General features: G+C 40.2%; 12 protein-coding genes, 3 long non-coding RNA genes and 5 pseudogenes across 19 annotated transcripts; 11 read left to right on the forward strand and 9 right to left on the reverse strand.

Annotated features, from left to right (window-relative positions):
- Nucleotides 1-1,388: 1,388 nt before the first annotated feature.
- Nucleotides 1,389-2,883, reverse strand: LOC139815407 (uncharacterized). The gene is made up of 2 exons (XM_071782334.1): nt 2,005-2,883; nt 1,389-1,544 (listed from the first exon to the last, which is right to left on the reverse strand). The coding sequence occupies exons 1-2, from the start codon at nt 2,881-2,883 to the stop codon at nt 1,389-1,391; spliced, it is 1,035 nt and encodes a 344-aa protein (XP_071638435.1).
- Nucleotides 2,884-14,948: 12,065 nt separating this feature from the next.
- Nucleotides 14,949-24,737, reverse strand: LOC139814920 (uncharacterized). Its single transcript, XM_071781443.1, has 2 exons — nt 16,318-24,737; nt 14,949-16,241 (listed from the first exon to the last, which is right to left on the reverse strand). The coding sequence occupies exons 1-2, from the start codon at nt 18,577-18,579 to the stop codon at nt 16,053-16,055; spliced, it is 2,451 nt and encodes an 816-aa protein (XP_071637544.1). The 5' UTR covers nt 18,580-24,737; the 3' UTR covers nt 14,949-16,052.
- On the forward strand, nt 15,448-15,903 carry LOC139815408 (uncharacterized). Its single transcript, XM_071782336.1, has one exon. The coding sequence runs from the start codon at nt 15,448-15,450 to the stop codon at nt 15,901-15,903; it is 456 nt and encodes a 151-aa protein (XP_071638437.1).
- Nucleotides 24,738-27,800: 3,063 nt separating the features above from the next.
- LOC139814922 (sodium channel protein Nach) lies at nt 27,801-391,865 on the reverse strand. 3 transcript variants are annotated; one of them, XM_071781445.1, is made up of 13 exons: nt 326,594-328,066; nt 326,461-326,523; nt 326,284-326,379; nt 325,862-326,207; nt 305,917-306,123; nt 305,608-305,773; nt 213,561-213,712; nt 212,441-212,546; nt 153,690-153,996; nt 99,104-99,154; nt 88,729-88,912; nt 28,158-28,264; nt 27,801-28,090 (listed from the first exon to the last, which is right to left on the reverse strand). In XM_071781445.1, the coding sequence occupies exons 5-13, from the start codon at nt 306,069-306,071 to the stop codon at nt 27,960-27,962; spliced, it is 1,359 nt and encodes a 452-aa protein (XP_071637546.1). In that variant the 5' UTR covers nt 306,072-306,123; nt 325,862-326,207; nt 326,284-326,379; nt 326,461-326,523; nt 326,594-328,066; the 3' UTR covers nt 27,801-27,959. The 3 variants fall into 3 exon arrangements, with proteins under 3 accessions (XP_071637546.1, XP_071637547.1, XP_071637545.1); XM_071781446.1 differs by having other exon boundaries at nt 325,862-326,379; XM_071781444.1 differs by lacking the exons at nt 325,862-326,207; nt 326,284-326,379; nt 326,461-326,523; nt 326,594-328,066 and adding an exon at nt 391,575-391,865.
- On the forward strand, nt 97,140-98,204 carry LOC139814813 (uncharacterized; annotated as a pseudogene).
- LOC139814814 (uncharacterized) lies at nt 114,615-116,804 on the forward strand. Its single transcript, XM_071781314.1, has one exon. It carries the CDS (start codon nt 114,627-114,629, stop codon nt 116,802-116,804), a length of 2,178 nt encoding a protein of 725 aa, XP_071637415.1. The 5' UTR covers nt 114,615-114,626.
- On the reverse strand, nt 120,618-121,806 carry LOC139815126 (uncharacterized). Its single transcript, XR_011732670.1, has 2 exons — nt 121,129-121,806; nt 120,618-120,775 (listed from the first exon to the last, which is right to left on the reverse strand). It is a non-coding gene; the product is annotated as an uncharacterized lncRNA (long non-coding RNA).
- Nucleotides 130,146-145,742, reverse strand: LOC139814936 (uncharacterized). Its single transcript, XR_011732620.1, has 4 exons — nt 143,684-145,742; nt 142,908-143,598; nt 130,462-130,687; nt 130,146-130,378 (listed from the first exon to the last, which is right to left on the reverse strand). It is a non-coding gene; the product is annotated as an uncharacterized lncRNA (long non-coding RNA).
- On the forward strand, nt 170,851-171,859 carry LOC139814930 (uncharacterized; annotated as a pseudogene).
- Nucleotides 237,716-242,630, forward strand: LOC139814815 (uncharacterized). Its single transcript, XM_071781315.1, is given in 3 exon segments — nt 237,716-240,774; nt 240,861-242,544; nt 242,607-242,630. Coding segments are annotated over 3 exon segments (2,865 nt in total). The 5' UTR covers nt 237,716-239,617.
- LOC139815086 (uncharacterized) lies at nt 242,445-243,479 on the forward strand. Its single transcript, XM_071781717.1, has one exon. It carries the CDS (start codon nt 242,650-242,652, stop codon nt 243,430-243,432), a length of 783 nt encoding a protein of 260 aa, XP_071637818.1. The 5' UTR covers nt 242,445-242,649; the 3' UTR covers nt 243,433-243,479.
- Nucleotides 252,019-255,017, forward strand: LOC139815056 (uncharacterized). Its single transcript, XM_071781658.1, has 4 exons — nt 252,019-252,155; nt 252,251-253,451; nt 253,530-253,699; nt 253,777-255,017. Exons 1-2 carry the CDS (start codon nt 252,046-252,048, stop codon nt 252,813-252,815), a joined length of 675 nt encoding a protein of 224 aa, XP_071637759.1. The 5' UTR covers nt 252,019-252,045; the 3' UTR covers nt 252,816-253,451; nt 253,530-253,699; nt 253,777-255,017.
- LOC139814126 (uncharacterized) lies at nt 271,650-272,651 on the reverse strand (annotated as a pseudogene).
- LOC139814816 (uncharacterized) lies at nt 287,453-289,216 on the forward strand. The gene is made up of 2 exons (XM_071781316.1): nt 287,453-287,708; nt 288,436-289,216. Exons 1-2 carry the CDS (start codon nt 287,453-287,455, stop codon nt 289,074-289,076), a joined length of 897 nt encoding a protein of 298 aa, XP_071637417.1. The 3' UTR covers nt 289,077-289,216.
- On the forward strand, nt 332,929-336,429 carry LOC139814817 (uncharacterized). The gene is made up of 2 exons (XM_071781318.1): nt 332,929-333,105; nt 335,671-336,429. Exons 1-2 carry the CDS (start codon nt 332,929-332,931, stop codon nt 336,427-336,429), a joined length of 936 nt encoding a protein of 311 aa, XP_071637419.1.
- Nucleotides 380,288-383,742, forward strand: LOC139814977 (protein FAM50 homolog; annotated as a pseudogene).
- Nucleotides 391,866-393,134: 1,269 nt separating the features above from the next.
- On the forward strand, nt 393,135-413,922 carry LOC139814613 (uncharacterized). Of its 3 annotated transcripts, none has more exons than XR_011732493.1 (3): nt 393,135-393,346; nt 412,409-412,570; nt 412,645-413,922. It is a non-coding gene; the product is annotated as an uncharacterized lncRNA (long non-coding RNA). The 3 variants fall into 3 exon arrangements; XR_011732494.1 differs by lacking the exon at nt 393,135-393,346 and adding an exon at nt 409,814-409,828; XR_011732492.1 differs by lacking the exon at nt 393,135-393,346 and having other exon boundaries at nt 411,904-412,570.
- A 51,332-nt stretch (nt 413,923-465,254) lies between these two features.
- LOC139814818 (uncharacterized) lies at nt 465,255-465,895 on the reverse strand (annotated as a pseudogene).
- Nucleotides 465,896-468,775: 2,880 nt separating this feature from the next.
- On the reverse strand, nt 468,776-475,099 carry LOC139814820 (uncharacterized). The gene is made up of 4 exons (XM_071781320.1): nt 475,009-475,099; nt 474,584-474,909; nt 473,804-473,958; nt 468,776-469,032 (listed from the first exon to the last, which is right to left on the reverse strand). The coding sequence occupies exons 1-4, from the start codon at nt 475,097-475,099 to the stop codon at nt 468,864-468,866; spliced, it is 741 nt and encodes a 246-aa protein (XP_071637421.1). The 3' UTR covers nt 468,776-468,863.
- LOC139815128 (E3 ubiquitin-protein ligase rnf146-like) lies at nt 474,838-477,817 on the reverse strand. The gene has a single exon (XM_071781788.1). It carries the CDS (start codon nt 475,970-475,972, stop codon nt 475,427-475,429), a length of 546 nt encoding a protein of 181 aa, XP_071637889.1. The 5' UTR covers nt 475,973-477,817; the 3' UTR covers nt 474,838-475,426.
- Between the last annotated feature and the right edge of the window lie 76,946 nt (nt 477,818-554,763).

Below are 554,763 nucleotides of genomic sequence, written 5' to 3' on the forward strand. Positions count from 1 at the left end.
GACGGCGTCTCGCGATATGAGCGCGATTGCCACGCGCGGTCTACACGGTGACGCTCGTTGCTGATAGCGCGGACAGGTGGCGGCGGGGTCTCGGGGCGGAAGAAATGCGTCGATTCCGGCGGGTGAGTCCGTTTGATAAAAAATGCATTTCTTTCTCTGTGCAAAGGATAATTTTTTAAAATAGTTTTTTATTACACAATGTCCTGCTTCTTTTATTAGCGATGACGGTGCGTCGCGATATAAACGCGATCGCGACGCGCGGTCAACGTGGGATGATCGTTAGCGATAGCGCGGACAGGCGGCGGCGGGGGTCTCGGGGTGGAAAAATGCGTCGGCGATTCCGGTGGACTTTGGTCGGTTTGATAAAAAAGAAACGCAATTTCTCTCTCTCTATGCAAAACGCTATTTTTATATATATATAAATATTGTAAATAGTTTTCATCGCGCAATATCCTTCTTTGATTGCACATCCCTTCTTTGATCGCACATCCTTATTTGATTGCACATCCTCGATATATATGTATAAGGACTCGAGGCTAGACTTGTGCGTAGTCCAACCACAGTAGTCTTTCGAGCTATATAGTGACGTGATTTGTTTATAAAAAAACGCAATAGATAAAATTTCCAAATTGAAAGGAGTCTGTGACTTGCTGCAAATTCAAGTTTTGTCCGTAGCTAGGGCTACGGACGACTTACACGAGGCGATGCTGCAGCTGCAGCATCGCCACAGGAATATCATTGATAGAGCGCCGCCCTGTCTGGAAGTAACGATTCGCGTTGACGAGGACGCACGGATGTTCGATCGAATGTAAGTTTACATATATTTATTTATATTGTTATATCAAAAATAAAAAAACAGTATTTACATATAATTATTTATATAAACATTTATATATTCATTTATCATGTATATATTCATTTTGATATATTCATTTATACATTCAGTTATTAATAATATGTATTTTTTTTGCGCAGACGACTCATCCTATCGGTGTTGAAAAAATCGAGGAATCACATGCGTTTATACGCTGCTCGGATTCGCAGCATGTATCGGGATGCTGCGCGACTCGATACATCGACGGAGCAGCTTCGCGATACATGTTGCGACGACGATGGCGACGGCGAAGACGGCAACGGTGAGGACGGCTTTTCGAGCCCTTTCACGTATATCCGCGCGCCGGGCGTCTCTCCTCTCTCGCCCAGGTCGTCGCACACCGCGCGTCGAATAATCGACCTGGCTAGGCGATAGTCCACGTCCCCGTCTTTCCAACGGAGGCCGTGATGGTTCGCCATCAGCCAGTTAGCCCTTGCTTTCTCGGCGCTCGTGAGAAGGTCCCACGCCATCGGCGCGCGCGAAACACGTGATGCGCAAGTTCGCGCGTTTCGCTTCAGAGCACGGCCACCTCCTTCGCGACGAATCTGTCGTTCACCACGAATCCCTGCAGGTCGACGAAGATCGTCGTCGTCGTCGTCGTTGCCGCTGCGGCCATTGAGTCGGTGCGCGTCGAACAATTCATACCCAAGCTGCTCGTTTTTAACGGGATCTGAGGAACGATCGAAGGGGATTCCCGTATTTATATATCTCCCGTTTCCGGGATGTGGTGTCCTACAATCGCATTTTTCCGTTAGATAATTTTGCGCACCACGTTGGTCAGTGAACCGTACTCGATGACGCGATCGTGAACGATGAGACAAAAGGCGGTGGTCTTTGGCGGAACGTTTTCCTTGCATTCGAATTCGATGCGCACGTCTACGGTGGCGCTCTTCACAGCTTTATTTTGGCGGGAATAATCGATCACCACGAGCGGAGCTACCCACGCGAATTCGCGCGGGGAGAAGAGCGCGTCGTCGCGACTGTCCCCGTAGTACGCTCCTCAAAATTTCGCGTACATCTCGTACAGCACGGCGAACTTGTCGCTCTCGAAATCCGCGTTCACGTCGTCGTAGGGATAGAATTCCGAGTTGAGATACAATTTCACGTTGGCGAGCGCGCAATGATCGAACCTCGAGGAGTCCTCCGTGAATTCGTTTCGCCGTCCGGTCGAATATGACGTATCGCGGCTTCTCCAACTGCGGCGCGGCTTTCACGGCCCACAAATGCTTGATCGTGCTCTGCAGCAGGGGAAATTCGTACAGGTCCCAAGAGCGGAAGCCCGCGCTCAGAAATCGTCCGCTCTCCAACGTTCGCAATAGCGACAATTTAGTCACGTCGTTTAACGCCACGTGCGGCATACGCCATTGCACCTTCAGTAGCGTAATTTTAGGATTTTTGGCCGGATCTCTCGGCACGATTTTTTTCGAATCTACGACGCAGTTGTGGTCGCTACGAGAGCGTATCAGGATAAGCTCGTGTCGCGCGTTTATCACCACGCGTTTGTAGTCCTCGCAGAAACCCAAGAGAATATTCAAAGGCACGCAAAAGTTGAATTGATGGGATGGGCTGTTCAGATTCGATTCGTTCGTCGGATAACACCATCCGGCGTTCTGCAGTCTCCTGGCTCGTTCGGCGGTCAGCAACACGTAGTTCTTTATTGTGCTGGTTATTTCGACGTTTCTACACCGGTCGATCTCCACGCCGTCAAGTTCGTATCGAATCTCGTCGAACATAAACGCGACGCAGTTGTTGACCAATTTCGCGTATTGCCTTTGATCGTCCCTCGCCTCTGACGTCGCCGCGCCGCCGGCGTCGTCATAGAGTCGTCCCTCGACGTACAGGAAACTGTCGCACAGCAGTGTATACAGATTCTGCTGCTGTATGGGTATTCGTATCTCGTCGTTGTGCCCGAACGTCGTGTTGACGTACGGGTTATACGTGTGAGTCTCGATTCCGACGATGCGCTCGTCGAAGATCGGCTCACCGCCGATACTCAGAATGTCGGTCATGGTCTTTTCTTTCTTCGATGTGGAAACGACGCGGCGGCGAAGCATTTATCACGGCGAGACCCAGCGATCGTAGGAACCTAACGTTGGTGTTGCTGAGAACGGCTTTCCTTTTTCCTCCTCCACCGCCTCTTCTCTTTCTTACACTTTTGATTTCGTCGTAGAACGGGCTAGCTCGCTCGTTCGTGCAATCCGCGTTCGATCCGTTCAGAACGAGCATCTCTCTTCAGATCGCGGAGATACGCGCACACACACACTAACCGCGGCAACGACGTACGTGCAGTCTAATCGTTATCTTCTCGCCGCGAAAGTCGATCAATCGATCGTTCTGATCCACAATTCGCACCGTGATATCGGTGACGTTTCGCGCGACGATCGGGAGGTAAATGATCTGCGTCGGAGTCTCCGACAGTTTATATCCCGGTGGAACTTTCGGCGCGAATTCGTGTATCGCGTGCACCGAGCGTCCGTTGCTGTATGCTCCCGTGGTGATGCTGCATTCGATGCGAATTATGTTCACGGTCATGACGTCAACGGGTCCGTCGGAAACGTACCATTTGTTCGGTTTTAGGATACGATCGCGCGAGAAACCCAAAAAAGAACCGATATTGTTCGGTTTTGTAAAATTCACTCTGTAGGCGCATTTTATCTCGCTCCTCATGGTATTCTCGTTGGCGCGAAGAGCGAGTATTGTTCTCCCACCACCGTCATCGTCGTCGTTCTTGCCGTTGTCCTCGTATATGCCATAACCGTCGTCATCGTCGTCGTCGTCTTTGCCCTCGTATATGCGACAACCGTCGTTATCATCGTCGTCGTCGTCGTCGTCCTTCTCCGTTTGGTTTTTTTCTTTTACCCGTCCAGCGCCATCAGCCTGCAGTTTTTCTCTCTTCTCTTTCTTTTTCTCTCTCTCGCGGGCGCGACGTTCGCGATGAAGAAAAGCGGCGCGCAGATATCTGCTCACGGCTTGCAGCTTGTACGACCCTTCCGAAACGACGATCTTCCGGTCGTCCTCGCCGAAGTAGAATTGATTGTTCGCCGGCGTAACGTTCGGTATCAAGTTGTACGTCTCAAAAGTCGCCAAACCCAGCTCGTACTCGCCGTCGCTTAGATCCAAAGCGGGAAAATGACTCGCCGCGAAAACGCTGCTGGTTCCGGTTAACGTGAGCGTCAGCGACATCGCGAAGAAATCGCAGGCACAGCTGTCCGCAGATTCTCTGCCGAACGTATGAAACGCGCGACGATTGTACGTCACGATCGCGCTCTCGCTGTCACCGCCGAGATATCGCGCGAGATCCCTCAGCGGACGAAGATTTCCGAACGCGTCGAAGTAGATCGCCGCGTTCCCTTTCCTCGCGTAAGCGACCCAATACGTGCCCGGACCCGCCGCGTCGTCGAGATTCACGATGCCGCACTCCGCGTGTCGCACCCTCGTCGACAGAGCGTCGCGCATGAACACCCCGCGGAAGAACGGTATGCGTAGGCGACGCGCCGATCGATCGAGCTGCTCGTTCGTCGTAACGCCGGCGCCGTACGGCGGCAGATCCGACGTCGCCGCTAACGTCGCCTTTTTCCGCAAAATTTTTTTGAAACTTTTTTAGGCACGGTAGTGAGTTCGATTCGCGACACGAAAAAGTGTAACAAAAGTGAAACTTCTTTGGTACGGTAGTAAGTTTGATTGTGCGACACGAAAAGTATAACGAAAATTTGACCAATAGGCGTACAGCGTTGGTAAGACGGTTCTTCTTCTGGCACGGTAGTAAGTTTGATTATGCGACACGACAAGTGTAACGAAAATTCGATCAATAGGCGTACGAAATGAAACTTCTTTGGTACGGTAGTAAGTTCGATTGTGCGACACGGAAAGTGTAACGAAAATTCGACCAACAGGCGTACGAAATGAAACTTCTTTGGTACGGTAGTAAGTTCGATTGTGCGACACGGAAAGTGTAACGAAAATTCGACCAATGGGTGTACGAAATGAAACTTCTTTAAATAAATATTTTAATTACCACTTTTGCAACTCTGGTTTCAACACAGCAGTTGTTATTAACCCTGAGCGTCTATATGTTTTCTTTTCTTTATTTTGGCACGGTAGTAAGTTCAATTTTGCGACACAAAAAAGCGTCACGAATTTTGCGACATGAATTTTGCGACACAAATTTTGCGACACAAAAAGTAATGGCAAAGCCCTTGCCTTCAGAAGTTTCACTTCTAACGCGCGTGGCGACCACGCGTCCATTTTTTTTTTAAGTGAAACTTTTTTAGGCACGGCAGTGAGTTCGATTCGCGACACGAAAAAGTGTAACGGAAGTGAAACTTCTTTGGTACGGTAGTAAGTTCGATTGTGCGACACGAAAAGTGTAACGAAAATTTGACCAATAGGCGTACGGCGTTGGCGAGACGGTTCTTCTTCTGGGACGGTAGTAAGTTCGATTATGCGACACGAAAAGTGTAACGAAAATTCGACCAATAGGCGTACAAAATGAAACTTCTTTGGTACGGTAGTAAGTTCGATTATGCAACACGAAAAAACGTCACGAAATAGTGTCACGAAAATTCGATCAACAGGCGTACAAAGTGAAACTCCTTTTGGATCGGTTAGTAAATTCGATTTTGCGACTCGAAAACGCGTCACGAAAATTCGATCAAGCGTACGGCACTGGCGAGACGGATATAGTGAGAACTGCGTGTAACACTATATTTTCGAGTTGCGGGCGGCTTGGAGTGACTAATTCCGTTGCATTGTTTTTTTTGTATATGTCTTTATTTCAGCTATACGCCAAGAAAGGACTTGGTTTACAATTCCACTTAACTCACACATCCATCCACGCATCAAACAACATTCTTCTTTACAAACAAGCCGCAATACATTATGATTTACATTATTTACAATCGTTATCTTTTTTGTAGCATTCCTCTCTCCTTTTCCATAATCTATTTAGCACCTTTTCTTTTTCCATTCTAAATTTGTCATCGCATATATTCTCTAATCGTTCTCTGTTATTCCTACCTAAATTCTCAAACCACATACTTGTGATCTTGCACTCGCTTATATAATGCTCTAAATTGTCCCTACCTGACTTACAAAATCTACGCTTCGTATATTCTTCGTCAAGCCAGTATTTATTTGCGTCCTCAAAATTACCGCACCTTAATTTTACCATCGCTCTAATCTCGTCTCCTGTTTTCACTTTATCCAAGTTCGCTTTTAATAAATAACTCGGCGTTTTGTTTGTCACCTCTATATTTTTGTACCTTGTATTATACCTTGCCTCTCCTATTTTACTGTTTATTATTTGCCCTTGAATATCCTGTTCCCTTATTCTTACTAAGCCTTCAGTATTTTTACCTTCATTATTTAATTTTTTTATTACTTCAGAGCTCCAACCATTGCTATTATAAAACCTTTCCCGTTCCAAATTATATAAATCCTTTTTCTTTTTATCCCTTGTGTCCTTTTCATCCCAACATGCTTTTACTAAACTTCCATCTTTTTTCCCTCTGCTTCTTTTCTCGAACCTCATGGCTCTTATACCCCAACAGATTTTAAGTTTTTCTAATCCTAGTTCCCTTAGTATTACATACCTCGGTGTGCAAAAATCTAGTCTAAATATCCATCTTACATAATCTAACATGACTTTTTCCAACTCCTTTTTTTCACTCCACCCCCATATCTCTGCTCCGTATTCCATCACACTTTTCACTAGGTATTTAAAAAGCGTCCATCTCCTACTAAAATCATCTTTACATAATCTTTCTCCTAAGCCCCAGACCCTATTTGCAGCGATCCTTCCTTTTCTTTTCAGCTCTTTTATATGATCGACATAATTACCTTTCTTATTAAACGTGAAACCCAGGTATTTAAACCTATCTACTTCCTCTATTATTTTTTCGTCCCATTTCCATGTCATTCTGCCTTTTTTACCTTTACTATTAAATACTAGCACTTTAGTTTTTTCTGTATTTAATTCTAGCTTCCTATCTTTTAAGAATCTTTTTAACATGCTCATCATATCTAGTAAAGCCTCTCTATTTTTCGCTACCAAAACCATATCATCCGCGTATGCTAATGACCATACTCTCACTCCTCCAAGCTCCACTCCTCCTATACCACGCTTTTCTAAAACTTTATCGATGTCCGCGTTGTATAAATTGAACAGGGCGGGACTCATCACACAGCCCTGCCTTACACCTTTCTTCGTCTTGAAGCACTTTGTGTATCCATCCCTCGTCCTTATTGTCACCTCCGTCTCTTTGTAGATTTCTTTTATCCTGTTTATTAAACTGCGATCCATCCCTTTCTCTTCCATTATCTTCCATAAAATTTCTCTGTCAACGTTGTCGAATGCTGCCCTTAGATCCACAAACATTGCGAAAATCTTGTCTTTCCCAGTTGCCGCATTTTTCTCCTTCTCCCTTTGCACTATATGGTTCAAGATAAATATATTATCCATCGTGGACCTCCCTTTCCTAAAGCCGGCTTGGCTGTCAGGTATCATCCCTTTCCTCTCCATTATTTCCTCCAATCTGTTCCTTAGAATTTCGGCATATACCTTGTATGCAGTGCACAGCAGCGAGATCCCTCTGTAGTTCTCTGTTCGCTCTTTATCCCCTCTTTTATATAGGGGGACAACTATGCTTGTTCGCCATTCGGTCGGAATTTTGCTTTCCTTCCAAATGAGCTTCAGCAGATTAATTAGACCTCCTCTTACCGCTGCGCCACCATACAGCCATGCTTCCATTGGGATTCCATCGACACCTGCAGCTTTGCCTAGCTTCATGTTCCTGATTGCCCTCACTATTTCCTCTTCTTGCAGCTCTCTATCTGTATCTTGAACCTGCTCTTCATTTCTTTCTTCTGTTCCCATGGCACGCATCTCCAACGCCTCTTCCTTTCCTACCATCTCGGTCCCACCTAACAGCTCCATGAAATAACTTCTCCAGTTCTCTTTCGGAATATTATTCTCTTTCCATTCTTTTTTCTTTCTTCGACTGTTTATATAGTTCCAAATTTTCTTTTCGTCCTTCAGTTTTCTTAATTCCTCTTCTTCCCTCATTCTCTTCTCCATCCTTTTGCTCTCTAACCACCCCTTCAGGCATTTCTTTTCTTCCAAATGGTCTTCCTTACTTCCCTTTCCACATCTCCACCTTCTGTACTTTCTTTTCACCTCCCTCTTCTTTCTGGTACAACTTCTATCCCACCAATCTTTGTGCCCTATTTTCCTTCTCTTAGGAACTAAGGCTCCAAGGATTCCGTTTTTTAATTTCTCTCATTTCCTATCCACCGACTCCATTTCCTGGTCCTCGGTTTCATTCTATACCTCCGTCCTCTCCCTGTATAATTGCCTTGCCTCTTCGTTCCAAACTATGATCTTCTTTGACATATTCCGTTCCTCTTCTTCCTCTTCAGTACACCCCTCCATTTGTCTCGTATTCTTCTCTTCCTCCAGTAACAAGGTCAGAGGCAAATGATCCGAGTCCACCCTGTCCCCTATTCTAAATTCCAACACTCGCTCTTGCGCACTATCGTTTACAATTGCATAATCAATTACCGAGCACCCTCTCGCACCCACATACGTATATTCCCCCTCCCAATCCCCCTCTGTACATCCGTTCAAAAAATACCATCCTTTTTCATTTATCATATCCACAAAACTTCCGCCGCCATTTCCTATAACTTTATCTTTACTCTCCTTTTCAAAGTCATACTCCTCCTCCCTACCACCTTCTAAGTTTCCTATTCTAATATTAAAATCACCTCCTATAATAATATCCTCTCCTTCGCATCCTTCGCATTGCTCCGTTATTTTTGCCATTATCTCTTCAACGTCTTTCTTTGCTCCTACATTGTATACTGTAAAAATATTTAGCCCTTTTTCCTCTTTTGCTATTCTCGTTCGCGCAATTCTTTCTGTAATCATTGTACATTCATAATTCTCCACTTCCGCCATCCAGCCTTTTCTAATACCTATTAGTAATCCTCCCTTCGCCCTACCTTTCCTTTTTTCCTTTACAGCGTTAATGTTTTTCCAAATGTGCGTTTCTGGCAATCTACCCTTAATTCTATCCCATCCCTTTTCCTCTAACCATGTTTCACATAGTCCTATAAAATCGAAACCTACTATGTAATTCCAACAATCTTTGTCCTGCCTCTCTATACCTGCTACATTCTAAAAAATTATTTTTCGCCCATTTTCTTTCTTCATCTTCTTCACTTTTCCATCCTTCATTCGTGTTGTTTGCCTATTGTCCTCTTGCATGCCTCGACTTACTGATACTCTTTTCCTAACTTGGCAGTTCTCTAGAAATTTTCCTTTTCTATTAGCTTATTTTCTTCCTCGCTCCATACATACTTTCTACCTTGTATCTCTAGCTTCTTAAAACCTATTTTCACCCATTTTCCTTCTGTTTTCTCTTTCCATGCCCTTTCTTTTATCCGTTTTTGCACTTCTCTGTCCTCAAAGGTCAAATCGTGATCAATGAAAATTTTCTTACTTCCCAGTTTCTTCTTCTCTTTCATGATGTTATCCTTTGCTTCCCAGCAGTCCATTTCAACTATTATTATCTCTCCTCCTACTCTGCCTGATGGCCGCATTTTCTTCACTCGCGCTCTTGCACCAAACTCCCTCTCCAGAAACGTCTCCGCTGTGTCTATTAAGCTCTTGTTTTCCTCTTTATGTAGTCCTCTGATCACTAAATTATTTTTCTTTTCCTTCCTTTCTTTCATATTTCTTTCTCTCTTCCTCACCATCTCCGCCACCTTTCCCACGATCTCCTCCATTTTGCCGCTGGTCGTTTCATCCGTTATGTTTTCACTCCTTTGTTCGATCTTCGATAGCCTCACTTCTATCTTATCCATCCTTTCCTCTACTTTTTTTCTTTTTTTCTCCGACCCTCTTCTAAGACGTTCATCCTCTCTCTCATCTCTCTCATCTCTTCCCTCAGGTCCCTCATTTCGTTTCTAATCTCTCTCAAGACTGCTAGTAGCGAACCGTCCTCCTCATCCTTCTTTGTTGCTGACAGAACTCCTTCCTCTTCTCTCTTCTTACCTACCCCACCGGCTCCATCCTTCGCTTTGTCCATACCTGGTGGCGTTCTCACTGTCTTGTTATCTCTCTTGAAAATTTCCATTGTACGTTGTTTGCTTTCCTCTCTTTTCCTCTTGGCTTTTGCTAACTCGCATGCTGTACTGTTATCACTTGTCATAAACTCCAGTATGCTGAGCGAGCCCGATTGTAATGTTCCATACACGAGCGATATCTCTACACCTCGGGATCCGCTTTTATATGTTCGGGCAAACGGTCCCACAACAGTTGCACGTATTTCTCAAATTTACGCAACAGAACGATCTTTGGAACAAATTCCAGCTCCTCGGCGCGCCGAGGTGTAGAGATATCGCTCGTGTATGGAACATTACAATCGTCCGTGGCAGCGAACGAACATAGACGGTCCACCGCCGCTCGTCAAGGATTGCTACGAGTGCAACCGCGCGCTCACTCCGAACGGTGAGTCGTCGAAACGTTTCCGTTCGAATTAAAGAAGAGGAAGAAAAACCCTCCCGCAACCGCGACCGAATGCGCGGCGCCTGTCTACTCAATCGCGCGATAAACGCTCTTTCCTTCGAGCTGCATATACCCGGCTATCAGTTTTACGGACCCGGTACGCGTCTAGCGAAGAGACTAGCGCGCGGCGATAAAGACATCAATCCGTTGGATGCGGCGTGCCGCGAGCACGACGTCGCGTATTCGCGAACCGGCGAGCTCACCAAACGACACGTCGCCGATCGATTGCTCGCCGAGAGGGCGCGCGAGCGCGTCACCGCGAAGGACTCGACAATCAGTGAGAGACTCGCCGCGGCGGCCGTATGGGCGGCTATGAAGGCGAAGACGAAACTGGGCATGGGTATGGAAAGGAAAAGAGGAAAAAAGAGGAAAGGAACGGGATCGAGCGGGAAGAACACGAGGACGAGGAGAAAGAGGCGGAGGATACTTCCGACAGCGAAACGCGGCGGCTTCTTGCCGTTCCTACCGATGTTGGGCGCGCTTGGTTCTTTGATCGGTGGCGCGGCTGGCGTGGCCAAAGCGGTGAGCGCCGGCAAAGCGGCGCAACGGCAACTCGAGGAAGTGCAGCGACACAATCGCGCAATGGAGGGTCGCGGGTTGTACCTCGCGCCGTATAAGAAGCGCGGAGGTGGCGCAAGGAGAGTCGCCGAAAAAAAAAATTAACGCGTGGTCGCCACGCGCGTTAGAAGTGAAACTTTTGAAGGCAAGGCTTTGCCATAACTTTTCTGAAATTAATACAAAAACAATACAACGGAATTAGTCACTCCAAGCCGCCCGCAACTCGAAAATATAGTGTTACACGCAGTTCTCACTATATCCGTCTCGCCAGTGCCGTATGGCTGATCGAATGTTTGTGACGCGTTTTCGAGTCGCAAAATCGAATTTACTTACCGATCCAAAAGGAGTTTCACTTTGTACGCTTGTTGGTCGAATTTTCGTGACACTATTTCGTGACGTTTTTTCGTGTTGCATAATCGAACTTACTACCGTACCAAAGAAGTTTCATTTCGTACGCCTATTGGTCGAATTTTCGTTACATTTTTCGTGTCGCATAATCGAACTTACTACCGTGCCAGAAGAAGAACCGTCTCGCCAACGCCGTACGCCTATTGGTCAAATTTTCGTTACATTTTTCGTGTCGCACAATCGAACTTACTACCGTACCAAAGAAGTTTCACTTCCGTTACACTTTTTCGTGTCGCGAATCGAACTTACTACCGTGCCTAAAGAAGTTTCATTTAAAAAAAAAACGTCTCGATCGGTTAAGAATTACGGTCTGTAGCGATTTTTGAACAGTAAATTTCTATTTGTCCCCACTGTGGGGTCAGATCGAGAATATCGCGCCTGTCCGTCAGTATCATGGGAAAAATTTCGATCACCGACGCGCGCGAACGATTCGTTGCTTCTTAGATCGAATTTCTACGGATACGGCGACACGCTCGCGCTACTTATACCTGCGCGCGAAGCGTCTGCGCACGCGCGACGAAACGAAACGACGTCCGTGCTCCGCTCCCCTACCCCGGCGCTCGGGAGCTCATCGCGAACGAGCGCGCGCTTGTGGAAAAAACCGAGAGAGGGAGAGAAAAAGAAGGCACAATGCGATTCGTGCGACAGTCGGTGACGATAGGAGTCTCGAATGTGGATCGCAAAACGCTGACAAGGTCGGGCGCGACCGAGGGAGGAAGCGGAGAATCGCGCAGACACGGTCCTCTCTTACCGAATGTTGTACGTTGCATCATCTGCGGTCCCTCTAACTGCGGTAAGACGAACGTTCTGGTAAGTCTGCTGGAACAGTTGCACGGTCTTCGTTTCGAGAACGTATACGTGTACTCGAAATCTCTGCAACAACCGAAGTATCGATATCTCGAACGATTGTTCGAGCCTATGGACGAGATCAGCTATCGCGCGTTTGCCGACAATCGCGACGTCGTTCCGCCCGACGAGACGCTTCCCGACTCGGTCTTCGTCTTCGACGACGTGGCCTGCGACAAGCAGAACAGAATGAGGGAGTACTTTTCTATGGGTCGACATTCGAATATCAATTGCTTCTACCTCTGTCAGACGTACGCCAAAATACCGAAACATCTCGTGCGCGATAACGCAAATCTGTTGATTTTGTTCAGGCAGGACGGCACCAATCTGCGACACGTGTACAACGATCACGTGAACATCGATATGTCGTACAACGAGTTTCGCGCCTTCTGTCGCGAGTGTTGGCGACGCACCTACGGTTTCGCCGTGATAGACAAGGACAGCGCGTTGCGAGGCGGACGGTACAAACGGGGGTTCCACGACTTCGCCGTGCTGTAGAGCCGATCAGTACGCTTCGCCGAACGACGCGAGTATGAGCGCGATCGCGGGAGAGAGGACCGCGCGAGAGATAGCCAAAACGCGCGCTTTGATTTGCAGAAAGTACGCCGCTCTCAGGGCCAAAAAAATGGAGAGCGAGATCGCTCTGGAAAAGAGGTACAAACCTATTGTCAAACCTCTGAAACTGCTCGCCGATGACGTGGAACGAAGGAGTAAAGGACCGGGCAAAATTGAAGACGACGACGGCGGTAGCCATACGCTCACGAGAAAGATAAAAGCGATGAAAAGAGCGAAGAAGGATAGCGAGAACGGCGACGACAACGACGACGACGATACTGGCGCCGACCTGGAGCGCGATTACGGGGAGGACTACGACGACGTATTCACGCCAATCAGGACAACCACAACAGCGGAAAAAAGAGAGTCATGTCCAGCACGGCTGAGTTCGGCTCCCGCGACGACTATGACGAGCTCCACGCCGATCCGCGCCGATTCGGTCCAGTTTTTACCCAGAGAACGTGAGATTGTCTTGGAGACGACGATTCCACCTCCCACGTTGGAGAAGTCCGTCAGGAAGTCTTTGAGCACGGCGGAAGGTCGCGACGCTCTGGGTAGCCAACTAGGACCGTTAGGGCGGGAATACGTGGGCGTTCTTCTGAGCGGCGACAAAAATAAGGAGATCGACATCGTTTACGGAGTTCATCTCGGCGAGAACGGCACGATGCTGGGTAACAAACGATTCGACGTGAACGCGGATGACTCCATGGTCATCGACGGTGTACGGTACAAGGGCACGCGCGGCCTGTACGAGTTGATCTTTATGCGAAAACCCGACGCTAGAATCTACACGGACAAGGACAAACTAACGTACAGGAGTATACTTTTCTCCACCAGCGCTCACAAACGCAGCAGCAACGCCGACAAGCCTGTCAAAAGCAACAAGGAACCGAAGTACAAAAATATAATAGCGCCGCTCGTAAACCTGTCTCACAGAGTTGAAACTACGAAGGGTGCCGGGCTACCGTCGGCCATGCGACTGACCGACAACGCGATCGATTACGTTCACTGGGACGATCCCAACGAGCTGGTCGATCGACTTCGACTGCTAGACGCCTCTCGTCGGGCCAGCAACGACGCTCACGACAACGAAATTCTGTCGATAATCGAGGAACTTCGCGAGGCCGTTTTCGTCATAAATTGATCGGTCGCGTCGATCGCGACGGTAGTACGAATCGCGCGCTCTCCCGCGCCTCCGCGATGTGCATGAACAAGTTTGGCATGTCTCTGACAAATCGGAGCAACGGTGACGAAATCGACGGTGCGTCCACGGTGAGATTACGCTCCTCGATCGAGTCCCTGCGCAATTACGCGCGCAACAACGCGCTCTTCATGAGCGAAGATTTCTACGACGCGAGGGAGCGCAAGATACGGCGGGTGGCCGCGCCGGAGATCGACACCGACGCGACGAACAAGAGCTTCGTCGAGGACGCGATCGAACGATCGAAGAGAAGCGCGACCGAAGAATTGAAAGGCGAGATAGCGGCGGTGAGGAACGACGCGCTTCTCTCCAATCGGGACTCTTACGACGCGAGGGAGCGCCGGATACGGCGGGTAGCCGCGCCAGAGATCGGCACCGACGCGACGAACAAGAGCTACGTAGAGGGCGCGATCGGGCAGCTCAAGAGCGTCGTGATCGAAGAGATCAAGAAGAACGACGCGACATTAAAAGGCAGAATCGCGACGCTGAAAAACGACGCGCTCCGTTTGAGTCAGGGCTCTTACCACGCGGGGGAGCGCAAGATACGAGGGGTAGCCGCGCCGGAGGTCGGCACCGACGCGACGAACAAGAGCTACGTAGAGGGCGCGATCGGGCGACTCAAGAGTCCCGTGATCGAAGAGATCGAGAACAAGAACACCGTCGATCGAGAGTTCACAAGCGTCATCGTGACAAACGCGAGCCAAGGTGTAAGAGACGAAATCGCGACGTTGCGAAACGACGCGCTTCTCTTGCGCGAAGATTCCTACGACGTGTCGGAGCGCAATATACGACGCGTGGCCGCGCCGGAGGTAGGCACCGACGCGGCGAACGTGAGCTACGTCGAAGGAGCGATCGCGGAGCTCGAAAAGACTTTAAGTGATGCAATAAAAGAAGAGTTCGTTGCTGTGAAAAATACCGTAGATAAGCACGAGGTTGAAATCATCGCAATTAAGACTGTTTTACAGCTTCTTAAACAATGAGCGTGGGAAAACGAAGACTCGTGGAGGAATTGCACGCACCGGCGCGAAAAAACTTTCCACGCCGCCGCGTCATGGTGCGCAGTTACGACGACCTGTGGCAGGCCGACGTGGTCGAGATGCGTCCCTATTCGTGCGAAAACGCCGGCCACAATTACATTTTGACGGTCATCGATGTGCTGAGCAAGTACGCCTGGGCGATCCCGCTCAAGAGTAAGAGCGGAAAGGAGGTCGCGACGGCTTTTCGAAAGATCTTTCGCGATGACGCGCGACACACTAGAAATCTGCAAACGGACAAAGGAAAGGAATTCTACAACGCCGACGCGCGCACAGTCTTCGACGCGCACAAGGTGAATCACTACTCCACGTATTCGGTGATGAAAGCGTCGGTGGTGGAGAGATTCAATCGCACGTTGAAAAACGACATGTGAAAGCTCTTTATGCTCCAGGGATAGTACAGATGGATAGACTCGCTGCCGCGCCTCTTGTTGGTCGCAGAAACAGAACGATCGGAATGCGTCCGGTGGACGTGACGCTCGCCGTCGCCGAAAAACTGCTGCGCACGGTGTACAGTCGCGCAAAGATCGCCGCGCCGGCGAGATTTCAAGTCGACGATCCGGTGCGCGTGAGCAAATTCAAAACGATCTTCGAAAAAGGCTACACTCCCAATTGGACCACCGAGATATTTTGCATGGCCAAAGTACAAAGGACCTATCCCGTTACGTATCTGCTGAAAGACATTCGCGGAGAAGCGATAGCCGGAGGATTCTACGAACACGAGTTGTTACGCGTCTTCAATCCCGACGTCTATCTCGTGGAAAAAGTCATGCGTAAGCGCGGCAATCGAGCGTACGTGAAGTGGCTAGGAGTGGACAGTTCGCACAATTCGTGGATAGATAAGGCGTCTGTGTTGTAACAGAAAATAATTAGACATTCGTGGACACGCGCAACGTGATGTACTGTATTATTAATAAAAGTTTACACATTCATTGGTTTGTTTCTTACGTGTTATTAATTTTTTTACAATAAAACAATTTTAGAAAGCTTATATTATATTGTTTCTTGTTACAGCAGTATTCCGTAATGTCCCCACGGAAGCGTTTCCTCGCTGTCCAACGTCACGTATCGCTTATCGTCGTGCGAACTGAGAGCTAGTTTTTGCTCCGACACGGTGTAAACCTCGTGCAACGTCGAGCGTATCCACGACTGGTGCGTCTTCAGCTCGCGCGCGTTCCGCAGACACGCCACGTAATCCTAGAAACGTGATATTCTTCGTGACTACCTTCCTTTTAACACCCTTTATTTTATTGGTGTCGTCACGTCCGAGTACCTTGTAAGTGTACATCTTCGCTCTGAGACCCACGAACTCCGTCATGATTGCGCCGTTGTTCTCGTCCTTCATCAGACCGGGCACCTTCTTGTTGACGCGCGGCATACCATGCGCGTTATTCTCCGCGTAATCGCTCGTGTCGAATCTGTCTATGTCGCGTCTCATAAGCTCGTACGCGTCTGCACACTCCAGCGAATAGATCAGACTATCGGTATCCGTGTAAGCAATTCGACACCGGTCGCCATACAACGGCATCATGTAGTCGTAGTGAAACTCGTAGAAACACGTCTTGGATATCTCGAGAATAGACATACCCACGTAGACCGGCTTGTTGAATTTTACCTCGAGCTTTCGCAGCTCGATCGCCACCAGATTCTCCGAGAAGACGCTCCTGCTGTGAAAGTTCGGTCTGCCGATCAACGCCTCCGCGCCGTACCTCCCGTCCCATCGCGTCACGAGACGCACGTCCACATGATCGCGCACGTTCTCCATCGTTTTGCCGAAGACGGCATTGTTCATCAGTTTGTACAAATTACGTTGGAACTCGTTGCTCGCGCGCATCCTGAACGTCGTGTTCAGCTCGATGTACCCGCGAAGCCACGGTGACTGGGCGAATCGCAGCACTCGACAAACGCGCGTCAGACGCAAACCGAGTCGCAGACATTGCTGCAAGTTTCGATAGTGCATCACGTAGCGCGATTTGTTGTAGAGAGTAGCGAGCAGTTTCTCCTGCAACTTACCGGGCGGTTTATCGCGCGTCGGGCACAGCGGCAGGTCCGCGTGGGCGTCGTGCAGGTCCCGCGGATACTCGAGATCCACCTCCAGAATGTAACCAACGTCGCTGTCCGCCGGCACGGTCGTCACGTCGAAATTCTCAGGGTCGTCGAGCCACTGGAAATTCGCGTACGGCAGCGATTCGCACATAGCCCAGCCGTACAGATTGTTCACGTCGTAATACATGAGATACGTAGTGGGCTGGGACGAGTCGTACGTCGGTACGTGCCTGTTGTTGGCTCGCGCGTACCTGAGCGAACATTGACTGAGGCCGCCGCGTATTCCGCGTTCCACGAACAGCGCCATGTCAATGTCGGTGAGCAGCTCGAAACGCACGCCGGTGTACCTCAGCATGGCGTCCCACGTGTACCCCGGCAACGTATAATAATACGCGGGATCCAGCCCGTAACTCGCTAAACACGTGTCCCGAAAATTTCCAACGATATCCGCCAGAAGAAGCACGTCGGTCTTGAGATACAGATCGCTGTACTCGCCGAGATCTCGCACGCGAAAACGTCGCCAGACTCTCGTCGCGTGCTCGTAGTCGCTTTCGCTCGCGGTCTCGTCGGTCAGGGAGCTGTAAAAAACCTCGCGCGGCGGAAGCTCGGTCTCCCGCAGTTTGTCCACGCTGTCGACGTACTCGTACGGAAATACTCCCTTGCGAGTGAGCAGATCGAGATCCTCCGTGCTCAAATCCGCGTGCTCCGAGCGCGTTATTTTCAGCTTGTCCTTGTCCAGATAGGACGTCAGGGACGTCAGGATACTCGCGGCTAAAAATTTGTACGAGTCTACGAATCGAAGCTTTACGAATCGATTCCACATCCCGTCCGTTTGCGTCTCCTTAACGGTCTTCGAGAAAGATATGTAATTCGTAAGCGGCAGGAGATCGACCCCACCCTCAAAATCGTTCGCGATTTTCTCGATGATAAAATGCGCGTCGTAACCCGACAGATTGTGGAAGAACACGAGAATCACGTACACGTTTCTGTAATTCAGATTGCAACGAGAATGCGCCGGACCTCTGTAGCGTCCCTTTAGATGACAGTGATCTCGCACGCGCATGTCCTCTGGTTGGAACGCTTTCCGACACACGTGACAATGCGTCGCGCGCTGAAATTCGAGTTTCTTGTCCTCCGTAAGTTTTACCATCGATATATTGGCGACGAATTTAATCTTAGCGTGACGTGCGAGAACGCGAAGCTCGTTCACGAACCACAAAACGCAGTCCTCGCCGCGACGATATCTGTACGTGGATACGGTATCGTCGTAGGTGCAGCACAGATAGTAGCTCAGGCTGAACGGTACGTGACGCTGATAAGCGTATCTTTCCGTTCTTGCGCCCCCTTCGGCATTCTCTCTCTCCCGTTGTTCGAGAAAACACTCCAGATCCGCGTACACTACGAAGGGGAGTCGCTCCTTTCTGTCGTGATTGTCGAACGACAGCCACTTATCGTCCTCGTTCGGAAGAACGATGGCGCAATCGTTCATTCGACCGCAGTCGACGCTGTGAGCGGCCAACTTTTCTTGCGTATAGAAATAGTGTAAACATCTGCGAAATAACGTGCGTGCGATTACTATGCGTATATATAAAATAACACCGCGTCGTTTCCTTGTTCTTCCGGGTTTTTTACTTACCGATCGCAAACGTACTTCGCACACCGGCTCACGGTTAATTTCGAGCCCACCAATCGCGACAGATTCTTTATCCAGGCGAAATGACCCCTGTTGACGCCGCGTAGCGTATCGCGCAGATACAGGAGATTTACGTGTCTATTCCTCTTATAGTCGGTCAACCGCAGAGGCACGATCGCGTTGTCGTCAGCGCCCCGTCCGAACCTAATCTTTTTTTCAATTCCTTCCCCGAGTTGTAAATACGTTGATCGACACGTCGTTCTGACGTTCGAACTTTCCGATGTGCTTCAGATCTATGGGAAACTTGATCCCGTCGAGATTCAGCACCGTCGCGTAATCGGGATACGAGTCGCATCGTTCCGCGTGCCGCTGAGCGGGATACAGAGCCGCGACCACCGCACGCGCGAAACACGTGTCGTTCTTCGACAGCACGTTGACCACCGCCTTTTTAAGTCTTATACCTAGCGGTATCTTCATCCAACATCCCACGCGCATGGGATTACACTTGTTCACGTTCACCGTTAGGTTCAGTATTTGCGACAACGCCCATCCGCTGTCGCGTTCCTGAAATTCGTCCAACGCCACTAGAATCGCGTCGCGCACGTGCCTTTTGTACCACTCGTCCAGATCGGACCCTGGGAGGAGCTGTTCGTTCCGCGTAGCGATACTCTTCACATCGGTCTTAACGCCCGCTACGAATTTCCCATTGAATATGACATTGACCTTCAGACACCTGTGTCTGGTCATATTATTCCGCACTTTTTCGAGCACGGTGCCCCTCGCATCCTCGGGAAATCGCGCGGGTTCGACGTCGAGTTCGTCTCAGCGCCTGTCAGTACGCGACGTTGGAACGCCGCATCGATTTCGACTCACGAAAATCCTCTGTCGACGCTGCTACCGCCGTCCCCACCGTCCAAGCCGGCACCTACGGCGCGTTCGAATCGTCGCAGATTCTCCCTCGAACTTTCCAATCGCGCTATCAGAGCCACCAGAGCGGTCACGGGTGCCGTCTTTCCTCGCTTCCCAGAGCGTTTGACTCGACACCTCTCTCGCAAGAGCCGGAGACACTCGTCGCATCGTCGTTTCCACGCGTGGTACCCGTCCGCGTCGCGAACGTCCGCGGCGAGCAACTCGTCGCACTGTTTCTGCATTCTATCCAGAAGGGCCTTTCACCGTCGGAAACGCTGAATTTCACTCGATCGAAAAGGCGCCGAGACTTGCCGGTATAAATCCGACGTATCTTCTCTCCTCCATCCACCGTCTCAAAATAAAGTAATACTCGAGCGGTAGGCAACGCATATAATCGTTCGCCCTAACGGAGTTTGCCACTGTCGTCTCTATCCACGCTCGCTCGCGAGTAGTTCGCTCTCCGATCTCTCTCCGCAGATGATGGGTAGCCAGATTCCATCGCGCGTCCTCCTTCACCACCCACGCACACGCGTGTGACGACAACGGTGATTCGTCGTCCGAATCGGACGAAAACTTGGGCATAGGCTCGCGACAGCGCAGTTCGTCGTCCGATTCCTCGGGCGAGGGATAACGGCGATCGTTCATTCGCGAATGCACATCGCTAATGCTACATTTTCGCCTCTAACGCGTCTAAATCGAGGTAAAAATCTCCATCTTCAGTCCGCCACATTAATGTTTCACCGTAATCATAAATATCGAGAAACATCCGATGAGATCGGAGATCGGCGATTCCAATTTCGCGACGGATCAGATATCTCATTACGTCGACGGTCCGCGGATCCCCATTTCTCACGAACGGATCCCCATTTCTTACGAGCGGTTCGCTGATTTTTACGATCGGTTTCCTGACTTCAGGTCGTTTTTTTTTAGGACAATTGAACGTTGGTTTGCAAAGTTCTGCATACTCGTCGTTCATACCACGTTAAGAGAGAAAAACACATTAACTTATACCGTTATTGGTTTCACGATCTGCATAAAAAGTGGGCGAGGGGATCGGAAGTGCACTGATACCGCCGAGGACGCTCCACGGGGGCCCGGATCGGAGATCGGTTTCGCGGACGCCGATCTGTTTCACGAAATGTATAAAAATCGAGAAACTCCGATGCGATCGGAGATCGGCGATTCCAATTTCGCGACGGGATTAGATATCTCGTTACATCGACGCGCCTCGGATCCCACTCTCTCGCGAACGGATCCCCATTCCTCGCGAGCGGTTCGCTGATTTTCACGAGCGGTTTCGGAAATGTACTATTTCTGATTTTTACCCACGCCGCTTCGCAAAGTTTTGCGTACTCGTCGCTCATACCACGTTAAGAGAGAAAAACACATTAACTTATACCGTTCCGATGCGCTTTACGCTGTTGCGCCAACTCAATTTATACTCGTTCGTTATCTCAACACAGGATGTATCTATCGGGATACACCCTTCCGGAAAGGGGACATCCGCGCGCCGCGTCATGCGAAAAAAACAAAAGGAGGAACTGACAAGAGCGACCTCGAACGAGTCCAAACGCGCGCGCAAGCGCAAAGAAATTTAATCGCAATGACGCGCGAATCGGGGTTGACGAAAATAGTACTTGCGTCTCTCTCTCTCGAGAAGCCTCACCCTCGCGCGCGAACGTTCTCTCTCGCGCCGCGATTGGCGGAGCGGGATGCGCGATTTCCGCGCGCGGTCGATAACGCGCTCGATAACGCGGTGGCGGAGCGGGACGCGCGATTTCCGCGCGATCGATAACGCAGTCGATAACGCGGCGGCGGAGCGGGACGCGCGATTTCCACGCGATCGATAACGCGGTCGATAACGCGGTGACGAATCGAGCCGGATTTCCGCGCGCAACCGATAACGCAGTCGATAACGCGGATCCGCCGATCCGAGCGCCCCCTCGGAACGTCCGGGTTTGACGATCCCCCCCTCCCCGGTGCGAACGTTGCGGCGCAAAATTTCCCATCACCCGCCTAGGGAATTTACGTCTTTTAAGTTACCACAAAATACTGTCATCTGATTGGACAGCCTCGAGTTTGTTCTCAAATCTGATTGGACAGCGATAAGAACTTGTCCAGTTACTAGTAAATCGCGTGGGGAATTTTCCCCCCGCAGTTCCCTCCTCCGATGAACCTATACCCTTCCTTTCGACCCCTTCGCCCATCTCTTACGGCGTTCCCCCCGCGTGCGCGCGGCCCGCCCCGCTACCCCTCGGAAATACCCGGGGCAGAGGTATAGACTCTTCATCTACTAATACCCTTTTTTGGTCCCAAAATGAGCGTTAATGATTTGTGATCTGTTCGCAGAATGAAGTGTCGCGCATACAGATAAATATAGAATTTTGTCACTCCGTATGTGATCGCCGCCGCTTCCTTATGTATCGGAGCATATTTATCTTCGGCCGTCGATAAGGTACGCGATGCAAACGCAATCAGTCGCTCTCTTTTGTTTCGATCTCGTTGTGACGCTTTCTCGCATTCGTCTGACCATTCCCATTTAGATTTATTTTGCAGTAATTTGTACAATGGTTGTAATTTTTGCGCTCGATTTTCGATGTACGCATCGTTCACGGTTACGCCGCCAAGAAATGACTGTAATTGCTTAACATCTCGCGGTCTCGGTGCTTCACGTATCGCGCGAACAGCTTCCTCTGTCTGGTGAACCCTCTCTTTGTCGACAATAAACCCGAAATATTCAATCTTTTCTTTGTAAAACGAACATTTTCCTTTGTTTACTTTGAGTCCGCATTCCTCAAGTCGCTGGCAAAGGCGTACTACATTGTTGTAATGCTCTGTTTTTGTTTTGCCTGTAACTAGCGCGTTTTCTAAAAAAAATTGCACGTCGGGGAGATCAGCTGTGAGCTTATTCATTAGGTTTTGAAATTTTGCCGGCGCCGATGATATCCCGAAAGGCATGCGCGTATAACGGAATAAACCTTTGTGTGTATTGATTGTCACAAATTTTTACAATTTTCTTCGAGCAAGACTTGTTGATACGCGTGCTTTAAATCAATTTTTGTAAACTTAACGCCTCCCGCTAAACGTCTAAATAACAACTCTTTTCTCGGCAACGGGTGTTGTTTAACGACTAATGAAGGGTTTAACGTTGTTTTGAAGTCCCCGCAAATCCTCACTTAACCGTGTTTTTTCTTTTGTACGGGTACAATCGGTGTTGCCCACTCGCTGCTATCAATCGCTATTAAGATCTCCCTGTTAACTAAGCTATCAATTTCTTCGCTGACTCGATCAATTAGCGCGAGCGGCAGTGGCCTAGGTCGTAAAAATTTTGATTGCGTTTCCGGTTTTACTTGGATTAAGACCTTACCCTTATTGAAGGTTCCTGTTTTGTTATCGAATAATTTCGGGAATTTTCTTTCAAGTAATTTGCCTAATTCTTCTTTAATTTCTATCTCATCGATTGCTTGAAGAGCGAAGTCTGGCCATGGCCACATTCCTAATTTTTTCATCTACGGCCGACTAAGCAACGGCGTTTCTACGTCAACTATATAACAATCGCCTTTTGCCTTTACATTCCGTTATATTCCGTTATATTCGATCTCTAAATCGCGCATAACGCCCGATGGCTTTGTTAATGCTCCACCTACGACACGAAATTGCTGCTTCGGTTCTTCGACAGCGATTGTCGGAAAAATTTTACTTTATCTTTCTTTGACATCGTTGCTACCGCGGCTCCCGAGTCTAATTCCATACGCACCGGTGTTCCGTTTACCAAAATATTTACAAACTGGAGATCCACGCAGTCCCGGATTTGATTTACCGACATTTGCTAACCGTCGTCGCGTGCCGTTTCAAGTGTATATAGCCCATGGTCGTTTTGGAACTCGTCTTCGCTGTTGTCTTCTCCTTCGTAGTCGTCTTCTTCCTTTTTGGATGCTTTGCCGAACGTTAAAGTTTTCGCCGGATTGTTGCACCTTATTTTTAAGTGACCTTTTTGACCGCAACGGTGACATGGATACTTTCTAAAACGGCATTCCGTCTCATGCCCCGATCTTCCGCAGCAGAAACAGAACGCCGTCTTCCCTGTTGACGTACTCGCCCCTTGTTGCCTCTGTCGCTCCGATGTAGCTGATTCTCTTGTTCGGCTTCGTCCTCCTCTCGTGTTTTTCCAGCCTCTGCCGCCGCGTCCCCCGCGAGCAAAGTGATGTATCACGGCGTTCGTCGGTGTGCTGATAGGCGTTTCGGCGTTATTCGCTGCCTCGAAACTCGTAGCTTGAGTCACCGCGTCACTGAATGTTTTTGGTTTTTGCCGGTATAGCTCGACCTTGGCTGCTTTGTCGCGTACCCCTGCGATAAACTGGTCACGTAGCCTCTCATCGCTATTCGGGAATTCGCAATAGCGCGCGGCCAATCTCAATTCCGCGACGAAATCCGCGATAAATTTCCCTTGCTTTTGTGTAATCTTCGCGAATTTGGCCCTTTCTGCAACTTCCGATAGTGGCGGCGATAAATGATCTTGCATTAGTTTACTTAATTTATTGAACGAAAGATCTTTTAACTTTTTCGGAGCAGCCAAGTTTCGGAGTAAGTTATACGCGTTCACTTCCAACCGTGTTAACAAAACCGCTGGCTTTTTTGCGTCCGGAATATCACAAGCAATGAAATGGAATTCCAATCGTTCCACGAAGATTTCCTAATCATATTCTTCCAGATTAAACTTCACTAATACATTCTGGTTATTGCTATTCTTATTTGTCCCCGAAGCCATTATGACCGGCTGTGCACTTTCTTGCCTCTGTGGTCTTTGGCCACGTGTTGGACTCTTCACACTTTTCACTAACAGTTTTCGTAAACGATTGAAGAACGCGTCGGTATCGAACGGCACCAAAAGTTCTACGAGCTTGCTTTGTATTTCCGCTTTCGTCAATCGATATATCCACGATGTCTGTTTCTCTTTACCGGTCGACTTCCTTGTTTCGTTTGCTTCTTCTTCTAAACTTCCGTCACTGAGTTCGTCCTTTTCTTTACTTCCGGTCGAATCGCTATCTTTATTTTTGTTATTACTTATTCGCGCTTTTTGATAACCACTTAATTGACTCGTAGGTTCTTTTCCTCGTCGCCACTGTATTGTTCTTAGGGTAAGTGGGTAAATAACAGACAGGTTTGTCGTCACCTCTTTATTCGGCACAGGCGACCGTCGAACTGATCGCTTTCTCACACCTTATAAGGGTCTCCCTCCACTCACGCATCCACTCGTTGTCTCAGGCTCTCTGTGTGTTGTGCACGCATACACAACAGATTGTATTTATGAAAAAAAGAATGGACTAATTTGAGCTTAATCCCAAGTAGCACATATTAGTTTCATATATGTTTTTTGAGCGTATACATAGGTTCCTAACGGTAAAGAATCATTAACCCGTTGTGGTCACATGGGGTCCAGTGGACCCCAGGCTTTTTTTTTTTTAAGTATACTATTTTGAGAGTAAAACACAAGAAGTTTTTTTGCTTCATCTCAAAAAATTTTAATGAATATTTTTGTGAAAAAAGTCAAATTTCTCGAAAAAAAATTTTTTCTCGCGTTTTTTCAACATAAAAATTTTTTTTAAATTATTGGTTAAGAAACGTTTGAACAAAAATGTTTTTGAACCAATGACTAAGTTTACACGTCCACCATTAATCGGGTTTAACTCATCCAGCGTTTACACGTTTCCTTACAACCCGCTTTATAAGTCTACATTTTTTTGTTAACGGGTGTAGAGTAACAACAACTGGTGTTATAAAACTGGATTTGACTAACGTTTACACGACATCTTACGCCGGTAGTTATAACTGATGCAGATGTTACTAAACCTGATTAATGGTGACGTGTAAACATAGTCCATGATTTAAGAAACGTATTTTTTACAGTTACAAAAATATTTGTTAAATTTTCGCTTTCAAAATTATAATTTGCTTTATCTATATATATAATATAATAGCTTTAATCTAGTCTTTTTTAAAACGTTTAAATTTATATTGCACATAATTATTGCATAAAATAAATTATTTTATCCGTGCACATATAACCAGTTATTTACTTAAACTAATTTTGTCCTACTGGTTTTAATCTATTTGTCATCGGACAAATCTGAGCTTAGAAAACTTCCAACAGTTGCAAAATCAACGTTGTGTTGAACGTGGCCATTGAAAGAACGTTTTATATTTGTTCTGTTTTGAAGAACTTCCTGAACTGGTGCACATGTATCAGTATAGTGTAATAGGTAAATTAGAGTGGAGACAAGTATATTTCGTTTCATTCTAACCTATTGCACGAATGTACACCAGTTCAGGAATGTCTTTGAAAAAGAATAAACGTCATAGATGGTACGTGCATAAAGCTTCTAGAACATTCTCACATATGTCTCAAAGACGTCATAAACACGTTCAAAAGACTTGAAAAGTAGGAATTTTAAAATTTCTTCATCATTAAGGTTATTGGGCTAGTATCATATGAGTCAATATAAGGCTTAAATTTTATTTTAAGAAAAACCATTTTTATGGATATATTCTAGACACTTGTATAATTACTGATTTTATAATGTAACTTTTCATTCGATTACGTATCAATTTATCTACTGATAAATGTAAACAGTTCAAGATTTGACTTCAGTTGACATTCGTACAAGAGAAATGTCGCGACATTGCATCTCTTCGCTGTAGGCAGCTATCATGCCAGTGACATGTGTTTGAGTGAGGTTATGTATTGTGTTTATGTTAAAAAATAATGGAAGGTAACAAACAATTTCGATAACGGGAGATTTGCTTGCAAAAGAATAGTGCTGTGGAAAGAAAACACTACACGGCGCGGCGTTGCTACATGTTCACGTCGCGTACAGCTGATCGAAAGGCCGACAAGAAACGCGACAATTCATCAACTTTTGATTGAATTTTTGGCCTTATTACACGTCAACGTCGTTTTGTCTTATACTTAAGGATGTATCACACGTACAATCTTAGACAAAAGTGCATGAAATTTGAAATACTTGAATATCTACGCCTAACGCATAGTAAATCTAGATGTAAGATACTCAAATGATAGTAGGAGTCTTATTTTTACTCCTAAAAAAGTATTTTTTACTTTATAAATGTTTTTTTCGTATTATTTGCGATTTTTGTAATTTATGAGCCTAAACTTTTGGCAGTGAAAATGCCTTGATTTCAACTTTATAACATCAAATTATTAATAAAATTAATAATTAATAATTAATAATTAATTAATTATTAATTATCATTAATTATTAATTTATTTCTTTAAAACGGTGTAGTGAAGACAATTGAAACTTGGCAGATATTTTCATCTATTCGTATACTAGATGTACAAAAAAATTCAAAATATTGGTAGCGCTCCTTCAACATTTTTTTAGCTGTTTTATCCGCCAAAATCGTCTCTTCTCATAAGAATACGTGTAAAATCAGTGAAAATTAAAATCGTTATATCTCAGCAACCTTTTAGTGGATTCGTTTCTACTTTTTTTGTAGCACATCAGGAAGACTAAAAGAACATTCTCACAAATTTTTATCCACTTGGTAGCGCTTTGAAAATAGGTGCAATACATCCTTAACAAGAGCTAGAAGAATCAAATAATGTTATTTTCAGTTTTTTGAACTTGTTTCTTTACAGACAGTGAGTGAAATCCTCGAAAAATGTATGTTTCCGGTACAATTTCCCGTAAAACCTATGTTAAAAATGCCAACTTTGAGATTTAATATCTCAAAAACTAGACGTCAGATCTTCTCAAAATTGCAAATTTAAGTGTATTTAGGCTTTCTTTATAACATTTTTAATTCAGATTTTTTTCTTTTACATGCTCTGATGGCCCAATAACCTTAAAAATCGTTTCTATAATAGTTTTTTAAACGTTATTTTATCGAAAAAGAAACGTTCCATCGAATGTTTTTCGAATGGACATTTTTACTCATGAGAAACGTTTCTAGAAATCGGTTATAAAACGTTTCAAAAAACATAAAACATTTTTGAAACGTGTATGTGCTTGCTGGGATGTGATTATTAATGCTTAATATAATTTTATGTTTTAATAATATTAATAAAAAATAAATATTTTAAAAAAAAATGTTATATTTTATTTTAGTTAGAAACCAGGAAATATATTTATAAATTTTATCAGGAATAAGTATTTATGATGTATATTTGTACACAGAATTCTACATTAAATTTTAGTTTTATGACAATGGAAAAAAATATAATATATCTTACAAGTTAATTTAATTTCAAGTTAATTAATTAATTTTTAGATCTTAAGTATTTCTAAATAGGATGAAATAGGTTATTACATATTGCTGTGTTTCGTTGAATGGATGCATGCATCGGTTATCACACGTATTATAAGAAAATACAGAAGCTCAAAGACAGACATAAGACTGAAACCAGCAAATAGTCCAAGTAAGCCGCCAAATGATGCTGTAAATATTGATAAATATTAATTCATTTTCATACATAAGATTTTTTACATAAGAATTTATCTTACCAAAAACATTGCGCCAACTATAATTGACTGATCGTCGATATTGAAAACCGACTAAATCGTTGAAAAATATATGTATTACACTATGATTGTGTATGCTGGTAGCGTTACTGCAACAGTATATGGATAATATTATTAAAACATGCACAGAATATTTTTTAATTAGCCTGTAGCTAACAAGAGAATCTCGAGAATCTGAAAATTTTGATTTTGATGAAACTTTACACATTAATTTAAGGGAAGTAAACAGCTGAATTTAGAAATTTTTAGTTGTGGCGATTGTAAGGAGTAAAACTATCTCTCATATGTATGTACAGTGGTTTTTTGCTTTTTTCGATATATCTCGAAAAATATTCGAGATATCAAAAAATATATACAAAAGTTTTATGGTAAAAAGACCTAGCTCTAACCATCCTAAATAACAAAATGTCTGCAATTTTGCCAGCAAGTTGCTGTCAAGTCGAACAATTAAATTGAAGAGTAAACGGAACAAGGTAATTCCTCAATACGTGTGCAAGATACAAACAAGCTATTATTTAAAAGCATGATAACAAATCTGCATAAAATATACTGCATCTAATTGCTTTACTCTTATAGACATATTTGCGCATGCTATACATTTGCTATCATGTTTTCAATAGCAAAGCTAGCCCTCATCTTGCATATGTATTGACAAATTACCTTGTTATTAGTCTTCAAAAGTAAATTAAGGTATTTTAACTAAAATAAGATTACATTAACGTTACCATCAATCCAAAAGTGTGCCACACTTTATAAGAGTGGACTCCATGATACAACTGATACAAGTTGTGCAGTTTCGTGATTTATGTATCCCAGACAGCACAGGATATCCTGTGGATGTCCGTTTTATGTCCACTTTTTCTCGGGATGTCCATGGACCTTATTAAGATATCCATAGGATATATATTTGTGGACATTCTAGGAATATCCCAAAATGAACAAGTTTGTATATCCATATGCTATCCTTCTATACCAACGCCATCTGCATGTAATTCCGATCCCGATCTTTTTCTGTTTCCTTCTATGGCCGGGCAGGCCGGGATCTCACGTCGATCACGTCGAAAATTATACGTTATTTATATCAAAGGTAACACAGGCCGACAAAATTTTGCGAAACTTCAGACCCTGAGACTAGACTATACTTTCCCAAAGGTTTTCGGTCCGCTGAATCCGAATCCGCCAGCGGAATTGCTCCATTACATAAGGTTTTCGAGATATCCTAACCTGAAAGTGTAAAAAGCACAGTTTTTTGCTATATTCAGGGTTATATTAAACCGCGAATTAATTTTTCTCCACAAAACTGGGTGCGGCATCTGAAAGTACTACTCTTCGCCTTCAAAATGCTTTTTGAATTTTTTAGATTATTATTTCTTAACGTCTAAAATAGAATTTTAAGATTTTCAAATTCGCCTTTTTTTGTCAATTAGGCAGACCACAGTTATGTATTCTTATGTTTTTGGAGTAGCTGAATTTGAAATTGCAGTCTGCGCCTTTTACTCTATGTAGTATAGAGTGAATGTTTTTATTCACATGAAGACTTGACATTACTTAAATTTCAACGGACGATATCTCCGAGAAGAAATAAGATATCTGAAAAATTCAAAAAGCATTTTGAAGGCGAAGAGTAGTACTTTCAGATGCCGCACCTAGTTTTGTGGAGAAAAATTAATTCACGGTTTAATATAACCCCGAATATAGCGAAAAACTGTGTTTTTTGCACTTTCAGGTTAGGATATCTCGAAAACCTGATGTGATGGAGCAATTTCGCTGGCGGATTCGGATTCAGCGGACCGAAAACCTTTGGGAAAGTATAATCTGGTCTCAGGGTTTTAAAAATGTCGGCCTGTGATCCTTCTTCTTTTTTTACATCTAAAAATCGTATTGTGTACCATTGGCTCTATTATAATGATATATAAGAGTTAGATATCTTTAACCTATTAAAATTTATATATATGCAGTTTCCACAATCAAGATCGAATAACCTCAATCATGGCATAATTGTTTACACGACCGTTACTTCTGTAGTAACTTACGATAATTTCTCTGCGTAAACGGGGTTTTGTAGTAAATTTATAATTCACTCCAGGTAAATGAGTAAATTACTACAGAAGTGTTGTGAGCGCACAACGAATTAGAGATTAAGTATTGTACTTGGCAACTCCGAGTTGCCTCCTATCGGAAATATGACCCTAGCGACGAAGACGCTGACGCGAAGACCTGCACAAGTTTCGGGAATGACTAAATATGGTCATCCCGGACATCACCTGCCCGTTAGACCTTTGATCGCGGTATCAAAAACGCTGACAACTAAGTCAGCAACACCGAGCGGATAAGCGGATAAAGAGCCCGCCTTTCCGACAAGCGGCGGGCAGTCGTCAGCTAGAAACGATACGGAAACGTGCGTCTATTGTATAAAAGCTTTTCAGTTACGCGAATACCGGAGTTAGAAAAAAAAGGGAACTGTTGTAAAATTGAATAAGGGAAATATATTTCAGTTATTTTACACATTGTGACTCATTTGTTCTCCGACCCGAAATCCTAGAACCTTGTGCCGGTACTGCGGCACAACAGAAGTAACGCCATCACGTTACCTAACCTAACCTAAACGCAGTAAATTTCACAGTTCAGTCAGAAATAATATTTTGTACCACAAAATCTGCGTTGCTCTTTTGCTGAACAACATCAAATATGTAATTAAAACGCATAAGTAGTCTAAATTTGTCTGAAAATGGATTTATATTTGTAAATTATTGTGTGTATTGTCGGTGCTTTATACAGGGTATCTCTAAAGTCTGACCCAGCGCCCTAAATCTCGGAAACGGCTTTAGATATGGAAAAATGTTGTTGCGCCCGAGCCGAGACGCCCGGTAGAAACTCGAAAGGCAGTCGCAAAGCGCTGCCTGACGACGTGCTTGACGACGGGCCTGTCGTTGTTTGTTGACAGATGTCGGCATTCAGATTCTCCGCCGGGCCTTCGAACTGTACTGACGTGTTCACGAGCCACTGTTACATTTGTTCATTAAACCAGTTTTCTTTCATTAGAGAGTCTTTATTCCCGGAAACGGGATAGCGCGCCGCGTTCGCGAGTGGGTGTGTTGTGCGAGAGTGTAGCGAACGCGCGGACGAGCGCAACATTTTGCGGGCTCGTCCGGGATCGAACGGATCGATCGGACGAGCGAGGACTAGACGAGCGACGAGCTACGATTAGACGATCAGAAATTTCCTCATGGCCGCAAGGAAACGACTCCGGGTAGCGACTCCACAGTCGGACGCCGCGGAGATGACGACGGAGGTGGTGACCCTCCAGGCGGTGATTCGCGAGATCCGCGAGATGCGAGAGGAACAAGCGCGGAGGGAGAGGGAGTACGCGGCGACATTTCGACAGCAGGAGGAGGAGCTCCGCCGACTCCGAGGGACAATCTCCGGCAATTCCGAGCTAATATAAGTCCTTCGATTAATAGAGCGTCCGGAGACTCGGGGACGCGAGTTGCGAACGGCACGGGGGCACGGGTCACACGCGAGAGGGACGCGGTCGCGGGCGGCGCGGAAATACGAGGCGCGTACGCGAGTGAGACAGACGCGGTCGCGTGCGGCGTGGAAACGCGGGACGCGAACGCGGGGGAGAGAGCCCCGGTGGCGAGCCGCGCGGAAGTACGGTCTGTGCGCGCGGGTAAAAGTGTCGCGGTCGCGAGTGAGCTTGGATATTAGCTAAAACCCGACACGTTTGACGGGACGGTCTCGTTATATGAATATTTTTCACAATTAAATTTAATCGCGCGGGCGAATCATTGGGATGACGCTACCAAAACGATCGCGTTGGCTTCGAGCCTGAGGGGGAAAGCTCGCTCAGTTTTAGAGACGGTTGAAGACGTCGAACGGCTAGATTTCGCTGAGCTCAAAGCAAAGCTTGAGCTGCGTTTCGGGGAGGGACGACAATCGCAAAATAGCTACGTCGCATTCACGAATTGCAAGCAAAAATTCGGGGAGGATTTGGCCGCTCTTGGTTCCGAAATCGACAGACTGTCGCGCCTGGCGTACCCCGAGTGCCCGTATGAGTTGCGCGATAAGATCGCTTGTGCGCAATTTGTTACAGCCGTCTCATTGTCAGATAATTTCATTAAGCGAGCGCTTCAGATGGAAGGTATAACCTCTCTGAATGCAGCCGTCGAGAGGGCTAAAGCGCTTAAAATCATTCAAGGAGACAATTCGGAGAGATATAGAGAGAATCTTAATAAAAATTTTGCGAAAAAGGGAGTCGGATATGCGGGTGAAAATGAAAAACGCGCTGAAGAAAAGAAAAGTGTAGAGAAAGAGAAAGAGAAGGCGGGGAAGGGCCCGAAGGGGAATTGGCGTGGCAGCAAATTTGGCGCCGGCCGGGGGGAATGTTGGTCTTGCGGTAAGACTGGGCATTTCCGATCAGAATGCCCCAATGAGGAAAACGCGATTTAGTTGAGCTTAGCGGGGTAGGCTCAACTTTTATGGAAAATTCCCCGAAAGTCGGTCGATTTGAGCACTTTAAACTTGATAATAAGAAAAATAAAAATGATTTTTGTTTTGATGGTTTTCTGAATGATAAATGTTGTTCATTTAAGATAGATACGGGCTCCGATGTTTCCATTGTAAATTCCAAAATGATTGATAATAAAGTGGAGAGAATAAAAGTAGAGAGTTGTAATTTGAGATATCCAACTGGAGAAAGGGTTCCTTTAGATTCTAAAGTAAAGGTCAATGTTCAAATTGGTAAACATTCTGTCGAAATTCTTATGTTTGTCGCAGAAATTAGTGATAAATGTCTTTTGGGAAAAGATTTTCTCGAAAAAGTGAATCTGGAAAATATTTTTGAACCTTTCTTTGTTAATCCTGAATTAAATGAGAAAAAGAATCTTAATTGTTCTCGTATTAAAGCCTTTTCCGAGGGGGACTCTTCTATTTTAAAGGAACTTTTTGAAAATAATTCTGGGAGTCTGAATGAGGCCCAGAAGGAAATTTTTGCCGATTTTCTAAAAGATTTCCGGGATGTGTTTTCTGAAACTATTGTTGCAGGGAATTGTGATATTTTTGAGCATGTGATAAATGTGAAAGATTCTTCCCCCATAAAGCAGGTCCCTCGTCGTATTCCTATTCATATGAGGAAGGAAGTTAATAAAATTATTGAGGATATGTGGAAACAAGGGGTAATCGAGGAGTCACAAAGCCCCTGGATCTCGCCTGCAGTTTTGGTTAGAAAAAAAGATGGTACAATTCGATTTTGTGTGGATTATAGGAAGTTGAATTTGGTAACTAAGAAAGACTCCCATCCTTTATCCTCCCAGAATCGATGTGTTTGAGATTCAGTTACCGCTGCGCCGTCCGATCAGATGGCAGCATCGATCGGGTAACGACGCTCGATCATCGCGGCAGCTTGCGCCCGCACGGGCGCGCTCATCGCCACCGTCTTCCTCGCGATCGAGGCAATTGTGCATATGGCCGCGCGGTGACTAGACGCATAACGTGTGCTCTATACGTTTCGATTAGTGACTTTGGTTAATCGTGTACATCGCAGTGCCCACGCTGCTTAGACTTCTCTTTTAGATTGTAATATAGACTGCTCATCAACTCTGGTGCCTCACCAAGACGACTCAAGCTCACACGTGCGCGAGTGCCGACCGCCACGTGTCTCACCGGCTCACGGGCGACTCACCACACTAGAAGGGCAATTCATATAATTGTCGCTCGACTTCAACGATTAGATAAAGACGTCTCATTTGTACACCGCTCATCGATTCTCAGGTCAGACTGTACCAATCTCGATACATTAAAGACGGCTCAGACTGTGGTCTGAGTTACACAAAAAATAAAGTGCATATTCAGTTAACACCTTTCCACGCGCGTCCTTCTCATCCCGCTTCCATCGCCGGGATTAACAGCGATTTCGCGAACATTTGGTCCTTCGAGCCGGATGCGTGGAAATTAAAATGTGTAACTCAGACTCAGATCATGTGAATAGAGCATGCCCTTCACGACATGCCACGTAGACATTATCGCGCGCTTTCGCGAGTGAAGGACAGACATTCTCACGCGCGCTCGCGAGTGTTACGAAAACATGTTCACGCGCTCCCGCGAGTGTAAACAGACATTTTCGCGTGCTCAATATATGACATTGTAGACTCTCGATTCGCGTAGTGTTGTCCTAACGCGTTTCTCGAACGTTCTCGCCTCTTGCAGTGTTTCTCATACGTGTCTCGACGATTCTCAGGTCTCTCATCGAGCACAGCTCATTGACGTCTCATCATGCCGGATCCCGCCAAAGCCGCGACGGGCGGCCAGACCCCGCCATTGCTCGTGCTGCCGGACGACAAGCGCACTTCAGATCGCAATGCCTCACCGGTGCGTTTGTCTGCTGAACTCACCTTAAAAGTGAGGACTCAAATGAACCGCATCGCGACAGTGCGGAAAATCGGCGCGACGTTACCATCGTCGGTAGAGGACACGTCTGTAGATGAGGTTTTACAGATCTCGATTCAACTCGAGGAGGTGCACAAAGCGTTCCTCAAGGAACACGCATACTTCGAGGTCTCATGGCCGGCGGCGCTCATCGAACATGAATATTTCTCCAACGACGCCTTCGCCGTGGAGGCGGAGGAGTGCATGACGGCTCGTCGCGCTCTGGCAAAGCTCAAGGGCGCGTTGGCGGAAAAGATCGCTCCGACGACGGTTCCTGTAGCGGCTCAGCCCTCACAATCTCAGCAGAGATTGCCGGATATTAGCATCCCGTCCTTCAAAGGTGTGTACGAGGCATGGCCTACGTATCGCGATCTCTTCAAGGCGGTGATTTATGACAGCCAACGGCTCACCGACGTGGAGAAACTCCACTATCTGCGGCTCTCACTGGAAGGCCCACCGGCTCAGCTCATTTCCGGTTTTCCGCTCACCGGCGACTCGCTCAAACCATCATGGGAAATGCTCGTCGATCGCTACGAGAACAAGCGGCTGCTCATTCAATCATATCTGGACCAGCTCTTCGCCAGCTCAACACCGGTGCAAAAGAACGCCAAGGCACTGGACAAGCTGCTCAACACGTTCAAGGAGGCCATCAAAGGCCTACAATCCTTGGGCGTCTCGCAGGATCTGGGCGATTGCGTCTTGGTGTATCAGTTGTCCAGGCAGCTGGATCGCCAAACCAAAGAGCAGTGGGAGACGTCGTTGGGCGTCGCGCGCGAGTACCCGCGATTTGAGAAACTCGAGCAATTCCTCACAACGCGAGCTAGGGCACTCGAGAGAGTCGAGTCAACGGCCAGCTCAGCAAGCTCGGCAGGGACTGCTCCAGCAACGCGGCGCTCCTCGACGGTTCATCATGCGGCAGCTCAACCGGCACGCACCAACACATCAGACGGCTCAACGGAGTACCCGTGCGACTGCTGTAACGGCACGCACTTCGTGGTGACGTGCCCGAAGTTCAGAGAAACTCTCACCGGGCGATCGACAGAAGCTAGCCATCTCACGGAGGCTGTGCTTCAACTGCCTCGGCCGTCACAACGTTCGCTCATGCAAGAGCTCACGGGGGTGCAAGAAGTGCACCCACCGACATCATACGATGCTGCATGAGGCACATCAGAGCGACTCATCCTCGAAGCCAACCACCAGCTCAGCCTCAGCATCTCAATAGGACAACGGTGCAATCGTCGCTCGCTCATCTTTGGCTCGCTCATCATACTCAACGTTACTCGCTACGGCCCTGGCTCAGATCAGCTCATCGGTTAATACTCAGCACGTACGGCTTCTCATCGATACAGGTTCTGAACTTACCTTTGTCTCAGAATCGCTCATCCGCCAGCTCAACATTCCTCGTCATCATTCTGTCATTCTCATCACCGGAATTGGTGGCAGAAAGGCCACGCAAACTCGAGGAGTTGCACTCCTCAAGCTCCGCTCACTTCGCTCACGATCAGACGTCATCATTCAAGCTCACATTTTGCAGACGTTAACAAACATACTGCCATCATTCAACGCTGCACCACAGGAATGGCCGCATCTCTCCAAGTTAGCCTTGGCTGACCCAGATTTTCTGACACCACGGCCAGTGGATATCATTATTGGAGCTGACTCATATGGGCAGATCATCAAGCCCAACATCATCAAGCAAGACACATTGATGCCAATTGCGCAGCTCTCAATTTTTGGATGGCTCGTTCTCGGACCTGTCGACACATCATCATCAGCATCTACTGCAGTGCATCATGCATCGATTCAGGAGAGGGAAGATGCTCTTTATGAGTTACTGTCGAGATTTTGGACACAGGAAGAAGTGCCTGCGAGCAACAATCCTGAGCTTACTCCTGACGAGCAAAGATGTGAAGAACATTTCAAGAGTACTGTCTCACGGGATTCGACAGGTCGATACACAGTTCGACTCCCACTAAAATCATCACCTGATACTCTTGGCGACTCGTATCTCACTGCGCATCGATGCTTGCAAAGTTTACAACGGAGATTCTCCCGAGATGACAACTACCGACGCCTGTATCATCAATTCATGACAGAATATCGAGATCTCAACCACATGAAGAAGGCTTCACCCGTCTCCAGTCAGCAAACGCAATATTATTTGCCACATCACGGAGTGCTCAAACCAGACAGTGCAACCACGAAATTACGAGTGGTATTCAATGGCTCGAGCGCATCCACATCTGGCCGCTCACTTAATGATATCATGCACACAGGAGCCAAGTTGCACTTAGACGTCACCAATGTCTTGCTCTGGATTCGACAATTTCGACACCTAGTTGCCACGGACATCACCAAGATGTATAGACAGATCAACGTGCATGATGATGACTGGAATTTACAACGGATTCTCTGGCTCGACGAACTGCTCAACGAAGTGGCATATTATCTAACCACGGTCACGTATGGCACCAAGGCTGCCCCGTTCTTGGCAGTACGAACGCTGCTGCAACTGGTGAAGGACGAAGGCCATAATTTTCCTCTTGCAGTGCCGTCCATCCTTCAAGGTCGATACGTCGACGATAGCTTTGGAGGCGCTGACACTGTCCAACAGTTAATCAAAATTGCATTGCAGCTGAAGAACTTGTGCATGACGGGCGGCTTTCCATTGGCCAAGTGGCACGCGACTCATCCAGACGTGCTCACTGCTGTTCAAGCAGAGAAAGACCAGGGCTCACAAATTACATTCGACGATTGCGCAACCAAGATACTCGGATTACGATGGCTTCCTCAAGAAGATTCATTCGCATTCGCAACACGGATCTCGTCGCATACCGATCATCTCACCAAACGCCTCGTTTTGTCTGAAGTGGCTCAGATATTCGATCCACTAGGCTTTGCATCACTAGTCGTGATCAAGGCGAAGATGCTCTTGCAGGAGCTTTGGCTTCACAAGCTCCAATGGGATGAACCACTGCCATCCCAGCTCTCATCACGGTGGCTCATCATCAGAAAGGAACTCACCAGCTTGCGCAAGATCTCAATACCTCGGTGGTATAACACATGGAGTACATCGACAGTGGAATTTCACGGCTTTTCTGATGCTTCTCAACTGGCAATGGCTGCAGTCGTATTTATCACCGTCCACGGCTCAACTGGTACCACGATCTCATTGGTGTGCTCCAAAACAAAGGTAGCACCGCTCAAGCGGCTCACCATCCCGAGACTTGAACTCACCGCAGCTCTGCTGCTCTCAAGACTCATGCAATACGTTCAAGCCACATTGAAGTTGAACGTCACAGCAACTCACCTGTGGACGGACTCTGTTGTGACACTCACGTGGATCAAATCTCATGCATCGCGCTGGAAAGATTTCGTGAGAAATCGGGTCTCTCAAATTCAAGAGCTCACCGCGAACGCACATTGGAAATACGTACCAGGTACGTCCAACCCAGCCGACTGCGCCTCACGAAGATTAAACACTGCTCAACTCCAAAGCCACTCATTATGGTGGACGGGCCACCGTGGATACTCACCCCAGAAGCTTGGCCATCTCAACCCGCGCTTTCGGACGAGTTGAGCACGCATGAGGCTCGTCCTGGCATTGCGCTACATGCGGCCGCATCTCAACCGGATTATCACTGGGACCTGATATATAGGTACTCAACACTCAACAAGTTATTGAAAATAACAGCTCTTTGTTTCAGGTTCATATCGCTTCTGGAAAAGCGCCGACGCAGGCCACTCGACTTACACTCAGCTTTGGACGAGGCCAGATTTTTCTGGATTAAGGCTACTCAAGCGGCATACTTCACGCACGAGATCAAGATGCTCATGGCCAACTCGAGACTACCAACTGCTCACGCATTCAGCCGATTGACTGCGTATCTAGACGCTCAAGGGATTATCCGAGTTGGCGGCCGCCTCAACCAATCAGCACTCGCTCAAGACAGCAAACATCAGGCGATTTTGCCTCGCCACTCCCGGCTCTCAACCTTGATCATTTCACACGCCCATCTGCGTACCCTGCATGGAGGAACTCAATTGACATTGGCTCATATTAGGCAAAGTTACTGGATTATCGGCGGACGGGCTCCGGTGAAGTCGCATATTTTGCGGTGTGTCGTGTGTGCTCGGCAGAGGGGGATTCGTGCTCATCAACTGATGGTCCAACTACCTCTCTCTCGGGTTACGCCGTCACGTCCGTTTACTCACACAGGAGTTGACTATGCCGGACCGCTCACCATCAAAACATGGAAAGGACGAGGTGCGAAAACATACAAAGGATGGATCTGTGTGTTCGTCTGCTTCTCCACCTCCGCAATTCACCTCGAAGTAGTCAGTGACTACTCATCGGAAGGATTCATAGCAGCCTTCCGAAGATTCGCAGCCAGGAAGGGAATTGCTCAGACCATATACTCGGATTGTGGGACAACATTCATTGGAGCAGACGCCGCGCTCAAGAAAATGTTCATCCAGAGCTCACAAGAACATCAACGGATCGCTCAAATTTTACACCAGGATTGCACCAGATGGGAGTTCAACCCACCAGGCGCTCCACACATGGGGGGCAAGTGGGAGGCGGTGGTGAAATCCGTCAAGTTTCATCTGAGACGGACTATCGGGGAGACTCTACTCACGACGGAAGAACTCACGACGTTGCTTACGCAAATCGAGGCCATTCTCAACTCGCGGCCTTTAGAACCGCTGAGTGACGACCCGGAAGACGTCTCAGCGCTCACACCAGGTCATTTCCTCATTGGAGGTCCACTCACTACCATACCCGAGCCATCTCTGATTGACCTAACAACCTCACGACTATCTCGATGGCAGCTCATCCAGCAGCGTGTTCAACATTTTTGGGCACAATGGTCGACTCATTATCTGCAACGCCAGCAGGCGATATCGAAGTGGCATCATCCTAACAACAACATCAAGATGGGTTCCATCGTGCTGCTCACCGACGAACGATCTCCACCGTGCAAATGGCCACTCGCCAGAGTAACAGCTTTGCACCCCGGCAAGGACGGACTCACCAGGGTGGTTACCCTCAAGACGGCCACCACGACGCTTACTCGGCCAAGCGCCAAGCTTGCCATATTACCCATCAACCAGCTAACGGATCAAGAGTAAGGAATCATCAACAAGATTGCTGATGGCGGGCGGAATGACGCTTACTCGGCCAAGCGCCAAGCTTGCCATATTACCCATTAACCAGCTAACGGATCAAGAGTAAGGAATCATCAACAAGATTGCTGATGGCGGGCGGAATGTTTGAGATTCAGTTACCGCTGCGCCGTCCGATCAGATGGCAGCATCGATCGGGTAACGACGCTCGATCATCGCGGCAGCTTGCGCCCGCACGGGCGCGCTCATCGCCACCGTCTTCCTCGCGATCGAGGCAATTGTGCATATGGCCGCGCGGTGACTAGACGCATAACGTGTGCTCTATACGTTTCGATTAGTGACTTTGGTTAATCGTGTACATCGCAGTGCCCACGCTGCTTAGACTTCTCTTTTAGATTGTAATATAGACTGCTCATCAACTCTGGTGCCTCACCAAGACGACTCAAGCTCACACGTGCGCGAGTGCCGATCGCCACGTGTCTCACCGGCTCACGGGCGACTCACCACACTAGAAGGGCAATTCATATAATTGTCGCTCGACTTCAACGATTAGATAAAGACGTCTCATTTGTACACCGCTCATCGATTCTCAGGTCAGACTGTACCAATCTCGATACATTAAAGACGGCTCAGACTGTGGTCTGAGTTACACAAAAAATAAAGTGCATATTCAGTTAACACCTTTCCACGCGCGTCCTTCTCATCCCGCTTCCATCGCCGGGATTAACAGCGATTTCGCGAACACGATGATATTCTCGATCAACTGTCAGGTAACATTTGGTTCTGTACTTTAGATTTAAAGAGCGGGTATTGGCAAATAAAGATTCGTTCCGAAGACAAAGAGAAAACTGCGTTCTCTATTGGAAACGGGTTGTGGCAGTTTACCGTCATGCCCTTTGGTCTCTGCAATGCCCCTGCTACATTTCAACGTCTAATGGAGAGAGTTTTAAAAGATTTGTTATCAAAAATTTGCCTAGTTTATCTTGATGATGTAATAATCTTTGGAAAAAGTTTTTCTGAAATGATGGAGAATTTGAAAACAGTGCTTTTACGCCTATCTACTATCTAGCGAAACCACTGCCAAGGGAACGGGTTTGGAAAAATTAGCGGGGAAAGAAGACCCTGTTGAGCTTGACTCTAGTCTGGCACTGTAAGGAAAGTGAATTTAAAAATTAATCCAAAGAAATGTACTCTTTTTGGAAGGAATGTTAAATATTTGGGGCATGTAGTTTCAGCAGAGGGCATAGCCACAGACCCCGAAAAGATATCTGCGGTCAGTGATTGGTCGGTTCCGCATACCAAATCACAATTGCGAAGTTTCTTGGGGTTCTGTTCGTACTATCGAAAATTTATTAAAGGATTTTCTTCTTTGGCGAAACCACTTTACTCTCTCACGGGGAATCAATTTAAATTTATTTGGGGGAAGGAATGTCAAAAAACTTTTTCTTCATACCTCGGTCGAAAGTACGTACTTTCGTCCCTAATAGCAGGGACGAAAGTTTAACATTTACTCCCTGTGAGAAGTACACGCGCGCTCTCTATACGGCGGTAACACGAACCGGATAGGAACTTTGAGATTACGTTCCAGTACCTCTCGAAGCGTAGGCTCGAGGCGTCAGTTGCCTTTGCAGGTTAGGTTTTCGCCGGCTTGTAGGCTCGAGGGAACGGTGCCGGCACGTGCCGGGCTTCCCGACGATCCGCGTCTCGTTCCCCGGCCGGAAGACGCGATCCCGACGACGGACGGCTTATCGATCGTCCTGGCGTGCGAATCCGCGCGACACACGTGCACACACATACCAACGGTCACCCCGTTGGCACGCACGTGAATTTATTTTTACAAAATATGACAAGACTTGACTCTTCGAATGTATTTGATGCCTGCCCCCCCGACCAGCAGCACTCGCTTCGCTCGTGCCGCAAATGTCGGGGGCAGGCATCAAAAACATGCTTATTAACATTTAAAGTTAAAAAAAGTAAAATTAATAACGTACTTTCGACCGGCTATGAAGAAAAATCGTATACACTACGCGGGCCAAAAGTTGAAATCTCGGTCCTGCTCGTCATGATGCCCTCGGCTTCGCCTCGGGGCATCATGACGCGCAGGGCCGAAAATTCAACTTTCGGCCCTTGTAGTGTAATATACTATTGAAGAATTAAAGTGGGTCTTATCTTCCCCTCCGGTGCTTTCTTTTCCCAAAGGGGAGGGGGAATTTATTTTGGATACCGATGCTTCGAATATCGGTATTGGCGCGGTTTTGTCGCAAAAACAGAAGGGGGAGGAGAGAGTCATAGCTTATTTTAGTCGGGTTCTCAATAAGGCCGAGAGAAACTATTGTGTTACTCGCCGGGAACTCTTGGCGGTAGTAGACTCTATAAAATTTTTTCGCCATTACCTTTTGGGACGGAAGTTTGTGATTCGCACAGATCACGTTTCATTGAAGTGGCTTATGTCCTTCAAGGATTTAGAGGGACAGCTGGCGCGATGGCTGGAAAGACTTCAAGAATATGAATTTGACATTGTCCATCGAAAGGGGCAATCTCATAAGAATGCTGATGGATTGTCCAGACGTCAATGTGAAAAGTTCGATTGTAGATATTGTGCCGGAATTGAGAAAAGGGCAACTGAAGAACGGAATGGAACAATTGCTCGTTTGATTTTTCAGGGAGAAAGTTTGGAAACTTGGCGTAAGGAACAAAGAGAGGATGCGGGAGTGGCATTCATCCTACGGGGAAAGGAAGCTGGGGTCCATCCTCCACGTTCTGAAATCCCTGCCAGGGAAGTTTCCGCCCAAATTTATTGGTCGCACTGAGATGCGCTGGTTTTGAGCGATGGAGTCCTGTACAAAAGGTGGGAAGCTCCAAGTTTGAAAACAAGCTTTCTTCAGCTTGTTGCTCCCCGAAGCCGGGTTAAAGAGATTCTGGAAGAAGCCCATGACTCTTCTTCGGGCGGACATTTTGGAGTCAACAAAACTCTGGAAAAGATTCGCAAGCGTTTTTACTGGGCAACTTGTAAACGGGATGTTGAGGACTGGTGCAGAACTTGCAAGGTCTGCGTTTCTAAGAGGGGTCCCTCTGGGAAAGGGAAATCCCCTTTACAAGTCTATAATGTTGGGTCACCGTTTGAGAGGTTACAAATGGATATTCTCGGTCCCCTTCCTACAAGCAATTCTGGGAATAAATATCTCCTTGTCATCGTGGATTGCTTCACCAAATGGGTGGAAGCATTTCCTCTGAAAAATATAAGAGCTAAGACTGTGGCGGAGGTCTTCGCCAATCAAGTTGTATCAAGATATGGGGTTCCTTTGGAGGTGCATACGGATCAAGGGAGAAACTTCGAACCGAAGTTGTTCGCAGAATTAATGAATCTTCTTGGAATCAAGAAAACGAGAACTATTCCCTTGCATCCTCAGTCAAACGGTCTGGTGGAGCGACAACATCAAACGATTATTAATTATCTGGCGAAATTTGTTTCCGAAGGTCAAAAGGATTGGGATCGATGAGTACCTATGTTCTTGTTGGCTTATAGGTCATCGAAACATGAGACGACTGGCGCTACTCCTGCGGAATTATGTTTTGCTCGTGATTTAAGATTACCTTTAGATTTGTTACAGGGAGGTCCTCCAAGGCTTCATGAAGGAGAGGGGCGGACGGAGGAGAGCTTTGTTAGAAATCTGAAAAAGAAGTTTGAGGAGATCCATTCTGGAGTGAAAGAGCGAATAGTTGCTAAATCTTCCCGGGTGAAGGCCTGGTATGATCGTGGAGCTAGGCGTATTCTTTTTCAGGAAGGGCAGAAGGTTTGGTTCTACAATCCTCGTAGAGCTAAAGGAAAAGCTCCGAAATTGCAGAGCAACTGGGAGGGGCCCTATTGCATAATAAAAAAATTGAGCGATGTGGTGTATTGCATCCAGAAGTCACCCAGGCATAGAAAAAAAATTGTTCATTCGGATAGGCTAGCTTTGTATTCTGAAAGGAAGTTAGAGGAGGAAAGGCTAGAGTAGAACGGAGCCCGGATCATTAATAAGTTTTGTAGCGAACAAATTTTGAATAAAATGTTTGTGAAAAAGTCTTAAATGTTTAATTTTTGTAATTTTTAACAGTTATTATGTTCTGTTTTTGTGCGTGACTGTTTGTTTTTAGAGAAAAATGGTGGTACGCGAAGGAAGGTCCTTGGACGTTAGATTCTACGGCAGGACATCGCTTGGACTCCCGATCGAAGAGGACCGTCCGCCCACAGTATTTGACCCGTGGTTTTCCTGTGGGCCATAGGGCTAATGCCGGGCGGGGACTTGGGGAGCCCTGCGGGGCGTTGGGTTCACGGGAAGTTTCCCCCCCCCCCTTGTCCGAAGACTTCGTGGGAGAGCGTTGGGGCGGCCGTCAAGAGGAGTACGTCAAGTCGGAAAACCGGAGCTCGAGGATGAGACGGGGTGAACGGCCCTTCCTGAAGTCGGCTTAGGAGAGTCTGGCCAGCTTTCCCTGGAGGCCAATCGCGGGGAGGAGAGCGAGGAAGCTTAGTCCCCTTGCTCGTCTGGGCGCTGCCCTCCAGGAGATTGTCGGGACGACAATCTAAGAAGAGGGGGGCAGTGTTGCGCCCGAGCCGAGACGCCCGGTGGAAACCCGGAAGGCAGTCGCAAAGCGCTGCCTGACGACGTGCTTGACGACGGGCCTGTCGTTGTTTGTTGACAAATGTCGGCATTCAGATTCTCCGCCGGGCCTTCGAACTGTACTGACGTGTTCACGAGCCACTGTTACATTTGTTCATTAAACCAGTTTTCTTTCATTAGAGAGTCTTTATTCCTGGAAACGGGATAGCGCGCCGCGTTCGCGAGTGAGTGTGTTGTGCGAGAGTGTAGCGAACGCGCGGACGAGTGCAACAATGTTTCAGATAAAAGTTATAGGATATAAAGGAAGGCAGACGATGAAAATATGGACTTGATCTCAAATGACGTTTTCCAGGCCAAGTCAATGTGATTAAAGTTTTTTTTAAATAAAACCCCCATTTTTTATTACATATTCTTGTAGCCCTTGTCAAGACGTTTTCAAAACACTATAATGAAGCTCTCTTTCATTAAGGACTTTCTGAGATATTTTAAATTTTGTTATGCTACTTTTAATATAAAATATGAAATATCTCGTAAAATATTAATTTTTCGATGATTTTATCTTAATACTTTTTTACGTAGAATAATGAAAAAAATTGAATAATAATATTAATTTTCACATTTTGCAATATTGCAAAATTAAATATGTTTCTACAAAATACAATCAAATAATTTTTTTACAAAAATCGATTTTTTTTATTATTCTGCGTACAAAAATATAAAGGGTAATTGTTTACAATAACTAACACAGCTCGGATTACTTTGATCTTGACATATGTTGTCAAGGTCACCCTCCTGAGTGACCTTTAGAAGGTTTTAGTCGGCGGTTTGGAAAAAGTTTGGAAAATATAGCAGCTATTTTGAGTATTGAAAGGCATAAACGACTAATATTACGTTTTTTTTTTAAAGCATAGAATACTTTATTTTGCGAGAAAGTCGCTGCTTTACCAAAACACAACATTTAAAGCAGTAAATTGTTGATAAATTAAAGTCTTTTTGTTAATGCAGTGAATACTTTATTTCGCGAGAAAGTCGCTGTTTTACCAAAATACAACATTTAAAGCAGTAAATTGTTGATAAATTGAAGTCTTTTTGTTAAAGCAGAGAATACTTACATATGTTAGATGACGCACTTTAAAAGTATTTAAGTGTTTAAATCTAAGCGTTTACGTGCGTCACAATAACTGTCACATTAATCCTTATAATCGTTAAGCGACTCAAGTATAACGCGACTATCGGGACTTAATAAGTAACTGGGACAATTGTTAACTTGACACAAGAAATATATTTCAATTAGTTCATTAAACACAGTGCGACGAGTTAATTCTTTCTCCGACCCGGAATTCCCGAATCCTGTGCCGACCCTGAGCTGCAATTCCCGATTACGACACAACACTATTGTATCAAGTAGAAAATGATTGCCATTTGTTTGATGACAATGCTTTAGGAATATTTGTTCACTTATTGCCAGTTTTAATTTATATACAATTAAATATGGACAAAAATGCAGCAAACAAAAAGCAACTCTATTTACAATTATATGACTCATATTTGTAATGGCATGCTCTATTATCTGGGCATATTAATAATATTTTAAAGAAATAATTTGTGAACAAAATTTTTTAATTCCTTAACGTACCTAATATATTTTTTAAATTACACGGGAATCTCGCAAACTTGAAAATATGATAAAACGTTATACACACATAGGGGGAAAGAGGGGAGCGGGGATAAATAAATTTATAGATAATTGCTCGCCCAGACGGTAACTCATTGGCGGCGCACGCATCGATCGATCGCTCTAAGACTCATACTGATAGACAATCGATAGACAATCGATTGATCGCTGTACCATTATGCTTTTGTGAGGCGCACGGGCTCTCTACATTCCATTTACCACGAGCCGCGAGCACTTTTGTATTACATTCATTCTCATTCTTACTGTGTCTTTGTAAAGAGAGCCGTCGCCGACCGAATAGCAATAAGTCTTTTTTTTCTTTATACGCAAACCGGCCGTATTTTTTTTTTCATGAATAAATTTATAAATTTTTATTATCACAAACGAGTATGGCTACAATACCACATTATTGCTAAAATCCTGGATCAACACCACACTCAAGATTAATTCACTAAAACACCGACTGACGTTCTTACTCCGATGTAGAAGAGACGACGTCGTACCTCCACATATATAACCTACGACACAATATAGTCTTTCAAAGTAATTCTGTTAACCGTAAGTACGATATTTTAAAAAAACATTTTCAACGTAATATTCTTAACCTTGAAATCAAAGACATTAATTATGATATGAAGTTTTCGCGATCTAGTGTCACTAAGATTGAAGATACATTGGCTTCTATTTTACCAAATGATTTAATCAATGATTTTTATAGTTTTAACTCCCACAGAATTAATCGACAAAACAATGTAACTAAATCTAGATTAAGAAACAAGTTTGACACACTATGAATAAACAAAGCATTGCTTACAAAGCTTTGTTGAACACAGATCGCAGTAAATGGATTATTAACGCGAGCCAAAAATCGATACCCGACAACATAATCAATTTTTTAAGTTTAGGTGGAAATTTCGCTTTACCTATTAACTCGAAAGATAGAAATGATCGTTTACGTTCCACCCTCGACATAATTAAAAACTTCGAGTGCAATTCTTACAAAATTTCAGATAATGTTGTCATGAAACACGCCGCTTAGTCACGAACTCACTTCATAAATTTCTTAGCAAGAATACACATATTAACCGTATTGACACGTATTTCACAAGTGAATTTAAGAAATATAAAAACTTCTTACGCGAAAATAATGATGTCCTCGTCACCAAAGCAGATAAAGGTCAAGTAACCGTCATCTTAGATAAGATATCATACTTAAATCAAATGACGGAAATGCTCAACGACCAAAATACATACAAAAAAGTAAATAAAGATCCAATCAAAAAAATTACATTTAAAATTCATGACTTGGTTAAATCTTAGTGTGACAAGGGCATCATTACTGACAGTATGTACCACCGACTGAATTGTACGAATGGTAATCTCCCGAGATGCTATGGGCTGCCGAAAGTGCATAAACCTGGCCTCCCGTTACGCATTATTGTCTCGGCGTTGAGAAGTCCGCTACACAACGTAGCAAAGCTCTTACAAGTAGTTTTACACTCATCTATTCCAAAACCAAAGTCGCATGTAAAAGATAGCTGGTCTTTCGTTAATTTTATTAATAACAGACAGATAAAGGAGGATGAAATACTCATTTCACTTGACGTTACTGCACTTTTCACGAACATTCCAAAAGATTTGGTACTTAAGGGAATAAAGAAAAGGTGGAGTCACATTTCGAAAAAAACAGACCTGAATACAACAATTTTTATATGCTATTGACTTGATTCTATCCTCCACCAGCTTCAGTTTCAACGGTGCGATTTATGAGCAGATTTTCGGCAGCCCCATGGGGTCTCCTTTGTCTCCAGATGTCTCCGACATTGTAATGGATGATCTGGAGACGCACTGCTTGAACGTGCTAGATTTCGATATCCCGATTTTTGTCAGATATGTTGATGACATCTTTGCTGTTGTCCCTAAACCTAAAGTTGACGTAATACTAAGAGCATTTAATGACTATCATCCCAGATTGAAATTCACATATGAAACGGAAAAGGACGGGGCACTTAACTTTCTTGACACAACGGTGATCCGAAATGGCAATACTTTGATAACGAACTGGTACAGGAAACCTACATTTTCTGGACGGTATACAAACTTTTATTCGAATTACCCGTTAAAATACAAAATAAACACTATCACTAGCTTAGTTGACCGCGCTATTATACTCTCTGACAAAAAATTCCATAACTCTAACATCAAAATTGTTAAAGATATCTTGACTAACAACTGCTTTCCAAAATCAATCATAAATAAATACATTGCCAAAAGATTAAATCAACTTAAAACACGAAATACATCTACCGAGGACAGTAAAATAATTTTTGATCCAAAGAATAGTATACCGTTACCATATGTGAAAAATCTGAGTGAGTCTATAAGTCGAGATCTAAAAAAAGTCAATATTAGTACTTTATATACGGTTCCTAAAAAACTCGACTGCATAATAAAAAGAGGGAAAGACAGGATAGATGATCTTAATCAAACGGAATTAGTTTATAAAATAAACTGCAAAGATTGTAATGTTGCGTACATCGGGCAAACGAAACGGCATTTATGTACGCGTCTCAGGGAGCACCAGAATGATATAAAGAAGAACGTCAGTAATCATTCCGTGGTTAGTTGTCACAGAATGTCATATGGACACGACTTTGACTGGAATAAACCAGTAATCTTACATAAGGAGAAACAGACTAAGAAGAGGGAAATAGCAGAAATGTTTTTTATAAAAAAATTCAACGATAATATAAATTTACAAAGAGACACAGAGAAGCTCAACGCTCTCTACGAACGTATTATAAAAGAGACATAATTTCCTACTTCTTACTCTGTTCCCCCCTCTTGATCGCTTTGAGCGGTACTGTTTTGTTGTTATCCGTGTCCGCACATTAACAGTAACATCGCCGACTCGACAAGTTCTTTACGAACGATCGAATATGCCGTGTCAACGGTCTTCTATATATTTTAATTATCAACGAACAAATTATGTAAGCACTTTATTTTTATTAATTGTGAACTATATATGTTACATGTCGTAATACTTTTTATCATTAGTTTTTAGATGTGGCGTAGCAGGCATTATGCCTAACTAATTAATAGTTTGTACTCGTAACGCTTGAAAAGGACCTAAACCCGAGGTCGAAACGTAGCGTGCTATTTAATAAAGTTGGCCAGTTGAGTCGAATAAAATACACCTAAGCTGGATTATAAATTTTTAGTTGCGGCCAAAAGCGATAGTAAAGAATAGACATCCCTTGCATGTAGATTGATTGATTGATTGATTAAGCTTATGTTAGAAAATAAGTTTGATAATTGCGCGCTTCTGTTCGGTGAATCCGCGAGCCGACCGACGGTGCCATCTGCACGACCGATACTTGCGGCGCTGCGCGACCGATCGGACCTTCCGGCTCAGGCAGCGCTCTCGCGCCTCGTGGTCGCGCGCTCTCGCCACTCGCCTTCCGCCCTCAGCCAAGAGCACAGTGTACTTGTAACGTAATAAACGTTTGCATTCACAATCGGCATTACTCATACACGATCCCATCCTACTCAAACAGGTTATGGGCCCAGTCCACGCGTGTGTGTGAGTCGATTGAAAACTGATTCGTTACAGACAGTATTTTACGTTAAACATGTGCGATCAAATGGACCTGAGAAGCATCTCGAAATTCGACGGGACGAATTTCCAGCTGTGAAAATTCCAGATACGGTCAGTTTTGGTGGCAGGAGGACTGTTAGGTGTAGTCAATGGCACGGAGCCGAAACCTGAGGACTCGGCAGCCGTCACACTAAAGCAGGTATGGGCGAAGAGCGTTGCGAAAGCCATGTTCGTAATCTCCTCATCGCTGGAATACTCGCAGCTCGAGTACCTGATCACGTGTACTTCTGCAAAAGGTATGTGGGATAAATTGTCTACACTGCATGAGCAAAAAAGCGAGTCTAATAAATTGACTTTGATGACTAAGTTTCACGAGTACCGAATGATGACGAATGATTCTGTAGCTCAACATATTGCAAAAATTGAAAACATGGCGCGTCAACTTAAAGATATTGGCGAAGAAATTTCACAGGTTACAATTATGGCGAAGATACTCGGTACTCTTCCATCAAAGTTCAATCCATTTGTCACGGCCTGGGATAATATAGATCCGGAAAGGCAAACAGTGGAAAACCTGACCTTGCGGCTCATAAAGGAAGAAAGTCGAATAACATCGTCGGATGAGATGGCAAGGGCACTGGCGGTTACCAATGTTGACACGACACGAGGACGAAGCACAGGCAAACTGTTTCAAAACAAACAACCGCAAAAGGAACAGAAGAAGAAAACAGAATGTTTCTACTGCCATAAACTTGGACATGTGGCAAAATTCTGTAGAAAGAAGAAGAAGGACATGCAAGGAAATCAAAAGAAAGAAGACGATAGTTCATCGGACATCAATGCCTTCACGGCAGAATCGTGTCCAACGGAACTGTTGAAGCAAGATGGAAGAGATATTTGGCTGCTAGACAGTGGTGCGTCCAAGCACATGACACACCATCGAGCCTGGTTTTCTGAGTTCTATCCAAGCAGGGGTGAAAAAGTGTCACTCGGAGATGAAGGAGTTTGCAACGTGGATGGATGTGGCTCTGTACTCATCGAACGATACGTCAACGGTGAATGGACTGAAGACAAACTTGAAAATGTCTTGTTTATTCCTTCATTAAAAAAGAACCTTCTTTCTGTTGGAGCCTGTATGAACAAAAACTTTACCGTTGTATTTAAGAAAGATTCAGTTAAACTCTATTTGAACAAAAAGCTAATGGCCTCTGGTATGTTACAGAAAAATAATCTCTTCAGAATGTTTTTTAGAGTGGTCAAGGCTGAGGCAAACCTACACGCTACTTCAAGTTTGAAGCTGTGGCACGAAAGACTAGGCCACGTTGGACTCAAGGCAATACGCGAGATGCACGAGAAGAACCTAGTAAAAGGTTTGACCATTTCCAAGGATGAAGACTTCGTCTGTGAACCATGCCAGTTTGGAAAACAGCACCGTTTACCTTTTAAGAAGGTAGATCGACGACCTACTCAACCCGGAGAATACACAACGATCTTGTCGGACCAATGCAGGAACCGTCTCTAGGTGGTGCCAAATTCTTTGTCGTTTTCAAGGATGACTGTTCCGGTTTTAGATGTGTATACTTTTTGAAACACAAGTACGACACATTTGAGAAATTCAAGGAGTTTGAAGCAATGGTGAAAAATAAATTCCAGCGCACGATCAAGAAGCTACGGACAGATAACGGTACCGAATACTGTAACAAGACCATGCTGGATTATTTGACCGCACAGGGAATACAATTAGAGACAACGGCTCCGCACACACCCCAACAAAATGGTCGCTCGGAGAGAGACAATCGAACCATAATGGAGAGTGCTCGGACCATGCTTCACGCAAGTAAGCTTCCTATGAGACTGTGGGTAGAAGCTGTGAACACGGCAGTATACACCTTGAACCGAACCTTTACGATTCAAGTCAAGGATGCAACTCCATATGAAGTATGGATGGAAAAGAAACCCGACCTGTCGCACATGAGAATCTTTGGCGCAACCGCATTTGTTCATGTCCCGGACCAAATGAGAAGAAAATTAGATGTCAAGTCAAAGAAGATGTTCCTCGTTGGTTACCAAAGAGAATCCATGAACTATCGGCTGTACGATCCCACAGGGCAGAAGATTGTTGTGTCGAGAGACGTGAACTTCAAAGAAATACTGGACAGTGGAAATCCATCAATCGAGACCGATGAAGAAGTGCCTCTTAGAGGACTACACTCGCAGTCTGAGAGAGCGGGCTCTACTTCGAAAGCCTGACAGATACGAGGCTAACCTAGTCGAATTCCATGAACCGAAGACGTACAAGGAGGCTGTTTCCGGTGCGAATGCAGAGGAATGGACGAGGGCCATCAAAGAAGAGCTTGAAGCACATGAGTTGAACGGCACGTGGACTCTGACAGCACTACCTGAAAAGAAGAAAACCGTCAGCTCAACTTGGGTCTTTAAAGTTAAATATTCAAATAATTATGTTCGTTTTAAGGCTCGCTTGTGTGCCAGAGGATGCCAGCAGGTACCAGGAGTCGACTACCAAGAGACGTTCTCCCCAGTGGTACGCTATGACTCTGTTCGGACACTATTGGCAGTGGCAGCGCACCGAGACCTTGAGATAACCCAATTTGATGTGAAGACCGCATTCCTTCATGGAGATTTAAACGAGGAGATCTACATGGATGTTCCTGAAGGAGTGAGTGCAAAAGAGAACACTGTATGTAAGTTACGAAAATCTCTGTACGGTTTAAAACAGTTGCCACGTTGTTGGAACAAAAAGGTCAATTCATTTTTGCGACGCTTTAACTTTATACAATGTACATCAGATCCGTGTGTGTATTACGCTATCTTGCCGATAGGTGAAGCATTCTTGGCTTTGTACGTAGATGACGGACTGATCTTGGCAACCTCACAAGAAGTTCTTGACCTTGTAATTCACGAATTAAAATCTAATTTTGATATTACGATAAACAAAGGCGATTTGTTTGTCGGGCTTCAAATCGAGCGTGTGCGTGAGAAAAGACAGATTTTCATTAATCAGCGAGCGTATATTGAGCGTATTTTGAAACGGTTTGGAATGTTTGAGGCAAGGCCTGTATCTATTCCTGCGGATCCTCACGTATCATTAACCTTGACAGGACGTAGCGAAGTAGATGAATCAGAATCGAATTGTCCGTTTCGAAAGGCTGTAGGCAGCCTCGTATTTCTTGCCATGGTTTCTAGACCAGACATTGCTTTTGCTGTAAGCTATGTGAGTCGTTTTTTGTCAGGATACAGCAATGAACATTGGCTTGCAGTCAAACGTATATTCAGATATTTAAAAAAGACTGCTTCTCTGGGAATTACATATCACTGTAATGAAAATGATCTCTCTTTAATTGGGTATTCTGATGCAGACTATGCTGCAGATCTAGATACGCGAAGGTCAACTACGGGATATTTGTTTTGCTTGTCAAATGGCCCAATAACTTGGAGCTCACAAAGACAAAAAATGGTGTCACTAAGCACGACCGAAGCGGAATATATTGCTGCATGTGCTGCAGCAAAAGAAATGACCTGGCTACAACGTCTCTTACTTAAACTTGGGTGCTCAAATGTAGTGCCTACAAACCTTTGTATTGATAATCAAAGTACAATTAAACTTGTAAAAAACCCGGAGTTCCACAAGCGAACTAAACACATAGATGTAAGATACCATTTTATACGCGAGAAGTATGTAAATGAAGAGTTAGACTTGAAATACGTTCCAAGCGAGGAACAACTAGCCGACATTTTTACAAAGCCTCTACCAAAGGATAGATTTGTCGCGCTGTGCAATAGGATTGGCGTTACAGAAGCACTTAAATAGTGAGGATGTTAGAAAATAAGTTTGATAATTGCGCGCTTCTGTTCGGTGAATCCGCGAGCCGACCGACGGTGCCATCTGCACGACCGATACTTACGGCGCTGCGTGACCGATCGCCCCTTCCGGCTCAGGCAGCGCTCTCGCGCCTCGTGGTCGCGCGCTCTCGCCACTCGCCACTCGCCTTCCGCCCTCAGCCAAGAGCACAGTGTACTTGTAAAGTAATAAACGTTTACATTCACAATCGGCATTACTCATACACGATCCCATCCTACTCAAACAGCTTATTATTAGCCTTCTCAGCTATTCTTTATATCAACCCTAATAGGAAAACATGAGTGTGCAAAATTATGCAAACATGTTACTGAAAACAGTTTATGTATTGTTATTACAAACATTGCGTAAATATGAATCGTATATTGTGTTACGTCCTGTGGACTTCGCGATTTCATTCTTTCATAAAAACCTTTTTGTAAGATATTTTTTTGACAAAACTATTTTTGGACGACAAGAATAAAATAATATTTGTCGATCGGCGGGCAGATTATAATGCTGATGATAATGAATCACAATTCTTACCGACATCAATCAAACAAATACATATATTAATTGTGAAATCTGGGCCGCCGGTCGACAGCCTGTCAATAACCGGTCGCCGACGAAAACTCGTGAAAAACACTTGACGCTAAACGATAACAGATAAAGACGGGACGAGACGATGGGAATTCCGGAATCTAGCGTCTCGACTCGCGAGAGATTGTGAAACCCGCGCCGCCAAAAACGCTAGACAATAACAGATAAGAGCGAGACAATAGAAATTTCGAAATCTAGCATCTCGATCGGTGAGAAAAAACATGTTTTTCAAATAATGACTAACGAAAGTCATCATCGAAAAAACAAGTTACCAACGAAAACAATTGAGACATATTCTCTGATAAGCCATCCCTAAAAATTATATATAAACCGCGACGGCGAGACACCGTCGCATTCCGAAATTCTAACCAGTAGAGTCCGCGCAGAACGGCATTCGTAATACTATTGCTTCCGGTCTCGCTCCGTGCCGTTGCCTTTATATTGTTGTGACTAAACTCTGTGCGCGCCAATATCATTGCAACACCGTGCCGATCCGAACCAAGGCTCTTTCAAGACAAATCCTCGATCCAGGATCACTGTCGTAATCACTGACCCGGAGGCATTTTACATCCCGAAACTCATCAAGTAGTAAGTCTCACAATTCCATTTTTTTTTCTCTTTTTATTCCCTCCCCCCTTTTTGTATGGCCTATCACCCATCGGACCCCCGGGAGTTCATTATAACATTTATTACTATCGTGGGTTGGATTGATCGGCGTAGGCACTGACTTCGCGGCGGTCGTTGGCGTTGTCGCGGGTCTGGCTGACTTGTCGGCCTTTGACTCCCGGCGTCTTCGTCGCTGTCGCGGACTGAGCCGGTTTGCTATGGCCTTGCCTTGTAGCGATTTCCCTTCTTTTACTTTATGCTCTCGAACGTCCAAGGAAGGTCGACCACTGTACAAATAAATATTTCTAGTGAACCCGAAAGTCCCTCCTCGTAGACGGAATCTCCGCACGATCCTCAAGCAGACGAGGAATCGTCGAAATCAACGAGCGCGAAGGAGATTAAAGAGAATAACGATAGAGTTTCTCCGCCGCGAACGGGAGAACGCGAACGTCTTCCGCGATTCGCCACTCCGCCGCCTCCGCCAGCTCTGTCGAAGGAACCGCCTCCCCCGCTGCGCCAATCACCCCCTAATTTGCCTCCTCGAATCTCCCCTTTAATTATCGCATATTCCCTGACACCCCCGATTCTTCCCCCTTATTCGAACCGTTTTATTCTCCGATTCGCCCCGAAGAATTATCTGACTCCTTTTCCTCCGTACCTTCCTCCAATTCTTCGCCCATACAAGAAAACTCATACTCCATAGTTTCTTTCGAGGAACTTTCCAGGGCACCATCTCCGGTCCTGTCGTCCACCTCGAGCATTGAGATCCTCGAGGAAAATCCTCTCCATCCACATTTCCTCCTCAACATATTCGCATATTTTCGCCCCTATACTAGACACATCCCTGAGGGGACTTCTACTATTGGCCCTGGGGCGTTTGACATTGACGAACTCCGCTCGGTCATCCTTAGAGCCGATCTCAGCCATTTTATTCCGGTTTTTATCCCCGACCACGAATTCCCGTATGTAATTCCCATTTACCTTTTAAAGAACTTATTCTACCGTTTCACTGCCACCCTCAAGGAAGTAGTCGATCCCGAGGTGATTACTCTTGACTAATTATAGAATAAATATTATTTATTTCATGTTTTAATACACACCACACGCACTCTTACAACTAGTTAAATTCATGTAATTCTCGGTCTCGATCTCGATGTAATAATAGCGGGCAGGATGTCCATTTCTAAATAGGTTTTTCCTTACAAATCCTGCCCGATTACCCCCGCACTCTTGTAACACCCGCGATGAATACACACATACATTTTACACTTAATTTTATCTCAAACGTTTCCGATCTCGCATTTATTCCAATCTCATTTATTTAACTTAAGACCTCACCCACTACTCGTCTCCCTCTCGTAATCGCACGAGGTCCGATCCTGAGTAAAAGGGATTAAATTCCCTGACTCAAAACAAGACCAACGATCGCACCGTTCACGGAAGGCGTCTCAGCGTCCTTACGGCGTTGACTCTTCCTGAGCCATCGAAAGTGCGTTCGGCTCGCGCCACGCGCCTCAGAGCATGTACCTGCGGGCAACGTTTGTAAGTATCTAGTTGCGTCCTTCCTTACCCCGACCCCTCTGGTTAGCCTTTCCTTGCTTTCCAGTTTTTCTTATCTTAATCCTGGGGCTGGACGTAACAATTGTCTATGATTCATACTTATAATGCTTTTACAGCAAAGATATGTAAATTGTTGCTACAAACAGTTTGCAGCAACAATATATGTTTGGCGTTCCGCCTTGTAAATAGTTGTATATAAGTCATAGTTATATAGTTACCCCTTAATTGTAATTCTCGCGCAAAACGTCGGCGGATCGCGAAGCAGTTAAATCATGCGACTCACCTGTCGAGACCGCACACCTCAAGGTGGTCCAAAACGCCTCAGACGAGGAGTTTGCCGCGGAGGACGCGATTCGCAGGGAATTCGACACGATGCGCTTTGGAGTGGTCGGGCGTTATGAGAAGTTTGTGGGCGCCGACCGAGCGGCCGCCGCGGCCGCTCAGGCCCCGGTCCAAAGTCCAAACGGCGTCTATCCCACTGCTCAAAATTGAGCTTCTGCAATTCTCGGGAGACCTGGCGCTTTGGCCCTCGTTCATCGCGCTATTCAATGTTTCCATTCACGAGAACCGTAACATCTCCTCCATGGAAAAATACCAATACCTGATTGCTTCGTTGAAGGGAGAAGCGCTCAATGTTGTTAAGAATCTCCCCCTTTCAGTCGATAACTACGCGATAGCTTATGATTCTTTGGTTTCGCGATACCAGAACAAGCGGGATTTGACGGACTATCACGTGGATTTGATGCTTAATGCCAAGCCGTTGAAATCGGAGTCGGCCGCATCCCTGCGCGCGCCTTTAGACACCTTCACCGAAAATACGCGGGCATTGAGCTTGTTGGGATTCCCCACGGATGAGTGGGACTACCTACTACTCAAATTTTTACTGAGAAAACTCCCTCGTTTGCTTAGGGAAAAGTTCGAATCCGAACACCGGGCGGAAGAGATACCCAAGTACACGCAGCTTACGAAATTCCTTTCCGATCACTGCCGGGTGCCCGCGTTCGTATCAGGCCTCTCAAGCATTTCGCAATTGCATTCAGCTTCGCAAAAGGGTTCCGCGGCGGTCTCGTCGTTTGTGACGCACACAAAGGATTGCCCCGTGTGCAAAGAGCAGCATTACATAACAAAGTGTTCGCGGTTTCTTAAACTCTCGTCGAAGGAGAGATCTTCGACCGTTCGCGATTTGAAACTTTGCCTTAATTGTCTTCACTCCGGACACGGCTTGAAGAATTGTCCTTCCGCGTGGACATGTCGATCTTGCGGTATGAAGCATCATACGCTGTTGCATTTCGGGAACAGCTCCAGTCCCGCCCCTACGGCCACACCGGTACCCGCGACTCCGGCCGCCCAGGGCCGCGTCCGAAAGCAAACCGGAAGAAAAACCGCTCGTGACAATGACTAGTCTCGCCAATAGCGTCGTGCTGTTGTCCACCGTCCGAGCAGAATTGATAGACTCACACGGCAACGCGTTCCCCGTTCGCGTACTACTGGATAGCGCGAGCCAGGCCAATTTTGTAACTGAAGGCTGCCTTCAGAAAGGCGGGTTTCGTCGAACCCGGCACTCTGCTACGGTCTTCGCGGTGAACGAAATAAAGGCGGCCACCACGAAGGGCCTTACGTAGTTCGTTCTCCGTGCCCGCGGTCGCAACGACATTCGCTTTCCAATCGAGGCCACGGTTCTTCCGCGCATTACATTGCCGTTGCCAAGTAGTAAAGTCACCGTCAGATCGTGGAATCACTTGAAGGGATTGCCGCAGATCTCGAGTATTATTTACCCGGCAACAATGACATTTTACTGGGGGCAGAATCGTTCGTCTCCGTATTACGTGACGGTCGTCGAAAGGGAAGGAATGGGGAACCAGACGCTTTCAACGCAGTATTCGGCTGGGTCCTGACGGGCGCGGTGTCCCCGTCGTTGCAAGTAGCACCCCTGCACTCGTTCGCTACCATTCTCGAGTCGATCGAGACTGCAGTGGGTAAATTTTGGCAATTAGAGGAAGTTCCGGAACACACGTCTTGTTCGGAAGAGGATCGTCGATGTAAGGAGATCTTCGCAAAGACCACATATCGTGACCACTCGGGTCGTTTCGTAGTTTTATATCCCTTTGCGTCAGATCCTCCTACATTCGTCGACTCGCGTTCAATAGCTGTTAGTCGTCTTCGCGCGCTTGAATGCCGTCAAGTCAAATCCCGACTTTAGGATTAGTTACAATAACTTTATGCAAGACTATCTTGATAGCGGTCATATGGAGTTAATCGAGAATCCATTTCCGTCGGATGGTCATATTTATTATTTGCCTCACCATGGCGTATACAAACTCGACAGCACTACTACCAAATTGCGGGTAGTGTTTAACGCTTGTCGCGGTGCCCCAACGGTCTCTCAATAAACGACACCTTACTCAGCGGTCTAAAATTACAGCCAGACCTGTTCGCCATTCTGCTTAAGTTTCGCGCCAAACCGGTAGCTCTAACCGCGGACGTGAAGCAGATGTTTCGTCAAATATGGATAAACCCGGAGCAATGCGATTATCAACGCATTGTCTGGCGTTTCTCGGAATTGGATCCGATCCTCGATTACCTCCTTAAGACGGTTACGTTCGGCTTCACTTCCTCCCCGTTCCTGGCGATCTATTGCTTGCTCCAGCTAGCTCTCGAGTACCGTGAAAAATATTCGTTGGCTTTCGCTGCCCTATTCGAGGCGCTGTACGTGGACGACGTGACTAGCGTTCGTACGGTGGAACAGGCTCGCGCGCTTCGCGATCAATTATTATCGCTACTCGGGAGCGCCGGCTTCGAACTTAGGAAATGGGCGAGTAGCCATCCTGCCGCGTTGGACGGGCTCGACCCGCAGTTATGTACTCAATCTATGTTGTCGTTTGAAACGAGTGAGGGTCAATCGTTCAAGGTCTTGGGCCTCCGTTGGCAATCCGATAGTTTCGGATTTCAAGTCAATCCATTAGAACGCAGATGTACTAAGCGTACCATATTGTCGGAGGTAGCGCGAATTTTCGACCCCTTGGGATTCCTGGCTCCACTCACGTTCGCCGCTAAATGCCTAATACAGCGTTTGTGGACGCTGAGACTGGAATGGGATGACGAGCCTCCGACGGACATATGTCGCAGTTGGGAGCGCTATCAGGCCGAATTCGACGCGTTGGCTTCCCTTCGAATTTCGCGTGTGTTGGATAACGGCCATGTGACTCGCTGTGAGCTGCATGGATTTTGTGATGCCAGTGAGCTGGGGTACGGAGCCGTGATTTACTTGCGCATTGTCACGCACGACGGCGTAGTGGTTCGTTTCCTGTGCGCTAAGTCTAAAATCGCACCGCTTCGTTCTCTCACCATACCTCGATTGGAGCTCTGTGCAGCTCTCCTACTGTCCAAATTAATCGCGTACGTTCGTCAAGTCCTTCGGGGATACTTTAACATTGATGCCGAGCATGCCTGGTCGGACTCCGAGGTCATCCTCGCCTGGATTCGCTCGGCTCTACAGCGGTGGAAAACATTTGTTCGCAACCGCGTGGCCCGTATTCAGGACAACGTACGGGTCTCGGCTTGGGGCTACGTTGATACCGAGTCCAATCCGGCGGATCATTGCTCCCGTGGCCTTTTTCCCCACGATCTGGTGGCTAATTCGATGTGGTGGGGGGGCCCAGAGTGGCTACTGGACTTCGAATCCCGGGCCGAACCTGTCATTTCCGAGAAGGCTCTTCCGAGCGAGGAGAAGAGGATCGTGTCACTTGTCGCGCTCGATCCACCTAACTCCATCTATTTGTTACTAGATAAGTTTTCGACATTAGACAAAGTTTGTAGGGTAGTTGCGTATAGTTTAAGATTCACGAATCGTTTCAATGCCAAGCCGGTACCCGCGACCTTGGCCGTGGATCAATTCAAGTCACATTCCGCGTTGTTAGCCTTAGTGAAAATCGTGCAATTTGAAGTCTACTGCGATGAGATAGATTGGCTTTGAAGCGGGAGGAGGATTCCCAAGCCTCTGCTCAAACTCGCTCCTTTCCTTGATCCTACGGGCTTTGTCAGGGTGAGCGGTAGGCTTGCAAAATCGGGAATGTCATTCGAGGCCAAGCACCCTGTTTTATTGCCTAACAAGCATAGGTTAACTGAACTCGTTATTGAACAAGTGCCCCGTGCTCATCTACACCCGGGTCGATGCACGCTGCAATACTTACTCGCCCAACAATTCTGGATCCTCGGAGTTCACCGCGCAATCCAGCGCGTACTCTCGAGGTGTTATAAGTGTTTCCGCCCGAATCCGCAAGTTTCTCAACTCTTCATGGCGAATCTACCGGTCGAAAGAATTAGTCAGGCCAAGTCCTTCTCGATAAGCGGCGTGAGTCTTTTTTTTTTCAAAGTGTACGTGTGCCTTTTCGTCTGTTTTGCAGTCAAGGCAGTACATTTGGAAATAGCCTTTTCGTTGTCAACGGACTCGTTCCTCGCTGCGCTGCGACGCTTTGTGGCCCGACGCGGACGCTGCTCGTTGCTATATAGTGACCGTGGCACTAATTTCGTGGGAGCCGCGCGGGAGTTGGAGAACCACATGTGCTTCGCGGCGGAGCGAGAGAAAATAAAGTGGTCCTTTAATCCTCCTTCCGCGCCCCATTTCGGGGGCCTCTGAGAGTCAGGAGTCAGGTCGTTTAAAACCCATCTCCGGCGGGTAGTGGGGGAGCAGATTCTATCGGTGGAGGAATTCACTACAGTCCTCGCTCAGATCGAGTCCGTCCTGAATTCCAGGCCCCTCTGCCCTATGAGCACCGATCCTTCTGATCACGAGATCTTATCTCCGGGCCACTTTCTTACGATAGAACCGCTCGTATCCGTTCCCACTTCGGACCTGACTCCGCTGTCAGTTAGTCGTTTGAGTCAATGGCAACTCGTTCAAAGGATTTACTTCTGGAAACGCTGGCACCAGGAGAATCTTAATACTCTACAGCAGCGTCCTAAATGGTGGGCCTTCGCCAACCCGCTTAAAGTGGGCTCCCTAGTCCTCATAAAGGATGAAAACGCGTCCCCTCTGCGTTGGAGACGCGGAAGGGTCGAAACGCTATACCCGGGTAGTGATGGCGTCCCGCGAGTCGCCACGTTGCGGGTGGCGGACGGCTCGATCTTACGTCCCCTGATGAAGTTGTGCCCTTTGCCGTTGGGCACTTCACTACGGGCGACGGAGTCAGACTGTTAAAAAATACAACACGTTGTATTTTGGTGGGCGGAATGTTTGGCGTTCCGCCTTTTAAATAGTTGTATATAAGTCATAGTTATATAGTTACCTCTTAATTGTAAATCTCGCGCGAAACGTCGGCGGATCGCGAAGCAGTTAAATCATGCGACTCACCTGTCGGTGCTGCCATCGCCCATCCGCCGACGGCATCCACTCCCCCCAAAAGGGAGCAACTACTCGCCCGCGGCACATTTCAGGACCGCGGGCACTCATCGTTAAGTCTTCTGAGAGGACACAGCTCTCATCATTACGGCTCACATCGTCACGGAGTCAGGCAAAATGGACCGAAATCGCCCCGCCGCCTCGCTACACTCGGAGCGTGCACTCCTGCTTTATCCTGCCTGCTTTATTGCTTGCTATTCACTGCCTTGCTTTGCTTGCACGTGCTTGCCTGCCGCACGCCGAACGAGACGAGACTCACGGAGCGGCCACGAGTTCAAAGGACAGGACGAGGCCCGGTGGATTCAGGGGACGACGGCCGACACGGTGAGTCGTTTTGCTTATTAGTTCGCTGCATGCGCCTTTGCCTTCGCGATAACTACTTGTGAGGGTTCCGACCGACCCTCTAGTCCTTCGAGCAAATTTTGCACCAATTCGCAAATCCGGGGAACGCTTCAACGCCCCCCGAGCAATATATAAAATATTTCCATCAATAATATACTCATGAACTGAACATCAATGGAACACCAATAAATATCAAATGTTGAATCTCTATGGCGCGGACTTCTGAGAGCCGACGAACGGGAACAGGAAACCGGAACTAGTTCAGCGTCAAGGGCGACAAGGATAAACAGCAAAAGGATATTTGGCGAAGACGTCTAAACTGAAAAGCCGAAAGAAGAAGGGATCGAAAGGCTGTCTTTTATGTGGTAAAACTGGACATTTTAAGGCTGAATGTCCCCAGCTCAAGAAAGAACGAAAAGGAACGGGTGGCGATGCAGCCACATTTGTGTGTCGGGCGGAAGCTCGTGTGAGCGAATCGGACGGGTGGATAGCAGACAGTGGCGCGAGCTTTTATATGGTCAATGATCGGAGTCTATTCTGCGAGCTCGAAGAAAGTATCCATCAAACTAGTGGATGACAACAAGGTTGTCTCGAAGGGCATCGGCAAGGTTAAGGTCGAGGTATGGCTCAGTGGGAGATGGAAAGAAGTCATTATCGAAGAAGTTCGATGGGTGCCTAGTTTAAAAAGGAACTTTTTTGCTTTTAATGCCGCAACCAGACATGGGCACAAAGTGATCACGACCAAAGACGAGATCAAGGTAATGTATAAGGACCAAGTTAGTGCGTTAGGCACCTGGGACGGAAGTCTCTATCGAATGAAGTTTTGTTCGAAACGGTCTCAAGCTTATACATCGACAGTAATTTCGTTACAACTTTTATATAAGAGGATGGGCCATGCAAGCGCAGAAATGCTGAGGAAAATGATCAAGAACAAGGCTGTAACCGGGATCGAACTGAGCGACGTTGAACAGTTCGAGTGCAAGGCTTGTGAGTACGGGAAACAAACAAGAAGATCTTTTCCATCGGCTACACCCAGGAAAGTAGAGGTCGGAGATCTTGTACATACAGATGTGAGCGGCCCACACGAGGTAACCTATAACGGAGCACGGTGGTTCATGGTACTTAAAGATGACGCAAGTAAATACCGGATGGTGTATATTCTAAGAAGCAAAGAAGAGGCTGCGAGTAAGGTGCTCGAATACTGCGTTTACGTCAAAACACAGCTCGGGAAGAATGTCAAGGTTGTAAAATGTGACAACGGTCGGGAGTACGTTAACGAGAAGTTGAAGAATGCTCTGGCCAAGAACGGGACTGTGTTAGAATTGACGGCGCCTTACAATCACGAGCAAAACGGCAAAGCCGAACGTGAGATCCGTACGTTGACAGAAACAGCTAGGTCAATGCTACATGGACATGGATTGCCAAGGATACTTTGGGGCGAAGCGGTACAAACGGCAGCGTATCTCAGAAACATGATTTGCACATCCAAAAGCGGAAATCAGACACCTTTTGAGCTTTGCTTCAACAAGAAGCCCGACTTGTCGAAGCTGGAAGTATTCGTTCGGATTGTTATGAAAATATTCCGAAGATCAAGCGTCGAAAATGGGATAAAAGGGCTGAAAAACGAATCTTCGTTGGATATCAAGGCAGCAATAACTATCATATCTATGATCCCATTAGACGGAAAGTGGGAGTCGCGGCAACGATAACATTTAGTCACAAGGAAGGTAATTTCCGTTTTTTAAAGGTAACACCGGTCGCAGAAGTGAATGAAAACGAAGACGAGCTCACGGAAAATTCTAGCGAGGCAGGCAAGGCGGAAGAAATTGCTGGACAAGACAAAACAGCGGCAAAGCAGTCCTCGGCCACACCTAGAAAAGTCACACGCGAAAATCCAGTGAAGCTTCGAGATCGGAACACGCTAAAGCAACCGGAGGGGTATGTGCAAGCTCATGCGCTTGTATCAGTGGTTGACCCGGCAAGTTGTGCCGAAGCTATTAAATGGGCATATCCTGCAAATGGGTATTTAAGGTGAAGCAGACATCAGGAGAAGGAGATCGTTACAAAGCCAGGCTGGTAGCCAGAGACTTTACACAGTGAGCAGGTGTCGATTACGAGGAGACCTTCGCTCCGGTCGTGCGCTACGAGAGCGAACGTGCACTATTGGCGAAGGCGGCGGTCGAAAATCTTGAAATGAAACAATTCGATGTAAAAACGGCGTTTCTATACGGAGAAATAAAAGAAAATATCTGGATCGAACTACCAGAAGATCCATGGCCGAAAGACGAGAGGATCGTGAAACTGGTGAAGATTCGAGCTTATACGGCTTGAAGTAGTCGCCGCACTGTTGGAATAAAATGTTCGATGATTTTCTCAGCAGCTACGAGTTCGAAAAATCTCCGGCGGACAATTGCATCTACATAGGCAAGAAAGATGACAAGTGGATTTACTTGGCACTTGGTAGATGACGGATTAGCACCTCTCATCATGAGCACCTCTCTAAAAGTATTAAAGCAGTTCTTACAAAAACTAAAGGCTAAGTCTGAAGTCAAAGTAAACGAGCCGCGGTACTTCGTTGGACTAGAGATAGAAAGAGACCGGGACAAGAGAACAGTGAAGATTCACCAAGTCAGTTACATCGAAAAATTAGTGGACAAGTTTAGGCTGACGGTGAAGATTGCCAGTGTCCCATTAAATCCAACAATCAAGTATTCCAGCGACATGTGTCCAAAAATAAATGTTGGGAACAATCAAATCTTATGTAATCTACGTTGGCAACACTGATTATATTCTTATAGGTTCTTTTCTTTGTAAGAGGTTGTCGACACTATTCTTTTTCCGGTTCTGCTCTGTCTCTTACTTCTGTTCTGTACGCAAGGACCGTTGCGCCACGTTATACTGTTAATAAAGCTGCGTTCTTCAAAGTATATTCTGCTAAGGTATATTCAGTTTTTCACCACGGCCTCAACAGGTTATGGGCCCAGAGATCTCGCTATCTCTCGTTGTATACTGAAAGCGGACACCTAAGGAAGGTTGTGATTCACAACTTGTGAAGAACGGCATACATCTACGTGTGCTTAAGATGGCGTCAAGTAACACGGTCGAAAAATACGGAATAACACAGTTTGATGGGAAAGATTACGATCACTAGAAATTCCGGATGGAGGTTATCCTCGACCAGCATGAAGTAAAAGAATGCGTAGAAAGAGAGCGTACAGATCAAGATGGAGATGCATTCACCAAAAAGGACAGAAAATGCAAGTCATTGATTATACAGTGTATTGCAAACTCGCCCATCTTCAATACGTGAAGGACAAATCGAGCGTCTATCAAATGTGGCGTGCACTGGAAGCAGTATTTCAATGCAAAGGGATTGCAAGTCAGCTGTATCTGCGGAAAAGACTGCTTACATTAAAATTGACTGAAAGCAAGTCACTGGAGAAACACTTCCTAAATTTTGAAGAAATTGTGCGAGAACTAAAGTCAGTTGGAGCAAAGCTTAAAGAAATGGATATTGTATGCCATTTACTGCTAACTCTACCAAAGGAGTACGATGCAATTGTGACTGCACTAGAAACGTTGGAAGCTGAAAAACTTACATTGGAATTTGTGAAGGGCAAACTGTTGGATCAAGAAATAAAGAAGCAAAACCAGCAGGAATCTGTCTCGAATGATACATCGGCTGCCTTTTCAAGCAACCCTAAAACACAAGCACGTGACAACAATAAGACGCAACCTAACCAAAGAAATTGGCGCACCAATAACGGCTCATTCAAAAATACACGAGGAACGACATGGATCAAATGTCACAACTGCGGGAAGCCGGAACACAAGAGATACGAGTGCAGATGGCGGAAACAGGCGAATCAAACGGATCTGGACAAACCGGAGAAGGGACAGCACATCACTTTTCTTGCTACAGCACTGCAAACCACGTCGGAAGCAGGAAGTACAGCAATGAGGTTATATGTCGATTCTGGAGCCACGGACCACATGGTAAACAGTGAAAAGTATTTCTCAGAACTATACAAACTAGAAAATCCTATTATGATATGTGTGGCAAAAACTAATGAATCCTTGTATGCGACAAAAATAGGTAATATAAAAATTTTATTGGAAGATAATTTAACTGCGGAGATTACTAACGTATTGTACATTAAGAATTTAAGACATAATTTACTATCGGTTCGTAGGTTAGTAAAGGCGGGTTTGAAGTTACTTTTAAACATGATAATGTATTTATAATGAAAAATTCAAATTTAATTGCTCGCGGAAAAGGAACTACTGACTTGTATGAAATCGAATTTAAAATCTTGCAAATGTCAGAAGCGAATGTATGTAAAGGCTCAGAAAATGTGCAAATATGGCATAAACGACTAGGTCATCTAGGAAATCAAAATCTATGTAAACTATTGAGACATAATATGGTTGACGGTCTGAACCTTGGGAAGGTAGATAATACTGAGGTGTATGGAACTTGCGCTAAGAGTAAAATAACTAAACTACCATTTCAAATGAAATCAGAGCGAAGGAGTAAAAGACTACTGGAATTAATCCACAGTGATGTATGTGGTCCTATAAGTCCAACATCATACGATGGAAAAAGATACTTTTTAACTTTCATAGACGACTACACACACTTCACTGTTGTCTATCTAATTTATTTATTTATTTATTGACCAGCAAAAAAATTATTTACAAACAGTATTACAGTATATTACAACTGCTACGATCGCAAGTAAAAACCTATAGAGGCAAATAAATTGCCTGTACATAGGACTGGTGTACTTAAAAACTAAAAAAGAAAAAAAAATATAACAAAAAAAATAAACAATTCAAAACACAAAAAAAAAAGAAACAAAAATAATCACACTATAGTGTGTTTCGCTCGTGCGTTTATCACAGTATTGCAGTTACCCATAATCCACTTAGAAATACTTTTTTTTACAGCTCTATTAGAAACTTTTAGACATTTTAGATCAATTGGCAACAGATTAAATAACTTCAAAGAAGTTATAAAACTACTTTTGAAATTTATTGTTCTGTACATAATAGGTAGCAATAGATCTTTTTTCCTTGTAATGCTAGTGGAAGATTCAAAATTTAATTGATGATAATTATAATGATGGCTCAAGGCCTCAACGCAAAGGTACATTTAGCGTTTAGCGGCGTTTTATTATTAATTCCAGATTTTATAACAATTTTTATCATTCGATTTTGCATAGTTATTAGTTTGTTAATAACAAATTTGCGAATACAAACAACAAGTATCTAGTTTTCTTTATAATATAATTTACATGTGGTTCTCAATTCATAGCTTGATCTACAATGACCCCAAGGTACTTTGTTGAAGCGACTCTCTTAACGTCTTGGTTATTAATCTGAATAGTGATGTTTTTAGGTCTACTATTCGAATATATTCCAAAAGTAATAAAAACTGTCTTGCGCTAATATTTAAGGAGAGTTGATTCAAACAAAGCCATTGAAAAACCATATCCAGATACCTATTCATTTCCGCCTTCGCCCTCTCCCAGGAGTCTCCCGTCGTTACAATCACGGTGTCATCCGCATAAGAAGTTATAGTCTTATCAGGCAAAAGTGATAACAGATCATTTATATACACGATAAAAAGAAGAGGTCCTAGTATCGTACCTTGTGGAACTCCAATGGAAATAGTTTTATCCTCACTGACAATTCCATTAATTTTTACCGCTTGTTTTCTATCAGTCAAGTAATTTTCCATTAGAGAATAACCGTTACCCCTCATGCCGTAGTCGTACAACTTGTTAAGCAATATTTGATGGTTCACGGTATCAAAAGCTTTTGCCAGATCTAAGAAAGTCGCAATTGTGCAAACACCGCTATTTAGTTTTTTGTAAATATAATTTGATATCAACGCGAGAGCATCCTTTGTACCTTTGTTCTTCATGAACCCAAACTGCTTCTCTGAGAGAATGTCCGAGTCGATAAAAAACCTGTACAGCCTCTTATGAATTATTTTCTCAAAAATTTTTGCAAAATTAGATATTAATGAAATAGGACGGTAATTTGTCACATTGCACCTCTCTCCAGCCTTATATATAGGAACAACAACCGCAAACTTTAAACTATCCGGCCATTCACCATTCTTTAAACACAAATTCAAAATGTACTCTAGCGGATCTCCGCAATTTCACTTGCAAGTGTTTTAATAACCTTGGCACTAACCCCATCAGCCCCTCCAGCTTTGTCTTTCAGATTGTTTATTGTGCTAATAACTTCCCCTTTTGTGGTAGGGTATAGAAAAATCGATTTGTTATTAGCTGGTACTTTTTTCAAGTCGGGCTGGTTCGGAGCTGTTATTTTTTCAGCTAGGTTCGTACCAATAGTGCAAAAAAAATTGTTAAAAGTATTTGCAAGTTCTAGTGGTTCCTCAATTGTTCTATTATTAACTTTAATTTTACCAATAAAGCTATTTGATTTAGTTTTACTTTATTCAATTTTTCTCGCACAAAATTCCACAGGGACTTACTATTGTTGCTCCTTTTTTCGACTTCTTTCTTATCAAACAAAAATTTGGCTCTATTAATTACTCTGTGTAGAACAATTTTGCATAATGTTTATATTCACGTTCTGCTTCTTTATTATTACAATTTTTTTTCCATATTTCATACAGTGTTTCCTTAGTATTACATGATATAGTAAGCCCCTTTGTAATCCAGTTCTTTCTTTTTTTAGGATTTTTCTTCTCTTTGCTCGTAGATAGATCCATGATTTTTTTACTTTACTGACTAGACACTCTAGAGCAGCATCGGTAGCAGTTATATTTTTGACTATCTCCCAATCTTTTTTTCGACTTAAACTTTGCAATTTCTTAAATTTAATTATGTTAACTCTTTCAGTCTCTTCGTATTTTTTATCAGACATGTCAAAAGTAACAAAAAGGGGATAATGGTCAGGAAGAATTTGTGTATACTTCACTGCTCCGACATTACTTAGATTACCTTTATAAAATACATTATCTATACAAGAGATATCCGATGTACTCGGTCTGGTAACTCCCGTAAAAAGTGGTAGATACTTGTGATCGAGGTAATTATTAAAGTAGTCTTCCGTTAAATCATCTGAGTTAAATAAATCAACATTATAATCTCCTGCCACGAAGTGATTTTTAGTATTGCGATTATCTTGTAAAAATGTGTTGATAGTATCAACAAATTTTTTCTTATCAACATCATGGTAACGGTACATCGCAGAAATCTTAATATTTTTATTGTTATTTAGAGATACTATTATGTTCGTTATCTTAAAGTTATTAAAATCTTGGACTTCAGCTTGTTGATTCAGAGAATTTTTAACACATACAATAGTACCATCCGCTATATTTACATAACTTTCATTATAGTAGAAGTTGTATCCTGGGATGTTATAGTAGGAGGCGTAAGGAACGTTAATAAAAAATAAAAGTGAAACCTTTGATTGTTTTAAGAATTATGAAGCTATAGTAACTGCGAAGTTTGAAACCAAAATGTCGTCATTATGTTGCGATAACGGCAGGGAATATCTCTCAAATGCTTTTAAAAATTTTTGCAGAGCTAAGGGCATTCAGATTAAAAATACCATTTCTTACACGCCAGAATTAAACGGGGTAGCAGAAAGGATGAATAGAACCCTGGTTGAGAAAGCTCGAGCCATGCTGTTAGAATCAAAACTACCAAAGGAAATGTGGGGCGAAGCAATACTCTGTGCAGCATATTTAACAAATAGAAGTCCAACGTCATCACTTAAAGGAAATATCACACCAGCAGAAATGTTTTATGGGAATAAACCTAACTTGAAGAATCTAAGAATCTTTGGATGTCTTGGATATTACCACATTCCAAAACAAAAACTAGCAGGTAAATTCAGTTCAAAAGCTGAAGCATGCATAATGGTTGGATACACGCATAATGGATATAGACTGTGGAATCCTGAACACAGAAAACTAGTCACTGCGAGAGATGTAATATTTGATGAAAAGAGAAATATTGAAGACATAAAAAATAAAACGTTAAACATGAAAACAACATGGATAGAAAGTAATAATGAACAGATTGAAGAAACTGAGGAAACAGATGATGAAAAATTTATTGAAACACTAAGTGAAATAATAATCTCAACTGAGGAAGAAACAGAAGGAAACGAAGATTCAGATGAACATGACAATTCAAACGAGAATACAAGAAAAGGTACGAGAACAAGAAAACCACCAGTACGATATGGAGACCATGACATGGCACATCTAGCACTGAGTGCTGAATCATTTGTAAATCAAGTACCAGAAAGTTTGGAAATTGCGAAAACAAGATCGGACTACAAGTATTGGAAATCAGCTGTAGATGAAGAAATAAAGGCATTAAAGAAGAACAATACTTGGACATTAGTGAAGAGACGAAAGAATGCGAAGACTATTGACAGCAAATGGGTGTTTCGATTAAAGAGATATCCTGATGGTCAGATAAAAGAATACAAAGCACGTCTTGTTGCAAAAGGCTTTATGCAAAGGAAAGGCTTTGACTATGATGAAACTTACTTTCCAGTTGCCAGATTAATCACTATTAGAACGCTGCTAGCGGTGATAAATCACAAAAACCTCAGGGCACAGCAAATGGATGTAAAATCAGCTTTCTTGCATGGAACTGTAGAAGAAGATATTTATATGAAAATACCTGAAGGGATTGAAGGTAACAATGATGATCTTGTATGCAAGATAAATAAAGCATTATATGGATTAAAACAGGCACCACGTAATTGGAACGAGAAATTCAACAAATTCGTTGAAAGTCAACAACTAAAAAGATCTGAATATGATCCCTGTCTCTATACAAAGATTTCTAAACAGAAAGTTTTATATCTAGTGATCTATGTAGATGATATAATTATAGCAAGTAATGATCAGAAAGAAATTGAAATTATAAAGGATAAATTAACCAAAACCTTTGAAATGACAGATATGGGAAATCGAACATATTTTCTTGAAATAAATATCAGAAGATCAGAAGATGGAATTTATTTAAGTCAAAGAAGTTATCTCACAAGCCTACTACAACGCTTCGGAATGAATGACTGCAAAGAAAGTAAGACTCCAATAGATGCAATAGCAAAGACAAACGAGCCTGAAGACACTGAAAGTTCACCAGAAGCTGAAACTAAACCTATACGTGAATTAATTGGCTGTCTGATGTATGTTATGCTAGGAACACGACCTGATCTCAGCACATCTGTGAACTTCTGTAGTCGACTTCAAAACAAACCCAATAATCAACTCTGGAAGATGCTCAAAAGAATACTTAGATACATAAAAGGAACTTTAGATTATGAACTGTTCTACTGTAAAGAAAACACGAACAAATTAGTTGGATATGCTGACTCAGATTGGGCCGGTGATGAAACGGACAGGAAATCAACCACTGGATTTCTATTCAAGGTTTTTGGAAGCACTGTATGCTGGAGTACTAAAAAGCAAAGTTCGGTAGCTGTATCCTCAACTGAAGCTGAATACGTTGCTCTTGCGGAGGCAGCTCGTGAAGGAATCTGGTTAAACAATCTTCTTAGTGATCTTGACTTTGCAAAAACCATTTTCAAGATTTATGAAGACAATCAGTCATGCATTAAATTAACTAAAAGGTGGGAACACAAACGATTAAAACACATAGATGTTAAGTACAATTTTATTAAAAATTTAGTAAGCGATAAGTTGGTTTCAATTGAATACATTTCTACAAAAGAGCAAACTGCGGATATATTAACAAAGAACTTAACTGGTGAGCAGTTCAATAAGTTTAGATATAATTTAGGATTAAGAAAAGCAAAAAACTAACTCTATACTCTTTAGGATGATCTGATTGCGAAGGGGTGTTGGGAACAATCAAATCTTATGTAATCTACGTTGGCAACACTGATTATATTCTTATAGTTTCTTTTCTTTGTAAGAGGTTGTCGACACTATTCTTTTTCCGGTTCTGCTCTGTCTCTTACTTACTTCTGTTCTGTACGCAAGGACCGTTGCGCCACGTTATACTGTTTAATAAAGCTGCGTTCTTTAAAGTACATTCTGCTAAGGTATATTCAGTTTTTCATCACGGCCTCAACAATAAACTACTAAGTTTACTGCAGTTTGCGGTTAATCTGACGCGTCCGGATATCGCTTACGCGGTAAATCTGCTGAGCCGATTCAAAGTAAATCCAGGGAAGCAACACTGGGAAGGAGCGAAGCATATTGTTCGCTATCTAAAAAGAACACTCAGCCAAGGACTCGTCTACAGCGAATCAACCGAGGAAATCTGCAACTTCAAGGCATATTCAGACGCCGATTGGGCAGGCGATCAGGACGATCGCAAGTCGACGAGCAGTTACATCAATGTGATGTGCGGAGGGCCTATTTCATGGGCATCAAGGAAGCAAGAGTGCAATGCGCTCTCGACACTGGAGAGCAAGTACATTGCTGCAGCGGCAGCAGTACAGGAGGTGAAATGGCTACGGCGATTAATCGAATCGCTGAATAGTCAGGAGTGCAACGTTGAGTTGCTGGTGGACAACCAAGGGGCAATCCAGTTCCAAGCATATCCACAACAAATGGAACTTTGTGAAGGAGAAAGTCCAGGATGGTCGCATCAAACTCAACTACGCATCGTCAAAGGAGCAGTTAGCAGATCTTTTGACAAAGAGCTTAGCAAAAGGGACATTAAATGTTTTAAAGAACAAGCTAAATATCTTGAACTAATTAAGTGGCAGTATTAGGACGATGGTAATTTGGTTCGAAAAGTTTTGTAGAGATGGCGGTTCGTTCGCCGCAACGCGCGCGCTTACTGTAATGATAAAGTAGTTCTCTCTTATGTCTTGTCGAGTCGAGTCACGTAAATACACTGCACGTGTACATTACTTATTTCTTTGAGCAATTATATTTGTGCTACCAAGAAAACAAGTCTCTATCCTTTCTTCCCTTGTTTCTTCCAAACGACTCGTGCTGAGAGTCTGGATCGACGGCGACAACGCGGATTCCAGACCAGAGATTGCAACAGAATCCTAGACGGAACTACAATTCATGTTCACGTAATGTTTGTGGCAACAATACAAAAATTGTTGTCAGTAACATGTTTGCATGATTTTGAACACTCATGTTTTGCTATCTGGGTATTTTTTAGTAATACATTTTGTATAGTAAAACAGATTCTGAGAAGAAAAATCGTCGTTCATGTTCCGTTTGTTTCTAATTAATATTTAACATATCACGATGTCAGTAAGTAAAGAATTGATAATTGAAACAATAATAATTTATGGATATAAACTACTCACAAAAATTAAAGGAACACTTAATTTTTCTTAAAAAATAGGCAACATTTAAGCAACTGTAACTTTGTTAAAAATGAACGAAATTTAAATTAAAAAAAAAAATTTTAAAGCTTAAAATCTTTACTTTTGAAAGGTTACTATTATTTTCTAGTTTCTGTGAATTTGGTAATTTTTAAATTAAAAAAAAAATACGAGCTGGACAAAATAAAAAATTTTCTTCTCACTTTGTGAGTTTGTCACGTGCACAAAAAAATATGTAAAGGTTTTCGACTTTCTAACGTGAAAGCTTGAAGGTTTCTCTACAAAATCTTTTTTACTCTACAAATACTTTTTTATTTTGAGTCCCCTCAGATAGCTGGCTCAAAATTCTGTAACTCAAAATACGTAAGAAATCGTAAAAAAATTACGTCTGGGAGTTTAAACGATTTCACGTTCTTTCGCATTTTCCTTTATTTTCCACTTTTTCACCGCTACAGACGTAATTTGTATGGCCATTTTCGGATTCTATACAACTCAAAATACGTAAAAACACGTAAGATTTGTTCGTTCCCCTAACAGTTCTTAAAACTTCAATTTTGCATATTCTTCAAGCAATTTCACAATCTTTTGTACGTTTTGCTCTATAAAACCATAGTAGCCACCGTGAAAAAACTCTCATAGCTATTTGGCAAATTTTTTTTAATGCAGGGTATCTAAAGGTACAAAAAAAAAAACGTAAAGAATAAATTTATGTTGTTGTTTTGCACAATTGTTTTCTAAATTAAAATAAAAAAGGGAAAAATTGCTAATTTTTACATTATTTTCATCCATTTCTATCATGTATCATGTCTACATGTCATTTGAAAAAATTTGGCATTATATCATTCAATAGAATAAATTAATAATAGTCCTTGCTTGCAGTTCAAGATGTAATTGGTAATGTGAATACATGGCCCATTTGAAAAATGTTTTGGTATAAAAATATAAAGGATCACAATTTAAGCAGAAAACAGTTTATGCTTTTGGTTAAAGCAGAGATACTCTGTATTTATGCTTTCTACTATTCTCTATTTTAACAAAGATTACAATTTTTAAATATATAATTGAAAGAAGTTGTAAATAACATATGATCTAATAGTAAGAAGCAAAACATATATTTATAAGTTATATATTATTTCTTCAACTACCGTGATATTGGCAAGAATCTTATTTCCGGGGCCCCTCAATTTGATAAGTGTATTTGATAGATCTTTCGCTGAGAAAAAGAATGCCGCAAACCACAATGCGCTACGATGCATAGTTTTCGAGATATCAATTTATATAATCTATCACATAGTATAATAATATACACAGAATTAGCAGTAAATGAGAGGAGAGAAACAGTACACACGTAGGCGGGGGAGGGGCTACCGCCTCTCCCCCGCAAGCAGGGGGGGTGGGGGTAAACCTCGGTTCGCGTAAAAAGTTAAAAACCCGTTTTTTCTTCTTTCATCGCTTCGTATAAAAAGTAGCATTGTGTAAAAATATTTAATATCTGTAACAGAAATAATTTATTACAGCAAAGAATAATTAGGATATTGAAAAGTGGCACCTCGTGACACCTCGTTTCGCATGGAAAGTGTATGCGTGGAGGCAGTAGGTTCCGCCCCCCTGTGGGGGGCTCCACTACCGTTAAACTAGACACATAGTATGCCTTGCAAAGTACATGCGTGAACTTTCCACACGTGGTAAATTGCAAACCCCATATATAATACCATACAACAATATTGCTATTATTACATTTAAAAATCGATATCTCGAAAACTATGCATCGTAGCGCATTGTAGTTTGCGGCATTCTTTTTCTCAGCGAAATATTTATCAAATACACCTATCAAATTAAGGGGCCTCGGAAATAACATTATCCCCGTGATATTTTAAATATTAATTACACAGCTCAACAAAAAAAAATTTTTTTTTGTTGCCCTGGATATCTCTGCGGATATCTATGTTTTCAAGTCCCCAGTTTTTGAATATATTCATGAAAGTACTGAATTGGCTCTGGTTTTTATTATTTTGGCGTATTTTATATTTTCAATAATTAACACTTTAAGTCGGCTCTTTAGAACACGAATTATTATTAAGTGTTTGTTATCTAGTTAAAATTCGCTTTCTGCGCATTGATTTCGCGTATAGACACATCACGTGACCCCCTTCCCGCCTCCGCGCCCCTCGAGAAATTTATTGAATTTCTCTTCTTTTTCGGCACTATATAGCTCAAGATCAAGCCATGGCCTCCTGAAGTTCGGCCTGTATAAAATCTGAGGCCTCCCTTCTGGTTTCTTAGAGATACACTCTCAGCGGGTTGCCATTAACCCTTCCGAGAGGTGGCGATCAAATAAAAACCGACGATTTTCGGTCGGATTTGAACTCGGATCTTCAGCTCATTAAAAAAAACCAGAGCCAATATTCTAAAACCATCCATAGTTTCGTGAATTGTTGGTATAAAAGTATTCGAAACCACTCTTACATCAAGGGCAACAAAACCATTGTTAACCAGTGTTATAAATAAGCAAAACATGAGTGACAATTATCCTTCTGAGAATCTTTTTTACTACCCAAAATATACAAAATTTTAAAGGAATCGGAGAGAGTGTCTGTTGAGTGTCAAAACTTAATGAATGTGAACTGGAAAGTGCACTTGAAAAAAACAAGAGACCGATTCGTTTACTCTGCTTTATTCGACCGCACGTTTGAAAACGGAAACGAAGACAGGAGAGATCGGCGGAAGTGGTAACAGTCCAATCTTCGATCTTACATTGTCCCTATTCTTTGATTACAGACTGGCCAACATAAACAAAACAGACTATCCTTAATCCTGCTGACATTTGTTTCACTCAAAAGGAAATACAAATTAATACTGAAAACAATTATGCTTGAACATAACTTGGGAGTGCATCTATGTCGATAACTCAAAAACAAAAATTAAATATACTCTTCTCAACATCATCTTTTATTAATTATGTAAAAATTAATAGATTTAGATTAGATAGGATACTTTATTACCCTAAAAGGGTCTAAAAGTGCGTTTTATAGGAACGTACCCAACCCTGTACAAACTTACAATTCAATCTTACAATTCTTTTGGTTATTCTTAGTTTCCGCCTGTACACACATACACGCCTCGCACGCCCTGTCCTTACCTTTATTTTCGCATTATTCGCTTACTCGCTTGCTCGCTTATTCGCTTATACGCTTATATTCGCTTATCTTCGCTTTTATATCTAATACCTTATCTTTAAAAACCCAATCCGTTTTCCCCCTATTGGACTTCCGTTTCCTTTGCCATTCTTCCTTTTCATTCATACCGTTCTCTCACACCTCCTCCCTTCCCTTCCCTCCACCCTGTCTTGTTTCCTCTATCGCTTTCATCCATTTATCTCCCTCTTCTTTTTCTCTCAGCAACCTCCCCACCACTTCCTGCCACACCTCTCCATTCAAAATCCCCCATCTCGTGCACCCTTCCCATATGTGTTCCCATGTTTCCGCTTCCCTCTCGCATATCTTATACATCTTATATATCTCCTACATCTTCTTTTCTCCTCTTTTTCCCAGTATAGTCCTTCTCTAACTTCATTACCAAGTCTAAATCTTGCAATCCTATTCCACCTTGCTTCCTCCCAGCCCTTCTCTAAGTATTCCGGAATCCCGTCCTTCCTTATAATCTTATATCATCAGTTGTATTTCGAGCCCATGATCTTTTCTATCCTTTCTTGTTTTTGTTTCAATTTCTCTCTGTTCTTTAAAATTTTATCTTCCAAATCTTCCTCCTTTTCAACTCTCACCCCCAACCCTTCTAAGTAACTTTTTCTTTCTTGCTCCCACCTTCCTATTATCTTCACCTTCTTCCATCTTTCTTTTATTTCTTCCAGACATTTCCTTGCTATTCCCTCTCCTTTGCCTTTTTCTAGCTTCTTTTCAAATTTTCATGCTCTCTTACTTGCTCTGCCTCTCATCTTCTCTCTCTCCACTTCATCTCTCACTATATATCCTGGTGTCCTCTAATTTAGATCAAATATCCATCTGAGATATCTCTCCTGTATACCTTCTACTTCCTTCCTTTCCTTCCATCTCCATATTTCCGCCCCGTATCCCATCACTGTCCATATCAAAGTGTCGTATAACCAGATCCTTCTTTTCCAATCCTTTTTCCACATATTTTTTCCTATCCCCCAAACTTCCCTCATTACTCTCGCCGCTTTCCTTCTTCTCTCTCTAATGTGCGCCTCTTGTCCCTTATTTTCCTTCAATGTGTATCCAAGGTATTTGAATTCCTTAACTTCTTCTAATTTCTTTCCTTTCCATCTCTAATCATACTTTTTCTTCCTTCCTCCACCCTTTCTGAATCTCATTATCTTTGTTTTCTCTATGCTCAATGTTAATCCCTTCCTGTCCAGGTATCCCTTTAGCCTGCTTATCATCGATCTCATGTCCTGTTCCTCCTCCGCCATCAACGCTACATCATCCGCATACATTAATGTGTATATCTTCTCCCCTCTCAGTTTCACACCTCCCCATCCTCCCTTCTTTATATAGTCTTCCAAATCCGCAATTAATAGATTGAAGAGTATCGGGCTTAACGGGCACCCTTGTCTCACACCCTTCGCTATCCAGAATGTTCCTCCACTCTCTCTTCCCATTCTTACCCTACTCTTCGTTTCTTTCAAGACCTCCTCTACCCTATCTACTAGTCCCTGTCTTACTCCTCTTTCTCTCATCGCCCTAATTAATATTTCTTTGTCCACTGAGTCGAATGCCGCTTTCAAATCTATGTATAAAACTGTCATTTTTCCTTTCCCAGTTGTCTATTTACCAAGTAGTTAAGTGCGTATATTTGGTCCATCGTCCCGATTCCTTTTCTAAATCTTGCTTGATTATCGGGAATTAAATTCTTCGTTTCTACCTCTTTCGTTTCTTCCTTATTTTTTCTGCTAATATCGTCGTGTAGATCTTGTACATCGAAGACATTAGAAGACATACAATTGTTATTCCTCTATAGTCCTTCACCTCTCGCCCATCTCCTTTTTTTATTATTGGAATTATCTCCCCTTCCATTGTTCCGGCCAACCTTCCCCCCTCCAGACCTGTTTATATATTTTTCATATCCATTTCACAATTTCTTCTCCTCCAAATTTTCATGCCTCGTTCGGTATCCTATCATTGCCTATTGCTTTTCCTGTTTTCAATTTCTCTATTACGTTTCTTACCTTCTTCAGTTCTATCTCTTCCTCTTCTTGCCTGTCCCTTCCCCCTTCTCCTTTCACTACCCTACTCTCCACCTCACCCATTAATTTCATGAAGTATTTCTTCCACTCTTCCAGCTTTATCTCTTCGTTTATCCTCTTCCTTCTCTTTCTTACTCTACCTATCAATCTCCTACCTTTCCTTCCGTTCTCGCTTCCCCTATTTTTCTTATCATCCTTTCTTTCTCCTCTTTCTTCTTTCTTTCGCACATTTCCCTGTACTCCCTCCTCCCTTCTCTACCTTTTTACCTTTTTACCTCATACCTTTTCACCTCTCCTTTTCCTCTCCTCCATTTTCTCTCCTTATTTCTCTGTTTCTCTCTCTGCATTCTTCACCTCACCAGCCTCTTCTGTTCTTGTTAGTCATCCTCCCATTCTCATTTTCATTTTCCTCTATTACTTTTCTTATCCTCGACATTCTTACTTCTACCTCTTCTTGTAGTTCCCATTTTCTTCTTTCTATCTTCCCTAACCTCTCTTTGATTGTGTTTTTCCCTCCTCGCTACATATTCTTCTTCTTCTTCTTATTCTTTCTCCCTCTCTCCTTCTCTGCTTTCTCTTAAGCTTACCTCTCACCCATACTATTAATAGATGATGGTCTGAGTCTACTCTTTCTCCTACTTCCAGTCTTCCCACTTTTTCTCTAACCTCCTCCTCCCCTATAACATAATCTATAACTGTCTCGCCTTTCCCTCCTGTGTATGTAAATTCGCCTTCCTTATCTTTTTTCACGCCTCTATTTAGTATCATCCATCCTCTTTCCTCTATATATTCCAATAACCTTCTACCGTCCCTATTTATTCTTGTCTTTTGCTCTTCTCCCTCCTCCTCCCATTCTTTCCTCGTCTTCTTCTTCCCATCCTCCTTCCTCACCCGTTCTAGCATTAAAGTCTCCACCTATTATAGTCCTTACCCCCTTTTCCCCCTCTTCCGTCCAATCTTTCAAGCCTTCTAGTTTCCTGTCTATATCATTATTTATATATATTTCTATTATTCTCCAAATTTCCTATCCTATTCTTATCTTACATTCGCTTTTTCCTTCTTCTTCCTCCAACCTTCTTTCTTTATTTACCTCTTCTATTCCTTTCCGTATTCCTAATAACATGCCTCCACTCGTCCTTCCTTTTTTGTTCTTCCTGGTCGCTATCTGCACTCTCCATCTGTATTCGCTTGGGATCTTCTCTTTCACTTTTTCCCATCCCCTCTCATCCAACCATCATTATCCGTCTCCATCATTATCACTACGTCCCGTTCTTTTATCTCTTCTCAGAACTCTTTATCCTTGTTTGTTATACCCGCCACGTTCCAGAATGCCACCTTCCAAATCTCCTCCTCCTTCTTGTCTTTCTTTTCCTCTCTCTCTCTCCATATTCCTTATCCTCATCTCTGCCCCTTCTTCCTATGTTCTCTTCTTCATCCTCTTTTTTACCTTCATTATTCCCTTCGTCTTCCTCTTCTGGATTACCTCCATTCTCTGCTTCTCTTATTCTTCCCCCCTTCTTCCACACTCTCCCTTCGTTGTCTCGCAATATCTTCATTCTCCTCCCATTTCCACCATTTTCCTCCTATTTGGATTTATCCATATCCTACCCTTACTCTCTTAATTACCATTTCCTTTCTCCTGTCTTGCAATGTCTTCTAAATTCCATCTCATCTTCCCCTCCTTCCATGTCAGGTCATCATCTATTCTTATCCCTTTTTCTCTTAATCTTCTTCTCTCCATCATGACCCTTCTTTTCTGTTCCAGTTCCTGTAGTCCTATTACTGTCATTTTTACACCTCCCTCTCCGCCATCTTCAATGACCTTTTTACAGCATACTTTCGTCTCTATTTCTACCACCTTTAGAATTTCTTTAATTTCTTTTTCTACTTCGTTCTTATTTCCCTTTGTTCCTCTTGTAAAAATTAATAATATTTAGGTAAAAGTGAATTACGCATTATTAAAAAAATTAGTAATTTGTCAGAAAATTTCTAGTTACGTGAAAATTAGTACTTAGGCAAAAATGAATTATTTTCTTTTGCAAATTGATAATTAGTAGAAATAAATTCTTTATTACTAAAATAATTAATAGTTTGTAAAAAATAAATTATTACTTATTTGAAAATTAATAACTAGTGGAAAATAATTACTAATTTTTTAAATAATGAATAATTAGTTGAAGGTAAATTACTTATTTTAAAAATTATTAATTGGTTTAGAGAGCAAGCTTGGCGTAGCAGACAGCGCACTGGTCTGCTAAAGATCTCAGGTCCTGGTAGAACCAAAATAAATAAATTGTATCGCTTGTCTCTCCTCCTCGACGGAATGATAGCCCGTCAGGAGTATCCCTTGCCTCGAAACCCCCTCTAGTTTGCCGTTCGGATTCGGCGTTAAACTGTAGGTCCCATGTGCTTGTGTACAACCTGCGTGCGTACCACAAGCACATGACTTTGGGGGAGGCCAAAGTCCGACTCGGACTGTTGTACCATTGAAATGAAATGAAATTATTTGGTTTAATATAAATAATTTAATTATTGCATTAAAAAAATAATGTTTTAAAAAAATGTTTATGTTAATAAATAGAAATAATTGTTTGTTCCGTCAATAATGATTAAACAGAAAATGCTTATTATTCTCGACAACAATTGGCAATCGGTGTATGAAAAATGACTTTACAACGTTTTGATCCTCAGGACTGGGTCCTTATCAAGCAATCTGAATAACAAACAATTCGGTGTAACAATAATTTGGTCAACAAGATAAAATAAATTTTCAAAGATATAAAAAGCGATACCTAATAAATCAAATCTTTGTCCCGACTTACGCATCTGGTGTTTACGAAAATTTAACAGAAATAATCATAAGTTAATTGCTGGAAAAAACAAAATTGATAAACGAAGTACAAAAGCGTATTAAATTAAAAAAGAGGAAAAGGTTTTTTACATATAATAAGTCGATGATGATTCAGAATACATTCTATCTTGAGAGTGTGACCGCCATGAAGGGGTGCTATCGAGCACAGAAGGATTTCATTAACGAGCACAAAAGGATTTCAGAGCAAGTCACCATCGTGGAGCGACGACCTGTATGTGTCACATAATGGAGTTTATCCACATAATCTGGTTGATCAAATTATTGTTACTCCGAATTGTTTGTCATTCAGATTGCTTGATAAGGACCCAATCCTGAGGGTCGAAACGTCGTCAAATCGGTTCTCATACACTGGTTGCCAATTGTTATCGAGAATAATAAACAATATATATACATATATATATAGGGCATTCTCTGTCAAATCAGACACCACCCTGTCCAAAAATTGGGGTTACCTGGAAAATTCATTTGGGGCTCATTTTATAGCTATACATATGTAGTTTTATTTGAGCTGTGGCCTTTTGAAAAATCAACATGGCGGACCCCAATATGGTGGCCGAAGTCTGCGGGTAACGAGGTACGACAGATGAAATCGTTACTTGGAAGTTATAAAACAGTTTCGACTGTCATAGAAATATGTGTTAATGGGTTTATTTAGTAGTTAGCATTGAATCCATGGAAAAAAATGAATTTTTAGTTTGTCCAAAACCAATATGGCGGCCAAATTATCCGTGAAATGCTAAAAAATAACTATTTCGTTCTTTAAAAATTACAAACTGCGTTCAATTTCCATGAAAATTTATATCATGATACATTTTGAGATGTTGATCATAAATTAACAATTGGGACGTCGTATGACGAAACCCAATATGGCGGCTGTATATTCGAAAAATGCTAAAAAATAATGACGTCGATATTCAAATCATACAGACTCGTACTAATTATTATTAATTTGAGTGTTACGGTATTTTTCAGTTGCTGCTCGTCAACAAGAATGTTTAATTTTAATATGTCGAAACCAACATAGCGGCCAGTTTATAAGTAAAATGCTGAAAAATGATTATCTTGTGAAATAAAACTCACAAACTTTGTTAAATTTTTATTAAAAATTTTTTATAAATTTTCATTATTTTTTTATTTCTGACTATGATTTCGTTGGCCGGACAATCTGTCTCTCCTGCCTTCACTGGCTGGGCAGTCTGTCTCTCTTGCCTTCACTGGCCGGACAATCAGGCTTCCTGCGCCGATAGCTGGACAGCTAACGCCTGGGGCTGCGGCTGGCACACCCTTTTTCCTCTTGACCGCGAAGATCTGGTCAAGAGGAAGAGAGCGAATCTTGCGCCTCTTGGTAATTTCTTCCTCGTCGAGATGAGGAGGAATTTTAGTTTAAAAAAGGCGAGGCGTATTTGATCCTTTATGTGTATCAAAAGGTCAATTCGCCGAGTCGCCGAATTTCCGTAAATTCGGTCGCCTTTATATTTACATCGTGGTTGCATTTTAAATACGAGTTTGTCATTTATCTATGGGAGATTTTTTGCGAAACTTGGTTGCTAGGAGACGCGAGTCCTCTCAAACAAGCCGGAGTAACTGGCTTGACAGAATGTATCGATCGTTTTAACCTGTCAACGCGTCGTATCGTGAATCAAACTCTCCTTGACTTCCAGGATGGTTGACGACGGCTGCCACATATACATATATATATATATACATACATATATATATTTAAAATTTATAAATATATAAAAATTGCCAATATGATTAAATAAATATTAATAAACATAAAAATTAAAATTTGTAAGTATAATGTATAAATAGAAATTCCCGTTTTTGGCCAATACGCTTTTTTATCAGAAAAAAAGTCCTACATTAAAAACATTATCTTTAGCATAGCATAGTATTTAAATTTAATATTTAAATGCACAATAAGAATTAAGTATTAATTATCGAGAAAAAATTGTAGTTTATACTATAAACTTTATAGTGTTTTTTTACTCTTGTTAAATTGATAATCTTAGCTATGCATGTTCAAACGGCCAAATCACGAGCGCTAAAAGAGAGATATTGGATTAAAATAGAAACAATTTATTAAACAAACAATACACACGGTTAACGTTTCGACTGTACTTAGTCTTCTTCGGAATGGATTACTATGAAAGAAGAAAATAAATATCAAAAAATATGATAACGTGTTTAAGGAGGTTCGATCATTATATATACTTGTGAGTCAAAAATGCGATTGAAATAAATGTCATTACAGCGATTTCGAATTATATGCAATATTAGTATAATGAATTGTAGATGCTACTTACGTGCTATATTCTTCGTCAATTATTAGTGTGTAGAATATTAACAAACATATACTGAGGTATGAGAGCGTCAACGACTCGGGAATTGGTTATTTAGCCAACATTATAGGTTAGAACCGGTCACTTTGTGACAATAAGTTTTCTTGTACTCGAAATCCATCTCGAAGAGCCTTAATTGAAAAACTAGCATTTGATAGATGAAACATCAAGGATTGTGTAAAGACTTTAAAAATCAGACTTTTCCATGTGGATTGAAGGCTTTATCGTCACAAAGTTTAGGTCCCAGCGTAGAATAAGCGATTTTAGCGATTCCCGAGTCGTTGACGCTCTCATACCCCAGTATATGTTTGTTAATATTCTATACACTAATAATTGACGAAGAGTATAGCACGTAAGTAGCATCTACAATTCATTATACTAATATTGCATATAATTCGGGATCGCTGTAATGACATTTATTTCAATCGCATTTTTGACTCACAATAAGTAATGATCGAACCTCCTTAAGTTAACGTATTAAAACGTTAAACAATCTCCTAGTAATATAAATAAAATTAACAATCTAATTGAATCACAAATATTATAACGCCAGAATAATCGAATAAAACCATGACAACATAAAGGAGAATGGTAAGAAAGTCCGATTGTAGGCCCCCTGCGAAACTTTAGTTGACCGTAAAAAATTGTTTGGGATCCACATGAATATAAAAAAACAGTTTTATATCCCAGAAACGCGGAGAACATTGATTTTACATCAAATTTTCTTGTGAAAACTACATATTTTGATACCACGCTAAAATTTTTTATGAATCGGATCCATTGCAAAGATTTTTTTTATTATAATTGGTATCAAAAGTACGTAGGATTACGTCATTCAAATATTTTATCAAAATGAGTCTGAGCGAGCTTTTTCAGACATGCTGATTACGAATCCATTAATTAAGTGAAAAAACCTAACATGGCGGATTTAAAATGACCGATCCAAAATGTTTGCATTGCCGTAATAAAATCAAGTAATTCACTTTTTTTCTATAAAATAAGTAATACTTTCGTGCAAAGAGTTTGCTGTTAGACTTTTCAAACGTTTAGCAAATGTTTTTCCCAACGCCGTAACACAAACGTTTTCCCTCCGTTCAGCAAACACTTTTTCAATGCGGCGAATTATAGAGGGCGTTTACACAAACGGCTTAAAAACGCCTAAGAAACGCTTTTCTCGACGCTGTAACACGAGCGTTTTCCCTCCGTTCAGCAAACGTTACTCTTCCAACAACGCCGCTAGGCGGCGCATCTTTCTCGCATTTAAAATATATCCAGCCGCGTATACAAGCAGACCCCCTGTGAGGCGAAAAGTAGATTCGGTTTCGAAACCTCATTATCATATTAATAAAAATTATTCTTCTAACGACAAGGGTAAACGCTCGTTAAACGCTCAATAGAGGCTGCATACAGTTTTTAATGATAAAAGTAAACGCCTATTAAATGTTTAACAGAGGATCTATAAATGTTTTAAAGAACTCTCAGCAAACGTCATACGTCATGTTAACGCTGTGCAAACTCTCAAAAATGCTATGTACAAACGCCTTTCAAACGCTGCAGTGTGCCAATTTCCGCTCTATGAAATCTTTACTGATCGTTTCCAAACTCTCAACGAACTTCCGCAAACGCTCACGTAAACGTCAAACGTTCATGAAACTCCTCATTTTGCCAGGGCCTATATACAAAACTACATGTCAAGAACGCCAATTTGATTCGCCATTTCTACATTTTGCAATTTGGATAATAGATTCGTGATCAGAGACTTCAAAAACCTTTTAATACCAGTTATAATTAAAAAATCTTTGCAATGCATCCGATTCATGAATTAGCGTGGTATCCGAATATTTGATTTTCACAAGGTAATTCGATGTAAAATCAATGTTCCCCGCATTCTGGGATGTAAGACTGTTTTCTTGTTCATGTGGGTCCCAAACAACAATTTTCTTACGGTCAACTAAAGTTCCGCAGGGGGGCTAAAAATCGGACTTCTTTAACATTCTCCTTTTGGGGCGAGTTTTTTGTTGAATGCCGCTTCTTTGTTGAACAGCGAGCGATCCCGCTTCCACACCCACTCCCCGATTTGCGGCCTCCTGTCTCGGCGGCGAAGGTTGTAATGCCTTTCCTGGTGCTGGAACGCGCGAGCCAACTGTAATTTCACAAGCTCGTATGCTTTGTTTAATCGACGGTGGACGGTCGGCGGCGGGGTTGTGTTTCCGTGCGGCGCATTTTCCCCGAAGCGCGGGCCGTAATTCGCGGCCGTGAATCAGGAACGCGAAAGTATAGCCGATCGGGTCGTGCGTTGCGGTATTGTAGGCGAATTGAAGTTCTGGCAAATGCTCGTCCCACGTCTTATGTTTCTTCGCGTATTGCACGATCATTGTTTTAACCACGCGATTCATTTGTTCCACTGGATTGCAGTGAGACGCGTATGCCGGTGTAAATCGGTGGCGGATTCCGCAGTCGTTTAGGAGTTTGGCGAGCTGCTTTGATTTTAATTGTGCCATTATCGGATCAAATTTCGTCAGGACATCCGTACTGGAGGATAATTGCTTTGGTTATGTGTTGTACGATCGGTGCGATGGCTCGTCATAGCTCGATCCACTTAGTAAAACGGTCTTGCATATTAAGGGGCCAGATATATATGGCCGGTGGCGGAGCGCGGTCAAGGAATCGGTATTTTATACTCCTTCGGAGCGATAGATCGGAAGGGGGGGGAGGATAGCCGATCTCCGGGCGAGACGAGCGCGGGGCTGATAGCGGAGCGGCGCGGAATTACGGTTCCCGGCCTCGCTCTCGCGCTCGACGGAGATCGGTTCCCGTCGGCACTTGTCGGAGCTCCGAGAGGAATATCAGTGCTGCGAGTCGCTAATTACTCGTGCACACGATCTTTTTGACGAAATTAAAGAAGATGTGGGCGCACCGCGCCCTGTCTTCGCCCGACTGGAGTTCGGTCGGGCGGCATCCGCCCGGTATTCGTCGGGAATTGATGCATTTACGAGGTGCATCGTTAAAAGGAAAATAAGTTGAATAATTAAATTATCATAATTAATTAGAACAATGCTTAAAAAATATGTCGAAATTTTGGAATTTTTTATTAATTTTAAATAAAATTATAGAATTTTGGCCGTGTTTTCCGCGACTCGACTCACTGTGCGACAATCACACCGCTTACGGAAGGAGTTCTAGCGTCCCTACGAGACGTTGATCTATCTGGAGTCATTGAAAAGTGCATTCAACTCGCGACACGCGCCTCAGTGCGTGTACCTGCGAGAGTAACAGAGTAAGTATCTGTTTGTATTTTTTCCATACCCCCTCCTTCTGATTAGCCTTTCTTTCGCTTCCCAGTAATAATTACCCGAATCCTGAGGTTTTGACGTAACACTATATCTATGTAAAGTTTCATTAAAATCAGGATTTGTCACTTCACAGGATTTCCTTATTAGTTACGATTAATCGATTTACTTATATTTTTGTGTGCTATAATCCTGAAAGAAAATTCTTGGTCTCTTGATGATTTTGAGAATAAAAGAATTCTTTACTTCAAGAAATATCTTATTCTAAAAAACTTTTCGTTAATTTTATTTATTTGGTAAATATACCGAATAGAGAAGTCCGCCCCGATGACCTTGACCTTTACATATGTTGTCAAGGTCATGACCCTGAACGACATTCTAAAGGTTTTAGCCGTCGCTCGTTATTTGTTAAAAAGTTATTAACAAAAAAAGTTTGAAAAATTTAGCAGTTACTTTGAGTATTGAAAGGCATAAACGACTATGTATGTAAAAATAGTACATGTATGAACGAAGGAAAGTCATTTAAAGTAGTGAATTGTTAATATATTGAACCATCTTTTTGTTAAAGCGAGTTAAAAAGTCAATCATATAAATGCATTATGTTGCGTTGTGATATTTACTGAGTAAGATTATTCTGGGGACTGAATACTTGTACGAATAAATAGTTACAAACAGTAGTAATGCCTTTCATATATGTATACCAAGAGTGTTCAGAGTGTTTACAAAATTTCACAAACAATCAAATACGTAGTATGCTCTACTTTAACGGGATAGAAGTACATATATAAGCGGAAAAGGGGCTGCCGCCCCGGACCTCGGTTTACGTAGATGAACAGCATTGCACTCTTCACGCAAAACGAAGTTCACCCTACTCTACTCCACCCTTGCATTCAGGGCGAAACAAGGTCTATCATTGTACGGTTGAGGTTTTCAACTTTTCACGCGAACCAACATCCACCTCCCACCCACCCCTGCTTGCGTGGCAGGGGCGATAGCCTCTCCTCCGCCTACATGTGTACTGTCTATACACACATATCAACAAATTATTTCCCTTAAAGGGTTAAACCACTGTAGAGCACGAAAAAAATAGGCATATTTTGTGCTATTTTTTTCGTGCTCTATTTTTTTTTAGCTCTACAGTGGTTTAACCCCTTAATATGCCTTTCAACACTCAAAATAACTGCTATATTTTTCAAACTTTTTTTGTTAATAACTTTTTAACAAATAACAAAAAACCTTTGAAATGTTGTTCAGGATCATGACCTTGACAACATATGTCAAGGTCAAGGTCATCAGGGCGAGCTCCCCTATTCGGTATATTTACCATTTATTTAATTTTAATCAAGAACAAAAGTAATATTCAGGTGTAATAAAGTTAAACTACATTTGCACCAAGCCTTTCTTTCTCCTTTGAGCCGATCTACATATACATATATTAATTGTAGAAAATGTAAAGAGACTTATAAAGAAAGAAGCTTAATACAAATGCAATTCTATTTATTATACTGAAACTGGATAGCATGTTTGCTTTCTATTATACTTATATATATATTTTTAGATGTTAATGTAAAAAACTGCATGAGATTAATAATAAAATTAAATCTAATCTTGTCAAATAAAAATTCTTTTAAAATTAGTAAGAAAATATGCATATTTCAAAAAAGATGTTTAATTTAATGCTTTATATATGCGAATAAATTATTTTCTTTACCGAGGGTTCTTTGAGAAACTGCCACCAGTATAGTAAACAGTAGTATCGAGAGTTCCAAAAGAACTTTCAATGGGGTAATAGTACAGGGAGCAATCCGGTATGCACCCACAAGGTGCTTTTTCTATACTACCTGTCGTCTTTGGTAGATTTTGGTTCATCTCTGGCCATGAAGTATCAAAAAATGCTGTAAAATAATAAAAATACATATGAAACAAAATATGTATTTATAACTTACATTAATTAAAATTCTTGATTCTTTGCTTCAATTTACTATGTGGCTGTTTTATATAGTGGTTTTGAATATTTTGATATCTTGATAATCAGATAAATTAAATTGGTTCCACTTCAAAAAGTCAAAACAGCATTTGAATTATTTAAGTAATTTGGATAATTTGCGAAACATATCTTATTTATATATAAAAAAAAGAAAACAACTGAATCAGATATGAAGTATATTTTTGCTAGAAAAGGAAAGAGTAAAAAACTTATGAAAAAGCATTCATCAGTAATTATACAGAAAGAGGGCAATCTCACCGATTTCAACGACCTTGACACATGTTGTCACAGACGTGATCCTGAGTAACTTTTCCTTACTTAATCGGTGGTCATTATTTATTTAAAAGTTATGAACAAATGTAATTTTAAATTAAAAGAGGCTACCGCCCCTCCTTTGCAGGCAGGGGTGGACCTCGGTTCGCGTGGAAAGTTGAAAATCCGATTCGTACAATGATAAACCTTGTTTGCCCTATAAGCAGGCCAGGGTGGGGTGAACTTCGCTTCAATGTAATTAAAAGTCTGTAGAGGCATCTATAAATCCGTGGTCAATGGACGAACGCACAAGATGGATTTGCGAATGCCGATAGCGTGACCTTTCACCATGTTTGAGATTTTGAGATGACGAAGCAGTCTAGTTCTGACCGTTAGATATTCAAGTAGCTGTGATATTATGAATAAAAGCATACATATTTATTAACTGTAATTCATAGTTCTGTACTCATAACCCGCCACAGGAAATAATTTGGTGACCCCGACGTGATTTCCGCGAGAGATGTCTTTGGTCCACCGAAGTCCGACGCGTTCCAACCAGGATCCTCAAAACGCCGAGGGATTCTACGGAGAACAGGCACGGGTAGATGCGGCCTCAGAGCGGCGACCTGGCGGGGGCCTTGCCGCATACGAAGCGCAGCCAGAAGTGAACCAACTGGATCCCGCAACGCAAGGGTCATGGATAAGATTAGCTAAGTAGATCAAGCTGCCGCAGCTTTTCTGGCAAGAGATTCTGACGTATTGGTTCCAGGTAATCGAAGCAACGTTTGCGCTGAACCGAATAACGGGAGACGACACCAAATATCGGTATGTGCTAATCCATCTGGATCCCGCTATAGAACCATTTGTGGCCAATATTATGAATAATTTGGCAAGTCGCAAGAATCAAAATTAAGAAAACTGTTGCGAGGACAGGAGCTGAGTAACAAGAAACTTTCCCATTTTCTGCAACGTCTGCCCAACTTGGCAGGAAGTCAATGCACAGAAAATGTTTTGCGTACCTTGTTCCTTGAACAAATTCAATAAGCCAGGTAGAGGATTTGAGTCAGCTGGCGTTACAGGCAGATCGGATCATCGAGGTTATGAGGCCACAGGGTCAATTGCTCGAGATTCAGCAAGCGAACAACGGCGCCAGCAGTCCAAACAATTCCCTCGAACTCAGGTGCAGGAACTCAGGCAAATGGTGCAGAAATTAACCACGGAGGTCCGTAGAAAGAGATCTAGACAGCGTAGTAGAGGCAGATACTCTCGAGCCAATTCCAAAAGTCAAGAGAACGCAGTAAATCCGTGAGTAGGCAACCGCATAATGATGACTATTGTTATTATCACAATAGGTTCGGAAAGGAGTTATATAAATGCACTTGAACCATGCACTTGGAAGAAGGATGCAAAAAGTCAGGAAAATTAGGATCGCCAGCGCGGATTAAGGCGGCCGCGGCAGGCAACGAAAAGCAGTCGCGCCTCGTGGTGTTCGATAAGAATACCCGAGCTTCCTTTTTAATTAATACCGGATCGGACATATCCGTCCTGTGAAATAATTGGACCGGAAAACAAAGTAAGGTTTACTAGTCTTAAGTTATATGCAGCGAACGGGCGGAACGGGTCAGTAATTAAGTGGTACGGAGAGAAGACTGGAACTTAACCTGGGGCTTAGGCAAAGCTATGACTAGACATTTATAGTAGCTAATGTGTTCCAGCCAATTATGGGCGCTGATTTTTTATGTCACTATGATCTCTTAGTTGATATAAAAAACAAAAAACTAATTAATCGAATTACAGGTCTGAAGACCCAGGGGCGCATAGCCAGTATTAGTACGCAGTCGATATATCTACGCTCAAACGGGATGCTCGCTACCGTAAGATCTTGGAAGAGTACATAGAGATTACTCGACCAGGGAAAAGAGAGATGATCAAGCACGACGTAAAACATTATATAGTTACGCGAGGCCCACCTGTCGTAGATAGGGTAAGAAGATTGTCGCCCGGAAGATATAAATATGCCAAGACGGAAATCGAAGAGGAAAAGGACCAAAGGATGGCGAATATGCGGAGATTATAAGGGAGTTAATAAAATTGCTAAGCCTGATCAGTATCCTGTGCCAAATATACAAAATTTTTTTGTATCAATTACATGGATGTTTGAGATCGCGATTTCATCGTAGCGTGCATCGATTTCGTTGCACGAAAAGGCACAATGCGTGTGCCTTCGTTATTCAATAAAATTATAATCCTATGTAATTCTTCGTCCTTTGCATTATAACATAGGCTTTTCCGGGAACATTATTTAATCTATAATTTTCAAGACGTTTCTCGAATGCTGTTTATGTGTCCTTGTGCGATAGAAAAACCCACGTTATAAACATTGTCAGCGTGACAAACAACAACAATTGTAGTCTAGGATCCGGCCGCGTAATTTATACGTTTATCTGTTATTTTATCAAAATGCGATTTTAATGGAAGATTACATATCAGGTCATACATCGCTGCCGGTGTGCCTAGCAAAATCTTGCCGCAAGTACCCTCAATTAGAGCTGTTTTAATTAAATTTTTTTAAACAACTTCGTTTATTTGTTTACGAAGTAAATGAAGCGTCATCTGAAAGAGAGTGATCTAAAGAACTTGTAAAAAATAGGTTGCCACCTCTCAGTCTGCCGCAACCTCCTGGCAGCCAGGTGCAAAAAGGTCCTTTTTCGTTCATTATCAACGTTTATCGTGTATCGAGATAATTTTTACACAAATTGAAACTAAATTTTTTCTCTACACGATGGAATACGGTTGCCTGCGTAAAAACTGCCGCAACTGGTGGTTGCCAGCATTTAAATAACCCGTTCTCGCCTGCGCGAGCTCGCAATACCGGCTTGCTTGCTGATTGGCTGACCGCGGAGAGACACAGAGGTTACTTTGTACGCATGCGTCAATAGTGCTTAGCTAGGTTGACAGCAGACGTTAACATTTTTCAAGTTAAACATTTTACGAGTTAAATTGTTGTTTTTGAAAAATGGACAAGTGTTTTCTGTGCGGCACTGGTGGAGCAGTGCTTGCATTTAACAATGTATCTTTCAAAAAGTGCTTTTTAATGTTACTGTTTCGTCGCAAAAAAAATTTTAAATACGGCGGCATTCAGCTGACAATAGAGTCGGTACAAAATTACGACTACCATTTATCGTGTTACAAAAAAAATTGCAGTTTTGAAGCAGAAGTACAAGACGGAATCCGACAATTTCTGCAAAACACAAACTGTAAGTAAAATTTCTTGTTCAAAATGAGGATAACATGAAATTTCCCGGACTCAGCATAATGCATATTCACAGGCATCGAGACTCCCATTGGCTCCCGATTGGCAAAGCGCACATACCGCGTCAAATGACCTTGTACGTATACCAAACAGCGTTCTTTGCAATTAATTTGAATTTAGAAAAGAACGAAAAGAATATTACTTGAATTTTTTTACTCGAAATTACTTGAAAAGAATCGAGAAAAGTAATTCATGCTTAAAAATTAGTTTTGCCTCGATTATTTTTTAATTGATTAAATCTACTTTGCAGGAACAGCCAAGTACGTCTACTGTTGACGTGCAGCCAAGTACCTCTGACGTTGGAAAGGAGAAAAATTCGGACAATTATCATATTGAACAATCGAGCGATTTCCTGAACGATCATTCCCTTACTTCACTGTCTGAGGACTTGAAGAAGGTATTGAGATATTCTGAAGCTGCATCACGATTACACTGATAATACGACCTCCTCATTTCTGTTGATTACTGATTTCGTGTTTAAAGATCTTCGTCATTTCAATAACTGATGAAATAAACATTTACAAAAAATATTTGCTCCATTAGCCGCCACTTGCATCAACTCCATTAAAATCAGCAAAATTATGCGCCTGCTGCGACATCAACGACTTTTGACCCAACGGCCGAGTGAACCATCGGTATCAGATATTTCAGATAACAATGCATCAGGATCGGCACAGACTCTACATTATTCATCTGAGCAAGTACTTCCACTAAGGGAATCGTCATCTACATCAAACAAAAAATCGGCATGCCTTTTTTGCGGTAACATAGAAAAGAGAATTGGCAGGCGACGGGTTTACGTTTTATTTCCGCAGTCAGAAACAATCGTAGATGCGATAAAAGAAACGGCGAAAATTTTGAATGATACTCGGGTACTCGCGAAACTAGAGAAAAGAAACCGTAGCATATCACTCAACCTGCTTTACCTCATATCAGGTACAGATGAAGCAGCAAACCGAGAAGCGCTCTGAGCCCGATAACTGGCATGAAAATAGAGAGCTGCATAAGACAGCATTTGACTCTCTTTCTGCGCTCATAACCGCGGAAATCATCGAAAAAAACCGAATCATGTACCTCGCCGACTTACTTTCGCGATACAAGGCCCTATTATTGGAGTTTGAAAGAAGCAAAGTACGCTTCGAGGACTTCCAGAATTACCGTGCTGACAATTTAGAAAGTAAGATTATGAGTACTTTCGGTGACCGTATCACAGTAGAGGTATCAACCAAATTGCATCGAAAGAAAATTGTCTACATGCGTGACGTCGACATTTCCCGATTATAGCTAGTAAGGTCGCGATTTTAGACACGAAAGACAAAAATATATTTGAAGATATATATTTGTAGCTTACGAATTGAGAAATTGTGTCACATCTCTTGGAAGCAAAAGGCTGCCTAACAATCTGACCGCAGACGACGTCATTCGTGGAGAATGCGAAATTCCCGAAAAATTGTTTGACTTCATGTGCAATCTCATTCAAGGGCCAGATATTCGTCGTAAAAATTCGGATGAAGATTTCGTAAAGATAAGGTCCTTGTGCAGCGATATAATTTGCATAATAACAAAAGGGGTAATTTTTTTTTTACAAATCGGCAGTTTTCGCGGGAGTTCTGATCGCCCCCTAAGAAGTTCTATCGAAAACTATTAGGGTCCGAAACGATCCGACCAATATTTAAAAAGTACAGCCCTCCAAAATGCCACCCTTAAAATTAAAAAATGGATTTACCGGAGTTCTGGCAGGAGTTCTGATTGCCTTCCGAAAAGTTCTATCGAAAACTATCAGGGTCCGAAACGATCCGACCAATATTTCAAAAGTTACAGCTCTCCAAAGTGCCACTCCTAAAATTAAAAAATGGATTTATCGGAGTTCTGGCGGGAGTTCTGGTCGCCCCCCCCCCCCGAGGAGTTCTATCGAAAACTATCAGGGTTCGAAACGATCCGACCAATATTTCAAAAGTTACAGCCCTTCAAAGTGTTACCCCTCGAGACTTAGAAAATTTTCGAGGTGCGGTACTTTGAGGGGCTGTAACTTTTGAAATATATATACTATTGAAATATGTATATTTTGAAATAATTTTTTAATTTTAGATGCGGCATTTTAAGGAACTGTAACTTTTGAAATATTGGTCGGAGCGCTTCGGACCCTGATAGTTTTCGATAGAACTCCTCGGGGGGCGACCAGAACTCCCGCCAGAACTCCGGTAAAATAATTTTTTAATTTTAGGTGCGGCACTTTGAGGGGCTGTAACTTTTGAAGTATCGGTCAGAGCGTTATAAAACCTATATATAGGGAACTTTAGAACTCGTCGAAATCTTTCTGAATCTACCATAAAAAATTGATTTTTTTTAAAAGTGGAAATTTTTTGTTCAACTTTGACATCGATTTTTGGGCTTATTTGAACGGAACTCTTTTTAAAACCTATAGGGTTTTTAAACTCTAGAACTCATCGAAATCTATCCGGAACTACCATAAAAAATTCATTTTTTTTTCAAAAATGGGGGGCGCCGTGAAGTTAGTCCTCCCATTTTTTAAATGGTGTTTTCACCACTTTAAATGACGGAACTCTTTCTAAAAACTATAGAGAACTCTAGAACTCTTGCTGGGGAATCCAGAACTCTAATAAATTTTTCCGAATTTTGAAAAAGGGGGCCAACTTCACAGACATGGCAGGACGAATCTATTGTCTCAATATTGCACGATAAGAAGGTTTTCATTACAGTCGGGGAGCAGTGCTTTTTGTATCGTTCAGTCGGAAACCGCGTCGTAAAAGCCAAAGAAATAGATTTGGAATGTCAGCATAAAGATGAGGTTCCCTGCATAAAATGTCGGATTGAAAAGAATTAATTTAAATTCTGCTTTCTGATGCGAAGAAAGGGATTGAAAAGTATTGGTTCGCATAAAACTTTACCGCGCTAAATGTGAGACAGCAGTGGTTGATGCTTAGCATTCAAAAGTATTGGATCGCATTAAATTCACCCCAAAAAAATATTCTGTCATTTATATTCACCCGGCATAAAAAAAATTATTTTTTTTGAAATTTTATTACTATTTTATAACTAAATTTGTTTCTTAAGATGAAGTCTATGATTATAAATATTTTCTCGTATTTGAAAAAAATACACCTTGGTGGGATTCGAACTCGGGACCTCTGGATCGTGAGCCAACTGCCTTACGTGGTAGACTACTTCTTAATTTGATGTAAGTGTTATATATAGTCTACATATGTCATAACCAGCGCAAATATATACGCGCTTTCGCTCGCGTATAAGTGCACTCTCGCACACAAGGTATTTAGTACAATCGATTTAAATAGAGCGTAATCATCAGATACCAATAGCAGAACAGGATAAAGCCATAATAATACCCTTCGGATTGTTCCAGGCTGAAGTCATGCAATTTGGATTGCGAAACGCGGTCCAAACCTTCCAGCGTTTCATGGATACAGTACTTTTAGAGAGCTAAAATTTTGTTTCTGTTATCTAGATGATGTAATAGTCGCATCGGAAACAGAAGAGGACCATGTGGAGCATCTCCGAGAGATATTTTCTAGGTTCAGAAAATACGGCCTTACGATTAACATCGACAAATGCAGATTTGGAGAATCTGAAGTCCAATATCTGGGGTATTCGGTATCGGAGGAGGAAACAAAACCCTTAAAAAGCAAAGTCGAGGCCATATTTAACTATAAGAAGCCGGAAACGATGGAAGAACTTTGCAGATTCTTGGGAATGCTCAACTTTTATAGACCGTTTTATTCCTAAGGCGGCAGACATACAGGCTTCGCTTCATGCACTTATAGCTGGTTCAAAGAAGAAGGATAGAGGCCGAATTTAATGGGACCAACCAATCGAACAAGCATTTCATAAATGCAAAGAGCAGTTAGCTCAAGCAGCCTTATTAACACACCCAATCGCGGAAGCACCATTAGTATTGAGCACAGACGCCTCAGAGGTAGCAATCGGAGCGGTCTTGGAGCAGGAATACGAAGGAACTCGACAGCCACTGGGATTCTTTTCCAAATTGACCGAAACACAGCGTAAATGTAGTGCATATGACAGAGAACTATTAGTGGTATACGAAGGAATAAAATTTTTTTAGATATTTAGTTGAAGGACGACAACAATTGACAATTCGTACAGATCAAAAGCTTACCTATGCTTTTTTGCAGAATCCGACTAACTAAGGCGTCACTAAGACAGCTACGACAGCTAGACTATATAGCGCAGTTCACAAGATAAAACACATTGCAAGCAAAGAGAACAAAGTCGCGGATGCGCTATCCAGAATTAGCGCTATCGACATGCCCGTAATTGTCAGTACAGAGGAACTGGTTGCCGAGCAACAAGAGGATGAAGAATTGCGGACTCTATTGCAATCGCCAGCAGCATCGAAACTAAAGGAATTACGATTGGACAACAGCGAGAAAGTTACTGCGATGTCTCCAGGCAAATCAGGATCTACGTCCCTGCGACATTAAGGAAAAGGATCTTCGATGCAATACATAACCTCGCACACCCGAGTGGCAGAGCTACGAGGAAGACGATTGGACAGCGTTTCATATGGCCCAGCATGAACAGGGACATCGCCAAGTGGGCGAGAACCTGTCTAGCATGCCAGCGCGCAAAGATTCGGCATAACAGGAGAATTCCGGAACATATAGAGGTGAAGTTGAGGAAAAGTTTCAACACATACATTTAGATATTTTAGGACTTCTACTCATATCAAATGGATATAAGTATTGTCTGACAATGATAAATAGATCTCGTTGGCCTGAAGCAGTATCAATAGTGGACACGTCAGCAAATACCGTAGCTACTACTTTCTTTTCAACATGAGTCGCCAGGTTCGGAACTCCAGCAATTATAACGACCGATCGCGGAGCCTAGTTCGAATCCCTGATATTCGAAGCGCTAGTGAAGCTAATTGGGAGCAGGAGAATTCGTACTACCGCGTACCATCCATAGTCCAACGGGATTATAGAAAGATGGCACCGATCACTAAAAACCGCGATTAAGTGTTATAAAACACAGAATTGGACTGAAATCCTTCCAGTGACATTACTCCGTCTCCGTTCGAATTACAAACAGGACATATCAGCATCGACTGCAGAATTAGTATATGGAACGACGCTGCTAGGTGAATATTTCGCGACGGAACTAAGCAGCTGATACCCACAAATATTTATAGAACAATTTAGGGAGCATATGAAGAAAGTTCGCGCGCAGCCCACAACGCACCATGTAAAAAGAAGAGCGTTTATGCATAAAGACATGCAGACCTGCACACACGTCTTAATAATTCTTACGAGTAGACAAGGCGAGGAAACCGCTGAAGCAACCATACGAAGAACCATTTTTAATAATGAAAAGAGTCTCTAATTCTGTTTACAGGATCAATTACAAGGGACAGCCAACGGAGGTCAGTGTGGACTGTCTTAAACCCGCATTCATTGAGATAGCCGAGACAGGTGGCCCCAGCAAAAAACTCGGACGAGCCTCAACCAGGCCCGTCGGGAACCAGATGCTAGGAATTTGGACGTCGTACCGTCCGATTCGCGACTTGAAGCCAAGTCACTCGGGGGGGGGGACATCTATAAGTCCGTGGTCAATGGATGAACGCATGCCGATAGCGTGACCTTTCATTATGTTTGAGATTTTGAGATGACGAAGCAGTCTAGCTCTGACCGATAGATATTCAAGTAGCTATGATATTAAGAATAAAGGCATACATATTTATTAACCGTAATTCACAGTTTTGTATTCATAACCCACCACAGGTCTAACCTAACTTAATTGTTGTTGTATGGGTGAAAAACTTTCCACGCGAACCAAGGTTCACCCCCATCCATCTCTGACTGCGAAGGAGGAGCGGTAGCTTATATGTGTACTGTCTATACACACATATCAGTAAATTACTTCCCTTAGCACTGACGTAAACTTGTAAAATTTTTCAACCTTTTTTTGTTCATAATTTTTAAATAAGCAGTGACCGCCGATTAAGTTACAAGGAAAAGTTACTCAGGATTACGTTCTTGACAACATATGTCAAGGTCATTGAAATCAGTGATGTTGTCCTCTTTCTGTATAATTACTATTTATAACACGTTTACACACACATCCATATCTCAAATATACGGTGGCCTGAATATGCTTTCTCACCCCGGTCCAAACTCAAATTTAAATTTAATGAATCCATTGCAATCGCGACCCAAATTTGGATTTAATATTTTTATTATTCAGGTATCTTAGAAAATTTAAATTGAGTAATCTGAATTTATATAAAGTATCAAATTTACTCGTTATCCGAAAAATCGGATAGCCAGATCCAAACAAACTTCGAAGCTCTACTGGAAACGATTATGTGTCAGTGCTCATTATTATAGTATTATTTATAGGAACATTTCAATACAAAGCGCTAGTGTTTATTTAATATAAATTTATTTAATATAAATAAATATGAACATTTAAAAGATTTGAAAATTAAAAGTACTCAAATTCAAATCTAGATATATATATGTACTTACGCACACTTACACTTATATTTCTTCAAGCACTGAATATCCCTAAGATTGCATATTCTAGTACCTGAAATAGTAACAACTTTATTATTTATTTGGATGCTCTATGTGTACAAAATAAGTTAAAAGCTTTTTTGTATATTTACAAGGGGAGGGTGCGAGGACGGGAAAATGGATTTTAATAAAACTAATTCCTATATCTTTCACTCGTAGTGAAACATAGTAAAGTGCCGTTTTCGAGAAAAACGTGTTTTATTATTTTAAAGTGCAGTAATTTAATCATTGTCTTCAAATTTATTTATAACATTTCAAGCAGCGAATAATAACTATTATTCCATATAACAGTAGTTATTATAATTAAAGTTAATTATGTGTATTAAAAACATTTTTTAAAGGTAGAGTAAGCATTTTCTTTTCTTTTATTTATTATTTCTTGTTAGAATTATTAAATTTATTTAAATAAAGTAATTTTGCTTAACTATTTTATTATTACTTATGCTGAAAGAAAAAAAATGTTTACAAAAAGTCGACAGGAATTGAACCCAGTCCGACAGCGTAGCAGTCAAGCGTCTTAGATGCGTTGCTACGCCGCTTCGACGAAAATAAAGTAGTATATTAAAAAAGTGTCGATTTTGGCCCCCAAGCGTAATGTGAATAGACCTTGAAAAATTATTGCTTAAATTGAGTCTTCAAATAACAGCTAACAATCATTTGTCCGACAAGTGGTGGAAACATTGCTAAAATGGCTATAATACAGTAAAAAATGACATTGTTACGTATGCGAATAATGTCATTTTTTTACTGTAATTATAATTAAAACCATGATTCTAATCAGAATTGTGAGTACATTCTGCATGTAAAGATCGCGAACTACATTACGCACACGCACACGCACACGCACGACAGAGAGGGTCACAAAAATGAATAACTGTGGAGTCCTGATCTCTGTCAAGGGATGCTAAGCGGATCTGTACTTCCACGTAGTGCATCTAGGTTAGTGCTAATGTAGTTCGCGATCTTTACATGCAGAATGTACTCACAATTCTGATTAGAATCATAATTTTAATTATTACTATTACGTATGCGGATAATGTGATTTTTTACCTGCATTTAAGTCATTTTAGCAATGTTTCCACCACTTGTCGGACAAATGATTGTTATTTCTTGTCATTTGAGGACACAAAACAGCACAAAATGTTTTTAAAAAATATTTTTGAATATTTCTGTAAAAATATTGCAAGAAACATTTTAAAATAGTTTTAGGAATATTTTAAAATGATTTAAGAACATTTTGTGGTAACATTTTTAAGAATATTTTAAAAATCTTAAAAATATTTATAAAAATGTTCTTCTTTATCACCCAGACAATATTTTCTTAAATATTTAAAATATATTTTTAAAATATTAATTTAAATCTACATATTTATTGTTTTATAATCTCGTTCCAAAATATTTAAAAAATATTTTAAATTTATTTATTATTGGCTTTATAATCTTTTTTCAAATATTTTTGAAATATTATGAAATATTCTTAATTAAGAAAGATGCATGCCCATACAGCATAAAATGTTTTCAAAAAATATTTTTAAATATTTCTATAAAAATATTGCGAGAAACATTTTAAAATGGTTTTAGGAATATTTCAAAATGGTTTAAAAACTTTTTGTGGTAACATTTTAAAGAATATTTTAAGAATCTTTTAAAAATATTATAAAAAATGTTTTTTTTTTATCACCCAGGCAAAATTTTCTTAAATATTTGAAATATATTTTTGAAATATTAATTTAAATTTACATATTTATTGTATCATAATCTTGTTTCAAAATATTTAAAAAATATTTTTATTTCTTATTGGTTTTATAATCTTTTTTCAAATATTTTTAAAAATATTTTTGAAATATTATGAAATATTCTTAATTAAGAAAGATGCATGGTAGTATGTACATCTTTCCGTGCTAGTTCGCAACGACGCTGCTAGGCGGCGCATAATGGTAAGACTAACTCGCAAGTAAATTTCAGTTGGGTTCTAATATAAGCAGGCCTCCGGCAAAGCAAAATCATGACATTCGCGTCACATATCTTCGCCAGGAATACAACGCAAGGCTTACCCAACACCACTGCGATGCTATAAATATACAAAATATTTTCCAAAGCAAGATATAAAGATGTATATTTTTCAAGTATTAAAAAAATCTTTTAAACGTGAAACAATTATTGCTGATTGGGTTAAACATATTTTATTTTTCAAAGCAATATTTTTAAAAGATTTTACGAATATTGAATATATTTGTTTGCAATTTTTTAAAAATATTTTTGAAAATATTTTTCTGACATAACCTGGCGGACATAAAAACATTAAAAAAAATATTTTTGTGAATTATTTTAATCTTTCTAAAAAATATTTTTAAAAATATTTTGTGCTTTATGGGAAGCAATGATTTTTCAAGGTCTATTAACTTTACCCTTGGGGCCAAAATCGTCACTTTTTTAACATTCTCCTTTCCGTTCGCGAACTGATATATCTGTGTATCTATTTTTTAAGAGCGTTTTTCTTGAAAACTGAGCGTTGCGCACTAGCGCTTGACTATGTTTTATTACTTATAGGAATACGTTTCGTTGAAATTCGTTTCCCGTTTCTCGCGCCCTCTTCTTGTTAAAGGTTAATATACCTTTCTTGGTTTGAAAAAATCGATTTTTTTTCCTTGCATATTTTGAACGTTTAATGTTTTAAGGGGATCCTATAGCAAAAGCCGAACTTCCTCGATGTAGATAATGTCAACATTTCTAATCCTGTTTTCTATGTTATATATCTATATCTGTCCTTGTCTAACGAGAGGCATCTGTCCTTGTTCGATTGCTGCGCCATCTCTCGCTACACGCAATACTGCTTATCCTATCAACCTGCATGTGCTTTTTGCATATATAAAAGTTAAAAGCATGACACTTTTTTTCTATACTTCTATCGTAGTTGTAATTGCACGATATTGTTCTTCAATGTTTTTCCTAGAGGACTAGATTCTCATTTTGTATATATAAACTGCAGTATTTTTGTATAACCAAATATTGTCGTCAGTGACAGCTCTATGTGCCCAAATTTTCAATTCTTTTTTGTTTTGGATGTAAAACCGACCCTAGCCCTCTACATTTTTGTGCGTACTTTAATTCTGTAAAAGAATTTTGCAATTCAGTAGAGCCAATTAAAAGTGGTTTGCTTTTAACTAAATGTCGATAATTACTGCCACTATAGGATCCCCTTAAGAATGAAATCCTAACGCCGTTTTTTGAAATTTGAACAAGTATAGAGGATACAGCGCTTTGTACTGCGCGCTGCACATGCAGGCATGCGATAGCCTTTTGTGGAGCGGCGCTCAGGTAGAAAGGCGGCTCACCCGAGAATGCGATTCACTCTATCTAAAGATCTGTCTAATGAAACATTGCTAAAATGTTGTCTCGGCGGGTTTACCCAAAATAATAACAAAAGTTATAATAACTTAATTTGGAAAATGGCACCAAAAATTTCGAACAGCAGTGCATCGTTGAAATAGCAACTTACATAGCAGTTTGTCTAGTTAACGAGGAAGCCACGTCTTTATTAAAAATAATGAGCACAATGGGAATAAAAACTGGCCGAAATGAAGCGCAATTCACAGCTTCAAGTGACACTCGCCGATTCGGCCAAGCAGACATTTGCGCGCAACACGCGATTTGGGAGGTCAGAATTCATCGCCGACTTGCCAAAAATCAATTGGAGGACGAAAATTTGGCTAAGGAGGATTCACTTTTAGGCCTAGAATAGATGATTTGTAAGTTGAAAAAAATCAGTTTTATTGTAGTGTAAACCTGTTGTAAAACTTTAAAAGCTTTTTCCTCAGAACCATGTTTTCAAAATTGGTACTGGTCGAAACTCGAAAACGACTCAACGATTTAATAGCCGTTTAGACCTACCACAAGTATATAAAATTTTGTAGTTTCTATATTGGATACTTTTTGCAATTTTTTAATTATTCTTATTTTTTAGGAAACAAAATTAAAATTTTGGCCAAAAATCGATGTCTTAAGTTTGAAAGTCATTTGGTTAAAAATCAAAATTCTAGAAATCCCATTCGATAGGGATTACAAAAATTATGTCATAAATGTAGGAATATGGTTAAATGAAAGAGTAATATATTTTAAGTGAAATGGTATACAGTATATAAGTAACGGATATCTTAATTCTTCGGCACGAGTCTCTCGTCTCTAGATCACACGCTTGCCAGCGCTTGCTCGCTGCTGCTTCCATCTAGCGGGGTCCCACAGTTTGGCCGTCCTGAAGCGTCATCCGCCTCGGATGGCATCTGCTCGTCCTGCTCCGGTCTAGCTCATCGCTTCAAGTATTCCGCACAAGTTGTAGTCTTCGCTGGCCCTTCACCGTCTCCTACTCTTTCCACCTCGTACGTATCACCGGATTTTATTTTGGTGACACGATACGGCCCTAGATACTTGGGTTTCAGCTTCAATCCTGGCCCTGCTTGGATGCGTTTTTTGGCCACCAGATCATTGAGTTATTAGGTATTTATTAGGATTCCTGCGTCTCAAGTTGTAGTGTCTCCGATTTTCTAACTGGACTGCTTCGATTTGTTGCCTGGCATCATCTCTAGACTGCTTGCGTGTGGCGTCATAATGGTGAACCATCTCCTGCTCAACTGCTTCCTTTATCCTGAGATTCTCATTAGTCCTCATCCTGGTACCTATTAGCAACTCGAATGGCGTTGTATCAATACTGCGTTGGTAGGTAGAATTCAAAACTTGTTGTAGTTTGGCAACGTGCTTGTACCACTTCGTGGGTTCATTGATTGACATCTTGGCAAGTACTGGAATGATTGTCCTGTTGATACGCTCCACCTGCCCGTTCGCCCTGGGCAAACCCGCTGTAACTTTGAAGTGTTCGATGTTCTCTTTCTGGCAATAGTCTTCAAATTCAGCCGATGTGAACGCGGTGCCCCTGTCCGAGATGATCCTACTAGGATTACCAAAAATACTTTTCTGTACTTCCAGCTTGTCGATAACTTTCTTGGAAGTGACTGTCCTAGTGGGGTACAGCTACACAAACTTAGTGAAGGCATCTATGACAGCTAAAATATGCTTGTACTTCTTGTGCGTCGTCTCGAGTGGCCCCAAATGATCCAGATGATACGTGTGCAACGGGATATCTTCTTTACTTAACGGATGTAGATACCCCTCTTGCTTTCCCGACTTTCTATTAATCAGGATGCATTTTACGCAGTTTGCGATGCACTTTTCGACTTTAGCGTGGAGTTCAGGAATGAAAAACTCTCGTTTTACCTTATCTTCGGTGCTCTTGGCAGCAAAATGGCCCCTCTCGTGCGCATTTCTTATAATCTCATATTGCATCGTTTTAGGGACTACGATCAACTCGCAACCATGCAACTGCTTATAAACCAATCCATGCCGTAACAAATAGTCCTGGTATGGTCATTTTGTCAAGTGCTCCTTAATTTTTTCAATGATTTCATCGTCATCCTGTGCTTTTTTCATCTTCGGAACGATATTGCTAACCGATCCCACTTTCATCACTGGGTAGCGACTGAGCGCATCAACATGTTTCAATCGTGATCCAGATCGGTGCTCAATAGTATAATTATAATCCTCCAGGAACAGAGCCCATCGTGCTATACGCGGCGTGAGATCCTTTTTCCGCATCGTTTGCTGAAATGCAGCGCAATCCGTAATGATCTTGAATGACTTGCCTAACAAGTAGACGCGGAACTTCTTCAAGGCTTCTACATCTGCCAACGCCTCAAGCTCGTAGCTAGAATACTTTCTTTCAGCATCTGACGTCTTCTTACTCATAAAATACACGGGATGCAGTTTACTATCTTCAGGGGATTTCTGCAACATCATGGCACCATAACCATCCTGGCTGGCATCGGTATGAACCTCAGTCTCGTACTCTTGATTGAAAATGTTTAGAACCGGTTCCTCTGTTAAGCATTGTTTTAGTGTTCTAAAAGCATTAACTTCTTCTTCTTTAAATCGGAACGATTGTTTTTTCTTCAACAGATTGCTCAACGGCTTTGCGATACGGGAGTACTGTGGGATAAATTTCCGGAAATAACCGGTTAGGCCTAAGAAACTATGTATTTGCTTGAGAGTTTTCGGTTCTGGGAATTTCATTACTGCTTTCGTTTTCTCCGATGACGGGTACAGCTTCCCATCCTCGATGACATGTCCCAAGAATTCAATACGTCATTGCAACAACTGCCACTTCTTTTTGTTAATCTCTAGTCCATACTCTTCCGCCCGCTTCAACACCAACTTCAGCTTCTGAATTGCGTCTTCCATATCCTTTACTGGTATTATCAAATCGTCGATGTACGGCAGCGCGATTTCTTTTATCGTCATGTCTTGAAATATTCTGTTAATGAAACGCTGGAACACTGCCGGTGAGTTGCACAGTCCAAACGGTACCTTGCGGAATTGATACTGTCCATCGTGCGTCACAAATGTAGTATATTTTTGACTACTCTTGTTAACAGCTACATGGAAAAATCCGTTTCTTAGATCCAGACTGCTGAAAACACGGGAATCTTGCAACTTATCTAAAATGTCTTTTATAAGAGGCAGAGGGCAGCGATCTTTCACCATAGCTCTATTAATTGCTCTATAATCAATACAGATTCGTGGTGTTCCATCCATTTTCTTAGTTACTACAACTTGGCTAGCGTACTGCGATGAGCACGGCTCGATTATTCCTTCTTTAATCCATTGATCCACTTGTTCTGACATGACTTTTCTTTCTTGAAGTGGTAAACGTCGTGGTCGCGCAAAGATCTTCTGATCATCGTCTAACGTAATTGTTAGCTGTTTCGATATTAGTCTCCTTAATCTTCTTAGGCATGTAATTATCTAAAAGCGTCTGTACTTCCTTTCTCTTTTCTTCATCGACGATGTGTCCAATAGCAGGTGTATCTGTTTTATCTTGTTAATGGTAAAGCCTTCTTGATTTATTTTAATTTCTGCTTGAGATAAAAGTTCATTCCCGACGACTGCTTCCATCGTCATGACGTCATCGGCAACCACGTAGATTGTCACATGAAAACGTTCGCCGTTGATTAAGATATCGCCTCTAAAACATCCTAGTAGCTTAACTTTACTTCCACCAAATCCGGAAAAGCATAATCCAACAGCGCCGATTTCTTTGTACACGCTCTGACTAACAATATTATGCTGACTGCCGGTATCAAATAGCGCCTTGAACTTTTTGCCTGCGATTTCTATTTCCTTATACATGTTTGTAGGAGCGTCAAGACTATTTACGGTCAAGACTATATTCGCTTTTCTTAGTTCCTTCTTCGTCTTTTTTTGTTCTCTTCGGTTTCTCCTTTTTGCAATCATTTGACTTGTGTCCGAATTCGTTGCATCTGAAACATTTAACGCCCTTACTCTTGTTCTCGCACGTCGTTGATTTATGGCCTATTTCGCCGCAGTTGAAGCAACAAATCTCTTCCTTCTGTTTTGTCTTCTTATTCATTGTAGAATGCGGCAATTTACTATTACTAGTACCCTTCGTTCTCATCTTCTCGTACGCTTTTAATTTTTCTTTAAACTCTTTTACATTTTGGCGCCATACAAAATACCTTTATTCGACGGCTGGTCATCTATACCATCGATGACATACTGGAATAGCGCTTCTTCCTTTATTTCTCCTCTGGCTGCTATCTCTCTCATGGTGAGAAAATACGCTTGCACTGATTCGTCCTTTTTTATTTTCCTCTTGTCCATCTGTCTGTGTAATTCAGCGCTATTTATCTTACCTTTAAATTCGTCTTGGAGTGCCTTTTTTAATTTCCTCCACGTATTCAATCCTCTTTCCCCTTGAATAAACAGCTTGGCTAATCCTCGTAACGATTTCTTGGCGAATATCATTTTCTGTATGTTTGTCTATTCATAAATCTCAGCTGCTTCTTCGAAGTCCGTAATTCATCGTGCCACTGGATATTCCTCGTCCCCGCTGAAGGGTGTGATCGAATCCTCCATATCCCTGAACGTCATTGCAAATTTATTTTTAACCATCGTATTTCTAGTCTTACCTGGTCGTCTGTCGTTTTCATCTTCATTATTTTCTTCGTTCTCGTCTTTGCTAGCTTCCGCTCGATCTTCATTGGTGTCGTTGTCACCATCGTCGTTAGCATCCTCTTCTTTGTCGTCGTTATCGTCATTATCATCTTTTCCAGCTTCGTGGGCTTCGATAAGCGTGTCGAGATCCAACAAATAACCACAGATCCTCTGCGTCAACTCTCTCTTTGTGCCTGCATAATCGATCGCCAAAATGTTACAAATTGAGACTAAATCTCCCCATCCGAGATGTGCATCCGCGTATGTTATTTTCTTTTTACACTCCTCTGAATCGCTAGCAAACGCGAAACCGCCGAATTCGCGAAGCCGCTTCCGATTACCGCGATCTCCTTCCTACTCGAACACTAACCTATGCAGCGCCTTAATAGCCTTCGTAGAACTTGTCTTAATATTATTAGTTATTTGCTCGAGCCTCTCCATCGTCTTAGCAGTCTTCGTTCTTTCTCGCAACGTCGTGCGTATAGCTTTTCGCCGAGGTTAACCTAACCTTGAAAATCTTCCGCTGCTTATGTAGCAGCTTAACGGCTCTTTCCACTTTGGCCAAATCCCGGCTGAGCCCCCAATATTTGTAGGAATATGGTTAAATGAAAGAGTAATATATTTTAAGTGAAATGGTATACAGTATATAAGTAACGGATATCTTAATTCTTCGGCACGAGTCTCTCGTCTCTGGATCACACGCTTGCCAGCGCTTGCTCGCTGCTGCTTGCATCTAGCGGGGTCCCACATAAATTTTAAGACCTTTTTTGAGTTTTTGTGTTAGATGAATTGCTTGGAAATTCCGCCAGTACCGCAAAACCCTACAAGACATGCAGGGCTTAGGGCTGAGTAGTTGTAGGGGAAGTACTTTCCATTTCAAATAATAAACGAAAAACAGAAAATGCAATCTAAAATGTGTATTTTTATTTGTGATAAACCCGATCCTCGTATCTGTTATATTTTCACCGGAAAAAAATCATGAAGTATGCTATTTTTTTTTGTCCAAAAAAGGTATATGTCCCTTTAATAATTGTATAAAGAAACATTTAATATTTATTTATTATATATTAATGGTAGAAATAAATGTCCTATTTACTTTATCTAGATTACATATAGCCATTTAAATTGAAATATTTTATCACCTTTTCAAAATTTTAAAATATTGACAAAATGTTGGCAAAAATGTTGTACAGCATAATACGAGAAGTATAATATAGCCATAATTCAAAAATTAGTAGCAAACATAATGATATCCAGTAAATAACCATTTAAAACATAATTTGTATTAGATATTTACTGGATAGTCTCGATAGATCCCAGACGTATGTCCCAAATCGGGATATACATATTGTTGCGCTCCACGGCTTTCTTTCCACATTTGCGCGTACTCGCGATCACGCTCGCGCAATCCGGGAAACGTAGTGAAATGATTACGCCAGGGTTTAAAAGCTCTCAGCGGGTTTATTCACTTATACAGACATTCCGTAGCGAGCACATCTGTACGAGGAGGTGACGGCTCAGCCCAAAAAAATCTGACGATCATCCGTCAACAACTCGTCGTCAGGGACGGCTTCTCGACTTTTATGCGGAAGCAGCTAGAATGCTAGATTCAGCTTGAATCTATCGGGCGTTACGACGTAGGCGTATATTGTTTTCCCTCTTCAATGACAAAGTACAATGTTAAAGCTGTGTCCAATCGTATGGTGTTCAATTGAGCGGTGTCCAATCGTTACGTGTCCATACGGAGGTCACCCAACAAAAACTTCCGCCACCGTCTTGGCATTGATATTCTTTAATGGAAAAGCCTTCACCCATTTGGTGAAGCAATCAACGATTACAAGTAAGTAGGGGAGACCGCGGCTAAAACGTCTACGGGGTAAATACGTCTAATCAAATATCTTGGAACCTGTATATTGTGCGAACTCGCTATTAACATTGTAAACGCTGCTTATGGTACCTATGTAACCAACGGAGTTTCGGCAGGTTACCTGCCGTGTTATGATTTTTACGAGGGCAAACGTGTTTTCGGAAGGTGAAAGTGAAACTTTCTGCGCGTGGAAATTTTGTAATATCTGCAATAATATTTGCTCTCCAAATCTCGAGGTACGTGATTATAAAGAGTAATACATGCTGAACACGAATCCAGTGTATTTTTTTCATTATCGTTGATGTCTAACATTTTATGGGCGATCAAACCTGAAACTTGTGTTTGGGGCTAATCTGTCTGTAAGCACCCGGGACTAATCCGCCTGTCTCGTCACTGTGGCGCGCCGGGCGCACGACTTCAGCTCACGGCGATTTCAGGTTAGGTTTCCCTCGAGCGTGATGCGTGATTCTGTCTTCCCTTGCACGTGCATCAGTTTGTATAGGAGGGAAATGGTACGCACGCAAAACGGGTGTTTTGGCCGACCGAAAAGATGGCGGACCGTTGTTTTCGAGATCGCTCGCGCTCACGGCACGTCGGCGAGGTACGGCGCGGCGAGGCACGGCACGGCTCTGAGATCCCGCAATTTCCGCGCGAGAGTTGACATGCCGCGCGCGTGGTAGAGCGTCCCGGCCGCGGTAGATCGTCGTTGTTGGTCGTTGTGTCAGTGACAGTCGCGCGTGCAACCGCATCGTCCAGCGTTCGCCGCATCGTCTCGGCGTCATTGTCGCCGCCGTTGTAGTGGTGGTGGTGTCGGTGGTGGTGGTGGTCGTCGTCGTCGTCGTCGTCGTCGTCGTCGTCGTCGTCGTCGTCGAGGTGGTGGTCGTGGCCGTCATCGTCGTCGTCGTCGTCGTCGTTGTCGTCGTCGTCGTCGTCGTCGTCGTCGTCGTCGCCGTCGTTGTCGTGGTCGTGGTAGTGGTGGTCGTGGCCGTCATCGTCGTCGTCGTCGTCGTCGAGTGGTGGTTGTGCGCTCGTCAGGATCTGTATTCACGTGCCTAAATTGTTTTATGGAATAAGTAAAACAATTATTTTTTAATAATGTTTCGCATAAAAATTTTAAATAAATTTTTATATTTTTCTCTTAAAAAACAATTATTAAAATGTATCCTATCATTTTTCAGGATTAGATGTACGTATATGTATTGAAAATGCAGTGTGACTGATTAGCCTCGGGGGGGAGGGGAACGCTTTAACCCCGGCATTTTTGAAATTTCAATTTTTCCACCGTTGTCGTTTTTGCTCTATACCGGTTAAACAAAGCGACGTAGATAAAAATTTCTTAAATAAATTTTGTAGCTAAAGGTTCACTCTTTACAGTGGTATACCACATTTATATAAAATTATTTATTTTGTTGTTAAAAATCGGCACCAAAAAAAAACAGACTGTTTAGCCCCGGTCTCCCCTATCTATTTCCGGACGGGATAGCTAGAAGTGAACCAAGAACATCCATTTGTACCCTTTCGAATGGGGCTTTCATATTATAGATCTGTAGCAAGAATTTTCCTTTCCCCGTAGGGCCCTTTTTGGAAATACAAACTTCAGAATTTGCACCAGTTTTCCACGTCCCGTTTGCAAGTGGCCCAATAAAACTGTTTTTGAATTTTCTCGAGAGTCTTATTGATTCCGAAATGACCACCTAAGGACAGTGTGCGATTTCGAGCTTGAGCACATCGGCGTTTTTCCCCCTCCACTACGCACACAGAGACAAACGCTGATGTGCTCGGGGTCGAAATCGCACCACTCATGCCTGAGGACGAATCGTGAGCTCTCTCCAAAATTTCTTTAATTTGTTTGCGAGGGACAACTAATTGAAGAAGACTGAACTTCAGATTCGGCGCTACTCATCTTTTATAAAGGATTCCATTTTTCAAAACTAGAGCATCTTAATACGACCAATAAATTCGGAAAGAATCATCTCTAGCGGCTATCTCAGTCCGAGAAAGGCGCACTCCTGCTTCTTTGCTCTGGTAAATAACCGAGAGGCTTGAATCTTCTTCTGTTCCTTACGCTAATCTTACAATTTTTCCCCTTCCAAAATTACGCAAGTGAGGAACTTTTCTTGCTCCTCCGCACTTTTCTCTACTCTGGCGCAATACTCGCAGCCGTCCAACTCACAAAGTGTCGTCTTGAAAGATCGTCGGCATTCCCGTGAGCCTGACCTTTCCGATGGACGATCTCAAATTCGTATTGTTGGAGTCTCTCCAATCAACGAGCCAACTGTCCCTCCAAATCTTTGAAAGACATTAGCCATTTTAAAGAAACATGCGGATCAAAAACTTTCGCCCGTAAAGATAATGCCGAAAGGATTTTAAAAAATCGACTATCGTTAAAAGTTCACGACGAGTAACACAGTAATTTCTTTCGGCTTCTGCGACCAATATAGAATAACCATTAGACACAAGTTCACAAAAAAACACTCCCGATGCTCGCTGTCGGTCCGTCACTTCTTGTCTTGACGCCGTTATACTCTCACTCCATTTTTTGAACACACACAATACATGTCACGTCGAAAAAACACAGATCGCGAACGCGTATCGCGATCCGACGGCTCCATTTTGCACGACACACTCGGAACAAAAGATTTGGATAGAACGCCTACAACAATATAACGTCTTTAAGACGTCTTATGTTTCGATTTGAGACATTTGTTCCCTGGGACATTAGGGATATCCATGAATATGTAAGAAACAGCCATTAAAAATGCTTTAAATATGTCCTCAATACGAGATTTGATAAATATCCACAGGATATCCGCATCAGTATTCAGTAGATATTTTTGCCATTAGATATGCTTTAAATATACAAATGTCCACAATACGAGATTTTATATATATCCACAGGACATCCGCATCAGTATCCAGTGGATATTTTTGACATAGAATAAAAATCTTTAAACAGATGTCCACCAGACGTCATAAAGATTCAAAACTTCAATGGAGCTAAATCAATAAATAACCAAAAGACATTTGTTACGTCCTGTGGACTCCACGATTTCCCTTTTTCGCGGAAATTTCCCTAGAAGTTTAAAATAGCCTTTAAGATTGGAATAAATGAAAATCGGATACTAACGTTGTTTATCGGTAAGTAAGCTATGATCTCGACATGTTTCAAATTTTTCTATTGTTATTTCCTATTTTTTCTTTCATGTTTGCTCACATGACTAAAAGAAATCGAGAAATCGAGAGGAAACTTTCAGATGACGAAATCCAAACAGACAAGGCATATACGACTACGTTTTTATCAACTTTGGCTGATCTATGACTGTAAACGTGAACTAAACGACACTGCGCGTCAAGGAGCCCTTAAGTTCAAGACAAATTTAATAAAAAAAAATTTATTATATTGAACAAGCAGTCCAAAACTGCTCGTGCAATGTTCTCGGATAGATAAAAATGGAGTCTGGAACGTGCGTTTTCGAAAATCCTGTAACCGTTATGAGCACGTAATGGAAAATTCTATTTGTTTGAACCGACAATAAAGATATAAGACTATGCGTTGTCTGTTAACGCAAAAATAGGGTCGCGAGATAAACTGAAGACCTGGAACTCTAATAAAAGAGAAATCGGCAATAATCGAACAATGGATGAGTCACTGAAAGAAGCGATAGCTTGAACCCTCAAAATAAGATGGTGTGGGTTTTATGACAAGACTCGCCAATAGACAACCGTAAAAAAATCGGTAACTGTACTTAGCTCACCAATAAATAGGCAAAAACTCAAATTTACATCCTGGGTGAAAAACATCCTACCAACCAAAATTCTTGAAACGGAAATCTGACACATTCTATGACAAAATCCACCCCTTCTATCCCTTGAATTTTTCTATATAAATCGCGACATCGTGGGACTCGGTCTCTTCAGCTCTTCAACTCTTAATTCAACTTCTCTTCACCCGATTCTTCTTTCAACCTCTCTTCAGTCGGTTTATCTCTTAATTCACTCTCTTCAGTCCAACTTCCCTCCGGTTCATTTCTTCAGTTCACTTCCCTTCTCTTTCGTTTTACGAACATTGTCGCATTTAAGTCCGATCTCGAGTTTCAAGTTAAATTCTGTGCGCGAACTTAACTCACCGAGTACTGACGAGAGCGTCTACTTACAGACCTCAAAGAGATCCAGCCAGATTGAACGTAACACATCAACAAGTAGTAAGTCTTATTATTAATATTATTATTTTCCTTTTTTCTCAAATAAGCCATCACTATTAATCCTTCAAACATACCTCAATTTTTTATCTAATTTTTTAAACATCTTGCTTCTCGTATCTCGGATTAGCTGATTAACGTTGGCGGACTCATGTTATTTTCAAACCAAATAAATAACATTTACTTGCCAGTCAATAATTAACACAATTAAAAATTTAATTGACTATACTGGCAATGATTATAATCGTGGTAACGATTATAATCGTCGTGACAAATCGTCACCGAGTTTCGACCAAGGATTCTGATCATTCTAAAGTTGATGTAATTTTAAATAATTAAATTAATCATTGCCATCAGTATAATTAATTAAATTCTTAATTGTGTTAATTATTGACTGGCAAAGTAAATGTTACTTATTTGGTTTGAATGTACACCTTTGACTGAAAATCGGTGTTTCCATCTTATTATTGTTTGTCGTGGTAACGATTATAATCATTGCCAGTATAATCAATTAAATTCTTAATTGTGTCATGTTATTTTTATTTCTGTTACTTTCGGGTTAGCAAATCAACGTCAGCGGATTTGTATAGTAAATTCGTAGCATTTTCCTCGTTTAAACTAGTTTAAAGTCGAAGAGCTCCCTCTCCTTTTTTTTATCTCATGCCTCAGTAAAATCCGACATGTGTTGCGGCCCCAATTAATAAAATATAAACTAAGAAAGACAAAGAGAATAATAATAGGGAACGCGACCGCGAAAGCCCGAAAGAATTACGCAACGCCGAATCAGCAAGAGATGAGTTGCGCGATCGGCCCACATACGATCGAGCAACTCAGCGATATCGAAGGACAGGACGAGGATTCAAAAGGAAGCGACAACAGAATACGAGAGGGCAATTGGAGTCTCGAAGCGACGGGCGTTTCACGCGAATAATCATTGTAACTCAGAGTGGATTAATTAAAGTTATCGTTTATTGAAAAGTGTTGTTCACCCATCCCGCCTTCTCCGTGGATAAAACGATCCCAGGTGTCCCGCCGTAAAAAGGGGGCACAACAAATGGTGGCAGCGTGAGGGATCCATTGGCAGGAAGACGGGAACGGCAGCTGAAACAGAAAAATAAGTGAATCAGTGAGGCAGTGCAACATCCTCAACGGAGACACGGCAGCCAGATTCAAAAGCAACGGACAACACGGTAGCGGCCGACGAGGGGCAAGCGAGCAGCGTAACCCGAGAAGGCACCGACTTACCTCAACGGAGGCTCACCGACAGATAAAGCGGCACGAGCACCGACCAGCAACATGCGACTAGCGACCGTAATGTAAGTCGACTAAGCAAATTATGTAAAGCGCAATCACCGTAAATGTCAGAAAACGAAAATCCACCTGCGGAACTAAACCAATCGTGGCTCCATAGCGAGACGTCACGACGAGCGCGTAGAAATAGACCGTTAAGCCCCGTGCAAACGACCGAAGAAGTCGTAAGCGATAATCGCGAAACCGTGCGTAGAAATTTAGACGTGTACTACTCAAGCGAAAGCGAATCAGAACCGGAATTACACCCGAACAGCGTAATCGAACGCGAATCCCAATTCGACGATTCCGTTATAATTTTAGACGCGAGAGTAATAGGACAAAATAACTGCCCCGACGAAAATAGACTCCACCCCTCACACGCGCACGCACAATCCGAAGACGCGGACAATACGACCAGTAGGCGAACACACAGACGAGAGTTCTCATTGACCTCGTATGATAGCAGCGTATTTGACCCGCAAGAGTATTATTCTGCCCCGAGACACGTGAACGTAATCGAGATGGCGGAAGCAACAAATAGCAACCACGACGCGAATAACGTAAATGACAACGCGCCGATAACCCCAGAGGAAATAGACGAAGAAATAAACCGTCTTAATCGAGTGCTATCACAAAGAGGCACCCCGGCGAATCACCGTAACCGGATACCCGCACGGGCCGGAGTGCCGTGGGACAATAGAGATTCCATTCTCGACGAGATATTAAACGGAATCCGCAACTTACAAGATCGCGTAAATCAACTAGAAACGGCGAATCCTGAACGCCGCGAATTTCACGCGAGACGCGAGCCAAGTAACCTCCCGTTCGAAGTAACGTACGGAAGAACGTCATACGATATTCGGAACCAAGCGAAGCGCGCAATCGGATATCTACCTTTAAAAGAGGCACGAGACATGATACCCGAGTTCGACGGAGCCTCGAGTAAATTACAAGAATTCTTAAGCGCCGCGTCATATGCAATAAAAAACATAAATCCTATGGAAGAAGGAACGCTATTAGAAGCAGTGTTATGCACAAAGCTAAAAGGAAGAGCGATGATAGACTTTCAAACGCGAGAGATAAGAGATTTCGCACAACTAAAGAAGGAATTAGAAGTTTGCTATTTGAGCCGCAAAAGCACAACACACTTACAACTAGAGTTTAATACACTCAAGCAAAAACCCGCAGAAAATGCAAGAGCATTCGGATTAAGAGCCGATAAGCTAGCGATGGAGCTATACGACTCCATGATAGAGGGAAGAAATCACACCATAGAAAGCAAGCGAACTATATTAGAAACGATTCAACAACAGGCATTACAGAATTTCCAATTAGGATTGAGAGACGAGATCAAGTTACTTGTCCGAGCTCAGCATTTCGCAACATTGCAAGAAGCGATTGCCGGAGCGAGCGCCGAGGAAAAAGTAAACGGGCCGAGTGGAATTCCGCCGCGTCCCAAAAATAATTATGCGTACTCGCCGCAACCGCGCGATAACCGATCGATACTACAATGCCAAAAATGCGGAAAATACGGGCATCACGGAAGGGAATGTCGTACCAGTAGATACGCGAATCGTTTCTCCTTACCGAAACCCGATAGGACACCCCGCGTAAACGCGATGGATAAAGTCTGCAATTACTGTAAGAAGGCAGGACACATGCGCGAAGAATGTTGGCTGTTAAATGGTCGACCAAATAAGGAAAGAACAAACCACAACAAACCTAATAATCCAAGAGGACAAAATAAAAATTTTCACCCAAAAACGAATGGCCCGAGGAAAAAAGACAGTAATTCAGCCGCGAATAGCGATGAGGACGACAAAGAGGAGACAAAGCAGCGCCGACCGGCGTTAGAGTATCAGGTGTCACACATGACGAACAAGCCGCGAAAGCATGCAGGGCTGGACTTAATCACTCTGCCCATGCGAGAAGCGAAGCGCGAAAAAATAAATTTACTGTTCGATACCGGAGCGGCCGTATCAATAATAAAGGTAAAACATTTGAAAGGCGAAACAATGATAGAAGAGGATAAAATGGCCCTTACAGGAGTAACAGTTCATAAAGCCCATACGATTGGAAAATTTACAGCGACTATAGACTTAAAGGATAGAAAGATCAAGCACACGGTATATGTCGTCAAGGATGATTTTCCAATTGAATACGACGGAACATTAGGAGTTGATTTTATAAAAAAGCATCAAGCATCGTATAGTTACGAATCGAACTCAATAAGAAAAGTACATTAAAATTGTACCCGTATAAGAAGATGATTCTAAAACCGCGAAGCGAGACAATAGTACAAGTCGCGACCAATAAAAATTCACTAGGAATAATACAGGCAGAAGAGACAATGCCAGGAGTGTTCATAGGAAACTGCCTAGTGATGCCAGAAAACTTTCTATGTCCGGCAAGCATACTAAATACGACGGAGAAGACAGTCGAAATGCTAATGCCGCAAGTAACATTAGAAGAGTTAGAGCAAGAAGAAGCAGAAAAGATAGAAGTAAACCAAGTAAACAGAGCAGAAGAAACAATGCCGCGTAGCGAGAAAGTCGAAAAATTGATACGCACGCAACACTTAAACGAAGAAGAAAAGAAAACCATTATGGAAATTTGCAGAGATTACAGCGATGTATTGCATGTGGAAGGAGAACCACTGACATGCACTGATATCGTCGCGCATAAGATTACCACGAAGGCGGGTAGCGTACCGGTCAACGTCCGACCGTACCGTTTGCCAGAAAAGCACAAGGAAGAAGTGAATAGACAAGTGAAAGAGATGTTGAAAAACGGAATTATTAGACCTAGCACGAGCCCGTGGAATGCGCCGTTGCTAGTAGTACCGAAGAAAAGAGACGCATCAGGAAAATTAAAACTGAGAGTGGTAATAGATTTTCGGTTTGTGAACGACCTAACGGAGGGAGATTCCTTCCCATTGCCAAACATAACCGATATCCTAGACCAACTGGGAAAAGCAAAATATTTTACCACGCTAGACCTCGCCTCGGGATATCATCAAATCCCGATGGAAGAAGAAGATAAAGAAAAAACAGCGTTCTCGACACAATACGGACATTACGAGTATAATCGAATGCTTTTTGGACTGAAAAATACCCCAGCGACATTTCAACGAGCAATAATAGCCGTTTTAGCAGGACTAGTAGCATTACAATGCTTAGTCTATCTAGACGATATAATAGTATACGGAGCAAGTTTACAAGAGCACAATAAGAGATTAATTGAAGTGCTAAAAAGACTGAGAAACTATAATTTGAAATTACAGCCCGATAAATGCGAATTCCTTCGGAAAGAAGTGACGTATCTCGGACATGTAATAACAGAAAACGGAATCTCGCCAGACCCTTCAAAATTAGAAGCAGTAAAAAGCTTCCCGAGACCAACAAAGGTAAAAGACATCCAGGCTTTCGTAGGATTAGCCGGATATTATCGAAGATTTATTAAAGATTTTTCAGCAATCGCCAAGCCACTCACAAAAATAACCAGAAAAGATATCAAATTCGAGTGGAACGCAGAACAACAAAACGCATTTGAAATACTTAAAGAAAAACTAACCACAGCACCGGTATTAAAATACCCGGACTTCTCCCAAGAATTTGTAGTAACGACCGACGCGTCAGATTACGCAATAGAAGCCATACTGTCACAGGGAAAGATAGGTCAAGATCAACCCGTGGCGTATGCGAGCAGAGTACTATCTAAAGCCGAGCAAAATTATAACACTACCGAGAAAGAATTACTAGCAATATTATGGGCGGTGAAACACTTCCGACCATACGTTTATGGAACAAAATTTACCATAGTGACAGACCATAAATCATTGGTTTGGCTATTTAGCGTAAAGGATCCCGGATCACGATTAATCCGATGAAGATTGAAATTAGAGGAATACGATTACACTATCGTACACAAGGCCGGTCAAGAGAATAGAAACGCGGATGCGCTGAGTCGACATGTGCCAACAGATATCAACAAGATAGAGAAGGAAGAGAATAACGAAGAGGAGAGCGAAAGAAAATACACAGAAGAAGAGAAGCAACGTATATTATACGAATACCATGATGCACCTGTAGGAGGACATCAGGGTGTGGAACGCACCATAAACCGAATAAGGTTGACGCATAATTGGAGAGGATTAACTCGAGACGTCGAAGATTATATTAATAAATGCGAACTATGTCAGAAGAACAAGTTATCGCGAAAAAATAAAGCACCCTTAATAATAACAGACACCGCGGACAAACCGTTCGAAAAATGTGCTCTAGATATAGTAGGACCACTGACGGTGACCGAAAACGGAAATAAATATATCCTCACGTTTCAGGATAATTTATCAAAATTCAGTAAGGCGATACCCGTACCTAATCAAAAAGCGAATACAATCGCGAAAGAATTTGTCACAAAGATTATCTTTGAATACGGTATCCCCGAAAAAATACTGACGGATAGAGGAACAAATTTTCTTAGCGAGATATTTAAAAGCACGTGTAAATTATTGAAGATAGAAAAAATTCAAACAACGGCCTACCATCCCGAGAGTAATGGAGCATTGGAACGCTCTCATAGAACATTAGCCGAATACTTGCGACATTATATTAACGCGGACCAGACAGACTGGGACGAATGGACGCCATACGCAATGTTCGCGTATAACACGACGCCACACACGGCGACCGGGTTTACACCCTTTGAATAGTATACGGGCACCGAGCGACACTACCGACGGCACTGTCGCAACCACCGAAACCAACGTATACGTATGACGATTACGCGCAAGAGCTAAAAGAAAAATTAAGAGCGACACAACGAGTTGCAAAGGAACATTTGCGAAACGAAAAATCTAAGGCCAAGGAGACGTACGACAAGAAGACAAAAGAAATCAATTTCCGAGTGGGAGACAAAGTTCTCTTGCACGACGAAACGGTGCGTAGAGGGAGATCGAAAAAATTAGAATCCCCGTGGATAGGGCCGTACGAAGTAATTGAAAAACACTCAGACGTAAATTATACGATCAAAAAGGGACGGAAAACGACGCGAGTGCACGTAAACAGGATAAAGCCCTTCTTAGAGCAATAAAGGCAGCGCAAAAGAACAAAAACAAGCAATAGAAAGCAAGCAATAGAAAGTAGGCGATAGAAAGTAGGCGATAGTAAAAACTAAGAAAAATAAGATAATAAGTACTTACCGAACATTAAACACGGCGCACCACACGGCGTCCGGTGGCCACATCCACCGTGATCTCCAGGGGGTGGATGAGCACCCATGTGCCCGGGGGTGTTAAAGCCGCCTCCAAGTAGGAGGGAGGGGGCGAGCGAGACGAGGAGGGCCCCGCACACGCACTATCGCCATCGGTAGATGCACTGACGGCACCCGCTCGCGCCGCCCTTAACCAATAGGTACGCATGCAAGCGTCGCAAGATGCCGGCGCGAAATACAGGTTACACTGAATGCACCGCATTTTAATAAAATTGATTAAAGTACTCTGGACTACGTCTCAAGAGCAACTAAACGCGCGAGGAGAGAAAAAACGCGAGGAGAAGGCATTATCAAACCAAGGTAAAAATTCGAAGAAAGGTAACATGAGTCCTTATCTTACAGGACGCTGATCGTCGTCCAGCACTTCGCGAAAAAAGCGAAACCTGAGACAGCACCATCGTACGAGATACGACAATTCAGCAGCGAGCCGGGAATATACTTTGAGAGAACCGGACAATTGCAACAGGTAGAAGCTACATGGAGACTAGCGATTAAAATCGACGTAGCAGCCCTAGGAAACCGATATCACCAACTTCAGAAATTTCTACAGCAAGCCGAAGAAGTATGCGAAACGATAATCGCAAAGGACACGCAGCAGACGTGCAAAAACATTCTCCATACGATAGAGAAAGATAACAAAAAATTAACGCAACTATTAACGCGATTACAGACTATATATAAAACAAATAACAATAAACGAGGTTTAAGGGGGTCATCCCGTGTGATGACCGTTTTTTTTAAGGTTTTTTTGCATTTTTTTGCGGCGAAATGAAAAAATACAGAGCTTCTAAATTTTTACTATATATTTATTACATCTAAAACTATATGTGTAAATTTTTTTATTTGAAAATATAGCGTCGATGGCGAGTTACATCACTGGAATGGCACCCATGTAAAAAAAAAGCAGACAAACGGTGTCCACGATTCCGGCAGACTGGTTTATCTGAAATAAAAAAGCCAAATTGCATTTTAATCTATAGATAAATGGCTATCGCGGGAACTAGGATTATTTGAAAATATTAAAAATTCAATTTTTTGCATGCTTTTAAAAATTATAACTCAAAATAACATGATTTTTTGCGACTATTTTTTTATGCGGACAGAAAACGGTTCAATATTTTTTAAAAATTCTAGTTCCCGCGATAGCCACACATGTGCTGAATCTACCATTCAAATTTTATTTAAATCCATTGAACCGTTTTCGAGAAATCATGGACACCAGTTTAAAAAATACAGTTTTGAGAAAAACGCGTTTGAAAGTTCACGTATGAATTACACCATGAAATTTTTGCTTACCACTAATCTGCTATTCCTGGTGCATAGAGTATCCCTTCCTCTTCTTCTTGAAAATTTCGTAATGCCGACTGCTCCTCCCTGGCTGAAATTCTAGCCTCTCTTGCCGCGTCGCTCATGCGCTGCTCGGAACGGCTGATCCGGGCATCGTCGCGGCGCTCTACATAAGCGTGCGCTGATCGTCCAATTGAACATCCCATCGTATGCATTATCTTAATAATGCCTTGGAAGCCTTCATTAAAGATGATGACGGCCAAAAAAGTTGCAATCTGAACTATCTGAGCGCCTGAATGTAGATGTTTCGGAGCGAACGTCTGACTAAAGGTCACGTCACTTTTACACTCTTTGCATATAACATTTGCTGAAATTGCCGAAAATACAGATGCAAATTCTAAGATACAGTACGCAAAATTCGAAGCAACAGGCACTTCCAGGTTCATGCTTCCAAGCAGTTTCTTCGCTGATGCCGACGTATAATCCAGATCATTTTCCAATGAATAACGGTTTCCTTGAAATTTTCTCTTCTTTTTTCGCTCAGCATGAGCGTGAGTTTTTCTTGTTCCTTTCTTGTCACTCATCGCAAACTTGAAACACTTGCACGGTAAAATATTACTGCTTACGACGACTCAAGAGCTATTACGCCGCTGACTGCGAAGCCAAAACTAAGCAACCGTTGCATTCAATTTGAGTTTCAAGACATCAGCATATCTCTAAATATGTGTGCGTGTGATTAGAATCGGCTTCAGGTTACAATCTGAAGGTATACAATAGCTCTTGTTATCGGCCCCGCCGAGCGCTCAACTGCGTGCTTAAACACCTTACCTTCTCACTGCTGTAACTTTTCAATGACTTCGAATTTCGGAAAATTACTTTGCCAGTATATTCTATGCATGCTCTAGATTAGATTTATGCAAAAAAAAAATCGATTTTTTGAAGCCGTCACACGGGATGACCCCCTTAATAGACGCGATCGGCACGATCAGCAAAACGCTGTTCGGCACTATGGATGCCGACGACGCAAAACATATACAGGAGCAGCTTGAACTGATACAAAATCAGCAACAGACTCTACGGCACACCGCAAAAAGTCAATTAAAGGTGATAAATGCCACAAAAGGCCACATAGAGGCCTTAGAAAAATCGTTATACCATAACGAACAATTGATGACGAACGTCACGAGACGATTACAGCTGGACACAGCACTATACGCCAGAAGAGAAGAAATAGACGAACAGTTATTAATACTAACCACAATTACAGAGGATCTAATAGAAGACGTGAAAGACACGATAGACTACCTCACATATTCGCGAGAAGGAGTCATACTCACCCGCCTATTACCAATAGAAAAAATAATAACCGAACTAAAAGAGGCAACGTTACAATTGACGCGTGGATCCCACTTTCCATTTAAAGCTAGACTAGAAAATTGGAACGAGATACAAAGCTATGTAGAAATTAACGCGTATTATGATAAACCGAACATTTATACGATAATCAAATTTCCCGTGGTAGCATACCCCGTGTATGAAATAATAAGAACGACACCATTACCTGTCTATAACCACGCGAATATTTTTACATTTTTAAGAATTACTCACAACATATTAGCAATAGATAAAGAGAATCATAATTACATAACGCTAGAGGAACGCGATTTAAACGACTGTAAACGAAACGGAATAAAATATGTATGTAACCGAAACTACCCGGTATACTTTGTAAAAGCCGACGCACCATGCGAAGTACAAGTTTACGTAAAAACGCCAGGATATGTAAACACCTGCGAGAAACGTCAAATAATGTCAAACGTAACCTTATGGATAACATTAAGCGAACCACAAACGTGGCTATTCTCAACGCCAAAAAAACAACAGCTAACAATTCAATGTAATGAACAGGCAGAACAAAAAATAGAAATAGAAAGAACAAGGAAACTAAGAATTAATGGAATTAAGTCTAGACATAAGCGACATAAATAAAGAATTGGAAAAATCCCAAGACACCCTAATAAAAAATCCCTATGTCATATATCCCGTAGGATCGACACTTACGTTAATAATTATATTAAGCATAGTAGGAATAGAAACGAGCAAGCGCCCGACCGCAGGGCGACTCAGCGATACTATACTAGAAAATAAGAAGAATGTAACCTCAGAAACAAATAAAGAAAATAAACCACCCTAATAGAAATAGAAATAGGATAAGCAGCGAAAAATTGTAGCGAAAACTACAGACCGTAGTTTCGGGAGGGATGTTGCGGCCCCAATTAATATAATAATAAAATATAAACTAAGAAAGACAAAGAGAATAATAATAGGGAACGCGACCGCGAAAGCCCGAAAGAATTACGCAACGCCGAATCAGCAAGAGATGAGTTGCGCGATCGGCCCACATACGATCGAGCAACTCAGCGATATCGAAGGACAGGACAAGGATTCAAAAGGAAGCGACAACAGGATACGAGAGGGCAATTGGAGTCTCAAAGCGACGGGCGTTTCACGCGAATAATCATTGTAACTCAGAGTGGATTAATTAAAGTTATCGTTTATTGAAAAGTGTTGTTCACCCATCCCGCCTCCTCCGTGGATAAAACGATCCCAGGTGTCCCGCCGTAAAAAGGGGGCACAACACATGTTATCAAATAAAAACAAGGTAAATAAGAGCCAAAACACATGGTCGGGCGACAATTAATAATAATTGAAAATTAATTTAATAAAACTGTAAGGGAATTATTGAGGAGACTCGCGACCCGAATTTTATTGACTCGGTATAGAACAAGTCGAAAAAGAGTACTGGCAATTACCAGACCTCTCGTATAATGTCAGGAAATATGTCAGGAAAAAATTAGGGCAGAAGAAAAAGGGTCGGTGCATAAAGCGAAATCTCGTGTAAAAAGGAGATACTTGACATATAAATAGAACGTGTAAATGACCGCTCGTCGAAAGCAAAAGCTAAGTAATATTACGGCCTATTCCGAGCAATATTAGGATGTTAATAAAAAATTATATAAAATTTAAATTTTAATCATCAAGCCAACGTTTCGACCTTACTTGGTCTTCCTCAAGGCATAAGGTGGTATTACATTCAAAGTTACATAATAATAAAAATAAAAAAATAAAAAAAATAATAATTGTTGGAGTTCACATTAGAAACATTGAAAATTATAGTCATTGCCGGTGAACAATACGACACGCAATAGAAACAAGGTCAAAGTCAATTTGAGTTAAACGTTGTCACGGGGCAAATAATTACAATAAAATGTTACCGATTACAATAAATATGGAAATGCTAATTCGGTACATTTTCTGTATATTCTAAACAGCGGTCCTCTGTAGAATTTGATTGTATCCTGGTATCAGCCATGCTCAACGTCGGAAATTATCGATGTATGTCCGATATTAAGTGGAAGTAGGGACCGATGTTAAATCAAGAACGTGTTAACGCGACTGTCCTTAGTAGCAACTGTATGTCAGGACGGAAATAATTAGATAATAACACTATATGTATTTTACTTAATATTATAATTAAAAAATAATAGACTTACATAAGTGGTCGCGTTAGACCACGAATGCAATTATCAAAAAAAAATAATTTCCGAGATGATTCATATCAAAGAACAAACCAATGAAATTAATTTGAACAAGGATACTGAATCACCTGACAGGGTCTATTTTGACATCTTAAGTGAGCTTTCTAGCTTATTAAGTAATAATCATATTTTAAAATGTATGAAACAATTTTTTATTTTTAAATGGCGGCGCTGGAGCTTTGTAAATGTAAGCGTTTTATGTCGGAAAGTGCTCTGGGGCTTGCAGCATAAGTGCAGCAAATTTTAATCTGGAATAAAAAACAAAATTTTTCATAATCTGCATGATAATAGCTAGAGAAATACACGTAGGAGATTTTTTAAATATTGCTTTTTATATAAATGTCAAGCATTTAAAAAAAAGTTAAAATTAATTTAAAATTAACTTTTTTTCAAATGCTTGCCAAACCTCATAAAATTTGAACAGTATATATTAATGTAAACACGATTTACACACCTGTGCAATTAGAAAAAATTGACCGTACCGAAGTTAAGATAATTGAAATCAAAGTTAGTACTTTTTACATGTATCACAGGTTTTACATGTATTACAGGTACAAAAACGGCTTTCGATATCATGTTTCTAATTGTAGCGATGACGATAGAAGAGACTTGTAAAAATATACTTACAAATATACAAGATCTTTGACCATCTAGTTTTGAAGTAATTGATACTTAAAGTACACACACAATTTCTGATACTAGCGGTGAACGCATATGACAGCTAACCTTTGAAATTAGCTTTGAAGTGAACCTAATCTAATAGCACACATTAGTTTTTATATATATGTACGTATGAAATTTTTACACACACATGCATAACGCGGACAATCCTAGCCAAATACTATATGTCATTTCAGTCATTTGTCTATTATTAACTTTTTGACAGTATTGTTACGGACTAACTACCTTAAGAATCGATACAATTCTTCTTGAGAGACCGTGTATCTTTACTTTATGTGATGCGACGAGTTACGAGTAGGTTAGGTACCCGAGATTTTGAGATTTCGATATAATCGTTATTACGCAGTTGGATCGGCTTTAGCATATACATACGTGTGCACTCAGTGCAGACAGTGCATTTTGCGTTCAGCGCACTCAGTTTTAACCTAGATAACCTAGAATGGATAGTGACAGATAGTGATAGTGCTGTGTTGTATTGCCGGGAAAGAGGCACGTTAAATTTCCCTTACCCAAGGGATAATAACCTCAAGAACAAAAAAAAATTTATATTGACTACAGGGAGTTAATGCCGAGATTTTGCCGAAAAAAAAGTGTATCCAAATTCGCACACGTACGTATATGCTGCTTTAAGTTGTAAAAGTTAAAGAAAACGAGAAAGTAATCTGTATCTATATGCACGTGTAACAGGCACTATTTTTCTGAAAAAATTATCGTATTTATATGCACGACAGGCACTATCGCGTAATAAAGATTTTTCCGAAGTATCTTAACTTATTACTTTTTAGTACCTACATTTTGTAGTAAAAAAGATCCTGAGAAGGAAAACCGTCGTTCATGTTCCGTTTGTTTCTAATTAATACTTAAAATATCACGATGTCAAGAAAATGATAATTAAAACGACAATTTATGGATACACATATTTCGCTTCTTACTTCAATTAGATCATATATTATATTATGTTATTTACAACTGCAATATAGTATCTCATTGATATATTATATTTAATAGAACAAATTAATAATAGTCCTTACTTGCAATTCAAGATATAATTGGTAATATGAATACCTACATAGCCCAAATTTATTCGAAAAATGTTTTGGTTTAAAGGATCACAATTAAACCAGATAACAGTTTGTGCTTTTGGTTAAAGCAGAGAATACTCTGTATTTATGCTAGAAGGGGTTATCTTACGTCCTCTCGTTTGCGGGAAAACTATTTAGTGCACTGAGAAATAAAATTTGTTAATTTCAAAAAATATTTAGTCCGATACGAGCAACTAAACATGTTAATTAGTTAACTAAACATTAGTTGTTTCAACAATTATTAAGTTGCACTAAAAAAGGTATAGTGCATTCATATCAACCTTTAAAATTTTTGAAGTGAAACTTCTTTAGGCACGGTAGTGAGTTCGATTCGCGACACAAAATCACGAATTTCGCGACACGAAAAGTGTAACGAAAATTCGACCAATAGGCGTACGGCATTAACGAGACGGGTAGAGCGAGGACTGCGTATTCTTCTTTTGGCACGGTGGTAGGTTCAATTTTGCGACACGACACGAAAAAGTGTAACGAAAATTCGACCAATAAGCGTACAAAGTGAAACTCCTTTTGGATCGGTAAGTAAGTTCGATTTTGCGACTCGAAAACGCGTCACGTAAATTCGATCAGGCGTACGGCACTGGCGAGACGGATATAGTGAGAACTGCGTGTAACACTACATTTTCGAGTTGCGGGCGGCTTGGAGTGACTAATTCCGTTGTATTGTTTTTGTATTAATTTCAGAAAAGTTATGGCAAAGCCTTGTCTTCAGAAGTTTCACTTCTAACGCGCGTGGCGACCACGCGTTCATTTTTTTAATCAAGAATTAATTAATTCAACTAATGTTTAGTTAAACTAACTAAAATGTTTAGTTGTTCGTATCGGACTAAATATTTTTTGAGATTAACAAATTTTTTTTCTCAGTGTGACTCGAAGGAGTAGATGGAGGGTATCGAAGTTCTCCCTCGCCTTTAGAAACGCGAAAAAGCGAAAAGCGAAGCGAACAAATTAAGAGGTTGACTCATCGCCCAGCACGTACCGTGTATCTCGCTGATCGCAAGACCTGGTCGTCTCCTTCGTCCTCGATCTGCACTCCATGTAATAGGCAAGCAACAATAGACAATAGATAGGCAGGCAGGCAGCCAGGCAGGTAAAGCAAGGCAATTCGTCCTAGCACCGGGTCGATCCGTGTGAGTGCCGTCTCAAGAAGAGCACTTCAAAATAAGTCTCGGATGTGATTCCGAGGACTCGTCAAGCTTAACCGTGTTCCCAAAATGAGTGTCGGACTTGTGGCTCCGAGGACTCGTCGGCGTCGTTCTGAACTGGTGCCGGGAGCGATCCTGCAAGCGTGTTGCGAGCGAGTAATTGGCTCCTCGCGAGTTAAGCGGGGAGCACACACTTCTGCACAACGCATAATGCTTAAGCATAAGAAAATTAATTGGTCTATTTCCTTATGCACATGTGTATGGACTAATCAATTTTCTTATGCTTACGCATTATGCGTTGTGCAGAAGTGTGTGCTCCCCGCTTTATCGCTACCGTTGGCGGATGAGCGATGGCAGCACTGATTGGTGAGTCACGCGTATCTGAATCGAAGTAATCGATTGCGATCTGCCGACGTTTCGCGAGATAATACAAGGCAGCGAACTTATCAACTAATGCTTACTAACTAACTATTTACAAAGCAGTACCAAACATACGCTTTTTAAAATATATAATTGAAAGAAGTTCTAAATAACATGTGATCTAATAGTAAGAAGCGAAATATATATTTATAAATTATTATTTCTTTACTTACCGACATCGTTGTGTTTTAAGTATTAATTAACAAATGGAATATGAACGATAATTTTCCCCTTCTGAGAATCTTTTTTACTATCCAAAATACACAAAATTTTAAAATTTTAAAAGAATCGGAGAGAGTTATTCTACATATTTACCTAAAGTTTTATTGAATTAGAAAATTAGTTATTAGTAGACATCAGATTTTTTATATGCAGATTAGTGGAAAAAAGCAATTAATAACTAAGATTATGATGTTAGGGGAGACCGGGGCGAAGTTGTCACTATTTTTTCTGTGCCGATTTTTAACAACAAAATAGTTTATTTTACTGAAATATAGTATACCATTGTAAAGAGTGAACCCTTGGCTAAAAATTTATATAGGCATTTTTGGTCTACGTTGCTTTGTTCAACCGGTATAGAGTAAAAACGACAAAAGTGCAAAAATCGAAATGTCAAAATTCCCGGGGCGGAGACGTCACTTTATTCTCAGACTGGATTTTAAATAAAAATACATAATTTTGTGACGATACGCGCGTTCGTCACTACAGCTACGGTCCTGGCGTCCACATGCACAGCACGTGCTTGTGCCCGAGCAGTGGGGCAGCCCCCACTTGCACCGCTCGGGGTATAAATAGGGGACTCGAGCCGGCTCGAGTCACCAGTCCTGTCCTGATCCTGATCCCGACACGACCACTCTCCGAGACTAGGTTGGGTGTCCCCAACCTCTTCCTCCGTACAGAGAACGGGCACCCCCGTTCTTACCTGGGTACCCCCGGTTGGTTTTACCTGCCCTCTCCTGCCTCTGAGTCGGGCGCCCCCGACCCTCTCTGCCATACGGAAGACGGGTGCCACCGTCTTCAAGCCGGGTGCCCCCGGTGTACGGGCCGCTCAGTCAGGCGCCCCTGATTGATCTCCTGACCGCCCTTGACACCTGTCCGCATAAGGCAACCGCGCCTCTGCGAATCCGTCCGCCTAGTTGTAAGTCGAGAACCTGTCCGCCTAGCAATAAGTGCTTGTCCGCGAATTCGTCGGCTGGAGACAACCGCGCCTCCACACTCACTTGCAAATCCGGCCGTGCTAAAACTCACCCAGCCATGCGACAACACCCTCACATATACACAGCGGCTCAGCGGAGCAACACACACACACACACACACACACACACACACACACACACACACACTCACACTCACATCCTCCACCTATGTGTATTGCAGTATAAGGAAAAGAATAAAGAACTTTTGTGTGAAACCAACCAGTGTCTCCACATTTTCTCATCCTAGCCCGGCGAGCTAATTCCGTGCGGGAAAACGCGACTGTTACAATTTTGATCATAAAAAATAATAGGATACACATTATTAATTGTTTTTTAGTAGAAAAATGGAAAGTGGAAAATAATTTCAAGAAAATCAATTTTTTTTTTCGCTATCAGTATCACTGAAACAGTTAAAGCATGTAAAAACAGAGTCTGACGAGCGCACACACTCGTTGTGTGCCTTACGCCTGCACAAAATGCACTGTTTTTCATCGGCTCTGTTTTCTGTTATCTCCGAGCATACACAACACATATTATTTAGCTTTCTTGACTTCGTTTTTTGCCCACTGCTCGTCGAAGACTGCGATTCTGATTGTGTGGCATTTTTTTCGGGCGGCCTCTCTTTCTCGGCGTAGTGGTAATGGTCGATTTTGTCGTTTTCTTCCTTGTAGCAGATTTCTCGTCTTTCTTTCGCTTTGACTCCGCCTGCTCAGCCGCCAATTCTTTCATTTAAGGCGAGTCAGTAAAGATGGCGGTCGTTCTTCGTTTTCGTCTTTTACGAGTTGTCTGCCTCGGAGCGGCTTTAGGAAACGCTCGAATACTTTTTTTTTTACTTTTATCACAACGGGACATGGAAGAATCCGTGGGATCGAAATGAGCCGGGAAATGATATTTATTCATTACAGATTTTAACAGTGTAAAGAACCTTTCTACATTTGTTCAATTGAAACTGGTAGCACGTGCTAAACTCGTTGCTTCCGGTTTCCGTATGGATAATGTTCGATGTCGTTTGAGAAAGTCGGTTAGCCAGTCTTCACCGGTCATGCAAAGTACATGTCGTTGCAATGTACTAATTGTAAGTATTTCACCAAAGTAGCTTCACTTTTAGAGTTCATAACCTGCAATTAAAAAATAAGACGTTGCATGAATATGAACTTGGCTGACCAGAGTGCATGCTGCTAAACTCAAAAAATTAATTTACGTTATTTACAGTGAATCCTCGGTGATGTCGTACGGCCACGTCATCCAAATGTGCTATATCATTATCATTCTTTTTCAGCCAGTCGGTCAACGTGGATCTCGGGACGCCAAATTCTTTTGCGGTTACTTTTATCTTAATATTATCTTTCTTTACCGCAAGAACTGCCTTCTTAAGCTGCTCCTTGTCGACGGCAGCCGTTTTGCGATGGTACGTGCGTACCATTTTCCTGCAGTTGAGAAATACAATAAAGCATTTGCAACGGAAAATAGAGTGAAACCACCGGGGCAAAGTCGTCACAGTGACGAGTCCGCCCCGGTGGCTTGGTGACGACTTCGCCCCAAGTTTTAAGTTTGGTCGCTCATAAAATATTAAAAATCAATAAAAAAAAAAAACCACTGGATTCATGTTCAGCATGCATTACTCTTTAGAATCACTTACTTTAAGAATTAGAGAGACAATAATACTTAATTCAATAGAATAATTCTTCGCCAGTGATAAAAAAAATGAAACACGAAATTTCGTCGGCCTAACTGGCAATAAATTTAATCAAAACGACGTTTCGACCTCTACTTTGGGTCCTTATCAAGTTACAAATTATTTAGCAATGATTGAATTGCGCGTCAGATTGTGAATTTTTTTATCATCGTTAAAACAATGTCCGGAGGTATAACAGAGCGAACATTAGAGACATGACCGCGCCGTGTAAATCAATCAATCAAAAATCAAATAAAATCAATAATACTTAAGATATTACAAACTTTCGACGCGGAAGAAATTTTACTTTCGACCTGCGAAAACACGTTTGCCTCGATAAGAATCACAACATGACACGTAACCTCACTAAACTCTGTTGATCACGTGAGCACCATAAGCCGCGTTTACAGTATTAATGGCGAGTTCACACAACATATAAATTTCGAGATAATTGCAAAAACAACTTAGCCCCGGTGACGACTTTTCCCCGGTCTTCCTTATTTATAATGCCTAACATCTTTATACTGCAACTTATGTTCGGTATAAATATGTTGAACATTATAAATAACGTAATCTTAGTTAGATAGATAGATAGATAGATAATTTATTGTTTATCCCCGCAGGATTTACAAGGCGTTTTTTTGAGCGAGGGACGATCCCAGACCTCTTACAACTAAACAACTCCTCGCTTGTTTGCTTACATACAATTTTTACACTTCTCTTAACCTAACTTAATCTACTTAACCTAATGGTGTGGTTGTGAGCTTCTGCCTCTGCATCCGCCCACACCCACACTCGCCGCACACACACACCCCTTTCGCAAAAGGGACTTCCGTTTTCTCTTGCGTCCAATTTTTATTTACACCACTTCTACCCCCTCTCTTTTCGGCATACCACTCATTCTCCCTCATTCTCTTCTCAATCATACCTTCCTCTTCCCTTCCTCCCAGCTTTTCCACGTACCCCTTCCTGTTCCTCTCCTTCTCGATCTCCTTCATCCACTCTTCCCCCTTTTCTTTCTCTCCCAGCACCCATCTCCTTGCCTTCTGCCAGCTCCCCTCCCCTTCGTCCCAATCCCTACAGCGCTCCTACGTATGCTCCCACGTCTCCTCCTCTCCCTCGCACAGTCTGCAAACCCTTTTTACCTGCTCCTCCCAATGTCTGCCCTCCCTCATTTTGTTCCTCAACCTAAATCTCGCTACCCTACTCCACTTACTTTCCCCCCACCCTTTCTTCAGGTACTCCGGTATCCCCTCTTTTTTTACTTCTTTATACCATTTGTTGTACTTGGACTCTTTTATATTCTCCTATCTCTCTGCTCTTTGTGCCTTCCTTTCCCACCTCGCCATCTTCTCAAGTCGTGTCTCTTCCTCCCCCCTCTTGCCCCTTCTCCCTTTTCCCATAAGCCTCTATTGCTCAGAAACTTCCTCCTACCTTCCTCCCAGCTTGAGATTCCCCCTCTCTTCCCCGTTCTTTCCATCACCTCCTCCCAACACCTTCTCGCCAGCTCGCTTCCACCTCCCTCCTCCAAACTTCTTTCGTACCCCCACGCCCTCCTGCCCGCCCTACTTCTTAATTTTTCTCTCTGCATCTCCTCCCTCACCAAGTATCCCGGCGTTCTTTTATCCACTTCCAACACCCATCTCAAATATCTTTCCTCTAGTTTTTTCATTCCCTCTCTCCTTCCCACCCCCATATTTCCACTCCATAGCCCATTACCGTCCAAACCAGCTTGTCAAATAGCCAAATCCTTCTCCCCCAATCCTTCCCAAACCTCCTCTTCCCTATCCCCCATACTTGCTCCACTTACCGCCGCCGCCTTCTTAACCCTTTCCTTCACGTGCGCCTCTTGCCCTCCATTCCTTTGTAGTGTATACCCCAGGTATCGGAACTCCTTCATCTTTTCCACTTTTCTTCCTTTCCACCACCAATCCTTTTTTACCATCCTTTCTCCTCCTCTTCTAAACCTCATAATCTTATATTCAATAAAAGTTAATCGCCAGTGATGAAATAATTAGGTATAGTTAAACGGCCTGACTGGCAAGTTTTATTAAGCATAACACAACGACGTTTCGACCACTATTTTGGGTCCTTTTCAAGTTATTTTAGCAATGCTGGAATAAAAGAATGAAAGAATATATAAAAAATTAAAGATTAAAAATTAAAAACTAAACAACATTGCGCGTTGAACAGGTTAACGAGAATATCGGTAAATGGAACTTACATGGATCATTGTGCGTCAAACATATAAAATTCGTGGCGGGTCGGAGGAAAACATGACGGTCTCATGTGAAGGCCGAACAACTAATGATACATTATCGCAAAATACAGTAAACATAGAAGGAGAACTTAAAGTGAAGATATTATTCGATCATAGACCAATGGCAGGTTTTCAGTGTCTTTCTGTGAGTTGATTGCCTCTTTATGTTTTTTAATGAATAGCATTTCAGAAATTTCACGTTTTTTTAAATTTTGTTCTTTGTGTAAGATTGTAACATCCTGCCATTTGAAATTATGGTCGGAGTCTGTTCTATGCCTACTGACGACAGAATGTTGGTTGGGGGGTTTGTTGATATCTGCGCGATGCTCTTTTATACGCGTTTCTAAATGTCGCTTCGTTTGTCCGATATAGCATGCATTGCAATCAGAGCAGTCAAGTTTATAAACGACATCAGTGCATCTCTTAATCTCCAATTTATTCTTCCCTTTCCTGATTAGTGTATCCATTTTCTTAGGGACCGTATATAAGGTGTTCAAACCGTAGTTTTTGAACGTTCGGCGTAATCCCTCACTAAAAGTTTTTACGTAGGGGATGGGAACGTAATTTTTCAGATCAAGAGTAAATGCACTGCTTTCGTTGTTAGCGCCATCCTCATTATTCGATCGTTTGTTAATTTCTGAAATTCTTCTTTGAATGTGTTTGTTCACCAACAGGTCGGGAAAACAGTTATTTGACAATATAGCTTTCACTAACTTGATGTTCTCATCGTGAAATTGTTCATCCGACAATAGTATGGCATGGTCAACCAAATTAATGACCGTGTTAATCTTATATTTCAAAGGATGACTGGAGAAAAAATTAATATACCTGCCAGAGAACGTTGGTTTTCGATACCAGTTGGTGAACAAACAATTGCCGTGTCTGAAAACAGACGTGTTCAGGAAATTCAGGGCGTTGTTCTTCTCAAGTTCATACGTAAATTTGAGACGTGGATGATAGTTGTTAAAAGTACGGACAACCTCATTAAGTTTCAATTGCGGAATGCACATGAAAATGTCATCGACGTAACGGAGAAAAATCTCGATATGAAAATCAAAGGATTGAAGGCAGCAAGTCTCCAAATCGTCCATGACAATATCGGCTAAAATAAGCGAATTTCAGAAATTAACAAACGATCGAATAATGAGGATGGCGCTAACAACGAAAGCAGTGCATTTACTCTTGATCTGAAAAATTACGTTCCCATCCCCTACGTAAAAACTTTTAGTGAGGGATTACGCCGAACGTTCAAAAACTACGGTTTGAACACCTTATATACGGTCCCTAAGAAAATGGATACACTAATCAGGAAAGGGAAAAATAAATTGGAGATTAAGAGATGCACTGATGTCGTTTATAAACTTGACTGCTCTGATTGCAATGCATGCTATATCGGACAAACGAAGCGACATTTAGAAACGCGTATAAAAGAGCATCGCGCAGATATCAACAAACCCCCCAACCAACATTCTGTCGTCAGTAGGCATAGAACAGACTCCGACCATAATTTCAAATGGCAGGATGTTACAATCTTACACAAAAAGAACAAAATTTAAAAAAACGTGAAATTTCTGAAATGCTATTCATTAAAAAACATAAAGAGGCAATCAACTCACAGAAAGACACTGAAAACCTGCCATTGGTCTATGATCGAATAATATCTTCACTTTAAGTTCTCCTTCTATGTTTACTGTATTTTGCGATAATGTATCATTAGTTGTTCGGCCTTCACATGAGACCGTCATGTTTTCCTCCGACCCGCCACGAATTTTATATGTTTGACGCACAATGATCCATGTAAGTTCCATTTACCGATATTCTCGTTAACCTGTTCAACGCGCAATGTTGTTTAGTTTTTAATTTTTAATCTTTAATTTTTTATATATTCTTTCATTCTTTTATTCCAGCATTGCTAAAATAACTTGAAAAGGACCCAAAATAGTGGTCGAAACGTCGTTGTGTTATGCTTAATAAAACTTGCCAGTAAGGCCGTTTAACTATACCTCATAATCTTAGTTTTCTCCGCATTTAGTTCCAACCTTTTCTTATCCAAATACCTCTCTAGTCTCTCCATCATACTTCTCATCCTCCCCCTCCGCTAGCAGCACCATGTCGTTCGCAAACTAAGTCATACACCCTTCCTTCTCCCAGCCTGATCCCACCCCACTTACCTTATCTCCTCCTCCAAGTCCGCCAGTAGTATAATGAAGAGCAGCGGGCTCAGCGGACACCCCTGCCTTACCCCTCTTTCTGTCCAAAAACTCTCACCCAGCTCCTTTCCTACTCTTACCCTACCTCTCGTCTCTCTCAACACTTCTTCAATCCTCTCAACCAAACCCTCCCTGACTCCCCTCTCCCTTAGCGCCTCAATCAACACCTTCCTATCTACCGAGTCAAACGCCGCCTTTAAATCCACAAACATTGCCACCACTTTTCCCCCCTTCCTTCCCAGTTGTCTATTCACTAGATAGTTAAGCACATAAATATTGTCCACTGTCCCCATCCCCTTCCTGAATCCCGTTTGATTCGGCGGGATGATCCCCTTGTGCTCCACTTCCTCCCTCAGCCTTTCTGCTAATACCGCCACGTACACCTTGTATAGGGTAGATAGCAGTGTAATCCCCCTATAGTCTTCCACCCTCTTTTTTCCCCCTTCTTTATTATGGGCACAATCACCCCTCCTTCCAGCTCTCCAGCCACCATTCTCCCCTCCTTACTTTGTTGCAAAAACCTCTTACCCACTCTTCCAACTCTTCCCCCCCGTGCTTCCACACCTCACTCGGAATACCGTTTACCCCGGCCGCTTTTCCCTCTTTCATTTTCTTTAAGACCCTTCTCACTTCCTCCTTACTTATTTCCTCCTCATTTCCCTCTCCCTCCCTCCTCATCTCTTTCCCTCCTTTGACGATTCTTCCTTCCACCTCCCCCTAGTAACCTCATAAAATGCTCTTTCCACTCCGCCATTTCTATCTCTTCCATCATTTTCCTCCTCTTTTTTCTCCCCCTATTAACTAAATATTTCCCACACTTCACTTTCTCTATTTACCTCCGCCGCCTTTTTCTCCCACCTGTCGTTCTCCTCCTTCTTTTTCCTTTTGCACATTTCTCTGAACTCTTGCTTTCTTTTGTATTCCTCCCCTTCCCTCCCTCCCCTCTCCACCTCCTTAATTCTCTTCTTGCCTCCCTCTTTTTCTCTAGGCATTCTTTGTCCCACCAGCCCACTTTCTTCTTTTCCTTCTTATTTAACTCCTCTTCCGTCTCTTTCATTGCCTCCTTCAACCTCCCTACCATCTCCTCCCATTCCTCTTCCAACCCCCTCTCTCCCAACTCTACCCCACCCAGCTTCTGCTTGAACTTATTTCTCCCTTCTTCACTCCATATACCCCTCCAAATCTTTTCACCTCCTTTGCTCTCTTTCCCTCCTACCCACTCCCCTTTTAACCACATCTCTACCGGTTGATGGTCGGAGTCTACCCTGTCCCCTATCTTCATCCTTTCCACTTTATCCTTTACCTCTCCCTCCCATATTACATAGTCGATCACTGTGCATCCCCTTCCCCCTGTATGTGTAAACTCCCCCTCTTCGACTCCTCTTATGTTCCCGTTGAAGATGCACCACCCTCTTTCCTCCAGGAAGTTCAACATCAGCCTATCCTCCCTGTTTATAGCCCGGTCCTTTGACCGTCTCTTTTCTCGCCCTCTTTTCCTTCCTCCCCCTCTTCCCCTTCCAATTCTCCCCCTTCCTCATCTGTTCTCGCGTTAAAGTCTCCCCCTATCAACACTCTGACTCCTGACTCTCTGTCCTCCACCCACCGTTCCAGCCCCCTCAGCGCCTTTTCCATATCTTCTCCTGCGTAGACTCCCACTATCCTCCATCTCTCCTCCCCCACTCTCACCTTACCCGCCATGAACCCCTCCCCCGCCCCCGCTATCCCTTCCTCCTTCTCCATCAACTCTTTTTTTATACCCATGACCATTCCCCCATCGCTCTTCCCTTCTTATTCTTTCTCCTCGCTGCTTGCACTCCCCACTCATATCCTCCCGGTAGTCTCTCCTTAACTCTTTTCTACCCTCTATTATTCAACCAAGTTTCCATTAGCACCATCACATCCCATTCCTTCAACCCTGTCCAAAACTTTTTATCTTTGTTCTCTAACCCTGCCACATTCCAAAAGACCATGCTCCACTCTCTCTTTTTCTCTCTCTCTTCCTCCCTCTCTTTTCCCCCCTCCATTCTCTTATTCCAATTGTACCTATTCCCCATATTGGTCGCAGACTTGCACTTCTCCAGATTGCACTGCTTGCCATCGAACCCGTTATTTCCACAGTCGCACCTGAAGTGCCTCCTTGCATACAGCTCCACGAGCTCATGTCCCTCATGGCAGTGAATTCTCCACGCCGCGCACACAGTGGCTCGGACCTTGTTTGAGCAGCACGTCTTGCATACGTACAACGCTTGTCTTATGTATCCCTTGCTGTAAGTACAGTTCTGGATATCAGATGCCTCCACGCCGAAAGGGTCCCCCTCTGGCTGGTTTTCCATCTAGAGAACATTGTGCCTCGTAACAAAACTATTCTGTTCTCCCCCTTTTTTCTCCCCCCTCCTCTCTTCTTTGTTCTCCTCTTCCATCCCTCAAAACCTCCTCTTCCTCATCCCATTTCCAGCATTGCTCATCTATCCATAACCTTTCATATCCTATTCTCACTCTTCTTTCTCTTCTCTCCTCCTTCCTCGTGATTTCCTCCAACCTCCATCTCATTTTTCTCTCTTTCCACGTCCAGTCTTCCAAAATTCTCTCTTTCCTTCCCTTCAACTCTCTCTTTTTCTTCATAATTTTTTCTCTCTGCTCCTCACTTTTCATCCTTACCAGTAACATCTCTTTGTCCCTCTCTCTATTCCCCCATTCTCTTGACCTCCTCTATGTTTCCTCTCACCCCCAAGACGCTTAACACCTCCACCGCCTCCCTCCTCTTTCCTTCTTTTACTCCTAATCCTCTGATTAGCACATTTTTTCTCCTTTCTTCTCACTCCTTCCTTTCCATCCTTCTCTCCAACTCTCTTACTTTGTCCCCCACTTCCCCTCCTTCTCCCTCCACCCGCACCCTACCTCCCATTCCACCCTCCTCTTTATTTCTCTCCAACTCCTCTACCTTTCTTTCCCCTTTCTTTCCAGCCCTTTTATGCAGCTCACCAACTTCTCCTTCTCTTCATTCCATTTCTCCTCTCGCTCCCTACACTCTCTTCTCAACTCCTCCACCTCCCCCCTTATCAACCTTCCCTGTACTCTGAGCCCCTTCTTCATCTCTTCCATCATCTGTCTCAAATCCCCCCTCCACCCTTTTACCTCCCTTAAATCATCCATCACCTCCTTCACTTCTTCCCTCCACTTCCTCATGTCTTCTCTCCATTCGCTTTTCTCCTTTTCCCCCCAGTCCAGAGTCACGGGAGACTTCTTGCTATCTCTATCTTCCTTCTCTCCCCCTCTTTCCTGCATTTCTACATTTTCTCTTTTCCTCTTTGCGTCTTCTCCTTTCCCACTCCCGACGCTGCTGACGCTCCCGCTCCTTGTTCTCTGTGCCCCATCATCATACCATATCCTCCCGATCATTATCTCTAAGCCGACTCTCTTCTTATATTCTATGCCCCTGGCCCAACTCCCTCACCGGCCTGCGCGCCGTCTATATTTCACGCACTCCTCGCCCGCGGCCGCTCTCCCCTCTTAGCGTTTCGCGTACTCCCTGCTCGATCCGCTCTCACGCACGCTTTCCGCACCCTTTTCTCCTCAATCCGTCTCTTTTGCGACCTGCCTCTACTCTCTCACGCACACTCTCTCCTCCACTCTCTCCCTCTCACATGCACACCTTTAACAGACCACTCTTACTCTCTCACACACTGCCGGAAGCACTCGTCTAACCGCTACGTGACACACTCTATCGCACCGGAAACGGAAGTACGAAAAGCCCAACAACATGTCGATGCGCAGTACGGATCGGCGAAAAGCAGAATAATTAGTCAAGTTGACTTACTGTGTTGAATCTCGAGTTCGCTCGAGACTGCGCACAAGTCCGTGCGAAGCCACGATACCTCTGTCTGCCTTACAAAAAAATTTATTAAAAATTCCCAAATTTTTTGCGCAACTTCAGACCGGTCTTAAAATTTTTCTAATACTCTTCAGAATATTGCCTATAAATTTCCAAAAAATAGAAAATGGGGTTTTTGAGATATTCAAATTTTTTTGTGTTTTTTAACTCTATTTGTTTAACAATATTATTATAAAAATTTTAAGTAATTTTTTTAAAAAATATGATTGAAATAGCGTATTTTATGATAAATGAATTTTTTTCTTAGACGTTGTCCAATAGGCGAGAAAATTCATTGAAAATCTTGCAGTTCTCATTTTGCGCAGACTCTATTTCGGAAACGCTACATTTATTATAGAAACGCTCTTACATGGGTATAATACTCGTAAAGACCTGCTAAAAAACGAGCCGCCATTAAAAATAAAAAGGTCGAAGTTTGACCCCTCGCGAATTGGCGTGGAATGCCCCATATATATATATATATATGTTACACCCAAACACCGAAATCGCTTAGTGAGCGAAAAAAAATATCCACAATGCGTTGTAGACGGTGCTGATCGTCTACAACGCGATGTGTGTATTTATATATATATATATATATATATATATATATATATATATATAGGGGAGGGGGGCGAAGTCGGCCGCGGGGCGGAGTCGTTTTTGCAATTATCTCGAAATCTGTATGTTGTGTGAACTCGCCATTAATACTGTAAATGCGGCTTATGGTGCCCACGTGACCAACGGAGTTTAGTGAGGTTACGTGTCATGTTGTGATTCTTATCGAAGTAAACGTATTTTCGCAGTTTGAAAGTAAAATTTCTTCTGCGTCGAAAGTTTGTAATATTTTCAGTATTATTGTCTCTCCGAATCTCAAAGTAAGCAATTCTAAAGAGTAATGCATGCTGAACACGAATCCAATGCAGTTTTTTTATTTTTATTGATTTCTATTATTTTATAAGCGAACAAACCTAAACTTGTGTTCGGGGCGAAGTCGGGTCCAAGCCACCGGGGCGGACTCGTCCCGGTGGTTTCATTCTATTTTCCGTGGCAAATGCGTCATTGTATTTCTCAACTGCATGAAAATGGTACGCACGTACCATCGAATACTTAAAAGTATTCAAGCGGTTCCTAAAGCCGCTCCGAGGCACACAACTTGTAATAAGGACGAAAACGAAGAACGACCGCCGTTCTTACTGACTCGCCTCAAATGAAGGAATTGGCGACTGAGCAGGCGGAGTTAAAGCGGAAGAAAGATGAGAAATCTGCTACAAGGAAGAGAACGACGAAATCGACCATTACCACTACGCCGAGAAAAAGAGGCCGGCCCACAAAAATGCCACGCATTCAGAACCGCAGCTGTCGATGAGCAGTGGTCGAAAAACGGAGTTAGAATCGCAGCCTTCGACGAACAGTAGGCGAAAAACGAAGTCAAGAATGCTAAATAATATGTGCTGCGTATGCTCGGAGATAACAGAAAACAGAGCCGATGAAAAACAGTGCATTTTGTGCAGGCGTAAGGCACACAACGAGTGCGTGCGCTCGTCAGACTCTGTTTTTACATGCTTTAACTGTTTCAGTGACACTGATAGAAAAAAAAAATTAATTTTCTTGATGAAATTATTATTTTCTTACTAAAATACAACGAATAAAGTGTATTCTATTATTTTTTGTGATCAAAATTATGTATCTTTATTTAAAATCCAGTCCGAGATTGAAGGACGACTTTGCCCCGGGAATTTTGACTTTTCGATTTTTGCACCTTTGTCGTTTTTACTCTATACCGGTTGAACAAAGCGACGTAGACCAAAAGTGCCTATATAAATTTTGTAGCCAAAAGTTTACTCTTTACAATGGTATACTATACTATATTTCACTAAAATGATTTATTTTGCTGTTAAAAATCGGCATCGAAAAAAAAGGCCGACTTCGCCCCGGTCTCCCCTATATATATATTTATATACATATACAGGGTGGACAAAATAAAGCGTTACAGATGTTTATCTCCAAAAATATTGTTTGTAGAGAAAAATGTTTCGTACAAAAGTTATAGGGTTTCAAGTAACGCATTGCATAGCAATGTCAGTATGTCCTTGAAGAGTGTCGTCAAGGTCCCGTAAAAATTATCTTAAACTTTTTAAATAAAATCCCCCATTTTTTATTCGAGAGCTTTTCAAAACACTATAACAAAACATTTTTTATCAAGTACTTTTTGAGTTATGGAGTTTGAAAGTTACAGTACCGCCGGCATTAGCCAAGGGTGTGTGTGTGTTAGCAGAATAAAACAAAATTAATAGTTGTAACGATGCGCCCCGTAAACCGCATCGTTCCGGCCGAACAACAAGCCGAGACCGCCCGGCCGACCAGCCGCCGGACGAGGGACGGGCACGGTGTGCCTACTTTATTTTTTAACCATTGTTATGATAGGAAGTCCGCGAACGGACTTATCGCGGCAACCGTCTCGAAGCGCCGAGCGGTGCCGAAAACGACCAAAGATCGCCGAACGCAATCGCGGCGTCGGGACGCCCTCCGACCGTTCCGCCACGCCATCCCGGCGCTCGCGACTCCCGTCGCTTATACCCCCGCCACTCCGAAACACCGCCGCGGCGTATATAACCGAGCGTTTGTTAACGCAAATGCGATTCCGCGACGGACCTGTTCACCGATCGCACCGATCCTGAGCTCCCGCATCCGCTTATCCAAAGCTAGCCAACCGAGGGTAGAGAGCTATCGCATACTCTGTCTTCGCCGAGTGTGTCTCGGCAAACGACCAGCTTCCTCATCCACAAGGCTGTCCGACCGGGAGTAGAGCGCTTCTCTGCCTCCACCGAGTGTGTCTCGCTGGATACCTCCTCGTCTCAAGACGTTTGCAGCCTTCCATCGGGGGTAGATCCTCCGTACTCTGCTTTCACCGAGCGCTTCTCAGTGGTTGGACTCGCGCCATTGCCTCAATCTAGCCGCTTGCAGCCTTCCATCGGGGGTAGAATCTCCGTACTCTGCCTCCACCGAGCGCTTCTCGGTGGTCGGACTCGCGGTAGATCAATCCTTCCGCCATCCGAGCGGAATCCCCGCGATCTCATCGCCGCGTCCACGCTTCGCGCCATTTCCACGCGCACCGCTCCGCGACGCCGGAAAAACCGGCTCCGCCCGTACCGATAAGCTTTGTAATGCGATTCGGCATCCGAACGTCCGAAAGCACCAGCTCCGCCCCGTGCGTACCGCGCTGACAAGCCAGGCGGAATATCTAGCTCGCGCCGCCCGCGACGAACCGACCATCCGTCGCGATTGCACGACACGTGTGCCCGGCTGCTCGTGCCATCCCGCGAGAATCATTGTACCGCGTCGGTCCGCCTCGCGCACCTCCGCGTGCATCACGACACTGTACTCTGCGTATACTTAATTGGTCAATCCGCCTGCCTCGCGACTCTGTACACCGCGAGCATTTACGATATTATAATAAACTTTCTGTTTCTGTAACTGAAACCGATACGCTTTATTTTGCCATCCATGCTTCGCTTCTGTTTCTCCGCGCCTCCTTCGAACCCAGCCACGCCGCGAGCTAGATCCGCGTATCGAAGTCAGGTTGTTTTACACTACACAAATATTTTATGATAGAGTTGGCTCTGTTTACCTTACTCCTGACAGCTTGGACCTGACGGTCGAATCTCAACGCATTATCCAACCAGATACCCAAGAATTTGGCCTCGCCACAATTATACACATCGCAGTCTCCAATACTTATGTAAAGGTCTTTATCCACGTAGCCGCTTCGATTAAATTTCACTAGGACTGTTTTTTCTGGGTTCCAAGTCCAAGCCCAATCGACGTAGCCGTTGAGCAATGATATTGACTGCCTGTTGTAAAAGGAGTCGATTGCGTCCATGGTTTGGACCGCGTACGGCGTACATACAGCCCGATGTCATCCGCAAACTCAGTAGCCTCCACGCCCTCCGGGAGACCAGAGCAGAGACCCTGAGTGTAAAGAGAATATAATGCCGGGCTCAAAACCGCACCCTGCGAGAGTCCTCTGTAGACAAGGCGATCTACAAATTCGCGGGAATTAATTATAAATCGCACCTTTCTCCGATATAGCCAATTGCTAATGAATTTCACTATGCCGGCGAGACAATTAAGTGCAATCAACTGATCCAGCATTATACGGAATTCAACACTGTCATAAGCGGACGAAACATCGAGGAAGGCAGCCAGAGTATATTCTCCCACGCATAAAAAGGCCCTAATGTCAGTTACTATCTTGACCAGGTTATCGGCGCACGACCTGCCCCTGCGGAAGCCGTTCTGTAAGGCGCTGAACTTGTCTTCTTTTTCAGCCCACCATACAAACCTTTCATTGATCATTCTTTTCATAAGTTTACCTATGCATGAGGATAATGATATTAGCCTTACCTTCTCTGTTCCAGGCTTGTCAATAAATATCACGTAGTAGTCCTGCCAATCGGCCAGAAGAATGCCAGAAGACCAAACATTGTTGAACAATTCCAGAAGACAGGTTTTCGCTGAGTCCGGAAGAGATCTAATCATCCGGTATTCCACGCCGTCAAGTCCAGGAGCAGAATCTCTGCAAATCATCTCAATCGCTCTGTCAAGTTCATGGCGACAGAACGGAGCCTTCAAATCTTCATCCGGGTACATCTCGCCAAAATCTCGATTGGCGAGCTATCTATAGAAATGCTATCTATAGAAGCTATCTATAGAAGCTCTAATGACATCTTCCCTATTTTTCGTGGGCCAAGGGTGTCATTCTATATTCTTCCCAGAATCCGTTTTGTTAATTCAACTCTGCTACTCTGGTAACCTCGGCAGTTCCACAATAAAAGTTTGAATTATATGGAAGAGTTGCCGGACTTTCCTCTTCTAATCAGGGTATCTAATAAATCTCTCAGTCTATCCAATTCGTCTCTCTCCGGTCTATCGATATCATACGGTTCATATTCAACAGACGTTGACTTACCTCTTGAATCAAACAGATTAGAATTTACTAGCGTACTAACAAGCAATTCTCTAGCTTCTGAGGATCTTTGTATCAAACATAGGATGTGCTCGATTACGTCGGTAATCGTGTTCTGAGGTCGGGCTTCCTCGCGCCTGCCCTCGCGAGGGCTCCGAGCAATTTGAGTCCAGAAATTACCCCGGAGGATGGCAACTTCTCTTCTTTCTTTGGGGATATCCCCCGCACGTGTATCAAACTGCTTAAAGTGTTCCCGAGCACCATTTGTAGAGAGTGGTAAGTTCATAGATGGAATCCTTGTCCTAGTTTGTTGTTCACGGCGGTCCTCCGCCCGATTTTCCCGGATCCCAGGCTCCCGTCGTCCATTATCAACTCCATCACCACGTTCGGACATATCATTCCCACTAGGCAGTTCTGGCCAAGACTCAGGTTGTCTGAATCTATTAGGCGGGCGTTGCTCATTGTCCCCTTCTACCATCGGTAAGGCTCTGTGAAACGATATGTTATTGTAAGCCATAATGACGTTAATGGTTTTTTTTTTTTTTTTATAAGAAGGGCATCCTCTAAAAGTAGACTTGTGCTCACCGCCGCAGTTACAACATTGAACCTTTTTTTTGCACTGACCGTGTGCCTTGTCGCCACAGACTATACAGCGAGTCTCGCTTTTACAAGCGAGTTTTGTATGACCAAATCTAAAGCAGTTGAAGCACTGCCTAGTCAGGGACCTTACTCTTAATCCGATTTTATTTTAAAAAATTTTTAAATCTCTAATTTTATTAGCTATAAAAGTGATAATTATATTATCCATAGCGACCAAAAAGGACGTTTTTGTAGTAGCGTCCCATTTTCTACGATACATTCTATCTAGTTTAATAAGATTCGATTTGTCCTGTATAACAGACCATAATTCCGGTATCGTCGAGGGCCAATCTGTTATCACTCCTTTGCGAATCACTGTGCGCTGCTCAAGATACGCTTTTAGTTTAACTGGATCCAGGAGTCTATCAATAATTTCCAAAGCATGATTGGCGTCAACAAAATCTTTAAATATCGTCTCTGCCAAAAAATGGTTAATCATGTCTACTGATTTAGGGCAGATTTGCAATTCCATTAGAATCATCCAAATTTTTATGCGATTCTTACCCTTTTTTATGGTAGACTGGTCAGGGGGGAGACGTAGGGTTATCTTAGCCGTACCTGTAAAATCCTCGTCAAATCTGGCAATACGTTGCGTGTCAGTAAATACAGAGCCAGAGGCACATTTTTTCAAAGCAGAATCCGTTATTATGTAGAATTCCTTGTCAAGAGGAAGCTCAGAGTTGATCACGCCAGTATCACGCGCGCTACAAGTGTCTATCACGTGATCGTCGCGAGCCTAATGCCCGCTATTAGAATCTACACTAATATTCTGACTACTTGGCAGGGTCACTTTTTTTATCAAAAGCTCGCGGCCCAGGCTTTCTGTGGATTTATTTGTGGAGCCGACGTCCACCTCCATCCCATCCTCCTGTGAGCGGATGTCTGTATCTATGGGCATATTGCACCTCCTATTTAATTCCTCTTCTCTCTGTTGTTTCAAAGAGAGGCTTCGACGATTTCTAGTCACTTTACGATCAGCATCCAACAATTCGTTATTCATCAAGTCTTTTGCAATATTGTCGAATTCCTGTTCTGAGACACTCGTTTTCAATTTCTTATGCGCGCAATGTGCCTCGTCATCCGAAGTGCGAGGGCTGACACGTGCTGAATGAGTGGCCGCGGGACTCGATATCTCCATCTCAGGTCAATCAATAGAAATAAACGCTCCCCCTCCGAGAAGGGAGCAACAATTAATGAAAAACAAAAGCCCTTCCGAAAAAGGCACGCGGAACGACTCCGCGCAAGCTGGTATCGCCCCACTCGGCATGTAATATTTCAGAAACATTTCTGCAAAATTCCATTTGAAATATTACACCTTTCATCAATATTTCAGAAAATTTCACGACCGTTTCTGCAACATTTCTGCAATGTTTCAATCGGCACAATTATTTAAAATGCAACTTTGCTGAAAGATTTTGGCAATATTTCGGTAATATTACTGAAATATTTCTGAAATATATCTACGAAATATTGCAGAAACACTTCAGAGATATTTCAAATACATTTTACATTGAGAAAAATGTTTTGTATTAGCAAACAAAATTTTGTTACAGACGTAAAAACTATTTGTTGATATGTGAAAAATGAAATATTTTGTTACCGGAACAAAAAAAATATATTAAGCCATGTGCGTATAGCCGCCGCGCATTTGTCCAAAGAAATCCGCTCTCTCAGCCGGTCACCCATCCAAGTAGACCGGCGCCTTGTTGCTTGACATCGATGATCGAACAGGGTAGTGGTGATCCTCTGACTCTGACGCTTCTTTCTTTCTTATACTTGCTTATTTTGGTGACCATAAAGCTATCGCATAACAATATTAACAATACAGATATACGAATAAATCTTTTTTGCCAGTCAACGTCGAATATTATAATTTATATTAAATATTATTAAGTATTTTATATTTTATATTAAAAATGCCATATGACAAAATTTGGAATATCAGAAAATTCTTAATATTATAAAAGAGAAAAAATGCAATAAAATGTAATAATTATATAATAATAAATTTAATTTTTTATAAGTTCTAAAGTCTGTCAGCAACTTTTCGGAAATATTACAAATGCAATGTTGTATGTGAAACATTCAAAAATATAACGCGTGCAATTTAAATGTAAATAATAGTTTCATCATGTATCAGAAATGTTTCTAAACCATTACATCTGCAATATTTCTTCTGCAATATTGTAGAAATTCACTGCCTGCAATTCAATTTTTCATTACCTACGCAATCCTTCAGAAATTTTTCAGAAATATTTTAAATGCAATGTTGCGTTTGATATGTTACAGAAATATTATTTGTGCAATGCAAACGTAATATTACTTTTATAATGTTTCAGAAATATTTCTGGAATATTGCATCTGCTACATTTTTTTGCAATATTACAGACACTTACAAATATTGTAAACAACTTTCTGAAAGATTTCAGAAATATTGTTAATGCAATATTATAAAAAACATGATGCAGGTACATTTCTGAAATATTTCAGATGCATAGTTACAAATGAAATGTTAACGAAATATTTCTGTACTATTTCCGAATATTTCAATATTTCAGCAACATAACATGCCGAGTGGGGCTACACCCACGAATATCACGCAATGCGAACTAAGTAGAGGGAGACTCAGGCACACACGTCCATCTCACACGGCGGTTCAAGCGGAACTCCGCGCGAATGCGATATGTTTTCTAGGTTATAATAACTGACTTGACAGCGCGCTGTCCGCGCAAACGCACTGAGCGACGAGCGCGCACGTACGCGTATATACTGTCTCTTTTCAGTGTAGCAACATTGTCATGAAGGGGGCCCGGGAAGGATGCTCGAGATAGAGTCCCTATATAAGAGTCTGGCCATTGAGTGGACTCACGCGTATTGGACTCAATCAACCTTTTGTAACAAAATGGCAAAACCAATTAGAATGCGACTACAGCCCTCTTCTCCTTCTTCTTTTTTAGGTTAAGGCTGGCGACTACAGTCTCTGAGTATCTTTGACTCTAGATGCTAGAGTCCCTGTAGAAGATGCGATACGCTATTTTGTTACAAAATAGCCTCAGTAGCCAGACTCTTATACAGGGACTCTAGCTCGAGATGCTCTCAAACGCCATCTATCGAGGCAAAAGCAACCGTAGGACGACGACGACGACGACGACGTTTCTTAATTGTAAAATTTAACATTTCGGACTTTGCATCGTAATATTTCCGCTCGTAGGGCACGTAGCGGAAAAATAAAAACATATATCATTCAAACCCAAGCTATCGATCAAGTCTACTTAGAACTTGATCCGTTCACTCGTTATTGAGATCTCATAATCTCGAGTACTCGCAACTCGTGCGTTCGCGTAAAAGAGTCACGGTGCGGTCTTGCTTCGCGTATACTTGGCGTAAGACACTACCGTGTCTCTTGATTCGAAGTTTTGTGTGTTCAAAAAAATGTTGGTAATTACTGCCACTACAGCATCCCCTTAAAAATTGAGACATTTCGGCAACTCTCAAAAATGTTATAATAAATAATTGCAGCAACTATTGGACCAAAACGCAGCGCATATTCAAAAGAAATTTGCAGAGCAGCTCAATGTCACTTAAAAAGCCATTCTGCGTGGCAGGATTTACATAAAATAGGAAAAAAAGAAAAAAGTGAGAGCCGTATAAACTGATTAAAGAGAACAAAAATATGATACGGCACTAGTTTTACTAATAAAAATCGGTTAAAAAAATTTTTGTTTTAAATTAACACAAGTGATAAAATATAGATACTTTATGATAATCTTAAACGTTAAAGATTATGTATACCCTAGCCATTCAATATCGACTGTAAATCCACTTCAAGAAGACATTTGCTGTGAATTTGGGAAATAAAAGAAGTAATATATTATATTCCAAGAGAAACAATAACTACTGAGCGTTACGAATAGTAATTTATTGATTTGAGCGGTAAAATCGAGCAAAGAGGCCATTTTGTGATCTAAGTGCACATAAGATTATTTTACTCTATAACAATTCTTATTCACTTATTGTCAGCAAAAGACGACAAAAGATATTATTTTCTTTTTGGACTGGAAAGTTGTTTCTCACGTGACTTAAGCCAGTGGCACACTATGCTATTTTATCTGCTGGATTTGAGTGTTTGCTACTGTGTGGGCAGGATTGCTGGCAGTGCTGCTGACCGTGTAGCTGGCTTAGCTTCAGACGATATAGACTTTCGTATTTAGTACTGACTTGTACTAAATCGTACTGGCTAACTTATTCTTTCACATAATCTAGCCCTAACTTGAGGCTGTCTTGATTGACTCTCGCAATGAGCCAGTATAAGACCATGTAAGAAAAATAGCACTTGTTCTATCACGGAAATCCAGCAGATCAGTCAGCAGCGTGACTAGCAGACATACGATTTCCAGTCTAGCAGACAGCAAGATTGCCAGTACAGGCGTACGCAAGTAATCCAGCATAAAAAGCCGTGTGTCGCTGGCTTTATTCACCAGACATATAAATAGTAGTAATCCTTCAGATTATCACTTGTTTAGATCGCTACACAGACTTCTATATATCACTAGACCACTATGTTCGGCCGATCGGCCTGCTAAAAATGATGCAAAATTTTAACGTGGTGGGGATAGTGGCAGCCATTTTTCAAGAGGTTAAACTTTATTGTGTGTTTGTCCGTGTATAATATTGGCTGACTGTATTTGAAAAGAATCGTTCTCGTGAGAAGAAGTGTTTGCACCTGACATGCCAATGGAACACCGTGGCGAGTATAGGTATAAAATGCCTCTCAGAAAATGGTGCTTCAGTTCTGGCTACGGAAATCTAGTAGTAGGGGAGACCGGGGCAATGAAACTCGACACCGGGGCAAACTTGGCACTAACAATAAGCTTTTTGTCAATTTAAATCTATCGTAAAAACTTGCCTTTCTTACTGTAAATACGTCTTTATGTGCCAGTGTTGTCAACGGAATTTGGTGATATTCTGAGTTACAGTGTAATTTCTAGTGCGACCCTTATGAAAAAGTACACTCAACTTTGATGGTTAACACTCAAATTTGAGCGTAAGTTTATTTGTTTGTCATCAAAGTTAAGTGTCAACACTTAAATTTAGGTGTAGATTGAGTGTTGACCATTAAGGTTTAGGTAAGTTGTGGGTTTAATCCTCAATGATAAGTGTATATTGGGAGTTTATTCTCAATGATAAAGGCCATTGCACGTAACAAAGTTTTAGTTTTAATCGTAAGGCCGTAAGAAAATAGACCAATCACACTCGATTATTCTACAAGCGCGAGAAGAATAATCGACTGTGATTGGTCTATTTTCTTACGGCCTTACGATTACAACTAAAACTTTGTTACGTGCAATGGCCTTAAGTGTAGGTTGGGGATTAAGCTTCAATGTTTAGTGTAGGTTGGAAATTGATCCTCATCGTTAGATGTTGGTTTGGTGTTAACAGGGTGTTAACCTTTAATGTTCTATGTCGATTTAATCAGTGTCGCCATGATCCCTTTATCGTTAAGTGTCATTTAAATGTTATTGTGTTAATATTCGTTAAGTGTCAATTGACGGCTTGGTTTATTGGAAAAGTGTTTCAGATAAAAGCTGAAAGGTTTGAAGAAGGCCAATAGACGATCTTATTGGATTTTGGATCCAGGGCCTGTATTGAGCCCAATAGGGCCTAACAATAAGTCAAATTTTTTAAATAAAAACCTCTATTTTTTATTGTACCATCTTTTTCTATTAATTAATTTGAACAACTTTTGTTTGAAAAATTCTTTTATTTGCAATACTTTTTGAGATATTCAAGGAAAACTTTGTAACTTTTTCAATATTTAGCTTGTGATATCTTGATGATTGTTTGCCAGAGAAAAAAGTGGTACAAAGGACTTTTTAACTTTCAAATGATGGTTAACCTTCAATTGGCGGTCCGAAATCACACCCAACTTTAAGGGTTTTTTTATGGTGTTTTTTTAACGGTTAACACCAAAAGTTGGGTGTATTTTTCCATAAGGGGACATAAGCATTTTCGATGGTAAATAGTATATTGTACAACTAGTGGGAAAAGTGGTCGATTCTGAATGAGTGTAAAGTTGGTCGCACGAGCGAAGCGAGTGCGACCATCACTACACTCATTTGGGCTCGACCACTCTTCCCACGAGTTGTTCATACTGTTTTTCCTAACAAGAGCGTGAAACAGGCCGCTTTTTGCGCTTGTTTTACAATTTAATTTCTCCACTAGTTAAGAAATGGCTCCATTTCTCAACGCTTACGTCATTTATTGCGAAATGGATCATCTTGCTCACTCAAAACAAGCGCGAAAAGCGGCCCATTTCACGCTCGCGTTAGGAAATAGTATATTTTCCAACTAATGGAAAAAGTGGTCGATTCTGAATGAGTGTGAAGTTGGTCGCACGAGCGAAGCGAGTGCGACCATCACACTCATTTGGGCTCGACCACTCTTTCCACGAGTTGTTTATACTATTTTTTCTAACAAGAGCGTGAAACATGCCGTTTTTCGCGCTTGTTTTACAATTTCATTTCTCCACTAGTTGAGAAATAGCTCCATTTTTCAACTAGTGGAGAAATGGATCGTTTTGCTCACTCAAAACAAGCGCGAAAAGCGGCCCATTTCACGCTCGCGTTAGGAAAAAGTAATTTTTCTGATCTCTCGAAAATTTTTACTCATTCATCGAACTCTTACATCGAGCTTACTCTTGCGAATCTACAGGTAAGTGATTTTGATGGGAAATTCAATGCTTTAGACGAATCCGATAATTGTTTTTGCATATTTTCAAAATTTTCATGTTTTTGGAGTGACAAAAGTGAAAATCGACGTCCGGGGCAAAGTCGACGCCGTTTTATCGGCTCCCAATAACAAACAATGCTTGTCATGCAGCTATATGGCCCATGACAAATGTGTGCGCACGTCTCCAGATCAAATTGTGTCGATCAGGCAAAGTGTCGAGTTTACCCCGGCATTTTTTAATTTGAAAATTTGTCTTTGCGTCACTTTCCTTTCCTGGGGGCAAAACTAAGCGACGTACAGTAAAAGTTCCTTAAGCAATTTTGTACCTGAAGGAACACTCTTTAAATGTGTAGGGGAGCTCGGGGTTAAATGTCCCGGGGTAAGTTGTTCCAATGGTCTTAACTCTAAGATAAAAAGAGGAAGCGATATGCTTGAAGCATATTTCGATGCGTTCGCCGATTACGCCACCGTGTCGGCCATTTTAGTAGCGCCCTTGCCAACCGTTACTTATAAGCAAGGAGTTAGTCGCGCACCAAGTAAGTAAATATTTTCCGATTGTTATTTTTTAGTTTATTTTGATTATTTAATGTTATAGATATTAAATAGATCGTGTTATGGGTTGAACACTATCTAACAACATTACGTAGCAGCGTTTATTAACCTACTTCAATAAATAAATAGAAAATGTTATCAAGTTGATACATGTGTCAATTGGGGTTAGTTGTTACCGTGACTTGGGGCATGTTGTTACCCCGTCTTAAATGAGATGCTCGTCTATATCAATTCTTACTTTGTTTTAGGATGCGAACTTACAAAAGAAAGACTGAGGGCTACTTCGACCAAGCTCCGATTAACTTAATCATTGATTAGTCCATTGGAAATGACCAATCGCATTTGTCAATCTGCTTTGTGAGCAAATGCGATTGGTCATTTCCAATGGACTAATCAATGATTAAGTTAATCGGTGCTTGGTCAAAGTAGCCCTGAAAGGGGCGCCACTTTCGTCAAACTCATGCATAAAGCTGCTGAATCTGTTATTAAAGAAACTGGTCTCACGAAGTACAAAGATTTAGTATAAAGCAGATTGATGGGTTATTGTTATAGATGTGATCTATCTCAAAGATAATGTTTATGATTGTTGACTTCTTAATAGTTGAAGATTATTAAGATTATTAAGATTATTAAGATTATTAAGATTATTTTGTTATACTTTGGAATAAAAAAAATACATGTGTATTAAACACTGCCTTAATAAAATTTACCTATGAAAACAATTCTTTTGCTTTATTCAATTTAAAAGTAGAATATTTTTTAAAAGGCAATAATTTTTTTCTTAGTAACAACTTATCCCACAACGGGGCAAGAAGTTCCTCTCCGACCTGTCACAAATAAATGACTTTCTACGAGAAACCTATAATAATATAAAACAAATAACTTTAAAACCTTAAACTAGAATAATTTTAACAATGGATAAGTTGATATGAAAATTTTTTATGTTGTTTTAAGATCGGAACTTCTAGCCCCGGTCTTCCCTACAATTAAAAAATAAATAAATTGTTGAAAATTGCCTTTGTTGAAAAAATCATGTCGAGTTTGCCCTGGGGGTCGATTCTGTATCTTGGGACGAGGTGAAAATTACAAAAGTGAGGAAATTCAATAGAGAATCTACAATTTCATTTGTCGAAATCTAGTAAATTTGTTTACTTTTGTAATTTTTACCTCGTCTCAAAATACAGAATCGACCTCCTGATCTCCTCTATATAGAAGCGATCTAATAGTATAGAGAAGTCTGTCGCTACATCATTTGACAGATACATACTGAGGACAATTGACGATGTCCGAAAATGCTTTGATATCTTTATTCGCAAACTACTCGAAAAATAACATTCAGATCATCGATAAAACTGGAAAATATTTCGATTTTAACTCTTTTAGTTCTTTATTAAATAAAGTTTTTAATTTATCCAAAAATTAGACAAAATTTATATTTAATAAAAAATTATTTTTTTCTACGCGAACAAGTTATCGAACAATAATAATTATCTATTCCTGCATTTACATAATTTGCTTACTTACTGTTTTGTGGAAAGTAATATGGGATGCAACCACATTTTGCTCTTGTAATGCTAGCCCGACATTCTGCAAGGCAATTGTGATATGAGTATTCAATGAAAGTTAAATTTCTCTCTTTGACATTTGCATATAACACTTTGTCAGCCTCATCGCTAAATATGCATTTCCGCGTAGAAATTGTCAAATCCTTCACTTCGGGTTTTGAATACATTTCCGCGGGATCGATGCTTACAAAATGTTGACTGTTTAATCTTACTAATTGAATTTCGGCATTAAAATCTGGATAATCGAATGAGTGGTGTGTCATGACCTATAACAATGTATAAGATATTTAATTATTAAACTATAAAAAAATAATTATGCAAGTACATAAAATATAAAAAGGTACTTAATGAAATTTTTTACCGATTTTTTAATAATAATACAGTACGTGAGTTAAATTGTTTCATTAGTAAAGGACTTCGCACAACTCTTATGGAAATTAGATTTCGGTAAAATTGGCTGAAACTTTGGAAATAAATATAGTTTATGTGATGCTGATCAAGAGTCACAAGATTGGCTTGCGTGTCGCGTAACGCAAGATTCTCACGTAAGGCGTAAGACGCTACGGCAATGTTCGTGCGCTGGCCCTTACGCGGCGATAATTGTGACGATACGCGGGGTATTTACAAGTTAGGGCCGTGGCACATAAAAAAAACTTAAGCAATAAAACTTAAGCAGTAAGGAAATCAACGGTATGGATTCGGTACCGCTTAGAGTCGTGCCTTAAGTTTTTGACTGTGATTGGCTGATTTGGTTACTGCTTCAGTTTTAATGCTTAAGTATTTCTATGTGCCACGGCCTTTACGCGGCTTTTTCTACGGACAGTGTTTAAGAATGTATTACGTATATCTTTTCAGCAAAAAGCAAAGTAATCTGAGAAATCTAATATACATATATCGGTTGTATGCATACTTTAACTATTATTTGACTATTATTGCATATCATAACAAGGACATTAATATTAGGGGAGACCGGGGCTAAAACGTCTACGGGGTAAATCCGTCAAATCAAATATCTCGGAACCTGTATATTGTGCGAACTCGCTATTAACATTGTAAACGCTGCTTATGGTACCCATGTGACCAACGGAGTTTCGGCAGGTTACCTGCCGTGTCATGATTTTTACGAGAGCAAACATGTTTTTGGAAGGTGAAAATGAAATTTTCTGCGCGTGGAAATTTTGTAATATCTGCAATAATATTTGCTCTTCAAATCTCGAGGTACGTGATTATAAAGAGTAATGCATGCTGAACACGAATCCAGTGTAGTTTTTTCATTATCGTTGATGTCTAATATAATATTTCGTGGGCGATCAAACCTGAAACTTGTGTTTGGGGCTAATCCGTCAATAAGCACCCGGGGCTAATCCGGCAATCTCGTCACTGTGGCGCGCCGGTCGCACGACTTCAGCTCACGACGATTTCAGGTTTCCCTCAAGCGTGATTCTGTTTTTTTTGTGGTACGCACGTATCGTTGCAAAACGACTCCCGTCGACAAGAAGCAACTCAAGAAGGCAGTTTTTGTGGTGAGAAAAGATAAAATGAGCGCTTACGCAGCCGCAAAACAATTCGATGTCCGGAGAACCACGTCGAACGACTGGTTGAAGAAGAACAACGATGAGAGCAGTGGGCGTAAATCGAAATCAAGGAAGCAGCACCGGTCGAATTCTGACGAAGACTTGGATAATACGTGCTGCGTGTACTCAGAAAAATTGACAGTAAACAGAGCATATGGAAAACAGTGCATTGCGTGCGAGCGTAGAGCACACAACACATGCGTGCGCTTGTCAGGATCTGTATTCACGTGCCTAAATTGTTTTATGGAATAGGTACAACAATTATTTTTTAATGTTTCGCATAAAAATTTTAAATAAATTTATATATTTTTCTTTTAAAAAACAATTATTAAAATGTATCCTATCATTTTTCAGGATTAGATGTACGTATATGTGTTGAAAATGCAGTGTGACGGATTTGCCCCGGGGGGTGACGGTTTAGCCCCGGTATTTTTGAGATTTCAATTTTTCCACCGTTGTCGTTTTTGCTCTATACCGGTTAAACAAAGCGACGTAGACAAAAATTTCCTATATAAATTTTGTAGCTAAAGGTTCACTCTTTACAGTGGTATACCAATACCACATTTAAGGTAGTTCATGTAGTACTTGCAAGTCAAATAGGCAACTATTCTTATTAGTGATAAATAAGTGTGATTTTTGTCCGTAAAAATCAGCATATAATTAGATTTATTATTTATGACACCTTTAATGTTATACGACCTCTACGTAATTAAAATATTGAGACGAAAGTCACATCTTTTACTAGAGTTGTGAGCCGTGTGAATATGATGCATGTTAAAATTATTTGGACATTTTATAACCTCATTATATTGAAACTTGTATTGATCTTGATGCAACCTAATTTTAATTCAGAAATAGACGAATATTTTTATTTCACCTTTTGCTTTATTCAGCGTCCAGAACATGGTAAACGTTGAATGTTTTGAGATATGCGCTATACTCATCAGCTGACACATGCGACGTTGCCAAGCTGTCGCTAATGCCGCTCGAGTCCAGCCGTCAGTTCCGTGTTGTCAATTTAGTCAATCGAAAATTACGTTTTATTATTATATGGTTCGGTCAATGAACTCGGGCTTCGTCCAGTATCTTGCAAAATGTTTATTGCATCGTTTCGTCAGTTTTTAGTTCGTTCATCTATTTTTGAAGTATTGTAATTTTTGCAGCATAAGCGCTTTAGCCTCGTTTTTCGCAAGAGGGGCTACCCCCCCCCCGCGTTAAATTGGCAAAGTTTACGGACATATATCTCCGGAACCAATCGGTTAAAAAATCCGAAATTTTACAGACACACTCTAGGAACGTTAATCTTTCATTTCATATCACATTTTCCGGGCTAACTACATTTGACCTAAATGCATGAACCACCTTAACTAAAATTATTTATTTTGTTGTTAAAAATCGGCACCGAAAAAAAACTGACGGTTTAGCCCGGGTCTCGCCTACTGAGTGATTTCAACAATTTTTAATAATTACTGGCAGCGTATTTGTAAATATTCTTAATAGAGGTTCAAAACTTTTGGCTGGAAATCTTGCCTAAATCCATCTGCTAGAAACAAAAATCATACATATATAATCTGGATAAAGACAAAAAGTAACGGTTAAATATGATCAAAAATATCACGCAATAGTATGAAATATTATTATAAAAGGTAAATAAATACGCTGAATACAAAAATAAAAAGAAAAAATATCGAGCGAACAACACAAGAAGACGTGGCAACACCTCACTGTTGATATTACTCTCAACTGTTGGCTGCTCTGAACGCCCGACCGGTAGTACTCTTTATAACCGCAATGAAGTTAGCCGGACAACTTCGACTTTATTAATTTTTTGACGTAGAACTACGTCTTTCTCGGGGGGTATGGGGGTATGACTGCAACGTTTTCTTGCAACGTTTTCATGCAACGTTTTCTTGCAACGTTTTCATGCAACGTTTTCTTTTTCTCGAAAAGTATTAAAGAAAAATATACTTCATTATATAGTTTTTGATAGCTCTCGATGTAAGCTAAATGTTTTCGTGGTTAATTTATCGATATGGGTTTGTTCTCGAAAAGTATTAAAGGAAAATATACTTTATTATATAGTTTTTGAAAGATTTCGATGTAAGCTAAATGTTTTTGCAATTTAATAAATCGACGAAGTATCAGGAGAACATTTTTAGAGGGGCGAAACGAAGATTTTCTCTTCCAACGAAAAAAAATAAACAAAAAAAAACAAAAAAAAAACAAGCACAGTAACAACTGTGCCGCAATTAACACGTAGAACTACGTCTATTAGAATAGAACATATATGGAAGAGGCATTGAAACTAGACGTAGGGCTACGTCAACTGTCAGTTGTCGTAGTTCGACGTTGTTGGCACAAACTGTGCCGCAAGCAACAACGTAGTTTGTGCCAACAACGTCGAACTACGACAACTGACAGTTGACGTAGCCCTACGTCTAGTTTCAATGCCTCTTCCATATATGTTCTATTCTAATAGACGTAGTTCTACGTGTTAATTGCGGCACAGTTGTTACTGTGCTTGTTTTTTTTTTTTTTTTAATTGTTTGTTGGTCGTTTGTTGGTGATTGTTGGCCTAATTACAACGTTTGTTAGTTCGTAATTTTTTTGTAATAAAAAAAAATTAGCGTTAAGTTAGCCGGAAAAAACTCATTTTTAATTAAAAAACGGTCTAATCGATGCGGAATCGTTTGTTGGTCCCGAATAAACTAATTAAAACGTTTGTTGGATCACGGTTTCGCTTAAAAAAGTGAAAAACTGTATGTGCTCCGTCAGAGCTCCGTGGCCACATGCGCATGCTCTGTGGCCATATGCGCAAAACGAAAAGTACGCGAATTTGAAACGTGTATATAATATACTTATAATGCAAGTTTGTGTCAGTGCTAAAGGAAGTATAAATTAGTCGTTTGTAGGTGATTGTTAGACTAATTTAAACATTTGTTAGTTAATAGGTTTTATGTAAACACGAAAATAATTTTTAGTGTTAATATAGCCGATAAATGTAGAATTCTTTACAGGTTTTGTTTCAAAACGGATTTAATTGACGTGGAATCGTTTGTTGGTCCCGAATAAACTAATTTAAACGTTTATTGGATCACGGTTTCGCTTAAAAAAGCGAAAAACTGTATATCGTCTAGCTGCCGGGTAGAATATGTAGTGTGAGTTGGCCGGGAAAATATGTTTCGGCCCATATTTCGAAAGTACTTTTGTCGATAAATGCACACATTTAGCATATAGTTCACGTACTATAAAATCAGAAATAAATGCGCGCATTTATGATAAAACTGAATTCAGAATATTACTACGTTTACGCGAGCGTTACTTCTGTAGTAACTTACGATAATTTCTCCGCGTAAACGGGGTGTGTGGTCGTTTACGCGGAGTGAATTATCGTAAGTTACTACAGAAGTAACGTTTGCGTAAACGTAGTATATGGGCTAGTATATAGATCGAGTAGATATACATACCGGTTGTATTTGATATTTGGACAAAGCGCATCAGCAGAGGTGCAGAATTGGATTTCACGTTCAGTAATACTGTTTTTTACTGACTGAATCAATATCTAAATTCAAGGAAAAGCCAATTTTGGCTACATTGCGCGAATATAGAATGTGGTCTGATTTTGTCCAAAATCGCAAAGCATCTTCAGAAATATTTGTTCCAAAAATTCCAGCTATTAGTCCAGTCATTTTAGACGAAAATATGGCTTCTGTGCAAAAAATTAGAAACTACCCTTTTTTTAATCCCTTTATTTCGTTGTTTTAAATAACATATTAAAAATAGAGAACGATATCGGGTGTGCTAAAAAAGTTATTCAAGGTCAAAGGTCACGAAAATCAGCTTTTTGCGAAAATCTTGTTTTGTATGGCTCGGAGGTCAATTAAGGTGGTTACAAAAAAGAAAGATCATGAAATTCTGTACAAAAATGGTTCTATTTATTTTTTACGTACAATTAACCGTTTGTGAAATACAAATTGACGAATGTGTACATCGAGCGTTGTATCCATTTCCGCACCACCTTTGAGGTAAGATACAAGGCGCGTAAAGCGCCTATAAAAAAAAATTGATTTCAATGCTCATGGACACATTCAAAAACGTCAACATCGCAACAAAACAAGCTCGTGATGATGCAGATGTGTTAATTATTGAAACAGCAATGGAAGAATCAATCGTTAACACCACTGTCGTAGTAGGCGAGAACATTGATCTTTTGGTTCTTCTCATAAGGCATAGTCATTTACAGCAACAATTATTTTTCATGAAACCAGGCAAGGAAAAGGTCAAGACGCAATTTTATAATTCTTTAAGCTTTGACAAATATCCTCATTGTAAGCAACATATTTTATTGCTACATGCAATAACCGGATGTGATACCACTGCTGCTCTATTTTATAAAAGAAAACTTAAAACAGTGATCATCTTTGAAAATTTTCCTGATTTATCTCAAGCTGCAGAAGTTTTTCAACAAAAAAATTACCCTCAACAACTTATATTTGAGAATGGAGTACGGATAATTTTGGCGATGTATGGAGCTCCTAAGTCGGAAACATCTCTTGATAACTATTGATACTTGAGTTTTGCGAAATCGAGTACATTCAATACTGCTGTAAAATTACAATCGCTTCCACCTACAACTGCAGCAGCTCAACCTGTACCGTGTATATTATCAGGTCCAAACATGGCTGGGAAAAGATATAGATCCACAACAATGGGGCTGGATCTTAAATAACAATATTTTGGAGTCCATTACAACGTTGTTACCACCTGCGCCGGACAGTATTCTTAATACTATTTATATATTATATAATACTATTAATAATACGTCCGATAATTATTCCACTGAGTATGATGAGATTGATCCTACTGATCTTTTATTAACAAACACGAGTGAAGATGATAAAGATAACGAAGATGTAGAACTAGAAGAACCTATTGATGAAATAGAAATACATGACATTCATGAAGAAGATGATAAAACGTAATTTTTTTAAATGATGAAGATAAAGATTAAATGAAAAAAAATAAAAAAAATAGAAAAAATGAAAAAATAAAAATTAATAATTAATTTTTTTAAATGATAAAGATAACGAAGATAATGAAACATAATTTTTTTACATTTGACATGGATCAGGCCTACTGGGGACACCATGTAAAAAAAACGCGACTTGTATCTTACCTCAAAGGTGGTGCGGAAATAGATACAACGCTCGACGTACACATTCGTCACTTTGTATTTCGCAAACGGTTCATCGTACGTGAAAAGTGAATAGAATCATTTTTGTACAGAATTTCATGATCTTTCTTTTTTGTAACCACCTTAATTGACCTCCGAACCATACAAAACGAGATTTCCGCAAAAAAACTGATTTTTGTGACCTTTGACCTTGAACAACTTTTTTAGCACACCTGATATCGTTCTATATTTTTAATATGTTATTTAAAACAACGAAATATAAAGCGATTAAAAAAAGTAGTTTCTAATTTTTTTGCACAAAAAACCTAAAATGACTGGACTATATGTCTCTCGCATCCATATACATTCAATATCACCTTTTAAATTAAGTTCCATGAAACTAGTTTCATGTAACTTTTTAACCGAATGAATAATACCTAAGTCGGAACGTTGCAAATGGGCGCTATAATACGTAAACGTGTATTTTTGTATGCAGAAGAGCTATAAAAGTGTGATTTATTACACTGCCTTTTTAACATATGCTCTATATCTACAAAGTAAAAAATATCTACTGTGAAAAATTGATTCCATAAAAAAAAATAATTTAAAAAGTCTAGAGTTCAAATTTTATATGCGAAGTGTGTAACAAATAATGTGTACATTCAACGTTCTTTTGTATTACAGTGCCTTATTTTTATCATCTCTACAATCTATAATCTTTACAATAATATATTTTAACATATTTTTACAAATTGCAGTAACAATTGTTTTCATAAAAAAAATGAAAATTCTAGAGTTTGAATTATTTATAACGTGTGTGTGTGTGTGTGTGTGTGTGTGTGTGTGTGCGTGTGTGCGTGTGCGCGTGTGCGCGTGTGTGCGTGTGTGCGTGTGTGCGTGTGCGCGTGTGCGCGTGTGCGCGTGTGCGCGTGTGTGCGTGTGCGCGTGTTCGCGTGTGTGCGTGTGTGCGTGTGTGCGTGTGTGCGTGTGTGTGTGTGTGTGTGTGTGCGTGTGTGCGCGCGCGCGCGCGTGTGTGTGTGTGTGTGTGTGTGTGTGTGTGTGTGTGTGTGTGTGTGTGTGTGTGTGTGTGTGTGTGTGTGTGTGTGTGTCAATCGTATCACAAGATAGAAATTTTAATTTCAAATTACAGTAATTTTATTAATAATACGATTTTTATTCATTGAGCAGTACAGTGGCATTCACTCCCAACCCTAACAACGTATATACACGGCGAGGTGGGGGTTGATTTCCATGTTTGAACCACGTGTCCGGATAGTCTTAGCCAAATCGTCATAACTTTGCCAAATCCCACTGGGGCGCAGGCAGTATGCAATATAACGGCCTGAGGCAAAGGCTACTATTCCGGCCAACCTATATAAATATAATAAACCAATTAAAAATAATTCTTAAAATGTGCATTTAGAAATATAACGAAAAAGCATATCATTATACAAACCTGTATTCAGAACTTATATCTTCGCCGTGTTGAAGTGTCAATGTAACTGGCATTTGTTTTATAGTGCATGTCTTTCCTGTCGTACATTTGATATCCGAACGTATGTCGAGTTCAATCATAATGTGATTTCGTGGTTTTCTCAACCACGTGTACTGTCCCAGGCACGGGTTACGGCATTTTATCTTGAAATTCGGTGATCAAAAGTGTGTAAAGCTGTGTCCAAATAGCCAAATCCTGCCCCCATGGGTCTAATGGCAACATTGGATACGGGTATTTGCAAACTCGGGGTCCCGAGCACAGCAGTACCGTAATCTCCGTCAGTCTTTCGAGGTGACCTCGAGGGTGGAGGTGCCCGGGAAAGTTGCGACTCGGGGGCCCGACCCGGGCTTAATCTCTCGGGTCGATGCCCTTGATCGTAAATGTGATGGTCTTGCAAGGGAGATTCGCTCCCTTGTTAAGAAGGGGGGAAATGTCTCTTTTGTCGAGGGTTAAAGGTAAGGCTCTCGGCGGACCGCCCCTCTCCCGGTGGTGCAAAATGCGGAGCTGAGGCTGGTGGAGTTGCTGACTGGTGGGAGGAAGAGGAAGACAAAGGTGGATATGGCCACTCCTGTTCCCCCCGCTTCCAGGCGTATGAAGCCTGGAGGGGGAGGACAGGGCGGCGACCGTGCAGGCTATGCCGGCAAAGAAGATTAGGATACCGGCCCCCTCCCAGAAGGGCAGCCATGGGTATCACGGTTCTTGAGGGGGGGGGACCGTCACTTATGCAGAGGTATTAAAACCCGCGTGGGAGAATATCTCTCTCGCGGATATTGGGATTGAGGGCCTTCGCTTCAGGAGGGCAGTTACCGGAGGCCTCCTGTGGGAATCGGCCAAGAAAGCTGACTTGCTAGTCAAAAGACTACGGACAGTTTTGGGTTGGAAGAAGGTGCGGGTTTCCAGGCCTTCCAAACACACGGAGTTCCATGTGGGAAGCCTGGACGACGTGGCTACTCGCGAGGACATCGCGTCCGCGATTTCCTCCGTTGGGGGATGTCCTATTGGAGATATTAAGGTGGGCCCTATTAGGGGTTTGGGCTCCGGGGCGGGGTCCGCTTGGGCGAGCTGTACTGCAGGCGCTGCCTCGAGGGTATTCAAGAAGGGTCTCACAGTTGGTTGGAGTAGGGCTCGGATGGAGCCTCTACAGGCCCGTCCTCTGCGGTGTTACCGTTGTTTGGACGTAGGACACGTTTGGGCACGGTGCACTGCCCCGGTGGACTGCAGCGATAGGTGCTATTGCTGTGGTGACAGATCCCACCGGGCCGGCCTTTGCACGGCCCGAGTCTTTAGATGTCCGCTTTGCGTGGACTTGGGGCTTCCGGCTGGGCATCGGTTGGGTGGGGCGGGCTGCGTTCGGTCTGCTCAGGGAGGATCGGGGGGACGAAGGCCGCCGGCCAGACCGGAAGGTAGCCTTTGGACGTTGGTTCCTCCTCCCCTTGTGCATCCATCCACTTCCGGCATGGAGGTGGGTGGATGATATTAGGCCCGGTGGTCTGGGGAGAGGACTTGGGCGGATTTCCTATGGGGTTTTTGCCACTGGTGCCCCTCTCGGCTCGCGGGGTCAGGGTACAATTCGGACTTTGGTTGGATTCCGCTACTTTCTTATTGTTTCGGGTTTTATTATGGGAATCTACAGGGGAAGACCGGGGGGACGTGGGCCGCCGGCTGACCGAAAGGAGACCCTCGGGCGGCAGTTCCTCTTTCCCCTGTGCATCTGCCCACTTTCTCTGGGAGTGGGTGGATGATGTACGCGGTAGTCTGGGGGGGCCTGGGCGGATTCCCTACGGGTTTTCCGCCACTGGCGCTCCTTCCGGCCCACGAGTATTTGGTCCGATACTCGGACTTTTCTTTTTTGCGTTCGCGGAGTGTTGTTCCTGGCATGGTTCGGGGGGGGGAGGTGTCGGGCGCCGGCCGGTGGCGGGCTGCCCTCCTCCTGGGGTCCGGCGCATCGCCTGGTGCGATGCTTCCGGATCCCTGGGGGGGGGGGCTGGTGGCCTGGGAGCGGTCGGCGTTTGTCGTCTTCTTTTGGACCTTATCGGGTGCTGCCGCGTTCCGTTTTTGTCTGTCTTGGGGGTTTCCGTTGTTTGGGTCGCGGGGTCCTTCTGGGGGTGGCCGGCCGTGGCTTGCCGCTCGCTGCTGTTTGGGGCTCCGGCTCCATTGCTATGCAATGAGTGTCGGTAGCCTCTTGTGGCGGCGGTTCGCGGTCGGCCGTCCCCTGGGGGGTTTCCGTGTCCCGCGGCGGGGATTCCCATTCTTCGATGTCTTTGTGCCCTTCTTCTGGGCCCCGCGCGGGGTCTAGGGGAGGGGCGCGGCTCTTCTTTCCAGCCGAGTTGCGTCTCGGCCTACTTTCACGGACTTGCGGATTCGAGTCCGTATTTGTTTAGTGATGGGTATGTGTATCCCTCTTTTTATAGATGAGCACGTGGATTCGTTCTCGTGCATTGTGCATGTGGAACCCCTCTCCGGATAGAGGGGGTTTCCTGTTCGTTTAGTTCATACACGTTCTGTGATAGTTCGTGTACATGTAGTCTATGAAGCGCTTCGAATGAACTATCTTCGTAGCCGATGAAGTGGTCCCTCCGATGCGACTGTGATCGGCGTCGCACCCGCTATCGTGAGGGATCCTCCGAGGCGGTGGTATGGCGGCGCATACGCGTTTCGCCATCTGACTAGGGATAGCTTCTCTCGGGAATTGAAGCATTCCTATGTTTGACTTACCGTGTGTCTTTGTGTAATTGGTTACGTGTCTCCTGGCGCTTCGGCGCACGCATCGTTTCGTCACATGAAGTAATACCTCGTGTCTCCCGTGTGGCGTGACTATGGTCCTGAGTGCTGTGTTTAGGGGAAAGGGTTTTTAGTGGGTGCAAGCCCCACATATCCCGGGTGGCCGGCCCCGTAAAAGTTGAATGCGCGAGGCATTTTCCCTCTTCCCACGAGAAAAAAAAAATAACCAAATCCTTTATTTGCAATGTTCTTGTAGTTCGGTGCTAGGACTATTGTCCCATACGTACTACCTTTGCAGTGTGAACAAATCTCCGTATTCTCAACGCTAAGCTCCGAAGCTAGCGTTTTGTTGACCATATTCGCAATATTGTCAGTAGCGTCGATAACGTATAATATAACCCGTATTTTTGTCTGCATGTGCGGTTTACAGGAGTATAGGTTTTTAAAAATTAGAACTATCTTGCGGAACACGGCTTTCGTCGCTCCTGCCTCAATTAAATTGCACACGAGTGTACAATTTTTGGATCCCTTCAGGAAGTTGAAGTAATTGACGTCGTCAATTGCAGCCGTTATGAGCACGTGGAGTAGTGCGACGAAGGCGCACGTATTAGTTACGTAATATGACTTTATTTCGCCATTTTTTTTTATTTTGACAGGTAGACAACGCGAATCGTGTGGTAGCAGTGTGGACTTTTTCTTCTGTACGACAAGAGCATTTCTGTGTCAAACTTCAGGATACGCTAAAAAATTTATTTATTTTTCTTGGGTCCTGATTACGCAGTTGTTCGTCTAACTTTGATCGTTCGTCTAACTTTGTGACCAGCTGTGATGATGCTTTAGCGCTGAACGTTGGCCGATCTAAATGCAACTCGATTTCGCTGGACATGTTAATCGGTGGGCTATCTGAAACGGCCAATTTTGTATCGCAATGCACGCTGGAATTTATGACCAAATAAGGCAATGTATGAGCGTTTGATTTTGGTCGCCTTTTCATATTTAATTCAAATTCACTGTAATTAGTGCTCTGCAAGTTCAACGTATCGCTAGCCAAATCGGTCGATTTTTTCGTCGTGCAATAGGAGTGATCTACCACAGATGCATTCATTGGTTCAAAAATCTCGTTTGCAATGTTGAGTTCTGTAGACAATCCCGGCAAGTTTTTGAAAACATCGCAATGGTTCGAAATTTTTCCATTAAGATTATTTGTTTCAAAATCTTCTCGCGAATTTTCGACAACCGTTAAAGTTAAACCATTAACGAGAGCTTCGATATCGTTCGATGACAATTCAACAAAACACGATATGTTTTCGTCATTCAGGTTGAATAAATCGTTACCCTCGAACTTGTCCGCTTTATCTTTTCCTTGCCAATTTTCCGTAGCCAGTAAGTCTGAATTATTACAGCAAGCTTCAATATCGTTCCATGCCGTTTCAGCAAGATCTTCGATCTTGTTGTATTTCGTCCGCAGTTGCATAGATTTCTTAGAAGATTTCTTGATTCTATCTTCCTTGTTACTCGATGATACTTGATGGAAGGGCGTTCTCTCTTCGTTGATGTTCGGTTTAATCCTTACATCAGCGGATCGTTTGGATGAGACGTGTATGCATTTTCCGCGATTACCAGAAGGCAACTTACTCAAATACGATATATCTACGCTCCTCTTTGATTCGATGCTTGGTACACATCGTTTGGCATAGAAATTTATCATCTTTGATGAAAAAAGCGAAGTTGCACCAGCGATGTCACGTGCTTGCATTATTAAAAATTTATCGACGCGCATGGGCCGGTTAGTGTGTTTCAAAACTCTGGTCTTAATATCATTGAAATAACCTTCGACGTAACTCGAAGTTGCGTGCGGTGTACCACAAACCATTCCGACGCTGGTCCAGAGCGGGAACTCTTTAGCCCGAATCGAAAGAAGCTTGACAAACTCCGACAGATAAAACGGATTCAGATCTTCACCGTCCCGTCGTATTTTCCCGGTTTTTGCAACTTGCCCGTCGACCCAGTCATCAATGCAACTGCTATTTTTGTCCAATTCGTTTGGTTCGCTTATATGCTCCAGTAGTTAGTATAGGCCGATTCAGACTCGGGAGCTCCGAGGGGGGGTGAGGGAGGGGGGTATCGGATTTCGCGGGGGGTGAGGGGGAGGGGGGAGGAGCGGGGTATCGGGTTACACAGGGGTATCGGGTTACACGAGAATATCGGGTTACACAAGGGTATCGGGTTACACAAGGGTATCGGATTTCGCGGGGAAGAGGGGGGAGGGGGTTGATCTTGACATACCACCGAGATGACTCACCGGGATTACTCACCGGGATGACTCACCCGCGCTGCGGGTCCGCGGGAGGGGAAGTCCGCGTTCGCGGTCGCGGTTGCGCCGCGGGGGCCGCGGGGGCCGCGTGGGGGTCCGCGGGGGGCCGCGGGGTCTGTCGGGCTGCGGGGGCCTCGTTCGCAACGACGCCGCTAGGCGGCGCACAATGGTAAGACTAACTCGATAGCGCACTGCGTAGTAGCGTGTTTTTTTGTCGATGACGCATCGAACCTGTCGGAACATGTTCGTCGTAAACAACATTTTTCTAGGAAAAGGGGAGCGGTTATCGCGTAGACTAAACAATCTATCTACGCAGTACGTGAAAGACAAAGGAAAAAATAACGTCATCGGGACGACGATCGACCCGATAACGCATCAAACCTGTCGGAACATGTTCGTCGTAAACAACATATGATAAAAGTTAGGTATAGGGAAGGACATGCACGCAAAGAAAATACATCGTTCGTTTAGGTGTAAAAAAGCCTGTTTATTTAACTCTTCTTTTACATAATATATCTTACGTGCTAGAAAACTAAAGCTGCGAGCTCACAATCGATGAGCTGATTCGTATTGAACGCATCGCTAGCGTATATTGCATTCGACGCTTCCCTGAGATCCGTCACGGTGGACGCGATATCGGAGAACTGCTATATCTACGTAGTACGTAAAAAACAAAGAAAGAAATGACGTCATCGGGACGATGATCGACCCGATAACGCATCGAACCTGTCGGGACACGTTTGTCGTAAGCAAATGTTTTCTAGGAAAAGGGGGTGTTATCGCGTAGACTAAACAATTTTGCGCTATTTTTTACAACGCAGTACATAAAACAAAGGAAGAAATGATCTATCAAGATTCAATTGGAGCGAGAGAGAGAGCAAAGGGTATATAATGAGGGATGAAGCGCATCGAGCTGCATTAGCATACGATTTTAGAGCGATACATCGGTCAAAGAGTATCGAGATTTATTGTGTGGTTAAACACGTTATCACGTTAACACGTGCAAGTGCTGTGAAGTGATATAATAAAAGAACTGGTGCGAAAGTGATCAAACATGGATCAATTCGAGCAAACCGAACGCGATCTATTGGAGCGGTCCGACCAAGTAGCTACCGTGGGTGAATTTTTCACATGGGCGCTGCAATGCGCGGAATTCGTCGAGCAGCTCGAGACACGTTGTAGTGCCAAACGTCAGCGGCTCTCCGACAATCCAACGATCGGGCAGAGGCAATCGTTGGTTGCCCGAATCGCGCGACTCGAGGGTGTGAAGTCGCGATTGGAAAGACAATTTATCCATAGCGGTGGTGATTATGCGAACGCCGGTACCAGTGGCGACACGCGCGCGACAGAACTCGTATGGCGAGAGATCAACGCCGGGTTCGAAACGCGAATAATGACCGGTGCGGTAATTAATACAGACCATATAGAACTGCGACTATTTTTGGAAGACGCCTGCAGCGTCGTGTGCAAGCGAGTGCGAGACATTATAAAAACACATAACTGTGTCAAAGTGAACACCGCGTTCAACGGGGAGTTTGTGGCGGGTGATAAACGTGCCAATAAGAGTATATGTACAAATAACATAGAACTCTGTGATACATCGCACTTGCGCGAGTGGTACGAGCTACATGTTATCGAGCCCACATTAGCGAAACTCGAGGAGTTCCAGTAACGCGACAGTGGGTGGGCGTTGACTCGAATCCTCAATTTGACGGTGAGCGTCAACAAGTACAATCCTTTGCGCGCGGGGTGTCGCTTGGAATTGCCTAAAGACATTAAAGTGAAGCACGCGGTGATCAATGTGCGATCAATGGACAATGCGTGTTTTGCGTAGGCCGTGACGGCTGCTTTGAATCCAGCCGAAAAAAATTCAGAACGGGAATCATCATACCCGCATTATTCAACGGTACTGAATTTACAAAACATTGAGTTTCCAATGACGTTGAGTCAAATTAAACAGTTCGAACGACTCAACGATATATCCGTCAATGTCTATATCATCGAGGGACAGAAGACTTCAAACGTTCTCCCGATACGGCTTACCGACCACACGATTGATAAAAAACATGTGAATCTACTGTACATGCAGGACCCACGAGACGACAATGTTGGACATTTCGCGTGGATTAAACATCTATCCCGTCTCGTGAGCTCACAAATTAATAAACATGGACATACAAAGTACTTTTGCGATCGGTAAGTACCTATACTTTTTTAATAATATATATCATTTTATATTTTTTTGGAAAAAAATTTACAATATTTGTGTTTCTTTTTTACAGATGTCTTCACTACTTTAGTTCGAGCATGAAATTGGAAGCCCACACCGTGGAATGTCGAAAGGTAAACAAATGCGCAATCCGACTACCGAGCGAGGACAACAAGTGGCTCAGCTTCAAGAACCACAGCAGGAAAGAGCGACTTCCCTTCGTGGTGTACGCCGATCTGGAGTGCGTGCTGCAGAAGACACAATCGGATACGGAACACGCGTCATAGGCGAATCAACATCATCGGGTATGTAGTATAGCATACTACGTACAGTGTTCGTACGACAAAACGTTATCGACGTATCGATTTCGTCGCGATAACGACTGTGTCGCGTGGTTCGTCGAGGAACTTAACGGATTGGCGCATCGCGTAAAGAACATCTTGTCCGACATTGTATGCATGGTAGACCTAACGCGAGACGAGTGGGAGACATTTCACAGCTCGACGAAATGTCATATATGCGAACAACAGTTCGCGCTTGATGATAATAAAGTGCGCGATCATTGCCACCTGACCGGGCGGTACAGAGGTCCAGCACACTCGACGTGCAATCTGAATTATAAGGATTCTCACTTCATCCCAGTAATATTCCACAATCTGTCGGGCTATGACGCGCACTTTATTATCAAGGAGATAGCTGCCGCGTTCGAAGGCAAGATCGATGTACTGCCTATAACAAAGGAAAAGTACATCTCATTTACTAAACACGTGAAAGACACCGCGGAAAAATCTGATTCGCGAAACGATATAAAGTTAAGATTTATCGACTCGTACAAATTTCTTAGCGCGAGTCTCGCAAAATTGGCATCCTTCCTAGATAATAATAAATTAAAAATTATACGTTCAAAATTTTCCACGTTATCCGACAACGATTTCGAATTATTGACGCGAAAAGGTGTCTTTCCATACGAATACGTGGACAGCGTCGAAAAGCTGAAGGATACGTGTTTACCGCCGCGCGATTCATTTTACAGTTCCTTGACCGGTGACACCGTATCCGAGAGCGATTACGCGCACGCCACGAACGTATGGCAGCGATTCTCCGTTCGAACCCTGGGCGAATACAGCGATCTATACCTGAAAACCGATGTCTTGCTGTTGGCCGATGTGTTTGAAAATCTCAGCGACAGCTGCGTCGCGAGTTACGGACTTGATCCCGCGTACTACTACACTTTACCAAGCTTTACGTAGGACGCCATGTTGAAACATACGTGTATCAATTTTGAACTGCTGACCGACGTTGACATGGTCATGTTTGTCGAACGTGGTATTCGTGGCGGGCTGAGTCAATGTTCCGGCAGATACGCGAAGGCCAACAACAAGTATATGGAGTCGTACGATTTATCGAAACCGTCGTTGTACCTAATGTACTTCGATGTCAACAACTTGTACGGCTGGGCGATGTGTAAGCCACTGCCCTACGCGGAGTTTCGATGGGTCGAAGACGCGTCAAATTTCGACGTTAACGCGATCGCTTCGGATTCGTCTACGGGCTATATTCTTGAGGTCGATCTCGAGTATCCGCAGGATAAACATGACGCGCACGCTGACCTACCGTTCTGTCCGATGCGCGATAAACCGCCCGGCAAACGGCAGGACAAACTTCTCGCCACGCTGCACGATAAGAAGCGTTATGTCATCCATTATCGCAATCTGCAGCAGTGCATGTGCCATGGTCTACGCGTCACTAAAATACATCGCGTAATGCAATTCGCTCAATCTGAGTGGCTCCGCTCTTACATCGAACTCAATACAAAATTCAGGACACAGGCAAAAAATGAGTTCAAAAAAACATTATATAAATTAATGAATAACGCTGTTTTTGGGAAAACAATGGAAAATGTACGCAACCACGTCGATGTAAAATTAGTGACGACGTAGAAGGGTAGATACGGCGCGGAGGCAATGATCACGCGACCGAATTTCCACAGCAGCAGCGTGTTTTCAGAAAATCTGGTAGCCATCGAACTGCGCAAACTCGAGGTGAAAATCGACAAACCGATCTACGTCGGCATGTGCATCCTCGACTTGTCGAAGGTGTGCCTGTACGAATTTCACCACGAATACATGTCTCCCCTGTACCGCGACTCGTGTAGAATCATGTATACCGACACGGACAGTTTGATTTATCATATCAAGTGCGACGACGCGTACGAGAACATGAAACATGATATAGTCAGGTTCGACACAAGTGACTATGCGGTAGATAACGCTTATGATATGCCTCTCGTCAATAAAAAAAGTGCCGGGCCTGATGAAGGATGAAAACAATGGGGCCATTATGACCGAATTCATTGGACTTAGGGCGAAAATGTACGCTTTGCGAGTCGATGGTAAGAAAGACACGAAAAAAGCGAAAGGTGTCAAAAGTAACGTTATCGCGCGCACCATCACATTCGACGACTACACGCGGTGTCTGAACGATGAGATCGAAATGACTCGACCACAGTCGTGCATAAGATCGAAAATGCACGAAGTGTACACTATCAGCGAGACGAAAATCGCTCTGAGTCCGTACGACGATAAGCGATATATCGTGCCGAATTCGACCGATACGTTGCCGTGGGGACATTACCGAATATAACGTAATGTATATAATGTAATATAATGTATGCAATATATATATGTAATATAATGTATGTATGTATGTATATATATATCTATGTATGTAGTATAACGTGGTCCCGGAAGGAACAGTGCGTTTTCCGAGGCCCCCTCCCAGAGTGCTGTGACGGGATATTAATAAAGATATCGCACATGTATTTAGTATTTAATATTTTTTATTATATACTTTATATGTATTACATATTTCAAACACTTTACATGTATCATTTTTATATTAAAAATAAAATACAGTTTGCACGAATTAAATCACATTGTCCTTGTGTATCCATGAGTTGTGTGATCCATCGAATCCCAGCCATTTCACGTAAACCTCGTCGCCCCTTCCGCGCAGTACTTTCTCCACGAGATACACGTCCGGATAAGTCGCGCAATGCAACTCGTACTCGTAGAACGCTCCAGCGACGGATTTTCCACGATAGTCCTCGAGTAGATAGGTTAAGCTGGCCACACACACTTTTTCGTAACAGTAACAGTAGGATTTCGACCAATCGCGTTGCTCGATTCGAAAACGTACGGCCGTCATTATTCGCGTTTCGAACCCGGCGTCGATCTCTCGCCATACGAGTTCTGTCGCGCGCGTGTCGCCACTGGTACCGGCGTTCGCATAATCACCACCGCTATGGATAAATTGTCTTTCCAATCGCGACTTCACACCCTCGAGTCGCGCGATTCGGGCAACCAACGATTGCCTCTGCCCGATCGTTGGATTGTCGGAGAGCCGCTGACGTTTGGCACTACAACGTGTCTCGAGCTGCTCGACGAATTCCGCGCATTGCAGCGCCCATGTGAAAAATTCACCCACGGTAGCTACTTGGTCGGACCGCTCCAATAGATCGCGTTCGGTTTGCTCGAATTGATCCATGTTTGATCACTTTCGCACCAGTTCTTTTATTATATCACTTCACAGCACTTGCACGTGTTAACGTGATAACGTGTTTAACCACACAATAAATCTCGATACTCTTTGACCGATGTATCGCTCTAAAATCTCACTAATGCGGCTCGATGCGCTTCATCCCTCATTATATACCCTTTGCTCTCTCTCTCGCTCCAATTGAATCTTGATAGATCATTTCTTCCTTTGTTTTATGTACTGCGTTGTAAAAAATAGCGCGAAATTGTTTAGTCTACGCGATAACACCACCTTTTCCTAGAAAACATTTGCTTACGACGAACGTGTCCCGACAGGTCCGATGCGTTATCGGGTCGATCATCGTCCCGATGACGTCATTTCTTCCTTTGTTTTTTACGTACTACGTAGATAGAGCAGTTCTCCGATATCGCGTCCACCGTGACGGATCCCAGGGAAGCGTCGAATGCAATATACGCTAGCGATGCGTTCAATACGAATCAGCTCATCGATTGTGAGCTCGCAGCTTTAGTTTTTTAGCACGTAAGATATATTATGTAAAAGAAGAGTTAAATAAACAGGCTTTTTTTACACCCTAAAACGAACGATGTATTTTCTTTGCGTGCATGTCCTTCCCTATACCTAACTTTTATCATATGTTGTTTACGACGAACATGTTCCGACAGGTTCGATGCGTTATCGGGTCGATCGTCGTCCCGATGACGTCATTTTTTCCTTTGTCTTTCACGTACTGCGTAGATAGATTGTTTAGTCTACGCGGTAACCGCCCCCCTTTTCCTAGAAAAATGTTGTTTACGACGAACATGTTCCGACAGGTTCGATGCGTCATCGACAAAAAAACACGCTACTACGCAGTGCGCTATCGAGTTAGTCTTACCATTGTGCGCCGCCTAGCGGCGTCGTTGCGAACGAGGCCCCCGCGGCCCGACGGACCCCGCGGCCCCCGCGGACCCCTACGCGAACGCGGACTTCCCCTCCCGCGGACCCGCGGCGCGGGTGAGTCATCCCGGTGAGTAATCCCGGTGAGTCATCCCGGTGGTATGTCAAGGTCAACCCCCTCCCCCTCTTTTCCCCGCGAAATCCGATACCCTTGTGTAACCCGATACCCTTGTGTAACCCAATACCCTTGTGTAACCCGATACCCCGCTCTTTCCCCTCACCCTTCCGCGAAATCCGATACCCCCCCTCCCTCACCCCCCCTCGGAGCTCCCGAGTCTGAATCGGCCTATACTAACTACTTGCTCCGCTTCCGGATGTTTAGGCTCATCTTCTAAATAGCTCTTTAAATTCGTGCCGATATTTATACCACAAACTATTATGTAATCTTCAAGTTTTTTTCTTGCTTCTTTCGCTGTTTGCACCTCCGAATCCGAATGAACGATTTCGACGTCTTGATGAGTTTGAAAATCTACGACACAGGTTAGATAGAAAATTTCTTAGAAATCGTAAAACTTTATGCATTCTAACATTATAGCAACGCAGCGAACAAAGAAGTCTTTGATGCAAGTTTGACGCACCGACTTCCAGCAACTCCAACTGCACACGGCATGGATCAGATGAGCTACATCTACTCGAATCAATGTGTCCGGTCGTTTCGTCACTCCAACTCTCGATATTGCACTAAACATAGTATTGATGTACGATTTGATCGTCTGGTTATTGAAGGCCAGACTGATGCCACACATGAACGCACGCGAATAATCGCACACAGTTTGACTTGGCTTGGGAGCACCTTCTCGCAGCCACTGCTTGAGCCACAGTTCGATGAACTCAGTGGTGTGTCTCTCCGATAGCATCTAATGCACAGAAATTGTAGTACCGTCGAAATTGATTGATTCTGGAGAAACCGGCGACGCGACATCATGGCACCGTCGAGGTCCCGGCGGCAGAACGAAGCACGCGTCCACGAGCGATTCCAGACACCGGGGCCGATTTTCCCGTATGGCGGATCCGTTCGGAGTCTACGAGTCCGGCCGCCTTCTCTCCCCCTTCGCGATGTCGACACGTGCCGGCCGCCTCGGCAAAGAGGAGGTGCCCGAGGGACCTGAGGGACCCGTGGGATTGCGTCGCTCGCCGCGGAACTTGCCGCAGCATTTGAAGGAGAAGTTGGAGCAACCAAAACTTGAAAGAGAGCCCGACATAAAAACTTTGCCTCCGATTGTCTTCGAGGGACGCATTCAGTTCGCCGATGACTTCTTCGACTGTGCCTAGATCTGCGACGATCTCCTACAAGAAGTGAGGCGCAGCGAAAAGAAGATCATACCGATAGGTTTCGATCTGGAGTGGCCGTACAACTTCCAAACTGGCAGCGGGAAAACGGCGCTGGTGCAAATTTGCTTGGAGAACAGCGCGTATAAGAAAATGTGATCTTTACGACCTTTTTGATCGATTTTTTTTTTACGACACTTCCCATCGCATCGAGACTTATAATCGATATTTTGTTCAATCGACAATATTCCTTGTATGTATATAATTGAGCAGGAGTACTATACGAAACATGGAACGGCAACGATCCGACATTGTGTATGAAACCAGCATATTCGGGATTCAATGCCATTTCCTCTATCGTTCGAATGAGATCTTCTTTTTTTACTCCTAGTTCTGCGTTGATTCCTTCTATTCGTGCTTGTCGGCATACATTACCACTAGGCAACAATGAAGGTTTGGTTTCACCAAATTGCATATTTTCCCTTGCATATTTTTTCCGCCACACAGAACACCCTTCTGCTTTTAGCTCTTTCTGTACTTGTTTTCGTCGTTGACCGTTCAAGGGGCGTTTAACTAACTCGTGATTTTCAAACCGAGTGTCTCGAGTTTTAATTTGAATTGTTAAACCCTCAACACCGGTTTGTTTTTCTGCGTCACCTCGAAAAGTGTTTCCACAAACTTTGCTTTTGCTTGATCCAATTATTTTGATCGTATATGTCGTATCGTCTGGGGAGAGATATACTTCGGCTCGCTTAAAAACAAACGCGCAAGGTAGTCGAAATTGTTGCCAAAACGAGATTGAAATCTCGTTCGTCCATACCCCTGGTTTCAGTTTTAGTTTCGATCTTCCAGAACTCGCCTTAATGTCTGACAAGATAATATCGGGCTTCATCTCGTTCCACTGTTGCTCGGTCAGGACCAAATCAAACGTATCCAGTTTTTTTTTCGTTATTTTTCAATTCAAAAGATGACTCAAAGGATGTATCGTCATCAGATTTTCTATTGCTAATGATAGATTCTTCCAAACCAGAATTATTGTTTTGATCAAGTTTCGGTGGAACAACTATGCCCATTTTGTTTCTGGCAATACTCAGAATGGAATTTCTATCGTAGTACACATTGACCCAGGTCTGATAACTCCATTTATTGCCTAATGCAGTAGACATATCCTTCCATGCCTTGTGTGACCAGGCGGGTAGCGGATTACTTTTGAAGTATTGCATGAAGTTCTTGATGGTTTGGATGGCCAGCTCGGGTGGTACAGCTGGCTTGCGCGGCATATTGCCATTAAAAAGTTGAAAACTCCTGTAACACCAAGGCTTGTATTTTTTCAACAGCATTACTAAATTATATTTTCTTTTAATGCTAAGGTTCTATTGTGACAGATGAATACTTGAGAAAGCTGAGTATATAGTTGCATTGAAATGTATGGAACGCCGTTTTACTTTTTAATAGCATAAATAATATTCTACATAATATAAAAGTTTCCAAAAATAATTGTTTTAAGAAAAATAGCGATTCTTACTAATGATTTTAAATTATGTCGAACATAATAATAATTAGATGAATTACAATTATGTCGGGACATAATAAAAATTCAAAATTATTTTTATGTCCCGACATAATTTTAATACATCCAATTTTTATTATGTTTGACATAATTTTAATTTGATGAATTAAAATTATGTCGAAACATCATAAAAATTGTATGAATTAAAATTATGTCGAGACATCATAAAAATTGTATGAATTAAAATTATGTCGACATCATAAAAATTGAATGAATTAAAATTATGTGGATACGTAAAAATAATTCCGAATTTTTATGATGTCTCGACATAATTTTAATTCATCCAATTTTTATGATGTCTCGACATAATTTTAATTCATACAATTTTTATGATATCCTCGACATAATTTTAATTCATACAATTTTTATGATGTGTCGACATAATTTTAATTCATTCTATTTTTATGATGTCTCGACATAATTTTAACTCATACAATTTTTATGATGTCTCGACATAATTTTAATTCATTCAATTTTTATGATGTCGCGACATAATTTTAATTTCGGAGCTGGTGATTTTCATCCCACAATATTGGCAGCACTGGATAAGTAGCGCCAACAGTTCTTACAGCTTGAATTCGTCTACGTGTCCCAGGTCGCCGATGACGAGATCCAGATAGTGCGCCTCGTAGTTTTCGGTGTCTAGGTGTATTAATACTTTGAATTTGATGTCTACGTGTCCCAGGTTGCCGATGACGACGTTCAGATAATGCGCTCTGTAGTTTTCGGTGTCTAGGTGTATTAATACTTTGAATTCGATGTCTACGTGTCCCAGGTTGCCGACGACGAGATCCAGATAGTGCGCTCCGTAGTTTTCGGTGTCTAGTTGTTAGAACAATTCCTCGAATTCGATATCTACGTGTCCTAGATTCGGAATCAAAGTTATTAATACACCTAGACACCGAAAACTACGGAGCGTACTACCCGGACCTAGTCATCGGCAACCTGGGACACGTAGACATCAAATTCAAAGTATTAATACACCTAGACACCGAAAACTACGAGGCGCACTATCTGGACCTCGTCATCGGCGACCTGGGACACGTAGACATCGAATTCAAGCTGTAAGAACTGTTGGCGCTACTTATCCAGTGCTGCCAATATTGTGGGATGAAAATCACCAGCTCCGGAATTAAAATTATGTCGCGACATCATAAAAATTGAATGAATTAAAATTATGTCGAGACATCATAAAAATTGTATGAATTAAAATTATGTCGACACATAAAAATAATTCCGAATTTTTATGATGTTATGACATAATTTTAATTCATTAATAAGAATTGTGGACTATTATTTTTTGATCTTTTGTATTGAATGGAATATTTATTATGCTATTAAAAAGTAAAACGGCTTGCCGTACAATTTTTATTATGTTCCGATATAATTTTAATTGGATGAATTACAATAATGTAGGAACATAATAAAAATTCGGAATTATTTTTATGTCCCGACATAATTTTAATTCATCCAATTTTTATTATGTTCGACATAATTTAAAATCATTAGTAAGAATCGCTATTTTTCTTAAGACAATTATTTTTGGAAACTTTTATATTATGTAGAATATTATTGATGCCATTAAAAAGTAAAACGGCGTGCCATACATATCAATATTTTAAACGATTAAACAAATAGTCAATAATAATATTGTCACGTTATTTAGTAGAATGATTTTAGTAGAACGCATTGATGAGTTCATCGTTAAAATGATTATATTATATCATTGCATTTAGATATCTTTATGTGTAAAGGCTATTGCACGTAACGAAGTTTTAGTCATAATTGTAAGGCTGTAAGAAAATAAACCAATCACACTCAATTATTCTTCGAGCTTAAGGAGAATAATCAAGTGTGATTGGTTTATTTTCTTACGGCCTTACGATTATGAATAAAACTTTGTTACGTGCAATGGCCTTAACAGTCTTTATAATGTACATTAATTCAGTGTAGTGCGAGTGATCAAATTCGATATAAACGTTTGTACCTTTAAGAGAACCAATTTATTCTAAGTAACAGTCTCATCTGTTTATTAATGCAAAATTACCGAAGAATTGGAAAGGCTATATTTATGAAACTTGTAAGCTGCCCAAAAAGTAGTGATAATAATGTTCTCAAATCTTTGCAAATATAATATAAAGTCTCTTTACGAAAACATGCATATCCAATGTTCATAGCTTTCTCCAAATTGTCATTGAATCTAAAATTTAAATGTGATCCATCACAGTAAAAAAACAATAGAATGTACCTTGCGCTATATCAACACAACCCAAATAAAATGTATTATCAAAGCTTTCTCGTATCCAATAACACAGCTCTCATAAAACAAAATATAGAATACATATAAACATTTGTCTCAATGTTTCTTAATCTCTATCTCTTTTCACTTATCGGCCTATACCTGAAACCTGTGCCTCGTATATACAATTTAATACGATATACTATACCGACTGAGCCGAAAGCGCTCCATTAAGCGTCTTAATTCTATTAACCTGTGGTCGAGAAAAATGTGTCAAAATTTTTTAAGGTTCGATCTACAATAGGTGTAGTAAGCCTTAAGCCGTAAGAAATTAATCAATCATAGCTAGTTAATTATTTCCATCACATTCGACTGTGATTGATCAATTTCTTACGACTTAAGGCTTACTACACCTATTATAGATCAAACCTTAAAAAATTTTGACACATTTTTCTCGACCACAGGTCAATAGATCAATGATCAGTGACTTTATGTCCTGTAATGTCAACCAATACTGACGTGTTTCTTATATGTGTATAGAATAGCATAAGAATAGAATTCTTATGTGTATAGAACAGCATATGTAATTAATTCTAATAATGATAAGATAATATTCTTTATGCAACACGTGCATCGAAAGTGCCCCATTACGCACGCTACGCGTGCGTGATAGACCACTTTCCAGGCACTTGCAACATAAAATAGGGAGTGTAAGCCGTGTGTAAAGATGAAAATTTCCGGGTGCGGAGTTTACGCACGAGCCGAAGGCGAGTGCGGTAACCGCACCCGGGAATTTTCATCTTACGACACTTGTTACACAAATAACTATTTATGCATATACGAAAAAAAAATTGTATATCTTTACCTTAATTTCATCTCTTTTCATATTGCGATTGATATCCTCCCAATTATCACTTGACATACTAAATGTTTCTACAGCTTTGTCAAGATCGCCACTTCTATAAAACATCATACCAGCTTCCACATATTTCCCTTCACTTGACAAAAATTCTCCATAAACATCAGTCACCTTTTTATACTCTGTAGTATTCTTCTCAAACAATTTTATTGCCGCCTGGTATAATTTATGATTACGTATCAAATTTACACGTTGTTTAGTCATTATGGCAAGTGCCATCAAATAATCACAGTTATTCAGGTAACATTTTAGTATATGCACCGATAATGCCCTTGGCTGCGTATACATTCTAAATTTCCTCTAGGCAGCTGTAAAATTATTTTTGAGTCGTACGGTATCGCCGTTATTATACGAGAATCTTTTTCGAGTCGTCTGATGTAGATACCTGTAACGATATATTTAAAGTCAGAAAAATATGCTATATACAAAATAAAAGAAATTATAAAAAGTATGTATTTACCCGCAAATAAAATCTCGTTCATATTTAAATCCCAGGGCTGGATAGTTAAATCACGTTTACTTAGCTGCTTTATATTAACTTCGTTCAACAAGACACAATTCAATGTACATAGCAGTGTCGTAAGAAGCAAAAAATCAGAATGTACGTAAAAACTTAATATTCTTAGCAATTTCTTTTTCGTCGACCAAGAAACTATTTTCCAGAGACAGTAGAGTAAGGATAATATCTTTTGAATCAATTCGTATAACTTCTATTTGCTCACACTGTTCGCTTAAGGTTATATTTGTCTGTTCAAGTTTTCCGTTTCTTGTGTATTTAAATATTTGATCTCTTACTTTTATGTAAGCTGTATTTGCATCGGAAGAAGAAACTATATGTTCTACTGGATAAAACATGAAGTTTCCTGTAAAAAGATTCAAATTTAGACAGATATTATTTTACATATCTAATGATTCTGGGATACCACATACCGTATTTTCAGACAATCATTAGAATGCATGCCATTTAGAGATAAAACACACAAGAGATTATGGTTGTAACTATAGAGAACAACATGATGTTCTCCGTAAACCATAAGAAATGTTGCATGAAGCAATCGTAGTCATCAATTTTTAATGCTTTATCTTTGATAACGTATAGCACGTCACAAGAAATATACGTTTGCAGTTACATATGCTAACGTGGAAACGTTCTACAACATAAAATAAATTACATAAAGCAACAAGAAATAGATTATGTACGATAATTCCTTTGCGTAAACGGGATTTTCCTTCGCGTAAACGGGATTTTGTAGTAACTTACGATAATTTACTCCGCGTAAACGAGTAAATTATCGTAAGTTACTACAGAAGTAGTACTCGCGTAAACGTAGTAAAAGAGCGCAAGGGGGGTTTTTTCAAGTTTCTCGGGTGAGGAGGTTAGGTGCCTTGTACGCTACGGTAATTGGCACAATATCATTAATCTTTGGTATGTGTCGGTACACTAGATGACTTTATCTATCTTCCTGAAAAATGTCTTGAAAATTATATACAGTATATTGAGTCTCTTTAATCTAATCAATCGAAAAATGTCTATTTTCTCGTAGAAATCCACTGCTCTAAGTTCCAAGTCCAACGCCACTTTTAAATTGTCATATTTACGGCACTGCAGCAACACGTGTCTCAAGTCCTCTCTTTTGTAGCCACACTCACATTTTGCACTCCCCGTATATCCCTTCCTCCTCAGAGAAACACCGAGATTATAATGATTCGCCCTAATCCTATTTTTATGTACGTTCAAATGATTGTTATGGATAGACTCCAGGGCCGACTTACAGCCCGACAGAATAATAATGTCGCGATCTCTAGTGTGTCTCTGTATCAGTATTAGTTGAAGTGCAGATTTCACAGCGAACGCCTCCGCAGTGTATGACGTGCACAAGTATGGTAAGCTCATTTTATAGGCAAGATCTTTGTCGCAACTGACCATACTGGCGCCCGTGGAACGTTTAGTCTCGCCATACGAACCATCCGTATATATAATCTCTGGAGTGGGTCCCAGATCATGCGACCCGACGATATCCTGAATGAGACGGTCATCCGGATATGTACGGTGCTTCCTGGTTATGCCGATATCAAAGTCCACAGTCGGGATAAAAGTCTGGGCACCAAATGATCCGTGGAATATTTCAAACTTTCTTGCGGCTCCGATTCCAGCTTTAAATGCATATGTCCTTTTCCAGATTTCAGAGAGAAGAGAGAATTTGTACATAGGCTGAATAAACCGTGCATAGCTTTCACAGTCAGCTAAACGCTGGAACTTATTGCACAACCCGTTGTGGTTATATGCCCTGATTTTATTGACGAAATAACAGCCCAACATAAAAACACGATCTCTGAGTAATCTCACCTTGGCCTTAGCTATTATTACGTTGTTTGGAGTGCTGTTTCTATAGCCGAGTGCGGTGCGAATACCGAGGTATTGAGCCCTCTCCAACTTCAACTGGGTTGCAGCATCTCTGGGGAAATATACAAGAATGCCATAATCAGTTATTGATCTGACGAGACTCTTGTATAACATAAGAGCCATGTTGACTTCCATGCCCTTGGATACACAACATAAGTATCTAATCACAGAGTTTGCCCTGGATACCCGGGATCTAACTTCCTGGACTTGACAAGTAAATTTGAGCTTGTTATCGAGCCAAATACGCAAGAACTTTGCCCCGTCACTATTGTAGACATCGCAGTCACCAACCCGGATGGATAGCTCCCTGTCCACAAATCCACTTCTGGAGAACTCCACGAGAACAGTCTTTTTTGGCTCGAGATCGAGTCCAATTTGCCTAAGTCTTTCGGCTATAATGTTTACCGCTTGCTGGAGGAGTCGTCTATTTCGTCTACGGTTCAGGCCAAAGACATATAATCCAATGTCGTCAGCAAACTCAACGGCTTCAACGCCTTCGCGGAGTTCGGCACACAGTCCCCGGGTGTAGAGAGAATATAATGCCGAGCTAAGAACAGCGCCCTGCGGGAGCCCCTTGAAGATTAGACGATCCACAAATTCCTGGGAATTAATAATGAATCGCGCCTTTCTGCGGTCTAACCAATTACCAATGAATCTGATTATGCCGGAGGGGAAATCAAGCGCTATAAGTCTTTCCAGCATAATGCGGTAGTCCACGCAGTCGTACGCAGACGACACGTCGAAAAAAACCGCCGAAGTATATTCCCCCGCACACAGGGACGATTTGATGTCAGCAACAATTCTAGCCAAGTTATCGGCACAAGACTTGCCTCTTTTGAAGCCGCTCTGCGACGGGCTGAATTTGTCCTTCTTTTCGGCCCACCAGATCAACCTTTCATTGATCTTGCGTTTCATGAGTTTCCCGATGCATGACGATAACGAGATAAGGCGGACCTTCTCCCTGCCGACCTTGTCTATAAATATAACTTGGTAATCCTGCCAGTCAGACGGCAAAACACCCGTCTTCCAAACTATATTGAAGAGCTCGAGGAGACACGTTCTTCCGAAGTCCGACAGGGTCCTGATCATTCTGTACTCCATGCCATCAAGTCCCGGGGCCGAATCCCTCCTAATCATTCCAATTGCTCTGTCCAACTCCGAACGGAGGAACGGGGCCTCCAATTCGTCGTCCACACTGCCATCGGAGGGAGCCGTGATCGGTTCAGTTCCAACAAATGGAGGAGCTAGGCTGTCAATTGATCTTCTAATTTCGTCTTCTCTGCTCTTGGTAGTCTATGTATTCTATTGGACATTCTTCCCCGAGTTCTTTAAGATGCGCATGATGTTCCATACATACCCCAGGCTGGTAAACCTATTAATGTCTTTACAGAAATTCTCGAAACTCGCTGTTCGAGAAACGTCGAACTCGGTGTCTTCGTCAACGCGAGCATACTCCCCCCCTCCGCCCGCGCTCCGGCGGCGTCGATCGATATTCGATCACGCGCGAACAAAATGCGTCACGCGCTCCGATTCGTTGGAGCCCGGCAGCGACTGGCTCCGACATGTGAAATTGTCAAAACAACGCGAATAGCTATTCAGCTCTGTGCGTGTTCGTTACAAAAGAAACAAATTTCTCAAGCTTGCTGCGAGGACATCGCCCGCAGTCGAGTCGGTCGCACTTAGTCGTCGCGTTCGAGCAGTCTCGCTGAAAGGCGGCGACCACATTCGTTCGCTTTAGATGTCGCAGAACGATCTCCCGTTTTCGCGGAGTATATAGTCGAGTCAACCTAACCATTCTATCTTTATCTCGCATTGCCTGAAGAGCTAGTCGCGTTTATCTAATTGAAGTGCGCGTCTGTCCAAATTATTTGATTGTTGTTCGAGGGGTCTGTCTACTGCCGATTGTGCTCTGCCCGCGACCTTCCCTCTGCCGCGCGCTTAAGATCTCCGTGCGTCGCGAACAAGATTTCCGTTCCGCGTTACGCTTCAAGTACGAGGCGTTCTCAAGATTTCCATTTGCGATATCCGGCAGCGAAAGGGAACGGATCAGAAGATTTCCGCATTCGCGGTGCCCGATCCGTCGTTCCCCCTCGGGTGTTTAAATAAAAGGCGTTTTGCAAATCAGTGTTTCACGAGTGCTTTACACCACCTTTCCCTCCAGCGAATCTACGGACTCGCGCTACACACGCTTCGCGCTCAAGTCTGAGCGGAACTCTGCGTCAGGGCGATCGCATAAAATTCGACGCCCGAACACTTGCTCTTTTCTTACTTCTAATGGTGCGTTTGGCTAGAGCGCCCAGCCTTTTGTATTCGACCTACGCTTGTAGACTCTTGCTTTTCCTAAATTCAGCAAATTCCTCCTTTCTGTTGCGAACCACGGATTCACATTCCGCATTCCACCATTTGTGAGATTTCTTATGTATAACAGGAGCCCCCTCGCGTACTGGATCGGGCGAAGCCTTGCGTCTGCCCGAGGCGGTGGCAACCGATCTCCTGAGAATATCAATAAATTGACGATAATACCCTTCAAAGAGGGAAGAGGTAACCTCTTTCTCGGCCAAGTCGCCAAATTCAGACCAAACGGGGTTCTCTTGGATAAAATTCTGTTTGTAAGTTTTCTATATGTCTGCACCGGGTTATCGAAACAAAAAGAGATAGGATAATGATCGCTATCCCAAGTTTCCTCCATCTGTTGATACGTGATTCGATCGATGACACCCCTCGTACCGAACATGAGATCTATATTAGAATCTCGTTGTCCGCGTAAGCCAGCACGAGATTTAGTGTCTGTGTTTATGCAGAAAAATTTCTCATCCGTCATGGTCTCATATAACAGATCGCCATTATCCGTGGTAGAGTGGCAATTCCATGCAATATTGTGGGCATTGAAGTCTCCTAAGATGACAGAGTCGATTGATTTGTCGCCAATAGCGTTAACTATAGAATTAAGGTCCCGTCTCGTTATAGACCCACGAGGGTGTCTGTAGATAGCGAACACATTCACATTCTTGTAGAAGTTTTTTGTTTTGATACTCACCACATCATAACCCGCAGGAATATTAGTCACGGTGAGAACATCAAGTTGGATCTGATTACGGACGGAAACCGAAACGCCACCACTACGAAGCAGGTTCGCGCTATGTACCGTCCTAAAGCCGGAAAAGTCAACATATTTATCACCGGTACATCTTGTCTCAGTTAGCACTACTAAATCAAAGTCCATAACTCGTTTAGTAAGTTCATCTTTGCTGGTCTGGTATTCTCGGCAGTTCCTTAGCAAAAGATTGAATTATATAACTGGGAGGGAGTAGGTTTTCTCTCCTCTGTCCTGTCGTGCTCTCCCTGTTGCTCCCTCGTCTTCCCATCGGCGGGGGTCACTGGAATTCGTCAAGGCATCCATTAAAAATTTTCTTACTTCTGGAATTCTGCGTAATATTTGCAGAACGATGTCCAACGCGTCTCTAACATAACGATCATACAAGTGAGGGGGATCCCCTCGCGCTGCATCCGCCTCTTCACGGATGACATCCGACTAAGCGGCTCCATTTCGTGATGCTGACAAAACAATACCTCTCTTTTCTTTGGTGATTTCACCCGCTCGTGTGTCATATTGCTTATAGTGGTTTCTCACCACATTGGCATAAGGCACCTGTGTGACCCTGGGTCTCCTGTTTCCACGTTGAGGAGAATTCTGAGCATCTTCTGCACGGGATTTCCATGGCGCAGGCTTCCGCCGTCCGTTACTTTCCTCACTCTCCGCTTCTCCGTGAGGTTTGCTTCTGGAGGAGGCTGGCAGAGACGGCCAGGCATCCGGGCTCAAAAATCTGTCGTACGCTCTGGGTGGAGCTGCGTTGTCGCCTTCAACAATTCGTAGTGCGCTGTGGTAAGAAATATTTTTGTACGCCATCACGACATTAACGTTTTTGTTTTTCTTATAAGCAGGGCAGCTTCTAAATGTAGACCTGTGGAGGCCTCCACAGTTATAGCAATGCATAGGCCTGTCACATTGGCTGTGGGACTTGCCCCGCAAACGATACACCGAGTGTCGCTTTTACATGCGACTTTTGTGTGTCCAAATCTAAAACAATTATAACATTGCTTAGCTTGTGGAACGTACGGCCTTACCCTTAATCCCACGCCGTTAGCAAAGATCTTGAGGTCCTGAACCTTCTTATCCTTCCTAGTGATAATGATATTATCTGTGGCTAGCAAAGAGGACTTCTTGGTCGTAGGGTCCCATTTTCGTCGGTACATACGTTCTAATTTAAGGATATTTTATTTTCATCACTGGCGAATAATTCTTATTGAATATTTAATACACCTGGCCTAGTAATGGTGTCCCTACGGAAGGAAGGTTTTTATACGAAGATTACCAGATTATACGGATTAGACAAGGCTATGCTGCTGAAATCTTGGATCAACGTGCAACATGAGACCGTCGTATTTGACGCACAATGATCCATCATTGTTAAAATAACTTGAAAAGGACCCAAATTAGTGGTCGAAACGTCGTTGTGATATACTAATAAAACTTGCCAGTCAGGCCGTTTAACTATACCGAATTTTTATTTTCATCACTGGCGAATAATTCTTATTGAATATTAAGGATATTTGTTTTGTCCTGAATTACCGACCACAGGTCGATGATCGATGAAGGCCAGTCTGTAATAACACCTTTAAAAATTATGGACCGTTGTTCTATATGAGCTTTTATTTTGACCGGATCGCCAAGCTTGTCAATAATATCCAATGCCCGATTGGCATCAGAGAAGTCTTTAAATGTAGCCTCTGCCGAGAAATGATTAAGCATATCGACCGATATTGGAAAAATGCGGTGCTCCACAAGGATTGACCAGATTTTTATTTGGTTCCTACCTTTTTTCGTGGTCGTTTGGTCAGGGGGCAGTCGGAGAGTAATTTTAGCATTACCTTTGAAGTCGTCCTCAAATCTTGCAAAACGATGCGGGTCAGGCGTTGGATTTCTAGAATCCCATTTTTTCAAAGCAGAGCCGTTAACTACGTAGGCTTCCTTGTCGAAAGTTTCAGTCAAAATATTTGCGTTCGTATCACGCACGTCAGCACTGCTCTTCACGTGATCCTCACGAGGCGGCGGAAGGTCTCTCATATCATCGTTACTGCCATTTTTACAGGGCGGGGTCGCTTGATTTATAAAAAGATCGCGGCCCTTATCCTGCCCGGTCTGTTCCGGGATATTAATCTCCACAACCATATTCGTCTCACTCGATTGATAATTTAAATCAGGGGAGAGATTACGCCTCCTATTCAGTTCCTCGTCCCGCTGTTTCTTTGATGTGGAATTTTTTCGGCTTTTAGACACCTTCCAATCTATCACATTTTCTTTCGTCCTGAGTTCCTTTGTGATCTCGTTGAATTCTTGCTCAGAGAAGCTGGTTCTCATTTTCTTATGAGCACCACATGTGTCGTCCTCCGAGGTGTGAGGGTCATCATGTGATAGTATCATGTCTCGTCCTAATAGTGCCATTTGATTATTAATTTATATGTTAAATGCTTTCCCTCCGAGAGGGGAGCGATAATCTATAGAAAATATATAAAATTCCCCCCTAAGGTAGCTACAATACACCCTCCCAGCAAAGTACCACTGGTCGCAATCTCAACACTAAAGGGCACGGTTTAAAACGGAAGAGCGCGAGCGTCACGTACGTCCGTCTCGCACGACGGTTCGAGCCGAACTCCAAAGAAAAAGAGCGCAAGTAATTCTTTCAGGTTATGCGAAAAAAAAAGAAAAATATGAATAAACGTTGCAAAACGTCACACAAGCGTCATGATTCAAAATTTTAACTTACCTTTGATGTAGCAATCGATCACAGATTCTCCGAAGCACAGGTACAATTAAATAAATCAATGCAAATAAGACGCCACGAGGCAATACTCCAAGAACCTGGCGTGCATCATGATCAGATGTTACATCATGACGTGCATAAAATGAGTTTCTTTCTCAGTGTAGATAGGTGTAGATGAGCATAAGCCTAGTTTACACCGACCGTTTGGTACAACGCGTACCAAGTACTATATTCGTATCAATTAATCGGTATTCCCACTGTCCCTATTGTTGGCGATGTTGCCATCTCCCACTTATGCTACACCTCTCATGTCTCCTTACAGTGCCAGACTAGAGTCAAGCTCAACAGGGTCTTCTTTCCCCGCTAATTTTTCCAAGCCCGTTCCCTTGGCAGTGGTTTCGCTAGATAGTAGATAGGGACAGTGGGAATCTCGTTATTACATCTCGGATTATACCGGTGTAAACCGAGATTTGATACGGATTTGATACGAATATAGTACTTGGTACACACGTACCAAAAGATCGATGTAAACTAGGCCTCTCAGCTGAACGATATACAGTTTGTCGCCTTTTTAAGCGAAACCGTGATTCAACAAACGTTTTAATTAGTTTATTCGGGATCAACGATTCCGCATCAATTAAACCCGTTTTGAAACAAAACCTGTAAAGAATTCTATATTTATCGGCTATATTAACACTAAAAATTATTTTCGTGTTTACATAAAACCTATTAACTAACAAATGTTTAAATTAGTCTATGTTTTTAGGGTCGAACATCAATATCTGTGAGAGTACTGTAGTTTTTATTTCTTTTCTCAGAAACTAGTCAGTGAATCATCGTGAAATTTATTGAGAATCTGTGCCAATGTATCCTCTATACACCGTAATTTTTTCAAGAATTGTTTTCTATTTTTTCTTTATATTCTGAATGCATATATTTGATAATCTGTCAATCTCCATAAGAATTCATACGAAATTAAAAAGTTAATAACTTTTAAACGGGTTAGACAATCGATCGCAAAAACACAGGTTTTTGGGATATATAAGTGCACAATCTCTGTAAATTTCACCTTCATCCCTCTATTTTGACTTAAGCGATATACAACCTTAACGCAGGCGAAATACAAGAAATTAAACGCGGACTTTACAAGCGCTATATGCAGACGCATATGGAGTTATTTTATGCGGTGCACTGAGAGAAATGTTTTGTTGAAACAACCAACATTTTGTTACTGACGCAAAAACTATTTGTTGATATGTGATCAAACAAACCGTTGGTTACCACGCCGATATTATTTTGTTGACTGTTTGGTATGATGTACAATATAATTCTTTGTGATGAAAAATTGAATATTTTGTTACCGGAATAAAACATTACATGAGAATAATGTATTCAAACAAAATTTTTTGTTAAAATAGAGTACATATTTTGTTCTATTAAATAAATTTCTTTGTGTAAAATGTAAATTCTTTGTTCTTGCATATATATATATATGTGTGCAATAATGTGCAATAATTATTATGTATGTACAAATATTGTAATAGACTTTATATATATGTAAAAACTATTACAATATTTGTGTATGCATATTAGTATTAATTATTGTATATTACATGAATATTACTTATTGTTAGCTAGTTTTCATTATAATAGATATGCGTGTATTATATATAAAACGAGTCTATTAAAATAAAGAAGTAGCAGGTTTCATATAACATGCAATAATTAATATATACAAATATTGCAACGTACTGAATACATGCATACAATAATGTTTTATTTTTAAATATAATTTTGTGACAAATAAAATGTAACATAACGTTTTATTCTTTAGTATGTGATTTATTTTTTCAAAATTACATATGAAATGTCGGGAGTTAATGACTTAATTGTGACGGTAAAATATTACATTAATTGTTGTATGCTAAACATTTCCACTTGTTTAAATACTTTACTTCATAACATTGTACATGACTGCAAAATCGAATAGTATCCATACACTGCATAATAAAATAGTATATTGTATTCGCTCGTGCGACCATCACACTCATTTGGGCTCGACCACTTTTCCCACGAGTTGTTCTATTTTTCCTAACAAGAGCGTGAAACAGGCCGCTTTTCGCGCTTGTTTTACAATTTCATTTATCCACTAGTTGAGAAATGGTTCCATGTTTCAACGCTTACGTCATCATTGCGAAATGGATCGTTTTGCTCACTCAAAACAAGCGCGAAAAGCGGCCCATTTCACGCTCGCGTTAGGAAAAATATATTTTCATGTTTGTCAGCAAATATTAATTCAATTTGTCCAAAAAATGGAAATATTTCTTCGCGAAAAATATTTAAAATAAAACCTGGCTTGTAATAAATACTCTTTATATTTATCCATGTTACTGCATGAAATGTTGTGCATGGTAAAAAAACTTTAATGTTACAATAATTAGGAAGCTTTGATATTTGCTGCATTGAAACCTCTTTTCCAAAAGATATATGTCTTTTTAGATCAATGTTTTGAAAAAGTCTATAACACAGTTTTAACTGATGTTTTATCGCTGAGGTTAATGGTAAATTTCGTCTTGAAGAAGAAATATGAGCAGCAATCTTTGATTGTCTGTGTTTTGCTTCGTATCACATGCACCAAATATTTATTAACGGACCTACTGACTCATAACGCGCGCATAATAAAGGAGGAAATGGTGTTTTAGTTTCACTGTATCTTTAAATAAGTCTAAATAAAGTTCATGATGCTCAGTAACTAGCGCATCTAAATATTCTATGCATTGTGAAGTAAAAAACGGTGTAAGTAATATAGTTACAATCTTGTGTAAGCAAATGTATAAATCCCAAAAATTATTGTTCTCAGGGACTTTATGTCCAATGATAAGATCGAAATGAACAACAAATGTTATTGTTTCTGAAGCAGAAAGACCTAGACTAAACCTCTTCAATTTTTCTATTTTTAAGAATGGTGGACGATTTCCTTCTTCGGGATCAAAATCATACGTACCTATTAGACTATTAAGATCGTCTAATGTAAACAGTTTTGATTGTATAAAATGTAATATTAATTTACTCATACATATCATATTGACAGACGCCTTCAAATACATCATGCATTATATCACAACTCATATTTTGTATAACGTGAAAAGAATTAGCCCAGTCAATAGAGACCGAAAATGCCGCTGAAATGAAATTAATTTTGGGAAGCGATTTTCTTTTTTTGTCTGTTTCGGAGGGTCATGGGTAGTCTAAAACCGGATTTTCGGGATTCTAATCCTGGAGCGTTACCCGCCATTTTGATTAGAAGGGTGATTTTGTAAATATCTAGCTTATTTTCAACTTTAAAGTGAAAGTGGTTATAACCAAACTTGTAGAAAATTTAATACTTTACAATTTTGGTCCTTATCATTTTTCACCTAGAATCGATATTTTGGGTCTTAGACTCGAAAAAGGGGAGTAAAATTTTTTTTATTTTTTGAATTTACTTGGTATAATGAAAAACATTTTTTTCACACCACAACGGGGGTAGAGTTTATGGCGCGTTTATTCAAAAAATAAAAAAATTTTACCCTCCACTTTGTCGAGTCTAAGACCCAAAATATTGATCCTAGGTGAAAAATGATAAGGACAAAAGTTGTAGAGTATTAAATTTTCCACAAGTTTGGTTATTACCACTTTTATTCTAAAGTTGAAAATAAGCGAGATATTTACAAAATCACCCTTTTAATCAAAATGGCGATTAACGCTCTAGGGTTAGAATCCCGAAAATCCGGTTTTAGACTACCCATGACCCTCCGAAACAAACAAAAAAAAATTGCCTTCCGGAATTAATTCCATTTAAATGTCTCTATTGACTGGGCTAAATCTAATTGATTCCAAATGCATATTTCAGTTAAACCAGTTACAGAGACGTCATTTTTTTCTAAGTCATTAGCATATTCATTAACTGTACGTTTATCTTCAGCTGTTTAATATCTTATTTGATTGTCCTTAAGAGAGGCTTTACAAAATCTACAAGGATGATTCGCAACAAAACTTTTTACAAATCCACAAATTTCATGCACACCTAAATTATATCCGATTACAAGAACACATTTTATATAAATATGTATACCTTCTTTAGTGACTAATCCTGACTTCTCTAACATTTGTAATTCATGAATTAAAGGTTGAAATGTAGCTTTATTCCCGTAAACTTCTCTATCTTTACTCAGAACAATAACGTTAAAAAAATATTATCGAGTTTTGAGCGTGCTTCTGGAGGCACGCATGGTAATAAAAAATATACAGCTCCCATTGTTGCTTAAATGTTTCCACAACTCTGAATTATATTACTTACACAATGTGAATCATTCTTCACTTGTTACATGTAATCTAATATCTTTTAAAACATTAGGTATTTCAAATAATGCCTTTAGAACATTTATTACAAAATAAATTGGCCTAGCTGTGACATTACATGGAACCAGGGTGAAAATATTGTTAATCGTTCTACTTTCGTTCTACATAGTTTGTCCAATTACATAAGTAACATTGCAGGTTCTATATAATAGCCTTTTTGTAAAAAATATTTAATTCTCTTATATTCTGTGTCTAGGTCGCAAAAAGGCTTTTTACAGCCATTAAAAAAAAACGCTAATTCTTGTTTCATGACTTCTGGAGCCTCTAAAGTATTCTAACTTTGGTTCACTTTACTTTCTACCATGCTAACAATATTTTCCACTAAATTTGAAGTGATCTCTATAACTGTCTGTACATGTTTTCGCGTCATAGAATTATGATTATATAAATGTGATAACGAAGAAGCAGCATACCTTTCTGTATTCCTTTAAACTGAAAATTATAAGAATCGAAAGTATTTGTATTTACTAATGTTTCATCTTCATTGACGCTATCGTCTCTATTTTCTAAATCCATACTTGGTTACGTCCTATGAAAATAATAAATAGTTGCAGAGTCAAATTTAACGCAGCTGCTCTATATTCCTTTGATGCTCAATATTATTGTATGTTCAAGATCAGTGGGACTCTGAAATAACAAAAAATAAACATTACTTTCAGCTCAACTGCAGCAATTGTATTTGCACATACATAAAATTATTTTACGTATAATATAGAGAAATATAAGAATAATACTTACATTTACTGATAAAATAAAAGAATTTAATGATTTAGTTAATAACGCTGTGTAATAATTTTTGGAGTCTAATACTTTTTCATTCTCGTGAAAACTGTAGCTATTTATAATATACAGAGCACACTTTTCCGAATTGTGCAGTATAATCACATTCGATCTGTACAAATTGTTACAAATGATTATTTACATGTGTTTGGAACAAGCTCGCGCACGAGCCTGGCCTCGTGATTTAGATGAGGAAGGAACAAATATAACGTACCCGTGTATGGAGAGAGAAATTGTGTACCGTGATTTATTTATTGAAAGAAACTTTTAAATAGCAGAAATTCAATGAATACCAACATTTGTTGCAAGGGTAAGGAAAACTGCTACAAAACCTTACCAGTATTCGTACAACAGAATAGCTAAACGCAGTGTGAATTAAATATAATACATATATGACATATAAAATTTCCCCTTTTGGATACAAGAAGTTCAGTTGAATCAAACACAATGTCAATAATAAACCAATTAATCGGAACAAATTAAAAACAATGTCAATAATAAACCAAGTAATCAGAACGGATCCCTTTCTTGATATTGTATATATATAAACGTCTCTATCTTACAATAATTATTTAGAAGAAAATGTATCTTGTATGATAATGCGACTCTTATGTGAAAGTAAGACGTATCTTGAATTATCTGATCTCATTGAAATAAAGTAATCAACAGTTTTAATTTCTATCAAAAAAAGGAAATAGTTTCAATTTGAATACACAATACATAATATATATGAAGAAATATACAGCAATCAATAGTTTAAATCAAATAAAGCAATAAATGCATGGAATCAGTGTGTCAATTTAACTGCTCGTAAATGGTTATGTTTAGAAAAATAATGTTCTTTAATCTGCTAGGATTAAATCCACTAATAACGATCAAGACAATGAAAGAAAATTAGAACTTGTAAGCTCAATGATTCGTAAAATATATCAGATAAATAATCCTTGATTGACACACTAATTCTCGTTTAGGGAATTCAAATATTTCCTGCAATAATTTGTCTACAATTAATTAATATCTTTCTTGAAAAGAAAGGAAACGCACGCAAGTTAATGATAATAATATTTACACAAAGAAACGCTTAAATAAATCAAACTTTGAATTACAAAACTCAAAACGTTATTGTTAGAGAAACGTATTATGATAATAATACTAATTCGCAACACGTTCACGGTTATAAGACAAAGAAATATTTCACGAGACATTATCGACACGCAAGTCAATGTAATATATTATCGCCATTTCCGTTGTTATTACGGATTCATGAGAGCGACGCATATATGCAGGTATATTAGTGTTTTCTGAATTCAAATGATATAATAGTTTCGTTTTGATCAAACTTTCTCAAACGCACGCAAGTAAAAAAAATGTTTACATATTATCTCTAAGAAGAATTGATTGCAATCGACAAACTGAATAATGTATATAAAAGTTAAATGAGCTCATTGATATTAATTGACTCGAAATAAATTGTGCACAACTCTACGATTCACTTGCTCTCGTGATTTTAGCAAGTTGAAGTTTGTAACCGTTAGATAAATAAATATCCCTTGCGGATCTATTGTGTAATGTTAGACAAAAGTCTAACGTCCGTACTCGTGAATGTGAAAAAACGGTTACCTTGTAATAGCAGATCTCATCAGATAATACATAATAGTAATTATAAATGGTCTCACAGACCATGCCACAATCAGATTTATCCACAGTTCACCAGTGGCTTCTCGTATTAAACCTGAAAAGGCTTTCTCTGATGTTTCCAAAATGGCTGCTTTCCTCGTGTCTGGAAGCGTCGCCGGAACATTCCAACATGGCTCGTGTCCTTTCTGCGATGATCGTCGCCTCTCAAATACGCCGTATAAACGATAAACCGATATGTTGGTAGTTTCACACCGAGAAACAGTCCGATCATCTCGATCAGTCCACGACTCGATTATAATGTTCACTTCAAAAGGAATGACGCAATTAAGTACGTTATTTGATACCGAATACAAAGGATGTGTACTGTTAGACGGTCGGGAGACTTCTTCTTCTTATTATAATGACCGTCGAGCGCTGCTCAAATAAAGGCCAGGGCGAACCAATAGTCGTATAATGAAAAACACAATGCAGACAGTAACAGTCGCAATACTTTAAAAAATTTTCCTTTCGGACAAAACACGTCCAAACTTGTCCGTGCCCGTTGCGGCTCTCAGTAGACGGTCGGGAGACGAATGCTCGCTCGCCCGGGCTGCGCGCCCCTCCCAACATGCACACGCACGCGCATGAACGATCCGACCTACGCCGGGCCGCCTGGGACCTACGCCATTTACATCGGCCTACGCAGAACGCGCGGCCTTACCTATCATATTACAAATGTCACAGATGGTCGCACCGACACAACTTCTCTCTCTCTCTTTCCTTTTCTCTCAACTTCAAACAACATGGCTTTTACAAACTCTTTGAAATAACAATAGTACTGCTAAAATATTCATTTATGGCTTGCGAATGTTTTAAAATTGGCCAGTTCGTAAAAAGTAGATGAACATTTCCATCTCATGTAGTCTTGTATTTTTCATGTTGACAGGACCAACCGATATGGATGTTATATTAATTATGTCAAGTGGTAATAAATTATATTTAACAGAGATATTGTAAGCAACCCAACTGGCCAAATTTTATTGATCTAAAACGCAACGTTTCGACCGTGGATCCTTCGGTCCTTTTTAAGCGCAAATACACCTCTCACAAATATAGATTAGTCAGGCATAATGCCCTAACTACGCCGAATCTAAAAACTAAACGACAAATTTCAGCACTCCGCAATAAGTAAAAGAAAAATAAAAAATCCGTAATTATACAATTAGAAACTTACATATTTGTGCGTCGGGATCAAACGATAAAATATAAAATATTCGTTAAACGGCATGCTTCGTTAGATGTTTGTGTCATGTCAGAGCCGTAAATTATATTTATTGGAATAAATTTTCTATTGATAAATTTATCCCCCCAAGTGTAGTATAATAAAAGGAACAATATTCTATTACATTTATATCAAATTACTGTTATTATAATAATATCTCTGTTTTATATATAGATTTTTGAAACGTTACCTTAGCTTCAAATTTAATTTTTTGCCTATTTTATAAAAATTTCTACGTTTTCCTTTTTCTCTATATGTATATTTGAAATATTTAATTATTTTATTATAATGCAAAAGGCACAAAAGGTATTCTAAATAATATGCTAAACACATAAATACGTGCTAGATGACGAATAGCATTGGCAAGCTGAAATTGATCAATTTCGCACACTTCAAATTCTATATTTTTGTTTTCTTTCTGCTCGATGTTCTTTTTCATTTAACTGTGTTGGATGGAGCGCTTCGAAACCATTAGATGGCGTTATCTGCACTACGACTTGAGACCGACCGTGGCGTTACCAACACATCGCTATCGTCGACGTCGTCGTGTCTTGTAATCCGTTGAACCAGCAACGTTTCTTTTATACGAGATTCTCTTAATATATATACTTGAGTTATATAGAGCAATTTTCATACGCAATAAACTATTTGTATTACTCAGAAGCTGTGTGAGTAAAAGATCCCTGCGCTTCAAACTGAATAAGTCTCTTTTCCTTATCAATCATTATTTTAATATTGTCAATCGATACAGTATCAATTATGTCAACATCACTTGCATATTCTACGATTATATTATTAGGACTGTTTCAGATGTGATATTGTTTGTATCATTTACTGTTACAGGGCTACTTGTTTTACATGTTATATCAATTGTGTCGGGTGGCGCATCAATTGATATTTTACTTTCCTATATATAACATATATATTTATGGTACAATATTAAAACATATTTTACCATTTTTATTTCATTAACTTTTTTGTGCACTATTGCTATTAATTCGTATTAATTTAGTATAAGAATATTTATTCAAATAAATATTCCTTTAATAAATAAATCCAAAGTGCAGTACAATAAGATAAACAATATATTCTACTTTATTTATATAGAATTAATTTACCTTGTTATCGAAAATTGTCTCCGTCTCAACTATAGAGTTTTTCAAACTTTAGTCTTTCACCTATTTTAGATATAAGAACCTCTAAGTTTTTTGAGCCAGGTTTTAACTGTATAAGTAATTCGAAATCAATTTCTTCGCATTTCTACACATTAAAAATTTCTTTTACAATGATAGCTTTACAAGTGATTTACAATAAATATAAAGTGATTAATTAATTAATTAAAGTAATAGGCAATGGTCATAAACTGTCGACAAAAAAATAGATTTTATCACATTTTTTATTTTGTTTAGCTTATGTGTCTTTGGTCTATACAGTTGAAGACACGTAAATTTCTTTTGTACTAGCCTATTTTTAATTTAACATACTGCGGTTTGTCTGTATTCTCGCATTGTTTTTTAGATAAATGTGTCACAAAATGCGTTCAGCAGTTCAGCATGGCATTCAGTTTACGTTACATATATTACATTTTCGGAAATAAATAAATGTACTTATATTGATACAATTAAAATGAGAATACTGTCCATTGTGTTTATAAAATATAGATAAAGATAAATAAAAAATTTTTTACTTACTTGCAAACATCAGTTTTATCACGAGTCAGTAAAACTGTTTTAATAAATTTTCGACTGCTGCATCCATAATGTGTGAAGATTACGTGAGGAGAGAAAGAACACATAAAAACTTTAACGGTCACTTTAGATGTTAGGTATTTCTTATGTATCAATAAGTATATATACTATTATTAGTTTCCAATCACTTTCAATGTTTGCCTTTGCTAGACCCTGTAGTGTCTAGAAAAGTACTGACGAGGACGAACAGGCGGAAACCGGCAAATGTATCCGCGTCCAATATGGCTCCTTCTCCTTCACACAGGATGCGGAAACGTTTGCCGCGCGGCAAGAAACCACGCGGTAGCCAATCACGTGCCGCTTTTTTGTAAGAACCAGAAGTTTATTGGCTACCACGTAGCTTCAGTTCTTCGCACGGCAAGCGTTATAGGCGGACTGTCGGTTATTGCCTGTCGACCTGCCTGTTCGTCCTTGTCAGTATTTATTTATTCTAGTCACTGCATAATAACAAAGCAAGGGCAAAGAACGATCTAACATCTAAAGTGACCGTTTAGGTTTTTGTACCTACGTTCTTTCTCTCCTCACAACCTCATTATGGATGCAGCAGTCAAAGATTTATTAAAACAGTGGGGGTTTCCTAATCTCATACAACTGTTTGAGGGTAAGTAAAGACTTTTATTTTATCTATAAGTATTTATTTATCTTTATCTATATTTTACATACACAATGGCTAGTATTCTCATCTCAATTGTATCAATAAATCAATATAAAGTATTTATTTATTTCTGAAAATAAAATATATGTAACGTGAACTAAATGCTGAACGCATTTTTTTGGCACATTTATGTAAAAAGCGATGCGAGAATACGGACAAGCCGTAGTATGTTAAATTGAAAGTAGGCTAGTAAAAAAGAAAAGTCAACCGTACAGACTGAAGACACATAAACTGAACAAAATAAAAAAAAATTGATAAAATCTATCTTTCTGTCGAAAGTTTATGACCATTGTCTATTATTTTAATTAATTAATTAATAACTTTATAATTATTGTAAATCACTTGTAAAGCATTCATTATAAAAAAAAATTTTAATGTGTACGTAGACAAAGAAATTGATTTCAAATCACTTCTACGGTTAAAACCTGGCTCAAAAAACTTAGACGTTCTTATACCTAAAATAGGCAAAAGACTAAAGTTTAAAAAAAACTTAGAAGCAAAACTCTATAATTGAGACGGAGACAATTTCCGATAACAAGGTAAATTTATTTTATATAAATAAAGTAAAATATATTGTGTTTATCTTATCGTACTGCACTTTGAATTTATTTATTAAACAAATATTTATTTGAATAAATATTCTTGTACTAAATTAATACGAATTAATAGCAATAGTGCACAAAAAAGTTAATGAAATGAAATTTGTAAAATATGTTTTAATATTGCGTCATATACATGTATAATATATATGTATATATATATATATATTGTATAATATATATGTATATATATATATATATATATATATATATATATATATATATATATATAAATATATATGGGGCATTCTTTCTCAAAATAGCCACCCCTCTGCACATTTTATTTTTGAAGATAAAATGCTTTGCGAGATCTCAAAATTTCCGTCAAAAACTCAATCTTTGGATGCCGTATGGCGATTTTCATTTACATTCAAGGGTGGGGCAGTATGACCAAAATATCGCTCAAACCATCCTAAAAAATAGGAAAGTATGCAAATAACATCTAAAATCTTAGCAGTTTCTATCAAATTCGATGCAACTTTGAAACAAAATGGTTTATGACATCCAATTAAATAGTTTTCAGACGTTACTCCCCCTTATAATCAAAATAAACCCTTCAAAACCACCCCTGAATCATCATTTCGACAAATTGACAATTATTCTAAAACAAATAGAGTAAAAAAATTTAAATAGAGTTCACGGGCTGTGAAATTCTTTCAGAATATATTTCAATCAAATTCACCCCCATAAAGATTATAACCAATCAATAAAAATCATCCCCTACACATCATTTAGACAACTGGGCAATTATTCACAGGCAATTAAACATAAAATTTTTTTATTAAGTCTACAGGCCATAGAATTCTACCAGAATGTATTTTGATAAAATTCACACCCATGATGATCAAAATCAGCCCTTAAAAATCATCCCCTAAAAATGAGGTTGAATTGGATCCAAATACATTCTAGTAGAATTCTATGGCCTGTAGACTTAATAAAAAAGTTTTATGTTTAATTGCCTGTGAATAATTGCCTAGTTGTCTAAATGATGTGTAGGAGATTTTATTGATTAGTTATTATCCTTATGGGGTTAAATTTGATTGAAATATATTCTGAAAGAATTTCACGGCCCGTGAACTCTATTTAAATTTTTTTACTTTATTTGTTTTAGAATAATTGTCAATTTGTCGAAATGATGATTCAGGGGTGGTTTTGAAGGGTTTATTTTGATTATTAAGGGGGAGTAACGTCTAAAAACTATTTAATTGGATGTCATAAACCATTTTGTTTCAAAGTTACATCAAATTTGATAAAAACTGCTAAGATTTCAGATGTTATTTGCATACTTTCCTATTTTTTAGGATGGTTTGAGCGATATTTTGGTCATACCGCCCCACCCTTGAATGTAAATAAAAATCGCCATACAGCATCCAAAAATTGAGTTTTTGACGGAAATTTTGAGATCTCGCAAAGCATTTTATCTTCAAAAATAAAATGTGCAGAGGGGTGGCTATTTTGAGAAAGAATGCCCTATATACGTATATATATGTTATAGGAAAGTAAGATATCAATTAATGCGCCAATCGAGATAATTGATATAACATGTGAAACAAGTAGTCCTGTAACAGTAAATAATACAAACAATATCACATCTAAAACAGCTACTCCTAATATAATCGTGGAACGTGCAAGTGATATTGAGATAATTGATACTGTATGACACTACTGTACAGGTTGACAATATTAAAATAATTGTTGATAAGGAAAAGGGACTTGTTCAGTCAGATAAAGAGGAACATATCGAGCAGAAAGAAAACAAACATATAGAATTTGAAGTGTGCGAAATTGATGAATTTCAGCTTGCCAATGCTATTCATTATCTGGTACGTATTTATGTTTAGCATGTTATTTAGAATACTTGTTGTGCCTTTGGAATTCTAATAAAATAATTAAATATTTCAAATATATTATATTAAAGAAAATATATTTCTATTAATAAAAAAAAGCGTTTATTTGTGTAAAGATATTAAAACTAATTTTTCCTCTTATATAGGATCTGAAAACATTTTTAAAAGAAACTAGCACCGGCTATATCATTTTAAACCACTATGAAACGCATGGTCAATTAAATGGACTAATGCGTAGAAAATTAGCAGATGTAATAATAACACATTTGACAATTCCAATTGCTATCACCAAGAAACCATATCCGTAAGTATAATACAAAGCACAAAAAATGTACATCTAAGTAAATAAACATATAAAATAATATAAAATAAATAAAATAAAATACTATAAAATAATACTTACTTATATTTATATTAAACTTATTATTTAGGCTTAAATTGAAAAATATGCACATTAAAGAGCTTGCTATAAAAGTAGCTAATTATTTTAAAGAAAAACCTGAATTGTATTATGTGCCATCCTTATATGAAGGGCGACACCAAAATATTTCAAAAGAAATATTTGTCGATCGATATCGCAACAATCGTAGAGATTATATAAAATCTGGATTAGTAACAAACAAAAAATTTTAAAAAGTAATAGTATGTCGGGATTAACCGTGGAAATAAATAAGGAATGTAAGTAAACTATTACTATTGATTTTGCTGTAATTATTACTATGCAAGACATGTAACGTAACATCAATATATTAACTATTTCTATTTGAAAAATAAATAAATAAAAGTTACTATACATAAGAAATATTTACTATAAAATTAAAAATACATATTATATGTGTAGGTTTAAAATTGTGCAAACCTCATCTGCAATGGTTAAAATATAATAAGGAATCATGGACCGAGGTTGTTGAACATTGGGAGGCAAGTCGACTTGCTAGAATAACGGATATGACTACACACAAGGATGGAAATGTTCATCTCATTTTTACGAAATGGCCAATTTTAAAACATCCGTAGAGTTACAAATTGGTGAATATTTTAGCAGCACTATTTTTATTTCGAAAAGTTCGCAGAAGCCATGTGACTGATCATTTTTAACAATTTTTACAGATCGAATCTGATTATACTGCACAATTCGGAAACATACTTTCTATATACAATGAATGGCTAGAGTTTTCACAAAAAACATATGCTCTCATGAAAATTGAAATTAAAGATAAAGTATATGAGGAACAATTAAACCAAATAAATAAAAATACATCAAAAGGTAACACAAAATTAACATTTTTTATTATTATTTAATCTAATTACTTTGCTACTCCATTATAATATAGATACATTTACTTCGTAATCCCTCAATTTTTTTTAGAAGAAAGAAATATTAGACTCTTAAAACTATTGTCAGCATTATGTATCTCAACAATGAGAATTCGTAAGGATACGAGAAGCATGAAGCTTACAATAAGTGAATCATTAAATTCTTTTATTTTCTCAGTAAATGTAAGTAATATTGTTATATCCTTTATATTTTATGTAAAACAATTTTATGTATGTAAAAATATAATTGCTATAGTTGACCTGAAAGAGATATTTATTTTTTGTTATTCCAGAGTGTGGCGGTCAGCTGTCCGCCACGAGCGCGCGACGGTACGCACGCAACGCGGGCAGTACGACGAGAGGCGCGTGGCACGGACGGCAGCGCGGGCTCGCGCGGCAAGAGGGTTCGGCTCGTGCCCGCTACGCGGCGCATTGCCGGTATCCTTTCGCGTAAGGAAGATTCGACATCGACCCCTATATCTAGGGCAGCTCAGCGGGGCTTCTCCAGCGATCTTCGAGAGCGCCAGTCAGAGCGTGCTCATTACAAAAGCCTCTGACATAACCCTTTTTGGTTACGGAGTGTGCTCCTTATCCGGGCCTTCGTTTATACCTGCTTTGCGGGTTTAACTTTCTTCGGTAAGAGTTGTCAGACACCCTGCCGCGGAAAGGCTTCCGGGGTCGTTACGACCCAGCCCGTCGGACAACACCGAGTCCGGTGGAGACCAAGGCGCTGCCTTCTTCCAGTCTAATCCCGGCTCCGATTTCTGTACCCAGTACCATTTGGCAATCGGAGGGTCCGTTCCCGATCTCCAAGGTGAAGACTTTCCTGCCGTGGAAGCTACACCTTATCGACCTGCCGACCCGAGTACTCCACATCCGGTTCCTACCTAATCCGAGCTTTCCTGGGTATCCGTGGCGATACAGACAGGACCACGTCTTCAAAACTCCTCCTCGACCTCGGCCTCCTTGAATCCGACTAAGTCCGTTACCAACTACCCCGAAGGGCAAGCCAAGGACTCCCGGACGAGATCTCTTTATTCGAAAGGATATCTCTAAGAAGAAGAAGTCTCTAATCAAACAGCTATTCGAGGACGACTAATTAACAACACTTATACACTACACATTAGTAACCTACACTATCACGCACGTCCACATATTCGTACACGATAAAGAATAATAATTCGATTCATTACATTGTAAAATAGAGCATGAATAGAGCGAGATTATATTTAACTAAAAGATATCATTATTGTGGGAACCTCGACGCACCTTCTCTTGATATCCTACCCCACACAGAGTTTTGCTGATTTTGAACGTGATATTGAACGTCAAAGGAATAAAGTAGTTGCATTAAATTTGACTCTGCAACCATTTATTATTTTAGTAGGACGTGACGCTAGCTCAGTTAACGCATACTAGGTTTGCATCGATAAAACATTATATAAAATTGAAAGTGCTCTTAAAGCTGTCGACATATACTACAAGTGCTTTTTTGTATTGCATGCGTGCTATCCTAAAGAATCTCAACAAATACGGCTTTTGATATAAAAATGTTTATATAATATGACAACTGAGCACGATGTATGCAATAGCAAAGTTACATCCATCAAAATAACTTTAAACAAGATGTAAAGAGATTATTTCTTTATTATTATTTTTTTAATATTTTTATTTTACGATAATGTTATACACTGGAAACAAAAATATAGACGAAATTTTGGCAAGAATACAAAGAAAAATAAGAGGACAAGTATAGATTCGATGATATACAAGATATGAAACTATTTGCTTTTGTTTCTTTATAAAAGATTTAATGTTTTGCTAAATGTTTATAAAATGTAAAAATTATTTTTTATTAATTTTGTTTTATACCGTATTTGCGTTTAAGTTTAAAGTAATATTCTTTTTTTTTATAGTTTTATGTTATAGTTTTATGTCCCTTCAAATTGAGAAAAAGTAGGAAATATTATAAGCATAAAAGTAAAGTTTTGTACAGAACTACATTTTAAGGAACTTGTACAACTATTTATACATGTGGATACTGTTTTATTTTCTATGTATTGCGACGCTTTTTCCCTCGGTCTCGCAATCCGGGGGAAGGCAATCGTAGATTGACGGAACGCGAAGCTAAACTGAGACACACAATAATTGGGCGCCAGGCGCGACTAATCGCACCACCGTACAATACTCTATACAGCGCGATATCCCTAATAATACCTCAGGTCGTAGTTTCATTTCAGGGAATTCGGAGAGGAGGCGTAACGCAATTAACCACACAAAAACATAATAAAAGAATCACATCTAATATATTTGAGCAGTCAGTGTAGGTGCAGATATAATGTGTTTGCAATGTAATTTCAGTCAGTGTAAATGTAGGTGTAATGTGTTCGAGCGTATCATATTCGGATTTAGATCATGCGGTAAAGAGAGATCAACGGCTGAGAATCGACGCCAATGAAACGAGCTGACGCGAGGATGTTGAATAGATTACCACAAGAATGTCGGATACGTCGACGCAAGAATGCCAGAAAAACTAATACCGTAAACGGACGCGATAATGTCGGATCGAGTAACACCGGAATATGAGAATATATGAACGCGATAATGTCGAATGTTTAGTACGATAGATGAACGCACGAAAGAATAACGCAACAGACGAACGCAAAGATAGTCGACGCAGACGAACGCACGACAGATTAACGCAAGAAATGAACGCGAAGCTAACGCAATAAATAAACGCAAGAAAGTTTACACAGAGACAATATTCACAATAACTTGAGGTAACGTGGTACCTTACTACGAACGCACAACGAATACTTACGCCGCTTATCTTACCAATCGGATCGCAACGCCTCCACTTACATCTTCGACGCGTACCCGGGCCACCTCGATTCCGCACGACGCAAAAATTACGGACGATCTCGCCGTGTCGGCCACGCTGGCCGGCGATTGCCCCCGAACACAATATGAGGACTCGTATCGCGGACGATCCCGCGGCTTGCCACGCGAATCCCGAATTATTTCGCAAGTCCGGAGATTCCGCGGCCTCGCGCCGATCCCGACAATCTTCCCGTCCCGCCAAACGCAATACTCGCCTTCTTTGAGTATTGCGTTTGGTATCTTCCCGGATACGTTATTCGACCACGAAGCCGAGTGCCCTTTAAAATACGTGACCACTCGCGGCTCGCAGTTTTCCTTCGCGACTTGCTCCCATTATCTCCACACGAGACACGCCGCGATTCACGCACTTAAACGCGACACAATTATCCCGATTGACACGATAGAACACGACACGTTAATTCGACTAACACAATTCACGCCACGCGATTGTCGGCCGTGACGGTATTCCCGGGGAGGGCCTCATTGGTCTCTACTTACATGAGAGTTCACTCTCGGCGGGGCCCTTGCACGAATTCCCATATAATTCTCTCGAAGAAGAGCGCCAGGTAACGCACGCGCTCATACAGCGGTCCACAGGTTATTCCTGCGGCGCCTAGGTAACCGATACGTGTCTGGGGCCAGCGCCTCGAGTGAACCCTCTGTCCTATCGCGGGGACGCCAGGGTGGTGACCTTACAATTCGTCGGTGTTTCTTCTGCAATTCGGGCGGCACGTGATTCGGGCGATGCTCCCTCGTCTCTCTCCGGCACGACAGTGGCGGGACTATGGCTCGCCGGGATCGCGCCGGTTCCCCGCGCCTGCGCTGTAACGTGTAGCTCGACCGGATCGCCGATTCTAGCGTTCCCGGCGCCTAGGCTGCTCGCGCGCCGCTCCTTCCGGTGGCGCTACTCCAACTCTAGGGCGCTCTCACCGGCGCCTCGGCTCCTCGCGCGCCTTCCCTTCCGGCGCGGCGGCGGGGCGGCGCCACTCCAATTACCTCCGACTCGGCGCGGGCTTTTTAAATCAACCGGCTGTCCGGGCCGCGATGATTGACCCGGCGTTCGGTGGTCAGGCTGGCCGGGCCTCGGCCCCGTCCACCGGCAGCCCCTCGAGGTGGCGGTCACAGGGCTGCGCATTTCCCTGGGCCACTCCTCGGCACCCCGGCCTGAGTGGCATTTCGCTCGGGTGTGTCCCGGGGTCCTCTCGATTCCTCTCCTGCCGCTGCTGTGACCGAGTGCGGAGTGAATTCCGGCCGGCGATACTCAAAGGCGCTTGCGGGGAGGTCCGGGCGACCCGACTGCCAACCATGTCCCACGACCGCCTCCTTGGTCCTGCCAGCTCTCCCTCGTTGCGGCTCGCGGCCGTTACACGCTGACTCCGGTCACCACCGGCAATCCCTTAAAAACTTAAAGACTAATTAGACCAATTAATACGCGACCGCTTTCCCCTCGCTCCGACAAGGAGGCATCCCCGAATTCCCCCCGGCCGAGCCCGTCCGAGAAGTAAACGCGACTTGTCACGTCACAGTATATATACAAAAATTTTCAGTTAGGTTTTTTGAAAAGTGGATATATTTAGCATACAAGAGTTTATGTATTTTATCGTAACATATTATCGTATGTGCTTACAACATTTTATATGTATCTTGATGAAAGAATAAAGTATCTATGTTTTTTATCATAAAATTATTTTGCAGATTATTTATCGACAATTTATATTTATACCGTCGATTATACTTTTACCGTCGCGGGACTGATGTTTTATACTCTCTCGGAGCGATAGATTCGGTGGGGGTAGCCGATCGTGCAAGACGCGCGCCGGACGGAGCGGCGCGGTATTACGGTTCCCGGCCGCGCTCTTGTGCTCGGTGAAGATCGGCTTCCGTCGGCGCTTGTTGGAGCTCCGAGGGGATATCGGTGCTGCGAGCCGTTAATGACTCGCGCATACGATCTAGGGTGCATTCGGGGAGACGCTATTACGCTATAAACGCAAACGCTATGAACTTCGTTCGAAGAGCCAATAGCGCGACAGCGATAGCAAGCTGCCCGAACGCAGCTTAAGCGCCAATAGTATTTCGTGCCTCACCTCGAAAATAATAGCGAAAATAGCGCGAGTGATGACGTCACGCTGCCTTTACAGTGACGTCATCATCGTATATCACAGCGCCACAAAGCGTCTCCTCGAACAGTTTTGGACGATAATTGTGCTAATAGCGTGCTCCCCGAATGCATCCCTAATTTGTGAGCGATTAAAAAAAGATGTGGGCGCACCGCGCCCTGTCTTCGCCCGACTGGTGTTCAGTCGGGCGGCATCCGGCCGGTGGTCGCCGGGAAGCGATGCGCTTATGGGGCGCATCGTTACAAGGTGGTATACAGTACTATTGTAGGACAGTGAATTACAATGTATTATTCTGCAGAATCACACAACTTATTCTTTTTGTTAATACACAAATATGTATTTATGTGAAAAATATGTACATGCATGTATATACACATATATATGAAGCCCGGCTGGCGCACAAAAAAAGAAGTATCAAATCAACACTGATATACTTGTATATACGCAAGAATATATAATCTTTTTATAAAAATTTCAACTTTTATTTTAACTTCTTCTCTTAATTGAACCATATAAAACTTCGTTTAAGTATATAAATGATTTCATTCAAGCAAGTTTTCTTCGTTTAACGCAATATAATCTCATTTCAAGATTATATATTCTTGCGTATACCTATACAAGTATATCAGTGATTATTTGACACTTCTTTTTTTTCTGTACGGCCGAGGTATGACAGCGTGGTTAATTTCGTAATTATAATTTATATATGTGTCAGTGTATACATGAATGTATACATGAATGTATACACTGTGGCGTGACAAATTTCGTCCGCCACCCGGACGGGCTCGGCCGAGGGGAAAGTCGGGGGTGCTTCCTCGCTCGGAGAGCGGGGGAGGGCAATTTGTATTAATTAATGAGCGTTACTGAAATTATTTTAAGGGGATTGCCGGTGGTGACCGTGTCACTATGTAACGGCTTTGAGTCGCCGCGAGGGAGGAATCGGAAAACACAGCCAAGGAAACGATCGAGGGACGTGGCTGTCAGTCGGGTCGCGCCCGGACCTCCCCGCAAGCGCAACGTCAAGGTCCGCCGTGCGAGATCCGATCCCGAGCTCGGCCACTGCTGAAGTTGAAAACTGAAGAACCTCGGGGGCGTCCTGACGAAGTACGGCCCTGTGGCCGCCACCCCGAAGGGTTGCCGGTGGACGTGGCCATGGTCTGGCCAGCCTGGCCCACGTAACGCCGGTCAAATAATCGCGGCCCGGACAGCCGGATTATTTAAAAAGGCCGCGCCGAGGTGGAGTAGTTCGAACCGCGCCGCAGGAAGGAGCGGCGCTAGGCGCATGGGAGCGCGCTCGGATTGGCGGACATTGCAAGCGGCGCGCTACGGCGCGATCCCGGCGGACCATTGTCTCCTCACTGTCGTGCTGGACCGAGCGAGATGAACATCCTTCGACGACCGATCCGGAGGCTCTCCGTGGGACATTGTTTGTAAGGTCACCACTCTGGCGTCCCCGCGGTAGTGAGGATTCGTTCGAAGCGCTGACCCCGGTTTGAGATGTCAGTTACCTTGGAAAAGCTGACAATATCTATTACTTGGAGAATGAGCGCCAGTTGTTATTTTACGCTCTACCTTGGCGAGGAGTCTGGATTGGAATCCACTAAGAGGCCCCGCCGAGAACAAATCCTCCTGTGAGTAGAAATCTAGTACGCCCTCCCCAGGAACACCGTCGTGGCCGACAGTCACTTTGCGTATCCGTTAGTGTGTATGGTATTTGTGATAAAGGTTAGAATCGCTATCGCGCTATTGTGTGTATGGTATTTGTGATAAATGTTAGAGTTGCTATCGCGCTATTTCGTGTCGTGGACGTTGGTGTAAATGTAGAGTATTTTCGTGTTGGGTAAGACCGTCGAGTCGTTGGGATTGGCGCGGTGCCGTGGAATCACCGGGTTTCGTCGTGAGCGAGTGATACGGAAATTTCGGGATTCGCATGGCCAGCCGCGGAATCGTCCGCGATTCGGGTCGTCTTGCGTGAGTGAATCGAGGCGAAAACGATCGTCTGCCGCTGGGTCGGCATGGCGAGGCCAACCGCCGAGAGTTGGGTAACGTGGGGCGAGAATGATCGTCTGCCGCTGGGTCGGCATGGCGAGCCCAACCGCCGAGAGTTGGGTAACGTGGGGCGAGGATGATCGTCTGCCGCTGGTTTGGCATGGCGAGGCCACCGCCAAGAGTTGGGTAACGTGCGAGGCGAGGACGATCGTCTGCCGCTGGTTCGACATGGTAAGGCCAACCGCCGAGAGTAAGAGTTGGGTAACGTGAGTATGCGTACGTTGGGTGGGTCCGATTTGTGAGTATAAGTCGTTGCGTGTTATTCGGATTCGTGAGTATGAGTGAGTATAAGTCGTGCGTGTTATTCGGTATTTGAGTGCTTCGTGATTCGTGTATGCGCGGAAGGCGGTTCGCCGCACTGACATTCGTCTTTACATATTTTCCGGTATCTTTCTCGTTTCTGACTCAAGCATATTATTCTGCCTTTCTTATTGCTGATTCAAACACCTTATTCTATCTGTCTCATTTCTGATCTCCAATATATTATTCGGTTTCTGATCTCAAACATACATTTCTGTCTCTGATTTCAAATATGTTGACTACATTTTTGTCTCTGATTTTAACTACGTTATCTCTCCGATTACATTTCTATCACCGACTTCAAATATATATTATTCTATTTCTATTAAGTTGTGCCTAATTAATTGTGTCACGCCTCCTTTCCAAATCTCCATGAAAAGAAACTACGCTCTGAGGTATCGCGTTAGGTATTGATGCTAAGGTATTGTACTGTGGTGCGAAGAGTCGCGCCTGGCGCCCATTTTATTACGTTTATCTGGCAATTATCCGCGGGCATCCGCCCGCGTTACCTTTTCGTCTCTCAACCTAACTTCGCGTTTTGTGAATCCACGATTGCCCTCCTCCGGATAGCGAGACCGTACATAGAAAATAGCGTCGCAACACTTTTTATTAATGAAAAGAATAAGTTGTGTGATTCTGCAGAATAATACATTGTAATCGACTGTTGCACAATAGTGAAATAACACCTTATTTTGACTTTTGAACGCTGATAGCATTTAAACGGTCAATTATTGTGAATCTTGCCTATTGTAACTTTTGATCAGCATCACATAAACTATTTATTTCCAAAGTCTCAGTAAATTTCACCAAATTCCAATTTCCATAAGAGTTGTGCAGGGTCCTTTAATTACTTAGGATTTATAATCTTTGTTTAAGTCGTTAAAATAAATAAGATTTTTTCCAAACTATAATAATGTATGCATTTTTAAAATATTTATAACACAAAACAAGTTATCATAAAAATAAAACTAAATATCTTCGAGTTGTAAAGCCTCAAAACTAAGAATATAAAAGATTTCTTAGAATCTTAACACAATGGAACTAAATAGGCACTTTATTTCAAACACTTTCTCTCGATATTTTAATAGTCTACGTACGTTAGAAGAAAAATGTGTTAATAACAAATGAGCTTATAAATGTATCTCGATATGTGGTATCTTTTGACTACATTTGTATATACGTCTCCGTTAATCTGCTTTAATAACGTCCATAATTCCAATGTAAGATATGTAAACATCTGTTATAACACTGTTATTACATTGTTATAACAATAGGGTTATAATAATAGTAGTTATTTTACATCTATTAGTGAAGACATTACATGAATTTCTAAATCTGATTTTGAAGAAATGTAATTAAAATACTTTAATTCTTAAAAACTTTTATTTTTTATAAACGTGAGATTTTAAGATATTTTTGTGAAAGAACCATTATTTTTTAACAATAACTTCTTGAATATTTAAATCATTAAAAAATTTGGTTAGATTAAAATGAATTTATATAGGATAGTCCGAGCCGAATCAGATCACAGGGTGAATCGGATAAGTTTTAAGATAGTTTTCGTTAATTACTAATTAGCACGATAAAACAGTTTGTTTGAAACAAAACACTAACTGTCTTAAAACTTATATTGATCCGATTCGCCCTGTGATCCGATTCGTTTCGGTCTACCCTACGATATGCAGTCACGCAGAAAATACATATATACATATATAATATTATTTCGTTTAAGATTAAAATATTCAATAAAATTTTTATTTAAAAAATTAAACAAATGTTAATATTAATTTTAAAAACTAACTAAAAAATATTATAGATATACAGTATATAGTTATAATTATATATTATATATAATTACTCAATTCTAAATGTATTATTTACTTTAATTATTTAAAACAAAAGATATAAATAAAAATAAAATGTTATGAATAAAAACGAAAGATAATTGATTTTTTAAGATAAAAGACATAATTAAAAGTATTTTAAAAATGAAAATGAATCTTAAATATTTTAGTGAAAATCACATTTATTGGGAAGAATGTTATTTCCGGGGCTCCTCAATTTGGATAGGTGTATTGGATAGATCTTTCGCTGAGAAAAAAAATGCCGCAAACCACAACGCGCTACGATGCATAGTTTTCGAGATATCAATTTATATAATCTATAATACTACGTCTACTTAAATGAGCTCGTAAAGCACGCCACGAACATGTGGAACCTCGTTTCGCATGGAAAGTGTATGCGTGGAAACAGTAGGTCCCGCCCCTCTGCGGGGGGCTCCACTACTGTTAAACTCGACACTATGGGTGCATTCGGGGAGCACGCTATTAGCACAATTATCGTCCAAAACTGTTCGAGGAGACGCTTTGTGGCGCTGTGATATACGATGATGACGTCACTGTAAAGGCAGCGTGACGTCATCACTAGCGCTATTTTCGCTATTATTTTCGAGGTGAGGCACGAAATACTATTGGCGCTTAAGCTGCGTTCGGGCAGCTTGCTATCGCTGTCGCGCTATTGGCTCTTCGAACGAAGTTCATAGCGTTTGCGTTTATAGCGTTAATAGCGTCTCCCCGAATGCACCCATAGTGTGCCTTGCAAAGTACATGCGTGAACTTTCCACGCGTGGTAAATTGCAAACCCAATACCGTACAACAATATTGCTATTATTACATTTAAAAATCGATATCTCGGAAACTATGCATCGTAGCGCATTGTGATTTACGGCATTCTTTTTCTCAGTGAAAGATCTATCAAACACACCTATCAAATTGAGGGGCCTCAGAAATAACATTATCCTCCATTTATTAAATTTTTCAATATTTAATATATAAATATTAAATTATTATTAATTTGTGTTGATTTCAATTAATTAAAAATTAGATAGATAAGTAAGAAAATATTGATTAAATTACTTTTACTCCATATGCTCCGATAATTGTAGCGTGATAATCATTCGGATCAGAATTTACTACTATGGTCATACCGGTTTCAAATCCGCAGGCGGCAGATCTTTCAACACTTTAACAATTTAAAAATCTATATTAATTGGAAAATATAATGTAATATAATTATTTGTAGAATTTGCAGAGTCGGACTATAATATTCATAAGCTCTTTTAACTTTTTATTCAGATATAAGAAGACTAATACTTTTTTTGGTAATTGTTTAGAATTTGAACTTTTTCCCAATTTTAAAGTTTTCAATTTTTTTCTTTGCGAAAGAATGTATTTTGTTGTTAAGTTGAAGAATTGTACGGGAGAGATAAAAAACCTTTTTTCTTTGCAAATTTTAGTAACTTTTCTCAATTAATGTTTTTGGTAATTATTTAGATTAGCAAACCCAATGACCTTGACTTTGACATATGTTGTCAAAGTTATCCTCCTGAGTAACCTTTAAAAGGTTTTAGCCGTCACTCGTTGTTTATTAAAAAGTTATTAACAAAAAAGAATTTAAATAAAATGTATATAATTATTGAACAACGCGTACATAAGAATAGTGAGTTTTTATGTTGACCTACTGTAGGACTTCTTAATATTTGTTATTGCTTATTAGAACTCTAAATTTCTTTTACTTGAAAGTACAGTAATTACTCTTAATATAAAATGATTCCACATGGGTTTCCAACTTTCTAACTTTCCACGCGAAGTGCGGCCCATTTCACTCCACCCTCTACTTGTTTACTCTCTTTCCCGCCCAAGCATTTACTTCCATATGCAAATAAAGTAGATCATATATTCTTCGACCTCCCCCGATTGATTATTATTATTGTCGAAGTCACAACAAACTTTTTTTGCAAGACAACCGCAAAAAATATCAAAATTGGGAAAAACCTTTATTCTAAACACTCTTTTTTCTATTTTGACTTTTCTTACTACAAATTAAATTATAAAATAATTTTTTGTCTCAATCCTTACTTTTACTTATTAAAGAAAATATTTTTTTTTCTAAACTTTCTGATTTTGTGTATAAACCTTAAAATATTTCGTAAAGCTTAAGAACTCTCTTTCGACTCTGCAGAAATAATGTTTATACTTGTCCAATGTTATTGTATCTGGAAAAGTGTAATAATTAAAACTGCAGCATAGGCCATCTCGTGATAAACTTTGCTTGAAATATCTGTCACATTGATCAATTGTGTCTTTCCATTTACACATTGTTAATAAAGTACTGCAGTTTCGTGTTATCTGAAAAAAAGATGCGAAGTTAGCTTCTTTAAAATAAGTGCGTTAAAATGCAAAACAATTGCAATACACGAATGTACTAATACAATAACAATAACGTAATTGTTAATAAATTATTTAGTAAAATAATATCATTTTATAAATTAATATAATTTAAATTTTACATTATTATGCATTCTATTTATCAAGTGTATCTTATAAAGGCATAATATAATATTTTTTAGATACTAAAAAAACACGATCTTTTTTCTACAAAAATTTACTTATAAAAGGCAAGTAAGAATTAGAAAATTAGTATTTGATTTAAAAAAATTCTATAAATAGTTTAAAAAGATGAAGTGGAGCTTTTATGAGTTAATGTTAAGAGCAATTTCTTGTTTTACAATAAAAATTATGTTATTTAAAATCAAATCACAAACACACACACACACACACACACACACGCGCGCGCGCGCGCCCGCACGCACGCACGCACGCACGCACGCACTGTTACCGTAAGTTTATGTACTGTATGAGGTATTTTATTTTATCTAGAGTGTTTCGTATTGTTTATATTTATTATGGCTCGAGCGTATGTAGCGTGATTATTGTGTCGAATCACGCATCGTTAAGACGATTATTTGAAAGCGATCGTGAGATTCCGTCAATTCCCGGAATCTCAGGTGTCGCTTACCGACGATTTATCGGTTATTATCCTTCTTCGAATCGGAGGATCACTGTCAATCCTAACTCCATCGCCTCTAGCACACATATAATACGAAGCATTACTCGCTAGTTCGAGTAGACAATAAACGCGACTTATATAGAACGATAATTTAAGAAGTTTTTGAATTATTGAGACGCTGCAACCTGCCCGCTTCCCAAGTGAGCGTGACTACATTATAAGCAACCTGTGCCTCACCTTGTGTCGACAGTGGAGCTACCCGGGACTTACACGCAAGGAAAATTTAAGGAGAGGGAGGGCAGAGTCCGCCGAGGAGGGCACAGTCTGTGACGGTAACCCATCAGCGGCCCCGGAAACGAAGAACGAGGGTGCTGAGTCGCCGAGGAGTGGAGCTCCGTGTCAGCGATCAATCGACGATCTCGGAAGCAGAGAGGAGGCGATGGACTATCAGCCATGAACAGCGAAAACATCCATGGAGCGGTCAATCGGCAGTCGAGGTAGGAATTCACGTTCTTTTCATTGCCAATCGAATGTTTATTGGTCTTTCAATTAATAAATTATTTCATATCCATACTTTATATATATTTGGTATATATATTATATAAAGTATGGAGTAGAGTATGGTTCAGATCTCAACGCTAAAAAGGAAAACGCACGTTAATAAAGGCGTCGTGTACGCGTATTCGAACATACGCAGAATCGATGACACACCCACACAGCAAAATATATCTCCAAGATATCTGAATGACGGAATATTAGTCCAGTCGGCACGTCGTTAAAAATGACAAATAAATCGACTAATTAGGACAAAGCTGCAAAAAATTTTAATCTCTTTATTTGGGTGTCAGTAATGACATACTAAGTTTTCGATTTCCCCCATGGTGTGCTTCGGCCGCCATCTTGGAAGAAAAAGGTGAAAAATCGGTTTTTCGCGAATATCTTGGTTTCCATTAGACTTAGGCTAAAATAGTTTAATGCAATATTGTAAGGAATTAAATTCTTTACAAAAAAGGAAGTATAGATTTTTTCCTACGACCAATAGTTTTGGCGCTAGAGCCGGGAAAAGTAGGATACTTTTTGTAACAAACGGTTTCAGCGACTTTATCTCGCCGTAGGGGAGACCGGGGCTATTCGTAACACTGCTGAAATTTTGTCGCGGGCCTAACTTTAAAATGCTTGCTGCTAGAAACCTGTAATATCAATCACAGATGTTTCTTAGTGTCCTCTAGGTACCAACGGAATGGCATTTGCGTGTCAACCATTTTTCTCTCTCAGTGACAGAAAGTTTGATTTCAAGTGCTCAAAATACATTTTTTTAAATCCTAAAAATTTGTTTTCTCGCCGAATAAAATAATAAGAGATCCGAAACGGTAAGTTGTATTCAGTCACTCGACTTCACTAAGCATAATGCATGAATAAGGAAAAATCACGCCGGGGCATTTCGTGACACGAGCAATCGGGGCAACCAAAAACGCCACGAATAAGCGTTCAAAGGAAAAACCAATTCGCAGGGGCCGCGGACGCCTTCGAGAAGTGGTTTCCCGTAATCGAATGTGAGCAATGAAGGCAATTAATGGAACAGGCGTTACATTTTTTCTCATAATTTTTTATACATATAATATGTAAATTCTGACAAATAAAGGCTTTTTCAAAGTATAAAGTAGATAAAAATTGCAAAAACAAAAGAAATCTATATAGTTTGTTCAATCAGAGAAAGTGTTACGCATTATCCCGTTTGTCACGAATTACCCAGGCTTCGGGGCAATTCGTGACACATGACACAGCGATACATTTTTTGATATATTTCAAGACTCGTGAGAGAAAAACCTATATATTTTTTTCTTTTAAACTAGAGAGATGGACGATTACATCGCACTAATAAAAATTTTTTAAACATTTATACGAAGCGAGAAAAAAATTTGAAACAAAAATGTGTCACGAATAGCCGCGGTCTCCCCTATCTCACTTCTCAGAGGCTGTAGTATACTTTTGAACTCGTTTCCTCACCACCTTGCGGTAGAGTTAGTGGCGGTATAAAGATTATTGCTTTTTATCATTTATTGACTCATGCTATTTTTAAATCTATATTATTTATATGTGCTGGTATTATTATTCATTCTATAATAAATAATCAAGATATTCGTTTATTAGGGAATTTAAATAAAGTGATTCCTTTTACTATAATGAGATTTATAATTTCAAGGTTAGCTTTATGTGCATTTCCTTTTATAGCTGGGTTTTATTCAAAGGATTTTATTATGGAGGAAGTATATATATTAATGGTAAATATATTTTTAATAGATTTAATTTTAACTTCCTTAATGTTTACAGTTTCTTATTCTGTACGTTTATATTATTATATATTTTTTGCTAATATAAAGTTTTATAATTATTTTAATTTAAGAGAGAATAAGTTAATGAATTTATCTATAATAATTTTAGTAATTATGAGGATTTTTGTAGGGTCAATATTAAGGTGGTTATTTTTTTTTGATGTCCATGGGGCTTATTTAGAATTAGGGTTAAAATTATTGACTTTAAGAAGATGCATTTGTGGGTTAATTGTGGGGATTTTTTTTATAGTAAATAATTTTATAAGTAAGTTTTATTATTTAAATTTTTATATAAGTTCAATATGGTATTTAAATTATTTATATTTGTGATTGTATAATCCTTTTAATGTGACGGGGGTTAAATTAATAGGAGTAGATTTAAGTTGGTTTGAATACTTAGGAAGGAATTCATTAAAATATATAATTCAATATTTTCAAATTATATTTATGTATAAAATATATATATTTTTATATTTATTTATTAATATTTTAGGGTGAGATATTTGTTGCTTTAAAATTTAAATAGCTTATACATATAAAGTATATAATATTGAAGATATTAAGAAAATTAGTAAATTTTTAAATAAATATATAAAATATTATTTTTATAATGAAAATATAATGTTTTTATAAACTATATTTAAATTATTTGTTATTTTTGGCGTTTTTTTTTTATGTGGTGTCCGCTGTAGGCCTAATCCACTCAGTTTATTATTAAGATTGTGTGTGAGTGAAAGGAGATGTAAAAATCGATTGTCACAATGCTTACGAAATAGGAATGTCTTCAATGTTACAAATCATTGGCAATAATTTCAGTGATATTAAATTTCAAAAAAAAAAGAGTCATTCCTCTCCGAGCAGCAAATTCATCAATAAAAATTGAAGACGAAATCGTTCCAATTAATCCAACCATACTTTTTTAAAGAATTTTGTTGGCTAAAAAATCTGATCAACATTTACAACAATATTTGCGGTACGAACTGGCTCCCTTTCCTCTCTCACTTTTCAATGAATTAAGGATGCAAAAGACAAAGAAATCGAGTTTGTACGAAGCATTTTCTCCTGTGACTGATGTCATTAATTTCAAAAATTTCGTGCACGTTATAGACGGTGGATATCTTCTTCATCGAATTGTATGGCGTCAACAAGAAACTTTCGCACAAATATTGGATAAATATGTTGATTATGTAAAGAAATATTACAAATCAAATAGTTTCGTCATTTTTGATGGATATCCGGGTCTTCGACGATCAAACAAACATGTTTCTGCGAGCGTACTTTTCAATGAATCTATGATAGTTACCATGCCCCAAGAAAAATTTCTATCGAATGAAAAAAATAAGGATAGACTTATCTCAATGTTGGATAAAAAACTTCAAACTGCAGGATTTATTATTAAGCAAGCTATTGAAGATGCTGACAATCTTATTGTCAATACTGCGATTGATGCATCGAAGAATTACGATTCCGTAGTAATAGTTGGCGAAGATATTGATCTTTTGGTGTTACTGACAGCCTTAGCATCATCTAAATCTAACATCTATTTCATGAAACCGAGCAAGGGAAAAACAGAGCAGAAGATTTATTCATCTACTTCCTTCCAATATCCTGATATTGCTGAGCATATTCTGTTTCTTCACGCATTCACTGGTTGTGATACCACTTCAACATTTTTCAGGCAGGGTAAAATAAAATTTATTAAACTGTTCCAAAAAGATGAAAATTTGCAGAATATTTCAAAAATTTTTGGAGATCCGGATGCTCAGCCAGATTTCATTGACATAGCAGGACAAAAATGTATTCTCGCTTTATACAGAGCAAAGAGCAATAGTTTTCTGGATAAGTTTCGATTTTCATGCTTTGCCAAATCTACGTCGAAAGTAATGTTCAACATTGCTTCTATACCACCTACTGAAGCAGCTGCACACGTCAACACTCCCTCATGGTGCGTCTCCACCTGCGAGTAAGAACTCTCGAGAGTCTCTCTCTCTTTCTCTCTTTTTGCTCTCGAGAGTTCTTACTCGCAGGTGGACACGCACCATTAGAGTCTACCATCAGATTCAGCAGTGGCGCGGAGTTAAGAAAATCCTCAAGATTGGGGCTAGAAATATACAAGAAATGGTTTATTTCCAGTTCCTTCAATGAAGGAAGCCGCTCCGCAGGATATTCTGAAGATTTTCTGCAAATGCACAAAAGGCTGCAAAGCGAATTGCTGTTGCAGAAAAGCTGGATTGCGATGCTCTGTGACTTGTTTCAACTGTCGAAGTCAAGCATGCACATCGACATTATAATAGATCACTGTGACAATAAAGAAATCGACGTAACTGTTCAACATTTTGAGGAAACATTGACCGATCTTGACAATGAGATTGATTCGAACAACGAGGAAGAACCAGAAAAAGCAGAAAAGGAAGATAATATTGTGGAAAAGGAAGATGCTGCGGAAGATGACATTTGCCAACCCTCTACATCAAAAAGACCAAGATTAGAATAATTAATTTTTTTATAACGGTTTTTTTTATTTGCGCATCACGTTCCGTGCCTGACTCGCATTCGCCGTTTTAAATTGTTGACACTTTTGCGAGTTTAATTATATTATTGAATAATTAAGATAACCCTGGCAAAAAAATTCTCATAATCTTAATAATAAACTGATTGTGAGTGGATTAAGCCTACAGGGAACACCACATTAAAAAAACGCGTCACTAACTCTACAGTGGTGAGGAAACGAGTTTAAAAGTATACTACAGCCTCTGAGAAGTGAGATACGGCAAGATAAAGTCGCTGAAACCGTTTGTTACAAAAAGTATCCTACTTTTCCCGGCTCTAGCGCCAAAACTATTGGTCATAGGAAAAAAACCTATACTTCCTTTTTTGTAGAGAATTTAATTCCTTACAATATTGCATTGAACTATTTTAGCCTAAGTCTAATGGAAACCGAGATATTCGCGAAAAACCGATTTTTCACTCCTTTCTTCCAAGATGGCGGCCGAAGCACACCACGGGGGAGGTCGAAAACTTAGTATGTCATTACTGACACCAAAACAAAGCAATTAAAATTTTTTGCAGCTTTGTTCTAATTAGTCGATTTTCAAATGTACTTGCCGACTGGACTAAGAAGGACGACCCGGCTATACTGTGAAAATCGGAACGCCCGTTATGGGCTTAGTCACTGCGACTATCTCGATACGGATTGTCGATCGGAAACAAGGAAAACTTCGAATAAAAGGTAAATTTGGTGATCTCTTTCGAAATCAGAACATATAAATCGGTAGCGCGTAAATAACATTTACGTACACTTATGTCGGTAGCGCGTAAATATGCGTTGACGTACATTATGAAGTAGCGTGTAAATATGCGTTTACACTCACTATGGTTCTTGATTTCAGAGATCCCAATACATTTATACGCTAAAAGCCTCGAATTGTATAAACGGTATTATTATTACGATGTGAAGAATACTTCCTTCACTTTCGGAACGAAACGGACTGTAAATACAAGCGGTATTATGCTTAAACTGAGCTCAGTGTAATTAACATTATTTTGCTATCGTGGTTGCAACCAGATTAACCTAAGTCACATATATTTTCCTTCGAGTAAATTCGAAGCGTTGCCATTAATATTTCGAGCAAGGTCACTACGATCTTTATTAACGTGGTGTTAATTTACGTCTCATATTATATTCAATTTTATGATAAATCCATTTCGTGTTGATAAATAATATTTGCGTTGATAAACGAGAAGTAAACTTCTCGATACGAACAATTAATACTTGCGTCTTACATTCAATTACTTGCGTCTTATATTCTATTACTTGCGTCTTATATTCAATTACTTGCGTTTTACATTCAATTACCTTGCGTTTTATATTTAATTATCTTGCGTTTATATTCACTTACCTTGCGAATTATATTCCATTATATTGCGGATTATTCTATTCTATTGCTGGAATGCATGAGTCAATAGGATATTTAAGTAAGCGTTGCTTGATTTGCGATATATATATATATATATATATATATATAGTGGACTGTATAATATTTCTTTCGATTATTCGTTCGCATAATAACAGTTCTTTCAGAAGTATATGACTATTTGTAATAAAGTGTTTTGTGCCACACATTTCTTTACTGATTACAATCAGATTGACTCATGAATTCATATGGATTGTTCTTTATTTTGTGATCATATTTGCATGTATGATTAATTATGTATTTTATGTGAACAGTTCTTTTTTTGAGACGGATTGATTATGTATTAATCTTGATTACGTCAAGATATAATTCAGCAAACGGATTGCACTGGTTTGCTTTTGCATGAAATGTTATCTGGGCACGTATCCAATCCATGATTCCATCTTACGCACAACAGCCACTTGACTGTGGACCTTTACAATCTATCGATAAAACACACACTCCTTTACAAAGACTCGACGTAAACATTCCCTCGTACTGCACGAACATTTTCAACAAGGTGTGAAGAACTATACTTACAGACCGTGAGGTCAGTATACTCGATAAAAACTGTAAGGTTTACTATTAATAACTTATAAGACTAATTTATCAAATTTTCTCTTCTTTCTTTTATGTCTACTTATTTGAAATTAAAGAAACATTGAAAATCATCTGGCAAAGTTGCCTGAAGAGTTTCGGTAAATTTCTTAAATTTATTATTAATTATTATTAATTAATAATAATCATCATGTAACATTCTTACTCACTTTAATTTTATTATTTTCATATTTTCTTAATTTTTAGACAGATACATACAACACTGGCCCGCATGGAAAAAAAATAGAACGTGCAAAAGATTCCAAAAAGATCTAGTATTCCGCAGAAACCAAACTGCCTTCCGATTGGAAATATGGAACAGTTCGAAGCATTTGAAAAGCTCAACACGGCAGAATTCGATACTGTTGTAAATATACTGAACCAGCTCATATGCATGCATGCAACAATACGCAAAATGCTAGTAAACTGAGGTTTTGATAATTTTGTTTTAATTGCAGGTGTCGTACTCTGAATACCTCGGGGCTACGCTACAAAACATTAATCCAATTTTAAAGGAATCTCTCGATGATGCTTTCAGCCATAGATTTACGTGGCTAGGCAACAATGAAAAAATATCCATGCGAAAAACCGCATTAGTCGATGCAACATATAGTATGTACTCTTTTTGCTCTATCTTATTACTATAACTATATTTTATAAAAATATTATTTTCTTGTGGTAGCATATAATGAAAAACAGGAATGTGCAATTTGCACGATTATTTACAGTACGTCGGTATATTTAATACATTAATTAATCCGCCAAAGAGCCTCTCGCGAATAATACTTCTCCCTCTTTTCTCCTTCGATCTTGTGATGCATCTATAAAATGTCATTAGTACTATGTGAAATTATATATATTATATACAACTGCATTTCAATTTTCTTTAGGTGCAATAGCAAAGACGGCAACATCTAATGGAGAGGCAGTGCCAAAATACGATGAGTTTAAGTAAATCTTAATAAAGCAATTATGCTATTATTTATTACAAATTCACTTAATTAAAATGATTACTTTATTTCAGAAATGCAGTTAACGAGGCTTTACGGACTGCCAAACAGAGGCATCGCAATCGCTTAAACAGGCCTGAAAGGAATAATAGAGAGTCTGATAACGCATTCCAGAGATATTACCGACGATACCAAGATGATGGCCATCATCAGGACAATGAACAGGAATAATCTGACCAGGACACTGTACAAGAACAATCTGACCAGGACACTGTACAAGAACAATCTAACCAGGACACTGTACAGGAACAATCTAACCAGGACACTGAACAAGAACAATCTGACCAGGACACTGAACAAGAACAATCTGACCAGGACACTGAACAAGAGATTTGGAAGGGCAGTTAGCACGATGGCTGGAAAGGCTCCAGCAATTCGAATTTGAGGTTATCCATCGTAAAGAGGAGTCCCACAAGAATGCTGACGGACCATCTAGGCGTCAGTGTGACGAGTTTGGCTGTGGTTATTGTGAGAAAGTTGAGAAGAAAAATTTCGAAGAACAAGACAAGATGGTTGCTCGTTTGATTCTTCAGAGAGAGAGCCCAGAGGTCTGGCGTAAGGAACAAAGTGAGGACACGGGAATTACATTCATTCTTCGAGCTAAAGAAACTGGGATCCGTTCTCCACATTCTGAAATCCCTGACGGAGACGTTTCCGCTCAGATCTACTGGTTACATTGGGACGCTCTAGTTTTAAAGGAAGAAATCCTATATAAGAGGTGGGAGGCCCCAAATCTGAAAACAAGCTTTTTTTCAGCTTGTTGTCCCCCGAAGTCGAGTCAAGGAGATTCTGAGGGAGGCCCACGATTTTCCTTCGGGAGGACATTTCGGTATCAATAAAACATTGGAGAAAATCCGGAAGCGTTTTTATTGGGCAACTTGCAAACAAGATGTGGAGGATTGGTGCAAATTTTGTAAGGTTTGCATTTCCAGAAAGGGCCCCACCAGAAAAAGGAAATCCCCTTTACAGATTTACAATGTTGAGGCACCATTTGAGAGAATCCAAATGGATATTTTTGACTCCCTTCCAACAACTGCATCAGGAAATAAATATCTCCTTGTCGTTGTAGATTGTTTCTCTAAATGGAAGCATTCCCATTGAAGCACATAAGAGCTAGAACAGTAGCGGAAGTCTTTACTAATTAGTTTATCTCCAGATATGGAGTCCCCTCAGAAGTACATACGGACCAAGGAAGGAATTTTGAATCAAAACTTTTTGCGGAGTTGATGGATCTTCTTGGTATTAGGAAGACGAGGACTACTGCCTTGCATCCTCAGTCGGATGGGCAGGTCGAGCGTCAGCATCAAACCATTACTAACTATTTGACGAAGTACGTACATTTCTGAGAATTAAAGAGATTGGGATCGTTGGGTCCCCATGTTCTTGTTAGCTTATAGATCTTCGAAACACGAGACCACTGGTGTAACTCCTGCTGAATTATGTTTTGCTCGAGATCTTAAATTACCTTTAGATCTATTGCAGGGAAATCCTCTAAAGCTTCGTGGGGAGGAGGAGCAGTCGATCGGGAGTTTTATTGGAAACTTAAAGGGGAAACAAGAGTGATTATTTGACCAAACTGACGTTTAATATTGTAGTGTTACATTAATTTATTCGACGTTTCGACACTAGTTTTGTGTCCTTATCAAGAGTTTTCTAAAACAACGAAGTCATGTTACATAAAAAATATATCGCACAAGGAACAAAGAACGTAGAAAAAGAAATAAATACCTGTCCCATATTAAAGATTAGCCGCACATAAATTTTTTTGCAGTTTTAACACTTTGTCAAATTTCAATGTGAAGGATCCGCAATCCATCCTTAATTAATCGTGCGATGTAGCACCAAAACAATACATAACCGGAACAGAGACGTGCGAGAAACGTCATTCCGAATCGGAGGACGGAGTCTGACTAATTTGTAAATACCGAATACGCGATTGGGTCACCAGAAAAGAAACATACACTCGAAAAGAAAACTATTATGTGGATCTTATAATTCGGTTATATAACGGGTTAAGATTTTCCGTGTCTTTTTTTAGATTGATCGTATTGTCGTGTTTTTTAATATAAAATATCTCCGCTATCTCCCTCTTCCTTACATTTCTCTCCTTATGCAAAACCTCAGCAGTGGACCACTTAAAATCATGCCCATGCGTCAGTCGGTGCTTGCTAACTACGGAGCGCTTACTCTCATTTTTTTTAATGTCACTAAGATGCTCCTTTACCCGAGTTTCCAAGTGTCTTAGTGTTTGTCCTATATATGACACGTTGCAGTCATTACAGTCAATTTTATAAACTACACCTGTTTCTTTCATGTTGTCAAGTTTATCCTTGCCCCGTTTTATAATCGAGTCAAGCTTTTTTGGAATCGTGTGAAAGACATCCAAGCCACATCGGTTTAAGGTGAGGCAAATATTCTCGCTTAAACCCTTTACGTAAGGAAGCACTAGATATCTCCGGGCATCAAAGGTGTTGCTAACATTACTGGAGTCGATGATGTCATTGCGATGATTCAACTCTTTTAACCTCTTGTTAATTTGCTTATCAATAACGTGTTCAGGGAAGCAGTTATTTATAAGGATGTCTTTTACGGTTTCAATGTTGGAAATTGTTTGTCCAAAAGTAGAATTGCGTGGTCAACTAAGCTTGTAATCGTGTTATTATTGTACTTCTGTGGATGATTGGAAAAGTAATTGACGTATCGGCCCGAAAACGTAGGTTTCCGGTGCCAATTGATCAAAAGCTTGTTACCGTTTCTGATAATCAGAGTATCTAGAAAGAGGATGGCCCCGTTTACTTCTATTTTGTGTGTAAATTTTAGACGAAGGTGGTAGTTATTAAATACCGTAAGAACCTCATTAATTCTGTCCTTAGGCATTACGGCAATAACATCATCGACATATCCACGGAAAAACGACAAACCAAATTTGAGTACGGCAAGGCAGTGATTTTCCAGATCCTCCATTACAATATCAGCCAATACTGGTGATAGAGGAGATCCCATCGGGCTGCCAAAGATCTGTTCGTATGTGTTTCCTTTAACCCTAGACAGACTCACTGGGGTAATACGTTACCCCACGCGAAATTCAAATTCGCATCATTTCAGCCAAATTTTTGGTTCTTTGTTTTGTTTTTCGAAATTTTTTTACTATTTTTTTTTTACTACCGCAAATTGATGACTACTATCCTCTTCCCTATTAAACAACAAACAAAATTATCTATTATAAAGTTTTCTAAGAACATTCTGGAAATATTATACACGCGGTACAAGTTTGGGGTAACGTATTACCCCAGTGAGTCATTCACGTATGAGAAAAATAAGTGAGTCTGTCTAGGGTTAAAACTGAAACTCGTAGATCTCAGTACCAACTCAATAGCATGCAAAAATTGCGGTAAACTGAGCTTTGTGATCTGAGAGATATCTTGCCAGCGTTCCGCTATTGCCTTAAGAACTAACTCCTTAGGGATATTGGTGAAAAAAGCCGTTACATCAAGGGAAACGAGTACTTCGTCGGCATTGATCTCTCTGCCGTTAATTTCTCTCACGAAGGACCAACTGTTCTTGATATGAGACTTGGGAGTACGGATAGAACGTTGTAAAATCTCGTGAAGAAAAGACACTACATTATAAAATGGACTTCTCAGAGCCGAAACAATAATCCGTAGCGGGAAACCATTTTTATGGATCTTTGGCAGCTCGTAACAGCGTGGGAGATTACCGTTCGTACAATTTCAGCGCCAGTAATCTTTATCTTTGATGATGCCTCCGTCCTGCCAAGATCTGACAAGTTCATTTAATTTCGATGAAATTTGTTTAATGGGACTTTTTTTTAATTTCTTGAAAGTGGACTGGTCATTTTGGTATTTACAAATTAGTCAGACTTCGTTCTCCGACTCGGAACGACGTTTCTCGCACGTCTCTGTTCCAGTTATGTATTGTTTCGGTGCTACATCGCACGATTAATTAAGGATGGATCGCGAATCCTTTACATTAAAATTTGACAAAGTGTTAAAACTGCAAATTTATTTCCCTTTCTACGTTCTTTGTTCCTTGTGCGATATATTTTGTATGTAACATGACTTCGTTGTTTTAGAAAACTCTTGATAAGGACACAAAATTAGTGTCGAAACGTCGAATGAATTAATGTAACACTACGATATTAAACGTCAGTTTAGCCGAATAATCACTCTTGTTAATTTTCACTAACAAAGAAAAGAATTTTATATCTTAAAGGGGAAACTTGAGGAAATTCATTCTGGTGTCAGGGCACGTATAAATATCAAGTCTTCTCGGGTTAAGTCCTGGTATGATCAGGGAGCCAGGCGAATTCTTTTTCAAGAGAGCCAGAAAGTCTGGTTCTACAATCCTCGTAGGACGAAAGGAAAAGCCCCGAAATTGCAAAGCAATTGGGAGGGACCCTTTTGCATAATAAAGAAGTTTAGTGACGTGGTATACTGCATTCAGAAGTTTTCCAGACACAAAAGAAAGGTTGTTCATTTGGATAGGTTAGCTCTTTACTTCGAGAGAAAACAATAGTTAAGAAAAGGTTAGAGTAGATCGGAGCCCCAAAAAAGGAGAAATAAACAAGAAAATAATAATTAAATTGATGTAAGATTGTAGACGTTTGTAAATAAAAAGTTTCTATAATGAAGTGTTGGATTTATTAATTTTGAAAGGTTGTTTTATTCAAAATTTACTGCGTGTTGTATTTTGTTTTCTTTTTCTCACTAGAGGAAGTCTGCGGTTTGTGAGAAAGCTTGGATCTCGACCCGAGCCACCGCGGCGGAACATCGGCCAAGACTTCTTTGGAAGAAAAATTGTTAAGAAGACTGTCTCGCCCACGGTTCTTTTGAGTTGGGGTTTTTCCGTGGGACGTAGGGCAAATGCCAAGATAAAGACTTGGGGAGTCTTTAAGACGTTGGGTCCACAACAGTTTCCTTCCCCCCTTGTCCAAAGATTTCGAGGAAGAGTGGCAATGTCGGGGGCTGTTCCCGCAGAAAAGGATGGTTCGCCTTGGTGTCGGAGAGGAGGAGTCTGGCCAGCTCTTTCCCGGGAAGCCGAAAGAAGGGAAGCTTACCTCGAGTAAAGAGGTGTCTTACTGCGAAGGACCAGGAGAGGGCAGTTCGGTAACCCGTGGCAGCAGCCCGGGGTAGAACAAGGGGCCAGCCTGGTGCCCGGGAAGTCGTGTTATCGGAGCGCTGCCTTTCTGTAGATTGTCGGGACGACAATCTAGGAAAAAGGGGGCAGTGTTGCGCCCGTGCTGAGACACCCGTTGCGCGCTGAACTTTGCTCACGAATAGCTTCAAACCGAAGCGCGATTCCTAACGACGGGATGTATGTATGTATGTATCGTTTATTGATTCTACTCAGGGTTGCAAGGCGTTTTAAAGGGACGTTCCCAAACTTTTACAAACATACACAAACATCTTCTTAACCTAGCTTAAACTAACTGAGCCTACTTAACCTAGTAATGTGGATGTGAGCTTCTGCCTCTGCATCTGCCCACACCTACACCCGCCGCACGCACACACACTCTCTCCGCAAGGGACTTCCGTTTTCTCTTGCTTTTACAATTCCCTTTGAACCACTTCTATCCCCCCCTCTCTTCGGCTTTCCACTCACTCTCTCTCATTCTCACCTCAGTCATACCTCACTCCTCCCTTCCTTCCAACCCTTCAATGTACCCCTTCCTGTTCCTATCCTTCTCGATCTCCTTCATCCACCATTTCCCCTCTTCCCCCTCTCCCAGCACCCATCTACTCGCTTCCTGCCAACTCCCCCCTCCTTCATCCCATTCCCTACAACGCTCCGACGTATGCTACCACGTCTCCTCTTCTTCCTCGCACAGTCTGCATATCCTTTTCTCCTCCTCTTCCCAATATCTACCCTTCCTCATTTCCCCTTCCAGCCTAAATCTTGTAATCCTACTCCACCTACTTTCCCCCACCCTTTCTTTAGATACTCCGGTATCCCTTCATCTCTTACTTCTTTATACCACTTGTTGTATTTTGACTCTTTTATTCTCTCCCATCTCTCTACTCTTTGAGCCTCCCTTTCCCACCTCATTATCTCCTCTAGTCTTGTCTCTTCCTCCCCCCTCTCTCCCCCTTCTCCCTTTTCCCACAAGCCTCTTTCGCTTAGAAACTTCCTTTTACCTTCTTCTCAACTCAAGGTTCCCCCTCTCCTCGCCGTTCTTTCCTTCATCTCCTCCAAGCACATTCTCGTTAGCTCGCTTCCTCCTCCCTCCTCCAGCCTCTTTTCGAACCCCCACGCCCTGCTGCCCGCTCTACCTTTTAATTTTTCTCTCTGCAACTCCTCCCTCACCAAGTACCACGGCGTCCTCCTGTCTACTCCCAACACCCATCTCAAATATTTTTCTTCAAGCCTCTTCATCCCCTCTCTCTTTTCCCATCCCCATATTTTCACCTCGTATCCCATTACCGTTCAAACCAGCCTGTCAAATAGCCAAAGCCTTCTCCTCCAGTCCTTCCCAAACTTCCTCTTCCCTATCCCTCACACTTGCCCCATTACCGCCGCGCCGCCGCCTTCTTAACTCTCTTTTTCACGTGCGCCTCTTGCCCTCCATTCCTTTGTAGCGTGTACTCTAGGTATTGGAACTCCTTTACCTTCTCCACTTTTCTTCCATTCCACCGCCAATCCTTTTTCACCATCCTTCCTCCTTTTTTTCTAAATCTCATAATCTTGGTTTTTTCCGTATTAAGTTCCAACTTTTTCTTATCCAGATACCTCTCCAGCCTCTCCATCATACTTCTCATTTCATCTTCCCCCTCCGCCAGCAGCACCATGTCATCTGCAAACTCCAAGTTATACACCCTTCCTTCTCCCAGCCTGATCCCACCCCACTTGACCCTCTTTATCTCCTTCTCCAAGTCAGCCAACAATATAATGAAAAGCAGCGGGCTCAGCGGACACCTCTGCCTTACCCCTCTTGCTGTCCAAAAACTCTCACCCAGCTCCTTTCCCACTTTGACCCTACTTCTCGTCTCTCTCAACACTTCCTCTATCCTCTCAACCAGACCCTCCCTAACCCCCCTCTCCCTCAGCGCCTCAATCAACACCTCCCTATCCACCGAGTCAAATGCCGCCTTTAGATCCACAAACAACGCCACCACCTTTCCCCCCTTCCTTCCCAGTTGTCTATTCACTAGGTAGTTAAGCACATAAATGTTGTCCACCGTCCCCATCCTTTTCCTAAATCCCGTTTGATTCGGCGGGATGATCCCCTTGTGCTCCACTTCCACCCTCAGTCTTTCGGCTAACACCGTACATCTTGTATAAGGTGGAAAGCAAGGTAACCCCCTTATAGTCTTCTATCGTCACCCCTTCTCCCTTCTTCATTATGGGCACAATCACCCCCTTTTTCCAGCTCTCCGGCCACCTTCCTTCTCTCCTAATTTTGTTGCAAAACCCTCTCACCCACTCCGCCAATTCTTCCCCCCTTCGTGTTTCCACACCTCGCTCGGAATACCGTCTACCCCCGCCGCTTTTTCTTCCTTCATTTTCTTTAAAAACTTTTTTACTTCCTCCATACTTATTTCCTCCTCACCTCCCTCTCACTCCCTCCTTATTTTTCTCCCTTCTTTAACAACCCTTTCCTCTACCCCCCCAAGTAACCTTATAAAATGCTCTTTCCACTCCGCCATCTATATCCCTTCTGTCACTTTCCTCCTCTTTTTTCTCTCCCTATTTACTATTTCCCACACCTCACTTTTCTTGCTAACTTCCGCCGCCCTTTTTTCCCACCCATCATTCTCCTCCTTCTTTTTCTTCCTACATAACTCCCTGAACTCCTGCTTCATCCTCCTATATTCCTCCCCCTTTCCTCCCTTCTTTCTCTACTTTCTTAATTCCTTTCGTACTTCCCTCTTTTTCACTAAACACTCCTTGTCCCACCAGCCCATTTTCCTCCTTCCCCCCACATCCAATTCCTCCACCGTCTCTTTCATTGCCTTTTTCAATTTCCTCTCCTTGTGTTCCCGTTGAAGATGCACCACCCTCTTTTTCCCAGGAAGTCCAACATCAGCCTACCCTTCTTATTTATGGTCCGATCCTTTGACCGCCCCTTTTCTTGCCAAGGGAGAGGGTTCCCATCCTCACTTCCAACTCCCCTCTTCCACCCCTGTCCTCGCGTTAAAGTGCCCCCCAATCAACACTCTAACTCCTGCCTCTCTGTCCTCCACCCACCGTTCCAGCCTCCTCAGCGCCTTCTTTGTGCCCTTTCTTGCGTAGACTCCCACTATCCTCCATCTCTTCTCCCCCATCCTTACCTTGCCCGTCATGATCCCCTCTCCCGCCCCCACAATCCTTTCCTCTATCTCCACCAACTTTTTCTTTATACCTATAACCATTCCCCCCATCGCTCTTCCCTTCTTATTCTCTCTCTTCGCCGTTTGCACTCCCCACTCATACCCTCCCGGTAGCCTCTCCTTAACTCTTTTCCACCCTCCATCATCCAACCATGTTTCCAGCAGCACCATCACATCCCATTCCTTCAACCCCATCTAAAACTCCTTATCTTTGCTTTCTAGCCCGGCTACGTTCTAAAAAGCCACGCTCCACTCTCTTCGTCTTTCTTCCTCCCCCTTCTTCCCTCTCTTCTCCCCTCCCACCATTCTCTTCTTCTGCTTGTATTTATTCTCAGTATTGGTAGCGGACTTGAGCTTCTTCAGATTGCACTGCTTACCATCGACGGCGAACGTGTCCTGTGTCCTCTTCGAGCTGGTTTTTCTCCTGAGGCACTTCGAGCATCGTTTCAGAACTATTCTGCTCCCCCCTCTTCTCTCCCCACCTCCTCCTCTCTTCTTTGCTCTCCCCTCTCGTCCCTCAAAACCTCCTCTTCCTCATCCCATTTCCAGCATTGCTCATCTATCCATAGCCTTCCATATCCTATTCTCACCCTTCTTCTTTTTTTCTCTTCCCTTCTCGCGATTTCCTCTAACCTCCACCTCATTTTTCTCTCTTTCCACGTCCAGTCCTCCAAAATCTTTTCCTTCCTTCCCTTCAACTCTCTCTTTTTCTTCATGATTTCTCCTCTCTGCTCTTCACTCTTCATCATTACGACTATCATCTCTTTGTCCTTCTCTCTATCCCCCCCCCACTCTCTTGACCTCCTTTATATTTTCTCTCACCCCTAAAACGTTTAACACCTTCTCCACCGCCTCCCTCTTCTTTCCATCTTTAACCTCCGATCCTTTAATCAACACATTTTTTCTTTTCTCTTCACGCTCCTTCTTTTCCATCCTCCTCTCCAACTCTCTTATCTTGTCCCCCACCTCGCCTTCTTCTTCTTCCCCCAATACCCTACCCCCTTTTCCTCGCCCCTCCTTATTTCTTTCCAGCTCTTCCACCTTCTTTTCTAGTCCCTTTATGTAACCCATCAACTTCTCCTTCTCTTCATTCCATTTCTCTTCTCGCTTCCTACACTCTCTTCTCAGCTCCTCTACTTTCCCCCTCATCTACCTCCCCTGCTTTCTGAGCCCCTCCTTCATCTCTTTCTTTATCTGTCTCAAATCCCCCCTCCACCCTTTCATCTCCTTCAATTCATCCATCACCTCCTTCACTTCTTCCTTCCACCTTCTCATATCCTCCCTCCACTCACCTTTCTTCTTTTCCTCCCAGCCCGTCCTGGGAGGCTTCTTACTACCTCTATCTTTCTTCTCCCCCTCTCTCTTGCATTTCTACATTTTCCCTTTTCCTCTTTGCGTCCTCTGCCTTCCCGACACTCCCAACGCTCCTGACGCTCCCGACGCTGCTGATGCTCCCACTTCTTGCTCTCTACGCGCCCGTCCCCCTTCATCATACCCTATCCTCCCGATCAGTCTCTTCTTATACTCTATATCCCTTCTTATACTCTATGTCCCTAGCCCGTCTTTCTCACCGCCCCACGCGCCGTCTATACTTCACGCGCTCCCTGCCCGCGGCCGCTCTCCGCTCGGTGCTTTCCCCTTTTAACGCTCCGCGTGCTCTTTGCCCGTCCCGCTCTCACGCACGCTTTCCGAATCCTTTTCCTTCCCTATCCTTCTCAATCATGCCTTCCTTCCACTTCCACACGCACTCTCGCTCCTCCACTCTCTTCCTCTCACTCTCACACCTCCACCAACACTCTCCTACGCTCTCACACTGCTCGGGGGGCGTTTAAGCGTTTTCCGGATTTGCAAAAATGCGAAACGTGACTCGAAGGACCAGAGGAGGTGTGTATCGTCTCCCCAAAGCGAATTAACGAATTAAGCGAAATGCGACTCACTGTTCGGGAGGCCGTCGTCTCCTGGAGAATTCGTCTCTCTAGCAAGCTCGTGGGCAGCATGCAAGGCAGCAAGGCAAGCAAAGGCAGCAAGGTTCCTTTTGTAATAAAGTGTTCACCCTCTTTTACTACGCGAGTCCGGGAGTGCGCGGCGCGAACGCGAGTGAGTGACTATGTGATAGCGGAGCGCAGCGCAACAATATATTAAAAAGATGAGAATTATCTCGGTTTTTATTATCAGTTCTAAACTGGCGGCGTCCTAAACTTCCCCTCTAGAAAGGCAGATTAGGACAGAAAAAACACTTTTTTAAGAGGTAAAAACAACGTACTACTCTCAAATGTGTTTGTTTTGCCATACGTTTATATTGAGCATTAACAACCAAATTAACTTATAATTAAGTCAAAGAACCAATTTCTTAAAAATTGAAAAAGATACGAGTTTTAAGAAAAAAAGTGTCCTACAGTGTCCCCTCTCCCCTATAATTTTAAAATATATAATTGAATGAAGTTGTAAATAACATATAATCTAATAGTAAGAAGCAACTTATTTATCCATAAATTATTATTTCTTTACTTATTGACATCATAATATTTTAAATATTAATTATAAACAACACGGAACATGAGTGACAATTTTCCTTGTGAGAATTTTTTTTACTACCCAAAGTACACAAAATTTGAAATTTTCAAAAGAATCGGAGAGAGTGCCGTTATACTATATGTATTGTTGCGCTTGCCGAGTCCGCGTTCACGTCTCACCGCTCGCACTCGCTTTAGACCTCGCATCCGGTTACCATCAGATACCGATGCATGAGAAAGATAAAGAGAAGACAGCATTTTCCACACCCAATGGACACAACGAATTTAATCGAATGCCTTTTGGGCTAAAAAAAACGCCCCCAGGACTTTTCAGCGAGCAATAATAGCAGCATTAATGGGTTTAGAAAGAATCAATTGTCTCGTTTATCTCGATGATGTCGTAATATACGGAGCAACTTTGGCCGAACATAACAGGCGTCTAATTGAAGTACTACAGCGATTACGAAAATATCGTTTCAAGCTTCAACCAGATAAGTGCGAATTCCTGCGTAAAGAAGTATTATATTTAGGGCACATTATTTCAGAAAACGGAATATTACCAAATCCTGCCAACATACAACCAGTAATAAAGAGCAACACGCCTAAACGATCAAAAGATGGCCAAGACTTTTTTCGGATTTGCTGGATACTATCGAAAATTTATAGAACATTTTTCTAAAATTGCAAAACCTTTAACAAAATTATTAAAGAAAGGGGAAAAATTTGTTTGGACAGCCGAACAACAAATGGCGTTCGAAACATTAAAAGAAAAACTAACTACTGCACCCATATTAAATTACCCAGATTTTAGTCAAGAGTTCTTAGTAACTACAGACGCATCCGACTATGCAATTGGAGTCGTGTTATCACAAGGAACAGTAGGACAAGACAGACCGATAGCATACGCCAGTAGAGTATTAAATAAGGCAGAACAAAATTATAATACGACGGAAAAAGAATTGCTAGCCATCGTATGGGCCGTAAAACATTTCAGACCGTATGTGTATGGAACGAAATTTAAAATAATTACGGATTATAGACCATTAATATGGTTACTTAACGTAAAAGACCCCGGCTCACGATTAATTAGATGGAGGCTTAAGCTAGAAGAGTACGATTACGAGATCGTCCACAAAGCAGGCAAAATAAATGCGAACGCTGACGCATTGAGTCGAAACCCGATAGTGGAGGACTCACAAATAAACAATGTTCATCAAGAAGAAAGGCCGAGCGAATACTCGGAAGAAGATAAACTGCAAATATTACACGAATATCACAACATACCTATGGGAGGACACCAGGGAGTCACAAGAACTTTAAATCGAATCCGACTGACTCACAATTGGAATGGAATTACTAAGGATGTCGAAGATTATATAAATAAATGTGAATACTGCCAAAAGAATAAATTGAGCAGAAAAACGAAAATGCCTTTATCCATTACGGATACTCCACAAAGACCATTCGAAAAATGCGCCCTTGACATTATAGGACCATTAACCCTCCGTAGTCACACCTATTTTTTCAAACAAGGAAGTCACTCTGGGTCATTTTGACCCGAGACGAACTTTGACCGTTCGCCATTTGACCATTTATCCACCGATCGTGTTGAAAAAATTCTCAAATGCACTTGCGATATTGCTAAATTGATTGCTATAAAAAAACAAGGGCCTTAGGAATTTTTAACATATAAAAAAAATTCGCGAAAAATTTGTGTTAAAAAAAAATATTTTTTTTTTAACTACAGCTAGAGGGCGTCATGCCCGCCAATTTTCAAGTTACGCGCAAGATATTTACGAGCAAAGTTGAGGCTCGGGTCAAATTGACCCGGTGTGACTACGGAGGGTTAACTATTACGGATAACAGAAATAAATATATTTTGACTTTCCAAGACAGCCTGACGAAATTTAGTAAAGCAATACCTATAGAAAATCAAGAAGCAGCTACTGTCGCGAAAGCTTTTGTTACTAAAATCGTGTTAGAACACGGAATACCAGAGAAAGTATTCACAGACCAGGGTACAAATTTTACTAGCAAAATGTTCAAAAACGTGTGTAAATTATTAAAAATTGAAAAAATACAAACGAGAGATAGCGTACCATCCAGAAAGTAACGGAGCATTGGAGCGGTCGCACCGCACATTAGCCGAATATTTAAGACACTATATAAATCAAGATCAGACGAACTGGGATGAATGGCTGCCCTATACAATGTTTACATATAACACAACCCCCCACCACGACAGGATTTACACCGTTTGAATTAGTTTACGGTCATCAAGCTATATTACCGACAGCTTTAACAAAACCGCCAAAACTGACATATACCTACGACAATTACGCAAATGAACTTCGAGAAAGAATACGCGCGACGAACGAAATAGCGAGAGAACATACTAACAAGGGAACCTCGCGAAGTAGAAAATTCTGATTTTAATATAACTTTCCACATATGTAGAGGGAGTAAAAAGATGAATTTAGATATTTTTTGTAGCTGCCCAAAAACGGTTTTAAGGGGTGAAACCACTGCTCATAGTAGAACAGTTTTTTGCTTTTCTCGATATATCTCGAAAAATATTTGAGATATCAAAAAATGTTTCTTATAAAAGTTTTACAGTAAAATCTCCTCTATTCGACAACATTAATAATATTTTTTTTAAATAATTTTTTAAACAAAATTTTGATTAAAAATTAAAAAAACAATTTTTTTTTTTGAAATTTTATTAATGTGGTTGAATAAAGAAGTTTTTACCATAAAACTTTTATTTGAAACATTTTTTGATATCTTGAATACTTTCCGAAATATATCGAGAAAAACAAATAGCCGCTCTACATATAAAGGATGATTTCACCCTTTAGAACCATTTTTTGGCAGCAACAAAAAATTTCTAAATTCATCTTTTTACCCCCCTCCCTCCTACATGTGTGCAAAGTTTTATAATAAGAACCTTTATGTGTATTTAACCGCAACGAATAATTTTTTCAAAAATTTATTTATTTTTGCATCTCTTATTTAAAAAAATATCTGTTGCGTGCGTTATTTAATAAAATTGTAAAATGAAGATACTTTTATCCTGAATGTACTTATAATTCTTTAAACAATATTGTAACAATTTTAGCGCCAACTAAAAATTTCTAAATTTATTTACCTGTGTGTGCGTGCGTGCGTGCGTGTGTGTTTTATAAAATATTTTAGTTTTAGGGGTTCTTTTGTCAATTTAATCTACACAATTAAATGGTTAAGCTTGTTTTATTTCAATTCGCTGAATTTAATTTGCAAGAAATTATTAACTTTATTTATATAAAATATTGATTTTATTTTGTCATTCATTTGGTTTTGTTTTTATTTTGTATACAGAAGTTATGATTATTTCGCTTGATAGAACGTGTTTTTCCATTTCTTAACTTACGAAAGTTTATTATAAAAAATTGCACATAATTATCGTAAGTAAACAAAATATAAATAGTAGTTATACGAGTGAAGGATGTAACGGACAGCATGCATTAATTCCATAGTTGATGAGTATAAAGTACCAACAAGTTTAATAATTCATTCAAGTGTATCATCAAATTTTTTCACCGCACATTTTTTTTTTAATGGTGAATGCTTTTAACGGACTTCCGCAAAAGTTTGATAATAATACATCCTTATAGTTTACGTATTTTTAAAACAAAATTGAATAGAAATCATATTTTTAAACACATGCACGGCTGACTTATAAAGAATTAAGTTATAGGTAAGTAGGAAGAGTGTGAGACTTCTAGGCCGGGGATCTCAGGGGGGGTGAGGGGCGGGGGGAAGGACTCGCGGCCGCGGGGTCTGCCGGGCGGGCGGTGGGGGGGTGGGGGGGGGACTCTAGTGCCGCCGTCCTCCGAGGTGCGGCGGGGGGGGGTCTGCGTTCCCACCATATGGTGCGGAGAGGGGGGGGAGGTAGTGGGTGATCTGCGTTTCTAGCATAGGGTTGGGGGGAGGGGGAGAAGGGGGGGTGGATTAGGCGAGCGCGTCGGGACATGTTCGATAAACAAATGCAGCCTCGCGTCGATGTTCGGCCGATAGTATTTATAAACAGATATCATTTCACACTTATCAAATGCGAGCGAGCGCCTATGGCAGGCGGCTATAATTTACGACCTGCGACTAGCGTGACACCACGGTCCTTTTCACTTTTCTTCGTAGGAATTGCCGCTTATCGGTGTTTCGCGGCGCCATTCGGCTATGGCGTCGCGCATTACAAAGGCGAGCGCCGATGACAGGCTGCTAGATTTTATAAACACTAGACGGCATAAGCGCGGCAACGCGACTCAATTTCTATGGGTATCGACGAACGTCGATGACAGAATTTATAAACGAATATCATCTCGCACTGCGGATGGCCGAGCATCGATGGTCGCGCGACGTAGGTACTCGACCAAAATTTTATGCGACTTAACCGTCGCGGTCTCTCCTCTTTATTTTTCTGTATAGGAAGAGTCGCTTATCGGTGTTTCACGGCGCCATTCGGCTATAGCGTCGCGCGTTACAAAGGCGAGCGCCGATGACAGGCTGTTAGATTTTATAAACACTAGACGGGATAAGCGTGGCAACGCGACTCAATTTCTATGGGTATCGACGAACGTCGATGACAGAATTTATAAACGAATATCATCTCGCACTGCGGATGCGAGCATCGATGGTCGCGCGACGTACGTACTCGACCAAAAATTTTATGACTTAACCGTCGCGGGTTACAAAGACGAGCGCCGATGACAGGCTGCTAGATTTTATAAACACTAGACAACAATGCGACTCAATTTCTATGGGTGATATTGTTTCTCTGCAGTGTATGCACACCATGCACTAAAACAGAAGAAACGATACGCGATGCTCTAGTTGGAACGAGAGGAAAAGGCAATAGAAAAAGTATATAAGAAAGAATGAAGCAAGTCAAAATCGCAGTCTGTGATTTGAAAGTCTACGCGTCGGTACATCGATTGGAAAAAAGTATAGCGAGATGACAATAATTCAGATATGGATCGCGAGTTAACGGACGACAGCGACTATTTTAGTGACGAAGACGACACTCATGAAGAAGTCATCGATAGAATAGTGCTGCGTTGGGAAATCGTCGAACTAAATCTACGTGTGAGACACTGTGTAATTTATTTTTATTATTCAACGGGTGGTGCACTTGCACTATGTGCTCCATGCATGGTTACTTTATGGGACCTTAATTTCGGCATGTACGCTCGCCTAAAACACTTCGTTGAGAGACGCGGAACGACGCATGGCCGATATTGTTCAAGATGTCGCGAATCATTATATATGATATTTCCACGTAATATGTGCCCGATTTGTACACGATAAAAAAACATTATTGCGGCTTTTAAAACAATAATTTCGAGGCAGTGATGGATGTAAATTCATCCGACGAAGATCGTTTTTTGTCACCGGACAGCGATTACAACAGTGAAGAAGACGATAACCGTAGAGAAGTTGTGAAAAAAATAGTGTCGCGTCCCGAATTTTTAGCGCTGGATGGACGTACGAAGTGTTGCGCAATTTATTTTTATTTTGAATATGGTTCAGATAACCTGTGTTATTCGTGCATGATCGCTTCACCAGACACTGGTGAGCACATACGTGAACGTCGAGAGCATGTAACCGAGCCGTACGACGTAATGACCATTCAATTTTGCACAGATTGTCGTAATACTCCATTGTTTCAAATATATCCATGCAACATGTGCCCGATTTGCATGAAGTAATAAAAAACATTATCGCGAGTGGGACATTACGTGCGCAACATGGTGTGGATAATTGAAGAGGAATCTGTGGAGCCTCCAAAATCTGACGATGATATACAAATGGAATGTATTACAACAGATATCATCAATGGTTTGCGTGAAGAAGATCAAGGAGTGAAATTGAGGGATGTGCGACGAATATCGCCGGTACAGTTTCTTCGCGATCGCGAACTCGATATACGCGGAACCGGTCAACGCTTCGCTAGACAAAGAGTCGTTATCGATACCTCTTCTCCATATGACTGGGATTCTATCGTGAGAAAAAAAGTATATCGACGGCTGCGGGACGAGTGCGTTAACGAGGAAGAATCACGTGTAGCTCGCTGTACTGACGTTGTGCCTATTGTTGACTATCGCTATTGGGCGTCTAAATTTTGTGAACAGCTCTATGATTGTGAAGCAACATACATTAAGATTCACACAGGTATTGGGAAATACGTCGAATTGGTGGTGATGAACAATTCGATACGTTTGTATATGTACCCTTACCCTTATCTCAATAATCCTAATCATCTATTGATGCTTCAAAAAACCTTTGAACGTGACTGTGATGATAGTGATAATTGGGAGCATAATGTCCCTTACTTCTTGCCTCATTATGTTATGTCTGACTACTATCGCATTCAAAGTGGCAAACGATATTGTTCAGCGTGCGATCGAATCACGTGCAAGTGCTCCATCGAAGAATGTGACGTTATTTAAAAAAGACAATATTAAAAAACAAAAACATGGAACATCTCGATAAAACGGAACGCGACCTGGTGGAAGGATCCAACCAAATCGCTACCTTGGGCGAATATCTTGCATGGGAATAGCGATGCGAGAAGTTTATTGAGCAGCTCGAAGAAGACTGTCGTTTCAAACGTCCGCGGCTCTCAGACGGCTCTCAGACTGTCGGAAACAGATCATCTTTAGTGGCAAGAATCGCGCGACTCGATGGTGCGAAGACTCTATTACAGAGACGGTTCGTACATATCGGTGGTGGTGGTGAGCATGCGGCGGGCAGTATTAGTAGCGGTAACGAAAACGCGGAAAGACTCGTGTGGCGAGAGATTGATGCCGCGTTCGAATGGCGTGTATTGACCGGTGCAGTGATAAATATCAATTACATCGAACCGCGAAAATTTCTCGAAGATGCCGAAGTCATCGTGCTCGATCGTGTGCAAAACGTCATGCAAACACACGCAAGTGTAAAGATAAACACCGTGTTCAACGGCGAGTTTGTGACGGGTGACAAACGTGACAATAAAAGTTTCAGCACGAGTAACTTTGAACTCTTTCGTTTGTCCGAACGGTCCGATCTGCGCGAGTGGTACAAGCTACACGTTATCGAGCCCACATTAGCGAAACTCGAGGATTTCCAGGAACGCGATAGCGGATGGGCGTTGTCGCGTATACTCAATTTGACAGTGAACGTGAACAAGTACAATCCTTTGCGCGCGGGATGTTACATCAATTTACCGGAAAAAATTAAATTGAAAAAAGTTGTGATCAACGTGCATTCTATGGACAATGCGTGCTTCGCGTGGTCAGTGGTCGCCGCGCTGTATCCTGTCAAGGATCATACATATCGGGAATCCTCGTACCCTGATTACAAAAATATATTAAATTTACAAGACATTAAGTTTCCAATGACTTTGAAACAGATTAAAAATTTTGAAAAACACAACAATATATCCATCAATGTGTATACCATCGAGGGAGAGGAAACGCCGACCGTTCTCCCGATACGGCTCACCGACCTGAGGAGAGAAAAGCACGTAAATCTGCTGTACGTGCAGGACCCGCGAGACGACGTGGGACATTTCGCGTGGATAAAAAATCTATCCCGCCTTGTGAGCTCACAATTGAGCATGCATCGTGGTCGGAAATACTTTTGCGATCGGTGAGTACCTATACTCCTTTTAATAAAATTATAAAATATTGTATTGTTATATAAAAATTTACAAAATTGTGTTTTTCTTTTTGCAGATGTTTACATTATTTTCATTCGAGCGAGAAATTGGAAGCCCACGGTGTAGACTGCCGAGCGATAAACAACTGTGCCATCCGACTACCGAGCGAGGACGACAAGTGGCTGAGTTTCAAGAATCACAGCAGGAAGGAACGACTTCCATATGTCGTGTACGCCGACCTGGAATGTACCCTCGAGAAGACGGATGCGGATCCGACAACGTCCACGTTCAAGTCTCAACATCATCGGGTATTTAGTATAGGATATTACGTGCGGTGCTCGTACGACGACTCGTTATCCGCGTATCGATTTCGTCGCGATAAGGATTGCGTCGCGTGGTTCGCCGAGGAACTAAGACGTTTAGCACACGACGTAAAGAACATCTTGTCCGATAATATACCCATGGTGGATTTCACGCGAGACGAGTGGAAAAAGTTTAACAGCGCAACGCACTGTCACGTGTGCGAAAAACCGTTCGAGCCAGACGACGTGCGAGTACGCGATCACTGTCACTTGACCGGCAATTATCGAGGTCCCGCGCATTCTAATTGTAACTTAAATTATAAAAATTCTCACTTCATTCCCATAGTATTTCATAATTTATCGGGTTATGATTCTCATTTTATTATAAAAGAAATTGCCACCGCGTACGAAGGACATGTAGACTTACTCCCAATCACGAAGGAAAAATACATTTCGTTTACGAAGAACGTTAAAAGCACTGAAGATAAAGACAACCAAAATTGCATCAAATTAAGATTCATCGACTCGTACAAATTTCTTAGCACGAGTCTCGAAAAATTAGCATCCTTCCTCGATAAGGATAAGTTAAAAATTATACGTTCAAAATTTTCCGCGTTATCCGACCAAGATTTCGAATTATTGACGCGAAAAAGTGTCTTTCCGTACGAGTACATTGACTGCGTCGAAAAGTTGGAGGATACGTGTTTACCATCGCGCGACTCGTTTTACAGTTCATTGACAGGCGACACCGTATCCGAGAGCGATTACGCGCACGCCGTCAACGTCTGGCAGCGGTTCTCCATTCGAACGCTCGGTGACTACAGCGATCTGTATCTAAAGATCGATGTCTTGCTGTTGGCCGATATCTTTGAAAATTTTCGCGATAGCTGCGTCGCGAGTTATGGACTCGATCCGGCGTATTATTACACTTTACCGGGGTTTACGTGGGACGCTATGTTGAAGCATACGGGTATCAATTTCGAACTGCTCACGGACATTGACATGGTCATGTTCATCGAACGCGGTATTCGCGGCGGTTTGAGTCAATGTTCAAACAGATACGCGGTGGCCAATAACAGGTACATGCAATCTTATGATACATCGAAACCATCATCGTACCTGATGTATTTCGACGTAAACAACTTGTACGGCTGGGCAATGTGCCAACCATTGCCATATGCAGATTTTCGATGGGTCGAAGACGTCTCGAATTTCGAGTTTAGCGCGATCGCTTTGGATTCGCCCAAGGGTTACATTCTCGAAGTCGATCTAGAGTATCCGCAGAATAAACACGACGCACACGCCGACTTACCGTTCTGTCCGACGCGCGATAAACCACCCGGCAAACGGCAGGACAAACTTCTCGCCACGTTGTACGATAAGAAGTGTTATGTCATACACTACGGCAACCTACAGCAATGCACGCGCCACGGTCTTCGCATCACAAAAATTCATCGCGTATTACAATTTGCGCAATCTCCATGGCTCCGCAATTACATCGAACTTAATACAAAATTTAGAACACAGGCCAAAAACGATTTTGAGAAAAATCTGTATAAATTGATGAACAACGCGGTTTTCGGGAAAACGATGGAGAACGTTCGAAATCACGTTGATGTAAAATTATTATCAAAGTGGAAAGGTAGATACGGCGCGGAGGCACTGATCTCGAAACCAAATTTTCACAGCAGGAGCGTTTTTTCGGAAAATCTGATAGCCGTTGAACTGCGAAAACTCGAGGTTAAATTTGACAAACCTATTTACGTCGGCATGTGCATTCTCGACATATCGAAAGTCTGTTTGTACGAATTTCATCACGAGTACATGTCTCCCCTGTATCGCGACAAGTGTAGAATTATGTACACCGATACGGACAGTCTGATATATCACGTAGAATGCGAGGATGTGTACATGAACATGAAACGCGATATCGCTAAATTCGACACGAGCGATTACGCGATCAACAACGCGTACGGTATCCCACTCGCCAATAAAAAAATTCCGGGCTTGATGAAAGATGAAAACAACGGTGCGATTATGACCGAATTCGTCGGACTCAGGGCGAAGATGTATGCCTTGCGAGTGGACGGTAAGAAAGACTGTAAAAAAGCGAAAGGTGTTAAGAGCAACGTCGTAGCCAGGTCGATAACGTTCGACGATTACACGAGGTGTCTGCGAGACGAAATTGAAATGAAGCGACGGCAGGCTTGCATAAGGTCCGAAAAACACGAGGTGTACACCGTGTCCGAAACAAAAATCGCTCTGAGTCCGTACGACGACAAGCGATACATTATACCTAATTCGACCGATACGTTACCGTGGGGACATTATCAAATACCTTTGTAACGTGTGTATAAAATGTATAACGTATGTATTGTATAACGTATGTATAGTATAACGTATGTATAGTATAGTATAACGTATGAATATATTATATGTAGTAACGTATTGTGAGTATTATATTACAGTATTGGAAAGAATATTAATTAATAAATAATATATTGCACACATATGTGTATTTCAAACATTTACATGTATTACATATTGCACATTTTTATGTTATGAATAAAAAAAGTTTGCACAAAATTAAATGACATTATCCTCGGATATCCATGAGTTGTGCGATCCATCGAATCCCAGCCATTTAACGTAAACCTCGTCGCCCCTCCTGCGCAGTACTTTCTCCACGAGATACACGTCCGGATAAGTCGCGCGATGCAACTCGTGTTCGTAGAACCCTCCAGCGACGGATTTTCCACGATAGTCCTCGAGTAGATAGGTTACGGGATTGGTACGCTGCACTTTAACGATCTTAAACACCTCGGTGGTCCAATTCGGCGTGTAACCCTTCTCGAAAATCGTCTTGTATTTGCTGACGCGTACCGAGTCGCCCGCTTTGAATTTTGCCGGACCCGCGATTTTTATCGCGCTGTATACGGTAGCCAAGAGTTTTTCGGCGATCGCGGGGGTAACGTCGACGGGTCGCATGCCGATGGTTCGATGCTTGCGCGCGTTGTAATCCGATACGAGTCGCGGCAAGGCGTCGACCCACTTGTAATTTCCATTGAGCGTAAACATCTTCCACATGTCGTTCTTGAGCGTGCGATTGAATCGTTCGACGACCGATGCCTTCAATACCGAATATGTGGAATAATGATTGATGCCATGTTTCTTCACGAGACGTTGCACGTCGGCGTTGTAAAATTCCTTCCCCATATCGGTTTGTAGGTTACTAGGGCACCTCCCGCTGTGTCGAATGATCTCTGCGACAGCGTTAGCTGTTTCGCTTCCGCCTTTACCCTTGAGTGGCGCGGCCTACGCGTGCTTGCTCAACACATCGATGACGGTAAGTATGTAGTGGTAGCCTCCGTTGAAACGTGAGTACGGACGCATCTCGACGATGTCAGCCTGCCACAGGTCATCGTACCCCCGCACTATGACGTGTCTTCGGGGAAAATTTCTTCTCGCCGGAGCGTGCAGTTCCTCGACGAGTCGTTGCTTCTCGATATTTTTACGTCCGTCGGATTTTAGCGATGTCATGTTTTTTTTTTTGTTGTTTATAACTTCTCGTTAGCCGTTTGTCAGCCGTTTAATTCCATTCGTCGTCGTCGTCGACGTTCTCTAGCCGTTTGTAGTCTTTCCTGTCTCCGCGTAGTTCGCAGCTGTTTCTAAATCGCTCGTAATCGTTTTTAAGCTGTTTTTGAACCGTTCGACAACCGTCCGACAACCGTTCTCGAACCGTTGAACAGCCGTCCGACAACCGTTCTCGAATCGTTCGTTGCTGTTCCTCGCCGTCGTTAATCAACCGTTGTTTCTCTTCACTCGTTGCCTTTCGATAATCGTTTCTGCTGTACCGTTTGTCCATTTGTTGTTGTTGTTGGTTGTCGCGTCTGATTCAACGATATTCGCACGTCGAAGCTTGTTTATCGCAGTCCGTAACGCTTGCAGATCCTTCTCGAACGCAGTCAGCTTCTCGTCTGATTCTTTTCGTTGATTGCTCAATATTTTAAAGAATTGATCAACGTACAGTTTGTTAACCGCGTCACCGTCAGTCTCAGGTTGCGCTACGCGACAAATCTTGCGCGACTTTGCGTCAAAGTCCGTGGCAGCGCGGCACAGAGCGTTGTTGCGCACGAAATTTCTCATTAATCCGCTCCACCGATGGTACGAAATGGCATTCGTCGCGTCTCCGCTGTGTTCGAACAATCCAAATTTGTTGATCGGCATTTCGACGCTGATTGAACGGATCGCCGTCGCATGGTTTAATTTATAATAAGCCCGGCTTCGCGAAGTTCCTCGATGATCGACATGATCTCGTTGTCGTGGGCATTGTTGCCGGCGTGGGGCGAAGCGTCGAGCAATCGCAGACGATCCACCAGCTCGTTGGGGTCGTCCCAATGTACGTAGTCAATCTTATTGTCGGTTAGCGTCATCGCGCGAGGCATGGATAACCCCTTTCCGGATTTTTTCTTCTTGGATTCGGTCGACATCAACGGTGCGATTACCCGTGTATACTTGTATCCCACGTTGCCCTTTAGTCGCTTGTTAGGATCGTGTTGGAATTTATGAGCACTCGTTGCCAACAGTATGCTCTTGTACTTTTGCATATCGTCTTCCGTGTAGATATCGTCGTCGGGTATTCTCTTGAAGATCAACTCGTAAATACCGGGTGTGCCGGCGTATCGTACGCCGTCGATATAAATGTTATCCGCTTTGTCCACGTCAAAACGTTTATTACCGAGCATCAATTCATTATTGCCGAGATAAACGCCGTATGCTATGTCAATCGTTGGATAGGCGCCCAAAACAGACGCGATGTAAATTCGGCTCAGTGGACCCAAGTGATCTTCCAACGATTCTATAAACCATTGTCGACCCTCCGACGTTTTCAACCGTTTATGAACGGTTTTCCTGATCGAGTCGTCCGTGGTTTCGAAAACATTCGCGGTTTCAAGAAATTCGGGACTTGTACGTTGCACGGTTTGCGTCGGTGTAGAGGTTATCGGTGTAGAGGTTATCGGTAGTACTGTAGTAGTACTGTCGATTGATTAGATTTACGCGGTGTCAATGAAAGATCCGACCAGGAGTCTAATCGTTTCTTCTTTCTCTTCGGTGTAGCATTCTCCTCCTCCTCCTGCCCGCGCTGTTGAACGGATAGCGGTTCGATTTTCGCGTCAGCGTCGCTCTCCGTCGGCTCCTCTTTTTTCACCGCGATCAAGCTCGAGTTGTCAACGATCTTTTTCAACGGCCCGATGAGAGGTTTAAAGTGCGTGTCCAACTCAATGTCCTTCTCGATCTTACCGGTCTTCAAAGCGCGAAGTTTTTTGCGAATCGAATCACTCGTCTTCGCAATCTCTTTTACGACCTTCTCGCGTTCGCTAATATTCTCGCTCCCGTCGATCGCGGCCATCGCGGAAAAAAGCAGAGTGTCGACTCTCTCTCTGTAACGCTAACGTTTCACTTCCGACGAGGTATCGGCAACGACTGATCGCTTCTGCGGTATCGCGAACACGTTAAATCCTTTTCTGTATCGACCGTTCGAAAGCGCGCTGTCCTTGTCTATCACTACGAATCCGTACTTTTGTTGCCAACAATCGTGGCACAACGAACAAAATTCGTCGTACGGCATGTCGGTATTTACGTGATCGTTGTAGACGTGTTTCAAATTGGTACCATCCTGTTTGAACAGGATCAGCAGATTCGCGTTGTCGCGTATCAGATGTTTAGGTATTCTCGCGTACGTCTGACAGAGATAGAAGGAGTCGACGCTCGAGTGCCTGCCCATTGAGAAATACTCTCTCACCGCGTCTTGCTTATCGCACGCCACGTCATCGAAGACGAAGATCGAGTTTGGACGCGCGTCGCTCGGTGGAATGACGTCACTGTTATTGGAGAACGTAAAGTAGCCAATTTCGTCGATCGATGTCAACAAATTCTCCAAATATCGATATTTCGGCTGTTGCAACGATTTCGAGTATACGTACACGTTTTCGAAACGTACGCCGTGCGGACTTTCCAGCAAGCTTATCAAGACGTTGGTTTTACCGCAATTCGAGGGTCCGCAAATGATCGCGCGTATAGTAGTCGGTAACATCGTACCGTGCTTGCGTTTCTCCACGTTGCCCCCCATCGACCGTAATCTGTCGTCGCAATTGGTCACGCGAATCGCCAACGGTTGTCGCACGAATCTCATTTCTTTCCACACTGCCGACTCTCTGGCTGACTCGAACGCCTATTTATAGGCGAGCGGAACCGCGAATCGCTCAGTAGCAAAGATGTTCGTCGTACTGTCGAGACCTTCCGATATTCGCGGTTTGAGCGCCGAACAGCTGCAATTTGTGCCGAAAGCCGTTCTGTTGCAAACGTGCGGCAATCACGTCCACTACGTGTGGGACAAGCTTCCGGAACATATAAAGGCGGATTTGGAGGTTCAAGCATATCGTCGCTGTTACGAACATTACAATCAACCGTGGCAGCAAACGCACATCGACGGTCCCGCGCCAATGATAAAGGATTGCGGCGAATGTCAACGAAAAAAAATGGTGAAGGCCTGTTAAATCGCGCGATAAACGCACTTCCGTTCGAATTACACATTCCCAGCTATCAATTTTGCGGTCCGGGAACTCGTTTACAAGAACGATTGGCGAGAGGCGATCAAGGTATTAATCCATTGGACGCGGCGTGTCGCGAGCACGACATAGCCTATTCGCGTAACCGCGATCTCACCGAGAGACACGCGGCGGACGAGATACTCGCTGCGGAAGCGCGAAAACGCATTACCGCGAGAGATTCGACTCTCGGGGAGAGAGCTGCCGCTACAGCCGTCTGGGCGACCATGAAGGCTAAGACGAAGCTCGGAATGGGCTTGAAAACGAAAAAATCGAAAACGGTGAAGAAAAAAAAGCTAACGAATAAACGGATACTTCCGACAGCGAAACGAGGCGGTGTATTGCCGATTCTACCGTTGTTGGGAGTTCTCGGTTCTCTGGCCGGCGGAGCGGCGGGAGTCGTAAAGGCCGTGAACGATAACAAAGCCGCGCGGCGTCAGCTGGAAGAGATGCAACGTCACAATCGCGCCGTGGAAGGTCGCGGACTTTATCTCGCTCCGTACAAATATGGACGAGGGCTGTATCTCGGCCCGCACAAACGCGGGCGAGGAGTAGCGTTGAAAATAAAAAAAAAAAACGTCGAAAAGACGTTAAATATGCCCGCGGGTATTACGACTAACGTACAATTGAATCGACTGGCAAGGCGTATGCGCGTACCGTTCTTCAGAGGTGTCTTCATGCGTGATTCGTTACCGATCGGCGGTGTACGTCGAAACGAGAGCGGTATCGTGAATTTGGACGATGCAGCGGGTCCCGGTACTCATTGGGTAGCGTACGCGAAGAGGGAAGATCGAGTCGTATATTTCGACAGTTTCGGCAATCTTCGACCGCCGAAAGAATTGGTGCGATATTTCGGGCCGAGCGTGACGAAGATCGAGTACAATTGCACGTCTTATCAGCGATACGATCAGAACATCTGTGGACAATTGTGCCTGCGATTTCTCCGGACGATCGACGCTAATTTAAAGCCTGACGGTGCGCCGTGGTGACTCGTTAACGGTTTTCGCCGACATGTCTATAACGTTCACGCTGACGGGGAAGAGCAGCATCCTCGCGGAGATTTTCCCGCCGTGGATCTGAGCGACGGTGACTACGAGCTCGGTCTAACGTGTTTTGAGACTTATCACACGATTCCGAACGTGAATTCTTCGAACAATAAATTTTATTTCGACGAGGATGACACGGAAATTACGATTCCCGAGGGATCGTACGAGATACGAGCCATACATGAGTTTTTGAAACGCGAAATTTCACGAAAACGCCCGCGACGCGTAAATCGTTCCAACGATGATCGTACGTCGGTCGCGAATATCGCGCGAGAGGCGACCGCTCGCGCGAACGGCTACGAAGACGAGGCCGCGGAATACCCGATAGTGCTCCGCGCAAATTACAATACGATGAAGAGCGAGATCAAGTGCGCTTTCAGAGTGAACTTTAACAAACCGAACAACGTTGGATCGCTGCTGGGATTCTCGTCGAAGCGTATATTGCAGCCGAGACAGTGGCACGAATCGGACGCGTCGATTAATATTATCAACGTAAACATTATCCGCGTGGAGTGCAACGTGACCGCGGGTGCGTACAGCAACGGCAAACGTGTTCACACGATACACGAATTTTCACCGAGCGTACCACCGGGATATAAGATATCGGAAACGCCGGCGCAGATCATTTACCTGCCGATCATCGCGCGAAGCGTTACGGATCTAACGATACGCGTCACGGATCAAGACGGACGATTGCTCGATTTTCGAGGAGAAGAGATCACCGTCAGATTGCACGTACGACGACTACAGCGATAACGCGCGACGTGTGACATGCTCGTGTTGAACGACTCGGAGCGTGCGACGGATAAGAATATCTTTACGACTGCGACGATCGACGATATCATCAAATCGACATTCGGTAGCGTTAAAACAGAGACGAAAACAGAGACGAGAAAGAAGCTCAACGCATCGAACGTTAAATTTTTACAATCTCTGGGATTCGCGGTACGAAACATCTGAACGATGACTGAAATTCTTAACATCGGAGGCGAGCCGGTCTTTGACGATCGCATCGTCAAGATCGAGACTCACACGTACAACCCGTACGCCAACACAACGTTCGAGTATATAGCGACGAGATACGAATACCTATACAACAGCAGGATCTGTATACGTTGCCGTGCGAAAGTTTTCTCTACGTCGAAGGAACATTGACGGTGACCAGAGCAGCCGGCCAAGCCGATAACGTGGTATTGGGGAATAATTGCGTCGCGTTCATGTTCGATGAAATTCGATACGAGCTCGACGGTGTGGAGATTGATCACTGCAGAAACGTAGGAATAACCAGCACGCTCAAGAACTACGTTACGGTATCGTCCGACAGAAGCGTGATCCTGCGAAACGCGGGCTGGGAACCGCATAATAACGCGAACGGATACTTCAATTTCTGCGTACCGCTCAACCTGTTACTGGGATTTTGCGAGGATTACAAACGCGTGGTGATCAACGCTCGTCACGAATTAATCTTGATACGATCGCGCACCGACAACAATTGTCTGTTGGGAAGTCTCGCGTTGGAGCCTACTGTCAAACTACTCAAGATACAGTGGCGAATGCCTCACGTGGTATTGAGCGAGGTCAACAAGCTGTCGATGCTGCGCGCCTTGGAAAACGGACGATATCTAAGTATGGGTTTCCGTTCGTGGGATCTGTACGAGTATCCCCTGTTGCAGAACACGACCAAGCACTCGTGGGCCATTAAGACCGCGACTCAGCTCGAGAAACCGCGATACGTCGTCTTCGCTCTGCAAACGGGTCGGAAGAACGTCATGTCCGCGGACACGAGCCGATTCGACGACTGCAAATTGACCAACGTGAAACTCTACCTAAACTCGGAAGTCTATCCGTACGACGATTTGAATTTGGACTTTGGTAAACACAGATGGGCGATTCTGTACGATATGTACGCGCGTTTCTGCAAGGGCTATTACGGATACGAATATCTCGAGCCGAGTCTCACCGTTTCAACTTTTCTACGTAACGGCCCGTTCGTGATCATCGATTGCTCTCGACAAAACGAATCCGTCAAAAACGCCACCGTGGATGTCAGACTAGAATTCGATTGCATGGAGAACGTACCGCCGAATACCTCCGCGTACTGTCTCATCATACACGATCGCGTGATCGAGTACAATCCGTTGACCAACGTAGTGCGCAAAATAGTCTGAGTGTTCGCGGCAACGTCGACGAAAATTTTTTCTCTCTTTAACTCCTGATACAAATTTATGAGAGGGGAAAAAGAGGGGAGCAGGATATAAAAATCAGAGTGTCGCGAAACGCGCGTCATTCCTCTCGATTCACGCATCGAAGAAAGAGAGATATTTCTTCATGTTTGCACCAACGTTCGTCGACCTGCAAGGTTTCGTCGTCGGGATGAAGTTTGTCGTGAAGGAGGTGGCGGTGCTGAGAAACGGGGCCGTTCTGGCGCATTACATCTTTACATGCCCCATGCCGTGGAATCTCCTCACAAAATCCGACAAATCGTGCGCTTCCTGGTTGATTCGCAATCACCATGGATTACGATGGGAAGACGGAAACGTGTCGTACAGCAAGGTGAAGCGTTTAATTACATCAGCGGTGCTCGGTGAGGAAGAGGACAACGACGACGACGACGACGACGAGATGCCGACTCTCGTGTACGTCAAGGGATGCCAGAAACGAGAATGGCTGGTAGATCTGCTTGAGAGTAAAGCGAGAAAAAACCTAAACATCGAGACTCTGGATGCGGATTACGAAGATATCGAATCTTTAAATAATCTAGATGTTACCAATACTGTGCGATGTGGAAAACACATTAAAAATTGCGCATTGCAAAATGTATTAAAAATATTTAACTGGTGGTCGCGACGCCAGAGAGAATTGTCATCTTTTTAAAAAATAAATTTTATACGTATGTGTAAATTTTTCAATGTTTTATTTCTTTTCCCTTTAGTCGATAGTGTACAAAATTAAAGAATAAGTAGGTATACGTGACGAATTCTAACTCGAGAGCTTCGAGGAGGGGGAATGGGGTATCAGTTTTAGACGAACATGTCTGAACATGTTTCGCGGTTGATGTCATGCGGAGGGGAGAGGGGGAGGGGGGGATATACGTCTTAATAAAGAAAAAACATCCTACCTTAGTCCCCTCTCCTAAAATTCAGAGCGCTGATTGCGCGTTACAGAAACATTAATTTCCCCCTCCTTCATCATAGTTTTGGAAGGGTTATAGTGGGTGCTGTCGCGTATACTCGATTAATTTTATACGACTAGTCTCGTATCGGCTGCTTGTGCGAACGGTCCGCTTCTCATAACCGAGAGAAAAAATGTATTCCGTTGGAGGAAGCAACGGCGGCAACAGCGGCAACAGCGGCAGTAGACGTATGAATTATTACGTGCCGATTCCCGATGTTGAAACTCCAACGTGTGAAAACAAGTAAGTTTTGTATAATTTATAGAGCTTTATATTTTTTTATATCTTTTTTGCGAATTGTATTATTTTGAAAGTAATCTCATTATTTTTTTCTACAGCATTTCGTTGGATCGTCGCGCGGTTCGTATACTCAGCAGACGATACGCGCTGACAGCTACGGAATACAAATTCCTCGAAATTGGTATCAACGTGGGTCCACCGAGCTACGTGGAGATCGCCATTGGAGATCCTCGCCGAGGAAAGGAACTGCTGTTGTCTCTCGAAACGTGGAAGGCGCTATACGAGCAACGGCAAAATATTCAGAATTTCTTTCGCAATGACTTCAAAGATATCCATAGTTTTATAAACGTTGGACCGCTAACGGTGAGAGTTTGTACGGTTAATAACATCAAACTCATACGTCTCGAATCTGCAAACGTATGCTTGAGAATGACCGAATCGACGTTGCATCGTATGTTCGATCTCGATCGGTGCATCGATGCGAGATTCGATCATTTGATCAGAATACTTGCGACGGTCGATGCAAAGTTTGCGCAGTTCTCCGATATCGCGTCCACTGTGAAGGATCCCAAGGAAGCGTCGAATGTAATATACGCTAGCGATGCGTTCAATACGAATCAGATCATCGATTGTGAGCTCGCAGCTTTAGTTTTTAGCACGTAAGATATATTATGTAAAAGAAGAGTTAAATAAACAGGCTTTTCTTACACCCTAAAACGAACGATGTATTTTTCTTTTGCGTGCATGTCCTTCACCCACTGTATCTAAAATTATCTTTCCTTCTCCCAATTATTTATTATAAAGAAAAGAAACGCGAGCGAAGGGGCGCGAGCGAAAGAGGACGCGAACGAAGAGACGCGAGCGACAGAGAACGCGTTCACATGTGTCGATGCTCCGTCGAACTTTTGCCTGCCATTGTAGTGCGAGACATACTTTATTTTAATTTCTTTTCGTTGGAAGGGGCTGTCCGTTTGTAAACTGTTACCATTTCTTTCTCTGGTGACATTTTACCCCGCTTCGTTCTGCAACCGTCGTTGCAGAACCGAGAATTCAGTCTCGTCGAGTCCGCGAAACCAAACGTTCGAAAGTTTTTAGTAGTGTCAAACAATTATGGTGCAGTACATAGAAGTACTTATTCCGAGGGAGGGCACGGTACGGAAGACACGGTGACAGAGTATAGTGAATAGTGACATAATATAGTTTTTTAAATATGTTTTTTTTTCTGTTTAGCAGATGCAGCTAAATATACAGGTCGTGACGGATGAGCGGTGGGTGCGGGTGCGCATTGCACGGGAACACGTGAGTCTTATTTTTTGTGCGTGCGCGCGTGTTTTGAAAAAAAAGTACAATAATATTTTATATATATTAATTTTACAGCTGTGGATGAGTTACGTGATACCGGGATTTATCAATATAGCTCACCGGCGTTGGATCCAAGAGGATAGACGAGATGAGAGAGATATGTGTGATTACCGAGAAACATCTCGATACGCGTTACTCAAACTTTTCGGAGAGGATACCTCCGACGAGGAAGAAAATGAAATCTGGTAAAATAATCGCTTTTTAATAAAAAATTTTGAATTTTTATTAATTATATTAATCATATTGCATTTGTATGTTTCAGGTGAAGATCCTCCGGATAAATTGATCCTCCTTATAAATTTTTTAATTTTTATATTATAAATTTTCTCGAAATAAACAAAAAATTAAATAATTATAATATTTATTTATTTCCCTTCCTTCTCCCTACCTTAGATAGTTTAATTATATATAATAAAATATATTTATTATGGGGGACGGGAGCGAGAGAGACTGCGCGCGAGAGAGAACGCGAACGGGGGACGGGAGCGAAAGAACGCGCGCGAGAGAGAACGCGAACGGGGGACGGGAGCGAGAGAAAGACTGCGCGCGAGAGAGAACGCGAACGGGGGACGGGAGCGAGCGAGAGACTGCGCGCGCGAGAGAACGCGAACGGGGGACGGGAGCGAGCGAGAGACTGCGCGCGAGAGAGAACGCGAACGGGGGACGGGAGCGAGAGAGAGACCGCGCGCGAGAGAGAACGCGAACGAGAAGACGGTCCTTTTCGAGAGGAAGACAAAGAAAAGAAATAACGCGCAACGTCATAATCGAATGGCACCGCAAAAACGTGACCCAGTGAACCTGTGACCCACATGTTCACCAAAAAAAAAAACCTCAATAAATTGCCCTAAAAGACATGTCTGAAGAGGACATTGCGGCGGTAGGCATGCACAGCGGGGGTCTCCGAGACTCACAGGCCAACTTTCTTTTCCGGCGTTTTATTGTTTCCCTTTTTTTACCCCGTATATCTCGGAGTTTTTTTAGAAATTTTCTTAAAATAAATAAATAAATATTAAATAATTATCTATTCCCTTTCTCTTAGATAGTTCTCCTATACAGAAAAATAAAGAGAAGAGACCGCGACGGTTAAGTCGCATAAAATTTTGGTCGAGTACCTACGTCGCGCGACCATCGATGCTCGGCCATCCGCAGTGCGAGATGATATTCGTTTATAAATTCTGTCATCGACGTTCGTCGATACCCATAGAAATTGAGTCGCGTTGCCGCGCTTATGCCGTCTAGTGTTTATAAAATCTAGCAGCCTGTCATCGGCGCTCGCCTTTGTAACGCGCGACGCCATAGCCGAATGGCGCCGCGAAACACCGATAAGCGGCAATTCCTACGAAGAAAAGTGAAAAGGACCGCGGTGTCACGCTAGTCGCAGGTCGTAAATTATAGCCGCCTGCCATAGGCGCTCGCTCGCATTTGATAAGTGTGAAATGATATCTGTTTATAAATACTATCGGCCGAACATCGACGCGAGGCTGCATTTGTTTATCGAACATGTCCCGACGCGCTCGCCTAATCCACCCCCTCCCTTCCCCCCCTCCCCCAACCCTATGCTAGAAACGCAGATCACCCACCACCTCCCCCCCCTCCGCACCATATGGTGGGAACGCAGACCCCCCCCCGCCGCACCTCCTCGGAGGACGGCGGCACTAGAGTCCCCCCCCCCGCCCGCCCAGCAGACCCCGCGGCCGCGAGTCCTTCCCCCCGCCCCTCACCCCCCCTGAGATCCCCGGCCTAGAAGTCTCACACTCTTCCTACTTAGGTAATAGAAAAAGCGATTTAATAAAGACGATGGAAAATCGCGAGTTTCGTGGAACGTCGCGGCTCTCAGCTCCCGATGTATCAGTGCCCGCCGCGGCGGCGCGGGCGGCACGGGCGGCACGGATCATGAGTTCGCACACAGAATGAGTTGTAACTTACTAAGGAGTGATTTCTCCATCTTGGACTTCATATACTTTTTTGTTGACAAAATTTTCTTCTTTTTTTTGGCATTTTTTTTATTAAAATCGAAGATGTCGATCTTAAAGAAAAATCTGAATTTATTATTAATGTTGTAAAATATCAATTAATTAATTTTTTTTATTAATAATGCATAATATATCTCGAAAGTGTGTAAAAAATACTTAAAAAATCACTGATCATTCTTTAAAATCGGTAATGTTTACCACAAATTATCGATGTGTGAAGTTTAACATGACGGCCTCAACGCCGAAACTTTAAACCCCTGTAAGTAGACAACGCGTTGGACAAATGTCTAAAAAATTGGTGTGGATAATTATGGTCAATAGGGCAATAGATTGTGCAAATTTCAGCACAATCAAAAAAACAATTTTTTTTAGGGTGGATCACTTCGCGTGGAATGCCCATATGTAGAGCGGCTTTTTGTTTTTCTCGATATATTTCGGAAAGTATTCAAGATATCAAAAAATGTTTCAAATAAAAGTTTTATGGTAAAAACATCTTTATTCAATCACATTAATAAAATTTCAAAAAAAAAAATTTTTTTTAATTTTTAATCAAAATTTTGTTTAAAAAATTATTTTTAAAAAATATTATTAATGTTGTCGAACAAAGGAAATTTTGCTGTAAAACTTTTATAAGAAACATTTTTTGATATCTCAAATATTTTTTGAGATATATCGAGAAAAGCAAAAAACCGCTCTACTATAAGCAGTGGTTTCACCCCTTAAAACCGTTTTTGGGTAGCTACTAAAAATATCTAAATTCATCTTTTTACTCCCCCTACATATGTGGAAAGTTATATTAAAATCAGAATTTTCCACTTCGCGAGGTTCCCTTGTGAGTTCTATGGGCAGAGGCAAGGTTGCAGCCGAAGTATGGATTAATGGTCGATGGGAATTAGTCTATTTTCAAAATGCTATGTATCTACCTGAATTAAGAAAGAATTTGGTTACTATTGGTATGGCTGAACGTGTAGGTGCAAAGGTAAAAGTTGATCAAGGCAAAATAAGATTCTATCTTAATGATCAATTAAAAATGGAAGCACAATTAACTATAATAATAATTTGTATGAGTTAAAGTTACAACGACCATTAACGGAAGACTATACGATGGAAACTGATCTGCAAACCTGGCATGAGCGGCTTGGCCATCCCTGTTTGAGACGGATGCATGAAATGGTTAACGAGAATCAGCTGAGCATCACCATCCCGAATGAAACCAAGTTATTTTGCGAAGCCTGTACATACATTCGGAAAATTGTCTAAGAAACCTTTCAAGAGTTGTCAGCGTAGAAATTATTTGGCTGGAGAATTTCTGCATTTGGACGTTAGTGATTCGATGTCGATTGCAACGTTCGGCGGTAACAGATGGTTTGTTCATCGATGATGCCACAGAAATGACGTTTATCTCCTTCATGGAAACTAAAGATGAAGTATTCGAGAATTTTAAGACTGTAGTCAATTTAATCCACACACAATTGGATCGTAAGGTAAAAGTACTTTGGAGTGATAACGACCGTGAATATGTAAATGGAAGAATAAAGTCGTTTACGGAAAGCCACGGAATCGATCATCAGACCACTGCACCTCATACTCCGGAACAAAATGGAGTAGCCAAACGTAAGAATCAGTCATTGGTGGAATCAGCTAGATCAATGTTATTTGCTAAGGATTTACTTCGAGAATTGTAGGCTGAGGCTACATTAACAGCCACTTATCTAACTAACAGGCAACCATCCACTAGATTTGATCAGAAATAACCATACGAATTATGGTTTGGACGTAAGCCGGAATTAAATTATTTGCGAATCTTTGGCTCTTGGGCATATGAACATGTACCGGATTGTCAGAGAAAGAAATGGCAAAAGAAGGCTAGAAAATTACTAATGGTTGGAATGGATACAAAGAAAATAAAGATTTCTAGGCATGTTGATTTTAACGAAGAGGCAACAGAAGTTAGAAAACCAAAGAAATATTGGCCAGCAATGGATATGCCTATTTCAACTACGGAAGATGATGATCAAGAAGAATTGGAAGTCATCAAGGAAAAAGCTGAAACAACAGAAGAAGAAATCGAGCAGCCTGAAGAATCAGAGCCAACAGGACCAAAGTTACGTGATCGTACAAAAATCCAAAAACCCCATCGCTACGAAGCTTATTGCGTTGAGTTAGATGAGCCACAGAGCATTGAAGAAATTTTAGCAGGACCAGAGGCCGAGAAGTGGCGGATGGCCATTAATGAAGAGATGACTGCCATGGAAAAGAATGGTACTTGGAAAACTGTGGATAAATTACCAAAGGATAGCAAAGCTGTGACAACGAAGATGGTATTCAAGAGAAAATTAAACAATAAGAGTCAAGTTAAACGATACAAGGCTCGGCTGGTTGCCAGAGGGTTCACACAACGTCCAAGAATTGATTTCAAAGAAACGTTTGCGCCAGTAATAAGATATGAATCTATCCGGGTACTATTGGCGTTAGCTGCAAAAAAGGATTGGAATATTATTCAATTCGACATTAAAACGGCATTCTTGAATGGCGACTTGAAAGAGAGAATTTTCATGGAACTGCCTGCTCATGTAGTCAAGGATGGAAAACCGTTTGTGCAATTGATAAAATCAATCTATGGACTTCGACAGTCGTCAAGACAATGAAACAAGAAGTTTCGCATGTTCTTGAAGCGATTTAAATTTATAGCCAGCGATGCTGATCAATGTGTTTACATTAGTAAGATTGGAGATGCACTTGTTATACTAGCCTTATATGTTGATGACGGCTTAGTGATGTCAGCTGATTCAGATGCCTTAAGGAAAGTTATGACTGAGCTGAAAAATGAATTTGAGGTAACGGAGAGTGACGGTCAATGTTTTGTAGGCCTAGAAATCAAGCGTAATTGTTCGAAGAAGCGGTTATTTATTGGACAATCAAATTATTTAAAGCGTGTAATTGAAAGATTTAATTTAACGGAAGCTAAACCTATGGCTACACCTGCAGAACCACATGTTTATCTATCAACTGTGACGTGACAAGTCGCGTCCACTGCCCAGACGGGCTCGGTCGAGGGGAATTCGGGGATGCTTCCTCGCTCGGAGCGGGGGAGGGCCAGTGCGTTATTATTAATTAGTCTTAAGCTTCTTTTAAGGGGATTACCGGTGGTGACTGGAACATGAACATTGTATGTAACGGCCGTGAGCCGCCACGAGAGAGAACTCGGAAGACCAAGGAAGCGGCCGAGGGACGTAGTTGGCAGTCGGGTCACGCCCGGACCTTCCCACAAGCGCATCGTCGAACGCCGCCGTAAGAAATCCACCCCAAGCTCGGCCGCCACAGCAGTAGAAACCGAAGGGTCCCGGGGGACGCCCTGACGTAGTGCCACGAAAGCCAGGGTGCAGAAGCACGGCACAGGGAACGTGCACAGCCCTGTGGCCGCCACCCCGAGGGGCGGCCGGCGGACGTAGTCATGGCTCGGCCAGCCTGGCCCACGCAACGCCGGCCAAATCATTGCGGCCCGGACAGCCGGCTGAGTTAAAGAGCCCGCGCCGAGGCGGAGTTAGTTCGAGCCGCGCCGCAGGAAGAAGCGGCGCTAGGCGCCGGTGAGCGCGCTAGGATCGGCGGACCGGACGGGCGGTACGCTACAGCGCAGGCGCGGGAAGCTGGCGCGATCTCGGCTCGAGCGAGAGACGCACCTTCCGACGACCGAGTCGAGATCTACGATGGACATCATATATTTCTGTAAGGTCACCACTCTGGCGTCCCCCCGCGGTGAAGAGGATTCGCTCAAGGCGCTGGCCCCAGTCGCGTGTCAGCTACCTTACTGAGGAAATACCTGTTGCTTGGAAAATGATGGCCGATAGTTACCTTGCGCTCTGCCTTGTGTCGAAAGGACCGGATCGGAATCTGTGCAGGGGCCCCGCCGAGAGCGAATCACGTAAGTGGAGACCACTTAAGCCCTCCCCGAGAACACCGTCACGGCCGACAGTCGCGTAGCGTGTTTATTCGTGTGGGAAACATTATTGCGATATATGTTAGAGTCGCGATCGCGCATTTCATGTTGCGGATTCGGGCGGTCGCGCAGTAAATTTGGGAAAGTGCGAGGCACGAGTGGCAATGTATTGCGGATGGCACTCGGCCTCGTAGTTATCTCATAGAGTGCTCGGGCCCTCGAGGAAGTTGAATATTGCGTTGGGTGGGGCCGTAGAGTCGTCGGGATTGGCGCGGTGCCGCGGAATCGCCGGACTTCGCGAGAAATCTCAAGATTAGCGTGGCTGGCCGCGGAATCGTCCGCGATTCGAGCCCGTTTTCGTGTTTCGCGAGGGCGGTCGTCTGTCGGTAGGGCCGTCACGGCGAGATCGCCCACAGTTATTGTGTTGCACGGAATCGGAGGTGCTCAAGTACTCGTCAATGGCGCCAGTAAGGTCGTTGTGATTCGACTCGTTGATATTTCGTTGCGTTGGAGTCGCGTGAGTATTCGTCAGTAGTGCATTGTCGCGTTAGAGTCACGTGAAGATTCGTCAGTCTTGTGTTATTTGTAAGTATTCGTCGGTATAGCGTGTTTCATCAGTCTTGCGTTATTTGTAAGTATTCGTCGGTATAGCGTGTTGCATTTGCGTTATCCGTGAACATTGGTCGGCATGGCGTTTCTGCGTTATTGCGTTGCGATTCGCGGTTGAGTGGAAGGCCCTTCGACGCGCTGACCTATTATCTGATTGCAACCCTATGTTTCAACTCTATTCTGTTCTCTTTGATTGATTTCAAATATATTATTCTTGTTTTTCCATTTACTTATGTGTAATTAATTGCGTCACGCCTCCTCTCCAAATCTCCATGAAGAAGGCACTACGCCCTGAGATATTATGTTAAATAAAATATTGTACGGTGGTGCGAGTATTCGCACCTGGCGCCCATCATATTGCGTTTATCTGGCAATTATCTGCGGGCATCCACCCGCGGTACCTTTTCTTATTTGGCCGTTCTCTCAACCTAACTTCGCGTTCTGTTAATTCACGATTGCCCTCCTCCGAATAGCGAGACCGGGAGAAAAAGCGTCGCAAGGAATTTTGGTGCCCAACGTGGGGCCTCTTGCTTGAAAAATCGGACATTTCGGTTGAGAAATCGGGCCTTCGCTTCACAAGGGAATAAAGTATCATAAGAATTGAAATTTGGAGATCGAGCGTACGCAATTATTTGATTTTGTAAAATCCTGTTCTGTGTGTGCATGTATTGGCCCCGATCACTTTGAAATATAATGTTGATATTTTTGCGTATATATAATTTATGAAATTTCGGTGCCACACGAAGTGCGTGCCGTATTGAATTTTGGTTGGCCTAGTTATTGAAGTGACTTTGTTTTGGTTTGCCTGCCGTTACTATTTAAATGCCCCGTGTTTTTCTTGCGTTTCTTTCTGCGGATTCCTGAGTGTTTGTCGCGAGTGGAATGTTGTTGACTTTGGCGTGCCCCTCTGGCTGACTTTGAAAAAACTTTCAAAGACCTTAGTTTTTGCGTGCGTTCCTTCGATTTAGCTCAAAGTCGAGCTCGACTTTCAGTATTGTTTTCTTTTTTTCCCCTCTTTCGTGACTGTCATGTGCGATGTTCGTGCGGAATATTTCTTTCGGTAAATGTTGACGTTCGCGTGGACTATTCCGGAAGATTGAGCATCGCGAAATTATCTTCACCTTGTCAAGCCGCGTTTCGCGACATACCTTGATTTCTTAAGCTTGGCAAGCCCCGGTTGCGTTTAACGGACTTTCGCACGTGGGGTCACGACATAGCGTCGGCACCGCGATATGCCGATAGGTAGCTCGCCTCACCGCTGGATTGATAAATTGTCGCTGGCTCAGGCGCGCCAACATTTAGACAATCGCGGCCTAAAGACTTGCGGTATTTTGCCTACGTTGCGCGCGCGTCTCATACGTTACGAGGAGGCAAAATTACAAGGCGTACACCCTCCACCCTCGCTCGCGATGGACGCCGAAAATAGCGGTAGATCGGATGCCACCGATGGGGTCCCGGCGGACCCAACGGAACTGCCTCCGGGAAGGGGGAACCTCCACCCGGGTTTGCGCGCGTGGCCTTACCACCAGGTCTTACTGAGCCGCGTGCAGGAAAATTTATAGGGATGAATTACGATCTCGCGCCACCTTCGCGTGTAGGGTATAGACCGCCTGCGTCCGAGCGACGATCTACTCGTGGGTCCGAGATCTACAATCTGATGCGCAAATGAAACTTACATTTTTCTGGAAAACGCGGTAGTGATGCGGAAGCGTTTTTGACACGGATTCAAGAAGCTTGCGCGATAATTCCTATCAACGACGGGAATCTATTTAAGTGCTTGCCATTGTTTTTGTCGGGAACCGCGCTATATTGGGTGCGTTTGGAGAGTCAAAACTGACGCGATTGGCGTGACTTTGAGACCGCATGGAGAGCTAGATTCGGGGATCCGGACTACCAATATACGCTTCGGGAGGAGGTCCTCCGCCGTACGCAGGGGGAACACGAATCCGCCGCGGATTATATAACTTGTTTGCGCGCTCTGTTTGGTCGAATGAGCTCTCCCTGGACCTTGGCGGAACAACTTACCCTTGCGCATCAAAATCTGTTGCCGCGATTACAAATCGCTGTTCGCCAGTTCAAGTTCACGGATTTTTATACTTTGGACTTAGCCACCCGAGTGGAGCGTAGTTTTCTCGCGGATAAAAATTATCGACCTGTGTTACCACCGGAACAGTCGATTTTTCCGAATCTCGCGTATCATGTGCCTAAGGGAAAAATTAGAAGTCCGGGTACGGTCGCTGTGGGGAAAGCCGTCAGTCAAAAAGCGGGAAAACGGAAGGAGATTCCGGCCGCTTTGACTGCCGCCGCGACAGCAGCAACCGCGACCGTGAGCGCGTCAACCCCTCAGACCGCGTCCGGGACGAGTACCAGCGACTCCGGGATGAAGTGCTGGAATTGCGAAAAAGTCGGACATCGTGCACGTGAGTGCAAAGAAGCTCGTCAGATGCACTGTTATCGTTGCGGGAAGTGAGGATTTACGTCGAGAACTTGCCCATCGTGTTTGGGAAACGCGGAAGGGAGTTCGTAGGACGGGTCCCTACGGTCCCAAGTTTCGAGAACGAAGCCCGAACCGCAGATACCCCTGCGAAGACGTTGCCTGAATCAAACATTACCTTCGAGCCGTCTGAGTTACCTCCGTTTCAATACCTCAAGATTCGCGTAGGCGGTTACTCTATATTGGCTCTCGTAGATTCCGGATCGAGTCGTACCCTTATCCGACGCGAAGAGATGGAAATGATACACAGATTAGGCATACAGACGGAGCGCGGAGGGGGAGCGCAAATTTGTATGGCCAACGGGCAATTGGCCACTATTCGAAGTAAAATTTCCGTGCCGATACGCTTGAAAGATCGAAGCTTTAAGATTTCCGTCGGACTGTTACCCGATTTAGCGGTACCCTGTATCCTTGGGATGGATTTTTTAACCAAATTCGGAATTGCGTTGGACTTCACCAAGGCTGAGTGGTATTTCGCGGATAGACCACGTACTCGTTATTGTTTTCACTCGGACGCGACTCCGCGCGCTTGTTGTGGACTAGCCAAACTGATCATTGGATCAAAAGCGACGTCTGAAAAATTTTTTACGGACAATCGCGACACTCCCGGAGAACCCGGGGCTAACAAATTTGACGGAGCACAAAATTGAGGTGGGGGACCACCAGCCAATTAAGCAACGTTGTTATTTAATATCGCCAAAGGTCCAGGAGGCTATTCGCGCGGAAGTCAATAAGATGTTAAAAACCGGAATTATTGAACCCTCTTCTAATCAGTGGTCGAACCCAGTAGTGATGGTTAAGAAATCGAATGGCAAGTATCGGTTCTGTTTAGATTTTCGGGGGGTAAACAAGATATCGAAAAAAGATGCGTACCCAATACCGCCTATGGACGGTATTTTAAATAACTTGCGTTCGGTTAAGTATATTTCGACGATAGATTTAAGTCAGGCATACTTTCAAATACCCCTAAGCAAAGATAGTTGCGAGATCACATCGTTTAGCGTTCCGGGTAAAGGACATTATTACCACTTCGTTCGAATGCCCTACGGTTTGACGGGAACGCCGGCTACTTTTCAGCGATTGCTAAATAGTTTCATTGGTCCGGAAATGGAACCATTCGTATTTAATTATCTCAACGATATAATTATCGCGACCGAAATGTTTGAAGAACACCTCGAGAGGTTTTAAAACGCGTGTTAAATAAAATCTCGAAGGCCGATCTTACCATTAATTTAGAGAAATGCGAATTTTGCCGTCCTCAAGTACGGTATCTAGGATTTGTCGTAGAAAAGGGGGGCTTATCGGTCGATCCCGAGAAGACAAAGCCGATTATGGAGTATCCGGCTCCCCGAAATCTCCGACAGTTACGTCGGATTTCTTAGATATGTCATCGTGGTATCGGAGGTTCATACCACAGCGTTTGCCACCCTTAGCGAGCCGTTGAATCGCCTTTTGAGAAAAAGCAGGCGCTGGGAGTGGGGGGATGAGCAGAATTGCGCCTTCGAAAGTATCCGCGAAAGTTTAATATCCGCTCCCGTTCTCGCATGTCCGAATTTCGAGAAACCGTTTGTGCTACAAACCGACACGAGTTCCGTGGGTCTAGGGACCGTTTTGACGCAAAGGTTAGAAGACGAAGAACGCGTAATCGCATATGCCAGTCGCGTCTTATCCGACCCCGAGACGAGGGATTCCGTAACGGAGCAAGAGTGCTTGGCCGTAGTCTGAGCTATCTAGAAATTTCGACCGTATTTAGAAGGGTATAAATTCACGGTGGTCACCGACCATAGCAGTTTGCGATGGCTTTACAACCTTAAGAATCCGACGGTAGGTTAGCTCGATGGGCTTTAGAGCTTTTGAAGTATGATTACATGGTCGAATATAGAAAGAGGGCCCTACACCACGTGCCCGACGCGTTATGTATGAGAGCGGAGAGGAGGGACTTATTAGTTCTGTCGTGGAAATAGCGGAATGCGGATATACCACCAATGCGTGGTATAGAAAAACGGTTTCAGGAAGTAGCTACTGACCCTAAAAGATTCGCGCATTGGAGGATAGTGGACGGTCAATTGTATTTTTTGCGGCCGAGACCGGTCATTTCCGACATTGTTGAGGACCTCGATAGATGGAAATTAGTATTGCCGCGAGAGCAACGCGTACAAGGGAATCGCATGACGCCCCTCAGGCCAGACATTTAGGTATCGAATAGACTTATCAGCATCTTGCCGTCGCGTATTATTGGCCGAACATGTTTAGAGAGGTAACGAGGTATATCCGGACTTGTGACACCTGTCAAAGAACGAAGGTAGAACAGGGTCCAGCGAGTTGGATGGGACGTCGTGTGATAAAAAAGCCGTGGACCGCGATGGCCGCGGATATCGTAGGACCGTTGCCGCGTAGTAAGGCCGGTTACCAGTATTTGTTAGTAATCTAAGATCTCTTTACGAAGTGGGTAGAAATTAAAGCGTTGCGAGCGGCCACGGGTCCGAAAATTCGAGAAGCTCTCGAGGATTTAATCGTGTCTCGGTGGGGTACACCGAAAATCCTTCTGACGGACAACGGGACCGAGTTTATTAATCGAGTCATTAAGAGTTTTGCGGAGGAAAATCGAATCACGCATACGACAGTGCCCCCATATCATCCTCAGGTGAATCCGCTGGAGAGGGTCAATCGCGTATTGAAGACGATGATCATAGCTTTTATTGAGAAGGATCATAAGGAGTGGGATCTTCATTTGCCGCATTTTCGTTTTACGTACAACACCGCATTCCACTCGTCGTTAGGCACCTCTCCCGTTTTTTTTTTTTTTTTTTTTAATTTTGGGCGCGAGTTAACGCCGCCCAGTTCCTTACTCGATCAGGGGAATGAAGCTGCCGAGGTGAAGGCGCGAGTCCCCGAGGAATGGTCGCAACGTATGAGGAAGTTGCATGTCATCAGGGAGTGAGTGGCGGAAAACCTCGATCAGGCAAACCAAAAACAAGCCGCGCATTACAATTTGCGCAGAAGGCCGCGTAAATTTTGTGTCGGTGATTTAGTGTTGCGACGATAACATGTGTTATCTTCCGCCGCACAGGGTGTGGCCGGCAAGTTGGCACGGAAGTTCCAAAAACCACTCTGAATACAACGAGTGATCTCTCCGTCAGTTTACGAGGTGGCTCAGCCGGACGGATCACCCGCTGGTAAAGTTTACGTGCAAGACTTTAAGCCCTATCACCCCCCTGATTCCGATGTCTAAGTCGTAACCGTCGCGGTCAGTCCGTCGGTAGAGTATTATCTCACGTTAGGGTGCTGTCAGGATTCAGGGTATGAGTTCGGGAGGGCTGATTGGGGTGTAATGTTGGTCTGTGGCGGATTTCTTGGTATGATTTTTGTGTGGTATGGTGTATGTTTCGGTGTGGTACGGTCCAGGTTTATAAATCATAGTGATCTCTTTTTCGAAATTTGACAGAATACTCCGACGCCGGAGTGGTGATCAGATGTCTGGGTCGGGGTCCCCCCTCGGCGCTCGTCTGGGGAGGGGGAGTTGTGACGCGACAAGTCGCGTCCGCCACCCGGACGGGCTCGGCCAAGGGAAAATTCGGGGGTGCTTCCTAGCTCGGAGCGGGAAGCTAGCTAATTGCGCCGCTTCGGCGGATTTATTAATTAGTTTGTAAGATTTATTTAGGGGATTGCCGGTGGTGACCGGACCACATTGTAACGGCCTTGAGTCGCCACGAGAGAGGAATCAGAGGACGCACTTAAGGAGACGGCCGAGGGACGTGGCCGTCGGTCGGGTCACGCCCGGACCTCCCCGCAAGCAACATCGAAGGCCACCGTACGAGATACGACCCCGAGCGCGGCCGCCGCAAAAGAAACTGAGGAACCCCGGGAGACGCCCTGACGAAATATTGTATTGGAAACCAGGGTGCGGCGTCACGGCCCAGGGAACGTGCACGACCCTGTGGCCGCCACCACGAGGGGCTGCCGGTAGACGTGGCCCTGACCCGGCCAGCTTGGCCCACGTAACGCCGGTCAAATAATCGCGGCCTGGACAGCCGAATTATTCGAAGGGACCGCGCCGAGGCAATGTGTAGTACGAGTCGCGTCGCAGGAAGGAACGGCGCTAGGCGCTTGGGAGAGCGCGCTCGGATCGGTGGGCATTGCAAGTGGCCACTGCGCAAGCGCGGGGAACCGGCGTGATCCCGGCGGGCCAATGCCCCGTCACTGTCGTGCCGGACCGAGCAAAGTGAACACCGTTAGGCCAGATCCAGAAATTTTGCAGAGGACATTAACTATTGTAAGGTCACCACTCTGGCGTTCCCGCGTAATAGTCGGGGAGCTGAGGGACCAAGAATGCAACAGTTTTATAAAGGCTGATATTTTAACATTAGGTCCTGTAACGGTTGTATATCAATAGCCTACCGTCAGTCAGCCAGTTTCGCTAACAGCTGACGCGGAGGCGGCTCCAAACTTGTAAAAAAAACATGTATGTCGCAACTGTTTTATAAAATCTGAAAATTAGTTTGTAGATAGTAAGTTAACTAACAAACTATGTGGGTATGGTCAGTCAGCAAAATATTGCAACGGTACGCGTCAGCAGCGCGCTGAAGTCATCAAAAAATTTTAGTTGGTGAAAATGTTGTATAAAATCTAAAATTTTGCATGCAATTAGTTAATATTATTTAAAACAAGAAAAACATAGTCAGAATTTTTATGTAACAAACATTGTCAGCAGCCAATAGAAAAGCGCGCCGCGCGCTTGATTTATATAACGCGCTTGGTGGCGCGGGCTGGTTATATTTAATAATAAAATAAATGGTTTTAATACAAAATATTATCTATAATTTCTTTAACATGAAAAATATTGAAATAAATCAACGGGACGAAACGGACGCGTCAGAAACGCGCTTAAGTCATAAAAAGTATGGTTTGTAAAAATGAAAATATAATAAAGCAAGTAGTTTATGGGATTGAAAATAAGAAAAAAACAATCGTCAATTTTTATTTAACAAACGCCGTAACTTTTTTAAAAAAATATTTTATTTCAATATCGTACTTAAATTAATATTACAAAAATTAAAATAATTTTTCTAATCAGAATCGCTGCTACAATCATATGCTTTATCAGACTCATCGTAATTTTCTTCAATATCAGTTACCACGGACTCAGCATCTGCAAATTAGTAAACGTATAATACATTTAATTAGTTTATTAATGAAAAAAAGGATGACAAATTTGCTTGAAATTATTTATTACCTGATTCATCATTTGGTTGAATTACGACGTCTTTAACAAATGTAGGAATTTGCTGCCCTTCAAACCAGTCCAATTCGTATCGTCCTTCTGATTCCTGCCAACCATTTTTGACTGCTAACTTTGTGGTTGGTATCTTTTGGTGTGCGTGGGCTCAAATATCAGATATATATGCACTGCGATGGACTTGTTTGATGAGCTCAGCTCTGCATGGCGGAAGATTTAACGCATCGTAATTCTTCGCATTAATTTTAAAAGTGTCGTCGTTATCTTTAAATGTGTAGCTTTTTGAAAATATTGCGAGACGAGCTTCATTCAAATTCTTAATTTTTTTGTGACCATACAATCGACAGACAAATTCCTCTATTTTTTCCATTACACTTGTACGATTATTGTCATTTAATGCGCTGAAATTCGCAAATGCTTTTTGAAAATCCTCTGACTGCACCAACAAATTATATGGACGCCTTTTTCCTTTTCAGAAAAAGGCGGGGTTCTAGTCGCAGCCAGTGAAGGCATGTAGAGCCGGAAGAGCAGCGCAAATCGATTGTCCTAAGCGTTTATGCATCTCAGTGACGTTGACGTATTGTAGAGAGTTGCCAACGCCAACTTCCATTCAGATCTTCACATCGCTTTTTAAATTACTCATATTACCCAGCATAATTATGAGTATATTGGTATCAGAGCACTTGATGGAGACGTTAGCGTCATAATTAAGATTACAAATCTGTTGGATAATTTTCACAAACTACACTTCGCAAACATCTGCTGCCTCCAATACAGACGAAATTTAGCTTAAAAAAAAAGAGGGGAATGTATTATACACACCTATATAAAGCGAGGGAATCGTGTACACAAAGGTTACTTGTGGGTCAATTTATACCTGCGTTCACTGTCGACTGTATACCTGCTCTTGATGGAACCAATAGTGTTATACTTCGGTCTCAGAATATAATATTCTGCAGACTGCTTAATATTTTAAATAAACTATTGAATTACAAATATTTCAGAATTACATAAAAGCATTTTGCGGTCGAGCGTGCTATATAAATCAAGCGTGCAGCGTGCCTTTCTATTGGCTGCTGACGGCGTTTGTTACATAAAAATTCTGACTGACTATGTTTTTCCTGTTTTAAATAATATTAACTAATTGTATGCAAAATTTTAGATTTTATACAACACTTTCACCAACTACAATCTTTGATGACTTTAGCGCGCTGCTGACGCGTACCGTTGCAATATTTTGCTGACTGACCACACCCATACAGTTTGTTAGTTGATTTACTATCTACAAACTAATTTTCAGAATTTATAAAACAGTTGCAACATACACGTTTTTTTTTACAAGTTTGGAGCCGTCCCCGCGCCAGCTGTTAGGAAAACTGGCTGACTGACGGTAGGCTATTGATATACAACCGATACATGACCTAATGTTAAAATATCAGCCTTTATAAAACTGTTGCATTTTTGGTCCCTCAGCTCTCGGACTATAAGTGAGGACTCGTTCGAGGCGATGGCCCCGGTCTATATCGCGTTCTGGGGTACCTTGAATTATCTGTCAATACCTATTATCTGGAGAATGAACGCTCACCGTTACCTTGCGCTCTCCCTTGTCGAGAAGTGTAAATTGGAATTCACGAAGGGGCCCCGCCGAGAACGAATCCTCCAGTAAGTAGAGATCACATATGCCCTCCCCGGGAACACCGCTACGGCCGACAATCACGTTGCGTATTCGGTAAATTGTGTTAAATGTTGTTGATAGTCGTGGTAAATGTTAGAGTCACAATTGCGCGATTCGTGTTGCGGATTCGGGCGGTCACGCGGTAATTGTTAGTGAGATTGCGTTTCGCGAATGGCAATGTGTTATGTTGAATGGCACTCAATTTCGTAATTAGTGTGTTGGAGCGAATGTAAACAATAGAGTACTTGGCTTCGCGAGGAAGTTGAATATGGCGTTTTGCGTTGGGTAAGACCCTCGAGTCGTCGGGATTGGCGCGGTGCCGTGGAATTACCGGGTTTCGCGGGAAATCTCGGGATTCGCGTAGCGAGCCGCGGAATCGTCCGCGATTCGGGTCATTTTGTGCTTGGGGATAACCGAGGCGAGGACGATCGTCTGCCGACGGTTCGGCATGGCGAGATTGCCCGCCGAAAGTTAAGGTATCATTTGCGAGGACAATCGTCTGTCGGCAGGGTCGACATGGCGAAATCGCCCGCAGTTATTGCGTCTTCGTGTGTATTCGTTGTTGCGTTAAATTCGTGAGTATGCGTGAATATTAGTCGGTATTGCGCGGTAGGCTTGTTGTGTATTCTTCGAGATTTTGAGTATTTGTGATTCGTGTTCGCGTGGAAGGCGGTTTGCCGCACTTATATTTGTCCGCACATCTCTCTTGATATTTTTATCTGTTTTTTCTTCTTATTTCAAACATATTGTTCTATCTCTGATTTCAAATATATAAATATATCATATTATTCTATTGTATTTCTGTTAAGTTGTGTATGATTAATTGAAAAGAAGGAACTACACCCTGAGATATTGCGTTAAGTCATTGTGCTAAGGTATCGTACGGTGGTGCGAATATTCGCGCCTGGTGCCCATTATTGCGTTTGTGGAAAACGGCTTCGGTTATCTGGCAATTTTCTGCGGACATCCGCCCGCGTTACCTTGACGTCTCTTAACCTAACTTAACGTTTTGTAAATCCGCGACTGCCCTCCTCCGGATAGCGAGACCGTAGGAAATAGCGTCGCAAATCATATGCGAGTTTCAAATATTCCAATAAATGGACCGCTAAATCAGGAAAAAGTGATATCTATAGCAGATAATTTAGGTGTCAAGTTTAATTGTTCAAGTGGTTGGTTGTGGAGATTCCTAGTTTGTAAGTTATATTTTATTTAAGTTGCTGTATAAATAATAAAAAAAACATATGCAATACTATTGTGGCGGCTATGAGCGCCCCTGACAAACGGCGACTCATCCGCCACACCGATCGCATGCAAGCACGCCCTTACCAAACGGCAACCCGTTGTCTGCGCCTTGCCGGGAGCGAGCGCGCCAGCAGCACGGCAGCCTGCTGCGCGCGCCGAATACGTGCCGTCGACATGATTGCGATACAAAGAACCACAACAACCTTTCACCGCTAGGCGGCCTCGTTTCTCGCATTTAAAATACAACGAGGACTTGTATACAAGATCGCACAGAAAAAGCTTTACAATATAGCATTTGCGGCTCAGCTACTTGGGTAAATCTGAAGAATTTGGGCCTCCTCACCGATTTCGTTGAACTTAGGCTTAATCGACGCGTTTTTGCACAAAACGACCGAATCTGGCAGAAAAAAGTGTCGCTCTGCTTCGCGAAGCAAAATATTAACGGTTAAAGTTGACGACTATCAGGTTATGAGACCTGTCATACCGACGTTAAACACTTAAATACTTTTAAAGCGCGTCAACTAACCTATGTAGGTTAGTGACGTGCTTTAAAAGTATTTAACAGTTAAATACTTTTAAAGCGCGTCACTAATCTATACGCCGAAGGCGTGTCCTAAAATCAGTGAGAAGGCCAACCCCCCCCCACTCACACTTCTAAGTTCACTCACACCAATCATGGGGAAAAGGTGCACGGGGACGAAGTCCCTCCTCCCACGCATGTACATACTTTGATATATTATATAGGATATATTGACGAGTAGGGATGCAATAATATTAACATAATTTATTATGATAGACAAATTAATAAATTATTTAATAGAACATAATGTGATAAGTAATAAAATACATTGTCCAAAGTACAATAATAAATTAAAGTTAAACAGAGATAATTTCTCATTTTGTTGTCGAAAAGTATTATATGAGAAAAATAAACATAAAAAATATGTGAAGAAACAATGCACATTGAAAGGAAGTGTTAGATTTAATACATGGTTTAGCAGATCTAACTTAAACTTGAAATTATGTAGCTTCCGAGACATCTGCTTCATTGTCCACAGTCTTCGGTGGATACAATTTCGCAATTGCACGGAAAAAACTGCTTAAGCGATCTTCATAAGCATGAACGCGTTTGAAGAGATATTCAGCTAAATATCCCACTAAATGCGAAGAACGCGTTCCATATCGTGGGATATTAGCCCTTACTTCTCTTCAAACACGTTCAATGTGCTGAGTGTGGGCTCCTGAATAGACAAACAAATAGAAATTAGTAACGCTAAGTTTAGTGTTGTGTATTTCGAATGCATATGTTGCTCTTTAAATATTTGCAATGTAATTACCGGTATTTGGGTCGACAAAATTCATCGAGTGATTTACTGTTAGATGTTGGAAGCCTTCACTGTTTAAACAGTTGTACGACTTCCAATAATCCGACATTCTCGTCGTCCCAGGTAGAATCCACTCCTTGATCAGCGCAAGCCGAGTTTTTTCCGTGCGGTCTTGCACTGGCACAATAAAATTTTTTTTTGTGCCACGTTTGTATCCACCGAAAATCCACTTTCCCTCGATTATTCGGCCACGATTGTACTTTTTTTTGCTGAATTTTGCTTCGTCTATTTCGACGATTATATTGGGCCCTCCAAGTTTCGTTGAGTTCTTTTCGGCCCAATATATGCAAACCTATTATAACAAATCAACATAACAAATTCTATAAATATATATCTATTGAACATATATTCATTGTATTAGGTATATTAAATTATACTTACTTCTCGGCAAAAAGAAATCCAGTCAACAACCGAATGCTGAGAAAGTTGTAACTCTGTGCACATAAACATAGTCTCGGAGATCTTAACATAATAAAATATGCAGTCATCCTGCATATTGTTTCCAGGCTTAAGTTAGATTTGCTGAACCATGTATCAAATCTAACACTTCCTTTAAATGTGCATTGTTTCTTCACATATTTTTTATGTTTATTTTTCTCATATAATACTTTCCGACAACAAAATGAGAAATTATCTCTGTTCAACTTTAATTTATTATTGCAATTCGGACAATATATTTCATTGCTTATCACATTATGTTCTATTAAATAATTTATTAATTTGTCTTTATCGTGAGTCACTGCCAAAAACTCGTGCAGCTGCATTTTGACACAATAACTTATGATAAAACAAAAGAATATCATTTCGAATTACCAACCAAACAGTTGTCACGTGACCTCTTGCATGCGCGTGCAGCCACTGAGCATGCGCATATGGCTGCAGGGCATCTTCGTAGTCGCTACAGCTCGTCGGTATGACAGGTCTCATAACTGATAGTAGTCAACTTTAACCGTTAATATCTCGCTTCGTGGGGCAGAGCGACACTTTTTTCTGCCAGATTCGGTCGTTTTGTGCAAAAACGCGTCGATTAAGCCTAAGTTCAACGAAATCGGTGAGGAGGCCCAAATTCTTCAGATTTACCGTTACTTGCTATAAGAAAGTACTGAGAGTGCCTAGTCTTTTGAGTATAACGCATCGAGCTGTTTCCTCGGAGATTGGTGACGTTGACCAACCCATGCTCATCGCAGCCGCCGAAATACCAAAGCAATAACAGGACCAAAGGGACCGCAGAGTACGGCGTTCAACCTCTCCTCGATGGACGAAAACTACAGCTACTCCACCAGACGGCGGCCACCGCCATAGTGCGGAACAAACGACCCTTCAGGGCCACATATATAGAAACCTCTATGATTGTACATACTAGGATTAAGAATAAAACGTGTATATATTGCCTTATCTCTTTACGACTCCACCTACACTGCGCTTCCCATCGTCCTACGAGCGAATATATGGCAACGAGCCAAAATAAAGTGGCCATAGCGCCATAACTATCTACTAAATTTTTTTTAGTTGACCTTGTTAACACGAACGAATTCGTGTTAACGAGGGACAAGATTTCCTTGTTAACCCGAACACCCGGTTAATACGAACTCGAATCCCGAAGTCCCTTCGAGTTTGTGTTAACGAAGGTTTACTATATATATATAGTACCAAATACCAATGTAGGTATTTGGTACCGCAGGAGGTCGATTATCCCTCCGGGTGTCGGCCTACTACCGACGTCTTGATGAGAGGAATTGAGGAATAATTACACACTCGAGTACTGCTGATAAAATAATACTTTATTGCAGACCACGCAATAGCCACGAGAGTCCATACAAATTTACAATATAAGATAGAAAAAAATTTTATAACTATCTAACAAACAGTAATACAGCATTGCGCCACATAGATTTTCTGTAGTAAATTTACCGCTCTACAAAAAAAGTTCTCTTATCATTTTTTCATAAATTCAACCGTTCAAAAGATATTCAAAGTTAAAGTTTGATAAATTTCATAAAACTTGTTTTTGCTTCTTATCAATTTTGTATCATATCGACTATCAAAAATTATGAAATAATCAATACACATTTTTGTAGAAAATTTAACGATCTACAAAAAAGGTCTCTTATATATTTTTCATAAATATAACCATTTAGACGATATTAAGGTTTAAAGTTCAAAATATAAACAGTTCCCAAAACTCAATTTTGCGTACCTTTTTTAAGCAATTTTACAGTTTTTTGTACGTTTTTCTCCATAAAACCATAGTGGCCATCATGAAAAAAATCTCATAGCTATTTAGCAAATCTTTTTTAAATGAAGGGTAGGTACAAAAAACGTAAAGAATAAATTTGTGTTGTTGTTCTGCACAATTGTTTTCTAGGTCAAAATGAAAAAGGGAAAAATCGCTAATTTTTACAATGTATTGTATTATATTTATTGTATATCCCCGTAGGGTTTACAAGGTGTTTTTTTTATGAGGAATGTACCCAAACCTCTTACAAACAATTATCTAACTTTCACAATATAAACAAAATACAAAATAAACACAAGCTCCGCTCCGCTCCCCTTGGTCGTCTTCCTCTTTTTTTCCCCCCGCTTCTGCTTCGCCCCCGCCCTAGGTCCTCAGTCCCTCCTATCTCGTCTCCTCCTATTTGGCCCAGTCCCTCTTTCTTCCTTCCTCCTTCTCATCTTCCGACTCCCCTCCGACGAGCAGCTTCTCCTCCATCTCCTTCGACATCTCCTCATCCTCCGATCTCCCTGTACTCCTACGTGTTCTCCCCTCTATTTTCTCCTCCCTCTTCTCTCTCTCTCTCTCTCTATCTCTCTTTTCCACCGACTTGTTCTCGTGTATTTTCACCCCTATTCTATTCCCTGCCTTTCTTCTCGCTTCCAGCACCCGCCACTTCTTCTCTTCGTCTCCCAACTTCACCAGTATGGTTAACCACATTCCCCTCTGTCCCATCACAATCACCTCTCTCACCGTCACCCTTACCTTGAGTCCTTCCGCGAACAACTCCTTCACCTTCTCCCAATTCGACTCCTTGCCTCTCCATTTCTCCTTCTCTACCCTTAAAATCACGTTCCTTTTCCTTTGATCGTCCTCGTTCTTTTCCCCTGTCCCCGCCCGCCATTTCTTCTTCCCAGCCCCACTCTCCTCATCATCCTCCCTCTTCCTTTTTCCTCCCTTTAGCTCCAGTCTTTCTACCTTTCTCTCCAATCTTCTCACTTTCTCCTCAAGCTCCTCTATCCTCTCTTCATTCCTTTTATCAGCCTCTTTCTTCTCCTTCGCCATTTTCTTTACTTTCTCCTCTAGCTCCTCTAGCCTCTCCTCTTTTCTTTTGTCACCCTCTTTCTTCTCCTTCGTCATCTTCCTTAATTTCTCCTCCACTATCCTTCCTACCGCCTCCGCTATCGCTCTTCCCTCGTATTCCATCCTGGGTTATCTGTAACAAGTTAAATGATCGACCCTTCTTAATTCCGTTTCCATTTTCCTCCTCCTCCTCTCTCTTCCTCCTCCTCACCCCCACCCCTCCTATTACCCTCTTCCCTCCTCTAATTTCTCCGCCTCCCCTTTTCGTCCCCTTCTTTCCCCTTCTAACTCTAACATCCATTCCTCTCCTTCCCCTTCCTCATCTAGCTACCATCCCAACGCTTCCTGCCAACTACCATTTCCTGCTTCCCATCTCCTACATTCTTCCCACACATGCTCCCATGTTTCCTCCCTATGATCACATAGTCTACATTTCTTCTTCTCTTCCGTTTCCCAGAATCTGCTCTTCCTCATCTCAGTCCCTAATCTAAATCTCGCCACCCTGCTCCATCTACTCTTTTCCCATCCCTTCTTTAAATAACCCGGTATCCCCTCTTCTTTTATTAACTTGTACCATTTATTATAGTCTGCAACCCGATTTCCCTCGGTCTCGCTGGCCGAAGGGGCGCGGCTGCAAATTAACCCGCTGATTGCCGGACGATAGTTCCAAGGGGATAACGAAATCACATCTCTTACCGTAATTCCCGTATCTGAGGTCTTGGGCAATACCTTTCGATTGGGCGCCAGGTGCGATTATAGACGCGCACCACGTCTCGATAACGTCCACCTCCCTAGCCTCGCCGCGAGCTCAGGGCGTAGTTCCGCGTGACAGGGGTGAAGGTGGAGAAGGAGCGTGACGCAAGCAACACACAAAATAAAGCTCGACGATAAACAATATTAATCAGATATATTTCACATAAGGAACAAGTAAATCGTAGTGGGAAACCAAGGCCGGATATCGCTCGAATGGCCGGTACCAACGCGGTAATCGGATCGGCAGTTAAAGCACGCGCGGAGCGCGTGATGTTCACGTCCGCGAGACTCCCTTCGCGAACGAAGCTCTCAAGCGAGCCCAGCAATCTCGATTTGTATAAGCGCGACCACGCGGTAACGCCGATCCGTCCACGCCTTAATCCTCAGATCCCGAACGCACGGCGATTCTCATACGCCCGACATAAACAGTTCTCATACGCTCGACATAAACAACTCTCCTACGCTCGACATAAACGATTCTCACACGCACGACACAATGTCCGTAGCGCGAGCCCACAAGTACGCAACGCTATGTAATGGCGCGCTCGCGAGATTCTTCCTCGAGCAAGCGCGACGATATTTGCCCGCGCACGCGACGCAAAATATCCGCGGAACTTGTAACGCACCACAAGGTGCCCGGCGCGGTCCCTCCCGACACGCACACGGGATTCCCGCACACGACACGCAACAATTTACCCGAATACGCAACACTAAGTACAATATCCACCGGAGCGTACCACGCGCGCCCTCGGCACGCTTCCGTCCACGATTCACAAAATACGCACGGCGATAACCGCGAATTGACTGTCGATCATACGCGAGCTTTCGAGTAGGGCTTTCAGAGATATTCCTGGCTACGATCTCGGCCGGCCACGCGCCCGCGGTCCCGACAAATAGCCGCGATAATCTACCCGGCATCCACAACGGCGGGAGCCGGTATCTAAGTGCAACACGTAATCAGGCCGATTCACACGGTAATCTAATCGATATGTACATTTACTGGCGCCGGGTCGCGACCGAGATCGAACCCTCAATTACTTGGCGGCGCCGGAGTAGAGATCTTACAGTGATAGCTGCTCGCTGCTGCTCGGCGGCGTCGGAGCGCTCGTCCTGGGGTGGCTCCTCGTCCGCAGCTAAATCGACAGTGAGGAGCGGTCGGCTCGGCGGGACCACGCCGGGCCCCCGCACGCGCGCCCTCAAGCTCGCGGTTTTTCCGCCCCGCCGATTGGTCGTGTGTGTCGCCCTGTTCGCGACGTTGCAGACGATTTCTGCCATTTTCCCGCGGCCCGTTTGATTTGGCTGCTGGATGTGCGTGGGCCCCTCGCGGTTTCCCGCCCGGCTGGCCAGACCGTGGCGGCGCCGCTCGGCCCTCGGGGCGCCGTCGGGTGAAGTGTGCAGGTCGTCCACCCGCGCTGCAGTCGCGGTGGTACACCCATGTTCATGCTGCGGCGGGGCCGTGTTACGCTGTGCGAGACATTCCCGGCGCTTTTCCAGCGGCAGGTCCCGGTGGCCCGCCCGTCGGCCGACCACTCCGCCGTGCGTCCTCCGAGCGCCCGTTCCTCCCTCGTCGCGACTATCGTCGTTACATTCAGTCGGTGATCCCACGCTCCGGCACCACCTGTCATCCCTACGGAACTTAGCTAGAAAAGGTTAGTTAACGCGGGTAGCCCTTCCTCGACTCGAGTCGAGGCGCCATCCCTGACCTTCCCCTCGCCTCGGCCGAGCTACCGTCTGGGCGGAGGACGCGACAAATGTCACGTCACAAGTCTGATTCCTCGATCCTCACCCATCTCTCTCTCCTTTGGACTTCTTTATCCCTACCAAACAGTTTGTTATACCATTCGTCACCATCTTCTCTCAGGCTTTCCAGATCTTTTAACTCTACTCCTCTGTCTTCAAAGAACTTCCCTCTTTCCCTCTCCCAGCACGAACCTGTTTTCCCTTCCTTCTCCCTTCCCTTCAACTCCTCCCAACATATCCTCGCCAGTTTACTTCCTCTACCCTTCTCTAACTTTTTCTCAAATCTCCCTGCCCTTCCTCTTAATTTCTCCCTTTACATCTCCTCCCTGACAAGGTACCACGGTGTTCTTCCATCTACTCCCAAGACCCATCTGATATACCTCTCTTCTATCTTTTCCATTCCTTTCCTTTCTTTCCACCCCCATATTTCCGCTCCATATCCCAGGACCGTCCACACCAGTCTATCAAACAGCCACAGCCTTTTTCTCCAGTCTCTCCCAAATCTCCTCTTCCCTATTCCCCAGACCTTCCCCATCACTGCCTCTGCTTTCTTGATCCTTTCCCTTACCTGCGCTTCCTGCCCTCCATTCCTTTGAAACATGTACCCTAAGTATCAAAATTCCTTCACCTCTCCTAGTTCTTTTCCTTCTTATCTCCACCTTTTCTTACTGTCCCTCCCTCCCCCTTTCCTAAATCTCATTATTTTTGTTTTTCCCACATTTAGCTCCAACCTCTTCCTGCTTAGGTATCCTTCCAATCTTTCCAACATGCTCCTCATTTGATCCTCGTCCTCCGCCATTAACACTACGTCGTCTGCATACGCCAATGTATACACCCTCTTGCCTCCTAACATTATGCCTCCCCATTTAACTCTGCCCATTTCCTGTTCCATATCCGCCAATAACACTAAAACAACCTGTTGTCGAAGCGCGGATCTAGCTCGCGGCGGGTCTAGGTTCGACGGAGGCGCGGAGGGACAGAGGCAAGGTGGGTGCCGACAAAATGAAGCGTATTCGTCCGGTTTAACAAAATAACAACGTTTATTTAATAGCAATGAACGATCATGATAGATACAATGAGTGATGTGTCGCGGGCGGCGCGCGGTAACTCGCAGTACGTACGGGGCGGAGCCGGGACTTTCGGCGGTCTCGCGGGCCGAATCGTGTTACAATGAGTATCGGTACAGGCGGAGCCGGTTTTCCCGGGCGGTGCGGATCGGAGCGCGGGAAAATGGCGCGCGGCGTAGATCGCGAAGCGCGGGCAAGACCGCGGTAATTCGGCGCGGTTGGCGGCGGGATCGAACTTAGCGCGAGATCGACCACCGAGAAACACTCGGCAGTGGCTACGAGCGGCTAGCTCGAGGAGAAACGGCGCGAGTACGGCCACCGGGCAGCGTTCGGTGGAGGCCGACTGCAAGCGCCGCGATGTGGAGCGGTTCCGATCGAGAAGCGCTCGGTGGAGGCAGAGAAGCGCTCTGCCCTCGGTCGAATATCCTCGGGGAGGAAGCTAGTCGTTTGTCGAGACACACTCGACGAAGACAGAGAATGCCAGAGGCGCTCTACCTTCTTTTCTGACTTGGTGTAGAAACTCAGGATCGGTGCGGTCGGTGAGACGGATGATCAGGAATCGCGAATTGTTCCAGCGACGCCGGGCTTATATACGCGTCGCGGCGGCGTCGCGGCGTGGTGGGGTAGCGACGGCGGTCGCGAGCGCCGGGACGGTGCGGCGGAACGATCCGTGCTTACGGCGTCCCGACGCTGCGATCGCGTTCGGCGGTCTTCGGCCGCCTTCGGCCTCGCTCGGTGCGTCGAGGTGGTTGCCGCGGTAAGTCCGTTCGCGGACTTCCTAACGATACATGGCGTAATTAAACATACATTGGGTATACCGTGCCCGTTCTTCACCCCGCGGGTGGTCGGCTGGGTGGTCTCGGCGTAATGTTCCTGCCGGAACGATGCAGATTTGGGGGCGCATCGTTGCAACACATTGAACAATAACGGGCTCAATGGGCATCCCTTACACCCCTTCCCGTCCAGAACTCTTCCCCCATCCGTTTCCTACCCTTACCCTGCTTCTCGTCTCCCTTAGAATCTCCTCCGTTCTCCTCACCAGCCCTTCCCTTATTCCCCTTTCTCTCATTAATTTTATCAGTACTCCTCTATCCACCGAGTCAAATGCCGCCTTCAGGTCCACAAAACATGCTATCAGTTTTCACCCCTTTTTTTCTAACCTTCTGTTCACCAAGTAATTCAACACATATATATTGTCTATAGTTCCCATCCCCCTTCTGAAGCCTGTCTGATTTTGTGGCACTATTCTTTTTCTCTCTATCTCCTCTCTCATCTTATATAAAGACGACATTATTGTCACTCCTCTATACTTCTCCGCCCTTTTACCTTCCCCTTTCTTTATGATTGGCGCGATTATTCCTTCCTTCCAGATTTCGTTTTAACGTGCGATTGAATCGCTCGACGACCGACGCCTTCATCACCGAATACGTGGAATAATGATTTATACCGTGTTTTCTCACGAGACGTTGCACGTCGGTGTTGTAAAATTCCTTCCCCATGTCGGTTTGTAGATTACTAGGGCACCTTCCGCTATCTCGAATTATCTCAGCGATAGCGTCAGCTGTCTCGCTGCCACCTTTACCCTTGAGCGGCACGGCCCACGCGTACTTGCTCAACACATCGATGACGGTGAGTATGTAGTGGTAGCCTCCGTTGAAACGCGAGTACGGACGCATCTCGACGATATCAGCCTGTCACAGGTCGTCGTACCCTCGCACTATGACGTGTCTGCGGGGAAAATTTCTTTTCGCCGGTGCATGCAATTCGTCCACCAACCGTCGCTTTTCGATATTTTTATCCACATCGGTCGATTTTAACGGTCTCATGTTCGGTTAGCGTTTCGTTGACTGTCGATCGTCGTTCTTTGGCTGTACGTAACCGTTTCTGTTTATGTTTCTGCGTCGTTCATCGCTGTTTCTGAACCGCTTAGAAACCATATCGAGCCGTTCTCGAACCGTTCGTTGTCGTTCGTCGTTGTCAGTTAACTGCTTCTTGTCACTCATCGTCGTCATCGTCGTCGACGTTCTTTAGCTGTTTGTAGCCTTTCCTGTCTCCGCGTAGTTCACAGCTGTTTCTAAACCGCTCGTAATCGTTCCTAACCTGTTTTTGAATCGTTCGACAACCGTCCGACAACCGTTCTTGAACCGCTCGACAGCCGTCCGACAACTGTTCTCGATTCGTTCGTTGCTGTTCGTCACCGTCGTTAATTAACCGTTGCTTCTCTTCACTCGTCGCCGTTCGATAGTCGTTTCTGCTGAACCGTTTCTTCATCCTTCATTAGCCATTTCCAATCTACTGATATTTGCACGTCGAAGCTCGTTCACCGCAGCCTGTAACGCTCGCACATCCTTCTCGAACGCGGTAAGCTTCTCGTCTGACTCTTTCCATTGATCTGTCAGACTTTTAAAGCATTGATCAACGTATATTTTGTTAACAGCGTCACCGTCAGTCTCAGGTTGCGCTACGCGACGAATCTTGCGCGATCTTGCATCAAAGTCCGTGGCGGCGCGACACAGAGCGTTGTCGCGCACGAAATTTCTCACTAATCCGCTCCACCAATAATGATAGGAAATGGTATTCGTCGCGTCTTCGCGCTGCTCGAACAATCCAAATTTATTGATCGGCATTTCGACACCGATTGAACGGATCGCTGTCGCACCGTTTAATTTACAATAATCCCAGCCTCGCGAAGTTCCTCGATGATCGACATGATCTCATTGTCGTGGGCATTGTTGCCAGCTTGACGCGAAGCGTCGAGCAATCGCAAACGATCCACCAGCTCGTTGGGGTCGTCCCAGTGCACGTAGTCGATCTTATTATCGGTTAGCGTCATCGCGCGAGGTGCGAATAATCCCTTTCCGGATTTTTTCTTCTTGGATTCGGTCGACATCAACGGTGCGATTACCTGTGTATACTTGTATCCCACGTTGCCCTTTCGTCGCTCGTGAGGATCGTGCTTGTATTTATGAGCACTCGTTGCCAACAGTATGCTCTTGTACTTTTGCATATCGTCTTCCGTGTAGATATCGTAATCGGGTACTCTCTTGAAAATCAACTCGTAAATACCGGGTGTGCCGGCGTATCGTACGCCGTCGATATAAATGTTATCCGTTTTGTCCACGTCAAAACGTTTATTACCAAGCATCAATTCATTCTTGCCGAGATAAACGCCGTACGCTATGTCTATTGTTGGATAGGCGCTCAATACCTCTGCGATGTAAATTCGGCTCAGGGGACCCAAGTGATCTTGCAACGATTCTATAAACCATTCTCGACCCTTCGACGTTTGCAACCGCTTTTTAACGGTCGTCCCGATTGAGTCGTCCGTGGTTTCGAAAACATCCACGATTTTGAGAAATTCGGGACTTGTACTTTGCACGGTTTGCGTCGGTGTAGAGGTTATCGGTGTAGAGGTTATCGGTGTAGCGGTTATCGGTAGTACAATCGATTGATTAGATTTATGCGGTGTCGATGACAGATCCGACCAGGAGTCTAATCGTTTCTTCTTTCTCTTCGGTGTAGCATCCTCAACCTCCTCTTCGCGCTGTTGAACGGATAGCGGTTCGATTTTCACGTCAGCGTCGCTCTCCGTCGGCTCCTCTTTTTTCACCGCGATCAAGCTCGAGTTGTCGACGATCTTTTTCAACGGCTCGATGAGAGGTTTAAAGTGCGTGTCCAACTCAATGTCCTTCTCGATCTTACCGGTCTTCAAAGCGCGAAGTTTCTTGCGAATTGAATTACTCGTTTTCGCAATATCTTTCACGATCTTCTCGCGTTCGCGAATAGTCTCGCTCCCGTCGATCGCAGCCATCGTGGGGGGAAAAAAATTATGCAGAGTGTCGATCTCTTTCTCCGTAACACTAACGTTGTTTCACCTTCGACGACGTATCGACGACGACTGACCGCTTTTGCGGTATCGCGAACACGTTAAATCCTTTTCTGTATCGCCCGTTCGAAAGCGCGCTGTCCTTGTCTATCACTACGAATCCGTACTTGCATTGCCAACAATCGTGACACAACGAGCAAAATTCATCGTACGACATGTCGGTATTTACATGATCATTGTACACGTGTTTCAAATTAGTACCATCCTGTTTGAATAGGATCAGCAGATTCGCGTTGTCGCGTATCAGATGTTTCGGTATTCTCGCGTACGTTTGACAGAGATAAAAGCAGTCGACGTTCGAGTGCCTGCCCATCGAGAAATACTCTCTCACAGTGTCTTGCTTATCGCACGCCACGTCGTCGAAGACGAATATCGAGTTCGGACACGCGTCGCTCGGTGGAATGACGTCACTGTTATTGGAGAAGGTGTAGTAGCCGATTTCGTCGATTGATGTCAATAAATTCTCCAGATATCGGTATTTCGGTTGTTGCAGCGATTTCGAGTACACGTACACGTTCTCGAAACGTACACCGTGCGGACTTTCCAACAAACTTATCAGAACGTTGGTTTTACCGCAATTCGAGGGACCGCAAATGATCGCGCGTATAGTAGTCGGTAGCATCGTACCGTGTCTGCGCCTATCCACGTTGCCCTCCATCGACCGTGATCTGTCGTCGCAATTCGTCACGCGAATCGCTAACGGTTGCCGCACGAATCTCATTTTTTTTTTCCTCACACTTTGTACGACTGAATCGAACTTTCTCGTTCGAACGTCTATTTATAGGTGCGCGACATCGCGAATCGCTCAGTCGCAAAGATGTTCGTCCTGCTGTCGAGACCTTCGGACATTCGCGATTTTAGTGCCGAACAGCTGCAATTCGTACCGAAAGCCGTTCTATTGCAAGTGTGCGGTGATCACGTCTACTATGTGTGGGATAAGCTTCCGCAGCATATAAAGGCGGATTTGGAGGTTCAGACCTATCGTCGCTGTGACGCACATTACAATCAACCGTGGCAGCGAACGCACATCGACGGTCCCGCGCCAATGATAAAGGATTGCGGCGAATGTCAACGAAAAAAATTAAAACAGGTAGAGGCCTGTTTAATCGCGCGATAGGTGCACTTCCGTTCGAACTGCACATTCCCGGCTATCAGTATTGCGGTCCGGAAACTCGTTTGCGAGAACGATTGGCTAGAGGTGATCCGGGTGTAAATCCATTGGACGCGGCGTGTCGCGAGCACGACATATACTATTCGCGTAACAAAGGCCTCACCGAGAGACACGCGGCGGACGAGATACTCGCCGAAAGAGCGTTGGGACGCGTCATCGCGAGAGATTCGACTCTCGGAGAGAGAGCTGCCGCTACAGCCGTCTGGGCGGCCATGAAGGCTAAGACGAAGCTCGGAATGGGTTTGAAAATAAAGGCGAAGACAAAGGCGAAGACCCAGACGAAGATGAAGATGAAGAAAAGAGCGGATTCGAAAAAACGGATACTTCCGGCAGCGAAACGAGGCGGCGTATTGCCGATTCTACCGTTGTTGGGAGTTCTCGGTTCTCTGGCCGGCGGAGCGGCCGGAATTACAACGGCGATGAACGCTAGCAAAGCCGCGCGACGTCAGCTGGAAGAGACGCAACGTCACAATCGCGCCATAGAAGGTTGCGGACTTTATCTCGCTCCGTACAAATATGGACAAGGATTGTATCTCGGCCCACACAAACGCGGGCGAGGAGTAGCGTTGAAGATTAAAAAAAAAAAAAAAACATCAAAGAAGACGTTGAATATGCCCACGGGTGTTACGACTAACGTACAATTGAGTCGACTGGCAAGGCGAATGCGCGTACCGTTCTTCAGAGGTGTTTTCATGCGTGATTCGTTACCGATCGTCGATGGTATACGTCGAAACGAGAGCGGTATCGTGAATTTGGACGATGCAGCCGGCCCCGGTACTCATTGGGTAGCGTACGCCAAGAGGGGAGATCGAGTCGTATATTTCGACAGTTTCGGCAATCTTCAACCACCGAAAGAACTGGTGCGATATTTCGGACCGAGCGTGACGAAAATTGAGTATAATCACACATCTTATCAGCGCTACGATCAGAGCATCTGTGGTCAGTTGTGCTTGCAATTTTTCCGGACGATCGATGACGATCGGCGTTAATTTAAAACCTGACGACGCGCCGTGCGGAGACTCAGTGTTCGTCGACCAGCTTCCGCCGATATGTCTATAACGTTTACGCTGACCGGGAAGAGTAGCATCCTCGCGGAGCACTATTTTCCCGCCGTGGATCTGAGCGACGGTGACTACGAGCTCGGTCTAACGTGTTTCGAGACTTATCACACGATTCCGAACGTGAATTCTTCGAATAATAAATTTTATTTCGACGAGGATGACACGGAAATTACGATTCCCGAGGGATCGTACGAGATACGAGCCATACACGAGTTTTTGAAACGTGAAATTTCACGTAAACGTCCGCGACGCGTGGTTCGTTCCAACGACGATCGTCGTACGTCGATCGCGGATATCGCGCGAGAGGAGACCGTTCGCGCGAACGGCTACGAAGACGAGGTCGCGGAATACCCGATAGTGCTTCGCGCAAATTACAATACGATGAAGAGTGAGATCAAGTGCGCTTTCCGAGTGAATTTTAACAAACCGAACAACGTCGGATCGCTGCTGGGATTCTCGTCGACGCGTATATTGCAGCCGGGACAGTGGCACGAATCGGACGCACCGATTAATATTATCAACGTAAACATTATCCGCGTGGAGTGTAACGTGACCGCGGGTGCGTACAGCAACGACAAACGTGTTCATACGATACACGAATTTTCACCGAGCGTACCACCGGGATATAAGATATCGGAAACGCCGGCGCAGATCATTTATCTGCCGATCATCGCGCGGAGCGTTACAAATCTAACGATACGCGTCGCTGATCAAGACGGACGATTGCTCGATTTTCGAGGAGAAGAGATCACCGTCAGATTGCACGTACGACGGCGAGAGCGATAACGCGCCAGTGTATACGTGAGCGTGAGTGTACGCGCGACACATGAGATGCTAGTGTTGAACGACTCGGAGCACGCGACAGATAACAGTAATATCTTTACGGCTGCACCGATCGACGATATCGTCAAGTCGACATTCGGTGGCGTTAAACAAGCGACGAGAAAGAAGCTCAACGCGTCAAACGTTAAGTTTTTACAATCTCTGGGATTCGCGGTGCAAAACATCTGAACGATGACTGAAATTCTCAACATCGGAAGCGAGCCGGTCTTTGACGATCGCATCGTCAAGATTGAGACTCACACGTACAACCCGTACGCCAACACAACGTTTGATTATAGCGACGAGATACGAATACCCATACAACAGCAGGATCTGTATACGTTGCCGTGCGAAAGTTTTCTCTACATCGAAGGAACATTGACGGTGACCAGAGCAGCCGACCAAGTCGATAATGTGGTATTGGGTACTAATTGCGTCGCGTTTATGTTCGATGAGATTCGATACGAGCTCGACGGTATGGAGATTGATCGTTGCAGAAACGTAGGAATAACCAGCACGCTGAAGAACTACGTTACGGTATCGTCCGACAGAAGTGTGATCCTGCGAAACGCGGGCTGGGAACCACATAATAATCCGAACGGATATTTCAATTTCTGCGTACCGCTCAACTTGTTACTGGGATTTTGCGAGGATTACAAACGCGTGGTGATCAACGCTCGTCACGAATTGATCTTGATACGAGCGCGCAACGACAACAATTCCCTGGTGGGAAGTCTCGCGTTGGAGCCTACTATCAAAATACTCAAGATACAATGGCGAATGCCTCACGTGGTATTGAATGAGATCAACAAGCTGTCGATGCTGCGCGCCTTGGAAGACGGACGATATCTAAGTATGGGTTTCCGTTCGTGGGATCTGTACGAGTATCCCCTGTTGCAGAACACGACCAAGCACTCGTGGGCCATTAAGACCGCGACTCAGCTCGAGAAACCGCGATACGTCGTCTTCGCTCTGCAGACGGGTCGGAAGAATGTCATGTCCGCCGACACAAGCCGATTCGACGACTGCAACTTGACCAACGTAAAACTCTATCTAAACTCGGAAGTTTATCCGTACGACGATCTGAATTTGGACTTTGGCAAACACTGATGGGCGATTCTGTACGATATGTATGCGCGTTTCTGCAAGGGCTACTACGGATACGAATATCTCGAGCCGAGTCTCACTGTCTCGACTTTTCTACGTAACGGCCCGTTCGTGATCATCGATTGCTCCCGCCAAAACGAATCCGTCAAAAACGCCACCGTGGATGTCAGAATAGAATTCGACTGCATGGAGAATGTACCGCCGAATACCTCCGCGTACTGTCTCATCATACACGACCGCGTGATTGAGTACAACCCGTTGACGAACGTGGTGCGCAAAATAGTCTGAGTGTTCGCGGCAACGTCGACGTGAATATTATTTTCTCTCTCTTTCCATCACTCTCCAATACCATTATTTAGAGGGGCAAGGGAAGGAGGGAGGGGGAAGTATAAATCAGAGTGTCGCGAGACGGTTCGCAGAGTTGCATGTCATTCCTCTCGATTGACGCATCGACGAGGGAGATAGAGAGATAAAGAAATCTCGTCATGTCCGTACCAACGTTCGTGGACCTGCAAGGATTCCTCGTCGGGATGAAATTTGTCGTAAAGGAGGTGGCGGTGCTGAGAAAAGGTTGCGTTCTGACGCATCATATCTTTACGTACCCCATGCCGTGGAATCTCCTCACAAAATCGGACAAATCGTGCGCTACCTGGTTGATTCACAATCACCATGGATTACGATGGGAAGACGGAAACGTACCGTACAGCATGGTGAAACGCCTGATTACGTCGGCCGTGCTTGGTATGGAAGAAGAAGAAGAAGAAGACGATGACGACGAGATGCCGACTCTCGTGTACGTCAAGGGATGCCAGAAACGAGAATGGCTGGTGGATCTGCTGGAGAATTATGCGCGAAAAAACCTAATCGTCGAGACTCTGGATGCGCATTACGAAGATATTGAATCTTTGAATAAACTAGATGACACCAATACTATGCGATGCGGAAAACATGAAAAGAATTGCGCGTTACAAAATGTAATAAAACTATTTAATTGGTGGTCGCGCGCGACGCCATAAAGATTTGCGATCTTTTTTTAATAAATAAATTATATATAACTTTTTTATGTTTTATTTCTTACTCCTCCTCCCCTCCTCCATCATCACCGTTAGAGTAGGCTTTTCTTCCCTCTCTCCTAAAAAATCCACTGCGCAATTCTATAAACATTAATTCCCCCTCCCGCTTCCCCTTCCCCCACCACCACATTATTACTTTTTGGAGTTGTCGCGTATACTCGAGTAATTTCAAATGAGCAGTCTCGTCGCGATCGCTTGTACTGACGGACAACTTCTCAGAGCCTAGAGAGCGAAAAAATGTTCTCCTTTGAAGGATGCAACAGCAGCAGCAGCAACAACGGTGCAAAACGCGTGAATGCCGTGAATTATTACGTGCCGATTCACAACGTTGAAACTCAAACGTATGAGGCCAGATATGATAGATAAGTTTTGTTTGAGAGAAAATTAACATATAGAGTCTCCCCCCAGTTTTTATATCTTTGCATATTGTAATACTTATGAAAAATACAAAAAACTAATTTCATTTCTTTTATCCAGCATTTCGGGGGACCGTCGCGCAGTTCGCATACTCAGCAGACGATACGCGCTGACAGCTACGGGATACAAATTCCTCGAAATTGGCATCAACGTGGGCCCACCGAGCTATGTGGAGATTGCCGTTGGAGATCATCGAGGAAAGGAACTGCTGTTGTCTCTCGAAACGTGGAAGGCACTCTACGAGCAACGACGAAATATTCAGAATTTCTTTCGCAACGACTTCAAAGATGCCCATAGTTTTATAAACGTTGGACCGCTAACGGTGAGAGTTTGTACGTCGGTTAATAACGTCAAACTCATACGTCTCGAATCTGTAAACGTACGCTTGATGATGACCGAATCGACGCTGCATCGTATGTTCGATCTCGATCGGTGCATCGAAGCGAGATTCGATCGTTTGGTCAGAATCCTTGCGGCGGTCGATGCAAAATTTGCACAGTTCTCCGATATCGCGTCCACCGTGACGGATCCCAGGGAAGCGTCGAATGCAATATACGCTAGCGATGCGTTCAATACGAATCAGCTCATCGATTGTGAGCTCGCAGCTTTAGTTTTTTAGCACGTAAGATATATTATGTAAAAGAAGAGTTAAATAAACAGGCTTTTTTTACACCCTAAAACGAATGATGTATTTTTCTTTTGCGTGCATGTCCTTCCCTATACCTAACTTTTATCATACGTTGTTTACGACGAACATGTTCCGACAGGTTCGATGCGTTATCGGGTCGATCATCGTCCCGATGACGTCATTTTTTTCCTTTGTCTTTCACGTACTACGTAGATAGATTGTTTAGTCTACGCGCGATAACCGCCCCCTTTTCTTAGAAAAATGTTGTTTACGTCGAACGTGTCCCGACAGGTTTGATTGTTTAGTCTACGAGATAATCGATTGTTTAGTCTACGCGCGATAACCGCCCCCCTTTTCCTAGAAAAATGTTGTTTACGACGAACATGTTTGGACAGGTTCGATGCGTTATCGGGTCGATCATCGTCCCGATGACGTCATTTTTTCCTTTGTCTTTCACGTACTGCGTAGATAGATTGTTTAATCTACGCGCGATAACCGCCCCCCTTTTCCTAGAAAAATGTTGTTTACGACGAACGTGTCCCGACAGGTTCGATGCGTCATCGACAATAAAAAACACAAAAAACACGCTACTACGTGCCCTATCGAGTTAGTCTTACCATTGTGCGCCGCCTAGCGGCGCGTCGTTGCGAACGAGGCCCCCGCGGCGCGACCGCGACCGCGACGCGGCTCCCGCGGACCCTCGCGCGGCCCCCGCGGCGCGACCGCGACCGCGACCGCGAACGCGGACTTCCCCTCCCGCGGACCCGCGGCGCGGGTGAGTCATCCCCGGTGAGTCATCCCGGTGAGTCATCCCGGTGACTCATCCCGGTGGTATGTCAAGGTCAACTCCCTCTCCCCCGCGAAATCCGATACCCTTGTGTAACCCGATACCCTTGTGTAACCCGATACCCCTGTGTAACCCGATACCCCTGTGTAACCCGATACCACGCTCCTCCCCCCCCCCCCTCACCCCCCCGCGAAATCCGATACCCCCCTTTTCCTCACCCCCCCTCGGAGCTCCCGGAGTGGAATCGGCCTATATACACTACTTATATATATGTCAGACGTATTTTTTGGGACACCCTATTTTTTTAATTGCAAACCATGTTAGATAATCCCCCGAACTTTGGAAAAGTGTTCTTTTTTAAAATAAAGCAATATTTTGGGTGTTAAAACATTTTTTATACTCAACGTTTACTATGAGGACTCATGAATGTAACGTATTTTCCTAGGACATGTCCTCGAATTATACTTTAAACAGACTATTCGTCAGTTAAAGTTAGGTGTCCCGAAATAATACGTTCAAATTTTACGTAATTTATTTATTGTAAGCTTACTTCGAGGTCATCATATAAAAGATGTCTCGAAATAATACGTTCAAATTTTACGTAGTTTATATATCGTAAGCTTACTTCGAGGACATCATATAAAAGATGACCTCGAAGTAAGCTCATGATATATAAACTACGTAAAATTTGAACGTATTATTTCGGGACACCTAACTTTAATTGTCGAATAGTATCTTTAAAGTATCGAGCATCGAGGACATGTCCTAGGAAAATATATTACATTCATAAGTCCTTGTAACAAACGTTGAGTATAAAAAATGTTTTATCACCCAAAATATTGCTTTATTTAAAAAAAAAGCAATTATCCAAAGTTTGGTCTAACTTAAAGTTTAAGTTAAGACTATCGCACACAAAAAAAACAGCTGCATAGCATAAGACCGCCTGGGCCAATAAGCATCTTATGTAAATTAATGGTGACTTTGTGCTGGATGCTCATTGGTTTAACGGTCTCATGCTATGTTTATACAGCCTATGCAATTTTGTGTGCGATAGCCCTTAGAGGTAAGGGACCCCGCACTAAACCACGTGATTTTGGGCCCTGGTGAAAATGGCTGAATTTTTAACATGTTGTACCTTTTAAGTCACTGAACAAATATTTCTTCAGGCAAAATGTCAAAAAATGGACAGTTTCAGCGTTTCAACCCTTAGAAGCTTTAGGTCAGACCAGCAAAGATATCACTTTCGGATCAATGCGGTTACTGTTATAAGGGAAAAATATAAATTTTTGGTGAACAAAATAATTAAAAAGTAATTTGTTTATGATAGTATTGTTTAAACAATATAATAGTATTGTTTAAACAATTTGAAAACGTCATTGTTTACAGGAACGATTCGGAGTGCTTTTTGTACGTGAGTCCCCTTACCCCTCACGATTCGGGGTGCTTTCTGTACGTGAGTCCCCTTGCCTCTCACGATTCGGGGTGTTTTTTGTACATGAGTCCCCTTGCCTCTCACGATTCGGGGTGCTTTCTGTACATGAGTCCCCTTGCCCTTCACGATTGGGGTGTTTTTTGTACATGAGTCCCCTTGCCTCTCATGATTCGGGGTGCTTTCTGTACGTGAGTCCCCTTGCCTCTCACGACTCATAAATCTCGCTCATTTATTCACCTAGTTTCATAGCATCATTTGGATTGATAGACTGCGCTCTATGAGCTGCATCCAAAATGTTATTTTTACAACAATAATTGGTTCGGGGTGCTTTCTGTACATGAGTCCCCTTGCCTCTCATGATTCGGGGTGCTTTCTGTACGTGAGTCCCTTTGTCCCTCACGATTCGGGGTGCTTTCTGTACGTGAGTCCCCTTGCCCGTCACGATTCGAGATGCTATATAGCGCATTATTTGTTGTAAAATTAGCAATAAACAAATGGCTGATAGTGAAACCTATTCCAGTAGCCTGACCCTTATGAAAAAAAGCCACCGATCGCGCGCGAAACGTTGCGGCCGTCGGCCTTGAGCGGTAGTGGAGGAATAGGAGGCGTTGCCTCAGAAATCGGACCGAAAAGTTTAAATAATTCCTAGCACTGCATTACGGCATTGTACGTGCGCTCGCCCTTATATGCAAGAGCGGCAAATATTTGGATTTTACTTATGCCTTTTGGTTATAATAGTGATAAATATATGCTGTATATTATAATTGCGCTTATGCCAAGGCTGGAATTGTAATCGAACGAGTTTGTAAAAAAATAATTTATTGTATACTCCTATTATATTTCATCATTATGGCTTTCAGAAATCGAATGTCGTGTTACATATGTAACGTAGCATTTGATCTAGCGCGAATGGCGCGAATAGTTGATGATGATAATGCAAACAAACGAGACATTGCTATTCATAAACGTGACGAAAATGATCATCCACCACTTGCTGTTACAAATGTCACTAGAATCTGTATAAATTATAATCGTTCAGTTCTTAATGAAATAGCAAGTATCCTACGTGATCCTACTTGCTTAAAGTTGAACGTTTTGAAACAAAAAGCAAATCATGCTTGTGATATATGTCACGTTGACCGCAATACGCACAGACTGTCTATTGAATGTAGAGTTAAAATTTTTGTTCCTACAAACATTTATGTACCTCCTAACGTAAGATCTTGCGCGCATCACTTGGATGAAAATGGATTTTTCTTACAAGTTTTACTCCCTGACTTACAGTCTATTAATAGACCTTATGTTATACAAGGATAAGAGTTGCAAATATTTTTGCAGCAACTAAAAAACATGGCTATTAATCAAGGGAGGTATGAAGATGAGAATTATTTTTCAGACAACGAATTTCAATGCATTGCTCCTATAACAAAGGAACAATTTCGCGAGTTGTTTACATTTTGCGATCGAGTAGCTCAAACTGGAGGTCACAGATATGTAACTAAGAGAGATTTGTTGACCTTTTTGTGCAAGTTACGACAAGGGCTATCAAACGAATTTCTGAAGGTAATATTCAATTATTCGAGTAGACAGGCTGTAAGTCTGGCCATAAGTATAGTTAGACAATCTTTAATGCAACGATTTGTACCTAGCAATATTGGATTTCAGGCTATTACGAGAGAAGACTGCATAGCTAGGCACGTTATGGAATTTACTAACGCACTGTATAATCCAGAGCCGAATGTGCCTAGAGCTATCGCTTACATCGATGGTACTTACTCGTATATCCCTAAGAGTAGTAACTTCCGAGTTTTACGGCAATCTTATTGCGTTCACAAAGGCCGACACTTACAAGGGAACCTCGCGAAGTGGAAAATTCTGATTTTAATGAAACTTTCCACACATGTAGGGGGAGTAAAAAGATGAATTTAGATATTTTTTGTAGCGGCCCAAAAACGGTTTTAAGGGGTGAAACCACCTCTCATATGTAGAGCGGTTTTTTGCTTTTCTCGATATATTTCGAAAAGTATTCGAGATATAAAAAAATGTTTCAAATAAAAGTTTTATGGTAAAATGTCCTCTATTCAACAACATTAATATAATATTTTTTAAAAATAATTTTTTAAACAAAATATTTTTTTCAAAATTTTATTAATGTGGTTAAATAGAGATGTTTTTACCATAAAACTTTTATTTAAAACACTTTTTTATATCTCGAATACTTTTCGAAATATATCGAGAAAAGCAAAAAACCGCTCTACATATGAGAGGTGGTTTCACCCCTTAAAACCGTTTTTGGACTGCTACAAAAAATATCTAAATTTATCTTTTTACTCCCCCTACATGTGTGGAAAGTTTCATTAAAATCAGAATTTTCCACTTCGCGAGGTTCCCTTGTTAGTAAAATCTGCTTTGGTTGTTGCTCCAGACGGATATATCCTTGCAATTCAAGGTCCCTACTTTTCGGACTCCCGAAATAACGATGCTGCAATGCTGCGCAATGAATACGAAAAGGATGTTGATTCTATGAGAGAATGGTTTCAAGATAGAGATACTTTTATATTAGACCGTGGATATCGCGATGCTACGTCATGGCTTGAACGCGTAGGCATTCATAATAAAATGCCAGCTCTTCTTCAACGGGGGCAGAGTCAACTATCAACAGAAGAAGCAAATGAATCGCGTTTAATCACAAAAACAAGATGGATAGTTGAAGCAAGAAACGGTCACATAAAATCTATGTTTAAATTCTTTGCTCAAATAATTAATGTACCGCATATATACAATCTTGGTGACTTTTATCGAATTGCTGGAACGATAATAAACAGATATCATTCTCTTATTCATATAAAAAAGGCCAATGCGCAACTAGCGAGAGAAATGTTAGAGAAATCCCAAACTGTGTTAATATTGTGCAAGCGCGAGGGGAAGCGGACAATCTTCGTAACAGAAATGGACGATGAAAAAAACTTAACCAACATCACGTGCTTAACTTTCCTCGTCTTACCTTAGATTATCTGCGAGACCTAACGGCAGGTGTATATCAAGTTCACTTGGCACCTTCTTACATACAGGATAAGATTCAACGAGACAAACAAGAAGAGTTTCAGTTAGATGAACTCATTGACGAACCTGGTTTTTTAAGAGTCAGACTATATTCTAAATTTCGCAATGCTGCAGAATATCAGTTATGGATAGCATACGACAGCATTGAAGAGAATGAACACGATAATGATATTCATGACAACATTATTCATGGATACCACTGTATTTGTAAAACAGGTGCTAGGAGTATTGGCTCGTGTGCTCATGTTGCTAGTGTATTATGGTTTCTTGGATACGCACGTCATGAACCAAATGTTTTGTATCCTGCTACGTCTCTACTAAATAATATTTTGGATGCGGCTCATAGAGCGCAGCCTATCAATCTAAATGATGCTATGGAACTAAGTGAATAGATGAGCGAGATTTATGAGTCGTGAGAGGCAAGGGGACTCACGTACAGAAAGCATCCCGAGTCGTGAGAGGCAAGGGGACTCATGTACAAAAAACACCCCAATCGTGAGGGGCAAGGGGACTCACGTACAAAAAGCACCCCGAATCGTTCCTGTAAACAATGACGTTTTCAAATTGTTTAAATTGTTTAAAATTATCATATTGTTTAAACAATACTATTATAAACAAATTACTTTTTAATTAATCTGTTCACTAAAAATTCATATTGTTCCCTTATAACAGTAACCGCATTGTTTAGGATTGACTAACAATTTTATTGTCAGATGTTCATAATTCTAGTTTCATGTTATAAGTAGCGTGTAACGACTTCGAGTCAAATTTATGTTTCCTTTAGTCAAGCGTTTCGCCTAAGTACATATTTATTGTTCGGCAAAGCGTCTCGTCTATGTATATTGCCGTGCTGGCCGCGTGGACCCGTTCATCTTGACACGTTCGCGGAGCGTGACACGTGCGATCGCGGAATCAACCAATAAGGGCATCGCGCCGTTTTCTCTCGTGTTGGAAATCAGAGCCAGCAGGCAGTCTGGTCTGTACGTCTCAAGAGATCACTCTCTGCGCTGAAATCGCATACGACCGATCGAATTCAGTCCCAGCTAGCCTGCGTGAAATCGAAGCAAGTGTCGCGGGAACGTTGTAATCGCCACGAACTGCTAATTAAAAATGGAGTAACCAAAGTTCTAAACCGGTGCATTATTTTGCCCTACGAGTGTGCTTCAGCCAGATCTGAATCTGGACTTCCTCGCTCCTCGCTCCTTGCTTCATTACGCTTTTGCACTTTCTCGCTTCCGCCTGTTATCCCTCTCGTTCTCTCTGAACGATCCCGGCAACCTCAGCTCGGCGTGAAAATCTGCTCCGCGCCCGAACACGCATTGATCCGAAAGTGATATCTTTGCTGGTCTGACCTCAAGCTTTTAAGGGTTAAAACGCTGAAACTGTCCATTTTTTTGACATTTTGCCTGAGGAAATATTTGTTCAGTGACTCATAAGGTACAACATATTAAAAATTCAGCCATTTTCACCGGGGCTCAAAATCACGTGGTTTAGTGCGGGGTCCCACTCCGGCGTATGGGGTAGACATGGAAATTTGACCGACACTTAACATGTTAATACGTCGAAGCAAATGTAGATACACAAATAGATGAGTCAGCTGTTCTCACAAGAAGTAAAAATTCGGAAAAAGGAGGCTCAATTTTTACTTCTGCATAGAGCGGTGCGAGAAGATCGCAACGAGAAAGAGTAAATTATGCAACTGAGTAGTCAGGTAAATATTGAGCTCGCAATAAATCGAGGTTAATTTGGAACTCAGAGAATTTGACCATCTGCTTTTGCAAAAATTGTATTTGAGATTCAAAGAATAAATTCTGATTTATAAGGATTTTTGTCTATTATTTTACGTTTATGCCTTATGCCTATTGCAAATTATTTTTTCTGAAAAAGAACTATGCCTTTTTTGCACCAATTTATTTGTCTCATCATTCTGTGTATATAAATATTACCGTAAGATTATCGAAAACTAAATATGTTACGAGATATTTTGTATTTTATATCAAAATATGTCAGATTAAGATATAAAATATCTCGTAAACTATTAAACCTTTAGTTATTTTACTCTTATAACTATTCATACAAAAATTAGAAGGAATCTATTTACATAAAATACAATTAAGATAGTTCTATTTAAAAAAATTAAATTAATCTTGAAATAATTTTAAAAAGTGCTTACTCAAGGACAATTCAAATTTTTTTCTAAAATCCCGTTTTTACCGAGATATTTCGATGCGAAAGTTAAAACGGGACACTCTGTATATATTTAATTGAAAAAAAGTTTAAATTAGACTTAAGATTTATTGAACAGTAGATTATCTATAAATTATATATAAAACGCATACAATGAGGTCACCTTAATATAAATATTTGAAGTATTTTTAAGATCAATATTTTCACTGTCTAAAACTTATTCATCCACAGAAATTTATTTACATTTATATTATCTAAAATTATTATATTAATCAAGAGACACGGCAGTGTCTCGCGCCAAGTACACGCGGAGCGAGACCGACCGTGACTCTTTTACGCGACGCGACGAGTTGCGAGTACTCGCGATGTTGAGATCTCGATAACGAGTGAACGGATCAAGTTCTAAGTAGGCTTGATCGATAGCTTGGGGTCGAATTAGGGGAGGGGTTCTTTTTTGTTAAAGACACGAGATCTCGATCCAGTTTCTTGGATCAAAATATTGAACATTGAATATTGTTATGACAACAACGTATGTCAATCGGACAGTAAATAAGTCCCTATAAATTGTCCGCAAGTTCGCTTAAAATACTAAAATAGGAACCATCAAGATACTCAGTGTCTTTATTGGAATTAATGCCATTCTTTTGCTCCTTTATGTGTATCATTTCCGAAATGAGTCGCTTGTAATAATTCGTCTCAAAGTCTAAAATTTCAGGATTGTTCCAATTAAATGTGTGATCAGAACTCAACATATGCTCCGTTATAACTGAATGTCTTGATGGATCTAATTTATAATTGTTTTTGTGATCGTTGATTCTTGTTCTTAGTTGCCGTTTGGTTTGCCCCACATAAGAAGCATTACAATCATTGCAGTTAATTTTATAGATAACATTATTGTTCGAACACAATGCATTAATATCTTTTTCTCGTCACCGGGCCGAAAGTGACAACTTTCATCCCGCTACGCGGGATGAAGTTGTCGCGTTTCGGCTCCGTCGAGGAGAAAAATCGTATACACACCACGGGCAGTAAATAAGGAAGCCTCAGATCACATGTTTGTCGTCCTCGGCTCCGCCTCGGACGACAATTACATGTGATCTGAGACCTTCCTTATTTTACTGCCCTAGGTGTGTAATATACTATTTGTGTTTTTATGAATTTATTTAATTTGTTAAGAACTCTATACCCTATTATGTGTGCTTTTTTGTCGAAAAGATGAGCTGTATTTTCGGAAATATTGTTTATAAACGGCATTACAATAATTTTTCTTCTATTATCAATCGCGTCATTTTCTTCCACCTCATTTTTATCGCACACTTTATGATTCAGTTTACCGTTGATTAATATGTTCATTCTTATATTGATTCTTTTGAAAATTAAATCTAAAGGATAACCATTGTTTCTCAATATATTAATACACAATTTTATATTCTTGGACTGGAAAACAGGGTGGGATAGTAATAAGGCTCTATCGACTAACCCATATATCGTGCCGATTTTATGGCACTCAGGATGATTCGAATAAAAAGACAAATATCTGCCTGAAAATGTATCCTTGTGATACCAGTCCAAGATAACAGTGTCATTAATTATGTGCAGTTGCAGATCTAAAAAGCTTAAAGTACGGTTCTTTTCAAATTCAGTAGTGAACTTCAATCTTTCGTGATAGTTATTGAATTTGTCTAAGATGTATTGCGCTTTGTCACGTGGAACCGGCAATATTATATCGTCGACATACCGGTAATAAAAAGATAAATTGAAATCAATAGATTCTAGTATTGTTTCCTCTAAATCTTGCATTACCAAATCAGCTATAATCGGGGATAACGGAGATCCCATAGGAGTGCCAAATGTTTATTTATATGTTACATTATTGAATGTAAAGTACGTGGATGACAATATGAACTCTATGGCCCTTAGAAACTCTTTTTTTGGGATTTTGGTGCCTTTTTTAATATGTGTCCACCTCTTTTTTATACTCTCCAATGTAAGATTTAGAAGAATATTTGTGAAGAGTGAAGTCGCATCTAAAGATATGAGTATATCCGAATTGGAGATTTTCATTCCGGAGAGCGCACCATATAAGTCAAAGCTATTATTAACATGACTTCTTGTTTTTGGTATTGTGTCATAGATAATCTTATGTAGGAAACTGGCAAGGGAATGTAAAGCTGTGTTAATCGAGGAAACAATTATTCTAAACGGGTGATTTTGTTTGTGGATTTTAGGAAGGGCATACCCTTTAGGTAATGGTGTGTCACTAGAACGCATTCTATAATAATCTTGTTTAGAAATATACTCTTTGTTGAACCAAATTTTAAGTAAATTGTTGCAATTGTTCTCAACTTGTTTAGCAGGGTTCTTTTTCACAATTGTGTAAGTGCTTTCATCTTTTAACATTTCCTCTGTTTTTTGAATGTAATGATCTTTGTTCATAGCAACTGTAATGTTGCCTTTGTCTGCCCGTGTAAAAATAATGTCGGGATTATTTTTGCCCAGTGCTCTGGAAGAATCAATATAAGAATGAACATATTAATCAACGGTAAACTGAATCATAAAGTGTGCGATAAAAATGAGGTGGAAGAAAATGACGCGATTGATAATAGAAGAAAAATTATTGTAATGCCGTTTATAAACAATATTTCCGAAAAAACAGCTCATCTTTTCGACAAAAAAGCACACATAATAGGGTATAGAGTTCTTAACAAATTAAATAAATTCATAAAAACACAAAAAGATATTAATGCATTGTGTTCGAACAATAATGTTATCTAAAAAATTAACTGCAATGATTGTAATGCTTCTTATGTGGGGCAAACCAAACGGCAACTAAGAACAAGAATCAACGAACACAAAAACAATTATAAATTGGATCCATCAAGACATTCAGTTATAACGGAGCATATGTTGAGTTCTGATCACACATTTAATTGGAACAATCCTGAAATTTTAGACTTTGAGACGAATTATTACAAGCGACTCATTTCGGAAATGATACACATAAAGGAGCAAAAGAATGGCATTAATTCCAATAAAGACACTGAGTATCTTGATGGTTCCTATTTTAGTATTTTAAGCGAACTTGCGGACAATTCATAGGGACTTATTTACTGTCCGATTGACATACGTTGTTGTCAGTCGATTGCGAGACAGCGATAATGCTCATTGCAGTCACACATAGGATTCAAAACAGTACGGTACTTAAAATCATTATAACGATATTCCTCATTATTATTAGTACGTATAATTCTAACATTCGCATTTATTGTCTCTCACACGTTTTACATTACGGTCAAAAACATATGTCTACATTTATTTCCGTTGTTACAGCTCAAACGCATATTTTAATTTTTATCTGTTGACTCGCTATGGTTGACGTGCAGACTTCGCTGACTTGACTCGATTAATTCCCATTGTCGACTGTGGAATAAATCATGGACCCCTTCGGACATTTAAGCAAGTTTTTTAATAATGCGTTTCTATTCCGTTTTTACGTATTTAACAAGATCAAGATTATACTCGTTTACTCATCTTCTGACTTAAAACCGTTTGTATATTGATTGCGACTTTGCATATTGTTACCGTACTTATTTGGATGTAGAAATGTACGATTCGTGACTATTTTGTTTATTTAATGTAATTAAATTGTGGCTGAGGAAGGCACGGTGTTGCCGAAACGTCCCCATCTTAATTGTTAATAATACATAATTTTCATTTTCAACATCCTTGCTGCATGGCCGTTAACCTTATCTCTTTATTATATATACGAGCCTGTTTTCTGTATTATATATATATATATATATATATGTTACAGTTAAAACCAGAAATCCGTCAAAACCCGAATTTACTGGTAAATTCTAGTTTTAACTAATTGTAAGCTCTTTCGGTAATTCGCGTTCTAACTGAAAGAATTTAGTTATTAAAACTAGAATTGACTGAATGCTTTAGTACATTCGCGTTTTAACTGAAATAATTCAGTTAAAAGTAGAATTAATTGACCGCTTTAGTAAATTCGCGTTTTAACTAAAATAATTTAGTTAAAACTAGAATTGACTGATTGCTCTTAGTGAATTCGCGTTCTAACGTGTCGCCGACGCGCTTGTCAATTGTCTAATACGTGCAGTCGTGCAAGTCAGTACAGTTGTGGACGGTGTTCATCGTCCACAACGCGATGTGTGCATTTGAGAAACGTCTATGACGCGTTCTGCATAACTTGCATGTACTTTAAGTTATAAAACGAGGTCTACGCTGCCTAACGGAGGGGTGGGTGCCGAAGGCCCCCCTTGCACCCCCCCGCGTGTGTGTGTGTGTGTGTGACGCCCTTTAAAAGTATTTAAGTGTTTAAAGCGCGTCAACTAACCTATGTAGGTTAGTTACGCGCTTTAAACAGTTAAAAACTTTTAAAGCGCGTCACTAACCTACATAGGTTAGTTGACGCGCTTTAAACACTTAAATACTTTTAAAGCGCGTCACTAACCTACATGGGTTAGTTGACGCGCTTTGAACACTTAAATACTTTTAAAGCGCGTCACTCACACACACACACACACACACACACACACACACACACACACACACACGCGCGCGCGCGCGCGCGCGCGCGGGGGGGGATGCAAGGGGGGCCTTCGGCCTCCCTCCCGCACCCACCTCTGCCGGTAGGCAGCGTGGACCTTGCTTTATAACTTAAAGTACATGCAAGTTATGCAGAACGCGTCGTGGACGTTTCTCAAATGCACACATAACGTTGTGGATGTTTTTTTCGCTCACTGAGCGATTTCGGTGTTTGGGCGTAACACATGTATCATGTATGTATAGCATTGCCGATTAAGGGATTTCGCGTTTTGACTGTAAGAGAAACACGTTAGACCGCGAATTTACTAAAGCAGTTGGTTAATTCTAGTTTTAACTAAATGTTTTCAGTTAGAACGCAAATATACTAAAGCACTCGGTCAATTCTAGTTTTGACTAACTTATTTCAGTTAGAACGCGAATTGCCAAGCTGGCTTAGTTAAAACTAGAATTTACCAGTAAATTCGGGTTTTGACGGATTTCGGATTTTAACTGTAACATATATATATATATATATATATATATATAATATATATATAATATATATATCATACTATTATATAAAACCCGACTGTTTGTCTGTCCGTCTGTCCGTCTGTCCGTCCGTCTGTCCGCGAACTACTCATTCGTTAATATACAATATTCTCTCTTTGTAATTGGCGCAATTTAAAAATTTCATACATTTTTTTTTAAATAGATATGAGTTGGATTGAATAAGAATGAGGTAACGCAATTTTGTGATCTAATAATTTTCTTAAGAAAAATTAAAGCTACTACCACTTGGGTTAGAATAGAAAAACTCTTGAATAGGAATACATACAAAGATATATGTACCATTTGGGTTTTAATTTTTTTGGAATAACGGTACTACTTACTTGGGTTATTTCAAGATAACAACATACACTATACGTGTACTTGGCGTTTTTTTTTACCTTTTTGAAAAAGGTAATTTTTACTGATACCTTTACACGTAGAATAATAAATGGAATCGAATAATAATATTAATTTCTACATTTGCAATTTTGTAAAATTAAATGCGTCTACAAGATGCAAAAAAAATTTTTAAATAATTTTTTCTGTTTTTTTTTTACAACAATCGGTTTTTTTCATTATTTTACGTATAAAAGTATCAAGGTAAAGTCATCGAAAAATGAATATTCTACGAGATATTTTATATTAAAAATATCTGAAAAAATGGTGCAAGTAGAAACTTGCACATTGCTTCCTCATAGTTTTTAAGTGTGCAAATAGAAACTTGCACATTGCTTCCTTACAATTTTTAAGTGTGCAAGTAGATATATGCACATTGCTTCCTCATAGTTTTTAAGTGTGTAAGTAGAAACCTGCACATTGCTTTAGTTTTTAAGTGGGCAAGTAGAAACTTCCTTACAATTTTTAAGTATGCAAATTATAAATTTGCACATTATTTCATAGTTTCTAAGTGTGCAAGTAGAAATCTGCACATTGCTTACTTATAGTTTTTAAGTGTGCAAGTAGAAACCTTCATTCACAAAGCTCTTCTATGAGGAAGCTTTTATTTTATTCGATGCATAATTATTAGTATTTATTTATTTGTTTTGGCTTCCTCATAGAGGAAGCTTTGTGAGCGAAGGTTTCTACTTGCACACTTAAAAACTATGAAACAATGTGCAAATTTATAATTTGCATACTTAAAAATTGTAAGGAAGTTTCTACTTGCCTACTTAAAAACTAAAACAATGTGCAGGTTTCTACTTGCACATTTAAAAACTATGAGGAAGCAATGTGCATGTATCTACTTGCACACTTAAAAATTGTAAGGAAGCAATGTGCAAGTTTCTACTTGCACCATTTTTTTATTGTGATAAGTTTTATTGTTCAACCCAACTTTATATGCGATTAAAGGTCCATATGCGAAGTCTATATATGGACCTATATATGTAGCCTGAACTCTCAAAGTCAACATCGATTTATTTTGGTTTTTTGTTAGTTATCAAAGCCATTATAGTGCGACTAGTCATTTCACTTGTGTGTCGTGTGCGCGATCTCTTTTAATAAAGAAATCAATTTCGAACGTACAAGTAGTTATTTCCGCGAGAGCGCGAGTATGAGCGTGAGTGTGTAAGTGTTGTATGAAAAGCTGCGGATGTTACGCCGGCCCGAACGTAACATTTATTTAACAGTACAAGGCTAATAGAACGTACATTTTTTTTAAACAGAAATCGGAAACCTCTTTACTATTAGCAATTTTTTTAATTCTATTACATTTTTTAGTTTTTTCTGATCTTATTTCATATATAATTTTTTAAGATTCGGTCAATTATTTTCCGAAAAATTGGAAAAATTTCGGAACTGGTTTCCAAAATTCGGTAATGAAAAATTATATACTTTATGGCAATTTCCGGAAAGTGTTCTACCCCTACTTCATATATAATTCTTTAAAATTCGGTCTATTAACGAATAACTTGTACATTTTTTACGCAAAAATCGGTAATCCCTTCACTAATTATTACCAAATTCAACACCAATTTACCTTTAATGATACTCTATTCATAAAAAAAATTAAGCTCTCAAAATTTGCGAAAATTAGGGCAATCATATAGATTTTTTTGGATAAAAATTGGTAACTCCTTCATAATTAACAATTTTTATTAATTTTATTATATTCTTCAGTTTTTTCTACCCCTATTTCATATATAATTCATATATAATTTAAAATTTAGTTAATCAGTTCTTAAGTTATAGAAATTTTGGTAAATTTGGCTGTTTTTTTTAGATAAAAATCGGTAATCCCTTCATTATTAGCAATTTTTATTAATTCTATTATATTTTTCAGTTTTTTCTACCCCTATTTCATATATAATTCTTTAATATTTCATATATAATTCGTTAAGATTTGGTTGATTTCAAGTTTGAGGTTCAACACCAACCTACCTTTAATGATACTCTACGATTTTTCGACGTTTTCGAACATAAGCAACACATTGACATCGAAAACTCAAAAAACAATTTTTACTTTGGTCTTTTCTACCCCTATTTCATATATAATTCTTTTAAATTCGATTGATTAGACTTAGCTTTATATGCGAGCAAAATTATGGACCTTTGATCGCGTATAAAGCTGGGTCTAATCAACCAAATCTTAACAAATTATATATAAAATAGGGGTAGAAAAGACTGAAAAATATAATAAAATTAGAAATAGATCGATATCTCCAAATTTGCGGAAGTTAGAGCAACCACGGACATTTCTAAAAAAATTCAAAATTTTATTAAAAAAGAACCGCTTTACTGATCATTGCCAAATTCAATCCCAACCTTCCTTACATGATACTCTATCGATTAAAAAAAGATGCACTCCGATATCTAAAAAATTACGGAAGTTAGAGCATTAACGGACAACAGAAGCGTTACATACATACACACACACACACACACACACATACATACACACATACACACGGACATTTTGAACAAAAGTGATTTTTCGACGTTTTAAAACATTCTAAACACTTTACCAAAGATACCTGGAAAAAAATTTTTTCATGAAAACAAAGCTTCCTCTATGAGGAAGCAAAATTTCAAATATCTCAGAAAATTCTTAACGCAAGAAAGCTTTATTATAGTGTTTTGAAAATGTCTCGACAAAGGCTATAAGAATATGCAATAAAAAATGAGGAGTTCATTTTAAGAAAACATCGATCACATTGACCTGGCTTTGAAAAGTTTACCCAAGGTCAAGCCCATATTTTCATCATGTGTTCCTCTCCAAACCATGCAACTTTCGTCTGAAACATTTTTTAATAAAATCTTCGATTGACGAGATAATCGGCTGCATTATTTAAAACGAAACACCCTGTATATATTATAATATTTAAGTTCAATAATTTGGCATTTTAGCTCATAAATCAATGGTTGATGCATAATTAAAAACAAATTGGTGGAGACGAAATTATTATTAAAATTGATAAAGCTAAGTTAGGTTAACCCAATCCTTGTTTCTTTCTAAGGGGGACAGTTAGAAATTGTGTTTATAATAACACAATTTCTGAAATACGAATGGATTTGAATAGGATTCACTTCTTCCCCATGGTAAGAAATTCAATTACCGTTCTTGACTGATACGCGTATTTAAAACATGCACCAATTTGAACTGTTTGCGTGTCACACTAACGTAACTGATCACTACTAACTACAAACAACACTACTCAACATAATGCAACTAGAGACTTCAAGTAACAATTCAGTGAAACGCAAAATTTTCTATGGCACCAGATTCGAAAGAAAAAAATTAGAAGGCATTACTCTCATACCGACCCTCATATACTGATAAATAATAACATCGAATTTAAATATAATAATATTAATATTTACAGTATTAATTTGCCTGTATGTGGCAGTAGTTGTCATTCTTATTAAAGTAATGCTATTGTTCCGTAAAATTTATTCCAGAAGTATGTAGCCATACTATATGCATACGCCTAACAAATGTTTTCTATACATACCATGTTCATTACATTAAGAATAGACAAATGGTTATCATCTATAATATCCTGTAAACGAGTAAGGTTCTTCTGAACGTCATATCCGAATATTCCTGGTAGTAATAATTCATTCATTAGCCGCATTTCTTGAATTAAATATTCTTTCGAGACATTGGCTGGTGTTTTTCTGCAACATAGTAAGGAGAAAAAATGACTTTTATATACGTAGAATTATGCATTACAAATAGTGTAAAGAAAAATTAAATAATTTTGATTTTAAATAATTATTCAGTATGTATATGCACAAAGTCGTAAACGTTAAATACTTACAAATTTTCAACAAATTTTTTAGTCAAATTGTAAGACATACGATTAATATCGCACACCGTTATTGCGGGAAACGGATAATTCCATATTCCATGATGTGTTGACTCGATAACTGTCAAAGTAGGATGGGTATCGTAATAATTCCAAGCCATTTTCATTAAGGCAATGGCGCAACCTAATGCCACGAATACTGTTATCGCCCAAATAATCCTATAATAAATAAATATTGACATCAAGAGACACGGTAATGTCTTGCGCCAACTACACACGCAGCGCAAGACCGCCCCATATATCTTTACGCGAGTACAAGAGTTGCGAGTACCCGAGATTTTGAGTTCGCAATAACGGTTGAACTGATCAAATTCTAAATAGGCTCAATGAATAGCTTAGGTTCAAATTACATAATAACAAAAGTATTTTTATTTCTTTTTCTACGTGCTCTATAAGCGGAGATATTGCGATGCAAAGTCCGAATCTGGAAATTTACATTTAAGGAACGTCATTGCAGAAAATCTTGTTCGGTTTATATTTTTGATACTATATGCGGCGCTAGTATCGTCAACGTGTTTATTACGTTATCGTAATCCAGCAAGTACATAAATTATTATACATCATTCGAGCCAAAATGAGGGAATAAGAACGAGAGAGCGAATGCGAGCGAGAAAGAGCAAGCATCCTACGGATTTAAAGTTACAAAGCGTATCGTAGACGCTCGTCGTGTACGTATTTTTGCGTACGCGATTGCTGCTACGTCCTGTAACGTGGTCAATCGTGATCGTGGTCAATCGGGACCGTGGTCAATCGGGACGTGGTCAATATCAACTTAGTCAATCGGAACCGTGGTCAATATCAATGTGGTCAAATGGGACGCTTGCATGCGGCAGTCAATTGTCGGCCAAGATTCATCAGCCACTACTGGGCCATAACTGGCAAATAACTGGCTACTTGTGACGACCTACGCCACTCTCAAAACGTATCCGCATTTTAACTCGACGGAAGTCTATATTGTTAGCAACTAGTTCGCGACGACGCCGCTAGGCGACGCATGACGTAAAGCGTTTCTCGAGTTTAAAATACATCCAGCCACAATATATAGGGTGTCTCATTTTAAAAAATTTAGACAAACATCTCGAAAAATATGAAAGATACGGAAAAACGTTTCAGACAAAAGTTGTACTGTTTTAAGGGGGACATAAGATGATGACAATGATTTGACTTTGGATGGTTGTTTGAAGGTCACGTGAATGTCACCTTCAATTTCTTAAATGGAACTCCTCATATTATAGTATATTGTTTGAAAGAGCGGATGACATTATCATATACAGCAGCGATGCAAACGAGCTCGCAACAATGATACAAGAACTCAGGGAAGCTTCCCAAGCAGTTGGCCTGAGAATGAACCTCCAGAAGACGAAAATCATGAGCCCCACCAATATACTAGTTAGCATCGATAACCACACTCTCGAGATGGTAGAAGAATACGTGTATCTAGGGCACAAGATCAAGTTAGGAAAAAATAACTAGACAGCTGAAATCACTAGAAGAATCGGCTTGGCGTGGACAGCGTTCGGCAGACTAAGCTACATCCTCCGAGAACCAAAAATCCCAATCAACCTCAAACGGAAAGTGTATGATACGTGCATATTACCAGTTGCGACATATGGACTCGAAACAATCACTCTCACAGCGAACAGCGCAAACCGACTAAGAATCTGTCAGAGGGCAATGGAGCGAGCAATGCTGAAAATCAGCCTGAGGGATAAAATCCGAAACGAAGAGATAAGGAAAAGAACAGGAGTTGCCGACGTGGTTGAACGAGCAAGTAGACAAAAGTGGCAATGGGCGGGACATGTTGCGAGAAGCAACGCCAAATGGACCAAGGTCCTGATGCAATGGAGACCAAGAGAGTCCAAAAGAAGCATTGGCCGACCACAAACAAGATGGCGAGATGACATCCAACGCCACGCAGGAAAGAGGTGGATGCAGACAGCACATGAGAGAAAGACATGGAAGGAAATGGAAGAGGCCTATGTCCAGGAGTGGATGAAAACAGGCTAGAGAAGAAGAAGAAGAAGTTTGAAAGAGCATAAAAAGAAAAAATTTTTGTTCCAAACCAGAGGTCAATACGTTGACCCGTTCGGGAGTTATTTAGGATCAAAAATTGGCTCTTTTGAACTATAATATGAGGTTCCATTTAAGAAATTGAAGGTGACATTTAATTACGTGACCTTCAAAGGACCATCCAAGATGAAATCATTGCCATCATCCGTTTCCCTTGAAACAGTATAACTTTGTCTGAAACGTTTTCCCGTATCATCCATATTTTTTCGAGATATTTGCCTGAATTTTTTAAAATAGGACACCCTGTATAAAGAAACCCCCTGCAAGGCAAAAACTAGAAAAATCTAATATAACTAGAGGAATCCCTTCCCCTATAAAGATACCTTCTGACGCTTGGACGCCTAACGTTTCTCGGCGCTAAGGCGTCCGTCGACTTTTGGCGATTAGTCGTCTTCCGACTCCTGGCGCTCAAACGCCCACCGGCTCATGGCGCTTAGACGCCTGACTCCTGGCGCTCGACGCCCTCCAAGTATTGGCGCCAGGCGCCCCGTGTACCAAGTTCAACGCACCCTGGATAAAACGCCGCGGCTCTTCGAGGAACGATTTCCTCTTCGACTACCCGAGGGCGGATATTTTGCTAAACGGCGAGAAACTCGCCCTATACCTTTGCAGGTCATCGTCTCAAAGAAGAAAAAGCCCGGATCCGACGCCGCGCGGCTACAGAAGTCTAGCAATATCTGTTTTGTTTCTGACACTAGTCCCATTTCCGACGCATTATCACCATTGCGGAAGCCTGGCATTAGTCGCCCTATTCCCGATGCCTCACTGCCACAGAAATCTGGCTCTAGCCGCTTAACTCTTGATGCTAGCTGCCCTATTCTCAGCGTTTTACAACCACAGAACTTAGCATTAGCCGTCCAGGTCTTGGTGCTAGTCGCCCCCATCCCGACAACTTGTTACCGCGGAAGCCTGGCGCTAACCCTTATGAAAATGTGCCCTTGAGTGCTCAATGACGGTCAGTGGGAATGTATGGTTGCCTTACAGTTGCAATGCAAATTATATGGAAAAGTTAATGGAAAATATTGAGTGGCAATAAGATGAATGGGAACGCAATGGCAAGATTCGAATGACAACTTTTTCCATACAGGCGTAATGGAAACTGCTGATGGCTTATGAAGGTTAAAATTTATGTATGGAACTTGCAATGCGAATTATATGGAAAAGTTAATGGAAAATATTGAGTAGCAATAAGATGAATGGAAACGCAATGGCAAGATTCGAATGACAACCTTTTCCATACAGGCGTAATGGCTCATGAAGGATAAAATTTGTATGGAATTTTTCTACCTTCAGCCAATGTTGTTCAGTGTAAATTGTAATGGAAATTCGTCAATGGTAAATGTGGCGGTTTGCGCCACCAGTGGTATGTACATGCATCATCATCACGCCCGCGCGGTAACTGTCTTACCGGCACACAGTGGGGCGAATCTATCAAAAACCGGATATTGGACGAAAAAATGAAAGACGTATAATTCAAATTTTGATGAGATTTTATGTTAATATATATCCTAAACTATAAATAAATGTACTTATAATTGATTTTATCCCTTGTTATTTCCTCAAAATGATCTGATAAAGTATGACATTTTCGTGAATACTGAAATTCTAGTAATTCGATAGGTTACTTTCTAAAGTCTCCGCCGAAAGCATAACTGCGAATATGAGTTAAATGCATATCAGAACTTATTTATTATGGTTCAAAAAACATATTTATTTTAGTTTTATGTCATTTGAGTACTATTATATATTAATAAACATACACGACATATTCGACTATTAAAAAGTTCTTACTTCAATATTCAAACAGGAAGAAAGTTTGTGGATTAGAATAGATTAAGGTTTGCTCTGCGCCATTTGATAGGGCAAAGTGTCTAGTTTTTGGACACATAAGGTTGTTTATCCGCCTTCGTCCGCCTTTTATGAGAAAATTGACGTCGAAGTTCACTCGACATGGTCGAACGTCGTCCATGAATAGCTCAGCGGACGCCGTTCGATCATGTCGAGTGAATATGGACGAAATATCTATTATTTTCTCATAAAAGAGGGACGAAGGGGGACATATAATTTGTTTAAATGTTGCTATTTTGTAATGATTAATTACATCCATATTTTATAACAATTAATTATGTCAATAATATAATAGCGACGAGCGAGGCTCGTTCATCGACTTGTCACGTATTCTGTAAATCCATGGGCCAATAAGATTGCTCTACGTTAAATTATTCGTTCTCCTCGAGGGGGGGAGGAGAGGGCTGAAGAGGGAAGGGGAGGGGAAAGGGGAGGGGGAGGAAATAAAAACAGCGGAGATAAGAACTTTTCGTCAGTCCTTCTATCTCCATTTCTTCCGTCACCCAAGATGAATCGGGCCACGCAAACTAGCCCGAGAACTAGCCCAAGAAAATGCCTGGTGGATGCGGTCACACAAACCAAACGACGAGGAGGTCGACCTTAGTTTAGGCCATATTAAAATACACTGACACTTTAAACACTTATATCTATTGTAAATATATTGTAAATATATTGTTATAATGCTAATGTGTCTTCTTCTTTTCTATCCGTTTGCGATTCACAATCCTTGGGCCAACTCCTACTCGCGCACTTAGTTTGTAAGGTAGATAACAATTAAAGCGCCTACATTACCAATACAGAATAATTCGACATTACACTCGCGGTCAATAGTACCCTCCACCTGAACACATCGCATGTTTTGTCTAGCAGTCATGATGCACAAATAGCTAGACACGATGTGTTCAGCTATTAACTCGAACGCAACTAATTTTAGATGAAAGACATTATTGACCGCGAGTGTACAACGAAGACCAACGCTTGGCCGATGGCTGGCAGCTGTACGTCACCCAACATTGCGTCAGACAGTATGAGTTATGACTGGCTGCCTATAAGTTATATATATGTAGAATAGTACAGTGTTATGACAAAGATGGGGTTTGCAATCCCGCACCGTTTTCAGTCCCGCGGGATTAATGCAAGTTTGTCTTTAATCCCGTGGGATCCCACGAAATTTCGCGATATCTCGTGATATCATTAAAAGAATCAACGGCAAATGCGAGTCAGGCGCGAAACGTGGTGCGCAAATAAAACGAATACGTGTATTTAAAAGTGACGAACGTTTCGGCTCTTCTTTCGAGCCATCTTCAGCGTTTATTAGGAAAAGAAGACTTTTTTATATATTTTTGCAGAACTCGAGGTAGGAAGCTCCTTTTTTGAGGAGATGTTGTGACAAGCAAACTGGTACGCACGGTTACAGTGGACATTTTTACTGTGAAAAAGAAACATATATTTAGTACATTGTTATAAAAGAAACAGAAAGAGAAAGGTGAGAGCTCACCTCAATGTCTGCAGCAGTCAAAGAAGTACAATAATTAAAAAGTCGCAGTAGTCGAAAGATGAATTCGAAGAGTCGCACATTTCGGAAAATAGAAATACAAGTATAAAATAAAGTGTCACATATGTCGGTTGGAAACGAAGTGAGACGGCGGGTCAAAGAGTCGTAGGTCAGAACAAGGATTGATAGTTATAAACAAAATAAGTAACACGACCGGAGACGGGCGAAAATAAAGTTATAAATAATTTATGACGGACAAGTATGCATGGTGTAAACAGTCGGTGTTTGATTGTAAGTTTAAACTATGACGTTGTTGTCTTATGTATAAAACTTCGGAAATAAATCGTTTATGATAATATCTTTCATGATCCAAAGTTTTAACATTATCCCAATAGTAGTAAGTGGGTAGGTATGGGGCGTCAAAACAAACCCCCTCCACCGACCCCTCCGGCGCCAGAAGCGTGGTCAGACGGTCTCCCCACGTGACCTCGGAGCGCTCTGATTGGCTGCCGCGTGAGGGGTGGGGGTAAAATGGAGCGATTTGATTGGATACCCCATACCTACCCAGCGTTTTGATTGGATACCCCATACCTACCCAGCGTCTGATTAGTCCTCCCATCCTTGAGGTGCCTAGTGTCTAGTGACTTTTTTGGGGACTGCACGTGGTGGAAGACTACGAGTCAAAAATGGCGGATTCAAATGGAGCGTTTTGATTGGATACCCCATACCTACCCAGCGTCTGATTGGCTCTCCCGCCTAGGGTGTCTAGTGTCTAGTAAATTTTTTTTGGGTCTGCACGTGGTGGACGACTACGAAACAAAAATGTCGGATTCTAAATAATAACTAAATGGCGCGTTTTTATTGGATACCCCATACCTACCCAGCGTCTGATTGGCTCTCCCGCCTAAAGGCTCTAGCGTCTTTTTGGGCCTGCACGTGGTGGACGACGCTGAAATCACGCGGAAAAATAGCGGAAGAGCCGGCCAGCGCCATTTTGGCGGGAGCACGTGGTAGACGACGCTAAGCTCAAAAAAGGATATGATGCTAAGATGCCGAAAACGGAAAGTGGAATTTTTAAGACCGTTTTGCCTCGAGGGGAGGGGGAAACAAGAACGGACAGGTTCGCTTTGTGACGTGATGGCGTATATGTCGTTTTTAGAGAATAGTTTTCATGATTTATGACCGTGTTTTTAGGACTTGAGTCTGGATAAAGAGTTTTCAAAATAATCAAATACGTGAGTCTTATTTCCTGGGAAAATGAGGGAGTAAAACAGGAACGGACAGGTTCGCTTTATGACGTGGTGCAACTATTTTAACGTAAGAGAAAAAGGAATGAATAAATAGACGGAGGGGGTTGAAGATACAAACAATGTTTATTACATAAAATAATACATTGATACGGGGGAATAAGTATTTCTTTTAATTATTCTTAAAAGTACACGCCTGAACATAACAGCATTCAACGTGAGGTTTTACGCATACGCATTTATTATGAAGAAAAATTTTACGAAATAATTTTACAATCAAACGATCATTGCGTTCGCAATTGTCGCTAAACAGATTAAGAAACTGGCAAAGATTATAACCGCTACACATGAAATATAAAAATACACAACAGTATTATCCGCAAGTTTGAGAGAGCGTTCCTTGTAGCGTCGCGGTGTTCCATCGATGCGTAGTGGAATTCCGACAAAGGCGTAAGAGGAATCTGGAGTCCAAAGGCGGTAGTCCGTAGCTATCGAAATACGTTCCTGCTCCTTGCTCGTTGATGTAAAAAGCGACCCAATGTTGACCGGGTCGATCGTGATCGTCCGTGTTAGCGACGATGGCTGTCGACCTCGTCCACACCCTCGGCAGTCTGTCGGCAGGATTGACGCTCGCATATCTGACACTGAGATGATGCAACGCATGTAAGATTTTTAGCGAGTTCATTTTTTACACAGCGAGGCGGTGATCGCACGAGAGGAATTATTTGTATAATTTCGGAGTTTACCTCTTTTGGAGTTGTCGCACTAGTGTTCTTGGATGGAGACGGATGTATCGGCTCGTTATTGAAGATGTATTCTTTTCTGATGCAGAGGTTGATAATAAGCACACTTGACTTATATAAATCTGTTTAATTGAGCAAAACTCACAGAGAGAAAGATGCTTTTAACGTGCGTAACGTACAAAGGTACAGCCGAATCTAAGAGGTTAGATAGGTGCGGCGCGTAACATAACGAACGACTCGTAACGACCCTAGAGATAATAATTTCAATCGGTAAAGTAGTCGGTAAAGAAGAGGGCTAGAGTCACACAAGCGCGCGCTTAAAACAATGTATCATAAGGACCATTAAAGAAACATTAAAAAAATAAAGCGATAAACTAAATACTATTACAACACTCCCACTATTTAGTTATTCGCGCAACGACAATAGTTTCTTAAGAAAATTAAAACGTACTCGAGCTAGTCCCTTTGTTAAAATGTCGGCTAGTTGATATTCAGTGGGCACATATTTCATTTTAACCCTACCACTTTGAACTTCTTCTCTAATAAAGTTCCACTTATTGTCTATATGTTTAGTACGTTGATGAAATTGAGTACTTTCGCTATATCGAATTGCACCCTGATTGTCACACAATAATACTAAGAAATCTTGATTATCATTTAAGGAATTAATTAATCGTCTTAACCAAATGAGTTCCTGTACTGCTGCTGCAGCCGCAACGTATTCACTTTCTAGCGTCGAAAATGCATTCGCATTCTGCTTCCTCGAAGCCCAAGCCACTGGTCCGCCGCACATCAGCATGATATATCCAGTTGTCGATTTACGATCATCGTGATCTCCGGCCCAATCCGCGTCAGAGTAGCCTGTCAATGTCGTGTCGTCTTTGTTAAACCCATCGTAGATGATTCCTTGTTCGATTGTTCCCTTCAAATATCGAACAATCTGTTTTGCCGCCATCCAGTGTTGAGAGCCCGGATTCTCTTTAAATCGACTTAGCAAATTCACACCGAACGCTATGTCTGGTCGTGTCATGTTGGCTGCGAACTGTAATGACCCCAGTAGCTCATCGTACGGTTTCTGTCGCATCTCTTTTTTTTCTTTATCATTGGTCGGACACATCTCCTTTGACAATTTGATCGACGAGTTTACTGGTACTGATGATGGTTTTGCATCTTCCATTCGAAACCTATCAATTAACCTTTCAATATAAGAACGTTGGTGAAGTTTAATCGTTCTTTTCTCTCGGTCACGTTCAATCTCCAGACCCACAAAGAATCGTGGTTCCTTTATCGTTATTTCGAAGGCTGCTTTAAGATTATTTAAGAACTCGTTCAAAAGATCCGCTGAATCGCTCATGACTATCCCGTCGTCTACGTACAATCCCAAATAAATGAAGTGCTGGCCTCTTCGTCCAATGTAAATGCAGTCATCTGCGCTTGACCTTTTCATCGAGAAACTTTCCAGTACTTCGTGGAATTTAAGATTCCAGCATTTTGGTGATTGCTTAAGCCCATATAGACTCTTATTTAGCTTCACGCGATGTCCCTTCGGCCACGGTCCATCCGGCAACTCAATCCAAATGTCTTCTTGCAATTCACCGTATAAAAACGCAGTCTTAACGTCAAACTGCTTCATTTCGAGATCTTCTTTTGCTGCCTTGGCAAAAAGAACTCTGCAACTATCTGCTCGAACCACAGGTGCATACACATCTTCGTAGTCGATGCCCATACGTTGTGTAAATCCACGGGCAACCAAACGTGCCTTAAACCGATCCTCTTCACCAGGAGTCTGCTTCAGTTTAAACATCCATCGACAATTGATGGCTCTTTTATTTGATGGCATTTCTTCTTCACACCAAGTAGAGTTCTTCATATGCGATTCGACTTCCTCGTCGATGGCCTTCTTCCATTGTTCTGCTTCAGGACATGATATCGCTTCCATATAAGTTTGTGGCTCTTGAATTGCCAGCATCGCATGACCAAACTTCACCGGTCGTTTCAATGATTCACGTGGTCTCAAATTTATTCCCTCCGGTTTGACTGGTTTGGCTTCTTCTTCTGATGCTTCTTTGACTTGTTCATCATCTTCATTGTTGGTAACTTGATCCTTTGATTCTTCAGAACTCGTGTTATCTCCCACTGTAACTGTAGCAAATTTGAAGTCTCCAACTTCGTCATCAAACTTTACATTTGTTGCATGAGTAAACTTTCGTGTCTCAGGATCAAATAGTTTATAATTATTTGACTCTCCTTGGTATCCGACAAAGATTTGACGAACCGCCCTTTTGTCCAGCTTACGTCGTAATACTTTCGGTACTTGTAAATAACATGTTGTACCAAACACGTGAAAGTTTGAAATATCTGGCTTTTTATTGTGCCACAATTCAAACGGCGTCTTGTTTTTGCTCTTCACTGTAGAAACTCGATTCAAAATTTGGGCTGCCGTCAATATAGCTTCATTCCATAAGTATTTCGGAATATCTCTTGCGTACAACATTGAACGTGCGCTTTCCATTAACGTTCTAATTTCTCGTTCCGCCTTCCCGTTTTGCTCCGGGTTGTACGGGGCTGTTGTCTCGTGTACAATTCCTCTGCTCTTGAATTGTTTATGCAAATGTTCGTTGACAAATTCTCGCCCATTGTCTGACTTAATTACCTTGATCTCAGAACCAAACTTTGTCTTGACCATATTACAATATTCGATAAGTCGTTGGCTAACCTCTTCTTTGTTGCGTAGTGTGTACACCGTCCGAAACTCAGTTGCATCGTCCTTCAGAACCATGAAATATTTAGCGCCATTCAGTGCTGTTTCCTCAATAGGGCCACACACATCTGTATGAGTTACCTCTCCTGCCTTTACATCTTTCGGAATCGCTGAATGAAATGGTCTTCTTGCCTGCTTTCCATATTGACACGCCTCGCAGAAGAATATCGTTTCATCGTTTAGCTCGATATTAGTTATCGCATTATTCTTGACCATTTTCCGTAATGTGTCAACGTTTGCATGACCCATTCTCTCATGTAGTAGTTTCAGCGAAATCTTCTGAGCTGTGCAGGCTTGTGATGGCCACACCGGTCTGAATTTCATCTTGTACACATTGGTGTCCCAGAATCCATACGCATAGATTTGATTATCTCGAATTACCTTAACATGCTCCTTACATGTTATTATTTTAAAGTTGTGGTCCGTTGCGGCTTTAAAACTGAACAGATTCTTACCTAGTTCTGGTATCCAACGAACATTGCTAATAGTTACCGTCTTCCACTGCTCATTTACCCAGGCTTCAACTTTTATTTGACCGACGCCTTTCACAGCCAAGCTTCTGTTGTCTGCTAGACCAATTTTCTCATTAGTTCCTTCCTCTTTCAGTGACCAGAATATTTTTCGATCAAACGCCATGTGGTAGCTCGCTCCGCTGTCCGCAATCCAATCCTGTGGACTTATAGCTACATTTGCTTCACCGGAATTACACAGAAAAGTTGTACCTTGCTTATCATCGTCTTTTGACTTTAATTTATTTTCTGCTTTCTTAAGTAGAAAACAGTCCGCTTTTTTATGACCGGGTTTCTGACAATGGTGGCACTTACCAGTTTTCCCAGTAAATTTTGGATTATCGCTAACCTTAGATCCCTTCTTTAAATCCTTAGACTCGAATTTCTTAGACTTTAACGGCTTTGAGGCTACTAGTGCCATCACATCATCATCATGTTTTTGTAGACGTTCATCTGCATTCATTAGTGCATTGTACAGCTTATCGAGTGTCTGATCCACGTCCAGCCTATTATCCCACGTAGTACAGAAATGAACGAAGCTCGATGGTAAACCATCCAATATGATCGCGATCACATTCAAATCCTCGATCTTTCCTCCTGCCGCTTTCAGTGCACTAAGCGTCTTCTTGATGTTCCCGATATAGTCTGTCATCGACATGTCCGGAGTCATCCTTGAATTATGCAGCTGTCTGTATAAACTTACAATTCGTTGTCCTGACTTCTTCTCATAGAGTCCTAGAATTGTCTCCCACATCTCATTTGCAGAGTCGCATCCCATGATGAGATTAATAACGTTCTCTTCGACAGTTAAGCCAATCAGTCGTCTCGCACCTTTGTCCTTCTTCAGCCAATTATCCAGTTGTGCTCCTCCATCTGGCCTGCACTCGGATCCATTCAGAACATCATCGAAGCCTTTCTCTTGCATTACGAGCATTAACTGGAATTTCCATACTGAGAAATTATCCTGGCCTGACAACTTCCTGATAGTGGCTAATTCGTTATTTGACATTGCCATCTTTGCTCGTCTTTGTACTTGGAAAACTTTCCACCGCTATCTTTTCTCTCTATTTACTGAGATTGCCGTAACTCAAGCTTTTACACGCGGTACGCTCGTTTTGAACTGCCACCGTATAAACAGCTCACGATTCCGCTCAATTATACAAGTACGCGTAATGACTGCGTGCTGGGCCCATAACCTGATGCAGAGGTTGATAATAAGCACACTTGACTTATATAAATCTGTTTAATTGAGCAAAACTCACAGAGAGAAAGATGCTTTTAACGTGCGTAACGTACAAAGGTACAGCCGAATCTAAGAGGTTAGATAGGTGCGGCGCGTAACATAACGAACGACTCGTAACGACCCTAGAGATAATAATTTCAATCGGTAAAGTAGTCGGTAAAGAAGAGGGCTAGAGTCACACAAGCGCGCGCTTAAAACAATGTATCATAAGGACCATTAAAGAAACATTAAAAGAATAAAGCGATAAACTAAATACTATTACAACATTTTCTTACGCCCGCTACTGAATAATAGGCTTTTGCTACTTCTCCTTCTTCTTTCTCTTCTGTCTCGTTATTTTTTTGCCACTGTTTTATTTCTATAGCGATGTCACCGTCGGTTTTTTCACCCTCGTTGTCGTCGCTTGTATCCAAATTTACGTGTGAGAGATTTATAGTATCGTAGCTCGAGTCGATGCTGTTGCTGTTACTATCAATGCTGCTGCTGCTGCATTCGCTGTTGTCTCGCAAGACTAACCAGCGTTTCAATTTGAAAACGTTACATAAGCAATTTTGTCCGTAGTCAAAACACGAAATCCGTGATGTGAGCAGCGTTGACTGTACTCCGGTAAACTTTTGAACGGTGGTGAAATTTCTTCCAGATTATATATGTTTCTGGAAAGTAGTTGACTCAAGTAACGAGCCTTTTCCACACCTCTGCAATAGATGTAGTGCACTTGTCGTGTAATTTCTCGCAGATGCATGTAGCGTGAAACATTTGAGATTGGTTTCACCATCGAACCACTCGATTCCATGATAATTTCGCGAAAGCCAGTTATTCTCACGTCTTGACTTTTCGGGTAGATCGTCAAATGGATAGGGCGGCGTCATAATCCAGTGTTCGGCGATCGCTGCGTTATTCGCGACAACTGCGACTTCTTTCGGAATAAACTTTTCGTTGACATCACGGAAACTTTGTATGTCGATGACCAGATCCATAGTTCAAAATGCACTCTCTATTTTTTCAAGCGAAGCGTCGACGTCCGTGTCTCGAGTGAAACTGAATCTCTCTCTTTTCGCAGGACTTTACGCAGGAAAATGGCGATGGGTAAAATATGTAGTGGTGGGGTAAAAATAAAGCATGTACCGTAAAGCTGTGAAATATTATTTGTCGACATTTATCATTTAACCGGCAAAGTCGACGATGATTTGACGAGAGGAGTCGATTTCTAGAACATTATCGAACTCGGCGTAAACGATACAATTAACGGTTGTGGTAAGTGCTTTTTCAAATTGCGCTTCCAGTCGTAAAGTGCCATGTTTCACAAGATTCCAATGGCCGGCAAAATTGGCTGATAAGTTGGGTGTAAGATCAAAGGCGAAAAGTGTGAATCCTTCGGCGTAATCTTCTCTACTTATAGAATTACCCTCGTTCAAAAAGTGTATACCGGTTCCCGAAAAGAGAGTGTGATAAGCTTCGACGTAAAGTGGCTCGTCTTTCGAGATGCTGTAGCGGTCTACTGGGAATTTGTATACCGTCGGGGTACAGCGAAAAGAAATTTATACCGTAGTTTTTAAAATTAAACGGGTTTAATTTTCTATCGCCGTTGAACGCTCTGTTATCGACAAAACCGACTATTATCCGTTTCGGCAGTTGACCGAGTATTACATTGTCTATCGATTCTCTTACGAGACCCGCGTGAATCGTAAATGTTTTAACTTCGACTCTCGTAAGGGGATATTTGGCGGTAGTTTGGCTCAACATTTTCGCATGCGCGAGTAAAATGCCAGGACTTATTTTTGCTCTTCTCACTAGCAGACTGGCGTCTAAAATGCGTATTTTCGACGTCGAAGTATTTTCCATAAGGCAAAACAAATCCTTCGAACGAACGAGTCTCATTCTAACTTCCACACCGTTAATTAAAATTTTATCCTGATTGAAAACGTCGCAATGAAGATGACCTATGAGATCTAGCGCGTGTCTCTCGTGAATGTAACGAGCGCGTCTCACGAGAGCCGGATTTGGTGTTTCTGAATCTACGAGTGCGTCCATGGGTCCGGGGGTATCCATGTCCCACAGACAAGAAGTCAGATGGGAAGTTTTTGCGGATGAAGAATAATTTAACAACGCTATGTACGCGCGGTATGCGTAAGCGTTGTTTGGGGGTGAGACGAGTTTTTGATTGAAATATACGTCGATTTGATTGAACATGGAATGCAGTAAATGATTTGCAGGGCCTACTTTGAACGCACTTCCGCCTGGTGTACTTGTTTGGCTGTCGCCACCACCGCCTGCTAGGGGAGATGTTTCTACGCGTATGAGAAAACTCAACATGGTGTGCGTGAGGTCCAGGTAGTCTTCTCCGTGTCCGGGTATGACGAATTCTATAGGCGCGTCGTCCCCGAGGGAAGTTATGGGTTTGTAATAGATCCATTGCGAGCTCTCGATACTAGTTTGAGTGGGTGGCAATGAGAAGAAATCGAGTTCACACTTTAAACACTCGCTCGAGTGCGTGTGAAGAAAAAACATGCTTATCCTCCTCCTCCGCTCCTTGAATTCTTGGTTCGTGCGCGCGCGACGATTAAGAGAATATCTCGGATACGCTGCGTTTCTTGACGCTAACTCGACGACGACATTGTCTCGTAGTGGTGGTAGATGACTTTCTGTTTACAGCACGAGTCTTCTTCTTCTTCGATGATTTTTTGATCGTTATTCTCTTCCTCTTGCTCTTTGACGATTTTCTTTTGTCCGTTTGAGGACGACGACGTTTACGAACTGCAACGCGACTGTCGTGGATGCCAAGGGGAAACTAAAACGCTGAATTTTTTGCGGTTACTTTATACCCCGATTCCTTCATCATGCTGCTTATCTTCTCCTGTGCTTTTCTTTTAAGATTGCCACTCGATTCTTTGAGGCGAGTTTTGAGCGCCTCCTTCAACGGTGTATTATTTTCGACATCTTTCATCACATTGATACCAGCGCGTAAAGCTTCTTTACCGACCGCTCGCGCGCCTTAAAAAAGGCAGTTCCTTTCTGAATAATCCGCCAAGAAAACTACCGATTCCATAACCTCGTTGATAGGGTGCTCCAACGAAAACTCGTGGAATTTCTCCGCCTCGTCCACTCTGGTGTGAATCGTAATATTCGTAGTCCATGGTACTGAAATTTAATTTTTATTTTTTCGACGACGACACTCCGTGTTGTTACTGGAAACGTCTGGAAAGTGCAATGTCACCATCAGCGTCCCGGATTCGAATGGTATATTTTTTCCGAGTTGATCTTTTATATCTATTTCAATTGTGCGGAAATTTGTTTTGCGTAATGGAATATAATGCAGCGGAGAGAAATGTTTCACCTGATTTGTTCCGTAAGCGTCCGCGTGACTGTGGCGGTATGTCTCGACCGGCACTATTCGGAGAAGAGGAATTTGTACGTCACCTGTTACATAAGGCTCGCAAATATCACAATAAACGAACATTTTATCTGGAATACCGCGCTGCAAACTACCAGGTTCTTGATTATAGAAACCTGCTTCGCGCACACCGGTCTTTTCGTTAATAAAACTAAGTCTAATAAGTCGCTGTAAACACTTTTTTGGAAATAGGATAAATTGCGTCGAGCTTAGCGCAGTAATCGCCATGGTATTCAGTAGTATTGAGAAGAGCATGTCCTAAACCGAGTATTTGTAGAAGAGTATGGGAAACGCTCATATGATGTATCAGATCGCATTCACTTGCGTTACAGATAATGCGGGTGACGATTTTTCCTCCGGTCTGTTCATGCTGATCCAAATAAAAGTGCGAGTCAGCTTGTTTGCACGCAGTATTAATCGCCGAGATAAGGTCTCTGATATTTTTGTAAATGCCGCAGAATAATGTGCCTTTCCGCGCCACCAGTGCTTCTTTCTCCCCTGCTTTAGTATCAAAAAAGATTTTATGTTGAAAAGCGCGTACGTGAGAAAAAGTACTGGGAAATTGAATCTCGCTAAGTGCGACTTCTTATTCGCCGTGTAAGTGAACAGTTTGAGGTAATTCTGTTACGAATGACGTTCTATTTTCCGGAAAATACCGCATACTGCTATTGCTCGGAAGAACCATGAGAAATTGGTCATCCCTCATCTTGAGAAAGAGAAGTTAAATTTGAAGCGGGGATCCAAGTGTCGAACTTGCTGGGATAACCGCGCCAGCTAACTAACACCTGTTTATTAGCGCTGCGTCCCCTGGTCTTTATCACGCAATCGACGATAAACTCTTCTTCCAGCAAGTTTTTCTCAACTCTAGCTAATTCCTGTTCGTAAAAAATACCGTCTATGACCTCATCCGCTAAATCGCTCAGTTCGTACACGCGTGGTTTTCGCCACTCGAGAACGCGGTGAATACGAAATATCTCTTCACTCCACCTCGCCTCGTATCCTTTCTCGAAGGTAGCTTTTGTTCTACTGACGCGAACGAGTTCTCCGACGCTGTATTTAGCTTTTCGCGCGCGTTTCATCTTTTCGCTCTTTCTCCATCGTCGAACTATATTTTCGCGCGCGACACGAGCGTTTTCTCTCGTAACGACAGCTGGCTGCATTCTGATGGAGGAATAACGGGTGTGATTGTAAGCGCTTACGATATCCTGCAAAACATCGACGTAGCGCCGCGTATTTTTATGCGTAAAATAGCGCCACATTCGCTCCTTCAACGTTCTGTTGAAGCGCTCGACGACGGCAGCTTTGATATCCGGATTACGAGCCACGCGAAAACGAATGTCGTTTTCTTCCAGAAACTTTTGCAACGGACGCCCGATAAATTCTTTACCTTTATCCGTTTGTAAGTATACTGGTACGCGCCCGTCGCTTTTCGAGAACACGCGGTGGAAAGCCGTCGTCACGTGCTCACTCGTTTTGTCTCGTAGCGGTTCTACCCAGACATATTGGGCGCATTCAGCGCACAGAACAGTTGCGGATTTATGCGCTGAATGGCCTGTGATCGGGAGCGCTCCCACAACATGTGGCGGTAGCGGACGCCATATTTTAGAGCGAAAATTTTGATGCTACATCGACGGAACTGTTGTGAGATTTGACTGGAGACATGTGAAGACATGTGAGTTGTCTTGGGTTATGTTCTATGCTGCATTGCAATGGATTATTACGAAGATCAATATACATATAACGGATTAAATTACAATATTGTAGATATATTGGAAGTGCACGAGAAATTGAAAAATGGTATGTACAATTAGAAATAAAATATTATTTTAAATTAAATTGTATAACTAACCTACATAATCTCAAATAAATTACACATGCCCAGCAAACACCAAGCTACATGTAACTTGATGTTTGTTGTCCATATTTCACGTTATTTACACTTAAGATAAAATACACGTGGATCAGATGTCGAGTGGTATCGACCGCTCACTCAGCAAAGCATTCAGCGAAAAACAGCGCTGGGAGAGGGAGCGATCCCGCAACAGTTTTGTGCGCTGAATGCGGCCATTTACTAAGCACGTCTATAATCACCAGAAGATACGAATATCCGTTGTTGTAACTTTTGAGATTTCGGAGCTCGATCAAATCGGCCTCCCACAGATCATCGATATTCGACACGTTGTAATGCAACCGTGGAAATTTTTTGCGCAATGGACGATGCAACGTGTAAGCGTTTTGCGTTTCGAGCCAACGCGTGACTTCGTTACGGGAGAAATTCGGTTTAGCGGCGCGCGTCAGATTATCCGTTGCCGAATAGCCCGCGTAATGTCGCGGATCGTAGTAGAATTTTTCAAGTTCCGTCATTTCTGTTTACTCCAATCGAGTAAGCGTCTTTTCTTCGCCTGCTTCGAATCAACGGTACTTTTCGGTGTCTCCGTCGGTGTGGAACTCCTGAGAGGTCAAAAGGTCGCGATATTCGAAGAACTAGCGGTTAATAATTTCTTATTTCTTATTAGTACCGAGGGAACGTTTAAGACGCGAAGTAATCGTGCGAACTGAAGTCTCCCCGTTGCTTCCACGATTTTTCTTTCGCGCATAGCCTCGTTTATCAGGTTGTCGATATTCGAATCTTTTATAACGCTGCCGTCTATAGTGACGACTCCATCTTGGTTCTAGCTAATTCTACTCGGAACTGCTTTATCGAACAAATACTTTAACAGTAAGCGAGCATTTGCGCGATAAGTTTTTGGTACGCTATCCAGTATTTTTTTACTGCTTTTCGACATATCAAAATTACGCTCGTTTGACGTGACGGTAGCAGCAGCAGCAGTGGCGGCGGCCGCGACGTCATTTTTCGCCGTAATACCGCTAGAGTGTGAAGCCGATTCGAGATCGCGCGTTGTCGTCGTTTCGTAGTCGTCGTCGACGTCGTTGTCGTCATGGCGAATATCGTCGTCCGCATTTTCGTCCCCTTCATCGTTGCGCGCGTCTCGATTTCGCTTTCGCGCTACACGAACAAAATGAAGATATCGCCAAAGTGCTTCTTTATATTTTTTCCATTTTTCCCCGACGTCGAGTGGTAAGGGTGAATTAAGAATGTGACTCATCTCCGCATCAAGTTGTGATAGAGGTGTTCCCGGTGTACGCACGGAAATATTGGCGTTCTCCGAATTTTCGCTGTTTTCCATCGTTCGTTCGCTACCGACGGCAAACGCGGTGGGGAGCCTTTGTTGCGATAATTGACGCTGCATTTTTTTGAGATTTTCCGTAGTGATCAAAACCATCTTCTTTGCCCTTTCCATAACGCGCGTTTTAATCTCTACCGCCGATAATTCGCGACAGTAAGGCGGCTAATATAGGACCGATAATATAAGATAAGAATCCGCCTTGTTGTACCAATAGCTTTCTTTTAGCCTTCAAATTACTGCCTTTTGACGCGATGTGTCGCAGTGTCGCTTTGTATTTGCTCAATCGCTTTTTTTCACGTCGTTCGAGCGGAACGTTACCTTTGAGCGTGTTGAAAACGCATTCGCTGATACACCGTATTAATTTATCGTCAGCGGTTCGTAAGAAGGTCGCGCGTTGATTTTTGTTCAAATACAACAACGCCTTGAGAAGACAGGTATTTTTCTTTCCGATCGAGCGTCTGGCGTTTTTCGTCGCTCTGTCTGATTTCGCGTTATTTTCTTTCTTTTCCATCGCGAGAAAATTACACGATTGACCAGCGTGAGCGCTAGTGCGCGTCTTTTATACGTAGCCGTTGGAAAATGATCTACGCGGTACGTAGACGAAATGTGCCGTATCGTCGGGAAAGATACACGTTCGAAATCGATATTTGTCCGGAGTCGATTGTTTCAAATCGAGCAGTAGATACCCGTGCGGTCTCGACGTGGCGTTGTAGTACGCCTCTTCTAGAAACTTTGGATTCTTGGGAAAGACTTGACGCGCTAAATGACGAATTTGCGCACGATCGCGAAGATTCTTGAAAACCATGATGTAATTTGCATTGAGTGATATATCGCGTTGCCCGCGTCCCTGATGAAAAAGATTTTGCGAGATGAGATGAATTACGCTGAGATTCTTACGATGACTGCCTTTGGTAAAGAGATCTACGATCGCGTCGCTCGATGACGATTCTCTCATAAGATCGTCGATTATCACCAATTTAGGAGAAAGCGGATCGGCGGAATAATTTTCCGGACGTGGCAATCCCTCGCGAAATTCAATTATATTTTCACAATACCTCCACGGAAAGTTCGACTTTCCATGCCTGTAGAGAGGGGCGAAAGTGACCAATTTCACGCCAGGACGGCATTAGCGGGACGAAAGTAACCACTTTCCTCCCTAGGGCGGAAAGTGGTTACTTTCGTCCCGCTATGCCGTCCTGGCGTGAAATGGCCACTCTCGCCTCTCTCTAGGCATGGAGGTCGAACTTTCCGTAAATTTTGGAATAGGAATTAAGTCCCCCTAGATATTGTCGAAATATCACACTGTGCGGCGAGTAAGAAACATCTAATCAGAAATAATTACTTATGATTATAAAACGATAAAAATTACGGAATTAAAAATATAATAGACAAATATTATTACCTTCATAATTGTTGGGTGCGTATCTCTCGTCGTCGTCATCGTCATCGTCATCGGTATCACTAATAATATCATCGTCAATATTATCAATATTATCATCACTCTCCCCCCTCCTCTTCCTCCTCCTCCTCCACCTCGTCCATTATCTCCTGCGACTCTTCTGCGTTTCGATCTTCTTGTTCTTGTTCTTGTTCTTGTTCTTGTTCTTGTTCTTGTTCTTCTTCTTCCTCTTCCTCTTCCTCTTCTTCTTCCTCCTCCTCGTCATCTTCCATCAATATTCGGTCGATCACCTCGTCGATCGTCAAAACATCATCTAATTCCGATTCTTGTTCTTCTTCTGCTTCCCTTCCTGGTAAAATGTAACATTTCGTTAGTTCTTTTATTTGCTGCTAAATTTTTATCTTAACTTATTTTTTAAAACTTACCATGTGGCGTAAATATGACCAAATCGGGTGACTCCACAATTTTCACCTCCTCTTCTTGTTCTGCTTCTTCTTCCACCTCCTCTTCTTCATCGTCATCTAAAACAGTATAAATTATATTTGTTTTATTATAAAAATATTGCAAGTGTTAGCTTTTACGTGTTATTATTAGTCTCTTACCGGAAGATAAATCGATAACGGGGATGATGTCTGCGGGTGGTGGTGCAACGATTCTGGCTCTTCCTATAAAATTTAATATTTATAATATTTGTTTTTTTTTAATAAATAAATAATTTTATTATTTCTAACTTACGTGCTGGTACCACCTCCTCAGCAATGTTTTATTCCGCTCGACGTCTCTGTCCTCGTCGGACCGGTTGGACAGCGGCAATGCGGTTCCCCACTATTAAATTAATTTAAATTTTAATGATAATCTCCACAATATTAAAATTTTAAGGTGCAATTTTTATTTCTAACACTTACCTATTCCACCGTTACGACGCAGAAATCTCGCAATATGCCCTCTTCCTGCGTCTTCTTCCTCGTGACCATAAGCGTCACGCATGTCTAATATGTTCGAAATGATGTTCACCAATCTTTCGTTTCTCCTGCAGTAACTCAGTTCATGCATAACGCATAACAGAGTACTGGAGCAAACGCCCGCGAAACGTGCGAAAAGTTGATAATTCCCCTCTTCGTCGTTTGTCACTGCTTCTACAAACTCTCGTGCTCATTTAAGCGATTGCTTAAATTGCAACTCACTTTAAAAAAATCGACCAAAGTTGCGCGGAGAGACATTTTCGACACTTTACTTGTCTGACTAACTAAGAGCGTTGCAAGACGACTCCAGTACGACCGGACGAGTAAGGACTAACTCTCAGCTATAGTATTACAGGCTATTTATAGTTGAAAATATTTTCAAAAACTTTTAGAATAATGGCGTGACAAAAATTTTCTAGCTAAGCCATTGGTTACCAAATTTGAAGCTTTCCCGCTCACTTTCTTCCCACCCTCCATTACTGGTGGAAGGGAAAGATTTTCGGAGAAAAGTTATTTTTTTGTCATAAACCCTTTTCCGTCTTGTACACAAAATCATATTCTTTTATCTAAAGGCTTACAAAGAATTCTTTATTAAAACTTTCTAGCAATCCCTTATTCCAACATGTAACTAGAAGGATTTATTATCGCATCTGAGAAATTTATTGATTTATTGCTTTCAGTATAAAAAGCCAAAAAGTTCTAGAATAATGGCGTGACAAAAATTGTCTATCTAAGGCCCTGGTTAGCAAATTCGAAGCTTTTCCACTCACTTTCTCCCTACCCTCCCTTTCCGGTGGAAGGAAAAAGTTTTCGGAGAAAGGTTATCCCATGCCATAAACCCTTTTCCGTCTATTGTTCACAAAATTATATTCTTTTATCTAAGGATATACAAAGGATTTTTTATTAAATGATTTAAAAAAATAAAAAAAGCTCGGATAGATTTTTGTTGTTTCTTTATTTTTTTAGAAATATTTTTATTTAAAATTTAAAAATTTTTTAACTATTACGCTTTTTGTATAAAATTTTTAGCCAATCATTTTATTAACAAATTCTCTTAACTCCCTATAAACTACCTATATATCAGAATTTATAGTTTAAACTCAAAAAATCTAGAAAAGTCTAGAGAAAAATCTAAAGTTTTTTAATTTTTTATCTGCGCGCGCAGACTAATTTTTCTAAAACGTTGCAGACGAAGTTAACGTTTTAGTACGAGATCCGGCCGCGTGATTTATACGTTTATCTGTTATTTTATTGAAATGCGATTTTAATAGAAGATTACATATCAGGTCATACATCGCGGCCGGTGTGCCTAGCAAAATCTTGCCGCAAGTACCCTCAATTAGAGCTGTTTTAATTAAATTTTTTTAGACAACTTCGTTCATTTGTTTGCGAAGTAAATGAAGCGTCATCTGAAAGAGAGTGATCTAAAGAACTTGAAAAAAATAGGTTGCCACCTCTCAGTCTGCCGCAACCTCCTGGCAGCCAAGTGCAAAAAGGTCCTTTTTCGTTAATTATCAACGTTCATCGTGTATCGAGACAATTTTTACACAAATTGAAGCTAAATTTTTTCTCTACACAATGGAATATGGTTGCCTGCGTAAAAGCTGCCGCAACTGATGGTTGCCAGCATTTGAATGATCTGCTCTCGCCCGCGCGAGCTCTTCAATCTTAATGTGTTACAATGGAATAATTACAGCAATTTCCTTGAATTTCTTTAATATTACAAAAGTTCCTAAACAAGTTTTCAAAAATTCCTTTTATAAATAAATTTCGCTGCTCATTCGTCTTCCGACTCGTCTGAACTCGCAACATCATACTCCAAATCATCAGAATTATCATTCGCGTTTTTAGAACTTTCATTCATCGACACGCGCAATACATCTTCAACTTTCAACGGCGTTGGATCCCCAACGAACCACGTTGGTTTCAAAAAACCATCCAATAACCAACCGCAATTTCCAGCGCGTAATTTAATACAACACGGATCTGTAGCATTTTGCCACATCGAATTTACAAAAATTGTACGCAACATTTTCTGCTTCAACGATTTCCAGCACGGTGGGACCTGGCTCGAGTCAAAGCCTTTCACTTTTTTCAAAAATTGTTCGTTGCCTTTCGTCGTCGCATACATTTTCTCGAATATTTCATATCTGGCGCCATTTACGCTTTTACAATTTTTGACGCCATATATAAGCGCGGTAAACTTTTGGACAGCATCAACTTTTGTCTCGTCAAAAACGTCTGTCACGTCGGTTAATGACGCGAAAACCTTCTGAAAGGTCAGGTTCTTCGAAAAGATTTTAAAGGGTCTGACTTTTCCTTTGTTGTAAAACGCAGCTGTATAATCACAACCCGTGAACGCGTGAAATGCCGGCAGAGCGAGGCATAAAGTGGGACTCAACTTCGACGCCAATTCCGTACAATTTATGCAATTTTGATCTTTTTTATCACCCCTTTTCGACGTGGTACCAGCCAACCAAATTTGTAACTCAGAAACTTTGTGCATATTGCTCAGCAAAATTACCAGGACGTCAGTGTCAGTAGCTTTCACCAAAATTTTTGAGTTTGGACGCGCTTTGCTTATGTGAAACATTATTCGCGTATCAGCCTCTTCATGCTGACATTCCAAATCTATTTCTTCGGCTTTTACAACGCGGTTTCCGACTGAATGATACGAAAAGCACTGCTCCCCGACTGTAATGAAAACCTTTTTATCGTGCAATATTGAAACAATAGATTCGTCCTGCCAGTGATCAGCCAAGAATTTTACCAGAGCCTCTTTAAAACGGTAATTTTTCAGACTTCCTAAAAAATCGCTGGGTCTGAGCTGGAGAGGGCCGTGAATCGTGTACGGAATATCAAATTCTTGTCGACTTTGACGTTCGCAATCTTTGATGGAAGGCGTTAAATGCCTGTCAAATATTATATGTATCTCACGGGCACTTGTTGAGCAAAGTTTTATCAAAATTGACTCAGCTACCTTTCCAAATGTTTGAGGCATGGACGATCCTACGAGATATAAGAAGTAGAAACCATCAATTACTTCGATGTCAACTTGCGCAGGATCAGCTAGTTCAATGTTTGACTTTAACTGTTTGGCTAAAGTAGACTTATCCGTCTTGAACATTTCACCTGAACACTGAAAAAGAGCAGGAGGCACGGGTGCGAGAGGATACGTCAAGCAGTGCTCAATATCAACTTCTTTTTCGACAGCGATTGCCAACAGCCGTCCAAATACGTCTCGTTCCATTTTGAGAAGAGCCCGCTTGCTCCCGTCTTTACTTTTTTGGGCCTTTTTGACACACTGAGATGCGAAATTCAGGAGTTTGTTTTGCTTTATTGGTTTCTCAAATCTCCCAGGGATATCAACACATTCCGAAATAAAACGCAGTTTTTGCTCACTACCTAACGACCTAATGTTAAGCAGAAAATCAGCTACGTCTGAAGACGCTGCTTTGCCGGTAGAAATGTTGAACAACACATTTTTATCTATATTTGCATCGAAAGGATTGACTGTGTTCTTTATTGTTTCAATGATACTGTTCAGATTTTTGTTGTCTTTATCAATTCGATTCTTCTGCAAGGAGTGAGAAGTGTCATCTTTGTGTGATAAACCGATGTCCTCTTTTATTGCTGACAAAATTTTGGTCCTCATACTGTGACTAAGGGCCCATCTTTGACGCGCAGATATGGAGTTCGTGAAGTGACTAACACCAGTTAAGGTGTTACCGGCGTCGGCATTGATGGTCTGCTCTAGCGTCAAGTCTACTGGTAACCTAGCCAAACTTGCCTTCGTACGCTTAACACCGAACGCTCCTCGACGAAATTCCAAAACTAGAGGTGAATCTTCAATCTTCAAATTGACCAAGTTGTTCAAATATATGGCAGACCATCTGGCATAATTCGGCTGATTTAATGCGAAGAACAAATCGCACATTTCGAAAATGGAGTCCAAGTAGAGCTCGAAATTACTGCAACGAATGCTTCTCGAAAATCGGAGGAATAGGTTAATGAACTGAGTGTATTGGAAGTAATATTGAGCCGTTTTCCCATGACCACCTTCTAAAGTCACTTCGCAGAACTGCTTATAACCCTCTAAAATTTTCTGCAGTGAACCAGGCAAAATGATTCTGTCGTTAACGTCAAGTGAAATCAGGTCAGGTGAAGTGTTTATAATCGCGAGCAATTCTTCATTTAACGTCTCAGGATCTGATTCAATTTGCGACAAATAGTGTTCGAAATGAAGAACCTGCAAGGCACCGGAGGTCAAAGGATGAAGTCGCTTGCAACGATTAAAGTGCTTACTGTCTAAGAAACTATTCATCGAGCCTCCTGCTAGTACTTTAGCTTGAACCAAAATGTCAACTAATCCACTGGAGTCTATGTACTTCCCAATGGCTTTGAAGAGCGCCATTTGCATGTGAAATGCTCCTAAATTTATGAAAATATTATCAAATTTAGGACTTTCATTTTTCTGAATTTGCATGGCCATTTTGGCTATGGCTAAATCGTACGTGACGATGATTTGTTCTTGATGACATTTTTCGGCAATTTCACTCGTGAAGACGAGAGTTTCATGAACAACAGCATATGACGTTGGGGATGAATTTATTGGAGGCAAATATTCGATATTTTGAATTTCGCTACGATCGAGAGAGACCTTGCAGTTGTAGTCTAACCACATGGGGACCGAATCAATCCGTGACAAAGACATGGCCCACACGAAATCTTTGTCTATGGCAATCTCTTTCGCATGATTGCACGCATCGATAGCCTGTACAATCAAATCGACGGGAAGCAATGCCATACTTGTTACGGGTTTCTTGTAATACGGCCGAATGTCCCGTGAAGTTTCATCGAAACGCCGTCTCTTACGAGGACGTGGACGAGATTCGTTACTGTTTTCTGATGAATTGCTGGTTTCTGATGAATCCATGGTTTCAATATCACTAGACTCCCCATTTGTCCCTTGAGCGAATTGATAAATAATACCGACAGTGTCGTGCAAAGTATCTTTCCCGGAGCCCGTGTCAACGAAACGATCAAAATTGTCAAACGCTACGTGAGTGTTTCGTCCATTAACCGCGTCAATGCCGGCTGGTACCACTTTATTGTGTTTGTGCGCTGTGTATGTCATTTCGGTCTCTATCTCTTCTGCTAAATTGTAGCCTATCGTGTGACCGTATCTATTGAGTATTGTAAGAACTTTTCTTGAACTTGTAATTGACTTCATGGCCAATCCAAGGGCGAGATGTTTCGATGGTTTTACTCTACCTTTTGTTATTATGTAAATTATATCGCTGCACAAAGACCTTATCTTTACGAAATCTTCATCCGAATTTTTACGACGAATATCTGGCCCTTGAATGAGGTTGCACATGAAGTCAAACAATTTCTCGGGAATTTGGCATTCTCCACGAATGACGTCGTCTACGGTCAGATTGTCAGGCAGCCTTTTGCTTCTAAGAGATGTGACACAATTTCTCAATTCGTAAGCTACATCTTCAAATATATTTTTGTCTTTCGTGTCTAAAATCGCGGCTTTACTAGCTAATCGGGAAATGTCGACGTCACGCATGTAGACAATTTTCTTTTGATGCGGTTCGGTTGATACCTCTACTGTGATACGGTCACCGAAAGTACTTATAATCTTACTTTCTAAATTGTCAGCACGGTAATTCTGGAAGTCCTCGACGCGTACTTTGGTTCCTCCAAACTCCAATAATAAGGCCTTGTATCGCGAAAGTAAGTCAGCGAGATACATGATTCGGTTTTTTTCGATGATTTCCGCGGTTATGAGCGCAGAAAGAGAGTCGAATGCTGTCTTATGCAGCTCTCTATTTTCGTGCCAGTTACCGAGCTCAGAGCGCTTCTCGGTTTGCCGCTTCATCTGTACCTGATATGAGGTAAAGCAGATTGCGTGATATGCTACGGTTTCGTTGTTCTCTAATTTCGCGAGTACCCGAGTATCATTGAAAGTTTTCGCCGTTTTCTTTATCGCATCTACGATTGTTTCTGACTGCGGAAATAAAACGTAAACCCGTCGCCTACCAATTCTCTTTTCTATGTTGCCGCAAAAAAAACATGCCGATTTTTTGTTTGATGTAGATGACGATTCTCTTGGTGGAAGTACTTGCTCAGATGAATGATGTTGAGTCTGTGCCAATCCTGATGCATTGTTATCTGAAATATCTGATACCGATGGTTCACTCGATGCCGTTGGATCAAAAGTCGTTGATATCGCAGCAGGCGCCTCTTTTGCTGATTTTAATGGAGTTGATGCGAGTAGCGGCTAATGGAGCAAATATTTTTTGTAAATGCCCGGGAAAAAAAATATTATATATAATATTATATATTTATATATAATTATATAATTATATGTGAACATATATAATGATATTATATAATCATATATGGAGACAAAATTCATAATATAATCATATATAATTATATATATTTATATATAATTATATATAATCTTTTTTTCTCGGGTGTTTATTTCATCAGTCATTGAAATGACAAAGATCTTTAAACACGAAAACAGTAATCAACAGAAACGAGGAGGTCGTATTATCAGTATAATCGTGATGCAGCTTTAGAATATCTCAATACCTTCTTCAAATCCTCAGACAGTGAAGTAAGAGAATGATCGTTCAGGAAATCGCTCGATTGTTCAATATAATTGTCCGAATTTTTCTCCTTTCCAACGTCAGAGGTACGTAACTGCACGTCAACAGTAGACGTACTTGGCTGTTCCTGCAAAGTAGATTTAATCAATTAAAAAATAATCGAGGCAAAACCAATTTTTAAGCATGAATTACTTTTCTCGATTTTTTTCAAGTAATTTCGAGTAAAAAATTCAAGTAATATTCTTTTCTAAATTCAAATTAATTGCAAAGAACGCTGTTTGGTATACGTACAAGGTCATTTGACGCGGTATGTGCGCTTTGCCGATCGGGAGCCAATGGGAGTTTTGGTGCCTGTGAATATGCATCATGCTGAGTCCGGGAAATTTCATGTTATCCTCATTTTGAACAAGAAATTTTACTTACAGTTTGTGTTTTGCAGAAATTGTCGAATTCCGTCTTGTACTTCTGCTTCAAAACTGCAATTTTTTTGTAGCACGATAAATGGTAGCCGTAATTTTGTACCGACTCTATTGTCAGCTGAATGCCACCGTATTTAAAATTTTTTTTGCGACGAAACAGTAACAATAAAAAGCACTTTTTGAAAGATACATTGTTAAATGCAAGCACTGCTCCACCAGTACCGCACAGAAAACACAAGTCCATTTTTCAAAAACAACAATTTAACTCGTAAAATGTTTAACTTGAAAAATGTTAACGTCTGCTGTCAACCTAGTTAAACACTATTGACGCATGCGTACACTGAGGGAAAAATTTTGTTGAATCAATAAAACAATTTTGCTTGGCAACATACACAGTAAAAAATAAAATATTAATCGTAACATTTTTCAAATGTCCCAGAAAGTTCACTCTAAATTTTATGTTAAAATAACTCATTCATCGTGTGTTACTTGTTGACAAATTAGAAATGTTAATTTATTGACACTATATTTTACATTTATATGTGTTCTTTTAACTTTAAGTATAATGTAAAAATAACTTGTACAAAATGTCGATATAACACTTTGCTTCGTCTGATTTAATGTAACTCTTACGAAATGTATATTATACATTTTATTTTGAGTTATATTAACACATTTTAGTAAATTTGATTATTTTATATGTCAAAGTTTACGATTATTTGAAAATTTACTTTAACTTTTGTTTATGTTAAAATAACTTTAAGACGTGTTGATTTTTTGAAATAATTATGTTAAAAAAACTCAAAATAATATTCAATTTCTAAATGACATACATAAAGTGTTAGTTATCACGTTGAAAAAAATATAACACATGAAAATGTTACGAAAATAATAACATAGCTGTTGTATGTTAATTTTACATTGAAATAATAGTCAAATCTTGGTAACACAAGAAAATTTTAACATTTGGACGCACGATTTTTTACTGTGTACAATCTTCCGGTTTTATTAAATCAACAAAATTTTTTTTGAAAAAAGTAATTATTTCTCTCAGTGTACACAAAGTAACCTCTGTGTCTCTCCGCGGTCAGTCAATCAGCAAGTGAGCCCGTATTGCGAGCTCGCGCAGGCGAGACCGGGTCATTCAAATGCTGGCAACCATCAGTTGCGGCAGCTTTTACGCAGGCAACCATATTCCATCGTGTAGAGAAAAAATTTAGCTTCAATTTGTGTAAAAATTGTCGCGATACACGATGAACGTTGATAATTAACGAAAAAGGATTTTTTTGCACTTGGCTGCCAGGAGGTTGCGGCAGACTGAGAGGTGGCAACCCATTTTTTTCGAGTTCTTTAGATCACTCTCTTTCAGATGATGCTTCATTTACTTCGCAAACAAATGAACGAAGTTGTCTAAAAAAATTTGATTAAAACAGCTTTAATTGAGGGTAGTTGCGGCAAGATTTTGCTAGGCACACCGGCCGCGATGTATGACCTGATATGTAATCTTCCATTAAAATCGCATTTTGATAAAATAACAGATAAACGTATAAATCACGCGGCCGGATCCTAGACTATTTTGACTAACGTTACGAACCCAAAATCATTGGAGTCCCAACGTTCGAAGCGACAAGTTCGCCAGTGAAAAAGTATAACTCTCTCATCTGACTTTTCGATTAGTGTGTGTGTGTGTCAGCCGATATTACGGAGAAATAAGAACAATGGCTAGTCACAAAGAAGACGCTAATAATTCTGAGAAGCGGATGTTCACTCGCGATATTCCTGATAAAGAGATTCCCGATTAGGGACGTGACTTCGAGGGAAAAAACGAGCAATTACATATGCTGCTATCGACAACATATGGACTCAACAGCTCCTATACGAAGAGAATTCATGTGGGTTTGCAAGCAACATCCGAGGCAGTTTTCGTGCCGCTGGTCAAATTAACCGGCAACTGTGCGGACGGCGTTTATTTCGACAAGAAATCGTGGCAGCAGTTTCAAGAAAACATGGGACTCGTGAGCGAATATTTAAATGGAGAAAGCAAATTGAAGCCGAATTCTATCTCCATTAACAATATCTCCGTCAATTTTACTTCGGCCTACAGAGCAAGATCCATATTCCTGGCGTACAAGGAAAACGAGAAAGATACTTCTACCAGGACGGATCAACGAACAGACGAGGAAAATTGTCCACCGACGAAGAAACGAAAAACATGCGCTGTGGCAATTGTGATGCAGAAGCCTACATTTCTCGGACTGAAAAATATTGCGAAATGTATCGATGCACATTTATTACATTTAAAATCAGTGGCCGATAATGTTAATAATTGCGCGCGTTATCTTATTAAGGAAATAGAGTTAAATCTTCCTAAAAGTTATATAGATGAGGATATTGTGAAATTAACTCTCAGAGGAAATTACAATGACATCGAGCGTAATGTACGTACGCAAATAACCGATTTAACTTTCCTCGATATGTATTTTAATATAGTATTTTTAGAACTTATTTTGCTGCGCTTTATCGAAATCCGTCATATAATTTTGTCGAATCGCGGATTGTAAATTTTATAACATTATTGTTTAAACAATTTATCTACAGCCTTACTTTATAAGCAACTAAATTGTATTTTTTCCTATGAAGAAGAATTTGTAGTAATAAACATTTTTTTTGTAACTTATACTTTTTTCTATTTTTCTTCAATCCTCACGTTCTCCGCAACAAATTTCTTTTCTCTTATTTTTTTCAGAATTGGTCAAAATCTACCTCGTAAATTCGAATGCGCTCAATAATAAAAACTTTTATTTAAAACGAAATAATTTTGTCCCGTCACGTACGAACTTGTCCGTTCCTGATTTACAACATCGTTTTCGCAGGAAATAAGTATTACATGGGCAAATCTTAGAAACCAGGCGTATTTGATTATTTCGAAAACTCTTTGTCCAGACCCAAGTCCTAAAAAGAACACTGTCATAAATCATAAAAACCCTTCGATTCAAAAAAGAGTTGGATTGTGTCACGTCTCGATACAAGCCTGGCCGTTTCTGTCCAGTCCCAAGTCCTAAAAAGAACACGTTCATAAATCATAAAAACCCTTTGATACAAAAAAAGAGTTAAATTGCGTCACGTCTCGATACAAGCCTGGCCGTTTCTGTCCAGTCCCAAGTTTTAAAAAGAACACGTTCATAAATCATAAAAACCCTTTGATACAAAAAAAAAAGTTGGATTGCGTCACGTCTCGATACAAGCCTGGCCGTTTCTGTCCAGACCCAAGTCCTAAAAGAACACGGACATAAATCATAAAAACCCTTCGATACAAAAAAGGGTTCGATTGCGTCACGTCTCGATACGAGCCTGTCCGTTCTTGTTTTACTCACTCATTTCTCCAGGAAATAAGACTCACGTATTTGATTATTTTGTAAACTCTTTTTCCAGACTCAAGTCCTAAAAACACGGTCATAAATCGTGAAAACTATTCTCTAAAAACGACATATGCGCGTCACGTCACAAAGCGAACCTGTCCGTTCTTGTTTCCCCTCCCCTCGAGGCAAAACGCTCTTAAAAATTCCACTTTCCGTTTTCGGCATCTTAGCATCATATCCTTTTTTGAGCTTAGCGTCGTCTACCACGTGCTCCCGCCAAAATGGCGCTGGCCGGCTCTTCCGCTATTTTTCCGCGTGACTTCAGCGTCGTCCACCACGTGCAGGCCCAAAAAGACGCTGGAGCCTTTAGGCGGGAGAGCCAATCAGACGCTGGGTAGGTATGAGGTATCCAATAAAAATGCGCCATTTAGTTACTATTTAGAATCCGACATTTTTGTTTTGTAGTCGTCCACCACGTGCAGACCCAAAAAAAAGTCACTAGACACTAGACACCCTAGGCGGGAGAGCCAATCAGACGCTGGGTAGGTATGGGGTATCCAATCAAAACGCTCTATTTGAATCCGCCATTTTTGACTCGTAGTCTTCCACCACGTGCAGTCCCCAAAAAAGTCACTAGACACTAGGCACCTCAGGGAGGGGAGGACTAATCAGACGCTGGGTAGGTATGGGGTATCCAATCAAATCGCTCCATTTTACCCCCACTCCTCACGCGGCAGCCAATCAGAGCGCTCCGAGGTCACGTGGGGAGACCGTCTGGCCACGTTTCTGGCGCCGGAGGGGTCGGTGGAGAGGGTTTGTTTTGACGCCCCATACCTACCCACTTACTACTCCCAATTGTTTCGGCAGCAGGTAGACGGCACAACGATTAGATAAAAGAGCGACACTTGTAAATTAAGTTTAACTGTCCAAATTTAATATTTACAATATATACAGTTCAATAAAGATTACTTTTTCTACAAAGAAACTGATTTTAGGAGCAAGCGAAATACACAGAGGCTACCGCGCGGATCAGCGAATTTGCAAAAAGAATCGCGCGCTATCCGGTCCGGCTTTTATACCAAAAAGGTTCGAGAACCTTCGAGGGATCAGGAAGGGGACGCACTATTGTCTCAGCAAAACGTCGAGAAATTTTTGCTTCCAAAATCGCCGTTGTTTGTTATTTCACGAGTGACTGAGTTTTAATCCAAAGTACTCGTGATAATCACGTCGGTTGGTTCGCTAAGTTTAAACGCGTCGCCGCGATAGGTGGAGAGCGGTGCCGCACATAATGCGCGCCGCTCGTCTCATTGGGCGCGCGAGGCCAAGTGACGCTACCTATTGTCACGCCGAATTACGACTTGGTACAGCGTTTACAATGCGGTTCCGTAACATTCCGCCCGCCCCATTAATGATCTAACGAAATTAAGTCCGATGTCGCGTGTACTAGCGACGCGAGTAAATGATCGGCGCTACTATTTATGCGAATAAATGTGAGATGTAAACATGAGTGCAGTCAATCAAGTGAAGGGACCGAAGCATTATTATCGTGAATGAACGTAATAATTCGCAAACTTTATTAAATAGTTGAATAGTCAGTACGTGAGGTGTGCTCCCTAAGTTGTCGAGCTGTGGCGAACGTAAGTATGCACCCGAAAAAAGGTAAACGCACGCGGAAGTTAATGGTATGTACGACGAGTTTGTGAATCAATTGTTAATGCAATAAGCCTTTAAGTTTTAAAAGAAGCTAAAGAGATAGAATGTCCGCATATCACGCGTGAGGGTCATCGTCAGGGCACGGAAGGAGGACGAGCTTTGTCACGAGCTGAGTGAATTCCGACGAGGCTGTCTTGACAGTGACGACTCGAGTTAACCCATCGTCGCCAGATGAATTTTGGTAATCCTTGCCAAAAGCCATTTGGTTGGCGGCGTGGCTTTACTGCGGATTAGACACAGGCGCCCGACGGTGACCTCCTGATTGACCTTCTACCACTTTGGCCGCTGGGTGAAGGTATGTATGTACTCCTTTGACCACCGATCCCAAAAATGGTCTCTCATGTATTGCAATAATTGCTAACAGGTCAAGTAAGTGCTCTTTGCTTCTAGGAGAGACGGCTCTGGAACAGCAACAACAGCGGAACCTACAAGAAAGTGGCCAGGAGCTAATGCGGTGATATCATCAGGGTCGTTCGACAATGCTTGAATGGACCGGGAGTTCAAGCATGCCTCTATTTGAGCTAAGAGCATGGACAGCTCTTTGAAGGTAAGTGTCGACTCCCCCAACACTCTTCGCAGGTGGTGTTTCACGGATTTCACCGCTGTCTCCCAAACTCCGCCAAAGTGCGGAGCCGATGGTGGATTAAAGCGCCACTGGACACGGTCTGAAGCCACAGAGGAGCAAATGCGGTGAGGAGCAAATGCCTCGACACTGCTGGCTTTGAAGAGGGCCCTGAGCTGAGAATCAGCGTCTACAAAGTTAGTGCCGCAGTCGGAGTACACCACTTGGCAAAGACCTCGTCGGGAGACAAAGCGCTTGAAAGCAGCAATGAAGCCCTCAGCCGTGTAATCTAAGACGACGTCCAAGTACACTGCCTTTGTGCTTAAGCACACAAAGATGATGAGAAACGCTTTGTACGCTTTGTGTCCACGCCCCTTTGATGTACGCATCATGACAGGGCCCGCGTAGTCCACTCCGGTGTGTTGGAACGGTCGTGAAGAAGTGACCCGTGGTTGCGGAAGGTCACCCATGAGCTGGTTCGGTGATGCCGCCCGCCATCGCACACACGGAAGGCAGCGATGGATATACCGCTTTACTGCTGCACGCCCCTCCAGAATTTTCGTCTAAGAGCACTTAGCGTGAGTTTCACGCCATCGTAGAGCACTCTCTTATGATAGGCCTCTATGATTAGCTTGGTGAGGCGCGAGGCAGCTGGCAAGATGATCGGATGCCTCTCGTCATAGGCCAGAAGTGCAGGCTTGAGACGCCCCCTCCCACTCGCAGGACGCCTTGCGGGTCGACAAAAAGATGCAGTTTGGCGAGAGATGTCCGATGCTTCAGCGGCTTTTGGTTGGTACCGTCCGCTAATTCCTCTTTGTAGTTTGCAGTTTTAACCTTGCGGATCCAGACCAATAATGCTGTGTCAAGCTCGTCTGCCGTCAGAGTCCAGCCAGCTCGGATCGTCCCCTCTTGTGGTTTCTCTTGGTCAGCCGGGCATCGTGCCTGGAGAGCCCGTCAACACCAGGCGGTAATACGCAGCAGCTTTTCTAGCGATGAGTATCGCAGCAACAGTTCAAGCTCGGCTTCCGCTGTAGGTCCAGCCGCCACATGGATCGTGCGTTGCTCGGGCATTGCGTCAGCGCTCGGGGGCTTGACCGATGCCGGCCGCGGACCGGCTGTGGTAGTAAGCCATGGAGGTCCTCTCCACCACAATTAGTAGTCCACCAGTTGTCTCGGGGCCAGACCACGGGAAGCACAGTCAGCAAGATTGTCCTTTTTTGCCACGTGGTGCTATCGCGCGGATGGAAGTGTCGTCTGGATATTCGTCACGCGGTTGGCCACGAAAGTTTTCCACCGCCCTGGGTGAGACCTAATCCAGGCGAGAACAACCTCGGAGTCGGACCATAAGTGAGCTGGAACCGTGAGCTGAAAAACAGTAAGCGTGTGTTTGGTGAGTTTCGTTAAGAGATCCGCGGCGCAGAGTTCTAATCTGGCTAAGGAGATTTTCTTTATCGGTGCGACCTTTGTCTTCGCGCACACCAGAGTAGTGACAATGCCCTCCTCTGTTTCAGCACGCAGGTGGAACACCGCCACATACGCCTACTCGGAGGCGTTCGCGAATCCGTGTAGCTCGAGCAAGCTCACGGGCAGTCCGTGTTTCACCCAACGTGGAATCCGCATCCTCGTGGCATCCTCGGCGGGCATTGGAGTATCCCAATCGATCCCCTGCATTTATGCAGCCTAGATGAACAACTTATTGTTAGTCCGGATCACTACCGGAGCGAGCCAGCCTAATGGGTCGAACAGCTGTGCCGTAAGTGATACTGTTCATTTGGCTTGCGGCGTCTCCTTCGCTTTAATGATGAATGAGAAGTCATCTCTACCAGGATTCCAGTGAACTCTGAGGATTGGGACTCCTGGAATTGCCAAGGTCGCTGGGCATCCTGAAGTCGGTCGTCGGGTGGAATGCCTTGTAACAGAGCCGCGTCATTAGCAGCTTATTTTTTCAGCGGGAAGCCGCCCGCCTTGCAAATGTTTATCAACTCGTCTCGTTTTTCGATTGCCTTAGCGAGTGTGGAGGCACCCGAGGCGACGTCGTCGACGTATCTGCTACGGCTACGCCGAAGTGTCTATCGGGAACCGAGCTTTCTCATCTTCGGCAAGCTGATCTAGCGTACGGACAGCGAGGAACGGAGCACACGCCAATCCGTAAGTAATCGTGTTTAGTATGTATTTTAGGATAGTCATCTGAGGATTGTAACGCCACACAATCCGTTGTAGATCACGGTCCTCCGGGTGTACCAGGATCTGACGGTTTGACGATGTCGGTGACAAAGTAAAGTGACGTAAAGATACCACCGCCAGGGGAGGAGTATGTCTGATAGAGCCGACAGTAGGTTGGGTCCTACCAGCAGATGATCGTGCAACGACGCTCCCGAGGGCAATGAAGAGGAGCCGTTGAACACAATCCGAAGTGTGGTGGTGGTACTCGCTGCCTTTACGCCATGATGTGGGAGCTAGCATACCCTACGAGGAGCACCCTTGTATTTCTCAACGGGTATCATGTGTTGAAGTAATTCGTAGTCCTGCATGAATTGAACATATTGCTGTCGCAGTTCGACATCACGCTGGAATCGTGCCTCCATCCGGAACAGTGAGCGTACGGCATTGTGACGCGTCCCCGAGAGGTCTGGCAGGGAACTTCTCAGAGGCAACCGCACGGTGTACCTGCCGTCGGAGGAACGAGAGTGAGTGTTAAGGAACAAGTCCTCGCAGGCCTGTTCATCTGGAGTGAGGGGGGCCGCGGCTCGCGGCAGCTCCTCCTGCTCCCAGAAGGAGGAGCTGCCGGGTTCTCGAGGGCCACCCTTACGGACACCCTCCTGCAGTATGGTAAAGAAGACTTCCGCACCGAGCAACAGCTCAATGGGCTCGTTTGAAGCATACTCCGGATCGGCCAAAGTCAAGCCCGTCAGATGGGCCCACGGATTCGCCTTGACCTTCGTCGCTCCCGTATACGCCGTCAGACGAGGCAGAATAAGCGCGTGTACTGAAATCTGGGTATTCCTTGTTGACGGTAAGATCGCGACATTTAAGGCCCCACGCGAAACACCGGTCTGTTGCCCGCCGATGCCGAATACTCTGACTGTTGTAACCACGCGTTTTAGTCGAAAGCGTTGAGCGAGCGACTCGGATACGAACGATGCTTCGGAGCCCTGGTCCACCAACGCGCGCACGGAATTGAGCGCACCAAACCAGTCGGCTACCCGAACTCGTGCTGTCGCGAGAATAATAGTCTGTCCCGAGGTTGACAGAGGTTGTGCCGCATGTGACGTCGTGGCGGGAAATGTCTCCTTGACAGTTTGGTTCGCATCGTGCAGGGACGAGTGATGCTTCTCTCCGCAAACTGAACAGGTACGCTTTGAAGGGCAATCGGCCACTCGGTGTTTGCCGGACAATTTATACACAAGTTGTTGGCTTCGACAAATTGTTTTCGCTCGTTTGCAGATTTCGCTTTGTAGGTCGCGCACACCATAATAAAGTGATTGCCGTGACAAAAGAGACAGGAGCTTTTACTCTTAGGTCGTTCTTTATTTCCCGCATGATGTGCGCGCGCAGTTCGCGAAGTGGTATCTGACTTGGTCGCGTTGCTCTTACTCTTAACTCCCTGAACGGCCTCCAAGGTATGCAGACGGCGTTCGAGAAATTGCTTAAGCGACGTGTAATTCGGAGGAACTGAGGTATCGTTTAACAAATTCTCCCATTCGCACCGCGACCGAGCATCCAGCATTTCTACCGCGAGAAACACGAACAAATCTTCGGAGCTCGTGATAGGTCGACCGATCCCTTCGAGCGCTCCGACCGTACTAGTCACTCGGTGGTATAATTTACGTAGATCTGTAGCTGACTCACCCTTCATCTTCATAAATGACGTAAACGTGGAGTAGACCGACCTCACCAGCAGCCGCTTGTTTTCGTAGAATTCCTGCAGTGCCAACCACCGAATGCCGCTCGACCAAAGTTCTCCGCGGTGGTAGGAATGTTCTTGACCAATTGCTCCGCTTCTCCTTTCAGACACGCCTTCAGGTAATAAAGCCTTTCCACGTCGATGACGGCTGCATCGCGACCGATGAGGGACACAAAGAGATCTCGGAATGAGAACCAATCCTCGTACTTCCCGGTGAAGCTCAGCAGCTGGATACGTGGTAATGTCGTCTTGGAATTGGCGGTGTCCCCTGGTGTGGGCTTGTGTTCCTTCGCTCCGGGTAAGGTTTCCTCCACTTCGAGCAGCATCGATCTCTGGTACACATAAACGTTTTCGGCTTGCTCGAAAAGGTCTTCTTTCAGGTAAGTGTGTTCAGTGAGGTTCTTTCCGTAATCTTTGAGGAGGATCTCGTGATTGCGTTCGAACTTCTCCCACTTGGTGTCGAGGACCTTGAGAGGTAAAGCAATGAGCGCTCGAGTAATTTTAGCTGCTCCCGCTTTCTTTAGGTTATCATACGTGCGGGTCATGCGCGCGTACAATTCATGTTGCGCCGCAATTAACTGCTCCATTTTCTGTTTTTCTTAAGAGTCACCTCAATTAATCGGCTGGGCCTCTTGAAAAAATGAGAAGAGATTGCCGGACAGGAAATGATATCCGGCTCAAAGGACCAAATGTTTCAGCAGCAGGAAGACGGCACAATGATTAGATAAAAGAGCGACATTTGTGAATTAAGTTTAACTGTTCAAATTTAATATTTACAATATATACAGTTTAATAAAGATTACTTTTTCTACAAAGAAACTGATTTTAGGAGCAAGCGAGATACATGGGCTATCGCGCGGATCAGCGAATTTGCAAAAAGGATCGCGCGCCATCCGGTCCCGCTTTTATACCAAAAAGGTTCGAGAACTTTCGATGGATCAGAAAGGGGACACGCTATTATCTCAGCGAAACGTCCAGAAATTTCCGCTTCCAAAATCGCCGTTGTTTGTTATTTCACAAGTGACTTTGAGTTTTAATCCAAAGTACTCGTGATGATCGCGTCGATTGGTTCGCCGGGTTTAAACACGTTGCCGCGATAGGTGGAAAGCGGTGCCGCACAGAGTGCGCGCCGCTCGTCTCATTGGGCGCGCGAGGTCAAATGACGCTACCTATTGTCGCGCCGAATTACGACTTGGTACAGCGTTTATAATGCGGTTCCGTAACACCAATCGAAATCGTGATCATTCTGGATTCTGACATCAGTATTCACGGAGTGGACGAAACTGTGGATATGACTGCGATTTTCAAATATTCTAGTTTTTAATTGTCTGCCAGTCTGCCCCACGAATGATACGTCGCAATCTCGGCCAGAGCTCTTATAGACAACGTTACTCTTTGCGAAAACCGGGAGAGCATCCTTCTGAAATTTATTTAGTTTATTGGCGTTGTAAAATGATAATTTTGTATCTGATTCCCTAAAAATATCTTTGAAATTGACTAAAAATGGATGAAAAAAAGGAATGGTAAACCACGTTCCCTTCACACCATTGTCAAGTGTCTCGTCAAAATTTCGTTTTTTAGTTTTGTTTAAAAAAGAGACTTTTAAGACGTTCGTGAATTGTGTTGGAAATAAAATCTAAGGGGTAATCGTTGTTCAAAAAGATGCTTACAATAAGTTCCAGATTTTTTTTGTCGAATTTTGGATGAGAAAATAAAAAAGCTCGGTCTATGAGTCCCATGATGGTACGACGCTTTTGAGAGACAGAGTAACAGAAATTATAATTTAAATATTGGCCAAAAAAAGTGGGCTTATGATATCAATCGAGTTCAACGAAACCATTGTTATTAATAAGATAAAATGATAAATACGTTTATTAACTCCCCTCAGGGTTGCAAAGCGTTTTGTATAGATGTTCCCAACCCTTTATTCAATTCTCATCCAATACTAAATACCTTTCTCCGAGAGGGCAGTATCTCGCTTATCCCTTTGGACCAACGGCTTAACGTCTCTTTCCAAAAGACGGACCCCAGTTTGCTCCGCACAAGAGCCTATCTTGCGCGCAGCTTTCGGAAAAAACTTTCCATGTTTACATGGCTCTAGTGGACTCGAACCTGATGGTTCCTCAGATTACGAGTCTGGCGCTCTACCACTAGACCACACTGCCGCCCTTGCTCTATTGTTATTAATAATGATGGTGTACGGGGATTGTTTCGCCCCGGAGGCAAAATTTGCGAAAGGTTAATGCGTTTGCTCGAAGGACCAGAGGGACAAACGGTTCCCTCACAATCTGTTTTCGCAAAGGCAAAGACGCATGCAGCGAAATAATAAACCGAAGTGACTCACCATGTCGGCCGTCGTCCCCGTGAGTCCGCCGGGCCTCGTCCTGTCCTCTGAACTCGTGGCCGCTCCGTGGGTCTCGTCTCGTTCGGCATGCGACGGCAAGCACGTGCAAGCAAGCAAGCAGCGGAGAGCAAGCAATAGAGCAGGCAGGAAAGAAAAGTAGGAGAAATGCACACTTCTGGTTAACCGAGGCGGCGGGGCAATTTCGGTCTGCCCGGCTCCGTGACGATGGAGGCCGGAAGACGACTTGATGATGAGAGCTCGAGGCTAGTGTGCTCTCGGACTTCTGAACGATGAGTGCCCGCGGTCCTGAAATGTGCCGCAGGCGAGTAGTTGTTCCCTTTCCGGGGAGAGGAGTCGCTGCCGTCGGCGGGTGGGCGATGGCAGCACCGACAGGTGAGTCGCATGATTTGACTGCTCGCGATCCGCCAATGTTTCGCGCGAGAATTACAAATGCGACGGGGTAACTACTTATGACTTATGCAACTAAGTATGAATTATATACAACTATATGAACATAAAGTGGCTAGAATAACGACTACACTATATACAAGGCGATGCGCCGAACAGATGGTATCTAAAAAAAATGAGATTATGGTAATTATACAGTAATACGGACCACTCTCCGATGACCTTGACCTTGACATATGTTGTCAAGGTCACCCTCCTGAGTGACCTACAGAAGTTTTTAGCCGGCGGTCGTTATTCGTTAAAAAGTTATTAACAAAAAAAAGTTTGGAAAATATAGCAGCTATTTTGAGTATTGGAAGGCATAAATGACTAATATATATGTCGAAATAGTTCACGCATACACTTTCCACGCGAAATATTCTTTTGGCGTATAGATTAGTGACGCGCTTTAAAAGTATTTAAGTGTTTAAAGCGCGTCAACTAACCTATGTAGGAGTAGCGGCAAGTCCATATTGGCACACAGTGCCAATTTAAAAAACTGAAACATGTATTTAATAATAATTGATTGTGAAATATTATTAAGCATTAAGATCCGCTTTGACCAAAAACGGCACTTCTCATTGCTTATGTTATTTTAAGGTTTCTTTTTTTCTAATTTTGCATAAGATACTTAATTTTTTTAATTGACATATTAATTTTTATTAAATATTTTTGTAAACAGTGAAATTATCAGTAATAATTCGTGAAAAAAATTGTTTTATATAATATATTGTAATATATAATATATCGCGTTTATTATTTTGCAAACATACCTTATTATAATTTAAACTGAAAATAGTGTTGCGCCCGTGCCGCGCGCTTTATGTGAGTCGCCCGGTAGTAAATGTCGCGCCGCGAATCGTCCTTAGTGACGCTTGTTTATGTGAATATTGATTTTCTCTGATGCTCAATTTATTATTGATTTTCCTACTAGATGTTCAGTTATACCAGATGTTCTGTTTATACCCGATGTTCAGATTTGCTCTGGGTCTCGTCTCGTTCGGACGTATTAGCCCGAGCTCTTCTTTAATAACGGGAGATTAATAAAAGAGTTTCCTTTTCTAACAACGTGTCCTCTTTTCTTGTGAGAGTCAAAGACAGCGTCCGGGCGAAGATTTCGCAACGCTGGGTGCAGATCTGGAGAGATTGTCGCAAAAAGCGTACCCCGAATGTTCGCATGAAGTTCGCGATAAAATCGCGAGCTCACAATTCGTCGCCGCGTTGTCCGACGGTTTCGTGAAGCGCTCCCTTCAGGTCGAGGGAGTAGCGTCTCTTAAAATAGCGGTCGAGCGTACGAAGACGCTCGGTTTTATTGATCAAAATAGTTCCTCGGGAAATGAGTCTGAGCCCGTACTCTAATCGTTTATTGTATGTTCTTTGTTCAATTTTTCTGCGTTTAAAAATGTTGTGTTACAGATTCCAACATCGATTTGAAGGCATGGCGACAGGGGAACTGAAGAAGTTGCTCCTGATAAATTTTTCTGACTGTCTCTCTCACGGTTTTTGACCGTGGTTTTCCCGTGAAACTGAGGGCGAATGCCGAGACAGGGGACAGAGTGCTCTTAGAGCGATGGGTCCACGGAAGCTATCCCCCTCTGATCCCGAAGAAAGAAGACCCAAGCACGCAAGACTCAAGAGGGAAGAGGAACACCGGCGGCGAAACCCGGGGTTAAGCAGGATCTTCGCGTGGAGCCTGGCCAGCTCTATAAGAAGAGGCCTTGAGAAAACCCGGAGACGAGGTATGGACGGAGCCCGGTAACCTGAGGCAGCAGCCCAGGGTAGGGCAGAAAACCGTCCAAGGAGCAGTCTCCAAGGAGTTTTAGCAAGCTGCCTCTCTGATTGTCGGGACGACAATCTGAAGAAGGGGGGCAGTGTTGCGTGCGCGCCGCCCGGTATACTTCTCTGACTCCGAGCTGAAGCGTGCAACGGGCCGACTTCCGTCAAGATGCGAATCGCCCTTAGTAACGCCTGTTTAGAAATATTGATTTCCCGATGTTCAATTAAATATTGATTTTCTACCAGATGTTGTTTATACCTGATGTTCGGATTTAGCTGGGATACCGTCACGTTCGGACGTGTCATCCCGAGCTCTCTGTATTATCGAGCCATTTATTAAAGAAGTTCCTTTCGGTATTAACAACGAGTCTTTCTTTATTTCTGTGAGAGTGACGGAGTGCGCGCCGCGAGTGCTTGTGAGAAAGTGAGAGACCCGGCGAGCGCAACATTGTGAGAGTCCTGAGAAACGCGCCGCGAGTGGAGTGAGTGAGTGTAAACGTGTGGCTGACGTTTGACGAGCGTAACAATAATATAATCGTATATGAAATGATATAGTCATATAAGATTATATATGATCAGATCAGAATATTACATCTTAAAGTATCCGATAGATGGCATTCGATGTGATTTGTTTCTCGTATTTAAAATTTGACAAACAGTGTTATAAGAACGGCATTAAAAAGACACTGTCTCGCGCTATTCTCGCGCGACGCTGTCTCGGAGTGACACAATTTTTGTATCAGTTATATTCTTAACAAATAACATTTGAAAATATATAACAATTTTCTAAAACTTATTTAAATATTAGATGATTGCATAAGTTCGTGCCCGATTTTCATACTTAATGTCAACTATGAAAATCGGGCACGAACTTATGCAATCATCTAATATATATGTCCTTATACAGTGCCTACCGAAAGTTCGGGGCCACCTAAATAATTTGTGAACGGTTTGAAATATAGGATTGAAATTTATAGGGATACAATGGGATCACAAAGTCTATTATTTAACCACAAAAACACCCACCTCCACACCCCCAAGGGACGGGGAGATGGGGGAGTCAAAAAATTTTAAATGGCATGTGGGGTTGAGTGAAGGCTCGTTGGAAAGGGATTTTCGAGACGAAAACAACGCGATGTCGCCGAGGTCTGTACGATTTTTTTTCGCAGAGTTATGATCATTTGAACATAGCAGTCAGCAGAGATAAGGACCCCACAGTTCGTCATTTCCGCGGTAGTTAACGACTCCAAAACTTCTCTGCTGTGTGTGTGTGTGTGTGTGCGTGTGTGTGCGCGCGCGCGCGTGTGTGTGTGTGTGTGTGTGTGTGTGTGTGTGTGTCACAGAGATAAGAACCCCACGGTTCGTCACTCCCACACACACACAGCAGAGAAGGTTTGGAGTCGATAACTACCGCGGGAGTGACGAACCGTGGGGTCCTTATCTCTGCTGACACACACACACACACACACACACACACACACACACACACACACAGCAGCAGCAGCAGCAGAGAGGTTTTGGAGTCGTTAACTACCGCGGAAGTGACGAACCATGGGGTCCTTATCTCTGCTGACTGCTATGTTCAAATGATCATAATTCTGCGAAAAAAAATCGTACAGACCTCGGCGACATCGCGTTGTTTTCGTCTCGGAAATCCCTTTCAAACGAGCCTTCACTCAACCCCACATGCCATTTAAGATTTTTTGGCTCCCCCATTCCCCCGTCCCCCGGGGGTGTGGAGGTGGGTGTTTTTGTGGTTAAATAATAGACTTTGTGATCCCATTATATCCCTATAAATTTAAATCCTATATTTCAAACCGTTCACAAATTATTTAGGTGGCCCCGAACTTTCGGTAGGCACTGTATATAATCTTATTGTTGCGCTTGCCGCGTCGCTCGTTCTCACACACACGCTCACACTTCCGACGCTCGCGGAACCGGCACTTGCGGAAAATGAGGCAACACAATGTAGAAAAAGAAAGACTCTTTTATTTGAATACACGGATTAAAACAGTGATTCGAGCCGACACGTCCGCTCGGAGACGGAGACCAGAACAACAACAAACAACAACACATCGTCAATCGATGAATCAATAAATCCATAACAGCTGGTTGTCAGGGACGCTTCGCAACTCGCCGCTATGTAACGAACGTCACAGCACGGGCGCAACATTATATATAATCATATATGACCATATAAACTCTTATCAGGCCAAAATTCATAGATAACATAGCTTTTTATATGAGCATATAACACACTATAAGAGATATTTTTTATATGTTCTTATATAATCCTATATAATCATATATGACCATATAAGAGCTTATGCGGCCAAAATTTATATATGAGCATATAAGACCGTTTCTTATATGAACATATAAGACATTATAAGGGTCTTTTTTTTTCGGGTATAGTACGCCATAACTGGTGACGCCGACGTTGGAAAAGGAAGGAGCAACCATGCCAACGAAAGGACAGAGCGCAACAACAGTAATTGACGAGAAGAAGGAGGAGAACCAAGCCATCCTAGCTGCAAGACGAAACTTGAGACTCTCTCCCTTCTGGCCGGAAGAGCCCAAACTCTGGTTCGCCCAATTAGAAGGGCGCCCAGTTTGCACTGTGCAACACAAAGAAAGACGAAGCGAAGTACGCATACGTCCTATCACGAATCGAGCCGAAACAGGCTAGGAAAGTCAAAGACGTCATCACGCGCCCTCCCAGTCACAATAAATACGAGGCGATCAAGAAGGCACTCATCCAGAGACTCACCGACTCGCAAGAGCAACGGATCAGACAGCTGCTCGAGCATGAAGAGCTAGGAGACCGAAAACCGTCACAGTTCTTGCGACATCTGGCAACATTAGCAGGAATCACAGTCTCGAGAGATCTATTACGGACACTCTGGTTAGGACGACTCCCTCCACAAACACAAGCCATCCTGGCAGCACGAACGGAGGACAAACTAGAAGTAGTAGCAGACCAGGCAGATAAAATACACGAGGTCAATAGCAAGGCTCTCATTTTAGCAACCTCCACACAGAAGCCTAAGGAGGACGACCCAGAAGAAACACGAGTAGACGCTGTTGGCGCAGGTAATGAGCAAACACAATTTGCTAATCAGACAACTTATATTTAATGAAAAAAATTACAACTGACTTATGTGCGAGAGGCGACTGTGACCGACGACAGACTGAGAACGACTGACTGTTCATCGATGACGCATAGACTGTCGATAGCGGCGGTAGCGCTCCTGACAGAATTACAGAGTCACTACTCTACTCGGTGGATATATGAGATGTCGATAGAGCACTACTTTACTCCAACAGACGCATTAAGCAAGCAGGTAGCAGCACTCACCCTACAAGTCTAAAAAATGGTCAGATTAATCCAAAAAAGACCGAACCGAAATCGAAGCCGCTCAAGAGGTCGCCGATATGACAACCGCCAACGAAGCAGAACCCCACGCAAGGAGGGAATATGTCGATATCACCGACGTTTCGGGGCGGAAGCACAGAAATGTACGTAGACCTGCACGTACAAAACGGAAAACAAGGAGGACAGTCATTAATGGCGGCAGATGCCAGCAGCCCTAAATCCAGCCGTCTATATGTGACGGACCGCAATACAAGAAGGAAATATCTCATCGATACAGGATCAGACTTCAGCGTATTCCCACTCGCCAATACAAGGAGCAAAAGGAAAGCTGAGTCTTACCAGCTGTTTGCGGCAAATGGATCCGTCATAAATACATACGGATTCGTCACACTACAACCGGATTTTGGGCTAAGAAAAACATATCTATGGCATTTTATTGTCGCAGAGGTGACCCAGCCAATCATCGGATCAGACTTCTTAGCACATTATCACTTACTTCCAGATGTAAAGATTAAAAAGCTGATCGACAGACAAACGAAACTCGCATCCTCGGGAACCACCGGCGATAACCCAGATACTTCAATAAAAACGATCAGGAAAGAAACAGAGTATCACGACATCCTGGCGGAGTTTCCAGACATCATGAACCCTAATACGAAGACGAGAGTGGGAGAACATGGAACAACCTACCACATCAAAACGACAAAAGGTCAACCAGAGGCATGCCGCCAACGCCGCAAAAACGGAGTTCGAGCTAATGCAAGAAAAAATAATAAGGCCATCCAAAAGTCCATGGTCTTCACCACTTCACATGGTACCCAAAGGCAACGGGGCATGGCGACCCTACGGAGATTATCGCAGAGTGAACGCACGAACACCCTCGGACAGGTACCCAGTACCACACATAGAAGATTTCTCACAAGCACTCCATGAAAAAAAAATCTTCAGCACATTAGATCTCGTGCGGGCATATAACTAAATACCCGTAAACAAGGAGGATATACCGAAGACGGCAATCACCACGCCATTCGGGCTATATGAATACCTATTCATGCCTTTCGGATGCCACGCGGCGCAGACGTTCCAAAGGTTTAGAGACGAGATACTACGAGGTTTGGACTTCTGCTATGCATACATAAGCGACATCCTCGTAGCATCAAACTTAGAGCAAAAGCATCGAAATCACCTCAGACAATTATTCAAAAGACTACAACAGTATGGAATCAAAATCAATCCAGCAAAATGCGTATTGGGAAAGAAGGAAGTAAAGTTCCTAGGATACAAAGTATCAGCTGAAGGCACAACTCCACTACCAGAAAAAGTGGAACCCGTAAGAAACTTTTCAAGGCCGCAAACAATAAAACAGCTACGCCAATTCCTAGGCGTAAAACAACAAACTTTTACCGCCGGTTTATACCAAGAGTAGCTAGGAACCAATCCCTACTGAACGAGATGCTGAAAGGACCCAAGACTAAGGGCAAGACACCAGTCTCATGGACCGCAGACGCGGAAGAAGCCTTCTTGAGCTGTAAGAACAGCCTTTCAAGAGCAACAGTGCTAGCACATCCCGACCCAAAAACAGAACTCGCAGTAACAACGGACGCCTCCGACACAGCAATTGGGGCAGTCATACAGCAGAAAACAAACAAGGGTTAGCAATTATTGGCTTTCCTGAGCAAGAAACTGAGCGAAGTACAAAAGAAGTACAGCCCATACGATCGAGAACTCCTGGCCATATACACAGCGATCAAACATTACAGACACATGCTGGAAGGAAGAAAATTCACAGTATACACGGACCACAAACCAATAACGCACGCTTTGACGCAGGATCCTGTACGTAGCTCACCACGACAAGCACGACACCTAGAATTCATAGCTCAGTTTACAACGGATATACGACATGTGTCCGAGAAGGACAACATCGTAGCCGATGCACTATCACGAATAGAAGGAATACAGAAAGCAGTTGAGCCCTGGCCTAAGCACAAGAAGAAGACCAAGAATTAATAGAAATAAAACAAACAACAGCTCGCTGCGACTAAAAAAAATTGCCATCCCAGGAAGCAAAACAACTATAATCTGTGACATATCTACGCCAACAGCCCGACCATACGTGATCAAACCATACAAAAAGCAAATTTTCCAATCCTTGCATGGTTTCGCACATCCAGGAGTGAAGGCAACAACTAAGATGATAACAGAGAGCATGTGCCCTTTTCAGGTTATAACAAAAATATCTCAGTAACCGTTAGGAATAGGATCCATGTTCATATGACTCTTTTTGCTTAGAATCATCAATACTATTACCTCCCAGAATATTACAGATTCTTCCTAAATCGCCCTATATATACAATATATACATCCATATTGCCATGTAATTTCATCTGCAGATGACAAATTCAGTCAAAATGTCTTTTTGATCGTATGGTTCGCAAGTTGCCCTATGTACGCTGTAAGGCCTTAGACAATCCTCCTTTTTCATCTTTCCATCTTTCTGGTATTACTCTTCCGCACTCCACCCATATCATGATCGATAAAGTTTGATGGACAGTACTCATGTTTGTTCGCATAATACTTTTTTGCGTTTTCTGTCATTAAAAAATTGCAAATTTACGCATGCTAAAATAATTCCTATCGATCAACTGTTGATGGATGAGCACCAATTGGATGATGAAATATTCGCCATTTTGATACTAGAATAGCAAAAATATTTTTGATTGTACGTCTTGCACGATAAATTAAATATACTTTTATTATCTACTAGACTTTTATTATCTCACAGACGCGCGCGCTATTTAGCAACAGATACACAACTGTCAAAATTATGCTATGACAGCCGCTCACGAAGTTAGCGTAGAGAGAACCAATCAGCATTGCGGAAAAGAGTCAACAATAAACTTCGAAACTTTTGAGAAAACTACGAGAGACGCGAGTATCGATTTAACATGCCTTTTTTTTAGATAGGATCCCTTAAATATCAACTTGAATAAGGACACATAACTTTTTTATGCAATTAAAAAGCTTCATTACCAACGACAAAATAGGGCTATATTACATCCAGATAATTTTTTTGTTTCATGCGATATTTTAAGTGTACGATTATATAATGCTTTTCTAAATACTGATTTAAATAAAACACCAACATCACAATCGTTATCAAAAGCACCCCCCGACAACACACATATCTTAAATCGAGACATCTTAAAGACGTCATTAAGACGTCTTATATTTTGATTTGAGAAATTATGTTCACTGGTCAGTGAACTATCCAAACAGCACAGGATATCCTATTATGGATGTCCGTTTTATGTCCATTTCTTGTCGGGATGTCCATGAACCTTATAAAGATATCCATAGGATATATGTACATTTGTGGAGACTCTAGGAATATCCCAAAATGGACAAGTTTGTATATCTATATGCTATCCTTCTATGCCAACGCCATCTGCATGTAATTCCAATCCCGAACTCTTTCTGTTTCTTTCTATGGCCGGGCAGGCCGGGATCTCACGTCGATCACGTCGAAAATTATACGTTATTTATATCAAAGATAATCCTTTTTCTTTTTTTACATCTAAAAATCGTATTGTGTACCATTGGCTTCACCTTAATACTTTTTTACATAGAATAATGTAAAGAATCGAATAATAATATTAATTTTTACATTTTGCTATATTGCAAAATTAAATATATTTCTACAAAATACAATCAAATAATTTTTTTTATAAAAATTGATTTCTTTTATTATTCTGCGTGTAAAAATATAAAATTATCGCAAAGTGAATACTTTACGAGATATTTCATATTTTATATTAAAAACATCATAACAAAGGATCTCGCGGAATCCTTATGGAAAATGGCTTTCGGTCAAATATTTCGAAACTTTGCAAATAAGTAGTTCTCAACATGTAGATTAAAAGTGTCAATGGGCATAAAGCTCTAAAAATTCGAGATTTTGAGCTACAGCCATCCAAAGTGGTAGATTTTTTAATTTCTGCAGCATATTCCGAAGTTCGGCAACGGTTATCTTAGTTAGGTGATGTTTTACAAAAAAATAGTAAATACAAAAGTTTTTTTTATTAGATTCGAGGCTCCTTTTTTTAAGCTTTTTTTCTCACTTTAAGGCCCATCGCCTGTTTGGGGCCCATTGCCTATTTGGGACTCTACACATGTAGCCTGTGGTGCATCCGGCCAGCTAAGGCAAGACTGTGGAGCGTCCGGCCAGCTAAGACAAGACTGTGGAGCGTCCGGCCAGTTAAGACAAGACTAATTCGCCCGGGGGGCGGGCGAGCGATCGGGGAATGTCGCTCGTCCGTTGCTTAAGAGGCAACCCCGGTGGGAGGGGGAGTGACGGGTGATACGGTGACTATCACTCGTCACTTATTAGGACTTCTCGCCGACCGCGGCGAGGTACGAGGGGGCCCATGGAAGGATCATTGCGTTTCCCAGGGCCCCCTCTCAAAATACGGCGTTAGGGTCACTCGTGATGGTTTTAGCCGGTAGGCTGCGGAGTAACGGCGGGATTCCTTACGGAGTCCCTGCTCTCCGTAGAATCCGGCACTACCCTGTCCCACCCCAGGGGCAGGGTGTCTTCCCCTCCTCGGAGGGGCTACTGGTGCTTTAAACCCCGGAGGCGCTCCCCGATCAAGGGCTTCGCCCTTGTAACTGGTTGCCTCCGCGGATCCGCGGGGATTCCAGTAGTAGAAGATTTCCACTACGTAAAAAAAAAAAAAAAAATTAAGCCAAGACTGTGGGGCGTCCGACCAGCTAAGGCAAGACTGTGAGGCGTCCGGCCAGCTAAGACAAGACTGTGGGGCGTCCGGCCAAATTATTCAGTCGTTGATTATTTCTATATCAGCATTAGGCACATGTCCCTCTGCATCCCGATTGGCTGCATCTAATGTTGTATTCAACAATGATGGATCAGGATACCTCACATCCACTTGATGTCGCGCATAACCAAGAAACCATATCACACTGGTTACATGAGCGCACGTACCTAGAGTCCTTGCTCCAGATTGACATGTACAATAATATCCAGTAATTGGATTAGCATCATCAGCGTTTTCAATACCTTCGTCGTCAGCAACTCGAAATAATATGAATATTTAATGTTTTCCAGCATTTCAAAACCTAGAGTACAGTCTGATTCTCAAAAAACCCACTTCATTTAAATGTTCATCTAGTTGAAATTCTTCATCATTGTCTCTCAAAACTTTATCTTGTATGTAAAATGGTGCAAGATTGATTTGGTATACACCAAGCGTCAAACGTCTTAAGTATTCTAAATCCAGGAGCGGAAACTCTGGTATATCTCTATGATTCAGTCTTCTCCATTGTGCATTCCTTCTTGCGAGATTGTCTACCTCCACTTTTGCTTGCACAGCCTTTGGGATACGTGATCTCTCCAAGATTTCTTGTGCCGCCTGTGCAGTTGCACCTTCCATGTGAATCATAGGATGATACCTGTTCAATATTGCACTAGCGATACGATAAAACTCACCGAGGTTTTTTGCATCCTGTAAGCAGTGTGTTAGCAAAAAACTTGAACGCCAACCGAAAATGACCGTTTCTACTTTCTACTATCCAACGACTCTTACAATTAGTGACAATACGAGATGCATTTGCATCTTCAATCGTTAGTTGCCGCTGTCCAGCCTCAAGTAATGCTGGCATTTCATATTGGATGCCCAACAGCTGTAAAAGAGGTATAGCATCACGATAACCCCTATCGACCAAAACTATATCGTTACGTTGAAACCATTCTCTCAGTGCATTTCCATCTGTTTCAAAATTATGCCTAAGTATTTCTGCATCGTTGTTACGAGAATCTAAAAAATATGGCTCAAAAATATGTAATATGAAGCCATCAGGAGCAACAACTAGAGTGGGTTTTAGGAGATGCCTGTGTTTGTGGACGGAATAAGATTGCCTTAATACACGAAAATGTGAACTCTTATGTATGTATGCATAAGTAGAGTCGATTACAATAATGGCTTTCGGTTCATTTGGTTAAGGATTGAACAAGGTATTAGAAAACTCCGTTACGTGTCGAGCAATAAAATCTTGTTATCGATCTAGGTCCAATATTCTCTAAAACAAATCTTTGTGCTAATGCTCTTCTAACATAGTCAATAACGGTGCTTACATTTTGTCTATTACCGTAATCGAATATGACTTTAAGAAACTCATCACTCAAGCCTTGTCAGAGTTTGCATAGAAACATCAATAAATCTTTTCTCCTTATATATCGGAGTCTATCGTTTTGGAGAACCAGGGGGTCGATTGTGTACCTTTAAACGAGGTGAAAATTACAAAAGTGAACAAATTTACTATAAATTTCAACAAATAAAATCGTAGATACTCTAGTGTATTTCCTCACTTTTGTAATTTTCACCTCGTTTCAAGATACGCAATCGAGCCCCAGGTCACAATACGTTAACAAATTCTGGAATTGTTGTTTTGTTATCGGTGCGATGCATTGAAATTCTTTATCGCTTAAACTATTTTCGTCAATAAACTTAGCTTTAGCTACAGCGACGTGTCTAAGTTGATTCAAAAATGCGGACATGTGTGGTTCTCTTATGATAATCGGTCTGTTAATGTAACCGAGACCAGCTATTAGAATATTTAATAAATATCCATTTGCATCTAAATGATGCCTGCATGATCTTACATTTTTGGGTACAGAAATATTTCTTTCTATAAAAACATTTACCCTACAAGCTAATGATAATCTCTGCAAATTATTTGCAGCATCACAAATGACGCAAGTTTAACTCGCTGTTTGTCTCAACACATTTAATCGAAGACAGGTTGGATCGGCTTTGATTATTGCTATTTCATTCAAAATAGATAATACATTGCAGTTTTAAGCACAACCTAGATTCATCATTCATACGCAAGCATGGATGATTAAGCTCATCTCGTCTTGTGTGATAGCTATTTGTCGTTTAAGGATATTCTCATCACCATTTATGTAAACCAGGTTTCGTGCATTGAATGCTGTATCGCATAAAAAACAATGTATTCGTAGAGGTCTGTTAGCCATTCTTTTTTTTTACTTGCTAATAACTAAGAATAACTAAGAATCTTGCGATGGAAAACAGAACATGATACTTGGACCAATTCACAAGATGGCTTATATGTAGAATTGGTACAAACACGAATTCGTTCAAAAATGATCGATAGAAAGGATCGGGAAACGAAATAATAACTCATAAACTCTCGGGAAAACTTTTGTAGTCAAACATTTGAACGCATAATAAGGAATAACTGTTGACTGAAACTTATAGAAAAAAATATCATAACGTTAAATGTTCGGCGTATCGCCTTGTATATAGTATAGTCATTGGTATAGTCACTTCATGTTCATGTAGTCGTACATAGTTCATACTTAGTTATTCGCTAGATAAGTCATTTGTAATTCTCGCGCGAAACGTCGGCGGATCGCGAGCAGTCAAATCATGCGACTCACCTGTCGGTGCTGCCATCGCCCATCCGCCGACGGCATCCACCCCCCCGGAAAGGGAACAACTACTCGCCCGCAGCGACATGTTCCAAGACCGCGGGGACAGAGCATTAGCAATCCAGCCGTCTTACGGCAAACACACTTTTTCGTCAAGCCGCCGTGCGGCACACACACATATTTTAGGAGCCGTCTTACGGCACACATTCGCCGGGCAGAACGAACCACGGAATCGCCTTGCCGCCTCGCTCAACCGGGAGTGCACACGTTCCCTACTGCTTTCTCTCCTGCCTGCTCTATCGCTTGCTCTCCACCGCTTGCTTGCTTGCACGAGTTTTGCCATCGCATGCCGAACGAGACGAGACCCACGGAGCGGCCAGAGCTCAGAGGACAGGACGAGGCCTGGCGGAATCACGGGGACGACGGCCGACACGGTGAGTCGCTTCGCTTTAATATTTCGTTGCATGCGCTTCTGCCTTCGCGTTAAACATTTGATAGTCGTGAGGGGAACTCGACAACCCCCCTCTGGTCCTTCGAGTAACAATATCGCAAATCTTGCCTCCGGGGCGAAACTATCCCCGTTCATTGGTCCTTCGAGCCGGATTTTGCGTTAGAAAATTACCGCCGACCTTTCGCTCACGTCGCATTATTCATTAACTTGTTAATTTTTGCACATTCTTGTAATCGTGCATTGCGATAACACGTGGCGCGTGGTAGTCTCTCGCGATATCTTTCGTTCGCAACTTCGCGACGAGAATACTCGCGTGAACTTCTCGCCGTTGCAACCATGCTATTGTTGTTATCTGCCTTTGTCGTGAATACGCTTAATTGTTCGTCCTTATAGTCGCGAGACACAATAACGCGCGGCGTGTTAATAATCTTTAGTCTCGCGCGATATCTCTCGCTCGCAATTCTTAATTCGCGGCGAGAATACTCGCGTAAACTTCTCGCTCGTCGTAACACGTTCCGTCGCTGTTATTCGCATTAGCGCGAATTGCAATAACGCGTGGCGTGTTAATAATCTAATTAATTCGCGACGAGAATACTCGCGTGAATCCACGATCTCGCGCGATATCTCTCGCTCGCAATTCTCTCGCTCGTTGTAACACGTTCCATCGCCGTTATTTGTACTAATCGTAAATTGCGCAATTGACGCGGTAATTAGTTAAAACCCGTCATTGTTAACATAGAAACCGAAATATTCAGATCTCGAATATTCTCGGGCAGGCCATACGTTTTCGCCGCGCCGTCGACGGCCTTGGCGCTCGGTCACGGGCCGGCAGCGTATATACACATTTTTTCTACATAAGCTCGCGCTCCATAATAACGCGCTACATTATTTTCGTTGTTGCTGGGTGTGTTTTGGCCAGACTCGAAATACATATTATTCCGATTGTTGGAATTCTCGCAAACATAATTGCCACCGATCGAATAGACTGTTCGTCGGCATTGGTTCCCGGTATAGAATATATTGTAGCACTCAAGGTAACCTTATTAAAGATTATAACTACAATTATAGTCACAATTGCAAAAGAAGTTGTCGTAATTGATGCTCATGTCGTGGATTATTGCTCGTGTCGTGTGTATACTGCTCATGTCGTATACGCTGCTCGTGTCGTAGCTCCGCGCACAACATGTATTGCTGAAAACTTAATCTGAACAAATACTTGAGTGCATTTCTCGCCGTAACCGGGCACCTGTGCCAACCTAATTGATAATTTTGATCGTTGATACAACTATTTTCTTATTTTGTACATCCCTTGCAACCCTCTTCCTTGCTAGCTCTACACTGCATTTGATTCCCTTTTCTTGCGTTCGCCACTCGCTCTTGCGATTAACAAAATTGTCATGTTGATTGCGCTATTATATCGTGTTTGAAAAACATTCTATCGTGAATATCGTGCCTTCGCGTAGGAATCCGAACCAAGCCATCTGTTATTTGTCATCTTGGCGAGCGGAACAGTTGTGTTGTTTTTCTGGCATTCCAAAGTCGAGGCTTATTGTTCTCTAGTATTTGTCGACATTTCGTGCTGAGTTGAGTTGTCGTTGTCTCGAGTTCACGTGAACCCCCAATCCTGCGCGTGTTCCACTTGTTTGGTTGATTTAGCGTCGTATTCCGATCATCATGGGCCGAGGTCACATAACTAAACGCGATCTGTGTATGCAGCGGATGAGGGAGATCCATGAGCTGTCGATGCTCGCCGTGGACAATGACGCACAGAGGCCGAACTTCCTAGTTAGATACCCTACCGTGGCTGGACTGATTAAGGATTTTGAGGCGGCTCACCTCAAAATAATCCAAGACGCCTCAGACGAGGAGTTTACCGCGGAAGACGCAATCCGTAAGGAATTCGATACGATACGCTTCGGAGTAATCGGGCGTTATGAGAAGTTTGTGGGCGCCGACCGAGCGGCCGCCGCGGCCGCTCAGGCCCCGGTCCAAACGTCGTCTATCCGACTGCCCAAAATCTCACTTCCGGAATTCTCGGGAGATCTCGCGCTTTGGCCCTCGTTCATCGCGTTGTTCAACGTTTCTATTCACGAGAACCGGAGCATCTCCTCCATGGAGAAGTACCAATATCTGGTAGCCTCATTGAAAGGGGAAGCGCTCAACGTCGTGAAGAACCTCCCCCTCTCCGCCGATAACTACGCGATAGCTTACGACGCCCTGATTTCGCGATATCAGAATAAGCGGAACTTAGCGGATTACCACGTGGATTTAATGCTAAACGCCAAGCCGTTAAAATTGGAGTCAGCCGCCCCTCTCCGCACGCTGTTGGACACATTTACCGAAAATACGCGAGCCTTGAACTTGTTAGGGTTCCCCACGGACTCTTGGGACTATTTACTCCTCAAATTCTTGTTAGAAAAACTACCTCGTTCGCTTCGCGAGAAATTCGAATCCGAACACCGGGCAGAGGAGATACCAAAGCACGCGCAACTCACGAAGTTCCTATCGGATCACTGCCGGGTTCTCGCGTCCGTATCGGGCCCCACGAATATGTCGATCAAGTCACAGTCGTCTTCGGCAAAGAAATCCGCATCGGCCTCGTCGCTTGCTACTCAGACTGCCGAGTGTCCGGTGTGCAAAGAGCAACATCTCGTGTTTAAGTGCCCTCGATTCTTGAAATTATCCCCTCGGGAAAGGCATTCAACGACCAAAACCGCGAATTTGTGTTTCAATTGCCTTCGCGCGGGTCATGGCACTAACAACTGCACATCGACGGGGACGTGCCGGTCATGCCAGGCTAGGCATCATACCCTATTGCACTTCGGACGGAATTCGGGTCCAGCGGACACCCCGGCGGATACCGGAGCCCCCTCCGAATCGGCCGTCGACGAGAGTTCGTCGCCACAAAATAATGAACCCCTCGTCACCATGGCTAGCGTCGCGAAATCGAGTTCGACCGTATTACTGTCAACGGTGCAGGCCGAAGCTCTCGACGTTCACGGAAATCCCTTCCCTGTTCGCATTCTTTTGGATAGTGCCAGTCAATTAAATTTCATTTCGGAAAATTGCATGAAAAAGGGTGGTTTCAGACGAACCAAGTGTCGTACTGTAGTCCTAGCGGTAAGTGATACTAAAGCGGCTGCGACTCGAGGCAGCACCTCACTCGTGATTCGAGTACAGGGTAATGGCAATACTCGCGTTCCGATAGAGGCTACGATTCTCCCACGCATCTCCGCCCAATTACCTAGTAGGCAAGTCGAACAAAGAGCGTGGAAACACATAGAGGGATTAAAGCTCGCGGATCCGCAGTATCACCGACCTGGTCCCGTCGACATCTTAATCGGCGCAGATATCTTTGCCTCGTTGATTCGGGACGGTCGTCGTGTAGGAAGGAAAGGTGAACCAGACGCCTTTAATTCCATTTTCGGCTGGGTTCTGGTTGACTCAGTCTCGATGCAAGCATCTCAGTCTACACATTCGTTTCTAACTCTCGATTCTCTAGATGCATCTCTCAGTCGATGTTGGCAGTTAGACGAGATCCCCACACACTCGGGGGTCACAAACCCAAGCGGGAGGTCTCTCGTCCGCACGCCGCATGGGCGCGTCGCGGCGGGGATAACCGCGCGCGTGATGTCTCTCGTCCGGGCGTCGCATGGGCACGTCGCGGCGAAGGTATCCGCGCAATTGTCGTTTCGCTTCACCACGCGGGATGTCTCTCGTCCGGGCGTTGCATGGGCACGTCGCACAGTGGGGCGAATCTATCAAAAACTGGATATTGGACGAAAAAATGAAAAACGTATAATTCAAATTTTGATGAGATTTTATGTTAATATATATCCTAAACTATAAATAAATGTGTTTATAATTGATTTTATCCTTTGTTATTTCCTCAAAATGATCTGATAAAATATGACATTTTCGTGAGTACTGAAATTCTAGTAATTCGATAGGTTACTTTCTAAAGTCTCCGCCGAAAGTATAACTGCGAATATTAGTTAAATGCCTATCAGAACTTATTTATTAGGGTTCAAAAAACATATTTATTTTAGTTTTATGTCATTTGAGTACTATTATATATTAATAAATATACACGACATATTCGACTATTAAAAATTTCTTACTTCAATATTCAAACAGGAAGAAAGTTTGTGGATTAGAATGGATTAAGGTTTACTCTGCGCCATTTAATAGAGCAAAGTGTCTAGTTTTTGGCCATATATGATCATTCATCCCCTTTCGTCCCCCTTTTTGAGATAATTGACCTCAAAGTTCACTCGACATAGTCGAACGTCGTCCACGAATAGCTCAATGGACGACTTTCGATCATGTCGAGTGAATATGGATGTCTATTTTTTCATAAAAGAAAGACGAAAAGGATCTATAATTTGTTTAAATATTGCTATTTTATAACAATTAATTACATCCATATTTTATAACAATTAATTACATTAATTAATATAATAGCAATATGATAAATATTATTGGATAAATGTATTTGGAGTACTGCACATTCTGTAAATCCATGGGCCAATAAGATTGCTCTACGTTAAATTATTCGTTCTCCTCGAGGGGGGAGGGGAGGGGAGAAGAGGGGAGGAGGAGGAAATAAAAACAGCGGAGATAAGAACTTTTCGTTAGTTTTTCTCGATCAGTAGTCGATTAAAGACTTTTTGATTTTGAAAGTTTTGATTTTTGTCGTTGCTTTATACAATTCACTTTGCGTCCTTTTCAGGATACAGTGAAAAATATATAGAATATATAAAGTTTATAGAGGATTATACTTTAACACGCTCGCAAAATGAAAAATTTCCGAACGAATCGTCAACTTTTTAATTGTATGCGTGCAAATAATCTTGATTTATCAAATTATGAGACTTTAATAAGCCACATAATATCATGTATTGATACTGAATTACCCAAAATCGCGTTGGAACCATTGAAACGAAAATTCATAAATTTCACGAAAAATTTGAAGTCAAAATGGATAGCTAGCCGTTACGATTACAATTACATTACAATTACGGTTACATTGCTGGATTCGCTGTTTCAAATGCTTATTACATATTTCGTATAAAATTAATATCAAATGTTGGTCAGCGAGGAATGAGAGTCATAAACAAAAAGTCGAGCAAAGAAAAAGATACAGACTGCCTTCAGAACAAAAGCAGGTCTCTTGATAGACTTCGTAAAACAAGGAAAAGGTACATCCAATGATGGCAACACGGCCAAAAAATTTTCTGCTAATCCAGAATTATCAGCTGCCATTACAGGTTGCGCAGGTTTAGATAAAAACTTAATAACTCGATTTGGAGTTTTGTTGCAAGTAATCGCTAGCGGTAATAGGATTAACGTGTTGGAATTCGAATCCTATGCTTTTAGAACTGCCGAATTATTTGTATCATTATACCCATGGTACTACATGCCAGTCTCAGTCCACAAATTATTGATTCATGGCAGTGATATTATAAAAAATGCTATCGTACCAATAGGACAATTATCTGAAGATGATCAGGAAGCAAACCATAAATATTTTAGAAAATATAGAATAAATCATTCGCGAAAAATGTTGTGAATACAAAATAATAAAGATATTTATAATAATTTGATAATTGCTTCAGATCCAATAATATCTAATTCGCAAAAAATTATGGGACATAAAAAGAAAGAATTAACTGAAGATGCAAAATGTTTATTATATTTCAGCGATAATGATGTAGATGATGATTAAGTTCAAGAAATAGATGTGAGAAGCAAGAAAAACAGTTCCTTTTCTATTATAAAACTCACAAAAATTAAACATTCCGAGGTTTAAGACTATCATTGAAAATCAAATTAACTTTATTTTTTAACCGACTTCAAAAAATGAAGGTTCTATATTCGGCGTGTATGTATGTATGTATGACTACGATTTTCTTTAAAACTACTGAACGGATTTAAATGCGGTTTTCACTGTCCTATAAAGCAATTCTCCAGAAAGGTTTTAGTACATAAAATATCGCGCTAAAACATCAGGGTACGAAGCAGTAAGAAAATATGCGATAATAATTATTCATATTAATTTAATGAAGCACTAAAAAAGTATAAAATAAAAAATTTTTTAAAAAATAGAACCGACTTAAAAAAAACTAAAAAGTATTTAAAAAATAAAAAAATTATCTATGCGCTTTATGAAAAATTGTTAATTAAATAATTTTGATTTTATACACTAAATGTATAATAATCGTACATTATTTATGTCAAGTTTCAAGTCATTTCATTGAAAAATGTAGAAGTTATAAGCAAATGACCGAAAAATGAGGCGTTCGCCCCACTGTGCGTCGCGGCGAAGATATCCGCGTAATCGTCGTTTCGCTTCACCACACGGGAGGTCTCTCGCCCGGGCGTCGCATGGGCACGTCGCGGCGAAGACATCCGCGTAATTGTCGTATTGTTTGGACGAGGTCGAGTCCTTACACGCTCACCTCGTCATCATGCACCGCCGAGTCACACGCGCTCGGGGGTCACAAACTCAAGCGGGAGGTCTCTCGTCCGCGCGTCGCATGGGCACGTCGCGGCGGAGATAACCACGCGCGTGGTCTCTCTCGTCCGCGCGTCGCACGGGCACGTCGCGGCGAAGATATCCGCGTATCCATAGCATTGTTTGGACGAGGTCGAGTCCCTATACACTCATCTCGTCATCGCGCACCGTCGAGTCACCTACAGTCACGGTGCCCTTGGACACCGCCGTCTCGGCGTATCACCACTCGGGTGTCGCCGAACGGTAGGACCTTACCGCCGCCTTGGCGTATCGCCTTGTTCCTCCCGCTATCACGGAGGGCTCGTCGGGTGTCGCCAAACGGCCGGACCTCATTCGGAGGTCCTGAACGAACTCGCATCCTTGATCCAGGGGGGCTCTTGACCCCACTCATGTTCGCATATTGTCTCCGATTCATTAATAGAGCTGGATCAAATGTGCTCACTCTCGCCGTGGATCAAATCGAATTTCAGCCGACCTTGTTATACCTCGTCAAATTTGTACAATCTCGTTGTTTCGCAGAGGATATCAGTAGCTTAAGACGCAATCAGAGTTGCTCCAAACCTTTGCGAAAACTCGCCCCTTTCTTGGATGCTCGCGGAGTCCTCAGGGTGGGCTGCAGGCTGACTCATTCCGCCATCTCATACAAGGCTAAACACCCGGCATTGCTGCTTAACCAACATCGACTCACGGAACTTATAGTAGAGCGCACCCACCGCCTACATTTGCATCCGGGACGTCGAGCGTTACATTATATCTTGTCACAAAACTTCTGGATCCTGGTCAAAGCTATTCTGAACTCCAGACCCCTCTGTCCCACCAGCTCAGATCCCAGCGACCTCGGGGTGCTCTCCCCGGGACGTTTCCTCACCCTGGAGCCTCTCGTGGCGGTTCCATACCCTGACCTGAACCCGGTGTCGATGAACGGACTCGATCGGTGGCAAATGGTGCAACATATGCACCAGCAGTTCTGGAAGAGGTGGCATGACGAATACCTGCACACCCTCCAACAGCGACCGAAGTGGTTGCAATCGGCGCCTACGGTAAAAGGGGACACACTGGTCCTGGTAAAGGGCGAAAACGCCCCTCCCTTGCAATGGAGGCGAGGGCGAATCGTGGAACTGCACCCGGGCCGTGACGGCGTCGCTCGGGTCGCTACGGTGCGGACGGAGGATGGCGTGCTTACCCGTCCTCTGGTGAAGTTGTGCCCACTGCCGATGGACACTTTGCCAGAGGAACCTATTCAGGCGTAGAAAATACGTCGTATTTTGGTGGGCGGTATGTTCGGCGTATCGCCTTGTATATAGTATAGTCATTGGTATAGTCACTTCATGTTCATGTAGTCGTACATAGTTCATACTTAGTTGCATAAGTCATTTGTAATTCTCGCGCGAAACGTCGGCGGATCGCGAGCAGTTAAATCATGCGACTCACCTGTCGGTGCTGCCATCGCTCATCCGCCGATGGCATCCACCCCCCCCCCCCCCGGAAAGGGAACAACTACTCGCCCGCAGCGACATGTTCCAGGACCGCGGGGACAGAGCATTAGCAATCCAGCCGTTCGGCAAACACACTTTTTCGTCAAGCCGCCGTGCCGCACACACACATTTTTTGGGAGCCGTCTTACGGCACACATTCGCCGGGCAGAACGAACCACGGAATCGCCTTGCCGCCTCGCTCAACCGGGAGTGCACACGTTCCCTACTGCTTTCTCTCTTGCCTGCTCTATCGCTTGCTCTCCACCGCTTGCTTGCTTGCACGAGTTTTGCCATCGCATGCCGAACGAGACGAGACCCACGGAGCGGCCAGAGCTCAGAGGACAAGACGAGGCCTGGCGGAATCACGGGGACGACGGCCGACACGGTGAGTCGCTTCGCTTTAATATTTCGTTGCATGCGCTTCTGCCTTCGCGTTAAACATTTGATAGTCGTGAGGGGAACTCGACAACCCCCCTCTAGTCCTTCGAGTAACAATATCGCAAATCTTGCCTCCGGGGCGAAACTATCCCCGTTCATTAAACGTTAAAACGTTAACAATAAATCGTTACTATAGAATTAAATCACATCGATGTGCAAGATCTCGAGCTCAACAAAAATCTACAATGACAACATGGGATCACCATCGGAAAGGTCGGTTCAAAATATGCAGGGTCCCAAATAGGCTCATAGACCTAGGAAGATATGAACGGAGCGTAAACTTGCGGGGGAACTGATAAGCGCGGTAAGGGAAGCAGTCCATCCGCTCGGCTATTTCCGTAGGTACGGTTCGGATATGCTCGACAGCAGCACACACGGACGTAATCTTCGCTTTTGTGTGCGTTAGAGCCACCGCACAAGACTCTCGTATGGTCACGTAGCGTAACATAACGTGAGCCAACGCACAAAAAACGTATTGGTTACGGCCGTTACGGCGTTAAGGCTTTCACACACGAATCGACGGAAGACGTAAATCGTAAGGAAATCCACCAATCAGAGTCAACTATTCCTCTCTTCTTCCCTCTTGAAGAGGGGAATAGTCGACTCTGATTGGTGGATTTCCTTACGATTTACGTCTTACGTCTTCCGTCGATTCGTGTGTCCGGGGTTTTATACGTTTCTTGTGCGTTGATCTACGTTACGTTAAAATACGAGAGCTTGTGCGGAGGCTCTAACCGATACGTTTCTTGTGCGTTGACACGTGTGCTGTCGAGCGTCCGAATGTTTCCGAGTCTAACCGAGGTTTGTCGAGCGAATGGATTACTCTTTTCCCGCGCTATCAGACGTCTCCTTGCCTATAGTTCCAGTTGAACGTATATAATCTTAGTATGCCACGAACCCAAAAAGTTGAATTCTCCTGATGATTTTACAAAACTTACAAAAATCATCGTATCAAGATGAACAAAAGCTCAAATTAAAGCTTGAACATGTCTCTTAACAACTTAAAAGACCAAAATTGAGAGACAACAAATGTTTTACAAAATAGTGGACGTTAAAGATAGACTTTAAAAAATAGGGAACAAAGGACCCCGCAACGGTCCATAAGGGTTTTGGCTCCCAGTCAAATTTAACAATAATGTAGGATAATGTAGTTCATAACATGCTGATAAAAAGTGTCCATAGGCACCAAGCCCAAAAATGGACAGTTTCCGAGATATAAGGCATTAAAGAGTGAAAAAATGAGTTTCAGGTTTCAGCTAATGACAGTTTGCAACAGGAATATATCACGATAAGTCATATCTTTTTTTATACTAAACCCACACGCAGGTAGAAAGGGAGAAAGAAAGTTGTTTGTGTGTGTGTGTGTGTGTGTGTGTGTGTGTGTGTGTGTGTGTGTGTGTGTGTGTGTGTGTGTGTGTGTGTGTGTGTGTGTGTGTGTGTGTGTGTGTGTGTGTGTGTGTGTGTGTGTGTGTGTGTGTGTGTGTGTGTGTGACTACGGGAGTGACGAATCGTGGAGTCCTTATCTGTGCCTTGGGAACACACACACACACACACACAGAACTCTCTTTCTCTCTTTCTACCTGCGTGTGGGTTCAGTATAAAAAAAGATATGACTTATCATGATATATTCCTGTTGCAAACTGCCATTAGCTGAAACCTGAAACTCTCATTTTTCCACTCTTTAATGCTTTATATCTCGGAAACTGTCCATTTTTGGGCTTGGTGCCTATGGACACTTTTTATCAGCATGTTATAAACTACATTATCCTACATTATTGTTAAATTTGACTGGGAGCCAAAACCCTTATGGACCGTTGCGGGGTCCAATTTTTAAACTGTTGCATAGCTCAGGGAAGTTGGTTCCCTGGTACAAAAATGTATTAATTTTTAAGCTCATTTATTTCCTAATAATCTATATTTTAAACATTTTTCTACGACTAACAAGGAAACCTCGCAAGCTCGAAAATTCTGATTTTATTGAAACTTTCCATACATGTAGGGAGGGTAAAAAGATGAATTTAGAAATTTTTTGTTGTTGCCCAAAAACGGTTTTAAGGGGTGGAAATATATAAGGAAACCACCCCTTATATTATATAAAGTGACCTTTACTTTTCTTAATATATCTCGAAAAATATTTGATATCAAAAAATGTATATAAAAGTTTTATGGTAAAATCTCTTTTATCCAACAACATTAATAATATTTTTTAAAAATAATTTTTTAAACAAAATTTTTATTAAAAATTAAAAAAAAATTTTTTAATTTTATTAACCCTTAATTAGCACACCTTGGTTAGGCCACCTCAAATGCCACACTAGTGCGCGATTTGAAATTTTGACAATTTTTAACTGTCGTATCTCAGTCATTTTTAATAAAAATTTATGTAAAATTTCCCTGGCAATCGAGTAGTGCACTTTTTTTTAGGAAAAAGAAATGATTTTTATGTGAAAAATTGAAATATATAAAGTGCTGAACGAAAAAAAAGTGGTGCGAATTAGCACATGTATGCTAATTGAGAATTAACGTGGTTAAATAGAGATGTATTTACTATAAACTTTTTATATTCGTAATTTATTGCATATCCCCGTAGGGTTCGCAATCTACTACCAATACTATCCTTCTTCTCTCACCGGCTTAACGTCTTTTTCTGAAAGACGGAGCCCAGTTTTCTCCGCACAAGAGCCTATCTTGCATGGAGGGGCGCAGCTATCGAAAAAACATTCCATGCTTACATGGCTCTAGTGGACTCGAACCTGGTTCCTCAGATTACGAGTCTGGCGCTCTACCACTAGATCACACTGCCGCCCTCATAAACTTCTTATATAAAACATTTTATACTGATATCACGCATTTTGTAGTGTTTAGCAGGGATTGGCAAAAAATTTTATTTTTTATTATTTAATTATTCACAAAATTAGCAATAACAACAAATTAAATTTTTATTGAATTAGAAAATTAGTAGTTATTCACAAAAAATTATTAATTGCATAAAAATTAATAATATTTAGGTAAAAGTGAAATACAGATTACTTAAAGAATTCGTAATTTGTCAGAGAAAAATTTCTAGTTCGTGAAAATTAGTATTTAGGTGAAAATAAATTAATTTTTTTGCAAATTAATAATTAGTAGAAATAAATTCTTTATTATTAAAATAATTAATGGTTCGTCAAAAATAAATTACTACTTATTTGAAAATTAATAATTAATGGAAAATAATTATTAATTTTTTCAATAATAAATAATTGTCTACTTATTGCAGTTAAAGACGGTTTAAAAAATAATTATGTTAATGTTATATATACATATATACACAGATATATAGGTACAGATATATTTAGAACAGATATATATTATATATATATATATATATATATATATATCTAAATATACAAACAAAAAATTTAGAAAAGAATAAAATTATTAAGATTTACATAAAAAACACTTGGAGCGCTTTTTTTATGCTACTCGACATATGCTACAATCATATGCAACAAACATATTTGTACAAACAGATTTACATAATTATCTCTAATAAGGGTAGGCTCAAAACTGAACTCCACCGATTTTGATAAAACTTGGCAGGATTACGGAGAAAGTTCTCTTGAATGTAATGGTAGGTGCCTCTTTTTTAATAATAAGATTAGTGATGTCGTTATAGTAGAGTTTATTAGAACACTCACAAGTATTTGTGACGTAGTGGATATGGTAACTGCCTTATAATATAGACTTGAGTTTAAATCTCACAATTAATTAATTTTTTTATTGTACAATAATGTTTTATGATGATTGTTGATATAAAAAATAAATTATTTTAATATAAAAAATCTGTATTATATAAATTATGATATAAATTATCGTGATGTAAAATAACATATGTGTATAAATAAAATAATTATGAGGCAGTTACCATATTCACTACGTCATAAATTCTCGTCTGTGAGTGTCCTAATAAACTCTAGTCACTCCACAAAATGTATTAATAAAATATCTCGGAAACGATTGTTATTTAAAGATAAATAGATATAAATATCAAGAGACACGGTAGTGTCTCGCGCCAAGTATACGTGCAAAGCGAGACGCACCGTGACTCATTTACGCGAACGCACGAGTTGCGAGTACCCGAGATTTTGAGATCTCAATAACGAGTGAACGGATCAATATCTAAGTAGGCTTGATAAGAGCCTTTATTTTTCCGTTACGTGCCCTACGAGCGAAGATATTGCGATGCAAAGTCCAAATGTGGAACATTTTTATTTAAGAAACGTCCACGTCGGACAAAAATGACGGCTGGTGTGTCACTTTCCCATTTTTGACACGAGAGTGCACTCGTGCACTGTCGCAGTGCGTGACAGTTTTTTATAAGTGTAATGCTGGGTCTACAATGCGAGTCGCAAAGTCGTGAGTCGCAAGAATTGGCCAATCACAGTCGAATTTGAAGAGAATAATCGACTGTGATTGGTCAATTCTTGCGACTCACGACCTTGCGACTCGCATTGTAGACCCAGCATAAAAGTGTGTGATAGTCGTGACCGTTGCCGCGTCGTGACAGATAGTGAAATATATCTAAGTATTCACCGTAGAGAGCTGATGCCTTTAAGAAGGAAGGTGTATCTACAAAATCGTACAAACACGTACGTATATCTAGATAGCCAAGTCTGTTCGAACAAATAATGCTACTACTGCAAATACTTGCTACTTTGGTTTCAGAAATGGTACAAATTTGCATCAAAATTTGTTTTATCAAATGTTGTCGACAAACTGCTAGCAAATACGTAGCAAAACATGCGTACACAATTGACGCCAAATTGATACCAAATATCGAGCAAAGCTTAGTAGTACCTGATAACAAATTGGCATCAAATTGCCGCTAAAATTAGTTGACAAAACCTAACGCCAAATTAATGCCAAATATTGAGCAAATTTTGGTGACAAAGCTTGAGAACAAATTGACGCCAAATACCGAGCAAAGCTTAGCAACTACCTGATAACAAATTGGCACCAAATTGCTGTTAAAGTTTGTTGACTAAACCTAACACCAAATTGATGCCAAATATTGAGCAAATTTTGGTAACAAAACTTAAGAACAAATTGACGCGCTCGAATTCCTTCGCGTTTTGCAAACGCCCGATCGTTTCATTCAGATGGCGCGACGCATGAGTCGCCACTTTCAAAGCGCCCCCACCTCCTTCCTCGCTCTCGTTCAGTGTCATGGCCGCTCTTGCTGCGTTTCTTCGGACGAGAAGAATTCGTCATGGGTAGCGACTGTGTTTTTACACAACTTGAAGGGTTCTGTTCGGGGCCGCTAGGTAAGCGCAACAGTCGAGTTCGACTGCTGCCCCGCCGCGGCGGGGTGTCGAGTTTACCCCGGCATTTTTCAATTCGAAAATTTGTCTTCGCGTCACTTTTCCTTTTCTAGCGGCAAAACAAAGCGACGTACAGCAAAATTTTCTGAATCAATTTTGTACCTGAAGGAACACTTTAAATATATAGGTACCATTGAATTTGCCTAAAAATTTTAATTAAATATTAAAAATTGCTTTTAACCCTTAACTGGCACACGTCCGCGATCGAACGTTATCTGCACACGGGGTGTTGTATACCCCACACGACTTTGAACGTTGGTTACGGCGAAATGGAGGCTCCAATAGGCTTGAAAAAAATCAAGTACATACATTAAACACTGGAAAATGATACCCATTAGCCTAAACTATGAAATTTTTAGTTTTAAAGCTTCAAAAAAATTCTTGAAATAAATTTGTCATGAAAATTGCGTTTTGCTAAAAAAATCATATTTCAGTCAAAAATAAATATTTTTTGATAAAAATTTAACACGATGTTCTTGAGATAGAGTACTTTACGAAAAAAATTATGATTGTAGTGGGTATAAAAAAAATTTTTTTTCATGATCGCCTGTGCCCCTTTTTTCTGAATTAAAATCTTGATTTTTATAAGAAAACTTATTTTTATTTTATGTTTAAGTCATGAATGTGTCATTGGTGACTCGAACTAACGACAAGATGGCACTGCGATGCGAAATTCATAGATTAACCGACCGAAAAAGACGCCTAAACTTCGTTTTGGGGTGTTTAACACCCCGGGTTCTAGTTAAGGGTTAAAAAAATAGTGTCGAGTTAGCCCCGGTCTCCTCTACTCTGAACACTTTGATTTCGAGAATAACGATAATTATAGAGATATATTTAACATTAACAGACACACCGGCAAACGAGGCTCATTTAGATGACAACGATGATAACTTTGAAAATTGCGAGAATAGTGATAAGAACAATGAGAACCAAAAGAACAATGAGGAAAAAAATTTCCCATAAAGATATTTTATAAATTTATAAATTCACATTGTATAACATTTACTGTAATTAATATATAATTAATTATTTTATTGCCACCGTTAGATTTTATAAATGTCTTATAATGTTTTATAAATATAACGATTTATTTTAACATATGTATAAAATAATTTATCAATAAATCAATAAAATTGTAAATCAATAAAAAATTATAGGTATGTTTTTTATAATTTAATGCTTTTCATTTTCCCTAAAAAAATATATTTTAGTATTTATTAATAGCTACGTAACAAGGTTTGCTGCAATTTGGCGTCAACCTGTGTCATCAAGATTTGCTCTGTATTTGGTGCCAATTTGCTGTTAAGTATTGTTCTCAAATCTTGTTTGATATTTGATATCAATTTGGCGTCGGGTTTTGTCAACAAACTTTGATAGCAATTTGTCAAAAATTTGCTATTAGATTGCTGGCAAGCTTTGCTCGGTATTTGGTGTCAATTTGGCGTCAAGTTCTTTCGTCAAGGTTTGCTCGCAATTTGGCTGTCGAGCTTTTGTTGGCAAGCCTTGTTCACAATATGGCGCAAATTTGCCGTTGAACTTTTGCTGCCCTGTTTTGCTCGATATTTGGCGTCAATTTGGTGTCAAGTCATGTACACAAGCTTTGCTAGCAAAACACAAGCGTATTGCAGACACAGATCGCACCGGATTTGTCGACAAGTTTTGCGCGTATTTGGTGTCAATTTGGTTACAATTTGCTGACAAATTGTTCTGCCTTGTAAAAGTTGTCAAACTGTATATTTACGCGAGCGTTAGTTCTGTAGTAACTTACGATAATTTACTCGTTTACGCAGGATGAATTATCATAAGTTACTACAAAACCTCCGTTTACGTGGAGGAGTTATCGTATAAGTTACTACGGAAGTAAAACGCTCGCGTAAACATAGTATATAATAACCAAGAAATTGAGGTAAATGTTTAGTATAACGCTTTCCTCTCCGATTTTCTTAAAACTTTGTAAAATTGTTTATTTCTGTGTGTAAAAAACATTCTGAGAAGGAAAATCGTCGCTCAGGTCTCGTTTTTTTTAAATTTAATTTCAAAGTTTTGATGTCGGTAAGGTAGGAAAATGATAATTTACGTTTTTAAAGTACTGCGCAACTTCATTTGAAGGTCACGTGACAACTGTCTGCTAATTAAATACAAAATATCTGCTTAAAACATGTGTGTGCTTTGCTTTAACAAAAATCCAAGTGAAAATCATAACTTTTATAAAGCAGTGGATACACACGTGTGTGCCCTGTTTTAACGAAAATTACAACTTCTATAAAGTAGGGCATACACACGTGTGTGTGCGTGCCCTGCTTTAACGAAAATCACAACTTCTATATAAAGCAGGACATACACACGTGTGTGTGTACCCTGCTTTAACGAAAATCACAACTTTTATAAAGCAGGGGATACACACGTGTGTGTGTGCCCTGCTTTAATAAAAATCACAACTTCTATAAAGCAGGCCATACACACGTGTGTGTGTGCAGTGCTTTAACGAAAATCACAATTTATCAATTTTGGCCACGTACAGTATTTCACAACCATAAAATTTTAACCAAAATGGCACCGTTAATGAGTATGCGGACAACTTAATTTGTGAATATAGTAACAAATAAAATTGCGCAGTATTTAAAAAACGTAAATTATCATTTTCATACCTTACCGACATCAAAACTTTGAAATTAAATTTAAAAAAAAAACGAGACCTGAGCGACAATTTTCCTTCTCAGAATGTTTTTTACACACAGAAATAAACAATTTTACAAAGTTGTAAGAAAATCGGAGGGGAGAGCGTTATACTAAACATTTACCGTTACTTCTGTAGTAACTTACGATAATTCACTCGTTTACGCGGAGTAAATTATCGTAAGTTACTACAAAATCCCGTTTACACGAAGGAAAATTCCGTTTACGCGAAGAAATTATCGTAAGTTTACTACATGATGACGGGTGTAGGAATAAACAGTATTCGGTTTTACTGAACAGAGACGTGAAGTCTTTAATTCCACAGACGCACGATACAAACGTTAGCGACGACAACGGATAAAAATCAGAAGAAGCGCGGGAAGTCTCAGGGAAGAACATAAACTATATAAAGCTAGAGGCGAACCTGAATAAACTAAAATGTATTGGCTACAGCGCCATCTATAAAGACCTTATAATGATTGCACTGAATTGTCTCTTTAACACTCCCCCGCAATTTTAGCAACTTTACATATTTAGAAATAAAGACTAAAGCATACAAACTCCAATACGTAAGCGCAATTTAACAAACCGTTCTCCTGTCAAACCTTTGGTTAACATGTCTGCAGTTTGATCTTCACTAGGAATATATACTACCTCTAACTGTCTACTACTGCACAGTTCTTTTACAAAATTGTATTTAACATCTATATGTTTAAGTCTACGATGTTCCCATTTACTTAGTAAATGAATGCAAGATTGATTATCTTCAAAAACAGTAATTTGTTTGTCACAAATAATCCCTAAATCGCTCAGTAATTTCTTGAACCATATAATATTAGTTGCAGCTGTGGCCAACGCTACGTACTCCGATTCTGTTGACGACAGGGCTATTGTTGCTTGCTTTCTAGTCACCCATGCCACCGTTGCTCCATAAACTTGAATAAAATATCCAGTAATAGATTTTCGATCACTATCGTTGGCCCAGTCAGTATCTACATACGCAAGTAGTGGTTCATCGCTCTTCTTTCTTGGAAAAAATAGTCCATAGTCTAAAGTTCCTTTGATGTAGCGCAGAATTCGCTTTAGACTTTTCCAATGACTTTCCGTACCACAGCTTTGATATCTACTGTAGTAGTTGGTCGCTGCACTTAAATCTGGTCGTGTGTAGAGCATTAAGTACATCAGGCATCCGATCAATTCCCGATACGGCTTCGTCTCGATGATACTCTCTGCTCCTTCTTCATTTGTAGAATTGACTCGTGTTTCCATTGGCGTTTTGATTGGTTTACATTCGGTCATATTGAAGCATTCCAGGAGGCGTTCCATAAAGGCACGTTGACTCAAAAACACTCCATCCGGCCGAATCTCGATCTTCATTTCAAGAAAATCATGTGGTATTTCCAAATCTGTAATTGGAAACTCGTGCATTAATAAGTCTCTTAGTTCAAGTAGCTCGTGTTCGTCGTCACCTGCGATGATAATGTCATCTACATAAAGCAAAAGATATAACTTGCTGCTTTTCGTAATTCGAATATATAGACATTTGTCACTTTCAGATCTTTTAAAGTTTTGACATTTTATAAATTCGTCAAACCTTTCATTCCAGGCACGAGGCGCTTGTTTAAGGCCATAGAGAGACTTATTTAGCTTACATACCAATTTAATAGTTGTAGATTGTTCCTCAATACCTTGAGGGATTTTTATGTATATGTCCTCTTCTATTCTTCCATGCAAGAATGCATTCTTCACATCCAGCTGCCTTGTAGACAAATTTTCGCGGTTGATAATGGAGAAAAGTGTTCTAACAGTCGTAATGTGCGCTACAGGTGCATATGTTTCTGTGTAATCAAATCCTCTTCTTTGAGCGCACCCCTTCACTACCAGACGAGCCTTATACCGCTGAACATTGTTATCTTGATCTCGTTTAATCTTAAATATCCATTTAGTGTCGATAGCCTTCTTGCCTTTCGGTAACTCTGTAATTGTCCATGTGTTGTTCTTCAATAGAGATGTGATTTCTTCTTGAACCGCATTGTACCATTTGTTCTTATCTTCTCTTTGTTTAATATCATTGTAGTCTTTTGGAACATCATCAACAAATGCTTCAGCGTTTAGCGCTATTCCAATGTAGTCCTCTAAGTATTTCGGTTTGGTTCTGACTCTTGTACTGCTTCTAGGTATAGTAGTCTTCTTCAGGTCATTCATTCCTGACTTGTTTCCATCTTGAGCCACTTCTTCCTCTTCAGCACTCTCAAAGCTTCCTTCCGTGCTGCTTGAGTTCCTATCTCTACTTAAGATCGGTCTTGTTTCAGCGGTAGATGTATCCTTCTCTTGAAGTTCGGTGGGTATTCCCTTATAGAAATCTTCATTGAAGCTATACCTTGATTCGTTGAAAATTACGTCGCGACCAAGAATAATCTTCTTTTCTTCCGGACACCATAGGCGGTAGCCGTTTGTACAGTATCCAACCATTGGACACTTCTTGGAGCGTGAGTCAAATTTTCCTCCTATCAGTTTCTTAGGTAGTCGTAAGTAGGCAACACATCCAAATACTTTCAGCTTCTGAACGTCTGGCTTCTCTCCGTACTAAAGTTCTGCCGGAACTTTCGCTTTTATTGCTTCTGTCGGACTCCTATTGATAAGATAGACTGCTGTAAGGACGGCTTCAGACCAAAACATTTTACTTACCTGCAAATTTAAAATCATACAACGTGCTCTTTCTATAATAGTACGATTCATGCGTTCTGCAACGCCATTTTGTTATGGTGTATACCTTATCGTAAACTCGTACTGAATACCTCGTTGAGCACAATAATTTTTCATGTCAGTGGAAAGGTACTCACGGCCATTATCGCATCTCAATCGACTTAGCTTCAAGTTGAAGTGTGTTTCAGCCATTGCGTGAAATTGCTTGAAATATTTGTAAACCTCACTCTTTTCGCTTAATGTATATGCTGCGGTGAAGTGAGTGTAGTCGTCAATAAATGTCAGCAAATATTGCTTCTTGTCGTGAGATTCCGTACCCATAGGACCACATACATCGCTATGCAATAATTGTAGTGGTCTCTTTGCACGTACACGAGTTTGTGAATGAGGCAATTTTGTCTGCTTACCTGTTATACACACTTCACAACGTTCAGCCTTGTTGGTGTGTTCATTCCACTTGATTCCGCATACCATAGTTGGCAATTTCCGAAGCGCATCATAACCTAGATGGCCAAATCGTTTGTGCCAAACTTCACTGTCGGTCTCGGTGTTACATACGTTTGCAATCACAGGTTCGGTACAAAATTCAAGCTCGTAAAGTCTGCTCTTCCGATAAGCAACTGCTACAATGGAATCTTTTTTCTGTATGATATCTTTCCCGTCGCTAAATTGTATCTTGTATCCATTCATTTCTAACTTTCAAACAGATAACAAATTGAATTGAAGGTGTGGTACAAGCAACACTTTTTTTATTATTATTGATCGTGTATGTCCATTTACTTGTGTACGCACCTTAAGTTCTCCGCACTCCGTCGCTGTCAGTTTATGACCAGATTTAGCTACATGTATCTGTATTGGTTTCTTCAAGGTCTTGAGGTTCACAAGCTTCTCACTCGGACGAGCCAGATGTTCTGTTGCGCCTGAATCTAGAAACCAGGTTGAAGTTGTTCCTTCGTCAGTTTCGGTTTCCACATTGAATGCGTACTCCTCTTCTGCACCTTGTTTCTTCCCGTGATTCTCCGTGGTTAGATTCGCACTTCCAGATTCTCCCTTATCCTTCGGTGGATTCCTGCAGTCGGCTCTCTTGTGACCATACTTTCCACAGTTATGACACTGAAACGTGAACCTTTTTTGAAACTTGTCTTTTGGTTTTGCACTGCTACCTTTCTTGAACGAGTTCTTGCTTGTTGCAAACGCCACATGTTTATCATATTTTGCTTCAAAACCGCAGCGCTACGCTTCTTCATCTAGTAACCTATTTTTGACAAAACTAATCTTGAGCTGTTCGGTCGATAACGTTTCTAAAGCAGTTACCACCGCATCATATTCCGATGGTAAAGTCAACAGTAGATGGCATACTACATCCGTTTCTTCAATCATGGCACCCGTGGATTTCAACTCGCGAATGAGCCTATCAAATTTCAGGAAGTGCACTCATTGTCTCTGATGATTCAAACTTCATGGTCAACAACTTTTTCCGTATCCTGAGTTGACTTGCAATGCCTTTCCTTTCGAATGTATTTTTAAGAATAGTCCATATTCCGTGCGATGTTTCTTCATCCTTTATATATTCCAGATGACTGTCAGCGATCCGTTGCACAATCAACGATTTACATTTCCGATCGCTCTTCTTCAGTATTCGTAACTGCGCTTCCTTCTGTGCTCGCTGATCCGCGGTGTCCGTGGCACTTAACTCAACCATCTGAGTTACTGATCTCTCGATGAATTCCGTTAGATCATGTTCCTCGAGCAACGTTTCCATACGAAACTTCCAGTTGCTGAAGTTGCTACCATCGAATAAAAGGACCTTGTATCTATCTTCATCCGTCATGATGCACGTTACACAGATACAGATTTTTCCCGAACGTATAAAGGTTTCCCTTATTTCCACTCACGTTATCTTACTGTTTACTGGGCGTATCCTGGGCCCATAACCTGATGATACGGGTGTAGGAATAAACAGTATTCGGTTTTACTGAACAGAGAAGTGAAGTCTTTAATTCCACAGACGCACGATACAAACGTTAGCGACGACAACGGATAAAAATCAGAAGAAGCGCGGGAAGTCTCAGGGAAGAACATAAACTATATAAAGCTAGAGGCGAACCTGAATAAACTAAAATGTATTGGTTACAGCGCCATCTATAAAGACCTTATAATGATTGCACTGAATTGTCTCTTTAACACTACAGAAGTAACGCTCGCGTAAACGTAGTAAGTGAAATATATAAAGTATTAACCACAGAGAGCTGATGTCGAGGAGATCTTTAAAAGAAGGAAGGTATATCCAAAATTGCACACGTACGTATATGCTGTCTTGTAAAAGTTGTCGAACTATATGTTTACGCAAATGAGTACATCTGTAGTAACTTATAGTAATTCATATTAAGATACGTCGTCGTCTCTCAATCAGAGAAACGTAACTTTCACTACTTTCAACGGTGGCTCTTGATTTCCGATCATAATAGTTACTATAAAATCTCCCGTTTACGCGGAGGAATTATCATATCGTAAGTTACAACAGAAGTAACGTTTGCGTAAATAGGTTATAAAAATAACACGATGTTATCCCTTCGCCCGTAAACTATAATTTGACTGGCATCGTCCGTAATCTGGGTCGTAAATGTCCTGTCGTTATTTTGACCTAGTAAATAGTGTTCAAAAAATCTGAAAAAATTCTGTAATACTTGTATACTATCCTATTTTATAATCCCAAAGTTTATTTAGCAATTCATTATAAAATAAATTGTTTATAAATAATTCTTTATGCAAAAAATTGAGAAAAATCCATTTTTATTAAAAAAATCATATCTCATTGAATTTTAAATCAAAATAAAAAATTCCAACGAGGTTTTATAGTTAAATATGTGTACTTTCAAGAAAAAAATTCTGTATATGGGTCATTTTTAAAAAGTATAATTATTCTGAGGATTGAAAATGGCGTTTTTTGAGTTAAAGAAAAATAAGATTTTTAGCGTAATTTTTACATTATTTTATTAAAAAATCATATAAAATCGTCTTTCTCGTAAATAATATCTAATATTTGTCGCTTGATCATCCATTGTACTCTGAAAGTACATGTAATTTCTTTTTACACGTGTTTTCATCCACTCACATTTTGAGGTTATATATATATATAATATACACAATCATAAAAAAATATCACTTATATAAGTTAAAAATAACTGTAGTAATATGAAAATGACGTTAAATTAATTTTACTTCCTTGCACGAAAGTCTGGCACTGTCCGTAAACTGGGTCAATAGTGGCACTGGACGCACTTTGACTCGCTGCTGGTCAAGCACACACTGGCGAATTCCAACGAAACTTTGGGCATGAGTTCTCCCCACTACCTACTTTTTTTACGAGGAAAAGCAAGCCCCCCCCCCTTTTTCATTTCGGCGGTATTCTATTTTGAATTTCGGCTTGTGCCATTTACGACCCAGTTTACGGGCGAAGGGTTATATATGCGGTTTGCCGTGAATATATATATATAGGTACCACGCCAGGTACCTAAGTCGTCTACAGACGATTCCGAGTCTCGACATCAAACTCGCGAAACTCATGTTCGACCGTTAGACGCCGTGCCGTCGTAAGCGGTGAGATCCCGACGACGGGCAGAGGCGCCGTACGGCAAACCGGGCTCGTGTGACGACCGGCCCGCTAAGGACCGGCCGCCTAGTAAGTGTGTCACATTGTTTTGAGCCTTTCGACTCACGAGACTCAATTTAACGGCGGATTTTCTCTTGCATTCCGTGTGACCGACGGTACATGCACATTTCGTGGCATCTAGCCTTAGCATCTTGTGATATATATTATATACATATATGTATGTGTGTGTGATTTCTGCCTAGTGCTCTGAATGTCATCTAGTCATACATATCAAGAATTTTCGATGGGCTTCTTCAGAAGATAGGATACGAAGAAAATCCTAATGCATGATGACGATATCACAACGATGCTAAGGCTAGATGCCACGAAATGTGCATGTACCGTCGGTCACACGGAATGCAAGAGAAAATCCGCCGTTAAATTGAGCGAACATTCACGAATCCTGATACCCACAAGTTATTTCTTACAATCTTCTTATGATCCTGATTATCTCATAATTTGTATTTTTGTACGTGTATTTTATGTTTTGATAGAAGGAACGTGAAAAAGAGCAGGAAAAGGAAAGAGCACTAGCGGCGAAGCAGACAGAAAAGAACAAACAGAAGAGACAGATTCAAGCTTTGTCTTTTAATCTGGACGAAGACGAAGATGAAGCTGAGATGTCTTCTGACGAAGACAATGCCGAAAAATCCCCGCAGTCAGAAAATGTGCAATCTGATGGCCCTGCGATTAAGAAGATTTAGAAAAATCCAGATGTAGATACATGTTTTTTGCCAGTAGGGAAAGGGACGAGGATGAAAATAAACTTAGGGAAGAATTGAGACAAGAATGGGCTAGAAAGCAGAACGCGTTGAAGGAAGAAGAAATTGAGATCACATTCAGTTATTGGGATGGATCTGACCATCGTCGGAGTGTTATAATGAAGAAAGGTGAATGTCTCAGTGGTTTAGAGAACGTTTAAGTTATTAAAATACTCCAGTGTCACTTTTGGAGTAACATTGGCATGATATATAATGTTCTGCTGCATAAATTAAATTTTCACATACAGGTAATTCTATCTATTAGGTTCTTCAGAGATGTTTAGAAGTTCTGAGGCGTGAATTCAGCGAGCTTAAAACAGTAATGGCAGATCAGTTAATGTATGTCAAGGAGAATCTTATATTACCGCACCATTATACGTTTTACTGCAACTGTAACTGATTTTATTGTAACTAAGGTAAATATACTAAATGATAAAACTTATGAAGCAATATCACAATGTTGGCATGTTATTTTAATGTATGTAATATTGCGATTAGGCACGAGGAAAGAGCGGGCCTCTGTTCACATTTGACGTTCACGATGATATTTGTATTATGCACGATGCTTCTGTCGAAACCGAGGAATCATATGTCGGAAAAGTTTTACTTAGGTATTTATTATTAAAAGAATACTTTGTATAATTCTCTTTTATGTTATTTTTTTATTTTTCTCATTAGATCATGGTACGAGAGGAACAAACACATTTTTCCAGCGAGTAGATGGGAACCTTTTGATCCAACGAAAAGTTACGACAAGTATACAGTGTCGGATAAAAATAGGAAGAAAGCTAAAATCTGATCTTAGATTCAACGAATTGTCCAATTTTGTTTAAAGGATTCAGATTCAAGGACTGTAAATATTATAACCAGATAAATAACTTTGTTTCATCGTACAATTGATTCATTATAAAAGCTGATTATATATATATATATTATAATCTATTTTATAATGAATATATATTAGCTACATTGTATTTTTAAGGACTGTGATTTTAATTCATTCAGTTATGTGATAATATTTAATTCATTTACTCGATTATGTAGCTCTACTAAATAGTTAAGTTTTCGCAAACATTTGGAGGGAAAATAAAAATAGGTACATGAATAGTTTAATGACTTGAATATAATAATTACAATATGAAAATACAAAATCATACTTTAATTCATTCCGATAACAATCAGAAACAGTATTAAAATATTAATCCATGATCAGATCCTCTAACAAAAATCTATTTACAAATATTAAATGTATCATCTCTTGTCATTTCTTGAAGATAACTGTACAAAAATAAATATATACAATTATATCGATTATAATCACGTATTATTCATAGGTTTGATACAAGTTGGATCCATGTATGTAATATTTTCGGGAAAATGGTCCATTATAATAAATTTTTTCTCAGTCGATCTGTTCAAGCAGTCAAGGAATCCGAACCAATAAATAACTAGTCCAGACCCGAATCTGTTCCTGTAGTTTCCAGTTTCGCATCGTTTTATATTCTTCATGTGTTTTTAATACATGAATTATTAGATACTTATTTGAAAATTAATAATTAGTGGATAAGAAATAATCACATTGTCAGGTAAATTTTTTATTTTAAAAATAATTGGTTTAATATAAATAATTTAATTATTGCAGATAAACATGATTTAAAAAACATGTTAATATTATATATATGTATATATACGATATATACATATGTGTATTTATATCCACTTAACATAGAGAATTGCAAGAATAACATTAAATATAATAAATACGTATTTAATCAATACATATTTAGTAAATTTAAAAAATAGGGGACAATAGTTCTATATTATAGATAACTATTATTACATTTAATGTTATAGCGATTCTCTATATAATACGAATATAAATACACATATATGTGAAGCCTTGGTTAGTGGATGCGTGTGTGAGTGGATGCGGATTGCGAGCGTTGCGTGGGTGATTGCGAGCGACTGCGTTCACGGATAGATTCGGAGTGTAGGATAGAAGGAGAGGGGAGGTAAACGGCGGAGGAGGCGACAGAAGTGGAGGGAAGTAGAGAGACGTAAGGGGTGAGAATTAATTAAAGGGGTAAAGAGACGACTAAGTGAGAGGTTAGGATAGAGGAACGAGGGGAAAGGCTAGGGATAAATAGGGGATTTCGTGCGCTTTACATACGGCATAGGGCATAGAGTATATAGACGACATACGGCATAGAGTAGGGTGACAAGTGAGCGGTTGCGAGTAAGGCCGAGTCCGCATGTAACGCGGCGGGCCCGTGCGTATTGTCAGGCGATTTACAACATGCAGAACGACGAGGAAAGAGGGAGAAGAGGATCGAGGAAAGATAAATTGATGGAGAGAGAGAGAGATCGAATTCAACTAGCATATTGGAATTTACGTATGATAAGAGGAAGAGGGATGAGCTAGAGAGACAGACAGCAGAGATATTCAAAAGGAGCAATATGATGGATAGAACACCACCTGGAGAGAAGAGATTGAAAGAGAAGGAGAGAGATACGGAAGAGGATGGAAAGAGGAAGAGTGAAGAGGGAGCTATGATAGCATTATTGAGAGAATTAAAAGAAGAAATGGCAAGTACAAGGATCGAGATACGGGAATTAAAGGAAAGCTGGAAGGCTAAGGAGGAAAGAATGGAGAAGAAGATAGAGGAATTAGAAGAAAGAGTAAAAGAACTAGAGAGACAAGGAGCCGGAGGAAAAGGGAGGTTAGAAGAAAAGAGAGGAAATAACGGAAAAAGTGAAGGAACGGATAGGTAGACAGGGAGGCAAGGGGGAGTCGACGGGCGAGATAGGAGAAGAAATGAGAAGGTTGAAAAGGATAATGGACGAGAGAGAGAAGAAGGAGAGAAGGAATAACATAACCATAAGAGGACTGAGGAAGGGGAAGAGCAGCCTGAAGGAGGAGGCTAAAGAATTTCTGGAAAAGGAATTCGGGATCAAAGAAAATGTAAAAGGTGTTCAAGTGGTAGGCAGGGAAGGAAAGGAAGTAATAATAGTAGAGATGGAAGATTGGGAGGGAAAGGAAACAATAATGAAACGGAAGAGCAAATTGTTCGGGGGAAACATATTCATTGATCATGACCTGACGAAACAAGAGAGAGATGTACAAAGGTTACTCAGAGAACGGGCAAGAAAAGAACGAGTGGAAGAAAAGAAGGTAAAAGTAGGATATAGAAAAATGTACATAGAGAATGAGATGTATGTATGGAATGAGAAGGCAGAGGAAATAAGGAAAAGGGAAAATTTTCAAAAATCGGCTGAGAGGAAGGAATAGATGTGCGAGTAAAAGGGGGAGGCAAAAGGAAGAGGAAGAGGAGAGGAAAAGGAAACAAAGATACAAGCGCAGAACTAAGGATGATCTTCTGGAATGTGGCAGGGCTGAAGAAGAAGGACAGAGAATTCTGGGAATACATAGAAGGATTTGACATTATAGGACTATGTGAAACGTGGGTAGAAGAAAAGGAATGGGAGAGAATGAAAAGGAATATGTCAAAGAAATTTGTATGGAAATGTCAATACGCGATTAGAGAGAAATGTAAAGGTAGGGCGAAGGGAGGTATAATAACAGGCATAAGGAAAGAGATAGAGGAGATAGATATTAAGGAAGCGGTATTTGTAAACGGAATGCTGGAGAGGAGGCTGAGGGTAGAGGGGGAAATATGGAGAATAATATATAATGGGGAGAAAATGAGAACATTACGAAGAGAATTAGAGGAAATGATAGAGGAAAAGGAGGAGGAAATTCTATGTATAAGGGGAAATTTTAATGCAAGAATAGGGGGGAGGGTAAGAATTACGAGGGGGACAACGACGGGGAAAGACAAAGAAGCTCTAAAGACGAGGTAATAAATATGGAGGGAAAGGAATTTTTAGAGATGCTGGAGGAGAGGGGATGGGAGGTAGGGAACGGTAATATGAGAGGTGACGAGGAAGGAGAATGGACGTACTCCGGAGGAAGAGGAACATCGGTGGTGGACTACATGGTGGTGAATCGAGAGGCGTGGGATAGAGTGATCAAGCTAACGATAGGAGAAAGGGTGGAGTCGGACCACCAACCCTTGGAGGTAGAAATAAGGGGAGGAGTAGAAAGGTTGGAGGAGGAGATGCAAAAGAAGACAAAGGAAGTAATACAGTGGGACGAAGAGAGTATCAAGAAGTATAAGGAGAAAGCGGAAGAGGTAGAGGTGGAGGGGGAAGAGGTGGAGGACGTCTGGGAAAACCTGAAGAAGGCAGTAGAGAAAAGTATGGTAAGGAAAAGGATTACGATAAGGAGGAAGAAAATAAGAGAGAAGGATTGGTGGGACGAGGAGTGCAAGAAAAAGAAAAGGGGGCTGAAGAGGACATATAAAAGATGGAGAATGGGAAAGGAAGGAAAGGAGGTATATGTGAAACTAAGAAGAGAATTTAGGGAGATGTGCAGAAGGAAGGAAGAAAAAAGACTAGAGAAATATGAGGAAGAAGTCAGGAGCGCGAAAACAGAAGAGCAAATATGGAAGATAATTAACAAGGAAAGGAAGAAAAGAGTACCAATTGAGGAAGATATAAAGATGGAGGAATGGAAGAATCATTTTATGCAGCTGTTGGGAGGAAGTAAAGAGGACAGGAGAGAGGAGGTGGAAAGAAGAAGCAAGGAAGAAGATGGAGAGCTGGAGATTCAGGATCAAGAAATTGAAGAACAGATCAATAACTTAAAGAGGAGAAAGGCGGCAGGAGTAGATGGGATAGCAGGAGAGGCATGGAAGTTCAGCGACGGGCGGATAAAGGGAAAGCTGAAGGAAATCCTGAAAAAGGTGTGGAGAGGTGAAGGCTTCCCGAAAGAATGGAGAGTGGGGCTAATAGCCCCAATTTTCAAGAAAGGTGACCCGAAAAGTGTGGAAAACTACAGGGGAGTCTCCCTGTTATGTACTGCGTATAAGATATACGCAGGAATATTAGCAGAGAGGCTAAGGAAGGAGGCAGAAGAGAAGAAAATTCTGCCGGAAACTCAAGCAGGTTTTAGAAAGGGCAGAGGGACGATGGACAACGTGTATGTTTACAGCACGTGGTCAAGAGAAAACTGAGGAAGAAAGGAGGAAAAGTATATGGGTTCTTTGTGGACCTAAGGGCGGCCTTCGACAGGGTGGACAGAAAGATCTTATGGGAAGCAATGGAGAAAAGAGGAATAAGAAGAGGGATAATTAAAAGGATCAAGGAAATCTATGAAGGGACGAAGAATGCGGTTAAAGTGAGCGGAAAAGTCTCCAACTGGTTCTGGACGGAGAAAGGAGTAAGGCAGGGGTGCCCTCTGAGTCCGCTACTGTTCTCGATATTGATCGCAGATGTGGAGAAGGATATGAGGACAGGGCAGGCGGGCGGCATGAGGGTTGGAGCAGAAAGGATATGGACACTAGCGTATGCAGATGATCTGGTGCTGCTGGCAAAAAGTGTGGATGGAATGAAGAAGATGATAAGGAGACTGGAGAGATACCTAAGAAGGAAAAAACTGCAGTTGAACACAGAGAAGTCGAAGATTATGTGCTTTAGAAGAGGAGGAGGCAGAGAAAAGGAGGTGGGATGGAAATGGGAAGGAAAGAGACTGGAGGAAGTTAAGGAATACAAGTACTTGGGATACGAGTTGAGGAGGAATGGAAGCGACGACGGACAGATTAAGAGTGCAAAGAAGAAGGCAAATATAGTGATGAGGCAGGTATGGGGGTTGGGGGAACGTAGGTTCAGGGATGACTTTAGGAGAAGGATGATATTATTTAAATATTTAGTACTTGGGGTTATAATGTATGGGGCAGAGATCTGGGGTTGGAGAGAAAGAGAAGAATTGGAAAGAATACATAAAAAGTATGTAAAGTGGACCCTTGGCCTCGACTCCTGTACGCCGGACTATATAGTTTATAAGGAAACGGGGAGAGTAAAGCTAAGTACAATTGCGGGAAACAGAGCAGTAAGGTTCGAGGAAAAGGCTATGAAGGTGTGGGAAAGAAAATTGGTAGTAGAATGCGTGAAGGAAAAAGAGAGTGAGGGACAAAGGGGATGGTAGGGGAGGAAAGAGAGATGTTTTATAGGCAAAACGGATTTAGTTCAAAGGGTATAAAACTACTGAGGAAAAGGGAGACGGATATAGGGCAAGTAATAGGGCAGAGAGAGAGAGAGAGAGAGACTAGGGCAATGGATGGATAGTAAGATAGGAAGCACGAAATACAAGAGATATAAGGACATAATGGCGCAGGAAAGACCGAGATATTTGAGAGAAAAAGGGCACAAAGGGAGCCAAAAGTTGATTGCAAGATGGAGATGTGGAAACGAAGAGGAAAGAAACAGATTTTGGGCGGAGGCGGGAAGAATAAAATGCCAGATCTGCGAAGAAGAAGAAGGAACGATGGAGCACATACTGACACATGTAGATGGAGAGCGCAAGATTAGAGTGAGGGATTTTTTAGGAGAGGAAGGAAAGATAGCGTATGTAAAATGCATGAGAGAGTTAGGAAAAATGAGAGAGAATAGGAGAAGGGAAAAAAGAGTGAATGAAGGAGTGAATGTTAAGTAGTATCTGTAAACCAAGTCCCGGTTTTAGGCTGAATGGCCGAACTGAATAAAGTATTATTATATATATATAAATACCTACACATATATGTATATTTGTAAAAAATAAGAGGTTTTATATATATATATATATATATATATATATATATATAAATTTAATAAAAATTTAATTCGTTGTTATTGTCAATTTGTGAATAATTAAAAAATAAAAAATGGAAATTTTTTGCCAATACTTGCTCATCACTACAAAATGCATGATATCAGTACAAAATTACCTTTTTCAAAAAAAAGGTAAAAAAAGGCGTCAAGTACACGCGCAATGTATGTTGTAAATCTAAAAATCTTAAATGGTAGTAGCTTTATTTCTTCCTAACAAAATAATTCACAAAATTGCGTTACCTAACTCAACCTAAGTGATATGTATAGTAGCTTTATTTCTCCCTAACAAAATAATTCACAAAATTGCGTTACCTAATTCAACCTAAGTGATACGTATTTCGAAAAAAGATGTGAAATCTGTAAATTGCGCCAATTGCAAAGAGAATATATATACTTTGAAAAATAATTGTTGTGCAACTACTTTTAAAAAATAAAACAAAATTGTATTACCTAACTCAGCCCAAATAGTATGTATCTTTGTATTCCTGAGAGTCTTTCTATCAACCCAAGTGGTAGTAGTTTTAATTCTCCTTGATAAAATTATAATATTACAAAGAATTATTTTAATCACAAAAAATTAAAGAGGTAACATTATAAAATAAAAATATTTAATTAAAATAAAATAAATAAATTTTTCTTGTAAAAAACTTGGCGCTGCTTTTTTAAGGTCAACCCAGACAAACTTGTATAGGTGCATAAGCATATGCATAAAGAGATGGATTGGTCTATTTCCTTTTGCACATATACATATAAACCAATCAATTTCTTACGCTTATGTTTATGCGCTATGCAAATTTGTCTGGATAAGAGCCTCCGCACAAGACTCTCGTATGATAGCGTAGCGTAACGTAACGTGAATTAACGCACAAGAAACGTATCGGTTAGAGCCTCCGCACAAAATTTTCGTATGGTAACGTAACGTAGATCAACGCACAAGAAACGTATTGACGTATAAAGCGTCATCTACAATGGCAGCAGGAGTATACAGTAAGACGTAAGCAGTAAGTTATTGACTAATGGGATTTTTACAATTCAAGAATAATCGACTGTGATTGGTCAATAGAATAGCTTACTGCTAACGTCTTACTGCATACTCCTGCTGCCATTGTAGACGACGCTTAACGCCGTAACCGATACGTTTCTTGTGCGTTGACCCACGTTTCGTTACACTACGTTGCCATACGAAAGTCTTGTGCAAAGGTTTAAACCTTAAAAAAGCAGCGCCAAGTTTTTTACAAGAAAAATTTATTTATTTTATTTTAATTAAATATTTTTATTTTATAATGTTACCTCTTTAATTCTTTGTGATTAAAATAATTCTTTGTAATATTATAATTTTATCAAGGAGAATTAAAACTACTACCACTTGGGTTGATAGAAGACTCTAAGGAATACAAAGATATACCACTTGGGCTGAGTTAGGTAACACAATTTTGTTTTATTTTTTAAAAGTAGTTGCACAACAATTATTTTTCAAAGTATATATATTCTCTTTGCAATTGGCGCAATTTAAAGATTTCACATCTTTTTTTGAAATACGTATCACTTAGGTTGAATTAGGTAACGCAATTTTGTGAATTATTTTATTAGGGAGAAATAAAGCTACTATACATATCACTTAGGTTGAGTTAGGTAACGCAATTTTGTGAATTATTTTGTTAGGAAGAAATAAAGCTACTACCATTTAAGATTTTAGATTTACAACATACATTGCGCGTGTACTTGGCGCCTTTTTTTACCTTTTTTTGAAAAAGGTAATTTTGTACTGATATACAAAACATCAAGTTTTAAAAAGAAACAAATAAATTGAAAGAATTTTATTAACAAATGTACGCATTTTCATACTTTATTCTTTCAATAACAATAATGAGCACTGTTCGTGATCTAGAAAATATTAAATGAGGAAAAGTTTTAAGCTATAATTATCTTATGAAATTATTTGTGATTTTACATTTTATTTATCAAATTGCATTCAGAATTACGACATATTAGAAAGTTTATACATACCGCTCCGTTTTGGAACGTTGAGTTTGACTGATGTATTTGTAACCATGTAAACCTGTGTTGCGGCAAAATTCGGCGGCCTGCCTCTTTAGGATGTTCCAACATTTCGCATTTGCGACCGATACCTGATGTCGAATTTGCATCCCACTTTTTTTCATGTTTAATTTTATTATTTGTAAACGAATTTTAATGTCACAGTTGTTAATCGTGCCGAATAATAATACGCGGGAGGACAAGTGAAGGAACAATGTAACGCTCTCCTCTTATAAGTACGTTAGCGTGTTAACTGCTGTATGTCATCGGACCGAGTAAATAGCAAAAGCACATAGTGCAATAGAACATGCGATGCGACATAAAAAATTCATTTGACCTTTCGTCGATTGGCGCGTGATAATTTCAACTTTTCTAGTTGCGATTTTATCCCTATGTAATTAATTATTAACCGATAAAAATGTCAAAGCACAACTAATGCGTACATTACAAATTCTCGTGCCACCTGTGATTATGTTCTTTTAAATTGGAATGCTCCGTTTACATTTCACGACAACAAAATATTTCCTTGATACCGATGAATATTAGCGATAACGCAGTGTACTTAGAGAAAACATAAAATGTATCGAGCGCTATTAAATGCTACCATTATGTACAAGAATAGGTATGCTTTATGTGACATTTGGCTATGTGACATATGGTTTACTTTTTTGTAAGAAAAACTGGGAAAGAGATTACTTTTTCTTTATCTAGTCTTGAATGACCCGGTTCAATCTTTCAACGTAATTATTTTCAATCTAGTAATTATTTAAAAAATACATCGCAGATCAAAGTTAATTCTTTGAGAAGGATATTTTATAACTAATATAACTTCTTTCTAGGTAGAATTGCTTCCAAGATTCAAAGGTTACTATCCATTCCTTTTAAAGTAAATCATATACTTTTCATCTCTAGATTTATGACACAGATAAAAACGACATATAATACATACAATTATTTTAGATTAAATTTTAATAAATACACTATATATATTTCTCTATGAATATATATAAAATTGGAATATTTATTAAAGCTATGTTAAATTTTAAAAATATTTTTAATGCATAATGTATGACTCATAAACACAAAATAAATGTGTGGTATTCAAAATTTACAAATAATGAAAAGACATTATTTACAACTGTTTTATTATATATTAAAGATCATCTCTATTGCTTTGTGTAAGAATTGAGAGGCAAAGATCTTTTGCCTTTATAGCATTACGTGATATTTTCGGTATATTCACTCAAAACAGCTCAAAACGATGTATAATTACTCGAAACTCGCCATCGGCAGGCAATATATCAGAATCTTTATCGAATCTCTGGTTAGCCAGGGTAATGATGTGTGCCCAAGCACACGGCATGCCTGCGGTGTTTAGCACTTTATCTACCTCCTCGAAGTTATTAATGACACTTGCTGAGTCAGGCGACAAAGCGAGACGCGGGCGACGTAACGGGGCGACGAGCGACGATCTTCAAAGTTTAATATCCACACGAACGAAGAGTCGCTTTTGGTCGACCAGTCGCGGAGTCCTGCTACTCATAGGCTTCTTGTCGGGAGTATATTCATCTCGATATATTATTAAACCATTTCGTTCCCAATATCTCTCGACATGCTGGCGAATCGAGTGTCTTCGCGAGTGCAACTTTATTTCGACGGGTGTCAGACAGAAGTCGGATCATAAAAGGAGTTCAAAAATCAATTTAGAGAAGACTAAAGTTTCGTGAAAAGTTAGTCCAATTGTAAGTCACATTATAAATCAGTGTGCTTACACACACACACACACACACACACACACACACACACACACACACGATTCACTTAATTATATAATATGTGTATTATGAGTAAGTACACAAATTTATTTATATTGCTATTCTAATTTAACATACATATATCATTAAATATTACGAGATTTTTAAACAGCTAAATTTAAATATGTTCCAAATTTAAAAGTTTTATTTATATGTATATAACTTAAAAAATAATGTATATAACTTAAGAAAGTTATTATTCTTAGTATATTTGATGCTTTGATTTAATAGTTTGTATTAATTTTATTATTATCGACTGCATAAATCACCAAAATATTTCACAACTTTATAAGTATAAAAAAATTTATTATTCAATAATCAAAATGTCTCAAAATCTTATTATTTAAGATTAAAATTTTGTATTAAAATGATATAAGAATTTTGTAATATGAAATTTTAAGAATTATTTTGGAGAATTAGGCATAAAAATTGAAGCTGAAAATTAAAATTGATATTTTGAAAATGAAAACTATGTTGATCAGTATTACTACAATGATTATTAATATTATTTTAATGAGCATATTAATTTCTTATATTGTTAACAAAAATATTTTTTAATAACGATAATAAACATGATAATTCTATTTAAAAATTGTTTTATTTGATTAAATTAGGAGGTAGTTTAATATATGTACAATAAAAAAAGTCAATAAATAAAAGATACCTACAAGATTTAATGCATTTAGGTTAAACGAAAGTACTCACTAGTAAAGTAATTTTAATTATGAGACAGTTCATCCTAATGTGTCGATTTTGTAGAGAAAATTACTGCTTGTGGAAGGGGTATAATGCTGATGAATGGGGTAACAATGTATTATACGATCCCCTGTCAACCCCTTGCATGTTAACCGCAAACCCTTCCTATTCACCCTTCCTCTGCTAACAATTCGTTAACTGCTATCGAATTGACTTCAACCAGTAGCTTCAGAGTGTACGGTCATTAGAATGTGACGACCTTGTCATTGTCGCTTAAATGACAATTGTCTTTTTGTCACGATGTATTTAGTCGTACTACGCCTGTATATTTAGTTGGCGTAAACTTTTTACAGAATGGTTAAAACGTGGTTGAAACACTTTTTGTTTTATATATATATATATATAGGAAAGGAATTAATTCTCTTTTCTTTTTGTCTAAAAATTAAAAATGATAATAATATGAAAGGACTATTCCAAAATGACATGAATTAGGCAACTTGTTCAATAAGAATAAACGAAAATACAAAAATCGAAAAATCAATATTAGTGATTCTTTACTACTACGATTTTGTATTTTATGTTTATGTGTGATTGACATATCTACAGTTGTTTAAAATACTGCATATAAAGACACAATGTTTCTTGATCTTCTTTTCTCAATTTTATGTATATTTTCGTACATATTTCTCTTAATAAAAGAATAATACCTGCAGCCGTATGATTTACCGACATTATCGTTTTTAAATGGATCTTTTAATTGGCTTTATAGAATTGCAAAAATCTTTTACAGAATTAAAGTTCGCACAAAAATCTAGGGTGCCAAACTTAATTTTATATCAAAAACACCAAAAAATTAAAAATATTACTTATTTGGGCACTACATACACAGCTGTCACCTGACGATAATATTTGCTTAAAACAAAAATTCTGCAGTTTATACATACATAATGTTGATCATCCACCCTTGGAAAAACATGTAGGAATAATATCGTGTAAGTAGAAGTAAGATTCAATGCGTACAAAAAAAGATCCATCTAAAAATTATTTTAGTAATGCAAATACGGATGCAGGATGACAAGAAGAGCAGCAACAGTAGTTGCCGGATCTTGCGTCAGATGGCGAGCAATCGAACAAAGACAGATGTCATTTCGTTAGACGAAGACAGATATAGAGAAAGCAAAATTAGAAAGGTTGACATTATTGACATGGAGGAAGTTCGCCTGTCACTGCAGGATCCCCTTAAGGAGATGCCAATAGTGGCAGTAATTACCGACATTTCTTTATTAGAAGAAATCTTTGAATTGGCTTTACAGAATTGCAAAACTCTTTTACAAAATTAAAGTTGTTAAGGATGCTAAAACTTAGCTTTCAATGCGAACGCTTTATCGCCGGTCTAATGTAACGGAATCTTCCTTATCTACTATGTACTATATACATATATTCTCTCGTTTCCTTTTCACTCCGTTTCTACAACACACACGTTCGCTAAGCTCGTAACTGCCCGGTTCACCTGTTCACGTGCTCGTGCAATATCCGATTCTAAGAGAAACATCTCGCTGTATTTTACGTATATTGAGTGAATAAACAAAATATAATAATAAACACTGTGTCAACTCTTACATTCCAACAAAAGTACGCACAAAAATCTAGAATAAAGCACACGATTTCATATCAGAAACGAAAAAAAAATAAAAATTTGAGCATACAGCTGTCATCTGACGACATATTTACTTAAACAAAAATACTGTAACGAAAAAATTACGCTCGATGAAGCAAACAACTAAAACAATTGAAAAAGGCCAAATTTCGAGCAATAATAAGTGTTGAAATTTATATATTCAAATTACAATAATACAAACGAATTGGTTTACGTTTCGGCCATATTGGCCTTCTTCAGAACCGCAATTTCATAAATAACGTCGAATTAACAAATAAAGGACTCGGATACGATCCGGCGCTACGATTTATTGTCGAATGTTAGTCAAATTTAAAGCTATGTACGTCATAGGGAAAACCTACTTTCCCTCACCCCCTTATAGAATTGAAGGGTTGATCAGACTAATTTGTAAATATTAATTAATTTGACGATAAATGAAATTGTTTACCATTATTTCGGGATAAATTTAAATGTTACGTAAGAAATTCGATAAAAGGGTGGTCACCCTTAAATCCTCAAACAGTCTCACTTTTGTTTTGGATGCGAGTGTAACATATATTTTTTTCAAAATTTTTGAATGAAATTTGCAATTATCTGGGCATTTTTTAAATTTTTGTTTCAAATACAGGGGGTGGTTTACCCTCTAAAAATGATCGAACCGAGTAAAAAATTTTTCATTTTTCATATCTCTTGATAATGCAACTATTTTATTTGGTTCGGGCCGAAAATACTGAATCCTTATATACAAAACAATTAAATCGATACCCAAAAATTCAAAGGGGTGTTTCACACCCTAAATATGGTTTTCCGCAGATAAAAAAAAATACGTATGTCTTATTTTTACGTCTACTAAAACATATTAAAACATTATCCAAATCGGCGATTTACACTTGGGTAGTGTTACTTGTTAGTGGCAAATAAGCGGTCGGTACCACAGGAACGCAAGAGAATTCTTTCCATCGTCAATTAAGATCGCAGACGACTGAGAAGACATTCACATCGCAAGGGCAGAGCAACGGAACGCAAGAGAATTCTTTCCATCGTCAGTCAGGAGCGAGTGTTCGTAGCTAAAGATCGCAGACGACTGGATGGAATTCTCTGCCCTTGCGATGTGAATGTCTTCTCAGTCGTCTGCGATCTTAATTGACGATGGAAAGAATCCTCTTGCGTTCCTGTGGTACCGACCGCTTATATTTGCCACTGAGGGTCTGGCGACAATGGCTTTCGTTCGCACCAACCGCATGGACGCACATAAGCATTGCAACGTAATGGACGACCGATTTAGCTTTAAATTTGACGTAAACCAATTCGTTTGTATTATTGTAATTTGAACATATAAATTTCAACACCTATTATTGCTCGAAATTTGGCCTTTTTCAAAAATACTGTAGTTTATATATACAAAATAATACCCAGTTTTACTAGGGACAACATGTAGGAATAATATCGTGTAAATAGAACTAATATTCAAAACCTAGAAAAAAAGATTCTCTCTAATAAAGTTTTATTATCCAGAGGCAGCTTGATAGGATGAGCAGTATTGCGTGTAGCAAGAGATGGCGCAGCAATCGGACAAAAACAGATATAGGCAGGTGACACAGAAAACGAATTAGAACAGAATTAGAAATGTTGACATTATATTGACATTGTCAGAGTTCGGCCTTTACTATAGGATTCCCTGCAAGCAGCTTTTTCCTTATTATCATCAAATGACGGGATAAGTTATATTTATTGCCTTCTAATCTCAGTCAAGGTTTGTCAGACGAATCAATACAGTAACACACACACACACACACACACACACACACACACACACACACACACACACACACACACACACACACACTGAGAGCCGAAAAACAGTAATAATCTCTGAATTTTCGTTCGTTCTCAACTTTTAACCTCAATACGCAGATGCTCACTTAAAAAAAAAGTATCCCATACAGCATGAAATATTCCATGAATGTTCTATAAATATTCTTTAGAATATTCATGAATTTTCTATGAATGATCTATAAATGTGCAAAGAACGTGTAATGTCCCGCTTTGAATGTCCTTAGAAATATCTGTAAATATTCTTGAATAATCTACAAATGTTTTATAAATATTTCCCCATAATCCATAATTTTTTTATATATGCAAAATATATTTATAGAACATTTATAGATTATTTTAGGAACATTAAAAATGGGATATCGCATATTCTGTATACATTTAATATTCACCCGACATAAAAAAAATTATTTATTTCAAAATTTTATTACTATTTTTTAACTAAATTTGTTTCTTAAGATGCAGTCTATGATTATAAATATTTTCTCGTATTTGAAAAACACACTTACCTTGGTGGGATTCGAACTCGGGACCTCTGGATCGTGAGCCATCTGCCTTACGTGGTAGACTACTTCTTAATTTGATGTAAGCGTTATATATAGTCTACATATGTCATAACCAGCGCAAATATATAATTTTTCAAAAATTATCTTAAGAAACAAATTCAGTTGAAAAAGAGTAATAAAATTTGAATTAGATATATGATATAATATTTCTCAATGTCGGGTCAATGTCAGAAACCAGTGCCGGCTCATTATGAATTTTTTTTATAAAATTATATATTTTTAATTATTTTTTTAAAAAGAAAATTGTAAATCTAATAATAATGATAAAGAATAAGGATTGGCTATTAAGCTTTGGCCCAATATTGGGCGGCACTTGCTTGCCAAGCCTCAGCTACCCAAATTTGGGTAATAGTTGGGCCAGGCTTGGGCATTAAACGTCGGCAAGCCGACACTCGTGCCAGTCTTGGCCCGTTTCTCGAGTATCGGCGTTTCCTACCTGGGGACTCTCTCGCGGTCTCGTTACGCTTCCCCTTCGTTAGCTCGCAAGGGTCTCGGATTTCTAAAAAGTTTTTATTAATGCTTTCCAGAATATTTATATAATGTTCCAAAATATTCTTTAAATATTCCTAGAATAATTAGAATGTTTTCAATATTTTTCCTAAAATGTTTATAGATCATTTTAAAAATACTCTACTAATATGTAAAAAATATTCTATTAATATTCTGAATATTTCATGTTCATTGCAATGTTCACAGATTATTATTAAAATATTCATACACTGAGAAAAAAAATCGTAGATTCAAAGAAATATTATTTGATTCAACTAAATGCAGCGGTCACGGGCTGTCAACCTAACATTTGTTAATTCAAAAAAAATTATATTTAAATAGATTCAGAATTTCTTGATATTACTTACGTATATTTGATTTAAATATATTAATATTTGCATTAAACAAATCACTACAACTAAACGAGTTTAGTCAAATTTACAACATTTTTTTCTCAGTGTAACAATTCTAGAAAAGTTTTTCAGAATATTCATAGCACATGCTATAAATGTTCAAGAATATTAACAAAATGCTCCGTAAATATTCCAAATATTCTATATTTGTCAAAATATTTATAGAACATTCTATGCATTTTTTAAATGTACTATATTTATTAGACATTTGTAGAATATTCTATGCATATTCCGAATGGACAAAATTTCATGGAATATTTATAGAACTTCTACAGAATATTCTGAATGACCCGTGGAATATTAAAATATTTATAGATTGTTTATAGCACATTTCTTGCATATTCCATGCTGTATGGGTAATGTCTATTGAAAAACACAGTAATATCTAAAAATTAAGATCGTAAGCGATACTGTCTGAAAGAAATAATAGAAAAGAAATAATTACTGAGAAGTTCCATTATTCAATTATGTGCGATTCTGTAACCATTACTGTTGGCTCTCCATATTCGTTCTATCGCGCGAGTTCAGAGCAGTTCAGAGAGATATATGAGATTCCATAAAGGTGCCATTTCATGGTAGCGACAAGCGACGAGCGACAAGCAACGAGCGACATGTTTTTTGTCGCATTTGTAGTTCGATTTTTTTAACTTTAGGCGACAACTTTCAATTTGGTTCTTGTAGCCGATTTTCCGTATTTTTAATAAAATAAAAATGGTAGTGAAATGGAAGAAAACGGTGAAAATTTAGAGGTAAGTAGTAAATGTAAGTAATTACAGTTTTGTCTATTGAAAGACAAGAATTGTTGATATGTATAACTTATAACCCTGATATTTATAACTATTGTCAATATTTATAACTATGAATAACCTAAAAAATAACATTACACCAACATTATTTTGGCTTTACGCGAGACTTAAACATGTGTCTATCTTTATCTTTCTTCCTACAATCGGTCCTAGATGCTATATTAATTTTAATTTATTTTTTGATAATAAAAACATACAAATTAAAAAAACAAAATAATCTTAATTTTAAAACATGAATTTATAAATCATATAATTTTGTGCCTAACTAAAAAACTGTATGTATATAGGAAGTGTATGTTTGCGCTGTATGCGAAACAATAATCGAAAGCTCGGATATCTACAGCCACGGTTGCTTTCAAGGATATCCACAAGTGTACATTGATAAGAACCATTATGTATACCCTCAGTGTGGTAAGTGATATTCTCGTGCTATTGTTATTAATGCTTTCTCATGTAAAGTGATCAAAGATTGTTTATTTGCTTCAAATATTAATAACATTTTATAGATAATTTAATTCTTTGTAAGTAATATATTGTATATCACATAAAAAATAATTGGTTTCTTATAATAAAGTTATGTCTCTTTTCCTGTATTTTCTCTCTAATTAATTTGTTGAAAAAGACTAAAAAGTGTTTTTGTTATATTTGATGGCTAACATAATTCTTATTGTATTTCTATAGAGGATCTATCCATTGTCAGGCGAAGTGACGTTAATGGCAGTGAAGAAATTGTCACAGAACCATCAACAAGTTTATCAAATAGCCAGTTACCACAACACTTAAATACGGAAGAGCAACTCATTCATCTCATTCATGAAAGAGAACCTCTATGGAATTTGAGAAGTCCTCTTGAAAAGCGGAGTAAAGAAAATAAAGAAAAACTGTGGGAAGAAGTTGCAGCTGCCATTGGACCTGGTAACACTGTGGCTGCTTTAAAAAAAAAATGGAAAAACCTTTGTGATTCATATAGAAGGTTTGTAAACAGTGAGAAAGGTACAAGTGGTTCAGCAGCTAAGAAGAAAAAGCGATGGATATATAGCGATATTATGTCTTTTATGAGTGATGTGAATCTTCAGGACAAATCTACACATTCAAATATGCAAGATGCAATGATGTCAGAGAGTAACGATTCCACAAGTTCATGTCACAATCCTCCATTGGAAGAAGTATTGTCAACCGATGACGAGATTGCTTCATCTACCGTGCCACGTATGTACACGAAAAAATACCAGAAACTCAGATATGGAGATAGCTGATAAGGTGGTGCAAGCCATCACAAATAGTACTCCTACAAATATCTTTAAATTTCCGGATATACCAGCTCCACCTTTGACAAAAACTCCAGAATCATCAGATGCTGCTTTTGGAATGTTTATCCAGTGCTCGCTTAGAGAAATTAAAGATGAACGTGATCGAGCAAATGTTAAGAAAGCTTTGATGAATACATTATTTGCAGAATTAGAAAAAATAGCAGAGCGATGTTAATATACGTATATTTAAATAGTTTAGTTGGTATGTGCATTCAGATTCCGTACTTAAAGTATTATATTCTTTTATAAGTATATTTTTTTTGTATATGCAATGTGGAAAATTCCACTTTTCTTTAAAATCTTTTTCTATAGCGAACCACTGTTCTTTTTTTAATTCAGCTGGCATGCACAACGGTTGCAGTTTCTTCCACAAAACAGCACATGTTGTATTAATGATGTTGCTTGCTGTTGTTACGCCAACCAAGTACTGATAATGCATTGATGTCATTGAATCTCCAGAGGCCAGAAATCTGAGCAACATTAAATGTACATACAATTAATTTGTATCAGTAATTTAATATCATAAATTTACATTTAAACAACATTTGATATACTACTACTAATGTACATACCTCAAAGTTAAAGCTAATCTCTGTGCAGGTGGTATGGGTTTTCTGATGCAGTTTTGCTTTTTTAAATCCTCTCCAACTAAAGTTAACAATTCTTCCATTTTTGTTGAAGACATCCTGAAATAATTATAAAATCCCAGATGTTCCAATTGAAGTGATGGCAGTATTGCCTTAAAAAAACCATGCTTCTCTTGTTGTGAGCATATTGGAGACACCCAAAAGCGTTTTCTTGAGTAACTTCTCTTTTTTTTCAAAAAAACGTACTCCGCTACATGAGCTAATTTTTGTTTGTGTGCATTGGCACATTGTTGCGCAATTATTTGAGCACATTCAAATTGACAATTTAAATAATACGTGTACCAATTGCTCCAATTATTATCCGACATGTTTCTTTTAAACAGAGCAAAGTTGATAGACGTCAACAGTTTCTTTCACAATATTTATAATTTTAATACACTGACAGCTGTTATCTGTTATTCGTCGCAAACGTCGCTCGTCATGTGGTCGCTACCGTCGCTTGTCGCTTGTCGCTGTTGTCGTTCGTCGCTTGTCGCTACCATGAAAAGGTACCTTAATAGTTATTGTAAAATAGATTGTCAGCTCAGCGTTAACGTATTAAACTGTTATTCTGGAATCTTAGGTTCAAATCCCGTCTCTCCGTCAATGTGTTTTCAAAAATTGTAAACAATGCGTAATTTTAATTAATAAAATAGAATATATGCGGAACCACGAATAAAAATTAAACTATAAATTAAAATATTGCACCGGAATCATTACTGGTCTTTATCGTAATGATTACTGTAAAATCCGTACTGGTTACTGGGAAAATGTTTACTGTAGTAGTGCGTAATGGTTACTGTAAGAAAAGGTTAAAAGTTGAGAGTGAGCAAAAATACAGTAATTATTACTGTTACGTACGGAAAACTTTATATTTTCGGACGATACACGTGTTGAAAATTTTGAACGCTTAGACGACGCACGTTAGCTCGGAATTCCGAAGGAACGGTCGGGTCAATGTAAATGTTTATAGGTTATCTTATCGGAGTCCGTTGAAGGGCTGGGGGCCAGATGGGCCCAAAACTACGCTTCTAGAATGTTCTAGAAGCCTCCAGAATACCTCCTCCCTTAAGACGCGTAGGAAAAGGGCGGGAATCTTGCGCGGGAGATTCCGGTCTTTTTCGGGTGGAAATAGGGCGGAAAAACGCCGCGGAAAGCAGATAAGTTTTAACTTCGGTCTTGACTAGACATAGTTCTCAGACTCTCTCCTAACTCTTATTCGATTTCCTACGTTTCACTATACTCTAAGTTCGAGCATTCGCGCTCAATTCTGGGACTTAGTCCCTGTACTCTCATACCTTATAAGACCGCGCTTCACGCACAAGTTGTACTGAGATTTTTAGAATAAAGGTAAGATAAGTTTGAAAGGGAACAAGTTTGAAAATCTGGAATCTCATCTCGTATTCTTAATCAATAATCCATCACTTCTAAGATTCGACTCGCAGTTGTCGCTGACAAAAGCGTGGCGATCTGACGTGCTGGGGCGCTGACGAAGAGTGTGGCGAACCGGTACTTTCGCTGCCGAAAGCGTGGCGATTACGGGGTTGGTTTCCAGAAAAGACAATAATCTCGATAAATTCCCGAAAGTGAATTTGACCTCTACGCTGACGATCTGAGCGCTGACGAAGAGTGTGGCGAGGAGAGGGTGTGGCGGGTTGGTTTTAGAGCGCTGCCGAAGAGTGTGGCGAGCTTAAAATTCATTTATGCAACACGTGCATGGAAAGTGCCATGCGCTACGCGTGCGTGATAGACCACTTTCCAGGCACTTGCCACATAAAATAGGGAGTGTAAGTTGTGTGTAAAGATGAAAATTCCCTCGCCTTCGGCTCGTGCGTAAACTCCGCACCCGGGAATTTTTATCTTACGACACTTGTTACACAAATAACTATTTCAACGCGGCTGACGAAGAAAGGAGGTAGGCGCGTTCGAATTAAACAAATCAGATTCCAAATCAAACAAGCAGTCATTTTTAATCAAGATCCTCTCCCCTTCCTCCAACAATTGCAACAACTAGAAAACGCACCTCCATTTAAACCTATTCCTGTCGATTTCGACGTTGATTATCCTAATTATAATCAAATAGATAAAACTGATCCTCGTTACCAAACGTATAAACTCAGATATCTTTTCGGTCCCGAATAATAATAATAATAATAATATCCTTCACACGACTTGTCCAAATCCCTGGTAAATTTGTCAGACTTGAAACACAGCTCCGGTTGGAGTAGTAAAATTCCCCCCTACACCTAATTAAATCGATTCGATTTAATTTTTGATGCTATATGCATCTAAATAACTGTAAAGAAATTGTTGCGAAAAATATTACCTCAGCCAGGGTTCAACTTTCTTCATTCCGTGAAGATGTCGTACCAATTCGACCACTGAGGCATGTGGTAATATTTATCGCAATAACCTATTATTAGTTGTAATATTACGCGTACTTGTCCCGGATTTTCCATTGAAACCTATACTTCGAATTTTAAATCACGCTGGCTGAAAATACGCGTAATATTACAACTAATTATAGATTATTGCAATAAATATTACCACATGCCTCAGTGGGATTTTACTACTCCAACCGGAGCTGTGTTTCAAGTCTGACAAATCTAGTCGGCACGCAGTCAAAGGTTGGAAAATATGTAAAATAAAAATATAGATAAAACTTTCGCGCATCATTTACCGCGCTGGTTCTTAGTTAGCCTGGTTTATTCGTACGGATTTTCCATTAGAACCTATACTTCGAATTTTTGTATTAATTTCAGAAAAGTTATGGCAAAGCCCTTGCCTTCAGAAGTTTCACTTCTAACGCGCGTGGCGACCACGCGTTTATTTTTTTTATTGTAATACTTGTTTGATTTAAATAAAACTTTAGGAAAAGTATCTATAAAAGAGATAAAAGAGATATTTTATGATAACTTTTCCATTGTTTTTTTCGCCATAAATATACATAAACGGAACGCAATGTTAACTTGCCCCTTGTGCCAACGAGCCCCGGTCTCCCCTAAGTGAAGTTTTAAAAGTTTACTTACCAACGCTGGAAACAGGAATTCTTAAATAACTTAACCAAATGTTACATTACGCGCCCCAAATCACGTACGTAATTGAGAAGCACTGCATAGCATGATTACAAAACGACAGTGCAACAAAACTACTAACAGCTGAAATACGAAACATTTGACAATAACCACATCTCGTGAGACAACTATTCCCTAAAAATGCCTTATAAATATTTTTTATTAGTTATAAACTTTATATATGCTATGTTTAGATAACATAAATCTATAAATTTATAAATCAATAAAAACAAACCTCATGTTACGTAAAATGTAATTTTAATAAATACAAAACGAGTCAATTTTTTAGTAAACAAATAAATATAGATAGAATAGTCTCATAAAAAGCTTTATAGGGTAGACTGAGGCGAATCGGATCAATTTTTCTTTCTCGGTAAAAAAGCAATCAAAAACAAATTTTATTACTTAATTTTATTATAGCTTCTTAATCTTTATAACTTTAGCTTGGATTTTATGTAATAAAATAATACATAAACATGATATTTCTTATTGCACAACAAAAAATGGAAAGAAGAGAATTATCCGATTTGCTCCGAAATTGGGGGTGAAACGGATCACTAGTTATAAAAGAAATAAAAATAAACCAACAAATTATTTAAAATAAATTACTTGATATAAATAAAAAACTACTCTTTGAAAATTAATAAACTCTTTAAAATAAACTATTTACATTAGACAAAAATAATTTATTTAACACAGAATTCGGAAGTAAATGGTCCTTTTTTACCCTTTCTATTAGCACAGTTCTCGTGACATCATTCTTCACATTTGTTGCACTAAATCCAGTCTTCGGATTCATACTCACAATCAGATCTTATATTTAAAACCGTCTTAAGCACAATCTTAAGATGTTAAAAACCAATTACTGTGCCGGCATTACTTAAGGGGATCCTATAGTGGCAGTAATTACCGACATTTAGTTAAAAGCGTACAACTTTTAATTGGCTTTACAGAATTGCAAAATTCTTTTACAGAATTAAAGTACGCATAAAAATAAAGAGGACTAGGGTCGGTTTTACATAAAAAATGAAACAAAAATTAAAAATTTGGGCACATAGAGCTGTCACTGACGACAATATCTACTTATACAAAAATACTGCAGTTTATGTATACAAAATGAGATACAAGCCCTCTAGGGAAAACATTTAAGAACAATATCATGCAATTAGAGCAAGATAAAAGCCTAGAAAAAAAGTTGCATGCTTTTAACTTTTATATGTGCAAAAATACATGCAGGTTGATAGGATAAGCAGTATTGCGTGTAGCGAGAAACGGCGCAGCGATCGAACAAGGACAGATTACTATAGTTAGACAAAGACAGATATAGAGAAAACAGGATTAGAAATAATGTTGACATTATCGACATCGAGGAAGTTCGGCCTTCGCTATAGGATCCCCTTAAGATATTACTTAAGTTCTTGAAATAAAAACGGACTATGAATACGGGCCTTCGACAGGTGGATGGACGAATTTTTCATTGCAATAGATGTAATGCCAGTCCCTGAAACCTTATAGCAATCAACAACTTGACGCAAAGTCATTTTTCCAGACTTTACTTTCTGCATAGCCTCGTTCATTGTTTCTTGAGATCATGACTCATTAGTTAATTTACGATTGTACGTGCAAACTATCTAGGAATCGAAAAAAGAACACACTTTTGTTATAATAATTATAAAATGTACTATAAAATGTCGAAAAATTTCATGATCCGAATCACCCCGAAAAAGATGATCTGATTAACCCCGTATGTCGACTTCATAAAGTATCTTTGTTTTCTCCAAACTATCTTAACAATATTATTTAAACTACTTACTAGACTGATTCAGCATACATATACACTGTACAAATCATTATAATTTGCAGAAGTTTCAATATATCTATTCGTTACAAAGTCACAAAATTGAGATCGTGATTTTACCTTAGCGCCAAAATTTCTTCGTTTACTTACAATCTCTACGCTTCTATCGTCGACTAACACTAAATTACACGCAATACAGAGCTGTTGTCTATTGTTTTTGGTGCGGGGAAAACGCACGGAAGTAATTGGTACGATAAAACAGCTCATTTAAAACAAAACACTGACAAAAACTGTCTTAAAGCTTATATTGATCCGATTCGTCCTGTCATCCGATTCGCCTAATAAAAAATTAATAGGCTACTGCGTCGTTTGATATGAATAAAGATAAATGTGAATAAAATAACATAAAATAAGTATAGATAAAAATCCTATATAAGGTATAAAAGTGATGACATGGAAAAGAATGGATAGTGAATTAAAGGGAAGTTTACACACGCAATGATTAGTTGCGCCAATCGACTAACGCCAGTAAAAATGCAAGTGTAAACACTTGATACAAACTGGCGCTAGTAATGTGGCGATTACTGACGGTTATTGGTCAAAATTTGAGGTTATATGCTTGCTGTCATTTACTGTGTGTTTAATAAATGTTAAATATTTTCCATATTATACGCCAATCACTGTGTAAACACTTGTGAGTTTGCCAGTCGGTTTCCGGCGTCAATGATTGCCGCAGTCAGTTGGCGCCACTAATCATTGCGTGTGTAAACTCCCCTTTAAATTAATTTTTAGCTAATAAAATATGAAATTGTAATGACATTACGAAAATTGGTTTTTGTCAATCTTATTATTAACTTAATTTCGACGTTAACGCAGTATCACACTGTTTGTGAATTACAACATGCATCTATTTCGCAAGAGCTCTTTTCAACTCAAATAAAAAAAAAATATTTTTTATGTCGCAACATCACATTCGTAAATAGTAATATGTTATAAGGAAATCTCGCGAATTCGAAAATTCTGATTTTGATGAAACTTTACATACGTGAAAGCAGGGGTAAATAGACAAAATTATAAAAAATTTTGAGTTACGGCACAAAAACGATTCTAAAATCTTCATATATAGGTAGAGCGGTTTTCTGCTTTTCTTGATATATCTCAAAAAGTATTCCAAATATCAACAAAAGTTTTATGGTATAAAACATTTTTTTATATCTTGAATAATACTCTTCAAGATATATCAAGAAAAGCAAAAACTGCTCTATATACATATAAGAAGTAATTTCACCCTTCAGAATTGTTTTTGGACCACAACTGAAAAATTTATATTTACCTCCCCCTCCTCTTCTCCCTATATGTGTGTAAACTGTAAAATTCCATCAAAATCAGAATTTTCGAGTTTGCGTTTTTCTTGTTAGTTGCAGAGAGAGAACGGCGAATTGTTTATAATGCATAATACACGATGAGCATTATATAAAATAGTTTTAGATAGATAGTTGAGAAAGAAAGGTTATAGATATGAAAAGTTTCCTTGGGATTTGTATACCCATCTTTATGGCATCTATATTACGACGAGAACGGAGAAGGAGTGGCGCATTTCACGGCACATTGAGTCCATAGGCTTTAAGATATCTCCAAAACCGAATCCGAATTTTACATTTGAGAAAAATTCGTTTCATAGCACGCACCTTGAGTACGACCCTTCTCTCGCACATTCACGTATGTATGTAATAAACATCGCAACTGAATATGTTCGATAAACTATTGTAAATGCATTGGATAATATGTGCATTATCGCATCGTTAATAAATTTAATAATAATCAAATAAAATTGAATGGCTAATCTTTTAATAGTACGATTTTGATAACGTTGACCTAATTTAATAATAATTTTTATTAGTATTAGTATTTTCACAGCTACATACAATATAAAAAGTTCCAGAAGAACGCAACAGTTTTTAGTTTTCAAACTTATAACTTATGCTAATCATGTGTAATATACACTGAACTGATAATAAGCATATATTAACTACTTTGTTTTTCATTACAATGTTTGGTAATTATTCAGTTTAGGGGCCTCACCTCAAATCTCGATGTAAATATGCTCAATCGACGCGTTTTTGTACGAAACGAAAGAATCTGGCAGAAAAAAGTGTCGCTCTGCCCCGCGACGCGAGATATTAAACGTTAAAGTTGACAGGAATCAGGTTATGATTCCTGTCATACCGACGACATGTAGCAACACTGAACGTGCCCTGCGGCCACATGCGCATGCTTAGTGGTCGCACGCGCATGTAAAACTGCGCCAATTTTAAATGAATCAATCGTGCAGAATAACCAAGCATCTCGATTCAAGCAGTTAGGTCTCACGCTGGGAGTTTCATTAGTTTAATTATGCGTGGGAAGCACACACACACACACACACACACACGAGGGGGTGCGAGCCTTCGGCACCCCCCTCCCCCGCACCCACCCCGTCGGTAGGCAGCGTGGATCTCGCTTTACAACATAAAGTACATGCTAAGTTGTGAAGCGAAATTATAAATATTCAATAAAAGTTGATCGCCAGTGATGAAATAATTAGGTATAGTTAAACGACCTGACTGGCAAGTTTTAATTAAGCATAACACAACGACGTTTCGACCACTATTTTGGGTCACACGACGGTCTCATCTATATATACACATATAATTTTTCCAAACAAACTGCGCGCCGATTATTTGTCGGACTTAAAACACAGTAATTGTTAGAATTAAAAACCCTTCCCTTCCGGAATTAAATCAACTCGATTTAATTATCTAAATACTGTAAAGAAAATTATAAAGCACGAAATTATAAAGCACATGCATGGAGGGGTGCAAGGGGGCTTAAGGTAAACGTACCAGTGGCCGCACACGTCCCAGTCGCCGCACACGACTTTAATGTTTTCAATTTATTAAGCATTTCGTGAAGAATATTGCAAATCTAAAAATTGTGTAGGGATCTACAATACGTGGTACAACCCTGCGAAGTTCGCTAGTCCCAGTAACCGCACATCGCGTAGCACGCTGTTTCTCGATCGATGCAAAGTTGTTACTACGGAATTAATTCTGGTGTTTCGATTAAAAGAAAACAAAATATCGTGTGGAAAACCGATTGATAAGTAAGTACTCATTGTTGATAATATATCTGCAATAAATCTAATGTGCATGCTGAATCTGTGCAACCAGTATCAGAAAAATTGTTTGCTGTTTACATGGAGAGGTTATGTTACGGCTGAATATATTTTGGTTTAAGGCTGCGGTCCACTTGACGCCACAAATGCTTTGAAGCGTTTTTCTTCTCCTTCTTTCTTCATTGAAAGAAAGGAGAAGAGGAATGCTTCGAAGCATTTGTAGCATCAAGTGGACCGCAGCCTAAATATCGTATTGTGCGGACACTGGGTGGGACATACCGAGTAAAGGCTGTGCAGACACTGGTACATTTGAGCTTTTTATCATTTTCGCGGCATAAATAATAAATGACTGAATATTAAAATAAACATTGCATGTGTTTTAGAAACTAGAAACCCTAAGCTTCAAGATGGTTCAAGTCATTTGTACCAAGCATGCGTCTAAATGGACTAAATTTGTATCACAATCTGAATTGTGGCTTAAGTGTGCGGCCACTGGTACGTTTACCTTACATGCGTGAGCGCACGTGAACAGAAAGGCTTTTCTCCCCTGCACCCTCCCCCATGCATGTACTTTATAATTTCGTTTTACAACTTAGCATGTACTTTATGTATTGTAAAGCGAGGTCCACGCTGCCTACCGACGGGGTGGGTGCGGGGGAGGGGGGGCCAAAGGCCCCCCCTTACACCCCCTCGTGTGTGTGTGTGTGTGTGTGTGTGTGTGTGCTTCCTACGCATAATTAAACAAATAGCGAGGTCCACGCTGCCTCCCCCGCACCCGCCTCGCCGGTAGGCAGCGTGGACCTCGCTTTACAACTTAAAGTATATGCAAGTTGTAAACCGAATAATGTTAGGTATAATAGAATTTAGGTATGCAACATATTGTCAGGATAAGCTATTAGATTGATTAATCCAGCATGGTGTTCTAACATTTACAATTAAATATAGTGAATGTGATAATGATATTGATACTGATAAACAAACATTAATGTACCGATGTAGAAAATGGTACTACGTAAAAAATGAGCACAAAAAACGTATCTCTAAGCAGTGCTGGTACTTGGTTCGTCATCAGATGCTTCTGGCTGGTCCTCAAAAGTGGATGTCGGAGGATATAATTCTGCGATGACATCAAAGAAGATTTCTATGCGCTCCAAGCGGCTATAGGCGCGTTTGAAGAGAAATTCGCTCAAATATTCAAGGACATGATCCTCCCTGGTTCCATACCTTGGGATATTTCCGCGAACTTCTCTCCAAACACGCTCTATATGCTGCGTATGCGCGTCTGTAGATTTAAAAAATGTATCAGAACAATATACAAATAAACAGTAATAATATAGTTAACTATGGCAAAAAGTTCTCACCAGTTTCAGGATCGACGAAATTATATGGTTTACCGTCAGATGTTGGAAGCCTTTATTGTTTAAACAATTATAGGACTTCCAACAATCTGACATGATGGTGGTGCCTGGCAATATCCACTCTTTGATACACGCCAGAAGTGTCTCTTCAGTTCGATCCTGTACTGGCACGATAAAAATCTTCTTGGTGCCTCGCTCATATCCTCCGAAAATCCATTGACCTTTTACGAGCCGACCACGATTGTATTTTCTTTTTCCAATTTTTGCTTCATCGATTTCTACTATGCATCCTGGGCCACCAAGTTTCTCACTATGTTTTTCAGCCCAGAACACACAGACCTGTAAGAAGCAATAATATTATTAATATTTTGTTTTATACATTTTACATGTGTGTGTATGTGTGTGTGCGTGCGGCGTGCGTGCGTACGTGCGTGCGTGTATTTATGAAAATATGTTAAAATATAATTACCTCTCGGCAAAAATTGAACCAGTCAACAATCGTGGCCGACGATGAAACGCCAGTTTCATCTTGCGTGTCATCTTGACGTGGATGTTTTAACATTAGAAAGCAGGCAACAATTTTACATATTGTTGCCACGTCAAGATGACTTTTTCCGAACCAAGTACCAGCTTTGCCACTTTTCTTAAAATTGCACTGCTTCGAGACACGTTTCTTGTGCTCATTTTTTACGTAGTACCGTTTTCTACATCGGTACATTAAAGTTTCTTTATCAATATCAATGTCACTACCACATTCACTACATTTAATTGTAGATGTTAGAACACCATGCTGGATTAAAAAATCTATTAGCTTATCATGACAATATGTCAAATACCCAAATTCTATTAACCCTATCATTGCGTGGCAAGGTGTGCAATTTCGCATCTAACAGTAATGCTATTGTCGCGCTTCATTTGTTTTATATAGTTTCTTTTAAATACATATTTAAAACTAGCGCAGTTTTGCATGCGCGTGCGGCCACTGAGCATGCGCATGTGGCCACAGGGCATGTTCGTAGTCGCCAGCATGGTAGAAATACAAGGGTATGCTCATACCGTGTCAGACCACTGCGCATTCCCACCACTTTTGTCTAAGCTTACATCATACTCGTGTAGCATCGGAATGAATCGGATGTACTCGGTGATTCGCAATGGCTGCGTTTGCTCGGTTCGCTATTTATGTCGAGTAATTCGTTTGTGATTATTACAGTGTACGCAATGACGTGTAATGTGAAAGGGTGTGGGAACTATCTGGCAAAGACCAGAAAGATCGAAAGAAATAAAATAAAATATTTTTCCTTCCCAAAGGATCCAGCACTGTGTAATAAGTGGCGTCAAGCATGCGGAAAAGAAAATATTTCACCAAAATATGGTATGTACTTTTGTATAGTAATAAGCATATATTAAAAGCATATATTTAAGAACCTTAAACCTTGTTTGCTTCAGCTAGGATATGTTCGAAGCATTTTGCTGATGAAGCTTTTACGAAGCCCTTACAAGAACATCTACTAGGTTATTCACCTACACGAACTAGGAAGATACGTCCTGATGCTATCCCGACGTTGCATCTCCATGCAGTACCTCCACTAACATCAAACTTCCAAACTCTCATAACTTCGAAACTACAGAAAATATATCAAGGATCACGCGTTCCAGACTTCATGCATTGAAGATAAATCCGATTGTCGATCAACTGATATTTTACAACTTTTCCCATGTAAATAAATCATGGGGCTGGTCGAGCGCCAAGAAACCATCACGCCAAACTAGTGACTAATCGATCCAAATATAGAAACCTTATATCGACGGTGCACGTGTGTGTACGTTTATTATTGCGATGAGTAATTATAGAACGATATCGTTTGACATACTTAAGTAGAGCAACTACGTTTGTTTAAATAACGCATCGAGAAACGCGAGCTCCTTATAAATCGTTTTTTCAAACTCGATAATGTTCGTCTTTCATACATGATTACAGATTTCAATACGTAAACACAAAAAGAATTACTTGTTCTTACACTCTACTTGTTCGTACACTCAAGAATTACAGTTTCACAAGCTAACGTTTATTTTTTGCCAATACGTATTTCACAATTATAAAGTTATTACATTCTTTCTGTTCACGTATCTTGTCCAGACTCTTGTAACGTTAGACTAGAGGTTCTCAATCTATTTTGTCAAGAGGGCTACATTAAAATCTTTTGTAATGACCAAATAAGAAAGGCCAAATAAGTTATATTTTTGAAAATTTCTATCTTATTCCAAGTTATGAGGAAGAACAGTTATTACAGAAATTAGAAGATTTTAATATTAGCGAGGCTATCGAAGAAGAGTTTAAAATATATAGCCGGATACGTAGCATTTAGATTTAAAAGCACAGATAAAACATTAGGTATTGAAACGCGCCAATTGGAAACAACGGGTGACCAAGATTGGCTGCAAGTTATTTCGCGAGGAAAATGTATGTATCCGAGTGACAAATTATTATTACAATGTGCTCGTATAATGAATATTGAGTTTGCTAAATATCACGGATCCAGTTTGAATAAAAAAAATCTTATATTTCAAAACTTAGCAAAAATAATAGAACCACAATTGAAAATTAAAATACCGAGAGAGGCATTACTATGCCTCATTAGGACTAGGACATATATTAGGCTGCGCGAAATGAACCGAGCGATTGCAATCGCAAATCACAGGCAAAAAAAAAGAAAGATGTCAAAATTTACTAATAAAAAACGTGTATATTAAATATCTGCATTTATTGTTATTTGATCTTTTATCTGCATCTTTCCTCTGCATATATAGTTCTTTATGTCGTACGCCACAATATATTTTTGTTTTGCGTCTCAGCTGACAATTCTTTTCCAATCGTTTTCCGACCAGTTTTGATTAAAACTAATAATTGGCAGAATTTTAATAATAAATGACTGGAAATTAAAATCTCGTTTTATGTGAAATTTTTCCGTACGTCGCAATGACTTTTATTAAATGCACACAATTCTTTTTTTCTTAATAATAATAATATTTTCTGTAATATCATATATTTAGACAAACCCACATAAAATAATTATAAAATTTGTCAAATAACAATAACGTTTCTAACATCTACAACGAGAGACAAATTCGGGAAACGATGAGCGTTTATCCGTAAGTCACGTGCGTTTTTTATATTTATATATTTTCGTTCATATATATTTATTTATTTATAAAACAAAATTTTCTCTCACATAAATGATCAACATTATTTTGTATTCACATATTGTCCGCTCAAAATGCTTTTATAAATGACTATTACAGATTCGCTGCTTAAATGTGCCGCTCAGTGTGACGTAAGCTTAGACAAGTCACTGATTGGCTGGGTTCGGAAATATGCGCAAGAGCATACCCTTGTATTTATACCATGGTCGCCAGTAGTCGCTACAGCTCGTCGGTATGACAGGAATCATAACCTGATTCCTGTCAACTTTAACGTTTAATATCTCGCGTCGCGGGGCAGAGCGACACTTTTTTTTGCCAGATTCTTTCGTTTCGTACAAAAACGCGTCGATTGAGCATATTTACATCGAGATTTGAGATGAGGCCCCTAAACTGAATAATTACCCAATGTTTAAATCTTACTCATTGCTCTATTTTTGTTAAAATTTTGAAAACTGTTATTCGCAGCAATATTTGATTTTTATCATTATTTTTTGTGCTTAAAAAATAATTTCGGAAACTATCTGATATCACACGTCGCGAAAGTAATCGAAGTCTACGCTTTTAATTATGTTGTTAATACACACCTATATAATACATTGATTTTCAAAATTACAGTTTTAAATGTTTTAATAAATTCATTCCTTATATACTTTTCTTAATACTTTAACTTAATTCTTTGTGAATAGTTTGGTGAATGTGATGTACTCTAGATGTCATGTATTATTAAACAAACATAAAATTACATAATATTATTATAGGCATTGTTACAACAATTTTTTAACTTTATATTATATTTCGTATTTTTATACTAAGGCTCAAATTAAAACTTTGTTGAAGAATAGAACTCATCTGGAATTGATTGAAAAAGATGATTTTATGACTCCTAAAAAAAAATAATTCCGATATTTCCGATCAATTTTGTAATTCGTGAGTTGACAAATGTTGACCATTAATAGTACAAATACAGTATCTGGATATATTACTTTTATAAAACCGATTATTCTTCAGAAAATACGTCATTAAAATTAAAATCGCAAGATGTGAAATATTTGGAATGGAAAGTAACGTAGATATCTTGAGGTATGTGTCGTCGCATTTTGAGACGCGTGTGTGTGCACGGTGTGAGTGTGTGCATGCATGCTCCGGAGATGGCCGAATCCGGCCGAGCGTCGAATGCGAGTTCCGTTGCCGCGAGGCGTGCCGATAGTCAGTCAACAAGCGATTCGTTAATAAGAAAGTCACGCTGTTATAATAAAGTCGCATTTATTGTATTACCACTAAAAAAAACTTTTCTCCTTGCATCCAGCAGTATTATTCAACAACAGGTTATGGGCCCAGGCAACGTAACAGCCTAATATTGTTAGAAAGGAGAGAAGGTGTGGAAGATCACGAGTGTCAAAGTCGCGAAGAGCAGAGCGTGCGAGCCGGCGTGATCAGGACGGCCATTGGTGGCGTGCGCACAAGGCACGAAGGCCGAGTTCAAGGCGGGAATCGCTGTAGATCGCGAGCATCGCAAGTTCCGTATTTCGTTGGAGCATTATTCTCGTGTGTCGAGTTTCGCGAGGCAAATCGTCGGTGGAAAAACAAGATGCCGGACGAAGGATTGCTGAGGTCGGTGAAACGGTTCGACGGAACGAATTTTCAAGCCTGGAAATTCCAAGTCACGGCTGTACTAGTGGCGAGCGAGATCTTCGATGTGGTCGATAGGACTCGAGCCAAGGCCCATATTCCGTACACGCTTACCGACAACTATCGGTTCGATAAGCGTCGTTGCGCAGGTTTTTCATATCGTATAAAAGCTGCGCAACGACGCTTATCGAACCGATAGTTGTCGGTAAACGTGTATAGAATTGAGCCCCAGGCCGGAGAACGAAGAAGGGAATAATGCAGGGCGAATGAAAACCTGGATTAAAGATAACGCGAGGGCGACAGCGATCATTGCATCGGCAATGGAGGCCGAGCAAGTAACGAGTGTCATCATGTGCAGTTCCGCGAAAGAGATGTGGGACAAGCTGAGCGGTACACGAGCAAAAGTCGGCGTCAAATGTGGGGACTCTAACTCAACGCTTCTATTCATACCGAATGGGACCAACGGACTCAGTGATTCAACACGTGTCAACGGTTCAGAATATGGCGAGACAACTAAAGGATCTTGGCGAGACGGTATCGGACGCGGCGTTAATCGCAAAAATTCTGTCGAGTCTTACAGCCAAGTATAGTGTATTGAAAACTGCGTGGGACAGTGTGGATCCGGCAAGGCAGACTGTATCGAATCTCCTTGAGCGTCTTATTCGTGAAGAGAATAGTTTAAGTGAGGAAGGTGATTCCGCGGGCGCGTTATCAGTAACGAGGAAATCCAAAGAGCGAGTCGCAGGCGAAGGACGAACAGAAGAAGAAGAAAACAAAGACAAGGAAAAACAAAAACATTGAATGTTTCCGTTGCCAGGAGAAAGGTCACTACGCATGCCAGTGCCCACAAAAGAAGAGCCAGAGTGCTCGTGATAATAACAAAGGACAGTCGAAAAGTAGTTGCGCGTTCGTGGTCGGGTCGCGCGAGACGAAAAGTGAAAGCGCGAAGACAGTGAGCGGTCGAGGTAAACAGCCGTCGGGTGGACAAATTCAGCAGCTGCTGAGTGTTAACAGGAAGGACGTCTGGATTACCGACAGCGGGGCTTCTGCTCATATCACTTACCGTCGAGACTGGATTGAAGATTTGCGTCCTTTGGCGGGAGAGAAGGTCACCTTGGGCGATGATGACGAGTGTGAGGTGTGGGGAAAGTTCGTATCGAGAAACTAGTAAACGGCGAGTGGGAGCCCGGTATTATTGAGGGTGTGCGCCTTGTTCCGCGAGTAACGAGAAATATCTCTTCTTTGTCGGGGTGTGTACTGCGAAGGGTTTTCGCGTCGGATTTGAAAACGGTGCTGTCGAAGTGTCGAGAGACGGAGTCGTCGTGGCCACGGGAGTTAAGCAGTCGAACAGTCTATATCGCATGTTCTTTCGAGCGCCGGTGGTGCAACGAGAGGCGAATGTTTCGTCGCTGGACCTTAAAGTGTGGCACGAACGTCTTGGACACATTCATAAGCGTGCTCTGTGTGATCTCGTGAAGAAAGGAATCGTGGAAGGAGTCAGCGTTCGGAATGCTGAAGAATTCTTTTGCGAAGCGTGTCAGTTCGGCAAGTTACACAAGTTGCTGTTCAGAAAAGTCAAGAAGAGGTCGAGAAAGCCCGACGAGTTTATACACAGCGATGTGTGTGGTCCGGTACCTGTGCAGTCAACTGGCGGAGCGCGGTTTTATGTTCTTTTTAAAGACGACGCAACGAGTTTTCAGTATGTATATTTCATACGTCACAAGGCTGATGTGTATGATCGCTTCAGAGAGTTCGAGCGGCTGATACATAATAAATTCGGGCGCACGATGAGCACATTGCGCACCGACAATGGAACGGAGTATCGGAACGCGAGGATGTCGGAGTATCTGAAGGAGAGAGGAATAACGCTGGAAACAACGGCACCGAACACGCCCGAGCAGAACGCGAGCCAAGAAGTTGATCCTCGTAGGATACGACAGCGAGTCGACAAACTACAGGTTGTATGATCCCGAAAATAAAACTGTATCTGTCTGTAGGCACGTGAGTTTCAATGAGAAGTCGAGCGGATCGGGAAATGCTGTACCGACGTCCGAGGTACAGGTTTGTCCCATTGCCGAGCGATGACGGAAAGCCGGAAGAAGTTGCTGACAAAGATAAAGCTGAAGCCGATGCCGAGAACGAGGAGGATAAAGCTGCCGTTGATAACGACGAGTTCGAGGACGCGCATAAGGGCGAGATGGCTGCACGCGCCGAGCCCGAGTTGAGAACGACGCCTCGTGTGCTGCGGGATCGCGCGACATTACGCTTGCCGAGGAAATTCGAGGTGAATCTCACCAAATACAACATACCAACAACGTACGAGGAAGCCGTGTCATGTCCAGAGGCTGCTCAGTGGATCGAGGCGATCGAAGATGAGCTGCAGGCGCACAAGGAGAACGGTACGTGGAAGTTGGTGCCGCGAGTACCAGGAAAGAAGCTAATAGATTTCAAGTGGGTCTTCAAGGTGTTGAGAGACACAGAAGGAAGAGTGCTGCGTTTTAAGGCACGTCTATGCGCAAGAGGTTTTCTGCAGCGGCACAGAGTGGATTACTCCGAAACGTTCTCACCGGTAGTCAGATATGACTCAATTCGAGTGCTGTTGGCGATCATCACCGAGGAAGATCTCGATGTCGTGCAATTCGATGTTCGCACGGCGTTTCTTCATGGAGATCTGGAAGAAGACATACAGATGGAGATTTCGACGGGGCTGAAGATCGACGAGGAAGACGGAAGACAAGAAAGTGTCGTGTGCAAGCTTGTAAAGTCTTTGTATGGGCTTAAACAGGCATCACGGTGTTGGAATGTGAAATTCGTGGGTTTTCTTAAACGATTCAATTTGCGAGAGTCGGATGTCGATAAGTGTGTGTTTTGCGGCGTATATAACGGCTGTAAACTGTATCTTGCGCTTTTCGTGGACGATGGTGTTATTGCTTCAAAATCGTCTAAAGTAATCGCAGAAATTGTAAACACGTTGAGTGAGGCGTTCGAGATCACTCTCGGGGATTGTAGTTGTTTCGTCGGTATTCAAATCGAGCAGGATCGCGGAAAGAAGTCGATGTTCGTGCATCAGATGACGTATGCAAAGAAAGTAATTGAGAAATTCGGTATGAATAATTCGAAAGGGGTTTCCGTACCGGCGAACCCACATGTTATTCTACATCCGGTCGAGTCAGGGGGGACAGAGCGAAACGTGCCTTATCGTAAGGCTGTAGAATCTCTAATGTTCCTTGCGATAGTGACGCGCCCGGATTTTGCGTATTCAGTTAGTCTAGTGAGTAAGTTTTTGAACAATCACGACGATATAGTCATTGGCGTGCAGTAAAGCGGATTATCTCATATTTGGTCGGGACTGTTAGTATGGGAATAGAATATCGAGCAGAGGGGTCGAAGATCGAGTTAAAGGGCTATTCCGATGCTGATTTCGCGAGCGACGTGGAGACACGTAGATCAATGACGGGGTATGCTTTTTGTATGGCCAATGGTATTGTCACGTGGGCGTCTCAGCGCCAAAAGCTTGTGTCGTTAAGCACAACCGAATCGGAGTACATTGCAGCCGCAACTGCGTCAAAAGAAGCCGTATGGCTGCGTACTTTATTAGCGGATATTGGGCATCGCTGCGACGAGCCTACCGTAATACACATTGATAATCAGAGTGCAATCCGTCTTGTGCAAAATCCAGAATTCCACAAGCGGACCAAACACATAGATGTTAAATACCACTATATTCGCGAAAAAGTCGAGAGTCGAGAGATTAGCGTGGCGTTCGTGCCAACCGAAGCTCAGTTAGCGGATATTTTTACTAAGGCTCTACCGAGAAATCGTTTTCGCGATTTGTGTGCGAGTCTGGGATTGTGTGTAAAACGCTCCGACGGCGGAAGTGGTATGTGTCGTCGCATTTTGAGACGCGTGTGTGTGCACGGTGTGAGTGTGTGTATGCATGTTCCGGAGATGGCCGAATCCGGCCGAGCGTCGAATGCGAGTTCCGTTGCCGCGAGGCGTGCCGATAGTCAGTTAGTCAACAAGCAATTCGTTAGTAAGAAAGTCATGCTGTTACAATAAAGTCGCATTTATTGTATTCGTTTCTCCTTGCATCCAGCAGTATTATTCAACAAGATATTACACAGAACGTACCGTTCTGTGTAATATCTTGTTGTTGAATAATACTGCTAAATGTACCATCCACGAAAATATAATCTTTCTTTAAATTCTGTCGGTATTGTAGAACTCAGAAAAAATAAATGCTAAATTACTCGTATCTTAATTCTCTTAGTTATTAACAAACTTTTTTCAAAGTTAATTGTAAAACATGATCTATATTAAGAGAATAAGTAAAGTATAAAAATTAACAAATTAATCTTTTTTAAATAATTATTAAAAATACAAAATTTTTTATAGACTTATGAAAATACTAATTAATTATACATAACATATAATAATAATATTTGCAGTAAGACCTTCTTTTGCAATAGAGAAAATTCTTCCAAGAATATTTTAAATTACTATTTATTCTAAATTATAGTTATCATTGTTATATTAAACAAATGATAAAACTGAAATTAGATAGATAAGAATACAATAACGCGAAATACTCTTGCTTTTTGCCTGTTTTATTCACACATCATACAAAGAAGAGATAAAACAAAATCTTCAAACATTAATTAAAAGAAAATTTTGCATTTATTAAAGAGAACCAGCATTTTGACGTTTAGTTTTTATATTCGATGCATGATAGAAAAGTTTTAAAAGTTATTCTTGCGTGCGTACACGCATGCATAAAAATTGCCTTGTATATGTTACAGTTAAAACCCGAAATCCGTCAAAACCCGAATTTACTGGTAAATTCTAGTTTTAACTAAGCCCTTTCGGTAATTCGCGTTCTAACTGACAGAATTTAGTTAAAACTAGAATTGACTGAATGCTTTAGTACATTCGCGTTTTAACTAAAATAATTCAGTTAAAACTAGAATTAACTAACCGCTTTAGTAAATTCGCGTTTTAACTTAAATAATTTAGTTAAAACTAGAATTGAGAGACTGATTGCTCTTAGTGAATTTGCGTTCTAACGTGTCGCCGGTGCGCTTTTCAATTGTCTAATACGTGCAGTCGTGCAAGTCAGTACAGTTGTGGACGGTGCTGATCGTCCACAACGCGATGTGTGCATTTGAGAAACGTCCACGACGCGTTGTGGACGGTGCTGATCATCCATAACGATCACAACGCGATGTGTGCATTTGAGAAACGTCCACGACGCGTTCTGCATAACTTGCATGTACTTTAAGTTATAAAGCAAGGTCCACGCTGCCTACCGGCGGAGGTGGGTGCGGGAGGGGGGCCGAAGGCCCCCCTTGCACCCCCCCCGCGCGCGCGCGTGTGTGTGTGTGTGTGTGTGTGTGTGTGTGTGTGTGTGTGTGTGTGTGTGTGTGTGTGTGACGCCCTTTAAAAGTATTTAAGTGTTTAAAGCGCGTCAACTAACCTATGTAGATTAATTACGCGCTTTAAACAGTTAAATACTTTTAAAGCGCGTCAACTAACCTATGTAAGTTAGTGACGCGCTTTAAACAGTTAAATACTTTTAAAGCGCGTCACTAACCTACTGTTGTGCCCCATTTTGGATAGGGATACCGGGATCTTTTCTTCCACGGAGGAGGCGGGATTATTAATGAATACAACACACGGCACTTTCAATAAACTAATCGTATAATTAACCCTGGTTGCTCGTTATTACAGAAATGCCCGTTACTGATCTGCTCCCTGACTCCGATTGCCCTCTCGTCTCCTGTTCTCGCTTCCTTTTGTATCCTCGTCTTGTCCTTCGATATAGCTGAGTTGCTCGATCGTATGTGGGCTGATCGCGCAACTCATCTCTTGCTAATTCGGCGTTGCGTAATTCTTTCGGGCTTTCGCGGTCGCGTTCCCTATTGTTATTCTCGGTCTTTCTTAATACTATTCATATTTTATTATTACATTAATTTTGGCTGCAACACTACATAGGTTAGTTGACGCGCTTTAAACACTTAAATACTTTTAACCCGTTGACTGTGTATGACGGCTATAGCCGCAAAAACAAAAGTGGCCAAGAGTGTGTATGACGGCTATAGCCGCAATGTGGAAAAAACAAAGTAAAACTTTCTGAATTTGCTTGAAACTTGTTACTCGGGGGTTTTTGGGGTCGCTGATTACGAATCCAAAGTCAGATGTACAAAATTCAAAATAGCGGATCCAATATGGCGGATCAAAATTACAAAAAAAGGTCTGATTTTCATGAAATTTGGTACCCTTATGTTTTTTGGGTCTCTGAATCCGAATATGAAGTCAGATTTTAAAAATTCAAAATAATAATAATAAAGTATTTTTGCACAATGCTACTGTGCAATTGCCTTTATCTGCTCTGGTGAAAATTATATCTGGATTGTCATTGATAAAAAGTTTGGTGGACCGAACAAGTTGTGACAATTTAAGCTGAAGTGGAGATTTCTTAGGCGAAAACGAAAAGATGCTGTTAATGATCGGGATCGAACGGTTTCTGATATTTAATAAAGTGTTAATATGTAATTTCCTGTTGTTGCATTCGATACTTTTGAGGAGTTCAATGACTTCTTATTGTGAGAAGGTAGAGAGAAATTCTCACCCAACTGCAAAAGGCATCGAACATTATCAGGAATCTGAATAGGTGTCAAATTGATAAACCATTTTTCCTTAACTATATTGAGGGAAGAATTACAATCATTATTGAAAAAGTCGTGCGGGTCGAGAGAAATATTAAAAGTCTTCATCTTGTTATGATCTTGAGTAGACTATGTAATAATTGGCACATTAGCAACACGTCTATAGTGAATAGGTTTAATGTCATTCACTTTAGACAGATTATGTTTTCGTATTAGCCAATCGAATTTTCTGTCAAGATTACTCTGCTCCAATTTCCATAATCTAGCCAAGGCATTACCTTGTTTATTGAAAAATTCGTTATAAATGTACATCGGTATATGTTGAGAAATTAGTTTCGTGAGATGAAAAATCCGTGTTTGTGATTGATTCAGTGTTCTATACGCATCGTTGATTTCAATTTTGAGAAGTCTTGTAATAAAGTTGTTAGTTAACTGTCTAAATTTCGAATGTGTATTTTGATGTAAAAAGTGTGGGATGTAATTGGAAAAACGCGAAACATGTTGTGGTGTGATGTTATTAAGTAGGCAAAATTTCAGAAATCTTATTCGGATTTTACTCTTGATGTTAGTCCTCTTGGCTTTAATCCATTGTTTCATAATCAAGACGTTCTGATGTCCAAAAGTGTCAAAGATAAACTCAAAAAAATGTGTGTGTAGACGCATATCTTACAGCCAGCGTGAAATTAAAATAATGAGTATTTATCAATGACAATCCAGATATAATTTTCACCAGAGCAGATAAAGGCAATTGCACAGTAGCATTGTACAGAGATACTTACATATCAAAAATGACGGAATTATTGCAAGACTCGAACACTTATGTCAAGATTGCTAAAGATCCAACTAATGTAGTCACAAAGAACATTAGAGACATAATCGTGAGATGGAAAAACCGAGAATATATCTCAGATATTAAATATAAGCAGCTATACTGCAGTGACGGGAATTTGCCGAGAGCCTATGGACTGCCGAAAATCCACAAAACTGGCAATCCTTTGAGAATCATTATCTCTTCTATCGATAGTCCAACATATCCACTGGCTGGTTTTCTACACAGCATTATTTCTAAGAGCATTCCAAAACCGAACAACTACATAGAGAATAGCTTTGAGTTAGTGAAAAAATTAAATAAAACAGTGATTAATGAGGAATTTTCACTGATTTCGTTAGATGTTATATCTCTCTTTACCAACATACCAATAGATCTAGTGATGCAAAGTATTTCTATGAGATGGCCGTTTATTGCTAATAATTGCAAAATCCCGAAAGAGGAATTTCTGAAAGCCTTAGAATTAATTCTAAACTCAACATATTTCTTGTTTAACAACATTATTTATAAACAAAAATTCGACGCTCCAATGGGCTCTCCGCTGTCTCCGGTCGCCGCCGACATGGTGATGCAGGATTTGGAGAACAGGGCGTTGCAGACATTAGGCTTTAATTTACCTTTTTATTGTAGGTATGTAGACGATGTGGCAATGGCGGCACCAAAGAAATCAATTGACACAATACTTAATGTTTTTAATTCTTACCACCCTAGATTACAATTCACAAACCTACTTTCTCAGGCCGGTATCTTAATTTTATGTCGCAACACCCTGTTTCCCAAAAAAGAGACACAATAATGAGCATGGTAGATAGAGCGTTTCTCTTATCACATCCAAAATTTTATTTTAAAAATATGAAATTTATTATTGACACACTTTTAGAAAATGACTATCCACTGTCTTTTATTTTTAATACAATTAATATTAGAATTAAGTCTCTCCTTAATAGAAGCACACGCAGGCAAAATGAGTCTTCACTGATTATTAATAGTGAAGAACAACGCATTTGGTTTACCATTCCTTACGTCCGGATTAAGGAACGGTTTACCGTTCCTTAACATCGCGGATAAATTTAAAAACGTCACTAAAGACTTGAATGTCAATCTTTCGTTTTTCAGCTTAAATAAAATGCGTAACTTTATTCGAGTACAGAAGGACATTCTCCCAATCCAATCCAATAAAAATGTAGTATATAAGATCTCATGTAAGAATTGTGATGCCTCATATGTAGGTCAAACAATGAGACAATTAAAAACCAGGATCTCTGAACATAGAAACCACATTCGGAGAAATACTACAACTCAATCCGTCATTACGGAACATAAAATTAATTTTGACCATGAATTCGATTGGGAGAACGTTGAGATACTAGACAAAGAGAGATTTCTATCTAAAAGACGAATTTCGGAAATGGCGCACATTAAGTTACAGAAGAACAGTCTGAATTTACAAACTGATACAGAATTTCTTCACCACGCTTATGTATCTATACTAGACAAATTGTAAACCATGCTTATTGTTGTCGTACGGCGTATTGTGCCGGGAGGTACCACTGCATTTAGTTTTTGAATGTTTATAGTGGCGACCCTTCATGTTTTCATATTTTATTTGTCACGGTTGGTTATTGTGAACGTGACATGACGAAATTGACGTCAGAAATTTTCCGTCCGCCTTCTTGACATGTTCGTCTGATTTCGTCTCCGCATAGAATGTTGTATCTTTTCGGAAGACTCGTTATATACTCTGTATGGCTTTGTAATACTCTCGTTTTTTTTTTGCTATTGGGTGAGTTTAACCACATCTCGTTAATTGACTTGAATTAAGATACTGACAGAAATATTGAATATCATTGTTCGTTCTGGATCTGTTACAGACAGTAATTCGAAAGTCAATGTTGTCTTTTGGGATCTTTCAATCTCGAAACTTACCGATCCAACAAGGAGAATGGGAGTAACTATTAACTTTTTTATATATTTCACTGAAGATGGCTCAATCCCGAGCCGGAACGTTTGAATATATATTCGATTGATGAAATCGCTTAAGGTTTTTTACGCACTGACAACTGCGTCTGACTCCTATAGCCATTCCTGATCTTATTTTATATTTCGGGAGTCCAATACTCATTATTTTAATAATAATAAAATTTCGTCTATTTTTTGTAATTTTGATCCGCCATATTGGACCCGCCATTTTAAATTTTGTAAATCTGACATCATATTCGGATTCAGAGACCCAAAAAACATAAGGGTATCAAGTTTCATAATAATCCGATAAACTTTTTCTTCAACACACTTTTGGCCCAAATAGTAAAATTCTCTTACACAGCCAATGGGTTAAAGCGCGTCACTAACCTACATGGGTTAGTTGACGCGCTTTAAACACTTAAATACTTTTAAAGTCGCGTCACTCACACTCACACACACACACACACACACACACACACACACACACACACACACACACACACACACACACGCGCGCGCGCGCGCGCGGGGGGGGGCAAGGGGGGTCTTCGGGAACCCCCTTCCGCACCCACCTCCGCCGGTAGGCAGCGTGGACCTCGCTTTATAACTTAAAGTACATGCAAGTTATGCAGAACGCGTCGTGGACGTTTCTCAAATGCACACATCGCGTTGTGGATGTTTTTTTCGCTTACTGAGCGATTTCGGTGTTTGGGCGTAACACATGTATGTATAGCATTGCCGATTAAGGGATTTCGCGTTTTGACTGTAAGAGAAACACGTTAGACCGCGAATTTACTAAAGCAGTCGGTTAATTCTAGTTTTAACTAAATTTTGTCAGTTAGAACGCGAATATACTAAAGCACTCGGTCAATTCTAGTTTTGACTAAATTATTTCAGTTAGAACGCGGCCAAGCTAGCTTAGTTAAAACTAGAATTTACCAGTAAATTCGGGTTTTGACGGATTTTGGGTTTTAACTGTAACATACAAGGCGTATAATATATGTATACAAGGCCGGAGAAGATTAATCACAATTTAGTATTTGTAAAAATAAATATCATCATTTACATAAATAAATTAATGTAGGTGCGCATAGGTATCTATGTTCGTTGGATGAATTGTTTAAGGACCTTGAAGAATACATATTCTACTGGCATGCATCTTAATCGAACGTTCTCACTTGATGTTACATCCGTATAGATGAGACCCCTTCGATTGCGAATACCTCGACGATAAAACCTCCTTTGCGTGGATTAGTTCGCTCAATCAGGAAATATACTAAGAGGGAGGGCACCCCCATAAAATCTCCCAGCGCGTGCAAACCCCTATATATGCCCGCTATATACACCCTCCTCTATGTGCTTCCCTTTCTTCATTCATCGAACTGCACATACGTCGACAGATAACATTTGACGATTCTCTCTCTCTCTCTCTCTCTCTCTCTCTCTCTCTCTCTCTCTCTCTCTCTCGTACACACGCACACCCACGCGCGCGCGCGCACACACAAATGGGTAAAAAATGTAAAAATTCAATTGTTAATCTTGCAACCCTACACTCTTTTTTGGCACCCACTAATGGTATATATGCGTCTTTTGTGTCCGCAGCATATTAAACATCCTAAAACTTTACCAAAATTTCTTTACAAAAAATTCGTAGGTGTTTTTTCAGATCTTAACTATAAGTTTATCTGAACTATAAGTTTAAACAAACGGTAGGTAAACAAACCTTTGGAAAATACCACATAGTTAAAATGCCGAGGACGCAAACGACTCATGTACAATTGCAGTTAATTTCTCATATATTCAATATTCTTTTATAATAATATTAATAATAAACTCTCAACATATAGGATCTTTTAAACTTCATGTCACATAAGACATAAAACCGTAATTAGCAAAATATTCAAACTAAAGTAAAATTAGTAAAATATTAAACTATAATTAGTAAAATATTAGCAATAAAGTATTACACAGATTAAGTATCATAATTAAAATTATATTTTTATGTATTTTAATGTTTTATTATTAAATGTACAATTATGTAATCCATACAATTATAAAAATTTCAGTATTTATGGATGTGATATAATTTTTTGCAATATTTTGTAATCCTTTCTGTCATATTCAAAAATTCTATTGCAATTTGAAATAGAATTAATATAATAATCAATTAATGAGATTGTAAGAAATTATAATAAAATTAATATATAGATAGTACAGATAAATAAGCTATTCAATAACTACATGCACAAGATTTTCAGGATCGTCCTCTTGAGTGTGCTAGATCCACTGAGTTTTTTTAGAGTTGCCGTATATATTTAGTATCGTACGAATGTCTTGCCAAGAACTGAGAATTCGGGACATGGCCTGGGCGGATCCCCGGTGTCGATCTTTTAATCGTAACTTGCAGCTGGATACTAAGCAGGCAGATCTATTTTATTGTTACTGTGATAATGCGGCAGCAAATTTTTGCAGTGACAATAGAAGACAGCGAGAAAATTCCAAAGCATATTCTATTATTTTACATAATATTTTCGGAAACTTTTTATTTTTCTTATATTCAATTTAGATTTTTCTTATATTCAATTATCACGTAACAGTGATAATTATATAGTTTTTCTTTTGAACACATCGTAAATTGTATTAAGCTAATTATAAAAAATTGAACATTTTTAATTCTTTGTTTTCTTTTACGTTTAATTGACAGATATTTAAAATAAACACTTTCAAACTTCCATTTTTTTAATGCAAAAAAATTTTTAAACATGAAATTGATGGTTATTTTAAACATCTTTTAAACTGAACTTACTGAACATAAAGTCTATATAATTTTTTTTTAATACAAACTTTGATTGTTTTTATTTAATTAAAAGGATGTTTGATTTAATTTTTTTCATGCAATTACATCCAAAACTACTAATTATTAAAATATATATGTCCTATATGTGTATATATATATATATATACAGACAGGATGTCCCATTTTAATCAATCACCCCCAAAAACTTTATTTGTGATTCTAGAAAGAAATGCTTCAGACGAAAGTTGTATGATTTGAAGGGAGACATATGATTTCATTCCAATGTGAGTTGTGTCATACATGTCGTCATTATCAAGAAATTTTAAAGGAGACTAATTTCTGAAATGTAACTTGTTTTTTTATATTTTTTTTTTATAATAAAAGTTATAGATTTTTGTCGAGACGTTTTCAAAACACTATAATAAAACTCTCTTTTGTTAAGAATTTCCTGAGATATTTAAAATTTTATTATAATATTTTTAACATAAAATATGAACTATCTCGTAAAGTATTCACTCTTTTCGATGACTTTACCTTCATACTTTTATACAAAGAATAATGAAAGGAAACGAATAATAATAAAATTTTTACATTTGCAATTTTGCAAAATTGAATGCGTCTATAAAATGCAATCAAATTTTTTTAAATATTCTTTTTTTTACAACAATCGATTCCTTTTATTATTCTACGTATAAAAGTATGAAGGAAAAGTCATCGAAAAGTGAATACTTTGCGAGACAGTTCATATTTTATATTAAAAATATTATAATAAAATTTTAAATATCTCAGAAAATTCTTAACGAAAGAGAACTTTATTATAGTGTTTTGAAAACATCTTGATGAAATCTACAACTTTTATTTTAAAGAAAAAATCAAGTTCTATTTAAGAAATTAGTCTCCTTTAAAATTTCTTGAAAATGACATGTATGACACGTCTTATATTGGAACCATGTGTCCTCCTTAAAACCAAACAACTTTCGTTTTAGGCATTTCTTTATGTATATATTACAGATTAAGGCATTCTAAAACTGACATAGCATAATTATATTCTAGATAGAGTTAATTATTAATTATAACTATATTTACATTTCTTTATTTTGTTTTTTATTTTCTGATTCAACAGGAATACATTTATTTATTTTCTCTATTTATTTATTTATTTTTATATGTGCTTTTTAATAGTTTTTCAGGAAAAATTAATCTAAATATAAAAGTACAGTAAGGTAGAAAAAGTGTTTATCTTTAAACGCACATAAAAAATATTTTATTATGAGTCTAAATAAATTCAGGTACTATCTATGTGGCTCAAATATCTTATACTTTAGGATTAAATGTCATATAAAGGTTCAATGGTCGCAGAATGTGATTAATATGACGTTTAAATATAAAATAATGGTGGTAGATTAATTTGATCGATAAATAAAAAAGATTTTAATGTTTAGAATAAAGTTGCAGTACGTGAGAAACCGAGTTATACTTTATGTGATTCAAGTAAATTATCAATTTGTAATAATATAAAGAATTCTCTTATAAATATACCTCAATGACACAAATATAAGTATTTATAAATGTACTTGTTAGATATATATGAAAAGAAAATTATCTTTTATATGTATGTATTATATCGCATCGTTGATTTGTCGCAAAATGTAAGCTCGTCATCTGATGTAAGATGTAAAAAGCGTTGGTCATCCGTGTACGCATCATTGTATGTACATGAGGATAATTCGCGATGTAAAATGGGGCAAGGAATTGCGGTAAACGTATGGTCAGCCCCGACCCAGCATAAGATCGGATAATGTGTGGACACTTCGTGTTCTCTGGCCGCACGGCGGCAGCGAACTGGCCGTCGCGAACGCGCGCGACCAAAGAATGAATATTCAACAGTAAACACCAGTAATGCTTGTGAAGGGTTCGCAAAAAGGGTTCGGTGCTGCTGAGCACTTGTTGGTCGACCCGACGCAGCGGCGAACCGGCGAAGTACCGTGACTTGTGCGGACCTCGCGCGCACCAGCTGAGAGGGATGTTGTTTACGATATTACATCTATAATACCAGTCAAGTGGCCAACGTCCGGCCAACATCGCCGTAATCTCCTCTGCGCCAGGACCGCGGCTCTTGCCCAGATACAGCACGTCGCACTAGAATTATAATAATATTCAGCGCACGGTTATGTGCACCACCGCGTTAACGCCTTTCCTTAAGTGCTCTACAGATGAAATTCATGAAATGTCATCACGTGCACATCGGAGCTTTTTGTGAGTTGTCAGAGATTACGTACGCCATATTATGCGAAGTAAAATTTATTCAATTTGAAAGAATAAAGTAACTTATCTCTGGTTAAAAAGTTTTCTTATAAACACTCGTTAAAAATATCTTATTTGGTTGCGTAGATATAATGTTTAATCCTATAATAATTTTATTTTTATATTATTATTATTATGCACTCTTTGTATATATATTTCTAAATTTCCTAAAATAATCTAAAAATTTTGTATAATATGTATATGCATATCTTACATTTTATTGGATTTATATTTTTAAAATCCAAGTTTTGACTCTGGAATTGATTTATTTATTTTATTTAATGCTGTCTGAAGGTTTCAAGTACCTCAAATGTAGATATAACAAAAACATTGTATTTTATAAAAGTATGCGCGCGCGCGAGTTTCAATTTTAAAATCCTAATTTGATGTAATAGTTTTATTGAAGAAATTAATATAAATAATAAATATTTAAAGGCATTTAATTCAAATATGAAAAAATATATGTGAGGTTTGACTATTCTAGTAACTTTATAGCTCTTTTTTAAGTCAACATAGAAAAAAGGGATAGAAGAAAATCTTTCACTGTTTAGTATGATCTACTAGTCTGTGACTAGAATTACCCTATATATTTCAAATTTTTACAATTGTTTATTTCAGATTCATTTATTTGAATGCATTAAAATAAAAAATATTTTTATTTTTATTCTTTTTTATAGAATAGATATATTTTGTATTGTAAATTAAAATATTTTCAAGATTTGCATATGCATAAGCATAATGTGATAGGTTGGGTCTCAGAAATGCATTAAAAACATATAGGGGAGACCGGAGCAAACTCAACACGATTTTTTACAGGCAATTTTCAACAATTAATTATAATTTTCAAGCAAATTCAATAGTACACATTTAAAAAGTGTTCCTTCAGGTACAAAATTGCTTAAAGAAGTTTTGCTATATGTCGCTTAGTTTTGCCCCCAGGAAATCAAATTGAAAAATGCCGGGACAAATTCGACACTTTGCCTGATCGACACAATTTGATTTAAAACTTATTTTTTATTGTCTAAAACTGAAAATACATTGTTTGTCGTGTATTTTGGAACAAAAGTTCGGAATCCTCTTCTAAAAAGAGCATCGATACTCGAATCTATCGAAGTATTGTTGTCGCTTTTCCGCGATGCCGATTGGTTCTCTCTCTGCGCTTACTTCATGAGCGACTGTCATGGCATATTTTGACAGTTGTGTGGCTTATAGTGTATAATAATAACAGTGAAATATTAAAGTTAAATAGCGCGCGCCTGTGATATCTAGTTAAGGGGGTATTCTATTGTAAAATGCGCTTTTTTCGGGATTTTTTTACAAGAAACCAGTGAAAATTGTTAATATCAGCTTTTTATGTATATATTTTATTATTTTTAGATAATATAAAAAATATTTTTTGAAGCTGAATTAATAAATATAAATATTAATTAAACCCTATTAAATACATGGCAAAAAAACGGTGCCCGCATGATTGCGCCCATTCTGGTTGTCTGAAACAAAAAATTCAAAAAGATTCTTAATTAGTATGTGAGTTTGGCTATAGCAGGAACTAGAATTAAGTAAGTCATTTGTGTAACAAGTGCGGAAAGTTGAGAATTGGACACTCGTGCGGGTGATCGCACTCGCCTTCGGCTCGTGCGTCAACTCCGCACTCGTGTCCAATTCTCAACTTCCCGCACTTGTTACACACCCTCACGGAGAAAATTGTTACGGTTGTTACAACAATGTTCTCTATGATTAAAAGAGAAATGGATGTAAATTCAAGTTAAATTGATATTACATTTAATGTAGCTGTTAAGATATGCCCATTTATACAGTTGTCATAACCGTAGTTCTTACGATACGTAACATTCGGTTATAATACCCTCGTATATGGTTGCCTCAACCAAAGGATTATTGCTATCCCTCTTATGTGGTCTGCAGCACAATTATTATGGTTGAGAGATCCATAAGATATAGCTGCACGGTACAGCACTGAATCACTGCATGATTGAGAGTTTAGTTCCATTGCGCGCGCAAAAGAATTTCTGCATAGAATAAAGTGGATTTGATAAGGATGTTTTAACTTTAAGGCCTATCTACATAAGACGCAGAACGCGAGTCGCAAGCACACACACAGTCTACATGTCAATCTAATTTCTTTGTGTATAGAGGTTAGATTGACATGTAGACTGTGCGTGTGTCTTGCGACTCGCGTTCTGCGTCTTATGTAGATAGGCCTTTATAAATATACTTTTTTCATAAATATATTTACGAACACAAAATTTCGTAATGAGCCGACACTGGTTTCTGACATTCACCCGACATTATAAGAAATATTATATCATATATCCAATTCAAAATTTTATTACTTTTTTTAAACTGAATTTGTTTCTTAAGATGATTTTTGAAAAATTATATATTTGCGCTGGTTGACATATGTAGACTAAATATAACACTAACATTAAATTAAGAAGTGGTCTACCACGTAAGGCAGTTGGCTCACGATCCAGAGGTCCCGAGTTCGAATCCCACCAAGGTATGTGTGTTTTTATATGTGTTTTTAAATACGAGAAAATATTTATAATCATAGACTGCATCTTAAGAAACAAATTTAGTTAAAAAATAGTAATAAAATTTCGAAATAAATAATTTTTTTTTGTCGGGTGAATAATTGTTCATTATGGTTGTAACATCCATATATTATGGTTGCAACATCCATATAGTAGCTACCCTCACTAAGGTTAGGGCAACCATATGGAAACCATATGGAAACCATAGGTCACTTCCAGAGTACTATGGTTTCCATAACCCTTTTGTATGGATGGGCGAAAATTAACAGCATTATTCTGTTGTAGCAACCGTAACTTTTTCTCCGTGCTATTTTATATTACAAAGTGGTTAATTTTTCGACAAAAATGTTCAAATGAAAGTTGTAGAGCGTACTTTTTTACATAAGAAACACCTATAATGGTAGATACAATGATGTTTAAACGTACGTAAAGAAATTTTATGCAACACGTGCATGGAAAGTGCCCCATTACGCACGCTACGCGTGCGTGATAAACCACTTTCCAGGCACTTGCAACATAAAATAGGGAGTGTAAGTCGTGTGTAAAGATGAAAATTCCCGGGTGCGGAGTTTACGCACGAGCCTTATTAATTACGCACGAGGCTGTTGCGTACTATGGCTATCCATAGTCATATTATACCTAAAACTTTGAATACATTTGCTTTCAAGTAGTAAAATGATTATGAACTAACCATTATTGTTATTCTTATTATTAGGACAAGCCGCTCGTCGTATGGTGTATAAATCTACTTACGCACAATACCACGGGAAGGATAAGAGTTGAACTTTAAAAGTGCATTTTTTTTACTTTTTTTTTATTTACTTTTTTGTACTTTTTTATTTACTTTTTTTTATTTACTTTTTTTTTCATATATATTTTTGAAGTTTTTTTAATTTTTATGTTTTAATATAATATATTAACGCGAAGAAACTTATATATCTTAAGGCTCTGGCAGGATCGAACGCAACGGACGGACGCACGCAACGCAAAACGGAGATCATATCACGTACGTTTGGGCAGCATTGTATCTACCATTATAGGTGTTTCTTATGTAAAAAAGTACGCTCTACAACTTTCATTTGAACATTTTTGTCGAAAAGTTAACCACAAAAAAGTTATGGCGTATTTTATTAGAGAAAATATACAAAAAATTTCGAAAAATTTGACTTTACGCCAAATTTCACTGTATTAATGATATATTTGACTATTTATAATGCATATTCTTAAAGTTTACACTTTTCTGAATAAAATTCGATACTAATAATTTCAATTTTATCAAGCTAAAGATGTGAAAAAAAATCGAGAAGAATCCTACCGTACTCTATGTTCAAGACGCCATTTTGTATTGTTTTGACGCGCGAACTTTTGTTTATTTACTTGTCACACGATGTACTTTCGATATTTCATAGTTAGAGCTGGTTATCTCGTCGTTGCCGGTTCGGTAACAAATTTCGGGGTGAGTTGCAGGTCTATAAGAAAAGCGCATTTTACAGTAAAATACCCCCTTAAGTAAAACACTCATTGGAAATAATGAGAACAAAACTTGTTAAACTTTCAATTCTTTTCATCTAAACTCATGTCTGAAAAACAATTTATGCAAGTAAATTCGCGATCGGACGTGCACACACATTTGTTATGAGCCATATGACTACATGACAAGCATCGTTTGTTATTGGGAGCCAATGAAACGGCGTGATGTCGACTTTGCCCCGAACCTCGTTTTTCACTTTTGTCACTCCAAAAACATGAAAATTTTGAAAATATGCAAAAACTATTATCGGATTCGTATAGAGGATCAAATTTCCCATCAAAATCACATATAAGTTCGCAACAGTAAAGCTGGATGAAAGAGTAGAAATTTTCAAGAGATCAGAAAAATTACTTTTCATCATCAAAAACACTTATGTCACGTTAAAAATTACACCATAACTTTGAATGTCACCAAATTCTGTTCATAATACTGGCACATAAAGACGCATTTATAGTAGGAAAGGCAAGTTTCTACGATAGATTTAAATTGACAAAAAGCCTAGTGTCAAGTTTGCCCCCGTGTCGAGTTTGCCCCGGTCTTCCATAATCATGATACATATGATACATGAATAAATTTCTAAACAATTAATATATAACAAATAAAAAAATGTTATTTTTAAATAAAGGATTCTTCTTTATTTAAATTTGAATATTTATTTACACATACATATATATTTTTTAAAATTATATTCAAGATAAATTTTATTTAGATATTCTATTTCAATAACAATACATACTGGATTTGAACTCGGTTCTCCGGCTCACTAGACCAGCGCACATCTCTCTGCGCCACGATCGCCACGATAACAATACATACTGATCTATAATATAAAAAGATTTTTAGGAAATATTTTTACTTTTTAACTGATTTTCCTAACGTTTTTACAAACAGTTATTTAATAAATAATAGTCAGTAAAGTGATTCTCTATTATTATAATCTCTATTATTGTCGTTTTTTTTCTCAGAATCATAATAGATTTTATTAAAAATTTACTGAAAATATCGATAAGTGGACATAGCTATAATACTTATATAGAGTCAGCTTTAAAAAATTATTCTTTTAGTATTACAAACAAAGTTTTATTTTGGTTGTTATTTTATTTAAGCTATTATATAACTATATTATATACATATATATATATATATATATATATATATATATATATATATATATATAGGGCGGCGGTGTGGTCTAGTGGTAGAGCGCCAGACTCGTAATCTGAGGAACCAGGTTCGAGTCCACTAGAGCCATGAATCATGGAAAAGTTTTTTTCCGAAAAAACCGCGCCCCTCCGTGCAAGACGCGGAGAAAACTGGGCTCCGTCTTTCGGAAGAGACGTTGAACCGTTGGTCCAAAGAAGGAAACAGTAAGGTAGTGGATGAATTTGGAGGTTAGGGTTGGGTACGTCCCTTCAAAACGCCCTTTAAGGCCCCTTGGGGTATATAAAGTAAAATTCTTTATATATATATATATATATATATATATATATATATATATAATTACATTGAGATTTATTTTAACTATAGCAATAGTAGTCGACAATAACGAGTGGTTCTAGTAGGTACAGTCCTTATTAACGACATCTAGATCATATAATCAATAAATGTTGGGTCAATGTTTGTATATATTACGTATACATATTAAATACTTTTACATGTATTTCAGAGCCGCTATGAAATAAAAAATTCCAAAATAATTTCATAAAATTGCTATCACTTACAATTAGTGACTGACATTACTTACATATTCGTTATGTGTAATTAATACAATGATATTACCAATGTCGACTATCTGCTGCAGAAGTTGGTAGCCGAAGGACAAACATCGCTATGGAGAGGGGCCGGTGTTTTGATTCTGGCTGTTATAGAGAAGACATATATCACTGATTCACCCCCATTGCTTATAGAAGGCAATAGTTAGGGTAGTAGGATGTTGGGAGGGCCGAATAGACGTGCAGAATTTATTACCCCGCTCGATATATATGATTATTTAAATCTTTTTCAGACCTCTTGTCGCATCATTCAACATTATCGCTATTGAGCATTTAAAATTTTATTACTGAAGCAGTTTTTCTTTCTCTAGTTGATCCTTTTCTATTTGTATTTTATGTATTCTATACATCTATCGTATGTCCAAAATTCTCTAAATTATCTAGATTGGACTAATAGCCTGTTAGTCAAAACTTTAAAATGTCCAGAACTTTTATTTTCTTGTGAAAATATTTATGCTTAATGAGTCGAATTGTTTAATTAAAACAAATATATCAAACATTTAGTATCAGCGATTTCATACAAGTCATGCTCAAAATCTCGACATTATGACATAATTAAAAAATGAATTTTTATTATAATATGAAATCTTTCAGTTACTATCATACATAATAATATAACTACAAATTTCTATTTTTTAAAGGGTAAAAGATATATATTTCATATATATATTTATATATACATTCATAATAAAAAAACCTCTTGTTATCCGCTTTTTGCATTCAATAATTGTTAAAAATTAAAATTATGTAGCATAATTATAGGTCAATTATGTCACAGATCGCAATTACACATTGTTTCGTGTATACAATTTTTATGCATTATGCAAACAAAAGAAGTGGCTTGCTCTCTCTCTCTCTCTCTCTCTCTCTCTCTCTCTCTCTCTCTCTCTCTCTCTCTCTCTCTCTCTCTCTCTCTCTCTCTCTCTCTCTCTCTCTCTCTCTCTCCCTTTCTCTCCCTCCTCTCCTTCTACCCCTCTCTCCTTCTCTCCCTCTCCCCCTCTCTTCCTCTCCTCTCTCTTCCTTCTCTCCCCCTCTCCTCTATCCGCGCACGCATAAACACACACGCGCGCACACACATCTTTTTGATATAAAATTATATATATTATTTATTTTATGAGAAATATAAATTTTATAAAATAGACAGTTATTATCTCTAGTTTATCTTATAGAATAGATTATAGTGATTATAGAATTATTTTATAATAAACAAAACAAGAAACTTTCTTGTGACCACATTCGGTCGGTGGAGTCATTCAAGTTCACGGATTGAAACGAGAGATTGGATTCTGTTCGTGACAAAAATATTCGAAGCACAAGGGCACATTTCACGCCTAATTTCTCATGAATTCCATGCTGAATATTCTTCGATTTCATGCGGGCTACGTGTCATTTATCTCACAGACGTTGGGAATTCTCATCACTTGCAGGTGGTTCTCATTTCAATGTCAATTTATCGATATTAACAAACTTTTTTGTTACATCGCAACTTTATAGAAAAAATTGCCACACAGAAGTTTTTAGAAAACAAATTTTCTAATGAATACATACAGTTTGTCACACAACTTTTACTGTAATGATAAATTTTTTAATTTTGAGTTGAATAATTAAAGATTTTTTATTAATATTTAATATTTATTTTATATTCTGTAGCATCCTATACTTTTTATTTACATAATATAAAAAATGTCTATCCTGATAATCTGATTGCATAATATTTTCAGATCATAAATAATATGAAGAATATGTATATACATTATATAGATAACAATTCCGCATTATTACATTTTTGCAGCCATCTTCAACGGAATCACTTATACTTAACTTTCTTAAATATTGATAATCTAGTTACATTTTGATTAAGTGTTGCCCAAAATTTGTAATTCTGGGCTTAGGTATATTGGCTTGATATATGTATATCGGCTTTCACGCCTATTGCCTTCCTTTTTCTTAAGATGAAGACAGAAAAAGAAAGGCAATAAGCGTGAACGTTGACACATGTCAAGTCAATGCTCAGAATTATATACCTTGGACACCAGACACCACTGATTTAAATACCTACATAACAATTAAGTTAGACTTTATCTTCTATACGACTTTTTAACAATAACATTACACGTGCAAATATTCATTTATTTAAGATACATCAAAAAATAAACATTAATTTATTATAAGTAAAATTGAAATTTAAATGTATTAAACTTATTAAATATATCCACGTCGTTTATCAAACGTAAACCTACAATATGGATATATGTATAAATTTGAAATTAATTTTTATTTTTATTATGCAAGTATTTTTCTAAAGATATGGCATTGATTTTATTTATTTAGTTAATTTATTTCATACGAATAATATTATTACGCTATACTAAGATTAAGTTCTGACCATAAAATGACGTTTTTTCCCTAATCCTAATTGACTGATTTATTTTACTTATTATTTTTTTTCGTTTAATGACATTATTTATTACTTATTTACATTTACGTTAGCCATAATAAACTGTATGAAGAAATTGTATTAATTTTAGACTAGCTAATTTAAACAAGATTTAAAATTAAAACTTAAGATTTCTGTACGTATTTTATTGGTAAAAGTTTAATAGAAGAGAAATTCTCTAAAAATAACTTTATACAACCTTATTACATACGTTCGGCAGCCCATTATTAAATAACAACAAGAGCAAAATGATTAGAGCCAACTTTATACGCAATCAAAGGTTCATATACGAATTTACGAAAACAAAGCTTCCTCTATGAGGAAGCAATAGCAAATATCAAAAAATAGAAACAAAAGTTGCAAATCCGACTATTCCCTCTCTAAAAATGGCATGTTAACTGAGTGAATTTCATTTGTATCGAAGAATTGAGGCCTCTTTTCCGCGATATGCTGATTGGTTGTCTCGAATTTTGCATCGCGGCGTGTTTTACTTGTGTCGCTTCTGTGTCTGTCAATTTCGAAAAACTTTTTACTAAATGGCGCGCGCGTAGCGCGCGCTTGTAGTGTTCTAGTATAATAAAATGTATAAGAGTACGATTTCACACACGCGAAGATTTATTGTTTTTTTACCATTCAATTTTAATTATTTAATTTGCGGATTTTGTCAATTACTTACTTCATAAATGTATAGTTAAATACTATAACATTTATATCTACCAAATTGATATATTAATTTATATTATTATAGGTTTTATCATTATGCATAGTTTACTATTCAAAATCAATAGAAAGTTGCACGAAAATAATATAAAGAAAGTATTTCTGAAACACCGGGTAAATAAGTAATGAAAGCTTGATCCTACGACTGTGGCTTTGTAAAATTTCATATCCATTCATTGTGATAAGAAGCTTAAAAAATATTAAATGTATTAAATTTAATTATTTAAACAAGTTTCTATTTTTTAAATAAATATTGTTTGTTTCATTTTCTAGTACATATGTGCTCTATATGTGAGTTGCAAATGTCATTAACGGATGTAACGTGTAATTGCACATTCTGGTTTGCTATCATTCCAAATATTCTATTTTTGATTATTAAAAACTAGCATGCCTCGCCGGGCTTCGCCCCGGAGAACATGTGTATTAAGACACGCAAATAGTCTCTGCTATGATCTCGGTAACAAAAAATTATACACTTTATAGTTCTCCCCACAATTCTTTGAAATTCCGTCAATTATTTACCGAAAAATTGAAGAAATTAGAAAAACCGGTTTCCAGAAGATCGGTAACGAAAAACTATACACCCTATAGCACTCCCCGGGAAATTCTACCCCTATTTCATATACGTTTGGTAAAAATTCGGTCCATTAGTTTCCGAGATCATAGCGGACAAAAAAATGCAAACCCTGTTGCTTTATAATAATAGTATAGATATGCGTGAAAAGATAATTGGGTCTGATAATTTAAATAACATAATTCTATTAATTGTTTACTCTTATATATAAATAAACTTTAATAAATTTTTAATTAAAAAACTAAATTTGTCAAATTTAGCATTATTGATGTTTAATGTTAAGAATTGAAAAGTAGCAGTAATATATTGCTTTGATATTTCTGCTAAAAAAATATAATAAAAATTAATCAGGGAGTTTTTCATTAAAATCATCATAAGATCACGTATTGTGGGACTGGCTGTAAAATGTGCACTCTGTGCACGCCTGTGCGTGCATGTACAGAGATTATGTTTACAAATATATATATATATATATATATATATATACACGAATAAATAAAATAAAAACATTGATTATTATAGTTAAAATTAATTAGTGATGTATGAGTGTGATAGTAACATCTCATACTTTTGTATCTGTTTTTAATTTTTTTTAATATAAAATGTAATCATACTTCATGATATTTATTTGTGGAACCTTAAGAAATGCGACAAAGTGATTTAACTATAAATATAGTTGACTAAAAATTTTGTTTGCATAGAATATTACTTACTTTGTGCTAAATTAATATAGTTTTAATTAACATGGATGTCCAAAACCATTTTGAGAAGAAATACTTTGGTTAGTTTGTGTGTGCCACGTCCTACTATATCTATGTACTTTTTTCTCGTCGGTGCTCGCACGCATGCATCGTACATACATACCGCACACACGAGCAAACGCAGGCCCAGAAATTCATTAGAGGTATCTGATATTTCTGGTGGGTGCTTCGCGCCAGAATAAATCATACGTGCGGGCGGTCGAAAGCGTTTTGCCGGTACGCCGAGCTTCTTTCTCGGTGCACACACGATCTATCCGTTTTATCTCGATCGTAACATGGAAGGGATAGGGTAGGGTGGCGGGATAATACGCATGCGAGGGCGAGTGCAAGGATAGAAAAAAAAAGGGGGAACGAAGAGAAGAAAAGAGAGAGAGAGAGAGAGAGAGAGAGAGAGAGAGAGAGAGAGAGAGAGAGAGAGAGAGAGAGAGAGATAGAGAGAGGAAGGGAGGGAGAGGGGGGAGAGAAAGGGGAAAGGGAAACGCGTGTCCTCCAGCAGCACGAGAACGAGAAAGAGGGTTAAACGTTCGAACGTGATCCCAGCTTAAACCGATCGTGGACATCGAGCAAATCTCGTTACCGAACTCGACCGTCCCCTCCTCGTCCTCCTCTACTTCTTACGCGCGGACATATCGAGGGGTGGTTTATATATACTCGACTTGAGCAGGAGAACCGTCTAAGGAGCTTCTCATTCCGCCGTTCGATCGACTCAATCTTAGTAGCATTCGTGGTCAACGAAGCGTGCCGCGACTTCCCATACCTTTATCTATATAGATTTGAAATTAATTTTGATATATATTGCACGATTGAAAACTCACTCGCTTTGCTGCGTTTGATCATAACCGCAGAGGCGATGGACAAGTCTTTTTCGAATATTGCGATTGGAGATTGAATAAGAAAATCCGGTTATCCTACAGAGAACTAATCTCACTTCAACAAAAGATAATAGTAAAACTTCGTACTTGCGTAACAAAGAGATTGATTTCGGGAAAAAAAACTTGCTTGAAAAAAAAAGAGTTAGAGAAAGGAAAGTGAGAAAGAATGGAGATTCTAAAAGTTATTTTATTTCTCTGTTCTGAGTTTAAATCAACAATGAATAATATATAAGAATCTAATTACATCTACATTTGTAGCAAAAATATTACCTTTAAATGTGCATATTAAATATAATGGAATTTCAAACACTTTTATGTAACATTAAAGATTTTACTAACATACAATACATATACATATTTACACAGAAAGAAAGAATGTTCTTGATTTGAAAATATCTTCAGTAGTTTCAACGTGGAAATCTTGAAATGAGATTATATTGCGTTAAACTTACTTGAAGAAAACTTGCTTGAAGAAAACTTTAAATGAAGTCATTATATAGTCAATATAGTGCAACCAAGAAAAAAATATTGAAATAAAAAATTGAAATTCTTATAAAAAGATTATAATGATTTTGCTTATATATGAAACAATCTATATCTTCTTATAAGAATTTCAACTTTTTATTTCAACATTTTTTTCTTGGTTGCACTATATAATGACTTCATTCAAGCAAGTTTTGTTTAAGTAAATTTAACGCAATATAATCTCATTTCAAGATTTCCACGTTGAAACTAAAGATATTTTCAAATCAGGTATATTCTTTTTCTCTGTGTACTTATTTACTTAATTTATAATAAAAAATTAATTTTAAATAAAGTTTTAGTCAAATAGAAAAATTCTTCAAGTCAATCATTATAACTTTCTATCTTTACTAAATATTTTTAGTAAATAATAATAATATCTTAACATAAGGTATAATATGTTCATATTACACACACCACTAAATTTATCAAAGCTATTTCTTTGATAAGATCGATTAATATAACTCATTAAAGTTAATAACTATTTAAAGTTAATAACATGTATAAAAAAAGAAAATTAATTTTTATTCCAAAAATACATTAAGAAAATAATAGCATGTTTTAAATGGACGTAATATATGTATATACCGGGTGTCTGAGACCACCCGTCCACCCCTTTTCTTTCAAAAACTAAGCATTTTAGAGAAAAACGTTCCAGACAAAAATTGTATGGTTTTGAGGGGAACATAAGATGGTGTCATTGATTTGACCTTGGGTGGCATCATTAAGGACAGGTCAAGGACACCTTCAGTTTCTTAAATGGAATTCCCTATTTTTTATTGCATATTCTTATAGCTTATGTCGAGAGCTTTCCAAAACACTAATTAATTATTTTTTCATTAAGTACTTTTCGAGTTATAAGGCTTGAAAGTTACAGTATTGTGACATAATATTTTGTTAAGTATTTATAATTCAAATTCCTTACTTTTTATTTTTGCAAACAATATGAATCAATTAATGTAAAAAAACAAAATTTTCTTACAGAAAAACTTGTTGTGTAAGAGCGTAATGTGGCACAGTAGATAGCGCACTAATCTACAAAGCTGAAGAACAATTTTAATGCCATTTATAATGAATTCTTGTACCGTTGTTAAGAACAATGTCTAAAATACCTGGAATAAACTATTGCGCGCTGTGTAATTTCTGTAGGCATTCATATTCATGCATTAAGTTTCATTCTTACAGAATGTCTATTCACCAAGTACATATTGAATTACTTTCGACAAAGACTTAAATTTAGCGTATACCATGAAAGAAGAGTACCGATTTTTTATTGCGTGATTGATAGTTATTGAAAAAGCATCCCGAATCGTGAGAGGCAAGGGGACTCACGCAAATCAAGCATCCCGAATCGTGAGAAGCTAAGAAAATAAATGAATATGCAATAAACAGTTACACAACAAGTTTTTCTTTAAGAAAATTGTGTTTTCTTTACATTAATTGATTCGTATTGTTTGCAAAAATAAAAAGTAAGGAATTTGAATTATAAATACTTAACAAAATATTATGTCACAATACTGTAACTTTCAAGCCTTATAACTCGAAAAGTACTTAATAAAAAAATACTTAATTATAGTGTTTTGGAAAGCTCTCGACATAAGCTATAAGAATATGCAATAAAAAATAGGGAGTTTCATTTAAGAAACTGAAGGTGTCCTTGACCTGTCCTTAACGATGCCACCCAAGGTCAAATCAATGACACCATCTTATGTTCCCCTCAAAACCATACAATTTTTGTCTGGAACGTTTTTCTCTAAAATGCTTAGTTTTTGAAAGAAAAGGGGTGGGCGGGTGGTCTCAGACACCCGGTATATATATATATATATATATATATATATATATATATATATATATATAATATATATCGTACCTAATTAGAATACAAAATCACCGCATTGTATTCTGCATAGTATTTAAAAATTTATTTGTCTTTTTTACAATGTTGTAAATACTGTCAATGTATGAATTACTTACATTTTATTGAATTTGGATTAATTTCAATTTGTAGTTTCATGAATCAAAAGCGTTTTGCTCTATAATCAAGTCCTAAATTAAAGCACCCATACACCACAAGAACCTTTCAGAAATATCTAAGAAATGTTTTATTCGATAGGTTGAAACATCTCATAAATATTTCAAAATGTTTCTGCAACAGCTCTGAGACATCTCTGGAATAGCAAAATGTCCGCGATTCTTGCACTTGAAACCTTTCTGAAACCGTGCTGAAAGGTTACCAAAATATATCTGAAACCTTTCAGAGATATTTAAAAAATGTTTTATCTGATGGAGTTGAAACGTGTCATAAATATTTCAAAATGTTTCTGCAACATCTCTGAGACAGCTCTGGAATAGCAAAATGTCCGCGATTCTCACACTTGAAACCTTTCTGAAAAAGTGTGTTAAAAGGTTTCCAAAATATATTGCCGTATTTTTTTTATTCGGGCGGTCACCCATCCAAGTAGTAACCGCACTCAAAGTTGCTTGACTTCCATGATCGAACGGGCTAGTGACGATCCTCTGGTTCTGATGCTTAATTCCTTTTAGCTTATGTTCATATCATATATAAGCATCTTTAGTGTTCAAAAATTTGAAATTATTTATTAACTGGCAAATATTAAAAACAACGCAACAACAATTGATATATTATAAATATTAATATAAAAGATTCGTATATCATTACATAATATAATATTAATAATTTATATCTGAGAAAAGCAAAAAGCCCTACATATGATGGGTGTGGTTTTTAGGGCTGCAATTAAAAATTTCTAAATTCGTCTATATTTACTTCTCCTAGATGTGTATAAAGTTTCATCGAAAACTCAACTGAAAGGTTTGCAAAATTATATTTTATAAAATGTTTCCGAAATAACTTAATTAAAAATTTTTATTGCGTGAGAAAGGTTTCAGAAACAGCTCAACTGAAAAGTTTACAAAATCATTTCATATGAAACGATTCAGAAATTACTTAATTAAAAATTTTCTTTATTGCGTGAGAAAGGTTTCAGAAACAGCTCAACTGATTTATACACACAATGTACAAATAGCTATTTTTTACATTCTCGTGATACTGGAAGATCTCAGCTCGGGTCTTTTCCTTCACACTATGGTTACACCAACATCATACTCATTCGCACTCAAGTTTACGCCACATTCATCCATTCCTCACTCACCCATCCACGCATGCACACGACACGTGCACAGGGGAGAGTTGCCGAATGCGTACCGGTCGTCTAAATTGTACCATTTACAGCATGTTACCAAAAGACTTATCATAAATTAATTTGTTATTAATAATAAGTTAAACATATAATAATAGATATTTGAAACATCAAGCTACAATTTCCAACGTTTATGTGCGTACAAATCACTATCACAAATGGGAAATACAATAAAAAATAACTTAAGGTGATTGAGCCATCAGAGCATGTTAAAAAAAAAATCCGAATTAAATATATGTTATAAAAAAAACCTAAATACGCTTAAATTTGCAATTCTGAGAAGATCTGACGTCTAGTTTTTGAGATATTAAATCTCAAAGTTGGCATTTTTAACATAGATTTTATGGGAAATTGTACCAAAAACACATTTTTCGAGAATTTCACTCACTGTCTGTAAAGAAACAAGTTCAAAAAACTGAAAATAACATTATTTGATTCTTCTAGCACTTGTTAAGTATAAGACAAAACGACTTTGACGTGTAATAAAGCCAAAAATTCAATCAAAAGTTGATGAATCGTCGCGTTTCTTGTCGGCCTTTCGATCAGCTGTACGCGACGTGAACATGTGGCAACGCCGCACCGTGTAGTGTTTTCTTTCCACACCCGGGAAAAAATATTCATATCTGATCATATATGATCATATATGAATGGCCATATATGGTCAGATATGGAAATTGGCCAGATCTGAGGATATATGATCTGGTATTATTGTATATGTTAATATCTGATCAGGTATGATCAGGTACGAACTATATATTTATCAGGTATAAACATATATGTTTAAGTAAGTTTCAGAAAATTGTTATATATTTTCAAAAGTTATTTTTTAAGAGTGTGCAACTTTATTATAAAAGTAGACTCCACGATACAACTAATACAAAAATTGTGCCGCTCTATAGTGCGAGACAGTGTCGTGTCTTTTGATACCGTTCTTATAACACTGTTTGTCAAATTTTAAATACGAGAAACAGATTCCATCGAATGCCATCTATTGAATACTTTGAGATGCAATATCTGATCTGATCATATATAATATTATATGACTATATAGGTTCATACATGATTATATATGCTCTATATATGGGTATGTAAAACTTATATCTGTTCATATCTCATTTATACATGTTCATATACTGTCAAATATGAATATTTTTCCTGGACATTTTGTTCGCGGATATAAAAGTCCGGGAAAAATATTCATATCTGACAGTATATGAACATATATAAATGAGATATGAACAGATATAAGTTTTACATGCCCATGTATAGAGCATATATAATCATATATGGTTATCTATCGCCATATATGATCAGATCTTGTGTCATGTATAATGTACGATGTGATCATATATAGCGATAGATAACCATATATGATTATATATGCTCTATACATGGGCATGTAAAACTTATATCTGTTCATATCTCATTTATATATGTTCATATACTGTCAGATATGAATATTTTTCCCGGACATTTTATATCATTATATCCCAATCTGGTCATATATAGACAGATCTGATCATGTTTCATATCATTTCCGGCCGTATACGAACATATACAATCATATACAGCATCGCGTCTTGTCATATATGATCATATACAGTGCCGATACAGTTATGTATGGCCATACATAATTATATCTGATAATACATGGCCGAACATTCTTTATATACGACCATGTAAGGCCAGATACGATTATGTATAGTGTCATATCTGGCTACACATAATAATATGTCTGACCATATATGAACTTATATGATCAGATCTTGTGTCATGTATAATGTACGATCTGATCATATATGGCGATATATAACCATATATGATTATATATGTTCATATATGTTCATATCTCATTTATATATGTTCATATACCGTCAGATATGAATATTTTTTCCCGGGCAGCACTATTCTTTTGCAAGCAAATCTCCCGTTATCGAAATTGTTTGTTACCTTCCATTATTTTTTAACATAAACACAATACATAACCTCACTCAAACACATGGCACTGGCATGATAGCTGCCTACAGTGAAGAGATGCAATGTCGTAACATTTCTCTTGTACGAATGTCAACTAAAGTCAAATCTTGAACTGTTTACATTTATCAGTAGATAAATTGATACGTAATCGAATGAAAAGTTACATTATAAAACCAGTAATTATACAAGTGTCTAGAATATATCCATAAAATTGGTTTTTCTTAAAATAAAATTTAGCCCTTATATTGACTCATTATATGGTACATGGCCCAATCACCTTAAGTGACACGTATTCGGCAACTCTTCCCTACGTTTCGAGTTAGTATTCTTATTAAATTTTTTATTTAATACGTTCTAAAGTCCAAGTAAGAATTTTAGAATTATCGCATTTTTATGGATAAATATTCAAAAAAAATAAGGTAATATAAATACATCTTTTTATTCTCATATAAATTTTCTTATTTTATAAATATTTATTTATAAAAAGCACATTATTTTATAACTCTCAAACATACTAAATATTCTAATATAAAATTGTAATTTGTTATGTACTACATATGCCAGTGTCCAATTTTTAATGATTTTAACAGCAATATTTACCATATGTATGCGTGTAACTTTGATGCTTTTCATATCCGTTATAATTTGTGATATTGTGCTTTATCTTTTATCAGCTTTTTCTACTCGTTTTTTTATTCTATAAAAATAAATGTAAATGCTTTAATACTATCCTATAATTTAAAATATTTATTATGTAATAAACTATTTTAATGAATTATCTAAATTATTTCATTTGTCTCTAATTGTAGAAAAACATTTTTAAAAAAATATTTGTTTTTTTTACAATTTTGGTTTGATGAATTTTTATATTTAAAATAATAAAATAAATCAATTGATGTAAAAATACACAATTGCACATTTATAATATAGCCATTTTCATATGCATATTATCAAGAATTGAATTCGCATCTTTCCAAGCGTTAGGCTATAATAAGAAGACGCACGTGAGGCAGTCGAGAATGCGGAGCGTGGCGTGAACTACCCTCCACCAAAAAGAATACATTTTCCCTCTATTTCTCGCAGTCGGAATAAAGAGAGAAAAGATATTCGCATGTTAACAGGGAAAAGGCAAAATTCTGCGCGAAAGGCACGTCAAGCCACGTTTCGTCGTTTCGTCGCTGGGGCAGGGTCGGTCAGTTTAAAGGCAGAGGAAAGAAAAGTACACGTGAGGCGGTAACATAAAGGGCCGTCTCGCAACAAGGCTAATTCGCATCACAGCCCTTCTTAGATCGACGCATATCACGTATAGCATTCGCCTACAGGCACGATTCTGGTGGAAATTCGCATACCTATTACGATTTTCATATATGTACTTCAGTCACGGGAAAACATAAAGGTATGTAAATTATAATACGTATACTTAAATATTAAAATAATCGAAATAAGTATATAATACAGGGATAAATATGATGTACAACTTTTCAAATTACATAAATAATACTCGTCATTTTTTAATAATTTTGTAATAATTTAATTGATTATAAATTCTTAGATCTATCACTAGAGGAGTCTTATGCCTGAGATGCAGCATATACTGGTATTAGAAATAATGTAATGTTATTTTAAATTAAATTTTCTTATAAAAAATAGTAAAATAAAAGAGAAAGTGGGAAGAGAGAGACAAAGTAAAAATTATTTTACTTTTATATACTTTTAATTTACGAATGTTTTCTTTTACCTCACAAGTTATTGCAGAATGCATTTACTTTTTAATTTTTGATTTACCTATAATGAAAATTTACATTTTTTTTTAAAATAGAAAAAGACCTTTACTAAATTTATATAAAACAATATACAACTTTTTAAATACACGTTATAATAACCTATATCACATTCTATTACACGTATAATATATAATTTATTTCGGTAATTATGCATAAAAGGGACATCCTCTCCGATGACCTTGACCTTGACATATGTTGTCAAGCTCACCCTCCTGAGTGACCTTCAGAAGGTTTTAGCCGGCGGTCATTGTTTATTAAAAAATTATAAACAAAAAAAGTTTGAAAAATACAGCTATTTTGAGTATTAGAAGGCATAAATGACTAATATATGTGTTGAAATAGTTCACGCATACACTTTCGCCACGAACCCATGTAACCGCAGGGGGGTGATATTAAAGCAGTGAATAAAGTATTCTCTACTTTAGAAGAAAATTTACTTGTTTTGGTAAAGCAGCGACTTTCTCGCGAAATAAAGTATTTTCTGCTTTAACAAAAAGACTTCAATTTATCAACAATTTACTGCTTTAAATGTTGCTTTTTCTTAAAGCAGAGAATACTTTATTTCGCGAGAAAGTTGCTGCTTTTTTGTTTATAACTTTTTAATAAACAATGACCGCCGGCTGAAACCTTCTGAAGGTCACTCAGGAGGGTGTACAACATATGTAAAGGTCAAGGTCATCGGAGAGGATGTCCTTTTTATGCATAAATACCTTTATTATTTCTATTATAAAAAAGCAAAAAATATTAAGAACTTATTATTTTTCGAGAAATATTTTATATTGCAATAATATTGTAAATTAAAAAATTAACATAATAGACTATTAATTATTATTAAATAACTGCATTCTCTGTTAATGAATTTAATGACGCAGCGAGACGAGACGAGACGAGACGAGATTTAGACGAGACGAGACTTTGTCGAACTTTTCGAGACGAGACGAGAATCTCGAAAAGAGATTTCTTGCCGTTCAATCCTTATTTCCGTTAATAAATAAGACAATTATCCAATCTAAACATATAAAACTGCGAGGGTTTGTTTACGACAAGTATGCTTCACTCTTAATAGTCCATAATTCAGTGATGAAAAAAATAACTTTGATTAAGATATATCAAAAATCTCGACAAGATTCTCGTCTCTTCTTGATGTGTTTGGAGACAAAATTTTTCTCGTCTCGTCTCGTCTCGACAAGAAATTTCTCGTATCAGTGCCATCGCTAAATGAACTAATAGAATATATTTAAAAAACTATTAAAGAAGTATATTTTTGAAAAATGCAGTACAAAATATTACTGCATTAGTTCTGAAATTAAAATAATTTTACAATAAAAAGTTGTCCCTGCAACAAGGTAATAATTAATCGTAGGCTTATACATTATAAATTATTTTGTAGTAATTCATGGAATTTGTTAATACATGTAATTCAATGTTGCTAAAGATTGGATTGTCACGATTCTATCTATCTATAACGTCAAAATATCATGTACTAATTATAGTGCTCATGGTACGTACATATATATATTCATTCAGCTTTTGAACGCACTTGCAAAAGTAGAATCCCTGCACAGTTCAGAGCAGTCGTCACTCGGTCAAGATTGCAGAAGACTCAATGACGACCGGATAGGGGAGTCGCTGGAGTGGTGGAGGGTGGCAACAAGGACGGGCACAGGAGATGAAAGGAGAGAGTGAAAGGCTGCTAGAAGAGGGTGGAAACGGAAAGAGAAAGAGTGTGGCTAGTGATTGGATTACAGTCAGGGAGTCCCCGTGGACTCACCAAATGACCGGGACAAATTGCCCCTCGCCTTCGGGAATACTTATATATCCAACGGCGATCTCAAGCTTCACATGTCTTTCGAGGTCTCGTAAGTGACCCTCGCACACACCGTCACGCTTGCAGGCGTAGTATCTACCAAACGACAGCGATAAATTGCTTTACACTTAACATGGGCTATTAACACAGGCTATTAATACTGGATGACCACGCGAAATCTTAATCTTATGCTAACGTTGTATATTATAATGTCATTATCTATTGTACGTTCTTAAACTATCATGAATATTCTCATACAGATCATATATGAAAGAAAGATTAAATAAAAAAATATGTATCTCTCATGCAAAGAGCAGAATTATTATAAATTCAAAAATATACCAACATTGCAACAATTGATATTGTTACAATGTTGATACATTTTTGAATTTATTGTTAGATAGCATAAAAATAAAACCTTTTATATTTGAGTAAATTAAAATGGCTTTTTAGAGAAATATATGTATTTACATAAAAAATGTAAATTTCATTAAATAATATAAATAAATTATACTTTGTATATGAGTAGAATATTTCATTATAGAGATAGTAAATGATAGTAAAAATAAAACACATGTTATTTGAAAAATATTGAGTGACAAAAAGTTTTATCATTATTACAATCAAAGGATGCAAAGATTATTTGTTTTGTTTATGATAATTTTATTTTACAAGTGCTCTTCTGTATATGTTATTGCAAATCAGCAATTGGCTCAACTTCCGAAGAGCCCCTACCTCTGAATTTGATGAAACTTGTAGCAATTGTTGACTATTAGAGGACACGTTCATACCATAAAGGATTTTGTACGGAAACAAATAGGAACGGAGAAATTGGCGTCAAAAATTCAAAATTTTTATTCTAATTCTGAATTTTGATATCTTCTTGCGGTTCTCTTGGTAAAAACCTTTGTTGTGAGTTGTGACTCCGACAGTGATAATCAATCGAGGAAGCCCAAAAAATATGTACCCTACCTATTTTTTTACCAATTTTTTTCCTATTTTTATACCTATTTTTTCCGACATGCCGGAACACACACACACGCGCGCGGGGAGGAGGGTGCAAGGAAAGCCCCTCCCCTCCCGCACCCACCTCCGCCGGTAGGCAGCGTGGACCTCGCTTTACAACTGAAAGTACATGCTAAGGCTACCGTCCGATTCACGCTCACAGCGTTGTAACGAGCAACGCTTTCAGCGCTGTGAGCGTGAATCAGACCGCGGCCTTAGTATGTACTTTACCCTCCCCCCGTGTGTGTGTGTGTGTCTGTGTGTGTGTGTGTGTGTGTGTGTGTGTGCGCGCGCGCGTGTGTGTGCCCCTTTTATGCATAAATACCGTTGTTTGTTATGATTTTGTTCGTCGCGTAGTACATTCCTCGTCTTTCTTTCCTCCCGCTCCTATGTACTCGGCTTCATGTAAACAACAGTACACCGAAATGACGGAACAAAATAGACATGATTCACAAATCACTACCGGTCCTTTTAAGGCCACTATATATTTATAACGTCGGAAAATTTGGAAAGCCATGTTGGAAAAAACAGGTAAAAAAATAAGGTAAAAAAATAGGTTACATTTGTTTAATTAATCAAAACATTTATATGTATGTTTATATGTACTGTCTGTACACACATATTAATATGTAATCAGTAATCATTAATTAGTAATTAGTAAATTATACAATTTACCATTTACCATTTGTATTTTTTTAATTTCTCCGTTCCTATTTGTTCCCGTACAAAATCCTTTATAGTGTGGGCGTGTGCTTTAATCCTCTACAATTGCTGCAAGTTTCATTAAATTTGGAGATAGGGGCTATTCGGAAGTCTTACCCAGCAATTTCTAAATTCGGTATTATATGGTACTAATAAAACTTAATTTATCAAAAATAGTTCTAAATTATGCTAAAATAAAATTTATTAATTAATGCTTCAAAATTATGTTATGACATAGCCTACAACATTAAATTATTGGAAGACTACTAGAAATCATCTGTCATATATATCTAGTTTATATATTATGATACTCTACCTCATTTTTGCTTTAACGAAATAATTTTTAAATACCTAAGCGATTTTCATATAAATAAATTGATTGTAGATAATTTATGGTCACCTCAATCTAAATTCTTTGAATTTTTTTCATCTAAAGTTTGAAAAAATAGAAATTTAGATTTTGATAAAAGAGATGATAAATTATTCTATTAACATAATTAAATATCATGTCCTGTATTTACATGCACCTGAGTTAAATATTTTTGTTCCCTTATCTATTAATATAGATACATAGTGTGATAATAATAACACCATAACTCAGTATGTCACCAAATCCGTTGATAATACTGGCACATAAAGACGCATTTACAGTAGGAAAGGTAAGTTTCTACGATAGATTTAAATTGGCAAAAAGCTAGTATCAAGTTTGCCTCGGTGTCGAGTTTGCCCTGGTCTCCCTTAATACCTATGCCTCAAAAGTTGGAGAGAGACTGACTGCAACGGTCGTCTCGAGGCTTCGCGAACAAAGGAGAGAACAAAAGAACAACAACAAAAGAGGTAAGGCCAAGGCGACTGCTAAGGAATTGTCGATTAGACTACTGAGAATTGTCGATTAGAAGTAGCTAGGCAACTTGAAGCGCCAAATATTTTCAGGTAGCGTGCGGCCGGGTGCGAGCAACCTCGCGCTACTTCAAGACAACTGCTGTAACTCCGTTAATATTGCAAATTTCAATAAAACGTTAGAGATACATATTTTCAAGACCCCAAACATTAAGAAAGTGCAAAAAAATCGATTTTTTGAAACCGTTACAGTGGTTTCCCTTCTTAATATAGTCTTCGCCTTTTTCTATATAACGTTTACATCACTCATACAATGAAACGTTTTCAGTTTTCTCACCACAGTCTGTTGGATCGATTAAACATCGATCTCGTCTCTTTTATCACAATTTTTAATTTAGGAAATAAAAAAATCACCTGGCGTTAATTTAAAAGTAGGTTCTGGTTTCTTCACCGGCGCATTTTCCGATTGTTGTATCTGAGTTTTTGGCAAAATAAAAGATCCCCATGTTATCTCATCCATCCTACTCGTCTGATTTAGCGCCAGCTGACTTCTTTTTATTTTTCAAATTAAAAATTGTGACGAAAGAGACGAGATTCGAAAATATTTCATCCGATCTAGATTGTGACAAAAGAACTGAAGGCGATTCGGGAAGAAGCGTTTTCTCGGGCTTTTGATTTATTGTATGTGCGATTTATAGGTAAACGTTATACATAAGAGGGCGGAGACTATATTGAATGATGGTATTAATAAGTAATTTTACTTTCTTGTGTTTTTTTACTCCGTCTGTGAACTTTACTATCGCATTATGTAAGAGAACAAAAGTATAATAATTTCATTCCATACATTAGATATAACTCCGTAAAATAACATATTTTATGCAACACGTGCATGGAAAGTGCCCCATTACGCACGCTACGCGTGCGTGATAGACCACTTTCCAGGCACTTGCCACATAAAATAGGGAGTGTAAGTCGTGTGTAAAGATGAAAATTCACGGGTGCGGAGTTTACGCACGAGCCGAAGGCGAGTGCGGTAACCGCACCCGTGAATTTTCATCTTACGACACTTGTTACACAAATAACTATTCTGAATGTGATGAGATATCTATTGAACAAGGAAAATATGTTAGATGTTCCGTTACTTTATACATTGTTTATAAATCTCGAGACATACGCGCATATCAATTATATTACTGTTTAATATCATATATCATTTGTCTTCTAAAATCTCTATTTTGATCCAAAAGATGCACATTGCTTTAACAGAGCATCGAGACATTTAAGAGGATGCTGGAGTGACGACCGAACTTCCTCGATGTCGATAATGTCAGCATTTTTAATTTTATTTTCTTTATATCTGTCTTTGTTTAACGAAATGACATCTGTCCTTGTTCGATTGCTGCGCCATCTCTCGCTACACACAATACTACTCCGCACGCATACATACATATGAGATTTTCAGACAAATTTTTCTCTTATACTAAAGCTTTCTAGGCTCATTTCTGAAAGCACAACATTGTTCTTTTTTGTAATCCCGAGTGCGCTGTATGCTTATTTTATACGTACAAAGTCTAAATTTTTATGTGCAGCAAATGTTGTCATGAGTCGGCTGCAGAAATCAATAACAAAACTATAATTTTTCTATTTTTTTTTCGTTTTTGATGTAAAATCGACTGCAGCGCACTCCGTTTTTGTGCGTACTTTAATTCTGTAAAAAAATTTTTTCAATTCCGTAAAGCTAATTTAAAGTTTAGTGTGTTCAAAAAAATGTCGGTAATTACTGCCACTACAGTATCCCCTTAACCATTGGATTAGGGGAGACCGGAGCTCGTTGGCACAAGGGGCAAGTTGGCAATGCGTTCGGTTTATGTATTTATGGCAAAAAAACAATAAAAAAGTTATCACAAAATATCCCTCTATGACATTAACATGCCTTTTTTTAGAAATGGATAGGTATGTACTTTTCCTAAAGTTTTATTTAAATTAAATAAGTAGGGGAGACCGGAGCTATCTGTCTACACTTTACGCTTTTTTCAAGTTTACTAAAAAAACTAATAAAAATATTTGGCTAAAATTTTAATGGTATAACCTTTCAACCTTGCTACTAAAAAAAACATAATTAGAATCGTTAATCGTTTAACATTTTAAAGAGGCGAATTTTTTAAGTGGGCAAGTCAAGCGTAGACAGATAGCCCCATATGCGGGGCTATTTGTCCACATTCGAGGGGCTATCTGTCCACAGTGTCCACATAATAAAAAACACATTATTTATATTAATTTTTATACTTATTTATAATATTGTTTATTATTAATATATAATATTGGAAAAACTGCCTAAGTCGTTGGAGTTAAAGCAGTAGTAGGCGCTTTGTGTAGATTTCTTGATAGGATTCCTGCGTAGAGCTGACTTTTTTTTATATACGTTGGCATTAAACTGACTTTGAGTCTGTTGCAAAATTAATGTGATGAGTTTCTTTTATCCCCTCAATTCTTTAATCTTTTTTTTATTTGGGACCTTTACTTTATCCTCGGCAGCGTTTGAAATAAAAAATACTCAATAAATTTAGGACAAACTCATATATTTAACTTGACGTGTTTTTTAAAATAAAAATTTGGTGACGATTCTTGAATCGCAGGATCAAGTAGCTGCTCGTAGGTCACTTTTTTACAATAGCGAGTGAGAGTCCGAACATTTATTCCAAAGTCTAACGCTGTTTGTACGAAAAGATTCTCGCTCAATTTTTATTCTTTTAATTGCTCTAAGTATAATTTTATTGAATATGTCTACCTTATCCGTCTTAAGGAAAGTCTTTCTTTTATAGTTACGCACCATTCCGTCATTGAAGTGTGGACACATTGCCCCATCAAAAATAAAAGAGATAGCCCCGACCACGTTTTTCAGTCTTTAACATGTTGCAAATTTTAGATTATGCGGAATTAAAATTTCACGCTTCTCACATCTGATAACTATAGGAGAAACCGGGGCGAAGTCGTCACCGGGGCGGAGTCGTTACTGCAATTATCTCGAAATCTGTATGTTGTGTGAACTCGCCATTAATACTATAAACGCGGCTTATGGTGCCCACGGGACCAACGGAGTTTAATGAGGTTATGTGCCATGTTATGATTCTTATCGAAGCAAACGTGTTTTTGCAGGTCGAAAGTAAAATTTTTTACGCGTCGGAAATTTGTAATATCTTAAATATTATTGAACTTCGTTAGTAATCAAATGAGAACGTTTGTCATTAGTATTTAAGACACAAAGGTGCTAACATCAACCGTGAGAGCGCAAAACATCAGACCACGACTTGTTTCTGTAATTTAACATATTCAAAACTCGACCACATCGTTGATTGACTTAAGATTTAACGCCTTTTAATGACTTGGTTCGTTTTCGCCATCCAACGAAGAATAAATCATGGATTCACCTTTGACTGCAGACTTGCGAATTGACTCTATAGATATTCACATATATGCAATTTCACATTTTGCAATAGATTTTATAGATATTTATATATATACAAATTTACATTTTAATAGTCGAATGCTCTCATATGTAAGATGTGACTCCGGATGGCTTTGTCATTTACCATCGAGAAAAATTCTTGGCTTGTACCTTTTTTACTTTTGATTTATTGCGCGGCTCTATGTAATTATATAATTTTTATCGGCTGAAGAAGACACTGTGTGTTCGAAACGTCCCGTCATATGTTTATGCATGTATTATTGTATTTAATAAATTAAAGCGTCAATTTTTAACCTCTAAACATTGTAGTGTTTTTAATTACCTACATTTAAAAAAAATAGGTTCAAATCCGAGTAGTTTTAACCGATTCCGAGATAACGCACTTTTTTGGTCTAATTTGCCTCCACTAATTGTAAATGTCTTATCAGCTGCACATCAGTTTCTATCGTTTTTAATATGGTTAGTGAATCGTTTATTTACGATACTCCATCAGAAACTCACGTTACAAAATACTTGGGATCCTATCGTAAATGTCTTATCAACTGCACATCAGTTTTTATCGTTTTTAATATAGTTAATGAATCGTTTGAATAGGTTTTAGTCAATCCATTTCAATCGTTATGAATCCGTGAATTAAGGAATCAGATTCATACCGATTCATTTCTTTCAATCGGTTTTTATCGTTTTAAAGAACGCCGGGAACGGGGAAACTAGCGCCATGAGTCGGAGGCCGCTGGGCTCGGTGTCCGGGAGTCCGGGGCGGGTACCGCCAGGAGGTCCTTATAGGAAGAGATCCCTCCAGTTACGACACTGGATTTCTTTGCTTTTCGCCTCGCAGGGGGTCTGCTTATATATTATGACTGGATGTATTTTAAATACGAGAAGCGCTTTCCATCATGCGCGGCCTAGCGGCATTGTCGCGAACTAATCGCTGATTGGTTGATGTGGATTCAATTTATATCATTGATATACGATAGAAAACGAACAGATTTGCTGCCGTAAAAAAGATGATAAGCTGTATGTCAGAAAATCCTGATAAGAAACGATAGATGTATCGGTTTGGTTAAGTCGTATAAATATCGACGATATGTCTATCGTTTTAACCTTATAAAAACATATACAAAGTAGAAGGCTTTCAAACGATTCAATTTATATCATTGATATACAACAGAAAACGAACCGATTAGCTGCTGTACAGAAAATGATAAGTTGTATGTCGGAAAATTCTGATAAGAAACGATACATGTGTTAGTTCGGTTAAATCATATAAATATCGATGAGATGTCTATCATTTTATTCTTATATATCCGTATTAATGCATACGGTAAAATTATTACCATAAATAACGGGCGGCAGTGCTGTGGTCTAGTGGTAGAGCGCCAGACTCGTAATCTGAAGAACCAGGTTCGAATCCACTAGAGCCATGTAAACATGGAATGTTTTTTCCGAAAGCTGCGCCCTCCGTGCAAGATAGGCTCTTGTGCGGAGCAAACTGGGCTCCGTCTTTCGGAAAGAGACTTTAAACCGTTGGTCCAAAGGGTTAAAGTGAGAGGAGAAAGGTAGTATTGGATGAAAATTGAAGGAAGGGTTGGGAACGTCCCTACAAAACGCCTTGCAACCCCGAGGGGAGTCAATAAACGTATTTTATTACCATAAATAACGATATATACTATATCGTGTATATACGATTCATTCAGACGGGCAATAATTGTACATATAGAAAACGATTCATAACTATAAAATTTTGTTAAGTTGTAATTATTTTATATTGTTACCTACTTGCGAATTCTAACTTACCGACTGTAATCCTTATATCTAGTTATAACTCTTGGTCTAGTCTCATTCGTTCTATTCTATGCCAAAGATTAAGATGGTGGAATGTCGATCCGTTTGTATTACGATATTTCTGTGATTAGACTAAGGTAATAAATTGAATGTTATATCAAACTGCTGAGTCTGTATTTCTTGAAATATTGAAAGGTACAGTATCAATTATATTAATATTACTTTTGTGACGTACTTAAATGCGGTACTTATATGTTACAGGCGCTTTTCAATATAACCTAACATATTCCCTTACAAAAAAGTATTACTAGCTGGTTAGTAATAAATACTTATTTTGTGTATTAATAATACTAAAATTAAGTATTTATTAGTACTTGAATCACTGTGATCCAAGTATTGCATAGTATTTTATTACTGGTCAGTAATTTATGAAAGTAGTATTTAATACAGGACGAGTATTGAATACTTAGTATTAAATTTCTGATGAGAAAGCATTTAATACTAGGTGAAAAATACTTGTGTTGAATTACTGATGAGTATTGCAATGTTAGTACTGAAGTACTGAACCAAGGATTCCATGTGTAATAAATCACTGGCCAGTATTTTAATATTAATACTCAAGTACTGAACTGAATATTCCATGTGAAATTAATCACTGACCAGTACTACAATTTGTATAGAAACATTATAATGGGTAATTCCTGATAATATTAAGGAAAAGAGATAAAAGTAAGGCACAAATACATTTTATATGAAGGTCTGTACTAATTCGTCGTGATAAAAGTGTACAAGTTTTGAAATAGTACTGAGGATATCAGTTTAATATCCAATTTAAAATTTTATTACTCTTTTTAAACTGAATTTGTTTCTTAAGATGATTTTTGAAAAATTATATACTTGCGCTGGTTATGACACATGTAGACTATATATAACACTTACATCAAATTAAGAAGTAGTCTACCACGTAAGGCAGTTGGCTCACGATCCAGAGGTCCCGAGTTCGATCCCACCAAGGTAAGTGTGTTTTTCAAATACGAGAAAATATTTATAATTATAGACTGCATCTTAAGAAACAAATTTAGTTATAAAATAATAATAAAATTTCGAAAAAAAATAATTTTTTTTTATGCCGGGTAAATATCGGAAATCGAAATATCGGTGAGTAATTCAATACTAAGCACCAGTAGTTCTGTGTAGTATTAATCACTACCTATAATATTTATTACTACCAGTATTTTCCCAGTATTTCCCAAATAAATATTGACAGTATTAAATCACTGAGATTTTAAGTATTTAGTCAGTAATACTTTTCTGTAAGGGTTTTGTAATACTCGAGACGAATATACGATAGTCTTTGTACTGTATACATGGAAGTTGATTTATTCCTGGTCCTGTGGATATACACCCATGAACAACAGGTTATGGGCCCAGATATGCTGTATTAAAATTGTCGGACTTACAGTATATCCATCTACGACGAACACAACGTCAGTCATCGTTCATCGTTGGTCATTCACAGTAAACGAATTGTCAGATATACAAACGTCATGGATTCCATCAAGTCGCAAATGGAAACTTTGTCTGAGGACTCGCAAGGAAATGTCAATTATATATCCTGGAGGTTCAAATTGAACTTGACGCTAAAATCGAAAGGTTTGTTTTTAGTAGCGACTGGAGGTGAACAAAAGCCTCTCGGACCAGACACCGATGCTGCTGTTAAAATCTGGATTAAGCAAGACCTTGATGCTCAAACCTGCATAGGATTAAACGTTAGTAGCAACATAGCCAAGAAAATTGCAAACTGTACGTCGGCAAATCAAATGCTTGACAAACTTGAAACCTTATATGGTAAGAAGTCTGATCTCACTGTCGAAGGTTTGCAAAGACAGTTCTTTAATTTTAAGTATGATGTCAACAAATCTGTTATTGAAAATTGCATGACGATACAACAATGTGCCGAGGATTTAATTGCTGAAGGAGAAGAGATGAAAGAAAGCTGGATTATAACGAGAATATTAGGGATGTTGCCACCTAAACTTTATCATTTCCGTACTGCCTGGGACAATGCTGCAGCTGCTGACAAGAATCTGAGTAAGCTGTTTGAACGTCTACGACTGGAAGAAGACAGATTGAACGAAAGCGAAAAGTCAAATGAGACCAAGTCTCAAAATGCTCTTGTTTCCAAGCAAGGTAAGAGATTCGAAAAGTCAAATTCACAAGGAAACTCGGCTATTGTATGCTTCAAGTGCGGTATGAAAGGACATGTTAAGAAATATTGCAAAAATAAGCCGTGCGCCAAGTACCTGAATTATTGCAAAAATAATTACGCCTGCAATACTTGCAATCAGAAAGGTCACTTTGCCAAGGATTGCCCCAAAGGAAATTCTAGCGAAAGTAGTAGCAAGAAAAGTGACAAATCCGAAGACAATGATTCCAAGAAAGCTAACCGTCGCGCACTCATCACTATTGGTCTGTCAACGGCAAACATAAATGACATAAATACGAAGCAAAACTGTAATGACTCATGGTTCCAAGATTGTGCTGCCACACAGCACATGACTCCTCGCATGGATTGGCTGAAGAACTATGTTATTTTTGAGAAACCTACAATGATAATAATCGGCGATTCTACTCAATTGGAAGGAATAGGAATGGGAGATGTGGAAATGGAAGCCTTCAACGGTGAAGAATGGTACAAAATCGTATTTCAAAATGTACTTTATGTTCCGAGGATGACTTTTAATCTTTTCTCGGTCACTCAACTGTTGGACAAAGGTTATCTCCAGACTGCGACTGCTGATCAATCTAATTTCACAACCCTTGATAAAGAAATAGTAGCAATTGCCAAGCGTAAAGGAAATCTGTACAAAATGATGTTCCGTCAAGAAGAATCTGACAAGTGTCTGCTGACTGTCTCCATTAAAACCTGGCATGAAAAACTTGCTCATCAAAATGTCAAATATGTAAGAGACATTCTGAAAAAGAATTCCATTAAGTTTGTTGACGATTGGAACGACTATGTGTGTCCAGGTTGCGTTTACGGAAAACAACACCGTATTTCTCATCCGGTAAACTACAAGACTGCAAATCAACCTTTGGATCTAGTTCATGTCGATTTATGTGAGATGAATATTAAGTCTCTAGGAGGAGCAAAGTACTTTCTTCTGTTCAAGGACGATTTCTCGCATTTTAGAACAGTTTATTTCCTGCAAACAAAGGATCAAGCTACCGGAAAACTTAATATTTTCCTAAAAATGGTTGAAAACTAGTTTGAAAGAAAAGTCAAGTGTCTCAAGTCAGATAATGGCACTGAAATTAAAAATGCCGATACTAAGAAACTTTTAGAAGAGCTTGGAGTATTCCACTCAAGAACAAATGTTTATACGCCTCAACAGAATGGCCGTATTGAACGAGAAATGCGCACAGTCGTGGAAACGGCTCGATCTGCAATACACGCGCAAGGATTAAACGAAAACCTGTGGGCTGAAGCTGTTAACTACGCAGTCTTCACCTTAAATCAAACAGGAACGAGTTCACTGAAAGACAAGAGTCCCGCAGAATTGTGGTTTGGTCGCAGAGTTGATGTCAGAAAATTGAGAAGTTTCGGATGCGAATGTTATGTATTAATTCAAGACCATAAACGGGCCAAAACTGAAAAGAAATCGAAGAAAGGAATTTTTGTCGGCTATGATCTGGACTCGCCGTGTTATAGGATCTATATATCCAACGAACGTGACATCGTTACTTCTGACAATGTAATCTTTGACGAGAAAATTGGAGTCGAAAAAGGTTACACTGAAATTGAAGCTTCGCTGACAGAAAACAAAAACGAAAGTTCAGGAAAAGAATCCATAAGTTCTGAAGAATCCAACCCTGAAAACACAAACAATGATCAATCGCCTGACTATTCAGATTGTCATGATTATGATGATTCTGAAAATGATGATTCGGATGATTCGCCTGCTCCGACTGAAAATAAATCTGTATCATTGAACTTACGTGATCGTCGAAACCTGAAGAAGCCAGTCAAACTCACAGATTATGTCCTAAGCTATATACGTGGAGGAAATAGAGCAAACGCAGCTATGATTGGAGAAGTTGAAGATATTCCTGTATCCAAGGCTCTGAAAGATGAGAAGTGGCGTAAAGCGATGTCTGAAGAATTTGATTCCCTAATTAAAATGAAAACCTGGAAATTGGTGAAAACTCCAAAGCACGTACAACCGCTGACCTGTCGCTGGGTCTTACGTCAGAAACAAGATGGTCGGTTTAAAGCTCGTCTGGTTGCCAGAGGTTTCGAACAGGAAGAAGGAATCGACTACTTTGAAACGTTCAGTCCCGTCGCTCGCCATGGATCGATTCGATTAATACTAAGTCTTGCGGCTTCTAAGAAAATGACACTGATGACTTTTGACATCAAGACAGCCTTCTTGCATGGCGAATTGAAAGAAGATATCTATATGTATCAACCGGAAGGCTTTAACGATGGAACTGATCGCGTTTGCAAACTGCTTAAAAGTATTTATGGGCTTAAACAAGCACCGAAAAACTGGAATGAGAAATTTTCCAAATTTTTAAAATCACTTGGCTTCGAAAATACCGATGATAATCCTTGTATCTACTACAATAAGGATAGAAGTATGATTTTCGCCTTATTCATAGATGATGGATTGTTCGCAGGAAAATCTGAAAAGGACATGATTGAAATCTTGAATCGACTGAATCAAAAATTTGAAGCAACATTCAACACTGACCACCAAGGAAGTCTCTCATATCTAGGCATGCAAATACAAAATGGACCAACTGGAATTTTTGTAAACCAGTCAAAATACACAAAGAAGATTCTGCATCGTTTCAACTTTGACTCATTGAACCCTGCATCTACTCCTATGGAACGTGGAATGGTCACTGATGAAGATAGTCGTGTAAATGACAAGCCTTTGGACAAGTTGGAACCCTATCGTGAAGCTGTAGGAAGTTTGCTATATCTGGCTACAATCTCACGCCCGGATATCAGTTTTGCTGTAAATTACTTGAGCCGATTTAATAGCAAGCCAACGATTAGTCATTGGAAGATGGTCAAACGAGTGTTCCAGTATTTGAAAAGAACTGTTGATTTCGGTATATTCTTCACTGGAAGATCAGAACTTGTCGCCTACACGGATTCAGATTATGGAGGTGATACACGTGCGGGACATTCAACTAGTGGAGTTCTCGTCACACGTGGAGGTCCTATTGTCTGGTACTCTCAAAAACAACGCCTTGTCGCAACTTCAACAGCCGAAGCTGAGTATCGGGCAGCCGTTTCTTCAATTGACGACATCTGTTGGATTCGACGTATCGCAAATGAACTTGATTATCTGGATTTAAACACACCAACCTTGCTGTGCGTTGACAATCAGTCTGCTATTCACATGATACAGAACGCTAGTGAAGGTAAGGTAACAAAGGGCAAGAAACACATTGAGATTCCTAGAAAATTTATTGAGGAACATATTGGAAAAACAATCAAACTGAAACATGTCAAGAGTTCCGAACAATTGGCAGACATCTTAACGAAGCCATTAACTCGTAAGACTTTTGAGGAGCTACGGTGTAAAATAATTAAGGAGGAGTGTTAAGTTGTAATTATTTTATATTGTTACCTACTTGCGAATTCTAACTTACCGACTGTAATCCTTATATCTAGTTATAACTCTTGGTCTAGTCTCATTCGTTCTATTCTATGCCAAAGATTAAGATGATGGAATGTCGATCCGTTTGTATTACGATATTTCTGTGATTAGACTAAGGTCCTAAATTGAATGTTATATCAAACTGCTGAGTCTGTATTTCTTGAAATATTGAAAGGTACAGTATCAATTATATTAATATTACTTTTGTGACGTACTTAAATGCGGTACTTATATGTTACAGGCGCCTTTCAATATAACCTAACATATTTTGTAATACTCGAGACGAATATACGATAGTCTTTGTACTGTATACATGGAAGTTGATTTATTCCTGGTCCTGTGGATATACACCCATGAACAACAAATTTGTATAGTTATTTTCTTATTCGGATCTAAAACGATAGAAACCGATTTGATTCAATTAATGTTTTATCTGTCTTCTAAATATAAAACGATAGTGTGAATGCGCAGAATGCGTTATGCAGTAAAATAAAATTCAGAACGGTCGTTACGGTATAACTATCGTTTACGCGGCAGCGGCGAATGGCGACGACTACGACTACTCGACAAGAAGTGCGCGCGCGTCTCTCTGCTAGTTCTACAGTGTTGCCAAAATAACTAAGGTCAGGAGCGTACATATTCCCAACACTCCCACTCGCGATTGACCTACGCCATTCCGAGCCTATTTCGGTTAATCACAAATTTTTCTCGAATGACTGGCTTTGTAAAGATGTCTGCGAGCTGGTCTTGACTTGCCACGTGCTGAATCTCGAGCTTCCCTCCTTCGTAAACTTGACGTACGTAGTGGTACTTTATATCGACGTGTTTCGTGCGTCGATGAAACACCGCATTTGTAATCAACTACTCAGCTGCTGCATTGTCGCAATTTAGCGTTGTCGGCGACTCCTGAGCTGCACCGATCTCTTCAAGTATAGCCCTCGAGTCCACACGATCTCCTTCGCTGCGTCATGAGCTGCTATGTACTCTGCGTCTGTTGTGGAGGTAGCCACAACTCCTTGCTTGCGGGCCGACCAAATTATAGGCCCACTGTTGAGCAACAATGTGACACCACTCATTGACTTACGTGTGTCAACACAAGTTGCTAAGTCTGCATATGAATATGCGATTAATTTGTTCGGTTGTTCGCATTTTCCATCATATACAATACCAAGTCCAATTGTTCCTTGTAAATAGCGTAACACGCGCTTTGCCGCTTTCCAGTGGTCCATTGAAGGATTTGCAAGAAATTGCGACAAATTGCTGACAGCTAGTGCGATGTCTGGACGTGTACCAACAGCAAGGTACATCAACTATCCGATGAGCTGCCGATAAGGAACATCTGCTGCTTCCATTGGGTTTCCATCATCGTCTTCATTCCGACGTAATACAATCTTCGTATCTGATGGTGTAGCCACCAAGTTTGACTCTTCCATTTCGAATCTTTGTAACACGTTGCGTGTGTAGGCTGACTGATGAATTCGAATTTTCTTTGCTTTAGGATAGTAGGTAAGCTATGGGAGTTCTAAGCCATGGGGCAATGAGGGGGGGTGAGGGGCGAGGGGGAACCGCGGGCGGGGGACCGGGGGGGGGGGACCGCAAGGGGAGGGGGAGCGCGTTTCGGGCGTCGCGGGGGAGGGGACGGGGGGACCGCGGGGGAGGGGGAGGAGGGAACCGCGCGTTTCGGGCGCCGCGGGGGGAGGGGGAAGAAGGGAACCGCGTTTTTCGGGCGCCGCGGGGGAAGGGGAGAGGGAAACCGCGTTTTTCAGGCGCCGCGGGAGAGGGGGAGGGGGGAATCGCGTTTTCCGGCGCCGCGGGGCGAGGGGGTCCGCGTTTTCCGGCGCCGCGGGGCGACCGCGTTTTCGCCGCGCCGCGGAACGTTCGCGTTTTCGGGTGCCACGGGGCGAGGGGATCCGCGATCACGTTTATATTGTAAAAAAATTGCTTACCATCGCTGGATACCACCTCCCGGCTCTCAATCATCTTCCGCACTGTGTGTCACACAACATTGATTGTCTTTTTATTGTTACATTTATTGTTACACTTATTGTTAGTCTTTTAGCAGTATAGGTCTCTTAATTTTAGATAATATACACTTAAAATATTTTTAAAAATACTGCAGTCTAAACAGTCGATATTTACACGAAAACACACATAGGACACATATTACATGTTGAAATGTGATATAGTGGCCCCCCACACGATGAACAAAAGAGGTTCATCAGAATATACCGCCTGGTGTCATGTTTACGACAAGCATACAGCATCGAGAATAATCCACCGATTCTCACGATGCATGACGCACAAAACTTTGTCTGTCCTGGAGTAAAGTAAAAATACGTGCAGCACATCCTTGTAAGAGGATTTAACGCATTGACTTCAGCCTGATTCATGACTCTGAATATTTCTTCCGAAACATCCTCAGACATTTCACTATCATAACATGAATCGTCTGACAATACTGCACTATCATCATTATCAACTTCCATTCCTTCCTCTTCATTTACTTCCATTTCTCCAGGCACTTCCATTTCTTCAGGCACTTCCATTTCTTCCTCGTTTGCTTCAACTTCCATTCTTTCTTCTCCTTCAAAGTGCAATTCTTCGAAATCCATTTTTTCCACACTTGCCCCCACTACTTTTAAATCTAATGTTTTAAATGTTTTAAATGTCTTAAGATGGCGAACGAATTGTATAAGTCGCACAAACAAGCACGCCAACCGACTGCTCTTACTTCTAGTCCTCGACTACAGAGCGTACCATCAAATGCATCCTTCTACATCTCACTATTGTCACATCGTTTGTTTATCATATCTAAATTTCATCATAATCTCAACATCCATACAATTGCACCTTCCGAAAAATCTGCGATGTGCAGTTTTGCACGTGTGCAATGAAGTCACCGCGAGACACATATGTTCTCGAAAACGATATCGCGCCATTGACTTTCGGTAATTTGATCTGTAAAACTGCTATTGAACCGCGATCAAACAGCTATCAAACAGCTATTAAACCGCTATTGAACAGCTATCAAACAGCTAAAAACAGCTAAAAACAGCTAAAAAACAGCTATTAAACAGCTATCAAACAGCTAAAAACAGCTACCAAACAGCTCTTGAACAGCTATGAAACAGCAAAAAAACAGCTAAAAACAGCTATCAAACAGCTATTGAACCGCTATGAAACAGCTAAAAACAGCTAAAAACAGCTATCAAACAGCTATTGAACTGCTATGAAACAGCTAAAAACAGCTATCAAACAGCTCTTGAACCGCTATGAAACAGCTAAAAACAGCTAAAAACAGCTATCAAACAGCTATGAAACAGCTAAAAACAGCTATTGAACCGCTATGAAACAGCTAAAACAACTAGAAACAGCTATCAAACAGCTATTGAACCGCTATGAAACAGCTAAAAACAGCTAAAAACAGCTAAAAAACAGCTATCAAATAGCTATTGAACCGCTATGAAACAGCAAAAAACAGCTAAAAACAGCTATCAAACAGCTCTTGAACAGCTATCAAACAACTAAAACAGCTATCTATATAACAGCAATCTGTATAACTGCGATCTGTATAACTGCTATTGAACCGCTATCAAACTTCTTTTAAACAACTAAAAAAACAGCTTTTAAACAGCTATCAAACAACTAAAACAGTTATCTGTATAACTGCGATCTGTATAACTGCTATTGAACCGCTATCAAACTTCTTTTAAACAGCTAAAAACAGTTCTTGAACAGCTAAAACATCTATATTATACTACAAAGTATGTGAAAAAAGGAAATAAAACGTTTATATATACATATATAGTTTATTTCAAAAATCATAATTTTTTCTGGTGTCGCGACCACCAGTTAAATATTTTTAATACATTTTGTAATGCGCTGGGTGAGGGATGATCACGTTCGCGTTTTTAGGCGCCGCGCCGCGGGGGGAGGGGCGACCGCGTTCGCGTTTTCGCCGCGCCGCGGGGTCCACGTGACGTCACACGCTCCCGCTCGCGTTATCTCTCCTTCGCGCGCGGTCTCTCGCTCCCGCCCCCCCCTTCCCCCCCCTCCCCGTTCGCGCGCGTCTTCTCGTTCGCGCGGTCTCTCTCCCCCGTTCGCGCGTTCTCGCTCACGATCGCGTATCTTTTCTTCGCCAACGATATTTAATCGTTTAGATCTTCGCGATATTTAATTTTAATATTACATTTAAGTAAACGATAAACGAAGACAGCTTAACGACAAGGAACGGTAAATGAAAAGGAAATTTTTTTAACCATATTATATACTTATTTATTTCTCATGTAGCGCAATATACACAATAGTATCTAAAGCGTAGGCTAATAATTCGCAATCAATAATCGAATTTTTATCATAAACTTCACGCAAGAGTTTAACTGCATTACATTTATCGATGATCCAATTTTGGCGTAAAATTGTTACAAACTGTTTGGATTTTTCACTTACGCCATGAACATTTTTGTTACGAGGTTTACTGTTTTGAAGGTCTGGGAAATGGAATGAAGCTTGTCTTTTATATTGCACACACGAACGTTACTTTATTGCTAAACGGCGATATACCGACATCTTGTCTTGTCGGGACTCGTGGTACTAGTGAGTGTTACAGCGCCCTTCAATAGGGGAAAAGTGTACATAAGTGTATAATGTGCAAGTGCACTTCAACTCAACTTAAGTAACTAGAAAAGTGTACATGACTTTAACTTTTAACTAACTAGAATATAAGAGTGCGAGATACAAAACCAATAAACGAAATAATATATAAAAATTAGAAATAAAACTTATATTCGTAACACTCCCACTTTTGATTTGCTAATTTTTATGAAAAAGAAGTAATAGATAAGCGAATGCAATTATTGTTAAATTTATCTCGTGGAAGTGGTTTGGTTAAAAAGTCAGCCAATTGATCTTGAGAAGATACATACATGGCTTCAAGTATACCGTTATCAGCACACTCACGAATAAAATGAAATTTGACATTGATGTGTTTCGTCAATTTATGATGTTCCGCATTCTTGACCAATCTGATAGCGCTTTGATTGTCCATCAGTAGCCTCGTGGGTTGTTCCATCGGTCCAGTCAGTTCCTGAAGCAATGCTCGTAACCAGACGACTTCTTGAGCCGCATTGGAAGCAGCCACGTATTCGGCTTCCGTCGTGGAACGTGCGACGCACTTTTGCCGTTGCGAACACCATGTAATTGGTCCGTTTGCCAAAGTACTAATGTACCCAGACGTTGATCTGCGTGAATCCACATCGCCAGCAAAGTCAGCATCCGCAAACATTTTCAGATCAACAGTGTCTTCGCTGTAAATGATTCCTATGTCTTTTGTTCCTTGAAGATATCGTAGAATCCGTTTAACAGCTGCCCAGTGTTTTTGACCAGGATTTTGCAAGAATCGACTCACTTGACTAGTGGCAAACATAATATCTAGACGTGATACTATTGCTGCGAACATTAGACTCCCTACTGCCTCACGAAATGGAATTCGGCTCATATCTTGCGTTTCAGTAATGCTTGCTGGACTATGATCATTTGTTAATTCGGTGTTTAGATCAGCAGGTATTGCGTTTGGCTTGCAATCCTGCATATTAAACTTCTCCATTATTCTTGTAATATAGCTCCGTTGGTTGATGAACATCTTCTTCGCTGTCCTGTCTCTCTTGATTTCGAGTCCAACGAAGCATTCTGGATCGTTTACTTTTATTTCAAATCGTGATCCAAGTTTTTCCAGAATCCTGTCAATCAGTTCTTTTTTCTTGCATATAATGAGGCCGTCATCTACGTACAGTACCAGGAAGATCACGACATCTTCATATTCCGCCCGAAAGACACATTTATCTGCTTCCAATTGTTCGAAGTTGAATTCTTCAAGAAATTCGGTGAATTTCTCATTCCAGCAGCGAGGCGATTGTTTTAATCCGTAAAGACTCTTTATTAATCTGCAAACTAGACTTGGGTCATCGCTTATAAAGCCTTCAGGTTGTTTCATAAACACTTCTTCTGAAAGTTCGCCATATAAAAAGGCCGTTTTAACATCAAATTGTTTGATATCCAAATCGTAGATCGTTGCTAATGCCAGCAGTACTCGAAGCGAATCGTACCTTACTACAGGTGCAAAGGTTTCCTTATAGTCTATACCTTTTTTTTGTAGAAAACCTTTTGCACAAAGTCGTGCTTTATATCGGTCAATTGACCCATCGGGTTTGCGCTTGATCTTATAAACCCACTTGCAGTCGATTGCTTGGCGATTCGGTGGTAGTGGCTCTAAGTTCCATGTTTTATTTTTCTTCAACGATGCCATCTCCTCTTCCATTGCTAGTTGCCATTTATCAGCATCTTTACAGGATATTGCTTGTTTATAGTATTGTGGCTCTTCTGTAACCGTTGCTGCACATGCCAGATAATGTTCTTCACCGAAGCGAGTAGGGCGACGCAGTGTACTTCGATCTCGAAGAACTCGTCCTTGATGTTCTTGATCATTCACGTTGTCTTCGATTCCATCAACGTTGTCTCTTTCTGCTTCCATAACTGCTTGTCTGTCTTCTTCTTTCGTTCGATCTACAGCTTCTTGAATGTCACATGTTTCATACGAAAAGGTTGTACAACTGGATTCCTTGTCCTGACTTTTGTTGTTGCTTTCGTTGAATACAACATCTCGGGTTACAGTGATCTTTGATGTTTTTGGGTCTAATACTCTGTAATTTGAGCTATCTCTATCGTAGCCTACCAGAATCATCTTCTTTGATTTGCTTTCAAATTTGGACCTGAACTGTTTTGGAACATGAGTATATACTTCAGCGCCAAATTTACGTAGATGATTGAGTGTAACTGTTTTACCTGACCACAATTCGTATGGTACCTTCTTATCCAACTCACGTGGCCTTCGGTTCAAAGTATATATACTAGCGTTGACAGCTTCTGCCCATAATCCAGGTTGAAGGTTGGCTGCAAGCAACATGGTCCGGGCACCCTCTACGATTGACCTGTTCTCTCGTTCAATTCGTCCATTCTGCTCAGCGGTATACGGAGCACTGTATTCATGAATGATTCCTTTTTCTTTAAAATACTGCCTGAACTGCTCGTTATCGAATTCTTTACCTTTATCGCTTCTAACTCTTTTTAGTTTGTTACCGGTTTGATTTTCAACGAATTTATGATATTCGACAAACTTTGAAAAAGTGTCACTCTTGTGTTTAATAAAATAAGCCGTTCGGTAGGAGGTACAGTCGTCTTTAAATAATAGGAAATAATTGGCACCGCCAACGGAAGGATGTGTCATCTTACCACACAAATCTGCATGAACAAACTCGCCAGGTTCCTGAGCTCGCGAATTTAGATTTTTCTGGAATGGTAGACGGTGCAATTTACCGTATTGACACGTCTCACAGAATAGCCCATCGAGATTCTTGATTTGTAGTCCTGGAAGTCGTCCACTATCTGCCATTTCCTTAAGCGTTCGAAAGTTGACGTGGCCCATCCTTTCGTGCCACAGCATAATCGTGTTTAGCATCGAGACATTCGCTTGATCATTGGTAGCTGTTTTGAAGAATATCTTGTAGCATTGGTTACTTTGCTTGATGCCTGTGACTAGCAGCCTATCACTGTACACCTCCATCTTCTTGTTGTCGAAAGTCACCTTCAAGTTTTTGTTCGTCGCCGCTCCTATTGAAAACAAATTCTTTCGAAGTCCTGGGACGTAATAAGTATCTTCGAGTGTACGTGGCTCCCACTGTCCGTTGACCTTCGCCAGAACTTTGATTGTGCCTATTCCTTCTACTCGAACATATGAATCGTCTCCTATTTGAACAGAAATATTACTGTTTTCGATTTTAGTAAATGTGGCAAACCATTCTCTATGATACGACATGTGTTTTGATGCAGCACTGTCTGCGAGCCAGTCATTCTCATTTCCACACGTAGAAATGTTTTTCAGTTCAACACTCAAAGCTTGATGTTTCGTATCCTTCTCTTCATTTGCACGTTTTAAATTAGCCAGTCTCTTGCGACATTCCGATCTGTAGTGGCCCTTCTTTTTGCAATGAAAACATTCGATATTTTTCTTATCGACTTTACTTGATTTTTCTTGAGAGCCGCTACCTTTCTGTCCTGCTTTTACTGGATTCTGTTTGTTACCTTTATTTATGTTGAGCGCTGCAAATGCTCCTGCCGTTTCTTCGAACTGAGTTAACCGTTGCTCTTCTTTCAGCAGTCTCGAGGTTAGGTTGTCAAACGTCTGCTTCGTTTCATCGTATGAATCCCATGCAGTGACGAAGCCGTGATATTTAATTGGCAAACTGCCGAGCGCCTTTGCAATTTTGTCACTGTCGTTCACAACCTCTCCGACGTCTCTCAATGCTACCGCCATTGCATCGATCTTGCTTATATGTTGAGCGATACTGTCTGTTTCCGACATTTGGTAGCTAAAGAATTGCTGCTTAAGTGTCATTTTATTAATCGCCGATCTTTGTTCGTGTATCGCTTTTAAACGAGTCCACATCTCGGGAGCAGTCGGACAACTTACCACAGTCTGTAGTTGTTCGTATTCTATACCTGAAGATATCAGTAGCATCGCTTTTATGTTTAGGTTATCCCATGCTTCCTGAGCAGCGCCTGCCGCTTCCGGGCGTGGCTTTGTTCCACATACCACGTCGAGCATCCCTGCTTCCGCTCGAAAAATAATTTCCATTTGATACTTCCATAGCGCGAAGTTCTTGCCGTCGAATTTCTGGATATGGAAATGCTTGAGATCCATCTTTACTCAGTTCGCAGTACACTCGATCTTTATGCAACGCGAGTATATCAGTTACAATGTAACTCACACACAATAGTCTTACGCTTCCTTTCACCACTCCAAAACTGTGTCTACTTATTGCCGCAGTACTGGGCCCATAACCTGTTACGAGGTTTACTGTTTTGAAGGTCTGGGAAATGGAATGAAGCTTGTCTTTTATATTGCACACACGAACGTTACTTTATTGCTAAACGGCGATATACCGACATCTTGTCTTGTCGGGACTCGTGGTACTAGTGAGTGTTACAGCGCCCTTCAATAGGGGAAAAGTGTACATAAGTGTATAATGTGCAAGTGCACTTCAACTCAACTTAAGTAACTAGAAAAGTGTACATGACTTTAACTTTTAACTAACTAGAATATAAGAGTGCGAGATACAAAACCAATAAACGAAATAATATATAAAAATTAGAAATAAAACTTATATTCGTAACAATTTTGACATAGTTGAAAATACACATTTTCAACACAATGTTCTAGTTCAAACAGAAAGAGTACGGTTGACGGTTTCGTGTACAAGCTGGTGTCGCACGATGTCAATTTTACAATATCTGCGTCGCGTATTTTAAGGTGGTCCTTTCGTGAGAACAAGTATTAGATAGGTACCTAAATTTGATATATGTTAAATATACAGTAATAAGGGGCATGTGTACGAAAAATCAAGTGAAGTTACCGACACTTTACAAGAAATAAGTCATTCTAAATGTGCGTTCGCGGAGCGTGCCATTGTCATTCTATCCTTGTTTACATCTAATGAACGAGAAAGATAGAATGATGCAAATCGCCACGTCCGAGGTTTTCAACGAATAATACATGTACTTAGCGATCAGATGAATACATTATTCATGTCTTAAAATATTCCCTGAAGTTTTCGGATTTCGTACATACCTTGAAAATAAAGGCTTGCCGAATGTTTTGCTCTGATATATGAGGTTAAATAAGTAGTGGTCCAATCGCATATTGCTTTATATTACTCGTACTGTCATGCCTGACCTAACCTAAATCGAGTCCAACCGCACTACTATTGTGATATTTTTTTAATTAGTAAATAATTAAATACGATTAAATCGTGCGTGTAAAATCATATTATATTATTATAATTATTGGGATGTTGTGTAATGTTTGTCAATATGTCTGTTTTCAATTACCTCATGACGGACTGTTACTTGACTAGCTGGGTCCGCGAAAGGACCACCTTAACGAGTTCCAAACCTCGAAACGCTAGCGATGATGGTGCCGGCGACTGCACGAGTCGCTGAATACCTGCACGTTTTTCGATGAATGTCACCCACGTTACATGAGGCAGAATTATCCGATTGCCTCGGTTATCGCCAATAAGTATATCCACAGAGGACATAGGTCCAGCGTTGATTCCAACATCCAAAAATTTATATGCGGTCGATGTCAAGGCAAATCTCTTTCCCAAAATACGAGGTGTGTAGCGGGGTTTATCAAAACTGAAAAAAATACAATTATGTTTATAAAAGTTTTTTTTGCACAAGTATATACGAAAATTAGCGGTACTTACTCATTGTGCTGTTTCTCACACGTTTCGTCCTGAATCGGAACGTAGTAGTTCGCACCGTGAGTGTTCATCGTATCTGGAGGCTGTTTATTGCAACGTACTCGAACCGTATCGAACTCTCGACTGCGCGCTAATATTCGTCCAAGGTAGCGATTTGGTTGCATCCTTCCACCAGGTCGCGTTCCGTTTCATTGAGATGTTCCATGTTTTTTATACTGTCTTTTTTCACATACTATTTTTAAATCACGCCACAATCTTCGAAGGAGCACTTGCATGTGACTCGGTCACACGCTGAACAATATCATGTGCAATGTTGAACGTGATTGTGCATGCATGTATATACCCGATATCAAGTATTTGTATAATGTTGAACGTGATTGTGCATGCATGTATATACCCGATATCAAATATTTGTATAATGTTGTATGAAACCATTGAATATAGTTGAGTATGTTATTAAATATGGATTTGGAATTGGAATCTTCGATCTTAACGGACAAATAATCCATTTTACAAATGTTATTGTACACCCGAGACACCCTTGCACGGAGCATATTTTCTATCACGTTTGATATTACGTTTGTAACGTGGGTTATATTTTCTATATTGACATTTCTTTTCAAAGTCAAATACGTAAAGCATGCCACAGATCAAAAGTTCGCATTGCGCGTCACCTAGTTTGTAAATAGTCTCCAGATCATTGCTTGTCCTCGGATCATATTTCCACCAACCATTTCGACCTTTGTAAAACCATTGGTACTCTTCCTCAGGATGTTCCGATTCCTTCTGAGGCTCCTCCACTTCCACCAGCTGAGGTCTCTCGAGAAAATCCGGTGGGATCTCTTGACGACACATCGGACACCGCTTGCTCTGATTAGCGACACCCTTTACGCACAGATAGCAGTATATATGGCTGCAGGGTAATCGTGCTGGATGGATACATGGCTGCAGGCATACTGTGCATTCTGGCACAACAGTGGGACCTTCCTTTTCCTCGGAATCCTTATCCTTCTCTTTAATGCCGCCGCCAGATTTCTCCGGCACGTCGAGCTTCGCTTGCGCCATGGCAGGACGAGTCGCGCGACCGCCGACAGGGTCAGAGTCTCATCCGACGAAGCCCGATACAGCTCTTATGCATGAACGACATAGTGCAAGTGCACCATCCGTTGAATAATAAAAAAATAGTACGCACTCTTTTGTATGTAAATTTAGTGCAACGATTTCCTCACGCGACACTATTCTTTCAATGACTTCTTTACGACCATCTTTTTCATCGCTGAAATAATCACTGTCATCCGTTAACGCGCGATTCTCGTCTACATTTATATCGAAATTATTGTCATCTCCTTTATCGTGAAAAGTATTCGTCAGTATTGAATACTCGGTACAAAAAATGTAAAATAACCGCTATACTTTTTTCCAATCAATGTACCGACGCGTAGACTATCAAATCACAAACTGTGATTTTGACTCGCTTCATTCTTTCTTATATACTTTTTCTATTGCTTTTTTTTCTCTCGTTCCAACTAGAGCATCGCGTATCGTTTCTTCTGTTTTAGTGCATGGTGTGCATACACTGCAAATTTTGCAATTTCGCATAAGTCAATGGAGCGATATTGTTTTTTTTTTTTCTTTTTTTTTTCTTTTAGAACATGTCGCGACATGTCTCGCGATGATTTCATCGAACACGTGCAAAACTGCAAATTTTGCAAATAGCGCCGATGTATGGCTGCTGCAATTATACAGATCAAATCACCGAAAGTCAATGGCATGATATCGTTTTCAAGAACATACGTGTATCGCAATGTTTAAGAACATGTCGCGACATGTCTCGCGATGATTTCATCGAACACGTGCAAAACTGCAAATTTTGCAAATAGCGCCGATGTATGGCTGCTGCAATTATACAGATCAAATCACCGAAAGTCAATGGCATGATATCGTTTTCAAGAACATACGTGTCTCGCAATGATTTCATCGAACACGTGCAAAACTGCAAATCGTACATTTTTCGATAAAAAAGCAAACGATGCATCATTAGTAGGATATAAAATGACGAATCTGGGGGGGGGGGGGGATACGCTCAGTAGTCGAAAATTGGAAGTCGTGAGTACAACAAATTGTGTTAGAAAAAAGATCGTGTAATAACATGTGTTTTGTAAAAATACCGCGAAAAATTAAATTGAAGAGAGCGGCGATAAACATGCAATCAAGAGACAATGCATGTTTCGCATGGTCAATGGTGGCTGCTCTACATCCAGCCGAGAGACATGCAGAACGCGAATCGTCGTATCCACATTACACGTCGGTGCTAAATCTTACAGACATTGAGTTTCCAATGACGTTGGATCAAATTAAACGGTTTGAAAATCACAACAACATCTCCATCAACGTGTACAGCATCGAGAAAAAAACAAGGAACTTGCAATCCTACCAATACGTGTTACTGACCGAAAGATGGGCAGGCACACGTAAATCTGCTGTACGTGCATGACGACAACGTGGGACATTTTGCATGGATTAAGAACCTATCCCGCCTCGTGAGCTCGCAAATCAATCGACACCATGGTTGGAAATACTTTTGCGATCGGTGAGTATACATCCTAATAAATAATAAAAATAATTTTTACGTAAAAGATATTAAAAATTTCATTATTTACAGATGTTTGCACTATTTCTACACGAGCGAGAAATTGGAAGCCCACACCGTCGACAGTCGGGAGATGAACGACTGCGCGATCAAGTTACCGAGCGATAACGATAAGTGGTCGGCCTTTAAGAATCACAGCAGGCATGCATAAGATCCAAATAACACAAGATGTACACCTTGTCCGAAACGAAAATAGCTCTAAGTCCGTACGACAATAAGCGATACATTATACCCGGTTCTACCGAGACGCCGCCATGGGGGGGGGGGCATTATAAAATGCCATCGTAAATATATATTGTAATTACATTTAGATATGTTTGAAAATAAATGACTCATTTGTATGTGTAATATGTTTTTATATTGTAATAAATTTTTACAATACATTATTCTTGTGTATCCATGAATTATGTGAATTATCAAATCCTAACCACTTTACATAAACCTCACCCCCCCCTTTTACGCAAAACTTTTTCAACGAGATACACGTTGGGATTAGCAACGCGATGTAACTCGTATTCGTAGAAGCCGCCGGCGACGGGTTTTCCGCAGGAATCTTTTAATAGATACGTCACGGGATTAGTTTTCTGCACTTTGACGATTCTAAACACCTCCGTGGTCCAATTTGGTATATGTATCCTTTCTTGAAGATTGTCTTGAATTTACTCACGTGTACCGAGTCGCCCATTTTTAATCGCGCGGGAGCAGCGATCTTTACGTAGCTGTACACCGTTGTTAGGAGCTTGTCGGCGATCGCGGGGGGGGGGGGAGTAACATCGATGGGTCGCATGCCGATAGTTCTATGCTTTCGCGCGTTGTAATCCGATACGAGACCCGGCAGCGAGTCGATCCATTTGTAATTTCCATTGCGCGTAAACATTTTCCACATGTCGTTCTTGAGCGTGCGATTGAATCGTTCGACGACGACCGATGCATTCATTACGGAATAGGTCGAATAGTGATATTGATATTATGTTTCTTCAAGAGTTTCTGCACGTTTGTGTTGTAAAATTCTTTCCCCCTTGTCAGTCTGCAGATTTTTTCAGGCATCTTCCGCCGTCTCGAATTATTTTCACAATCGCCGTAGTAACCTCGGGTCCGCTCTTGGCCTTGAGCGGTACGGCCCATGCATGCTTGCTCAGCATATCGATAACGGTGAGTATTTAGTGGTAGCCTCTGTTGAATCGCGTGTATGGACGCATCTCGACCACATCAGCCTACCACAGGTCATCGTATCCGCGCACTATGACGCGTCTTCGCGAATAATTTCTTTTCGCAGGAGCATGTAATTCTTTCACCAGCCTCTGTTTTTCAATTGATTGCTTCTTACTAACCATGACGATGACGCGCAACTGACGCAAAGATTCAAAAGATGATTCAAGATATAATTGCGAATCATCGCGAATAGATAAGAACGTACATCTGAACGACATCGACCGCATATAAATTTTTGAATGTTGGAATCAACGCTGGACCTATGTCCTCTGTGGATATACTTATTGGCGATAACCGAGGCAATCGGATAATTCTGCCTCATGCAACGTGGGTGACATTCATCGAAAAACGTGCAGGTATTCAGCGACTCGTGCAGTCGCCGGCACCATCATCGCTAGCGTTTCAAGATTTGGAACTCGTTAAGGTGGTCCTTTCGCGGACCCAGCTAGTCAAGTAACAGTCCGTCATGAGGTAATTGAAAACAGACATATTGACAAACATTACACAACATCCCAATAATTATAATAATATAATATGATTTTACACGCACGATTTAATCGTATTTAATTATTTACTAATTAAAAAAATATCACAATAGTAGTGCGGTTGGACTCGATTTAGGTTAGGTCAGGCATGACAGTACGAGTAAAGCAATATGCGATTGGACCACTACTTATTTAACCTCATATATCAGAGCAAAACATTCGGCAAGCCTTTATTTTCAAGGTATGTACGAAATCCGAAAACTTCAGGGAATATTTTAAGACATGAATAATGTATTCATCTGATCGCTAAGTACATGTATTATTCGTTGAAAACCTCGGACGTGGCGATTTGCATCATTCTATTTTTCTCGTTCATTAGATGTAAACAAGGATAGAATGACAATGGCACGCTCCGCGAACGCACATTTAGAATGACTTATTTCTTGTAAAGTGTCGGTAACCTCACTTGATTTTTCGTACACATGCCCCTTATTACTGTATATTTAACATATATCAAATTTAGGTACCTATCTAATACTTGTTCTCACGAAAGGACCACCTTAAAATACGCGACGCAGATATTGTAAAATTGACATCGTGCGACACCAGCTTGTACACGAAACCGTCAACCGTACTCTTTCTGTTTGAACTAGAACATTGTGTTGAAAATGTGTATTTTCAACTATGTCAAAATGTTCATGGCGTAAGTGAAAAATCCAAACAGTTTGTAACAATTTTACGCCAAAATTGGATCATCGATAAATGTAATGCAGTTAAACTCTTGCGTGAAGTTTATGATAAAAATTCGATTATTGATTGCGAATTATTAGCCTACGCTTTAGATACTATTGTGTATATTGCGCTACATGAGAAATAAATAAGTATATAATATGGTTAAAAAAATTTCCTTTTCATTTACCGTTCCTTGTCGTTAAGCTGTCTTCGTTTATCGTTTACTTAAATGTAATATTAAAATTAAATATCGCGAAGATCTAAACGATTAAATATCGTTGGCGAAGAAAAGATACGCGATCGTGAGCGAGAACGCGCGAACGGGGGAGAGAGACCGCGCGAACGAGAAGACGCGCGCGAACGGGGAGGGGGGGGGAGGGGGGGGCGGGAGCGAGAGACCGCGCGCGAAGGAGAGATAACGCGAGCGGGAGCGTGTGACGTCACGTGGACCCCGCGGCGCGGCGAAAACGCGAACGCGGTCGCCCCTCCCCCCGCGGCGCGGCGCCTGAAAACGCGAACGTGATCATCCCTCACCCAGCGCATTACAAAATGTATTAAAAATATTTAACTGGTGGTCGCGACACCAGAAAAAATTATGATTTTTGAAATAAACTATATATGTATATATAAACGTTTTATTTCCTTTTCCCACATACTTTGTAGTATAATATAGATGTTTTAGCTGTTCAAGAACTGTTTTTAGCTGTTTAAAAGAAGTTTGATAGCGGTTCAATAGCAGTTATACAGATCGCAGTTATACAGATAACTGTTTTAGTTGTTTGATAGCTGTTTAAAAGCTGTTTAAAAGCTGTTTTTTTAGTTGTTTAAAAGAAGTTTGATAGCGGTTCAATAGCAGTTATACAGATCGCAGTTATACAGATCGCTGTTATATAGATAGCTGTTTTAGTTGTTTGATAGCTGTTCAAGAGCTGTTTGATAGCTGTTTTTAGCTGTTTTTTGCTGTTTCATAGCGGTTCAATAGCTATTTGATAGCTGTTTTTTAGCTGTTTTTAGCTGTTTTTAGCTGTTTCATAGCGGTTCAATAGCTGTTTGATAGCTGTTTCTAGTTGTTTTAGCTGTTTCATAGCGGTTCAATAGCTGTTTTTAGCTGTTTCATAGCTGTTTGATAGCTGTTTTTTGCTGTTTTTAGCTGTTTTATAGCGGTTCAAGAGCTGTTTGATAGCTGTTTTTAGTTGTTTCATAGCAGTTCAATAGCTGTTTGATAGCTGTTTTTAGCTGTTTTTAGCTGTTTCATAGCGGTTCAATAGCTGTTTGATAGCTGTTTTTAGCTGTTTTTTTGCTGTTTCATAGCTGTTCAAGAGCTGTTTGGTAGCTGTTTTTAGCTGTTTGATAGCTGTTTGATAGCTGTTTTTTAGCTGTTTTTAGCTGTTTTTAGCTGTTTGATAGCTGTTCAATAGCGGTTTAATAGCTGTTTGATAGCTGTTTGATCGCGGTTCAATAGCAGTTTTACAGATCAAATTACCGAAAGTCAATGGCGCGATATCGTTTTCGAGAACATATGTGTCTCGCGGTGACTTCATTGCACACGTGCAAAACTGCACATCGCAGATTTTTCGGAAGGTGCAATTGTATGGATGCTGAGATTATGATGAAATTAGATATGATAAACAAACGATGTGACAATAGTGAGATGTAGAAGGATGCATTTGATGGTACGCTCTGTAGTCGAGGACTAGAAGTAAGAGCAGTCGGTTGGCGTGCTTGTTTGTGCGACTTATACAATTCGTTCGCCATCTTAAGACATTTAAAACATTTAAAACATTAGATTTAAAAGTAGTGGGAGCAAGTGTGGAAAAAATGGATTTCGAAGAATTGCACTTTGAAGGAGAAGAAAGAATGGAAGTTGAAGCAAACGAGGAAGAAATGGAAGTGCCTGAAGAAATGGAAGTGCCTGGAGAAATGGAAGTAAATGAAGAGGAAGGAATGGAAGTTGATAATGATGATGATGCAGTATTGTCAGACGATTCATGTTATGATAGTGAAATGTCTGAGGATGTTTCGGAAGAAATATTCAGAGTCATGAATCAGGCTGAAGTCAATGCGTTAAATCCTCTTACACGGATGTGCTGCACGTATTTTTACTTTACTCCAGGACAGACAAAGTTTTGTGCGTCATGCATCGTGAGAATCGGTGGATTATTCTCGATGCTGTATGCTTGTCGTAAACATGACACCAGGCGGTATATTCTGATGAACGGCCTCTTTTGTTCATCGTGTGGGGGGCTACTATATCTCATTTCAACATGTAATGTGTCCTATGTGTGTTTTCGTGTAAATATTGACTGTTTAGACTGCAGTATTTTTAAAAATATTTTAAGTGTATATTATCTAAAATTAAGAGACCTATACTGCTAAAAGACTAACAATAAGTGTAACAATAAATGTAACAATAAAAAGACAATCAATGTTGTGTGACACACAGTGCGGAAGATGATTGAGAGCCGGGAGGTGGTATCCAGCGATGGTAAGCAATTTTTTTACAATATAAACGTGATCGCGGATCCCCTCGCCCCGTGGCACCCGAAAACGCGAACGCTCCGCGGCGCGGCGAAAACGCGGTCGCCCCGCGGCGCCGGAAAACGCGGACCCCCTCGCCCCGCGGCGACGGAAAACGCGGACCTCCTCGCCCCGCGGCGCTGGAAAACGCGATTTCCCCCTCCCCCTCTCCCGCGGCGCCTGAAAAACGCGGTTTCCCTCTCCCCCTCCCCCGCGGCGCCCGAAAAACGCGGTTCCCTTTTCCCCTCCGCCGCGGCGCCCGAAACGCGCGGTTCCCTCCTTCCCCTCCCCCGCGGTGCCCAAAACGCGCGGTTCCCCCTTCTTTTCTCCCGCGGCGCCCAAAACGCGCGGTTCCCCCCTCCCCCCCCCCTGCGGTCCCCCCGGTCCCCCCCGCGGCCCCCCCGCCCGCGGTTTCCCCTCGCCCCTCACCCCCCCTCATTGCCCCATGGCTTAGAACTCCCATAGCTTACCTACTTAGGATCACGTTGAATTTCGATTCCGAGATAGCAATCAGCTGTCGAGTCAGTGATCTCGAACTTCTGCTTTAGCATTGCGAGCAGTTTATTTATTTTGCTCTCGGACTTTCCAGCTACTAGTCCGTCATCAACGTATAAACCAAGTAATAATGAGCCATCCAAATTTGAGTAAATACACGGATCATAATCGTTGGTTTCATTCCAAACATCTTCAGTGTGTCACTTAATTTTTGATACCATTGTCGTGGCGCCTGCTTCAAGCCGTAGAGACTTCTAAGTAATGGACATACGCGACCGCTTCCATCATTAAAACCTTCGGGTTGAACCATGAAAATCGTTTTTTCAAGATCTCCATGCAGAAATGCTGTTTTGATGTCGAATTAACATATCACAAAATTCTTCACTGATGCAATAGATAACAGTATTCAAACAGACTCGAATCGTGCAACCGGAGCAAAGGTGTCCGTATAATCGATTCCTGCCCTCTGTGAGCATTCTTTGATGACTAATCGTACCGGTCAATCTTACCGTCGGGTTTTATCTTCACGCGGAAAATTCGCTTGTTATGAATGGCCTTTCCATCTTCAAGAAGTTTGACCAGCTCCCATGTATTGTTCTTCATAAGCGATGCGTATTCTTCTATCATAGCTGCCTCCCATTGTTTGGAATCAGGTGACTGCTTTGCTTCTTTTACAGTCTGAGGCGTGCCCTCGATGAATAACGCTTTAGCAATTATCGCAGAGGTCGATGTTTTGCTCCTTGTTCGATTAGCAATCAAATCATTCATTGACTGACGCGTTTGAACACTTTCACGAGCTCTTACTGATTTGATAAGCGAAGTTTTACTTTCTTCATCGCTGCTCGTCTCGGATTTAACCTCCAATTTAGTGTCTTCGATTCCAATTGGTTCCGGTAAACTAACAATTTGTTTTGGTAGTGACTCGGCAACGATTATGTCTCTTGAAATGATCACACGCTTTGTACTGCGCTCTCACAGACGATATGCTTTTTGTCCAAGCATGTATCCGACAAGCACCATTTCTTTACTCTTATTGTCGAGCTTCTTCCGTTGAGTTTCATCTATGTGCATATATGCACGACTTCCAAAGATGCGTAGATGCAAAACGTTAGTTTTATTGCCGGTCCAAACTTCAAACGGGGTTTTTCCGTTTAGTCGAGCAAGTGGAACGCGATTGCGAACGATTGCGAACGCACTGCTTCGCCCCACACTACGTCTTGGTAGATTTGCTGCTGCCAGCATGCTTCGCGCCATCTCCATAATCGTACGATTCTGTCGCTCTACGCGACCGTTCTGCTCCGGACAGTATGGAGTAGAATGTTCGTGAATAATGTTGTTTCGACGACATCCCTTCTGCATTGTCTCCGATATAAATTCCTTTGCGTTATCGGACCGCAGTCGACGTACTTTGTATCCGCTGGATACAGTTAACGCGATCACCTCTTCTACCTTTTGGACAATTTCTGACTTATTTCGTATTGGAAATACTATTACTATTCCGCTGCAATTATCTACAAAGAGAGCCATTAGCTATGAATTATCTAGTGCATCTACTGACATTGGACCACAGATATCGTAATGAATTAACTCGCCTGGTGTTGTTGCTCTATTTGTCGTAACTTTAAAAGACACGAGCCATTTTTCCGAGTATGCAACCCTCACATATCTGCTGGTTTCCTCCGTGTTGCGTCTCACGATCGGCAATAACCTCAATTCCTGTAACTGCGTCACCACGTATTAATTCACGCATTGTTTGGTGTATGTCCAAACCTCTCGTGCCATACGCTGACAGGTGCTACGTTACTTGCGATGTTTGCTTCGAGATGCGGAATCGTCTTTATGCTGATACGATACAAACCGCTACCTGGTCGATAACCCTTTACAATGATGCGGCCGTTCTTCGTTAGCTTCATGTTGTATTTACCAAACGTTGCAATTGCACCACGATCTGTCGATGAACCGATACCGAAAAGATTTTTACCTAAGTCCGGTACAAAACATCCGCGAGAGTTTGTCGTTTCGTATAACCATCGAAATCGAAATCTGCATCGATCATACCACGACCTTTCGCGTAAACGACTTCTTTATTGCCTACCGTGATCGCCACTGAATTATCATTGATTTCAACAAAGTTTCGAAATAATTCGCGTCGCGGTGACATGTGATGCAATGCCCCCGTGTCGGCAAACCATGCATCTGTAACGCTGTCGACGCCATCTATCTTTGCCATGAGTAGCTCATTTTTATCAGTTATTGCAGAGGCCTTTTCAGCTGCCGTTTCCGATTTCTGGCATTCGAACTTGCGGTGACCTGTTTTACCGCAGCAAAAACACGCGCCGTTGAACTTCTTCGGTTTTTGCGTTACGTCACCTTTCTTTGGCTTGACCTTTTTATCACAACTCTTCCTGTGAAGCAAAGCCGCCGGCGTTTTATCTTCGAGTGACATTCCAGACATCGATGCTTCCAGAGCCTCTTCTTTAATTGAGTAGACGCGGTAACAGATTTGCCATTGTTTGCTGATCGGCTGGCATAGAATCCCAGGCCGAGATAACGTGTCGATAATTTGGCGGGAGACTGTGTAACGTTTTTGTAACGATGGTAACTTCATCTTGTTTGTGGCCAAGATCTTCTAGTTTTCTAGCCGTTTCTTCAATTTTTGAAACGTGCTGACCGATGGTCATTCCTTCTTCCATTCGGTAATCGAAGAATCGTTGCAGTAGCAAATGGACAGTCGTTTTGTCTCGTAATTCATATAGTGATGAAAGCCGAGTCCATATTTTATTCGCCGTTTTCAGATTCATAATCTGACGTACAACATTCATCTCAAGAGCATTTCCGATAATCAATCGGGCCTTCCGATCGAGCTTGTCCCATTCTGATTGTCTCGCCGCTTCTAACGGACGTTTCAATGTCCCATCGACGACTTCCAGAAGATCGTATACCGCTAGGTACGACTCGATTTGAAAACGCCATACCGCAAAATCTTCACCGTTGAATTTGGGCAACACCAGTTTCTCCATTTTTCGGGTAATACGCGACACAGGGCGAAAAGGTTATTTCGCGATGCGGACATACGCAACTCGCTATCCTCGAACCTCGAGAAACACATGCGAACCGAATACTACTTTTTCGGACGCGGGACTGGGCCCATAACCTAACCTATCGCAGAATGCGTTATGCAGTAAAATAAAATTCAGAACGGTCGTTACGGTATAACTATCGTTTACGCGGCAACGGTGAATGGCGACGACTACGACTACTCGACAAGAAGTGCGCGCGCGTCTCTCTCTGCTAGTTCTACAGTGTTGCCAAAATAACTAAGGTCAAGAGCGTACATATTCCCAACAGATAGAACCGATAAGATACGATTAAAAATGATACAGATATAGCCGTTTTTAATCGTTTTCTATCGGAGATGGTTACCAGGGGTCGAATTCCGCCGAGGACTTGGATAATATGTGCTGCGTGTGCTCAGAGATGACAGAATAGAGCTGACAAGAAACGTGCGAGCGTAGAGCACATAAAGTGTCTGCGCTTTTCTTGTAATTATTTTCCGCCATCGTCTTTTTAAATAATGTTTCCATTTTTCTATTAAAAAATAATTAATAAAATGTATCCTATCATTTTTTATAATCGGAATTATGAATTTTTATTTAAAATTTAATCCGAGAATGGAGTGACGACTCCGCCCCGGCAATTTTGACATTTCAATTTTTGCACCTTTGTCGTTTTCACTCTATACCAGTTGAACAAAGTGACGTAGACCAAAAATGTCCGTATAAAGGACCCCGCAACGGTCATGGGGGGTTTTGGCTCCCAGTCAAATTTAACAATAATGTAGGATAATGTAGTTCATAACATGCTGATAAAAAGTGTCCATAGGCACCAAGCCCAAAAATGGACAGTTTCCGAGATATAAGGCATTAAAGAGTAGAAAAATGAGGGTTTCAGGTTTCAGCTAATGGCAGTTTGCAACAGGCTGAATGCCATGCTTTCACTAAAACATTTACTTGATTGCTGGATGAATTATACTTATGCACAGTATGCGTGTTCACATAGTCAAGTCAATGAACAAACCATACGTAATATAATGTCATTGCATCGAATGACATGTATGCAACGTATGACATACAAGTTCGCCGCCAGCCATCCCCACCACCGATGTTGCCGTACACACCGAAGCTAGCCGAGCGCTTGTCGCTTCGGTGTGTACGCCGCCAGCCATCCCCACCACCGATGTTGCCGTGCTGCCCGGTCTTCCGAACGGCATCCCTGATTATAACTGTAATTCACAAGTCGGTTTAGTAGTATTATATTGTACTTTTCATACATTGCAAAAATTAACATTAAATAAGTAAATGATTCTTGCTTGCTATATATGTTGCATACATGTCATTCGATGCAATGACATTATATTACGTTTTACCATTAGGTATTTGTTCTCCTTGATATCCTACAACTTTTGTCTAAAACGTTTTTGCATATCTTCCATATTTTTCGAGATATTTGCCTGGAGCACAGTATATACAGTAGCGCAACTCTCTGTCGGCGCCTTTGATGTTAGTGTTGTCCAAAATGGAGTGCGCATGCGCGAAATAAGTAAGCGCCCACTAGCACCAACTGAACGGCCACGTTCAGGCAGACACAACTGTTAAGTGTCGTCTTATCGACACGCTACGCTGATTCGTTGGATCTAAAAGTATAAGAGCCAATCACGTGCTATTGAGCGGTTTTACGCGCCCAACGTCTTTCTCTGAACTTCTTTCTCAATTGCTCTTCCTTTCCCCGCTCTCACTCCACTTTTACATGAAATTAATCTGAATTTAATGAAAATAATGAAGATAAATATTTATTATGTATCTATTAAAAATAAGAAAAAAATTTCAAAAATGAGAAAAAATAAAATTATATAAATGTGATTGCAGATTGAATAATATAAATGTATTGAGGTAAATTATTAAAAAATATAATGTTATATAACTGTTCGCGAGATCGCTGTATTTCCCGGCGATGGAAGCGGGATGAGAAGGACGCGCGTGGAAGGTGTTAACAAAGTATTTCGATAATTTTATGTGTAACTCAGACCACAGTCTGAGCCGTCTTTAATCCGTCAAAAATTATACATCTGACCTGAGATTCGATGAGTGGCGTATAAATGAGAAGTCTTTTAATGTCTGTGAGTGGGCGAGACAATTATACTAATTGCCCTCCTCGTGGTGAGTTTCCCGTGAGCCGGTGTGACACGTGGCGGTCGGCACTCGCGCACGTGTGATCCTGAGTCGTCGTGTTGATGTACCGGATTTGAGCTAGATGAACGGTCGCTTTACACTTTAAGAGAGTTTCTGGGCAGTTTCGATCACTTCGATGGGCACTTCACTCGAAATAACCCTCAAGCAAATCAGAGCACTCGTCGCACGTCAGGTCAACGCGCGGCCATTTATACGACTGTGTTTGTCGCGAGGAATACGTTGGCGATGAGCGCGCCCGTGCTTGCGCAAACTGCCGCGTCGCTCCGGCCGGTCGTATCCGATCGATGCTGCCATCTGATCGGATGGCGCAACGTGAACGGAATCTCGAACAATAACATATATTGAACAACCGAAAAGCAAAATATAATATTTTATACATTATACTTATAAGAAAACAATTATAATTATAAAATATTTAACATAAAATAGTTTTATTACATTAAATGAAATAAACGAATGATTTAATTATGCATCCAACATAAAAATAAGATATACTATATTCATGCTTAATTTAAAATGCGATAAATGAAATTTTAATTTTAATACGACGATATGTTCCCGGATAGCACGGAAAATTGAAAAGGAATTCTTTTTAAATTCTCGATTTAAAAAATTTTTGAAGTATTTTTTCCGTATATTATTTCTGTCTTAAAACAACTCTTAAGAGTTTAAAAGAAATTCTTTTCTATGTCACCAATTCTGAGTTCTTCTTCAGATACAAAAAAAGATCACTTTTCTACTCCATAAGAATTCGTAATATATTCGAAATTATGTTTAGATAGTATTCTAATAGAGCTCTATCTAAGCGCTATTTCGAATGCATTGCAATTTCTTATAGAATAGAAAAATAATTCCTTTGTATCTGAAGAATAAGAAATGTACTAATCCATTTTATGTTCTTTCTGATGCAGAAACTGTTTTCGGATAGATTATGAAGGATTCTTTCTTATCCGATGTTACAGACAGAATATTAGGATTATAAACACTGAAATTAGGAATATAAATATAGGAAAATATAAAATAGAAGTATCCATGACTCCTATATCGATTAATGATTATATTACTAAATTGGTATACAGATTTGAAATATTGTATCATTAATTGTTATAACAAACAATTCGTATAATATGAGCGACATATTTATCGTACATACAGACATGCAAAATAAAATTTTATATGCAAAATAATCAATGTATACCTAATATGATATATTGAAAATATAAAAGTGTCCCGAAAGAGTGGTCGAGTAACGATTCAAAATTCTACAAACATATTGTTACTTCGCAGAAGCAGCGACGATCGTTGTATTTCGGAATTCGGACGCGCTTCTGTTAATGCTTCATTGGATGAGAGTCTATACCCGATAAAAACAGTCACGTCACATCCACGTCGAATCCACGTAATTTCGTCGTATCCACGTCGAATAACGTGGATCCACGTACTGTTTTTATCGGGTATGTACTTCGATAAATATGCATCAATCAATTGGCAGTAATTTATGGCTTATATAAAATGTGTCTGGATAGAATGTAGGACATATGTATTATATTATTATCTCGATGATTCCCATACGCCGGATTGAGCATTGCGTCTATAAATTTATAAAATTTCTTCTAAGAGCCGTTCTGATCCGAGTAAGCAAAAGTCCACATACAAAAATCCACATACGAAGTTGCAACACCATGGATTTAATAGCACTTTGATATTCCCATTTAAGATATGATAACGAGCGAGTACTGAGTGAGAGAGACAGAGAGCAGAGCGTACGTTGGCAGTGGCCAATAAGAGAGCGTAATGGCGAGAGCCAATGAGCGAGCGAGCGTGATGGTGTGAGTGAGAGCGAGAGAGAGAAGTTGCGAGGGTGAGCAGTGAGACACGGGAGCTCGAGCGAGACGGTTGAGCGTAGGGCGGAGGCCAAGATACCGAGCGTGAGCGTACGATAGCGAGAACCCCCTGTGTAATTGATCAGATTATTAAAGCCTATTATTATACTACCCGAGAGTATCTTATTCCACGAGCCGCGACGACATCCTGAGCACTGAGAGTGAAGAGATCGTGTCTGGGCGAATCGACCAACCAGCCCGTTTAGACAGAGATTATCGAGAGCATATCGTTATCATTCAGAAGTGGGATATTCTCGGGAAAACTGGTGTTGAGATTAGCAGAGATGTCTTCGGATTCCGAACAGGACGACCCCTTGGACAATACGATACGACAAATACATCCCGATGCTAGAAGATCGCCACGAGACCAAGATGGCGACGATGAACGTGGAAAAGCGCGGGAAGACCGCAGTGTTGGCGGGAACTTTCCGGAAACGGCGGGAGGAAGTGCGCGACAATCGTACACGAGCGAAGCGTCCGGCGAGTATGAGGACCTGATATCGGTAGACGAGACCGGCAATATCGACGGAGCGATGGGTGCAGCGGTGTTACCAACGAATATACCGACACGTTCGACATTGGATGATGTGCTGCGTGCGGCGGGGCGTGAAGGAGAGTCTACTGAGGCCTTGTTGATCAGGTTATTAACGCGCACACTTTTAAATGAACAAGCGCGAAATGAAGTGCCGCGAAATGAAGTGCCGCGTAACCAAGTACCGCTATATCATGTGATACCTGACTTGAGCAAAAACATCGAGAATTTCACGGGCGATGGTAAAGGTATACGACCGATAAACTGGTTAAACAATATCGAAAGCATGCAGAAGATTCATCAGTGGCCGGAGAATTTCGCGTTAGAGACGGCACGCATGCATCTACGAGGCGGTGCACGCGATTGGTATCGCGCACGCGCATCAACGTTAGTGAGTTGGGAAGCTTTTAAGATAGCGTTCAAGAATACGTTCGTGGTGCCCGAAAGTACATCGGATCGATGGCAGAAAATGATAGACAGAGTGCAACAAAAGGACGAGTCGTTAAGTGCGTATTTTCATGCCAAAACAAAGCTGTGCATGGACTTGAAGCTCGATTTCCGCGATATTAAGGAACAAGTGCTTGATGGGCTGTGGTCGAAGGAGTTGTGTATATCCTTGATGGCGCGTAACCATCATTCGTTGGACGACCTGTTGCATGACATTATGGCAAACGAGCGAGTGTTAACACAACGTGCTACGAGATTGCGGTCCAAAAAGGATCAAGTGAAACCAAAGAGCCAGGGACAACCCTCTGTGACGTCAGCGAGCACGAGCAAGGACAGCAAACCCAAGGATACCGCTAATCCAGATAAACGTCCACCCGTAACCAACGAAGAGGGTCAGCCGAAGTGCTACAATTGTAAAGTCTTTGGACACATTGCACGTGATTGCCCAGAAGAGCCGCGCGAGTTGTTGTGTAAATTGTGCAAGAAGAAGGGTCACACACAACGTCACTGTCCAGATGCGAAACCGACGACTAAGGCGGAAGTGAACATAATTGATGAGAAGAACACGAACACGATTAGTAAATATGTGAAATTAGTGCGACTTAACGGACGACAAGTGAAGGCATTGATCGATCCCGGTAGTTCGGACTGTACTGTCAAAGCAACGCTAGTGTTAAGCGAAGGATTCGAGGTAATACCAACACGATCCGAGTTGAAGGGTTTCGGACCAGCGCATTTTGTAGTAACATCTCCGGGTATTGTGAAAGCCGAGATAGACGTGGACGGCGTGATTGTACCAGACATATTAGTGCGAATAGTGCCTGACGATACGCAGAGTTTCGACGCGATAATCGGTCGATCATTTACGGAACAACCATATGTCGAATACCGTAAAAGCGGAGACGAACTGATTTTCTCCAAGCGGGAAGATTCGTATTTATCTGTTGTAGAGCCGAGTGAGACTGCGGAGGAAGTGTCGATCGTCACAGCGCAAACTGATGTCAGTGTGCCACCAACATCCGTCCAGATCATTGACACGGTGTCGGTCAACGATCATTATGAAGTTGCCGTGCTGAACATGGAAGCCGAGCAGCTGACTGTGAACAAGGGAGAGTGCATCGAGCGAGGCGAGATTATACGTGTGCCTATGATACCGAAGCAAACGCTGGAGATGGTTAGCAGTAGGCCTATCACACGAGAAGATTTGGATATCGGCGAGGACCAACCAGAGTGCGTGATTAAGGAGTTAGTCGAACTGTTGAACAATTATCGCGATTGTGTGGCAATTGACTTATCCGAGTTGGGCAAGGCGACAGATATCGAAATGGACATTAAAGAATTGCCGAATAGTAAACCGGTTGCGTCTAAACCATATCGAGCAAGTAAATCCGAACGAGTAGAAATGCAACGAATAATTCAAGAGTGGCGTGACGCGGGTATAGTGCGTGATACAAACTCCCCTTATGCGAGCCCAGTATTGTTAGTTCGTAAGAAAAACGGAGAGGCACGTCTAGTTGTAGATTTTCGTAAGCTTAACAGACAAACACTTCGAGTTCCTTTTCCCTTACCTAATGTAGACGATCATCTAGTCGAGATTGAGGACTGTGATTTATTCATTACGTTAGATTTAGCACACGGGTATTTGCAAATTCCGTTATCCGAGGAAGCGATGCCAAAGACTGCGTTTATTACTCCTGATGAAACGGGGGAATTCACTCGAATGATTTTCGGATTGTTGAACGGGCCATTTTACTTTTCGAAGAAAATGAAGAAGACATTGGGACCACTTCGTGAACGGCGGGTATTATTTTATTTAGACGATGTGTTCATACCGGGACGTAGTTGGCCCGATTTGCGCGAGAGATTAATATTAACGTTAGAAGCATTGCGTAAAGCAGGTTTGACTTTGAAGTTAAGTAAGTGTAAATTTTTACATAAACGAGTTAGTTATTTAGGCTTCGAAATTTCGGGCGAAGGTATCGAGCCGGGAGAATCAAAAGCGAAAGCGATTATCGAATATCCGACCCCAGAAAACGCACATGAGGTACGAAGATTCATAGGCATGGCCAGTTTCTTTAGACGATTTATACCAAAGTTCGCACAGATAGCCGCGCCATTACACAAGTTATTAAGTAAGGAAGCAAAGTTCACATGGGGCGAATCAGAGCAATACGCGTTTGAGGAACTTAAAGAGAGCTTAACTAAGAAACCAATTTTGCAACCATTTAAGTCAGATCGTAAAACGGAATTGCACACAGATGCGAGTGCATTAGGATTAGCTGCGATGTTATTTCAACGCGACGAACAAAATCGTTTACGCCTAGTTTACGCGATTAGTAGACGAACAAGTGAACCTGAGAAAAACTACCATTCGAGTAAGTTAGAACTTTTGGCGATTGTTTGGGCGGTCACACGGTTGAGGCCGATGTTAATTAACATACCGTTTACGATAATTACTGATTGTCAAGCGTTATTGTACTTAAGTACGCAGAAAACTGTGAATCCCCAGATAGTACGTTGGAATAATACATTGAGTGAGTATAACTATAATATTGAGCATAGGCCGGGTACGAAACTTGCGCATGTAGATGCGTTAAGTCGAGCACCAGTGAGTGAGAGCAATCATTTGGATGAGTGTGGAGTTTTCACGATGGTAAATGAGTATGACGAGATTGCGATTAACCAGAGTTGTGATGAGTTATTGAAACGTAAGAGTGCAATACTTAAGAAAGCTGTGAATGATAGAAATAAGCATGAGTTAAGTGAAATAGAAGGATACGAGTTAGTGAATGGTATTGTATACAAGCGTCGAGGGGAACGTTTACTTTTCGTTGTACCGCGAGCAATGAGGAAAGGATTAGCCGTGCGTTTCCATGATATGAGAGGTCACCCAGGATTGGATCGATCGATAGCATTGTTAACTGAGTATTATTATTTTCCGGGCGTGCGAAGATATCTGCGACAACATATAGGGGCCTGCATACAGTGTGCGTTAACGAAAGTTAAAACAGGCCGACAGAGCGGTTTGTTACATCCAATACCTCCGGGCGAGCGACCTTTTGCGGTGATTCATGTCGATCACACGGGACCTTTTGTAACGTCTAAGAAAGGTAATAAGTATATTCTAGCAATTATTGATAACTTAACAAAATATGTGATACTACATCCGGCGAAGGATACTAAGACTAGTGGAGTAATACGTGCATTAGAAAAGTTAGTACAAGACTTTGGAGCGCCGCGTAAGATCATATCCGATCGGGGAACATGTTTCGTTGCGGATCGTTTCACCGAGTTCTGTAAGACACACGGAATACACCACACTTTGAACTCACCGCGACATCCACAAGCTAACGGGCAAATCGAGAGGGTGAATTTCACTCTAATTCCAATACTACAAGCGAGTCTACGAGATGACGAAGGACGAGATTGGGACGTTCGACTGCCAGAGGTCCAATGTCATCTGAATGATGCCCCAAATGCAACGACGGGAAAGAGCCCCTTCGAGTTACTCTACGGCTACCAAGCACGAAGAAAGGAGGGAGAACTTCGAAAAATTACTGACGAGAGTACGTCGTATAGGTCACCAGTAGAGCTGCAGCGGGCGGCACGAGATAAAATCATTAGTGAGCAACAGAAGATGAAAGAGCATTATGATCGAAACCGGGCGAAAAGCATCCGCTTTAACGTGGGAGATATAGTTTACATGCGAGTAGCGCCGATCGCCACCGGCGAGAGCACGAAGTTACAGCGAAAATATCGAGGACCGTTGTTAGTCACACAAGTGCTTCATGAGGACACCTACAAAGTAGCTGACCTGCGTCAAGACGAGCCAGGACGACGGTATGCCTCTACCGCACACGCGAGCCAATTAAAGATATGGCGACCGCAGGATGACGAAGAGTCGGATGAAGACGACGTGGAGTCCCTGTTGGAAGCAACGACGGAAGACAGTAAACTAGATCGTGAGGATGAGGAGTTCGTGAGAGTCCCAAGTGAAAATCAGCAGGACAAAGAAGAGAGCGCAGAGAGCCCACAACCGAGACGTTCGACCAGGGTGAGACGCCAACCAGCGCATTTGCGAGATTTTGCTACAACATTACCCGAGGACGAGTAATAAGCAGAATGGCCGAGTGATAACGAGCGAGTACTGAGTGAGAGAGACAGAGAGCAGAGCGTACGTTGGCAGTGGCCAATAAGAGAGCGTAATGGCGAGAGCCAATGAGCGAGCGAGCGTGATGGTGTGAGTGAGAGCGAGAGAGAGAAGTTGCGAGGGTGAGCAGTGAGACACGGGAGCTCGAGCGAGACGGTTGAGCGTAGGGCGGAGGCCAAGATACCGAGCGTGAGCGTACGATAGCGAGAACCCCCTGTGTAATTGATCAGATTATTAAAGCCTATTATTATACTACCCGAGAGTATCTTATTCCACGAGCCGCGACGACATCCTGAGCACTGAGAGTGAAGAGATCGTGTCTGGGCGAATCGACCAACCAGCCCGTTTAGACAGACAGAGATTATCGAGAGCATATCGTTATCAGATAGCAGATACAATGAAAAAATCTATGGATAGATTTGAATATATTAATTCTGTCTAGTCTTAGAAGTGTCGATAGGTTTCCGTTTAACGATGCTAAACTGGTAATAATTTCTGCTCCGGTGTCAGTCTTCAAGGATAATACAACCTGTCTTGTATTTAAATGTAAATCAGGTACACTGAATTTCCTCGATTTCGTCGGCACTGCTATATTTTATTGTTATATCGAAACAAGATATCTATAAATTCCGCAACAATATTAATTAAAATAAAATATTTGATAATATGCCACATTAATATTAAATGACGTATTAATTTTTTGTAAGTAAGATGGTATAATACGTACTTGTATCTTTTTAGATAAATGTTGCTGAGAGAATATGTTATCTTTCCGCAATTTACTAAAAATTCAAACGGTGGAAGTATCATATAGTTTCAACCATGGGCCTTTCCTACAAGAAAAAAAAATCATTACTTTTAATATAAATTCTGAATTAAATCATGAAACGCTGTTATATGATAACTTACAAATTGTATTGTATTGTGGAATGCATGCTGGACATTTCAAAATCGACACCACTATCTTTTGTGAAGTCGATCTGAATCATCTGACGTCTGTTTCAGCCAGAAAGAGCATCGGCAAGCCCCCTGCAAAAAATGCCCGTTTTCGATACCTTGATTTTTGAAACTTTTTTTATGCCAAATGGTTACTTATGATGACCCAATAATCCCTGCAAAATTTTAAGAGGAGCATACGCCCCGTTTAAGAAATATAGGGGGTCAAAGTTGATCATTTCCAATCAAAAAATATAGCAGCTTCACATTTATACTCCAATAATAATGTCCAAAAAATTCAGCCGAAATGGTTCTTTTAAGATTTTTGGCTGCTGATTACAAATCTGAAGTCAGATTTTAAAAATTCAAAATGGCGGATTCAATATGGCGGACGAATTTTTCTTAAATTCATCGGATTCACTTGAAACTCGTTACTCGGGGGTTTTTGGGGTCGCTGATTACGAAATTGAAGTCAGTTTAGAGAAATTCAAAATGGCGGATCCAATATGGCGGACTGATTTTTTCAAAATTCATCGGATTTACTTGAAACTCGTTACTCGGAGGTTTTTGGGGTCGCTGATTACGAATCTAAAGTCAGATTTTAAAAATTCAAAAGGGCGGATCTAATATGGCGGACTGATTTTTCTTAAATTCATCGGATTTACTTGAAACTCGTTATTCGGGGGTTTTTGGGATCGCTGATTACAAAATTGAAGTCAGATTTTAAAAATTCAAAATGGCGGATTAAATATATCCAACAAAAGCAAGTTGTAATAATCCAACCAACGAAGGCAAGATGTAATGCATAATCCAGCCAACGAAGGCAAGATGTAATGCATAATCCAGCCAGCAAAGGCAAGATGTAATCGACAATCCAGCCAGCAAAGGCAAGTTGTAATAATCCAACCAACGAAGGCAGGATTATGCATTACATCTTGCCTTCGTTAATTGGATTGTCGATTACATCTTGCCTTTGCTGGCTGGATTATGCATTACATCTTGCCTTCGTTGGTTAGATTATTACATCTTGCCTTTGCTGGATATATTGGATCCGCCATTTTGAATTTTTAAAATCTGACTTCAATTTCGTAATCAGCGACCCCAAAAACCCCCGAGTAACGAGTTTCAAGTGAATCCGATGAATTTAAGAAAAATTCGTCCGCCATATTGAATCCGCCATTTTGAATTTTTAAAATCTGACTTCAGATTCGCAATCAGCGACCCCCAAAACCCCCGAGTAACGAGTTTCAAGTGAATCCGATGAATTTAAGAAAAATCAGTCCGCCATATTGGATCCGCCATTTTGAATTTTTAAAATCTGACTTCAGATTCGCAATCAGCGACCCCCAAAACCCTCGAGTAACGAGTTTCAAGTGAATCCGATGAATTTAAGAAAAATCAGTCTGCCATATTAGATCCGCCATTTTGAATTTTTAAAATCTGACTTTAGATTCGCAATCAGCGACCCCCAAAACCCCCGAGTAACGAGTTTCAAGTGAATCCGATGAATTTAAGAAAAATCAGTCCGCCATATTGGATCCGCCATTTTGAATTTTTAAAATCTGACTTCAGATTCGTAATCAGCAGCCAAAAATCTTAAAAGAACCATTTCGGCTGAATTTTTTGGACATTATTATTGGAGTATAAATGTGAAGCTGCTATATTTTTTGATTGGAAATGGTCAACTTTGACCCCCTATATTTCTTAAACGGGGCGTATGCTCCTCTTAAAATTTTGCAGGAATTATTGGGTCATCATAAGTAACCATTTGGCATAAAAAAAGTTTCAAAAATCGAGGTACCGAAAACGGGCATTTTTTGCCGATGCTCTTTGCATTTTAATAAATATTTCAGAAATGTAACCGTTCGTAGACAACGTAGAATCAAGCAGCAATTCTTTCTAGATATTAGAGTATCACAGAGTTAGTTTCACAAGATAAATAGATAAACGATATTCTTAATTTAAGCATGACTGATTTTAAGTACAATGATTATGAATAATTATCCTACCTTCTGAGGTTTGTAACCACTTTATACTCCTAAACTCTTTTCACTTTCATCACAAACGTAGTTATTCAGAGTCTGTCAAACACTTCTAACAGCTCTCAATAGCATTCAGTGGGTAATTGAGCTAATTCTCTCCAAATTTCTGTTCCAATACAGATAGGCATTTACTTAACTGACCATTTAAATTCTGAGAGGGAGCGGAGCAGAACGGAGAAAGGAAAAGCAATTGAGAAAAAAGTTCAGAGAACGACGTTCAGATGGTGTTAGTTGGCGCTTACTTATTTCGCGCATGCGCACTCCATTTTAGACAACAAGAAATCAGGAGAGTTGCGCAACTGTATATACTGTGCCTGGAGCGTTTAAAATGGGACATCCTGTATATATGGCAAATGCTCCCTACTTTATTATTATTGCCGGATAGCAGAAAAGTTAAATTTCTCTACGCTTCTCTACGCTTCTCTACGATTCTTATGAATCAAGCTTGAATTCGATGTCTAGGTATCCCAGGTTGCCGATGACGAGGTCCAGATAGTGCGCTTCATAGTTTTCGGTGTCCAGGTGTAATAATACGTTGAATTCGATGTCTACGTGTCCCAGGTTGCCGATGACGAGGTCCACATAGTGCGCTCCGTAGTTTTCGGTGTCTACGTGTATTAATATCTTGAATTTGATGTCCACGTGTCCCAGGTTGCCGATGACGGGATCCAGATAGTGCGCTTCATAGTTTTCGGTGTCCATGTGTAATCGTACGTTGAATTCGATGTCTACGTGTCCCAGGTTGCCGATGACGAGGTCCACATAGTGCGCTCCGTAGTTTTCGGTGTCTACGTGTATTAATATCTTGAATTTGATGTCCACGTGTCCCAGGTTGCCGATGACGGGATCCAGATAGGGCGCTTCATAGTTTTCGGTGTCCAGGTGTAATCGTACGTTGAATTTGATGTCTAGGTGTCCCAGGTTGCCGATGACAAGGTCCACATAGTGCGCTCCGTAGTTTTCGGTGTCTACGTGTATTAATACCTTGAATTCGATGTCCACGTATCCCAGGTTGCCGATGACGGGATCCAGATAGTGCGCTTCATAGTTTTCGGTGTCTACGTGTATTAATATCTTGAATTCGATGTCTAGGTGTCCCAGGTTGCCGATGACGAGGTCCACATAGTGCGCTTCGTAGTTTTCGGTGTCCAGGTGTCATCTGGACACCGAAAACTATAAAGCGCACTATCTGGAACCCGTCATCGACAACCTGGAACACGTGGACATCGAATTCAAGGTATTAATACACCGGGATACCGAAAACTATGGAGCGCACTATGTGGACCTCGTCATCGGCAACCTGGGACACCTAGACATCAAATTCAAGCTTGATTCATAAGAATCGACTTACAAATTCCCTAGTGGCAGAATTAAAATTATGTCATGACATAATAAAAATTCGCTGAATTAAAATTATGTCTGACAAAAATAATTCCGCATTTTTATTATGTGTATACACATAATTTTAATTCATACAATTTTTATTATGTGTACACATAATTTGTTTTCGATTTAGGATACGAATCTTTTTCCGTTAGTTTGTAAGTTTCATGATTAAAAAGATCATGTCGTATTATTAACATATAACTAAGATTTATAGAATCGTTATTAATTTTATTATATATCTTAATTGCGCGAATCTCTGTTTTGTAAAAATTATGCACAATATTCCTATGCAAGGATACTTGTTTAATTATTTCTTCCTATTGCATTTAAGTATAGAAAAATATACAATTTCTATGTGTTTGCACTTTATATTTAATGAGCAGGCAATTAAATATATATGATTCAATTTGCGTCTATGTCTCTTTATTGACTAACATAGTTATATACTTTTAAATATTTTTCTTTTTTGAAATTCAATCAATTGAATAGCAAAAACTACGTTATCATATTATATATTTTTGGTACGTAGTGTGCAAATGTATTTTGAAATGAAGATTATATATTTTCTACTGAATTATTTACACACACACGTGCGGTTTCAGAGAATCATTTTTCGCCAACTCAAATATGTTCCTACTCAACTGTCAAAATATGAAAGATAATTTTATCTAGTTGTGACATTCGCTCGAATTCTCGAAATAATTTTCAAGGATGTGAGTACGAATATATATATATATATATATCGTAATATTTAATATTTATAATAGAAAATTATAAACGATGCGTTATGTATGAGAAATTTAACAGAATTGCTTTTATCAAATAGAATTAATTTGCGATTAGTTGAAGGGAATAAAAGAATAAACAAATCGGGTAAATTTCAGACACGTGTTACAGGTGTCCATCTGTAATTATCAAAAATATCGATACCTGAAGATATCGGTACATATACAGTTGCGAACAACATTCAGTAAGACACGCGAATAAAAATAAATAAAGAATTTTACAGTTAACGACTTATTAACATTAATCATGCTATATTGCGATTATGTTTTATGTTGAAATTGAAAAATATATACAAGGTGTACAGCTGAAAGGGTTACAGATTATTATTTTTAAAAAACTAAGCAAAATATTAAATTGTTGTTTTCTTTAGAAATAATAGTCCGTAACACTTTTAGCTTCATACCTTGTATATACTGTTTATAAGATTATAAGATATATTGTTTATAAGATTAAGATGCGTAACACTACAAAAAGGCGTGATATCCGTACAAAATTACCTTTTAAAAAAAAAGGTAAAAAAAGGCGCCAAGTACACGCATAGTAGTGTATATGTATTATGTTGTTACCCTGTTATGTTGTTACCTCGAAAAAAACAAAGTGGTAGTATTATACCTCCAAATAGCTTTACCCTGTACATACTGTTTATAAAATGCGTAATACTACAAAAAGGCGTGATATCCGTACAAAATTACCTTTTTTAAAAAAAAGGTAAAAAAAGGCGCCAAGTTCACGCATAGTAGTGCACCTATATGTTGTTACGTTGAAAAAAAAAGAAAGTGGTAGTATTATACCTCGAAAAAATTTAAGTAACAAGTGGTAGACGTAATCTTTATATCTCGAAAAATATGTTCTCTGTAATTGGCGCTGTAATTTAAAAAGAGATATTATTTTTTTTTTGTAATTGTAATAGATCACTTGAAGCGCGACTCTTCTTTTTGATAAGGTATACATATACTCCTTATTTGTAGACGTTTCACAGCGTCGTCAGATCTAAGCTAGGACCCACTCTGGTGATGCTGAGTCTTCCGTCAAAATTAGTCAGATTAATATGTATGACACTGAAAAACGAACGAAGACAAAAGTTCTTAGTCAGAAAAGGTTGATAGATTTAGTTGAGATTATCTCGGAAGTGAAACAGAATAACGCTTGTGTTATTCAAACCTAATGTTGCACTCAATGTTAAGGGAAATGTTGCTGCCCTGTAGCAACTATTGCAACAAAATCGTTGCAATCTATGCATGTGAACAGATTCTGAACGTAGCGATAATCTTTAGAAACGTGAAGAAATTGAAAAACGTTTTCTTAAAGATTGCGAGGCTAGCAGATAAGATATATAGGTCTAAGAGTGAACATTGATAAAATGAAATACTTGGCAAAAATAAAGTCTGGAAAAATATAAGAGCTCTAGTAATAGAAGATTACTGCTTGAAACTGTAGCTGTAGTTTATGTACCTTTAGATGGTCTTCTCGTTAACAGCTGACACAACAGTGTCAGTGGTGCAGAAAAGAATTAAGGTAGCGTTAAAATGCTAATATGCCTCTTGAAATTCAAATTACTTTTCAAAACAATAAAATTTAGAATCTACAAAATACTGATAAAGCTGGTCCTGACTTATGGCTTTGAGGCTTGACCATTAAAAGCAGAAAAATGCCGACAGCTAACTAACTTTGAAAAGAAGATTTTGAAAAGAATATTTAGACCAATTAGAAATGACGATAGGTTTTGCAGAATCCGACACAATGCCAAACTGGAAATATTAAATAAATGACGAAACCATAGTCCGCTGTGTCAAATTGCAAATGATAAGATGGCTGAGACACTTGATCCAATTGCCGAAAGACAGAAGAGTTAGGAAAATCTTTCAACATAAGATGTACGGCCCTAAAAGAAGAGGAAGACCCAAGGGAAAATGGGTGGATTCCGTAATAGCGGACCTGAGAAAGAGGAATGTTATCAACTGGAGAAGAATTACAGAAGACGAGAGGGAATGGCAACGAATAGTTGCGCAAGCTTTGGTCCACAAAGGAGTGTAATGCTATGGAAGAAGAGAACTTATTGATAAAGTACACTGATTGTGAGTCGAAAAACAGTAATAATTACTGCATTTTTGTTCACTCTCAACTTTTAGTCATTCTTACAGTAACCTGCATTACGCACTACTACAATAAACATTCTCCCAGTAACCAGATTTCACAGTAACCATTACGATAAAAACCAGTAATGATTCCGTTGCAATAGTTTAACGAAAAAAAAGACAGAATAATGAATTTTCTTCGCCAGTATATAGAATAACAATTAAGTAATATTACATCATCTGACCAAAAGCGTTGGTCGAAATTAATAATGTCTCGATAAGTGATCCGAAAAAGTGCTGTGTGAATCCGACAAACCGAGTTGGCTCACAGTTTTTTCAATGTTCACATTGAAAAGACGTTATATATTGCCAGTCAGTCGATTTAAATTACTTAATTTAAAAAAAAAGATTTTTTTTCTTTTTTATTTTCAAATAGTTCTTATTTATTTCTAATATTTTTATAGTTTAATTTGTATATTCGTGGTTTCGCATATATTCTATTTTAACGCTGAGCTAACAATCTTTTCTACAATAACTATTATGAATCTCATATATCTCTTTGAACTGCTCTGAACTCGCGCGATAGAACAAATATGGAGAACCAACAGTAATGGTTACAGAATCGCACATGATTGAATAAAGCCGTGATCAGATTACGAATTGGGATTTAGATTGGATTGAAATTTGACCAATTAGAGCAAAGTTCACTAAACTTGAAAAGTTAGTTTTCTTTATTCTGATTGATTAAATTTCAATCCAATCTCAATCCCAATCCGTAGTCTGATCACGGCTTAATAAAACTTGTTAGTAATTATTTCTTTTTTATTATTTCTTTCAGACAGTATCGCTTATGATCTTAATTTTTAGATTTTATTACTATGTGTTTTTCAGTAGACATTGCTTTTTTTTAAGTAAGCATCTGTGTATTGAGATTAAAAGTTGAGAATATACGAAAATTCAGAGACTATTACTGTTTTTCGATTCTCAGTGTATAGTGTAAACTTTCTTTCTAAAAAAAAAATTGTATCTTTTATTAAGAAATAACTACATATATATAATATACTATTCTTTACACAGAATAGAACACAGTGACAAAGGTTTGATCCTAAGACAATCGATAGCGATGCGCGGATAAAATGTGCAGTATGTCTGAGTATAGTAAAGGTACCAGCAGCGATTAGCTTGGCCATTAAAGAGAGCGGAGGCAAGAAAACGTTATTGCCTGGAAATCGCGCGTGGCCGTGTTATCTCTGCACTCAATTAGACCCGTAAAGGATCGCGTATAGCCCATTGGTCTCCTTTGCTTCTGGCATGTCGCGCGCGATTATCTCTATCAGTTCTTTCTTTTTCAGCAAACACTTGATCATTTCTTCGCGCAATAAACATCTTTCATAAAAATATAACATCAATTTTATAGTCCCAAATTTCAATATTGACAAAATGTTCATTGACATATAACTCGAATCCTATCAATTGGAAAAATACATTATTTATAATATGTATATTGTGCAATGCTACACACAATGTAATTAAAATCTCTAATTGCAGTCTTAAATTTAAATTTGTACAATGTTTATAAAATTTCCATAATATACACATTATGAAAATTCAATATACAATATCACATAATGTACTGTTATCTTTATTGGTACAATTACAATTCATATTTTTAAAAACCGTCATATTAATTAATCATAGAAGAAATGTGTAATAACATTGTGGATATTTACCATCTATATATTCGTTCATTAACATAACACAATAATACACAATTTCTATCTATAACTGACAGCTATTGTATATTGTATATTGTAATAGCTATTGTTGGACAATGAAAAGAGACATCCCATCAGAGAAACGGAAGCGACCAAGAGCGTCAATACATAGAAAGTTTGAAAGCAAAAAAGCGCGACATTCAAAGTAAATCTGCGTATAATGGAGAGGTTTCATTCGAAGGTCAAGTTGTCGTTGTTGTACTCTGCAATGTTTGTCATATAATCACCTAATGACGTAAAAAACGTCCCAAACTTGCTCTTAAATGTAACGTGATAAATTTTCACAGTAATGTTCAGAAAAACATATGTATCGCGAATTCCAGTGACATTTTCACAGCAGTTGACCTAAAATGGCAGTTGTATCCAAATATATTTGGATACAAGTACTTTTTTTATTGTTGGGCTGTTATTTATCGCGGAAATATGTAGTTGTGCTCTTTGCCTGATTTTAATCCGAAATATTATAGTATCTGAAAAAAATGAAATTTTCACCAAAAATAAAAAATTTTGAGGTTATGTAAGAACTAGAGCCAATTTGATGAAACGGCCTTCGGATTCGTAATTAGCAGGTCAAAACCCATAGGATAGGTGGAGTCTAGTTTCTTGCTCACGACACTTTTTTTTCGTGGCGCTGTGTTATTGAAAATTGCTTTAAGGAGGTTCGAGATGGCTACAACAAAATGCAGAGAGTTTCATGAAATTTTAATATGTTGTTCTGGAATGCAAAATAGAATTATGTAAATTTTTTAGGAATTTTTCACCGTCCCGTTTTGAAAAAAATCTACTCCAAAAATTTAAAAAGTACAATTTTTGGATTAGATTTTTTTCAAAACGGGACGGTGAAAAATTCCCAAAAAATTCACATAATTCTATTTTGCATTCCAGAACAACATATTAAAATTTCATGAAACTGGCTGCATTTTTAACATAGGATTTTATGGGAAATGATATATTGCATATACCTTCAGAATGAAATAAGTGCAAGAAAAAATGCAAATGATAAGGAAAAAAAAATATGCACATGTAACTAAATAATTTACAAATAAATGAGCGAAAGAAAGGGGAAGGTTATCGCACATTTCGTAGAAAAATTAATTATTAAAGCATAAATTGCTTGATTTTTCGTCTGCTAGACTGCCACGGTCGTGAACGACGTGAACAGCAGCACGCATTATACGCACGCGGCGACTAATCAGAGCAATCCCCTTCATTCCCACTACTTCAAACGCTAGTGCGCTGTTTTCAGAACCCCTGCGTCTCACTACTCCCTCCAATGAAGCCATCGAACCTCCTTAAGGAGGCTCTTACCTCGATCATAAAACGACAGATCTTTATGAAATTAAATTATGTTGTAAAGTGAACCACAACGAACCGATGCCCAAAACTTTAGCATAGGTTGACGATAAAAATTTTAAAAATATCAGTATTGAAATTCGCATTTTTAACACAGGGCATATGGTAAACACTAAAATTTTTATCGGAAGTGATGTATTTTCTTGGCAAGTTTGCAAGCCAGGTAAACAAAAAACTAAGGAATTGTAGTTAAAATAATAATCTTTCTAATGATAAGAAGAAAACTTGGTGTTGACGATGAGTTATAAAAGATATTGTAGTTTTAATATGACGTACGACAGGTTAGGCGAATGATCTTCCGAGTGTCAAAATCGCGCGAAGTTTCTAACCTCACTTGCACATGTCTTTTCTCTGCGCTGTATGGTAGCGGCATAATTATTCTCTCGCGCATTGACAACCTTTATTTTCGAGAATTTTTCTTTCATTTTCCCTCTCAGCATTCTCACGTTATATCTTTCTTTTGGCTCCATTTCTTCATCGCATCAATCGCTACAACGCTACACGGCTACACCTCACTTAGCTGCAGACTGCTACAGACGACGTTGTAACACGCGCATGTTATTATTCTGCTCTTTAGCACTGACGTAGTCAACTGACTTATTGTATAAATTTTAATATTTACACTAATAGAACATATAACTTACTCTTACACTATGTAAAAATCATCATTTATTTTTTTATTTAATTTTCCGATAATTTTATAACCAATTATTAATGATAATTTTTCGGTTGCTACATTGATTAGAGCAGCCGGGTAAGAGCCTCCTGAATATAGTTTGTATAATTTTAAAAATTATTTAGAATATTTTCTGAATTGAAGAGCTGAATGTACTAAAAGCGTTAGTCGCACAAATTATTTATTTAAGGATGTTCTGGAGGTACCGTCCCAACCAAAAGTATGCAGGAAATATTAAAAATACCGATATTAATTCTCCAGGAGTTCAAAGACAAAAAAATGCATATAAATAGTTACGGCACATCTAATATGTAAAAGACGTAGATTTAGTGACTGTAAACAACTGTTACTACTTTTTTTTTCAAAAAAATCTTGAAAAAAATTATTGTAAATTTTTTCAAATTTTGTTACTATATTTTTGTTTGTTGATGGTCTACTTGTGTGTAAAATATTATTATATTGGTAGCATTTTTTAATATTCACACTTTTCTCTGTAAAACCCTTTTTAACACATATTCAATATACACTGAGAAAAAAATACTGTTGCTTCAATTAAATGTGGAATTCCGGGGTGCCAAAAATATAAATAGTTGATTCAATTGTATAAATAGTGATTCAATTGTATAAATAGTTGATTCAATATTTGAATTATTAAAACGACTACACTATAGTTGAATCAACTATTTATACAATTGAATCAACTATTTATGTTTTTGGCACCCCGGAATTCCACATTTAATTAAAGCAACAGTATTTTTTTCTCAGTGTAACTTTTTATCTAAATTGTGAATCGATTTAAGACCCCGAACTTTAAAAGAGAATACAGAATATGATATTAAATTTTCATCAACTTTATAGCATTTTGACTAACTATTCAGAATACCCTTAAGTAATAACATATTTTTTATGAAACTGTCACATAGACACGCAGTCTACATATTGATAGAATAATAAAATATAAAATATCTAAAATATATTATAAATATGTCTATTGTGCTGTGTGTTATAATTGCACTGCTTTCTTATCACATTTTAAAAAAATTTTATTTTAACTTTTATGTCAATTCAATGATCAAAATAAAAAATAACATATATATGTAGGTCCAGAAGTATGTTCCGGGACTTTTATTTTTTACATCGGTATATTCCAGGACATTTGGCAGTTTCCAGGACTGTCCTGGAAAAAATTCATGTCCTACGGCACGTTTCGGGACAATTTTTTGAATCTGATTACATATATATGCGTTATATTCCAGGACTGTACATTTCAAAAAACGTAAACAGTCCCGGAACATACCTCTAGACCTACATATATATATATATATATATATATATATATATATATATATGTGTGTGTGTGTTAGCACAATATCTTATTTTAAAAAAAAGGTGTATTCAGACAGGATATTGATGAAATGTCAGTCAAAAATTAATAAAAAATTACTGTTTTATTTTTCGTTTGCATTATTAAAGATGAAAATGTATCCCGGAATGTCACATACTTTTTTTAAGAAACTCGGCTGTACAATCATCTTACAGACCCATAATTAATTAAAGCATGAGAATGAAAAAAATTATATACGGAGTAATGGGTGGAGTTCCAAAAACGGTCTACCTCCGATTTCGATGAAACTTTTAAAAAGCTTTATTTCGGGTTAAGATAAAAGCCTTTAAAGGGAATTTTGGCGAATCCCATGACAAAGCCATTTTTTAAAATAAAATGATAAAAAGTGTAGAAAGAGATTTTAACAATTCTACAGGATATTATAAATTATTATAAATCACCATTATACATTATAAACACTTCTCCCCACTTTACTTTAACGTGATCTTTCTGTTCAAGTCAACAATCATACTTTAAGAGTTTTTATATTGATTTAAAAGGTATTGGACACATGTTCCACATGGATTTCCAACTTTTCACGTGAAGCGAGGTCCACCTCACATCCTGCACCATATGCAGTAGGGCAAAACAAGGTTCAAGCTAGTATAATTCTAAATCGGTTTCTACTTACGTAAAGCGAGGTTTACCCCACTCCTGCTTACAGGGCGAAATGAGGTCTATTATTGTACGGTTCGGGCTTTCAACTTTCCACGCGAATCGAGGTCCACTCCCACCTACCCCTGCCGCAAACGGAAGGGCGGTAACCCCTCCCCCCCTACATCTACTGTCTACACACACATATCAGCAAATTACTTCCCTTAGAACTGACACAAACTGTTATATTTCTTAAACTTTATTGTTAATAACTTTTTAACAAATAACGAACAATGGCTAAAACTTTTAGAAGATTACTCAGAAAGTGCTCTTTATAATATATGTTAAGATCAAGGTCGCAGGAGGTTGCTTGCCTAAACTAAATGATTACCAAACTTACCATTCTTTTTACTATTTTATCTTAAAAAATAGCTTTCTTGTAGGAATCACCAAAATTCGCTTCAAGGGGTTTCATTTTAACCTAAAATGAAGCTTTTTATATAGTTTTATTGAAATCGGAGGTAGACCGTTTTCGGAACTTTATCCAAAATTTTATTTTAGTTGGCGTAATTTTGTAGAGGAACGGGGGATAGCCCCGGACATTATTGAAATTCAAGTATCTACCGCGTATCTATGGCCATTGTTTGAACATTCTAATATGTCATTCTGCATATCTCGACATATGCAGAATGTTTAAACAATAGCCATAGATACGCAGTATACTTGAATTTCAATAATGTCCAGGGCTACTAACTGCACAGCACACGGATATCCGATGGACATCCATAAGACATCTTTTAAGGATATTGAGGATGTCCATAAGCCAGTCGTTTTACGTCCTTCGGACATTCTATGGATGTCCATAGTATATCTGTTTATGAAATTGGTAGACATGCTTATATCCCTAAAACATGTTCACAGGATATCCGATGGACGTCATATGGACATGATAAAAGAGAACATTCAGAATTGTAATTTACATTAAAAGGATAAAAGCAATAAAATATATAAATATTTTAAAATAATATATTTATTTTAAAAATTATACATATATGTATGTATCCACGTACGCAAATCGTTAAAAGTATTGCACACGCGCATTGCAAATTAATTAAAGGAAACAGCAATTTGTTCAAAATAATTATAAAAACTAATGTGGAAATTTCAATAGGGATGTTTACTCAAATTTTGTAAAAAAAATTGGCAGATTTTCTATAAATTTTATTCCAAATTTACACTTTTGCATTGTTTAAAAACAGAAATGACTCAAAATAAGCATAAGTTAAATAAATTCACAAATTGCATGTGCAAATGCAAATGTTTACAATAAAGAATATGTTGTATTTTATATTGGTTCTTTCCCTGCCCTTTCTTTTGCACATCTCAGCCAAGTTTTAATGGCTTGCTCAACTTCTTCTCGATTTTCCACTGCTTTACACAATAAAGCACTTTCTAAATAGAAAAAAAACACAATATACACATAATTATATATTTGAAATATAATTATAGTTATTATACAGGGTATCTCTAAAGTCTGACCCAGCCCCCTGGATATTAGAAACAGCTTTAGATATGGAAAAATGTTTTAGATAAAAATTGTAGAATATTAAGGAGGACAGATAATAAAAATAAAAATATGGAATTGACTTTAAACGATTTTTTCAAGGCCAGGTCAATGTCATCCACGTTTTCTTAAATGGAATCTCTATTTCTTATTGCATATTCTTGTAGCCCTTGTCAAGACGTTTTCAAAACACTATAACAAAGCTCTCTTTTATTAAGAATTTCTTAAAATATTTTAAATTTTGTCATGATACTTTTAATATAAAATATGAAATATCTCGTAAAGTATTCACTTTTCGATGACTTTATACTTTTATACGCAGAATAATAAAAGGAATCGATTTTTTGTAAAAAAAAATATTTTTAAAAATTTGATTGTATTTTATGGAAATATTTAATTTCGCAATATTGCAAAATGTAAAAATTAAGATTATTATTCAATTCTTTTCATTAATCTATGTAAAAAAGTATTAAGGTGAAGTCATCGAAAAATGAATATTTTACGAGATATTTCATATTTTATATTAAAAATATCATGATAAAGTTTAAAATATCTCAGGAAGTCTTTAATGAAAGAGAGCTTTATTAAAGTGTTTTGAAAACGTCTTGACAAGGGTTGCAAGAATATGTAATAAAAAATAGAGGTTTTATTTTAAAAAACTTTGATCACATCATTGACTTGGCGTTGAAAAGGTCATTCGAGGTCAAGTCTATTCTCATCATCTGCCCCCTTTTATATCCTACAACTTTTATCTAAAACATTTTTCTATATCTAAAGCCGTTTTCGAGATCCATGGAACTGGGTCAGACTTTAGAAATACCCTGTGTAAAGCGCCGACAATACACATAAAAATTTACAAATATAAATCCATTTTTAGATAAATTTAGACTACTTATGCGTTTTAATTACATATTTGATGTTGTTCAGCAAGAGAGCAACGCAAATGTGATAGTACAAAATATTTCTGACTGAACTGTGAAATTTACTACGTTTAGGTTAGGTTGTAACCGGACGGTGCATAACCGGGCTACGAGACACGCTATTTTGTCCTCTAAGTCATCGGTCGACACTCGGTTTGTTTTATTCCCACCGAGAAGGTAAGTATCTATGACGATATGGGTAATCAATTTGTTTAAACATTCCCCTTTTCAGGTTCCCGCCACGGATGCTTCATCACCGTCGCCTACCCTCGGATCCTAGTCGCTTCTCGCCGACCAAAGTCAACTAGGGACAACGATGGATGACCACCGCTTGTTCAGGTAAGAATGACTACCACGTGTCACCTTAATTAATTAATCCTCCTTTATTTTCAGATTCCCGCCACGGATGCTCGATCTCCAGCGCCTACTCTCGGATCACCGATATCAATCATCAGCCTAAGTCAACGTGGGACCAAGATGGCTTACCGCCGCTTGATCGGGTAAGTTACAGTACCAATGGTTAATTAACTCAATTAATTCTTCTTATTTTCAGGTTCGCTATGATTGGAGGAAGAAGAGATCTGCAAGAAGAGATAGAGGAAGGAACGTCAAAGATAAGAAGAGTAATAGAGGAGAATGAAAAAGAGAATGAAAGAGGAGCTAACAAGAACAGAAGAGGGTGGTGGGATGAAGAATGCAGGGAGAGAAAGAGGGGAGTGAGGAGAGAACTAAGTGTTGAGTTGTAATTGTTTTACTTGTGATCAGACTTTTGACCAATCACAGTTCGAATACTATCTAGTTCACTCTCATAGTTATATTTATTTCATGCTCTCTACACTACTGCGTGCCGTGCGAGCCGCGTGCAAGAAGATCGCTAATTATAGAGTTGTAAGCGACTGTAATAAGTATTGTAAGCTGCTGTAAATTGAAAGTAAGCAGGATTTATTTAGTTATTGTTCAGGATTCATTTATATGATTTCGAATAAAAAAGGTATGATGTAGGATGTAAGGAGTGCAATAAGGAATGTATATTATTTTTTTTTGGTTAAAGCGTTTATATATCAACATTATTGTACATTATGTTACAGGCGCCTTTTTTTATTCTGCATATTCAATATTTAAATACATATTCTCGACATCACAAATCTGTTTAGTCCTTTGAAATTCCATACGAAAAGCAACAGGTTATGGGCCCAGGATCGCTTTGTCAGTTTCTATGGATTCAATGAGAGGATTATCGTCAAGATTCCACGTCAGTTCGTCAACGAGGATACAACGTCAGTCAAACGTCAGCAAATACACAGTCGAAAAGTCAAAATTGCATTTTGTGTAGTCTTATAAAAATAGTCAGTCTGTACGGTAAAAAGTCTGATCTCACAGTCGAGGGTTTGCAGAGACAATTTTTTGGTTATAAGTATGACACCAGCAAGTCAGTCATTGAAAATTGCATGCAAATTCAACAGTATGCCGAGGACTTAGCAGCCGAAGGTGAGGAGGTCAAAGAAAGCTGGATCATGACTAGAATATTGGGAATGTTACCAACGAAGCTTCATCATTTTCGCACTGCCTGGGACAATGTCAGCGGTGAGGACAAGAATATAAGCAAACTGTTTGAACGTCTGCGATTGGAAGAAGATAGACTAAATGAGGGCAAGCAGTCAAGTGAATCTCAAAACGCTCTTATCTCTAAACAAGTAAATAAATCCGGAAAGTCACACACAGGAGGAAATTTGTCTGGTAATTCGTCTATTGAATGTTTTAAATGTGGTAAAAAGGGGCACGTAAAGAGACATTGCAAAGGTAAACCATGCGCCAAGTACTTAGCTTATTGTAAAAGTAACTATGCTTGCAATACATGCAACCAAAAAGGTCATTTTGCTAAAAATTGCCCAAAAGGAAACTCTAGTGAGGACAACAACCAGAAGAATGACGAATCTGAGAAGAATGACTCCAAAAAATCAAATCGTCGCGCATTCATCACTGTAGGTTTGTCGACTGCAAATCTAAATCACATAAAATCGAAGTGTGATTGCAATGATGCGTGGTATCAGGACTGTGCTGCCACACAGCATATGACTTCACGTAAGGACTGGTTAATTAATTTTGCTGAATTCGAAGAGCCTACGATGGTTATGATCGGTGATGCCACTGAACTGAAGGGAATTGGAATTGGTGACGTAGAACTAGAAGCTTTTAATGGAAAAGAATGGTATCAAATTGTCTTGAAAAATGTTCTGTATGTACCAAAGATGACGTTTAATCTTTTTTCTGTCACTCAAATGCTAGATAAAGGTTATATACAAACTGCAAATGCAAATAAATCAATCTTTAAATCCTTGGATAGAAAAGAAACTGTAGCAGTTGCTAAACGAGACGGAAACTTATATAAAATGATGTTTCGTCAAGAAAAGTCTGACAAGTGTTTATTGACAGCCTCTATTAAAACTTGGCACGAAAGACTCGCTCACCAAAACGTTAAGTATGTTAGAGATATTCTGAATAAACATGGTATCAAGTATGTCGACGACTGGAATGACTACGTTTGTATAGGATGTGTTTATGGAAAACAGCATCGTATTTCTCATCCTAAAAATCCGAAAGTTGCCGAAAATTCCTTAGATCTGATTCACGTTGATCTGTGTGAAATGAATATTAAGTCTCTAGGAGGAGCCAAATATTTTATCTTGTTCAAGGATGATTTCTCGCACTATCGAACAGTCTATTTCTTGAAAACGAAGGATGAAGCCGTTTCTAAACTCGACGTCTTCATGAAGATGGTGGAAAATCAATTCGACTGGAAGATCAAGTGTCTAAGATCTGACAATGGCACTGAAATAAAAAATGCAGATACAAAAAAACTTTTGGATGAACTTGGAATTTTTCATACCCGATCAAATGTTTACACACCTCAACAAAACGGACGAATTGAGAGGGAAATGCGTACAGTTGTTGAATCAGCTCGATCTGCTATACATGCTCAAGACATGAATGAAAACTTGTGGGCCGAAGCCATAAATTATGCAGTTTTCACCCTAAATCAAACTGGAACAAGTTTAGTAAAAGGTAAAAGCCCGGCTGAATTGTGGTTTGGACGAAGATTGGATATCAAGAAATTAAGAAGCTTTGGATGTGAATGCTACATCTTAATTCAAGATCACAAACGAGCTAAGACTGAGAAGAAGTCAAAAAAGGGATTTTTTGTCGGTTATGACTTGGACTCGCCCTGCTATAGAGTCTACCTACCCGAAGAAAAAGACATTGCCTGTTCTGATAATGTAATTTTTAATGAAAAAGTTGAAAAAGGACACACTGAAATTGAACTTTCCTTAGCACAAAATTGAAGTGAGAGTTCAGGAGGAGAGTCTGAAACTTCTGAATCTGAAGACTCATTTTCTGATGGTTCAAACGATGATCAACCGCCTGACAACACTGATCAAAGTATCTCTGATGACTCTGATGTTTCCTCTGACTCATCAAATCGAAATCAGCCTGTACATTCAAATTTACGTGATCGTCGAAACTTGAAACCGCCTGCCAAATTCGGTGATTATATTTTAGGTTACTTTCGTGGAGGAAACAGTGCAAATGTAGCAATGATAGGAGAAGTGGAAGATATTTCTGTCTCAGATGCCCTAAAAGATGAAAACTGGCGTAAAGCTATGTCTGAAGAACTCAGCTCTCTGATCAAAATGAAAACATGGGACTTAGTAAAACCCTCAAAGCAGGTGCAACCTTTAACCTGTCGCTGGATCTTACGACGAAAACAGGACGGTCGTTTTAAAGCCAGACTTGTCGCCAGAGGTTTCGAACAGAAAGAGGGAATAAACTATTCCGAAACTTTTAGCCCTGTTGCTCATCATGTGTCTATTCGATTGATCTTCAGTCTTGCAGCCTCTGACAAGATGAAATTGATGACTTTTGACATCAAGATGGCATTCCTATATGGAAATCTGAAAGAAGAGATTTTTATGCATCAACCGGAAGGCTTTAATGATGGTACTGGTCGTATCTGTAAGCTAAAGAAAAGTCTTTATGGCCTGAAGCAAGCTCCCAAAAACTGGAACGATGAATTTTCCGAGTTTCTGAAATCACTTGGATTTGATAACACATATGATGATCCCTGTGTTTACTACAATGAAGACAGAAGCATAATACTCGTCGTATTCGTCGATGATGGACTTGTTGCTGCTACAGACGAGGATGACATGATTGAAGTCTTAAATAAACTAAAGCAAAAGTTTGAAATCACTTTTGACATTGGACGAGATGGTAAACTATCATATCTCAGCATGCAAATACAGAATAGTCCAAATGGAATTTTTGTTAGTCAGCCAAAATACACGGAGAAAATCCTTCAGCGTTTCAAATTCGATTTGTTAAATCCCGCATCCACCCCAATGGAACCTGGAATGGTGACAGCTGAAGAAAATCGTGTAAATGACAAACCGCTTGAAAAGTCTGAACCCTATCGTGAAGCCATAAGAAGTCTATTATATCTAGCCACTATATCTCGACCTGACATCAGTTTTGCCGTAAACTATCTGAGTCGATTTTGCAGTAAACCGATGATAAGTCACTGGAAGATGGTTAAACGGATTTTTCAATATCTAAAGGAGACTGTTCACTATGGAATATTTTTCAATGGGGATACTAAACTCATTGCATATACAGATTCCGACTATGGAGGAGATACACTCACAGGACACTCAACTAGTGGAGTTCTTATAATTCGAGGCGGGCCTGTTATCTGGTATGCTCAAAAACAACGTCTTGTAGCTACATCAACTGCTGAAGCTGAATATCGAGCTGCCGTATCATCAATTGATGACATTTGCTGGATACGACGTATCGGAAGTGAACTTGCATTTCTAAGTCTAGATAAACCAACAACATTATGTGTTGACAATAAATCTGCTATCCACATGTTACAAAATACACATGAAGGAAAAATAACGAAAGGCAAGAAACATATCGATATTCCGAGAAAATTCATTCAGGAACACATTGGAAAGACAGTAGAACTAAAACATGTCAAAAGTTTCGATCAACTTGCTGATATACTGACAAAACCACTGTCTCGCAAAATTTTTGAACAGCTACGAAGTAAAATAATTAAGGAGGAGTGTTGAGTTGTAATTGTTTTACTTGTGATCAGACTTTTGACCAATCACAGTTCGAATACTATCTAGTTCACTCTCATAGTTATATTTATTTCATGCTCTCTACACTACTGCGTGCCGTGCGAGCCGCGTGCAAGAAGATCGCTAATTATAGAGTTGTAAGCGACTGTAATAAGTATTATAAGCTGCTGTAAATTGAAAGTAAAGCAGGATTTATTTAGTTATTGTTCAGGATTCATTTATATGATTTCGAATAAAAAAGGTATGATGTAGGATGTAAGGAGTGCAATAAGGAATGTATATTATTTTTTTTTTGGTTAAAGCGTTTATATATCAACATTATTGTACATTATGTTACAGGCGCCTTTTTTTATTCTGCATATTCAATATTTAAATACATATTCTCGACATCACAAATCTGTTTAGTCCTTTGAAATTCCATACGAAAAGCAACACTAAGGAAATGGAGAAAAGGAAATAAAGAGGCGGAAAGATATAGAGAAGGAAGGAAGGAGTATAGGGAAATGTGCGAAAGAAAGAAGAAGGAGGAGAAAGAAAGGATGATTAGAGAGATAGGAGAAGCGAGAACGGAAGGAAAGGTATGGGAATTGATAGGCAGAGTGAGGAAGAGAAGGAAGAGGATAAACAAAGAGATAAAACCGGAGAAGTGGAAGAAATATTTCATGGAACTAATGGGTGGAGTGAAGAACAGGATGGTGAAAGGGGAAGGAGGAGGGGGCAGACAAGAAGAGGAAGAGATAGAACTGGAGGAGGTAAGAATGGTAATAAAGAAACTGAAAACAGGAAAAGCAATAGGCAATGACGGGATACCGAACAAGGCGTGGAAATTTGGAGGAGAAGAAATGGTAAAATAGATATGAGAAATATGCAAACGGGTCTGGGGGGGGAATGCTGGCCGGAGCAATAGAAGAAAGGTGACATAATCACAATAGTAAAAAAAGGAGAAGGGCGAGAGGTGAAGGACTATAGAGAGATAACTATCATGTCTTCGATGTACAAAATTTACACGGCGATATTAGCGGAAAAGATAAGGAAAGAGGTAGAAACGAAGAATTTGATTCCCGATAATCAAGCAGGATTTAGAAAAGAAATGGGGACGATGGATCAAATATTCGCTTTGAACTACTTGGTGAACAGACAACTAGGAAAAGAGAAAGGAAAGATGACAGTACTATTTGTGGGTTTGAAGGTGGCATTTGACTCAGTGGATAAAAAAGTATTAATTAAGGCAATGAGAGAGAGAGGAGTGAGACAAGAACTAATAGACAGGGTAGAAGAGGTATTGAGAGAAACAAAGAGCAGAGTGGGAAAGGGAGGAGAGAATGGAGGACAATTTTGGACGGCGAAGGGCCTGAGACAAGGATGTCCGCTAAGCCCAATATTGTTCAATTTGTTAATCGCAGACATAGAGGATTAGGGGAGACCGGGGCTAAGCCGACAGCGGGGCGAACTTGACACTAGGCTTTTTGCCAATTTAAATCTATCGTAGAAACTTGCCTTTGCTACTGTAAATGCGTCTTTATGTTCCAGTATTATCAACGGAATTTGGTAACATTCTGAGTTATAGTGTAATTTTTAACGCGACATAAGTGTTTTTGATAGTGAAAAGTAATTTTTCTGATCTCTCGAAAATGTCTACTCTTTCATCGAGCTTTACTCTTGCGAATCTACCGCTAAGTGATTTTGATGGGAAATTCGATGCTTTATACGAATCCGATAATAATTTTTGCATATTTTCAAAATATATATATTTTTGGAGTAACAAAAGTAAAAAACGACGTTCGGGGCTAAGTCGACACGACGCCACCGGGGCAAAGACGACACTAACCTAAAGTGACATTATCGCAAAAAAGGTCACTGTTTCGTCCGATTCCGATGACGATTTAAGGAACATCTGTTGCGTGTGTTCGGAAAACATTTCATTAGCTTCTAATAACAAACAATGCATCTTATGCAACCGTATGGCTTATGACGAATGTGTGCGCACATCTGATCGCGAGTTTACGTGTATATTTCAGACAGTTCAGAAAAAGATAATTAAAAGTTTAATCTTTTTTTTTTCTTATTATTTTAAATAATTGTTTACTTTATTCCGACTTTTTGTTTCTAATACACAATGTCTTTTCATTTGATAAACAATGTATTTTTATTTTTAAACAATAAAAAAATAAGTTCCAGATAAAATTGTGTCGATCAAACAAAGTGTTGAGTTTGCCCCGGCGGGGTGTCGAGTTCGCCCCGTCATTTTTCAATTCGAAAATTTGTCTTCGCATCACTTTTCTTTTCCTGGCGGCAAAACAAAGCGACGTACAGCAAAACTTCCTGAATCAATTTTGTACCTGAAGAAACACTCTTTAAATATATATCATTGAATTTGCCTAAAAATTTTAATTAAATATTAAAAATTGCTTTTGAAAAAATAGTGTCGGCTTAGCCCCGGTCTCCCCTACATGAAAAAGGGCGGATGGGGAGGCATGAGATTAAGAGGTGAGAAGATATACACGCTAATGTATGCAGATGATATAGCACTGTTGGCGGAGGAGGAACAGGACATGAGATCAATGATAAGCAGGTTAGAGGGATATCTAGACAGAAAAGGTTTAACACTGAGTATAGAGAAGACAAAGATAATGAGGTTTAGAAAGGGAGAAGGAAGGAAGAAGAAGTATGACTGGAGATGGAAGGGAAAGAAGTTAGAGGAGGTCAAAGAGTTCAAATATCTGGGGTATACGTTGAAGGAGAATGGAGGCCAGGAGGCGCATATTAGAGAGAGAAGAAGGAAGGCAGCAAGAGTAATGAGAGAAGTGTGGGGGATAGGGAAAAGGATGTGGAAAAAGGACTGCAAAAGAAGGATCTGGCTATATGACACCCTGATATGAACGGTGATGGGATACGGAGCAGAAATATGGGGAAAGGAGAAATATGGCAAGAAATATGGAAGGAAAGGAGGGAGGTAGAAGGTATTCATGAGAGATATCTCAGATGGGTACTTGGATTAAACTGGAGGACACCAGGATATATGGTTAGAGATGAACTAGAAAGGAAAAAGATAAGAGCTAGAGCAAGTAAGAGAGCATGGAAGTTTGAAAGAAAACTGGAAGAAGGTAAAGGAGGAGAAATAGCGAGAAAGTGTTTGGAAGAAATAAAAGAAAGATGGAAGAGGGGAAGGATAATAGAAAGATGTGAGCAGGAGAGAAAGGACTATCTGGAAGAGATCGGGGTAGAAGTGGAAAGGGAGGAGGAGTTAGAAGAGGAGGTATTGGAGAAGAAGGAGAAATGGAAGGAGAAACAAGAAAGGATGGAAAAGATCATAGAATCGAAGTACAATAGGTGGTATAAGAGTATAAGTAAGGACGAGATTCCGGATTATCTAAAGAAGGGATGGGAGGAAGCAAGATGCAGCAGATGCAAGATTTAGACTTGATAACGAAGTGAGGGAGGGACTATACTGGGGAAATGAGGAGGATAAAAAATGCAAGATATGTGGGAGGGAAGAGGAGATATATGGGAGCAATGTACGAGATGGGAGCGGTGGGAAGGAGAGGGATGGCAAGATGTGGTGGGGAGATTATTGGGAGAAAAGGGAGAGGGAGAAGAATGGATGAAAGCAATAGAAGAAATGAGACGAGATGGAGGAGAGAGGAGAATAAGAAAGGAAGAGGGAGGATCCAACTATTAACGAAAGAGGACCGAGGAGGACGAGGCAGCGAAAAGGATTGAAGAGGAATATGTCTATAAGAATTATATGTAACATAATGTATGTAAATCATAAGCTATTGTAAATTGGATGTACAGGGTTGGGTACGTCCCTACAAAACGCCCTTTTAGACCCCTGGGGTAATAAAGTATCATTTCTATCTATCTATCTATCTATGTAATTTTAATTTTTAATTTTTTATGCTAAAAGCTACTTGTACTGATTTATTTTAAAGAGACTATTTGTACTGTTTTTATGAATAATGTAACTTTTGAAGTTAAATTACATATTTGTCTGTGGTATATTACCTTATACTATGTAGCATATTACCCATATGGTTAGATAATATGCCACTTTGCAACACTTTTGTATTTCTTTTGTATTTTTTTTACTAGTAAACAATCAAAATATTTTATTAAAATCAGATGCAAACAACAGATAAAAGAAGAAAAAAGAAGACCAGTATACAAAGATACTTCAACAGAAAGAAAAATAGGAAAGAAATCAAATGTTAAGTGTGGCATATTCCCCCAGTTATCCTACGTTTTAGCTATGTAAATATATCAAGAAATAACAAGAAAATATTTAATTACTAGATATAACTTTATTTGAACATTTTATGCTTTTACCTTTCTCATCGATAGAAATTTGAAAAATGTTTATTTTAAAGTTATTTACAACATTTTCACCGCAAAATACGTAAATAGGACGTAGATGATTTTTGAAAGTTTATCCAAACACTCTTATAACATTTTTATCTAGCTACATTATTTTTTGCTGATGCATACATTTAGTGCTTTTTTTGAAAAGTAATTTCTAATTACGAGACTTATTCATTTTGTTTTTAGAGGATGTAAGACTATTTGAAATTTATTCCTTGTGATCAAGCAATATAGTAAAAGTTAAATAAATTGTTCAAATTTTTATAAGTAAGTTGAGCACTTTAATTGTGACCGAACAAGTGTTGATGATGAGCAACGTTCAAGACGCTCGGTTGAAGTTTTAACTCTAGTACTGAAATCTCGAATTGAGAAACTTATTCAAAGAGATTGGCGAGTTATAATCGAAAAAAAGTGGTTAAAAATTGCAATGTCAATGTATAAAAAAATGCATATCTGGCTCAGACATCAAGACGAAGATTTCTTTGCTACTAAAATAAAAAAGCTAGTAGAGCGATGGGACAAGTGTATAATTGTTGAAGAGAATTCTGATAAAAAATAAGCAAATTGTTACATGGATTGAATAAACCGTCTTGAAACTACAAACGTTTGTCTTTTCACTTATTAAATGAGTCTCGTGTACATATATATATGTATATATCGCTTCTTTTAAGATTTAATATCTTAAATAAAGTGTGTTAAATTAAGTGTAAACTTGACACTTTTCTTTTACCGCATTTTTTTAAATTCTATAAGTGCAGCAAAGAAGTATCACATCTTTATACAGGGTGTTTTAGAACTCATGAGACAAACTTTAGAGGATGGTAGGTCTCATCAAAAGAATCAATTTGTTAAAGACCGTGTTCTCTGTAAGTGTTCTTTATAAAAAGCTACACATCTTTGTTCACACTACCTGTAAGATAGGCAACCAGCCGCACGACAGCATTGCGCGTGACGTCTGACAATAGTCCACATGTTAATTCATTCATTTTGTTTTTTGCTTTTTTTTCAATTCTTATTACATATTTCTTTTCCAGTTTTTTACACATTTTATTAGACAATACAGACGCGCGCTGCACGCGCGCTATTTAGCTTTAATATTTCACTGTTATTATTACACTATTAATCACACAACTGTCAATCATATGCCATAACAGCCGCTTTTTGTAAAACTTATCTGGACACTTATTATGGAACTGTTTGGAATGGAATTTCAGTAGTTGTTCATATATTGTCCCTTACTTTTAAACGAGCAAAGAACAAAATATTATATCTGCAAAAAGAGTTTATTAATCTTGATTTAAAATACTACTACAACTTATTTTGACAATATTACGAAATAAAACTTAATTATAACGATTATTATCTTCTCTACATGATATTATTATTTATATATTTTTCTAGCTTAGTAGCTTGAATATATAATACATTTTTTTTTATCATTTCTAAGTATTTGTGTTGTTATTATTCTTATAGCGGCTGTTATTCTTTCTCGTAATTGTTGTGTGCTTTATACTGATGTCTTAAAAACAGCTTGTTTTTAAATAATTCCGCAGAAAGAAATCGTACGAAAAGAGATTGAGGATCGTGGAGACCATGTTACTAGACCACTGCATCCTGTAGTTTTATTAATCTACATTTAATTTTTTATATTGATATCTTCTTATAAAGTTTTTAATAAAAATGGAGAAGTACGTATATCTATTCAATGGTGAGAAAAATTATTATCATTGCCGAACATAGCACAATATGGTGATGTTTCAACAACCATCTTGTTAAAACCAAACGTGATTCCTCTGTTGGTATAACATTGTATCAATGAAATATTATTTACATGCATTTTTAAGAATTATGATAATTATTTTTATTAATAGGTTCATCAAAGAAATATGGCTTAATTATTTAGCAGCTTATATATGTATAGATATGTATATACATATACTAGCTGGTTACCCGGGGCTTCGCCCGGGCGTCTTTTTTTTAAACAACTTTATTTGTGTTATTACATTTGTGTTCTAATCTTATCTACCAATGTATGATTCATAAACACATATTTCCAATAGCTTTCCACGTCATCCATGAGGTACTATTACTTATTAACGCGTTTTTTTTTTAGTGGTCCCTAGTAGGCCTAATCCACTAATCGTTTCGACCCTTTGAAATAGATAATTCAAGTCGACTTTTGGGACCTTTTACAGGCTGCACGCGGCCCGACAAAGTAAAAAAAATAGCGCTAGGCAAAGCCAGCTGAAAATCGGCCAAAAAGTGCATTTGTTGCCAAGCTTTGACTCTGACATATAGATTTATAGGACTTCTGAATATTGTATATTTTTTGTTTTATTTCCCTTTGATATCAAAATATATTAATTTTCAGTGTTTCCTATTCTAGATAAACCAACGTAAAGTTGTCCGTGTGAAAAACACTTGTCGTAGATGTTATCGTTTTTAAGAAATTTTAAAAGCAACTAATTTCTTAAATAAAACTTAATATTTTCCTTGAGATAAAAGTTGTAGATCTGGTCGAGACGTTTTCAAAATTATCTTTTATCTAAGCCGTTCCGGAGATATAAAGCTTCAAAGTTTGCAAAGCCACTGGTTCTACATGTATGGTTCATGCAACATCAGGCTTCAATGATTGTTGTAAACTCATACCACTATTTACGTTTCTATCCACTATCCTACTTTTATTATTACCGGCCAGGAACAACGGCGTGGACGCATAGTAGTTTTTCCTTTGGGGTGTTTGATTAGCGTAAGTCCCTTTGCCTCTCATGATTCGGGGTGCTTGATTAGCATGAGTCCCTTTGCCTCTCGTGATTCGGGGTGCTTGATTAGCGTGAGTCCCCTTGGCTTCAGTAATTCCACAAATTGTCTTTTTATTTTCTGTCTAAAATCTAGACACCGTTATAGCAGCTTTTCTGTCTGTATATTACTTAATAGTGTTAGTACGTGCCGGAAAACATCTTTTTGGCGCTAGGAATCAATTGAGTATCGAATTTTTTATTTAAATAAATATTTATTTAAATTTTAAATTTATTTGTGATCACATAAGTTTAGGTAAAATTAATCGTAGGACTTAATTTTAGTCAACTCTTAGAAAGCGGTAAACAGTCTAATTTCGCTTTTTGGAAACTGACTCCCTTTTTGAAAATTGATATCACGCTGAATAACATCGGGATATTGCTAACTATTATAACTAACAAACTTCTTTACGATATTAGACATGGCTGATTATACTCCTTCAGAAATCGTCGATATTTTACTAGTTTTGGGAGAATTTTTTGGCAATTATCGTAAAGCTGAAACTTTACTAAAATCGGTACTCAAAAAGACGACATTCGAATGATACCATCATTCGGAGGCTTAAAATAAGAAGCCAACAGGGTAAGTTAACCTGTCGTCGCGCAAATCGTAAATATGATGTTGATGATGTGTATGTTTTCACTATCTTAAGCCCGAACTACATCTATCGTAATGTTCACCCTAAGCAATCATTATAAGCTCGCTTACAATTACGACGCTTGTCTGGCGTTACAATAACCTAACCTGTCAGTCTTCTCGACGTGCGAAGAAAAATAAGTGTGTTTATAGATATATTGGCATAGATATACGGTTTACGACGACTTCTTTGCTTACGACCACGATCAAAGTGTTACGATAGATCTGGCTTTAGCGGCTGTCTACATTGACTCTCATATTTAGCACTCGCCAAATAGCAAAACAAACAGGTATACCTCAAAAAACGATAAGAATTTTGTGAGGAAAAAAAAGTATCATCCATACCATACCATACTAACGCAGTTTCTAACTCCAAATGACATGCGACAGTGTGTAGGGGAGACCGGGGCTAGAGGTCACACGGGTAAGTTGTTACAAAGCTTATATATCTTACTTAACCCTTTAGGGGCCTGTGTACATAATTATGTACATTCAAAAAAACTAAAAAAAACTTAAAAAACTAAAAAAAACTAAAAAAAGAAACTAAAAAAGCTAAAAAACTTTTATTAGGGACGTCTTTTAAGAGACTACCTACATCCACCTAGAGGCCCGAAAAATAGGTCGAAATTCAGATTTTTTTTTCAGAAATGATTAGTGGGTATAAAACAATTTTTTTTACTCAAAGATACATATTTTGAAAGCTTTAAAAAAATTTTTTATTAAAAAATTTTAAAAAGAAATTATGGCCGCCGGCAGATGTTTTTTTCGGCAGTGGACATTGTCCAGTTGAAACGGTCAACCTGAAATTGAAAAAACCAAAGGGGTTATTCAAGTTAACAATAAAGACGAGTCGGTGACGATCGCCGATTTTTAAAATCGATTTTTTTAACAAAATGGCAACGAATTGAAACTCAAATATGGAAAATCTGTGAGACAAATTTTTTGATAAACATTTTTTTTAAAGCTCTCAAAACATGTATCTTTGAGTACAAAAAAATTCGTTTTATTCCCACTAATCGTTTCTGAAAAAAAATATCTGAATTTTGACCTATTTTTCGGGCTTCTAGGTGGATGCTACCTCTTAAGACTATCTTATAAATTATAACATTTTACTCCAACGTGATCGATGTGTGGCCCCTAAAGGGTTAATAGATTGAGTGGAATATTCTTCTTTATAGTGTAGGTTGCTCCTATCGTGTTAGTCGGGTGTACGAAATAGCTCGTTTCAAAAACATCGCATGTGATACTTATAGCATTTTTAAAAAATTGTAGGACGTGAGTAAATTTTTCTTGCCTCTATTTTTATTGTTCCGTGGTTTTTGGAATTACTAGTCGTAATTTCTTTTTGGTCATAAGAAATATTATAATTTTTCCTGTATTTAGTTAACCGTCATTGCAACATAGTTTATAAATATAATCTTCTTTGTACAAAATGACCGTTCAGGGTAAGTTGTCTCAAATGAGATGGGATTTAAAGTTTATGAGAATTATTATTCTTTTATTTACTCAAAATTTATGTAAGTATTACAAAGTTTATGAGATATATTGACGTAGAACTACGTCTTTGTCGACAGTAAGAGGGGGGGGGGGGGTAAATCCAGGCACAGCCTGCAACGTTCTTATGCAACAAAAACATGTCACACTTTGAACATTTATATCTTTGAAACTAATAATTGTAGAATAATAATTAACATCTTATTTTAAAGCTTAAGAAGTCCTATTTATGATAAAACAAGTTGGAACCCTCTATTTCTTACCTCTTCGATATAGTAGCGTTAGAAAGTTTAGTTAAATTTCTTGTAGATGTAACGAAAACATGTCACACTTTGAACGTTTAGATCTTCGAAACTAATAATAATCGTAGAGTAATAATTGACATCTCATTTTAAAGCTTAAGAAGTCCCATTTATGATAAAACAAGTCGGAACCCTCCATTTTTTGTTACCAATTTTCTGGAAACCTGTTTTTCTAATTTTTCGGGAAATAATTGACCGAATCTCAAAGAATTATATATGAAACAGGGATAGAATTTTCCGGGGAATGCTATAAAGTGTATAATTTTTCGTTACCGATCTTTTTGGAAACCGGTTACAAAATTTTTCCAATTTTTCTGGAAATAATTGACCGAATTTTAAAGAATTGTATATAAAACAGGGGTAGAATTTTCCGAGGAGTGCTATAAAGTATATAATTTTTTGTTACCGATTTTTTGAAAACCGGTTTCAAATTTTTCTAATTTTTCGGGGACGGATCAAATTAAAAAAAAAATTATATAGAAAGTAGAGGTAAAATTTTTCGGGGATTGCCACGTCGTGTGTATAATTTTTTGTTTCCGATTTTTTGGAAATTGGTACCAAAATTTGTCTAATTTTTTGAGAAATAATACGTAATTTTAATATACTTAAGTTTTGTTTTCTCGAAAAATTTTAGTACTGGTTTCATGAAAATTGGTTCACAATGAAAAAACTACTAATTTATTTTAATAACCGATTTTCTTAAGTATATTAAAATTGCAATGAATCGGAGATCTTATTAAAGTACCGGTATTGAATTTGGCGTCAATCGTTGAAGGAGTTACCGATTTATGTCTAAAAAAAGTGAATTTATTTTAATAACCGATTTTCTTAAGTATATTAAAATTTCAATGAATCGGACACCTCATTAAAGTACCGGTATTGAATTTGGCGTCAATCGTTGAAAGAGTTACCGATTTATGTCTAAAAAAAATTGAATGAAAAAAAAAATGAAGTGTAATACACATGTAATCTTATATAGAATATCATTAAAAAAAGGTTAGCATTTACTTTGGCGAGAATCGGGAAAGGGGTTACCGATTTCTGCAAGAAATTTATACTTTCTTGCAACGAAAACATGCAACACTAATATTTCTCGAAAAGTATTAAAGGAATTTTGAAAGTTCTCGATGTGAGCTAAATGTTCTTGCAATTTATTTTGTTTATAACCGATTTTCTTGATATGGCAATGTGTTCAGAATGCTATAATGCGTGGAATATTTCTCGAAAAGTATTAAAGGAAAATGTACTTTATTATAGTGTTTTTGAAAGCTCTCAATGTGAGTTAAGGGGATCCTGGAGTGACAGCGACATTGACATAATCGGTCTAAGCAATATCTTTGCATTGGCTGAACAGAATGGAAAATCCTTTTACACGATTAAAGTACGCACAAAAATGTAGAGGGCTGTACATGATTTTTTCTGATAAACTAAAAAAAATTTATTTTTATAAATATTGTCTTTACCTGACGACAATATTTGCTTTATACAAAAATTCTGCAGTTTTTCTATAGAAAATAGTAATGCAGCCCTCTACAAAAAACTGTCAGGAATAATATCGTGCAATTAAAAGTAAGATTTGAAGCCTAAAAAAAGATATTACTTAGCCCAGTGTCGTGCGTATGTATGCGTGCAATGTTAGGTGCTATCCTTGTCTATATCCTTGTCTATACAAGGACAGATATAGGTCGATAACATAGAAAATGGTAATTTTGTCGGTTATACAGACGGCTTCAGCATCACCTTAAATGCTCCTGCAATTTAACCGATTTTCTTAAGTATATTAAAATTTAAATAAATCGGAGACCTCATTTAGAAGATTGTCACTTTTAGAGGGGCCCAACAAAGATTTTCCCCTTTAACGCAAATAAAAAAAAGGAAGGAGGATAGTTTTTATGTTTATATATAATTTAGGAACTAATCAATTAAATTTAAAAGAATTATATATGAAATAAAGTAGGAAAGAGTAAAAAATGTAATTAAATTAGTAAAAAATTAATAAAAAATAATAAAACAATGCGCAAATTAGAATTTTGCACATTGCCGCTACATGGACCTTTGCCGAAGAATAAGAGTATCCTCCCAGGATCTATGAGGATTTCTACCACGTATGACGTCTCGCCGAGGGGCGGGAAGACCCCTTCTCGTATACCCATTGCACGCCGGTGCTCCGGCAGGGAGCTCGAGCCCGGAGGAGGAGAAAGATGGCGAGGAAACAGCCGACAACGCGACCAACTGCGTTGGAAAGACTAGCGCCATCGCTAACGCCAAAAAGAAACACCTTCTTCGCAGGAAAAAGGAGAGGGCATGCCAGGACAACAAGCGCAAAGAGGCGCAAAAACGTGCGAAGGATTCCCGGAACACGGACTTTCTACAGAAAAAAAACGTGCCGGCAATCTCGTCGAGCTCGGGAGAACGATCTAGGTCGGCGACAAGATGGACAGGTACCGTCCCGGAAACGGAGACGGATGAGGTTGAGGTAATAGAGGACTCAGCCGACGAGAGGATCGAGCCTGCGTGGCTAAATAAGGGGGGGAAAGCGAGGGTGATTCTAAATGAAGCGAGGTCAAGGGTGACGGAACTGGTGGGAGCCAATAATTGCCCGGATATCAGCAACGTCAGGGCGGAGGGCGGCCAAGGGCGCCCAGCCAAATACGGAAAATATTACCTGAAACAGCTCCGTAAGGCTCAGGAGGAGCTGGTAGAACGGGCTCGGGAGCTTAAGACCCTGAGAGACGCAATCGTACCGGCCAATCTTTCTATCAACAGAAAGATTGAAGAAAAAAAGGCCAAGGACGAGTTAAGTATCACCCCATTGGCGGCGTTGCCATCGGTCATCGGAGAGGCCGTCAACGGCATCGACTTGGTGGCCGAAAAGTCGCGCTCCCTGAAGGGAAAGTATCGGGGCCGTCTTAATAGGTCGGCGGCTACCATCAAGGCGGCGCTGGATCTGCTCGTAAAGAACTACGAAGATCCAGCAACCGGCTACGCGAAGGACGCCGAGATGGAAAGGTTGTGGGAGCGGGTAACCGCTCAAGAAAAAGAGATAGCCTCTTTGAACGAAATGAGAGCTCAGCACATTGAGAACCACGAGCTGCAGGAACTCAGGCAAAGAACGGAGTGGTTATAACTGCAATTGGAGAAGAGGGGCGGGATAACGAACGCTAACCCAAACCCGACTCCGAATACGAGAAGCTCGGCCGCGACCTCAGTGATCGTCACCGAGAAGGGGACGAAGAAGAGGAGAACAAAGCTTCCTTCTTCGTCCTCGGGGACCGAATCACCGGTCAGAGAGGGAACCAGTCCGACGAGGCTCGGGGACGAAGACGTGGACATGGACCCGATAGGCCAACAGGACGAAGAAGAGATTAATAGCATGAGGAACCAAGTGATGGAGGAGATCGGCGCCAACGGAATGCCACCGACGATCAGACCTCCGTTACAAAGGAGAAGAAAGGTTATTGACCCAACCATTCCTCCAAAGGCTGCGTCGACGATTCCGTCGAATGAGAAAGCAGCCCCCCGACCGGGTATGGAGGATAGACTGGCGACGATGCTGGTGCAATGCGTCGAAGAGAAGGTCAACCGCATGGAAGACAGACTCATGGCCAAACTGGCAGAGTTGAACCCGAACATCAGGAGAAAAGGAGGAAAGAGCGAGGACAAGTCTCTCTCCTCAACTGAGAAAGCGCCCGCCCCCCAGAAGAAGAAAGGGGGAAAGGACAAGGAAGAGGAGATAAAGACCGCCACGCAGAATCGAACGATAGAGCCCGTCCCCGAGCCGGCCAAAGGTAAGTTTTGGTCGCAAGTAGTGGGACAAAAGGCGGACAAGGAAGAAGAGGAGACACGCCGAACGCCACTGGGAACAAGAATGGAGAGGAAGAGTGGACCCAGGTGGCAAAAAACAAGAAAAACAAGGGGAAGGCTAAGAAAGCGGAGGTGAGTAATCAGCCCCGCAAACAAGCCGGCGCAACGACAGGTCCTCAAACGAAGAGGGCCAACGCCGCGCAATCCAAGAGTGGAGGGAAAATACCGACCCCTCAACAAGCAACAGGGTCGAAGAGAAGGAGGGTGCCGCGTACAGCGGCGGTAACGCTAATCTGCCCAGAAGGGCAATACGCAGAGTTTATGAAAGTTAAAAGAACGGCTACGGGGGCGATCAGCCTCGAGATTACCGGACAGGGCAACGTCGAGAAGGCGGATGCCCTTGCGAATAAAATGAGGGAAACCATGTCTGGTAAGGAGGGGGTGAGGGTCGGTCGTCCAGTAATGACGGCCGATCTTTGCCTCAGCGGATTCGAGGAGTTCGTGTCTGAGGCAGAGATTAGGGAGGCTCTGGCGGTGAGAGGACAAGCTAGCCCCTTCAGTATTACGGTGGGGCCAATTAGGAAGATGGCTGGCAAAAGGCTATGCACAACAGTGATAAAATGCCCGTTGGCCATGGCCAACTCTCTAGTTAGGGAGGGAAAAGTAACACTGGGGTGGTCGCCAACAAAAATTGTAGTGTTGGAAAAGCGGCCACTCCAGTGTTACAAATGTCTGGAGCTGGGGCACACCCGGGCAACATGCCGCAATGAGGCAGACCGCACCGGGGCGTGCTACCGTTGCGGGGCAGCGGGTCACTCAGCCCGCGATTGCCAGGCTCCGGTGCGCTGCGCGGTGGGCGAAAATAAGGGGCTCCCCCACGATCATCACGTCGAAGGACCCGCGTGCCGAGGGTGCTGCAAGGAGAAGGGTAAGAGGACGACAGGGAAACCCGTCGAGAAGGCTCAGAAGACTCAGAAGGCAACGGGCACAGTGAAGCCGAAGCCTAAGCCCAAAGCTAAGCCTACCAAGACGAACGATATTGCGGTACCGGGCTGGGAAGTCATCCAAGGGGGCAGAGTAATAGACGGGGTTTCCTCGGAAGCCCCCAAGGAGCAAAGACCTCCCAGGGTAAAGAAAGGAGGGAAACCGGATGTCCAGATGCCCGCGATCACGATTGGAACGACGGCGATGGAAACGGACCCCTCACCCAGCGAAAAGCTCGACAAAGGAAGCGAGGAGACCTCCCCCATGGAAACGGAGGTGCTGGAGGAAGCGGGAGTGGGGGAAAACTTTCTCCTGCCAAAGGATAACAGCGAGGAAGGAGTGGAGGACTCCGTTGGACGCCTTTAATGGCCCATCGAATCCTCCAAACTAACCTGAACCACGCCCGCGTGGCCCAGGACTTATTTTGTCAGGCTATGACAGAGCGCGGGTGTGGTTTGGGGATCGCGGCGGAGCCCTGGAAAGTCTCGAAAAACTACCCGTGTTGGGGGGGGGGACGAGAGGGGCTCCGTTGCGGTCACATGGAAAAACATACCGCTGTCTCTTTCATGCACGCGTAAAGGTGCTGGAGTAGGGTACGTGACGGTGGAATGGGGGCCCATCTTTGTGGTGGCAATTTACGCCCCTCCAAGTTGGACCCGGGACGAGTATGCGCGGTTCTTGTTGACGCTGAAGGATTGCGTCAGAGCCTGCTTGTCCGGTCGGGTCATGGTCGCGGGGGACTTCAACGCGAAGTCCACGCTGTGGGGTTCCCCGCGGACCGATTGGAGGGGTTGCGCCACCGAATCATGGGCGGCGGGACTCGGCCTGAGTCTATTAAACTTGGGCCGAGAGAGCGGCAAGGATAATCGGTAGTTGACCTCACTTAGGCCACCCCCTCTCTTGTCGCCCGCACGGTGCACAATTGGAGGGTGGTTGTGTATCTGGAGATGACGGTCTGTGCCACCTCGCCGAAAGTGCTCGCCCGCCGCCGAGACGCCAACAGGCGCAGGCAAAGATGGGCCTTCAAGAAGCTGAACGAAGACTTGTTCGGAGCAGCGGTCTTGGTGCTAACATGGCACAAGGAGGAAGAAGGGGACATTCGGGGGGGAGGACATCGATGACGAGGTTGAGGGACTGATCAGGACCATGACACAGATATGTGATATGGCGATGCCTCGGCTTCGTCCCCTCCCCCCTCGCAAATGTACCTACTGGTGGACGGAGAAGTTGACGGAACTGCGTTGCTCCTCCGTCCGTGCCAAGCGAACGTGGCAGAGAGCCCGCGCCGGGAGGCGCGGCGCTCTCAACGTGGAGGAGGCAGGAGAGGCTTGGCGTGCCGCCCGCAAAGACCTCTCTCGTGCCATACGCGCGGCCAAGGAGCTTGCCTGGAATGAGCTCCTCGACAGCGTGAGAAAGATCCGTGGAGGCGCCCGTACAAATTGGTCCGAGACAAACTTAGATCCCGACGCCCCAGTAACGGAGACACTGGACCCCCCGTTCGTTGAGGTCATCGACGAATTGTTCTCCCGTAAGGACGAGGGACAAGTCTTGTTTCCACCGATCGTGGAGCAAGAATGGAGGGAGGAATGGGGGGGAATGGGGGGAAGGAATGGGGGGTTAGTGCGGAGGAGCTGTCGGGGGCTCTCCGCAGGGTTAAGGGGCGAAAGGCCCCCTGCCCTGACGGCATTCCGGGCAAGGCGTGGCTCTTGGCCGCGGGGGGACTGGCCGGCAGGATGCGCAGAATGTACACGGCGTGTCTGCGCACCGGCCGGTTTTCCAAGAAATGGAAGGAGGCCAGCCTGGTGCTCCTGCCGAAGCCGGGCAAGTCTCCGGACTTGCCGTCGGCATACCGGCCCGTGTGCCTGCTGGACGAGGCAAAACAGATTCTTGAGCGGGTAATCGCCGCATGTCTCGTCCAGCACCTGTCCCGAATGGGACACGAGGGTTTATCAGACGATCAATTCGGCTTCCGCGCCGGACGTTCTACGATCGACGCGATAAAGCGCGTCCTCGCCCGGGTGGAGGCCGAAATTGCCAGGGGGAGGGTTGTAATGGGCACCTCATACGATGTGAGGAATGCCTTCAACTCTCTCCCCTGGCCGGTTATAAGGGAGGCCCTGATTAGGATAAGGTTCTTCCCCTATTTGATCTTGATCGTCCGAGATTATTTTCGGGATAAGGGCTTGATGTTCACGGACCGGAACGGAGTCCTGGTCGAGGGTCAGGTTAATAGAGTGTGGCGTTCCGCAGGGGTCCGTGCTAGGACCTTTGCTGTGGATAATAGCTTACGACCTGGTCCTCAGGACGGTTCTCTCCGAGGGATGCTAGCTCTCGGGGTATGCTGACGACATACACCTGGGAGTCAGCGGGAAAAACTGGCAGGAGCTATTCAGGCTGGCCAACGTGGCAGCAGCTGGAGTAGTGCGCTGTATAGAGAGGCTGGGCCTGGAGGTGGCACCCCAGAAGACCCAGATGACACTCTTCTACAACCGTAGGGACTGGGGTCCACCTCCGAGGTAGCTCAGCCTCCGAGTGAAAGGAATCGTAGTCCCTCCCACTCCTTATCACAAGTATCTTGGGATGTGACTGGACAGCGGACGTAGCTTTGGGGAGCACGTCGCCCGCGCGACCGAAAGGGCTGTGCAGGTAGCAAATTGCCTGTCCAGAATATTGCCCAATTTGGGCGGGGCTAGCGGGCGCGTGCGTTGCCTCTATACGGCAACGGTCCATTCGGTGCTGCTATATGCATACCGTATAGAGAAAAAGCGCACTGAGCGCTGCCACTATTGTCCGAAGGAGGCGGACACGGCGCAGCACACGCTGGAGTTCTGTCCAGCGTGGGCAGACGAGCGCCGTGTCCTCCTGTTAAACCTATTGTTAACCTATTGGCGGTCCGAAATCACACCCAACTTTAAGGGTTTTTCTATGGGTTGAGTGTATTTTTCCATAAGGGAAGGGCCAGCGTGGGGGGGTCACGGATGTGATCATTGCGTTTCCTGCCCCCCCCCCCCCGCCGTTAGGTAAAGCGCTTAGGGACTGGTGGGGGTTTTAGCCGGTAGACTGCGGCCGTCGCCGTCTATCGCCGGGGTTTAACCCGGTGTGATACGCGCCCGTAGAATCCGGCACAATCTCGTCCCGGACCCGACCGGGGCGGGTAGTCTTTTGAAGATTTCCCCCACCTAAAATAAAAAAAAGGATTTCTCCCACGTTAAAAAAAAGATGGAAATATAGTAAAAGAAAGTATAGTAAAAAAACATTTAGTATGTTTTACTTCTCAACAATTTTTAAATTAAAGAAAACAAACACAAATTTGCAAAATAAAAACTTGCATATTGCTTCCACATCATTTTATTTAGCTTATAAAGTTTCCTAGAAGGAAGTCAATTTATTATATGCTAATAATTTGAGAAATTTCTTATAGAGAAAAATTTAGAAGTTAGAAAGAAACGGGCACATACTGCAACTGTGCCGCAAGCAACAACGTAGAACTACGTTAACTGTCACTATTTCATGTTAAAGTATAAGTATAGCAAAGGAAACTAGACGTAGGGCTACGTCAACTGTCTTTGGATGAATGATAGTGACAGCTGACGTAGCCCTACGTCTAGTTTCCTTCGCTGAATACTTTAACATGAAATAGTGACAGTTGACGTAGTTCTACGTTGTTGCTTTTATTCTTTCATTTACTCTATGTTTATGAGAATTTTATTACGAAGTTTATAAAAATTATTAATTTTTCGTTTAATTCACGCTGCAATATATTATTAAGTTAAATTTACCAAAAACTGGCACTAACTTAAATAAAATATTAAAACAGAAAATATTTGTCGTATGTTTCCTCTACATAAAAGATACATGACAATCACTCCAGAGTCATGTGACAACCAACCCTGGGTATGGGGTAAGTTGTCACATTTGCGCAGTTTTGGCTTAAAATTAAATAACTTTTTTGTGTATAAATATATACAAGTCTAATATTTTTTTTCTTACACCTAAAAGATGTAGCTACATTATAAAATAGTATACAATATTATAAAATATTGCTAACATTGTTTTTAAAATCAGTATTTGAAAAGTGGGTAAAAGTTTACAATAACTTACACAGCTCGGATTACTTTGACCTTGACATATGTTGTCAAGGACATAATACTGAGTAACTTTTCCTTATAACTTAATCGGCGGTCGCTTTTTATTAAAAAGTTATTAACAAAAAAAAGTTTGGCGACCTCACCGATTTTAATGACCTTGATATATGTTGTTAAGGTCATGACCCCGAGTGACCTTCAAAAGGTTTTAGCCGTTGCTCGTTATTTGTTAAAAAGTTATTAACAAAAAAAGTTTGGAAAATACGTAGGTTAGATAACGCGCTTTACAAGTATTTAACTGTTTAAAGCGCGTCACTAATCTACATAGGTTAGATGACGCTCTTTAACAGTATTTAATTGTTTAAAGCGCGTCAACTAACCCATGCGTAAACTATTTTGGGGCTACCGCACCTCCCCCGAAAGCAGGGGAGGGGGTGTGGGTGAACCTCGGTTCGCGTGAAAAGTATATGCGTGAACTATTTCGGGGCTACCGCACCTCCCCCGAAAGCGGGGGGGGGTGTGGTTGAACCTCAGTTCGCGTGAAAAGTGTATGCGTGAACTATTTTGGAGCTACCGCACCTCCCCGAAAGCAGGGGGGGTGTGGGTGAACCTCGGTTCGCGTGAAAAGTGTATGCGTGAACTATTTCGACATATATATTAGTCATTTATGCCTTCCAATACTCAAAATAGCTGCTATATTTTTCAAACTTTTTTTGTTTATAACTTTTTAATAAGCAGCGACCGCCGACTAAGTTATAAGGAAAAGTTACTCAGTATTATGTCCTTGTCAACATATGTCAAGGTCAAAGTAATCCGAGCTGTGTAAGTTATTGTAAACTTTTACCGAAAAGTGTGACAACTATATAGCCCCGGTCTCCCCTACTGTTTTGTAAATGGGTTGAACGGATGATTGCACATGATGCAGATTTTTTCAAATACGTTCTATTATCTGATGAATTGACTTTAAAATACCGAAGAATTGAACAGACATAATTGTCATTACTGGATCAGATGTCAATCCTTATTGGTATAGACAAGTAGGCAATCAACACCGTTGGAGTATAATGGTTTGGTGTGGAATCATTAATGGTTATCTAATTGGTCTACATTTTTTTTATGAAAATGTGAACAAACATAACTTTCTGGAATTACTAAGGGATTACTTACCTGTTTTACTCGAAGAAGTCGATATAAAGACAAGGCGAAGAATGTGAATTCAACTGGATGGTGCGCCACTACATTATACACGAATCTTAAGAAATTTTCTGGATCAAGAGTTCAACGGCAGGTGGATCGGACGAGGTGGTCCAATTGCATGACCTGTCTGGTCACCAGATTTGATTTCTCTTGATTTTTACTTATGGGGATACGTGAAAAATATCGTGTTTGAGCAGAAATCGATGACAAGGAAAGATATGATCGATCGAACGGATTCGAATGGCTTGTAGAGCGATACCAAAGGCTGTCTTACTTAAAACAGTTACACATTTTGCAAAGAGAATCAGGTTATGCATTCAAGCCAACGGGGATAACTTTAAACAGTTTCTGCGATAGCTGTTGAGAGAACGCTAATCAAGCACCTCGAATCGTGAGAGGCAAGGGGATTCACGCTAATCAAGCACTCCAAACAAAACAGAAAACTACTACGTCCACACCATTGTTCCTGGGTAGCGCTAAAAGTAGGATAGTGGATAGAAACGTACCTAGACAGTGGTATGAGTTTACAATAACCATTAAAGCCTGTTGCACAAACCATATACATGTAGAACCAATGACTTTGTAAACTTTGAAGCTTTATACTCCGGAACGGCTTATGCAAAAGACAATTTTTGGGGATGTTTTGAAAACGTCTCTCTCTGACGGGGATCTTTTATTTCAACTTTTATCTCAAAGAAAAAATTAAGTTCCATTTAAGAAATTAGTCGCCTGTAAAATTTCTTGAAAACAACGACATCTACGACATGATATTTACATCGGAATTATGTATCCCCCAACATATCATTTGTATAAAAAATATTTTTTATGTTTGTAAACATAATGTGGCTCAGAAATTTTGAATCGACAATATATTTTTTCGAAATCTACAAGAAAGATCCTATTCTTGATTTGAAGTCTTATGGTAAAAATATATGCACGGTAGTAGACTTAACCCTTAAATGCACAACTTTGCATATACAGGGTGTCGCAGGAGAAAAGGTCACTACTCTAGGAAATGATAATATCAGTCATTTTAAGCAAAAATGTTCATATGAACGCATCTTCACAAATATCAAATATGCAGATATGTTGTATGTTTATAGCTTCTGTGATGATAATACCACTGCTGCATTTGTGCGACATTTGTGAAGCTGTAGCATTTTTAACAACACTTCTACAATGTCACTATCAACAGTCACAACAATCTACCGTTGTAAGAAACATGTATCTTTCTTATCAATAATTTTGCAACTGTTTAGATGGTTTTTCAAGAATAATAAGCACTTCTTCATTTTATTTTGATTTTATAGGAGATATGGCGAGCTACGCCATCCACAAAACGCATTCGCGCATGTATCTCGGCGGAGTTCCTATACTACTGACTATAGTTTGCAACAACGCCGCTAGACGGTGCATGGTGAGAAGAGCTTTCTCACATTTAGAAAACATCCAGCCGCGTATATAAGCAGACCTCTCTGCGAGATAAAAACAGATTTGGTTTCGTAACCGAAGGGATCTCTTCCGTAAGTATAAGAGTACCTCCGCCTGACGCCTAGCCGTTTTACGGACTCGACACTTACCCGCCCCGGATCCGACGCTTGCCGTCGCAGAAGTTTGGCGTTGGCCGCTTAACTCCTGGCGCTAGTCGCCCCGTACCTGACGTCTCACCGTCGCCAAAGTCTGGCGCTAGCCGTCCAACTCCTGGAGTCCTGACGCTAGTCGTCCCGTGCCTGACGCCTTGCCGTCACCGAGGCTAGATTGATCGGCCACTCCCGGGGCTGATCTCGTCATTGACATCACCGAATGGAAGGAGAACTTCCCAGTCAACATTCCACCGCTGGTGTCTCCATTCCATCACCAGACCGATGGAAGACTACGCACTCCCACGAGCCCCAGAAGCTACACCGAACGGGTACGACGCAGACCAGCCCGAGGGTTAGTCCAAAGAAGTCAGGTAGATGCAGCCACGCAGACTGAACGTCGAGGAGGCCGGTCCTGGTTTAGGCCATATTAAACACAAACACAGATACATATGTATATATAACGTAAATATATTATTGTTATTATGCAAACTGGTATCCTTCCTTTTCTACCCCTTGCGATTCACAATCTTTGGGTCAACTCCTACTTCACGTACTTAATTATGATAAGATAATCACAACAAGCGCCAAAGATATTTTGTTTCTCCGCTTTCATACTTAAAAGCAATATAAAAGATAATATCTCATAAACGACTACCGAAAATTACATTCTATTGTACATTATTAAATTTGCCATAGAGAACATCTTACAATACTGTAATAAAATAGATATATTATTCTATTAAAATAATAAAACTATGTTATTAAAAGCATTAAAAGAAATAATTTAAAACTTTTGTTTAAATTATTATATAAATTTTCTTATATAAACACAAAATAACTTTTATGATAGCAAATCAACTTTTTATGGAATTATGGACACAAACTTAGTACTAATAATTTATATACATATATAAAATGTGTATCACTATTAAATAAAAATAAATTTGAATAAAAAATACGTTTTTTTTTCGAATAACCAATCTACAAATAGGTACAATAGGCATATCTCGAATATCCACCTGAATTAAAGCATTTATAATAAATCTTATGGTGCATCTTTTTCACGTGGAGTTGAAAATTCGTCGAATAAATTTGTCATTCAGTTCATCTCTATCCCCAGCAGGTCAGCAACTTCACAAATCATCGTTACTCAATCTATAGAGTATGGTATCCAGCTTTGGCAATTAAGTCACAGTGTCCTTTTCTCATGGGACGTAGTGGAGGCGGATGGTAAGGGACGAAGGATTTAGTGCTGTTTAACCCCCGGAAACTTCTTCGATAAATAAACCATACAAGCGTCGGCATCCGCTCGCAGGGGGCCGAGCGATGGAACAGTTTGTTGTCCCAACAGAGATCTGATTGCCCGTTAGTGGACTCGAGTTAGCGCCAGTTCTGACTTTCACGGATTTTCACGAGTAAAAGAGATCCTGAATGTGAGACAGAGAGGAGATTACAGGAAGAGAGAGAGAGTAAAATCCCGCTCGTTTCTGGAAGAACGGAATTTCGTTTCGAGGAGGAGGGGCGAGTGCAAACTCCTGATTAGCAGCCTTCCTTGGTCCTTGAGAGAACGGACAATCGTCGTCTAATTTACCAGCCGATTCTCAATCTCTCTTCCTTAGCCACTTACTTTTCTGCTATCGCGCCCTTTCTTTTCACCCCTCCTGTTTCGCTCCGCCCTGAACGTCAATATATTGCATTTCTTTTCATATGGGACATTAATTTGATACTCATATATTAATTTTTACGTATGTATTATTGCAATCTATTACAATGTTGCAATATAAACGGATATTATTTCACACACCTCTTATATAATTATGACGTAAAAATCACTATTTTACTTCTTTATTTAATATCGAATGACCTTGTACTTTGATCTTGTATAAAAAATAATAAATTGTTAAAATCATGAATCCGCTATTCTACCAAGAATAAAAAAACATATCTAAAAAAATGTAGGTAACATTAAATTCCTATATAATGTACATACACTTCTTATCACTTCTGAACTGATTGTAGCATATGCTGCAATGATTCGTTGCTTCATATTTTCTGATATGATCGGCTTTTCTTGGTATATATAATGTTTTCAGTATTCCCCCCAAAAAATCATCCGATGTTATGTCAGATGAACAAGCTGGCTACAAAATTAAATTACAGTGTCCTACCCAAATAATCTTAAAATCTCCATGCAACCACAACAAAAATTATTATTGGCATGTTACCTTTCTATAAGTTGGAATGAGATCGTACTTCATTTGAGTGAAAGAGTATTCTTTTCGAGTGTAGTTAGATCAATGTCTATAGGAGTGAATTATGTTACTCTACAATTTTGAATGGAAAATTTTACTCTGTTGAAGTCATTTATCAGTCGATCTTTAGTGAATCATGATTCACTGTAGCTTTAAAGTAAAATTGTATCACTCCGGCAGAGTATTACTCCGTTCTAAAATTTGAGTAAAAAATTATTCACTCCCACCTAATACTTTATATAAGTGCCCGTATTTACTAAAATTAGAGTGACAACCCTCTCTTTTGGAGTGACTATCATAAACACTCTAATTAGTAGCGAAACTACTCTATAAGATTTAGAAGGTACAGATTGTTTAATTCTGCTATATCTTTATAAAAGTAATGATTCATAACTTTGAGTTGAATAAAATGTTATTTATATATTTAATGTAAATATTTTTATTTAGATTGTTTTTGTGCAATTTTATTATATATTTTCATATAATTTTTATTATATATTTTCATAATTGTCATTACTTCAGTCAGAATTGTTAATTTCTGATAAAACAATATTGTTATTTTTGTTATAGTCGTAATCTAATCATAAAATCATTTTTTTTTCTTTTATTGACATCTTTTTGTACTTTAGAACATAAATACATGCTGCAATGCATACATTATCTTTTAGAATATATATATATATATATATATATATATTATATTTATTTATTTATTTATTCATATTACAATATGTTTAAACGGGATCTTTTCAGAAGCTACTTCAATGTAGTAGATTACTACGAGAAAGATACGGAGACAAAATTCACCATTTTCAGTTAACATTGATCAGCATTAATACATATCTATATATATAAAAATGAATGTATGTATGTATGTCCTATATACATTCTTAAACTATTCGACTGGTTTTGAAAGTATTGTATATGAAGTAGGGGTAGAATTTTCCGGGGAGTGTTATAGAATGTATAATTTTTCGTTACCGATCTTTTTGGGAACCGGTATTCGAAATTTTTTCATTTTTTTGTGATATAATTGACCGAATTTCAAAAAAATATATATGAAACAGGAGTAAAATTTCCCGGGGAGTGTCATAATGTGTATAGTTTTTTGTTACCGATTTTCTGGAAACCGGTTTTTCTAATTTTTTTTAATTTTCGGGAAATAATTGACCAAATCTCAAAGAATTGTATATGAAACGGGGGTAGAATTTTCCGGGGAGTGCTATAAAGTGTATAATTTTTTGTTACCGATTTTTTTGGAAGCCGGTATCAGAAATTTTTCAAATTTTTCGGGAATTAATTGACCGAATCGCAAAAAATTATATATGAAGTAGGGGTAGAATTTCCCGGGGAGTGCTATAAACTGTATAGTTTTTCGTTATCGATCTTTTTAGGAATCGGTATCTTTTTGGAAATTGGTTACGAAATTTTCCAGAGCGGGAGAGAGAGAGAGAGAGAGAGAGAGAGAGAGAGAGAGAGAGAGAAGGGGGGGAAGTGAGAGAGAGAGAGAGGGAGAGAGAGAGGGAGAGGGAGAGGGAGGGAGAGAGAGAGAGGGAGAGAGTATTATCATAAAAATACATTAAGTAATATTCTACAATTAATTCAAGTCAATTTTAAGATACATAAACGTAGTCAAAATTAATGACATAAGTTAATATAAAAGTTTAATATAAATATAATAGAAAATGAATAGAATATTTAGATAGTAAATGGATTGACTAAGAAAATAACAATATCAATTAAAGGCATAAATTCAAATAAATTTGAAACACAATTAATTTAATAATTATTTCATGTATTGTGAATACTAGAATTACATAGAAATAAATTACTTGATAATTTAAGATAGGAACGGGTTACGATTTTATAATCTTAGTTCTCCGGCGTCATCGTACTTCAGAATAAAACTCGTTCAAAATAACAAATGTTTCACATAATGTGGCGCAACGATTACTAATGATTTAGACGTAATGTACCTTAAACCAAGGGGTGCGTTGTTAGGAAACGAATCGTCATAATAAAGGGAAAAGTTGAATGCCTCCCAGGAACTGTAAGGAACCTGCGTCTCGGTGTGATGGCTCCTTAGAGTCTTAGAGTGACAATGTGAGAGCGTATAATGGATATACGTAATGTGCGTATAACGCCCAATGTATTTATTCACCTACGCGTGCTTGTAATTAGCCGTCCGACCACCCTTGCCACGGACGGGTATGACGGGTACTGTATGACACTCCCGATTCACTCACCAATTTAATAGGAAATCCTCAGAATGATATAACGTAATCGGAAGTCAATCAGGTCTCATAGAAATATTGAGAAGAACCGAATTTTCAAAGCAGGGAACAGAGATCGAACTCCTTCTTACTTGTATGAATTCTTCTTTAAGAGTCAGAAAATCAATACCAAATCCCAGTCTTTTATTAATTATTGATTTATTTTATTTTGTAAACGTCGTTGCTAACGTGTCAATCACGTACGTTACCATGTATTAATCATGCATGCCTTCAATCATGTCATACAACATACGAGACGCGTTTTACTTCACGCCTCTGACTCCTCTCGCATCTCAAACTTTAAGGAGGCTCTTACCTCGATCATAAAACGACAGATCTTTATGAAATTAAATTATGTTGTAAAGTGAACCACAACGAACCGATGCCCAAAACTTTAGCATAGGTTGACGATAAAAATTTTAAAAATATCAGTATTGAAATTCGCATTTTTAACACAGGGCATATGGTAAACACTAAAATTTTTATCGGAAGTGATGTATTTTCTTGGCAAGTTTGCGAGCCAGGTAAACAAAAAACTAAGGAATTGTAGTTAAAATAATAATCTTTCTAATGATAAGAAGAAAACTTGGTGTTGACGATGAGTTATAAAAGATATTGTAGTTTTAATATGACGTACAACAGGTTAGGCGAATGATCTTCCGAGTGTCAAAATCGCGCGAAGTTTCTAACCTCACTTGCACATGTCTTTTCTCTGCGCTGTATGGTAGCGGCATAATTATTCTCTCGCGCATTGACAACCTTTATTTTCGAGAATTTTCTTTTCATTTTCCCTCTCAGCATTCTCACGTTATATCTTTCTTTTGGCTCCATCTCTTCATTGCATCAATCGCTACAACGCTACACGGCTACACCTCACTTAGCTGCAGACTGCTACAGACGACGTTGTAACACGAGCATGTTATTATTCTGCTCTTTAGCACTGACGTAGTCAACTGACTTATTGTATAAATTTTAATATTTACACTAATAGAACATATAACTTACTCTTACACTATGTAAAAATCATCATTTATTTTTTTATTTAATTTTCCGATAATTTTATAACCAATTATTAATGATAATTTTTCGGTTGCTACATTGATTAGAGCAACCGGGTAAGAGCCTCCTTAAACACAATAATAATAGCACTATAATTTACACTAATTTAATAAAGCTCTTAATTTTATCTTATAATATAAAATAGATATAGAAAAAAATAATAAAAATATTTTTGTAATAGTGAAGAAATTATAAAACGAGATTTCTGAATTAAGAATCTTTTTTGTACTTAAAAAGCCTTATTAATTTTTCTGCGAATATTACAGATTAATAAAAAATATGTCAATTAAAAAGATTTATTTTCTTTGATGTATAACCTAATTACAGTGTATATCCCAAAATGAAAGAGCACATTGCATTATAAAACATAATTTGCAAAATGTGTTTATTAAAATATTATACTTAAAAAAGTTTCATGTAAATATTATTAAAAAATATAGTATATTAACTAAAAAAATAATACTTAAAATTAAATTTTTTAGCAAAATTTATATAAATTATTTTATATAAATTTTACAATCTATATAACAAAAACTAATATGGCGAAAATGCATATTTTTTACAAAAAAATTGCGTTTGAAATTATAAAATTATTATAATAAATAAGACAGTATAATTTTTATAATTATATGTAGTTATACACGATAAAATCTCTATCACTTACTGACATCATTCTACAATATTAAGTTTACTTTAACTAGGAATTAATATATAATTTTAAAAACAAATTAATATATTATTTTAAAAATAAATTAAAAGGTTCAACCTATTAGTATACATATATATTTATATATTTGTTGTTATGTACCTTTAAATAATTTTCTATATAGGACTAATTTATTTGTAATATACAAATTTTATATTTTTTTATAATACATATATTAAAAAATAGAAAAAATGACGTATTCAAGTAATTTAAAAATGTTATTCTATATACTGGCGAAAGAAATTTATTATTCTGTTTATTATACACCGTCGACCTAGAAATCGGTGCTCCATCTTATAGTTGTTATTGCGATAAATATTACTACAGCCTCAGTGGTCGAATTGGCAAGACACCCGCACGGTATACGGGAGGTTCCAGGTTCAAACCCTGGCTGGGGTAATATTTTTCGCAATAAAATTTAAAAATTATTTAATTTAGAAATTACATCAACTGACCAAAACCATGGTCAAAATTAATAATGTCTCGATGATTGATCCGAAAAAGTGCTGTGTGAATCCGACAAACCAAGTTGGCTCACAGTTTTTCAATGTTCATATCGAAAAGACGTTATATATTGCCAGTCACGGTCGATTTAAATCACTTTAATTGTTATTCTATATACTGGCGAAAGAAATTTATTATTCTGTTTATTATACACCGTCGACCTAGAAATCGGTGCTCCATCTTATAGTTGTTATTGCGATAAATATTACTACAGCCTCAGTGGTCGAATTGGCAAGACACCCGCACGGTATACGGGAGGTTCCAGGTTCAAACCCTGGCTGGGGTAATATTTTTCGCAATAAAATTTAAAAATTATTTAATTTAGAAATTACATCAACTGACCAAAACCATGGTCAAAATTAATAATGTCTCGATGATTGATCCGAAAAAGTGCTGTGTGAATCCGACAAACCAAGTTGGCTCACAGTTTTTCAATGTTCATATCGAAAAGACGTTATATATTGCCAGTCACGGTCGATTTAAATCACTTTAATTGTTATTCTATATACTGGCGAAAGAAATTTATTATTCTGTTTATTATACACCGTCGACCTAGAAATCGGTGCTCCATCTTATAGTTGTTATTGCGATAAATATTACTACAGCCTCAGTGGTCGAATTGGCAAGACACCCGCACGGTATACGGGAGGTTCCAGGTTCAAACCCTGGCTGGGGTAATATTTTTCGCAATAAAATTTAAAAACTATTTAATTTAGAAATTACATCAACTGACCAAAACCATGGTCAAAATTAATAATGTCTCGATGATTGATCCGAAAAAGTGCTGTGTGAATCCGACAAACCAAGTTGGCTCACAGTTTTTCAATGTTCATATCGAAAAGACGTTATATATTGCCAGTCACGGTCGATTTAAATCACTTTAATTGTTATCTATATATACGGCGAAAGAAATTTATTATTCTGTTTATTATACACCGTCGACCTAGAAATCGGTGCTCCATCTTATAGTTGTTATTGCGATAAATATTACTACAGCCTCAGTGGTCGAATTGGCAAGACACCCGCACGGTATACGGGAGGTTCCAGGTTCAAACCCTGGCTGGGGTAATATTTTTCGCAATAAAATTTAAAACTATTTAATTTAGAAATTACATCAACTGACCAAAACCATGGTCAAAATTAATAATGTCTCGATGATTGATCCAAAAAAGTGCTGTGTGAATCCGACAAACCAAGTTGGCTCACAGTTTTTCAATGTTCATATCGAAAAGACGTTATATATTGCCAGTCACGGTCGATTTAAATCACTTTAATTGTTATTCTATATACTGGCGAAAGAAATTTATTATTCTGTTTATTATACACCGTCGACCTAGAAATCGGTGCTCCATCTTATAGTTGTTATTGCGATAAATATTACTACAGCCTCAGTGGTCGAATTGGCAAGACACCCGCACGGTATACGGGAGGTTCCAGGTTCAAACCCTGGCTGGGGTAATATTTTTCGCAATAAAATTTAAAAACTATTTAATTTAGAAATTACATCAACTGACCAAAACCATGGTCAAAATTAATAATGTCTCGATGATTGATCCAAAAAAGTGCTGTGTGAATCCGACAAACCAAGTTGGCTCACAGTTTTTCAATGTTCATATCGAAAAGACGTTATATATTGCCAGTCACGGTCGATTTAAATCACTTTAATTGTTATTCTATATACTGGCGAAAGAAATTTATTATTCTGTTTAAAAATGTTAGTTATAATATCAATAAAACTTATTTTAATTCTTACAATGTTTTTAGTCAGGTAATTTTTGATACCATAAAAAATTCTGTTATAAAAATTTATTAAAATTAAAAAACTTATTAGACAATAATATTAATCATGTTGCTTTACCTATATATATAACATAAAATTTTATTTTTTTTAATAATTTTATAATTAATTAATAAGTTTTCTATATATAGTAGGATTTTATTCGTATTATTTTCTTTAAAACAGTGGTCTTTACAATGCATAAGTATCTAAAATTATATGTAAATTATAATTACTTACAAAATCACGGGTTATTTTTTTTTTACATTAATGGTTTTATAAGAAATTTGTTTAAAGAGCCGAAAAAAGAATATTGAAACACTATTAATTATTTATTATAAGTACTTTCTAAGCTTACAATGTCTAATACCACATATTTAGTAATTAAACTATACAATTAATCAGCAGATCCTATTCCTTTCCAAAGAATTTTGTTGATTATTATTTGTCTTCGAATGTTTTCCATTTTACTTAATGCCGGTGGGACTTTACTCCCCACAGTGCATTACTTAAGTACTTCGATGACCTTCCAGAAGAATAAGTGCTTGAAGAATTGTTGTGGATATATCTCAGTAAATCACTAAATCCGAAATAAATATAAGTTTCAATTGTATTAAATATTTATATTGCTTAAATAAGTAAAAAAAAAAACATTTTAAAATGATATTTTTTTGTGTTTATCTTGACATCACAAAAGTATAATTTTGTATTTATTATTATCTCTTAATTATATTTAACTATTAGATACAATAATTTGATATAATAATTATTTATATAATTATTATATTTTATTATACATAATACCTATAATATTTATTATATATATGTAAAAATTGATTATGAAAAATTATACACATCTTCGCCATCTCCGAAAAATTAGAAAAATTTGGGCATTGTTTTTAAAAAAGTAACGAAAAATTATCTTTAAAAAAATTTAGCTAATATCTCAAAATTTGAGAAATTATATATAAATGATATGCGTACGTATTACATATCTTATTTATATTATATTTTATACAAAGTAATTTTTAATTATATTTATAAAAACATATTTAAAATACATAAGATAATAAAAAAATATCATGTATACACAGTAAAAAATAAAACGTAATTTTAACAATTTTTATATGTTCCAGAAAGTTCACTCTAAATTTTAAGTTAAAATGACTCATTCACCATGTGTTACTTGTTGACAAATTAGAAATGTTAATTAATTGACAATATACTTTACATTTATATTCTTTTGACTTTATTTTTCAAGTTATATTAACACAGGATATAAATTATTTTATAGATTTTACTTAAATTATGTGTAATAGAAACATTAAATTTTAGTAAATTTAAATATTTTGTGTGTCAAAGTTTACGATTATTTGAAAATTCACGTTTAACTTTTATTTATGTGTTAAAATTACTTTAAGATGTGTTGATTTTTTAAAGTAATTGTATTAAAAGAACTCAAAATAATATTTAATTTCTAAATGACATATATAAAGTGTTAAATTATCACGTTGACATAAATGTAACACATGAAAATGTTAAGAAAAAAATAGCATAGCTGTTGTATGTTAATTTTACATTGAAATAATAATCAAATTTTGGTAATACAAGAGAATTTTAACATATGGACCGCTATGTACACACAATTATTTTTACTGTGTAATCACAAATCATTCAAGATTTATTTTTAGACTTTTGTTTTTGTTTTCTATTTTTTTGTACTGAAAAATTCATACCTATTTATTTAATCTTAAGAACATAAATTACGTGTATCTTGAATCACCAGCTACCTATTTACAGCACATATAAATAATTGAGTTCTTATCATTAATGTGCAAGTTTTAGAATATAATAATTACTTAAAAATGTTGTATACAATTAAAAGTGCTCGACAGCACAAGCACAAACGTACGTATATATGACATATTCACGCATCATACGTATATGTAAGATAATGCGACTACAGTCTCCAGAACTATTACTGCTTCCGATTCGCTGTCGCGACAAGCGTGCGTCTGCTCATGATCTCGACGCGCTCAAACAGCTGAAAATAATCGGCAGTAAATTGCAAGAAAATAGCAAATAATTCTACTATATAGCTTCTACCGATACTCAAAGAACGTTATTTGTAGTTAACCTAAATTATAGGTTATAGATCATCATATCAGCTACTATTCATAGCACGTATGGTTAATTGAATTCTTATTATTAATATACAATTTTTAGAATATAATAGTTATTTATATATAATGTGACGACGACGACGATGTCCTCACGGTCTCGCCGGCCGTGGAGGAGCGCGCCGTCGCTTTCTTCACTAAAGATCGTCTTATATGATTCGCGATATTGCTCTCCGAAACCCCGATGGTAGCTCGACTGAGTATTTTAGAGATGTTATGTTGGGCGCCAGGTGCGATTCCACGCACCACGATTCACGAGATCGCAGTATTTCTCAGGCGTGGGCTTCGTTGATCAACCGCGGGTGGAATAGGAGAGGGAGCGTAGCGCAATCATCACACTCAAATAACAGAAAACATAAAATTATATTTCGGTTAAGGCAGATAACATGTGGACGATAGCGTGTTCCACGGCGAACAAGCAGAATTCGAGTACACGCCACGTGTCACCCCACGAGCGCGATACTCATTCCGTCGCTGAACTGCACGGCAATCCCGATTGAATTCGTACAAGAGTATTCCCCGACATAAGTTGCAGCGAATTCTACCCGGACGGTCAAACGCGAAATACTCGAAACGTCTACGTCTAACAATTAAACAATTAACGCAATTTCCTTACGGTCTACCGCGACAACGCTGGGGATTTTCTCTCCCCTCGAAACGCACGAATGGCCTCACCCGTAAACTCGACACAACCGTGGGCCATTAATCCCGATGAAACGCACGTATAGCTAATTACAAATGGCATGAACTTAACCGGCAACGATAACTACGAGGCTCTCTCACGCGCGAGAGTCACTTCTCAAAACTACGGCACGGTTAAGCCAACGGCGACCATGAAATTCCACGCGACGAAATTGCCCGCAACGAAATTACACGAAACGAAATTACTCACAATGAAATCATACGCAACGAAAGTACACGAAACGAAATCACACGCAATGGAATCACAAACACGCTGACTGTCGGCGGCCGTACATTCTCATCCCCGAGACGGGCACTCGCGATCACTTCGCACGGGCCCTCCCGCGGTATAGCACTCGATATTCTTCAATTACGGCGGATCTCATACATTACCGCGGCACAACGCGACTCCCGGGAGGGCCTAGGTATTACCGCAATCTTACTTCGAGGAGGGCTGAGCAGTGGCCTTACAAATTCTTCCGTTTCCGGCAGCTCGTCACTCGGCTCGCAGGGCTGGATGTTGCCTGGATGGCGGCTCGCACGACAGTGGCGTTTCCTTGGTCCGGCGGGACCACGCAGGGCCCGCGCGCGCCCGCGCGCGCCGGTTTCCCTAGCCTGATCGGTGCTGCGCCCTGGCCTGCCAGCGATCCCTCTAGGCAATCGCCGCGCTCTACTATAGCGCCCCTCGTCACTGCTCCCATCCGCCGGCGGTAGTTTTGAAGTCCGCCTACGTGAGACCGGCTGTCCAGGCCGCGACTCATCGTCCGGTTCCTCGACGGCCAGGCTGGCCGGGCCATGGCTCGTCGACCGGGGGCGGTATACCGGTGGTGGTCCCTTCCTCAACGGGGACCTTCGTCGGGGCGTCCCCCTCTCCGCGTCCTCCGTATTCGGGCTGCAGTGCTCTCGTGCCACCTGTGACGCCTTGACAGGTCAGCTGATTTTCCGGCTGTGGGCCCCAGCGTGACCCGCCCGCCGACCGTACACCCCCGGAAGCTCCTGGTTGTCCAGCCGTAAGTCCCTCGACGCGGCATAAGCCGTTACAATCGTCGTGACCCTGGCCATCTGCTCCGCACTCCCTCGACCTGTAACGCTCGCAAAAGATCTTAATCCTAACCTAAATGTTCGCCCTCCGCCCGCCTCGGGCGGAGGCACCATCCCTGACGCCTCCCTCGGCCGAGCTCCCATCCGGGGTACGGGACGCGACATTTGTCACGTCACAATAAATATACTGTAAATAAAGAGCACTCCGCACTGCTCGATCCACACGCGTGTATACGCACTCACGCATCGTACATCGTACGTAGGATAATGTACGCATCATGGCTGTCGCGATGAGCGTTGCGCACAATATAAAACAATAACATTCTAACAACAGAAAATTAATATACTACCAACGTTATTACCAAGTCCAAATTACAGGGAATTTTGAACTGTTGCATTGATCTCAAATAAATGTCAGAGTAACATTTGAAAAATATTTTCTGTAACGTTTTAAAAATATTTTAACAACATTCAGAAAAATTATATTACAAAATAATATTTTTCAAATATGTGTGTAATATTATTAAAAAACGTTTAAAAAATACACATAAAGTCAATATTTCTAAACGTTAATTTAATGTTCCTTGCTTACTAGGTATATTATAGTGTTTTGAAAAAGTCTCGACAAGGGCTACAAGAATATGCTATAAAAAATAGGGAATCCTATTTAAAAAATTCAAGGTGACCTTGTTCTGACCTTGGCGACGAGACCCAAGATCACACTAATAAGATCAGTAAATAGATCTTTTTAAACCCTACAACTTTTGTATATAACATTTTTTCAGAAAACTCCATTCTTTTGAAATATACTGCCGTCCCGGTACTTTTTATACGCACTATATTATGCTTTTAGTATAATATATATTACGCATGAAAGATTTCCTGCATTATATGACACTCATTAACCTCAAAATTTTACATTTAGCAATAAAACTACTATGGCAAATATAATTACTAGGGCAAAACTGTACATTTCTTGATCAGTATAGGTTTGCTTATTAATCAATTTTGAATTGTTCATTTATTGTTCTGTTATTATTCAGTAAATAAGTCCAGATTTCTCGCATTTTTTGTGCGCAGTAACTGAAGGAAAAGCGTTACATCTTGATTGGAATCCCAAAAAGTTTTACTTCTCAATTATTAGACAGAAGTTAATATAACTGTCCAGTAGGTAACTGCTAAAAAAATGTATGACATTTCTACCAGGGTATACAATATTGAATGTGCATTGAGTATGTATTGAGTCATGCTACATTGTTATATATTACTTATATTATATTTATTAATTATAAATTTTAAATATTTTTTGTTTAATATAAACGGCCATTTCTTTATTAATAGCATGTTTTTGAGTTTTTATAGTGTAAATAATGTTGCAATATTTATATCTTTAATATAATTTTGCTTCTCGCAATTATATTTTCTTGAATCACAATATAAAATCGACACAACACGAGAACAATTAAAAAATGTACTGATGTATGTAACACTCTGATTAACCCCAAAAATCTTTGACTGTGTATTATATTCTTCACAAGTATCGAACAAACACTATATATATTATTAGCCTTTCAGACATATAACCTCTTTTTACCTAGCATTGTCAATCTCGAAATTGCAAAGTATTTTCTTCAAAGTGTCAAAAATTAGAAATTTCCTAGTTATCACAGAGCTATATATGTAAGTCTATAGGTTTAATAAAATTATATAATGCTAAAAAAAATTAATCTAATTTTTTTCCTCCGATATATTGCCCGTATTTTATATATGAAATTCTATGACAGTATTACAGAATGGCAGACAAAGACAAACATGAGACGCATAGAAAACGCGCGTGTCCGCCGATAACCGAAGTCTTCAGATTGAACCTGAAATATGTCTGCGGTAGTAAATCCTATCGGAAATGCTGTACCGTTTTACCCCTTGGCAGTCTTGAATCGTATAACTATATAGGGGTTGACGTGATCTCTCGAAGAGGGGTCGAAATGTCGGAGCGTCGAGTGTATGCGAGGTCTTAAAGTTGCACGATAGTCTTGAGACGGGTTTAATATGGTGGCAGTCGCATCGCTTACGAAATCCATAACAGAGAGACAAAAGTCTAAGACTAATTTTTTATCATTTATTTTTATTGTCAAATTTTGTGCTAAATACTTACTTTTTACAATATATATTTACCATATATATGTGTTGCCATTTTTAATAAATAATCTGTGACATAAATTGCAATAAAAATACAATTGCAAAGAGAGAGAGAGAGAGAGAGAGAGAGAGAGACCGTGAATAGCCATTATAAATATAAAGTATAATTTATGTACTATTTCTCGATAATAATTATAACTAATAGATAAAAGCACTAACGTAAAGTTAACAGTTTCATAATTGTGTAAGAAAACAATTATACTTATTATATAATATATAAATGACAAACTATTTGCAAATCTCATTTGTCTGTAATAATTTTTTACAAAAAGTGTTGTTACAAAATATCATGTTTGGTATATAAATATATGTATGAAAACTACTATATATGTTTCGATAAAAAATAATATTTAAAAATATATACTATTATAGATACTATCAAATACTATTTTATATGCAAATACTATTTTTACTGTATAATAGATATTACGAAATTGTTAAGAACAATAACTCTGAATTACTAATTTTATCTTTTGTTTTCGTCGTAGGTACTGAATGGAGTTTATACATTCTTTGCAACATCTCTCGATCATCACGTATGCGGCAGGTGTAGTAGAAAACAAAAGAGCAATACATCTCAACGAGTTTGATAGTGTATTGTCGCCTGTCGGTTGGCATGTATTGTCCTCACCATGGCAGTCCACTTGATCACGATCCAGCGGCACTCCAGTTTCGCTCGTGTACTAGATAAGATGTCGATTAAAATTCATGCAGTCCGTCATCACCGTCGCCGCTATCTTCAACATCTTCGGTTATCGTCGTCGCGTATTACGTTTCTTATATTGTTTCAAACTGAATTTCGAAGTTATCGCAATCCGATATGCTGATACAATTTAGCAGCGAAAAATTGCACACGTCTGTCACCCGAATTGTGAACACATTTAAAACATAAACGTTTATGTTATATTTTATGTTAAAATGTATCCAAATAAAATATAAAATAATGTGCAAATTAATTGTTACATAACATAATCTTCATTTTTTTTTATATCGAAAGAATATCGAAAGAAACTGACTTATATAATATATAAAAATTTGTATGGTTTTTTGTTTTAAGAAACCCATATAACTTTATGTGATTTAGAAAAATTTTAAAAACATTTTTTTACACTATCAGCTTTTCAAAAAAAAAAGGATTAAAAATCTTGTTACACTTTTTCCGTATCTTTTCTCCTTTATTTTAAATGATTTATTTAAAGACGCCCGATGTAAGTATATGTGTAGTGGCATAGATATAGGTACATATAGGTATGATGAAAGAAATAATAGAAATTATAAAAACAATTTTCATTTCTTATTAGACTTATAATGTACAATAAATTTACAAAAACATATTTCAGTAGTAATTATTGCATCTAAAAAATTTTTAGTAATGCTCGGGAAATATTTTTAAAAAAATTTTGTAAAACTATTTTGTTTAATGTAACATTTTTTAATAAAGATATACATATAATTATTTTATTATAAAAAAATCTATTTGAAATGTGTACTATGTCATTAAAATATGTACACACCCTCTCTTCCCCTCTCTCTCTCTCGAAATATTTCAGTATATGTATATTTATTAAAACCTCATTGTAACTTATCTACGCGGTTACAAAAATATAAAATTTTTTAAGCATTGTAAAATATATTTGCTTACAATTTACAATTTACATTAAAAGTTGTATTATATATTAATCATTATTTATAAATTTTATTAGGAAAAAAGTGATTTAGTGTAGGAATAATGTTTATTATATATACATTGTTAATTATTACCAACTACAATATATTGCAAGAAACAATACTTTAATAATATTTTTTGAAAAATATATCTTATTTATATATGTCACGCTCTTTCTATATATCTGTGGTGATAAAAATTATTTTTATCCAATTAAATAATGCAACATCTCTACACAAGATGTCGAACAGTGATAACGATTTATGTTGGGACGCTATTTTCTGAGAGATCGATCAAAAAGGAGTAAAACGGGGGCAAGACCGAGAGAAGGCACAATAGCAGTGGCAAGAAGGCCCACCCCCGTCTTCGTCGTTACGACTCAGAGAGGTGGATCGAAAGATACGGTGATTCTCCCTCTTTTTCTTCTGTCCTTTCTTTCACATCTCCGAGGAGTAACTAACTGAACGAGAGCTCAGATAGAGGGTGTTAAGGTAATGCTCCATTAGTATGTGGCGCCCGTAGTAACACCACCACATAAGATAGTCGAGCTGCGGTTTGTCCTGGCCATCCCTTTTGACCATACCTACGTATCCAGAACACACTCACATTCATGTGGCATGATGGCAGGCGAGGACCTGTCAATAGCCGGCTTGTTACAGCGGCAATGATCGGCTTAACTAACGGGAAAGATCTATCCAGACGCACTGGATTTTTTTCGGACGCTAGACACGCATGTCAACAGTGTCTTCCCTTTTATAAGACTGCCGGACACACTCGGTCTAATTCGAGCCTCCCTGTGAAATCTATTATCGCTAGATGAGAAGAACTATAAAAAAGAAAATCGATTAGCTAATCTTTTCATAAATTCTAGATTATATACATGCATAATTAAATTATCTCAATAATATTTAGCTTTTAAAAATTTTTTAAAATATTTCAAAGTAATAAGAAAAGAAGGGAGAAGAGCAAATATACGAAAACAAATTATAATTTATATACTATAAAAAAATGTTAATAAAATGTGTTTCTAAAATAAACTGTAAAATAATTTTATGTAATTTTCAGAACACTTAATTTTATATGTCACTAGTCACTATACTTTATCTTATAATTGCACAATAAATATAAATTGATTTATAACAAGCATGACATTATTGCAAATATTTATTTTTACATTAAGAGAAAATTATGCTCTCCTATTTGTATTATTTTTTACTTTGTATTTATGTTAGCTTGCATTGTATACAGTCTTATTCTATGGAAAGCTAAAATTTTTAGAGAAGAATTTTGA

Source organism: Temnothorax longispinosus, chromosome 6, assembly GCF_030848805.1.
Source record: "Temnothorax longispinosus isolate EJ_2023e chromosome 6, Tlon_JGU_v1, whole genome shotgun sequence".
NCBI lineage: Eukaryota > Metazoa > Arthropoda > Insecta > Hymenoptera > Formicidae > Temnothorax > Temnothorax longispinosus.

Coding starts and splice junctions, on each gene's coding strand:
- LOC139815407 (XM_071782334.1), bottom strand. CDS start 2,883: ATGACCGACATTCTGAGTATCGGCGGTGAGCCGATCTTCGACGAGCGC. Junction 1,545..2,004: donor TTCACGGAGGACTCCTCGAG/GTTCGATCATTG, acceptor ATCGTTCCTCAG/ATCCCGTTAAAAACGAGCAG.
- LOC139815408 (XM_071782336.1), top strand. CDS start 15,448: ATGGATAGACTCGCTGCCGCGCCTCTTGTTGGTCGCAGAAACAGAACG.
- LOC139814920 (XM_071781443.1), bottom strand. CDS start 18,579: ATGAACGATTGCGCCATCGTTCTTCCGAACGAGGACGATAAGTGGCTG. Junction 16,242..16,317: donor CGAAGATGTACACTTACAAG/GTACTCGGACGT, acceptor TCACGTTTCTAG/GATTACGTGGCGTGTCTGCG.
- LOC139814814 (XM_071781314.1), top strand. CDS start 114,627: ATGTCAGAAAACGAAAATCCACCTGCGGAACTAAACCAATCGTGGCTC.
- LOC139815086 (XM_071781717.1), top strand. CDS start 242,650: ATGAACAACGCGGTTTTCGGGAAAACGATGGAGAACGTTCGAAATCAC.
- LOC139815056 (XM_071781658.1), top strand. CDS start 252,046: ATGTATTCCGTTGGAGGAAGCAACGGCGGCAACAGCGGCAACAGCGGC. Junction 252,156..252,250: donor ACTCCAACGTGTGAAAACAA/GTAAGTTTTGTA, acceptor TTTTTTCTACAG/CATTTCGTTGGATCGTCGCG.
- LOC139814816 (XM_071781316.1), top strand. CDS start 287,453: ATGTCCGTACCAACGTTCGTGGACCTGCAAGGATTCCTCGTCGGGATG. Junction 287,709..288,435: donor GATTACGTCGGCCGTGCTTG/GTATGGAAGAAG, acceptor ATTAACATATAG/AGTCTCCCCCCAGTTTTTAT.
- LOC139814817 (XM_071781318.1), top strand. CDS start 332,929: ATGACGATTCTCTTGGTGGAAGTACTTGCTCAGATGAATGATGTTGAG. Junction 333,106..335,670: donor TTTTAATGGAGTTGATGCGA/GTAGCGGCTAAT, acceptor ATTCCCGATTAG/GGACGTGACTTCGAGGGAAA.
- LOC139814922 (XM_071781444.1), bottom strand. CDS start 391,729: ATGAAAAAAAGTGGGATGCAAATTCGACATCAGGTATCGGTCGCAAAT. Junction 99,155..153,689: donor ATATTACTTTCCACAAAACA/GTAAGTAAGCAA, acceptor TTACTATTTCAG/GTACTAGAATATGCAATCTT. Junction 28,091..28,157: donor TAGTTGGCGCAATGTTTTTG/GTAAGATAAATT, acceptor CAATATTTACAG/CATCATTTGGCGGCTTACTT.
- LOC139814820 (XM_071781320.1), bottom strand. CDS start 475,099: ATGAAACGGAACGCGACCTGGTGGAAGGATGCAACCAAATCGCTACCT. Junction 474,910..475,008: donor GAGAGTTCGATACGGTTCGA/GTACGTTGCAAT, acceptor CAGCACAATGAG/TAAGTACCGCTAATTTTCGT. Junction 473,959..474,583: donor CGTTTCGAGGTTTGGAACTC/GTTAAGGTGGTC, acceptor TTCTCACGAAAG/GACCACCTTAAAATACGCGA.
- LOC139815128 (XM_071781788.1), bottom strand. CDS start 475,972: ATGGCGCAAGCGAAGCTCGACGTGCCGGAGAAATCTGGCGGCGGCATT.